The 576,716-nt window shown below is 43.4% G+C and overlaps 1 protein-coding gene and 1 long non-coding RNA gene across 4 annotated transcripts; one reads left to right on the top strand and one right to left on the bottom strand.

Annotated features, from left to right (window-relative positions):
- Positions 1–90,499: 90,499 nt before the first annotated feature.
- Positions 90,500–574,181, top strand: PRKCE (protein kinase C epsilon). Of its 3 annotated transcripts, XM_073553989.1 has the most exons (16): positions 90,500–91,439; positions 267,496–267,559; positions 342,667–342,759; positions 346,926–347,085; positions 351,776–351,810; positions 355,172–355,257; positions 357,108–357,237; positions 371,858–372,000; positions 373,330–373,426; positions 375,394–375,608; positions 383,610–383,783; positions 479,115–479,269; positions 531,027–531,165; positions 539,737–539,925; positions 551,276–551,422; positions 572,447–574,181. In XM_073553989.1, exons 1-16 carry the CDS (start codon positions 91,092–91,094, stop codon positions 572,591–572,593), a joined length of 2,322 nt encoding a protein of 773 aa, XP_073410090.1. In that variant the 5' UTR covers positions 90,500–91,091; the 3' UTR covers positions 572,594–574,181. The 3 variants fall into 3 exon arrangements, with proteins under 3 accessions (XP_073410090.1, XP_073410091.1, XP_073410092.1); XM_073553990.1 differs by lacking the exon at positions 342,667–342,759 and having other exon boundaries at positions 90,501–91,439; XM_073553991.1 differs by lacking the exons at positions 267,496–267,559; positions 342,667–342,759 and having other exon boundaries at positions 91,388–91,439.
- LOC141057893 (uncharacterized) lies at positions 462,509–521,070 on the bottom strand. Its single transcript, XR_012222042.1, has 3 exons — positions 521,008–521,070; positions 477,780–477,888; positions 462,509–462,904 (listed from the first exon to the last, which is right to left on the bottom strand). It is a non-coding gene; the product is annotated as an uncharacterized lncRNA (long non-coding RNA).
- Positions 574,182–576,716: the final 2,535 nt, after the last annotated feature.

Genomic DNA, 576,716 nt, shown 5'->3' with positions numbered 1-576,716 from the left:
TAACAGCCGCAATACGGTCCTGCATTTGTGTGACGTGATCTATCACTGTTTTAAATGGAGTGACCTGACCCTCCCAGGTTTCTTTTGCAACGTCTAACAGTCCGCGAGGACGTCGGGCGCACAATAACTCGAAAGGCGAGAATCCCGTGGAAGACTGGGGTACTTCCCTGATGGCAAAAAGCAAATACGGAAGTAAATAGTCCCAGTTCTTCCCATCCTTGTCTATCACCTTTCTCAGCATCTGCTTCAGAGTTTTATTGAACCGTTCGACCAACCCGTCTGTTTGAGGGTGATACACGGATGTGCGTACCGGTTCGATTTGTAACAATCGGCAGAGCTCCTTCATTATCCTGGACATAAAGGGGGTCCCCTGGTCGGTGAGTATCTGTTTTGGTATACCGACCCGACTAAACACATGCACCAGCTCCTTGGCAATCGTCTTGGTGGCCGTGTTACGCAAAGGGATGGCCTCCGGGTAACGAGTGGCATAATCCAAGATGACCAGGATATGTTGGTGTCCACGTGCAGACCGTGGAAGGGGCCCAACTAAATCCATCCCAATCCTCTCAAACGGGACTTCAATAATAGGTAGGGGTACCAAAGGGCTACAGAACCGGGGCTTAGGTGCAGAAGCTTGGCAGTCAGGACAAGACTCGCAATATACACGAATATCGTGATGCATGCCTGGCCAAACAAAACAGTGTAATATCCTTTCGGTGGTTTTCTGGACTCCCAGGTGACCTCCCATCACATGTCCGTGGGCCAGGTCCAGGACCTGCCGCCGGTAGGGTTTTGGCACGACTAATAGTTGCACCGTATCTTCCCCCTTTTTCTCTATCTGATAGAGTAATTCATTCTCCAGAACCATGTAAGGATATGCCAGCCTAGAGCCAGGTTCTACGGGCACCCCATTTATCACTTTCACATTTGTCCTAGCCTGAGAAAGGGTAGGATCCTTTATTTGCTCGCTTTGGAAGTCATCTTTCTGAACTTCTAAATCCGGCAAACGGGGAGGTGGACGGCTGTCGGCCTCCTCCTCTTCCCCGGTCTCCTCATTATCACCCGCCATGACTGAAAACGGGAACTGCAGGTCATTTCCCGCAGACTCTTCCCCCGAGTCTTCCAGGGAGACCTCTTCCAGGGGTTCGGGACCCACACGCTCCCTGGGAGAAGAATCATGTACACTATTACCCGAGGGCATCAACTGATTCTCCCACAATTGCCGGAAGTGGGGAAAATCCCGGCCCAGGATAACATCATGCAATAACGCCGGGACGAGTCCCACTTTATGTTGCACAGACCCATAGGAAGTTGTAATGCATATGACTGTGGTGAGGTACGAACAGGTGTCTCCATGCACACACGTTACAGAGAATTTGTCTGATGGCCCAGTCGGGGCTGGCACCAGACTGGCCTTCACCAGAGTCACCACACTTCCCGAGTCTAACAATGCCACCACATTTTTGCCATCAACAGTTAAATCACACAAGTGTTTTTCCACATCCTTTTGACCGGCATTCACACTCACTACCCGTGCAACCATAGACATGCGGTTTTTAGAGTCTGTGACGTCGCACTGCATGGGTTCAGTAGTGACCGGACAGTTCGCAGTAATATGTCCCATCTCTTGGCAGCGGAAACACCTAACGGGCCCCTTGCTTAGACCATAGTTCGTTACTCTCGGCCTCGCAGTGCGGGCAGTCCCGTTTTCCTCCCCCACTGTCTTAGGGATTTTTCCATCTCCCCTACTCCCTGGAACAGTCTTACCGGTTCCACGTGGAGACGATGAAGAACGAGGTGGGGTAGCGTCGTCTCGGAGTCCTTCCGCCACGGAGTAACGTTCAACCAGATCCACCAGTTGATCTGCCGTCGTAGGATTTCCATGGCTTACCCACTTCCTCAGGGCTGGCGGTAGAGCTCTCAGGTACTTGTCCAGGACGACTCTCTGGATTATCTCTGGCGCTGTCAACACCTCGGGTTGTAGCCACTTCTTCGTCACGTGGATCAGGTCGAACATCTGGGACCGCGGTGGTTTATCCGGCTGATAAGTCCATTGATGCACTCTCTGTGCCCGGACAGCGGTCGTCACTCCCAGCCGGGCCAAGATCTCGGCTTTCAATTTGTCAAAGTCCTGCGCAGCTTCAGGTTCCAGGTCATAATACGCCTTTTGGGCCTCACCGGAAAGAAACGGGGCAATCAGGCCGGCCCATCGTGCCTTCGGCCATTTTTCTCGCACCGCCGTCCGTTCAAACGTGGTCAGGTATGCCTCGACGTCATCATCAGGCGTCATTTTCTGCCAGTACCGACTCACGTGAATCACTCTCGACTCGGCTTCCAGGTTAAGCTCAGGTAAGCTTGCCAAGCGCTGCGCCACCTGCTGGAGAAGCGAACGATCGGTAGCTGTCATGTCCACCAACTCCTTCAGCTGGGCCATCATCACCCGATTTGCTTCTTGCTGGACGGCGGTGGACTGTACCAGCGCTTTCACCACGTCCTCCATGCTCATGCTTGCAACGTGATGCCCGCGTTCTCCACCACAATGTGATAAAACACTCCAGGATCGCCTTTGCTGGGGTCAAAGGTCACGTGCATTCAGCATGAAACTCAGGCGCAGAGCGGGGATTCGGGTATAACTGACCCTGGGTCAGGTTTATTAACGGTGAAAGCAATGCAAAAGGAAATAAAACATAAAACAAATCCTTGCCTGTCCGGCACTAACTAAACAATGGACAACCTAACTACCAACTGGCGGGCTTCTCCCGTCCAGCCAAACCACAGTTGCAGTGGGCACTGCTTCCACTCACGTGTGTGTCTCTCACACAGACAGGCTCTCTGTGTTCCCAGGCTGAGACACTCACACAACCACCTGGCATCCTTTTATATCCACCTCCCATTATCCATTAGTAAGCAGGTGCAATACTGACCAGACTAGGCCACATAGGAAAGGAATCTGGGCGAGATATACCTGCCCTCATCCACTATTCCCACATGATTCTCACAGTATGTATGTCCCGGATAGGCATCCGCACCGTCGCAGCTACAGCCACAAAATTTGGCACAGTCACACGTCTGGACCCCGAGAGCGTCCTAAGCTATGGTGTGAGGTGAAATTTTAACCCCGCGCGTTCAAATTCACCAAACAATTTTGCCCCTATCTACATACTGGGGAAAAAGTGTGCGCGCGTCAAGCCCCGCCCCTCATTGTGATGTCACAATGCCCCTATTTGCATACTGGGGAAGCAGTGTGTGTGTCAAGCCCCACCCCTCATTATGATGTCACAGTGGTTGCCATGGCGACGCTGATGTCATCAAAGGTTGCAAGCCCTGCCGCCGCTCATTATGATGGCATAATGGTTGACTATGGGATGGAGGATGTGTGATGGGTATATGGGCATTGGACTATGAGATGAAGGATGTGTGATGGGTATATGGGCACTCGACTATGGGATGGAGGATGTGTGACGGGTATATGGGCACGGGCCTATGGGATGGTGGATATGTATGACGGGTATATGGGCACGGGCCTATGGGATGGAGGATATGTATGATGGGTATATGGGCACGGGACTATGGGATGGAGGATGTGTGATGGGTATATGGGCACTGGACTATGGGATGGAGGATATGTGTGACGGGTATATGGGCACGGGACTATGGGATGGAGGATGTGTGATGGGTATATGGACACTGGACTATGGGATGGAGGATATGTATGACAGGTATATGGGCACAGGACTATGGGATGGTGGATATGTATGATGGGTATATGGGCACTCGACTATGGAATGGTGAATATGTATGATGGGTATATGGGCATGGGACTATGGGATGGAGGATGTGTGATGGGTATATGGACACTGGACTATGGGATGGAGGATATGTATGACAGGTATATGGGCACAGGACTATGGGATGGTGGATATGTATGACGGGTATATGGGCACTCGACTATGGAATGGTGAATATGTATGATGGGTATATGGGCATGGGACTATGGGATGGAGGATGTGTGATGGGTATATGGGCATGGGACTATGGGATAGAGGATGTGTGATGGGTATATGGGCACTTGACTATGGGATGGAGGATATGTATGATGGGTATATGGGCACTGGCCTATGGGATGGAGGATGTGTGATGGGTATATGGGCACTGGCCTATGGGATGGAGGATGTGTGATAGGTATATGGGCACTCGACTATGGGATGGAGGATATGTATGATGGGTATATGGGCATGGGACTATGGGATGGAGGATGTGTGATGGGTATATGGGCATGGGACTATGGGATAGAGGATGTATGATGGGTATATGGGCACGAGACTATGGGATGGAGGATATGTATATGGTCACGGGACTATGGGATGGAGGATATGTATGATGGGTATATGGGCACGGGACTATGGGATGGCGGATATGTATATGGGCACGGGACTATGGGATGGAGGATGTGTGATGGGTATATGGGCACTGGACTATGGGATAGAGCAGGGGTCCCCAACCGCCGGTCCGCGGCCCAGCACCGGGCCGCTGCAGTGCCCTTGCCGGTCCGTGGACACAAGGGGAGCCAGGGGCGGTCAGTGGCGTAGCGGGGGCTGGGGCGGCGTGTGTAGCGGCGGCAGGGAGCGATCCAAGCAGCTCCGCTGCCTGCAAGAGGGAATAGCAGGAGCGGAGCTGCAAGGACCCGTCCAGCTTCCTGCCCGCCGCCCGCGCTTCCTGTCTCTGACACAGAGAGGAGCGCGGCCGCTGCTGTGTCAGAGCGAGGAAGCGCGGGCGGCGGGCAGGTGAGAGGAGAGAGGTGGTGTCTGTGTGTGTGTGTGTGTGTGTATATATAATGTGTGTGTATATATAATGTGTGTGTGTGTGTGTGTATGTGTGTGTGTGTGTGTGTGTATGTGTGTGTGTGTGTGTGTGTGTGTATGTGTGTGTGTGTGTGTGTGTGTATGTGTGTGTGTGTGTGTGTGTGTGTATGTGTGTGTGTGTGTGCGTGTGTGTGTGTGTGTGTGTATGTGTGTGTGTGTGTTGGTCTGTGTTTGTGTAGCCTGGCCCTGGAGGAGATGGGGACATGAGGAGAAGGCCATGAGGGAAGTGATGGAGAGACAGCAGTGATGGGGTGAAGGCAATGAAGGCAATTTATTTTAAATACTTTTAGATTTCATTAAAGTTACACACGCAGAGATACCAATTATGTTTATTTTTTAGATTATAATTATATTGTTTTATTATTATTATTTTTTTAAGGTTTTTTTGTTTGTTTGTTTTTTTACATTTTTCCCAAGCCTGCGATGACTGGTATAATACATTACAATATTCCTAGAGCCACTCATTTATTTTTTTTGCAGGACAAGTTCTAGTTTTGAATGACACCGTTAATTTCACTTTGTAATGGACCAAAAAAACTGGGAAAAAGGTGCAATTCTATTATTGTTTTTTTAGATTTTGTTTTTACGGCTTTCAGAGTGCAGTAAAATTGTCCTAGTAATATGATTCTTCAGGTCAGCACGATTATGGCGATACCAAACTTGAATTGTCTTTTTTTAATTATTTTCGTTGCACCCCCCCCAAAACAAAAAAAAAATTGGTTTCTGAGTAGCGCAATTTTTTTTTTTTTTATTAGTTCTACATCCATGTGCTTGTTTTATGCGATTTCTAGTTTGTGATGGTACCATAGGACGCTTTGATCAAATATTTTAGGGATTTTGTTGGACCCAAAAAAGGGAATTGTGGTGGTTCAATTGTTTTTTTTCTTTGTTTGTTTGTTTTTTTACGCCTTTTGCCTTATGGGTTAAATTAATTTAGATCTTAATAAATAGTGCAAATATTCTTATTTTTAAATTGGAAAAATTGAGGAAATTAAAATAATGTTCTATTTTATTTAAATTTCTCATTTTTTATTTTGCTTTTTTTTTTTCAGTCCCGCTGGAGACTTGAATCTGCCATCTATATATTATGCTATATGCCGCAAGGCTTCAGTATTGTGGTATAGGGTGAAATGAACAATCTCCTATCACTAGACTACACAGGAGTACATAGATGGCAGGGTCGAGGTTTTCCAGAAGATGCCCCGGCTGTCTTGGCAACCCATCAGCCCCCCAAAATCATGTCATGGGGAGCTAGAGGTGATGGGCACTTGAATGGACCCTTCACTAAGTGGCATTTAAGTGGTTAAACAGCATTGGAGCCAGCTGTTTTGACTTCTATCACAAGCAGATGTTGACTGTGTAAGGCTAGGTTTACATTTGCGGTTGAGTCCGCAGCGTATCGTCTGTAATTGAAAACGCATACTAACGCATCATTTTTTATCCGCATCAGCTTACGCATGATGTAAAAAAACCCGCTGCGTTTGCGTTTTTTATGCTCAAGCGTTCCATAGGGAAAAAAATTTCCAGGAGAATTCCTTGACACAAGCCACACCCTATGGGGCGTGTAAATAGACCCTTGTACAGATGAAATCCTCAGATTTTGCTCCTGTATCCTGCATCAAGATGGATCTTCGCATGGAGAGTTTCTAGATCTGGATGTCAACTTGTTTCTTGTCTTTGCTTTTGCTTGTGAGCAAGAGCGGAAAAGACAAAGACGGAAAAGACAAAGACAGAGAAGACGGCGTCGGCGGTTTTGGCAACACCCCATTGTTGAAGTCCGGGAGAGCCGTGAAGCCTACCACTCCTTATACAGTGAGCGCCATGAAAACCCGGATAAATATTTTGAGTACACGAGGATGTCTCAAGAGAACTTCCGGGATTTGCTGGGTCTTGTACAAGGAGCCATCAGCAGGCAGGACACACAGCTACGTAGAGCGATTCCTGCTGAGGAAAGTCTGCTGGTGACACTAAGGAACATAATCTTTGAAAATAAACACCTGTCATAATTATTATTGTTCTGCAATGTACTTAATTTTTTTCCCTTTTTTGTTCTGCAAAACCCCTGAATTGTTCTGAATATTTTTTGTCTTTCTCTGTTCTGCAGATTCCTGGCTACCGGAGAGAGCCTATCATCGCTCCATTTCCAGTTCCGGATTGGCGTTTCCACCCTTTCTGGGATTGATGCAGACACCTGCCGGGCTTTGTGGGACGTTCTGCATGAGGAATTTATCCCCCTACCCACCATGGAAATCTGGCAGTACACTGCAGAAAAATTCTTGGAACTTTGTAATTTCCCCAACTGTTTGGGAGCAGTGGATGGAAAACATATTCGGATTACCAAACCGGCTGGAACTGGATTTGAGTACTTTTATTATAAAAAATATTTATTCGGTCGTCCATGACAGCACCACCTGAAAGGATCCGCCCTTCAGGAACAGGAAACCTGCAGATACCAAAGGGCGGCACCTCTCCCACGCATCAGTTGGTTTCCTGTTCCTAGAGGACGGGACTTCCTTCAGATCGTCCGTCATGGAGTCGTCGAGGGATTCCCAGGCCGGCTGACCGACCCACGTAGCGGGGGTTCTCCTACCTCGGTCAAGCTCGGGGTCCCTGGAAGCGCCATGGTGGGGCCGGGTAGGTCGCCACGGCAGTGGTTGGAGCAGGTGGAGCAGAGGGTCCGGTGGACAGCCGCCTCCCAGAGTGCGGGCACCAGAAGGTATGTATGCCCTGGGCCCCTCCTGGTGCGCTCCCCCAGGGTCCGGTCTCCCTTTCCGCCCGGGCGCAGGGCGGCGCATGTGAGGGCTGCGGGCATGTCTGAGCCGGGGGCGCCGTGCCAGCTCCTTTCCGCACGCTCCCGCGGTCTCAGACGAGTGGCGGAAGGGGCGGGGCCGGGACCGCCAAAACCGGAAGTCGGCTGTCCAGGGTGGCGGGAGGGGGGGGCCGGAGCATGGGCGGGGAGGTAGCGGGGGGTCCCGGGTGGGAGGTGCCGCGGCCGAACCCTGCTGACCCGGACTCCGGGAGGCCTTATAAGGCAGGAGGTGACTCTGCTGGGGTGCTTCTGAAGGCCCAGCAATGGATACGACAGAAGCCCCCATAGAGCAGCAGGACGAGGTGCAGGAGCGCCCACAGAAACAGGCCACGGTGAAGCCTCATGCGAGTGGCCAGCAGAAGAAACAGAGACGAGCGAGCGGACAGAGCTGCAGTTCCTCCAGACTAAAGGACCCTCCTGCCTCCCTTCATGATCCGGTACCTGCCTCATCTGCATGGGTAAGAGATCTCCGTGAATGTACCCTGATGCAGGGTTCCCTTATGTTTTTTCGCAGGGGAGGAAAGCTACGGGAAAACAGAAGCACAGGGAATGTGCCCTCTGTAGTTGCCCCTTACCAGATGGCCACCCTAAAGAGTTGTGTCAGCGATGCGTGCGACAAACGGTAGGGGTTGAAAGGGGATGTTGGCCCAGGGGTAGATTGACAGGCCCTTACACTCTCCCCCATCCATACAGGTAGCAGAAGAAACGCCGGACTTCATCACAAGCCTGAGGGAGATAATCAGGACAGAGATGAAGGCCCTATCTAAAGGGGATTCTTCTAGGAGGAGAGAAATTAGTTTCTCGGGTTCAGAGTCCTCGGCCACCCCTAGGAACGATGACTCCTCAGATTCCCCGGCCTCCACTTCGTCTTCTTCGGAGGAAGACTCTAGCCGATTCTGCTTCCCCTTAGACCAAATGGATAGGCTAGTTAAAGCTATAAGGTCCACCATGGGGGTAGCAGACGCAAAGCCAGAACTTTCGGCACAGGACATGATGTTCGGGGGCCTAGATCCCAGAAAGCGCAGGGCCTTTCCATTAAATGACAAAGTCCAGAGCCTGATAGATAGGGAATGGAAAAGACCTGAAAAAAGGGGCTCCTTGCCACCTGCCTTCAAGCGGAGGTACCCTTTGATGACCCAGTAGTAAGCAGATGGGATAAGGCCCCTAAGGTGAACGCGGCAGTAGCCAAAGCCTCCAAAAAATCCTCCATACCTTTCGACGACATGGCCTCCTTAAAAGACCCGCTGGATAAAAAGGCGGATTCTTTTCTAAAGGGAACATGGGAGATGTCAGCAGGCGCTCTAAGACCAGCGATAGCTGCCACATGTACGGCCAGATCCATGATGGTCTGGCTGGATCAACTGGATTCCCAGCTAAAGGACGGAGCCTCAAGAGCATCCATTCGAAAAACTCTACCGATCATCCAAAATGCTGCTGCTTTTTTGGCTGATGCTTCGGCAGACTCTGCGAGGATGGCGGCTAGGACCGCGGGTTTATCCAACGCAGCTCGAAGGGCTCTCTGGTTAAAATGCTGGCCAGGAGATATCCAGGCCAGGTCACGACTCTGCTTCATTCCGTGTGAGGGGGAATATCTGTTTGGCCCCGTCCTGGATGAACTTTTAGAGAAAGCCGGGGATGATAAAAAGAAGTTCCCCAGTCTGCCGAACCCTTCTTATAGACGTCCCTTTACCAGGAAAGGATATTTCCGTAGAAGGCCGTCCAGGGATCAGGGCAGATGGGATGACAAAAGAAGGAAAGGTACAGGATTCATGTTCGGAGGAGGGGGGCGCCAGGAAGGTCCAGCACGTGACAAAAGCCACCCCAATGACTAGTTGCTCCGGTTGGGGGGAGACTAGCTGCCTTCTACCCAGCCTGGTCCATGATTTCTAGTAGTAACTGGATACTGGGGGTGATAGCTGCGGGTCTACGACTAGAATTCGCCCGGGTTCCCCAAGATCGATTTAAGGTAACCCCTCTCAGGTCTTCCACTTCAGAACAAGCTGCCCTGGAGGCCGAAGTGCATGATCTTTGCCACAAGAAGGTCCTAATTATGGTTCCAGAGGGAGAAAGGGGGAAAGGTTTCTACTCCCCTCTGTTCCTGGTCCGCAAGCCAGACAGCTCCTTTAGGACTATAATAAATCTTAAGTCCCTCAACGAATTCGTGGTCTCACGCCCGTTCAAAATGGAGACAATTAATTAAACAATAAAATTGCTGTTTCAAAATTGCTTTATGGTGGTGTTAGATTTAAAAGATGCCTACTACCATATACCCATTCATGCAGTTCATCAGCGTTTCCTCAGAGTGGCGGTTCAGTTAGATGGGTCAGTTCAACATTTCCAATATGCGGCCCTCCCCTTTGGGGTGGTAGTCACTCCCCGGGTGTTTACTAAAGTGGTAGCGGAAGTTATGGCCCATCTACGTGAATCAGACATTCTAGTAGTCCCCTACTTAGATGACTTCCTGATTGTAGGGAAAACGGCGAAACATTGTTTGGAACAGCTACAAAGGGCAATGTCTGCAATAGAGCGGTTAGGATGGCTGCTTAACATCAAAAAATCTCGGTTACAGCCGATGAGAGTCCAACAATTCTTGGGCCTGATCCTGGATTCTGAGAAACAGGAATGCCGTCTGCCTCCAGAGAAGCTTGTTCGCCTACATTATCAGGTCCTGAACGCTTCCAATAACCCTACCATGTCCCTCAGGAAAGCCATGTCCCTTCTGGGTTCTCTTCATCCTGTATCCCGGCGGTCCAGTGGGCCCAGTTTCATGCAAGAACACTACAGGGCGAGGTTTTAGTGCATCAAAGAATCCTTGGGGGTTACTTAGAGGGCCAGCTAACCTTGTCCCGAAACACAAGGGAGTCCCTAGAGTGGTGGCTAGACATGGATAATTTATCCAGAGGGGTTCCCTGGGAGTATGACATATCCCGCATAGTCACCACGGATGCTAGCCCTTCCGGTTGGGGGGATCATATGGGTGAGATTCTGGTCAAGGGCCTATGGGAGCATCATCAGATAGAAATGTCGTCTAACCTGAAAGAATTGACAGCAGTAGAGCAGGCAGCTAAGAAGCTACTTGTGTATCTACAGGGCCATCATGTGCGAGTGTTCTCCGACAATCAGGTCACCGTGACTTATATCAACCACCAAGGTGGGACTCGTTCCAAACCCCTGATGAATGTGGCAGAACAGTTGTTCCGGCTAGCAGAGCAACATTTTCTATCTTTAACAGCTCTACATATAAGGGAAAGAAAACGTCACGGCAGACTTCTTAAGCCGCAATCTGCTAAAGCAAGGAGAATGGTCTTTAAAAAACTCCATCTTCGACCTGATTGTACAAAAGTGGGGACAACCAGAGGTAGATCTCTTCGCCACCATGGAAAACAGAAAATTAAGACAATTCTGCTCCCTAAATCCCAGAGAGAACCCCCTGGCGGTAGATGCCTTTCTGATAAAGTGGGACTTCAGGCTAGCCTACGCCTTCCCTCCCCTATCGCTACTACCCCTGGTGATGAGGAAAATCAGGAGAGACAGAGCAAGGGTTATAGTTATCGCTCCATTTTAGCCCAGGAGGGCATGGTTCTCATGCCTCATGACCATGTCGGTGTCCGATCCTTGGGTTCTTCCGGACATCCCGGATCTCCTATCCCAGGGCCCAGTCTTCCATCCTCAGGTGGCTGGATTACATCTGATGGCGTGGAGTTTGAACGGACACTGCTAAAAGATAAAGGCTTCTCCCCAGACCTGATTAGCACCCTACTTAAAAGTAGGAAAATCATTACTACCAAAATTTGTCAGAATTTGGAAGAAATTCCTTCAGAACTCTGGGATAATCGCTGGGGGTTTAGCGCCTATAAATCCAATCTTAGAGTTTCTACAGAAAGGCCTGGACATGGGGCTTTCCACTAGTACCCTTAAAGTACAAGTATCAGCCTTGGGGGCCCTCTTTAGCTGCAACATCGCTGGTAATTACTGGGTCAGTAGATTCATTAAGGCAGCAGGTAGATCCAGGCCAATAGTGAAGGATAGATTCATGCCGTGGGACTTGAACCTAGTCCTCATGGCTATGACAGAAGCTCCATTTGAACCCATCTCATCAGCTTCCATAAAAAACCTGTCCCTCAAAGTAGCCTTCCTGGTAGCTCTAACCTCAGCTCGTAGAGTAAGCGACATCCAGGCATTATCTAGGTGTCCTCCTTATATACAGTTCAAGGACAATAGGGTAATACTCAGACCTGATCCAGCGTACTTACCTAAGGTAGTTTCTAGCTTTCACAGGAAATAGTCCTTCCATCCTTCCTCCCTAATCCAACTAACGAGAAGGAGGAGAAACTACATACCCTAGATGTTAAGAGATGTCTCATAGAATATCTAGCAGTTACCGATCCCTGGAAGAAAGATAATGCCCTGTTTGTCTCCCATCAAGGCCCTAGGAAAGGGCTTAGAGTGTCAAAAAATACACTAGCCAGGTGGATTAGAGAGGCGATTTCAATAGCATACACCTCAAAAGGCAGACCGGCACCTGAGAAGCTGAGGTCGCATTCCACCAGAACCATGGCGACCTCGTGGGCCGAGAGATCAGAAGTCTCCATTGACCAGATATGTAAGGCGGCAACTTGGTCCTCTCTGAGCACCTTTTATAATCATTATAGGCTAGACTTGGGTGCTTCCACAGACCTCTCTTTTGGTATAAGGGTGCTGCAGGCTGTAGTCCCTCCCTAAAGTAGTTATTGCTCTCTGTAATTCTCTCAGGTGGTGCTGTCATGGACGACCGAATAAAGTCTTAGTTACTCACCGGTTAACGGTATTTTTTGGAGTCCATGACAGCACCCGTATATTCCCTCCCTTTAGTTTAATTTGGGTGTGCACGTCTTCCTCTTGTATATACCCACTGGTGATAAATAATTAAGTAGTGATAGTATTGTACATAAATCATGCCATTAACCTTGGAGGTCCTCTTGTGCTCTGTAATCCAACTGATGCGTGGGAGAGGTGCCGCCCTTTTGTATCTGTAGGTATCCTGTTCCTGAAGGGCGGATCTCCTCTCTCAGGTGGTGCTGTCATGGACTCCGAAAAATACCGTTAACCGGTGAGTAACTAAGACTTTTTCCATAGTGCTCATGGCCATTGCAGCTGCGAACTGTAGGTTTGTCGCCGTGGACATTGGATCTTTTAGCCGTGGTAATGACTCCCAGACATTTAAAAACTCGGACGTGGGCCAATGGTTGTATTGGAATAATTTTAGTTTCCTCCTGCTACGACCTCTTCCCAACACTGAAGGCCCGCCAATGCCATTTGTTGTGGTTGGGGATGAGGCCATTCAGATGTGTGGAAACCTCCTTAAACCATATTCCAGTCCTGACTTGAACCACACAAAAACGATTTTTAATTACCAACTGACCAGGGCACGAAGAACTGTTGAGTGTGCCTTTCGTATGCTTGTCTCAAAATGGCGCATTTTAGGGACAACAATTAATCTCAAAATTGAGACAATCGAGGTGGTCAAGGCGTGTATGGTTCTCCAAAACTACATAATTGCTAAGGAGCGACCAAACGTCGAACTTCATGAACCTGTTTGTAACCTGTTGCCAGATTACATCATCACCCTCTGCTGTCAACAGTTGAAGTTGCCCAAATGAGGGATACATTTGCGGCCTACTTTGTTTCTGATATTGGATGAGTGGCATGGCAAGATGAAATGGTTTAGTAAAATGTTCTTGCAATGTTATGTACTTTTAATGTTTGCTGACAATAAAACACCTCTAGTGAAACACCTGTCCATTCCCTGTCTCATGCAGATTGGCTTATGTCACCCATGCTTTTACACTACACCTGTTCTCTCTGTCAGTGCTATGGTAGGTGACGTCTGATTAGCTCCATCGTCTCTTCAGTCTGCATTAATCTATAGTCCAATAGATTAATGCAGACTGAAGATATGATGGAGCTAATCCACCTCACATCTTTACTCACCTACCCATATGTCAGAACTAGTGCACTCGGGATGCAGAAAACCCAGCATCCTGAGTGCACTAGTGCTGACACCTGGGCAGGTGAGCATTGCTGAATCCTGACCCTTTGTGCTGTATTTATTTTTATTCTTTTTGGAGGATTTTCAGTCGTCTTTGTGTTTTTGCCACCTCATAGCTCCATGACAGACACAAGAAGCAATGCTGCAGTGTAAAGCAAAGAAAGAAAAGCAGGAGCAGATTGTGTGTCATGGAGCTATGAGGTGGAAAAACCACAGTGTGTGTAGACTGCGATGTGTGTGTTGACAGCGCACAGTGTGTGCGGCCGGCGATGAAATACACAAAGAACAATCAGTGATAGGGGAAAAACCACACAATTTTTATGAACTAATGAGGGGGAAATGTCATGGACCTGGGGGGTGTGGAGATGGGAGGATTGGCTCGGTGTGGACGATGAAGGAGTTCCAGGGGAAGGGCCAACAAAATGTGTGGGGTCAAGGAAGGATGTAGACACATTAGGATTGGAAGCATGGGACGGGAGAGACACATTGGGCAACACAGACACATTGACAGGTGAGGGTGGAGGTAGTACAACAGTTCATGTTTCCCGTCTCTTCTTTTTGTGTTTGCCTTGACTCGACTGGTGGCTTATTCGTCTCCCTGGGAGTGGTGGGATCCGGAACCTGCTTGATGGTGGATGTGGACGGCCATGCTGAATCCATTACCGGCATGGTGGTGGCGGTGGACGGCTGTGCTGAATCCGTTACCGTGGCGGTGGATGGCCGTGCAGGAGCAGGACTCGGCATGGTGGTGGAGAGGCTTTCAGCAGCACCCGGAATGGTGTTGGCGCTGTAGTGGTGTACGGCAGGACTGGGCATGGTGGTGGGCGTTCAGTGGTATGCAGCAGAACTCGTTATTGAGGTAGAGCGTGTTAGTGGTGGCACAGTTGGAAATGCCACGTGTGGCTGCTGGAAGTACAGAGTCTGCTGCATAGCCTGAACGTAAGCAGCATTGCAGGCCTGCATCACATTGAGCTGGAGTTCAGGCGTAAGGTGTTCCGACATGCCCCGCTCTATCGCAGTAAAAAAATGGTGTGCCAGTCTCTGGAGGTCGGCTTCCAGATGGTCAAGGCGTTGGTTACTAGCCTGGAAAAGTGTGTTAATATGGGTCAAACCATTTTCCAGTCTATCTCCCACCGCCTTCAGGCCATTCTGGAAGGCCAAGCTCAAGTGAATAAACATGAGTGTCCTGTCCGAGGCCTTCTGCCACTGGCAGGAAGACCCAAAAAACACAGTGGCAGTGGCCTGGGACAAGGGAACACTGGATGGATCAGCTGCCTGTTCTCCAGCCTGTAACGCCGGCCCACTTGCTGCATCGCTGGTGGATGGCTGGGACTGGTCCGAGGCTGTTCGATGAGGGACCGCTCCAGAGGACGATCCAGGTTCAAGGGTGCTGATCCAGGTTCTGTGAAAAGAAAAGAAAAACATTACTACCAAAAAAATAACAAATGTACAAGCGCCATCTCCTGTGGAATAGAAAAATTCAGATTAGGGAATATAACACAATGGAATACAACTTATACTGCAAGACTGCCTTAACTTCTCTAACAAAGCAGGTGAATTGCTTGAAAGAAGAAATGGGAGGCATAAAAACATCTATGCAGAAAGTTACAGCCTGATTAACTGAGGTGGAGGACAGAGTTGGTGTAACAGAAGATCACTTAACCTCAGTGCAAAAGATACAACAACAGCACACTCAGAGGATCACGGTAGTAGCCAATAAAAATGATGACCTGGAAAACCGGTCACGTAGGAACAATTTGCGCATTGTGGGCATCCCTGAGAGAGCTGAGGGTGCTGACCCCACAGCCTTTATTGAAACCTGGCTGCTGGACAAGTTTGGTGCTGATAACTTGTCCAGAGTGTTTGCGGTGGAGAGTGCCCATCGCGTACCCATGAGACCCCCAGTGCCGGGAGATGGACCTCGCACGATGCTAGCCAGAATCCTGAATTGCAGAGACAGGGACACTATCTTACGAAAGGCTGGAAAGTTGACAGATCTTAACCTGGAGGGCAAACTAATTGAAATATACCCGGATTACTCAGCCGAGGTGCAAAAGTTGCGACTGCGGTATGGCGAAGTGAAGAAACAGCTCCGCTCTTTGCATTTGAAATACTCTACAATTTATCCTGCTAAATTAAGAGTGGAAGCTTTTGGAAAGGTCATTTTTTTCCCGTCACCGGTTGAGGCTGCTTCGTGGTTGTAGCGCAACCGGAGCAAATTGAGAGAAGATAATGGCAATATGACCACATGACCCTGCTAGACTGATCACTGGACAGGGTTGTGGCGCTGCTTTACTCTGCGAAATAGGAGCGCAGAGGAGGGGGAGAACTCCCCACTGGGATCTACGTATTATGGTTAATTGTTTGACTAATGGTTCGGGACTATGCATACTGTTGACAATATGGCGGAGAGGCTGCCAATGATGGAGGAGGACACGACGCTGTCACGCGGCGGCTGCCGCGGACCTCCTCTCTTACCTCCCTCCGGCCCCGGCTCACCCGCTCTCTGGGGGTCACCTCTCTGCCTCACCGGCCGCTGCGGGTCTCGGCGCGGCCTCTCCCGGTCCCCCGTCCACGGCCCACGCCTGCCTCTGTCCGGCCCCCTGGTGCGCGCTCCCGCTCCTCCTCCTCGGCGGGTGCGTCTCCTCACTATGGCCGGGCGCGCGCTCTCCCCCGCCTGAGGACGCGCGTCTCCTCCTCCAGCTGGAGGTCATGACCCGGCAGGCCTTCGCTCTCCCTATATCAGGCCGCCTCCTTCTGGAGGCGATGCCTGACTATCATTAGTATTTGCTAGTGACTCTGGCCGCTCTCCTAGCTCTCCCCTGCCTTTTCCGTGCATTTACCTTGCTCCTCTTGTGTTTCCTCTCCTAGGTTCTGTGGCTTCAGTCCTCGCCCGTTTCCCTCCTGTGTCTTCAAGCCTTGCCATTCCTCCTGTCTCGCCAAGACTTGCCGTCTCTCCTGTGTCTCCGAGCCGTGTCGTCTGTCCAGTGCCTGCCCTTCGGATCCACCTCTCTGACCGCCCTGACCTTCCCGGGTACCGGCTACCGTGGTGATAGTCCCCCGTGGGCCTGCCCCATACACTCCCTGTATAGGGGGTGGTCCACCTGGTCAGCTCGCCCTTGGGGGGTTCGTTGCCACGGTCTAGTGGGTCCACCCCAGGAGTACCTTACAGACGCATGTTGAAGTGCGGAATACTGAGAAGTTGCTCAGGTTCTTTGAGCTCCCACTCTCACGTTGGGGAGAGAGTGACAACTGCAAAAGGGGAAGGGTGGGGGGAGGGGAAGCGGAGAGGGATGGGGGGAGGTGGGTGGGGCGGATTTGTAGGGAGATGGGGGTTTTCATGCTGTTTGACCGGGTATGATTGGGACCACAATGTAATGATGTTACTTGATGATGATGGATTGTTCTTTCTAATGCACAATGAGTAACCGTACTGTTCGGATGTTAAGTTGGAATGTGCATGGTATATCTGATAAGGTTAAGAGGGCGGCTGTTCTGAATCATATCAAATCCTGTGAACCTATGATCGCGTGCTTGCAGGAGACACATCTCACTAGAGACACTATGCAATGGTTGTCAAGAGCCTGGATGCTAAAGACATATCATTCTACTTATTCCTCGTACTCCAGGGGGGTGTCAGTCCTAATACACAAAAACACACATTATGAAGAGCTGGAAGTGCATGTAGACAGTGAAGGGCAGTATGTATGGATTGCTTGCAGATTGTTCGGACACAAAATGATTTTAGTGGCTTTATATATCCCTCCACCTTACTCTAAAAAGAAACTACAAGCAGTACTGGAACTGACGGGCAGATGGGGGGAGACTCCGTTGTTGATTATGGGAGATGTTAACAACACTATGAATGATTATTGGGATAAAGTAAGACCGGAAGGTACGGAAGCTGGACAGGACAGGATGACTGCCTTTGGCAAGTATGTAGGGGAACTTGGGCTGGTAGATCTGTGGAAAGTACGAAATGAGGGTAAGAGGACTTTTTCATGTCATTCGGCAACACATGGAACACTGTCGAGGATAGACCTGGCTTTGGGGGATACCGCTATGGACGGGATGGTGGGGGAGGTGGAATACCTACAGAGGACTCTCTCGGATCATGGTCCTATGGTGGTCACGCTTCTGGTGAGATCTGCTCAGGGTCAGAGGGGAGGTTGGCGTCTTCACCCGACGTGGCTTAAAGTGGTGGACATGGGTGGCATAACCAAAGAGCTAGAGCACTTCTTCCAAATGAACGAAGGGAGTACTGAGGCCACAACGGTATGGGATGCCATGAAGGCGTTTACGAGGGGACTTTTTATAAGTGAGATTGCGAGGTGTAAGACCAAAACTAAATTGTCAGATCAACAAATAAAGGATGACCTGACAAGAGCGGAGGCAGACATGATTTTGGCGCCAACGAGTGAAGCTCACAATAGACTAAAATTGGCTCAGGAGGCAGTTGATAAACTGCACATGATGCAAGCTGAGAGGAAAAGGGCATTTCAGCAAGCCCAATTCTTTGAAGAAGGAGAGAGAGTGGGTCACTTGTTGGCGGTGATATCTGCTGCACAAAGGGAGTCTTCCAGGGTGTATAAACTGAGAAATCAAACAGGGGCGACTCTGACAGACACAAAGGACATACTGGAGGTCTTCAAGGCATATTACATGGCACTGTACACTTCGAGAGCACGGGACACAGAGGGGGATGTGGAGAAATTTTTGGAAGGCATTTCACTACCTAAATTGTCTGAGGAAGATAGGTTGAGGTTGGAAGAACCTGTGAGTGTGGAGGAGGTGGAATGTGCAATACTGTCTATGCCCAATAACAAATCACCGGGAGCTGATAGTCTACCTGGGGAGGTGTACAGGGAGTTAGTGGAACTGCTGGCTCCGAAATTGAAATCTGTGTTTGATGAGGCTTTAGTGACGGGGGCACTGCCGAGATCAATGGAGGAACCGGTGATAGTAGTTCTGCCGAAGGAGGGAAAAGATCCCATGGATGCGAAGTTGTACAGGCCCATTTAGTTGTTGACAACGGATGTCAAAATACTCGCTAAGATCCTGGCCACCCGACTCACCGGGGTTGCGCATACCATTATACACGAGGACCAGTCGGGCTTTATGCCTAAGGCTGGTTTCACATTAGCGCATTTTCAGCGCGCGCACGGACGGGGGTAGCTCCGCCCCCGAGCCGGCTCTCTGCCCGGCGTGCCCGCCCCTTGCTTGTAGCGCCGCCTACTAGCGGACAGCGGCGCCTGCGATCGGCGCACCCTATCTTTAGCATAGGGTGCGCAGATCGTGCGCAGGCCGTGCGCTAGTTGCGCTTTGACCTGTGCTGCGCACTTTTGACGGTGCGCCGTGCGCGCCAAAATCAAACTTTTCAGATTTTGGCGCGCACGGCGCACCGTCAAAAGTGCGCAGCGCAGGTCAAAGCGCAACTAGCGCACGGCCTGCGCACGATCTGCGCACCCTATGCTAAAGATAGGGTGCGCCGATCGCAGGCGCCGCTGTCCGCTAGTAGGCGGCGCTACAAGCAAGGGGCGGGCACGCCGGGCAGAGAGCCGGCTCGGGGGCGGAGCTACCCCCGGCCGTGCGCGCGCTGAAAATGCGCTAATGTGAAACCAGCCTAACCGCTCCACGGCTGTTAACTTAAGAAGATTATTTCTTAATATGCAACTGCCTGCTGATAATGGTGGCAGGAGAATAGTGATGTCATTGGACACTAGGAAAGCATTTGATAGCGTGGAATGGCAATACTTATGGAAAATCATGGAACTGATGGGATTCGGCCCCGCGTTCATGGCCTGGGTGAAGTTATTGTACTCATCCCCAAAGGCGGTAGTTAAGGTGAATGGAGAACAGTCCGGGATGTTTGACTTGCATAGGGGCACAAGGCAGGGGTGTCCGCTGTCCCCGCTATTGTTCGCGGTGGCAGTGGAGCCCCTGGCGGCCAAGATCAGAGCTGAGAGGGGAGTGGTCGGATTTAAATTTGGGAAGCTGGAAGAAAAAATATCATTGTATGCCGACGACATCCTGTTGTTTTTGGACAGTGCAGGAGAGACACTGGGGTGCGCGATGGATGTAATTAAACAATTTGGGAGCATTTCGGGACTGGAGATAAATTGGCACAAGTCTTATGTCATGGCTGTGGATAGAGCAATAGAAGCGGAGGAGATAGATGAGGGGGGGAAACAACTCCAGCTAGTTTCACAGTTTAAATACCTAGGGATATGGGTAGCTCTTCCACTGTCCCGATTCACGGGTCTGAATTTGGTTCCTCTGCTAGAGAAATTTAAAGGGAAAATAGGTGCATGGTGCAAATTGGCTTTAACGGTAACGGGTAGAACTAACCTGATTAAGATGGTCCTTATGCCACAACTAATGTATGTTTTGCACAATTCGCCGATATGGCTACCAAAAAAACGGTTTCGGGGCATTGATTCTATCTTCAGATCCTTGATATGGGGCAAGAAGCAGGCACAGATTAAATTTGGAACTCTGCAAAAAGGAAAGGAAGAGGGAGGACTGGCCGCACCAAATCCATGGGTCTATTTCTTGGCAGTACAGGGCCAGCATGTCAGGGGATGGAGAGAGCTCGATTGTGGAGGAGCAGCTCACCGGGCGCTGGTACATGTGACGGGGAGACGCCCACTTATCCAGGGTCTAGAGGATGGTACCTTTAAGAAACTGGGAGCACCATATCCTACCATAGGCATGATTCAGAAGGTATGGGACACCATTAAAAGGATCAGAGGGGTGGATGAGCTGACTAGGTACTCACCGGTGTGGGACAATGAGCATCTGCCGGAACTTAATAAACTGCGTCAAATGGGCAATTGGAAGGCGAAAGGAGTGAGATATGTGTGCCAGCTGCAGAGTGGAACGGACCTGAAGACCTTTGAGACATTGAGAGAGGAATTTGATTTGCCTTCGGTATGGGGGTTTCAATACTATATGCTTCGACATGCTTGGAGGGCACAGTGTAGATTGGGAGCCATGACGGTTCAGGGCGACATTGTACTAGACTTTGTGTGTATGAAGGGAGGGACGAGGGGAGTTATATCGAGCATATATCATGATCTACTACACTCTTATCTGGGGGACAATCACCTCACTGCAAAGAGTAAATGGGAGAGGGAGGCGGGTACCCTCACAACAGAACAATGAGAGGCTATTCTTGAATATGTCCCGAAGATCTCTCTAAGCGAGCAGGCACGGCTCTCCCAATTATATGTAATACATAGAACATACAAAACACCGCTGGTCCTATTCAAGGCGGGCTTGAGGGGAGACTCTAGCTGCCCTAGATGTGGCACAGACCAGGCCGGACTGTTACACATGCTATGGTCGTGTCCGCGGCTGGTGGCATACTGGCTGGTCGTTATCAAAAAAATTGAGAGAGCTTATGCATGTACGCTTGACAGGAATCCAGTGCTGTGTGTTTTGGGGGAGGTGGATGGGATACCTGTCTCAGAACATTACAAAGTGGCAATAGCGAGGTTGCTGTATGTGGCACGCAAACTAATAGCACGAAAATGGAAGGATTCGGAACCCCCCACTAGGAGGGAATTTATTGCTCAGACACGTAGGTAATGCATTTAGAGGAAAGCATTTACAGGCGTAGGCATGGTGAAAGAACTTTCGAAAAAATATGGTCCGCCTGGATGGCGGTGATATGATTGCTAAGACTCTCAAGTATACCCGGCATAAGGAGTATTGGGGGAGGGGGGGATGGCTTTGATTGTATTACTACAAGATATGTGAATTGTTACATGTATATTGATATCCACTGACTATTGTTTAAAATCTTTTGAAACCTAAATAAAAATAACTGGTTTAAAAAAAAAGAAAGGCACATGTTGGCGGAGTGTTGGAAGGGAGCATTCCATCTTGCTTAGAGGCTGACTGAGCCCCTGACCCGGAGGACACGGCACGGAGGCAGGCACCTGTTTGTACAACAGACTGTGAGTAAAGCTTTGGAACTACAAGCCCTTGTGTCCTCTACTCATTCCGGCACCAACACCCCCAACACTGCTACATTGCTGCACCATTCACGTCTCCCAACTATCATCTCCTTTACACTGCCCTGGGACTACAGCTCCACCTGTGGGAAGCTTCAACATCTTTGCTGCACCACACCACCAGTCCCAGAGGATCTGCATGCAGCGTCGGCTTAACATCTCAATTGCCGAACACCACAGGTGGCGTCACGAACTATTCATTTAATCCCCTACATTCCACCATTCAATCTCCCCTATTAATTGGGTGCCCAGGGCCACGGACCGGGTCACTGCTGCCGTGACACAACCCACTGATACCGGCCCGATACCGAGTACCCCACAGCTCTGGGAGGACGTCCCAGAAACGCAGCAGAATTCACAACGTGTGCACATAGCCTAACTGTAGTAAAAAAATCAAAGTTATTGTTAGGGACAAATGTTAGTCCCAATCTTAGGACATCACATTGATCTTTTGACAAATTATGTGCAGACAGATTATTTACCTCCAAATTATTTTTGCTTTTTTTCTCCAAAGACTGAGGAGGAGTCATTTTTCTCATATTTCCAACTTTTCCCTTGGGTGGATTCCCTGATTTAGTAAATGTAAATCTCTCACTCCATTTTGTACCACCACTTGCTCCCAGCATGGAGTCATCATCTAGCAAGGAGGTGGAGGAAAAAGAATTAGATCTGTCCTTAAACATTTGTCCCTTTTGATTTTTTGTTGGGATCTTGCGCCACCTATACACATGATTGGTTTTATAATCATTTAGATCCCTCTGGTATTTTTTAGTTTTTGTCTGGACGATCTCCTTCTCCCATTTCTGAAAGTCAGTATCCAAATAGGAATACTTCCTATGTCACTTTCCACGTCCTTAATGGCCGTCATGTTGGATTTAATAAGCAGCTGCATGAATCCCCTAGAACATGCATTGGCTGTTTCCTCCCATTGACTTTTAAAGTCATCATTGTCCGAAGTAAATGAAGGAAACACCTGCACTCTTAACCCCCTAGGGATCAGCCCCTTGGCTATATAGCGCTCCAAGAAAGACTTATTCCACCACCATCGTGTGCGTTTATTTAAAAGACCCTTTAGCTTAGCAATAAGTTCATCTGTATTGCCAGAATCAGAATTAGAAACCACGGTTGATGTTGATGTCAAATGGATATTATTCCTGAAGAAATCTCCTGCTCCTTCTTTAATGTCTTATTGGATGAAATATTTTTCTGTCTTATACATACATGAATTGTTTGGAGCTTCTTTGAGAATCTCTCTTGGACAAAACCTGCATTATGTATTTTATGATCCTGTAGTGATGTTTTAATATTGTATTGGTTAATATATGTGCATCTTCTTTTGTGCTCCTTTTTTGCTGCCCAGAAGAAAGATAAGACTATCAGCATTACTGGGTCTTCACGGACGCTGCGGGATGTGTGTGCCCACGGCCGTCCTTCAGTGGGAGTCGCCGATGACGTCACTAAGGGGTGGTTGTGGTGGGCGGAATAACTTATTCCCTGTCCACTGCCCCTTGACGCCGTACGTGACGCCTCGCTGTGGATGTCCCGCCTCCACACACTCGTGAGACGCAGGGTCTGACCCATCAGTCAAGATGACTTCACTACAGGATGTGACGTCGCGTCGGAGTAGCCCCGCCCCCTGTATCGGCGCAACACGTGAGAGACAGTGTACAGCGCTTTCTGGCGTGGTGTATGACACATTATATAGCGCCGTTGGCGCAGGACATGATGCGCGGGTTGGCGCGGTACGTGACGTCTTTTTGTGGGAGTTTCTAGACATGTTACTTGGATGTGACACAGCTGTATGCTGCTTTTTCTATTGGTGGTTGTTTTTGTTCTGTGGGGATTTAAAGATGGCGCGTTTAACACAATGTGCACTGCCCCCCGAGGAAGCCACAGCGAAACGCGCGTCGGGGCACTTGCGCTTGGGTATTGCACTTATTATGGGTAAGCACCGCTTAGGATTTATTGGGAAACAGGGTGTTGTGAGCTCATCTGTTCATTCACCTTTTGTGTCCGAGGATCTCCCTCTTCTGGTGAAGGAAGGTAGTGAGGCTGATTTGGATGAAAGAAACCAACCCCCTGATCAGGTGGATTGTGATTGGATATCAGGAACTTCAGACTGGATATAAGGCAGCCGAGGCCCTTCTGAGTGGCTGGTGATTTCTCTGCTGGATTCTTGGAGACCAGTCTGATTCCTGCTTCCCAAAGATAAATTTTTGCTCTGCTATTGAACTTAGTAGTTTTGGTTTTGTTTACCTTGTTTTTTGAGTTCAGCCATCCCTGGCTGGGGGTGTGCTGGATTCTTATTCCTTGACCAGTGTTCTCTTTTGCTCTGCTTTCAGAATATTCTGAGTGCTGATATAGGGTTTGAAGTCTAGTGACTTCAGGGTCCTTTTTGCTTATCAGTTGTGTTGGTAATATTTTTAGCAGGGTTTTCTCGGATTGCAGACAGCAGCTTTTCTGTCCTGTCCTTTTTAGTTAGCTTGGGCCCCATCGTTTGCTCAACCTATCTTTCTATCTGTGTTTGTGTTTTCATCTTGTTTCACCGTCATTATATGTTGGGGGCTGCCTATTGCTTTGGGGTCTGCTCTGGGGCAGTCAGTTTTCCCCTTTTCTCTCTTTAGGCTTATTTAGCTCTCCGGCTGTGACGAGGTGTCTTGGATCACCGTAGGAACACTCCACGGCTACTGTTAGTTGTGTGATAGGATTAGGGGTCTGCAATCCGCTAGTTTCCAACCTCTCTGATTTTCTGGGCTGAGCTTGTGTTTTTTTTTTTCCTCCTCGGTGACTCAAGCATAACACAGGGTCTTTTATACCCTGGCTATGTTGTTTCTTAAAGGGCACATTTTGCGCGTTACTATATATGCTACATAGCACCCTTTTGATGGCCTACATTTCAGCTTTTATATTCTAATGCTACCTCCCTATTCCTGAGCTGTGCTCCAATGGATCTATACCTTGTATCACTTTATTGTCTATTTATGATATGATTTACTATGCACTTTTTTGCTGCAAAAATTTTATAACTTGTGAATTATTGTTGGTGATTTTGTACTGTGAAATAAAGACATTGATTATTTATTTCAGTTTTCTATGATATATGATTTTTATTACGAATTTTCTGGACTCAAAATGACTCTCTGGTAGTCCTTATTTACATGATTCAAAAATTGCAACATGTTACGTTAACCGCGTCACACCGCACAACCCGAAACTACGCATGCATAAGCAAACGTTGGCGAACGCATGCAAACACATGTCCGTGCATACACCATGTTAAAGATAGGGATGCCTGACGCATGTGGATGTATGCATCAGAAACGCTGCGGACACAACCGCAAATGTGAAACCGACCTAACGCAGCTGGCACCTGCTATGTATGGTGGTTCCTGAACCTGCTCCGTACATGTGCACCTGACATCCTGCATGCATCTACAATGAATATTTGGAAGGGGTACCTTCACTTCTCCCAAAAGCCATAAAAAAATACTGAATTTTGTAAAAGAAAAAAAAATTCCCATTTAGATCTTTTTTCTCTTTACGACATTTACCATTTGGGTTAATTAATTTTAAATTTTCATAGTTTGGACTTTTATCGATACAAGAATGCCAAATATGATTTTTTAAATTATTTAATTTATTTAATTTTAAATGCGGAAAAGGGGTGGGTGACTTATATTTTTATAGATTTTATTTTTTTTTTTTTAAACATATCGCTACTTTTTTTTATTTTAATATTTTCATAGTTCTGACTTTTATAGACGTAACAACAGGGGTGGATTAAGGGTAGCCAGGGCCCCAGGCTGTTCATACTCTGTGGGCCCCCTGGTCATGTGACGGGGTCAGGAAGTCACTAGTTTTCATGACGCATACGGTGCGTTAAGGGGCGGGAAGGGGTTAAATACTGAGGTAAACAAACCTCTGCAAATACGCAACGTGTGCACGAGGCCTCACAAATACTGAGGTAAAAAACACCAAATGCTCAGCGTGTCCATGAGGCCTTACAAATACTGAGTGAAAAACTCACCAAATACTCAGCGTGTGCACGAGGCCTTATAAATACTGAGGTAAAAACTCACCAAATACTCAGCGTGTGCACGAGGCCTTATAAATACTGAGGTAAAAACTCACCAAATACTCAGCGTGTGCACAAGGCCTTATAAATACTGGAAGGTTTCCATTTAATATCTAGTCCTGACTCACCTGTACCTAACATCGAAAACAGCTAATAGTCTGCAATCACCTGCTGACCTGGACCCATGACCTGTCAGACAAGTTACTTCACATGAGTCACACAGAGGCTTCTGCTTCATGAACTTCCCCAGATAGAAGAAGCAGCCTCCGATATGCAGCCTGTGGCCAGATACACAGGAAGAGACGCTCCTCGTCACAGGCTGTGCCCAACATGTCAGCAGAGGTATTAACGCAACAGACAAGTCGCCGTCTCCTCACACACTGGACACGACGCTGCATCTGGCGACGAACAAGTGTACATTGCGCAATGTTAGTCATGTCGCAGATGTTCAGCATGTGGAGGACCAAGGGGGGACAAAAAAGACCCCAGGATTGGAACAGGAGCATGGGAAAATGGACGGCGGTCGGAGGGACAGGGTTTATATAGGGGTCGGAGTAAGTAAATATATATATATATGTATGCGGGCAGCGCACACATGCACAATCCACAGGTTGTATAACTTTCAACTGGTCAAAACATTTCCCTCAGTAGGCCAAGAAAGAAATGTGGCAGGAATAAAGTACACCTCATAGTAACTTATGTGTGAGGGAGTGGTGACAAGACCCGCCATCTCGTGCCCACCTTACTAGAGGTGACCACATATAACAAAGTTGACGGAAACAGATGACTTCCACTATGATGATTGGTTACCAGCTGCCCAACCACACCCATTTCACAACTAGTCACACCCATGTCCACGCCACAACCACACCCATTTAGCACTGCTGATCACACTGACTGGTACTGAGGGCACAGTGGCTGGTACTGTGGGCACACTGACTGGTACTGAGGAAAAGAAAAAAAGAACAGAGAGAGGAAAAAGAAAAAAGAGAGAGAAAGGAAGGAGAGAGAAAGAAAGAACAGAGAGAAAGAAAGAAAGAGAGAAACAGAGAGAGGAAGAAAGAACAGAGAGAAAGAAAGAGGGGACAGAAAAAAGAACAGAGAGAGAAAAAAAGAAAGAGGGGAAAGAAAGAACAGAGAGGGAGCGAGAAAGAAAGAACAGAGAGAAAGAAAGAGGGGAAAGAAAAAAAGAAAGAGGAAAGAAAGAAAGAACAGAGAGGGAGAGAGAAAGAAAGAGGTGAAAGAAAGAACAAAGAGAAAAAAGAAAGAAAGGGGAAATAAAGAACAGAGAGGGAGAGAGAAAGAAAGAGGGGAAAGAAAGAACAGAAAGTGAAAGAAAGAAAGAACAGAGAAAGAAAGAAAGACAAGGAAAGAGGGGAAAGAAAGAAACATTCTATAAAGATACTATACCAGTCCGGCTCACATTGTAGTGCCCACCTGAGCCTCCTGGTGCAGGACATATCATGATCCACTCACATGGCTGACATCCCCGAGTCCAAGGCGATCCCGCTGTCCGCGCTGTCGGAAGAGGACATTGGACATGGTGATGATCTGAAGCATTCCCTGAAGTGCCTTCATGGTTCCGTCACAATCTCCTCCGGTCAGCTTCCAGCATGTCACTTCCGATGGAATGTCACATGCGAGTTTTCAAGTGCTCCTCGGGGCTCCAACGTATACTCCTGTGTTCGCGGTAAAAGTAAGCTCCCGGTCGGGGCAGTGGGGCAGGCTCTCAAAATCTGGGATGGTTGGGAGGTATGAATGCTCCACATCATACACCTTGTACACACATGGCTCTGCACACCTCATACACACACGGTTCCACTTTGTATGCCTCGTACACACGGCTTCGCTCCGTACACCTCGCACACACACGGCTCCATTCAGTACACACATGGCTCCACTCTGTAAACCTCGTACACATGCGGCTCTGCTCCGTACACCTTATACACACGCAACCACGCTCTGTACACCTTGTACACACATGGCTCTGCTCCGTAAACCTTGTACACATGCAGCTTTGCTCCATACACCTCATACACACACGCAGCTTCGCTCCGTACACCTCGTACACACATGCGGCTTCGTTCCGTACACCTCATACACACATGAGGCTTCGTTCCGTACACCTCATACACACACACGGCTCCACTCTGCACACCTCGTACACACACGCGGCTCCGCTCCGTACACCTCGCACGCGTGCGGCTCTTTTCCGTACACCTCGCATGCGCGCGGCTCCGCTCTGTAAACACACGGCTCAGCTCTGTACACACAGGGCTCCGTTCCGTACATCTCGTACACACACGCGGCTTCGCTCCGTACACCTCGTACACACACGCGGCTTCGCTCCGTACACCTCGTACACACACGCGGCTCTGCTCCATACACCTTGTACGCGCGGCTCCACTCTGTACACCTCGCACACGCACAGCTCCGCTCCGTAAACAAACAGCTCAGCTCTGTACGCACAGGGCTCCGTTCCGTACACCTCGTACACACGTGGCTCCGCTTCCATACACCTCGCACGTGCGCAGCTCTGCTCCGTCGCACACGCTCAGCTCCGCTCCGTACACTTCGCACATTCGCGGCTCTGCTCTGTACACCTCGCACACGTGCAGCTTTGCTCCGTACACCTCGCACATTCGCAGCTCTGCTCCGTACACCTTGCACAAACGCGGCTCAGCTCCGTACACCTCGCTCACATGCGACTCTGCTCATGTACACCTCGCACACACACGCAGCTACATTCACCCTGTAAACCCCTCCTGACCCCACACATAATTCACTCATCCAGCACCATGACAACCAGCACAGCAGTGCCACATACAATACATTGAGGTCTGTGTGCACAGGCCCTGTGATGAGGTCACAGGAGGGGAGGAGTCAGGTGTCACATGATCAGGGGCCTCCACTGAAAGTCCCCTGATCATGTAACCCCTGACTCCTCCCCTCCTGTGATCTCATCACAGGTGCTGTGCGCACAGAGCAGGGATTTATTAGTGAGGGGCTGGCGCTGCGGTGGCCGGTGGGTCTAGGAGGGGGAGGAAGGGGTCGGTACATGGGGGGGCGTGGCGCTATGGTGGCAGATTTTAATGAGGCAATTTTCCTTGGGCTGGTGGGCCCTCCCACACCACTGGGCCCTGGGCTACCACCCAGATTGACCTCAATATAATCTGCCACTGCGTAACAATATTAAATATGTCTTTTTTATTATTATACTTTTTTATTTTTGAATAGGGAAGCGGGGGTTCTTTTATATTTTTTATATTTGTTTTGATTTTTTTTTTTTAAAACATCATTTCATTTTCATTAATTTTATATTTTCATAGTTTGAACTTATATGGGCACGACAATAAGAAATATATCCTTCAAACATGCCTCAATCACACCCATCCTCAAAAAGCCCTCCCTTGACCAATCCTCTGTGTCTAACTATCGCCCAATATCTCTTCTCCCTTACGCCTCAAAACTACTGGAACAGCATGTATATCTTGAACTGTCCTACCACCTCTCCTCCTGTTCCCTCTTTGACCGGTTACAATCTGGCTTCCGACCGCATCACTCAACTGAAACTGCCCTAACTAAAGTCACTAACGACTCACTAACCGTCAAGAGCAAGCGACATTACTCTGTCCTCCTTCTCCTGGACCTGTCCTCTGCTTTCAACACGGTAGACCATTCCCTCCCGCTACAGACTCTCTCATCTCTTGGCATCACAGACCTGGCCCTATCCTGGATCTCATCATACCTAACAGACCGAACATTTAGTGTCTCCCTCTCACACACCACCTCTTCACCTCGCCCCCTGTCTGTCGGTGTTCCCCAAGGCTCTGTCCTAGGACCCCTACTATTCTCCATCTATACCTTCGGCTTGGGACAGCTCATAGAATCCCACAGTTTGCAATATCACCTCTATGCCGATGACACGCAGATCTACCTATCTGGACCCGACCTCGCCTCCTTACTGAATGAAATCCCACAATGTCTGTCTGCTATCTCAGGCTTCTTCTCTGATCGCTTTCTCAAACTAAACATGGACAAAACAGAATTCATCATCTTTCCCCCATCTCACTCAACCCCTCCACCAGACCTATCCATCAATGTCAACGGCTGCTCTCTTTCCCCAGTCCCGTACGCTCGGTGCCTTGGGGTGATCCTCGACTCTGCGCTCTCTTTCAAACCACATATCCAAGCCCGCGCCTCCTCCTGCCGCCTCAAACTCAAAAATATTTCCCGGATCCGCTCATTCCTCAACCACGAAACCACAAAAACACTAGTGCATGCTCTTATCATCTCCCGCCTCGACTACTGCAACCTCCTACTCTCTGGCCTCGCCTCTAGCACTCTGGCTCCGCTCCAGTCCATCCTACACTCTGCTGCCCGACTAATCCACCTGTCTCCCCGCTATTCCTCAGCCTCACCCCCATGCCAGGCCATTCACTGGCTTCCTGTTGCCCAGAGGCTCCAATTCAAAACCCTAACCATGACATACAAAGCCATCCACAACCTGTCTCCTCCATACATCTGTGACATGGACTCTAGGTACCTACCCGCACGCAACCTTCGATCATCTCAAGATCTCCTTCTCTACTCCCCCCTTATCTCTTCTTCCCACAACCGCATACAAGACTTCTCCCGTGCTTCCCCCATACTCTGGAACTCCCTGCCGCAACACATCAGACTCTAACCATCAACGGAAACCTTCAAGAAGAACCTGAAGACCCACCTGTTCCGACAAGCCTACAGCCTGCAATAATCCTCGGTCTACTGAACCACAGCACGACCTGCTCTACCCTCTCCTACTGTATCCTCACCCACCCCTGTAGACTGAGCCCCCGCAGGCAGGGTCCCCTCTCCTTATGTACTTGTGTGTCCCTTGTCTTACACATGTTTACTATACTTGTCTATATTTCCCCTTTTCACATGTAAAGCGCCATGGAATAAATGGCGCTATATAAATGCATAATAATAATAATAATAATATGTTTGTTTATTTACTTTACTTTTTTATTTTTGAATAGAGAAAGGGGTTTATAGATTTATATATTTTTTTCATTTGTATTTGTACATTTGTATATTTTTTATTTATATATTTATTTTTTTAAAACATTTATCATTTATTTTTATTTTTTAGTTCACCTTATGGGACTTGGACCTGTGCTTATTTGATCAGATATTGCAGCACAAAGAGAAGTACAGTACATGCATTACAATATTTCAGTATATAGTGAATTTTCTGATCGCCTGTAAAACCCACTTCAGACAGTGATTGGCTGTCATGACACCCTATCAGCCCCCCGCAATTGTGTAGCAGCAGGTAGGGCCACTGGTGCCGGTACACAAGCACAGTGGGCACCAAACCATTGTAATGCTTCTGCCAGTGATTGACAGTGACATGTAAACAGCTGGACAGCAGCAATCAGAGCTAGCTCCGGTCGCTGCTGTTTTTGACAAGTGCTGGCTGTAGTACACAACTGGCACCTCCCCTGTATGGAGTGGGTCAGCGCTCACGTATATCAGCATCAAGGATTTTCCAGGATGGATGTTCCTTCTTACATTTATTCCTTCTCTACCAAACATACAGGAGAAAGCACAACAAATCAGATGCCATCACAGGGCAAATACTCCATCCACAGTCTCATACTGCCTCAGCTATTTAAAAAGTCCCTTAGATGTGAATGACAACTGGAGACAGGGTGGGCAGGGGACCCCTCTTCTGGAGATAGATGCAGGTTCTGTGGAAATGCCATAAATTTCTAAGATGGGAATTAATTTCCTTGGATATACTAAATTAAATAAGTTGGCCATGATGTTGGCTACGAATAGTAAATTCACTAAAATTGGAAGGCCTCGTGGTATGGAAAGTGGGGAACATTAAAAGACCAATGAGACATGGAGAAGATAAATCCATCCATATTCAAGATGAGGGGAACTGATGAAGTGGGGCCACTAAATAAAGGGTGCCTCCAAAAAGGAGCTCCTGAGTAGAGAATTTGTTCGTTTTTTTGTGCCCGAATCTGATTTTGACATATTCGAGCCATATTCGAACACTATTTGTGCTGAATGTATGTTTAATGATCGGTTCCGAACATATTCGGTAATTTCTACTCCCATAGACTCTAATGACGTTCGGCCTCGTTCAGCGAATATTGCAAAAACAATATTCAATGCCGATCGTATTCAGAACCGAATTCGAACAAATTAGCTTATCTCTAGTCTTGAGGAGAATGGAGCCAAACACGATGCATGGCACTGGAAGTTCCCAAAGGGCAAGTCCCGGCACTGCAGGTAACGTAGCCCAATATACTGTGAATATCTCTAACGAGCTCACCAGGGAGGCTAGAGAAGCAGCTAGAGCCAAATAATGTCCTCCCGGTCTGTAGTTATGGTGTCTCCGAGATGTGGGGGTTGGCGGTGTATTTTTACTCTTTCTTCTATTAAAGGGAATCTGTCACCCATTTTTAGTGATATCATGTAAAGATGTAAAGATTTCACCCAATTGTGCGTCCTATAAGGATTCTATTAGGACTTTTACCCCGCACCTTTGATGCATAAATATCTTTTTTTATCTTGATGGAGATGTATGGAAATCGCCGTGGTCCGGTCCAGTATTTTTCGGCGGTCTATGCCCCGGAATTCTTCACATGCAGGACACATTTCCGGGGCATAGACCGCACTGAAAAATACCGGCGCATGCGCAGTACCGATTATATGCTTCGCCCACAGTTGGGCAAAGCATACTGCGCAAGCGCCGGAGACCTTTTCAATGTGCAAGCGCAGAAAACAACGGCATCTGTGATATTCACAGATGAAGATTACGTTCCGCAAGCCGAGGGGGGGGGGAGAAGGCGAATAAGCCCCGCCCATCGGACCGGACAGCGGCGATTTCCATACATCTCCACTAAGATAAAAAAGGTATTTATGCATCAAAGGTGCGGGGGAATCAAAAGTCCTAATAGAATCCTTATGGGACACACAATTGGGTAATATCTTTACATGATCTCACTAAAAATGGGTGACAGATTCCCTTTAAGAGAGCAGGCGGCTTCCGAGCAGAAGCCGCCCGAAGAATGAACTTGATAATTCTATTAAATGCTCCAGGGTTTCCAAGTTAGAAGAAGTGATGAGAGAGTGAATATATGCCCAGCATGTTGGTTTTTTTTTTCCATAGACATTTATATGTTCATTCTTCTGAACGTTTTTTTGTTAGATTTTCAGGCAGGAACCGCCTGAAAAAGACGTCGTATGTATGTAGCCACCGAGTAGAGACTCAAGAGTTTTTGAAAAATGATGAGATTCGTACAAACTAGAACTCAAGCGCCATCTATAGGAACTAGCAATCCTAAAAGTCAATATCGACCCTTTAACGAGCCTGGTCACATGACTTAGGATAAAAGCCAAAATCTCAGTTTGCAGACACTGTTTCGGGGTACTGCCCCTCATCAGTGCAAAGTGTGAGATCTTGTTTAGCTGGGTGAGAGCCATCTGACCGGAATCCAAAGAGTGGAGAAACGTTACCCCTGAGATTCGTAAGTGCACAGAGAGTGTCTTCAGATGAATTCTGCCCGTAACCCACCTGAAAAATCGCTTCAAAAGGTCCCATAAAATGAACATAACGCACAGCAATGTCAAAATAACTGTGTACATGTTCCGTCTTATGATAGAACATGTGCTCAGCAATGTCGTTTTATCAGGCGCTTTTGCCGTGCTTTTTTTACAGTCAGATTCCGAGTGCAAATTATCTTTCTTTGGGGTACGTCAGGTGCACACTTTATTTTTCTTTGTTAACTTTGGCTATGTGAACGCAAAAACTTTTTCAGGCAGATTCCGCAGCGGATTCAGTCTAGGTAACTTATCAGAAAACACTCTAAAGAATACACTTGCATTTCTATGTAAGAACGACTCTGAACGTCTTTTAACTGCTACACGTTTCTAAAAACGTCAAGGGGGTAAAGAAGTGACGCCCATTCTTTTGACTTTTTCCACTCGGAAGGCACTTTGCACATTAGAATACAAGTCAATGTGAAAACTAAATAGAAGCACGGACTCCTTTTGGTGTATTCGTCCATTTTTTTTTTCTGAAATCGCTAATGTTTTCTCGTTGTTCAATGGAGTGAAAAAAATGACTGGAAAATGACAGCAAAAAACTACATGGCATAAACCTTTTTGAAGCTGAAGAAAATTATACAGATTATTTTGAGAATAATTATAATTATTTTACAGTGAATGCAGCTGATGTCTTTATATCAGAATTATGGGCTGTAGACATGTAGGACTTATAATCAAAATGATTTATTGTGGTTTTCCAATGTGTCCGTAAAAAATATTGTCTGTCCGTGATTTTTCAAAATACCGTGTGAAAAAAAGAAATAAAAAGTCAAGTTGGCATCTCTGCCTTCCAGAAAACCTCTGGCAGCCAAAACCATCTGAGAAACACTCAGGAAACAGCCAAAAAATGACAGAGAAAAGCTTCAGGAAAAAGGGGCCAAAGTTTCCTGAAACGTCTTCTGCTTGAAAAACTCACCACTGTGTTCAAGAGACATCATGTGTACATGCACTTTTGCTGACTTTTTGGAGCAAAAACTCCAACTTTTTAGCGAGGAATTCGAGAGTTTCAGCTATGTTTCCAAAACTCCTAAAAAAAAAATCAGTGTGAACATACCTTAAGAGAGTTACTGAATTAGTTTTCCATTTCCTGAAGTGGTTTTGAAGGATTTTGGAAGAGTTTTTTTTTTATCTGAAGAATTTTATTGCAGCCTTTGGATTGGACAGTGCTTAGATTGGAGCGTTTTGATTTTTTTTTTCCAGATTCTCTTCACAGAAATGGAAACACACTCAAAAGACTGAACAACATCAAAGTGACTTTCCAATAGACATGAAGCGGAAGAGCCTTTCAAGTGTTTTTTGAGTGATCACTCCATGGTATATCCTAGTGATTTACCATAATAATATTACACCCTATTCAGGACATCTGTTTTAATACATAACTAGAACTTCGGAGGCCTGTGGCATCTGTCACCCATACACTTACATCTTAACCCCTTCCATCCCATGCGATGTTTCCGTTTCTTTCACTTCTTCCAAGAGCCGTAACTTTTTTTTTATGTTCCTTGTAAGTGACAAGTTATAATTTCAAACATATTTCCCAGAGAAGCATTGCAAGGCTTAAAAGTCTCCTCACCTTGGTATGTAAGGCTTGACATGTCACTCCTTGGATAGTTTCAAATGTCACCGTTATATGTTACCATATAATTTACTGAAAAAGGAGAAAATTATTCCAAGTGTGAGGAAATAGCAGCAAAAAAACACAAAAAAAATGCAATTCCGGCTTTTTTTTTTTAGTTTTGTTTTCATTGTTTGGTAAAAATGACCTGGAAACATGATTCTTCAGATAAGTATGATTGAGCTGTAAAAAAAAAATTCAGAACTTTGTAAAAAAAAAATTGTTTCTGTTACTACTTTCCGAGACCCATAACTTTTTTTATTTTTCCGTCAATGGAGCTAATTTTTTGCCGCTTTTATTTTTATTATTACCATTTTGGGGCACGTGTATTGCGTATTTGGGTGGAAGTTTGGTTACTAAAAAATGACAGCTTTGACGTTTTGATCTTTTTATTTTCTTCATATAACATACACTTTAAATTGTACTTTAATAAACTGGACTTTCATGGAAACAATAATGCTAAATGTGCTTAATTTTTAAATTTGGAAAAGAGTGATTTAAACTATATATATATATATATGTATATATATATATATATATATGTAATTTTCAGTTTATATTTTAGTAACCCTAGGGGAGTAGAACTTGTGATCACTTGTGCTATATACTTGAATAATAAATAATAAAGTATTGGAGTATATAGTAAGAAAACTGATTTCTTCCGACAGGCGAGTCTTTGCCCTTTGAACAATACACAGCGCCATTCTGCACATATCTGTCAGAATGAAAATTACTATAGAAAAGAGTAGAAGAAATCTCTAATCTGCGACTATTACCCCAATCACTCGGTGAAATGGAGCTTTAATTTCTAGAACATAGAAACCTGTATTATCGAGAACTTTCCTCATTGTACTGTAGGACTGAATCATGTATTAAACTGACTGCTGCTATTTTTCCCAGATATCGATAAGATTTTCTTCTGCATGCTATTCTTTTAACGTTAGCGTCGTCTACTATTCTTTTTTTCTGTTATTTTGAATTTACCTTTGCAATACATATAGTTTTTTTTTACTGAATAAATGCTCCCAAAATGAAGAAATGGAGCAACGTTGCATAGCCTTTATTAAAAAGGTCCTATCATTTTATTGTCTGCAGCTTCTATGCAGAACAGTACAGTATGTCTGATTCCGTGGTTATTTACCCCATGGAGCCTAATCCTGTGTGCATGTTGCCATCCATTGCTTACTTTTCATAAATGTACCAAATGTATGTTGGTAACAATTAGGACGTAAGTATAACAGACTGGAGACTCCTCAAATTGCTAAGTGTTGAGGCTCGATCATAGAACCATCAAATGTTTTGTTGCAAATGCTTAACAGATCCTCAAAAAACGTGTTGAGAAAAAAAAGCCGCCAAAGATGTGAGAAGAACAAACGTGAAGCAACCAGGAAGCCATTATCCTCCAGTGCTGTAATTCCAGGGCTGTAACATCCCTGGAGCCCAAAAATACAAAGTTTCCAGTGCGAGGTAAGGAGGGATAAAACATGACCACCACTGAGCAAGACATAGAAGGGGAAACATCAGGAATGGGCCAAGAAATGGCTGAAAACAGATTGTTCAAAGGTTTTATGAGATAAGTGGTTCTCAGCCTGGACGATCGCATCTTGGCACCGTCCAAGTTGAAAACTATTGATCCCTAGACATGGATTACGGCATGGGACAGAACGACTAATATATATGAAGGTACTATGAAATCTGATTGCATGGGATAAACGAATCTGAGACTAAAGTTGAGACAAACAAACTGAATTAACAAAGCAAAAGTAAACATAAACTAACAGAGGAATTACTTAAATTACAGTGTGGTGAAACTTACAAAATTCATCCTCACCCACAATTACTTTGTATTTGACAACAGGATATACCTACAGGAAACTGGCACAGCTATGGGAAGTAAAATGGCTCCACAATATGCAAATCTTTTCATGGCCAAGCTTGAAAGTGACTTCTCGTCCTCATGTCCCATCAGACCTCTGGCCTTCTACCGCTACATTGATGATATTTTAATCATCTGGATGGAGTCTGAGCAACAGCTAAAAATGTTGCATGAACAGTTTAATCAATTTCATCCCACCATCAACCTAACACTCAAATACTCCAGCACTAAAATTAACTTTTTGGACACCATCATTAAGCTACAGAACAATGAAAGAGACATACCTGTATCAGAAGTCAATCGACCGTCCAACATACCTTAAATGGGACAGTTTCCATCCAAAACACATAGAACACTCTATTGTCTACAGCCACGAGAAAATGGGAAAAAAATTCCACGTGCCTTGAAATTGAAAAAAATGTACAATTTCACAATTGATTTTTTAAAAAATTTATCATATTCACTATATGATAAAACTGACCCGGTAATATGATTCTCCAGGTTAGTTTTTCTTTAAGTGTTGAAAAAAAAAATTGTATTTGTAAAAAAAAAAAAAATTTGATTGTGTCACCATTTTCTGAGACCCATAATGTTTTCAATTTTTGGGATGTGGGGTTATATCAGGGATTGTTTTTTGCACCCTCAGATAAAGTTATTACTGATACCATTTTGGGGTCGAAACAATGTTTTCATCACCTCTTATTTCATTTTATTGCAATGTTGTAAAGATCATAAAAATAATTCTGGCACTTTTATTTTTCCTTCTTGTTACGCCATTTACTGATCAGATTAATTTGTTTTATATTTAAGTACATTGAACTTTTATGAACACAGCAATATCAAATAAATGTATTTTTTATTGGTTTATTTTAATGGGGAAAAAGAGGGGTGACTTGAATTTTTTATTTTTTTTATTATTTTCATATGTTTTTTTATTCACTGTATTTAATAGTCCCCTTAGGGAACTTGAAGCTGCAAACATCTGGTCGCTTGTACTATATAGAGCAGTGCATCGTATGTATAGAGAAAATCATTATATTCGATGAACTTCAGCTAAACGCTGGCTTTCACAGGCGTATCATAGTGACAGGCACAGGGGTCTTCAGCAGATCTGCTGTCATGGCAACCCATCGGCGCCACATACGAACCTGCATCAAAGTCAGGGGCACGACATATGACGTAACTGTATGTCATATGTTGTGAATGGGTTAATAACTGCTGCTGTACAGAAACGGATGGTACAGGATGGCAACTGGATGAATCACAGACAATTTCTAATATGCTCGTGTCAACTGGGCCTGGTGGGAAGAGCTTGGTCAAATATGGAGGCAGTCACCAGCTTTGTAAGAAGGTGGCGAGGACCCTCACGTGCCTCCTCTCTCCTGAATGCTGTTCGTACGTTCACATGCGGCACCTCACTGTTTACTATTGTTCATATACCATGATGTATTGTAATGCGAATTTACTGTTTATAGGTTTAGGGCTAGAATAGGACATAGTGTAGTATAGAATAGAGGGGGCACATTAGTGATAGAGAACAGCATAGAATAGAGTGGGAGATAGGCAGCACAGGGTTAAGTGAATGGGAGGGGCAGCACAGAGCAGGGAAGTATAGTCAGGATACTTCCTGATTAGAGCACAAGCCCGGGCAGCCTGCCCAATGGCAGGTCGTGTGAGCAGTAGTGAAGTAGAGTGTTGCAGACTGTGGGGATAAAGCTGTTGCTGCATTAAGGGGCCCCGGGTGGAGAACAGTGCTGATGCGCACCAGCTGGATAGGATCATTCTCAGGCAGGATCCAGGGTCTAAGACCAGGGCAAGAGCAGCTCTGATAGTGTTCCTGGCATCTCTCCCCACTGGAGCCAGACGAGGTGCTGATAAAGAGCTGGTGACAGGAAAGACACAGATGGGACATGGATTGTCCAAGGATACGGATAGAACATAGACTATTCAAGGAAACAGATGGGACACAGATTGTCCAAGGATACAGATGGGACAAGGACTGTCCAGGGATATATAGTTGAGCTTGCCGGGAAAGACAAGATGATGGAGAAGATAGAGCCTGTCAGGATGGCAGGGACAGATATGAAGATGACTCTGTGCTTGCCGTGTGCTGCCTATGTGATGAAAGTACTGCTGACCAGTAAAGTTGTGTTGTTTGAATAGACTTGTGACTGAAATGTTTTGTGAAGCTGGAGTGACAGAGACTGAGGGGACTCAGCAACTGAAGGGAGTACTCTGCTGCACACATCACACACACACACACACAACAGAAGGGACTGTGTATTTCCTCTGTGAGGCATCAGGGTGTGGGAACCTTACAGCTCCTTGCCACGACTACCACCCTGGCCGCCGCCATTCATCTTCAATAGTGTACTACAAAAACAAAAACTGACCAGCACTTCCTAACAGAATGAAGCAAGTGTGAACAGGTGCAAACTTCTATGATATTCTTATAATATACAAACCAAACAATACAGCAGACTCTATAAGCACCAAGATGTAGGCAGATATTGAATATACAAATTATAAATGGCATCACAGCTATATAGAAAATATGATTAAATAAAAATAAATCTTTACGTTAATCCGAAGATGTCAATCAACAGTTTTTTATTTACACACAATGTCCCTTTAAGAAGACCTCCCAATTCATTTTATTCACACACATAAATAATTAACAGGACTAATGTGCAGTTCACAGACTTTATTTTAAAGCCAGGTCTTTGATTATGGTTCATTATTTTTTCATTTCTTGAAAGCATTCCCGCATAGACATGAATAAGACATTTCTTCCCCAGTCTGAGTATGTCCCCACGACAGAAGAAGAAATCCGGATTGAAGTTGCTTCTAGGAAGACGTCTGAGATGAAAACCCTATATTGGATCATGAGACGTCATTCAGTAGCTGCACTTCTTAGGGCCCTGTTCACACAGGCGTGTTAAGGCTTTGTACCACCTGGATGCAACTACGGGACGACTCCATCAGACATCTATGGATGCGTTATCTTTGTATAACTTGAATAATATGCCAGAAAAATTGTAACATGTTCCATCAGAAGCCATATTAGCAGCGATTCCCTTTGTTTCCCACAGTCTCTATGCAGCTTGCAAAAGGTTGTTTTCCATCATGTAGTGGAAGAGAAGTTACTCTTTTATAACAGATCTCATGGTGGTTTGTCTATTTAAGAGTATGGAAAGTTGGAAACAATGACGATTGGTGTAAAGTAGACCTCCACTATGGAGAGGTGGGAGGTACATAGGGCGCACACCAGTGACAGTTCACCATATTTACTGATAGAGACGCAATGACCTTCGGGCTATGTACACATGGCATCTTTTAGACACCGAAACTGCTGCTGAGTTTTCCCAGATGCAGCCCCTCCAGGAAATCACCAGCAGACATTTTCCAGAAGTGGCTTCACTGGCGGATTTGTCATTCTCACTGTGGCTCTGTAAGGATAAAGATAAGTGAGGAGACGCACACAGTCGAAAAAGTTATCCACTTCTTGGATAACTTCTCATACCCCACGATTGTCCCCCATAAAATAATAACGCTTATACTTGCCTCCCATGCTAGCGCCGTTCCCACGGTGTCGGCTTTCGCTCTCCCCGGTGCTCCCATGCTGTTGTGACACGTGACGCCGGCACCCAATCAGCACTGGCATCATTGTCCCCATCTCCTGTCGAATTGAGAATAAGGAGAAAGTTAGAGATCTGCTGCAGCATGAACTTCTTCATGTTCGATTTGTCTTAAGGTAGGGACATTGATGTCAGCATTGATTGGACGCTGGCATCACATGTTACAACAACCGCATGGAAACCCTGGGAGAGAGAGTCCTGACACCACGGGAACAGCGCTGGTACGGGAGGTGAGCATAGGCTTTAATATTTTATAGGGGCCAAACATTTCGATCAAGAAGGGGTTGTCCTAGTAGTGGACAAGCGCTTTAATACCTAACAGGGTGGCTGCAAGCGAACACCGCCATCTGCTGTTCAAAGATGATAGAGAAATTGAAAGCAGAAAGAATTTCACTAGTAGGAACACAAGAGTGGAGTGCATGTTCCCTCAGGGAAGAGATTGCAGGAGACACTCGGTTAGGTAATAGCTGTGGTGCAGTTAGAAGTCATAAAAGGCCCAGGAGAGCAGTGAATGGGAGGAGTTGGCACCCAAACCTGTAGCAGGACGGTCGTGCGTTAGAGCAAGCTGGCTTATAGCTGCCATAAAGAGAGTTGAGTTGAGAGACCAGATCCGAGTAAAGACCCGAGAGAGACCAGAGACGTGAGCAGAACCAGAGCAGAGACAGAGAAGACAAGGTGCCAGTGGAGGGACGTTCATGTGACCCATCGCTTCCAGTGTAGACATACGGTACAAAGTGGGGACTGGGACTATGACTCAGAGAACGAAGTCAGCCAGTGTGACAAGTGTACCCAGTAACTCACCAATCTTGGACTTGTGGCCTACCGGGCAGCACCATCTACTCCTGTTAAGGCCAGTGTGAAGTTTTGTGTTGCCTAGAGAGTGACGACAGTGACGGGCCAAGTATTGACGGTGACGTCCTTTAGGTTGGGCTATCAGGACTAAGACCTCACTGACGATAACAGTTATTTTATAGAATCATAGTGTGTTTATAACACTGTGTCACTATCCTGTTCATCTGAAATACTGTATTGTTGTTATAACATAATTTGCTTTGTTTTTCCCATTTGCGCTATCCCCTGATATTGTGCTGTCCTGTGATTGTGTTAATAGAATAAATAGTTGTTGGGTGAAATGCACATAGCCAAATCCTCAAAAGCACTGCACAAAATGACATAATGTACAGCGAAGGCAAAATGAGGAGCTGGCTGTGCTTGCCCATACAGTTTAGGGTAGTGGTAGCTCCGGGTGACCCTCTGAGCGCAGGACCCCTTCTGCCCCCTGGTGGCTATGCTACGCCATTGATCATATCGCAACTTAGTTGATGGAGATTTGTCTTTTTTACACCATACTGTCTCAGATCACCTACAGGTATACAAATACTAATGTTAAAACTGACTTATCGAGTAATGAGATATGTGGATTTTTTTTTACTAAAGTTAAGAATTTCGCATGATTTTAGATTGCTGCTGTTTCGTTGTCAGTTGCTGCCCTCTAGTGTTCAATGTCATACTGCAAGTCATCTATGAGCTAACAGCTATACTGGAAATACAAAAAATGCGTCTTAAAGGGGTAGTCTACTTTATCTTTATTTTAGTAAACATGTTGGAGGTCATAGTTTTGATGCACTTCATAATATATGAGTATTGGAGGGTCAGTGCCGATCTTTCCCTTTGTGAAGCATTGTTGCAGCTTGTTAGTGCAGTCTTCCTCTTGTTCTCTAAATGGCTGATCAAGGAGGAGCATGTGCCCAAACCTGTCCATCACCCTCCTCCAATCAAAAAACACTGCCCATAGAAAAGCTGTTTTTCAATTGGAGGAGGCTGATAGACAGGTCCCATGTTCATTCATCCACTGCTGTTTTAACTGCAACTGCAATTGGGTAAAACCTGTAATACTCACACTGTTTAAGTAGTTATAGGCTGTGTTCTATTGTGATGATGTCACAAAACTAGTTATCTATATTTCTAGACTGTGCTGTATAAAGATATCACAGTAATATAGGTGTATTCTAAGACTTATGAGGATGTCACAACAGAGTTTGTGTGCATTATTAGGTCACAGTCTATTATATTGTGTCCAGTTTTGGGCACCACATTTTAAAAAAGACATCAACAAACTGGAGCAAGTTCAGAAAAGAGCGACCAGAATGGTGACCGGTCTGCAAACCCTGTCTTATGAGGAAAGGTTGCAGGATTTGGGAATGTTTAGTTTGCAAAAGAGAAGACTGAGAGGAGACTTAATAGCTGTCTACAAATATCTAAAGGGCTGTCACATTGTAGAAGGATCAACTTTATTCTCATTTGCACAAGGAAAGACTAGAAGCAATGGGATGAAACTGAATGGGAGGAGACACAGATTAGATATTAGAAAAAACTTTTTGACAGTTAGAGTGATCAATGAGTGGAACAAGCTGCCACGAGAAGTGGTGAGTTCTCCTTCAATGGAAGTCTTCAAACAGAGGCTGGACAGACATCTGACTGGGATGATTTAGCGAATCCTGCTTTGAGCAGGGGGTTGGACCAGATGGCCCAGGAGGTCCCTTCCAACTCTACGATTCTATGATTCTATGATTCTATGATTCTATACTGATGCCATAACAGTGTATACTGTAATAATGTGTGTATTTATGGGCTGTGCTCTGTTATGATCATGTTAAAGAGAACCAATCGCCAGGTCAAAAGTGGCCAATTTATGCTCGTAATTTATTCCTGCTGCTCCCCATTGTTTGCTTGTATTTGGGGTTTTGTTTGTTTTAAACCCATCATATGGTTCTAGAGATATTGGCATTTTTATTTAATGCTAGTTTTTTTAAATCTCCACCAAGGGAGCATGACTGCCAGGAATCTGGTGGCGTGACTTTATGCTGCTCTGCATTAGTACCACATGAGCTACAAGCCCTTAGTAAAGGCAATAAAAATTAGATGATGATTATTATTATTATTTATTTATATAGCACCATTGATTCCATGGTGCTGTACATGAGAAGGGGTTACATACATCTGCCATATACATCAAAAGAGCAACATTTGCAGTTTTCACATTACTGATCTGTCAGCATCAGGCAAAAAGCACAGCTTGGCTCTACACTGAGCAGTTATTACAAAGTGCGAAGGAAGAACAAGGTGATTCTACACCTACAGTTTAGCTTAAGGATAACTCAGAGATGGGCTAGTCAGAAGCACACAGGAGAGGGAGGAAGGGGTCTGCAGCACTGAGGAGAAGCAAGGTGCTGCTTAGAAATGTAGTTTTAGCAGAAAAGATTAGGACTGCCCATTCAGCTATGTGACGCTGTGTGCACTGAGAGGCAGATAGAGCTGAAAAGAGACACAAAGGTACAAGAAAGGAACTGTATTTTGATTTCTGTATATTAACAATAAGTATGTATTTCTTTGAAAAATATAATGCAATTGTGGGAAAAAAAAATTTAATTTATAGGCTGTGCTCTATTGTAATATTATCATGATGAGTGACTGCATTCATAATAATGGGAGTTAGTAGTTATTGTGTGTATTTATAGGTTGTGATATATCACAATAATGGTACAATTGGGAATATTAATTTTATTACATTTTCTTCATTTTATTGTCCATGTGTGTATATACTGTATGTGTGTGCTTGTGTGTATGTATATATATATATATATATATATATATGGGTGTGCATCTGTGTGTATTGTATGTATATGTCTATATGTGTTCTTCTGTGTGTGTATATATACACTCACTGGCCACTTTATTAGGTACACCATGCTAGTAACGGGTTGGACCCCCTTTTGCCTTCAGAACTGCCTCAATTCTTCGTGGCAGAGATTCAACAAGGTGCTGGAAGCATTCCTCAGAGATTTTGGACCATATTGACATGATGGCATCACACAGTTGGCGCAGATTTGTCGGCTGCACATCCCTGATGCGAATCTCCCGTTCCACCACATCCCAAAGATGCTCTATTGGATTGAGATCTGGTGACTGAGGAGGCCATTTGAGTACAGTAAACTCATTGTCATGTTCAAGAAACCAATCTGAGATGATTCGAGCTTTATGACATGGCGCATTATCCTGCTGAAAGTAGCCATCAGATGTTGGGTACATTGTGGTCATAAAGGGATGGACATGGTCAGCAACAATACTCAGGTAGGCTGTGGCGTTGCAACGATGCTCAATTGGTACCAAGGGGCCCAAAGAGTGCCCAGAAAAAATTCCCCACACCATGACACCACCACCAGCCTGAACCGTTGATACAAGGCAGGATGGATCCATGCTTTCATGTTGTTTACGCCAAATTCTGACCCTACCATCCGAATGTCGCAGCAGAAATCGAGACTCATCAGACCAGGCAACGTTTTTCCAATCTTCTACTGTCCAATTTCGATGAGCTTGTGCAAATTGTAGCCTCAGTTTCCTGTTCTTAGCTGAGAGGAGTGGTACCCAGTGTGGTCTTCTGCTGCTGTAGCCCATCTGCCTCAAAGTTCGACGCACTGTGCGTTCAGAGATGCTCTTCTGCCTACCTTGGTTGTAACGGGTGGCAATTTGAGTCACTGTTGCCTTTCTATCAGCTCGAACCAGTCTGCCCATTCTCCTCTGACCTCTGGCATCAACATGGCATTTCCGGCCACAGAACTGCCGCTCACTGGATTTTTTTTCTTTTTCGGACCATTCTCTGTAAACCCTAGAGATGGTTGTGCGTGAAAATCCCAGTAGATCAGCAGTTTCTGAAATTCTCAGACCAGCCCTTCTGGCACCAACAATCATGCCACGTTCAAAGGCACTCAAATCACCTTTCTTCCCCATACTGATGCTCGGTTTGAACTGCAGGAGATTGTCTTGACCATGTCTACATGCCTAAATGCACTGAGTTGCCGCCATGTGATTGGCTGATTAGAAATTAAGTCTTAACACACAGTTGGACAGGTGTACCTAATAAAGTGGCCAGTGAGTGTATATGTGTGTGTGTACGTATATATGTGTGCAACTGTGTGAGTATGTATATAATTGTGCATCTGTGTGTATGTATATTTGTATGCACCTGTGTGTGTATATGTATACATGTGTGTTTGTGTCAGTATGTATATATGTGTGCGTTCGTGTGTGTGTGTGTGTGTGTGTGTGTATGTATATGTATATACAGCTCTGGCAAAAATTAAGAGGCCACTGCAAAATTTTCAGTTTGTCTGATTTTTCTCTTTATAGTTATATTTTGGAGTAAAATGTAAATTGTTCTTTTATTTTATAAACTACTGACCACATGTCTTTGAATTTCCAAGCACTAAGTTTTGTATTTATTTTCAGAAAATGAGAAATGGTCAAAATAACAAAAGAAAATGCAGTGCTTGCAGACCTCAAATAAGCTAAGAAAACAAGTTCATAATCATTTAGAAACAACAATACTAATGTTTTAACTCAGGAAGAGTTCAGAAATCAATATTTTGTGGAATAACCATGATTTTTAATCACAGCTTTCATGCGTCTTGGCATGCTTTCCACCAGTCTTTCACACTGCTTTTGGGTGACCTTATGCCTCTCCTGGTACAAAAATTTAAGCATTTCTTTTTTGTTTGATGGATTGTGACTATCCATCTTCCTCTTGATTACATTCCAGAGGTTTTCAATGGGGTTAAGGTCTGGAGATTGGGCTGGCCACAATAGGGATTTGATGTGGTCGTCCTTCATCCACACATTAATTGACCTAGCTGTGTGGCATGGCGCAATGTCCTGCTGGAAAAAACAGTCCTCAGAGTTTGGGAACATTGCCTGAGCAGAAGGAATCAAGTGTTATTCCAGGATAACCTTGTATGCGGCTTGATTCATACGTCCTTCCCAAAGATTAACATGCCCAATTCCAGCCTTGCTGAAGCATCCCCAGATCTTCACCGATCCTCCACCAAATTTCACAGTGCGTGCAAGTCACTGTGGCTTGTACGCCTCTCCAGGTCTCAGTCTAACCATTAGACGACCAGGTGTTGGGCAAAGCTGAAAATTAGACACATCAGAGAATATTACCTTACTCCAGTCCTTTATGATCCAATCCTTATGGTCTTTGGCAAACTTCAGCCTGGCTCTCCTTTGCTTCTCATTGATGGAAGGCTTTTTTCTAGCTTTACATGACTTGAGCCCTGCCTCTAGGATCCTGATACGAACTGTTCTTGCCGTGCACTTCACCCCAGCTGCCACTTGCCATTCCTTTTGTAGGTCACTTGATGTCATCCTGCGGATGCTGAATGACATTCGAATAAGATGACAGTCATCCCGGTCAGTGGAGAGTCGTTTTCGTCCTTTATCGGTCTCTAGCTTTGTTGTCCCCAATGTCTGCTGCTTGACCTTGTTGTAATGAACTGCCGTCTTCAAAATTTTAAGGATGGAGACAACATGACGCTCACTGTATCCCTGTTAGTAAAGTCAGAAATGAGCCCTTCTTTTCCTCAATCAAGACTTTTTTTTCAACTCCTTTGGCATGGTTAAAAGTTATTTTTTCATTCCTATTACTTTTGGGATATTACTAGCACTTGTTTTGCCATCCAGCTTGTCCTATTGCAAGAGGATTGTGAACACCACAGCAGGGTTTTTTTATACTTTCCTTCGTTAAATGAGATTTGGTTCAGGTGATCACCTAATCAGAAGCACATTACATAGAATGAGGTGTACTCTGGTTGGAATTCAACTGTCACTGGAATGGAATGGCTGTCAGACATGTAGAGAGGCTGATTTTTATAAAACTGTGCAGTGGTCTCTGTGCTGTATATGTGTGCGTCTGTGTGCACTACAGGCTCTCCATTTACAGGTTGCACTCTATACTGATGATAGTGGTATTTGTGTGTATAAAACATGTGCGTAATTATAGTGTTCGCTCCTATGATGATGTCACAATGGGGTTTGGACATCTGCCCTGTATTATGGAGATTACACAAGTAGAGATCGGCTAAACTTTAAATATTTTGCAGCTTTTTGGCAAGTCCAGGTGTCTGCTTCTAATCAAGAGAAAATGCAACCAGGTTGGACGTAAATTAGACCAAGCCGCCATCTGGATCTACAGCGGAGGGAATCACCACACTAATGAGAAGAGGCGCATATAGGAGGAGGTTTACATGAATCTGGTCTGTCGGCCATGGACTATCATCGTGACCCTTGGACCATGATACTGCAAATCTTTTTGCTCAACTCTAAAAATATCCCAGCCATCCTCCCCTTAATCACCTCTTTTTTATTATTCTTTGTTGTCTCACATTACCATTAAAGAGGAAATGAGCTCAGCCATGTCCTCACTGTCTTGTGTGCTGCTGTTGTAACACTGACTGCAGCAGAAACCTCCCTGTCTGCAATTGGACAAAAGAATGTTAAGCCCCTCCCAGAGGGCGTGGCTTTAGTTAAAGATTGAACTGATCAGTAATTGATTAATCCTTGTGTTCTCTGCTGGACTCCTACAAGACTGACTTCTGCAGGATCATGGGGAAAAGACTACAGTAGAACAAAAAGTGAGGATGTGGCGCCCCCAGGAGTATGGTCACCACAATGGCATTACCTTCCTTCTAGGAAGTGTGATGTCATGCCTGGAAGCAATGAAGGGTCTCTCTGACAGGTAATCTCTACATACAACACAGTTCCCACTCCAGGCCAGCAGAGGGAGCTCTGAACCAATGCTAAGCGGAAGAGTTTCTCTCTGGGGGCCAGGAGGGAAAATTAGTCAGTTCTGTGAGGAGGGCGAAGTGTGTGTACGTGGAGAGAGGAGCTGGGAGATTGAGCAGAGAGTTGAGGCTCATTCCCAGCTGGAGCGCATGATTTGGAGCCTGGTCTCCAAGGTTGTATGGATACTGACAGTCCTGCAACAGAAACCAGAGGAATAGGAAGCTGTAAATGCTCTATTCCCATCTAAGACTCGGAGGCACAACAGCGACATGTGAGCCAAAGGAGATAGAAGGCTACAGCTGTCTGCCATACGAGGTAGAACCAAAAGGGAAGAAGAAGGAGGAACATCAGTGTAACACAGTACTGCATGTACCTCAAGTAAGCGCTAGAGAGGAGACTACACAACCCATCTGATAGAGAGATTCCTAAGTTGCTTCCAGGCTAATCATCTCCTGTGCCATCTGTAATCTGGACCCTGGACTGCACTTACAAAGTAAAGGTAAAGAAACTACACTCTGCTGTGTCCTTGCCTTCTTCCTGCAACTTCTTCAGCACGGCTACATCTCTGTGCCAGACACTGCACCCTCTTCCTCAACACCTATCCTCTTCATCTACTCTGCCCTGGGACTACAGCCCTGTCGGTGGAGGGCTATAACATCACTGCTGCACCCCACCATCTGTCCCAGAGGATCTGTCTGCAGCGTCGGCTTAAAACCTCCTTTGCCGAACACCACAGGTGGCGTCACGAATCACTCATAAACTTTATTTCATCACTCAATCCTCTTTTACATGGGCACCCAGGGCCACGGACCGGGTCACCGCTGCTGTGACATTCCCCTCTGAAGGCCCGGTACCGAGTACCCCACAGCCCTGGGAGGGCGACCCAGAGGACAGCATTATATTATGTTTAATTTCATTATTTATTCCTAGAGTTTGTGTTCTTTTAAGACACCACCTGCTTTTTCCTACCTGACTAAATATCAGTTTTTTGTAAACCTCCTGATTGTGATGACTTTGCTATCCTTTAGGCTGCACAATAGGGTTTCTTCTGCTGTGATGAGATTACTTTATTGTGCATTTATAGGTTGCGCTCTATTGTCATTGTATGTAAGTAATGTTTTTGTTATGGTTTTAAGCCATGCTGTCTTGTTGGGAGGATGACACCGAAGTGTTTGTGTGTAGCCTGCGCTCCTCTATGATGATATCAGGGCACTTATGTGTCATGTTAGGCTGAACTCTATTGTAATGCTGTCACCGAGTGATGCTGACACCTGCCGCCCACATTAATTATGCCTTGGCTATTCCAGTAATTAGCAATATGAAGGTATGCGCAATGTGCATGATGTATTTTTTCAGGAGGATTCCACCTGGAACCCTCCTGAAAAAGCACTAAAAAAGCCTAAAGGTAAGTTCACACTAGGCGGTTTTTCTGTGGTTTTTTTTCTGTGTTTTTTTTTTCCGCCGCAAAACCTGATCTCTTGGCAGGAAAGAAAGTGCACAAAAAAGCATGTTGTTGTATTTTTTTATGCATTTTTTGTGCCTTTTTAGTGACGTTTTTTGGCTTGTTAGATTTGTCTCTTATGCATGCTGATAAAGTTTAAGGTTGCAAAAAAAGTCCTATTTTACAGAATCAGGTTTTGGCACAAAAAACGCAGCAAAACTTGATACCTGCGTTTTTGGTCCTTTTTTTCACCACTCATTCAAGTCAATGGGCAAAAAATGCTGAAAAAAAAACACTGAAAAAAGTGACATGCTCTATATCCAAAAAATCATGTAAAGCACAAAATACTGATGAAGAAAAAAAACAAAACAATGTGTGTGCATGAGATTTCTGAAATCTTATAGGCTTTGCTGGAACTGTAAAAAGCAGCTGAAAATTAGCATTAAAAAAATGCAGCAAAAACGCCCACTGTGAACGTAGCCTAAAAAGTATGTATGTATGCAGAGCAATGTCAAAATGACTCGCTGTGCACATGTTCTGTCTCTTGTTTTGTTTTTTATTATTATGCTTTGCTTATATAGTGCTATCGTATTCGACAGCGCTTTACATGCTCTTGTAACTTCCTCTAACCACTTCAGGGTTCGAAAGCCGTGAAAGCCGTGAAAGAACTAAAACAAGTGACCGATTTATTCTTCTGACTGGAAAGTCGCTATTATGTAATTTATTGAGTAAAAAAAAAGGCACTGGTCTGACGCTGCAGCAAAAGACATACAACTAAATGTTAGCAAAAACATTTGTGTGAAAACACGGCCAACGTCTGCTGCTTAAAAAATAATGTGGGTAAAAGATGTCATGTGCACATGCTCTAAATCGAAGAAGCCGCGATGGAGCCTGTACTTTGAGAAGTTTGTATGTTGTATGTTCTCCCTGTGTTTGCGTGGGTTTGCGTGAGTAAAATATGACCCCTTGAATGCAGACGACCTGGTGGGCTTTGTGGAAAGGTACCAGGTGGTCGAGAAGCCCCTAAGGAAGCCGGGGGTGGTGCATCTCCAGCAGAAGCCCGTATCCCAAAAGAGTAGTAGAGCCACCATGGGGGGGGGGGGGGAGTCCGAGGTCCCAAGGATTCGCTGAGGTGTCTGCTGGAGATGCCAGGGTCCTGGACACATAGCGGCCCGGTGTCCTATGTCTTCCGACCAGAAAGACCACAAGCAGCTTGGATTGTCTGCCTCTCCACTCTTTCTCCAGACTCTGGGAACTTGATTTCCAAGGTCTAGTGTGATGGTTTGGGGAGCCATGTCATCTGCTGGTGTAGGTCCACTGTGTTTTATCAAGACCAAAGTCAGTGCAGCTGTCTAGCAGGAAATTTTAGAGCAATAAGCTGCCAACATCTTATTGGAGATGGAAATTTCATTCTCCAGCAAGACTTGGCACCTGTCCACATTAAGAAAGTACCAATTCCTGGATGAAAACAACAGGATGAAGTAGCAAACGAAACGTGCGTTGGGGCGACGGGGAGCACTTTGACCGACTACTCATTTTGTAAGTATTGTACTTTATACTTATGATTTGATTTTGTGATTGTATGAATGTTTTTTGAACCATAGATTAGTTAGTGCCATCCTGATTACTGCATAGCTAGCCACTGTTTACACTCATTTTTCAGTTTTTACTTGCTAGGCTTTAAAGCTTAAAGTAATCTGGCCTTTAATGATTTGGCATTTCATTGGGTCTTTGTGTTATTTTGTTCATGTACATGTCAGTCATCTTGCTCCTCTTGGTGTGCTTAGAGGTCTCTGTTTTTGGATTTTTAAAAGAAAAAAATTTTTTTCAATAAAATATTGATTTTATTTGGATATATACTCTTTGTTTGGTTCTCTGGTGCTTATATGTAATGGTATGAGTTATTCCTGATTTGTTTAAATTTGGGCATTTGTATAACACCGGCCTATTCTCATGTCTTGGGCGGGGAGGCATCTAGGTGTAGATAAAACCCAAGAGTGAGTCCTTCAGAGGTTCAACTGGCCTGGGTGTCATTGTGACATTGTTAAATTCTGCCGATCCTGCCCTACCGGTCAGCTAACTGCTCTCATGTCTATGAAGCTCAAGTGTTTTCTGTATTTCCAAATGGAGAGCTCTTCCAGTCTGTAGATCTGTTCAACTTGTTATCCAGCGATGGATAGTGGAAGGGGATTCAAATTTCCACAAGGTGGGAATCAGAATTCTAGCTGAGGCAAGAAGGTGTCTGAGGAGAGTTAGCTTATCTTTTGGGATTTGGGCTGGGAAAAGATAAGAGGCAAATTTTTGGAGATGCAGTCAAATGTGCTTTAAGGATATGAATAGTAGCATTATGTGTTTGTGACGGACAAAGGAAAAGGTCTTTCATTTGTAGAAGAGGAGATGGAAAAGAGGAGCAATGTCTCCTGATGTGAGGTAATGACCACATTTTATAAGTGGTTGTGGTGAAAGGGTTTTTAATATGTTTAGGATTCACACTGTTGACAAGAGGAAAAATAAGCTGACAATAGAAAAAAATAGTTTGGGATTTCCCTATCTGGACCCAAGTTTTGTGTTCAGGACACCTAATCCAGTCAGACATTCTCCGTACATGGATAGCGTGTAGAAAAAGTCTTGGATTGGGAAGGTCAATACCCCCTTTCCTGCGCGGGAGTGTGAGGAGGTGATACGCGATTCTAGGCTTCTTACCTCTCCAAAGGAATCATGAAAACAGTTTATGTATTTCAACAAAAAATGTTTTAGGGAGATGGAAGGGGAGAGCTTGCAAGAGATGTGTTAATTTAGGCCAAGCAACACATTTCAACAGATTTTTTCTACCCAACCATGAGACGTAGGGTATAGACCAGGAGGATAATAATTTATCAATATTAGAAAGCAAGGGGGGGGGGGGTTAAGTTTGTACAGTTCTCCTAAGTTAGGAGGAATATTGACACCTAAAAATGAGAGTGTCGGTGAGGACCAATTAAAAGGGGATTTTGCCACTGAGTTTGTTTTGACATTGTTGGGTAGGTTAATGTTGAGAACCTGCACTTTTTTCCTATTAAACTTAAAATTGAACAAGGCCGCAAAATTCCTCCAATACCTCCAAAATCGCCGGAAAGGTCGTTGAGGGGTTTGACATGAGTACCAGGAGATCATCTGCATGTGCTGCAACTTTGCATTCTCTCCCTCCACATCTTATGCCCTTTAATCTCTCATCTAGTCTTAGTTTCTGCAAAAGGGGTTTCCATTGTAAGAATGAAAAGAAGAGGAGAGAGGGGTCAGCCTTGTCTGGTGCCATTTGTAATATTAAAGGAGGGAGACAGATAATCATTCTCCAGAACACTTGCAGTTGGGCTACTGTGCATGGACCGCAGAGACAAATCCATTTGGGATATGAAACACTCCAACGTTTCCCTCATGTACAGCCAGTCCACTCAAAGGCCTTCTCTCCATTAGTTCCCAGCAATTCCAGAGGCGTGGAAGACCTCATTGGATTCATTGGATACCTCTGTATATGACGTCTTTCCCTTCTCTTCCCAGTACAAATCCAACTTGATCAATATTGATGATGGAGGTCAATACTTTCCTTAGTCTGCTAGCAAGAATTTTTGCAAACAATTTTAGGTCTGTATTGAGAAGCGAAATTGGTCTATAACTACTACACGGTGTGTGATTTTTATCCTCTTTTGGAATTATCAAGATTCTAGGAGACAATGTCTGTGTGTGCCAAGGAGTTCCATGTGGAGCATCATTGAAAAGTTTAGTCATATAGGGGAGAAGTGCAGATCCACACACTTCATAGTAATATGTGGAAAATCCATCAGGGCAAGTGTATTTGTTTTTTGGGGAGCATGAGATCGCATCTAGAACCTCCTTCTCAGAGATAGCAGAACTCAGGGAGGCAGCTTGATTATCAGAGATGGTGGGCAAGGGGATATTTTTTTAAAAAGACCCTTAGTTTATCTCTTTTGTCTACAGGGGGTCCAGAAGCTAGGCGTCAAGATTATAAAGATTCAAGAAGAATTTTTTAAATTCCAATGCAAACTCTTCTGTTTTAAATATCGTGCATCCAGCATCATTTTTAAGGCGAAAAATAAAGGATTTTGCTTTTCTTTACTTAACCTGAGCCATCATAAATCTAGTCGGCCTATCCCCATGTGCGCAGTGCTTTTATTTAGAGAAGAGATAAGCTTTTCTGATTGCAAATTGAGGAGGTTACCTAGTTTCGTTCTTAGTTCGGTCAGGAGAGATAAATAGGAAAGCGAGAGTGACTTTTTGTGAATTTTTTCAATATTTTGAATTTTATCTAGTAAGTCCTTTTGTTCCTTATTCTTTTCCTTTTTGAAGTGCGCAGCAAGTGCCATGAATTCGCCTCTTATAAATGATTTGTGTGCCTCCCATAAGGATTGTAGAGGAACCTCATTGTTATCATTGTATTTTGAAAAAACAACTTCAGTTTATGAATTATCTGTTTACTATTTTCTGGGGTTTTAAGAAGGATATCGTTCAGCCTCCATCTGTATTCCTTTTTCGGAATAGAAGTGAAAGTAAATTTAACTTCAATTGGGGATTGTTCAGAGAAAATATGGGAATTTATACTTAGATTGGAGCAAAGTCAAGCATAATGAGCATGTATTAGAATATAATCAATTCTCTGGTATGATATATGAGGGGCAAGTTGGCCAGGGAGATTCTTATGGACCAAGGAACACCGTTAAAGTCTAAGGTAATGAGAGAGTTATGTTAGGCCCTCCAGATTACCCAACTCAGGACATCTGTGCACCATCTACAGATGGACGAAAGGTTCAACCAGACCTTGAAGTCTATGCTGAAGAATGTTATGGAGAAGGATGGCCGGGACTGGGATTGCCTGTTACTGCTACTGTTCTCCATTCGAGAAGTCCCACAGGCCTCTATGGGGTTCCCATCTTTTGAGCTGTTATACAGACAGCACCCTTAGGGACTTCTGGACATTGCAAAGGAGACCACCAAATTGTTATTGAACATGTGGCTCAAAGGCAGGACAGGATCGCAAGCATGATGCCGATTGTGGGGGAAAGCCCAAGAGGCCCAGGCGAGGGTCTACAATCAGTCAGCAAGAATGAGACAGTTTAGCCCTGGAGACTGGTGTTGCTCCCCGTGGTGGAATGTAAATTCCTGGCCAAGTGGCAAGGGCCATACGAGGTGGTCGAAAAGTTGAGTGACGTCAACTACAAGGTTCACCAACCAGGGAGAAGGCTGTACCACATTAATATATTGAAACTGTGGTGAGACAGGGATCCGGTGGAAGCAATATGCCTAGGGGCCAATCCTGAAGCCAGGGTCGAGGATGTCACAGTGGCAGAGACACTATCGCTGGCCCTGAAACAACAGCACCATGAGTTGCTTCAGAGAAACTGGGACCTGTTAACGGAGTTACCAGGATGTACGCAGGTTGAGGAACACAAAATCCTGACTGAACCGTATGTGAGGGTGAACCAAAAGCCATATCGGATTCCCGAAGCTTGCCGCAAGGTGATCTCCAAGGAGGTGAGGAGAATGTTGAGCCTGGACGTCACCAAGAAGTCAAAGAGCGGCTGGTTCAGCTCTATTGTCCTTGTGCCGAAGCCAGATGGACAATGTCGCTTCTGTAATGACTACAGGAAGCTAAATGAGATGTCCACGTTCGATGCCTATCCGATGTCCCGGGTTGATGAACTCATTGAGAGGCTAGGGTCAGCTAGATATATTACCACCCTGGACCTAACGAAAGGGTACTGGCAAATTCCCCTGTCCCCAAGTGTCAAGGAGAAGATGGCCTTCTCTACACCTGACAGATACTTCTAGTATACCTGGATGCCGTTCGGACTACAAGGCGCCCCAGCTACTTTCCAGAGGGCCATGAACCTTATCTTAGCCTCTCATAAAAAAAAATACCGCCACTTATCTGGACGACATTGTGATCTTTAGCCCGGACTGGGGAAGTCACCTGCAGAAGGTCCAGTTGGTACTTGATGCACTGAGGAATGCAGAGTTTACCATAAACCCAAAGCAGTGCACCCTTGGGAAAGAATAAGCAAAATACTTGGGCTATATCATCAGGAGGGGTAAGATAAAGCCACAAATAGACAAGGTGAAGGCAATCCAAAAGTGGCCACATCTGGTCTCCAAAAAGCAGGTCAGGACGTTGTTTCTGGGAATTGTGGGATAATATTGGTGATTTTATCTCAAATTTCACCATGATAGCTGTCCCCTGGTGAATTTTCTCGAGGGTACAAATACGTCAATGGCCAAATGGTCCCCTGAAGCAGATATTGCATTCCAGGAGTTGAAACTCGCCCTGTGCAGACAGCTGGTCTTGGTTGCATTGGATTTCACAAAGGAGTTCGTGCTCCAGACGGACACCTCCGACGTCGGGGTGGGAGCTGTGTTGTCCCAAGAGATAGATGAGGATGAACATCCAGTCCTATACCTGAGTAGGAAATTCTCCTCCTGTGAGAAGAACTATGCCGTTATAGAAAAAGAGTGCTTGGCCATCAAGTGGGCAATTGACACCCTGAGATACTACCTGTTAGGCAGGAAGTTCAGGCTAGTGTCAGATCATGTGCCCCTGAGATGGATGAGGGAAAGGAAAGGTAGGAATGTACAGTTGACTAGGTGGTTTTTAGCACTCTAGGACTTTAATTTTCATGTCAAGCACAGGCCAGGGTAGCTGCATGGGAACGCAAATGCCCTGTCCAGACTCACCTGTTTTGCGATTGAAGGTGCCAAAACCCCCAGGTTTGGGTAGAGAGGGGGATACGTGACAAAGTCACTGGTAAAGTGCTGAAGGGGAGATATGTTTCGCTGCGCTTAATGGTGTCAGTGATGCAAAACCCAGATATTTTCCTCCAGCGTATTAAGTGCTACGTGGGGTTAACGGCTAATTTTCTTAATGGGTTGGGTTTTTTGTGGATAACTAAAGAGCAGGTGGGAGTTTGTCAACCTTATCTCAACCCCAGGGAGTGGTTTGGGGCTTAAATAGCTGGCCTCAAGAGGCAGTCATGGTTCAGTAGGACTGGAGAGAGGAACTCCAGTGGTTTTCGTCCTGAGGAGGAAAGAATGAACCTGTACTATCCCTGTGTTGCTCCAGAGCAGGCAGTTCCCCTCAGATGTATGGACTATGTTACAGCATTTTGTTTGTTTTCCTATTTTGCCTGAAGGGCTATGTTTATTTTCCCCTTCATGTTGGTTTATGCTGTCTATATAATAAACCAACAGAAGATTTAAAGAGACAGTTTTCCTGTTTTCTACTTCCGTGTACCGCTGAGTGAGTCGATCTACCACTATATATATATCAGTTTGGCCATCATCTATAGTATAACCGGAGATGTGTCCTTCTGTCTGAAGCCTCCGGCGCCTGCACAGTCAGACTTTGCCGCACTACAGTGTCATTATCTCTAGGTCGTCGGCTGTAATAGCTTCTTCACTGACGGTGATAAGAGAGAGACTCTTCCTTTTTTGTGAAGTATTCAAATACACAGTCAACAGTGCGCACACGCCAGGCACAGTCGTGGCATGCTCTGAGTGAGTTCCAAAATTAACTTTATTCTCCTCGCCATCATTCGGTTTCAGTCATGGAGCTGCGCCAGTTCAGTCACCGCTCAAAATATACCAAGCGGCCGCTGTAACTGCTGCAATGGCCCTGACTGCCACTGGCTCTATATTGAAGTCGGCTGTCAGACTTGACCAGCGCCGCCCTTACCCCCATGACTAAAACTGAATGCTGGCGGGGAGAATATGCATTTGGCTGCGAGCAGGTTCCGGGCAGCATAATAATGCTATTAACCTGCAGATTAATCGCGTTATTTCTGGTGGCAGGTTCCCTTTAACATAGCATAAAAATGTACCAATAAAAATGCTTGTTTCCTGGGTGTAGAATTAGTTCAATAGCTAGTACTCTATATAACTGTTAGGCGATCCCCGCCTGTGGTACGTCTGTCGAACAGCCGCGAAACCTACAGCCACAGGGACTCGAACATATTATTCAAGCACGCGAAGAGCCTCAGTTAGCTCATGAGCATCCTCGGATAACGCCTTATCAGAGCACATTCGCTCATCACTAGCTTTTACCCATGGGGCATTTCTCACAGGGTAATTATGAAGAGAAACAATCCTATCAGCCCACTTGATAAAGATCCCAAAAAATTAACAATAACGGCACACTAAATAAAAAAGTCAAGATCTCTGGAACCATATGGCAAATAAAAAATAAAATGGAAAAGTCAAGGGGGTGAGCGGGAATAAAATAATCTGAAAAGCTGGTCACTTATGACCTGGTGACAGATCCTATTTAAGCAGATCCAAATGATTAATTCTAGAGGGAGAGACACCTGAAGAAAAAGGAAATATACTGTATATCGCCTGCTTTTAGTATCCAGGGCTTGTTTAAGCTAAAAAAAATCACATCGAAAACTGAAGAAAAATTGCATATGAGAACTTGCCCTACAGGTATGCAAATGACCTTCTCATCTATACTTTACTCTATATAGAAGAAAAATTTCTGAAAGCCTCAAAAAATATGTTTCTTGCTTTCAAACATCCATTTTATATAGACCAAGGCTGAAACGCGTCAGCAGATTTAAATCGGAGCTCTAATCATCTGTTTTATTTATGCATTTGGCTTTAACAGGGCACATGAGGATGAAGGTAATTGCGGGTTTGGTGAACCATTTGTTAGTTTTCTATCTACAAGTCTTTTTTTTATTACTTAGATAATATTGTGACATCATCATAATAGAAAGCAACCTATATACTATATACACACAAGCACTATTATACAGCAGCAACAATAGAATACAACAGATACAATCAAATATTTACACACTGTTGTGTTATCAGGATAAAACTGATGTTTGTTCTGTAGTGATGATGATTATGGTGACATACTCCTCGAAATCATCATCAGTACAAAATTAGAGCACCAGAGCCATGAATAGTACATTAATATGGCATTAAAAAGCATCATCAGTAAATAAATACATCACCAGAACTACTATCAGTAGTTGAATGTCACCAGAACCACCATTAGTGCATAAATACATCACCAGAATCACCATCAGTACATGAATGCATCACTAGATCCACCATCAGTACATGAATACATCACCAGAACCACATTCAGTACATGAATACATCACCAGAACCACATTCAGTACATGAATACATCACCAGAACCACATTCAGTACATGAATACATCACCAGAATCACCATCAGTACATGAATGCATCACTAGATCCACCATCAGTACATGAGTACATCACCAGAACCACATTCAGTACATGAATACATCAACAGACTCACCATTAGTACTTGACTATGTCACCAGAACCACTATCAGTCCATGAATACATGACAAGAACCAAGAGTACTTGAAAACAAGAACCAAGCTTAGTACAACAATTGATTGCAATATCAAGTCAGCCAAATAAACAATTGTATTGCATGAACCTACAACCATACAATTCCCAGTATGTCCTTAACAATGGTAACAATGAGTTGTTATTAACAGCCAACATCAGACTGTGGACCATACGGGAACCTCAGTAATGATGAGAATTAGTCATTATCACAAATAATACTACAGGATATTTTTAATTAACCTCTATAAAGTGCACTTTGTGGAGGGGGCAAGGTCTAAGCTTTTTCACCTTTGGTTAGATGTGCTCTCTTCCAGATAATTACTTGCAGTTGCACATTGCTGCCACTAGGTAGCACAGTTTCACTACAGTAAAACCTTTAGCACTCTCAGGGCAATTAAAGGTCATGGGCTAAGAGAAAAAAAAAAATTAACAACAATGCAAGTATTCCCGTAATCATCTGTTCCAAACATCGGGTACCTGCACTACACGGAGCCGCAGATCTGGATTACTTTACTATATAACACATATTCCCTTCTACTTTTACAATTTTTTTTTTCTCACTCCCACATAAGTTATACAGCTGTGCTCTATAACAAAGAATAAGTGGCAGCCTTTCAGAATGAAACATTTTATTATATTCTGAAACATTGGCACAGTTCTAATAATTGACCGCCTTTATTTTTTGTTGTTCCATTTGTTTTTATTCAGAAACTTTAACATGAGAAAAAAATATATATATATCCAATTTTTTCTTTTCCAGCGATAAAGTTTTCTATTTACAGATAACGATGGAGAAGGGACAGAGTGAAAAGAAAAAAAAAAAATATAAAGTGCAATAATGAAAATAACTCAAACATAATCGTGATGAGTATAGAAAGCGAATCGAATAGCGGCCCATATATAGGATACAGCAATACGGTCACAACAGACTGCCGATGTGTGAACTCCTTAAGGACCAGGCCTATTTTGCACTTAGTGAGTAATGATTTTAGTTTTTTTTAATCATCACTTTCCAATAGCCATGATTTTTTTTTTTTTTGCTACAGTGGATCTATAAGGGCTCTTTCTTTCTTTTTTTTTGTGCAGAATGAGTTATATGTGTCAGATGTAAGTTATTAGATGGAACCTGTGATTTTATCTCCAAACTGACACCATTATCTAAAGATCCACTGCTCAATCATGCCCACTACCTCTCCATTCATTCTAGTAGGAGCGCCCAAAATCAGCCGAGTGCAGCGACAGGCAATATCCAGCGCTCCTATTAAGAATAAATGGAGCAGTAGTGTGCATGATCAACCTCTGCTCCTTTGCCTCCTAACAAACAGGCATTCCCCACATGTATTCAGGCTGTCTAGCAGCCACAAATCATGCAGCTACGGCGACACAAACTAAATTTCCGAGCACATCCAAATACTCGGAGACCATACTCGCTCATCACTGGTGGTAGGTATTTAGTCCATGTTGTCTATTACAGTCATCTAAAATGGCTATAAATGTTCAATGACACCAGGCTAAGGACAAGTGATCTATCTGTGAAGATTCTGTGTGTACAGAGTCCAGGGCCGGACTGGCCATCTGGCAATTCTGGCAAATGCCAGAAGGGCCTTTCTGGTTGTCTGTTACATTCTTAACAGAATCTGTGTTCTCAAGACACCCATACTGTTAAAAGTTGTGACCGAGTACAAAGTCGCTGACTCCATTACTTATCCCAATGGCCAAGGGAATCATTAGAAATATTGGTTTTGTAGTAAATCTTCCTTTCCTTCATCCAGGGTAATAATAATATGTTCCATCTCATGCTTGGGGATGGAGACAGCATGGGCCTGTGTGACTTCAAATGCCAGGGCTGAATTTCAGTCCCAGTCCATACCTGACAAAGTCCCTACAGCCCCAATATATAAAACCATGAAAACTGTGTGTTGTAATAGATGGAGCATCCATATGTCCAATGTTCTCTCTGGGTGCTCTGGAGATGACAGAGTTAAAAAAAACTCCCAACTCTGCATACAGGTATATCTGGTATAGAATAATTTTGATGAACATCATAGGTGGCAATAAAATGTAAAAAATCTATAAAATTAATCAACCCCCATGGTGTGGATATAATGTGGACAACTGCAAAGAGAACTAATATACATGAATGAAAACCGGCAGTCATAAAATCCATAACAATCATCAACTTTATTAAACATATATATTAAAAGAAATTACACAGACAAAAGGACATATAGGGCTAAAAGATTATTATACCCAACCTTGGACAATTTTCTGGTGCTGGTATGTCACTGGATGTAAACTATATCCCCTCATAACAAAAGTATAGCGTCCACACAAGAACGTTCTAATCACCATGTAATAGAAATCCGCTCAGATAGCAAAGAAAGTCCGCTCAAATAGCAAAAAAAATACGTATCAGTGTATACACAATACCTTATATATGGTGGACCACTCTCCAGGGCACTACCCGCCCACCCCGACGCGCGTTTCAGCAGCAGTACCTTCCTCAAGGGGCGTACAGGTATATCTGTCATCGGGCTCATGGACCTCATTATTGGGGAATGTGCGCACAATGTCTTTTTCAGGCGGGTGAATCCGCTTGGTTTTCGAAGAGTATGACGCTTCAGGGCATGTTGACATTTTTGGTCCTGAAGCAAATTTGTTGGTTCCTGAGCGCTTGTTTGGTTTGATGTTTTTGACCGCCGGAGGGATTTCGTTTTGTTTTTTTTACCATTTTCCACTCATTTACAGGTCTTTTTTTTTTCTACATACAACAATAAAGAAGAGGTTTCTGGAGCAAAAATGCTGGGAAAATGCTCAAAAAGACCCCTGGGCATTTTACAGGTGTCTTTGTGTTTTCTCATTGCCTTATATTGGAAAGTATAGAGCGTCTTCAGTGCAGAAGACGCCTGAATAACGGACCGGTCACTTCTGTTATCTGCTTGGTGCCTTTGGAAACCTGAAGTGGTTAAAAGACGCACAAGAGACTGAAAATATGCACAAGTTGTTTTTTACGTAGAACTACAAACGTTTATTCTCTTGAGCATTTTCTGTTGAGATTTGGAGCAGAATCTGGTTGAAAAAGATGCGGTGTGCACATGGCCTTAGACTATTTTCACTCTTTCTTTTCCAGATCACTCATCTTTTTATCTCATATAACCTCATTTACGAGATATTCTACACTAGAAGTGTGTGGAAGATCTCTGTAACACCTCCCGGGCACATTAAAATTAAGACAGAGGGACGGTGTGTCCTCGTAGACCTCTATGGGTGTAAAATTACACCTCCGTACAACACAACAATGCTTTGTAATCCTTACAGGACGGAGTATTTTGTAAGTACAAATTACAAGAATGGAATAAAATTCAACCCAAATCACTTTATAATATAAACTGTGTCTTTGATTACATATAAAAAGCTGATTAAACCTGATAAGGCTGGTGTATTTGCTTTGAAAATCCATGTACAATCCTTTTTGAAAATTTTAGCTGGACTCCTGAAATACTCATGTTAATGTCAGGATTATACAGATATCTTGTCGTAGATGTTTAACCTATTGGTGTAAATGGGCTTAATTGTTTTTCAGCGCATGGGTCCATATATGTGTAGTGGGCTGATGAGGTGAGACTGCTACACATGGGGGAGGGGGTGATGGCAACTGTATTATACAGCCAGCATCTGTCTATAACAACAGCTACAGTACTGCCACCACTCAATGCTGTTTACGGGGAACCTGTCATGCTTCCAAGTAATATTAATCTCCAGGTATGGGGTTAATCTACAGGTAATTAGTGTTGCAATACTGTCCCACTGCCCTACTGACAGTGTGGTGACTGGGAGAAGATAAACTTTATTCCTGTCATGATCCAGGCTGGATCTGACAGTTTAAATGCACAATTGAACTTTTTTTCCTTTGGCTGTGTGCCAAAGTGTGGTGTGATTGCCCCCGGTGGCCATTAGAATTATTACACGTGGTGTCATTCATTCTAAGTTGCCCCGGTGGTGGTGTGCGGTATTGCACTTTAGTTTCTTTGGTTAAGTGCACGTAATTATAAATCAGGTGTAATGCTCTATAAAAGAGTGTCAGGTGTGTTTGATCACTGTTGGTGATAGTTAATCTTTCACAAGTAAGCTTGGGTGAAAGATGGAGCTGAACGTGAGTCCTGGGCAGCCCAGCCAGAGGGGACGAGTGGCAGCTATGGAGTCTGCATGGAGTGCTGGCATGGATTGGTGGAGTCCAACGATGTGGTCTGCAAGAAGGGCTGGCATGGCGTGGTGGAGTCACAGTTTATGGTGTCAGCAGGAAGTGCTTGCATGGCTTGGTGGAGTGGCGACTATGGTGAGAGTTGCACTCAGCATGCTGGACTTGGTTGCTGAAAGCTGGATTCAAGCATGCTGGACTTGTTGGCAGAAAAGTTGGACTCAAGCATGCTGGACTTTTTGGCAGAAGCTGGACTCATCTTTGGGACTCTGTTTACTGGGCAGCTGCAACTGGTGGTGGACTCTGCTCCAAGGCTGCACTATGGGGATGGATCCGGTTATGGTGATGGATCCGGTTGAAGGAGAAGATGCACGCAGGTGGTGGGCTCTGTTGCGGGGAGCATAAGCAACAGAGCAAAGCTAAGTGGTGTCCTCCTGTATTGTCATTTTTCCTTATGTGTGTTTAGTGCAGTGGTGGGATTAGTTTCCGCACCGACCAATTCCCTAGTGAGGGTTTAGGTGCAGGGCGAGTCAGGGCTTTAAGGTTCCTGTGCGTCGCCTGGTGCGGAACCGGCATAGGGAACGTTAGGAGTGCAGGGACACTGACTCAGGGGAGTGCAGGAGGTCTCCACTTCTCCGTTTCCCTATCGCAGGGCCACCATTGTTACTGTTACCCAGGTTTTCCATTTATTATTTAAATTCGCCTTACTGGAGGCGGGGTTTCCAGACTTTTGTATATATACGTGTAATATCTAAATTCGCCAGTTGGAGGCGGTGTATCCAGTTGCACGTCTTATTATTTAAATTTGCCCAACTGGAGGCGGTGTATCCAGGGTCACGTGTGTCATATGGGTTCGCCTTGCGGTACTCGCTGCGTCCAGACACACATGACCATGACAATTCCTCCTGGTAGCCGCCATGGGAGGAATTACAATCATTGCTCATTATACTGTGAGTGGCAGCTGTAAGCACGCCCCGACACTTTGATTGACATTTCGCTCTACAGAGATGTGATGCAAAGCGAACTGACAGTCAAGGTGCCAGGGCGTTCTTACAGATGCAGCTCACGGTTTAGTTAGCAATGTGTTATGCGGGGCTTAGGTCGAAGGAGGCTGACAAAACCCGGGCCCCTGCGGAGTCCCTCAAACTAGGGAAAACCCTGTCTGACCCTCAACCCAGGGTTTTTGCTAAAGGTGCAAATGCCTGAGCCTCCAGCCTCTCCTTATCTCCTGCTCAGCCCTAAGCTGAACCCTCCACCCTCCACCCAGTGAGTTGTCAAACCACCAAAACCCACACAGTAATGACAGACAGGGAGAACTCAAACCACACCGCGCCGCAACCACACAGGACAATACTATAATGTGAACAGGGCAAAACAAAGCACAAATATAGGAAGACGAAAAGGTAACAACGGATCATACGACACCAGCTATGAATTTCTCTCTCCAACACCTCCACTCCAGACCGGAACCACTTGGCACAAAACACAAGCTATAATCGGTGACGCCCACAGGCCAGCACGACTATTTAAAGACCGTGGGCGTGACCAAACATCCCACCTGATTTCCAGCTAGATTAACCCCAGATAACCTGAGTAAAATCAAGCCGGCGCCACTGAGGCTATAGTGGACGGAGATGGAACTACCGCTGCCTGCCGGACGCTGTGGTGTGAACAGCGTCCGACATGACAGTACCCCGTCTTCTACGAGGGACCCCAGGGCCCTCAAGACTCATAGGACCCGGCTTGTCCGGATGACGGCGGTGAAAGGAACTGACCAGCCGCTCCGCATGTATGTCTGAGGCTGGAACCCAAGACCTCTCCTCTGGACCATACCCCCGCCAGTGCACCAAATACTGAAGAGTACGGCGCAGTACTCGAGAGTCCACCACTTTGGAGACTTCAAACTCTAAATTGCCATCCACCATGACTGGAGGTGGCATCGGCGTCGTGTCCACAGAGCCTACCACCTTTTTCAATAAAGACCTGTGAAACACGTTGTGTATCTTGTATACCGCAGGAAGCTCCAACCGAAAAGCAACCGGGTTTATGATGGCAGCAATCTTAAAAGGGCCAATAAACCTTGGACCCAATTTCAATGATGGAATTTTGAGTTTTATGTTTTTAGTAGCTAACCACACCCAATCACCCACGCGTCTAGAGTCAGCCACACGTTTGTATCTTGCACTCATGCTCAGCAATCGCTGTTTCACCCTCCTCCAGACCGATGATAGTTGAACTCCTAACCGGTCCTCCTCTGGGACGCCCCCAGAGCCCCCCTGATGCAAGGTACAAAATTGAGGATGGTGCCCATAAACACAAAAGAACGGAGACTCTCCCGATGATTCTTGGCGGTGATTATTTAATGCGAACTCGGCCAAGGGAAGGAACGTCGACCACTCCTCTTGGTTGTCAGACACAAAACATCGCAAATACTGCTCCAGATTTTGGTTCATGCGCTCAGTTTGACCATTTGACTGCGGATGAAACGCCGACGAATGAGACAACTTGATCCCCAATCGTGAGCAAAAAGCTTTCCAAAACTTCGCCACAAACTGGGTACCCCTATCAGACACTATGTCCGACGGAACTCCGTGCAGTCTGACCACCTCCTGCACAAAGACCTGAGCCAACGTCTTCGCGTTGGGCAAGGAAGGCAACGACACAAAATGCGCCATCTTCGAAAATCGATCAACCACCACCAGGATGACCGTGTTCCCCGCCGAGGCAGGCAAGTCTGTGATAAAGTCCATGGAGATTTCTGTCCATGGCCTACTAGGTATCCCCAGAGGCTGTAGAGTGCCAGCAGGACGGGTTCTGGGCGACTTGGCCCTGGCGCACGTGGTGCAAGCTGTCACGTAGGAAACCACATCCTGCCGGATTTTTGGCCACCAGAAGCGGCGCGATACCAGTTCCAAGGTGCCCCTAACCCCTGGATGACCGGCCAGGACCGAGTCGTGGTGTTCCCCCAACACTTTAAGACGAAGATGAAGGGGTACGAACGACTTATTAGCGGGAAGTCCTGGTGGTACCTCCTCCTGGGCCTCGGCAATCTCCGCCTCTACCTCAGTCGTGAGAGCCGAAACCACTACACCTTCCTGGAGGATGGGTACCGGCTCTTCCCGAGGTTCTCCCCCCGGAAAACACCTGGACAAGGCATCCGCCTTGGTGTTTTTCGCCCCAGGACGGTAAGTCACCAGAAAGTTAAAACGTGTAAAAAACAATGCCCAGCGAGCCTGCCTGGGAGACAGACGCTTGGCCGACTCCAGATAGAGCAGGTTTTTATGGTCGGTGATGACTGTGACCTGGTGGGCCGCCCCCTCCAAGAAGTGTCGCCATTCCTCAAAAGCCAATTTGATGGCCAACAACTCCCTGTTGCCGATGTCGTAATTCCGTTCGGCCGGCGACAGCTTCTTGGAGAAGTAGGCGCATGGACGCAAATTACTCAAGGACGAGCCCTGTGACAGTACTGCCCCCACTCCCACCTCAGACGCATCGACCTCCACCGTAAAAGGTTTAGATACGTCCGGTTGCACCAGAATGGGGGCTGAAGCAAAACGGTTCTTCAGAAGCTCAAATGCACGCACCGCATCCTCAGACCAGATAGCGAGATTGGTACCTTTTTTCGTCATGTCCGTGAGCGGTTTGGCTATAGTAGAGAAATTCTTAATAAACTTCCTATAATAGTTGGCAAACCCAAGGAACCGCTGGAGCGCCTTTAGATTACCAGGCCGTTCCCATCGCAGCACCGCTTGCACCTTCACGGCATCCATTTTAAACCCTGCGGCGGACACAATATATCCCAAAAAAGGCAACTCTTGAACAAAAAACACGCATTTTTCAAGCTTAGCATAGAGCTTATTCTCACGGAGCATCTGTAACACCTGCCTGACATGCTCTAAATGAGTGTCCTGGTCGCTCGAATAAATAAGGATATCATCCAGGTACACAATCACAAATTTCCCCAGCACATGAGCGAATACATCATTTATGAAATGTTGGAACACAGCAGGCGCGGTTGTCAACCCAAATGGCATAACTAGGCTTTCAAAATGACCCTCAGGGGTATTAAATGCCGTCTTCCACTCATCCCCCTGACGGACCCTTATGAGGTTATATGCCCCCCTGAGGTCAAGTTTGGAAAACCACTTCGCACCAGCCACCTGGTTGAACAAATCAGGGATCAGAGGCATCGGGTAGGGATCACGGACCGTAATCTGGTTTAACTCCCGGAAATCCAGACACGGGCGTAACCCCCCATCTTTCTTCTTAATAAAGAAAAACCCCGCTGCTACAGGTGAGGATGAAGGCCGGATGTGCCCTTTACTTAAACTCTCCGCAATGTAGTCCTTAAGAGCTTGTCTCTCCGGACCAGAAATACTAAACATCCTCGCCTTAGGCAATTTAGCCCCAGGTTTTAACCTAATTTGACAGTCATAGGCTCGATGTGGAGGTAGTTCTGAGCAACCCCTCTCAGAGAATACGTCCGCAAAATCCAGCAATGCCTCCGGAAGGCTGGACTTCACGGCGGACACACATGTGGCCAAGCAATTTTCCTGGCAGAAACTGCTCCACTGGACTATGTCCTGGGTTCTCCAGTCAATCACCGGGTTGTGCTTAGACAACCATGGGAAACCCAGGACTATTTGTGCTGGGAGATTATTGAGTACCTTACATGTAACCCACTCAGAATGTAGGACCCCAATGTGGAGTTTAACCTCAGCTACAAACTCAGTAATCTCCCCCTGTGGGAGGGGAGCGGCATTAATGGTAACCACGCGAATAGGATGAGGGAGTTTTTCGATCTTGAAACCTGCCATGCGTGCAAACTCCTCATCCATGAGATTGGTGGCTGAACCGCTATCCACAAACACTGATATTGGTAGCTCTCTGCCCGCAATAATAACCCTGGCAGGGAGCATACATTGAGATACCATCATGGAGGATATGCATACGCTCAGTTGGGCCTCCTCCATACCCTCTGAGCTTACCAGTTTTCCGCCGGTGCGACTTTCTTTGGTAGCACAGGACAAGCATTTACATAATGATCTCTTTTACCACAGTAAAAACATGCTCCATGCTTCCTGAACCCAGGAACGCGACGCTGCACATGTGATACCCCAGCGATTTGCATAGGTTCCGTGGGCTCATCTGCAGCAACCACACTGGCACCCCTGCTTTCCCCCAGAGGCAGCGTCTCCTGCGCCCCTTGACGCAAACGGCGATCAATATGGATAACCAAACTCATGGCAGATTCTAACGATGCAGGAGTCTCATACATCAGGAGGGCCTGTTTAACTCTTTCTGAGACCCCATGAATAAACTGACTCCGCAGCGCTGGGTCGTTCCACTGTGTGTCTACTGCCCAACGGCGAAATTCTGAACAATAGTCTTCCGCCATACGTTCCCCCTGACGGAGGGCGCGGATCTTAGATTCTGCTAAAGCCAATCTGTCGGGGTCATCATAAATGAGTCCGAGTGCTGAAAAAACATTCTCAACCGAATGAAATGTAGCAGAGTCGGCTGGTAAGGAAAACGCCCATGCTTGGGGGTCCCCACTCAGTAATGATAACACCAGACCCACCCGCTGAGCCTCATTACCTGAGGAGACCGGGGGCATGCGAAAGTATAACTTGCAGGCCTCCCGAAAGATGACAAATTTGCTGCGTTCCCCAGAAAATCGTTCAGGCAGCGGAATCTTAGGCTCTGCACCTGCACCAGCAGAAGCCGCTTGTACATTAGCTACAACCAGGCCCTGCTGCTGAACTGCCCCCTTCAACTCGGTGACCTGTACGGACAGCGCCGCCAACTGGCGGTTTATGGAAGTCATGGAATCCATGGAAAAATGTTGGGCCGATTATAATGTTATGCGGGGCTTAGGTCGAAGGAGGCTGACAAAACCCGGGCCCCTGCGGAGTCCCTCAAACTAGGGAAAACCCTGTCTGACCCTCAACCCAGGGTTTTTGCTAAAGGTGCAAATGCCTGAGCCTCCAGCCTCTCCTTATCTCCTGCTCAGCCCTAAGCTGAACCCTCCACCCTCCACCCAGTGAGTTGTCAAACCACCAAAACCCACACAGTAATGACAGACAGGGAGAACTCAAACCACACCGCGCCGCAACCACACAGGACAATACTATAATGTGAACAGGGCAAAACAAAGCACAAATATAGGAAGACGAAAAGGTAACAACGGATCATACGACACCAGCTATGAATTTCTCTCTCCAACACCTCCACTCCAGACCGGAACCACTTGGCACAAAACACAAGCTATAATCGGCGACGCCCACAGGCCAGCACGACTATTTAAAGACCGTGGGCGTGACCAAACATCCCACCTGATTTCCAGCTAGATTAACCCCAGATAACCTGAGTAAAATCAAGCCGGCGCCACTGAGACTATAGTGGACGGAGATGGAACTACCGCTGCCTGCCGGACGCTGTGGTGTGAACAGCGTCCGACATGACACAATGACTGTAATCGCTCCCTGTAGCAGGAGTGAATTGTTTTCTCCCGAGAGCCGCCTGATTTCAGTTATTGGGGTCTATGACTGAAAGCCGGCGGCTCCCGGGAGGAAACAAGTTTATTTTCTCCTGGTAGCCAAGCTTTTAGTAAGGCAGCCGAACTACATTGTAAGGCCGGGATCACACTACCGTGTGTGATGCGAGAAACTCACACGAGTCTCTCGCATCAACACCCGTGGCTACCGCGACACTCAGGACCGGAGCTGCGGCTGCATGTACTTCTATGCAGCCGCAGCTCCGGTCCTGAGTTCCGGCGGCAGTGCCGGGTGTTGATGCGAAAGACTCGTGCAAGTTTCTTGCATCACACACAGTAGTGTGATCCCAGCTTTAAGATACTAATCTGCAGATTAACTCTGTATCCTTAGGTTAATAGCATTTGGGAACATAACAGGTTCCCTTTAAACATTTAGATGCCGCTGTCAATCACTGACAGCAGCATTTAAAATGGAGAGTGTGCAAACCAGCTACCATCGCTCCCCCCCACCCCCGACACCCTCAATGTGAAGCACTTTTGAAAAAATTTTGGAACAGTTTTTTTTCCTGTGTTCTTTGCAGCCTTTTGATTGACAGGGCCTAGTTTGGAGAGGTTCCCATCAAGATCCACTTCAAAGAAGTCACATGAATTTTTATTACCATTAGGAATTTTTAACATTTCTTCAGAAAAAAAAGTTTAAAAATCTCCAAATCAAAGTTTATTTCATATAGAAAGAGTTATCCGAGTATTTTTTCATTCTCCAAAAAGCTCCTCAGTTAAACCCAGTGTGAACATAGCCTTATACAGAATTTATTTTTCTTTTATAGTCTATCAGTTAAATTCCATATTTTAATAAAATCTTTAACAAAAGCGTCATTTTCTCCAGCGAGTAAGTAACTGTAGATTGCCAGTATTGTATATGTAAGAAGACATGCCTCACGTTAGTGCAGGCTTCAGTTCACATGGCAGAACAATAACAGTGTAATGAATCTGGTCTTCAGTGTTCTTGTCAGCAAGAATTTGGTACTTGAGGCTCAGAAAAATGAGCCGTCCTTCCACTCACAGACAGCCTGAGGCAAGAAGCCCAGCAGACGGAATGTCACAGCCACGCTCCTCACAGCCGGTTCTGTGGCTTCACTGAGCAAAGAGAGTAACAAAGTCCCCAAATAAGTCACCTGCCGGATAGAGAGTAACCTGCAATCAGTCCCAGAACGATAAGGAGCTGCATGAGCGATACTATTGGTTTTAACCCATCTTTTCCAGAAAAGTTTTCGCTCCCAAAAGACATAACCTGTTTTTATTTTTCTACCGACACAACCATATGAGGGTTTTTTTTTGTTTTTTAGTACGAGTATCAGTTTTGCATTACACCGTTCAATTTACTGTATAATATACTGGAAAAAAAGGGGAGGGAAAAAAATCAAAATCTAATGAAACATGTAACAAAATTAAATGGCAATTCCGTCATTGTTTTTTGGGGTTTTGTTTTAACAATGTTTAGGCTATGTGCACATGTGCGGGCAGGGCCGGCGTCAGCACCCCGCGTACCCAGGCAAGTGCCGGGGCCCTGGCGAGACGGGGGCCCACTCGGCACCTGAACAAGTTTTTTTTTTTTTTAAGTCCGGGATCGGTCCCCCGCTCTCCGCCCTCCGCAAAACATTATACTGACTGCTATCTTTTTTCCTGTGAGAGCACGCTGTCCACATGTTACCGCTCATTAACGTCATGAATATGGACGCAACTCCTCTCCCATAGGCATGGCATCCATATTCATGACCTTATTGAGCGGTACCATGTGACCACGCGCTCTCACAGGAAAAAGTTACTGGCGCCTGGACTCAGGTGAGCAGCATTGAAAATGAGTGGCGGCGGGCCGGGGGGAGAATGAGCGGGGGCCCCAGGGGAAAATGTGCGGGGGGCCCGGGGGAGAATGAGCGGGGGGCCCAGGGGAGATGAGAGTGAGCTGGGGGGGAAATGAGCCCAGCGGGGAGGTGAGAGTGAGCTGGGGGGGAAAAATGAGCCCAGTGGGGGAGATGAGAGTAAGGGGGGAATGAGCCCAGGGGGAGATGAGAATGAGCCCAATGGGGGAGATGAGCCCATTATTCTCTATGGGGCATTATATGGGGCCTATTATCCAGTACAGAGCATTATATGGGTCCCATTATCCTGTATGGAGCAGTATATGGGGCCCATTATCCTGTTTAGAGCATTATATGGGGCCCATTATCCTGTATGGAGCTTTTTATGGGGCCCATTATCCAGCACGGAGCATTATATGGGGCCCATTATTCTGTATGGAGCATTATATGGGGCCCATTATCCAGTATGGAGCATTATATGGGGCCCATTATCCTGTTTGATGCATTATATGATGTCCATTATTCTGTATGGAGTATTATATGGGGCATATTCTGTATGGAGCATTATATGGGGCCCATTCTGTATCAGGTATTATGTGTTGTCCATTATTCTGTATGGAGCATTATATGGGGCCCATTATTCTGTATGGATCATTATATGGGGGCTCATTATTCTGTATGGATTATATTGGGCCCATTATTCTGTATGGAGCATTATATTGGGCCTGTTATTCTGTATGGAGCATTATATGGGGCCCATTATTCTGTTTAAAGCATTACATGGTGTCCATTATTCTGTATGGAGCAATATATGGGGCCCATTATCCAGTACGGAGCATTATATGGGGCCCATTATCCTGTTTGGAGCATTACATGGTATCCATTATTCTGTATGGAGCATTATATGGGGCCCATTATCCTGTTTGGAGCATTACATGGTGTCCATTATTCTGCATGGAGCAATATATGGGGTCCATTATCCAGTACGGAGCATTATATGGGGGTCCATTATCCTGTATGGAGCATTATATAAGGCCCATCATCCAGTATGGAGCATTATATGGGGCCCATTATCCAGTATGGAGCATTATATGGGGCCCATTATCCAGTATGAAGCATTATATGGTGTCCATTATGTTGTATTGAGCATTATATGAGGCACATTATCCAGTATGAAACATTATATGGGGCCCATTATCCAGTATGGAGCATTATATGGTGTCCATTATGCTGTATGGAGCACTATATGGGGCGCATTATCCAGTATGGAGCATTATATGGGGCCCATTATCCAGTATGGAGCATTATATTGGGCCCATTATCCTGTTTGGAGCATTATATGGTGTCCATTATTCTGTATGGAGCATTATATGGGGCCCATTATCCAGTATGGAGCATTATATGGGGCCCATTATCCAGTATGGAGCATTATATGGGGCCCATTATCCAGTATGGAGCATTATGTGGGACCCACTATCCTGCTTGGAGCATTATATTGGGCCCATTATCCTGTTTGGAGCATTACATTGTGTCCATTATTCTGTATGGAGCATTATATGGGGCCCATTATTCTGTTTGATGCATTATATAATGTCAATTATTCTGTATCAAGTATTATATGGGGCCTATTCTGTATGGAGTATTATATGGGGCCCATTCTGTATGAAGTATTATGTGCTGTCCATTATTCTGTATGCAGCATTATATGGGGCCCATTATTCTGTATGGAGCATTATATGGGGCTCATTATACTGTATGAAGCAATATATGGGGCTCATTATTCTGTATGGAGCATTATATGAGGCTCATTATTCTGTATGGATCATTATATTGGGCCCATTATTCTGTATGGAGCATTATATTGGGCCTGTTATTCTGTATGGAGCATTATATGAGGCCCATTTTCTGTATGGAGTTCTGTATGGAGCATTGTATGGGGCCCATTATTCTGTATAGACCATTATATGACGCCCATTATTATGTAAGGAGCATTATATGAGGACCCTTTTTCTGTATGAAGCAATATATGGGGCTCATTATATTGTATGGAGCATTATATGAGGCCCATTATTCTGTATGAAGCAATATTTGGGGCTCATTATTCTGTATGGAGCAATATTTGTAGGGTGGTGTTGAGCCATGAAGAGCTTTGTGGGTGAGGGTAATAAGTTTGTACTGGATTCTGGAGTGGATGGGTAGCCAGTGTAATGACTGGCACAAGGTAGAGGCATCGGTGTAACAATTGGCGAGGAATATGATCCTGGCAGCAGCATTCAAGACAGATTGGAGGGGGGGAGAGTTTGGTAAGAGAGAGTCCGATTAGAAGGGAGTTACAATAGTCGAGACGAGAATGAATAAGAGAAACAGTCAGAGTTTTTGCGGAGTCAAAAGTAAGAAAAGGTCGAATTCTAGAAATGTTTTTGAGGTGCAGATAACAAGAGCGAGCCAGTGATAGACAATAGATATCACTCATGTAATGTAAGAAGTAAGTGATATCTTTGGCATTGTACTATACCTATATTTCTTTGCCGTATCTGTGCATCATGAATTGTGGTACGTGTTAAAGGGGCCCACTGAGACACTTTCGCCCGGGGCCCACAAAAACCTGGAGCCGGCCCTGCGTGCAGGAATTCCATTCCGCGGGAAATATGCGAGCAATCCGCATTTTAAATTCCCGCCTATTTCCCGCAGAAAAACTAGCGTTTTGCAAGGGTAATTAGCTTGCAAAATACTAGCGTTTTCCAAGCGATCTGTAGCATCGCTTGGAAAACTGATTGACAGGTTGGTCACACTCGTCAAACATAGTGTGTGACGAGTGTGACCAACTTTTTCCTATTGAGGCTGCATATGCCACATCAGTAGTAAAAAGATATAAAGTTTAAAATAAATAAAAAAATAAAAAATCGTGTTTTTCTCACGTTCCGGCGTCTCACTCAGCCTTCCCGATCATCGTGATGCTCCTGGCAAGTCCCGTTCCCAGGGATGCCTTGCGACAATGACCTTTGGGTCTCATTGTCGCAAGGCATTCCTGGGAACGGGACTTGCGGGGAGCATCGCTGAGGCCTGGTGACGCTGCGAGGGACGCCGGAAGGTGAGAAGATCACGATTTTTCTATTTTTTACATGGATATGGTACCCAGAGCCTGGAGGAGAATCTCCTCTCCTCCAGACCCTGGGTACCATCCGCAAATGTTCTACTTACTTTTTGCATGGTGGGCATAGCCTCATGCAGAAAGTAAGCGGAACAATGCATTCCTATGGGTGCGGCTATTCCAGCGATTCCGCACAAAGAATGAGCATGCTGCGTATTTTTCCGCGATGCAATTCCGCCGTGAAAAAATACGCAGCATTAGCATAGCATGTCCAGAATGCCATAGGATTGCATGGGATGCTTTTTTTGCGTTTTTGCTGCAAAATCGCGCGTTTAAAAACGCCGCGAAAACGCAAAAAAAAGCTACGTGTGAACACAGCCTTACTGTTCACTAAAAATGACCCGACCCCATTATTCTACTGGAAAGTACAATTGCAGCGATACTAAAACTTGTCAAGTTTGTTTTTTTTATATACATATTTTTGCGATTTAGAAAAAAGCACCACTTTGTAAAAATAAATAATTGCCTTTGTGTCACAATTTTCCGAGACCCCGATCTTTTTCATTTTTCCATCGATGGAGCTGTATCGAGCCTTTTTTCCCATATAACTTTCTTCTGGCTTTTTTTTTTGGATAGGGTGTGTTGACCTAAAAAATTGCGATTTTGTAATTCTATTTCTTCTATCCGCAGTGTATACCGTATGTGTTATTTTATATTTTCACAGAACAGACGTTCAAGGCCACCACGATAGAAAATATGTTTTGTGTGTTTTTTTGCTCCATTTATTTTTTTCAATTGAGAAAAGAGGGGAAAGGGTTAAACTTTTTATATTTGTTTAACTTTTTTCATTCATGTCATCATTTTTTTTCTTAGTCCTTCTACGAGTCTTGAACATACGATTGTTTGAGCACTTGTACTATAAAATGCAATAATTTACTGTTGCTGTAAATAGTAGAAATGATCATCTCCAATGAAGCCCAAACTGTTACTGCTCCTATGGTGCCATGTTACAGCTGTAATAAGTGCATAGAGTGTGCATGTGTAGGGGGTATGATATTATGATATGTCCTTGCTTTCTTACTTGTCCCGGTACCGTATGCTCTGTTTGACATATTGTTTTATTGCTGATTTGTGATACTGTAAAATGTCCCATGTTGTATGTATTTACTGATGCTGCTATGTACATATTTACTATCGTGTTTAGTGAGTAGGGACAGTGTAGTACCCCTTTATAGCCACAAGATGGGGTACATTATATTTCTAGGTATAGCATTGTACATAGTATGGTAGGAAATTAGCATAGAAGTTTCATAGAGTAAATAGTTAATGTAGGAGGGGTCAGCTGCAGCTAAGAGAGGGAGAACTTCCTCATAGGAGTCAGACGCCAAAACTGTCTGCACGGGCTTCAGTGCCCAGGATTATAGCATGGACTTAAGCAGGGGTCCCCAACCGCCGGTCCGCGGCCCAGCACCGGGCCGCTGCAGTGCCCTTGCCGGTCCGCGGACACAAGGTGAGCCAGGGGCGGTCAGTGGCATAGCGGGGGCTGGGGCGGCGCGCAGCAGCTCTTAGCGGCGGGCAGGGAGCGATCAAGCAGCTCCGCTGCCTGCAAGAGGGAATAGCAGGAGCGGAGCTGCAAGGACCCGTCCAGCTTCCTGCCCGCCGCCCGCGCTTCCTGTCTCTGACTGACACAGAGAGGAGCGCGGCTGCTGTGTCAGTGCGAGGAAGCGCGGGCGGCGGGCAGGTGAGAGGAGAGAGGTGGTGTGTGTATATGTATGTCTGTCTGTGTGTGTGTGTATAATGTGTGTACATGTATGTCTGTGTGTGTGTTGGTCTGTGTTTGTGTAGCCTGGCCCTGGAGGAGATGGGGACATGAGGAGAAGGCCATGAGGGGAGTGATGGGGAGAAGGGAGTGATGGGGTGAAGGCAATGATGGGGAGAAGGGAGTGATGGGGTGAAGGCAATGATGGAGAGACGGCAGTGATGGGGTGAAGGCAGTGATGGGGAGAAGGGAGTGATGGGGTGAAAGCAATGATGGGGAGAAGGGAGTGATGGGGTGAAGGCAATGATGGAGAGACGGCAGTGATGGGGTGAAGGCAATGATGGGGAGACAGCAGTGATGGGGTGAATGCAATGATGGGGAGATGGCAGTGATGGGGTGAAGGCAATGATGGAGAGACAGCAGTGATGGGGTGAAGGCAATGATGGGGAGACAGCAGTGATGGGGTGAAGGCAATGATGGGGAGACAGCAGTGATGGGGTGAAGGCAATGATGGAGAGATGGCAGTGATGGGGTGAAGGCAATGATGGAGAGATGGCAGTGATGGGGTGAAGGCAATGATGGGGAGAGGGGAATGATGGGGTGAAGGCAATGATGGGAAGACAGCAGTGATGGGGAGAAGGCAATGATGGGGAGAAGGGAGTGATGGGGTGAAGGCAATGATGGGGAGACAGCAGTGATGGGGAGAAGGCAATGATGGGGAGAAGGGAGTGATGGGGTGAAGGCAATGATGGGGAGAAGGGGGTGATGGAGCACTTATTCAAAACCTATGGTGAGTTGAGTCACATTATAAATGTTATTTAATTATAAGTATGCACTGCTACACTACAACCGTGTCCATAGCCCCGCCCCCTTATGACCAAAGCCCCGCCCCTGCCACACCTCCATCCCCGCCCTGCCGGGCCATGGAAGAATGGTCTTGCTTGAAACCGGTCCCCGGTGCAAAAAAGGTTGGGGACCACTGGACTTAAGTGTCCAGAATCGTAGCAGTGACCATTGAACGTTATTAGTGAGGAGCCCAGCCATCTGCAGTAACAGGCCAGGAAAGCAGCAAGAGAGAACTACAGTGGGCTACAGGAGTGTGGTGCAGAAGGAAAGGCCAGGAGAGTACAGGGGTGAAGGAGACTCCATGATGTGAAAACTTATTGCATGGGCTGATGCCCTCAGATCAGGGGTGAAACGGTTGAGGGAATCCCCAACCGCAGTGGGTGAAAGCAGAGAGGATGCTGCGTTACCGTTAGAGGGGGTAGGTCCCCGTAATGTACTGAAGGGCATTAGTGATGAGCCAATATGCTCAGATGAGGTGTTATCTGAGCATGCTCGGGTGCTAACCGAGTGTCTACGACGTGCTCAAATATGTTCTAGTCCCCACGGCTGCATGTATCCTAGCTGTTAGACATCCGCAACACATGCAGGGATTGCCTAATAAACAGGTAATCCCTGCATGTGTTGTGACTGTCGAAAAGCCACGATGCATGCAGCCGCGTGGACTCGAACATATTTCTCGAGCACGCCGAAGATACTCTGTTAGCACCAGAGCGTGCTCAGATGTTCATGCATCACTAGAGGTGGGTGTCATATAGAGCTCAAATAACACATTTAAGCATACCATATAATGTGCAAATGATATTGCCATAAGGGGCCTAAAGTGCAATCAACAGACTTGAAAATGTAGTTAAACCAAAGAAATGAGCCGGAGTTAGTATACGTGCAATCTAAGAGCTTGTTCACACTGTGGTCATTTCATAGACAAAACCCAAGAAAAAAAAAGAGCATATACCCTATAGTAAGTAAGTATATAATAATAGTACATGTAAGCAACATGTACAATACATGTATATATATTTTATTTTTCTTGGATTTTGTCTGTGAAATGGCTGCGGCTCATTTCTTTGGTTTTCCTGTAGTTTCTTGTACTTTGTACAAGCAGGCCCACTTTTGAGCTTCACATTTCATCTCTACAGCTTTCCATAGCCAGGTGTCTGAAAAGTCAGGCCCAGTCCTGTTCAGCCCTTATTCACATTGAGGTCGGCTGACACAAGGTACGGTTTTAACACTAGAGACAGGATAGGAACATCCTGATGAGTACACCTTGTCGCGGTGGGATGGATTTTGCACTGTTTTGATCCAAATAGTGTTTTCTAAGTACATAATGTTATTTACAAGTACTATTATTATTTACTTACTATAGGGTATATGACCTTTTTTTTCTTGGGTTTTGTCTAGAAAATGAAGTTGTATTCGGAACGGGGGTGCTCACGTCATCAGAGTCAGTTATGCCTCCTTTATTAGTGATGGGCTCAGTGGGCAGCGATTTTTGACCTGTACGTTAAATTTTGGATGTGATCCCTGCTGTTGTATCAGCGACAAACACATTGAAAAGCAGAATAAAGCAGAGCTCATTTGTCTTGTGCATAGACTTGCAATACTAATACGCCTGCCGGGGTTTTTCTTTCATACTTAAATGCATTTACGTGCAACTCAATATGAAAGGACTTGTCTCCGCGCTTTGTGTGGTTGACATCAGCTGGAAAACTCAATTTTTGTGAAGGATCAAAGTGCACTTCTCACCTATACACAGTGGAGTCTGCTACGCCACGAGCTGCACAAATATTTATGAACACGGTACTAATGTTAGAGCTTCGAAATCTCCTGTGTAAACAGGCAAAAATAACCACACGATATGAAATTTTTTACATTAAATCAGAATATTACCATTATGTTACTTTGATTTCAGATATGAATACATTTCATCCACCTTGGTAGAAGTAAACTAAAAGATTCCCATATACATTAGATAGAAAAGGTGCCAATAAATGATATTCCCCCAAAAAAATCCAACATGTCCTACTGGTGCTTTGACCGATATTTAACATTCATCGTTTGGTCTACAGTCTAATTAAATACTCGTTATTTTCATCTCTCGTTATGGATGAAGTCTGCCAATTTGGAGACTTTTGGTTGCCCTTTTGTATGTGTTGTTAGGCCAATAGCCCTGCAAATAAAAAGAGTATGAAAGACATATGAAATTGTAATATTATGACCTTTGGAAGTGTAAAGAGATGAGTATAATGTTTTTGCTGTTTACTGTCGGTGTGTGTCCCTGCCGGGCGACAACCTCCGTGGAAGCTGTAATGACTCTCACGCACCTTTTTCAGTAGCCGATCTAAAAGGCCCAATACAGATTAGTGTAAAGTTGGCCAAACCTGAGACTAGCTGACCATCTAGTCAGTGGAGTAACTTGAAGCTCTTGGGACCCAAAGTAAAATGTCCAATGAGGCCCTCAACTATCATGGTTCTTTTGTTCTTGTATGGGCCGAAGGAACCATTTGGAGAATGCTGTGGATAAATCGGAAACACCGTGGCGCTCCCCTAGGTAATATTGTTTGGGATGTGGAGGGTTAATTAAACGAATACCTTATGAGCTACGAAAACAATCATGGCTTTGTAGGATTACTGCCGCTCCTTGAAGAACACCAATTGGGTCAAAGGTGAATGGAAAAATGGAGTGCTCTGGGCTATCCATGGAGAACAGAATAAATTTGCTACATTTATTACATGTACAGTAGGTTAATACCAAAAAGAGGTTAAAGCACAAAAAGGGAAGATGAGACCAAACACATTTTTGACCCAGTACTTGGATCTTCTTCAGGTTCTTCAAAAGGGGCCAAAGACTCCAGACCCCAACACCTACTATAGTAACGTCCCTGCAATAAACGTGTATGGGTTTTCCCAACTCTTCCCTGATAGATTATGTCTTCTTTTAGATAAGTTGCCATGAAAAATGTCTGGAAGTGGCATATGCCACTCTTTCCACAGCAGCCGATTCTGCATTTTTAGGGGGGGGGGGGGATCAGGAGAGACGACTGTTAGCCGATGGTGCATTTCTGCTATCTGATTTATATGGCCAGCTTAACCAAACTAAATGGCCAGACCAACTAATAAAGGGCCAGAATCTTTTGTCTGTTATTCTGAAGTTTTAAATAGGACACTTGTCATAATAATGTAAAAAAAATGTACCTAGTGTAAATGCCCTATTGAGTCCGGCGTCATTTTTCTCTTACACCTGCTCCTCTCCATTCCAGAGATATTGGCCCTTCTTCCCTGTATATAAACCTAGGTTTTTATCCTTCTGGGTGTGGTCATTAAGAAGACTCCCATGGAGAAGAGTTGAGGACTATGTCCGCTCGGCTAAAAATACAATATTTACATACACAGAAGAGGAGGCCATATCTCAGGAAAGGAGATGTTTAGGAACAAGAAAAAATCAGCGCCGGGTTCAGGAGACCAGCCATTGGTTAGGGCGCACTTCTCTGCACTTGCCCGTGATGTGATCACATGGTGCTGATGGGTTACCATGGCATCTAGTTAAAAAACATTTTTAAACAAACCAATAGTTTAGATCACCTTCCTTTTTTTAATTCAAACATAACGATATAAAAAAAAGTCCGATATATAAAAACATAAACCCATACCATAAAAATGTCAAAGAAAAAAAAATTAAAACAACAAAATTGACATGTTTGGTTCAGCACCATTACTCCTTGAAAATGCAATAAAAAGCAATCAAAGTATCGCCAGTATCCCAAAATACGATAAATAGATATAGAATACGTATCAGTCGATGGAAAGAATAAAAAGTTATGGGTCTCAGAAAAAGGCAACACACACCAAATTTTTTTTTTTTTAAGTTCTGAATTTCTAAAGCAGTAACATAAGAAAAAATAAATTTTATTTCACCGTAATAATACTGATCTGCCTATTAGGGAATCCTTGCATGTGTTGCGGACTTCAAACAGCCGCGAGACATGCAGCGGCGGGGACCTGAACATATTTTTTGAGTGCACCAAAGACACTCGGTTATCACCAGAGCATGCTCATATAACGCCTTATCATAGCATGTTCGCTCATCACTAGTAGTTTCTTCTGACCACAGTGGGACTTGTGGTTACATGTACTGATGCCGTGGTCACACAGACAGGAAGACACTTGGTTATTCAGTAAAGCAAAGCCCTATTGTCTTAGAAAATTATTAGTGAGTGTACAATTGTAGTTTTCAATCCTAAAATATCTTGAAACTTTAAAGGGAACCTGTCAGCAGGATTGTGCACAGTAACCTACACATAGTGTCAGGTCGGCGCTGTTATACTGATTAAAATGATACCTTGGTTGATGAAATCCGTCTTGTGGTTATTGTTTAATCTTTATTTGCACTTTTCAGTTGGGTGGGGCTTGTGGGCGGGGCTTTATGTGGTGCTCTGTGTCATGGAGTGACTGACCAGTGTGGCACGACCCAACAGTTGGTCAGTCACCAAACGGCACAACAACGCAACGCCCTTGGAATAGGGGAGAGGAAGGCCCTGACAATAGGGAATCAGGGACGGTCACCTCCTGAGCTCCACCCTGAGCCTGTCCCTGTTCTCACCTAACACCCTATGCAGGTCCTTCCCCCTGCCGACGTCAGGATACCTCTTCCCTATTTGTCACCTAGATTTGCCCTGGCTAGTGCACTGGCCGGCAAGGAACGCTAGCCTCGCAAAGGTTGGTCTCCAAAGAGGAACTGTATCACCAACAGTCAACTGATGCATCAGGAGTGGTCACCAGCAGCATCAGCTGACCCAGCAGCACTGCAGTAACACCAGCTCGCCAGTGGGGAAAAGCAGCATTTATTCCCCGCTGGCCTGAAAGGAAAAAAGTTTTAATGTGAGTGGAACCAGACCTGTCACAAATCCAAAAATGGATCGTAACACTCTGATTACATATTCATCTGTATGGTTTATGACAGGTCGCCCATCCCTCAGTGACCTGCCATCTATTTTACATACTGCATAGAATATTGTGTGACATTCATCAGGCAGGCGCCGGTGCTGCAGTATGATACAATGGCTAATATGCCTATATGCATTTATTATTTAGGCATATAGTATTGTGAGGAGAAAAAAATAATTTATTTTCATCAAAATGGCGCCGGCAGCCGTGCCTGCACAGTAGCATCTATTTTGTTCCGATAGTTGCTACTGGGCAGGTGCCGTCGCCATTTTGTTAGAGGAAAAAAAAATTTGGCTCCATCCGTTTTGATTGAGCCAATTTTTTTTCCAATAGCAAAATGGAGGCCACCCTTGAACAATAGCATCTATCACATCATGATGGATGCTACTGCACAGGCACCGCCAGTGCCATCTTGATGGAGCCAATTTTTTGTTTTCGTCTATCAAAATGGCGCCGGCGCCTGCGTGATTAATGTTAATATTTTTTTCCCACGCAATACTCTATGCAGTATGTAAAATAGGGGGCAGGTCAGTGAGGGATCAGCGTGAAAAATGAGGATGAATTAACTCATGGAGATCAACATCCAACACTGCGGAGACACCATCACATGTTTCTCAACACAGTGATGCAAGAGCAATGCCCCCATCCCTCATGTGAAATATGCAAAAACATGCAAAACACAAGCCGCGGAGACACCATCACGTTTCTCAACGCAAGCAATGACTAGCCAGGTCTTTCCCCGGGAAGGAACAACCACGGGAAGGGCAGTCTCCAATGAAGGAAACCACCTATGCCAAACATAGTATCCATCCACAGACAGCTGTTTCGGGGTATTGCCCCTCATCAGTGTAGAGTAGGAAACTGGCCAGTAGGAGCAATGCCTAGTAAAAGACTGTGAGAAATGAGGGATCAGCGACCTGTCATAAGCCCATACAGATGAATATGTAAGCAGAGCACCACATAAAGCCTCGCCCACTGCCCCGCCCATAGGCCGCCCCCGGAGCGTGAGAATCTCATTAACTGAAAACTACAAATAAAGATCAAACAAGAACCACAAGACGGATTTCATCAACCAAGGTATCATTTTAATCAGTATAATGGCGCCGACCTGACACTGTCTGTAGGTTACTGCGCACAATCCTGCTGACAGGTGCCCTTTCATAAAGTCCCAAGAAACCCCTTTAATAGCAATGTGTGTGAGATTTTGATAACAAACGCCTACGGCCCTGTCTGTGGCCACATTACTGCGTAAAGGAATCAAACACTGATGACTTACACTAAGGACCATATTTTATATTGGCCACACAGCGTATTTGTGCACCTGTGCATTAATTTAACACTAAAAGTGTGCGGCCCTATTTTTTTGTTTTTTGCATTTTTGTAGATCATATTTCTGGTCTGAGTGTAATACGGCAAAACATCGGATCACCCTTGGACCAATTTTATTCTACAGGGCCGTGCACATGACACATTTTTTCTTCGGACCGATTCTGTCCTAGGATAAAATCGCAGCATCTCCGAATTTGATCTGATATTTGGATCGCATTCGGCCATGCAAGTCAATGAGCGCGCGGAAAACATCGGGCCGCACTCGGATGACATCTGACTTTCAATTGGTCAAAAATACTAAATTTTTATACAAAGAAAATAGAAACCAGGTATCAAGGTCCTCCAAGCCCTTCAACAAGCTGCTCTCATTGGAGGAAGCCGGCTTCATTCCATTACTCGCTGGTATTGAAATCAATGAGCATAAAATAATTTCCATGGATGATCTGAATGTATGTGATTCCCCCAAAGTAAAGAGCCCCATAGATTTTATAGGTCGTCTCTCCCAGCTGTACGCATGGCTGCTTACTCTGAGCACATAGTATAATTCCTGTGCACACGGAAGAATGTGGACAGATCCTGAAAACTCAGATCATATCTTTGTGTTTGTTCCAAATCCAGATTGATGATATCTTTGTGTTTTGTACCAAGTTTCAGCAGATCTGGAAGTTTCCACAATAAACTCATTCGCTCTGCGGCGCATTACAGCTCGAGCTCAATAACACCTAGCACAAGCCAAAAAAATATTATTAAAGGGGTCAAAAATTATTAGAAAGTTATATTGGTGGAGTTCCGGGAGCAGCGATTGCAAAATGAGGAATCCAAACTCGATACCAGCCGTAAAGAAGGGGAGACTTTATCTAAAACCGACACCATAGGAAACAAGGATTCCAGCAAAAAATACCGCCATATATTACTTGTCATGTACAACCCACATAACACGACCATAATAAATCCGTACTCCCTTGTAGAGCACATAGTAGTGGCATATAGGTGCCGCAAAATACTACACTTATATTCTCAGATAATACTGACAATGCAAAATTATAAAGGTTGCATTTTGGAGACTCATTGTTTGGATTTGTAGGGGTCCACTTGTGCAGTGAGACCCCAGAATCAGCAGGCTGTCTCATATCCTGTGGATAAGTCTTAACTTTACATGTTAGGAATAATAATTTAAAGTAGATCTTTCATCAGATTTCACAATACACAAAACTGCATACATTATCAAACAGATCTCTTAGTCCTGACAGGTCTGGTGTGTTACTGTGAAATTCCATGTTAGAACTGCTGTATAATTCTTTTCTGAAAGTTTCACTCTGTTTCCACTTACCTAGCCTGATTGACAGCTCCTCAGTGCCCCGCCTTCCTGCTACTGTTGAGATCTCACACTGCTCAGTACAAGCTGCAGATGTCAGTCAGGCTTGGTGGGTGGAGACTGAATATATTTGGACTCATTGTTAGACTCACCAGGTGAGCTGGATCCTTTCAGCCTTAGATCCAGGAGGGCACATGAACACTGGGCATTGATAGAGTAATTAACAGGATGATATGTGGGAAATGAGGGCTTGGCAAACGCAGGAATCTCAGGAGCAGCAGGACAGATGAAGTTTATCCAGCAGGGATGAATACAAGCACACAAAAAGCACAGATGGTACAGGACACCAAACATAGGACTAGAGTCTCAATCCCAAGACACAAATGTCTGTCTAAATAGGCCTTAATTAGGTCTAAGGAGATGATGTTATTGATCCACTGTGGGCAACCTGCAACTCTTGACGTGGAGCACAGCAGAGGGCAACAGACCCAGGAGAAGGAAGTGGAGCTCAGGATTCCCAGGACAGGTGTGTAACACTCATAAGCTGGACTCATAAAATGCTCATATTAATGTCATTAATTTTCAAAGTAAGTACACCAGCTCCGTCAGAACTCGTATATAATAATGTATAGAGTTTGTATTGTGAAACCTCGTGACCAATGCTCTATAAGAGAATAATGTGAACTGCATTATGAATCCTATTCGCCTTTGATATGGGACCCCCATCTCTATGCAGACCCCCATTTGAGATTGCTAGAAAAATCCTGCTAGCTATAATGTGTGAGCTCTGCCTATAACACTATATATGTACTAACCACATCACTGTTCAGGAGACAAGTGTTATGTCAGGGTGAAGAATCCGATTGCTGTTTTCCCTACAATCAGTCTGGCAACGCTCCAAGGATAACAAACATTCACGCTACAATGTCTCTGTATAGCAAACGTAACGGAGAGGAGTGTGGACATAACATAAGCCACGAGCATACACTTACATGTGGTGTGTAGGTTTATGTGTATTATGTGCCCCTGTGCAGTAGACACTAAATATTATACTGCAAAACAACAGGCCATTATAGGTAATGTCTTCTATAAAGGTGTGATAAGCATCGCCCAAAGTTGTTGTCTTTTTTACCATACGCCTACCGTTAAATGACCAAACCAACACCACTAACCTACTGATTATTAATCTGAAGTCATCCATACATCCTTCATTACTTCCTAAAATTATAAACACCCTACACCAAACGGGATAATAATTAGACCCTAAAATAATACAGATTGAAGGGGTTGTCTGACCTTGGGGTACACGCCTGCAAGCACTCTATGTGACCGCAGACTTGTGAATGCTCACAGCCTACAGTGTGCACGCTGTCAAGATTGTGTGGTGCTAGAACCTGGCGGGCGCGAGACCACAAGTATGCAGTTTGCATGCGTGCTGTTACATGCTGACTAGACGTGCCCGGCAATCTCAATAGAAGTGAATTGAGCGAGGCCGGACACGTCTAGTTGGAATGTGGTCGGGAGTATGCATGACCGTCCATTCCCGGCAACGGCGAATCCTGAGGATTCACAAGACTGCAGTCACACTGACCAGGGCTGTGGAGTCAGAGTCGTGGAGTCGGAGTCGGTGCTCATTTTCGTGGAGTCGGAGTTGGAGTCGGTATAAAATGGACCGACTCCGACTCCTAAAATATATAATAAATTGGGTACAGTAATTCAATGCAGGATGTGCTGAATATTTTTTAATAGGAGTTTGGGAAAGTTATGAAATATCCTATAAATGGCTGTTCTATTCCTGATCTAAGGCTACATTCACACACAGCGTTTTTCCTGTGTTTTTTGAGGATACGTTTTTCAGCTGCAAAAGCTGATCATCTTTTTAAAAAACCGCATCACCTGAAAGGTTTTTGAGCTCATAGATAATGTTTTCAATAGCAAAAGCAGATTAGAAATCTGCTCTATCTATCCATTTATCCATATCTGTCTATCCATATCGTATCTGTACCAAAAAGAATGAAAACCGGGTAGTACACCAATATATATTCTGTTCTATCTAAATATCTTGATTATTGGATCATAAAAATGATTAAATGTCTGATGTTCACATTGTACTACAATAAATTTTTCACTTAAATATAAGCAATATGTGTGGGAGTCGGAGTCGGAGTCGTGGAGTCGGAGTTGGAGTCGGTGTAAGGGAAATTGAGGAGTCGGAGTCGGAGTCGCAGGTTTGGCTTACCGACTCCACAGCCCTGAAACTGACTACAGATTTGTACCTCAAGGTCGGACAACCCCTTTTCCCTCAGACTGCACCTATAGGATGGACCCAGACAAGACCTTGAGTAGTGTAAATACAGACCCCAGAGCTCCTAAATACATTCAAACTCGCACCAGACCCCCAAATAAATAAATAGACATAATAAATAAATAAATAAATAAATACAAATCTAGACCGGACCCCCTGAATAAATACAGATTTCAGAATAAATACAGACTAAACCCCAATATAGACACCACACCAAAACTCTACTGCTGTATAGGCTCCATGTGCGGGATTCTGTGCCCTGCATGAGCCCTTATTATTAAAGGGGTTGTCCAAGACTGAACAATTTATGACCTAACTATTGGATACGTCATCATCATGAGGCCGGTGGGGGTCAAACACCTGGTATCCCCCACCGATCAACTGAAATCTGTGCATAAAAGCAATGTAAAAGGCGTAATAGGAGCTAAGCTGTAGTACTTGGCACCAGCCTGTAAGCAATGTATGGGCTGTCATATTCCGGCCCGAACACTCTTTATATTCAGATTTCATCTGTTGGGAAAACCGGCTATGGGATCTACACCGATCTCATATTGATGACCTAACCCATGAATAGGTCACCACTTGTTAAGACCTCACCAACCCCTTTAAGACTGTCAATTCTGACAAAGGGCAACATCAATTTGGAATCTGTATGTCTTCCTTGTTTTTGGCTGGGTGTTCTCCTCCAACACTGACATGTTAATTTAGATCGTGAGCCCCAATTGCAAAACAGTGAGCTTTGGCAATCTCTGTACAGCGCTGTGTTATATGTTCCTGCTATTTAAATATAACAACATTTTGCAAGAGAAGACCGCTGCTCAGATTTGCAGAATTTGTAGACTTTTATTCCATGTTCTTCAGAATACAAATGTAACGCGTTTCGGCTTGAACACAAGCCTTTCCTAAAGAGTGTCTCTGTTTGAAAAACACTTGTGTTCAATCCGAAACGCGTTACATTTGTATTCCGAAGAATATGGAATAAAAGTCTGGACACATAGTCAATAGTGATGAGTGAACATGCTTAGATAAAGTGTTATCCGCCATGCTTGGGTGCTCACCGAGTGACTTCGGCGCGCTCGAATAACATGTACGAGTCCCCGCGGCTGCATGTCTCCCGGCTGTTCGACAGCCGCAACACATATAGGTATTACCTGTTTGTTAGGCAATCCCCCTGCATGTGTTGCGGCTGTCGAACAGCTGCGAGACATGCAGGCACAGGTAATCCAGCATATTTTTCGAGCGCGCCGAAGTCACTAGGTTAGCACGCAAGCATGCCCAGATAACACCTTATCTGAGCACGTTCGCTCATCGCTAATAAGCAAAAATATATATTTTCAAGAAATGAAATTTATTGACATTTTATTCAATTGGAATGTTAAGTAACGTCTTCAATATGATTGCCATCAATTGCGATGCAGAGGTTGATGCGCTTTGCAAAATTCTATTATAACTAATGAAATTAAATTAATTAAAATGATAGTTAAAGATGTTTGCTATATGTCCTGACTTTAGGGACACCCGTACATTGCCAGAAAAAGAAGACTGTAAAAATAAAAGCACAGCAAAATCTAAACACTGTAATAATATAAATATTAATGTAGCACCAATAATCATTTTGTTATTTCTAGTTATATCATTACTGGTAACAAATAAACAATGTAATTAAATACAGCCATTACTATTATCATTTATAGCACATTATTAATATTATATGCTCTTATTGAAATATTAGAAACTGTATAATTCACGGCAATGCGATACTGTAATAATAGCAATGCAACGTTAAAAATCATTTTAAGTCTAATAATACTATTTCTAGTAATAAATTAAATTAATATAGTTATTACTAACATTGTTATTTACATCACAGTATTCATCTTATTTTCTATTATTTACATATTAGATATAATAAACAATAATGAAATACTGTAAGGCTTCATTCAGACATCTGAGAAAAACATACTGATTATTTTGGTCAGACTTTACTCCGAGTGGGGTCCGGGTGTCATCAGTTTTTCTCGTTCGTGGAGACAAAAAAAAAGAGTTTCTCCACCTTCTTCTATGTGGCAGTCTGTCTGTGAAAATCGGACTGCACTCAGATGCCATCCGAGTGTTATCCGATAGGACCATAGACTTGCATTGCTGATTCTGATCCTACACTCAGATCAAAGTCGAACATTTCCCTGCAGACGATTTTTCATGCGCTCGTCTTCGGGCGCTCTTAAAATCATACAGCACATGTCCGATTCATATGTTGTGAACGAGCCCTGATCATAATGCAACCCTAAGGTCGGGTTCACACGAGAGTGTAAAAAAAATTGTCCAGAAGTTGTTTATTTTTTCTGATGTTTTTTTTTATATATATATCGACAGTTATTTAACATTTGCAAGCAGTGGCGGACTGGAGTGCTAAGGGTCCACCAGTAACATTGACTTGGGGGGCTCACTTTTCACCTGCATACAAATATTACACTACCCTCGTTCACAAATTTACCTATCTCTCTATATAATAATAAACTGGGTAGTTTGGTTAATGAATGATGAGATGCTGCTTTGTTCTGCACAAATTGAATCAATTGAATTATGCCAAGTACTGCCCATATGGTGGGATTGGGGTCCCAGATCTGCACAGGGGCCCACCGGGGGATTGCTCTGTCACCCTATGGGCCAGTCCGAGCCTGCTTACAAGACCAGATACATTTTCCTTTGTTAAAGGATTACATTAAAATCAGATGCTAGACGGCGGCTTCATAAGGAATGCGCTTTTTTTTTTTTTTTTTGCGCGCCCATAAACATGAACTGGCGAGTCTCATCCGACACAAGGTATTCAAGGAGTGATACCTTTTCTCTGCTAACCAGAGAAATTATATTTGCAAGCTTTCAAGGCTCAGGTGGCCCCTTCAATCCGACACATGGAAGACACTAGCGCAGGCTGTGATTTTTTTAAAAATATAATTGCTCATTTGCCCCTCCCCGTTGACTAACATCCGCCCGAAAATACGCTGGTGTGAACCTACCCTAATACTCATTTTATTATCTCCAGTAAGAATATGCCGGTGCTATAGAAATAAAAACGATTATTATTATTATTGTTTGTAAATAAGTGATGGTTCTTATTTACACCAGGGAATAAATATTCCATGTGATGATAAACAATGTGACCCCATAGTATCAGGATTGGCACAGGGGGTTACTGTGTTTCTTCTCCTCTTGACCTGATACCTGTGGAGCAACAGAGTATCCTTGTCAGCAGTGTCCTGGAGGCTGGGGGTCCTCCTCTGAGACCCCCCCAATGGATGCAGGTCATAGCTGGTATCTGCATTGCCTGGCTGTGTCAGCAGCAGCCTCCTGTGTGTCTCACACACTTCCAGGCACACACACACACACACACACACACACACACTGTGACGTCTTTTGTGCATTTCCTGCATTACAAGGAGAGGGGAGGAGGAGAAGGTTGGGGGGGTGTTACTAGTCATCAGCAGCACCACCACCAGCACCAGCCTCCAGCCTCAGCAGCTCCTGCCAGCCCAGCCCAGGCTCATGTCTATTCCATGGGAGCAGCTGGAGCCGTCCCTGGGGAGGAGGTGAGCGCGACCCCCGTCCTGCCGCGGATGTGAGCTGCTGCTCGCCTGTGTTGTGCGCGGACTCAGTGGAGGACTGCGGCTGCTCCGTTCGCTCTGCGGGAAGCTTCAGGAGGCTCCTGGCTGCAGCCTCACATCTGCATGGAGGGTCCCAGACGGTAGGTAGAGAGAGGACAGCACAGCACCCTTCACCAGGCCGGAGCAGGGATTACATGAGGATCTCCAGAGCCTCAGCCTGCAAGAAGAGGACGCCTTCCCTCCCCACTCCCCTCCTTCCTTGTTTTCCGTTAGAAATCCCTGGATTGAGTGGGAGTGAGCAACAGATCACATTGGATCTCCATTGATTGAGGTGGATCGGCTCTCTGATTAACCCTGTAACCCCCCCTTCCCCTCTCGCTAAGCCATGGTGGTCTTCAATGGCTTGCTGAAGATTAGGATCTGCGAAGCTGTGAACCTGAAGCCCACAGCTTGGTCCCTGAGACATGCGGTGGGACCCAGACCCCAGACCTTCCTGCTGGACCCTTACATCGCAGTCAATGTGGATGACTCCAGGATAGGGCAGACCTCCACCAAGGCGAAGACCAACAGTCCAGCTTGGCACGATGACTTCTCCACGGATGTCTCCAATGGTAGGAAGATCGAGTTGGCGGTTTTTCACGATGCCCCCATTGGGTACGATGATTTTGTGGCCAATTGCACCATCCAGTTCGAGGATCTGCTGCAGAATGGGAGCCGGCACTTTGAGGATTGGGTAAGATGATGATGATGCCTGATGCTGGAGTAGGAGGCTTTTATTTTCACACACATGTCCACAAAGCTATTGTTTTACTGCTGGAGTGTGGAGGAAATCATCCAGTGTGGAATGACACGGCCACACATCCCGGCTCTTCCTTCTGCACACTCCACATCTCCCACAGATCAGATACATGGTGGAGGGAAATCTCTGAGAAGCAGGGGATATGCCAGGGACCCTCTGCACGGCTGCGCCCCAGACTCACCCTACTATGGTCATTACATTCATTTATATAGGGCCAACATAGTCCTGATCGATCAAGTCTTGTTTCCGAGCCATACGTGTACCACGTTACCTAAACATGGTATAGAATGGGTTTTCCTAAAAAAAAAAAAACCCTCATGCAGACGTTCTCATTACTGCAAAAATGGAGCCACAATATTGACTAAAAAAATCCACCAGCGCCATCCAAAACCACATAATCCCCCTTCTGTCCATAATAATAGCATTTGTAGGTGACGGACAATAATGGAGCGCCTTTACAGGTTGGGTTGGAGAAAGTGAGTAACCTTAGAGTAAAGTAGCAAATGGATCAATAGGAATTATTTTTCAATATTTTGAATATTTTGTTATCCCCCCCCCCCCAAATTCCATACCGTATTATTGATATTCCCAAATATTCTTTCCCCGTCCCTTTGGCTCAGGTCACCCTTGTTTTAGAGATGATCGCATCTTCTGTAGGTTATGTTGGCTCTATATAAATAAGGTGCTATATAATGGAGCCATTTTTTCTGTTCATATAAATTGTAATCCGTCATGTCTGCAGTTTTCTCCACTTTTTTATTCTTATTATTTTTACAGAACTATGGATGATGGAGACATACTGTTACATAAATAAGCAGGTTTCACATTTTGGAGTGTCGAAAAGCCAAGTGACCACCTACTGTATGTAGCTTTAGGGATAAATGTAGACACTCAAAATTCTTTGTTTTCCAGTGATTGTTTTTCTAGGCTCGGATTGTTGTATCTGAAACTTGGTCTAATATTATTATTGTTTTATTTTTCTTCAATAAATGTATTTATTTTGTGTGTAAATCATGGATTGGACATGAGAACATAAGTGGTGGAAGTGGGTGATTACCAGTGATGGGTCAGGAGGTGGCACGGTGGTAACCTGTGCTTGCCAGTGATGGGTCAGGAGGTGGCACGGTGGTAACCTGTGCTTGCCAGTGATGGGTCAGGAGGTGGCACGGTGGTAACCTGTGCTTGCCAGTGATGGGTCAGGAGGTGGCCCGGTGGTAACCTGTGCTTGCCAGTGATGGGTCAGGAGGTGGGCTGGTGGTAACCTGTGCTTGCCAGTGATGGGTCAGGAGGTGGCACGGTGGTAACCTGTGCTTGCCAGTGATGGGTCAGGAGGTGGCACGGTGGTAACCTGTGCTTGCCAGTGATGGGTCAGGAGGTGGCACGGTGGTAACCTGTGCTTGCCAGTGATGGGTCAGGAGGTGGCACGGTGGTAACCTGTGCTTGCCAGTGATGGGTCAGGAGGTGGCACGGTGGTAACCTGTGCTTGCCAGTGATGGGTCAGGAGGTGGCCCGGTGGTAACCTGTGCTTGCCAGTGATGGGTCAGGAGGTGGGCTGGTGGTAACCTGTGCTTGCTTTTGGTTGTGGAAGGAAATCCTTCTGTAAAATAATGACAGATCTCTTGCTCTTCCGTCTGCTCCCTGTAAAGATGTGTTGAGGACACCAGGGACAAGACTCAACCACCGTGACCCTCTGCCCTGTGTGATAAGCATGGTCATTGGTCAGAGGAATGTGAAGGTTTTGACATCTTTGGTTTGGCGTTGTATACAGACCACATGATATCCGACTTATGTTTATGTTATATATTTACGGTTTATGTGTTTCATTCTGTGTTTCATTCAGTCATGTAAACAATAAATGTGTTTAATTACAGTTTAAATTTATAAAAACACCTAATATTAGGTACCAAAATTAGGAGAAAAATAAAGGATGGAATCTCCAGCGCTGGACTTCAGTTAAAAATTCATCATTTATTGGAAATTCTTAAAATCGGACAGAAAAAAGAATGAATAAGGACATACAGGCAGATGGGGTCTCTGGTGGTCTCCAACAAAAATTAGGAGAAGGGTTTAAAAGCACAAGTTTCTACCCTCAAACAAACAAAAAAAAAAAGATGATCATCAATGTATCTTCCATTCAAACGCCCATGTTGTTGACACCTTGATTTCCAGGTTGTCTGAGCCGTCAGTCTGCCTGATTATGCAGTGATACATTCCCAAGTAATGTTTCTCCGTATAACCAGTCAGGCCTGCCATTCAGGACCCTAGAAAAGCTGGCTGACAACTCTGGTCCATAGTGAATGGAAGGAAAGAAAGGCACATCACAAGCCCCCGCCAAGATGCTTCATTAGGATTTATTCAGAATATGTCATGTCTATAGATTAGTATAGGAATGGAAAAGTAGCGTTCTGGGTTGATACCCTTCATCAGACGTGTTTGTTGTAGTAAATGCTCTGAAAATATGAACGGTCAGGAGCAAAAAGGGAAACCAGGACCGAGTATTGTGTAAAGTGAGTGTTGTGTAAATGGGCATCCTATCCATACTTGGTGGGCTTGTGCAATAGATGGACACTTCACATTATGTCTGATTTTAGCTGTGGGGTCGCTTTCCTAGATTTGCCTTGTCCGTGAAAATTAGACCGCACTCAGATACCAATTTTTTCATGGACCCATTGACTTGCATTGCCGGTTTTGATTCGACCCTCAAATCAAAATCGGACATGTGTCCGCCGACCACTCAGTCTGCGAAAAATAATGGATGTGAATGACCCCGTAGACTATAGGCCCCGTCACACTAAGCGATCTCGCTAGCGAGATCACTGATTTTGTGACACATCAACGATCTCGCCAGCGAGATCGCTGTGTGTGATGGGGATCAGCGACCGGCCCCCCTGCCGGTTTTCGCTGATCGTGCTCGAGCGGCCTGGGCCGTTTTTTGATCGCTGGTCTCCCGCTGGCGAGCGCGCATCGCTGCGTGTGACAGCGAGAGACCAGCGATCAGCGACGCTGGTTGCTAGTGTAAACGTCGGGTATCCAGGAGTCGCGCGGCTCCTAGATACCCGCTGTTTACCTTGGAAACCAGTGTCCAGCGTCGCTGGTCCTGATCGCTGGGGCTGTCTAACGGTGTCCCAGCGATCGCATCATGTCGGATCGTTGGTGGGATCGCTGGGACATCGTTTAGTGTGATCACAGGTACCACAGATAGCACTCATGTGAACGAGCCCTCAGTGTGTTTTATAGGAAAGTATGAAAGGCCTTGGGTATGTTCACACAGTCTTTTAATGTGTATTTTTCTGGCCGAAAAATCCAAGGTAAAAAATACTATCTTTTTTATAAAAAAAAAAAATAAGATTTATTTTTTATGGCAATATTTTTCAATATGGTTTTTGTGCATGCGATGTTTTTTTTTGTTTCTTAGATTAATTCATTAGTGAAATTTAGAGTATTTTTTCAAGAATTGAGTTGTTGCTTTTTTTTATACTTGGGGGAAAAAAAACATCACCATGTCCTGTAAATGAAATCAATAGCAAGCTTGTTCAAAGAGTATTTGAAGAGTTTTTTTTTGTGTGGATTTTGGAGCAGAACATGCTCCAGAATCCTATTGGCCAGTAACCGGACGAACAATAGCAAGAAGAATAGATGGAATCCGTCAGCAGTATTTTGTCATGTAATCTAACAGCAGCATGGTGTAGAGGCAGAGACCTTGATTCCAACGATGTATCACTTAGTTTACTAAGTGATAGAAAGACAGTTTTCTCTGCTGCAGATCTAGCAGAGCTCGGAATGCTGAGCTGTGTATGACCCCACCCACACCACTGATTGGCTGCTTTCTGTGTACACTGTATAATGACAGAAAGCTGCTAATCAATGATGGGGGCATGGTTGGACCAGCAGGCATCAGACACCTAGTCCTGTAGTGATAATCTCCTGTTGATAATACACTGATTTTATTGAAACAGCAAAACACAGCCCAGTAAGTGACACATTGCTAGACTCATGGTCTCTGCCTCTATATCATGGTGCTCGCAGATTATCTAGCAAAAATCCTGCTGATAGATTCATTTAAGAAACAATTCAAACAGACAAAGCCGTATTACATGGGCCGATAATTGGTCAAATGAGCATTAATAGGCAATGATTGGCCCACGTACATAGGGTAGCGGACAACTCTTTAAAAAGCAATATAAAAGATCATCATTATCGTCAGCAGCAAATCTGCTAATGTAGACCATATTGTATTACTAAGTGTTCATACCCCTTTAGTTTTCATCAGACTGTGCGAAAGGGTGTAAAAACTATGTTGTTATCAGGATCCTGACAGCGCCGGCGTACAGCCTCCGCTGAGCAGGGACTCACCCGCACTGTAGGGACCCCTGGGGACAGGAACAGCCAGAAAGTACAGATGCACAGGACCTGAACGCTGAAGGTTAGCAAGCCGGCACAGGACCTACGGTCATGTGACTGCAAGGGGGCGGGGCTTAGCGTCCAGCTTTCAGAGAAGATAGAAAACTAAGAGTTGGGCAAAACGGAGTTCATACACAGTACGGGCAAACGAGATACAGGAGGGATAAACAGACGGGAGGTCAGACAAAGCCAAAGGTCATACACAAGAGGGCGGTGCGGTACCAAAGGAACGAGCAGAGAGTAGTCGAGTCACAAGCAGAGAGTTATACACGAGAGAGCGGTGCGGTAAAAGAGGGTCAGGCAGAACTCGTAACAGGGACAGAACCGGATCACAACCAAACAAGCAACAAGTTATCAGGCACAAGGCACACGTACACAAGAGGTCAACTAACTCAGCCGAGGGCAGGAGTATAACTGACACCGGACCTAGGTCCAGTGAGCACTAAATAGCCTCCTGCTGCCAGAGAGAGGCAGCACAATTAACCCCTGTCTGACCAGGACGGGTCAAAGCGAAACCCCGTCCTGGATCATGACAGTTGTACCATCGATCGACGCTCGTAATGTGCAGACCCGCCTCTAGTCGCCAATCAATGTCTATTTTTATTTGCTACCTGGGTCCGGGATCTCGTTCAGCTTTGCCGTACTGTGTGCACACGCTAAATCTGACATTGTTTTAGACTTTTTTTTATTTGGTTTGTTCTTTTTCTGACTTCTTGCCAGGGCCAAAAGAGACCACCATTGTCAGAGAAGTGAGCGACCAGTGATAGTGCTGTCAACACAACAAATGATAATATGGAGAATTCTTGTTTTTTACCCCAACTTATCCTTACGCTCTTTTATGAGGTATTAAAAAGGGACCTTATTGTCCATTGTGACCAATCGGAGCTCCAGTCTCAAAACACCATTTATTATTTTACGCTATTAAATATACAGCATGTTCAACGTGAAGTCCCAGAGGGCGTCAGATCTGCTGCCATCGGACACAGTTTTTTGCTAGATTCGTCTCTAATGCTGACCGTGAATAAAACCTTTCATTTCATTTGTTATTGCCATAGCTCATGTCATTTTTATGCTCGGAATTGGAGACTTGTTTTTCGGGGTCCTGATATTTGGACGATTCAGTTAAAATAATTCTATTCCCTCTGTATGGTCAGAAAAAGTTCTTCAGTTACGTCTTGCAGTCCAGGGACCGATAGCGATGTGAGGACACTCCATGTTCGACATTGAAAAATTGGATTTTGGTGTTATAGGGTCTGCCCTCTGAAGACAATTTTATGACATATGGACACAATAGAAGGTGGTCCGCCTCTTAGGAGCCCAATATATAAGCCAGGTAATAGAGTCACTCTGATTCAAGCCGTCCTTGTATAACATGAATGGCCTTTTATATGAATTGCTGCCATGTAATACTACATTTTTCATGAAATGGCTCTTAAAAAATTCTGTTCACTGGGTTGCCTGGAGCAGGACCAGTATGGTCAGTTGATCACCCCAAGGGCCAGAGGGTTGTCTCGAAATGCTTGCGATGGAGATACCTCTTTAGTCCTGGATCAGCTTAAAAGGCTTGTCTATCCTTACGATGAAGTTCTCGGCAATGACCACTACATAGTGAATGAAGTTGTGCTGTTCCGGCTATGTTCACTGTCTACATATTTCCTCCAACACTTGGGTGTCAGACCACCATGACCTAATATTGATGACCTATCCCAAAGTTCCCCATACATTTTAGAATAAAGTCAACTTTATCGGTGGGATTGGCCTGATGTCAGGGGCGAGAAGGATCCAGCACTTTGGATTTCCAAGTTGCCTCCAGAGAAATCTCCCATGGAGAGCCCAAGAGTGATCGGTGAATCTAAGGAGGAGTTGGGAGAGATTGCTGTCGGTGAAACGTTCGTGTGGCTGAGAGCTACGTCATGTGTATGGTCAGGGAAGATGAAGGATAGATAGATCATCATCATCATGAGCCTTTTAAAAAAAATCTTCCCTAAAAGAATATGTCTGGCCATTATTAGCTGTATCTATTGCTGGAAAACTGGAGTGAGAACCAATTCGACCATTGAACTTGATGGACCTAGGTCTTTTTTGAACCTATATACGGTAACTATGTAACTCCCATTACTGTAGGATTATCACCCAGTTTTCCATGGCTCTTGAATAGCAAATTGGTCTAGTTATGAGATAATAAATCCCCCACTCCGAAGTGTCACATAATTTAGCAGACTGGTTGTCACTCGTTGCTCCTACATGGGACAACTCACAGATCTGGATTTCCAATAATTGTGATTAATCTTACAACGAAAACGAATGTGCAGGTTATATCTGCGACGGGAGGATATCTGATCTACGACTGAATATCTCCAGAGCCATTTATCCCTAAGGATGGAAACATCGCGGATCCTCATTTACCCCTAGAATGGACAGCTGGTTGGGTCTACTGGCATATTAGATTGTCAGCAGATCCCACCCGAAAACCCGGACTTGTGCCAACAGAAGTCTAATGTGCACTGGCAGTTTAACTTCTGTTTGCAGATGGCACTATGTCAGTATCCACCGAAAGTCTTTAGGCACAAATACATAACTGCAGTTTCAGTTTTTAGATAAATCCTACTTTTTTCCACGGATTTTTTGCTTGTTGAGTTGTAGAGGAGCAAATTTGCTTTTTTTTCTTAAATGCTCTAACCCAACAAATTATATGTCAAAATTACTTTTTTAGGTAAATCAACTCCTTGGTGTCTGGAAGTTCCCATATAACTTAGATTCTTCCATTATATTCAAAATTCTGTAAAAACAAAAAAATGATTATGATGATGAACCTTGACTGAAATGCGGAACTGAAAATTGGACTTCAGATTAATATTGCAGCCCCGTTGTTGCGTCTCGCACTTGTGGTTTGGTCAGTGTAATCTAATCTTTTGAGCCGCAATACAAGACATGGTTATAGCTTCCTGTGACCTAAACCACTGTTTGTGGCTTTGAGCGCTCAGTGTCAGCTGGGAGCTGTAAAGCTTTATTTTACACCTCAATTGGTGTTGACATTGGGAAAGTTTCCATCTTGGAACAAGTGAACTACAATTTGTTAAAAAGTGTTGTCAGACGCCCCTTTGTTATGTGCACTATCAGGGCATCGACAGACATTTAACTATTCCTTTTGGCTGGAAATTGTTGGGATATTTTTGTATGAATGCAAATACATTTTTATTTTTGGCCACTCAAAAATAAAAAAAATGTAATTTCACCAGGTATAAAGTATGTTGAGCAAATGTGGATCCCTATAGCCTTGTGTAACATGGCTCTTCTCTAGATCCCCTTTGGATGACTACAGGCACCTATTGAGGTGAATGGTCTTCTCTACAACTAGATCGTCCCCATGATCGTTGGCTCTGATACAGACTTGAGAATTATGGCAGCAGCAGGAGACAAGTATTATGTTTTGTAGGTGGCAGTGACTGTCTATTAATGCTGTTATGTTAAAAATGAGGATGTGCTAAAAGTGGGGTGTGAACAGAAGTTTTATACGATCAGATTGCACAGATAATGACTACAGCAGGAGAGGAGTGTGCTGATCTTGTGGGAGGCAGCGACCTGTTTTTTCTTGTTGTTATGTGTACTTGGGCAGTGTCATGGAGTGGGCGGAGATAGAACCCCAACTAACCAATTAGATCATGGGAATAATAACAGCAGCAGAAGAAGAGGATGTTGAACTTGTGTAGGGAAGTGACTTAAGGCCATCATATAGACTAGATAACTATCAGCCAAATGACCATTTGTTCATCAGCTCTCTCTCCCAACTTACCCATACAAAAGACCACTCTGCTTGGCCAAGCGCTCTTGTGTTCTCTACGAGAGACCCCTGGAAGACACCTTCGGCAGAGGTTTATACCCAGGAGAACAAAATGATCAACCATTGAAATTCAAGAGGCCAAATCCTTCTCTCCCTCAACATTGTTGTTGGATTTGGGAGACCCCATAGACTGTTGTTCAATCCCACCGATATCAGCGGGTTCAGTCAAGTTTAGTCTATGGGGGCTTTGATATTTCCTTGTGATCATGTACCTTTTATAAGTAGAAGTCTTCCAGATTTTTTTTTTTTTCATAAAGGAAGATATTTTGCTTACTTTAGCTTATGTTTTTTTTGTAAGCGAGTGATGCAGACGGATGCCATGGTGACACTGCATGGGCTGCAACCTCTGCAATTACATCTCTAATTTTCCTTTCATCAATAACAATGCCCAATTACATTTATTTCACCCTAGGACTATAGATCTGCATAGTGTTTTTATAGTTTTAGGATGCGGACTAATTTAACTCTTCCGCTACCAATTATATTACTGTTGCTGTTTCCATTTTCACAATGGACTTTATTGTATCAGAGACTATTGTATAATTTATACTTAAATATATTTATATGTAAATATTCAGGTACTGAGTTGCCCTGGTAATATTTAGTGAAAACTTACGAGTGTTTCATTTCCCTGCAGCTCTACCACAGGGAAATTAAACTTCCCATTTACATCAATGTGCTGTCTTTATAATGCACGCGAGATGTGCTAGATAGCTGCTCTGAATTCTGGCTGCAATATAAGTAGTCACCCCCTCCTCTCCCTTTATGTGATCCAAATTGTGTAATGCAGTATCTTACTATGGAAATTCATTTCAGTCGTAGGCTCACAGTATCAGGCAGTGGAGATGAATATACTCATTGTCCCATTTCAGCCTATTGTTAAATTGCAAATTGAAATGTTTTGACAATATGCAGTTTATACCGAGGGAATACTATTACGGTATATCAATTTGTTTGAGGCTCTAAGGCTGGGACTGCAACACGATTTTGGCCTCCATACAGGTCGTGCAAGCAAAAATGGGACCGTGTCACTACATCGTAGAATAATGCAAGTGAGTGGGGTGGCATTGTGACCCGTAAGGTACCACGACAAGCAAATTGCAAAAAGTTTGAACCAGTTGGATTTTTTGTGACTTGCATGTTGTGGTCGCTGTACCTCTCGGGTTGCATTCACCTGCATCATGTAGCACCGGCGTAGAGAGATTTTTGTCCACACAACTTTTGTTACTTCCTCAATTGCCTTCTAGGCACAGCTTTAATATGTATTGACACTCCAGTTATTTCAGATACCCTATTAAGGAATTTGAATCTAATGATGGGGGTCCCACAATCAGGACACTTATCTATTAGCTAGGACCCAACACATCTTTATATTTCATGGACATCCCATATGCAAGCTGTCTGAAGAAGGTCTTTTCGACTGAAAAGTCATTGTTTTTTTGATTGCTTTGCTAATAAATCTGATATTATTTTCCTGGAACTTGAGTTCCGGATTCTTTCTTCACTGAGTGGTATCTTATCCTGGCACGGTATTATTATACAGAGTGACGTACATCCTATCTATATTAAGTAAAATACCGTAGGTTACCTGCATTTTTTCGAATACACAGCGTCAAAAAGTCACCAAAAGCTCATCATGGGATCGTAGCCCAAATGCTCGATGATCAGCTTATTGTAAGGGAGTTTTTCTGAAAACTGGTGTCTGAAACTGAACACAGCTTTGATTATTGATAGGCTCACCTTAGTGAGATGGATTCAATAAGCCTCAGGTCCAGGTGGGCACATGGACCCTGGATGTTGGTGTAGCAGGCAGGAAGGCACGTGAGGAGTGAGGACTTAGAGCACTGGAGGCCACAGGAGGACAGATGCAGAGAGAACGCGGGAAAGTCTGAAGCAACAAAAACAGCAGGTATTCAGGGTCACAAGGCTCACAAGCAGTGCTGTGGAGTCGGAGTGGTAGAGTTGGAGTCGGAGTTTGTGTCCATTTTGGTGGCGTTGGGAGTTCAAATGGGAGGTTTGGCTTACCGACTCCACAGCCCTGGTCACAAGGCCGATGCAGACCAGGAACTGATAGAGGAGCACCGCAAACAGGACTATGAGTCTTACATAAATTGCTTAAGATAGTTTGTAGATACAGCTCACCCCATCCAATACATGTATGTTGTTCAGTCTGGTTTCCTGGGCAGTCCGCTCCACTGGACACGGATAAAGCTTGTGAGGAATCAAGCAGCTTTATTCAAAGTTGTGAAAAGCGAATTAAAAGCAATAATACTTTATTATGACTTCATTAAAAGAGCATGAGCATAAAAAATGTACTGACGCAGTTCAAGTCTAGCTGACTCTTAATCGTAGATTTGACTCGAAACGTATCAGTATCTTTTTTTATGCCAATGTTATTTTAATTAAGTTTACGAGAAAAAAAATTAAAACGCCAGTATTATTATTTTTTGGTCGCCGCAACATTGCAATTAAATGCAATAACAGGTGCTCAAAACATCGTATCTCCCTACCCCAAAATGGCATCTATAAAAACATCAGCTCGGTACGAAAAAAAATAAGCCCTTACCCAACCCGAAAAATGGAGACGTTACAGGTCTTGGAAAATGGTGCCTTTTTTTTATAAACATTGTATTATTTTTTCACCACTTAAATAAAAAAAGAACCTAGACATGTTTGGTATCTCCAAACTCGTAATGACTTGGAGAATCATAATCGAAGGTCAGTTTTAGCATTTAGTGAAAATGATAAAAAAAAAAAAAACCTAGCTGTGGAATTGCACTTTTTTTTTTTGCAATTTCACTGCGCTTGGAATTTTTTCCCCATTTTCCAGTACACTAAATGGTAAAACCAATGGTGCCATTCAAAATTACAACCCGTCCCATAAGAAACAAACCTTCACATGGCCATATTGTTTTAAAAATAAAAAAGTTATGGCTCTGGGAAGAAGGGGAGCAGAAAACAATAGTGCAAAAAAAGTGGAAAATCCCAAAGTGGTGAAGGGGTTAATGCATACAATTTACTAATATACACATGTTAAAAATAGTGTCCTAAGCTTTAAGATATACAGCGGGGGAAATAAGTATTTGATCTTTTGCTGATTTTGTAAGTTTGCCTACTGACAAAGACATGATCGGTCTATAATTTTAAGGGTAGGTTAATTTTAACATTGAGAGATAGAATATCAAAAATAAAATCCAGAAAATCACATTGTATAAATTATATAAATTTATTTGCACTTTGTATTGAGAAATAAGGATTTGATTCCTCTGGCAAACAAGACTTAATACTTGGTGGTAAAACCCTTGTTGGCAAGCACAGCAGTCAGACTTTTTTTTGTAGTTGATGATGAGGTTTGCGCACATGTCAGAAGGAATTTTGGTCCACTCTTCTTTGAAGATCATCTCTAAATCATTTCGATTTTGAGGCTGTCGCTTGGCAACTTCGAGCTTCAACTCCCTCCATAAGTTTTCTATGGGATTAAGGTTCGGAGACTGGCTAGGCCACTCCATGACCTTAATGTGCTTCCTTTTGAGCCACTCCTTTGTTGCCTTGGATGGTTTGGGTCATTGTCTTGCTGGAAGACCCAACCACAATCCATTTTTAATGTCCTGGCAGAGGGAAAGAAGTTGTCACTCAGGATTTTACGGTACTTGGCTCCATCCATTCTCCCATTGATGCAGTGAAGTAGTCCTGTGCCCTTAGCAGAGAAACAATGCCAAAACATAATGTTTCCACCTCCATGCTTGACAGTGGGGACGGTGTTCTTTGGGTCATAGGCAGCATTTCTCTTCCTTCAAACAGTTGAATTAATGGAAAAGACCTCAATTTTTGTCTCCTCTGACCACAGCATCTTCTCCCAATCACTCACAGAATCATCCAGGCGTTCATTGGCAAACTTCAGATGGGCCTGCACATGTGCCTTCTTGAGCAGGGGGACCTTGCGGGCACTGCAGGATTTTAAACCTTTATGGCGTAATGTATTCCCAATGGTTTTTTCGTGACTGTGGACCCAGATGCCTTGGAATCATTACAAGTTCCCCCTGTGTAGTTTTAGGTTGATCTCTCACCTTCCTCATGATCAAGGATACCCCACGAGGTGAGATTTTGAATGGTACCCCAGATCGATGTTGATTAAGGCTATGTGCCCACTTTGCGTGTTAAAACGCACACCAAAAACCGGACTCCTTCCCAGAAATTGCGCGTTTTTTCCGCGCGATTTCATCGCGATTTTGCCGCGATTTTCGTGTGCGATATCCAAGCACTTTCCAAGCGATTTGAAGCATCGCTTGGAAAGTGATTGACAGGTTGGTCACACTCGTCAAACATAGTGTTTGACAAGTGTGACCAGGTTTTTACTATTGAGGCTGCCTATGCGGCATCAATAGTAAAAGATAGAATGTTAAAATGCTAAAAAAATAAAAAAATCGGGGTATATTTACCTTCCGGCGTCCCGCGCTGCCATCCCGGGCCTCAGCGTTCCCAGTAATGCCTTGCGAGACCTGTGATGACGTTGGTCTTGCGTTACTATAGCGATCTCGCGAGACCGCTAGAGTCACGCGAGACTACGTCTCACAGGACCGTGCCGCAAGGCATTACTTGGAACGCTTAGGCCGGGAATGCAGCGCGGGACGCCGGAAGGTAAATATACCCCGATTTTTTATTTTTTATTCTATTTTTTACAGGGGTATGGTGCCCAGGGCCTGGAGGACAGTCTCCTCTCCTCCACACCGTGGGTACCAACCGCACATGAGACGCTTAACTTCCCGCATGGTGGGCATAGCCACATGCGGGAAGTAAGCGATTCTCATGCATTCCTATGGGTGCGGAATCGCGGCAATTCTTTGCGATTCCGCACAAAAGAATGAGCATGCTGCGATTTTTTCCGCGATGCGATTGCGCCGCGGAAAAAAGCGCAGCATTAGCACAGCATGTGCGGAATACCATAGGGATGCATGGGGGGCGTTCTGTACAAGATTTTTAAACGTTTTCGCTGCGGTTTTGCGCCGAAAATAGCGGCAAAAACACTTAAAAATTGCTACGTGGGCACACAGCCTTCAATTTTCTTACTATTGCACCAACAGTTGTCTCCTTCTCACCCAGCGTCTTACTTATGGTTTTGTAGCCCATTCCAGCTTTGTGCAGCTCTATGACCTTGTCCCTGACATACTCTTTGGTCTTGCCCATAATGTAGAGGTTAGAGTCTGACTGATTAACCTCTTCACGACCGCCCACAGTAGATAAACGTTGGCGCTTGCTGGGCTTTGTGCAGCGCCGACGTTTATCTACTGTCAGCGGTTTTGTGCCCCCCGGGACCCCCACATACCTTACAACGCGGGGATCCCGGTGCGCAATGCATGCTGGGACCCCCGACGTCATCGAGACCTGATTGGTTCAGGTCCCGATGACGTCAGCGTCACAGCAGCCAATGGGAGCGATCGCTGGGAAAGCTGCTTGTTTCCCGGCGATCTCCCTCATTGTAACGCGGCTTCTCCCTCTGATCTAACACTGACAGCTGATCAGAGGTGAAGCAGCGTTATTGTGTGACTAGATCGCTGCCTGGCACAGCTGATCGCTGCCTGGCACAGCTGTGCCAGGCAGCGATCTTGTCACACAGTAACGCTGCTTCACCTCTGATCATCTGTCATTGTGAGATCAGAGGAGAAGTCGCGTTATTATGTGCCAGGCAGCGATCTTGTCACATAGTAACGCTGCTTCTCCTCTGATCTCACACTGACAGATGATCAGAGGTGAAGTGGCGTTACTATGAGTCAGATCGCAGGGCAGCGATCTTGTGACAAAAATTAAAAAAAAAGTAAAAAAAAAAAAATGCAGGGGCTAGGGCTAGGGTTAGGGTTAGGGTTAGGGCTAGGGTTAGGGTTAGGGCTAGGGCTAGGGTTAGGGTTAGGGCTAGGGCTAGGGCTGGGATTAAGGTTATGGGTGTGTTGGTGTTAGGTTTGTGGTTAGGGTTATGGTTAGGGCTGAGATTAGGGTTAGGGGTGTGTTGGGGTTAGGGTTGGAATTAGAATTGGGGGTTTCCACTGTTTAGGTACATCAGGGGCTCTGTAAATGCAATATGACGCCCGCAGACCATTCCATCAAAGTCTGCATTTCAGAACGTCACTACTTCCCTTCCGAGCCCCACTGTGTGCCCAAACAGTAGTTTTCTCCCACATATGGGGTACCAGCGTACTCAGGACTCAGGACAAATTGGACAACAACTCTTAGGGTCCAATTTCTTCCGTTACCCTTGTGAAAATAAAAATTGGGGGCTAAAAGATCATTTTTGTGGAAAAAAAATGATTTTTTTATTTTCACGCCTCTACATTATAAACTTTACTGAAACACTTGGGGGTTCAAAGTGCTCACCACACATCTATATAAGTTCCTTGGGGGGTCTAGTTTCCAAAATGGGGTCACTTGTGGGGGGTTTCCACTGTTTAGGTACATCAGGGGCTCTGCAAACGCAACATGACACCCACAGACCATTCCATCAAAGTCTGCATTTCAGAACGTCACTACTTCCCTTCCGAGCCCCACCGTGTGCCCAAACAGTAGTTTTCTCCAACATATGGCGTACCAGCGTACTCAGGACAAATTGGACAACAACTCTTAGGGTCCAATTTCTCCTGTTACCCTTGTGAAAATAAAAATTGGGGGCTAAAAGATCATTTTTGTGGAAAAAAAAATGATTTTTTTATTTTCACGCCTCTACATTATAAACTTTACTGAAACACTTGGGGGTTCAAAGTGCTCACCACACATCTATATAAGTTCCTTGGGGTGTCTAGTTTCCAAAATGGGGTCACTTGTGGGGGGTTGCCACTGTTTAGGTACATCAGGGGCTCTGCAAACGCGACATGACACCCGCAGACCATTCCATCAAAGTCTGCATTTCAGAACGTCACTACTTCCCTTCCGAGCCCCACCGTGTGCCCAAACAGTAGTTTTCTCCAACATATGGCGTACCAGCGTACTCAGGACAAATTGGACAACAACTCTTAGGGTCCAATTTCTCCTGTTACCCTTGTGAAAATAAAAATTGGGGACTAAAAGATCATTTTTGTGGAAAAAAAATGATTTTTTTTATTTTCACGGCTCTACATTATAAACTTTAGTGAAACACTTGGGGGTTCAAAGTGCTCACCACACATCTTGATAAGTCCCTTGGGGGGGTCTAATTTCCAAAATGGGGTCACTTGTGGGGGGTTTCCACTGTTTAGGTACATCAGGGGCTCTCCAAATGCGACATGGCATCCGATCTCAATTCCAGCCAATTCTGCATTGAAAAAGTCAAACGGCACTCCTTCCGTTCTGAGCTCTGCCGTGTGCTCAAACAGTGGTTTAGCCCCACATACGGGGTATTGGCGTATTCGGGAGAAATTGCACAAAAAAGTTAGTGGTTCATTTTCTCTTTCTACACTTGTGAAAATAAAAAAAAATGGTTTTGAAGTAAAATGTTTGTGAAAAAAAGTTAAATGTTTATTTTTTTCTTCCATATTCCATTCATTCATGTGAAGCACCTTAAGGGTTAATAAACTTCTTGAATGTGGTTTTGAGTACATTGAGAGATGCAGTTTTTAGAATGGTGTCAATTTTGGGTATTTTCTGTCATATTGACCCCCCAAACTCACTTCAAATGTGAGGTGGTCCCTAAAAAAAATGGTGTTGCAAATTTTGTTGTAAAAATGAGAAATCGCTGGTCAACTTTTAACCCTTATAACTTCCTAAAAAAAAAAAATTATGTTTCCAAAATTGTGCAGATGTAAAGTAGACATGTGGGAAATGTTATTTTTTAACTATTTTGTGCGATATCACTCTCTGATTTAAGGGCATAAAAATTAAAAGTTTGAAAATTGCAAAATTTTCTAAATTTTTGCCAAATTTTGATTTTTTTAACAAATTAGTGCAGATCATATCTAAAAATTTTTACCACCATCATGAAGTACAATATGTCATGAGAAAACAATGTCAGAATCAGTAGGATCCGTTGAAGCGTTCTAGAGTTATGACCTCATAAAGTGACACTGGTCAGAATTGAAAAAATTGGCCCGGTCACAAAGGCAAAAACAGGCTCGGGTGCGAAGGGGTTAATTGAGTCTGCGGACAGGAGGAGCCTTTTATAAAGGTGACTATGTAAGACAGCTGTCTTTAATGCAGGTAACGAGTTGATTAGGAGCGTCTAACTGGTCTGTAGGAGCCAGAACTCTTATTGGTTGGTAGGGGATCAAATACTTATTTCTCACTGCAAAATGCAAATAAATGTATATAATTTATACAATGTGATTTGCTCAATTTTATTTTTGATATTCTATCTCTCAATGTTAAAATTAACCTACCCTTAAAATTATAGACTGTTCATGTCTTTGTCAGTGGGCAAACTTACAAAATCAGCAAGGGATCAAATACTTATTTCTCCCACTGTAAGTGCCAGTCTCAGGTCTTGGCAGCGCCACTTCCATCTTGTGCTTTAGGCAGAAGATTGTTTACTGTGTGGGCATCTCACCACTGGTGGGTGTGGAAGGGGCTCTTTTTCACAGTCCCCTTCTCTTTTTATGCTGTGACAGAGGACCGGGTCGACCTAGCAATGGAAATTAGCAGAAATGGTCAGGTGCAGAACCAAAACCACAAAATAACACCTAAATATTCCAGATTGATTTGTTTAAAATGATGAACATCTTGTTACAAATGTAAATCAATGGGATGCAAAATTCTAATATATACATTCATGCTCTTTGGCTTTTATGCTAATTTATTTGTTTTGCTATACAGAATGTTTGCTGCGTGGAAATATAATGTCACTCGCATTTGTTTGCTGTGTTCGACGCCCACAGGTCATAGATTTTCATTCCCAGGGTTTGGGAATTGCATATGACTAATTATGAAGCAAAGTACAAGCTGGGCCGCCTGCTGCAGGACATTTGTGGCCGCGCTTGGAATAAAATCCAGAATAAGTGCACAAGTGTGACTGTGTGGATGTGCGCAGGAGCGGTTTTACTCCTTTTTACTTTGCATTTCTAGAAATGATCATGATCGGTAAATGGACCTATGGGAATTGTAGCTGATACTCAAGTCTTTTGGATCCGTCTAATGTAATGTAGCTAAGTGTGGCCATAGACATTAGATATTTCTCGGCACGTTCAGCCATTTGTTTGGGATTCTGCTCACTATATGAAGTCTCTGGGGGGGCTACAGGTATTGTTTGTCAAAGTGCACCCAAATCAACAACCCATGCAGTCAATATCTTATGTCTGCTTGAACCATTTGGCTTTCCTCGCTCAAACATAAAGACCGGTCACTTTCCATAAATAGGGTATATAAATTTTTTCACAATGGGGTAAATGCCGCTGTTCTCCTGAATCCGACGCTGTTTTTCTTTTGTTCCTGCACCTCTCCATTCCTGAGATATGGCCTCCTCTTTCCTATATATAAATCTTTTCTGTCTAGCTAACTGGGTGTGGTCTTCAACAATTCTCTGCGGGAGTTTTCTTTAGGATCACACCCAGTTTGTTAAAAAAAAGAAAGGACAAGAGAGGTAAGAGAGGGCCATATCTTAGTAATGGAAATGCGCAGGAACAAAACAAAAACAGCGCCGGATTCAGGAGAACAACGGCATTTACGCCAGGTAAAATTTTCAAGTGGCACGTGATGGGCCCTCTTTTTAAAGAGGTTGTCTCATCTTAGTTATTTATATACGAAACAAACAGGGCGCATCCACTGTGTGAAACCTTTAAAACACAATTGTAATAGTGAGGCAAGGAGAGACTCACCTGATAAGGTTGTGAGATTTCGGTCACAACACCTATAAACGCATGAAACAGCTGCTGCAGTCTGCACGAGGTCCAAGGCCTTGTAAGTGGAGATGGCTTTAAAGTGCAATAATACACTACGCTGCTGTAGGTATAGTTCAAGAAGCTTTAATGGTGCCTACGCATTTCCTGAGCTATCCCAGCTCACTTCATCAGGGCATCTGCCCTGATGAAGTGAGCTGGGACAGCTCAGGAAATGTGTAGGCACCATTAGGCTGAGTTCACACGTAGCGTTTTTTTCGCGTTTCCGCAGCGGTTTTAACCTCGCGATTTAGCCGCGAAAAATAAGCATCCCATGCATTCCTATGGGATTCTGCAATGCTGTGCTAATGCTGCGGTTTTTACCGCGGCGGAATCGCTTTGCGGTAAAAAACACAGCATGCTCATTAATTTAGCGGAAACACGGCGATCCCGCACCCATAGGAATGCATTGTTCTGCTTACTTTCTGCATGTGGCTGTGCCCACCATGCGAAAAGTAAGCAGAACATTTGCGGATGGTACCCACAGCCCGGAGGAGAGGAGACTGTCCTCCGGACTTTGGGTACCATATCCCTGTAAAAAATAGAATTTAAAATAAAAAATATTGTTATTCTCACCTTCCGACGTCCCGCGCAGCCTTCCCGCCTCTCCACGCTCCCGGTCCCAGTAATCCTTTGTGAGTGATGACGTCCGTTCTCGCGGGATCACGAAGTCTCGCGCGCCGTCATCGCGAATGACCGCGAGACATTGCGATCCCGCGAGAACGGACATCATCGCGGTAATTCGCGCAAAGGATTACTGGGACCGGGAGCGTTGAGAGAGGCGGGAAGGCTGCGCGGGACGTCGGAAGGTGAGAATAACAATATATATTTTTTTCTTATTATTTTTTACATCCTATCTTTTACTATTGATGCCGCATAGGCGGCCTCAATAGTAAAAAGTTGGTCACACTCGTCAAACACTATGTTTGACGAGTGTGACCAACCTGTCAATCAGTTCTCCAAGCGATGCTAGTTTTTCTGCGGGAAAATCGTGGGAATTTAAAATACGATTTTCCCGCGGAATGGAATTTCGGAATTCTCGTGGTAATTTCTGCGAGAGTTCCGTTACGTGTGAACTTAGCCTTAAAGCTTCTTGAAATATACCTACAGCAGCGCAGTGTATTATTGCACTTTAAAGCCATCTCCACTTACAAGTCCTTGGTTATTTATGGCATATTTATGGGATTATGCCACAATTTTCTGATAGATCTGGTTCCCACTGTTGAGACTTGCATCCATCTCTAGATTAATTAATTACTGTGAACGGTTAAACAAATTGAAGATGAAATGATCTCTAAAGGGGCTAAAGTTAAAAATGATACATTTCCTTTGTATTTTAGGCAAAAAATATATATAGTGTCATTTTTTACACATTAGAAGTTACAAAAGGAAAATGTGCCAATGCAAAAGTTTGGACAGCCTGCATGATTAGTACCAAGTAGCACTCCCTTTTGCAAGTATCACAGCTTGTAAACTCTTTTTTGTAGCCAGACAAGAGTGTTACAATTCTTAAAGGGATTTTCATCAATTTTTCCTTGGCAAATTCTTCCAGTTCTGTGAGATTCCTGGGTCGCCTTGCATCCTCTGCTATTTTGAGGTCTAGACACAGATTTTCAATGATGTTCAGATCAGAGGACTATGAGGGCCATTGTAAAACCTTCAGCTTGCGCATTTTGAGGTCGTCTATTATGGATTTTGACATGTGTTTAGGATCATTATCCATTTGTAGAAGCCATACTCTTTTCAACTTCAGCTTTTTTACAGATGGTGCTATGTTTGCATCAAGAATTTGTTGACATTTCATTGAATCCATTCTTCCCCCTACCCGTGAAATGTACCCCATGCCATTGGCTACAACACAACCCCAAAGCATGATTGATCCACCACCATGCTTTGTGGCTAAAGAGTTCTATTTTAATCTCATCAGTCCACAGGACTTGTTTCCAAAATACATCAGGCTTGTTTAGATGTTCTTGCATTCTTCTGATGCTGAATTGTATTGTGAGGACGCAGGAGAGGTTTTCTTCTGATGACGAGGAAGCTTGGAAATTTGCATCACCTGACTTTTCCTAACGATGATAGTGAACAATGTATAACCCTAACAGGCTTATTAAGGTCTGAAACCTTGATCAAAGTTTTCTGAACACACACATCTCCAATGGTGTCCAATCTTTTCTATCAGCCCATTTTCCTTTTTGTAATTTTTATAAATGTAAAAAATGACTATATATTTGTTTGCCTAAAATACAATGTAAACATGTCATCTTTAACTTTAGCCCTTTTAAAGATCACTTCAGCTTGCTTAACTGTTCACAATAACAGTAATTTTGACCAGGGGACACTGCCCAAACTTTTACATGCCTCTGTACCTCTATACCAATGCTATGATTCTTATGGGTTTTTGTGTGGCTTTTTTTGACTTTATACATTATTGAACATACAGATTTGTATGGGTGAATGTGAAAACCACGAATTGAAAATACCAATGCCACAATAATAGCAATATAAATAGCAGGTAAACTCCTAAAGCAATAATTGAAAACACCAAAGAAAAAAAGGAGTACTAAACCTCAGTTCAATAAAAATATAGTATTTTTATTAAATCAATCATTAAAAATCTCTATATAAATTTTTTTTTTAAATCATGTAAACAAATTTTAGAAGGACATAGACAGACACACAACTGAGGCTACAGCATAATATGTATGTGGACTTGGTAGAAGGACCTCTCCATTTTTATTTACAAACCATCACTTATATTTATTAATTTAATTTTCTATGATATATATATATATCTATGACTAAAACACCAGGTGTACTCTCAAATATATCATATCTTGCACCATTAGTGTAACAACCAGAGTATACATCATAAAAAACTGTCCATAAATTAAAGCCAGGAAATAAATAAATAAAAAAGTAAAAAAGTAAAAGGGGTCATACCACAATGAGTCCGCTGTGCCGTCAGAAATAACCGCAGCCCCAACGCGCGTTTCGCGTGGGCTTCCTCCGGGGCCATTTTCAAGACCATTCGTATCCCCCATAAAATCTGAAACTACTAGAACAGCTATGACAAAAGACACTGTGAGTGGCCGACAGATTGTATGAACGCTTTTGGTAGTGCTCTGATCGGACTGTCTCCCATTTTATCACCCTTGTGCATTTTTAATACTATTTCAATATTATTTTGTGTTGTCGTAAAGATGATTTTGGTACCTTGTTTATTTCTTTTTGTCCTGAATTGGTAGGACGGTCCCAGATTATGTAGGGCCCCATCCCATCGATGAATTATGCCAAACCCAATTTTTGTCCAAGTATTGAGATGGTTTATGGTAATGGGACAATCTGCCCACTGTGATGGCCAATGACTTTTTTTTTTGGGGGGGGGCAAAAAACTCTCCACCCCCTTGATCATGATTTTATGTAAAATATCTACAGTTCTGAGATCCAGAATAAACATTTACATAAATATTTGTGAATGATACGGCAGGATTTTAATAAAGATATCATGTGAGGTGCTTTTGTGTTGGTGCAGTGGATCCTTATCAGAATAGTTTTATAGTGAAACTAAGGTTACACCACGTTACCTTTGCCTAAAACCACAGCCGGGTTTCATGTACTCAGGTTTTTCTGGTAGGAACAATATACTTATTGATCGATACTTCCCATCTGAGCCTCGGCGCACGTGGCTGTAGGGACAGGTAGGAGACTGTTCTGCTGCCAACTTCCTCCTTCACATTGTTACCTGTCGTTACCTGATGATTAGTTCTGTCCCATCACTGGCACTACTGCTACCAGCCGTAATTTACCCTACTTTTTGGTGTAAATTTTGGTGAATTGGCAGGCTGCCCCGAGCCATGTGTCGTAATGTCGAACATAATACAATTAAGCTCAAAAGTGCTTTGAAAACACAGCCAAGCCGCGAGGTCGTGCATCGGTATATGGAGATGCCGGGAGAGATGCTTGGCCATTGGTTCTCGCATATTTATGAGAGTCTGGTGGCCTTAATTCCATTATCCTGTGTCCTCGTGGGCCTGCTCTTAAGAGGTCTGTTTCTATCACCGGGCACTCATGTATTCAGTCTGTGGATGAGACTGGTGATGGAGGAAACGTTGAGACCAGAAGCTCTGTACAGCACAGGCTTGTCCAGCCACAGGGACTAGGGTGGCCCGGGACCTGTAGCGCCGTCTACTCTGGAAACATTGGTGCATGTACTGTACAGATGGAGGAATTAGCTCCCTGTTTTGGTCAGTGGGACAGCACCACACCCTGTTCTGCTCCTGCTTTGCCTGCTTGATTCTGGTTCTGACCTCAGCCCATTTACTGATGATGATTCTTCTGACTGATTTTGTTCTCTTGGTTCTGACCCAGCGAACTGACCATTCCTGTTATCCCACTCCACCGGCCAGTAGCTACTCCGAGGACTCAACCCAGGACTTCTGTGCAATCAGCATCCCTGTACAAAGTGTGAAAGAGTGAAGGTGGGGGCTGCCCTGGGATCATCTGATAGTTGAAGTAGCTAGCACAGAGCCTATCCGTGGAAGCCCTATTTAGAGCCCCCAATTGACCACAGAAAGGGCCAGTGTTACATATTCAAGCAGTATAGACAGAGAGATAATAGATATGAGAGAGAGAGATAGATAGACAGGTAGATAGAAGATAGATAATAGTTAGAGGTAAAAGATAGATAATATGGGATGGATGGATAGATAATAGATAGATAAATGATAGATAATAGATAGATAAATGATAGATAATAGATAGATAAATGATAGATAATAGATATGATAGATACATAGATAATAGATAGATCAATAATAGATAGATAATAGATGATAGATAGATAATAGATAAATAGATGATAGATAATAGATAGTAAAGAAGGATATGTATATTTCTATTCCGGTAAGGTAAAGCAGAGTTGTTGCACGGTGAGTGGCACATCCACACCTGTAGCAGTGTTTCGGGGGTCCTCCTTCTTTCTCGGTCACACTCCGTTCGGACGTCCCATTCATCGTGCAGCGTCTCGGCTTCATCTTACTGGAATGGGTTTCCATCATCGGCTACACTGGATAACTATGGACTTTCTTCTCTGCAGTGAATATGGTGACTGGCTTTGCTTATAAAAGCTTTATGTCCAGGAAATGTATTTTTCTGATAAAGGAAATCTTGCACACTGCGATTTGTTCCGCACCGTGTCACTGGTGTGAGGATTTGGATCACGGATAGATTCGTGAGGTTCTGAAGGACATTCTGGATAAGGCCTGTCCCTCGCCTTTGGCAGCGCTCACCTAAAAGCTCGTACATTGTTTTATCTGGGATCATTCTATAATCTCAGTGAACCATACAGATGCTCAACCGGCTGATTTTTTTTTTTTACGTGTTGATTTTTCCATTCTAATTTCTATGGAGCTTTTGATATCTGTCTGTAGATTGGACTGGAGAATATTGGGTAAGTTCCACCCTGGACTCATTATGAGATGTTTTCATAGTCTCTATGGTCGGACCGGTGTATTTCTGTTGCACAGTGGTTTATCCTTCCTCGTGACATTGATTATGTTTTTAAATCCCTGCGCTAATTCTAAGTAGTCAAATAAAAGCGTTATCGTTCTCTGTATGTACACTGGCGGGAGAGTAATCCGGACTCATCAGCTTTATTGCTGATAAAGTTTTATGGTACTTTACTTCTCTACCATCCATTACCTTTTATTATCATATGATCAGTGGGTTCAATAAATAGTAATAATTTCTGATGGAAAGGGACATTCAGGAAGAGCTGAGGTATTTTCTTGTCTCAGTGTAGTTTATGTGCGGTCATTAACCACTGATACAGTAACACAGCTCAGCACTTTGAAGAAAAAGTCCTATCGGAAAAGGATCTATTCAATCATTTTTTTATTTTCTATGTTTTTTTTCACTAACTAAAATCCTTAAAGGGAATATGTCAGCTGTTTCTTGCTATGGAATCTGAGAGCTGCATGATGTAGGGGCGTAGACCCTGATTCCAGTGATGTGTCACTTACTGGACTGCTTGGTGCAGTTTTGATAAAATCCCTGTTTTTCCTGCTGTTGATATAGCAGTGCTATAACCGCTGAGCTGTGTATAACCCCGCCCATACCACTGATTGGCAGCTTGCTGACAGTGTACACAGTAAGCTGCCAATCAGTGGTGGGGGCGGGGTTACACACATTAGCTGGACTGCCTGGCACAGCACACCTACTCCTGCAATGATATTCTCCTGCTGATAAAACTCTGATTGTGCTGAAAGTACACCAAGCTGCGAAGCAAGAGACACATTCTTGCAGCTCTGTTATTAAATAGTATAAAACGTATATATATAAAAGAAAGGGTCCACAATTCACAACAGGTAATGTCACAGCTCACCTCCGCCCCCTCCCTGGACAATTACCTCTGCACAGGTCTGACCATGCCCACAATTCTTTTCATTATAAGGCAATGGACTTCTTCAGACTACACATTCCTATGGACAGTGTGCTACTTTAAAGCACGTGTGTGTAAAAACCATTAACGGAAGCTCAGATAAGACATCATCCCCCATAGTAATATAAAAGAATAGATTGAAAATAGAAAATGGAATATAGAGTCTTGTAGAAATCCTGCAGAGAACACCGGGAGTTAATCTTGTGCTGACACATTTCTGGTTTGGAAGTTGTTAAAGTTGATCTCCACCAGGTTGGGGGAGGAGGGGGAGCATAGCAATCTTTATCTTACTGCAGTCAAATGAAAGGGGAGAGGCTCCTGCTGCAGCCAATTGGCTTATGCAGAACACTGAAAGGGAGGATGGATGAGATTGATTGGTCAGGGACAAACAGAGAAGATTTCTGTATTTATTTCTTGGGTTAAAAGAATTAATTGTGGAATATTATTTTTTCCTTTTTATAGTTCACTCTTCCTTTTAGGATTTTAAAAAGTTGCCCCAAACCCTGATGCCTTGGATTTTCCTTACAATTACCGGTATTATTTTGTTCCTAGGGGGTTGAACAGATGCTCAGTAGATGGCGTTTATGTCCCTTTAACAATCCGTGTCATATTTGGTGATTGCAGTGTGATTGGAGGCCGTGTATAAATCTGCGCTGTGCATCTGCTAGTCCCAGTGTGTCGGATTGTGACACCAGCAGCAGCAGATCTCCAGATCGCCGTCCTCTGCTCCACACACTGTATTATTATTCTGTGTAATCCCGGCCTCAGATTTGTGGTTCCTACAATCCTCCTTCCATATAATATTCGCCCTCCCCCCTCAGGGTGTTCAATTTTAGATTTGAAAGACAAAGTGTTCTGTGCAGTCACAATGGCTGAGCCGGAGCCGGTGCTGCCTGCTGCCATCAGTCACTCCGCGATGTGACTCCTGTATGATCAGATGGCGGCTACAGAGCGCCAGATGGAGTCCGCCACATACACTCCGGGGTATGAAAGCAACATGCCGGCATACAAGCCGGGCGTCAGGTGTCCACGGAGCTTCCCACTCCGGGGATTTGTGTCTTGTTACGGTTTATCAGTATGTGAATGTGCATCCATAGAGCAAAGAGCAGACAGGTGACGCTCTATGAGACGCATCTTATACACCGGGATACTGTCAGTCATTAATCAACTACAGGGTGAAAAATATATACAAATATCTATCATCTATCTATTATCTATCTATAGCCCCCAGCTGTCTGCTTTAGCAAAGCTTGTTGTCAAAAATGGGGGGGGACCGTTCTATTCTTGATAACCAGCCTTGCTGAAGCTGATAGACAAAGGTTGCCCAGGTACGGACCGGGGCTGAAATTCAGTTCTGGCATTTGAAATCACACAGGTTCATGTTGTCCCCATCCCCATGAACCAGATGGAGATATATTACTAATATTACCCTGGATGGAGGAAGCAAGATTTACTACAAGACCACTATTTCTAATGATACCATTGACCTACTGGGGTAGGTGACGGAGTCGGCGACTTTGTGCTCCATCAGAACTCTTAACAGTATGGGTGTCTTGAGAACATCGATTCTGTTAACAACGTAGCAGACAAGGCAGCCCATGACCAGACCAGCCCTTCTGGCATCTGCCAGAATTGCCAAATGGCCAGTCCGGCCCTGGTTGCAGCCCCCAGCAATGAAAACAAAATAAGGCAGATTAGCCTCAGTCAGCTCACCGACAGCCACAGGAGCCCGGAACTCCATCTTGACAGGACATGGAATATTCAGAAAAGTGAAAAGGAAAGATCTGCTCAAGATCAAAATGCGTCGGTCGCTAGACCTCCTTTTTGCTATGTTTGCATCCACATGATATAAGGATTTCTTTGGCTATCAGCTGACACCAGTGACTGGAGGTAAAGTTTATACCTTCGATCACAGCTGAGCGCTCACGCTGTCTTTTGACAGTGTGTGACCCGCGGCTGTCTGACTGGTGGGGATGATTTCACCGCCGATCAGAAGTGATGTTTGCCGCACTGTCATGCACATGACAGCACGTCAAATACCTGGTGTTCGGACAGCCAAATACAAACAGTAGCACGAACTTTCTGGAAAAGTTTGTGTTCGGTGTCCGAGCCCAGACAGTAGGTATTCGGTACAGACGCCGAACTTTACTGTTAGGGTTCGCCTATCTCTAGTCACGTTTAGCCCACATGACTGCCGCAGGTACGAGGCACGTAAGGACCAAACTTATCCTACGCGTTTCGGAAATCAGCGATTTCCTTCATTATTTTTTTGTTAAAGATTAAAAGAGCCACATATGGCTCACGAGCCATAGGTTCCCGACCCCTGATCTATTATCTATCTATCTATCTATCTGTCTATCTATTATCTATCTATGATATAAGATCTATTATCTATCTATCTAATATCTATCATCTATCTATTATCTATTGATCTGTCTATTATCTATCCATCTATTAATGCATCTATCTATGTATGGTTGTTAGATAGATGGACCTAAGAACCATAGATAGATATATAGATAGATAGATAAAAGGTAAAAAATCAGGCAACACTCCAGTTCAAGGAAAAAGTGGTGCAATGTTTCGACCTCACAGCACGGTCTTTGTTGTGCTTGACAAAGACCGTGCTGTGAGGTCGAACCTTTGCACCACTTGGCGCTGGATTAAAGCCCACAATTTTTCCTTGAACTGGAGTGCTGCCTGATTTTTTTTCCATTTATATTTTTGCGTTGGACAACCGCATTACTCAGGAAGTATTGCACCCAAAATCTGCTCAAGTTTATGCTGCTGTATGCTTTTTCTATTTAGATAGATAAGATGGATTAATAAATGGATAGATAATAGATGGATAGATAGGTCCATCTATCTATTGTCTATTTATCTATTACCGTATCTATCTATTATGTATAATCTTTCTATTATCAATCTATCGATTGTCTATCTATCTATCATCTATCTGTCTCATATTTATCTATTTATCTATTTATCTTCTGTCTGCCTATTTATCTATCTTTCTTTCTATCTATATATTATCTATCTATTATCTATATTTATTATCTATTATCTATCTATCTATGGTTGTTAGACCCATCTTCTTAGAAGTGCACACAATGGGAAAGATAATCAAAAACTGTCTAATAGCAAAATTGTCTTGTTGCCAGTAAGGGTAATATTAATGATACATCCCCAATAAAACACTTGAATGTTAAGATTTTGTGGTTTTGTTGAGCTTGTACAGATTTATTTCGCCGGCCCTGGAATGACATGTTCAGCAGTGGAGTCAGGATTTCCTATCTATTACTGAGGATATTACTTTTTCTTCTATCCATTCTCCCACATTGATACCGATAACTTTCTGAGTTTCAGTCTTTACTATGACAGTAAATGGAGAAGGTTTTGGAAAGCCCAAAGTATCTGATCCTACCCCGAGGAGGGGTGGCCACGTACCCGCCACTGTCAGGAGTCATCCTCTCTATTCTCTGTACGTGTTTAGCGCTGCAGACAGCCGCCCTGCAGGGAGGGATAGGAAAGTCTCCTCTCTACTGAAGAACAAGAGCGTCCATTCATGGTGCCAGCCTTTCTGCATGAACATTTGCTTTCCAAATAGTTAGACCTATAATTTGATTAGGATTGTTATGCAACCATGAAATAATAGCGCTCCACACTTCACAGGCGCTTTGTACGGCCGCTCGCCGGATCTGGACGTTGTGCAGATAAATCTTCTATAATTACTTGTGATTGATTATTTTTATTTTGCTTTTGTTATGGGTTTATAAAGCCCAAAATACTCGGTTGTGCTTATGAAGATCGTTTCACAGGTACATGTGGATTTGACGTCACTGCCTTCATCAGATCATTACCTTATGACGCTGTTTACATTACACGGTGGCATTTAACCTTTTTTGTTTTTGCCTTTCCACATTTCAGCTGCTATAACTTTTATTTTTCAGTGGCATAACATTATAAGACTGGTATTACGAGAAATTGTACATGCTGGCCCTGTTTCTGAGGACAAATCAGTCAATATCTAATTTTTTAGCAGTGTTGATATCGGGAAAAAATAAGTTTTGTATTTTATTACTATTTCTTATTTTATTTCTATCTTGATTTTTATACTATTTATGTTTTTCACTAAACTTGTCTGCTTGTAGATATTTAATTGGTGTAGTTCTATTTTTTTTTACATATTGACCACGCAAGAAAATCTTTTCTATGCAAATTAATTATGTCTTGTACTTTTTTTTTTATGGGTGGGGGCAGTGGTGAAGGATCAGCTTTGATCATGCTGCAGTCATTCTGATGGCCCATTTAGATGACCAATAATGGGCAAACAAGTGCTCCTGTCATGACAAAGTTGTTGGGTGACCCAGGACTAGGGGCTCCTTCCCTGTCCCTAACACTGGGGGGCAAACAAGGCAACACAAGGGATAAAAGAAAACTCAAGGCATACAAAATATTCACTCACACATAACAGAAGAATTTACCGGGGCGTGGAGGTAGGGGAATAAACCAAAATAGAGAGCGATATGGAATTACCATGCATACAAACCAAGCAACAGTCACTGATAACGCCTCCAACTCTCCTTCTCATATGAACTCTTCACCCACCTTTAGCCATGCAGCAAATGCTAGCTCTGACAAGGATTTGTATCAGAGCCCAGAATATAAAGGGGAAAGGAGCGGCTAACCGAGCTCAGCTGTGAGTACAGGGAATTCCAACATGATAGATTAACCCCTGTTCTGCCATAATAAACACATTTAAAATGAAGGAGAAGTGCTTCTTCTCAGCGGCGGAGTAGGAGCAATCAGATGCTGCGGTCTTCTGGCTCCACACTGTCGCAGTAACCTCGTGACACTTCCTAGGAATTTTCGCTTACAACTATTGGCAATCGCCCTATGAATTAGCAAAACGCTTGTTTGTGAGACAGGATGGTTTTTAAAGAGGCTTGAAAATCATTGTTACTGGCTGCACATTGTCATGTGCAAAGAGCTGATGTGCTACTGATACCATGATATTCTATACTCCCAGAATTATCGTATTAATGATTGTCGTGCGCATCAAATTTTGATCAGCCAGTCTAAATGACCGACGGTTTAATTGATCAGCGGTCGGCACGTCGGCACGTTTAAAGGAGACGTTAACTTGGTGATCAAAGGATTTTGGAAATGCAGTTGGAGTTTTCTCTGATCCTGGCCTGGAGAGCAGGAGTTTACAGCAGTTTCCTTATCAGAGGAAGGATTATAGTGACAGTTAACACCTCTGTACAAATGAGATTGGAGTATTCTCTGATCCTGGCCTGGAAAGCAGTAGATAGGCTGTCGACACCCATGCATCTATTTTAGGACAGCACAGGAGACCCATGCAGACTGTAGTCCATACGCAGTGCTGTGGAGTCGGTAAGCCAAACCTCCGACTCCTGACTCCTCAATTTCCATGACACCGAGTCTGACTCGAACTCCACCAAAATGGGCACCGACTCCACGACTCCGACTCCACAGCCCTGCGAGGGCTGTGAAGTCGGTAAGCCAAACCTCCAACTCCTCAATTTCCATGACACTGACTCCATCTCCACCAAAATGGGCTCCGACTCCACAACTCCAACTCCACAGCCCTGGTCCACAGCATTGTAAAACGTAAAAAAAAAGCAAACCCTGCAATGACTGTGTATTCATAAAAATCAGCGCCATAGCCCTAATTGCGCTTCCGTGAGACTAGCCTATCCCTTTCATGTAGCAGCAGTGCAATCGACAGTGAATGAGAATACATTGCATCCTTCTGCCGTGAACCTCGCTTTATAACACAGTGAAGTGGCTTTAGTTACCATCATTTGATGCTGCCTCTGATGATCACATTTTCTGCCAAATCCTTCTTCATCAAGGATTTAGAAACTCTAATCCAATTTAGTGTGTATGTGGCGCGAATTCTCTTTCTAAGGCAGGGTTTACACACAGCAATTTTGCTTCCAATCGAGTATTTAAAGGATATTGTATTGCCAAAAAGCATTTGCTGAGTAATGAAGTTATGTTGTGCCGTACGAACAGAACGTGTTAGCAGAAAACTTACTATTGTTTCATTCAAGTTTTTTAGTTTACATGTATTTTTTTCTCATATCACAATCTTTATTAACAAAAAAAAAATGATGATAATTTGTAATTACCCCCCTGGCCACTGGGGGCTTTTTTCCGACTCTTACTTCCTGTCCTTTCAGGAAGAGTTTACAGCAGTTTCCTTATCATCAGAGGCAGGATTACAGTGACAGTAAATACCTCTTTTCACACGCTCATTAAATACTTCATTAAAAAAGATAGAGTCAGAGTCTGTTCATTGTGGCTAATGTACATGTAGATTTCCTAAAATAACAAGAAATTAAACTGTAAAAAAAAAAAAAAAACCTGGAGGTCAGTGTGAAAATTGCAAGATTTCAATTTTTTTTTTAAAGTTTGTGATATGGAAAAAGAACATTGCTGAAAAACAAACAAAAAACTATTAAAAGGAACCTGCCGTGTCAAAATGCACTATTAACCTGCAGTTATGGGGTTAATCTGCAGGTTAATAGTGATGTACTGAAAGCATGGCTATCGGGAAGAAATGAACTTTATTCCTTTTGCAGCCTTCGGCTTTCAGTCATCACTCAGTACATAGTGAGAACAGTTATAACGCCACTAACTAATAAGGGGGGATACATAATATTAAATGGGTTCATCCCTACATGTAAAATTATTTTCCACCAATCCACAAAATAGGTAATAACTTGGAAAATCGTGGGAATATGATCCCCAGCACATGGCTGTTATGTGGCCCATCAGAATGGCTAGCACTCTATTCATTCTTTATGGGACTATCTGTGGCAGTCCCATAAAGAGTGAATGGACTGGTGGCACACATGCGCTTCATTCTGATTTAGCATTTTATTTATTTTTTATGCTTTGCTTATATAGCGTCATCATATTCCGCAGCGCTTTACAAACATTATCATCATTGACCCCAATGGGACTCACATTCTAGACTTCCTATCAGTATGTCTTTGGAATGTGGGAGGAAAACGAAGAACCCGGAGGAAACCCACGCAAACACAGGGAGAACATACAAACTCCTTACAGATGTTGTCCTTGGTGGGATCTGAACCCCGGACCCCAGCGCTGCAAGGCTGCAGTGCTAACCACTGAGCCACCATGCTGCCCTATTAAAATTCCATTCTTTGGAGCAATGCATAAATTTATATCACAAATTTCATAGGAGAGGTGTTCCGCCATTCCAAATCACGCTCTATTAGACATACAGAAACCAGCCCCTGAAGGAGCTTGATGCGAAACGTGCATCAGGTGTGTTTTTTGATCGGTAAAGTGTACTCCATGCCATTCTGCATTATTATCATTATATAAACTTTAATGCGATTTCACACTTTCCTTGTTTGCCCATGTGTACATTAAAGGGCTTTTTTGGCTTGTAGCTTTTGAGTACCTGTCCTCAATACGATGAATGCACACATGATAACCCTGTACTGATTTCTATTTTATATGTCTGACATTTGTATGGCTCTTTCTATCTGGAGCCTGAGCGCGCACGTATGGCCGGCCGTTCCTCTGCTGTAGGTGGGAACTTTGCTAATATACAGAGGGAAATCGATCATGGAAACGTCTTGGATCTGAGTCGGAACCGTTTTCTTTAGGCAGCAATGCTACAATTTAATTCGGAAACTCTCGAGCTTTTCTTCAAGATAAACCAACCAAAACGATCAACTGTGAATAATCCAGGAGGAATCGGCCAGATTGTAACTGCGGGTGAAGTACACTGAGATTAGCCGGCTACTATGTATAACATTGCGTATGACTGCGCTAGTACATGATCTAACCATAATTATCTGACGGGCTTCTCCTAAGCCATCCTCATTGCTTAATCAAGCATCTTGTCTTCTCATTCAGCTGGCCTTTTATTCTGCTGATGCCATTAGAATGCATGTTCATTCATTCCTATGATAAGACTTTCTTTTGCTGGAAGGAAACAAGAAAAACTTTTCGTGCTTCTATGTTTCTTCACACTTTACATTGATACTTCAGTTACTTTTTTGATTGCTCCAAAACGTATAAAATATTAAAAACGCAATTTCCCCAATTGTGATTTTATAATATCCCATGAATTGTGTATGCAGCTCACATGCAGACCTGTGTGTGTCCATAGTTACAGACTACAAGTAAACATTCTGTAGTCATGTGACCATTACTTCTTGCATACAAGGAATTGGAAGGGAATATTTTACAACAAGATGCAAGATTAAAGGGAATACCTCATCAGAAACTAACCTATTGTTTTAAGGGAATCTGTCAGAAGGTTTTTGCTATTTACTTAATCTGAGAGGAGCACAATGTAGGTAGGAGCAGAGACCCTGATTCCAGCGACGCGTCACTTACTGGGCTGCTTAATGTAGTTTATTTAAAATCATCATTTTATCAAGAGGTGATTATCACTAGAGGAGTAGTAAACCTGTTGCCAGGTAGTCGAAACGCCCCCCACTACTGATTGCAGCTTTCTGCCTATGCACAGTGTACACAGAAAGCTGCCAATCAGTGGTGTGGGTGAGGTTATTCAAGTCCCATTCAGGAAGACGTACAGTATATACACGGCAATCATCACGGATTGCTTCATTCATAATGGACTTTCATAATGGATTTTCACTACTGATGAGTGAACGTGCTCGGAAATGGTGTTATCTGAGCATGCTCGGGTGCTAACCGAGGGTCTTTGGTGCGCTCGAAAAATATGTTGGCGTCCGCGCAGCTGCATGTGTCTCCTGACTGTTCAGCAGCCGCAATACATGCAGGAATTGCCTGTCTGTTAGACATTCTGATTCTTTCTCCACTTATGAGCCACTTCTTTCCCCTCCCTAATTCCACCTCCTGAGCTTAACAGCCACTTGGATAAACCCTTTGATAGACCACTAAAAATCAATATTGGTCAGAAAAAGAGAGGCTGCCAACAATAAACAGTCAGATTACAGCTTGTTATTGACGTATATAGCGAAAAAGGGAAGTGAAGAGTAAGAGAGAGAGGCAAAGACACACACAGTCCTGTGTTGATGCTTTTTTAGTAGGTTAACTTACACCCAGAGCAGGATTCACAGCTATACTGCTCACAGTGCTCAGTACTGCTGTATAATGTTCTTCATGCTGCTACTTTTGAACATGTATTATATAAGAACTGGAAAGCAGTAAACGATCATTTCTGTGTGTGCTGTGCATGAGAAAAAAAATCACTTCTTAGTAGTTAGTCTCCACCTACTAGTTCAGAGAAAACTGAAAAGTTCAAATAGAGCGCACTAAGTGGAAAAATGCCTTGAGCAAGTCATATAATGGCCAGAATTAGTATTATTGTTCACATACACATCAGATTTTTCTGAAAAGTCACCTGAAACTACAGATATGTTTTGTTATAAAACAATGAATGTTAACGTGTGATCCGGCAGCTTTAATTTATTTTTGGAATATGATGTGAACTCAGACCCAACGTGGCGTATCCTATGGCCAGATGACATAAATGGTTGGTACTGTTGTGTAAAGATGACGCTTAGATTCCGTGTGAGGCACTTCTGTAATGTTGATAAACGGAGCTGTCAGACAAGAATACAGAGCCTCAGTAAAACAAATCACTTAATTTGCAGCATTCATTAATGAGGATGATTCATAAAGGAGTGAGTTATTTTAGACAAGATTTGCGTAATTGTCTAAATAAATGAACACGTGATGGGGCGATCTCATGTGAGCTAGAACAACACCTGTGCGAAAAAACGTCACAGACGTTCAGTCATATGGGATTTCTTATTCAACAGTTTCTCTTTGTCTGATCTTCAGTATCTATTTATCTATCGATCAGTCAGTCATATATTAACTTTATATTTATTATTTATTTATTAGAATTGAACAAAAAAAAAAGTTTGCTACCCTGATCTGGCGTCCAGTCTTACGTAACAGCCAGACCGGGCAGTCTTCACTTCTGGCACCTCTGATATATAAAAATAGACAATATGTCATAGATTGATACTGTAGACAGATTCACTCTTGAACCCTATGTGCAGTGTTGCTGATTACACAGGAGTCTTGGTTTGAGTCCTTGGAGTAGCCACTGGCCGGTGGAGCTGTATGGCAGATATCTTCAGTTCGCTGGCTTGAAAGAGGCTAGACAAGGGAGAAAATCATGAGTTAGTAGACTCATCAATAAATGGGCTAAGGTCAGAACCAGAAGCACTCATTCGTCCATCCATCAGTTATCTCTCCCGGCATCTCCATATTCCGGTACACGATCTCTTAGCATGGCTGTATTTTCAAAGGCCAGAGCGGAGAAGGCTTGGCAACGAAACAGTGAAAATTTGAGATAATTCGTAAGCAGAGGCATAGTTAGAGGTTCTTGGCCATAGTCCTTGGTGTGACTGGTTGGTGGATGGACAATATTGGAGAGGTTGAGGCTTGAACAGTTGTGGCCCTGGAGAGGTTTTAGCATTTAAGGTACCGTATAATATCCTGACTATGGCTCTCAAGGCTTTGTGGCATTGTGCGGTCTACCACCATTGCAAGTCCAATTACTACCCCACAGCCGGAGATGTGTAACATGCTGTTAGTATTAATGAGTAGTATTGGTGCCATCACTGTGTAAGTTTGTGTGCCACTCATCGTTGTGTGCTAATTTAGTCTTTGTCTTATTGTTTAGGCTGGTTTCACATCTCCGACTTTCTCAGTCCATGTCTTGACCTGAAGTCAACAGTCTTATAGTGCATAGTGCAGGGCCGTGGAGTCGGTAAGCCAAACCTTCAACTCCGACTCCTTGATTTCCATGACACAGACTCCGACTCCACCAAAATAGGCTCTTACTCCGACTCCACGACTCTGACTACTCAGCCCTGCCAGGGCTGTAGAGTCGGTAAGCCAAACCTCCGACTCCTCGATTTTCATGACTCCGACTCCACCAAAATGGGCTCTTACTCCGACTCCACGACTCCTCGATTTCCATGACACAGACTCCGACTCCACCAAAATAGGCTCTTACTCCGACTCCAGGACTCCGACTCCTCATCCCTGCCAGGGCTGTGGAATCGGCAAGCCAAACCTCAGACTCCTCAATTTCCATGACACCAACTCCACCAAAATGGGCTCTGACTTCGACATCTCGACTCCGACTCCACAGGCACAGTTGAGTTTGCGTTAGGGGTCTCGAGGATCATCCAGACAACGTGATCCGTTCTAAGACCGTGAAAGTCAGATGTGTGAAATCGGCCTTAGTTTCAGACATATGTGACAACCTGTAAATTAAAATAGAATAATTTGCCAAGTTTTTTTTATATTTCCTTCATGTCATGTCTTAAGTGTTGTAAATTTTCATCAGCATTTCCCTGCTTTACTGTCCCTGATGACTTTTCTGTACCACATTGCAGGATTTTATCATAGGTAGATGTTGACTCGTGCATTCAAAGACCTTTAGATTTGTTGACACAAGATAAAATATTGGTGGCCAATACCTACGATTACACTTTTCCGATTACACTTTTCCGTTAGAGCTCGTTAATTGAAGTCTGTGTAAGTCTGCGCAGTAGTATAGTCCCTGGACGATGGCCTTGTATGTAAACCTGTGATCTTCAGGTGAACAAACACTTATTCTTTTATTGTAATTTCATTATATACTGTACATAACAACTTTTTGAAAAGTTACATTGGGTAATTCCAAAGGGTGGAATTTTTTTCCATTCCCATGCCCTCTTTTGATAGCCTAGACCGCTTCCATTTTTCGCACTCTGAAAGTGCATCTTGGTATGGGTGCGGCTAAGTCTGGAGCAAGGAAATCTTCATGGAGGTTCTTTTTGACTTCTGCAGCAAAATTCCTGGAGTCTGGGAGGTCTTTCCTTTTTCTGAGAGCCTCCTGGATGTTCACAATACGTTTTAAACAGTACATAAGTATAATGTACGGACCCATATATCATAAATGCAAAATGTGCAGCTGTTGTGGGCAAAGGTGTAACGTGAAGCTCATTGGCACTAAGGCTACTTTCACACATCAGGTTTTCGGCGTCAGGCGCGATCCGGCGTCGTGCCGGAATGCCGGATCCGGCAAATGTTTTGTAAAACCTGAAGTGCCGGATCCGGTTTTCTGCCGGATCCGTCTTGTTCTTGACAGACAAAACCGGATCCGTCTCATCCGGTTCATCCGTTTTTCTATCCGTTTTTCTATCCGTTTTTCGACGGATTACGCCGGATCCGGTTTTTAAAATTGACCCTTGTGGCCTTCCGAACGGGATTGGCTGCTGGAAAACTAGATATAGCATGTTCCTACAGCCCTTCTTTGACAGGTTGTAGAGAAGAAAGTGCAGGTTGGAGAGAAGAGCAAGTTACTGGCGAAGATGGATGTTGTCATTGGAAATATTACCACTAGAAGTTCTGTGACGGTTTCAGGGACAATTTTCCACTATACTTTATGTCACCTCAAGGCAGAGTACACTGGGATGACAGAGTATGAGAGATTTTTGCCCTAAACTTGTGTACCTTCTGGACCAACAGTATATACCTTTGCCAACCAAAGTTGGCTATCTTGTCATGGTCTTACTATTTTTACCTTTAGGCCACAGGTGTGTACCTGGTTGTGTTTTATGCAAAGTATTTCACCTTTTAACAAAAGTTGTGTACATTGGTAGGAAATCACCAACAATAAACACAACTTTTTAGGTGAAATACTTTGCTTCAAACACAACCAGGAACACAACTGTGGCAAAAAGCTAAAATTTACCCACAGTTATATACCTGGTTTTGAATACCTTTTTACCTTTGAAATACCCTGTATTTAACCTTTTTTTAAAACATAGTTCGCCGCAGAAAGAAATGACAGACAACCAGTGTGAAACGATAATTAACTTTTATTTAAATTTTTTTTTTTTTTTTGTAAAATGTTTTTAAAGTGCAAAAAACTTTTTTAATAAAGGTTTTAAACCCAATGGGCATTTTTATTACAAAAAACACACATTACAATTCTGTGTACTGTGGGGTGGAACAGTGGCGTAGCAACTGTTTGTGGCGCCCGGGGCGGTCGAAAAATTTGCCGCCCCTTTGGTCGTTGATAATCCGGAAGCATCCGAAGAGCCCACACTACACTCAAAGATCTAATTTTTAGTCTGCTACTAACTCTTCTGTTATTATTTCTAAATTTCTAGACTTATATATGGGTATATAGCATATATAGGTGTTCCCAGGGGTGTATACTTGTATATAGCTTCGATAGGTGGCTTCCAGAGGTGTATACAGGTGTACATAGCTTCTATAAAAGGCTCACTGGTGCCGTACATGACTGGCGTAAATGACTGCCCTCCATGACTTGCATACAAATGACTCGCGTACATGACTGGGTTACATAACTGGCTTACAAGACTGACATAAATGATTGGCATACATGACTTGCGTAAATGACTGGCTTACCTTACCTGACTGGCTTACATGACTGGCATACTTGACTGGCGTACATGACTGGCGAATATGACAGGCGTGCCGCGTACGTGACCGGTGGAGTCCAGAGCAGTTGAAAAGTTGTGGCATTTTTTTAGGACGCTGATATCTGCTCTCGAGGCGTTTGTATCCAGCGCTGACTACATTACAGCTGGAGTAGAAGACGCCAATCTCCAGGACTCAAGGCCTTAGTGTCAGCATTGGAGCAACCAGAAAAAGGAAAATGAGTAACTGATCCGACCACACAAAGCAGAACATTTGGGGTTGATGGACCCCGGTGTATAATACAGCCGGTGTGGCAGGTGTCACAGTCTGAGTGTCTCCCCTCAGGGCCCCCACAGCAGGTGTCACAGTCTGAGTGTCTCCCCTCAGGGCCCCCACAGCAGGTGTCACAGTCTGTGTGTCTCCCCTCAGGGCCCTCACAGCAGGTGTCACAGTCTGTCTCCCCTCAGGGCCCTCACAGCAGGTGTCACAGTCTGAGTGTCTCCCCTCAGGGCCCTCACAGCAGGTGTCACAGTCTGAGTGTCTCCCCTCAGGGCCCCCACAGCAGGTGTCACAGTCTGAGTGTCTCCCCTCAGGGCCCTCACAGCAGGTGTCACAGTCTGAGTGTCTCCCCTCAGGGCCCTCACAGCAGGTGTCACAGTCTGAGTGTCTCCCCTCAGGGCCCTCACAGCAGGTGTCACAGTCTGAGTGTCTCCCCTCAGGGCCCTCACAGCAGGTGTCACAGTCTGAGTGTCTCCCCTCAGGGCCCTCACAGCAGGTGTCACAGTCTGAGTGTCTCCCCTCAGGGCCCCCACAGCAGGTGTCACAGTCTGAGTGTCTCCCCTCAGGGCCCTCACAGCAGGTGTCACTGTCTGAGTGTCTCCCCTCAGGGCCCCCACAGCAGGTGTCACAGTCTGAGTGTCTCCCCTTAGGGCCCTCACAGCAGGTGTCACAGTCTGAGTGTCTCCCCTCAGGGCCCTCACAGCAGGTGTCACAGTCTGAGTGTCTCCCCTCAGGGCCCTCACAGCAGGTGTCACAGTCTGAGTGTCTCCCCTCAGGGCCCCCACAGCAGGTGTCACAGTCTGAGTGTCTCCCCTCAGGGCCCTCACAGCAGGTGTCACAGTCTGAGTGTCTCCCCTCAGGGCCCTCACAGCAGGTGTCACAGTCTGAGTGTCTCCCCTCAGGGCCCCCACAGCAGGTGTCACAGTCTGAGTGTCTCCCCTCAGGGCCCTCACAGCAGGTGTCACAGTCTGAGTGTCTCCCCTCAGGGCCCTCGCAGCAGGTGTTACAGACAGTCTGAGTGTCTCCCCTCAGGGCCCCCACAGCAGGTGTTACAGAGAGTCTGAGTGTCTCCCCTCAGGGCCGTCACAGACAGTCTGAGTGTCTCCCCTCAGGGCCCTCACAGTAGGTGTCACAGACAGTCTGAGTGTCTCCCCTCAGGGCCCTCACAGTAGGTGTCACAGACAGTCTGAGTGTCTCCCCTCAGGGCCCCCACAGCAGGTGTCACAGTCTGAGTGTCTCCCCTTAGGGCCCTCACAGCAGGTGTCACAGTCTGAGTGTCTCCCCTCAGGGCCCTCACAGCAGGTGTCACAGTCTGAGTGTCTCCCCTCAGGGCCCTCACAGCAGGTGTCACAGTCTGAGTGTCTCCCCTCAGGGCCCCCACAGCAGGTGTCACAGTCTGAGTGTCTCCCCTCAGGGCCCTCACAGCAGGTGTCACAGTCTGAGTGTCTCCCCTCAGGGCCCTCACAGCAGGTGTCACAGTCTGAGTGTCTCCCCTCAGGGCCCCCACAGCAGGTGTCACAGTCTGAGTGTCTCCCCTCAGGGCCCTCACAGCAGGTGTCACAGTCTGAGTGTCTCCCCTCAGGGCCCTCGCAGCAGGTGTTACAGACAGTCTGAGTGTCTCCCCTCAGGGCCCCCACAGCAGGTGTTACAGAGAGTCTGAGTGTCTCCCCTCAGGGCCCTCACAGTAGGTGTCACAGACAGTCTGAGTGTCTCCCCTCAGGGCCCTCACAGTAGGTGTCACAGACAGTCTGAGTGTCTCCCCTCAGGGCCCTCACAGTAGGTGTCACAGACAGTCTGAGTGTCTCCCCTCAGGGCCCCCACAGCAGGTGTCACAGTCTGAGTGTCTCCCCTCAGGGCCCCCACAGCAGGTGTCACAGTCTGAGTGTCTCCCCTCAGGGCCCTCACAGCAGGTGTCACAGTCTGAGTGTCTCCCCTCAGGGCCCCCACAGCAGGTGTCACAGTCTGAGTGTCTCCCCTCAGGGCCCTCACAGCAGGTGTCACAGTCTGAGTGTCTCCCCTCAGGGCCCTCACAGCAGGTGTCACAGTCTGAGTGTCTCCCCTCAGGGCCCTCACAGATATCCCGGGCAGGCTGGGCAGCGCTTCCCGCCGTCCCCCTCACTCACCGGCTCCTGTGTCCCGGGATCTGCTCCTGCGTCACCTCAGCTCAGCAGCCACGTGTTCTTCGGGCAGCTCCGACCCGCGGCCAACACCTCCTCCGACGTCCAGGCTCCAGGAGCGGATGGGCGTCCACCTGAGTGCGCCCAGCACCGGCTCAGGAGTGGACAGCAGCCGGGGCTCCGAGTCCGAGTTCAGCAGAGCAAGGTAGAAAGCGCCTGAGGCTGAGCTGCGCCTGCACTGTGCCTCCGCGGAGTCCGCGCTTCTTCCACGGCAGAGGAGAGAAGAGGAACTGCTGCTGCCACGCGGCGCCGCCCCCACATACTTGCCGCCTAGGGCGGACCGCCCCCCCCGCCCCCCCCCACGCTACGCCACTGGGATGGAAATACTGCTGGAGGGGCTGCGGGACACTTCGACACTGGGTGTGTGGAGAGAGGACTGGGATCGTGGTGGGGAAGGAACAGTTAGAGGTGAAGGTGTGGAAAAAACTACAGAATGGGTGGACATGTGGGAAGCAGAAGAGGTGGTGGGTGGTGGAGTGGAGGGTTGGGCAGGGACTGTAGGAGCAGATGATGTTGATGGAAAGTTGTATGGGGAAGGAGCTTGGTACGGGGAAGGAGTTTGGTACGGGGAAGGAGTTTGGTACGGGGCAGGTTGCTGGAAGTGGGGAGATGACTGGTACTGGGGAGGTTGCTGGTACTGGGGAGGTTGCTGGTACTGGGCAGGTTGCTGGTATGTAGTAGGAGGGGGAGGATGAAAAGTGGCTGGAGGGGGTGCAGATGTAATAGGAGGGGGAGGATGGAAAGTGGCTGGAGGGGGTGCAGGTGGAGGAACTACAGTGGTGGGAGGTGGAGGTTGGGAGGTAACCTGCTGTAGAGCACCGTGGCACGAATGCATTACATGCATCTGCTGGGTAGGAGAGAGCGTTTCCATGCGCTCCACAACAGACCTGAAAAAGGTGTGGTTTGGCGAAGATCTTGCTTCTGAATGCATGGTTTGCAGAAGTGTCTTCACCTCCAGAATGCTGGAGTTGATCTGCTGAAAGCCTGCGGAGATTTGCTCTGACAAGACTTTGAGACAGTTCTGGAAAGATGCATTCAGATGCAATAACTCTTGCGCATAACTCTTTTCCTGACCCCTCTGCCGCTGCCGCCCAGTACCCGCAGGTGTACTAGAGGCGGCAGGGGCAGAAGGGTGGGGTGAAGGGAAAGCGATCTCCTCACCAGCAGCTTCATGTAATGTAGGCGGCCACGATGCTCCTGTGCTGGTGGATGGGACAGATGGGTCGAATGTGTGGGAAGGCAGGGAAGGTGCAGATGTACCGGGGCGGTCGAAGTGTCCCCCGGTGCCGGTCTCCTCAGGGATCGCCTCAGAAGGGTCCAATCGTGCAGGCTCCCGAGTGCTGCTCACCGTGCTGTGGAATAAAGAGAAAAAAAAACAATTAAAATACTGACATGGTATGGCCCTGGCTGAAAAAAAAAAAGTTACATCTAACATTTTTTTCACATGTGGTGTGTAATATTTACCTTCTGGTGAGCATTGTTTCCCGGAGGAACGACAGGGCTTGTGCGTACTTGTACTTGCTCCTGCGTCCTCCAGATCCACTCGGGGCCCGCATCTCTTTATTGAACTCCTTCTTGAAACGATCCCTCACAGACCGCCACCGATTCACAATTCTGTTCCCTGAAACGAGAAAGGAGTGGTTAGTATACAACATCAGTGTTTCCCAAACTCCAGTCCTCATGGTCCCCAGGGGTCATGTTTTCAGGATTTCAATAGTAAATAGAAATCCTGAACACATGATCCGTGGGGACCACGAGGACTGGAGTTCGGGAAACACTGGTTTACATCAAGCAACCGGTACTGTATATACTTACGCTCTTTAATCTGGGCCCGAGCTTCGAGGTCCTCCCAGCGGCCCACAAGGAGAGAACAGATTTCCTCCCAGAGTCGTCGGGTAACAATCAGGTCAGCGTGGCGGCGGTCAGCCATATTCCAGAGCGGCTCCCTTTCTCTGACGAGATCGATGAGGCGGTCCACATCAATCCCTCCATCCTCACCGTCAGAGTCGGGAGCACGCTGTGAAGGCTGTTAAAGAAAAAGACAAAAATAACATAATTAGCCTCCACAAAAGAAATGAAATAAAAAGTGCAAAAAAACAAAGCAAAAATATTTATACTTACACGCTGGTGACCGCCGCGTTGCTGTCGCCGACGACCCTGGGAGGCACTGCGAGGACCTCTTGGCCGAGCACCAGATTGGGAAGACTAGAGAAGAAAACAAAAAATGTTATGTGTTTGGATGTAGGCATTTGTTTGCTGTGTGTGGTCTGCAGAACATTGTTTTCTATGTGTTGTGTGATGTTGTGTTTCTGCGTTTGATGCAAAAAACTTACGAATTGTGAGCCCACTCCAAGCGTCTGTCCACCCCTTCCTTCTTCTTCTGGGAGCTCCTCTTCATCTTGTGATTCCTGTTTTGAAATAAAAGGCAATGAATAGACATATATTACAGAGATGATGGATTTTGGAAATAAAAACTTACCGTCAAACGCTGACGATGCGAGGGAGGGCTCCCAGAAGAAGATGTGCTGTCCTGTTGATGGCCAGACTCCATGGCTGTGGGTATTGCTGCTGCCAGTGATGCCATTTCTGCTGCTGCTGCTGCTGCATCTCTTTGGCGGCTGTTGAATAAAGAGAAACAAAGGGCCAATGAATATCTTGATATTCCATGGCCCTAGTTTGGAGGAATGGGGGATTTGATAATTACCGTCTCTCATCTGCTTCTGGACTCCCCTCCCGTTCAGCATGCTGCTCCATTTGGGGTGGTGCTGATGGTGCTGCTGCTGCAGATGTCTGCTGCCTTCTCCTGCTCCTGGTTCTTGGCTTGGGTGGCATGTTGGGTGTGGCTGAGGGTCCCATTGTCTTGCTTTTATATATCTCCTGTGGGCAGAGCTACTGAGCATGCTCAGACCAAAAAAACCGGATCCGGCCACCGGATCCGGCGCATTGCGACGCTCATAGGCTTTCATTGTGTGAAAAAGCCGGACGCGCCGGATCCGGCGGGTACGGCTTTTTCGCCGGAGACAAAAAACGTTACAGTAGACGTTTTTTCCAGACGCCGGATCGCGACACATTGCGACACATTGCCGGATCCGGCGAAAACCGGATGAAACGCATGGCCATCCGGCGCGATCCGGCGCAAATGCAAGTCAATGGGGGGGAAACCGGATCCGGCATTGCATTTCGCCGGATCCGGTTTCTGTCAAAAGCGCCGGATCGCGCCTGACGGCGAAAACCTGATGTGTGAAAGAGGCCTAATGCAAAATCTCCAGGACTACTTGTCTTCTCATACAGGTCAAAGAGACCCTTTGGACCTCCTAGGTTCCAGGACCTCTTATCCAAAATAGTTATGCCCTTGGCTATTGGTCTCTTACGGCTCATGCACACTACCGATATTTCATGTATGAGTGCTATCCGCTGTTTTTACACATACCACTCATACCCATATTCTATTGGGCTGTGCAAATGTCCGATTTTTTTCCTCAGACTGAGTGTTGGATCAAAATCTGAAATGCAAGTCTATGAATCCTTGAATAAATCGGATTGCACTCGGATAACATCTGAGTGTGGTCTGATTTTCATGGACTGACGTAATGGAGAAGGTGGAGAACCTTTATTTCCTTCTCCAAGTCCGAGAAAAGCTGATGCCACTCTGATGAATGTCTGATCAGAATAATTTGAGTGTTTTTCTCGGATGTGGACCTAGCCTTGACTGGTTCCAGTTGGTCCATTGTCTCTCGAGAAACTGTACTTTGATTAAACAAAAGCATGAAGAAATTCCCATTCAAAGGTTGTGCCGAGGAAAAGAAACCCAAGACCCTTCTACTCTAGGTGGCAAAATATAGCACGATAATGGGGGGACCTGTTTGGATCTTTGCTGTGTGAGACCCCTTCTGTATATGTCACAGATATAAAATATTGCATACAGTTCAAAATATAACGTACTTCATGACCTTCAATGATGTTCGTTGCCCTCCATGTGACCGGGTGGGCCTCAGCGCCAAATACCCGCACAGAGTTCAGGTGAGAGTCTTGAAAAAACGAATATATATATTTTTTTAATTTTTGCCCCATTCTGAACCATAAAAGATTCTTTCAAAATAATGGCCCCCGTTTTCTCAGACTTGATTGTCTGAATCGGATCCCTTAAATATTGGATTTGTTGGAATCCAAAATTTGGGTAAAATGTATAGCAAATTTGATTGGTTACGAGTCCATTACCTTAGTTATGAAAATGGGTTTTCTTCCCCGGAGAGCCCCTTTTAGCAGATACCACATTTGTTGGGATTTGGTGCAGAATATTACATATTGAACTCCCATTCACACAGCGAGGTAGTGATGTCTACCTTATATCTCCGTGGAGGTTTTTCTCAATGTTCCAACTTCCCCATGGTTTCTCCTATCTATAACATCCTAACAAGATTCTGTCCATTCCACGGTGATATCCGGATGTTATTTCCTGTCTCCTCCTATGGGACACATCAGTCGGTAGTCACCAGATGTGGCGGCCTTTTCGATTTCCGAACCCACTGCAATGATGCCAGGAACGTAACCTGTAAATGTTTCCGGAAACATAGTCTCCTGCAGCTGACGAAGAAACCATTCATAGCTAATTGCTCTGGAAAACAATTGTAGGGGAATAATTGTCAAATCCTGCAGATTTTCATCTCCTGGAATGACAGCAATGAAGATATAATACAGAACATAAACTGGGACATTTTAAAACCATTTCCTTATATAAAGAATAACATTTATCATAGGGTGGCACCTTGGCTCAGTGGTTAGCATTGCAGCGCTGGGGTCCTGGGTTCAAATCCCACCAAGGACAACATCTGCAAGGAGTTTGTATGTTCTCCCTGTGTTTGCGTGGGTTTTCTCCCAGTTCTCCGGTTTCCTCCCACATTCCAAAGGGAATCTAGATTGTGAGCCCAAACGGGGACAGTGATGATAATGTCTGTAAAGTGCTGTGGAATTAATGGCCCTATATAAGTGAGTAAAATAAATAAAAAAATGATGTGATAGAAATATCGCTTTAAAGTGTGACCTGGGGAGGGGGAGTAAAGAACATGTTTTTTTTTCGTTTTTTTTTTCTTTTAGCTGCGGGACAAAGGTTTTCTGAAACAGGAAAATGCTTTTAATGCATCGTAAGATATAAATCCCGATTCATCATTTGTGGGGTGATTTTTTTTTAGTTTTTCTTTCTGTTTTTACTTGTTTTTATTTATGGTGTGATATTTTTAGATTTGGTCTTGTAAGTTTTATTTTCACTGCTGATTTTATAAATATTTATGAATATTATCCGAATGATAACAAAGATTAAAAAACAATTCTGGATGAAAATTGGAGGATTTTTTTATGCGCTTGTGTGAATTAAGCATTACAATTGTTTAGCATTTACCGGGAAAAAAAAGGTATAAAAGCTATGAGGAATTTCCCCATAGTGTTTGTGGGGTGTACATTCTCAAGAATGAAGCAGAGTTTCATTTGCTGATCTTAAAAGAGTAATCACCGTTTTAATGAAAATAAGCAACTTTGTGACATATTTTATCAGAGAAATCTGCGTTTTTTTATCCTCTTGGATTGATCTTCAGTCAAAACGGATTTTTCCTTTACTGAGATAGGAGTTAACGGTTGGTGCTTTTCAAATTCTATGGGGAAGGGGAGGAGCTAGAGGCCGACACAGACATTCTACTATTCTGCTGCAAGTTCCCCTGACAGTTACAGGTCTCCATAGAACTTTATGAGCACCAACTGTCATCCCAGTGAAGGGAAAATATGTTCGCTGAAGACACATTTTACCTCTGAATTGAGAATTTTGAGAATAAAAGATTAGTCCAGGAGGAGAAAGCAGCAGATATATCACAAAATGTCCTATTTTCACGTTCACTATTGATTTATGAAAAAAAATGAATAAATTGATGTTTACGCTACAAGATTTTAGCAGGAAAGTGTGAATATAAACATACACAAGTATATTGTCTGTGTGCACAAATTACACCGCAATGATTCATTAAGATGAGATTAATAACTTCACCTCTCTCACTAACAAACAAGTTATTCCGGATTTAACAGATAGAAAAATTAGTGGCGTGTGTACAGAGAAAAAATATTTGTTTTGCCGCCTTTAGAATCACAGGACGGCACAATTTACATTCTTTAAAGGGAAGTAGCCCTTTTTATGAACATTACAACAAAACTAGGGATGTTCTCTGAGCCAATCACACATCTACAGCCAATTATTTGGGAGGTTTTACCCCCTTATCAGTGTTGACCAGGTTGCCGGGTGACTGAATATGAAGCCGTTAATGTGGGTCTATGGGGCAGGGCCGGCTCCAGGTTTTCATGTGTCCCAGGTGAAAGAGTGTCAGTGGGCCCCTTTAACACATACCACAATTCATGATGTACAGATACAGCAGATAAATATAGGTATAGTACAATGTCAAAGATTTCACTTCTTACATTACATGAGTGATACCAATAGCTCAGAAACCAGAGAGTATAGTCCTCCATAAAGTATTATGAGCACCACATAGTCCTCTATACAGAATAATGAGTCCAATATAGTGCTCCATACAGAATAATGAGCCCCATATATTGTTCCATACAGTATTATGGGCACCATGTAATGCTCCATACAGTATTATGGGCACCACATAGTGCTCCATACGGAATAATGAGCCCCATATATTGTTCCATACAGAATGAGCCCCATATATTGTTCCATACAGAATGAGTCTCACATTGTTCCATACAGAATAATGAGCCCCATATAATGCTCCATACAGAATGTGAGCCCCATATATTGTTCCATACAGCATGAGCCCCAAATAATACTCCATAAAGAATAATAAGCCCCACATATTGCTTCATACAGAATAATGAGCCCCATATAATGCTCCATACAGAATATGAGCCCCTTATATTGTTCCATACAGAATGAGCCCCATATAATGCTTCATACAGAATGTGAGCCCCATATATTGTTCAATACATAATGAGACCCATATATTGTTCCATACAGAATAATGAGCCCCATATATTGTTCCATACAAAATAATGACGCATATATAATGTTCCATACAATATTATGGCCCCATTTAGTGCTCCATACAGTATATAATGGCCCATATATTGCTCCATACAGTATAATGGGCCCCATATAATGCTCCATACGGTATATGATGGGCCTCATACATTGCTCCAAACAGAATGGGCCCGATTTAATGCTCTATATATATAATTGACCCATAAGATACTCCATATATAATGGGCCCCGTATACTGCTCCATATGTAATGGGCCCCATAAGATGCTCCATATATAATTGGCGCCATAAGATGCTCCATTTATTATTGGCCTCATATACTGCTCCATATATAATTGGCCCTATATACTGCTCCATAAGTAATTGGCCCCATATACTGCTCCATATATAATTAGCTCTATATACTGCTCCATTTGTTATTGTCCCCATATACTGCTCCATTTACACTGCTCAAAAAAATAAAGGGAACACTAAGATACCACATCGTAGATATCACTGAATGAAATATCGCAGCTGCAAATCTTTATTCATTACATAGTGGCATGCATTGAGAACAAGAAAACATAAAAATGATCAATGTAAATCAAAATTAATATCCCATGGAGGTCTGAATCTGGAAGGATACTCAAAATCAAAGTAGAAAATCAAATTACAGGCTGATCCAACTTCAGTGGAAATGCCTCAAGACAAGGAAAAGATGCTCAGTATTGTGTGTGGTCTTCACGTGCCTGTATGACCTCTCTACTGTACAACGCCTGTGCAAGCTCCTGATGAGTCGTTGGATGTTGTCATGAGGGATCTCCTCCCACACCTGAGCTAAAGCAACCGCCAACTCCTGGACAGTCTGTGGTGCAACGTAACGTTGGTGGATGGAGCGAGACATGATGTTCCAGATGTGCCCAATCGGATTCAGGTCTGGGGAATGGGCGCTCCAGTCCATAGCTTCAATGCCTTCATTTTGCCGGAACTTCTAACACACTTCAGACACATGAGGTCTGGCATTGTCCTGCATTAGGAGGAACCCAGGGCCAACTGTACCAGCATATGGTCTCACAAGGGGTCTAAGGATCTCATCTTGGTACCTAATGGCAGTCAGGCTATCTCTGGCGAGCACAAGGAGGATTGTGCGGCCCTCCAAAGAAATGCCACCCCACATCATTACTGACCCACTGCCAAACCAGTCATGCTGAAGGATGTTGCAGGCAGCAGATCGCTCTCTACGTTGTCTACTGACTCTGTCTCGTCTGTCACATGTGCTCAGTGTGAACCTGCTTTCATCTGTGAAGAGCACAGGGCGCCAGTGGCAAATTTGCCAATCCGGGTGTTCTGTGGCAAATGCCAAGCGTCCTGTACGGTGTTGGGCTGTGACCACAACCCCCAACTGTGGACGTCGGGCACTCAGACCATCCTCATGGAGTCGGTTTCTAACCGTTTGTGCAGACACATGCACATTTGTGGCCTGCTGGAGGTCATTTTGCTGGGCTCTGGCAGTGCTCCTCCTGTTCCTCCTTGCACAAAGGCTGAGGTAGTGGTCCTGCTGCTGGATTGTTGCCCTACTACGGCCCCCTCCACGTTTCCTGGTGTACTGGCCTGTCTCCTGGTAGCGCCTCCAGCCTCTGTACACTATGCTGACAGACACAGCAAACCTTCTCGCCACAGCTCGCATTGATGTGCCAACAACATCAGCCAGAAAGCATTGGTACTGAGATGTGGTCTGTCGTCCCCACCTGCAAAAACACTCCTTTATTGAGTGTGTCTTGATGATTGTCAATAATTTCCATCTGTTGTCTATTCCATTTGCACAAAAGCATGTGAAATAGATTGTCAATCAGTGTTGCTTCTCAAGTGGACAGTTTGATTTCACAGAAGTTTGATTTACTTGGAGGTATATTCTGTTGTTTAAGTGTTCCCTTTATTTTTTTGAGCAGTGTATAATTGACCCTATATATTACTCCAAACATTAAAAAAAATAAAAATGAATTACTCACCTCTCCTCGCTGGCCACTGCTCTCCTCCAGACTCCTCTGACTCTTTGCACTGTGGCTGCTCAGGCAGAGGGCGCACACTAATCACATCATCGCGCCCTCTGACCTGAATGTCATAGTCAGAGGACGGAAGACGCCGCAGTGCAGCAACAGGGAGAGGTGAGTATCGCAAGTACTTGGGGCCTGGAGCAAGCGGTGGGGGGACCACTCGCGGGCACTAGCACAGGCACTGGGTCTCCATAGCGTGCCGGTGTCCCTGACGGCGACTGAGCTCCCCTGCCTGCTTAGGGCCCAGGCACTTGCTTGGGTGCTGACGCCGGCCCTGCAATGGGGTCACTGTTTCTGTTAGTGGAAAAATATCACTTTCTAGATATGAAATTCAGTCACATTAGTAATGAAAACTATTTTCAGTATTTTTTTCTTCGCAAATATTGAAAAATGGATTTTTTCTATATCTGTGTCTTGAGCAGTGAACATGCAGCGGCTGACATTGGTCACTTTGTGTTAGTATCAGTAATGTTCCCTAGGGATCAGAACCTGGAAAAACACAAAATACATTCAGAAAATTCTGAACTAATTCTGTCTAACTTCAGGGAAACTGAGCACTTTGCTGTAAAATGCGTCAAGACGTGACCTGAAATGCCACCGAGCTATGGATTGTGTTTGTCACTGGATATGAGACTCAGAGGTATTCTCATCTCCAAGATCCTAGCCCAATATGTAGCAGTAGTAGATGTAAGAATACTAATAATTAGAGTTGAGCGACTTTGGTCGGATCGGGTTTCGTGAAACCCGAATGAAACAAAATAAGTTTCAGATGAAACTCGTCCGACTAGAGCAAAACAAAGTCGGAGTTTCGTCCGAAACCCGACCCCAATGCAAGTCAATGGGAAATAAAAGTCGGACGAAACTCCGACTTTTTTTGCTCTAGTCGGACGAGTTTCATCTGAAACTTATTTTGTTTCATTCGGGTTTCACGAAACCCGATCCGACCAAAGTCGCTCAACTCTACTAATAATATTAGCAAATACCTCCAATTAGAAATGTAGTATAGTTTTTCTGATTCTCTGTTTTTCCTCATCTGCAGGCATTGCAGGACCTTAGGTATCCATGGTTACGACAAGTGATATAGTGATAGCTTGTTGCTAGTGGTCGTAACCATGGATACCTAAGGTCCTGCAATGCCTGCACATGGGGTAAGCGAAACCGCAAATCAGAAAAACTAAACTACATCTCTAATTGGAGGTATTTGCTAATATTATTATTATTACAGCTACTACATATTGGGATAGGATCTTGGAGATGAGAATAACCCTTTAAGGCAAGAGTTATTTTTTAGAGACTAAATTCCTAAATTTCCTTATTTCTCTTGTTTGTTTTTTTGCTTATTTCAGGTTCTGCTGCAATAATCATGAAATAATTAATAAATGGAGATAAAACAATGGATCGTCTTTGGGAGCCTCATAATGCCATAGCCTACGTTAGAAATAGTATATGGTAATCCACATCCATTCTATGGTCACGTATTCAACATAGACCGTAATTATCAATCCAAAAAGTTGAAGGAGTTTTTGTTTTTAAAAAAATCCATTTTCCCTGCTGAAATTTATTTTTTCTAAACATTAACCTAGAAATAGATGGTGGTGGTGAACAGAACGGTATCTTGCCTATAATGTTTATGAATTCCTGTAGAAATACAGCATGTGCTCATTTTCTTTAAATCCCTTTTTTTCGAGTGTCATACTACTAAGATAGCAAAAATTTAGTAAGTGGGCAGGAACTCATGTTCTTGCTCTCCTATAGGAGACTGAGCAGTGTAGGAGGACGCCTGCTGCAGACAGTTGTCTTACAGCCACAGACAAGACTGAGGAAGGGCACGGTGGCTCAGTGGTTAGCACTGTTATTTTGTAGCGCTGGGGTCCTGGGATTGAATCCTACTAAGGACAAGATCTGTGAGCAGTTTGTATGTTCTCCCCATGTTTGCGTGGGTTTCCTCCGGGTTTTTAACAAGTAAGATGGGGGTTGCTGACTTATTGCTGTTCCATTTACGGTTACGATGCGCTTCTGCACAGTGGTGATGACACTGGTTTCACAAATGCTTGAATGCTGGTACATAGTCAAGTCTCAACAAAATGCCGGAATTATCCCAGTTGCATGTATGTGTAAGCAGCTAGAATATCATTAGCCAATATGTCTCGCTGCTCCAGGAGCGGGTGTGGTATAGAAATTCCTTGGACCATGATTGTTAATAAAGTCTTTTCTTCAGGTTCTTCTAAAATGGTGTAAAAAAATAAACTAGTGTAAACATTAGTGCTGGGGCTATAATGATGCAAGGGTCTAATAATCTGGCTGAGCAATTTGTATAAGGGCAGGTGCAGTCGGCCGTAGATTCTTTCATCTGGGAGAACTGGGCCGATTCTGCTAATCACAGTCTGATCAGAGTTTGATCAGTGTGATCATAGCGTGAGCCGATTCTCTCGGATAAGGAGAAGATGGAGAAAAAAATGTTTCCATCTTCTCCATTGTGTAAGGCTGCGGAAATCAGACTGCACTCGGATGTCAGCCAAGTGCAGTCCGATGTTTCCCACGTACTCATTTGCTTGCATGCGAACAGTTTTTTACACTGGAAAATTGTCACATGAGTGTATAAAATAAAGATTATACTCCCAAACAACCCCTATACAGAAGTCCTATCCCCAAGGTTGAAGATGACCAGTTTTGCTCTCATTTAATTCCCGCTCCTTCCCTGAGTGTGCCATTTTTTGTTTTTTATAAATCCGCCATATAGTTCCAGAGATATGGCCCTTTTTATTCAGTACTATTTTTTTCATGCCTTTTGCAAAGGGGTGTGGCATACACAGTAATTATGCAGAGCAGCCTACAGATATGCCCCCATAGAATCCTGTCAGCCACGCCCCTTTATTAAAGACCATAAGTCTTAGGACTACATTAAAAGGCACATATTTCTGGAACCGTAGGGCGGATTTTGAAAAAGAAAAAAGTGCATTACTCAGAGGAGCAGTGGGAATAAAATAAGAGCAAAAACTGGACACTTTTGACTTGGTGATAAGTCCCCTTTAAATAGTGTTATGAGGTGTATATTGGTGAAGAGAGTTGTATTGGCCATGTTAAATAGCACTTTTAGGTCTGTACCTACTGGAAAGGCCACCAAGAGCAGCAGAGGCTCCTGGGCATCAGTGGTAGATTTGCAACAGGCTCATGCTATTGTGATTTTCCATTTACAGTACTGGTGCCTTCCTATGCGGCAGAATGACTACAACATCTGCACTTTATAGTCATGCCTCTGGCGAAGGAAAAAAAATACAGGTTTCCAGGCTAAATCTCATATAGTATTACTCAGCCTCTCTTCTTTTCTTCTAATTGATGTTTTAGGTTTTCCTATTAGTACAATTTACTACAATTAGTGCCAAGTGCTGTTTTTATGTTTTCGGCACTTTCCAAGCACAATATTTATTGAGACCTCCTTAGGGACGGCCGGCAGAACAGAAAATCTGTCTTATTGTACATCGCCTTATCTTGCGAGTAGTTTTAGAGATCCTAGTGTAGGAGCAAAGGAAGGACCATGGAGGTGTCATTGTCCAATGCCGGCAAAAATTGTATTTGTAAATAGAAAATGATAAAGATTCCAATCACATATAAGTTGTTACATCACAATCGTTTTTTATATTTAAAGAACTAAATAAAAGTAAATAATAAAATAAAAAATGGATATAGATTAAGAATTATTTTTTAATTTCTCCAGGCTGTCAGACAGAGCTGGATCCCACGTTACGTGGGCCCTTGGGCAGTGGCGTAACGTGCACACGTTCCAATGGCGCCCCCAATTATTGCAAGACATGACGAGTGTGGCATGGATTGGAGCCCTCCGATCTATATTAACCCCCTCGGTCCTGTCTGTTTATGGTACTTGAGAAACCTTTTTAAGTCCGTGGGAATTTTTTTTTTTTACATTTATGCACACTCATGGTAACCCTGTGCCAAGTCCCAGATAGGGTGCGTGCACGTACATGCCCGGCAGGAGCACATCTGTATCTGCAGGTTGTAGCGACTCGTTAGAAAAGACAACAGTGACGCGGACTGAATGATCAGAGTGAGACAGGCAGGTTTACAAGCGAGCAGTCCCGGAGTGCTGCAGGCTGAGTCTTGTCTCAGCCATTCTTGTATTTAATCAATCTTATTAAGGGATATAGAGAAAATGACTTCAATTCCGAAAAATAAATTTTCTCATATTATCAACTGAATATATATATATATAAATTTTTAACTAATAAAAATGCTGCCTACACTCCCCCAGTGTAATTCCTGATGACCCTTGAAGAGTTATCGAGTGAAAACAAGTCATCCCCTAGTAACAGGACAGGAGATCACTTACTGATCAGTGGGAGTCCGATCACTGGGACCTGTACCGATAGGCAGAAAGGTGAATTTTTTTGCCCAAAAGGGATCGTTTATCACAAGTTGGAACGACAAATCGGATACCTGACCACTGCTCCTTTTATTCTCTATGGAGCTGAAGAATAAGCTCTGATAACTTGTTTTACCCCTGACAACCCCTTTAAGTGATGGCATATACCAGAGATATGATATTAAATGCTAAGTTAGCTCGTAATGTCTGTTTTAATATATATTCACTGTAAAGTAATTCTGTCTTACCATTTCTTTAAAGTCCGCTTTGTGCTATTCTTCCTGGAAGTTTAAAGGGAATTTGTCGGCTGTTTTTTGCTTTGGAATCTGACAGCAGCATGATGTAGGGGCAGAGACCATGATTCCAGCGATGTGTCACTTACTGGGCTGTGTGCTGTTGTTTCAACACTATCAGCTGGAAATTATCTCAAGACAACTTGGTTTCTCGTGCCTCTTGGTCCAACCACACCCCCACCAATGCTTAGCAGCTTAATATTAATATTCTGTGTACATAGAAAGCAGCCAGAGAGGTGGGTGGGGTTATACACAGCTCAGCATTCCGAGCTCTGCTAGATCTGCAGCAGAAAAACACTGTGATTATATCATAACTGCTGCACCCAGTAAACTAAGTGACGCATCGCTGGAATCAGGGTCTCTGCCCCTAAATTATGGTGTTTTCAGATGAGGTAGAAAAAACCTGTTGAAAGATTCCCTTTAAGAATTATTGTTAACCGGATGCTAACAATCCTTTTTTGTCCAATTAGTGCACATAGTTGAATTAGGTACAAGGGAGGGCACAGTTATGAATTTACTCATGCATTTACAAGAGGAATAACAGAGGGACTGTACAGTGTAGAGGTTAGAAAAAAAGCTCCAGATCTGGAATTTCTTGTTTCATATTTATTAAAACAGGCATGTCAGTAGAGCCTGGTTCCTCTTGAATACTGTAGACTGTAACCAGCCTAAAAAAAGGCAAAAGAGATGACTGGTAAGACATAGAAAAAAGTGTGGAACGTATTGAACCCCGCAAAAAAACAACAACAAACAAATAAGGTGCATTGTGGGTAAAGATAAGGAACATCTTTCCCATAAGAGCAAGTAAATATGTGCGGGCTCCGCGGCTCGTGTTATAGCGCACACATTCTGGAACGCTGTCTTGAGTCTTTGAAGAGCATGTGATAGAGGAAAACAGAAAGGGCTTAGAAACACGAGGCGCAAATAGCTGCTTTTGAAATACATGCCAAAAAAATACTGCAGAAAATAAGGGGAAAAAAATAGAAAAAACCCAACAAGCTGCCTTTGTTTTATCCAGGCTGATCCCTCTGTCTATCAATGGCTCGCATGTATCGGCTTTTATTTTTATTGTTTCCGCAAAGTTTCAAACAAGCCGATTTTGTATCTTTATATTTTATTGTGCTCTCTCGTTACTGGATTCTCTACTAAACGTGACGAGAGACGTGAATAATCTGGAAGGAGACTGACTCAGATATGCTGCGAGATAATAATGATAGAAAACTTCTTCTAGGTCTCACCCGGAGATCTTCCAGAGCTGAACTGTTGGAGTCACATGTGCTCTTGTGAGTGAGAGAGGGGGGGGAAAAAAGACTTTGATCCAGGACTCCAAAGTCAGACGTTTGTAGTAGCAGAGGGAAATAATTAAAAGTTGGCCCTCCCTGCAGAGTTTTTCTGTTAACTGATGGAATTGAATATTTTCTGTCTTTTATCAAATATCCTGCTCGCCCGTTTGTTATGGAAAGCGTCCCATAGACACCAAAGGCTTCTCACCTATGGGTTGTCTATTTACCCCTGTAATTACATTAGTAGTATATTTAAACAAGCAATTTAAACCAACAGTAGAGGGCGCTCCTCTGGGAAATGTGCAGTGCACCTCTTGCTCACTATTTTTAATCCCATCCTTTGAACTTGGCTCCTTTTCGAAATTTTTAAGTACTTGGACAGAGTGGTGTGGCTATAGGGGGGTTCAAAGTTAGTAGTCACACCCAAGTTTTATTTCCTGCCCTTTTGCCACATAAAAACACCTCAGTATTAAAAATGCTACATAGTAGGGGATGGGCGAAGACCCTATTTCAGGCTTTATATTGAGGTCTAATAGCTTTGAGCTATGCCCTAAGATCTATAACCACCCATGAGGTTGGGGCCAACTCAAGCAAGCCCTCTTACAAGGCAGTATTACCGATTTTACTCCCGCTTCTCCCCTGAATATTCTGGGGTTTTTTTTGTTTTTTTTTAATCCACCATACAGTCTCTAAGATTTTGTCCTGATTATTTAGGCCTACTTTTATGGTCTTTAAAAGGGGTGTGGCTCACAGGATCCTCTAGGGCGTGTCTTTAATCTGATTTACATAATTACTCTAAGCCACTCCCACTTAGTAAAGACCAGGAAAATTAGCACTAAATAAAATGGCCCATATCTTTAGAACCGTATGGCGGATTTTAGAAAAAAAAAACCAAAAAACAATATTCAGGAGAGTAGGGGGAATGAAGTGAGGGCAATATTTGTTCATTTTTGACCTGGTGATAGATCCTCTTTAATGCAGTCTACTCTCCAGATAACATTTACGTTGTGTTGTTTTACATAGTTCTAGCTGAGCTCATAAGTAGTAAGCGCCTGCAAATATTTGTCTAGTGCTGGACCGTCAATCTGTAGTAAGGATCGTTGTAGTGTTTTGTCAGGTAACAGTGTGTACTCTTGTAAAGAACAGGAAGAGACCTAGGTCCTTCTTCTAGTATAATGTTCATACAGCATAGTGGTCAACATTAGGGCCACGGGGCTCATATATCATAATCATGTTTTATGTGCAGGTCCTACAGAGCAAGTTAAATTTTTTTGTAGCTGCTCTCCACTTCCGTAAACAGAGGTCTAAAATCAGGGACTGTGCAAAACAGATGCCGCGGAGACACCATCACATGTTTCTCAACGCAAGCAATGACCAGCCAGGTCTTTCCCCGGGAAGGAACAACCACGGGAAGGGCAGTCTCCAATGAAGGAAACCACCTATGCCAAAACATAGTATCCATCCACAGACAGCTGTTTTGGGGTATTGCCCCTCATCAGTGTGGAGTAGGAAACTGGCTGGTAGGAGCAATGCCTAGTAAAAGACTGTGTAAATGAAGATGAATGAACTCATGGAGATCAACATCCAACACTGCGGAGACACCATCACGTGTTTCTCAACGCAGTGATTCTAGAGCACTGCCCCCATCCCTTATGGGAAATATGCAAAACATGCAAAACAGAAGCCGCAGAGACACCATCACATGTTTCTCAACGCAAGCAATGACTAGCCAGGTCTTTCCCCGGGAAAGAACAACCACGGGAAGGGCAGTCTCCAATGAAGGAAACCACCTATGCCAAAACATGGTATCCATCCACAGACAGCTGTTTCGGGGTATTGCCCCTCATCAGTGTGGAGTAGGAAACTGGCTGGTAGGAGCAATGCCTAGTAAAAGACTGTGTAAATGAGGATGAATGAACTCATGGAGATCAACATCCAACACTGCGGAGACACCATAACGTGTTTCTCAACGCAGTGATTCTAGAGCACTACCCCCATCCCTTATGGGAAATTTGCAAAACATGCAAAACAGAAGCCGCAGAGACACCGTCACATGTTTCTCAACGCAAGCAATGACCAGCCAGGTCTTTCCCCGGGAAGGAACAACCACGGGAAGGGCAGTCTCCAATGAAGGAAACCACCTATGCCAAAACATAGTATCCATCCACAGACAGCTGTTTTGGGGTATTGCCCCTCATCAGTGTGGAGTAGGAAACTGGCTGGTAGGAGCAATGCCTAGTAAAAGACTGTGTAAATGAAGATGAATGAACTCATGGAGATCAACATCCAACACTGCGGAGACACCATCACGTGTTTCTCAACGCAGTGATTCTAGAGCACTGCCCCCATCCCTTATGGGAAATATGCAAAACATGCAAAACAGAAGCCGCGGAGACACCATCACATGTTTCTCAACGCAAGCAATGACCAGCCAGGTCTTTCCCCGGGAAAGAACAACCACGGGAAGGGCAGTCTCCAATGAAGGAAACCACCTATGCCAAAACATGGTATCCATCCACAGACAGCTGTTTCGGGGTATTGCCCCTCATCAGTGTGGACTAGGAAACTGGCTGGTAGGAGCAATGCCTAGTAAAAGACTGTGTAAATGAGGATGAATGAACTCATGGAGATCAACATCCAACACTGCGGAGACACCATCACGTGTTTCTCAACAATACTATGTTTTGGCATAGGTGGTGTTAGCACCGCTCCCCGTTTCGCCGCCCCCGCTGCCATACTCACCGCTCCTGCTTCTGCCCCGACTCTCTCCTCTGACGCGTCCTGCACGCGCGCCTCCGCTCCCCTCGCTTTCCGGCGGCCGGCGTCCCGACGCTCTCCTCCACTTCCCTCGGCCGCGCGCACTGTGCCTCTGCGCATGCGCCGGAGGGATAAGCCGCACGCCTCTGCCGGCAGCCACCTGTCTGGCGTGACCTGACCCGGACCGGCCTCCCGACCTATCAGAGGCCACCACCAGGTATTTCAGGCCGCCCTCCCTTAGTGGAGGCGCCTGACTATTGAGTTGCCTCTCAGTTGTCTAGGCCGCGCTTCCTCCTGCTAGTCCCTGTGTCTTCCGCCTGTGTCCCCAGTGTTCCTCTGACTCTCCGGTCCGTGCCTCCTGCTAACCCCTGTGTCTCCTTCCCTTTTCAGTTCGCCTCTTCCTGGACCCCCGCCATCCTCCGTCCTTCTCCTTCTTCCTCAGCCTCTGGACCCTGGTCATCCTGGTTCCTCTCCGGACCTTCCTCTGTTCCTCATCATCTGTTCACCCTCCTGAGCCGACCCCTGGTCCTGGCTGCCGTGGCGCTAGAACTTCCCGAGTCTGTTCCCTAACGGTCCCTGTATAGGGGTCGGTCCACTTGGTGCGCTCGCTCGGGGAGGGCTCGGCGCCACGGCCCAGTGGGTCCACTCTCGTCACCTGCGTCCACAGCGCAACAGTATAGTCAGGCCATGGACCCCGCCGGGACCGCTGCTCAAAAGGAGTTGGTTTTCCTTAGGGAGAACCAGACCCGTATTATGTCTTTTATGAAGACCATGGATTCCCGCTTGTCGGCCTTGCAGGCCGCTGACCCGGTAACGCCTCCCAACTGGCCAGCCTCCAGCAGGAGCTGGTTCAACAACGGGACACCCAATCCCATATTCTTTCGTACATGGCTTCGGTCGACGATCGGCTGCTTTCCCTTCAATCGGCCGCCGGACGCGATTCGTCCCGCAGTTCTGATCCCGGACCCTCTCCGCCTCCCAGGCTTGATAGACCGCCTCGGTATGGCGGCGACCCCAAGTTGTGCAGAGGCTTCTTGAATCAGTGCAGGTTGCACTTCGAACTCCTGCCCCAACAGTACCCCACCGTTTGGGCCAAGGTTGCTTTCATTGTCTCCCATTTGGAGGGAGAGGCACTCTCCTGGGTAAATCCCCTGTGGGAGCGGGACGATCCCGTGGTCTCCAGTCTCCAGACCTTCACTGACACTTTCCGTAGGGTCTTTGACGAGCCCGGACGGTTGGCTTCCGCCACGGAGTCTCTTTTTTGCCTCACCCAGGGCACTCTTACGGTCGGACAATACGCCATCCGGTTCCGTACCTTGGCCTCTGAGGTGGGGTGGAATAACGAGGCTTTGGTTGGGGCCTTCTGGCGTGGTCTCTCTGGCAAAATTAAAGATGAGCTGGCAGGGCGAGACACCCCAACCTCCTTGGAGGATTTAATTTCGTTGGCCACACGCATCGACCTTCGGTTCCAGGAACGCGCTAGGGAGACTGCTAGGGATAGGAGACCGCTTAGACCATCTGCTTCTTTTCACAGGCCGTCCAGCCCACGTCCGCCTGGGGCATCCTCCAGTCCGGCGCCTGAGCCAATGCAGGTGGATCGGGTCAAGTTGGCAGAACAGCGCCGTAAGGAGAGACTGATGGAGGGTCTGTGCCTGTATTGCGGCAGCGCGTCTCACTTCCTACGCTCCTGTCCTGAGAGACCGGGAAACTCCTCCACCTAGGGCAGGTAAGAGAGGCCGATCTAGGTGTGTCTCACTCCTCTCACCCCCTTACCCTTTCAGTTCAGTTGGTTTTGGGTCAGAGACGTGGTTCGGAGGTGGCCTATGTGGACTCGGGCGCGGCAGGGAACTTCATTAGGTTGAAGGAGGTGAAGAAGTATCAGATTCCCGTGATCTCCCTGAAGACTTCACGTGTCATCGCCTCAGTAGATGGTAGACCCCTACGAGAATCTGTGTTCCTGGTAATAGAGGAGGTGTGTCTGCAAATTGGGGCCTTGCACCAGGAGCGGATCGCTTTCTACGTCCTTCCCAACCTTTCCCATGCTGTGCTGCTAGGTCTTCCGTGGCTTAGGACACATGAACCTGTCTTGGATTGGCGTTCCGGTGAGGTCCTCCGCTGGGGGCATCCCTGCCAAGAGAAGTGTCTGGGGTCTGTCCGCCCGGCCAACCCCCCACCAGTCTCCTCGGGTCCCGAGGCTCTACCAGCCGCATACTGGGCATTCTCTGACGTATTTGATAAGAAGGAGGCAGAAGTTCTTCCCCCGCATCGCCCGTATGACTGCCCTATTGATCTGCGACCCGGGACCACTCCGCCCCGAGGGCGAATTTATCCCTTGTCCCCTGCAGAGACTACGGCCATGTCCGAGTATATTCGTGAGAATTTAGCTCGAGGGTTCATACGGAAATCTTCCTCCCCGGCCGGAGCCGGGTTTTTCTTTGTAAAGAAGAAAGACGGTTCTCTCCGTCCTTGTATTGATTTCCGGGGCCTGAACGACATTACTGTGAAGAACAAGTATCCGTTGCCTCTCATTCCTGAACTCTTTGACCGGTTGCGGGGAGCCCGCATCTTCTCGAAGTTGGATCTACGCGGGGCTTACAACCTCATCCGCATTCGCCCTGGTGACGAATGGAAGACCGCCTTTAACACCCGGGACGGGCATTACGAATACCTGGTTATGCCCTTCGGTCTCTGCAACGCTCCCGCGGTCTTTCAGGAGTTTGTCAATGATATCTTCCGAGACTTGTTATACTCCTGCGTGGTGGTGTATCTGGACGACATCCTTATTTTTTCCCCGGATCTGGCGTCCCATAGGAGGAGTGTTCGTCTGGTCTTACAACGTCTGCGGGAGAATCGCCTCTACGCGAAGCTTGAGAAGTGTCTCTTTGAGCAGTCTTCCTTGCCTTTCTTGGGCTACATCGTTTCAGATTCTGGGCTGGAGATGGATCCTGAGAAACTGTCGGCTATTCTTCGATGGCCTCGCCCTGTGGGGGTCAAGGCGATTCAAAGGTTCCTCGGCTTCGCCAACTATTACCGTCAATTTGTGCCACATTTTTCGTCCATCATCAAACCCATCTCCAGTCTCACTCGCAAGAGCGTCAACTCCTCATCCTGGCCTCCGGAGGCTGAAGAGGCCTTTTCCTGCCTGAAGCAAGCCTTCGCGACTGCACCTGTTCTACACCGACCCGAGGCTAATAAGCCATTCATCCTGGAGGTAGACGCCTCTTCCACCGGAGCAGGTGCAGTGCTCTCACAGAGGTCCCCGTCCGGTCGACTGATTACCTGCGGGTTCTTTTCAAAGGCCTTCTCGCCGGCTGAGTGTAATTACGCCATCGGGGATCGCGAGCTGTTGGCCATAAAGTTGGCGCTGGAGGAGTGGCGTTACCTTCTTGAAGGGTCGGTCCATCCGTTTACCATCTTTACCGACCACAAGAACCTTGCATATCTCCAGTCAGCCCAGAGACTTAACCCTCGGCAGGCCAGATGGTCCCTCTTCTTTGGTCGGTTCGATTTTGAATTGCGTTTCCGTCCCGGGCCAAAGAACATCAAGGCGGACGCATTGTCCCGGTCTCTGCAGTCCCCTGATCTGATGGAGGAACCAACTCACATTATCGATCCCGCTAAGATCATCACTGTGGCCCCGGTGAGACTGATTACTCCTCCCCCCGGCAAGACCTACGTCCCTGACTCTGAAAGAAAAAAGGTACTGCATTGGGGACATTCCTCTAAAATTTCCGGACATGTCGGAGTCAAGAAGACATTTGAGCTCATCGCTCGTTTTTACTGGTGGCCCTCACTCCGCCAGGATGTGACAGACTTCACGGCCTCCTGTCCCTCTTGCGCCAAGGTCAAGATTCCTAGGCGACCACCCGCCGGCCTTCTGCTTCCTCTCCCGATTCCTTCGGTTCCATGGCAACATATAGGTTTGGATTTCATCACGGATCTGCCTAAATCTTCCGGATCTACGACTATCCTGGTAGCGGTCGACCGCTTCTCCAAGATGGCCCATTTTGTTCCTCTACCTGCGCTGCCCTCCGCTCCAGAGTTGGCGAAGATTTTTATCCAGCACATCTTCCGCCTCCACGGCTTTCCACAGCATATTGTTTCCGATCGAGGTGTACAGTTCACCTCTCGGTTTTGGAGGGCCTTGTGTAAACTTCTAGAGATAAGACTGGACTTTTCATCCGCGTACCATCCCCAGTCCAATGGTCAGGTTGAACGCGTTAATCAGGTACTCGCGTCCTACTTACGGCAGTTCTCTAACGCTCATCAGGATAACTGGGTCCATCTACTTCCCTGGGCAGAATTCTCCTACAATAACCATCCCAGCGAGTCATCAGCCAAGTCTCCATTTTTCGTGGTCTTTGGCATGCACCCTGGTGTCCCTCTACCTTTGTCCGCTTCCTCCGGTGTGCCTGCAGCCGATTCCCTGACCCAAGAGTTCTCTAGGATCTGGTCCGAAACTAAGGAGGCCCTCCGGAGGTCTGGGGAGCGCATGAAGAGGCACGCTGACAAAAGACGCTTGGATGCTCCAACCTACCTCCCAGGTCAACAAGTTTGGTTGTCGGCCAAGTACATTAGGCTAAAGCTCCCTTCCTACAAGCTGGGACCGCGCTACATTGGGCCTTTCAAGATTCTCAAACGTCTTAACAACGTATCTTACAAACTGGAGTTGCCTGCGTCGCTTCGGGTTCCCAACTCCTTCCACGTCTCTCTCCTTAAACCGGTTGTCCTGAATCGGTTTCACCCGGCCCCGAACCTTTCTCCTCTTCCTGTCACGTCTGATGACGTCTTCGAGGTAAAAGACATTCTGGCCTCGAAAAAAGTTAGAGGTAAAACCTTTTTTTTGGTCGACTGGAAAGTTTTTGGTCCCGAGGAGAGATCTTGGGAGCCGCAGGAGAATATCAATGCCCCACGCATTCTTAAGAGGTTTTTAGCCAGACGCAGTGGAGGGGAGTGTAAGAGAGGGGGTACTTTTAGCACCGCTCCCCGTTTCGCCGCCCATACTGCCATACTCACCGCTCCTGCTTCTGCCCCGACTCTCTCCTCTGACGCGTCCTGCACGCGCGCCTCTGCTCCCCTCGCTTTCCGGCGGCCGGCGTCCCGACGCTCTCCTCCACTTCCCTCGGCCGCGCGCACTGTGCCTCTGCGCATGCGCCGGAGGGATAAGCCGCACGCCTCTGCCGGCAGCCACCTGTCTGGCGTGACCTGACCCGGACCGGCCTCCCGACCTATCAGAGGCCACCACCAGGTATTTCAGGCCGCCCTCCCTTAGTGGAGGCGCCTGACTATTGAGTTGCCTCTCGGTTGTCTAGGCCGCGCTTCCTCCTGCTAGTCCCTGTGTCTTCCGCCTGTGTCCCCAGTGTTCCTCTGACTCTCCGGTCCGTGCCTCCTGCTAACCCCTGTGTCTCCTTCCCTTTTCAGTTCGCCTCTTCCTGGACCCCCGCCATCCTCCGTCCTTCTCCTTCTTCCTCAGCCTCTGGACCCTGGTCATCCTGGTTCCTCTCCGGACCTTCCTCTGTTCCTCATCATCTGTTCACCCTCCTGAGCCGACCCCTGGTCCTGGCTGCCGTGGCGCTAGAACTTCCCGAGTCTGTTCCCTAACGGTCCCTGTATAGGGGTCGGTCCACTTGGTGCGCTCGCTCGGGGAGGGCTCGGCGCCACGGCCCAGTGGGTCCACTCTCGTCACCTGCGTCCACAGCGCAACAGGTGGTTTCCTTCATTGGAGACTGTCCTTCCCGTGGTTGTTCCTTCCCGGGGAAAGACCTGGCTGGTCATTGCTTGCGTTGAGAAACACGTGATGGTGTCTCCGCGGCTTCTGTTTTGCATGTTTTGCATATTTCCCATAAGGGATGGGGGCAGTGCTCTAGAATCACTGCGTTGAGAAACACGTGATGGTGTCTCTGCAGTGTTGGATGTTGATCTCCATGAGTTCATTCATCCTCATTTACATAAAATCAGGGACTGTGATGTGTGTATGTATGTATAAATACTGTACACTGCTCAAAAAAATAAAGGGAACACTAAAATACCACATCCTAGATATCTCTGAATGAAATATTCCAGTTGCAAATTTTTATTCATTGCATAGTGGTATTTGTTCAGAACAATAAAACATAACAATTATCAATGTAAATCAAAATGAATATCCCATGGAGGTCTGGATTTGGAATGATACTGAAAATCAAAGTGGAAAATCAAATTACAGGTGGATCCAACTTCAGTGGAAATGCCTCATGACAAGGAAAAGATGCTCAGTAGTGTGTGTGGCCTCCATGTGCCTGTATGACCTCCCTACTACACAACACCTGAGCATGCTCCTGATGAGGCGGCGGATGATCTCCTGAGGGATCTCCTCCCAGACCTGGACTAAAGCATCCGCCAACTCCTGGACAGTCTGTGGAGCAACGTGACGTTGGTGGATGGAGCGAGACTTGATGTCCCAGATGTGCACAATCGGATTCAGGTCTGGGGAACGGGCGGGCCAGTCCACAGCTTCAATGCCTTCATCTTGCAGGAACTTCATCTTGCCACATGAGGTCTGGCATTGTCCTGTATTAGGAGGAACCCAGGGCCAACCGCACCAGCATATGGTCTCACAAGGGGCCTGAGGATCTCATCTCGGTACCTAATGGCAGTCAGGCTACCTCTGGTGAGCACATGGAGTGCTGTTTGGCCCTCCAAAGAAATGCCACCCCACATCATTACTGACCCACTGCCAAACCGTTCATGCTGAAGGATGTTGCAGGCAGCTGATCGCTTTCCACGGCGTCTCCAGCCTCTGTCACGTCTGTCACATGTGCTCAGTGTGAACCTGCTTTCATCTGCGAAGAGCACAGGGCGCCAGTGGTGAATTTGCCAATCCTGGTGTTCTGTGGTAAATGCCAAGCGTCCTGCTCGGTGTTGGGCTGTGAGCACAACACCCATCTGTGGACATCGGGCACTCAGACCATCCTCATGGAGTCGGTTTCTAACCGTTTGTGCAGACACACATTTCTGGCCTGCTGGAGGTTATTTTGCAGGGCTCTGGCAGTGCTCCTCCTGTTCTTCCTTGCACAAAGGTGGAGGTAACGGTCCTGCTGCTGGGTTGTTGCCCTCCAACGGCCCCCTCCATGTCTCCTGGTGTACTGGCCTGTTTCCTGGTAGCGCCTCCAGCCTCTGGACACTACGCTGACACAGAAAACCTTCTTGCCACAGCTCGCATTGATGTGCCATCCTGGATGAGCTGCACTACCTGAGCCACTTGTGTGGGTTGTAGAGCCCGTCTCATGCTACCACAAGTGTGAAAGCACAACCAACATTCAAAAGTGACCAAAACATCAGTCAGAAAGCATTGGTCCTGAGATGTGGTCTGTGGTCCCCACCTGCAGAACCGCTCCTTTATTGAGGGTGCCTTGATAATTGCCAATAATTTCCATCTGTTGTCTATTCCATTTGCACAACAGCATGTGAAATTGATTGTCAATCAGTATTGCTTCCTAAGTGGACAGTTTGATTTCACAGAAGTTTGATTTACTTGGAGTTATACTATGTTGTTTAAGTGTTCCTTTTATTTTTTTGAGCAGTGTATATTATGTCCTCAGTATATATAGTCAGCACACATATACGGTATGTCCTCAATATATGGTCAAAAGATAAAAGTTCTTTACAGGGAAGTACCGTAAGTGCAAGGCGAGCAGTAGCTTATCTACACACAAACCCCACATCCAGCCTGTATTACTGGGATCAATCACCAAAACTGCATATCAGGGTCTGATAACTGAATGAAGGAATGAAAATTGCCATTTGGAATTTAGTGCAGTTTTATTTATTAATGGTAACTAGTGACATACGTAATAAGCACATTTTATATAATCTGTAGCCTTTAATTTGAGGCTCATAGGCTTCAGTGCAAAATCCATAAAGCCCTCAAATAAGCCTCTCTTTTATGTGGAAGAAAGTCAGTTGAGTCCTCCTCATAGTCAGACCAGTAAGAAAGATTGGCTGATTCTGTGCATCCTATATATACCGCATGTACGGGGGGGGCAGTATCCATATTTGACCAATGGCACCATTAAAAGAAGTGCAAGATGCTGGTGGGGGGTAATGAGGGACGGTGGATCTCCCATCAGTATATACAGTATATGGTGAGCACACATATATGTCCTCAGTATATGGTCAGCACACATATATGTCCTCAGTATATGGTCAGCACACATATATGTCCTCAATATATGGTCAGCACACATATATGTCCTCAGTATATGGTCAGCACACATATATGTCCTCAGTATATGGTCAGCGCACATATATGTCCTCAGTATATGGTCAGCACACATATATGTCCTCAGTATATGGTCAGCACACATATATGTCCTCAGTATATGGTAGGCACACATATATGTCCTCAGTATATGGTCAGCACACATATATGTCCTCAGTATATGGTCCGCACACATATATGTCCTCAGTATATGGTCAGCGCACAAATACAGCTCTGGCAAAAATTAAGAGACCACGTCCAAATGTTCAGTTTGTCTGATTTTTCTCTTTTTAGCTATATGTTTGAGTTAAATGCAAATTGTTCTTTTAGTCTACAAACTTCTGACAACATGTCCCTGAAATACCAGGCAATAAATTTTGTATTTTTTTGCTGAAAAAGAAAAATGGTCAAAATTTAAAAAAAAAAAAAAAAAAATGCCCAATGCTTTCAGACCTCAAATAATGCAAAGAAAACAAGTTCATAATCATTTAGAAACAACAATACTAATGTTTTAACTCAGGAAGAGTTCAGAAATCAATATTTTGTGGAATAACCATGATTTGTAATCACAGCTTTCATGCGTCTTGGCTGCTTTCCACCAGTCTTTCACACTGCTTTTGGGTGACCTTATGCCACTCCTGGTACAAACATTTAAGCAGTTCTTCTTTGTTTGATGGCCTGTGACTATCCATCATCCTCTTGATTACTTTCCAGAGGTTTTCAGTGGGGTTCAGGTCTGGAGAATGGGCTGCCATGACAGGGTTTTGATGTGGTGGTCTCTTAATTTTTGCCAGTATGTCCTCATGTCTACAATCTGAATTCCTTATTACCCTGTGTTTTTGGACTGTGGAAAGAAACCAGAATATTGGGGAAAAATCTCAGCACAATGGCTTTCAGATGTAAAAAAATGTGATGTGTCAGACTTGTAGCCCTGGGCACAGCATTGCACGTAGTATGTAATCCTGTTAGTCCTCATGTGTTCTTGTATGTCAGGGCTGTCAGGTCTCCGGCCCGTGGGCCTTCTTTGGCTTCTAATGACTTTTCTGTAGCTCCGGGTCTTCTGATTACTTATTTTATCTTTTATTATATGGGTGGCACAGTGGCTCAGTGGTTAGCGTTGCAGCACTGGGTTCCTGGGTTCGAATCCCACCAAGGACAACATCTGCAAGGAGTTTGTATGTTCTCCCCGTGTTTGCGTGGGTTTCCTCCGGGCACTCCGGTTTCCTCCCACATTCTAAAGACATACTGATAGGGAATTTAGATTGTGAGCCCCATCAGGGACAGTGATGGTAATGTGTGCAAACTGTAAAGCGCTGCGGAATATGTTAGCGCTATATAAAAATAAAGATTATTATTATTATTATTATTATATGAATAGTTCTTGATCATCTTTTCATCTGAGACAGCTCCATAGATCTTCTCTATACATCTTCATATGAAAATATACGTATTTATTGGGAAATTCCACGTACAAGTATCTTCTGATTGACAGAGATACCGTTGGCGAGGATCCAACCTACGCAGTGTGAAAGTGAGACTAGGGGTGAAGATAGTGAGCCGCTATGACACTACTTTTTCCGTTATAAGAAATATTGTCCTTTTCTAAGACACTTAGCTTGTGCCTCCCTCTGTTACTCCTCCTGGAAATGCATACATTATTATCTGGGTGTTACTTTTCCTCTTGTCAAAGGGGCGTGTCCCTGTAGACTTTACAAGGTCCAATCACTGTTGACAATTTCAACCATTGTACGGGCACAGCCAATCGAGAAGGGAAAGGGCAGCTCCCAGTTGTCAGGTCAGTTCTACATTTCCAGGAGGAATATCAGCGGGAAAGCACAACACAGAGGCGTACATATATGAAAAATAGGCATCATTTGTGCTAAATGTTGTCCCGCAGATAAATTTGACCCTTATAAAGCCAACACGACTTTTTTCTCAATGTTAGAGAAGAGCAGGAGCGCAATATGTCAAATGTCACATATTAAAGAGTTATTCCTGTGGTCATAAATGGATATTGTCGGACAGTGCTCATAAAAACAAACCCTTATTAAAATTTTCAGCCGTTCTTGAAATATTAACACTTTTGTTTTGAACTCGTTGCCTTGGAGACCGACCATTGCTGCTGGACAGCAGAACATGAGCAGTGCTTACAATCAGCTTTCTATTGAGCTTGTAAGCGCTGTTTTGAAGCTGAGCAGAATCCCTGGAGCAGGCTGTCATCTTCTTCCACCAGCCAGCTTTAGGGCACCTGCTAGACAGCAGCGATGGTCGGTCTCCTAGACAACGAATCAGTAAACAAAAGAAAAGTATTAATGTCTCAAAAACAGCTGCAAATTTTAATATGCAGTAAATGAAAAAAATCTTTGTTTTTACAAACTGTATCCGACAGTATCCACCTATGAAGATGGGATAAATATTTTAATGTAGAATTTTGCACAAATTGCGCCTTTTTATGCATGTTTTAAAAACTTTTGCAATATGGATGGATGTATTTCTTCCACGACTTTTTTTTTAAATACATTTATGATTTGTTTAGAACGGGCGACTTTTATATGGAAATTAAATTATAGATTGGTCAAACTTCACGGCAGAGGGACAACCCTGATCCCTTTTCTAGTAATTTTTAAATTTAGCTGAAGGTTCCAAAAATTGTGGTAATAAATTGGGTAAAATATTGATTTTCTTTATCCGCAAGGAAATGTTGGAAATTGCACAAAATTCTTGGGAGTATTATGAAAATCTCCAAGCAGGAGTTTTATTTATTTTTTTTCCCAAGGCAATTGCACAATTTTGGACGGGTTGTGAAGTTCCGAAAAATGTATATGCCTAACCGCATGCGCTCGTCAATATGAAGCTGCTTTTAAAAAAAAAAATGCCTGGTAATTAAGGTCCGAAATACAACAAGCCTGAAGTTGTTAAACCTCGGCCTGCTGGTTTGGGTTTTTTTCTTTTTTTTTTTTGCTCGGTCTCTAAGCCTTGCGAGGGTCCTGAATGTATTAGAAGCCGAAATAAAAGTCCTCATCTTTATTTATTTCATCTGAAACATTTGCTGTCACCATTGAGAGAGCAAAAAAAAAAAAAAAGAGAACTGTCTGTTGAGGTTTTGAGATGTGTCAGGGGGGCGCGCACTGGTGGAGCAGTTTGCCGGTCAGGTGCAGCCAGCTGTGTACATATAACTGACATGAGCCACAAAAAGACAAAAAAAATCCCCTAAAATAAGTGTTTATGCATTCGTGCTGCTTACCAAAGAGCATAGGCGCCTAAAAAAGCCGTGAGCCACGCCGTCCACCTCTGTGAAATCCAAGTATAAAACTGTTCCATCTCTAGCTGGATAGAGACGATACAGGAGGTGTACCCCAAAAATAATCAGGGGTACTCCTAGGAGTCAGCACTTCTTCCACTCTCATTATTATGGACCCCATACACATCAGGTCACCGTCAGCCGACAGCCATCTCTCTCGGCTCCACCGTACAAAAGTTTTCAGCTTGGCCGAACTTTCAGTTGTTTTCAAGTGGAAAGCAGAAAAAGCTCGATGAGAAAAGGCATTAAAGGGGTTTTCTGTTTTCAGAAAACCTCTGTTTACATCTTTTTTTTTTAAATAAAAGCAAACAGCACTTTACTCACCCTCCTCAGGTCCAACATTGAGTCTCCCACTTTGCTCCCGGTGTCTATTATTAATTGCAGCGCTGCAGCCAATCAGTGACCTCAGCGGCTCTGAGCAGCTTGTGCTATCAGCTTGGGCAGAACCATTGGACTCACTGATTGTCTGTAGCCCTGTTGACGTGATGTCAGCGCTGCAGATAATAATAGACATCAGGTGCAGCAGCAGAGACTCAGTGCTGGACCCAGGAAGGGTGAGAAAAGCATTTTATTTTTTTTTACAAACAGCAACTTTGTCTGTGTGGGAAGAGTCAGGAGGTCCCCATCAGGCTCGGGCTGTCTCATAGGGGAACAGGGGAATCCCCCGGTGGGCCCCTGTGCAGATCTGGTCCACCAATCCCATTTTATGAGCAGTACTTGGTATAATTCACTTTATTCACTCTGTACAGAAAAAGCAACATCTCATCATTCATTAACCAAACTACCCAGTTTATTATTATATAGAAACTAGCCGTTTCCCGGGCATAGTAAATAACTGCGGGTCCCGCTCTCTCCCTTAACAGTCCCGCTCTCCACGCGCCATCACGCTCTCTCCTTTCGCAGTGCCGCTCTCCACCCGTCGTCCTGCTCTCCATGCGCCGTCCCGCTCTATCCCTCCACAGCCCCGCTCTCCATCCGTGTCTCCCTCTCCTTCCACAGCCCTTCTCTCTCCCTTATAGACCCACACTCTCCCTCCACAACCCCTCTCTCCATGCCCCATCCCGCTCTCCATCCGTGTCCCGCTCTCTCTCTCGCAGCTTCGCTCTCCACTCGCGTCCCGCACTTTCCCTCTGCAACCCCCTCTCCATCCGCCAGTGGGCGGGGCTATGTGGAGTGGGCGTGGCTTGATACATACAAACACATACATACACACACTCAGCTTTATAGATAAAGGCAAATTTGAACGAGGGTAGTGTAATATATGTATGCAGTTGAAAAGTGGGCCCACCAGGGTCAATGTTACTGGTGGGCCCATTGGCACCCCATTCCGACACTGGTCCCCATATACCATAGACTATCTACCGGTATCGACAAGCTTGTCTGACTTTAGTCTAATGTGTACGGGTGCCTTTAATTGTGGTGCTTTTTTTTGTTGCTAAAAGTGAAGTTTTGTGCTGTTTTACCCTTTATACTCATTAGGTTCCTCCGATTAAGGAGCTGGAGATGTTTTGTTATGTTTGATATTGTAGCCAGGCTTGATTCAGCCATGGGCAAGAATATAGCAGAAAAAGATGTATTGTTTAAATCAGGTTTTTATTAAATATTAAAAGTGTTATTTAAATGTTGATTTAGTAATTAATAGTCTATGTTAAAAGAGAAAATTGTGAAATATTTACACTGGCCACAAAGCCTAATTTTAACCTAAAATATAATCAGCCGCATGAACATAAGCTGCAGCTGACTGACACCGTTAGAGGAAAACATTTCTAGGCATTTTAAGTCTGGACAAAAGTCAGTTTGAAGGGAGGAGGAGGAGGAGGTGAGCTGTGACATCATTTATGAATGGAGGATCTTGTGTTATTTACTGTATATAGAGGTGTTTAATCCATCATATGGTTCTAGAGATATCGGCCTTTACATTTAGTGCTAATTTTTATGGGTTTTTAGTATGGGGGCGTGGCTCTCAGGATTATCTAGGGGCGTGTCTTTAAGTTGTTATGCATAATTAAACTGTGTGCACTGCCCCTTTGGTAAAGATCATGAGAATTAGCACAGAATAAAAAGACCCATATCTCTGTAACAGAAAGGCGGATTTTAAAGAAACAAAAAAATTAATATTCAGGGATTCAGTGGGAATAAGATAAGAGCAAAAACTGGTCACTTTTGATCTGTTGACGGGTCCCCTTTAAGTGGCGGGTCTGTGATTTGTACATCTCCCACCAGAGCACATACAGGGCGCTTTTCTAACACGCAGGTAGGTTTGACAGCTCACTTTTAATAAGATTGGCAAAACATCTCACAAGTCACTTTCCCCTTGATTTGCCTGTTTTTTTTTATTCAAGGGTCATTACAGATTTCCTTATTTCCAAAACGGCAAAGACAATTAACGTCATGTTTTGTTCTTGTTTAATCGCATTCAAGACTTGTAAAATGCTGATCTGTCTTGATGTATGGAGAACTTTTTTTCCAGATTAGGATTAAGGATGCACAGAGAACTTCCTGTTGATATAACTTGTAAGAAGAGGAAATACGCGGAGCGAAGGATGGGGGTTCTTCGTGGAGGGAGATCAACGAAGGAGTAAAGCAGCTGTGCGCTAGCCGGGAGCACCGCGGGTGCAAAGGGTAGCATGAATAATTCCCTAAAATAATAATATTATTAATAGTTTTTTTTAGCATGTTCCACAACATGTTTTTTTTTCACAGACTCATTGACTTGGATGGCCGCATGTGATCCGAATATCAGGTGTAAATCGTACATGATGATGTTTTATCCAACTTTGTCAGAGGAAAGAATCGGGCATGGGAATAACATAGGTCCGAGTCCGATCTGATCCAAAAAAATGGTTGGCTGCACCTGCCCTTTTGTCTGCCCGATCTCGACCTGTTAACGAGCACTGATCGACGATATATAAGTTGGTCGTCTTTCGTTTTCTGGTCTGTTGATGGGTGCCGTTGACTACTGATCGGAACAGAAGGATCGCCACACAGATACAATTGTTCTGTCCCCATACAGCATCATTTTATCGACATGTCCTGTTTACGCCAGGTGATGTAACGCCGATAATAATGATCTTTATATCTGCCTTGTTTACAAGGGCCTGACAATCAGGTGCGAGTGTTATTACTAATGAGACCGTGCATAAGTCTCGGATCTAGATGCTCTATTTCAGTGGCACCATTCAAGTTTATTCACGCGTTGGATTTTTTTTTACTGCTCGTTTTTGCCGTGGGGAAAAAAAAATGAAGTGTTTTACAGTATCTGCAAAGTGAATAAGATTTCATAAATTTCATGCACATGCTGTTTATTTTCTTCTTGGCAAATTTGAACCTTCAAAGAATTTTAGCAAATCTGCAACTTGTCAATTCTTTCGACTTTTTTGGGTTGGAGACACTAGTTGGCTACAGTTACTAGTCTCTATAGTACAATATCAATAAGTTCTTGCTTTATTTTTTTAAATTTGCTTATTTCTAGCACTTTTTTTTTCTTTGACATTGTTGGAAAAAACAAATCTCGTAAAAGTGACTTTGATTGAAGCGGTTGTCATTTGTGGAGGTTCTAAACTTTGTTGGTTAAATGCTCGGTTCAGTAATTTTAATTTGTCTCCCAAGGCGTCTTACTGTCATGTCGGACGCTGTTCACACCACAGCATCCGGCAGGCAGAGGTAGTTCCACCTCCAGCCACTATAGCCTCAGTGGCGCCGGCCTGATCTTCAGGCTCTCGGGGGTTAATCCTGCTGGAGACCAGGTTGGATGGTTAGTCACGCCCACGGTCTTTAAATAGTCATGCTGGCCTATGGGCGTCGCCGATTATAGCTTGTGTTTCATACCAAGTGGTTCCGGTCTGGAGTGGAGGTGTTCAAGAGAGAGAGATTCATATCTGGTGTCGTATGATCCGTCGTTATCCTTTCTCCTTCCCATATTTGTGTTTAGTTGTGCCCTGTTCACATTACTGTTTATTCCTGTGTGTGTGCGGCGCAGTGCAGTTTAAGTTCTCCCTGTCTGTCATTATTTGTGTGGGAGCTTTGGTGGTGTGACTCCTCACTGGGTGGAGGGTGGAGGGTTAAGTGCAGGGCTGAGCAGGAGATAAGGAAAGGTCGGAGGCTCAGGCATTTGCACCTTCAGCAAAAACCCTGGGTTGAGGGTCAGACAGGGTTTCCCCTAGTAAAGGGACACCACAGGGGCCCCGGGTATTTCAGCCTTAGTTGAACTAAGCCCCCGTGACATTATAATCGGCCCACATTTTTTCAGGAGTCCATGGATCCATTAGATTCCATAACCCGGCGGCGCTGTCCATACAGGTCTCCGAGTTGAATGGGGCAGTTCAGCAGCAGGGCCTGGTAGTAGCAAAGGTGCAAACGGCATCTGCAGGTATCGGTGCAGAGTCGAAGTTTCCGCTGCCAGAACGATTTTCAGGCGATCGCAGCAAATTTGTCGTATTTCGGGAGGCCTGCAAATTATACTTCCGCATGCGGCCAATATCCTCAGGTAATGAGGCCCAGCGAGTAGGGCTGGTGTTGTCATTACTGAGTGGTGACCCCCAAGCATGGGCATTTTCCTTACCACCTGACTCTGCTACATTTCATTCGGTCGATAATGTTTTTTCTGCCCTCGGGCTCATTTACGATGACCCTGACCGACTGGCTCTAGCGGAATCTAAAATCCGCGCCCTCCGCCAGGGGGAGCGCTTGGCAGAAGACTATTGTTCGGAATTTCGCCGCTGGGCTGTAGACACACAGTGGAATGACCCAGCACTGCGGAGCCAGTTTATTCATGGGGTATCAGGGAGGGTGAAACAAGCCCTCCTGATGTATGAGACTCAGGCATCATTGGAGTCTGCCATGAGTTTGGTGATACGTATTGATCGCCGTTTTCGTCAGGGGGCACAGGAGACGCTACCTCTGGGGGAAAACAGAGGTGCAGGTGTGGTTGAAGTAGATGAGTCCCCTGAACCTATGCAGATTGCGGGCGTGGCACAGGTTCAGCCTCGCGCTCCGGGAGTCCGGAAGTCCGGAGCATGTTTCTACTGTGGTAAAGGAGGTCATTATGTTAACGTTTGCCCGGTACTACCTAAGAGGGTCACACCGGCGGAAAACTGTTAAGCTCAGAGGGTATGGAGGAGACCCAACTGAGCGTATGCATATCCTCCATGATGGTATCTCAATGTATGCTCCCTGCCAAGGTTATTGTCGCCGGCAGAGAGCTACCTATATCAGTGTTTGTGGATAGCGGTTCCGCCACCAATCTCATAGATGAGGAGTTTGCACACACCGCCGGGTTTAAGATTGAAAAACTTCCTCACCCCATACAGGTGGTGACCATTAATGCTGTTCCCCTCCCTCAAGGGGAGATTACTGAGTTTGTGGCAGAGGTGAAACTCCACATTGGGGTCCTACATTCTGAGTCGGTTACATGTAGGGTCCTCCGTAATCTCCCAGCTCAAATGGTCCTGGGTTTTCCATGGCTGTCCAGGCACAACCCGGTAATTGATTGGAAAACTCAGGACATAGTACAATGGAGTGGTTTCTGCCAAGACAATTGCTTGGCCACATGTGTGTCCGCCGTGACGCCCAGCCTGCCGGAGGCTTTGCAGGATTTCGCGGATGTTTTCTCTGAGAAGGGTTGCTCAGAACTGCCTCCACATAGAGCCTATGACTGTGCTATTAGGTTAAAACCCGGGGCCAAATTACCTAAGGCCAGGATGTTTAATATTTCTGGTCCTGAGAGACAAGCTCTGAAAGACTACATCGCGGAGAGTCTGAGCAAAGGTCACATCCGGCCTTCGTCCTCGCCTGTAGCCGCGGGGTTTTTCTTCATTAAGAAGAAAGATGGGGGGTTACGCCCGTGTCTGGATTTCCGAGAGTTAAACCAGATTACTATCCGTGATCCCTACCCAATGCCGTTGATCCCGGATTTGTTCAACCAGGTAGCGGGGGCAAAATGGTTTTCCAAGCTGGACCTCAGGGGGGCGTATAACCTCATAAGGGTCCGTCAGGGGGATGAGTGGAAGACGGCGTTTAACACTCCTGAGGGTCATTTTGAGAGTCTGGTTATGCCGTTTGGGTTGACCACCGCGCCTGCCGTTTTCCAACATTTTATTAATGATGTCTTTGCTCATGTCCTGGGGAGATTTGTGATTGTATACCTGGATGATATCCTCATTTATTCTAGCGATCGGGACACTCATTTGCAGCATGTTAGGCAGGTGTTACAGTTGCTCCGGGAGAACCAGCTCTATGCTAAGCTGGAAAAATGTTTATTTTTTGTCCAGGAGTTGCCCTTTTTGGGATATATTGTGTCCGCAGCTGGTTTTAAAATGGACACCGCTAAGGTGCAAGCGGTGTTGCAATGGGAGAGGCCGGAGAGTCTGAAAGCACTCCAGCGGTTCCTTGGGTTTGCGAATTATTATAGGAAATTTATAAAACACTTTTCGACTGTCGCCAAACCGCTCACGGACATGACAAAAAAGGGTGCCGATCTGGCGAACTGGCCTGAGGTGGCTATACGTGCATTTGAGCGTCTGAAGAATAGTTTTGCTTCAGCCCCCATTCTGGTGCAACCAGACGTGTCTAAACCTTTTGTGGTAGAGGTTGATGCGTCGGAGGTGGGAGTGGGGGCAGTACTGTCTCAAGGCTCGTCCTTGAGCGAGATGCATCCATGCGCCTACTTCTCCAAGAAGTTGTCGCCGGCCGAACGGAATTATGATATCGGCAACAGGGAGTTGTTGGCCATCAAACTGGCTTTTGAGGAATGGCGACACTTCTTGGAGGGGGCGGCTCACCAGGTCACAGTTATCACCGACCATAAGAATCTGCTCTACCTGGAGTCGGCCAAGCGTCTGTCTCCTAGGCAGGCTCGCTGGGCATTGTTTTTTACTCGTTTCAATTTTCTTGTGACGTACCGTCCCGGGGCTAAAAACACCAAGGCGGATGCTTTGTCTAGGTGTTTTCCGGGGGGAGAACCTCGGGAAGAGCCGGTACCCATCCTCCAGAAAGGGGTAGTGGTCTCGGCTCTCACGACTGAGGTAGAGGCGGAGATTGCCGAGGCCCAAGAGGAGGTACCACCAGGACTTCCCGCCAACAAATCATTTGTACCCCTGCATCTTCGGCCTAAGGTGTTGAAGGAACACCACGATTCGGTACTGGCTGGTCACCCAGGGGTGAAGGGCACCTTAGAGCTGGTATCGCGTCGTTTCTGGTGGCCCAAAATCCGGCAGGACGTGGTCTCGTACGTGGCAGCTTGCATCACGTGCGCTAGGGCTAAGTCACCCCGAACCCGTCCTGCTGGCAAGCTACAGCCTCTGGGGGTACCCAATAGGCCATGGACAGAAATCTCCATGGATTTTATCACTGACTTGCCAGCCTCGGCAGGGAACACGGTCATCCTGGTGGTGGTTGACCGTTTTTCAAAGATGGCGCATTTTGTGGCGTTGTCCTCTTTGCCCAATGCTAAGACGTTGGCTCAGGTATTTGTGAAGGAGGTGGTCAGACTCCACGGAGTACCGTCTGACATAGTATCTGATAGGGGTACGCAATTTGTGGCGAGGTTTTGGAAAGCTTTTTGCTCAAGGTTGGGGATCAAGTTGTCACATTCATCGGCGTTTCATCCACAGTCTAATGGACAAACTGAGCGCATGAACCAAAATCTAGAACAGTATTTACGATGCTTTGTGTCCGACAACCAGGAGGAGTGGTCTACTTTCCTTCCTCTGGCCGAATTCGCATTAAATAATCACCGCCAAGAGTCATCAGGAGAGTCTCCATTCTTTTGTGTGTACGGTCAACATCCTCAGTTTTGTACCTTACGTCAGGGTGACTCCGGGGGTGTCCCGGAGGAGGATCAGCTAGGAGCCCAATTGTCATCAGTCTGGAGGCGGGTGAAACAGCGTTTGTTGAGCATGAGTGCCAGGTACAAACGGGTGGCTGACAGTAGACGCGTGCCAAGTCCGGACCTGTGTGTGGGTGAATGGGTGTGGTTAGCTACGAAGAACATAAAACTCAAAATCCCTTCTTTAAAACTGGGTCCAAGGTTTATTGGGCCTTTTAGGATTTCTGCCATCATTAACCCAGTAGCTTATCGGTTGGAACTTCCCGCGGTGTACAAGATACACAACGTGTTTCACAGGGCTTTATTGAAAAAGGTGGTAGGCTTGGTGGACACGACGCCGATGCCACCTCCAGTCATGGTGGATGGCGAGTTAGAGTTCGAGGTCGCCAAGGTAGTGGACTCTCGAGTAGTACGCCGTACTCTTCAGTATTTGGTGCACTGGCGGGGGTATGGTCCAGAGGAGAGGTCTTGGGTTCCAGCCTCAGACATACATGCGGATCGGCTGGTCAGTTCTTTTCACCGTCGTCATCCGGACAAGCCGGGTCCTATGAGTCTTGAGGGCCCTGGGGTCCCTCGTAGAAGACGGGGTACTGTCATGTCGGACGCTGTTCACACCACAGCATCCGGCAGGCAGAGGTAGTTCCACCTCCAGCCACTATAGCCTCAGTGGCGCCGGCCTGATCTTCAGGCTCTCGGGGGTTAATCCTGCTGGAGACCAGGTTGGATGGTTAGTCACGCCCACGGTCTTTAAATAGTCATGCTGGCCTATGGGCGTCGCCGATTATAGCTTGTGTTTCATACCAAGTGGTTCCGGTCTGGAGTGGAGGTGTTCAAGAGAGAGAGATTCATATCTGGTGTCGTATGATCCGTCGTTATCCTTTCTCCTTCCCATATTTGTGTTTAGTTGTGCCCTGTTCACATTACTGTTTATTCCTGTGTGTGTGCGGCGCAGTGCAGTTTAAGTTCTCCCTGTCTGTCATTATTTGTGTGGGAGCTTTGGTGGTGACTTCTCACTGGGTGGAGGGTGGAGGGTTAAGTGCAGGGCTGAGCAGGAGATAAGGAAAGGTCGGAGGCTCAGGCATTTGCACCTTCAGCAAAAACCCTGGGTTGAGGGTCAGACAGGGTTTCCCCTAGTAAAGGGACACCACAGGGGCCCCGGGTATTTCAGCCTTAGTTGAACTAAGCCCCCGTGACACTTACTTTGTTTTCCAGGTGGATTATGTAGGATATATGAACTGTAGAATACCAGTGATGCCCCCGCCACAATGTCCTTTTAACTTGTAGTAACTTGTACCCCATGATTTCCTTTGAAGAGCGGATTCTGATTACACCGTTTTCTGTGTACATCGTAGTGATCAGCTCAGGAAAAAAAAAGAGAAAAACCACCGAAGATCTGTATTAGAAAGTTGTCACTCATGGACTCACCCTGATGGTGGAATCTACTTGTGACTTTCCGGCTCTGTTGGACTGTCGGTGGCTCACGTGGGGGAAATGGTCGCGTCCACTCCACCCACACTGGGTCTGGAAGCTCACAATACGGTATCAGTTGGCTATACAACACCGTCTCTAGCACTGTCGCTCCTCTATCCGGAGACATTCGCCACAACCACATAGACTCTACGTTCTTCTCCTCCCATCTGACCATCCGGCAACGTATTTGCAGTTTCTTGCCCTGCTCGACCATTTCTTGCTGGACCCCCTCTATCAGACACTCTCTTGACGTTGCACCATCCATCACAGACCAAGGGGCCCTTGTGCAAGAATAGTATATGGGCCCTTCACTGTTCAATAATAGGTCATCATAATGCAAAATTGCACCCACTTTGGAGGTGGAAATGGGCTTCCTTACCTCTTGGGCCGTTGTGTGGTTGCACCAATTATATGTCCTCCCCTGCCATCCTTATGCTTCTTACTGGACAGTGTCCATAGGAATTAGCACACACCATCCAACACTTTGTGAAAATATCTATGGGCCTCAAATCTTCATTTCCAGGAATGTTAAAGTCACTGTCCTTTTTTTTGTCTTGTGGTATTAGTTGACTCTTTTTTTGCACCAAATTCTTCAAAAATGGTTATGAACTTGTTGCTAAGATGAAGATGCCCTTTTTTCCTGACTTTAACTGTTTTTTCCTCTCTTTAGTGCAAAAATGTTGCACATATTTCAAAATTGCTCCAAAATACTGGCATACTCAAAAATTTATCGGGGGGTGGAGGTGGGCCAAGACTGGAGTAGCGCCAAATTTTGAGACTTTTTTTAAAAGTTGCAATTGGATTAATCATGCGAAAACATTTGGAATTGCTAATCTGTGCCCACAAAGCAGAAAACAAACAGGCGAGCACATATAAAATAGACCTGAAAAAGGTGCAAATAGAATAATGAGTTGGGTGCAAACTAATAAAAAAAAGTGCAAATGCACAAAACTAGGCAAAAACAGGCACAAAAGCGATGATGAATTGGGGCCTATAGCTTGTATTCTTTCATTGAAAAGTTATCAGTACATTCACATAGGAGCGTGCTTGGTCCACAGTGGCCTAAGCGGTTCGAGCCTATTGCTCCATCCTCATTGTCGCGCATGCACATAATGCCCAGTGCACTTTTTCCCACACCCATTGTGGTGCGACATTTATGCAGTTTGCATACTGACGGTCGTGTGCCGACTTGTCACATCCATCTTCTAGAATGAAAAGAGAAGTTCTGGAGTCTGGCCGGCATATAACCGTAAGTATGCAAATTGCCCATTTGTAAGGTAGATGTAGGGGAATCGTGACAGTGTGCACATTACACGGTGTTAAAATTTGGCAGTCTGTAGTCACATAAAGTGACTGCAGACTTTGCTTTTCTTAGACTGGACAGATGGGTTTTCCGGGACTTGAACATTGATGGCCTGTTCTTAGGATAGGTCATCAATGTCTGATATCCGGTACCCACGATCAGCTGTTCCCGATGGCGGCGGCCAGATCTCCTCAGTTTCAGAGTTGCACAGCTCCCTCGTCGGAATATTGGACGCGATAGGGTACTGTGTGAGCATCACCTATTGCGTTAAATAAGCGGAGGATGTGCATTACCGGGCGCGGCCACTTTTTGGATGAAGGATCTGTGCAGCTCCACTACTGAGCCCTTTCAGCTGACACAGAGAACAGCTGGTTGGCTGGGGTACCGGCTGTCGCACCCCCACCAATCAGACATTGATGGTCTAGGCCATCAATGTTAAAGTCCTGGACAACCTCATGGAAGTACAGTTATACCTAAATGCAGCAAGGGGTTGACCAATTAACGTTCACAGAAATTTGTCCTCCTTATACGATGGACTACTTGCTAGAGATGGGGTGCACCTTACGAAGACTGGAAAGCATGTATTTGGAAGTCGCCTTGCTACACTTGTAAGGAGAGCTTTAAACTAGAACAACATGGGAAGGGAAGCAAAAAACCAGAAAAAGCCATACACCTGACAAATGCTATTGAGAACTCTGCTATTAGAAGTGGAAAGGAAGAACAAAGACGAAAGAATCTAATTAATAAAAATATTGGAGAAAGAGAAACCAATCACAAACTAAAATGTTTCTATACTAATGCACAAAGCATGGGCAACAAACAAGGAGAATTGGAACTACTAACACAGGAAAAGAAATATGATGTCATTGGAATCACTGAAACTTGGTGGGACAATACACATGATTGGAATACAAGACTAGAAGGATACAACTTATTTGCAAGAAACAGACTTGATAAACGAGGAGGGGGTGTCGCATTGTATGTTAGAAACGCGTATATCTGCACAGAGATTGAAGCTTCAGAGACTGGGAGTTCTGTGGAAACTGTTTGGGTAAGAATACAAGGACAGAACAATGGAAAGGACACCATTGTAGGCATTTACTACAGGCCGCCTGTGCAAGCCGAAGATATAGATGAACTCTTTATGCATCAGATGGCCAAGTTCTCCAAAAAATATGACATGGTTGTCATGGGAGATTTCAACTATCCAGACATTTGTTGGGAATCTCTCTCAGGCAAAACTAACAGGTCAAGGAAATTCTTATCCTCTGTTGCTGACAACTTTATCTTCCAAAAGGTAAGGGAGAAAACAAGGGGAACTGCTACCTTGGATCTAATCCTTATAAACAGGGAGGAAATGGTTGAGGAGGTAAAAGTGGCTGGGACCCTAGGAGGTAGCGACCATGCTATTTTAGAATTTTGGATAACTAGAGGTGGAAGACCTGTGAAGACTCAGACGTCAAGGTTAGATTTCAGAAAGGCAGATTTTAAGGGATTCAGAAAGAGAATTGGAGGGATCCAATGGCTGGATATCCTTAAAGACAAAAATGTCCAGGAAGGATGGGAAATCTTGAAAAATGAAATTCTCAATGCACAGTTGTTAACAATTCCGAAAAGAGGGAAGAATAGGAAGCATTTAAGGAAACCAGGATGGATGAACACAGAACTTAAGCACATGCTAAAAAGGAAGAAAAAAATGTTTATAAAATGGATAGAGGGAGGCATATCTAAAGAAGAATATAATGCTGTCTGCAGAACCTGCAGGGCACAAATCAGATTATCTAAAGCTGAAAATGAACTGAGGCTTGCAAGAGATGTCAAAAGCAATAATAAAGGATTTTGGGGATATGTCAAAAGTAAAAGAAAAGTCAAAGATGCTATAGTATTTTTACAGGATGAAAATGATGAAATGGTAAGACAGGATGTTGAGAAGGCTGAACTTTTAAATTCCTATTTTGCATCTGTTTTCTCTCAGAAAGGAAATGCAACATCAACTGTTATTCACTGTCCTATTAAGGGAATAGAAGAATCCAGGATATCTATAAACAGAAAGATAGTGAGGAAACACTTAGCTAACCTAAATGAATTCAAGTCTCCAGGTCCAGATGAATTACACCCCAGAGTACTGAAGGAGATAGCAGAAGAAATTTTTGAACCCCTCTCCATAATCTTTGAAAATTCTTGGAGAACAGGAGAAGTGCCAGAAGACTGGAGAAGAGCAAATGTTGTTCCTATCTTCAAAAAGGGGAAGAAGGTGGACCCAGGCAACTATAGGCCGGTGAGTCTGACTTCTATACCAGGAAAGATCTTTGAACAAATTATTAAACAACATGTATGTCAATACCTGGATAAGAATGAAGTGATTAAACAGAGTCAGCATGGGTTTGTAACTGATAAGTCATGTCAGACTAACTTAATTTCCTTCTATGACGGTATCACTGATTGGGTGGATCAAGGAAATGCTGTAGATATAGTATATCTTGACTTCAGCAAAGCATTTGACAAAGTCTCTCATACAATCCTTATTGAAAAAATGACTAAGTATGGAATGGACAAGGCAACTGTTAGGTGGATTCATAACTGGCTTAGTGATCGGACCCAAAGAGTGGTCGTAAATGGCTGCACATCCAGTTGGAAGAATGTCTCAAGTGGGGTACCACAGGGCTCTGTCCTGGGCCCTGTATTGTTCAACATCTTTATCAACGATTTAGATGAAGGAATTGAGGGTAAACTGATTAAATTTGCTGATGACACAAAGCTAGGAGGGATAGCTAATACTAGAGAGGAGAGAGAGAGGATTCAAAAAGATTTAAATAAACTGGAGAAGTGGGCAGCAACTAACAGAATGGTTTTTAACAGGGAGAAATGCAAAGTACTACATCTGGGCAATAAAAATGAAAAAAGCATATATAGAATGGGAGGAATAGGGCTAAGTGACAGCACATGTGAAAAAGACTTGGGTATACTAATAGATCACAGACTGAATATGAGTCAACAGTGTGATGCAGCAGCAAAAAAGGCAAATGCAATTCTAGGATGTATTAACAGAAGCATACAGTCTAGATCACGTGAAGTCATTATTTCCCTCTACTCCTCTTTGGTCAGACCTCATCTGGAATATTGTGTCCAGTTTTGGGCACCACATTTTAAAAAAGACATCAACAAACTGGAGCAAGTTCAGAAAAGAGCGACCAGAATGGTGACCGGTCTGCAAACCCTGTCTTATGAGGAAAGGTTGCAGGATTTGGGAATGTTTAGTTTGCAAAAGAGAAGACTGAGAGGAGACTTAATAGCTGTCTACAAATATCTAATGGGCTGTCACATTGTAGAAGGATCAACTTTATTCTCATTTGCACAAGGAAAGACTAGAAGCAATGGGATGAAACTGAATGGGAAGAGACACAGATTAGATATTAGAAAAAACTTTTTGACAGTTAGAGTGATCAATGAGTGGAACAGGCTGCCACGAGAAGTGGTGAGTTCTCCTTCAATGGAAGTCTTCAAACAGAGGCTGGACAGACATCTGACTGGGATGATTTAGCGAATCCTGCTTTGAGCAGGGGGTTGGACCAGATGGCCCAGGAGGTCCCTTCCAACTCTATGATTCTATGATTCTAAGAAATGACAAATGTGAGTTTTCACATTAACTTTCTACCTTGTGATCATTTTATTTTTAGTTGTATAAGTAGCTCTGCGGATCATACCCCGTCCATGACCTGTTTGAACAATAGGACTTTCAGGGAATGCATGTGTATCTTTTTCCAAACCACTTCACCGAAACATTGTACTGTACGTACACAAGTAGGACACGCGGAACAATCGGATATTCATATTGTGCTCCGTCATGCGCAGACATCGCTGTCCATTTGCCAAGTTCCGCTAATTAAAACCAAAGATAATGTCCTCTGCAGCAACACATGGCAGAGAAGAGGACGAATGCAGAACGGCTAAAAATAGAGCCGAGATCTATACTGCGTTATTTCCATCGTATTGAATTGCTGGAAAATTCAATCTCGCGTCCATCTTCCAGTCCGTGTCATCTGTAATTAAGTTCTTCCAAATCGGAGCCCAGGATGAAATCTTACAGAGTCCGAAGCAAAGGGCACAGAGATATAGTGGTCTGCTTTGCAGCCTTGGATTGTCCATTTAAAAGGTTATTTCCCTTCTTCATAAATGGATATTGTCAGATAGTGCGTGTAAAAACAAGCGCTTTTGCAATCTACTGCTTATTAAAATTTGCAGCTGTTCTTGAGATGTTAACCTTTTTATTTTGTTTACAGCTTGTTGTTTTGGAGACCGACCACTGCGCTGCCCTGAAACTGGCGGGATTAAGAAATGACAGTGCGCTCCAGCGATCCTGGTCAGCTTCAGAACAGCCCTTACAATCGCAATAGGAAAGAGCTTGTAAGCACTGCTCATGGTCAGCTGTTGGTGGTCGGTGTCCGAAGCAACAAGTGTTAATATATCAAGAACGGCTGGAAGTTTTAATGAGCAGAAAATTGCTTGGAATTTTTCTTGCAGAGGAAAAGTATAATAGAAACCCGTCACCACTTCTGTATTTTTCTCCCACTCGTGGGTTTTTGGCTTACAAATACTGATATAAAAATACTGAACGTGTGAACGCGACCTTTAAATAATCTATGTTAAGATATATTCTTGTTGCAATTCTATATAATTCACTAATGTATTTCTTTTAAGAATGCGCCACCGATGTCCCCTTTTCACCCTTGGGGCAGTTCTACTTCTCGTCCTGTGCTCAACAGGTAGGAGAGAGATTCCTGTGTCCTTGTTATTAATGATATGTGTGAAGGGCTCGCTGACTTCTCATTTCAGTAGCTAGGCTCTTTAAAGGGTTTTCCAAAAATTGGAAGCTATCTGTATGATAGGGGATAACTTGCTGATCGCTAGGCGTTTCACCACTGAGACACCCAGCGATCTCGAGACCGATTGAATGGCGTGAAGGTGCACATGCTGTCATGTGCAGGGAAAGGTACGAGCTCAGCGCTGGAGCCCGCATCAAATGCCAGGAGACGACCTTGGACGTACCTATATGTATAGGTAAAGGATTTTTCCAGAAGTGGAGCTCCAAAAGTTTGAGTTTCCAAAGTCAAAACCATTGATCGTGTCTGTGATGTTGGTCTATGTAATCCAAATTGCCCTTTTGGAGGATACAAACTGTGAGGCTCTACTGGTGAGGTGGACCCACGAATCCCTGGGTCCAGGTGTGTACACGGACCCTGGGTGTTGGTGTAGCTGGCAGGAAGGCACTAATGATAATGCATTGGTTTTGTATACATGAAACGTGGGCCCTCAGAATCCAATCTTCTTTTGGGGCCAGTGTTCTTCATTCTGACACTGGATGCAGCAACGAGTGTCTCTTGGTCTACAGGAGCCAACATTTTCTTGCATTATCAGGACATCCCATTGATTTCAGTGACTGTAGTGTAATGCCTCATTTCCCTTTCAGTGGCGCTGACAGCGCCACTTGGTATTAGGTTCTGAAAATGATCAGAGCTGATCCCATCTAACAAAAAACGATTGTCCAAAAAACCCTTTCAGATAAATGTTGCAGGGGTTGATAGAACGAGAGGTGGAGTTACCAGCAGAAGTGGCAAAAGTGGTCGGACGGAAGAATCTCGACATGTAAAATGTTATGAATGAGTCACCGAAGGAGGAAAAAACAAAAATACAAGCTAAGTCCAGAAAACCGGAGAGGTTGGTAGCTATCGGATTGCAGACCCCTGATCCTATTCACACAACTAACAGTAGCCGTGGGGGGTTCCTACGGTGCCCTAGACCCCTCGTTCACAGCCGGAGAACTAAATAAGCCTAAAGAAAGAAAGGGGAAATCTAAACTGTCCCAGAGCAGACCCCAAAGCAATAGACAGCCCCCAACATGTATTGTCAGTGAAAAGCAGATGAAAACACAAACACAGACAGAAAGACAGGTTGAGCAAACGATGGGGCCCAACTAACTAAATAGGAAAGGACAGAAAAGATGCTGGCTGCAATCCGCAAAAATTCTGCCAAAATAATGTCCAACACGTCTGATAGAAAAAAGGACCTGAAGTCACTAGACTTCAAAATCACTATATCAGCACTCAGGTATATTCTGAAGACTGAGCAAAAGATCAACTTGACCAGAGACAAAAATGGAGCTCAGCCTGTACCAATAAGGGCAGGCAGAACACAAACACTAAGTAAACAGACACAATCTCATGGAAAAATAAGAGAGCAAAAACTTAGCTTTCAGAAGACAGGTACTGAACTGGTTTGCAAGAGCTCAGAGCAGAAAGGATCACCAGCAACCCTGCAGGGCATCAGCTGCCTTATATCCACTCAGTGATTCCGGGTGTCCAATCACGCTCCGCCTGTTCAGATGACAGGTTTTTCCCATCCCAATCAATTTCACTACCTCTCTTCACCAGCAGAGGGAGTTCATCAGACATCAACGGCGAAGGGGAAAATGAACTCACAACAGTAAAATAAGTAAGATAGGCTTAATGAACTTTTAAATTAAAACCAGGACTTTGGATTTAGAAGAAAAAAATAATGTGAAAACTGAAGGGAATTATGTTGACATGTTGCCCTGTACATTCGAATCCTTGAGGTCCCAGTAAGATGCCATCTGCCCAGAGCTTGTATCTTCTCCTTGTTCATGTAGATTTCCTCCAGGCACCGCAGGTGTTCAATATGCTAGGATTACTCCGTGTGACTCCATGCTCTTTCTGTATGGTACTGCGGAATAGATTTATATTATACCCTTAGTACAGTGGCATAGCGTGAGCGGGGAACAGGGTTGGGTGCCAACTTAAATTTTTATTTTTTTTCTTGACAGCTTTCCAAAAAATCCAGCCAATACTTTATATGGACACATTAGAAAACCACAAAAAATCATTCTGATTATAAGTCCTACATGTCTACAGCCCATAATTCTGATATGACGAGATCAGCTGCATTCACTGTAAACTTCAAAATGATGATAATTACTGTCAAAATAATTTATATAAATTTCTTCAGCCTCAACAAAAATCATGGACACCTCAGGGTTTTTTTATGGCCATGTACGAAAAAGTACTTTATTTTTTGTGGACTGTGCAGGAATTTTTGAATCGTTGACAACCCTGGCACAGGTGTGGGTGCCAAAATCTATGGAGCACAAAATGTTGCTCTCTCCCCCATGCCATCTCCACTGTTAAAAGAGCAATGTCAGCAAGTGCCGATTCTTCTTGAAGTGGTGCAGTAAGTGGCGCCCAGTGCTACCTGTGCTGAGCTCAGCAATCGGGATGAGATTGTCATCAGCTGCTGCGCTCTGCATGGGTAAAGACCAATATGACAAAATTCAGTGCAATGAAATGAGCTTTGTCATTTCAGTCGCTGCCTATGTCGTTCACATGAATGTATTTTTTTTAATTAAGAGCTGCTTTGAGATTTTCTACACTTTTCCTAACCCTATGTCGGCTTAAGTCTAGGGTTAGGGTTAGGGCTAGGGATTAGTTTAGGCTTAGGGCTATGATTAGGGTTAAGGCTAGGGATTGGTCTAGGTTTAGGGCTAGGGTCAAGGATTGGTTTAGGCTTAGGGCTAGGGTTAGGGTTAGAGCTAGGGATAGCTTTAGGCTTAGGGCTATAGTTAGGGTTAGGGATTGGTCTAGGGTTAGAGCTATGGTTACATTTAAGGCTAGGAATTGGTCTAGGTTTATGGCTATGGTTAAGGTTAAGGCTAGGGTTTGGTCTAGGGTTAGGGCTATGGTTAAGGTTAGGGCTAGGGATTGGTTTAGGCTTAGGGCTATAGTTAGGGTTAGGGATTGGTCTAGGGTTAGAGCTATGGTTAGGTTTAAGGCTAGGGATTGGTCTAGGTTTATGGCTATCGTTAAGGTTAAGGCTAGGGATTGGTCTAGGGTTAGGGCTATGGTTAAGGTTAGGGCTAGGGATTGGTTTAGGCCTATGCTTAGGGCTAGGGATTGGTCTAGGGTTAGGGCTATGCTTAGGGTTAGAGCTAGGCATTGGTTTAGGCTTAGGGCTAGGATTACTACTAGGGATTGGGTTAGCGTAATACAAGTTTTACATTTAAAAAATGTGATAAAAAGTAAAAAAAAATGATAATAACATTTGACTTTTTATTTTTAAAGTTGTATGTCTGATTTCAGCACAAAGGAAAAAACTAGGAGGCAAAAGATCAAACTATAATTATATTACATGTGTTTGACGGATAAGAGGTTGACTACCGTACTAGTGTCACAAACTTGATGCACTCGAGAAATATCCATCATTTTATTTTTATAATCAAGTGTTTTATTGATTTTTTTTTTTTTTTTTTTTTTAAATACAGGGTGGTACAGAAATTAGAAAAATAACCCCAGATCCCCCCACTCCATTACCCAGCCCCACAGCACTACAGATGTGCTATAACTTTTACAATACATTTTTATATTGTTTATCTTGGTCGAAATAGATAATTCATCATTCATCACAGTGCGATAAAATCTTTCAAGTTAAAGGGATAAATTCAATTAAATAAATATAGCTGCTTTCTTCCAGAAACAGCGCCACCTTTGTCCATGGGTTCTAAATGGTACTGCAATTCCATTGAAGTGAACCTGGAAAAAACTGCATTACCACAAAATGTTTCTCTACTTCTAGACAAACCATCAGAGAATATAAATCAGCCGGATACATATTTAAAGGGAATCTGTCACCAGTTTTTTGGCCTATCAACTAAAAATATCATCTAATAGAGTGTGAGGTGTACATTCCCCAACTACTTGTGAAACCCCCTGACTCCCAATGAATCCCCCATAAAAACCTTTTATATTGCTGCCGCGCTGTATGTAAATATCCTCGGTCCGGTCCGATGGCCGTTGGTTCTGGTCCCTCTTTCCACCCCAAATCGGCGTGCTGTACGCATTCTGTTTTGTGAATAACGTTGTTCCGTACAGGTCCCGTGCGTGCGCATTGAATTTGCCTCCAGCGCATGCGCAGTATGCTTTGCCCAACTGCGGGCAAAGCCGAAAAGCATTAGAGCGCATGCTCTGGTGAATTATGTCCCGGAACACAGCGAAATACTTCCGGGACATAGTTCACCAGCGCATGCGCACTAATGCTTTTTGGCTTTGCCCGCAGTTAGGCAAAGCATACTGCGCACGCGCGGGACCTGTTCGGAACAACATTATTCACAGAACGGATTGCGTACAGCACGCCGATTTGGGGTGGAGAGAGGGACCTTAACCAACGCCCATCGGACCAGACTGAGGATATTTACATACAGCGCGGCATCAATATAAAATGTTGTTATGGTGGATTCATGGGGAGTCAGGGGGTTTCACAAGTAGTTGGGGAATGTATACCTCACACTCTATTAGATGATGTTTTTAGTTGATAGGCCAAAAACTGGTGACAGATTCCCTTTAAAATAGTGATGAGCCTTTTTTCAGACTAAATGTCCCAACCTGTAATTTAATATTAACCATTAGCTACTCTGCAAAAAAAATATACAATAACAAAAAAATAGTTTTTAAGGTAAACAATATATATTATTAGATATGCATGGGTAAAGGAGTATTTAATAAACCAAAAAACATGAAAGATGAAAAAATACCAGAAGATTGTAATATCGGTACAATATATGTAAATGTATAAAATGGCAAATAATAAAACCTACATTGTATATATACAAACCTGCATGTACCCATTCATTTATATGTAGCAAAAATGCTCGTACCCATAATGTGATGCACTATGCAAGGATAGCACAGAAACATGTGAACATTGCATGCCTGTACTCACAGAGCTAGTGGCCATCAAAACCCAGCTGCCGGCCCAAGCACTGTGGTCCACAGGAATCTGCCCGGGGGCCGGGGAAATGGTCATCGCTGGCCTGAGGTTCCCCACCCCTGGTCTAAGTGATGGACTCCAGATTCATTGATCTTGGTGGCTGTTATGGTCTAGGCGAATATGGGAATGTCATTATTACACTTAGATTATCGTAATCACCAGTGGGTATTTAAAGGGATTTTCTACTTCAACAATTATATTGACTATCTACACGCGGGAAAGGGCATCAATATCAGATTGAGGGGCATTCAATACCTGGCCACCCCCACATATCAGCTGCACCCCACTGTCCTTTGTGACTACGGGTGAAGAACAGAGAAGCTTAGACAGGCAAAGTCCCATACTCATAATATAGTGTACGGATACTGCTGAGCAGCAGTTAAAAGGGAATTTCTAAAGGTGCACAAACTTGTCACTGAAACAGCAGCGTATTTGGGAGAGAACAGCATAGTGTTTGTGAGAGAAGGAAGCAAAATGAGGTAATGAAGAATATTATAAAATTAAGTTACAATTCCCGGAGGTAAGTAAATAAAAGCAAAGTTTAGATTTTCTTTTTAATGCCCCTTGCACTGGATTTCTTTTTCATTTGAACTCAGTATGTTCTCCTCCAATTGCTGCTCCTTTACTGCTTCTGAAACAGTCATCCTTTTTTTTTTGTGAACCTCCGTTTCAAGGTTATACCCCCCATGAATGATGCAAATATTCTCTTTGGCAAAACAGACAATTACTGTCGACCTTCTCTGTGGGTGCGACCGTGTTTTGATTGGCCAGTGTCAGAGGGAAAAAAGGAAAATTATATTATAATGTATAAGCCCAGTTGGAAGGAGGGAAAATTTGAATCTTTATTTCCGAGGGACATAAGTTTGGTATGGAGGGGCACAGGAAAAAAAAGGAAAATGTGTTCCAAAATCAACGTAACAGCAGCATTTGGAGGAGTTTTTCCATTTTAATAATAATAATTAAAAAAAAAAAGTTAGTGAAAAGCTTACTCTGGACATAGGAGTCCAGTGCTTAGTCCTAATTAATGACTTACAACTATCTATATATGTGGCTTATATAGAAAGAGCAGTAAATCACTGGAAGGACCGCCTACTGGACTCCTAAGCTCAGATTGAGCAGAGTTTTACATCTATAGAATACAAGTGATAATTTCCCAAACACATTCATATATTGATCTTCTCTACCCTATAATATGCTGCCTGCAGTTTGGATTACAATTCCAGCATGACGGTTCCCTGACTTATAAAAGTATTCACCGCATAGTAGAGGCCCGGCTACGCTATTCCAGCTAAGCAACTTAGGACAAGAGGTAAACAATGAGAATGGGAAGAACAGCACCACCCTTATACTCAGGCTGTGTCTGGTATTGCAGCTTATTCCGTTGAAAAAATAAAGAAAGCAGACCCTTATTTCAAATCCCTGATTATCTCCTTTAAAACACAATTCTATCTCCTGTTAAAAAAAGTTTCTGCACCACAAATTCATTTTTACCCTTGGCACTCCTGGGTCACCAGAATCGCTCCGGCTCAGAGCACATTTCACTTGTCATTTTTTTCCTTCAAATGTCAGTGATGGGAGACAGAATTTTAATAGAACAAACTAGTGTAGGAGGATGTACAGTCTGTACCGGTGCATGGATATTGATTGCTGGAAAATATTACTTGGATGGGTACGTTCTTTAACCTTTTACCTCCTGTGGGTCCGCGACTCTTCTGCTTTCTGTAGAGACTTGATGATGCCTGTTAATATTGGAGGGCGCTGTACTTGGGTGCATCAACCCTGCCCCAGGATGAATGGAGCAGGAACATGCATGCTCAACGGCCGCTCCCCTCAGATTGTCCTTTGGGTTTTGCACAAGACCCATATGGTGGATCCTAGAAGTAATGTCCACGGCAATTGTTTTATTCTCCTATCTGTCCAGTTGGATCGGTGCTGAATATTTTGGGTGGGACATTCCTTAAAGACAACATTTTTGGAACCTAGGAACCATATTTTGAAGAGTAATGATGATCAACTTTCAAGAACAATGAAAACTTTTTTTGTCTTTACATTTGTTAAATGTAGATTAACTCTTAATAAACTTGTGCCCTTATCCCGTACATGAAATAGCACATGCAGGTTCATAAAACAGCCTGCGTCTGCGGATAGAAGGTAATGTAATTTCCCCCAGCCTGTCCTACTGTATTACATTACAAGGATTATTCTAATAATTAGTGCATATTAAGGTTTTATTTGCAGTTGCATAACATACAAGATTAACTTTACCACGTGGGAACTCACACATTACATTTTTTATGCTTTTTACGGAAACCACATGAATAGTTTCAATTTGACGTCTTCAGCATCACCTTCAACTCCTTGCAGCGGCCTCACTACCTTTATCGTACAGAGAAGTAACCCACCTTCCTCCCACATCATGTTGAAGCCGTCCTGGTAGAGCCGAGTACATGTCCACCTTCCTCCCACATCATGTTGAGGCCGTCCTGGTAGAGCCGAGTACATGTCCACCTTCCTCCCACATCATGTTGAGGCCGTCCTGGTAGAGCCGAGTACATGTCCACCTTCCTCCCACATCATGTTGAGGCCGTCCTGGTAGAGCCGAGTACATGTCCACCTTCCTCCCACATCATGTTGAAACCGTCCTGGTAGAGCCGGGTACATGTCCACCTTCCTCCCACATCATGTTGAAACTGTCCTGGTAGAGCCGAGTACATGTCCACCTTCCTCCGACATCATGTTGAAACTGTCCTGGTAGAGCCGAGTACATGTCCACCTTCCTCCCACATCATGTTGAGGCCGTCCTGGTAGAGCCGAATACATGTCCACATTCCTCCCCCATCATGTTGAAACCGTCCTGGTAGAGCCGGGTACATGTCCACCTTCCTCCCACATCATGTTGAAACTGTCCTGGTAGAGCCGAGTACATGTCCACCTTCCTCCAACATCATGTTGAGGCCGTCCTGGTAGAGCCGAATACATGTCCACATTCCTCCCACATCATGTTGAAACCGTCCTGGTAGAGCCGGGTACATGTCCACCTTCCTCCCACAACATGTTGAAACCGTCCTGGTAGAGCCGGGTACATGTCCAACTTCCTCCCACATCATGTTGAAACTGTCCTGGTAGAGCCGAGTACATGTCCACCTTCCTCCGACATCATGTTGAAACTGTCCTGGTAGAGCCGAGTACATGTCCACCTTCCTCCGACATCATGTTGAGGCCGTCTTGGTAGAGCCGAGTATATATCCACCTTCCTCCCACATTATGTTGAAGCCGTCCTGGTAGACCCGAGTACATGTCCACCTTCCTCCCACATTATGTTGAAGCCGTCCTGGTAGAGCCGAGTACATGTCCACCTTCCTCCCACATCATGTTGAGGCCGTCCTGGTAGAGCCAAGTACATGTGTTCTTCTCCAGTTAGGTTCCCTTTAAAGTCTGAACTGCCATGGCTATTCAAATGGCTGACCGGTGGGGTTGTGAGAAATATAGTATTACTGGTGAGGTGGATTTTCTATGATGTAGGTCAAGATAAGTTGCACGGACAGAGGCGTTGGTGATGTGTAATGGGTCTTGACAGACAATATGTGAATCGGTAAGAATCACGACGGTAGTATATGTAGCATGATAAACAATTGAAACAGGAAGCAGCAGTTGAAGATGAGCCAGATGTTTAGAGACACACGGGAACAGTAACTGTGTAGCAAACTTTGTGCCTTGCAGCAGGGATGCAGTTAATCACAGGAATACAGAGGTGTATATACAGTTTGGAGTCTACAGACAGGAGGAGGAGGTAGTAATTCGCTGGAATGGAACACGAGTAAATACTAATGCAGTCTAGTAGCTACCTATAGGGTAATGGTTAATAGTAGATCTGCTTGTAAATTAGGACTTGTAGCAAAGGAATGGTTAACCACAGAATAGCAGCAAAGTCAAACTAGGAGTAGCTTGAAAAGATGTGTGACTTCAGTTGTAGAAGCTAGGTGTGAACAACACTTAGAACAGTTGCAAAAAGTTGGTAACTTGCTTGCTGAGTGGCAGATGTGAACAACACCTAGTAAGCTGGACTGAGCCTGGAAATAATGCTTGAAGTAGCATTGAAGTCAGGAGTAGCAGAGGATAAGATAAACAACTGGTTGGAGCTGAGACAAGTAAAGCAGAAGCAATCTGTCTGAGCTGGCCTTATTAGACCTAGGGTGATGATGTCAGAGGAGTTCACTGGGTTTCCTGCGAAACCTGGTATAGACTACTTTAAATTTAGACAGACAAATGAGAAGGGAGTAAGGCCCGATGCTATAGCCAGGACAGATTAGCAAAAAGTAGGTCATCAGTTTTAAAGCGCAAGATAACTCCGTTGAAAAGCTTGAAGGGATGGACTTACCTTCTATATACTACAGGTGAAAGAGGACTACAACCTCATAAGGTGGCCATAAAATTAGTTTGGTCCGCAGCTATTAATCCATTAGTACATGTGGTTTGAGTAAGGGGAGACTACGTTTCCCAGGAGGAGGGAATAAGGTTCCTAGGGGATCAAAAGATTAGCATAGTAAAATTAAACATGTCCGATTCTTCAGTTCCCCGACACCCAAACACATTAGCTAGTTGATAGGTCCTGTCTAAATTCACAGGTTTTGACAACCTTCATATAATGTGTATGGACACCTTGAGTCAGATGTATTAAGATAAAGTTCATGGTCTTCAGAATAATCCAAGGCATTGTGTGTTTCCAAGGTTTAGGTGTATATACTTATGGTGGTTGGTCAGGGGTCCATGATAATTATGTCCCCCGGACCCAGACCACTCTTAGGTGGTTGACAGTTGTGTTTTGAAAGAAAAAAAAACTCCACTAAGACGGAGTGTTCCCACGACAAAAAAAGCAGCAAAACGAATACCAACACTGAGAAGAACAACTTTTGGAAAAATTGCAGAAACTTTTTGTAGTGCTGGACAATCCCTGTAAACCCAAAGACAGTGGTGACTTTTTTGGCAACGTCTGTCCTTTGGATTAGACCAGCATCAATCACGTTCTATATGGATGCGCTACTATGAACCTTTGTGTCATCTAAACACTGATGTGCGTCTGATTCACAAGTAAGTCAAAGGAAAAAGTTTCTGCAATGTGACTTTTCAATTAATATCTATGGTGAGAAAATAAAATCCTTGACTCACATCTCCTGACATTTGTATCATGAATCTGCCGGCAAGATCCAGCCTAAATTAGATATCATTGGTGATAACATAGGGAAATGAGATTGTTAGGTTCAGGAGGCAAATGATACATTGTGACTATTAGTTTCTTTCTAGACCTCTTATAATTTCCATGATATGAATAAGAAAAATGTTAAAAAAAAATCTAATTAGTTTTTTTTTTTTTTAAAGTAACAGTTTTTATAGAAATAAATTACACTCACTGGCCACTTTATTAGGTACACCTGTCCAACTGTGTGTTAAGACTTAATTTCTAATCAGCCAATCACATGGCGGCAACTCAGTGCATTTAGGCATGTAGACATGGTCAAGACAATCTCCTGCAGTTCAAACCGAGCATCAGTATGGGGAAGAAAGGTGATTTGAGTGCCTTTGAACGTGGCATGATTGTTGGTGCCAGAAGGGCTGGTCTGAGTATTTCAGAAACTGCTGATCTACTGGGATTTTCACGCACAACCATCTCTAGGGTTTACAGAGAATGGTCCGAAAAAGAAAAAAAATCCAGTGAGCGGCAGTTCTGTGGCCGGAAATGCCTTGTTGATGCCAGAGGTCAGAGGAGAATGGGCAGACTGGTTCGAGCTGATAGAAAGGCAACAGTGACTCAAATTGCCACCCGTTACAACCAAGGTAGGCAGAAGAGCATCTCTGAACGCACAGTGCGTCGAACTTTGAGGCAGATGGGCTACAGCAGCAGAAGACCACACTGGGTACCACTCCTCTCAGCTAAGAACAGGAAACTGAGGCTACAATTTGCACAAGCTCATCGAAATTGGACAGTAGAAGATTGGAAAAACGTTGCCTGGTCTGATGAGTCTCGATTTCTGCTGCGACATTCGGATGGTAGGGGGTAAACAACATGAAAGCATGGATCCATCCTGCCTTGTATCAACGGTTCAGGCTGGTGGTGGTGGTGTCATGGTGTGGGGAATTTTTTCTTGACACTCTTTGGGCCCCTTGGTACCAATTGAGCATCGTTGCAACGCCACAGCCTACCTGAGTATTGTTGCTGACCATGTCCATCCCTTTATGACCACAATGTACCCAACATCTGATGGCTACTTTCAGCAGGATAATGCGCCATGTCATAAAGCTCGAATCATCTCAGATTGGTTTCTTGAACATGACAATGAGTTCACTGTACTCAAATGGCCTCCTCAGTCACCAGATCTCAATCCAATAGAGCATCTTTGGGATGTGGTGGAACGGGAGATTCGCATCAGGGATGTGCAGCCGACAAATCTGCGCCAACTGTGTGATGCCATCATGTCAATATGGTCCAAAATCTCTGAGGAATGCTTCCAGCACCTTGTTGAATCTCTGCCACGAAGAATTGAGGCAGTTCTGAAGGCAAAAGGGGGTCCAACCCCTTACTAGCATGGTGTACCTAATAAAGTGGCCAGTGAGTGTATAAAGGTAGTCAGGAGATTATCTTGCCGGTAGATCACTAGTCTGTAGCTATTCTTGTTTCTGCTTTGTTTCATTCTGGTCTTTTGCATTGTTGAGAGTGTGAGACTTAAGGGCCCGTTACACTAAGCGATATCGCTATAACGTCACTAGTTTTGTAACACTGCAGCGATATTGCTAGCGATAGCGCTATGTGTGATACTTACCTCTGACCGCTCCCCCGCTGGTTATCGCTGATCGCGCGAGAACGTCCTGGACCGTTTCTCGTCGGCCACTTCCTGCTGTGGAGACGAGTGACGCGTGGACGCTGGCGGGAGGACGTCAGGATCGCCTCGTCTGACAGGTAAGTAGCGACCCCCGTCCCCAGCGATGTCGCTGGTGAGATCTGCCTGTGTGGCAGCTCACTAGCGACCACTTAGCGATGTACCAGCGATCCTGACCGCGTCATATCATGGTCGGGATCGCTGGTGCATCGCTAAGTGTGACAGTACCCTTAGCTAATGGGGGCGATTAACATTTTTTCTTTTCCTACTACAGACAGGGCGGTGGGGAGAGGCTCCTGCTGCAGCCAGACATAGAAAAATTGAAAAATAGGGGAAACGATTTAAAAAAATAAATAAATTAGCAAAAAACAATATTTTTATACTGCTCAAAAAATAAAGGGAACACTTAAACAACATAATGTACTAAATGTACTAGGACGTGTTCCCTTTATTTTTTTTGAGTAGAATATGTATATATATAATTTTTTTTTGCCTAAAATGCAGAGTAAATTTATCATCTTCAATTTTAGAGATCATTTGAGATAATTTCATCTTCAATTTGCTTAACTGTTCACAGCAACAGTAATCTTGACCAAGGGTGCCCCAAAGTTTTACATGCCATTTTATACATATAGTCACAAAGGAGGAAGAAAAAGACCGGGTTTTTCAATGTATCCGCGCTGACCACACAAGGACAGAAATATTCTTCATAGCTTTATTGTGCTGACGCGTTTCGTGGCAGATCTGCCACTTCCTCAGGGCCAAAGAATTACAGTATCTGATTACAGCAGTGGTTTTATACAAAACCTTCATGACATCACAATTACATGCAAAAAGACATCACTTCCTGTGGAAACGCCCCCTCCAATGTCAAAATGTCATACACCAGTCACAATAACTTTATATCAAGATCTAACCTCTGATAAAACACATTAAACAACTAAAAAATCAATCTTTTATTTGAAAAAGTGTATGAAACCTATATTCACTACATATTAATCTAATATATAAAGCTCAATGTGTGTGTATGTGTGTATGTCCGGGATTGGCATCCGCACCGTCGCAGCTACAGCCACAAAATTTTGCACAGTCACACGTCTGGACCCCAAGAGCGTCATAGGCTATGTTGTGAGGTGAAATTTTAGCCCCGCGCGTTCCAATTTACCAAACAATTTGGCCTACTATTCTTATCATTTCTATGGTGTTATCGTCCTTCTGTAATGCTGGAAATAACACAATTTATTACCGTGCCAACACAGATCACCCTCTGACACAGACTGCAGGGGGAGCCCAGTATCACACAGGATAGGATTAGATACACAGCTCAGCAGTCAGTATCACACAGGAAAAGAATAGATACACAGCTCAGCAGTCAGTATCACACAGGATAGGATTAGATACACAGCTCAGCACACAGTATCACACAGAATAGTATTAGATACACGGCTCAGCAGACAGTATCACACAGAATAGGATTAGATACACAGCTCAGCAGTCAGTATCACACAGGATAGGAATAGATACACGGCTCAGCAGACAGTGTCACACAGGATGGGATTAGATACACAGCTCAGTACACAGTATCACACAGAATAGTATTAGATACACGGCTCAGCAGACAGTATCACACAGAATAGGATTAGATACACGGCTCTGCAGTCAGTATCACACAGGATAGAATTAGATACACGGCTCAGCAGTCAGTATCACACAGGATAGGATTAGATACATGGCTCAGCAGTCAGTATCACACAGGATAGGATTAGATACACGGCTGAGCAGTCAGTAACACACATGATAGGAATAGATACACGGCTCAGCAGACAGTATCACAGGATAGGATTAAATACACAGCTCAGCACACAGTATCACACAGAATAGTATTAGATACACGGCTCAGCAGACAGTATCACACAGAATAGGATTAGATACACGGCTGAGCAGTCAGTAACACACATGATAGGAATAGATACACGGCTCAGCAGTCAGTATCACACAGGATAGGATTAGATACACAGCTCAGCACACAGTATCACACAGAATAGTATTAGATACATGGCTCAGCAGACAGTATCACACAGAATAGGATTAGATACACGGCTCTGCAGTCAGTATCACACAGGATAGGATTAGATACATGGCTCAGCAGTCAGTATCACACAGGATAGGATTAGATACACAGATGAGCAGTCAGTAACACACATGATAGGATTAGGTACACGGCTCAGCAGTCAGTTTCACACAGGATAGGGTTAGATACACGGCTCAGCAGGATAAGATTAGATACACTGCTCAGCAGTCAGTATCACACAGGATAGAATTAGATACACGGCTGAGCAGTTAGTAACACACGATAGGATTAGATACACAGCTCAGCAGAAAGTATCACACAGGAGAGGATTCGGTACACAGCTCAGCAGACATTATCACACAGGATAGGGTTAGATACACAGCTCAGAAACAGACTGTGCCACAGGAGAGGACATTTTTATTCCAAGAATTCCACTCATTCCATCTGATTTGTTTTTTGATTTTAAACGCCTCCAGTTTCCAGTTCAACTGCTATTTGCAATGTCCATTAACAATGCTCAGGGACAGTCCTTGAAAGTAGTAGGGATCAATTTGCAATCTCCATGCTTTTCTCATGGTCAACTATACGTGGTCTGTTCAAGAGTTGGAACTGACAAAAATCTGTTCATCTTTGCACAAAAAGGAAAAACCAAAAATCTTGAATGAGTTTAAAATAAAATAATACTATCAATACTTGGGTAATCGTTTAGTTAATTTGTGTTGCAAATCTGTAGTGTTGAATATATGATGTGAAATGTTTTTATGTGCAATATAATCATTATAATTTGTTATAACTAACCACAGTTGGTTACTATGCCCAAGCAACGCCGTGCTCTTCAGCTAGTATTTTATAAAGATTGAATGACTGGACTCGAACCCACAGGTTTTAGGCAAGCCGGAATATAAAATTATAAAATATAACCTTTTAATATATATTTATTATAGGTTTCAGACATTTTTTAAATGAAAGATTGATTGTTTAGATGTTCAATGTGTTTTATCAGAGGTTAGATCTTGATATAAAGTTATCGTGACTGGCGTATGAAATTTTGACATTGGAGGGGGCGTGTTCACAGGAAGTGATGTTTTGTCTGTTTGTGATGTCATGAAGGTCTTATATAAAACCACAACCATTCCCAACAAGTGGAGAGATAGTATGATGGTAATGGGAAGCCTTAAGTGTTCTGGCTTGTCTAAAATCTGTGGGTTTGATTCTAGTCAACTCTATTTTTATAAAATTTTAATATGCAGTGTATATAGGTTTCATACACTTTTTCAAATTAAAGATTGATTTTTTTTTAGATGTTTAATGTGTTTTATCAGAGGTTAGATCTTGATATAAAGTTATTGTGACTGGTGTATGACATTTTGACATTGGAGGGGGTGTTTCCACAGGAAGTGATGTCTTTTTTGCATATAATTGTGATGTCATGAAGGTTTTGTATAAAACCACTGCTGTAATCAGATACTGTAATTCTTTGGCCCTGAGGAAGTGTGAGATCTGCCACGAAACGCGTCAGCACAATAAAGCTATGAAGAATATTTCTGTCCTTGTGTGGTCAGCGCGGATACATTGAAAAACCCGGTCTTTTTCTTCCTTTGTGACATTGGTATCTACGGGAGTCTGCAGCGACCACGGGTTCCTTTCACATTCTGCAAGGGGTTGTGACTCTTCACAACCTGTAAAGGTGAGTGCACTAACCGTGCATTGTCACCCAAAATATCACTTTTATCGCCCTATGTGCGCTCTCTTTCCTTAATTTCATTTTATACATATATATCTTTACAGTATTGTGCAAAAACTTTATCTTTAATTGTAACATGAGAAAAACTAGGATGATGAAAGTAAAGGAAGACAATTTGTATATAGAAGAACATGAAAAGATCAGGGCTTACCACGTTAGTAATCCTGTGGCCTGCTGATATTGAAGGAAAGATATAGAAGCGCTCTTTAAAGCTGCAGCTTGCAGACCATCAACTGGATTAATGAGAAAAAGGTAGCAAAACCTGCCTGTCCCCAATTCATTGTTTAAAACATCCACATTTTATTCCACCTTGATTAAAAAACAGGGACTTTTGCAGCGACTGATGACTCATACAAGGAAAATCGACCTCCTGTTTCTATATAGAGCTTAGAAGGAATCAGCTAGTCAGTTTTTAATCACGTGATGTCATAGACCGACTGGAAAAGAGATTAATTAGCTGGGTAGAAGGGAAAAATGAGCAATTGTTAAGTACACAGTGCTGTATAATATGATGATTACAATATATTAGGAGGATAACAACTTTGATGGGTGGAGGGCTTCTTTAATAGGGCTAATGGATGTAATAGGTGTATCTTATGTCCAGCTTTAAGACGACCTGAAACTGGCCATAAATTTGTCATTTCTTTTACCTAGTATTAATGTTGCTGTTTTCCTGAATCTGCTGATTGTTTGATTTTTGTTTCTGTGCCTCTCAGCTCCTGAGATATTTCCCTCTATTTCCTATATGTAAGTCTAGTCTTTTTAGCCAAGTGGGTGTGATCTTTAACTCGTCTCTAAGGGAGTGTTCTTGAAGACCACACCCTGTTGGCTAATATACTAGATTAATATAAAGGGAAAAGGGTGCCACAGCTCCATAACCGAGAGGTGCAGGAACAAAAGAAAAAACTATGCCAGATTCAGAACAGCAGCTTTTACACCAGGTACAAAAAAATACATAATTATGGCATGTGACAGGTCCTCTTTAAATCACTTTTATTCGTAGGTTACTTTCATATTCAGTAGCAGGATTGTATATGTATCAGGACAAAACAGAGATTCCTATTCTTTCCACTTATACCTAGGCAGGAGGGTTTATCAATAGGCAGGAAGTCCTTTTTGCTATTTAAACAGAGTGCAGCATAATGTAGAGACAGAGACCCTGATTCCAACGATGTGTCACTTATTGAGCTGCTTACTGTAGTTTTTATAAAATCATTGTTATTAGTAGGAGATTATCACTGCAGAACTAGTAAACCTGCTGTCAGGTAGTCCAATCACACCCCCACCACTGATTGGCTGCTTTATGCCTAGGCTCAGTGTATACAAAAAAAAGCAACCAATCAGTGGTGTGGGCGGGGTCATACAGAGCTCAGCATTCAGAGAACTGCAATATCTGCAGAAGATAAAACAGTTTTTAATAAAAACTATCGCAACCACTAGAGTAAGTGATACATCAGTGGGATCAGGGTCTCTATCCCTACCAATGTGTTTTTGATCAGACCCACTAATACAGATCAATTGCTAGCTATAAAGGGTTAAAACTATCCGCACAGTTTGGTTTCTGTAATTCAAGAAACTGGAAACAGCGAAACTGACCGGGACAGACTATTTCAGGATACGCTTGTTAGAAAATCCTCTGGAAATAGTAGGAAAAAAGTTCATCCAAAAATAAATGACTTATTTTTAGTTTTCCGCACTGGAAATACCTAGAACATTTACAGTCAGAAGTAAGCGACGTCTTGTCCACTACCCCCCATCTATCAATGATTACAGAAAGTGCGAAAGTTACATAAGCATTACAGAAAAGACCGGGTTGTCTCCTGTTCTATTTTCCCAGTATGTAAGAGCTGGAAGGTGGAGGATGGGGCCACAGCTGCTGGGAGATGAAGCCGCTCAGATGAGTAGTCATCACCGGTTAGGGCCAAGATATCTTCAGTTTTTGATGGCCTCTCCACAGACTTGTGTCCATGATTCCTGTAAGGACTGAGCTCTTGACTCTAGTTATACAGTATAGGAACGTGGTTTGTAATTCAGAGGTGACTTATGTGTCTATATGGTTACAGATTTCAAATAAAACCTGTGTAGTCTCATTTCATTCAGTCTGTGTCTCGTAGTCATTAATTAACAAAAAAATGATATTTTTTTTAGGAAATCTGTCAGGATTTCACCCCCCCAAAGTATTTATGTGCATGTATGTAGCTCTTTCAGAAACAAGTCTATCAATACCTTTACATGGCCAGTCCGTTCCTCTGTTAGGCTGGGATGACACATGTGAGAAACACGACCGAGTCTCGCATTTTAATACCCGGCACTGCCGCCGGCACTCGGATCGGAGCATGCAGCCACATATCAATACATGGAGCCGCATGCTCTGTTCTCCAGTGCCGGCATTAACATGCAAAATTCGGCCGTGTTTCTCGCATGTGTGATCCCGGCCTTACTGTGAAATCAGCGTTTGATTTGATATGTGAAAGGCTATGGTAGATCTGAAACCTCTGTCACTCCAGCTCTTCTCCCCGCCAAGCTCTGCCTCCTCCTACTATTTGACTGACGGCCCATTTGACAGAAGCCACACAGCATAGAGGTTGGTATCGTCTGGACACACGAAAAATAGCAGAACAGCCCCACTCAGCCAATCACGGGCCACAGCGTGACCTGACAACAAGTGATTTCCTACCTGTGTCAAGATGGGACAAGAATATGGTGACCAACGGGAATTGGGTTAGCACCTGAACGAGAACAGCGGGGGATCCCTGGGATGAGTATGACTTTGTTTTCTTTCTCTGAATATATTTATACTGAGTTTTATTGGAGCTGTAGATCTAACGTCTCTGTCACTCCAGCTCTATTTACCACCCAGTGCCAACTACTCCTCCTCCTGCTTGACTGATGGCTCTTTTGCCTGAAGTCACATGGCATAGAGGCTGTCAATCAAACCTGAAGAGATGGTGCTGCGCAGAAAATAGAGCTGGAGTGACAGTGGCTTCTCAGTAACAGAGAAACGGACTGCCCGTGTTTTTTTCAGGCAGTACTGCGCCAATAAAACAAAAAAAGCTCAGTGTGCACATACTCATAGAATGAAAGCAAAGTCATATTCACCGCAGTGGTACTCCACCGTTCTCATTCAGATGCTTTCCTGATTCCCGCTTGTCCCATCCTGAGAAAGGTTGGAAGTCACCTGTTGACAGATCATGGCTCTGGCTCGTGATTGGCTGTATGGGTATTTTCTGCCATTTTTGTCGTGTCCATATGATATAAGAAGGCAAAGGCCACCGCAGACCAATTAAACGGTGGAATAAATTCTGTGGGAGATCAAACCATTCCAAGCCCTTAAAAAAAGAAAATCCGCATTGGAAGTGCCCATTAATATTTCTCATCATATCCAATTAAAAGGTTGACAATCCACATTTGGATTGGGCGCAGGGATCATGTGTGATAACAACCACACGGGAGCCCCGGGACCGTGAGTGCCGATGCTGCTGGAACGGCATCGGCATGGGAGGTGAGTATAAGGATTTTTAATGGGGGCAAACATGAGGAATGAGAAGGGGTTGTCCTAGTAGTGAACAACCCTTTTAATTGTAGAAAATAGATGGAGGTGAGCATGACTATAGGATTAGACTACACCGGATTTCTTTGTCGTCCGTTATGACGGGGAAACATGATTCGGCATTGGAGCTGTGAACATAAAACTGTGCAATATTTTTAAACCAGCAAAGTTTCTTCCTCTTTGTATTTTGCATTTGTTGGAGCTAAATAAAAATGTATGCAAAGGACAATATACCTCTAACTCTTACAGGCATTTATATATCACCCCTTTATTCTGCAGCACTATATACAGAATGTATGTATTTACGGTATACTAATCCCGGTACCCAGAGGGGCTCACAATCTAATTTCCTTCAAACACAAGCTAAAGACAGTTTTATATAAAGCCGATTAAATCAGTCCGATTCTGAAAATGATTGCTGAAGCTGCAGCACCTGGAAGAACCGTACAGTCGTGGCCAAAAGTTTTGAGACTGACACAAATTTTGTTTTGACATTTTGCTGCTTCAGTGTTTTTAGATCTTTTAGCATGATGCAGTATTTCTATCCTTACTGAAGAACAATTTTCAAAAAGTTTTTACTCTTTTTTTGACAAATATAACAAGTTTATGGAAAGATTAAATATTTACAGAGTAGAATCTTATTTCTCTAGACTTCTACAAATCACCCTACCCTATCAGCTACCCTACTTTTTGAGGATTGACCACAGGTTCTCAATGGTATTGAGATCTGGGGAGTTTCCTGCCCATAGACCCTAAATTTTAATGTTTTGTTCACCGAGCCGCTTGGTTATCAATTTTACCTTGTGACACGGACTCCATCATGGAAAAAACCATCATCACCATATTGCTTAGATCCCATTCTTTATTCATGGTCGTGTTCTTAGGTAAAATTGTGAGGGAGCCTCCTTCATGGATGAAAAGCCATGAATGATCTGAGGATCAACAATCATCTACATATATAATCGCCAGTTAGGATTTCCGGACGCTGTCCCCGAATCCCATAAGGCACCACGGCAGAGTCACTTGTGCAGGGGCAGTTCGTGGCGGCACTCCCGATTCACTCTCCCTTATCATTTCTCCTTTTATTATCATCACTCCTTTAATCCTCATTCCTTTTAGCGTCTCTTCCTTGGATATCTATTCTTCTAGGATCACTTTAGCATCTCTCCCTATGTGCGCCAGCAGCCGACTGTAGTTTCAGTCCGAGTTTGATCCGTCAAAACATTGCATCGCACTCAGACCTATGATATCCAGTGAGGCAGTGCACATGTCCAATACTTTTCTCGCACCGAGTTGGTCCAAGGCAAAAAAAAAAAAAAAATCGCACTGTGCACGATTTGCCTCCAATAATCAGATATCACTCGCCCATTCGAGTCTAATGTTCCATGGAAAACATGGGACCGCACCCGGACGACATCTGAGGGTGGTCCGATTCTCACAGACAAACTGAATGGAGAAGATGGAGAAACTTAGTATCGCTTTTCTTCTGGACATTTTATATGGAACAGTCACTGAACTCTTGTTCTTCATCATTAGCTCAGAGATCAGCTGATGAACAATAAACCCGCCATTATCGGCTGATCGCATCATTTTTTCATCATTTTTTTTTCCCTCCTCTGTTGCTGGCCAATCAAAACACAGTCACGCCCACAAAGAAGCTTTATGGTATACGCCCAGTTGAAGCAAGGGAAAATTTTAACCTTTATTTCCGGCGGGGGGCAAAACTTTGGAACGAAGGAGCAGAGAAGAAAAAGAAAAACTGTTCTGGAATCGGTGGAGCGGCAGCAATTAGAGGAGAGACTTGGTTTAAATAAAAAAATCCTGTGAAATGTCCACTTTAAAGGGCCTGTCACACTAAGCGATATCACTAGCAATATCGCTATGTCTGATACCTCCGACCGCTCCCCGCTGGTTATCGCTGATCACGCGAGAACGTCCTGGGCCATTTCTCTTCGTCAGCTTCCTGCTGGGCTTCCTGTGGAGAGACGAGCGTGGACGCGGGCGGGAGGACGTCAGGATCGCCTCATCTGACAGGTAAGTAGCGACCCCTGCTATGTCGCTGGTGAGATCTGCCTGTGTGGCAGCTCACTAGCGACCACTTAGCGATGAACCAGCGATCCTGACCGCGTCATATCACTGGTCGGGATCGCTGGTGCATCGCTAAGGCCTGTTTCACACATCAGTTTTCTTGGTCAGTCAAAATCCGCTAAAATGGTGGATAACGGATCCATTCCTGTACTGTCCACAACGTTTGGCACCGGACCGTTATTTTAATGGATCCGTTAAAGGAACCGCTCGAGAGAGAAAAAAAATTTTCAGCCGCCAGAACAGAGTTTAGGGTTAAATTTGCGGCCGAGTGAAGTCTTTCGGGCATGCGCAGTGAGAAATGCGGATCTGACCACCCGAAAAAACGTTGCATGGTCCGTTCAGGCATGTCGGCGGACGTCAAAATTTTGGCGGATCCGCAAAAAAAACGGATCCAACGGATGGCCATCCGTCAAGATCCGCCGGTAATGCAACTCAATGGGAAAAAAAATGGATCCGCCAAGAAAAATGGCGGATCCGTTTTTTTTTGCAAAACGGCAGATTTTGACTGATGGATACAAACGGATGTGTGAAAGAGGCCTTAGTGTGACAGTACCTTAAGAGATATTACACTCTTTCCTGCATGTGTACAAGCAGTCTATCGCTCTAAAACACTTGTAAATGAAGCAATTACAATTAACGCATTATCCCCTAATGTAATTACCTGATATAATATGTAAAGTGGCGCTGCACCAGAAGCCGCTCGGTGCCGGACTTTTAATGACTGTTTATTACATAAATGTTACTGATGTCTTTAGAACTAAACGCTTTTGCTGGTTTAAGTGGTTTAAGACGTAGTAATCAACAACAAAAAAATGATGTAACTCCCTTGTGCCTTGGCCCTTACCCAGAAAAAGAATCACCGCGAATATTACTAAGTATCCAGATCCGGCTCGGAGTCAGGCGCTACTTCACACTACAATGATGGAAAATTGTCCACACCCCTTTTAAATGGATTAACGCCGGTCATTTATGTTCTGCCGTGATGCCAGATTACGGGAAGCGCCTTGGAAATATCTTTATGTAAAACACTTTAATCCTTTTGTTACACTCCTATTATATAATGTTTTGTTGTTTTGTTGTTTTTTTTCTTTCCTGGACAGTTGCACGTGAAAAAATGTCAGGCCTGTCATTACTGACTAATGTTGGAATTTTTAGACATGACCTAATGGGATCGAGATTAAGGGAGCGAAATCAGCAAGGACTCACCTGACTAATGCTGAGATCGTGGACTTTGTGCTGTTTAGTCGCACTGGTACTCAGGACTGACAATGGAAGTTTAGAAAGTAGCTTAGAAGGTTTTTATGTCCTAGAATGTTCCTAAACTCTTTAATATTTTTAATAATTAAACTTGATAATGATACTTTTTTTTAAAGGGGTTGTTGTCCGAGCTTGGGGTTCACGTGTGCAGTCCTTCTATGTCAGGGTTCCCCAACTCCAGTCCTCAAGGCCCACCAACAGGTCATGTTTTCAGGATTTCCCTTGTATTGTACAGGTGATGCAATCATCACCTGGGCAATACTAAGAAAATCCTGAAAAAATGACCTGTTGGTGGGCCTTGAGGACTGGAGTTGGGGAACCCTGCTCTATTGCTCTATGTGATTGCAGACTTGTGACTCCTCGCAGCGTGTACAGTGCGCGCTGTTAGGATTCTCCAGTCCCAGCTCTTGGAGCTTTCGGCCACGTGACTGCAAGTTTGCGATTTTCATTTATGAGAACATGTGCTAACTAGACGTGAATTGAGTGAGGCCAGACACATCTAGTCGGACTGTGGCCAGAAGTATGCTTGCGTTCACATGACCATCTGTTTCCAGCTCTGACATTGGAAAATCCTGACTGTGAGCACTGCGCGCACTGTGAGGATTTACAAGTCTGCAGTCACATATAGTGCAAACTTGTACTCCAAGGCTGGACAACCTATTTAATTTTTTTTTTTATTTTGTTTACTGTGCAAAATTATGGGGTGGCCTTTTTGCCTAAGCTTCTGTTAAAGGGAATGTGTCACCATAAATAGACCTATTGTTCAGGGTTTTTTTTATGTCAAATTATTTGTTTAAAAAAATAAGACTTTTTTTGTCTCTTTCAAATTTTTGATTTAAAAAAAAAAATAAAACATCTTGCATTTTTTTTCTTGCCACTAAGCCTAATGCTAAGCTCATGCTTCCTGTATTTGTACAGATGGTTTTTCAGCAGCTACCTGGATATAGGCAGCAGACTGGTACTGACTTCTACTGCAGAACTTTTAAGACTTAATTTAATCTGTGTGAAGGGGAAGAGGTGAGCTGTGAATTCTGGATGGATTGTTATCTACATGCTATGGAGACATTATCCGTCATTGTAATCCTGCCTGTGATGATGAGACTGCTGAAAGTCTTGTGTGCAGAACACTAAATTTAAGTCTAGGCATAATGGTCAGTGTTAAAATATTAAGTTTTCTGATTTTTGTAAGTATAGTTAGCGATATTGAAAAATAAGAAAAAAATCAAACATTTCACATAAAAGCCTGATTTAAGCAAAGGTTATTTTTAATGATGGACCATAGCCAGGAATAGGGAAGAAGAGTGCTGTGAAGTCACCTATAGTAAATTGTGGATCCTGAGTTTTATATTGTAGGTGTTATCACTCATTATACAGGAGGAGGAGGAGGTGAGCTGTGACATCTTTTGTAAATGGTAGATCCTGTGTTTTATATTGTATATCGAAATGTTATCAGTCATTGTACAGGAGGAGGAGGTGAGCTGTGACATCTTTTGTAAATGGTGGATCCTGTGTTTTATATTGTATATAGAAGTGTTATCAGTCATTGTACAGGAGGAGGAGGTGAGCTGTGACGTCATCTATTGTGAATCTTGTGTTTTATAACGTATTTAGATGTGTTGTCAGTCATTGCACAGGAGGGGGAGAAAGTGAGCTGTGATACAGCCTATTGTGAATGGTGGGCTCTTTGTTATCTACTGTATATAGAGGTATTATCAGTCATTGCACAGGAGGATGTGAATGGTGATATCACCTATTGTAAATGGTTGTTCCGGTATTTTTACTGTATATAGAGGTGTTATCATTCATTGTTATCAGTCATTGTACAGGAGGAGGACAAGGTGAGCTGTGACATCACTTATTGTGATTGGCGGATATTGTGTTATCTACTGTATATAGAGGTGTTGTCAGGTATTGTACAGGAGGAGGAGGTGAGCTGTGACATCACCTATTGTGATTTTTTGTTTTGTTTTTCAAGAGCTCAACTCCTGCTAGATGTGTCTGGTGGCAGCTTTTTCCTGTCCCCTGTTGAAAACATATGAATTTATAGCCAAGGCGATCCTTCATGTGTGTATGGGGATGCAAGAAATGCTGTCGGACAAATAAGTGTTTGGCTAACACCTATCACATGTTTGTGGCCAGTTCTAACTGCTAGAGTGAAAATTATAACATTTATGTATTTTTTTAATATATATATATATATATAGAGAGAGAGAGAGAGAGAGAGATATTTAATAAATAATATACGGAAAAATATATATATGAAAAAGTAATAGTTACATTTAAGATACAAACTTTATTCAAGCAATAATGGCAAAAAAAGGGCAGAATAAATATCTGAACCTTTCCCTTGTTTAATAATGCGTCAGTGCCGCAGGAAAAGTGAATCCTTGATTAAGGTCACAATTATCCATTATGGATTTGGTCGGTCAGAGCTTTGCCCCCATTCTCTATTGGCATTATAGACATAGACTTGTAAGAAAGATATCTGTTTTTAATCACGTGATGTCATAGACCTAATGGAAAAGAGAAGCATTAATGGGCTAGAAAGGCAAAATGAGCAATTGTAATTACACAGTGCTATAGAATATGGTGACTGCAATATATTAGGAAGATAAAGCTTGTGATGAGAAGAGGAGTGCTTCTTTAACCATGCATTAAAAAAGTAAGGAATGCCTATAATACATGAATATGCGAACGTAGTATAGTTGAGCACCTATTTTTTCAGCCCTGCAGCCATTATCCTGCTCTGTAGAGAGATAGCAGAGTGCTGACCATGGGAGTCGTGCAGCTCTGAACTATATTGGTGGATGAAAGCAGAGGTGTTTTCTGTACAGATACAAATAGAGGAATGTATGGCATGTAGCATGTGAGATAGTCCACGGGTTTTCTTCTTCATGGCAACATTCCTGAAGTACCAAAACCTCTAGTCTTTCTAAAATCACATGCAGGGGTAAAGGGTGGTCTCTATGTTTGTCCAATCACAGTGATTACAATGTAAGGTCAGACAAAATTCGTCTTGGAATATCTGATGAATCCGGAAGGATGGTGTGTGTGTATGTATATATATATATATATATATATATATATATATATATATATATATTATTGTGGATAAGTTTCGAGCACATGAAAAAAAAAGATGCACAATAAGAATGCTTTTACCATGGGCTGCATGCAAAAATTACACGTCTATCAAGGGCACAGACTGATGGCACTGATGGTAGCATCTTCTCTTTCCATATAGAGCTGTACATCCATGAATTCATGATGCTATCAATGAAATGTAGTGCCCTTGACACCAGCAGCACTCATGCAGCCCCATATAAAGGCCCCACCATGGCACCCACAACACCATGTTCCAAACATTTTTCTAAATTAATTTTTTTTAACTGCATGTTGCCTACAGTGAAGCATGGTGGTGTCAGTGTGCTTATGTGGGCATCTTGAGTGCTGCTGATGTCAGAGGGCTGTACATTTCATTGATAGTATCAAGAATTCACAGATTACACTGCTCAATAATGAAAGAGAAGATGCTGCCATTACTCCATGCCCTTGGTAGACATGCACTTTTTCAATATGACAGTGATCCAACACACACATCTAATGCATTTCTGAAAAAGAACAGGTTGAAAGTGATTCAGTGGCCAAGTGTCTCCTGATCTGACCCAAACCGAACACCTATGGGGAGTGCTGAATAGACAAGTTGTCATCACTCTCCATCCAGCAACCTGGCACTAAAATAGGTCATTTTTGAAGAATGAAAAAAGATAGAAGTTACAACATGTCGCCAACTTGTTCATTCCACTCCTAGAAGACTTGGTGCTGTCCTTAAAAATCATGGGGGTCATACACAAAAAAAACCTAATTTGAGTAGAAGCTGAAGATTTTGTATTGAAAGTTTTATTAATCTTACTTACATGCTATGGGTTAAAAATGTTCTATGAAACTCAGTTTTGTCAAGTGTTTGGAAATTGTTCTTGTACTCAGTAAGATATGGATTAAAATCTTACTTTTCAAAAGGGGGTGTACTCATTTATGCTGAGCATAAAATCAGCATCTTGTTTTGTGAAACTAGCACTTTGAAATTAATATTGTAAAGCATTTTGTCCTAAAATGCAAAATAAAGTCCTTGGCCTGGATAGTTTTGCGGTGTACAGGTCAGTGGTTCGTGATTGGCTGCAGCGGTCACGTGGATGTATGTTTAGTTGATGCTGCTAGGAAGTACGGTAAATAGGGAGCAGCTGGGTCCACCAAGGGGGTTTGTGCTGGAGCTGTAGGGGATTGAACAGTGGAGGAATTTGTGTTGTTGTTTTTTTTGTTATATGGAAAGGAAAACCCCTTTAATTAACTTTGATGTATAAAAACTGTCTAAAAAAAAATAAATTTCTGGTTAGGATGATTTATCCTTTATTATCCATTATTATTTATTTCAATTACTTCTATTATTTTTAAGTCACAGAGGTTTCGTATAGTATATTGTTATTAGTTTATGTTCCTCTTGTTTCTCTCTTGCGCTGGTTGCTATTGTACGGGCTTCTTTCTGAAGATTAGACATATTATATAAGTGTTAAAACGAGCCGCCAGGCCACAGGCCCGACACGTGTTTACTGTGATTCTAGGTCAGAGGTGCCTGTCACTTACAGCGTTTTTCATCAAATGACGCTTTGTTTGGGAGACGAGAGGTTAAAGTGATTGATGGGATTACACTAGATGACCCTATTTTCTGTGTTTTGTAAGCCTTTCATAACATATTGTGTAAGGGTTTAAATATTACTTGATCATTCTATTTTTTTCACTACATAAATGACATTTTTGAAATCTCATGAGAACGCCGGTGATGGAAGCTTCCTAGAGACATCTAGCTTCTCAATATCTTGTAATCATCTCCTAAGAGAAGGCTTTCGTTGGCCCCTGGTATAATTGGGCATGTGCTGGGGTCCACGGCGCCTATTGGGGCGCACTCTGCTAAGGTTTAATTTTGCATCATCCGCAAGAAATATAGTGATTGCAGCTTCAAGTCCATTAACGGTGTTTTTCACTACTTGGACAACTCCTCAGCCTCAGTTTTCCCCAAATAAAATAATAACGCTTATACTCATCTCCGGTGCTGGCGCTGTTCTAGCGGTGTCAACACTGACTCGGGGCTTGCGTGACACATGATCTTTATGGCCAATCAGCAGTAATTTTACTCTCCCCTCCTTTGGACAAATCAGACACCCAGTGAGGGGACAATTAATTCACTGATTAGCCTCAGGGATTACTTGACATAATAATGTTAAGCAAGCCCTGGGATATGTAGTGCCAACACTACTGGGACAGTGCCCGCACCAGAAGTGAGTATAGATTTTTTTACTGGGGGGAACTGAGATTGAGAAGGAGTTGTCCAAGTAGCGAACAGCCCCTTTAAAGGACTTGAACCTGCAACTGCTAGATTTCTTGTGAAATACACTGCAATACTCTAATGTTGCCGCTTATTCATTTCAGGTGCCATAATGTGATACCAGATTTTACTTGTGGTTTCAGAATCTGTGTTTGTTGCAAGTGAAACTGGAAAATGTCAAGGTGTTAAAATATTATAGGTTCTTGAGGTGTGATATGTGAACATCACGTGGGAGGGTGTCAGTCCCTTTCAGCGACAAAAAGTCACAAATATTTTTGGAAAGATTATGGAAACCCGAAGATTAAGTTATTCAATGCAACCGAAAAAAAAGCTATTTTCATGCCCATCTGAGGCCAATCGCTTGGTGCAACTCAAGACTGAAATAAAAATTGCATGTGATTCTTTTCTGAGTGGTTGGTTATATCTTGGTGATTGTGGAAAAATCTGGTCCCAAACTCATATGTTGACCTACAAGATAAAGTTCATCATATTTTTCATATAGAGAAGAATTTATTAAGGATTAAGGAGTTTTTTTGTTTTAAACCAGACACATGGTAAATAGAGAAAAAAATTCCTTCTTGGTTTTCTAAATACTTTTACGTAACTCTGGTCCTTAGTCCAACTTATAGATGGCAGTGTCAAGGATGTCGTAAGAATTAATTTGTGGTATTAGTGGGAGTTTATGTCGTGGTAGAAACAGGAAGTTGTTGGGTTACGTGAATTTCGTCTTTATTTTCAGTAGGATCGCTTAAGTCTTTCTCCAGTAACAGTAAAACATTTCATCTAGAAGGTGGTGAGGACCATCTTTGAGATTACTGTAGACTCATTGGAGGTCGCCTCTATACTGGATAGAAGGTGGTTATCCTACACTAAAAGGTGTTGGGTGGAACTTTAGTAATCTGAATAAGAATGATAGACAGGTCCAACATCAATCTTGATGGATTTGGTTGATGTGATTTCCATCATCTAAGTAAAAAAAAAGGTGTAAAAACCTCCATGGTGCTCGACTGTAAGGGGTTATCCTAAGGGACATCCCGATAGTCGGTGAAGGCCCTGGAACCTAGGGGGCGCAAATAGTTAATTTAGCATTGTGAGGCCCTGTTGGAGATTCTCCATTGGGGCCCACATACTTCTAGTTTTGCCACTGGTTTCTCCACCATATGCATTTATTGGCTAGGTGAGAAATGGGGGACCATGATAATTTGACCTTGATTATTCTGGACCCAAGGTATTAGGACTTCACTCTTTATACTGGATAGAAGGTCTTTGGAAATTGGTCATTATTATGTTTGACCTAGGGTGTAGAACGTACGAGATTGAATAGGACCTCCATCATCTTGAACAGTTGGGCCAATGATGATGATCTTTTGTCTTTGACTTTAGGGTTGTGACTAGAGTTGAGCGACTTTGGTTGGATCGGGTTTCATGAAAGAAAATTTGTTTCAGATAAACTGGTCCGACTAGGGAAAAAAAAAGTTGAGAGTTTCGTCCGAAACCCGACCCCAATGCAAGTCAATGGGAAATAAAAGACGGCATTGAGCGGATGACATTCATCCGCTCAATGCCGACTTTTATTCCCCATTGACTTGCATTGGGGTCAGGTTTTGGACGAAACTCCGACTTTTTTTGCCCTAGTCGGACCAGTTTCATCTGAAACAAATTTTGTTTCATGAAACCCGATCCGACCAAAGTCGCTCAACTCTAGTTGTGACTTGTGAGGCTCTCATTTATTGTTATATTAGATCTCCTTTATAAACAACAGATCGGGCAATAAATATCCTTTTTTTGCTGGAGAAAAGGTAAGTGGAGGACCTTCACCTCCCCGCACAGATGTTCATAATTTACAAAAACATTGGCCCAATTTGTGGTAGTTTAGATCAGCCTTTTCCCTGGACATTGGGATATGATATATACTTTTTTATTATGTTATTTTAGATTTACTATTATCCTATAGGAGAAGAATTTACTGTAGCTGTTGTCAAATTCAGACACCAGCTGGATGCATTATTTAACTGTGGATCTCCGGCTAGTCATGTCACATTATGACAGCAGTGGTGTGAAGTTATTTTTGAGCGATGACAGAATGAACACTTTCTTCATCACGGCAGAAATGAGAACATATTGGACATTTATATCAGGACTAGAGGCTGTAATCGTGTCCGATAGGTTTTCCTTAGGCTTGAACAATTTGTCTTCTGCAATACGCTGTGAATAATGCAGAGGTCGGGTTCATTTCGTGTGATTGCTGAATGGTTTCTGACTTTTATTATTTTTTGTCTTTTGTTATTATAATATGTCAATTAATTTTAGCCATTTATTTTAACAATTTATGCAGTTCAACAGAGTATACTGGCACAATACGAAAAATTGTACATCTATTATCTGTGATGTTTTTTAGGGGGGGGCCTTCCATTCTTGTCCCACCAGCGTTCCAATTCTTTGCCCTTTTTAGAGGTTTTGTTGTGGGCATGAGCTGTCTCATGTGCAGAGATGACTGAGCAGAGAGGGTGGAGGAGAGAGAAGATGGCTGAGGAAACCGTCAAAATCATTAAAATTGGGGTCCCGTGATCATCTGTAAGTGAAGCGGTAGTGAGCCATTATGACCACCGCTCCATGGTAGCAGTGGTGTGCATGGGTGCTCAAGCATGCTCCCTATTTTTACGTGGCACCCCAAGATCATTCAGTTTCCCTACATTCCTTAATTTATCATCTCACTACCGGTACTTTTTTTGGCAGATTATCCTCCTTTATTGAGATTTAAATATAGTGCACAATGGAAAAAAAAGGGTAAAAGTGAAAAATAACAAAACCCTTTATCAACCAACCTGTATATTGGGAGGGTAATGATGTTATAGGTGTTTCTATGAAAGTGTATAACATCTTGGGAGCAGCTGATGACCTCGCATTGGGTTCAGAGTGTTACTAAGGTTATCCCCGTATTAGTAGGATTGTAAAGCCGTGTCATCAGCGCTCCTGTCTCTATCATTTATGCTACACTTCTTTATCCCACCATGAATACATTGCACATGGTTATCTATAAACTAGCCTGAGAATATTTACTCTTGGTTTAGTAAAACATAATATTTGTATGCGCTGCCCATATCTTAGGAAAACTGTCACGTCGTGATCATTTGGCCAGCAGCTACAATCACAGGGGTAACTTAAAGCTCCTGGGTTTGCAAAATCTGTAACAGAGCTTCAAAAATATAACATGTCATTTCCAGGATTGGTTTCCTCAAATGACCTTTTTAGGTTTGGAAAAAAATTTTTTTTTTTTTGCAGGGACGGAATATAAACGTTATCTTCATGAATCTGAGTGGGGGGGGGGTCTTAGTTGGGTTGAGGTGAGCTCTCTTCCTGGCTGTATGAAGGCTGTGGCTGAGCTGCTTTAAGGTTCCTTAATGGATTTCTCACCTGTGTTCTTGATTGGCAACCAGAACCAGTCGTTTTTGCAGAACTTCCTGTCCACTGGAGCCCTCCACCTGTCTCCGGAGCCCTCTACCTGTCCATAGTAGCCCTCTCCATTAGTGCAATTTTCCGATAATTTTGCTTATTTTTAGGACTTTAAATTATTGTCCCCTCAGCTTTCCACTCTTCATGTCTTTTAAATCCATTCTGCTGACTGATTTGTCAAGAAAGGGAAAGGACCTCAATTTTGCAAGATTATCAGCATGCTTTTTCTTGTAGGCAGCGATTCTGTAATATATATTTAAATATGGAGTAATTGCTAATTGCAGGTCATTAACTTATCAATATAGGTTCCTCCTGTAATGAGGAAATAAGGGTGGTTTTGATGTCAGTACATGAACACTGAATGGGTTGTTCTCACATCAGAGCAGTTATGTAAGGAGATGGAAGGTATAACAGGATGTCTGCTATTCAGCGCCGCCATCTATTGGCCAAAGATCATAGGACTGCGACGTGGTGCTGGGCGGTAGACATGGGCGAAGTACTCGCTACAGGAAAATGGGCGTCCTGGCTGGGTGTGTGGACTTCAGCTGTAGCGGCGCTCTGCCCTTGCAGACCACATGATTCCGGTGATTCTGACTGACCAGGCCAGATGTTGTAAAGTTCAATGAAGGAGACCACCATTGAAAAATACACTGTCTTTTGCTGAACCATAACGTTGCCATTAGTATGTACAGTGGATAGCGCATGCAAATCTTCATGTACGTTTCTCTTAGCGCAAAGAACATCATCATACATTTTCTCTCTTCCCTTCCTAAACTCACATGGTTCTGTCTCAGTTAGTCCATCTGGCTTCACCACAACCCACCACAATGCTACGGGAGCTTTCCCTGTCTCCAATAACGGCACTACAGTACAGTAAGTGAGAGTCCTATTCCTCAACCCACGGTTCCATGGCCTTTTCCCCTTAGGGGAGCTACTTATGCCACTATGGCTTGTACTTAGCTTTTCTACCTGCTGACACCTTGGAACTCTCACATGCGGTGCTCTCTTCATCTCACGTTCCCTGCTCTGATTAATGCTGCTACCTCTTTGGCTTGTGAACTCGGGACCCTTCCTCTAGACGTCCTGCCCAGGATCCCATCTCCGGAGAATCACTCACTCCTTCTGTCACTTTTCCTCACCTCTACATTGGATCACGCTATTTGTTTCCTCTTTCTCCTCTCTCTTCATGGACACCCACTTCATACGACTGTGGTGGTGGTCACAGCCTAGGTCTTATTCTGCTGCATGCTAGTCCCAACCATTACCCCTAACTGTCCCTAGTAACTACCGGTGGATGGGAAGAACACAATACAGTAGCACACATCACTAAACACACTACACATAAAAATACATTGCAACAGTCTTCAAGGGGGAACGTGGGCAGAACTTCCATCTTCTACAAGACAAGAAAAAGTGGAAAGGATTGCATCAGCAGGCACTGCGTAACACACCGGGTCAGGTGACAGCTGTGCACAGCTAATAATTATACTGTTAGCACCGCACATGGCAAGGCGGAATTCCCTGGAGTGGACCCTCTGGACCGTGGCACCAAGGGGCCCCGGACGAGCAACCAGGTGTGACCGACCCCTATGCAGGGACCGTTTGGCGCAAGACCAGAGACTCGAATGCCACGGCAGCCGGAACCAAGAGGGGCGGCTCGGAATGGATCACAGAGCTGTAGATGGGAAGAAGGACTGCGTAAGGACGGCTGGAACAGACACCGGTAACCTAAAATAGAACAGGACAGCAGGTTGAGGCCCGTGCAGGCAGGGCTTGAGACTGACGGCAGGTACGGACTCGGGTAGGCAGAGCTGGTATGGACACAGGACTTGAGCAGGCACGGACACAGGACTGGAGCAGGTACGGACACAGGACTTGGAGCAGGTACGGACACAGGACTTGGAGCAGGTACGGACACCGGACTTGGAGCAGGCACGGACACAGGACTTGGAGCAGGTACGGACACCGGACTTGGAGCAGGACTGGAAGCAAACACAGAGATTAGGCAGGGAGCCTGATTCCAGGCGAGAACACAGGGCCTGAGGTACTGCAAGAAACAACCACGGTCAGGCACCTCCACTAGGGGAGGGCGGCCTGATATGGCTGCCGCTGTGCCCTCATTGGTCCAGCGGTGCAATCGGGGCAGGGCACCGCCGGAGACCAGCTCAGCTGTGGAGAGCCGGCCGCGGCCTACAGCGCATGCGCGAGACCCGCGGTGACGTCACCAGCCGCGGGCCGGAGGAAGAGAGACGCCGACGCCGGGGCTGGAGGGAGCGAGGCTGCTGGAGAGAGCGCGGCTGCCGGGCGAGGTAAGTATAGCTGCGCGCACGGGGGCGCTGGGCTGGGAGCGTGACAGGGGGGTCGGGGGCCGTGATGGTAGAACCGGGGGCCGTGACATATACAAGGCCCAGGAGGGCAGTGAAGGGGAGGTGTTGGCACCTGAACCTGTAAGGGTATGTGCACACGCTGCGGATTGGGGTGCGGATTTGGCCTCGCGGATTTTGTAAAATCCACAGGTAAATCTGCAGGTCAAAAGACCTGCGGTTTTACCTGCGGATTACCCTGCGGTTTTGCCCTGCGGTTTTTCATCTCCACAATGGAGGAGATGGCAAACCGCAGCGGAATCCGCAGAAAGAATTGACATGTAGGGCAGGCGATCAATGCAAGTAGAAGATAAAAAAAAGTTATACGATTTTTGCATTTAAAATGTGTTTATTAAAAAAAAAATGGAAAGGTTTAGGTAGGAAGATTTCTGGAAGACCTGGGTTATCTTTGAAGATCAAAGAGCCCAGGATGGAACATAACTCTACAGTGAGAGATCGATAAGGAGATGTTCTGCACATGCTGGGTCTCAAACTACTGTCATCGTGTGTCTGTGAATCATTAATAAGATATGCAAGCCATACATCTGGGCTTTATTGCAAATCACTGTGCTGCTAGGTAGATAAATGTTTTGTAGGTTGTCAAATTTAAGTTCTGGAGAAGGGAAGATCAGAAGTCTTTTTTTCTGGTAATCTCAGGGTCAAAACGAGTCATGTTGGGTGGACACCAGTCCAGATATCTGCCATATATGGAACATTGTAAAAACTTCCTTCAAGGCCTCCAGGGGACAGCCGGTATGATTGGGACCTGAGCACCATATGTACAGTATTTAATCAAATCTAGGGTATACACGGGTATATGATTGAATAAAAGGTTTGGTAAAAATCCTAATGATATGGTATCCGGAGGTGTTTCTCCATAAAGATGCCTATACATTGAACAAACATGTTAAAATTCAACATGCCTAATCCTTCAGTCAGGAGTCGCAAATTATATTATGACTCATTTCAACCATTTCCACCAAGATCATCAACACCTTAAAGAGGTTTTCCAGCCGTGCCGCTGGTCCGGACTGTCAATCAATCATGAGTGCTGCTGAAATAAAATATTAAGACAACCCCTATTAACAACGTCATCATACTAAATGATGAACTGTGTTTATAAAAAAGAAATATCTATAAAATTGCTGTTTTTTGTTCATTCAACCTTACAAAAAAGTTATCAAAAAGCCATATATATATACCCAAATGGTGCCAAGGAAAGGTAGCTGAGGGCATCCATCCGCATGGGTGTCCCAATCCAGCAGAAAAAGGAGCGCAACAGGTACAACAAATTTTTAACAAACTTTGTCCCTTTGCAGCACCTTTACCAATGAGGTACAACAGCAGCCAGAGTCAAGTCCAGCAATCAAATTGCGCATCATGGACTGTTGGTGATGTTCTGGACTGTGTCTACCTATACCGGGGTCATTAACCAAGAACGGTCAGATGTTGTTCCAAGGATTGCTGCCCCTTGAAGAACGAATCCTGACAATCCGAAGATTGATTGTTATGTATTGCCATATATTTGTGTTTTTCAGATGGGGGGCCAATAACTCTTCCACTCCTTTACAAGGTAATAAACCTGTTGTTTTCACCGGAGAACCCCTTTGAGGGGTCAACATTTCAGTTAACTTGGCCTTGGAGATGGCAGAAGACACATAGATGTCATCAGTCGGCCAAAGAAAGTGACAAATATTTGGAAACTATATGCTATGGAGGAAAGTGAGTAAAGTATGAATGATTGTAAGAGAACGATTTCTAAATCCCTATTAGTGCGCTGTATAAGACATACTGATAGGAATTGTAGATTGTGAGCCCCGATGGGGACAGTGATGATGATGTCTCTGCGGAATGTGATAAGCGTGTAAAATAAATAACAATAAATATGTTAACTGAGATTTCAGTAGAATGGTGCTGCATCGCTCCGCGGGCTCCTCTGACTTCATCTGTTACATGACCTTTGAAGCTCTGCGGGATTTAGTTTGCTTTTCCTTGAATGTTATATCACCTTTCATCCATTGTGTCTGCAGGTTAGTCCCTTATTAAAGATGAATGTAGACCCGTCATGAACTCTTCTATTCAATGAAAGTGAGATACTGACTGCCCGGATTGTGTCATTAGGTCACTTTGCTTTCTAGTCTCAGTTGCTTATATTGGGGAGTACCTGGCGACTTTGACCACTTTGTAGCCCGGCGCAGGTGAATGGGGGGGTCATATCGCAGACTGCAGGTTACCACAACCATGTCATGCAAGTTGCAAAAAGAGGTGAACACATTAGACACTCACCTCTATGTGTATGAAGGGGTCACTGCTGACCAAACAGTTATTCGTCCGTCAGCTGTCTGGTGTGTATGACAATCTTTAAAGGGGTTGGTCCACTACTTTTATCTAGTGTGTATGGCCAGCTTTAACGAGGACAGGGCTGTGTGTGACACAGGGAGTTTCATTAGATGGGCTTTAAAGAATATCCCATGGCCTATCAGATTGATGACAGCAGAAGAAGAGTGTGTTGACCTTGTGTAAGAAAGTGACCTCTCTGGTAATACAGGTGAATAAGGAATTTTATATTCAATCCGTACGGAATAAAGCATGGCAGATGAAAAAACAAACAAATCATGTTAATTCTTGCCACTAATTCCATGAGAGCCATTTAATTACAGTATATCGGGGTTAATCTGTATGAAGGGCTCAGCAATCTAACAAAACTACTACTCCCAGCATGCACTCACACAGACCATAGACTAGGCAAATGTGACTATAGAAAATCTGTTGCCCCGTATATCATAGCTTTGAGTATTTTGCACATTTTTTTGTTTGCACCCAATTCATTATTCAATTTGTGCCTTTTTTTAAACTATTTTATATCTTCTCGTTTTTGTTTGTTTTTTTTACCACTTTATATGAGGACTTTAGCATTTACAGATGTTTTCGTCTATGTGTAATAATAATAATAATAATAAATTTTATTTTTATAGCGCCGACATATTCCGCAGCACTTTACATTTCAGAGGGGATTTGTACAGACAATAGACATTACAGCATAACAATAATCACATACAGTAGATTATAACAAATACCAAGAGGAGTGAGGGCCCTGCTCGCAAGCTTACAGTCTATGAGGAAAGAGGGAGACACGAAAGGTGGGTGTTAACAGTTGCTCTGATTGTATGGACCAGCCATAATGTCAAGTGTGTAACTTTTTAAATCGCCAAACTTGCCTCACCTTCCTCTGTTCCCCCCTCTCGGGTATGTTTTTGAGTACAACATTATTTTGATTCAATTTTTGTGCTATTTCACGAAACGTGTAACTTTTTGTGCTAAAATAATTCAAGTAAAAGAAAAGACCTTGTTTTTTTACTTTGCACCAAATTCATGAACCACGTGCGCCATTTTGAAGAATTTGGCACAAAGGAACGGCATCGAGTACTACAAGATGAAAAACGAAATGGACTTAAAAACCCCACAAATGATGAATTGGGGCCTGCGCAAATATCTTTTAAAAAAGTTTCTTTGAGACAGCACCGTAATGGGTGCAAGTTCCAGGGCTTCATCCAAGTCCTCAATAAGTATAGTTAAAAAAAAAATGGCGGTGCTCCAAAACCCATGTACACAAAAAGTGTGAAGATGGAACCTTTATCAAGCCATCACGTAATATAACAGAAGGAGTTTAAATAGCAAAGTAAAACCATGATCATATAATTAGCAATTAAAGAATAACGTCATAAAGTCACCATTGTACATGATTCATCTTGCATAAATCACAATGAACACAATAGTTGCCAATTCCTTCCATACAGGTGTATAAATACATAGAAAAACAATTCTGAGATTCATAAAGTCCATTATCTTGTATGAGTGATTCATTATCACCATGTGTATGTTTGCATTAAAATCAAACAAGCAGAATTTGCGATCGCCGATAGCTGATGCTGCGCACGCTCGGTTGCGCCATCTTGGATGAGGAATTTTTCTTCTCTAGCAAGATGGCGCCACCGGCATATGTGCAGTAGGAGCTATCGGATCACCTCTATGTACACCGAGAGCTGCTACTGCGCTGCGAGCGCCATCTTGGAGGAGGATTTTTATTTTTCTCTAGCAAGATGGCATTGCCTGCGCAATTGCAGCTGTGAGATCACCTCTATATACACTGATAGCTGCTAATGTGGATTTATACACACTACACATACGATCATGCTACAGCGCTGGTACCACGGTTTGTGCCTCCCTGCAGAGGTTTTTTTTTTCAGTATGTAAATATAATATTCATCATGTATACTAGTGGGCTGGTCACAGAGGTATCAGTGACCTGTCAGAAGCCATACTGATGAATACCTAAGCAGAGCACCACATAAAGCCCCGCCTACAGCCCCCCACAGGCCGCCCCAGAGCACGAGCATATCATTAACTCAAAACTAAAAATAAAGATTAAACAACAACCACAAGACAAGTTTCATTAAGGTATCAGTGTTTTCAGTATAACGGCGCCGACCTGACAGTGTCTGTAGGTTACTGTGCACAATCCTGCTGACAGGTTCCCTTTAAGGATATACAGGGAATATTATAACAATGCAATTATATCTGGGGCTGATCTGACATTACAATTGATCACTGTACTAAGTTTCGTGCTGTATACGTTTGCAGATGGTGGTTCTGTCACTGACTTTGGTTCTGGCACTGCATTCATGTACTGATGGTGGTTCTGATGCTGCATTCATGTACTGATGGTAGTTCTGGTGCTGCTGACAGTGGTTTTGATCTTCTACACGTAGCTATCCATATTGTGCTTCATGGCTATGTTAAGATTTAAAAATCCTTAAAACTTAGAGATTTGAGATTATGAGGACAATTTGGCAAGTTTCTGCAGCAAATACTCAGTTTAAGTTGGTGTGTATTCATACTGATTGTTTTTTTACAGAAACTCTCCATATCCTCCTCAAATACTGAAAACTTGGTTCTGGTGATGTATTAGTGTAGTGATGGTGGTTTTAGTAATGTATACATGCATGTTCCCCTTTAAAAATTTTTGCGGCCCTTGGGATTGGTTCAGCATGGCAATGTGGCCCTTGTACCAAAATATGTTGTGCACCCCTGCATTACACTGATGCCTCCACCCTTTGCCAGCCATTGCACTGTTTGCCCAATCCGCTACAGAGTCCAGTATAAACTTATCACTCTCATGTAACTTCCAAGTACAGCACAAATAACTGTATGTAGAAATAAAATCAGATTTTAATGGGATGATCACCGCCTGGTCTCAATGTGGGTGTACAAGCAAACAATAGTATATACTGTAATTGAGGAATTAACCTGAAAATACAGTACTTAACAAATTGGTATTTCATGTTTTAAACACACAAGTCCCAGGCCGAATACCTTGGTCACATAAAATGAGGCCTTAATGTGTGTGAATTACCCTGTGCTGCCAACGCATGATAAATAATGGTCATTACACCCAAGACAGAGCTACTTATGTGTACACTTCATCAGATCAGGTGAGACCGGTGCCTAGTCTGTCTAAGAACGCTCACTCGAGTAATTGTTTCTTTTTCATCTTTCCCTTGGGGCCATGCCAGAGACCCCATGTCGTGATGTCTTTGAAGCTGCAGTAACATTTCCGCTCTGCGGTGTCCCGTGTTCACTTTGCTGTAATGAATCCCAGAGATTATACTGCCTCATTATTATCATATTGTCACTTCTTGGTAGTATCAAATATTCATGAAACTGTTCTTATTATTGATGATGACTGGACATGGAAGGGTAAATGATGCTGCGCAGGTCACACATTGAACTGGCATAAATGGTGTCTACACCGACAGGTATTAAACGTACCTCTCATTAGGAAATACATACACAACTGAGTTTATACATTTACATACACATTAGCCACAATTATTAAAACTCAGTTTTTCACAACTCCTGACATTTAATCCAAGTACATAATCCCTCTCTTACATCAGATGGATCATGACTATAGTTAAAGAAATATCAGAATGATGCTAGAGATGATGATTCATTAAAACTATTTTCTAATTCGAACTAGGGTTATTGCTAGGACTAGGGTTAGGTCTAGGGTCCGGACTTGGGTTAAGCTTAGGGTTAGGAGTAGGGTTAGGGCTAGGGTTTGTACTTGGGTTAAGGGTAGGGTTAGGGTTAGGAGTAGGTTAGGGCTAGTGTCCGAACTTGGGTTAAGGTTAGGGTTAGGAGTAGGGTTAGGGCTAGGGTCCGTACTTGGGTTAAGGTTAGGGTTAGGAGTAGGGTTAGGGTCCATACTTGGGTTAAGGGTAGGGATAGAGATAGGGCTAGGATCCGGGCTTGAGTTAAGGGTTAGGAGTAGGGTTAGGGCCAGGGTCCATACTTGGGTTAATGGTAAGGTTAGGGTTAGGAGTAGGGTTAGATCTAGGGTCTAGACTTGGGTTAAGGGTAGGGTTAGGGTTAGAAGTAGGGTTAGGGCTAGGGTCCGTACTTATGTTAAGGGTAGGGTTACGGTTAGGCGTAGGCTTAGGGTTAGGGATAGGATTCGGACTTGGGTTAAGGCTACGATTAGGACTAGGGTTGGGGCTAGGGTTAGGACTAGGGTTAAAACCAAGGTTAGGAGTAGGGCTACGGTCAGGACTAGGGTTAGGACTAAGGTTAAGACTAGGGTTAGGAGTAGGGCTAGGGTTAGGACTAGGGTAAGGATTATGACTAAGGTCAGGGCTAGGGTTAGGACTAGGGGTAGGGTTGGGAGTAGGGTTATGACTAGGGCTAAGGTAGTAGAACAGTCGCATTAAAAATGCAATAAAAAGGAAAAAAATATTACAACAGCATATAACTTATTTTTTTCTATTTTAAGTCAGATTTCACAAAAAAACAGCATAAAACTAGACGGTATATGGTCAAACTATGGTTACAACAGTATTTTGTTCAAATATAAAACAGGTGCCAGATTACCAAATGTTCTGGATTATCAGACAGTCATAAACAGTACATAAAATTAACTTCAAGCAGTAGAGAAGCAAATATAAAATGAGACAATGATTTATTAAAGCTATTTTATAATCCTACATAGGATTAGGGTTAGGAAAGTATTTTACTTATTCCACTTAAACGAAAAAACTATGGCTAATGCACGGAGCGTTATTTGATAGTTTGCACAAGCCCTTAGGTCTACTAATTTCCAGATCTCAGACACACACACATATATACTATGGTCAATTTAATTTGAAACCAATTAAACCAATCCTAGAATTTTAAAAGTGCCATATGTGTCAGATTACCAAGCGTTCTGGATTATCAGACATAAAAAGTATTTAAAATGACGGTAACTTAAAGCGATAGAGAAGCAAACATAAAATTAAGTTTAGAGTAACTTAATTTGTTACCTCCGCTCAGTCTTCTGCTTCTTATTTTGGGTAAGTTTGGAATATTTTGCAGTTCTGTGCCAGAAATATTTTTTGCAGTATTGAATGCCACATTAATGGCAGTTTATTTATTTTTTTTCTATAAATGGTAAAAAATTACAGCAGTAAATCAGTCTGAGATTTTTTTTTCTTTTTCTTTTTTTTTTTTTTTTTTTACACTTTTAGACCTTATGAAAGTGCAGTGAAAAATGATCAATGCTGCTATCTAGTGGAGGAATCTTTTGTTTTATTTCTACAACAGATGCCAGTTGCTTCTTTATTCTTAGGGTCTGTATTGGTATCTCATGGAAGATACCCAGTGTCCGCACAGTGTCATGATAGCGGTATTTTTCTGGGAGACCCTTTTAAACATTCATGACCTTGAGTAAGTATTTCTGTAGTCATGTCAAGTTAAGAGGGTTGCTCATTTTAGAAAACCCATTTCTTTGGGTGACCAAGTGCATTCTATTTCACTTTTTCCTTCTCACCTTCCAAGACCCATACTTTTTTATAATTTTGGGTTCATAGAGTTGAGGCTTGAGTTTTCCTGCAGTTTTTATTGGTATCACATTGAGCCCGTATGACTTTCTGATCTATTTTTATTCCATTTTGTGTAAAATGACAAAACAAAACAGCTAGTCTGCCTTTTTTTATACATATATATATTTTTTTTTTAGTTTGGTGTTTACTACATGGGTAAATACTATAAGATTGTATTAGTTTGGATAGTTAGGCCCTCAGCGATACCAAATACTGTATATACTCGTGTATAAGCCGAGATTTTCAGCCCATTTTTTTGGGCTGAAAGTCCCCCTCTCGGCTTATACACGAGTCATATACCAGGGGTTGGTGGGGGAGGGGAGCGGGGGTGTCAGAGATCATACTGACCCCCCCTGGCGAGGTCTCTGCAGCCCCCCTGCTTCTCCCACGGTCTCCCTGCCGTCAGCGGTCACGTGGTACCGCTCATTAAACTCCCGAATATGTGCATATTCATGAGTTTAATGAGCGGTGCCGGAGACCGTGGGAAAACGGGGCTGCAGAAACCGCGCCAGGAGGGGGTAAGTATATCCACTATTCACTTGTCCGGGGTCCATCGCTGCTCATCGATATCTGCTGCGTCCTGTGTCAGTGACGTTTAGGCAGCAGGGGGCGCGGTGACGTGGTTAGTGCGTGCCACGCCCTCTGCTGGCTGAACAGTCACTGACACAGGAAGTGGCAGACAGTGGTGAGCAGCGATGGACCCCGGACAGGTGAACATCTCAGGTGCCGGGTCCTGAGCAGAGAGGTGAGTATGGCATTTTTTTTTGCTGCAGCATATGGGGGCATAATATATGAAGCATCTTATGGGGGCATATTCTATGGGGCACCATATGGGGGCATATTCTATGGAGCAGCATAAGGGGGCATAGTCTATGGAGCAGCATATGTTGGTACATTCTATGGAGCAGCATATGGGGGCATAGTCTATGGAGCAGCATATGGGGGCATATTCTATGGAGCAGCATAGGGGGGCATAATCTATGGGGCAGTATATGGGGGCATAATCTATAGAGCAGCAAATGAGGACATAATCTATGGAGCATCATATGGGGCATAATCTACGGAGCATTTTATGGGGGCATAATCTATGGAGCATCTTATTGGGGCATAATCTATGGAGCATTTTATGGGGGAATAATCTATGGAGCATCTTATTGGGCATAATCTATGGAGCATTATTAACCTTTGTGCAGCATTATATGGGGTGTATTTTGTATGGAGCATCTTATGGGGCACATCATGAACTGTATGGAGCATTATATGGGACTCCTGATTCAATATAGATATTCAAAAACATTTAACCTACTGATGTCTCAATTAATTTTACTTTTATTGGTATCTATTTTTATTTTTGAAATTTACCAGTAGCTGCTGCATTTTCCACCCTAGGCTTATACGATAGTCAATAAGTTTTCCCAGTTTTCTGTGGCAAAATTAGGGGGGGGGCGGCTTATACTTGGGTCGGCTTATACACGAGTATATACAGTAAGTTATTTTTAGATTTTGATAATGTTTTGAGAATACTTGGGTGTTTGGAACTTATCTACCGTATATATTTTTTTAAAATATATAAATATTTTTTTAATTTTATATCAGTCCTTCTAGGAAACTTGAACCTGTGACAATACAGTGCAATATTGTAATACTGCAGTGTAATATAATATCACCTATCTCCTATGGATTTCAGCCACAGGCATACTGTGGGTACGGTCTTGGGCTCCTGCCCCGGCCCCTCTGCCTTCCTCTGGTGTCTGTATGACAGGCCACTGCTTTGTGAGTGACCTGCCCCCTGTTTTAAAGTTTGTGCTGGCATCCTCCTCACCGCAGGCGCTGCTTGTGCAAATTGATCTCCCGGTGGTCTTCAGTAAAATGTCACCGTGACGGCGCATGTGCAGATTGACATCTTGCCTCAGTGATGTCCTTAAGAGATTTACTTGAGCTGAGATCTCAATCTGCGTATGTGTCTCCACCGGCAGCATTTTACTAAATCTGCGCAAGCACTACCAGTGGCGAGGACAGCGAGCGCCAGCGCGAACTTTAAAACCGGATGCGGGTTACTCACAAAGTAGTGACCTGTCATTCAGTCAGTAGAGGCAGGCGGAGGGGCCCGGCTAGGAGACGAAGACGCCACGGACAGTCCCACCCCTGTGTATCAAAAGCTCATTACACTTAAAATTCAAATGTTGATTAAAGAACTATCACCATGTGGAATCCTTACCTAAAGGTATCAATTTAATCTGTAGAACAGCACCATTATGGCCATGTCTTTAACATACAAAATTGTGCTGACAGGTTTTCTTTAGACTGCTGCGATTGGACTAGCTCTGAATGCAGCTGGCACCCGTGCTGCATACATGCAGTGCACACAGGGTTACAGGGTACAGTTAGCCCTATTACTTGCCCGGGGACATGGAGCGCTGTCACCAGCCCTGCACTCTACCATTCTGATATCCTAGAGGGGTCCTCTCTTCAATATCATCATCACTTAGTCTGGAGTGGAGGTGGATAACCCAAGATTCACCATAGACAACATCTGATGGCTAAGTGTAGAAGAGAGAAACAAGCTGAAAGTGCTGCTGAAACACCGGATCCAGAAAAGCTGGGGCCGAACCTCCTGTTGCAGGGGGGAAGGAATTTGAGGATGGAGGAGATCCATGACCTGCAGAGAGGGGGTGTGGTGAGTCAGGGGATTATATTATTATAAGGAGGTTTGCGCTGGAAAAGAAGGGCTTCCCGCCAGAGGGCTGAGTGAGAGAGGACCTGCGTTGCACCGAGAGCAGCGATAGGGTTGGGTGCAGTAAGGACCTGGGGAGCGTCGCCGAGTGTGCAGGTCAGAGCATGCCGAGTGTGAGTTTTTTGGGAAAGGCTCCCGGCAGCAGAGCACAGATCCAGGACGGGCGCAGAAAAGACTCACAAATACCAGCAGGCGTGCAGGGAGATGCGCGTCGGGCAGAGTGTTGCAGTTGGGATGTCCAGGTGACGGAGGCTGCTCAGAGGCACATATGCCGATTGGAATATTGAGAAGAACTTCACTCTTCAGCTCCCCAGTTAGATGGACTAGTGGCTCAGCGGCAAAACCGGTGACCGCCCGCTGCCGCCACAAGTGAGACCGTGTGTTGGGCGAGGACGCCTGAAGACGCTGCATCGGCCTCCGCCGGTATCTCATCACTTTTTACCCTGCATCCCCTTATCTCCCTGCTAGGAGTTTATTACTGTCAATTAAGTAAGTAATATTTAACCCCTGCTATGCGCCTCGGTGTCACTTCATCTAATAATAATATATAATAAATTTTATTTTTATAGCGCCGACATATTCCGCAGCACTTTACTTTTCAGAGGGGATTTGTACAGACGATAGACATTACAGCATAACAATAATCACATACAGTAGATTATAACAAATACCAAGAGGAGTGAGGGCCCTGCTCGCAAGCTTACAGTCTATGAGGAAAGAGGGAGACACGAAAGGTGGGTGGTAACAGTTGCCCTGATTGTATGGACCAGCCATAATGTTAAGTGTGTAACAGTACAGACACAGAGGGCTAATGGATGCATAAAGCATGTGGGAACATGATGCTGGGAACCTGGTTATGGTAAAACTTTTGGCTGTGCCACACAGGGATAGATTAGGTTAATGTGTTGAGGCGGTAGGCCAGTCTGAATAAATGTGTTTTCAGGGCACGCTTAAAATTGTGGGGATTGGGGACTAATCGTATTGACCTGGGAAGTGCATTCCAAAGAATTGGCGCAGCACCTGTGTTACCTGTGTTACATAAGCACTCTACTGCCTTCCTATCACAATATTATGGCAATATTAGATTTCACCAGACTAAATCTAATTTTAACGTTACTTCTTTCAAGTTTTATAAGGAGGAGGGGGGTATGAGGGAGATGCAGCTGCAGTTTCCCTCTGTTTCACTGAGCGAGAAAGAGCAGCAACAAGGAGGTAGACATCACCAGCAGGAGTCCATCCATTCAACAAACTTGCCAGATTTCTGACAAAAATAATCTGATATTTCTTTTTATTTCTCGTTCTTTAAATCCCATAAAACGCTTTTAAAACAATAGACATTTTCCCCTCCCCCCAGTATAATCCTTTTGTTTTGAACATATAAACATTCTGAAAACCCACACACAGAATTGGTGCATTACCGCAGCAGATAAAATCATAACTTAGAAGGGTTGATGGGCCGGGACACAGACCTATTAGGTTCAGGCCCATTTCCATCCTCACTTACGTAACCCAAATGTTTTCTCTGCGGTCTCTGGGGATTTTAAGTGATTGCTTTAAAATCGTATTGCCTGGCTGCCAAGGAATGTTTTGTGAAAAGTAAATAGCGCAATAATATCATTGCTGAGAAACATCAAACAAATCCCATAGGAACAATGGTTTATCTTTAGTAGCGCCAGAGCTAAGCCTGTTTATATCAGGTATCATAGGTTTAATGCCATGTTCAGACTTTAGTATTAAAGGGCACACGCCTAAGAGAAAAGAAGAAAAACACTCATGACATCAGGGATGGCTTATCCTTAGGATATGGTGCCTGGTACACCAACAGTCCCATTCACTGTAGCGATCGGCAGGGGTCCCTGATATCGGTCTTATCAAACATTGACCACATCTTCTGCAAAAAGGGGAATCTCTGACTTCCAGAAGAGTTAATAAAACCTTCTGGTCAACACTTTTAGAATGTTTGTTTTTTCTTTTTGTGCGTGAAGTTTGGATGCTCCATCCAAACACACTTCATGAGGGCATGTAAGAGGGGCATGGAATGGGCCTTTATGAGGTATAGTCATGAAAAAAATTTCCAAGTCTCAGTCACCACTCAAAAGCCCATCCCAAAAACTAGGCAAGGATGTCAGGATGCTGTGCCTGCTGCTGCCGACCTTACCATTTAATTGAAGCTCTTCCAGTTCACCGTGCTGATAAGAAGGGATCTCGAAGGTTGACGCGCCACCTGTTTATCGTTGAAGGTTACTAAGAAGAGTCACTGTAAATCTCCTCTGTGATAATCACCTACTTCTCAAAAAAAATATTTAGAACAGAAGATGTCCACATAATTCCGCAGGAACATATCCAGGGCCAAATTTTAAATTAAGTACAGGAAGGCCAGTGCCTATGGCGGCAAATTCAGGAGGGGGGATGGAGGCATGAGTTCAATTATTTTTCTACATGTTTCTGACAAACGTCTGATCCAATATATAGGGGGAGAGTTGATTGATGAGCAATTTCAGCTAAAATTGATACAGCTGACAGGCGGAGTAAGCAGTAACAGCCCATGGAGTTTAGATTTGACAAGGTTGAGACAATGCCAGGAAATTTAGATTTGATTGTGGAAGGGGCAACCATTAATTATTTTAATTCTTGACTTCACTATTAGTCTAGTTCCAATTCCCTTTAATTTTATTCTATATTTAAATAGAAGAGCACGGTAGCTCAGTGGTTAGCACTGTACAGTGGCTCAGTGGTTAGCTCTGTTGCTTTGTATGGCTGGATTCCTGGGTTCAAATCCCACCAAGGGCATCTGCAAGGAGTTTGTATGTTCTCCCCGTGTTTATTTGGGTTTCCTCCAGGTTCTCCAGGTTCCTCCCACACTCCACAGACAAACTGATCCCTAGGGAGTCTAGATTGTGAGCCCCTATGGGGACAGTGAGGATAATGTCTGTAACGTGCTGTGGAATTAATGGCGCTATATAAGTGAGTGAAATAAATAAACTGGCTTGCTAAACAATATAATTCTGGTTACATTCAGCCACCACTAGGAGGAGCTAGCTGCAATGCAATTAAAGCTGTATACAGTGAATCCCGATACAGCAAGTGCCCCCTAGTGGTCAGTTCAGGTGGCACATATATATTATCATTGCAAGTAAGGGAAGAGGTTCAGTTCTTGGCCTCCCTCTCACCAGTGACCCCAGTAGCCATGTGCCCTGTCCCATTACATGTATGCCAACACCCAGGAACAGCACCTAGCTGAGAAACTAGAGGACACATAGAGCTCTATATGGACTAGTAGCAGTCTGTATAGAGTTTCTTTTATATTTTTATGTTGGTGAATGAAGAATAAAGTTTCACCGCAGGCTGTAGTAGAAATGTTGCTGTTATTTTGCAGTGAAGGTTGAAAATGGCTTTTTTTCACATCTCTGATGCTCCTCACAGTTTTTAGCACGTGAACTCAGGAGGATGTCTGGGTTTGGCAGGACATTAATGTACTATCTGCCAATGCTCTCTATCTTCTCTGCTGCCTCCATTTCCGTTGGCAGAGAGAAATGTTCTTGCTGTCAAAATCACAAAACATTTATTTGTGTATTACAAAGGAAAAAAAGGTTTCATTTCTTAAAGAAGACCTGTTAGGCTACTTTCACACATCAGTTTTTTGCCGTCAGGCAGGATCCGGCTATTTTTAGAAAAAACGGATCCGGCATAAATTTAGGAGTACTGTAGAAACGGATCCGCTTTTTTGCTGGATCCGTCTAGCAGGTTATATCTGTTCCTGGGGGCTGGCCAATTGGATCTGAGCATGCGCAGACTTAAAAAAACCGGATCCGGTGGCTGGATCCGTCTTTTTCTGGATCCGGCGCATTCCGGCGCCCATAGACTTTCATTGTAGCAAAAAGCTGGAAGCGCCGGATCCGGCGCTTCCGGCTTTTTCGCCGGAGACAAAAAACGTTACAGTAGCCGTTTTTTCCAGACGCCGGAATGAGACAAGTTGCCGGATCCGGCAAAAAACGGATGAAACGCAATGCCATCCGGCACGATCCGGCGCTAATGCAAGTCAATGGGGAAAAACTGGATCCAGCATTGCATTTTGCCGGATCCGGTTTTACAAAAAAAAGCCGGATCGCGCCTGAAGGCAAAAAACTGATGTGTGAAAGAGGCCTTACCAGGTCAAAAGTGGACAATTTTAACCCATATGCTTTTCTCGCTGCTCACCCGAGTATTCCATTTTTTTTTTTTTTTTTAAATCCGACATACGGTTCCAGAGATATGGGCCTTTTTAGATGGTGCTATTTTTTATGGCCTTTTCAAAGGGGGTGTGGCTAATAGGTTTCTCTGGGGCATGTCTTTGCTATGCTATGCCACACCCTCTTTGAAAAGACCAAAAAAAATTAGCACCAAATGAAAAGGCTCATATCTCTGGAACCGTACGGCGGATTTAAGAAAAATGAAAAGTGGAATACTCAGGGATACATATAAGAAAAATATAAGAGCAATAACTGCTCACTTTTGACCTGGTGACAGGTTCCCTTTAAGTCACAAGTCTTGTTTATGTGCAGGTAAGGAAGACATTCCGGCTAGAGCGGGTGCTGGAGGAGTTCTATAGGCACAATTCTATAAGAATAATGGAATTGTATGTGCTGAATGATAGCAATTGTGTACAGTTCTTTGTGCGTCAATCTGCAGTGTTTATCTACAGTGGATGCTTTTTATGTAAACCCTGTTATCAAAACAGCTTGTTTACGTGAAAAGCGTTCTTTTTTTTTATATATATAGCTATATGGCACTTGTTTATCGCCTACATCATTTGGAAGCACAAAGTGACATCCATACTTTACGCATATATTTCCTCATAGTTAATGTAATTTCATTTTTTTTTTTTTTAAATTGAGTTCAAAATTCTGTACTGATTTTTTTTATACATATATTTATTTTTCTGAATACAGTTTTAGCCTTTTTGTTCACCTGTATGTAAATTGTTATCTTTTTTTTACATTAGTTTTTAATGAGTACAGTAACTAACTTTAAGAACAATCAGTCATCTTACAATCTCAAGGTAAATGAGCATAGGTTATTGCTATATCAAAAATTGCAAATGTACCATAGGTCTTATTGTTGCATTAACTAACCATTAAAGGGAAGCCGTCACCTCCAAAATGCATTTTAAATGGTCTATCCAGAGTTGTAGAGGATTTAGCCCCTCTAACAACCTGTAACTGTTACTGGTACAGTAGGCAAATGAGGGGTCTTCGGTACACCCTTGGTGTGGCTAAAGGCCCCATCTCACATAACGAGATAGTTAACGAGATTGCTGAAACGTCACAGGTAGAGTTGAGCGACTTTGGTCGGATCGGGTTTCATGAAACAAAATTTGTTTCAGATGAAACTCGTCCGACTAGGGCAAAAAAAGTTGGAGTTTCGTCCGAAACCCGACCCCAATGCAAGTCAATGGGAAATAAAAGTCGGCATTGAGCGGATGACATTGACTTGCATTGGGGTCGGGTTTCGGAAGAAACTCCGACTTTTTTTGCCCTAGTCGGACCAGTTTCATCTGAAACAAATTTTGTTTCATGAAACCCGATCCGACCAAAGTCGCTCAACTCTAGTCACAGGTTTTGTGACGTAACAGCGATCTTGCCAGCGATCTCACTACGTGTGACACATAGCAGCGACCGGCCCCTCCCGCTGGATATCGCTGATCGTGCTCGAATGTCCTAGGCCACTTTTTGATCGTTGGCGTCCCGCTGGCCAGCATGCATCGCTGTGTTTGACGCTGACGAGCGACCTCGTTGGCGACACAGAACTCAGGGAAGCAGGAGTGAGTCATCAGGATAGCTGCTGTGTGAAAAGGTCCCAGGGACCGCCGAGGTCGTTATACGGATCGCCGTATCGTTGCTGGGTCGTTGAATAGATCTGCCTGTTTGACAGCTTACTAGCGACCATGTAGCGACGTGCCAGGGATCCTTACCAGGTCGTATTGTTGTCGGGATCGCTGGAGCGTCGTTATGTGTAATGGGTCCCTAAGAGTTTGGCACAACGTTATGCCTTCTCATTTGCATATTAGAGGCCTTCCCCCACTTCTGATTGATGGTGCTCACTTCCCACAGCATGTACTGCCTGAATGCTGCTGGTGTGTGCGCATGTGTACTGCATGTGCCTGACTGTGCGCTCACAGTGGCAGGGAGGTTCCTCCCCTTTGTCTTCTTGTTGCCGATGCCGTTCGCTATGCTCGGAAGTGTATCGAGTGGCGTTAAAGAACTCCTCTCTGAAGCCGCTTGCTACAGTTCCTTGTAAGACAAAGAGGAGAAACCGCCCTGCCACTGTGAGCGCGTACTCAGGCACATGCATTGCACATGAGCACACACCAGCAGCATTCAGGCAGTACTTGCTCTGGGCCACTGTGCACGTGAGTGCAGGTAATGTCAGTACATATGTGCACACACACCAGAGGCATCCAAACAGTGCTCGTTCTGGGAAGAGAGCACGGTCAATCTGAAGCAGGGAAAAGGGCCCCAATATGCAAATTAGGAGGCATAAAGGGTCATTAGAATCATGCATGCTGAAATCCATCAGCCCGATCCTTCTGATCCACTGTTGTGGAAAAATCAGGACACATTAGATGCACGACCGATCCTAATGAATTTGTCGGGTTCGAACAAAATTAATCTGATTTGTACGGGTGTCTTTATTTCTGAAAAAGAAAAAAAATCAGTTGCAATCATAGAAAAAAGTGAAAAAATGCTTAATAGTTGCATCGAGCAGGAAAGTAGATGTAGATTTGACTTTAGTAATCTGCCGCTGTAGTAGAGGGAATAGTTTGGTGAATGCACTGATGTACAGTATGTCCCGGACTGGCCTGTGACCTGCATTTCAACAATGCACATCTGGGTGGGCGAGCGAGGAAGTTGTTTGGATATCTCCATCCTGTTATTGATTTATCTATGGAAACAAGATGGCTCGCCTTCCCTTCCTCGTGTCAGCGTTCCTTGGTTAGCATACGGCTTTCTGCTCTCCTTCTAACAGTGCACAGTGCTTTCGTTTAGTTGAACTTGCCTATCCGCTCTTCGAGAGACATTTTCTTTGGTGGAGAATGCCAATTACCTTTTTTTCTGAATTTATTGACGGTCAGACCCCTATCTGGACTCTCGGAGCTATAGACGATTCATCAATAATGCAGTCTCCGTGATGGCACCTGGGATGCATAGTCTTGCGATGCACCTTTTATAAATGCAGCTGTTTGGCCGTCCGGAAGGCATGATGTAAGCATTGTTCTTCTTCAGTTGCTCCCTGGAGAGATGAATTGGAATATAACAAGATTCAAGATGTCATTCCTAATGTACGGCATTCAAGAAGCTAAGAAATGTGGCCAATGGGTCTCTGTCTGACTCTTTCGCCTGCTGAGAGGTGACCGGTTTGGGTTTTCGTTTCTTTTACTATGCGGTGTTGTATTACGGGCTTTTTAAAAAAAAAAAAATCAAGACTACTTGCTGCACTCTCCCAGGAAGCTTGTGGTGTCGTGAATTATCTATGAGAACGGAGGCAAAATGATACAGATAATGTGTGCGCCGATCTCCATCCACTGGGACGCCAAGTCTTGCTTGGTATAAAAATAAGGGTTCAACTGAGTTTTGAGTTTTTCCACTTAAAGTGTTCCTGGAACCTTGTAGACCAGAAGAAGACATTTTGTCGGCTTTTCTGTTAATGAGTAAGAAGCACTAATTAGGATTCCATAATGGCACCCGGACGTGGAACACTTTACAACCCTCTTTGGCTGCACTTTTCCCAGGCGGACACGTCGGTTTAGCTACAATAATTAGATCGGAGACCATTTTTCTTCCATCAGTCCCCTATGGCCACCAGTCTGCTTCCATCTTACTGTGGATACTATAAATACTTATTACTGTATCTAGATTGGTATCCATCATTTTCCTTTATTTTTCCTTGCTCTTGTGGGTGTATTCTGACTTGGATATGGAATCAGTACTGGAAATAATGGCGCTGTAGGGCTAGGTTCACACCACTGGGTAGGGCTAGGTTCACACCACTGTTTTCACCACTGATTAGAGAGTGTGATCCGCTTTTCTCGAAGGAGGAGAGGATATAAAAATAGGTTTCTCCACCTTCTCTATAATGTCGGTCCATGAAAAACAGACCTCACTTTGATGTCATTCGAGTGGGGTCCGATTATTTCCAAGGAGTCGTAGAGTTGAATGGACGAGTGCCTTCCGATTCTTGGATGCAAATCGGTCATGCTGTGATTTTTTATTTTTCCTTGGTCCAAAGTAGAAATTGAACATGTGCGCGGCCTCATAGAATGACATGAGGACGAATACTATCCATCAGAATGACGCCTAACATTCATATTCATCCAAGTTATACATTCATCTGCACCAGCTCTATCTAACTTTATATTTTTCAAATGTGTCATACATCAAATCCTAAAATTAGGCGTGCATGCTTTGGAACTAGCCATAAGCATTAAAATAGGACTACATTAATGAAAAAGAAATAATCAGGCAAGGCTCAAACGAATGACCATGGATGGGCCGTGTCCTCTGGGGTAAGTAACCACGGGATTTCATATAGCATTTTTAACCCTTTGGCACATGTCCACGTAACTGTACGTCAGCGTTGGTATCTACACATGTGGCACCTTAAATGGAAGTTGTTTAACCATTTAGATGCTGCTGGAAATTAATGACAACGGCATCTCAGAAGGCTCCCATCAGCCCCCTCAAAGCAAAATCACAGGGCTCTGACGAGATACCATTGCTGCCATCCTGCTACTCCTGTGTCCAGGCTGGGCTTTATAACAGACCCATCATTTACACTATATTTTTATTTATTTATTTTACTCACTTATATAGCGCCATTAATTCCACAGCGCTTTACAGGCAATATCATCTTAAACTTTAGTCCTTTTAGAGGTCATTTAATCTTCACAAAAGCAGTTATTTAGACAAGGGGTGCCCAATTTTTTTACACGCCACTGTAGATGGTAAAGTGAATCTACAACTCGTCCTGTGAAAAACAAGCTCTCAAAACGAGTTATAGCTCTTGGGAAAGCAAAATTAAAAAAAGAGCAAAAACGATAAATTGTGACAAGACATCTTAAACTGAGTATCTCCTCCAATTGCGCCTCACTGATTCTGGAGCAGTTTTTCTTTTTTTTTTTTTTTTCTGTGCTCCTCCATTCTAAAGTAATTGAACCCAGTAAATAACTGGGTGTATGCCGCTGAAGTTCCCTGTGGGCGTTTACTTTTTCTCCACTGATGCTGGCCAATCAAAACTTGGCCACGCCCATAGAGAAGATATTTGGTAAACACTCAGTTAGTTAAAGGGTATTATTGCCTAGGGCATACCTTTGGAACTAAGGGGCACAGAAGAAAAAGAAAAGCTGTTCCAGAATCTGCAGAGCATCAGCAATTGGAAGATGGAATCAGTTTGCTTAAAAAAAAAAAATCATTGAAAGATCCCCTTTAAGAATAAAAGCTTAACTCTGACCTTGTGACAAGAATGAGACTTTCATTCCTTTTCCTGTACAATTAAATCTTGGTTGGTTATGTGATGTCAGATTTATTGTAATTTGCTGAATAAAGACGTGTAAGGGTTGAATTATTTTACTGACGTGACCCAGGAGTTTAAAAATACAAATCTCCTAGAAACACACAAGTAATGTATTACCGTTGAAAGGATGTTAGCGGAAAAATCCTCGAATGAGGTTGAAAATAATAAAAGTTTTTTTTTCCTTGGCGTATAGAATAAAATACTAACTGCAGCTGCAGCTTGTCACACTATATTAACACATCAGCACAAACGCTCCTACAATAAAAGCAACTGATCGATGATGGTCTGCCGGGACCATCACAGATGCTTTAAGGCTACGGCACATTACATTTTTTTTTTTACACCTTTACTGACTCAGCGCTTGGTTTGAGCCGCAGTCCTGTAATGTCATCAATAGTTATTTTTATGGAAGGATAATGTATTTATAAGATATATAACGGGGAAGGATGTAGAGTCGCTCCACATTAGAGTAGGCTGCGAATGATTCAACTGGTAATGTCAGATATCTATTTTTATATAAGCCGTCAACTCTGATCTGATGACATCACTATCCAAACATTATAAATTTCCATCCAAAAATAAACTATTAAAAGAAAAAAAAAACATGAACTTATTTTGTAATTGTCATACATTAGCTCTCATTCTCCATTTATTGACTTTATTATATTATTGTCTTAGATATTTTGAACTCTTTCCACTTTAACTCTGATGGTATCTTTCCCACAACCTTTTAATGTAAGGTTTGGTGATCTATGTTGAAATAGAAACACAATTTTTTTCAAAGGAATCTGTAATAGACAATGATTGATTGTTTAATCCTGAAGTGGACTTCATTTTGAAATTTCTATAATTTTTTAATAATTTCTTAACTTTAAGGAGGACCTGTCTGCAGGTCAAAAGTGTCCAGTTTTTCCTGTTATTTTATTCCTGCTGCTCCCCTGAGTACTCCCTTTTTCGTTTTTCTTAAACCCACCATAAGGTTCTGTAGATATTGGCTTTTTTATGAAGAGCTAAATTTTAGGGGATTTACTAGGGGGCGTGGCTCCCAGGATTTTCTAGGGGGGTGTCTTTAGGTTGCTCCGCCCTGTGATCCACACCCCCTTAGAAAGACCATAAACCGTTTCACAGAATTAAGAAAAATAAAAACTGGAGTGCTCAGGCGAGCAGCAGGAATAAAGTAAGAGCAAAAACTTGGCACTTTTAACTTGAAAACAGGTCCTCCTTGATGTTAATAAATTATTGAAAACAGGCTTGATAATTACATTATCCTTCTCTTCCTTCATCCAGTTTTGTCCCATATAACAATACTCCCATATCAAAAATCTTCTATGTGAGTTGTACAAGTTTGGCATTTTATCTCCCTCTACCCTTCCTCCAGTGCTAATGTAAGTGAAGGAGATGCTTGACAACTCCATTGTTCTTTCTGCATTGGAAAACAGAACAGCTAAGTTCTGTCTTCATCAGCTCGAGGTAGGAATAAAATATACGACTAAGATTTAACAAAATGCTTTTGGTTTTCTTTCCTCATTGTGGATCTTGTATCATTCACAATTCATTGACACTGGCTATTTGTAGTGCTCGATTACCCACATTTATTACTAAAAGGGTTTTCCGACACTTTTTGAAAATTGTAACGAAGGAATCCTTATAAAATAAATACATGTTAAAAAGTGTTACTTACTCTTTCATATCCCTGTTGCTTAAGTGACACCAATGGTGGTCTTATTGAAGGCAGGAAGTGTAGCCAATGGCACAATGAACATTTCACGGGTAGAGGGAAGAATGGATTCAATGAAATTTCAACAAATTCTTGATGGAAACATAACACCATCTGTAAAAATGCTGAAGTTGAAAAGAGGATGGCTTCTACAAATGGATAATGATTCTAAACACACATGCAAATTCACAATAGACAAGCTCAAAAGGCAGAAGGTGAAGGTTTTACAATGGCCCTCACAGTTCCCTGATCTGAACATCATTGAAAATCTGTGGTTAGACAATAAAACGCAAGATGACCCAGGAATCTCACGGAACTGAAAGAATTTTCCGAGGAAGAATGGATGAAAATCCCTCAAACAAGAATTGAAAGACTTCTGTCTGGCTACAAAAATTGTTTCCAAGCTGTGATACTTTCAAAAAGTGGTGTTACTAGGAACTAACCATGCAGGGTGCCCAAACTTTTGCATCAGCCATTTTCCTTTTTGTCATTTTTAAAATGTAAAAGATGAAAATATATATATATATATATATATATATATATATATATATATATATATATATATATTTTGCCTTAACTACAAAGGAAATGTGTCATCTTTAACTTCAGCACTTTTAGAGATCATTTCACCTTCAACCTGCTTAACCTTTGTAATTTTGACCAGGGGTGCCAAAACTTTTACATGCCACTGTATTTAATTTCCATCAAAATCAGTCTTTACACAGAGTAATGAATTGTGATTGGGAATTTTAAAGTCTCTTTTTTTTTAAAAAGAACTTCCTGGAAAAATATTTCACGGATCAGTTTGATGAAAGGGCCTGGTGGGAATTTGCCCTCAAAATGCAAAGTTCAGTAAGGCTCAAGTATACAAGTTTGTTTTTTTTCCCCTAGGAAACAAGCCTAGAAACTGATACCCGAAATCCGTGATATCCATAAAATGATTTAAATTATTATGTCTACTTAAGAAATTACTAGTGAGAAATTATGACAAGTACAGTAAGAGCCATGTGCATATCTGTCCATCCATCACTTCCTGGCAACGTTGGCTAAATTGGAAGAACTATCGAGGATTAATGACGTTCTGCTCCGCTGCACATTATAAAAGCGAAAGACAGCAAAATGTGCTGGAGTGGTTTATCAAAATCATAATGATCTAGATGTGTTGGTAATCACAACCAAGATTCCAGCACATAAATGGACAGTGCAGAACACACTGCATATTAAATATAACAACAGACGAAAAAGCAGTGAGAGAATTCTAATATCGCATAGTAAAGTGCAAAATAGGTTTTATTAAAGGGTGAGAAAGCAGTACATGGCTAAAAAGTGACATTGGCAGGAAACAAAGGCCGGGTGACAATGGCTGCTCCAAATGAATAATCATGAAAAATACATCATCATTGTGAAGTGCCTCATTATCTAGACATAGATAGTATTCGCCCATAAACGTGAACATGTAATAAAGGGAAAAATCCCTAACAAAATAATGTCAAGCAAGAGCGTACAAACAATAGTCAGGGGAACACTTACAAAATGAAGGAGCAGCAAAAGGGACCACGGCCGTACCCCAACGCGCGTTTCGGCAATTGTGCCTTCCTCAGGGGGCATGTGTTAATGCTGATATGGGCCCATTATATAGGGGAAGTGGAAATGAAAGTACCAATAACGCCCAGGACCACTAAACACACCCACCCATCCCAGCGTGGCAATCACCACTGGCGCTGACAAATCACGGGGGGAAAGTGAAAATGAAAGCACCAATCACGCCCGGGAACACTAGACACACCCACACCTCCCAACAGGCAAACAGCGCTGACGCTGACAAATCACGGGGCCCCGTGTAGTCAAACGTCAGACGGTGGGCGGGAGGGAGGAGGGGAGATGTCACGTGGTCCGTGACGCAATTAGCGCAAGCGCAATGCAGGCGGAGGTAACCGCGGCCATTTTTGAAAGGGGAACACTGTAAGGGCAATAATAAAAGCGGCGCCTGCACAAAAACTAAAAAAATGTGCGAGCAGCCATTCCAGTGCTGGAAATCAATGGGGCAGAGACAGGGTAAATGCATCCGATGTAAATAAACAGAATAATAGAGAAGAAAGAATTGAAAAGTAGACAATGGATATTAGATGCAGACAAACCAAAAAACAATAACATGCACAGAATGGACAATGGATAATTAATATACATATCAGTCATACAATCCATATAGATAAACAGCTAATATATATAAAAATAAAAATAGGGATAAGGAATGTCCAAATATCAATATTAGATCCTAGCTCCACAAGGACCAAATATACATAAAAAAGAGAGATGTACCAACATATATACAGAACATATTGATGGCCCAAATATAGAGCCAGAAAAAAGAAGTAGTCCAATGAGAAAATCAGGTAAACAAAGGTGGGGTGTATAGGAAGGGTCCATGGGCGCCGCATCCCCATATCACAGAGACTGGAATATTCATTCACATGAAGGGCCGAAGAACAGCAAAAACACGGAGTCACTATAATGGAAATAAAAAAACAAATTAAAAACATGCTAAAACCACAGACCAATATCACGTAACTGGATTAAAGGAAAGGAGCAAAAGAGAGGCTCTCATTGAGGCCATGTGGATGAACAGTCTTAAGTTGCCAAATCCACCTGGTTTCAAGTTGGCTGAGTCTTTTTGATAGACCCCCGCCTCGAATATCGATTTTAAGCGCATCGATGCCTTTAACCTTCAATGAGGTAGCATCACAATCATGGTGATCAAAAAAATGACGTGGTGTAGTTCTAAGGGTGGCAGGGTCCTCGTGTGTGCGTGCCGCTTGAATCCCCAGCACATGCTCCCTCACTCTTACCTTAAGCTGACGTGTTGTAAGGCCAATATACAGTGGGGAAAAAAAGTATTTAGTCAGTCAGCAATAGTGCAAGTTCCACCACTTAAAAAGATGAGAGGCGTCTGTAATTTACATCATAGGTAGACCTCAACTATGGGAGACAAACTGAGAAAAAAAAATCCAGAAAATCACATTGTCTGTTTTGTCTCCCTATTTTGTTAGGGATTTTTCCCTTTATTACATGTTCACGTTTATGGGCGAATACTATCTATGTCTAGATAATGAGGCACTTCACAATGATGATGTATTTTTCATGATTATTCATTTGGAGCAGCCATTGTCACCCGGCCTTTGTTTCCTGCCAATGTCACTTTTTAGCCATGTACTGCTTTCTCACCCTTTAATAAAACCTATTTTGCACTTTACTATGCGATATTAGAATTCTCTCACTGCTTTTTCGTCTGTTGTTATATCCGCTGCACATTATGCCTGAACATGCTCTTCATATAGAATGTATCCTCCGAGTATTTTAATTCTTGTTGGTCTCGCTTAAACTACTGTGGATGGGCCGTTACATTGTGTGTTAGATGAAGCCTGAAATAATATTCCCCTTCAAGGAGCTATCTCGTGGCTTCAAGTTTTTTTCTAAGCTACTTGCACATTTTCGACGCCAGAACCGGGCACAGATGTTACATAGGATCTATAAAAAGCTACATACACTGCTTAATGCAGTCACATAACCATATGATCATATTGTCAGTGGTTGTAATTAGAGTTGAGCGACTTTTGGTTTTTTAGGGTCGCGTTTCGTTTGGTGAAACCCGACTTTTCCAAAAGTCGGGTCGAGCAAGATCGTCCGATTATAGGGAAAAGTCGGGGTCGTCCCGAAACACGAAACCCAATGTAAGTCAATGGGGAATAAAAGTCGGCAGTGAGAGGAGGACAGGAAACACACCTACAGTGCCCATTTGAATGCCAAAAGCATCAATTCTTCTTACTTAAGCTTGTCAACCTTAATTAACTTCATAATACAAGTTACGCACTGAAAAATGGGGGTTATTTGGCTAAAGTTGTGGGGGGGAGGGCTGGCTGCGGGTTTTCATGTGCCCTGGGCGAAAGAGCACCCCTTTAACACATAATACCACAACTCATCATGCTCCGATACGGCAGAGAAATAGCGGTATAGTACAATGAAAAATACCTCACTTTTTACATCTCATGACGAGGCCCATCTATTTCTCCATACAGAATCATTGGTCCCATATAATGTTTGAAACAGTATATGATGAGCTACACATAATGCTACAGTATATGTTGGTCCCCATGGATGAAGCTCCACTGTCTTATGGGCCCAAATAATGCTCCAAACATAATGGGCCCCATTTCTAATGCTCTAGTGTATAATGGGCCCTGTAAATGCTGCTCCAGTGTCTGATGTCCACCTTTGGAATGTTCCAGTGTATGGTGGGCCCCATCTATCATTCTCCAGAGTATAGTGCTCCCCAAAAATTGCTGTCCCAACATTGAAAACAATCAAATAAGTCTCGCTAGGGAATCCCTGTACTTGTCTGGATTCCTCGTCGTCCCCATCTTCCATCTCACTGCACAGTATTTCAACTTTGCAAGTGCTGTGATCCTGAGCAAGCAGGGGGGGCCCACTCGTTGGCGACGGCACTGGCACAGGGCCCCTGATAGTACGGTGGTGTGTCTGATGGCGGGTGGGCCGAACCTGCACTTTCATCTGCAGCTTCCTCTTTGTCACCGTGTAAGATGGAACTGTATATGGGAAGGGTAACCTGAGTTTCATCAGGGTCAGATTCAGGTTGTGTAGCGTGCGAGGGGAATGTAGTGGTCTGGGTCAATGTACCAGCAGATTCATCGAGCAGTGGCTGGGCCATCAGTGCACTTGTGTCGCCCCCAGGAGTACGGTCGCCACAGTGGCATTACCTTCTTCCTAGGGAGTGTGATGTCATGCTTGGGAGCAACGAACGATCTCTCTAGCAGTTTAACTGATTGGGCGGCGTTATTCCCACGAGTCATGACCCTCCAAACAGCGTTCATGAAGGCAAAGTGTTTGTTTTACGTGGTCAGTATGGTTGCAAAGCTGAACCTTAAAGGAATGTCCAGAAGGGCACCACCAGGAGTGGAGCCTACGGTTAAATTCGACTCCACCTGGGAAACCTCAACCATGCCAGCTACAGAACAGATGCACACATTGCAAGCTTAACGAACGAGACTCCGTCATGCCCCGCGGTCCGAGTCCAGCTTACTAGAGGGACACGTGAGGCTCTGGCACATGAGATTGGCCAATAACTGGTGTGTCATGCCCTTACATGTCCGTGGCTGCATGTGCGCTACACTGAAAAGGCCAGCGTTTGTCGCTTACAGGAGCAGATAACCCGCTGAACAACGTTAGTGATGGGGATCACTGATTACAATTATTACCCGCGAACAATGATTTCCCAGTAAGTGCAGGTCAACCGCAGTTCCGGAATTAGGCCTAACCGTCATTCCTGAAAGAATGAAAAACTTACGTGTGCAAACCACAGGTGCTGTAGCTTGCTTAACAGCTCGCCAGCCGTTCTCACGCCCAGTATGGATTACACGTGATTGCACAAAGGTGAGAAAGGGTACCGTATCCCCAGATAACATGTATGGATAGCGTACACATTCAAAATATATGTCTATACATCAGGAGGCAGGCTCAGACGGTGTTAGGCCCAGTATAGATTGCACGTGATTGCACAAAGGTTAGAAAGGGTACCGTATCCCCGGATAACATGTATGGATAGCGTACACATTCAAAATATATGTCTATACATCAGGAGGCAGGCTCAGACGGTGTTAGGCCCAGTATGGATTGCACGTGATTGCACAAAGGTTAGAAAGGGTACCGTTTCCCCGGATAACATGTATGGATAGCGTACACATTCAAAATATATGTCTATACATCAGGAGGCAGGCTCAGACGGTGTTAGGCCCAGTATGGATTGCACGTGATTGCACAAAGGTTAGAAAGGGTACCGTATCCCCAGATAACATGTATGGATAGCGTACACATTCAAAATATAAGTCTATACATCAGGAGGCAGGCTCAGACGGTGTTAGGCCCAGTATGGATTGCACGTGATTGCACAAAGGTTAGAAAGGGTACCGTTTCCCCGGATAACATGTATGGATAGCGTACACATTCAAAATATATGTCTATACATCAGGAGGCAGGCTCAGACGGTGTTAGGCCCAGTATGGATTGCACGTGATTGCACAAAGGTTAGAAAGGGTACCGTTTCCCCAGATAACATGTATGGATAGCGTACACATTCAAAATATATGTCTATACATCAGGAGGCAGGCTCAGACGGTGTTAGGCCCAGTATGGATTGCACGTGATTGCACAAAGGTTAGAAAGGGTACCGTTTCCCCGGATAACATGTATGGATAGCGTACACATTCAAAATATATGTCTATACATCAGGAGGCAGGCTCAGACGGTGTTAGGCCCAGTATGGATTGCACGTGATTGCACAAAGGTTAGAAAGGGTACCGTTTCCCCGGATAACATGTATGGATAGCGTACACATTCAAAATATATGTCTATACATCAGGAGGCAGGCTCAGACGGTGTTAGGCCCAGTATGGATTGCACGTGATTGCACAAAGGTCAGAAAGGGTACCGTTTCCCCGGATAACATGTATGGATAGCGTACACATTCAAAATATATGTCTATACATCAGGAGGCAGGCTCAGACGGTGTTAGGCCCAGTATGGATTGCACGTGATTGCACAAAGGTTAGAAAGGGTACCGTATCCCCAGATAACATGTATGGATAGCGTACACATTCAAAATATATGTCTATACATCAGGAGGCAGGCTCAGACGGTGTTAGGCCCAGTATGGATTGCACGTGATTGCACAAAGGTTAGAAAGGGTACCGTTTCCCCGGATAACATGTATGGATAGCGTACACATTCAAAATATATGTCTATACATCAGGAGGCAGGCTCAGACGGTGTTAGGCCCAGTATGGATTGCACGTGATTGCACAAAGGTTAGAAAGGGTACCGTATCCCCAGATAACATGTATGGATAGCGTACACATTCAAAATATATGTCTATACATCAGGAGGCAGGCTCAGACGGTGTCAGGCACAGTATGGATTTGACGGCCCAGACTACACAGCGGAGGAGCAGGGAGAGGTAAAGATTGCAAATGCTGGGGCCCTGCCCAAGCAAGGGGGGCCCACTCGTGGGCGTCGGTACTGGCACTGGGCCCCTCATAGTACGGCGGTGTGTCTGACGGCGGGTGTGCACCACCACCGTCAGAGACACTTGATTGCACTATGAAGGACCCTGTACCAGTGCCCGCGCCCAAGAGTCGGCCTACCCACCTGTCCAGGGCAACGGCACTCGCACGGTGTCGTGCGCTAGGTGGTGACCCCGGCCATGGGGGGGGAGGCAGCACAGTTAGGGAGTTTTAGAAAGTGGCATATGTTGATGTTGGACATTCATCTGATGCAAAAGGTGAAATAGGTCAAGTCCCAGGAAGAGGTGGACCAAAGCAAGCCATTTTTCTGTCACCCTATGTGTCATCAGAGGAAGGTGGGACAAAATCCTTGGAAACCCATGCGTGGTTCATTTTAATGAAGGTTAGATCAATGTGCTCTCTGGAATGCACGGTCTGTGTGTAACAAACTGACTTACATTCACGATCTTTTTCTCTCTAATTCCCTTAACCTTCTGGCTATTACAGAAACCTGGATCCAGCATTCAGACACCACCGCTGCTGCCGCTCTCTCGTTTGGTGGGCTGAAATTTTCACATACCCCCAGACCTGAGAACAGACAGGGTGGAGGTGTTGGTTTGCTCCTTTCATCACAATGTGCTTTCCAGGTCATCCCCCCGGTTCCATCACTTACATTTCCTTCCTTTGAAGTCCACGCCGTCAGACTCTTTAAGCCCTTCTCCTTACGAGTGGCGGTCGTTTATCGCCCTCCAGGCTCCTCCCGCCAGTTTCTAGACCACTTCACCACCTGGCTTACTCACTTTCTGTCCTGTGACATCCCCACCCTCATCATGGGAGACTTTAACATCCCCATCAATGATCCGCTCTCCCAGTCTGCCTCTCATCTTCTTTCTCTAACTTCTTCATTCGGCCTCTCACAGTTTACTAATTCTCCTACACATGAGGACGGGAATACTCTGGACCTGGTTTTCTCCCGTCCCGGCTCGCTGCACAACTTTACTAATTCACCTCTCCCGCTCTCGGACCACAACCTTCTTTCCTTCTCTGTCAAGAATTGTCTCCTCACCCGGGACACCCCCACTTACCACACTTATCGGAATACACGTACCATTAATACCCAACAGCTTAGGGACAATCTCCACACATCTTTAGCCCCCATCTCCACCCTCTCCTGTCCAGACATAGCATTGTCACACTTCAATAATACACTGAAGAATGCCCTAGATGAAGCAGCACCTTCTATACGCAGAAAGACCCGACACAGACAAAAGCAGCCCTGGCACACAACGCAAACACGCTCTCTTCAGCGCTGCTCGAGGTGTGCAGAGCGGCAGTGGAGAAAATCTCTCTTAGCAGAAGACTTCATCCACTATAAGTTCATGCTCAAAACCTATAACTCTGCCCTTCATCTGGCCAAACAATCCTACTTCACCACCCTCATCACCTCACTATCCAACAACCCAAGACGACTTTTTGAAACCTTAAACTCCCTCCTGAAACCTAAAGTACAGGCCCCCATCACCAACCTCAGCGGTGAGGATCTGGCCACTTATTTCCTAGAAAAAATCAACCACATCCATCAGGATATCTCAGCCCTATCTCCTCAGTGCCTGGATCCCCTTCCCTGCCGCACCTCAAGCTCACTAGACATCTTTGAGCCTGTTTCAGAAGAAGTTTCCAAGCTCCTCGCTTCTGCTCGGCCTACAACCTGCAACAGTGACCCTATTCCTTCACAGCTCCTGCAGTCTCTCTCACCAGTGGTCACCACTCACCTGACTAAAATATTTAACCTCTCTCTTTCTTCAGGTATATTTCCCTCCTCATTTAAACATGCCATCATAACCCCTTTACTTAAAAAGCCATCCCTGGACCAGAACTGCACTGCTAACTACAGACCTGTCTCTAACCTTCCCTTCATCTCTAAACTCCTGGAACGCCTGGTCCACTCCCGTCTAATCCGCTATCTCTCGGATAACTCTCTTCTCGACCCCTTACAATCTGGTTTCCGCTCTTTACACTCTACTGAAACTGCCCTCACTAAAGTCTCTAATGATTTAATAACAGCTAAATCGAAAGGTCATTGCTCCCTGCTGATTCTCCTGGATCTCTCTGCCGCATTTGACACTGTGGATCACCAGCTCCTCCTCACTATGCTCCGCTCTATAGGCCTCAAGGACACAGCCCTCTCCTGGTTCTCCTCCTACCTCTCTGACCGCTCCTTCACTGTATCTTTTTCTGGCTCCTCTTCCTCTTCTCGTCCCCTCACTATCTGGGTCCCGCAGGGCTCAGTCCTAGGCCCCCTCCTCTTCTCTTTATACACTGCCCCTATTGGACAAACAATCAGCAGATTTGGGTTCCAGTATCATCTCTATGCTGATGACACCCAATTATACACTTCTTCCCCTGACATCACCCCTACCCTAATTCAAAATACCAAGGATTGTCTGTCTGCTGTCTCTAGCATCATGTCCTCCCTCTATCTGAAACTAAATCTCTCTAAAACTGAACTTCTTGTGTTTCTCCCCTCTACTAACCTCACACTACCTAACATCGAAATAACCCTGGAGGGTTCAACCATAACTCCCAAGCAGCATGCCCGCTGTCTTGGGGTCATATTCGACACTGAACTTTCCTTTACTCCGTACATCCGATCACTCAGTCGCTCTTGTCACCTGCATCTTAAAAACATCTCCAGAATCCGACCTTTTCTCACCTTTGAAACTGCTAAGACTCTTACTGTCGCTCTTATTCATTCTCGTCTGGACTACTGCAACTCTCTTCTGATCGGTCTCCCTCTTACCAAACTTTCTCCTCTCCAATCCATCTTGAATGCGGCAGCCAGGGTCATATTTCTGTCCAGCCGCTTCACCGATGCCTCCATCTTGTGCCAGTCATTACACTGGCTACCTATTCGCTACAGGGTCCAGTATAAACTCATCTCTCTCACCCACAAAGCTCTCCACTGTTCTGCACCGCCTTATATCTCCTCTCTCATCTCTGTCTATCGCCCTACACGTGCCCTCCGTTCTACAAATGACCTAAGACTAACATCCCCCGTAATCCGAACCTCGCACCTCCGTCTCCAAGACTTCTCTCGTGCTGCTCCAGCTCTCTGGAATGCACTTCCCCAGACGATCAGACTGATACCTAGCCCTGACCTATTCAAGCGCGCTTTGAAAACCCATCTCTTCAAAGAAGCCTATCACATCAACTACTCAGCAAGCTAACTTTGCCCTGTTCCCTCCTTCCAAATATTATTCTGAATCTGCGCCCTACTATTCATCTGTCTCCACACCCTTGATGCACATGATAACTGCACTTGATACTTGTCTATTGCGCTTAAACACACGGGCTGATGACCGGATCATGCAGCTTTATATGAAAATCCCTATTATAATTGCCAGACCTGAATTAACAAGCATTTCTCACCTACTGTGTCCCCCCATTTCCTTGTAGATTGTAAGCTTGCGAGCAGGGACCTCACTCCTAATGTCATTGTTTGAATTGTCTTAACTTGTATTGAATTTATTGTCTGTACATGTCCCCGCTTAATTGTAAAGTGCTGCGGAATATGTTGGCGCTATATAAATAAAAATTATTATTATTATTATTATCCACATTTTGGGTTGACAGACGGGTCCTTTTTTCTGTCAGGATTGATCCAGCTGCACTGAAGACTCTTTCCGATAGCACACTTGCAGCTGGGCAAGCGAGCTCCTGTAAGGCATATTGTGCCAATTCAGGCCAGGTGTCCAGTTTAGCGGCCCAATAGTCAAAGGGGAATGACCTGTGTGGGAGAACATCGATATGGGAGGAAAAGTAGTTTGTAACCATAGTTGACAACTGCTGTCTCCTGTCACTTTCCATCGATGCAGTATTACCAGTTGTGTGAGCGGTATTTGAAAAATCAGTCCACAACATTGTCATGAAACCCCTGTCTCCAACGCCACTTCTGCTGTGTGCACCACGAACACCTCTGCCAAGCTGCCCCCGGCCCGTACGGCTCGTGTGAGAACCATCACCGCTGCTGTGTGCTGGGAATGCCTCAAGCAACCGATTTACCAGAGTTGCTTGTTTATTAGCCAATATTAGGTCAAGGTTCTCCTGTGGCATGATGTTTTGTAATTTGCCTTTATAGCGTGGATCCAGGATGCTGGCCAACCAGTAGTCGTCATCGTTCATCATTTTGGCAATGCGTGGGTCCCTTTTTAGGATCTGCAAGGCATAATCTGACATGTGGGCCAATGTTCCCGGTGTCAATGATGCACTGCGAGTGCTGGTTGGAGGAGCACTTTCTGGCAAATCCACATCCCTCCAGTCACGCACAAACCCTGTACCAGACCTTGCCACGCCAACATTTTCACTTGCCCCACGAGATGCATCCTCCTCCCCTAAGTAATCATCCCCATCATCCTCCTCCTCCTCCTCTTCTTCCTCCACCTCGTCCAGGAGAGGTTCCTGAGCAGACAATGGCTGAATGTCATCAAGGATTCCCTCCTCCTCTTCCTCCTCATCAACATTGGCTGCAGACGCCTGCTCCTTAAGGTGCGTCAATGTTTGCATGAGCAGACGCATAAGTGGGATGCTCATGCTTAGGATGGCGTCGTCTGCGCTTACCAGCCGTGTGCATTCCTCAAAACACTGAAGGACTTTACAGAGGTCTTTCAGCTTCGACCACTGCACACCTGTCAACTCCATGTCTGCTCTCAAAGTGCCTGGCCGTGTATCCTCCCACAAATGCATTATGGCCTGCCTCTGCTCGCTCAGCCGCTCCACCATGTGCAGGGTGGAGTTCCACCTTGTTGCAATGTCGATAATGAGGCGGTGGTTGGGAAGGTGGAGCAATCGCTGCAGCTTCTGCATACGAACGGAGTGTACAGGCGACCGGCGGATGTGCGCGCACAGTCTTCGCACCTTCTGGAGCAGGGCTGTTAACTCCGGATAATTTTTGATGAAGCACTGCACCACCAGGTTCAAGGTGTGAGCCAAGCAAGGAAAATGGCTGAGTTTTGAAAGGGCTATGGCTGCCACAAAATTACGGCCGTTATCACTAACTACCTTGCCTGCCTCAAGATGTACACTGCCCAGCCATGACTCAGTTTGTCGCTTCAAGTACTCGGCCAGCACCTCGGCGGTGTGTCTGTTGCCCAAACACATCATCTGCAACACAGCCTGCTGACGCTTTCCACTAGCTGCTCGATAGGGGGACACATCGTGTGCAACAGTGGCAGCTGCAGATGGAGTGCTCGTACGACTGCGCTCTGTGGACGAGCTTTCGCTTCTGGAGGAGGGTCGAACGCCTACAGCCAACTGTTTCCTATACCGTGGGCTAGGCAGCACTGTCCCACCACCGCTGTCCCCTGTGGACCCTGCATTCACAACATTAACCCAGTGCGCAGTGATGGACACGTAACGGCCCTGGCCATGCCGACTGGACCATGCATCAGTTGTGAGGTGCACCTTTCCGCTCACTGACTGCTTGAGTGCATGGATAATGCGGTCTTTCACATGATGGTGGAGGGCTGGGATGGCTTTGCGAGAGAAGAAGTGGCGACTGGGTAGGTCATAGCGTGGTACTGCATAGGCCATGAGTTCGCGGAAAGCTGTGCTTTCCACCAACTGAAAGGGCATCATCTCAAACGAGATTAGTTTGGCAATGTGGGCGTTCAAACCCAGTGTACGCGGATGAGAGACTGAGTACTTTCTTGACCTACTCATAGTGTCTGGGAGGGTGAGCTGGACTTGAGAGCTGCATATGGTGGAAGTAGCGGTGGACAGGGCGGACTGAGAGAGGGTTGATGATGGTGATGGAGTTGGTGTTCTTTCTGATGGCCTAGAATCAGTCTTTCGTTGATATAACAGTGGGATTCCCTGACTGCTGTGGCCTTGCAACGACACCTCAACATTTGCTGCTGTGCTAACCGGTGGGCTTACAGTGGGGGAAACAATGTAGCATTGCTGACTACCTTCGTTGTGATCAGTTGTACATGTGGCACTTGAGGTTTGGTGTTGTGTCCACGCTTGCAAGTGCATGCTGGTTAAATGTCTAAGCATGCAACTGGTATTCAAATTTTTCAGATTTTTCCCTTGGCTAAAGGTCTTTGCGCACTTCTTACAGATAACCTTGGCCTGATCATGAAGATTTTGGTCAAAAAAGTGCCACACTGCACTCTTCCTACTTTGGCAGACATTTTGCGGCCTAGCACGCTGTGATCTTTTGACCCTCTGGACAAGCTGTCCAGCAACTCTTTTGATGTTTGGAACCTGTCTTTGGAGTGCTCCGGGCCTGCCAGATAACAGCTGTTGCGATGTCTGCTGTGGATGCTCCTCATCTGAGCTATTGGAAGCAGCACCCTCTTCCCCCAATGGATGCCAATCTGAGTCAACAACTGGGTCATCCATCACCTCCTCTTCTATGTCATGTGCACCTTCCTCTGTGTCACCGTGTATGGTGGTATAGTGTGCAGGAAGGGGCACCTGAGTCTCATCAGGGTCAGAATCTGGCTCTGTACACTGCGAGGACAATGTAGTGCTCTGAGTGAATGTACCAGCAGAATCATCCATCAGCGGCTGTGCATCAGTGCACTCCATGTCAGATTCATCTTGGCCTGGGTAATTCACCATTTGACTTGATAATCCAGGCATGGTATGTGAAAACAGCTCCATGGAGTAATCAGTAGTATGGCCTGCGTCATCCTTCAATCTTGGTTGGGGTGAAGGACACAAGGAAAGGTGTGGTTCATGAACATGAGCCTCCAATGACGACTCAGTGCTTTTACTTTTTACAACTGAAGAAGAGGAGGCGATAGAGCTGGAGGCTGAGTCAGCAATGTAAGACAAAACTTTTTCCTTATGCTCTGGCTTTAAAAGCGGTTTGCCAACTCCTAGAAAACTAAGCGTTCGAGGCCTTATGTAGCCAGACGATGACGCAGGCTCAACACCTCCTGCATTCGGTCCTATTTTGCTCTTGCCACTACCATCAGATCCACCACCAACACCATCATTACCAGCTGCCAACCCCCGCCCAATTCCACGGCCTCTTCCACCAGCCTTCCTCATTTTTGGTAGAAATGTAGACAAAATCCAACAAACTATATAGTAATGTAAAACAAGGTACAAGGTGTCTATAGGACAGGGGAGATTTTGAATTTCTGCAGACACTTGTGGACACTGGACACTTTTGGATTGTGTGAGGCCCACTGATATCTGAGCGCTATGTCACAGGCTCGATGGCACAGCTGTGACAAAAGTGACGAGAGGATAAGGGAGATTTTGAATTTCTGCACACACTTGTGGACACTGGACACTTTTGGATTGTGTGAGGCCCAATGAATATCTGAGCGCTATGTGACAGGCTCGATGGCACAGCTGTGACCAAAGTGACTAGAGGATAAGGGAGATTTTGAATTTCTGCACACACTTGTGGACACTGGACACTTTTGGATTGTGTGAGGCCCAATGAATATCTGAGCGCTATGTGACAGGCTCGATGGCACAGCTGTGACCAAAGTGACTAGAGGATAAGGGAGATTTTGCATTTCTGCACACACTTGTGGACACTGGACACTTTTGGATTGTGTGAGGCCCAATGAATATCTGAGCGCTATGTGACAGGCTCGATGGCACAGCTGTGACCAAAGTGACTAGAGAATAAGGGAGATTTTGAATTTCTGCACACACTTGTGGACACTATACACTTTTGGATTGTGTGAGGCCCAATGAATATCTGAGCGCTATGTGACAGGCTCGATGGCACAGCTGTGACCAAAGTGACTAGAGGATAAGGGAGATTTTGAATTTCTGCACACACTTGTGGACACTGGACACTTTTGGATTGTGTGAGGCCCAATGAATATCTGAGCGCTATGTGACAGGCTCGATGGCACAGCTGTGACCAAAGTGACTAGAGGATAAGGGAGATTTTGAATTTCTGCACACACTTGTGGACACTGGACACTTTTGGATTGTGTGAGGCCCAATGAATATCTGAGCGCTATGTGACAGGCTCGATGGCACAGCTGTGACCAAAGTGACTAGAGGATAAGGGAGATTTTGAATTTCTGCAGACACTTGTGGACACTGGACACTTTTGGATTGTGTGAGGGCCACTGATATCTGAGCGCTATGTCACAGGCTCGATGGCACAGCTGTGACAAAAGTGACGAGAGGATAAGGGAGATTTTGAATTTCTGCAGACACTTGTGGACACTGGACACCTTTGGATTGTGTGAGGCCCACTGATATCTGAGCGCTATGTCACAGGCTCGATGGCACAGCTGTGACAAAAGTGACTAGAGGATAAGGGAGATTGGATTGCTTTTAAAAAAGCAGTTTGCAGAGCAGTGGGTAAACAGCAATGCCAGCCTGTCAGGAAGCCTTAGAAGGCAGCCCAACAACCAACACCACTGATACACCACAATATAGCCTCCCCTTGCACTGAACACACAGTGACTGGTGTGTTGTGCAGGCCAAATTGCTAGCAGCAGAAGCAGTTTTTTTTTCTTCTCAGCAGGATAAAAAAAAAAAATTGGGATTGCTTTTAAAAAAGCAGTTTGCGGAGCAGTGGGTAAACAGCAATGCAGGAATGTCAGGAGGCCTTAGAAGGCAGCCCAACAACCAACACCACTGATACACCACTATATAGCCTCCCCTTGCACTGCACACACAGTGACTGGTGTGTTGTACAGGCCAAATTGCTAGCAGCAGAAGCAGTTTTTTTTTCTTCTCAGCAGGACAAAAAAAAAAAATTGGGATTGCTTTTAAAAAAGCAGTTTGCGGAGCAGTGGGTAAACAGCAATGCAGGAATGTCAGGAAGCCTTAGAAGGCAGCCCAACAACCAACACCACTGATACACCACTATATAGCCTCCCCTTGCACTGCACACACAGTGACTGGTGTGTTGTGCAGGCCAAATCGCTAGCAGCAGAAGCAGTTTTTTTGTCTTCTTCCCTGCCTAACGCTCTCCCTACAGAATCAGCAGCAACCTCTCCCTATACTGAGATTGGCAGAAGTAAGATGGTGGTCGGCGTGCACGCCCTTTTATACCCCCTGTGACGCCCACCAAAGCAAGCCAATCACTTGCATGCCCTTCTGAAAGATGGTGGTGACCCCTGCCTATGTCATCACGTTGCCCACAGTGTCCGTGGATCCTGATTGGCTGAAAAAGAGCGCAAAACAAACTTTTGAAACGCGACTTTGGCGCGTAAGTCGCCGACCTCGTGGCCGACCTCATCCTAGGGTCGGGTTTCGTTTCATGAAACCCGACTTTGCCAAAAGTCGGCGACTTTTGAAATTTTTCGACCCGTTTCGCTCAACTCTAGTTGTAATAAATTTCAAGGATGTATATATCTTTATCTTAGTCTTTATACAGTCATGGCCTAAAGTGTTGGTGCCCTTGAAATTGTTCCAGAAAACTAAGTATATATTTCAAAATTTTTTTGCAATTACACATGTTTTGTTATGCACATGTTTGTTTCCTTTGTGTGTATTGGAACAGCACAAAAAAAATTGTGAAAAAAGACAAATTAAATATAATTTCTCACAAACCCCCAAAAATGTGCCGGACAAAATTGTGAGCACCGCTCCAAAATTGTAGGTAAACAACTTTGTTTCAAGCATGTGATACCTGTTCAAATTCACCTGTGGCAAGTAATAAGTGTGGGCAATATGAAAATCACACTTGAAGTTAGATAAAAAAGGGACCAGTTGACTCAATCTTTGCACTGTATGTCTGTGTGTGCCACAGTAAACATAGAGAACAGAAAGAGGAAAACTATTTGAGGACTTCAGAACTCAAATTGTTGAAAATTATCATCAATATCGAGGTTACAAGTCCATTTTCATAGACCTTTATGCTTCTTTGTCCTCAACATAATCATGACCTTTACAACCCATAGCATTGTAGCTAATCTACCTAGACATGGACGGCAGAGAAAAATTGATGAAAGGTTGCAACGTTGGATAGTCCGGATGGTGGATAAGCAGCCCCAATCAAGTTTGTTTTATTTTTTATTTTTCCAAAGAAATTCAAGCTCTCCTGCAGACTCAAGGTGCATCATTGTCAGTGCAAACTATCCGTCTATGTTTGAATTTAATTTAAAGCAATAGCAGGAGGAGGAGCTGCTGACACAGAGTAATAAAAAGGCTAGACTGCAGTTTGCCAAAATGTGTGTGAGTAAGCCAAAATCCTTCTGGGAAAGTGTCTTGTGGACAGATGAGACCAATATAGAGATTTCTAGTAAAGCACATCATTCTACTGTTTACCGAAAATCGAATGAGGCCCACAAAGAAAGGAACACTGTACCTACAGTCAAATATGGTGGAGGTTCAAAGATGTTTTGGAGTTGGTTTAATGCCTCTGGCACCGGGTGCCATCACTTTGTTCAAGGCATCATGAAATCTAAATGTTACCAAAGGGTTTTGGGTCACAATGTAGTGCCCCGTGTCAGAAAGCTGTCTTTGCGTCCTAGGTCATGGGTCTTTAAACAGGACAGTGACCCAAAACAATAGATGGAAACAAAGCCCTGGAGGATTCTGAAGTGGCGAGCAATGCGTCTGGATCTAAATGCCATTGAATACATGTGGATAAATCTTGAAATTGCTGTTGGGAGAAGGTGTCTTCAGATATGAGAGACCTGGAGCAGTTTGCAAAAGAAGAGTGGTCCAAAATGTCAGAGGTGTAAGAAGCTTGTTCCAGGTTATAGGAAGCGATTTATTTCAGTTATTTATTCCAAAGGGTGTGCAACCAAATATTAAGTTGAGGGTGTCAATAATTTTTTCTGGCACATTTTTGGGTGTTTGTGTGAAATGATGTCCAATTGGCCTTTTTCTCTCTACTTTCTGTGACAAAAGGTGGTAAAGAGCTCACTGATACCATCGTCATCCTGTAATAGGAGCCACCAGTGTAACACATCAGGTCATGACATTTCTTCTCTCCCAAACATTCTTTCATCCCTTCTGAGTGAAAAGTGAAAACCTCTCCTCAGCATTAGTGTTTGACCTCACAAATGCTCTTCTGGATCAAGGGGCAAAGATTCCCATAGTCACTCCAAAATCATAAAAAAAAGTCTTCCAAGAAAAGCGGAGGCTTTTGTAGTTGCCAAGGAGGAACCATTTTTCTTACTGGCATGATGAAGCGGCGAGGTGGAGTGTGTGCCTCACCACAAACCCTACTCCAGTCAGAGACTGGAGTAAGATTTGTCGCGTGAAGAATCTCACTGCTTCTCATGAATTTGACAAGTAGAGGTTGCCACACCCTGTCTCACTTCAGCTCCTCCCACTTTGTTGGACCTGGTAAAAAAAATTATGTGAAAACTCCAAAAGTCGCAAAATTTTTGTGCAACCTCGCCAGTTTTCAGGAATAAAAGCTGTGATGAAATGGGTCCATAGAACGTAAAGTATTCTGGAGTCATGTTCACGTAACGCAGAAAAGGCAGACCTGGAAATCGGGGAAGACAGTGATCGTTGTGAATGATAACACAACGGGCACTGCACTAACGTTTACACAGGTATACGGAATAAACCAAATAACGGGAGTGCTTCTTTACTGGCATTAGAATGGAATGTCACAAAAAGCTACAATACACGTAATGTGCTCAAGGCCCTATACTTGCATCCATATACTGTCTTTAAAGAGGTTATCCAGGACTATGTAATTTTTTTAACTACAGGCCTAAGAAATAAGTCTGGTAGTTGATAACTACCTGCTTATTGTGCCCGGCGCTGATCTCTGCCGCCACAGAGCGGTCATATTCTGATCCTGACTTAGATTAAGTGGCTTCCGCTGACATTACTGAAACAGAACAGTTCTTCTTCTTCCACTCTGCTCTGTTGATCGGGTGTCACTGCTGATGACATGCTGATTGACAGGTGTTTCCCTGCTGCCTAACTGTGGGGAGTTGGCTGTCAATCAGCATGACGTTGGCAGTCACGCCCTGTCAGCAGAGCAGCCCGGAAGAAGAAGAGCTGTTCTGTTGCCATGAAACAGCAGAATTGCGGACGGCTCTGAGCCGGTGCCGTGTACAACAGTCAGGTAATTTCATCTTTTAGCAACTAATTACCTTTTAGTTTTTAGGCTTATATTTTTTAAAAAAATTCTGCATAAACCCTTTAATAGGACTCATTGACTAGAGAATAAAACAAAATCTTCACTGTATATTTTTAAAACAAGGTGATGAATTTCCATGGGGATTATGAAAGATAGAAAGAAAACTCTTGATCATCGCTTTCCTGATCATTTTTTTTTCTCAATAGGAAAATTATTCTTATTTCCGTGTCAGCTATCATAGTCCAATATGTCGCAACAAGGTAGGGTACTTTTAGTGTTATGTAGAATCGACAGGATGGGACTTGAGCTCCTGATTTCCTAATTTTCATGGTACCTATACAAATGTTCACTGGATTAAGAGACGTATTTGTAGGTAGTATATTTCCTTATGAGCCACATTTACAATATAGTATAATAGGCCTGAAATGGAAACTGCAAAAATATTGACCATAAAAATGGTGACACCACCAAATCAGGAAAATTCACACCATATATTTGCATTTTATGGTTTTTGATAGAGGTCTTCTTTTCACTTGTCACATTCCTTAGTTGTTTTGTCACCAGATAAGTCCATCCATGGCTCATCCAGGATGGCATATCAATGCGAGCTGTGGCAAGAAGGTTTGCTGTGTCAGCGTAGTGTCCAGAGGCTGGAGGCGCTACCAGGAGACGTGGAGGGGGCCGTAGGAAGGCAACAACCCAGCAGCAGGACCGCTACCTCAGCCTTTGTGCAACGAGGAACAGGAGGAGCACTGCCAGAGCCCTGCAAAATGACCTCCAGCAGGCCACAATTGTGCATGTGTCTGCACAAACGGTTAGAAACCGACTCCATGAGGATGGTCTGAGTGCCCGACGTCCACAGATGGGGGTTGTGCTCACAGCCCAACACTGTGTGGCACTCCAAAGAAATGCCACCCCACGCCATTACTGACCCACTGCCAAACCAGTCATTTATATAATTGTCTTGTAATGTTTTCATTTCCTGTTCTGTCCAGATGTCACCGTATCCCAGAATTCCAAGCAGAGGAAGTTAACCGACTGCCATATTGGGACACACACCCAAGTGATGGGTGTCTCAATATGGAAACTGCTGCTGGTACCAACCTATTGCGCGGGTCTACCAGCGGAACACCGTCGCACCACACACACACTATATGCCGTACGCACCACACACACACTCATACACTCTCACACTCACACACTCACATTCACACTCTTAGTCACACTCACATTCACACTCAGACTAACATACTCACTCTCACACTCACTCTCACACAGTCACACTCACATTCTCACTCACACACAGTCACTCTCACACGCTCACTTTCACACTCATACACTCACGTAGCCTCTTGCGCGGTACCACCAGTGGAACACCGTTGCACTGCGCCTGCACGAATTCCGCACAGGCGCAGTGAATCATTCGGCTGATCCCAGTGGCAGATGTGCTACGTGTCTACAGGCAGAGGAAGGCGGTCACATTAAAGGGGTTTTCCCATGAACGAAAGTGTCTGACCATGTACGGAGCATACCACATCTCCTGGGCAGGGGAGGAAGCAAAAGGCAATACTGACATTACAGCAGGGGATCACAGAGGATTCATTTCGTGAGGTAAAATATTTCACTGACTGTTTTTAAACAATATTTACGTCACAAAATGTATCCTCTGCGATCTCCTGCTGTAATGTCAGTATTGTCTTTTGCTTCCTCCCCTGCCCAGGAGATGTGGTATGTTCTGTGCACGTGGGTGAGAGAGACAGAGCACAGGGGGAAGACAGCTCAAACGGGACAGCACATGAGGGGAGAGCACAGCACAGGAAGGAGAGAGACAGCAGAAAGGGGGATAGCACATGGGGTAGACAGGTCAAAGAAGAGAGCACAGACGAGAGAAGTCAGCACATGGGGAAAGAGAAAGTGGATAGGTGGGTGAGCACAAGGGGGGGAGAGATTCTCAACGCTGCAAGGTCTGCCCCCATCCTGACACTACCACATTCCCTCCCATCGAGTATATATATATGTATACTGTATGTGTATATATATATATATATATATATATATACATATACAGTATATATATATTTTTTCTTTTTTAAGAAGTGAGGTTTTCTTGCACATAGAAGTCAACCTCCTACACACACTGCGGCTTGAGCCTGAATAGAAATGTCTCCCATCTTTTTTAGCTTCGCGCTATGCTGCATGCAGCTTATTCATAATTTCACCTTGTCATTATAAGGCTTAAAAGGATCTGCATGAGAGCCTTTATGTCTAATAATAGTGTTCTGGAACCTAAGAGGTTTAGTCCGTTCTTCTGATCAAAAGGGCATTTTGTTTAAAAGTACTGTAGGAAAAGAATGGGCGCTTCACCTCATGAAATGTATGAGAAACTTTTATTTTATTTTGTTAGTTGAGAATGGCATGAAATCTGTGCAGATAATAAATACAGGGCTTTTTTTAAACCAGTTTTTAGGCTACAGTTTCTCTGTTGAGCTGATACTTAACATCTCCCCATTATCCATTGTGAAAAAGAATTTTGCTGTTTTTAAAGGGTGCCTGTCAGCAGGATTGTGCTCAGTAACCTACAGACAGTGTCAGGTCGGCACCATTATACTGATTACAATGATAACCTTGGTTGATGAAATCCTTCTTGTGGTTGTTGTTTAATCTTTATTTTCAGTTTTTAGTTAATGATATGCTCGTGCTCCGGGGCGGCCTGTGGGGGGTCTTCATGTGGTGCCCTGATTAGGTATTCATCAGTGTGGCTTCTGACAGGTCACTGATCCCTCACTGACCTGCCCCCTAGTTTACATAATAAATATTATATATATTTAAAAAAAAAAAAAATTCCCCTCCTGAAGTCAGACACCAGCAGCAACGCCTGTGCTTCACCATCATTGCATCCATATTGCGCATTTAATTATTCTTTTCGATGGTACCCATAAATACCTAAAAAAAGAAAAAAAAAAAAACAGTTTGAAAATGGCACTGTGAGATTGGGGACCTCCGGAGTGAACCCTCAGGACCGCGACGACGAACCTCCCTCGGGCGAGCTGAACCAGGTGGACCACCCCCTATACAGGGAGCGTTAGGGGCAGACCCAAGGGAGACTATCGCCGCGGAAGCTGATACCTGGGAACAGCCGGGTAAGTAAGCAGGCAGGGAAATACAGGCGACCAGATGAGAGATGACGACAGCCACAGGGATGGCTGCTGAGACTGCGGGAATGGTGGTGGACCGGCAGACGAGACTGGCAATGGCGGGAGGCAGGAACCGGTACAGGACAAGACACGGGAGCAGGAGGATGGAAGCAGGAACGGACTGGATCTAGGAGGGACCACAGGAAAGTCACAAACAGGAAGAACAGCGGAGGCTACGGAGAGGTAGACTGCGCAGGAACGAAGAGGAACGCAGGAGCGCGTGGACCCGATACCACAAATGATAGTCAGGCAGTGAGCATAGGGTGAGATTGCCTGATATAGGACACGCTAGAGAACTTCCGGGTCAGAGTGCAGCTGAACCATGAGACCAGGAGATAGGATGCCAGGTCTAGGGGGCGTATCTAGCAGTATGCCTGTGTGAAGGAGCAGGAGCCAGCCGAGGGGGCGGAGCGAGAGGAGCGGATGCGCCGGAGAGGCCCAGACGGCGTGGAGGCATGGGAGGCGGCGGTGGAGCCGCGGCATCGGCAGATGGAGAGACCCGGGCAGAGGTAGCAGAGACAGCGGCGGTCGGGATAGCGGCCTCAGACGCCGCAGAGCGGACCAGAGCCGGGGAGGTGAGCGTACCAGGCATCGGGGAGGAGATGAGCTTGACAGGCGCCAGCCGTGCCTGCGCAGTTGCAGCTATCGGCAATCCAACAGCTGCCACATCTTGGAAGAGGCAATTTTTTTTTCTCTAGCAAGATGGTGCCGAAGGCGCCTGCACAGTAGCAGCTGTCTGATTTTTTTTGTAGCACTGGAGGATCATGGCTTCCTGGTCGCTTCATGTTCTGTTCTTAATCTTTGGCAGTTGTCGTTGGCGTCTTTATTTCTCAGAACGTTTTTTGTGACCCTGTTGACTATTTGCTTCAAAACTTTTGATGGTTCTGTGATCACGTACCGATATCAGTTTCAAGGAGTGCTGAATCTCTATCAATTTTTTACTTTTCAGAAATGTTTTGGTCCATTTGGCCTGAAGAAACCAACCTACCAAATAATTCTGCCCCCCTTGATAAAGGGTGTTGTATCCTTAGGCCGCGCCACCATTATTACACGTTAGGTGTGGATTTTCACCCTCGGATTGCAGGGTGTGAAATGCATTGTAATACGTTCCTATCATCGGCTGCATACAGCACTTTTTCCTCTGGTAAAATAACAAACACCATCACAGATATCAGATAGACCCCATTATAGTCAATGTGGTCCATCTGGTGCTGTGCGCTCATTATGTGACAGGTCCGTTCTCCCCATTAACTCTGTTTCTCTTTTTTCCTAGAAAGGAACTGAGAAAGGGAATTACAAAATGCTGCTGTGAACAGAACCTTAGCTGTTTTCCCAGACACAGCGCCATCCTTGTCCACAGGTCGGGTCTGGTATTGCAGTTCAGTCCCTGTCAAATGGCACTGTTCCTGGGGAAATAGCAAATCTCTTTTGCTAATCTCAGAAAATCACATGAGAAATATGGATAAAAGTTGGATTTTCTTTGTTTGCAGTACGTTTTCTTCGCACATCAAGTATACGTTAGTTTTTTCTATATTATGTTCATGTAGTCATAGTGATAGCAGGGAGGGGGGCTGGGCGGTGCTTTTGGAAGATGATCCAATTCAGAAAGTATTTAAAAGCTTTCAGATTAACACATCCTGGAACTAATACATTGTCTCATTTAGAAAAAAGTGTGGATGTTTTAAAAACGTTTTTAAAAATAATATTCTTTCCTCTATAATGTCTACAAAATTTTGGACTGTTCTAGGACTAAACAAAGAATTGTGGAAACCACAGTAAAAATTGCGACCATAGATCCATTATAATAAAAAAATTACTTCTCTTTATTGAATTATAAATAGGACAGGACAAAAAATGGGGAACTGTGCAAGGAACAAACAAAAAGTGCAATAGTATAAGTGCTCATACAAGCAGAACCCGCCCCAATCAGCCTGAACCATCATATACCAAGATAGATGCATATATTTCCTGTGTTAATGTTCCATATGAGGAGCATTATATATCTTGCATAAAGAGGGAAACACTGCCCATCAACTATCACACAGGATAATTCTGTGCACTATCACAAAAGAAGGTAACTAGAGGGGTTAACAAATAAACAATACTACCCTCGGGCCATATAAACCATGTCTTACATCTATGGAAAGACGGAGGATGGTGCAGCAAACATTGCCCGAATTGCACCGGCAGGCAATTACCCGCCCTAAGAAAATAAGGACCCAAACCGTTACCTTAATGAGGCTCAAGGATGACCGGGCGGACCGCAATGTTTGCTGCACCATCCTCCGTCTTTCCATAGATGTAAGACATGGTTTATATGGCCCGAGGGTAGTATTGTTTATTTGTTAACCCCTCTAGTTACCTTCTTTTGTGATAGTGCACAGAATTATCCTGTGTGATAGTTGATGGGCAGTGTTTCCCTCTTTATGCAAGATATATAATGCTCCTCATATGGAACATTAACACAGGAAATATATGCATCTATCTTGGTATATGATGGTTCAGGCTGATTGGGGCGGGTTCTGCTTGTATGAGCACTTATACTATTGCACTTTTTGTTTGTTCCTTGCACAGTTCCCCATTTTTTGTCCTGTCCTATTTATAATTCAATAAAGAGAAGTAATTTTTTTATTATAATGGATCTATGGTCGCAATTTTTACTGTGGTTTCCACAATTCTTGGTGTATACATCAGCGATTGATTCTATTTTTTCCAAACAGAGTGACACCTATGAGGAATGATATATAATATATTTAGGATGCGGCTCTGTACCGTTGCTAATATAAATAGGACTAAACAAAGTAAATCAACTTTACACAAAAGAAAGAAAAAAAAAAAAAGATTGAATAAATTGTTGCAGTCCATGGTAGGCTCGTGGTATAATCCATACAGGGCTGTTTGCACCGGGAAACCAAATTAGTCACACACTAGGAACAATATCTTGAGGATCTGCATGCGTAGCATTATGAATATATGTAAAGGGGTTGTCTAGGACTTTAACATCGATGGTCTATCCTTTGGATAGGTCATCAATGTCTGATCGGTGGGGTTGTGACACCCGTATCCTCTGCCAATCAGCTGTTCTCAGTGTCAGTGGCGGCAGGAACTGTTCAGATGTGGAGCTGCACAGCACCGTGAACTGCACATCCTCCCCCTATTGATTTGAATAAGAAGTGGGTGTGCAGTACTGGCCGCGGCCACTATGCAGTTGACGGAGCTGTGCAACTCCATAACTAAGTAGTTCTGGCCACCGCCGACATCGGGAACAGCTGATAGTCAAGCTTCCTGATTGTTGCACCCCCACCAATCAGACATTGATGACCTATCTTAAATGTTAAAGTCCTGGACAGCTCCTTTAAAGGTGTTGTCTCATCATGTTAAATGTGTAACATTGCAAGGTACTCATAAAGCCATTGTTCCTTTCATTAAAATCCTCTCTGTTCTCAAGAATACAGAGCTTTTGTAATTCTATTGTGTACTGCTTGACGCCTAGGTTACCAGCCACCTCTGCAGTGTGTCATAGGTTGCCAGTTTCCTAAACAAGGAACGTGCGCTTGCAAGTAGGCATGAGCGGACCCGTGGAAGTTCGGGTTCTGGTTCTCACCCCAAACTTTAGTCCAAAGTTCGGTTCGGGGACCAGAACTGTAATCAAACTTGAACCAGAACCCGAACCGCATTGAAAACAATGGAGACCCGAACTTTGGATCTCTCTCTCTCTTTCTCTGCAACGCACTTCCCCGAAACTCCGAAAATTGCAGCTGACTTACTGTCCGGTACAAACACCGAACATTTAAGTTCAAGTTCGCTCATCTCTACGTTCAAGCTCTTTCATTTTGATCCTGTTTTGGATCCTGCCAGATTCTGCAAACTGGAGGTTCTCTGGTATCGGTTAAAATGAATCCACTAATCCAAGTTAACGTTTACTATCCTTTGTTTATTTGTTGTTTTTTTTTTGCTTTTTAATAGCAGATCAATATCGGTAGGTCATTTACAAAATGCACCAGTTTGTTCTTGTTCCTAAATTCATTTACAACATTCTAATCTTTGCATGACTCATGATCCTGCCTGACCTTATACAATGTGCTCCGTCCTTGGGATAGAATATATCCATTTTATGTTTTATAAATAAAACTTTTTTTTTTTTGGAGCTTCTTTCTTTGCTTTTTAATGTGATGCATTTTGTGCATTATTATTCTTACTTTTTGGGTCCATCAATGGAAATTTCTTTTTAGGTCCACGGATCTTTGCACAGTGGAGGAAAAATTGTGGCAAAATAAAATTTGGATCTGATATAATTATTTTAATAATACATTAAGAATGACTTCTTTACTTGTGTTAATCTGCACTTTAGATTCCTTTTATCTTTGTACTTTTCCCCTTGGGTGCCTTGTAATGGCTGAAACCTGAGACCTTGTACTTTCTAGGGCAGCTGTAGTCTTTGCTACATCATCAAAATGAATGGTGTCTATTATTAACAATAAAAGGGAAGGCATTTTTTCTTTTTAGGATTATGTGTAGTTGTGCCTGACACTACACAAACAGCAACAAATCTAAGCTCGGCTTTCTCTATAGCGAGTGTCTGTTACTAATGAGAATTGGTTACCTTGTTGTCAGCTGATAAAATGTTCGGACATGTGAGAGCTTGAAGGGTTTCCAACATTCACTCTTTGTAGAAAGGTTTTGCATTGCTAAAATAGTCACTGAAGGAGGCACCTAAAAGTTGTAAGGAAATTCCGCACTGCAGCTAAAATATGCATGAAAACGAAGCCGTGCTAAATAATGCAGGAAAACGCTGCCGCGCGAAATTGATCGTTACTCTTTAATTTTATTTTCTACATTAAGGAATTAAATAGATTTTTACGGTGCATGAGATCCATCAAGGTTATGTGTAAAGTTCTGTAGAATATTTAGAATTTATGAGTTCCACATGGGTTCTACATGTAACGACCATATAGTGCTATGTACAAATATTATATAAGTTCTCTGTACATGTGTGTGAGGTGTCGTTGGTGATATGTATGAGCTCTGTATACCTTATGTGCACTTTCATATTAGGTCCATAGAGTATTATGTTTGTTTTTTTAATACTTCTGTGTTTTTATATTCCATCTAATGTTACTGATAGTGTATGAGTTCTCTGTACATACAGTGGTACTCACCCCTGAGGAAGACTCATTGTGTCGATACTCCTGACTGACACAGACTGAATATGAGTCAACAGTGTGATGCAGCAGCAAAAAAGGCAAATGCAATTCTAGGATGTATTAACAGAAGCATACAGTCTAGATCACGTGAAGTCATTATTTCCCTCTACTCCTCTTTGGTCAGACCTCATCTGGAATATTGTGTCCAGTTGTGGGCACCACATTTTAAAAAAGACATCAACAAACTGGAGCAAGTTCAGAAAAGAGCGACCAGAATGGTGACCGGTCTGCAAACCCTGTCTTATGAGGAAAGGTTGCAGGATTTGGGAATGTTTAGTTTGCAAAAGAGAAGACTGAGAGGAGACTTAATAGCTGTCTACAAATATCTAAAGGGCTGTCACATTGTAGAAGGATCAACTTTATTCTCATTTGCACGAGGAAAGACTAGAAGCAATGGGATGAAACTGAATGGGAGGAGGCACAGATTAGATATTAGAAAAAACTTTTTGACAGTTAGAGTGATCAATGAGTGGAACAGGCTGCCACGAGAAGTGGTGAGTTCTCCTTCAATGGAAGTCTTCAAACAGAGGCTGGACAGACATCTGACTGGGATGATTTAGCGAATCCTGCTTTGAGCAGGGGGTTGGACCAGATGGCCCAGGAGGTCCCTTCCAACTCTACGATTCTATGATTCTATGATTCCTCTCTGAACTCCCTCTTTTTCAATATAGTAATAATATAAATTTCCATGCAATGATAAGTATCTGTTTATGCTTTGTTCAATGATTACCATATATATATATGTATTTGTGTCTATAAGGTTTCTATCTGGACATCTATTGTATATATTGTATCTCATTGTATTGTGCACTTCTTTATTTATGATCTTGCATAGAAACTATATGATATGCTATGGTACGTGTTATGGCATAGGCTTTGTCATTACGCTGTTTCTGTGTCTTGCCTCTGCATTTAAACGTAACCTGTCACCACTTTTCTGTCCTGCCATCTATAAATATCATTTTATTCAGTGTCAGCTCTGCATTCCCTAAATACTTATGTAACCCCCTGACTCCCCATGCGTCACCCATAAAAGTCTTTTATATTTCTCCCGCGATGTATGCTAATAGGGTCCGTCCGGTCCGATGGACGTGTCTTTGGTTTACTCACTCCACCCCTCTCCTCGGCTGCTGCAGGCAGTCCTTGACATGGATGACGTAGTTCACTGTGAGATATCGCACCTGCACAGTCAAATGGTTTCTCGCGCGTGCACTTCTGCCTTTTGGCTTTGCCCGCAGTTGGGGAAAGGCATACTGTGCACGCGCGAGAAACCAATTGACTGTGCAGGAGTGATATCTCACAGGGAACTGCATCATCCATGTCAAGGACTGTCTGCAGCAGCCGAGGAAAGGGGTGGAGTGAGTGAACCGAAGCCACACCCAGGGCCATCGGACTGGACGGACCCTATTAGCATACATCGCGGGAGAAATATAAAAGGTTTTTATGGGTGATACTTGGGTTGTCAGGGGGTTACATAAGTATTTAGGGAATGCATAGTTGACACTGAATAAAATGATAATTTTAGCTGGTAGGACAGAAAAGTAGTGACAGGTTCCCTTTAATTATTTGTACACACTATTAATTTGCCATTTGTACATATTTTGGTCACAGAAAGGATCCGTTTCAGCCATATATGGTTGTTATGAGTTGTATACTTTCACAGCCATTGGGCTGTTGTAAATGTTTTTAATATTTGGTCTTTTTGTGCATGTTGAATTTAATAAAGTCACTTGTCTTTTATCATGGTGATCCCTGCATATGAATACTCCTTATTCTTGTTTGCTTACATTTCCAACTCAGTATGCTTTAGGTAGATCCCATTAAACATTTTTGGTGGTGCCCACTACCCTTATTCTTTACTCCATATGGTGATCCCAGCAAGTACTGTCGAAATGCACGATCTTATGTTTATGGGGGCCTCATGGCTCTCCCCCGAAGTTGTTGGTTTTTGGTCTCTTAAATTTAAATGTCCAAACTTTTTGTTCTGCCTATAGATAATTTGCTGACAGAGGAATCTGGCAGTGGCTTAGAGAACATAAAAGTGCTCGGCCAATTCAAGCCTTCCTGACTGTGGAGGAGTCTAGGGAAATAGGGGTTGGTTGAAGGATCATTCTGACTTACGTTCCTTTTACTTATAAAATGTATCTGGTGTTCCACACGGGTGTGTAATTTACTTGTACTTACGTACAAGTTACATGTGGTATTATATATTTGTAAAGTATGAATTCACTAAACTTACGTATGAGTCCCATATTGTATTCTGTGCAGTGCAATATGAATTCCATGGAGTCCCATATGAGTGATCTATATCTTCAAATTTTTTTTAGCTTTAGGAACCAGTAATTAGGTAAAAAAAATTGGTACTCCAGCGTGTGCACTTGTTTGCATGGATGTAATTTTTTAATACATCTAAAGGTGGTGGACTGTGTTTTCGCATTCCTGCCTGTGAAGACACCAATTGCGTCGTGTATTACGTCATGCGCCTTTGTACATATTGCGTCATGTTAATTTTATTGCATTGTGGTGTCTACCTATGTAATGGATAGCGTGTGATATATATTGTTAGTATAATATTCATAGTACGTAGTTTAAGAAAGTTCTGCCCAGCAACAGAGATCAGGGTCAGAAGTAGTTAAGCATTAGAACAAGCCCACAGGAGGAGAGCTTAGTGATAAGGACAGGACTGTGCTTCCTGGATAGAGTGAGACAGTTTGGAGAGTTAAAAGAGTGCAGTCCTGCCAAGGGGTGATCCACAGCTAGAAGAGACTGGAGCGAGGAATAGTGAGATACTAAAGAAAGTCACTGAGAAGACTGAGAGACCTTCCATTAGGTGCTAGCAGATAAAACTCTGAGTCACGAGAATCCCAAATGCTGAAAGTAACAGACCTAAAGAGGACTGAGAGCATGGGACTAGTGGGGGTCACAGCAGTAGATCCAGGGCATCCAGAGTGATAGGATGCGGAACCGCTGAGCGAGTGAAGAGAAACTCACTGAACAGGACTGTGGCCCTGAAGCTGGATTGTGGCAACGTAGAGATGAAACAGATAATCTGTAGAGCCCTGGACAGAGGAAGGATATAGTGGGAATGAAAAGGCTTCTTGCTGTGAAGGAAACGTGCTTAAGACTGTGTACCTGATATCACTTGTACATAACCCTTATCAAGTTCAGTACAGTCCCCATATTTGAACAGAAGTCTCCATTATTAATGTGTGTAATTTATGGTCCTAGCCAGCCAACACGATCAGCTAAAGGCAGTCTGCATGGGTGTAAGGCCCACACAACACTAGTGCCAACACCCAGCCATGACCCACTCTTACATGTAGACCGCCGGGGCGTGACAGAAAACAAGTTCCTTGTCCGCAGCTATCGCCTCGCATCGCGTTACATATCTACTGACTTCTACATTGGTAAATACATCAGTGAGGTTCATCTTTTTCTGGTTTTGTGTCCTGTCCAGGAGATCATGGCGGGAGGGCCGATATTATTGGAGAGTGATTGGACATTAAAGGCTCATTCTTTGTTTTGTTATTGTGGTGATATTACTATTTTTATGTGGAGCTTGTTTAGAAGGGTCAACTAGATGTTGTACCCTTCCTGTAGTTGATGAATTTTCTGTCCTTTCTGTGTGTTTTGTAGACCAATCTTCAGCACGTGTTATGTGGGCATAGTTGGTCTGAATAATGAGTAGTTCTCCTAATATTATCTGGTCTATCTAATTTCACTTATCTTCAAGTTAATCGATTACGTATTGGTTATGGACTTCCTTTTGCCAAAATTACTAAATAATTTGTGCTGTTAAAAATAAAATTAAAAAAGTTTCCTCTTTAGCTGGCTTCTTATTGTTAACACAGTCTACATTGTTATTAATGAGTTTTGTGTTTGGGAAGATCAGCTGAAGATATGGTTGTTGTCACGGTCCCTCCCGCTGTCTGTCCCGTTGCGCGCACCTCCTGGCGCGCTCCTGCTTCTCGGCACGACCCCGTGCCTGGCCTCCGGGTATCTCGGCGTCGGGCGCCTGAGCACTGTGTGGATCCTGGCACTCAGGCCCCTGGGAGCAGTGACGCGGTGGCGCCGCCCCTGACATGGCGGCATCCACCGACTACTTATGATCGGCGTCAGGCCAGGTAAGACGCCTGACTATCGATTGCAGTGACGCTGTCTTCTTGTCAGCACTCGCTGTGTCCCAGGCCTTTCCTCGTTCCTCTGCCTCTAGTTGCGCTACCTCTGGTAGCTCTCTCCCTGCACCTCCAGCCTTTCCTTGTCCGCCTTAAGCTCCAGTGTCTTCCCTGTCCTGCCTCTCCTGTCTACCTGCCTAGTGTTCATACTTCCCCTGTTCGCCTGTCTTCTGCCTTGTCTCCCATTCAGAGTGTTACCTGTGCCTTACTCTCTGTTGCAGTCTCCAGCCTGTGCCACCCTCTGTGCCCCGCTTCTGTATGCTGCCCATTCTCCGTGGTCCCTAGGTCCTTCTGTGCCTAGCAGCTCTGATTCTTCAGTGTCTCCTTTCCAGCCTTTAGCCCCAGTCGTCCCTTCGGTTCCGGCTGTTGCGGTTCTGTCCTCCGTGGGTCTGCCCCTAACACTCCCTGTATAGGGGGTGGCCTCACCTGTGTCGCTCGCCCTCGGGGGCTCTGGAGCTGTGACCCAGAGGGTCCACTTCCGGGTTGTTCCTACATCTCCACTCTGTAACAGCAACCGTAACAGTTGTCTTCTGATGTGTGTTGGTTCGGAGCGCTGTTTTGGCTGCCTCAGTTGTATCTTCAACAGATTGTCCTATGAGCCTCCGCACAACAATTCTTTCTCAATCTGTTCCAAGACCGAAAATAAAGAGCACAAGGAGAAGACTGCTGGGCAAATAATGCTGGACACAAAAACATTTAGCTTTCAAATCACCAGTCATTTCCAGACATGAATATATAAACTCGCTCCCATACTGGAGAAATTGAGCTGTCTATCTAGTATCTAGTGTAACCTAATGGAAGTCGCTACCTTATAAGTCAATGTCTGACGCTAAAACTAGTCTTGTAGCATGACTAAGGACATATGTTACACCAGTTTCCACTAGGAGAGACACCCATCTACAGACAGCTGATATGGACTTGATGGACAATTTCTTTCCTCTTGGACGAGCGCTCCATTGGAAATGATTTTCCCTAGGAGACATTGGTTGACTTATAAGATTCTCTCCCTCTTGTGATTACCCCTAAAGCAAGCGAGCACAATCTGAGGCCCCATACGGTACGCCATTTTTCTCTGTGCGGCCATGAACTTGAACTTTATTGCAACCGATGACGATAGTTCAATCTGACAATGTGGCCCTCTGGCCAAAAAAGCCCAGTCCAAAAGCCAAATTGTCCATGCTGTGCTCGAGTTCCATTCTAGAATTGATCGGTTTCTGATTTTCTTGTCATGAAAAGCTACATACTGTATTTTTATACCTCCATTTCCACCACTTAATCAGTAAGCCAAGGCCAAAAATAGCAATAATTATTAGAATAAAAAAAAGAAAGACTACAGCAGTCACATGATTTTTCAACGCCTTTTTCTGGCTATTCTGAGCTCCCTTTTTCACCCAACATATTTAATTGGAATTCTCACTTTGGTCTTGTGATCAAGCACGTTAATGGCAGGTATGAATGTTGTATTAATCTGCTGACTAACAAAAAACATATTTGTTCAATGAGTTTTATAGTCTAGGTTTTAAAGTCAAGGTTATGTCTGCGAAACCAGGACCTAAGTTGGATTCTAAAATGTGACTGAAATGCGGTTGAATGAAAGGAGCCTTTGGTCCCGCATAAACATTGAAGTAAATTCATCTGACCTTGCCCGATATGGCCAGGTTTGGCTGAAAGTCTAATGTGTATGGGGTTCAGGTCTTCCAACTGTCCCACATCGGACAATGTAAAGGAGATAATAGTCGGGTTTGAATTTTCACATCCACCAGCAGATAAGCTGCAGTTAGAGCTGTCTGGCAGCTGCTTTCTCTGTTCATCCCTTTGGAAACATGAGTGCTCATATTTTTGAGGGGGTCAGGAGAAAGAGCTGATGACCGAATGAGCATTCATCCGCCACCGTCAGCAATCTTGTGTTTGGCCATTGTTACAGGAGAAATCTTAACGCCTTGTTCATGCTGTGACTATCCTGTAATTATCACCCTCTAGTTGAAGGTTAGTTACCCAAGTATACTTTCTTGGATGACTGGTGGTCACTCTTGTAATGATGGGCAACATTACACTTATACATTCTAGAACAAGGTCACAGATTAGTGCTCAGGTCCTTATCACTTTCTAGTACTTTAAAAATACTTTTTTTTTCTTAAATTAATAAATTTCCAAGGGGTTTCAAATGCTTATACAGCTCTGGCAAAATTTAAGAGACCACCACATCAAAACCCTTTCATGGGCAGCCCATTCTCCAGACCTGAACCCCATTGAAAACCTCTGGAATGTAATGAAGAGGATGATGGATAGCCACAAGCCTTCAAACAAAGAACTGCTTAAATCTTTGTGCCAGAAGCAGTGTGAAAGTTTGGTGGCAAGCATGCCAAGATGCATGAAAGCTGTTTTTGAAAATCATGGTTATTCCACAAAATATTGATTTTTGAACTCTTCCTGAGTTAAAACATTAGTATTGTTGTTTCTAAATGATTATGAATTTGTTTTCTTAGCATTATTTGAGGTCTGAAAGCACTGTTTTTTTTAAATTTTGACTCTCCTTTTCAGAAAATACACACAAAATTTATTGCTTGGAAATTCAGAGACATGTTTTCAGAAGTTTATAGACTAAAAGAACAATTTACATTTTACTCAAAAATCTATATATATAATCGTCTTATCGTGTCTGTCTGTAACCGGAATCCCTCGTTACTGATTGGTCGCGGCCCCCAGGCCTCGACCAATCAGCGACAGGCGCAGTCCTCAATTAGAAGGACGCACGCCACCACTACCGTCGGGAGATCAGCGGCACTAGCCGCTGATCTCCTGACGGTTGGCGCGGGTCATCTCCAGGCACACGGGCGTCAGCGGCGACGCAGCCGGGAGATGACCGGCGCTATCCGGTACCCTGGGTCCAGAGGAGAGGAGACTCCTCCGGACCCTGGGTACTATAAACGTGTAAGAAATAGAATTAAAATAAAAAAGAGTGATATACTCACCTTCCAACGGCCTCCGGACTTTTTCTCTCCTCTCCACGCTCCCGGCATCTTCCGTTCCCAGTAAGGCTTTGCACCAAAGACCGCTGATGACGTCGCGCTCTCGCGAGAGTAACGTCAGCAGCGATCTTTGGCGCAAAACATTACTGGGAACGAAAGATGCCGGGAGCGTGGAGAGGAGGGAAAGAGTCTGGGGGCCGTCGGATGGTAAGTATATCACTTTTTTTATTTTAATCTCCCGCTGGCCATATTCTAGAGTACCCGATGCTTTAGAATCGGGCCAGCAGCTAGTATACCTATAAAGAAAAAAACAGACAACCTGAACATTTGGACGTGGTCTCTTAATTTTTGCCAGAGCTGTATATAAACAGGTGGTGCTATAGAGTTCAAGTTCTCTCCCTCTTTAAAGAGGCAATTTGCAGATATCAAACCAAATATTCTTTTTCTCATTTGCAGATTGATTTGGAACCAGAAGGAAAAGTTTACGTGGTGATAGATCTCTCTGGCTCTTCAGGGGAAGGTAAGTGCTTTCTCCGTAAATTCCTTATCAAGGTGACACTTGTAGCGCTGAGTCCTTTAAACAAAGTGCTCGGGAATGTATTTTGTGTTACTTTTGTATATCTGAACTATACATAGCTGTGTTGTGGACAAAGTAGACTACAATCTGATTCATACAAACTCAGTCTAGAGATGTCGGAGTTTTGCTTTCGTGGCATCACCAAAGAGAAATAACTGAATAAAAGGGTAAAATTGTTTCTTGACAGAGGAGGAGAACCTGTGGTCTTGCAATTTGGATTTTAGAAGAACATACTCATTAAGTTAGTTATCTGATGAGCTTGCAGAGGGCATATACAAGGTGGGTCTGCAATGTGAATGGTTGTTTTCCTACGGTTGTTCACCTCTTTAGGCTGTGTGCCCACGATCAGTAATACTAGCATTCTGGATGCTTACTTTTGCTGGGTCCAAATCAATGTACAGTACAAGCACAGTGGATGGCATTAATAGAAATATTATGCCCACTGTGTTTTTTTTAAGCTGCATAATATCACATGGGTGCAGGTATCTGAGCCGCAGGATGTCAATTTCTCTTGCGTGAACGCTCAGTCTTCTACGCAGAATTTCCTGATAGACTTGCTTTACAAGTGGAAAACCTGCAGTTAAAAAAATGCATATGCGTTGTAAGTGCATTTACATAGGTGTTTTTAGCCTGTTTAACCTAATACATAAATGAATAATTAAAAAGTCCCCCTTATTTTTGATAACCAGTCAAGGTAAAGCATAAAGCTGGGGGCTTATAGTATCAGGCTGTCATGGTCTCTGTTTATAGGACCCTCCCCAGCTTAAAGATACAAGCCCGCAGCCACGCCATAATTGGCGCATCACATTAGGTGCACCAATTCTGGTGCTTTGCACGGCTCTTCCCTATTGCCCTGGTACGGTGGCAATCGGGGTAATGGTTTATGGGGTTAATGTTAGCTGTGTATTGGCAGCTGCCATCAAGCCTTGAGGTTTGTAACGGAGAGGTGTCTATCAGGCATCTCCATTACTAGACCAGTAGTAAAAAAGAAAATACACAAAAAACTCCACTTTATTTGAATAAAAACTCCCCCACATGATCCCTCTTTCACCACTTTATTTAAAAAAAATGAAACAAATCCCTTGCAGGTCCTCCGTAATCCACTGAATCCAATGTAGTCCAGAGAAGGATACCTGAAAAAAACATAAAAAGACAGAAATAAAAATAGGAGACAGTCCCTTGTTCGCCAATTTATTACCCAAAATGTTCCCTCGTACCCTGAACCTGTCTCCAGCGACTTTGAATAGCAGCAAATTTACTGCTATTCACAGGCGTCGAGTACTCACGACAACGCTCATAATCGTCGCTGTCTCCCCCTACAATCAGCGAGCCCTAATGGTTCTGATGAGTATTGTCATCTCTACCCAGCGCATGTGAATAGCAGTCACGTCACTGCTATTCACAGTTGCCTGATCGAGATTCGGGGAACATGGACTACGTCAGAGCTTCGTGGGGACATTTTGAGTAATAAATTGATGAACGAGGGACTGTCTCTTGTTTCTATTTCTGTAATTTTACAGTTTTCGGGTATCCATTTCTGGACTACTACGGATTCGGTGGATTACTTCAGACCTGTTTTTTTTTTCCTCCCCAATGAATTGGGGAATGTGGGATGGTGTGGGGGAGTCTTTATTGAAATAAAGTTTTTTTTCTGTGTGTTTTTATTTTTTATTACCAGGTTAGTAGTGGAGGTGTCTGATAGTCTCCCAGGACTTGATGGCAGCTGTGACTACACTGCTGGCATCAACCCCATAAACCAAAGTGCCAGAATTGGCGCATCTAGTGGTATGTGCCAAATCTGGGTTGGCTCTTCCTAGCCTGATAATATTAGTCCGAAGCTGTATGCTTTATCTTGGCTGGTTATCAAAAATAGGGGGTAGCCTATGTTTTTTTTTCATTTATTTATTTATATATTTATTAGGTTAATATTAAGTTGAGTGCTCTGGACCTCAGACTAGGCTGAAGCTTCACCTTCCAACAAGACAATGACCCTAAGCACACAGCTAAAATAACAAAGGAGTGGCTTCAGAACAACTCTGTGACCATTCTTGACTGGCCCAGCCAGAGCCCTGACCTAAACCCAATTGAGCATCTCTGGAGAGACCTGAAAATGGCTGTCCACCAACGTTCACCATCCAACCTGATGGAACTGGAGAGGATCTGCAAGGAAGAATGGCAGATGATCCCCAAATCCAGGTGTGAAAAACTTGTTGCATCATTCCCAAGAAGACTCATGGCTGTACTAGCTCAAAGGGTGCTTCTACTCCATACTGAGCAAAGGGTCTGAATACTTATGGCCATGTGATATTTCAGTTTTTCTTTTTTAATAAATTAGCAAAAATTTCTACATTTCTGTTTTTTTGCAGTCAAGATGGGGTGCAGAGTCTACATTAATGAGAAAAAAATAACTTTAGAATTTACCAAAAGGCTGCAATGAAGCAAAGATCCAAAATGGCCAACTTCAAAATGGCCACCATGGTCACCACCCATCTTGAAAAGTTTCCCCCCCTCCCATATACTAATGTGCCACAAACAGAAAGTTGATGTCACCAACCATTCCCATTTTATTTAGGTGTATCCATATAAATGGCCCACCTTGTATATTTTTGGACATCTAGTCTAACATACCAAAGAGAGACATAAACGCAATTGTCAAAAACACATTACGAAAACGTAAGGAAAAGCACAACTGAGCTGAGGTGTGGGATTCATGCAGAAATTCAGCTGCATGAAAGCCTGAGCAAACAGTGATCGTGAGAACGTACTCTAAGGGTAAGTTCACACTAGGCTTTTTTCAGTGTATTTTTTTGCAGCAAAACATGATCTCTTGGCAGGAAAGAAGCTGCAGAAAAAATAAGCAGGTTTTGACTGTTTTTTTTTTCGTGTATGTTTTTTGCTGCGTTTTTTGTCTCTTGTGCATGATAAAGTTTAATGTTGAAAAAAAGACCTATAGAATCAGGTTTTGGCACAAAAAAGCAGAAAAACCTGATACCTGCGTTTTTGGTGCGTTTTTTCACCACCCATTCATTTCAATTGGTGAAAAAGGCTGAAAAAACGATGAAAGAAGTGACATGCTCTATATCCAAAAAAATCATGCAAAGCACAAAATACCAATGACAAAAATTGCAAGCTGTGTGCATGAGATTTCTGAAATCTTGCTGGTACCATACAACGCAGATGAAAATTTGCATTAAAAAAAACACATGAAAAAAAAAACCCGCTGATAAAACGCCTAGGGTGAACTTAGCCTTGGGGTATATATACAGGAGCTGACTTAATGAAGCAGCTCCATCTTACTCTTGGTGCCTTTCTGGTATTTATTTTACTTATGTGTATATGTGCATTAAAATTAGCAAAAAGGTTTGCATTTTCCCAAGTCATTGGCTTTATTGCACCTGATAACTGTGCAGTCTGCAAACCTAAAACATGTACTTCCTCCATACCTATATATTTTTATTGTTCCAGTTCATTTTAAATTAAAAAAAAATATGATGCAGCTTTGCAAATAGTCTTCTGGAATGCAGAACTATGTGTCTCCATGGTAACAGACTACAGCAGTGCCCGTGTAGTCTTGTAGTATGATCCTGCAGTCATGCTCCTGCTCTCCTGTCTCCTTCTTTCTGTGACGGTATTTAGTCAGTAAACTGAAATAAAGTAGAAGGCAGATGAAAGAGACTATGTCTGCAAGATCAGACTACGGAAGGTTTGCTTGTAGTCTGTAGCCATGGAGACACCAAGTTCAGCATGATGCAAGATCAGACTACGGAAGGTTTGCTTGTAGTCTGTAGCCGTGGAGACACCAAGTTCAGCATGATGCAAGATCAGACTACGGAAGGTTTGCTTGTAGTCTGTAGCCATGGAGACACCAAGTTCTGCATGATGCTTCAACTGTTGTTTTATATTATACAGAGCAATAAAAATGGATATAAATGTATAACTGACCTTAAGGCTGCATAAAAGAATAAGTATGGACTGGGACAGTAAAAAAAAAAGAAAAAACATAAATACTGGGGCCGCTGGGATTTCGTCATTGTTCCTCAGTTGCTATTTATTTTGGAGGTATTTGTTTTGGCGATTCCTTACAGTTCCCGGTTTGGATGTGAGTGGTGTACCACATAATTAGAAAAGCAATTGTTATGCAACGTGGTTGATTCACAGCCGCCATCTGCTGTGGGGAATGTTTGTGCCAGCGCCTTGGCTTGGCTAAACGGGTGCGCTTTGCACTTCTCGCCCGGCTTTTGGTGTGATTTTTACACTCCAGTTTAATACAGTGCAAAGTTGTTAACAAATAGTTAATGATAATCTTCACTTCGCATGAATGACTCTTGTTTTCCTAACTTTGACAGCTAGTGTTTATGGACATTTGCTTCGGTTGCCCATTTTAGCAGCTTTATGTCACTGATGCTAAATAATTCCCGGCTGTTTCTGAGTATCGGTAACGGTGCTAAGCCTCTCCGTGGTTTTTCTAGACACTGTCTTTAGGAAAAGCACAACCCAAAACCCTTGGCCAAATTCCAGATTTGGTTCTTCAAAGGTATTAATGGGATATTTTTTGTAACTGGAAGATGGCAGATGACTATTACGTTGCTTTTTGGGCAATTTTTACCCATGATGCACAAAAATAATTCTAAATAATATATATTGTTTATGAATTGGTGTTTTGGCTAATGGATGGTTGGAAGAAGATTATGGCATTTATTCTACCCGAGGGTGGAGTGCAGATATTTGTGATCAGGTCAGGTTGTGGACTAACCAGGGACTTATCTTCTGAGATTCACTCAAATTTGTCAGGCAGATTCAAGTTAAGGGGTATTTTCATCTCAATGATCCTATCCTAATATACAGTAGGTGTAATCATAATAATAATAATATTAGCAAATACCTCCAATTAGAAATGTAGTATAGATCTTCTGATTTGCTGTCTCTCTTACCCCATGTACAGGGCATTGCAATAGCTTGTGACCACTAACAGCTAACTAACTAAGGCCGGTTTCACATTTGCGCTTTATAGCGCAGCGACGGCCTGTGCACGGCCGCCGCTAAGCCCCGCCCCCTGCCGGCTCCCTGCCCGCCCCTTCCGGTCATCGCCGCCTTCTAGCGCACATGGGTGCTTGCGATCTGCGCACCCTATCTTTAGCATAGGGTGCGCTGGCCGTGCGCTAGTAGGATTTTAGTGTGCGCTGCGCACTTTTGAAGGTGCGCCGTGCGCGCCAAAATGCAACATGCTGCGTTCGGCGCACACCGGCGCACCTTCAAAAGTGCACAGCGCACACTAAAATCCTACTAGCGCACGATCTGCGCACGCAATGCTAAAGATGGGGTGCGCAGATCGCAAGCGCGCATGTGCGCTAGAAGGCGGCGATGACCGGAAGGGGCGAGCAGGGAGCCGGCAGGGGGCGGGGCTTAGCGGCGGCCGTGCGCAGGCCGTCGCTACGCTATAAATTGCAAATGTGAAACCGGCCTTATATGTAGTAGGTGTAATAATAATAATAATAATAATAATAATAATAGTATTAGCAAATACCTTCAATTAGAAATGTCGTATAGATCTTCTGATTTGCTGTCTCTTACCCCATGTACAGGGCATTGCAATAGGCTAGGTAACCATGGTTGTGACTACTAACAGCTGTCACTATACGACTGGTGCTTCTTCTGTTTAAAGACATGTAGATGAATTTAATATCATTAGGGTTAGATTAGAAAAATACCATAAAAAGAAAGTCTTCATATTCTGGATCCACGCCAAGCGTTCTCCAGTCTCGAGGTATTACTTTTATTTCATGTGGCCTTAGAAAATACAAAGTCTATTAATTATGCCCTGTCTAAGCTCACTGTGATCTGCCAAGATCCCCCAGCTTGCTGCCATAGTAAAAATACACAACTTGTCTAAAAGCATTTCTGCCATAGATCAGCCACCTGCAACCATTCTGCCCAGAGCCGAGGTGCTATAAGGACAAAACGTGTAGGAAAGTTTCCATCCATGTACATTAACATTGATGATTAGAAAAGTCTGCAGAAGTTTCATGTAAACATGGTTAAGTTTCTAGCATTCTCTGTTTTATCATAAAAGTGAATATTTTACCTTGAATACAAAGTAATTTTAATCTAAAAAATGTGAAATTTTGTGCTAATTAATTTCCAAACATATCTTAAAAAGTACCTGTCGCTTGCCATGAATCCGAATTTTTTTTTACCCTGTCTAAATCCCACTGTTCTCCCGAATTCGACGTTGTTTTTCTCTTCTTCTTACTCCTTTCCATTCGTGAGATATGACCCTTTCTTCCCTGTATATAAATTAGTCTTTATAGCCAAGTAGGCGTGGTCCTCAAAAAGACTCCCATAGAAAAAAAATTAAGGCGCACACCCACTTGGTTAAAAAGACTGGATTTTACATACAGGGAACAGGAGGCCGTATCTCAGGAACAGAGAGGAGCAGCAGGAACAAAAGAAAGACCACATCAGATTGAAGAAAACAGAGATGTTCACACCAGGCTATCAAGATGACATCTCTATAAGACGCAGGTCTGTTGTAAAGTTTTCTTCTGTTTTTGGTAGGGATCTCCAAAACCTCATCAAAGACGTAGATGTAATTTCGTAATTAGAAATTTTCCTGTAACCTTTCCCATTTTCCAGGCCACATCCTCTCTATGCCCTGCTCACAGACCATTTACAGTGTCCTGAGGTTATGTATATACAGGCGTTTTTGAGGCATTTTTGTAGCAGAAACGGAGCAGAAACTGAGTGGAAACCTTCCAAATCTCAAAACTCATTCGGATGTCACTTTTTTAAGTACCATGTCTTGTGTTTGTGGTTTTGACGGAAGGAACACATACCCAGTGTCGGACTAGGGTGCCAAGGGCCCACCAGTAACCAACTCCAGGGTCCCACTTTTCAACTACATGCTAATGTGGCTTCATCCTTAATCACAAATTTAAATAACAAGGAGCTGGATAGATTGGTCAGTGAATGTCACCCATGTCTGTACATAGTGATTCAAGTATACTGTGCCGATTACTGCTCATATAAGAAGGTGGTGGCCTACTCTTACACAGGGGCCCGCCGGAAGATTCTCCTTTTCTTCTGTGGGTCAGTCCAACCCTGCACGTACCTATTAATAATCCATGTGGCTGGACCATGTGAAAAATTACACGGATGATACTCTTACCACTATGTCTGAGTCTGAATAATGCCTAAATTTGTGTTTTGATCTCCTGGGAGCTCTTGCTTTCCATAGTCTGACTGCTCTACCTGTAAAAAACCCTTTCCTATTTATTTAAATCACCTTTCTTCCACCCGTAATGAGTGCCCTCTGGTCCTTAGTACGGTCTTTGGAAGGAATAAGTCATGTGCCAGTCCTTGTACCGACCACACATATATTTATATATGTAAATGTGATCTCCTCTGAGGCGTCTTTTTTTCTAACCTAAACAAGCCCAACCTGTTATCATATGAGAGGCCTTCCATCCCTTGTAATAATCTAGATGCCCACCTTTGAACTGACTCTAATTTCTGAATGTCTTTTTTTTAAACCAGTTCCCATATTCTAGCTGTGGCCTCACAAGCGATTTATAAAGGGTTAACAGTACGTTGGGATCGCGGTATTTTATCTCTCGTTTTATACATCCTAAAATCTTGTTTGCTTTTGCGGCTGCTGCTTGACATTGAGTACTGCTGCTCAGCTTACTTGTAACCAGAATACCCAAGTCCTCCTGTTCTGTAGTCCGGAGTATACTTCAATTTAATGTATATGCAGCAATAGGATTACTCCGTCCTGTCGTACCTACATTAAATCTCATTTTTCAAGTGTTTGCCCACTCAGTCTTATCCAGATCGTTTTGCAATGTCAAGGTCAGATTTTAATATATTACATATGGTAGTTTGTTGTCGTCAGCAAAGACTGACACTTTACTCTGAATCCCATCCACAAGGTCATTAATAATGAGGTTAAAAATATTTGGTCCTAGCACAGATCCCTGCAGTCCCCTCTGCTGATCCCTGCGGTCCCTACTACTGACTATATCCCATGTAGAGAACATACCATTTATAACGAGTCTTTATTTCTTGTCATTTAGCCAATTCCTTACCCATCTGCCTATGGTTTTTGATTCTGTAGCTTCAGTATAAGGTTGTAATGTGGTACAGTAACAAATACCTTTGCGAAGTCCAGATAATCACATCATCCGCATCTCTTATAATGCCCTCAAAAACTTTGCACACTACTGTTGTCAGGCTTATCGGATGGTAGTTACATGGATCCACCTGTCAGGGCTGCTGCAATGCAGATAGGTGCAGGCTCCACTAGATGGCAGTAGAGTGGACAGAGAGCTGCACCCAAACAGAGCAGGCATCCAATGCAGCAGCCTGGCTACCACAAGTGGCAGCAGATTAGTCAGACAGGCCGAGTCAAGCAACACACTGTAGCGCTGTACAAAGCGGAATAGACAAACTCAGGGTCAGAGGCAAGCCGAGAAGGACAGTAGCGGTCAGGAGCGGATAAGCCAAAACACAAAAGACAGAAGCAGGTAAGGATACTAGCCAAATCAGAACGGGGAGGTCAATACACTAAAGGGGAACACTGAGTCAAAATGGGAATGGGGAAAAACCGAGACACGGGTTCAGGCAGAAAACGCAGGAGGACAAATCAGAGCTGTCAGAGTCAGCTACAGCAGCCCTAGGCAAACTGTAACCGACATAGCCTGCTGGAAGCAGCGGCGATAAATAGCAAACCTGAACCCAAACTGAGGCTGAGAAAGGTTATCCCCATCATGACCAGACCAGAAAAAAAAAAGAGAAAACAGGACTCCAACCCCTTTCTGGATCATGACACCACCTTCTTAGTTTAAATATCAGTACCACATCAGCCATCCACCAATCCTGTGGCACGACCCCTGTCATAAGAGAGTCTAAGAATATAAGATATAGCCATCTGTCAACTACTGGGATCAATTCCCTCAGTAGCCGTGGATGAATGACATATGGGTCGGGGGATTTGTCAGTGTTTAATTTTCTCAGACGCAGGCTTACTTCTGATCCCTGAAACAGTCAGTTAATTGGTGAACATGAATGGAAAGTGCCTGCTTAATATCTCAGCCTTTTCTTTGTCCTCTATAAGTATCTTGTTATTATCATTTTTTTAAGGGGCCGATTCCATCCATTTTTTTTTTCTTTTTGACATTGATGTATTTATTAACTTTTTGAGGACTTATTTTAATGTCACTGGCGATTTGCTTCTCTGTAGATAACTTTGCTAGCTTGATTTCTTTTTTACCTTCTTATTGAGATCTTTATTCTCCTGAAATTCTATTTCTGCATTCTCCGCATTCAAGATTTTGAATGCCCTTTGTTTTTGTCTAAATTTTGTACTGTCTTATTTAGTAATGATGGTTTCTTTTTATTCCCGGACATTTTATTAACAGATAATATAAGTTTTCTACAGGATTCTAGTAGTACATCCTTAAAGATGCTCCATTTATGTTCAGTATCCCCAAATTACAATGAGATGGTCCCGGTCTACATGATTAAAAGGAACTTTTTTAGCATGTAAACTGTCCCCAGTGCACTCAAATCAGCTTTGAAAAATCCCGATGTTGTGGCTAAAAAAATCCCTGTAATTCTGGCATTTTGATTTTACCATTTACCGATTTGTGTATTTGTGATTTTTTTTTCCATTGTTTTAATTTGAATGGGGCAAAAAGGGGGTGATTTGAACTGTTATATTTTTTTTAATATTTTGAAAAACTTTTTGTTTTTACTTTTTATATGCTTTAATCGTTTACTTAGGAGACTTCAAGCTTCGACCTTCTAATCAGTCCTGCTATTTGTAGCAAAAATGCTCATCTGCTTTGAGTACCGGCCACGGGGCGGCGCTCATAGCAGTTCAGCAACGACAACCACAGGAGTTTCCTGCAGACTTATTACATGCTTATTGTTTGGGGTGCTCTTTCCTACTTTGCCTGGGAAAACTTGCTAGCTGCGCCGGTTTCTAAAATACGTTGCGTGCACATATTTTTATAAAAGTCCAGGAAGTCTAAAACAGTGTTAAGAAAGCTGTGTAAAGGGCATGTCACACTAAGAGATATTGCTAGCAATATCGCTATAACTAGTGACGTTATAGCGATATTGCTAGCGATATCGCTGTGTCTGATACTTACCAGCGACCCGCTCCCCCGCTGTCCATCGCTGATCGCGCGAGAACGTTCAGGACTTTTTCTCGTCGTCAGCTTCCTGTGGCGCTTCCTGCTGTGAAGACGAGCGACGCGTGGAGCCGGGCGGGAGGACGCAGGATCGCCTGGTGTGACAGGTAAGTAGCGATCCCCGTCCCCAGCGATGTCGCTAGTGAGATCTGCCTGTGTGGCAGCTCACTAGCGACTACTTAGCGATGTACCAGCGATCCTGACCGCGTCATATCGCTGGTCGGGATCGCTGGTACATCTCTAAGTGTGACAGTACCTTTACTGTAGCAGAGTGTATCTTTTGAGAATTCACTGGTACACAGGAGAACTAACACTGAGCAAGTTATCTTGAGTAAACAGCATTTACCTCTTATGGGTAAACATGAGATAAGAATTCAGAAGCACACAGCCATGCTGCTGGCATAATACATTCAAAAGTGAAAGTAAAACTAAACAATAACGAGAGCTTCCCTCCCCACAATATAGCAAACATTTAACTTCACACTATCGCCATCTGCTGTCAGGCTAGTGTAAAGTCCTCCTTTACATAAACAATAAGTCAATTTCAGTTGCATATGCCAACACCCTTTCTCAACAGTAAGGACTTATTCAGTCAAACCCAACTTTTTTATTAGTCTCTGGTGTTTATCAGCATTCAACGCCTTCGTGAAGATGTCTGCTGTCATTTCTTCAGTAGGATAATCCTTCAAGAAATTATACTTCACATTTCCCAAGTCTTTGATTTCAAAATGTCGCTTCAGGATTTTTAGAATGTTTTCTTTATCCCTTTCTTGTTCAGAACAAATCAAAATGTCGTCTACATATATGAGTACGTACATCCATCTATTCATCAGCCTTTTTGTGTACAAGCATGGATCAGCTTTGCTTCTTTGAAAATTTTCATTTGTAAGCACTTCCGTGATTTTGTCATTCCACGCATTAGCTGCTTGCTTTAAACCATATATGCTTTTCTGTAATTTGCAAACTTTGTTTGGGTTTCTTTAATCTTTGAATCCTTGAGGTTGTTCCATGTAAATGTCTTCTGTTAAATCTCCATTCAAAAATGCTATGTTTACATCCAGATGTATTAGTTCCATCTGTTTCATTGATGCAACTGTAAGTAACGTACTTATTGTAGTATGTTTGATAACTGGAGCAAATGTCTCATCATAGTCTTCTCCATATTTTTGAGAATACCCTTTAGCTACAAGTCTTGCTCGGTATCTTTCAGGTGTGTCATCTGTTTGGTATTTTACTTTAAAAATCCACTTACATCCTATGGCTTTTCTTCCTTCTGGTAAATCTGTCAGTGTCCATGTATGTATTTGAGTCATGCATGGATTTCATTTTTGTTTCTGTTGCTTCTATCCATTTATTAGCTTCTTCTTTAGGGAGTTTAGATATGTCTTCCCAAGAAGTAGGTTCATAAATTTTACTTGTGCTTGTCTTGCATGAGAGACGTTTTGGTGGTTTACATTTGTTCTCTCTCATTGAACGTCTTGGTTCTGTGTCTGTTTGTAGTTGTATTTCTTCATTTTCAGTATTCTGTTCTTCATCAATTTCAACTACTTTCTCATCAGATACTTCTTCAGCTATGTCAATGCTGTTTTTCTCATTTTTTGTGTCAATTGAAATCATAGTGTCTTCATTTAGCTCCTCAATGAATGTCACACTGTTACTCACTGTGACTCTGTCTGTTTTGGGATCTAGGATTCTGTATCCCTTGCAATTTTCACTATATCCAACAAATATTCCCTCTATGGATCTGTTTTGAAGTTTGGAATGTTTTTCTGTTGGAATGAATACAAAAACTTTACATCCAAAAACTTTTAAATGATTGACACTTGGTTTCATACCTTGCCACAGTTCATATGGAGTTTTCTTCAGTTTTCTGGAAAAAAGTCTGTTCTGTAGATATGTAGCTGTCATTGCTGCCTCACCCCAATATTTCTCTGGTAGTTTGGAATCTGTCAGCATACATCTCATAATTTCTGTCAGAGTTCTGTTTTTCCTTTCTGCTACTCCATTTTGTTCAGGTGTGTACGGAACAGTTTTCTGGTGTTCTATACCATTTTGCCTTAAGTAGTTTTCTATTTTGTGACCTGTAAATTCACCTCCATTATCACTTCTGATGACAATTGGCTTCCTTTGAAATTTGTTACCCAACCTTGTTACATAGTCTACAAGTTTATCACAAACTACACTTTTGAGCAATCTGTTATCTTTAGATCTTTTGTCAGTTCTTTTCTTTGTAGTTCCCTTATACTGTCAGGGTGTCTTTGTCCTAGACGTCTATGCCACATGTGAATACAGTTCTTGTGATCATGTGTACATACCTTCATCTGTTCCTTTGGTGTATCAAGATGATAAAATTGTTCATCTGCCTTGACATTGGTTATCACCTTGTTTCCTGCTAGAATTGCACACTCATTGTCTTTGAATTTTACAGTGAGTCCATTGGTTGTTAAACACTTCACAGATAACAATCCGCCTTCCAATTTTGGAACATACAACACATTCTGTACAAGTATCTTTGAATCTTGTCCAGACTTGTTTGACAGTTTAGCATACCTTGTCATATACCTGCTGCAGTTATTTTGCTTCCATCTGCAAGATAAATGGCTTCGTTCTTATATAAATCAAGTTCAGTGAAGAAATTCTTGTGTTATGATTGAGTCACCGAGGAGGAAAAAACAAAACACAAGCTCAGCCCAGAAAATCGGAGAGGTTGGAATTTAGCGGATTGCCGACCCCTAATCCTATCACACAACTAGCAGTAGGCGTGTAGCCGTGGAGTTTTCCTACGGTGATCCTAGACACCTCGTCACAGCCGGAGATCTACACAAGCCTAAAGAGAGAAAAAGGAAAAACTGACTGCCCCAGAGCAGACCCAAAAGCAATAGGCAGCCCCCAACATATAATGACGGTGAAGCAAGATGAAAACACTAACACAGATAGAAAGATAGGTTGAGCAAACGATGGGGCCCAAGCTAACTAAAAATGACAGGATAGAAAAGCTGCTGTCTGCAATCCGATAAAACCCTGCTAAAAAATATTACCAACACAACTGATAAGCAAAAAAGGACCCTGAAGTCACTAGACTTCAAACCCTATAATATCAGCACTCAGAATATTCTGGAAGCAGAGCAAAAGAGAACACTGATCAAGGAAAAAGAATCCAGCACACCCCCGGCCGGGGATGGCTGAACTCCAAAAAACAAGGTAAACAAAACCAAAACTAATAAGTTCAATAGCAGAGCAAAAACTTATCTTTGGGAAGCAGGAATCAGACTGGTCTCCAAGAATCCAGCAGAGAAATCACCAGCGACTCAGAAGGGCGTCGGCTACCTTATATCCAGTCAGAAGTTCCCGTTACCCAGTCACCATCCACCTGATCAGGTGTTTGGTAATCAGCCTCACTACCTTCCTTCACCAGAAGAGGGAGATCCTCGGACACAAAAGATGAATGAACAGATGAGCTCACAACACTTTGCTCCTGAATCAATAAACCAACCAAGTGATGATTTCTTGTCTGTTACTTTAAATGTGCCATTCCAATTATTCTCACGTGAATCAGAAATTGTATTTTTCACTTTCTGTGTATGCTCTTTATGTTGTAATTTTTGTTGTTCTGCTTTCCATATGGTACAGTCTTTCTTTAAATGACCTTTTTTCTTACATCTGAAACATTCTCTTGTCTCTTTATTATAGGGTTTTTTAAATTTTGTAGCTTTAAGAGCGTTTCCACTGTCCTTTTCAGTAGAAGAATCATTTGTCTGTTTTTTTCTTCTCTGATATTCATCTATTAGTCTGGTTTTCACAAAATCTAATGTGATGTAATTTTCTGGTCTTGTCTCTAGGGCATTTATCAAGGCTGTATACGAATCTTGTAAACTGCACAATAATATTGCTGCTACATGACTTTCTTTAATGTCTTCACCAATAGACCTTAGCTGTGATATTACTTCCATCATTGAGAATATGTGCTTCTGCATATCGTCATTTGCACTCAATCTCATACTGTAAAGCTTTCTTAATAGAAATAACTTGTGGTTTAAACTGGGTCTTTCATGTAATTTTCTTAATGTGTCCCACATTCCTTTCGCTGTTTCTTCATTTCTTATGTGTATTAATTGAGCATCATCCACTAAAAAGCTAATGGTGGCTCTAGCTTTTCTATTCTTTCTATCCCATGTCTGATTATCTTCATCAGGTCTATCTGTAGTGATTACTTCCCATAAATCATCTTTAGATAACAACATCTCTACTTTGAATTTCCATAACTGATAATTTTCACTGTTCAGCTTAGCTACTGTGAGTTTCAGCTCAGTGCTGCACATCATTTTTATATAATCTTACTTGTTTTATGAACATATTCTTCTTTCTTCTTGAGAATTCCTGTATATCCTGTGTCTGTGATTCTCTGTAATTATCTCCAGTGTGCGGCCATCCAATTCCTGAAACATAAATTCCTTTGTCCCTCTGTATGTGGATTTTTTTTTTCAGTCTCCGTTCACTGGGTTTTATCTCCTTCTGTTAACAGCTTATCTGCTTCTCCGGTGTCTGGATTTATTGCTTGGAGTTATCTTCTGGGTGTCTCTGTCCTGGGTGTCTAGGCCCATAACCTGTAGCAGAGTGTATCTTTTGGTACATGGGAGAACGTCACTGAGCAAGTTATCTTGAGTAAACAGCATTTACCTCTTATGGGTAAACATGAGATAAGAATTCAGAAGCACACAGCCATGCTGCTGGCATAATACATTCAAAAGTAAAAGTAAAACTAAAGAATAACGAGAGCTTCCCTCCCCACAATATAGCAAACATTTAACTTCTTCACACTATCGCCATCTGCTGTCAGGCTAGTGTAAAGTCCTCCTTTACATAAACAATAAGTCCATTTCTGTTGCATATGCCAACAGTAACATCCATTGTAGGATTTGTAATTCAGGCCATGTTGGTTGGGTTTCCCAGAAACAAAACCACTTTTTTTTTTTTTTGCAATTGTATGTTTTTATACATCTTTTTAAAAAAGTGTCTTAAAATTGCTTGAACAATATTTTGCACCTTCTTGGCTCATTTGGCTCCATCCCAGTTACCTAATGGAACATTTGGCAGCTACCGTGATTTCAGAGTAGGTAGAGATCGATGATGCTTGTCGGACTGAGTTTTGATCATATGTAAGTGCCGTGTATCTTTTATAGTTTATTACAGAAGATTAACGATCCCATCTGGCTTCATAGTACTTCAGCGGAAACTGCTGAAATAAATGTCACTGAGTGTATAATCGAGCCCTGGATTACCAACTATCAGGGTAGATTCTCTATTGGGGCATGTATAAAAAATTGAATTCCTGAATGCTAAAAATTTTAGTTATTTTTTTTTAGGATTTCTTGTAAAAACTAATTTAGTCAGTATGCTTCTCGGGTCCACCATTAATTCACAGATTTCCTTATCCTAAATTATTTTTAACAGTGTTTATATGCATAAGAAGTGTAGTTTGCACGTTGCTTTAAATGCAATATGTCAGTAGGTTTTTCTGTGTAATCTGAGAGCAGAAAGATGTAGGGGCTTAGACCCTTATATCAGTGATGTGTCACTTACTCGGCTGTGTGCTGCTATTTTAATGCAATTAGCGTTTTATCAACAGGATATTATCACTACACGACTAGCTGTCTAGGTCTGCAGCAGAGAAAACTGTGATTGAATCAAAATGACAATATGCAAACCAGCAAGTGACATCACTGGAATCAGGGTCTTAGACACTTGTCCCGGGTCTGGGCCCTGCTCCCTACACCCCGATTTGCTAAACTTTGTTGTGCTCCATATCAGGCTTTGTAAGTAGCCCAGTGTGCTCCTGTTTGATGATCTATCCATACCTGCCTAAGGCACACCAAGACACACGTTGTACAATTATTGTAAGACTTTCTAGTTGCACCGGAGTCCTGTATGTTACCAGTTCCTGGTCTTCCAGGATATCTGCTACATGTCCACCTGCGGCTCCAAGGACGTCTCTTGTCCGCTTCTGGCTTCCAGGACCTCTTCTACCTTTTCCTGGTCTTCAAGGAACTCTGCTATCTGTTCCCCATCTTCCAGGACCTCTGTTACCTGCCTGCGGTCTGCTGGAGTCTCCGATCTGCCTGTGGCTTCCAGTGCCTCTGCTACCTGTTTGCAGTTTCCCGTACCCCTGCTGCCTGTCTGTGGTCTCCTGGATGTCTCCGAACTGCCTGCATCTTCCAATGCATCTACTACCTGTTTCCTGCATGTTTGATCTGCCTGCAGCACCGACGTCTGTGTGCCAACTGGACCTTGGACTTCGAGGATCCACCTCACAGCTAGTGAGCCTGACACAAGGTCTCATTCCCAACATCATGCTGCTCTCAGATTAGATAGCAAAAACCTACTGACAGATTCCTTTTAATAGGTTAAGGGGCCTAAAATTGTATTTAGTTAGTTTAGTATTTCCCCCTATAGATTCCTGAGATGTAAATACAAATATAATTTCTGAACCTAGCCTAAATCAAGACACTAAATCACAGACAAATATGTAGATTTCAGAAAAAAAGGTATTCCAACTTTTTAATAATAGTTAAAGGGTTATTACCTCTCAGTTCAGTCCCTCCCAAAAAAAAAAAAAATCACAGGATACAGGATAACTTGCTGATCTCTGCTGAGACTCCAGTTACTGTGACACCTTGCCCAAGGCTCTGGAACTATGAGAATGGTGTTGCCGCTGGACCTTTGTCTTCTATCTCCTATCTTCCTTGATTTCCTCCTGCTTTGCCGTTCTTCACTAGGCCTCTCACAATCACTTGGGGCGCAATGCACATCGTTGGTCTTAATTTCTTAGTTGCGCCTCGTGATGGCATGGGTTTTTTGAAGAATGGAGGTGTCAGAGACACTAAAAAAGAGAGGAGCTGTTTGGAGGACCAGTGGTGTTGGAAGCAGGGCTGCCACTAGGAATTTCGGGGCCCCGTACTGGCAAAATTTTTGTGGCCCCCTTGAGACACCACCCAGGCTCCATCCCAGCCCCGCCCTCCACCCCTCGAACTGTCCACAGCCCTACTGCTCTCTCTTCTCACCAATCACACATTAACAGTTCCCATCTCCAGATCACACACATAGCCAGCAGCTCTTGTTATGGCCAAAAGATTTTTTAAATCTGCCACCACAAGGTAGACTCTTTTTTCTGGGCCCTACTCTACTCTAACCTATTAAACATTTGCTAAAATATCCAATACAATTTAGGTATATTTTTTATTTATTTTTCAATTTTTAAAATGACCAATAATATCACATCCAAAGGGACAAATACCACCACACCATGCCCAGACACCATATTACCACCACATGGTGACCAATAATACCACATATAAGGAACAAATACAGCCATACCATGTCCAGACCACATATTACCACCAGTGACAGAATAATAGCACATACAAGGGACAAATACACCGCACCATGACCAGACCACATATTACCAGCACATGGTGACTGGATACTACAATATTGATAGTTAATAAAAAAACATATTACTATCACCATAAGTGCCATTATACACAGGAGATCTGTACTTAGTATGTAGTGTCTGTGTACAGGTAATACAGTGATCACCAGTGACATTATACACAGGAACTCTGTATATAGTGTGTACAGGTAATACAGTGATCACCAGTGACAGTATACACAGGAGCACTGTATATAGTGTCAGTGTACAGGTAATACAGTGATCACCAGTGACATTATGCACAGGACCTCTGTATATAGTGCCAGTGTACAGGTAATACAGTGATCACTGGTGACATTTTACAAAGGCACTCTGTATATAGTGTATAGTGTCATTGCACAGGTAACACACTGACTCACCAGTGACGTCTCTAGGTAAAGTCCTTCATCTTTGCTTTTCATCTTTCATCCAGCACAGATCGCCATCACGTCTTCCAGCCAGGGCTCGTCTCTGCAGGAAATAACACAGTTATCTAGAGCTCCACTTGCAGAACACATTACTTAATTTTTTTCCCAACTTCTACACTACACCAGATGAAGAAAAAAAAGGTGACATAGTGTCACTCTGCACAGTAGTAGAGCCTCCCCCCATTTAAAACAGTATCCTCAAAAAAATTAAATAAATACATCACTGCAGTAATAATTTCCCTTAATTAGCCCCTATGGTAATAATTTCCTCCATCCTGGCTCCAGTCATATTTTCTCTCATCCTGCCCTCAAGAGTATCCATTCTGCCCCCCCCCCACATTATCTCCAGATCCTGCCCCATCTGTCTACATCGTATCCATGCTGCCCCATGATCCTGCACCATGTGTCTCCCATCCTGCCCCATGTGTATCACATTCTTCCCCCTCCTGTGTCTCACTGACACATTCTGCCCCCTCCTGTGTCTCACTGTCACATTCTGCCCCCATGTCTCACATTCTGCCCCCTCCTGTGTCTCAATGTCACATTCTTCCCCCTCCTGTGTCTTAATGTCACATTCTGCCCCATGTCTTGAATTCTGCCCCCATGTCTTGCATTCTTCCCTCATGTCCTGCAATCTGCCCTCATGTCTCACATTCTGCCCCCATGTCTCACATTCTGCCCCCTCCTGAGTCTCACTGTCACATTCAGCCCCCTCCTGTGTCTCACTGTCACATTCTGCCCCCATGTCTCACATTTTGCCCCCTCCTGTGTCTCACTGTCACATTCTGCCCCCATGTCTCACATTCTGCCCCCTCCTGTGACTCACTGTCACATTCTGCCCCCTCCTGTGTCTCACTGTCACATTCTGCCCCATGTCTCACATTCTGCCCCCTCCTGTGTCTCAATGTCACATTCTGCACCCTCCGGTCTTACTGTCACATTCTGCCCCCATGTCTGCATTCTGGCCCCATGTCTTGCATTATGCCCCCATGTCTTGCATTCTGCCCCCACGTCCTGCATTCTGCCCTCACATCCTGCATTCTGCCCTCACATCCTGCATTCTGCCCTCATGTCTCACATTCTGCCCGCATGTCTCGCATTCTGCCCCCTCCTGTGTCTCACTGTCACATTCAGCCCCCTCCTGTGTCTCACTGTCATATTCTGCCCCCATGTCTTGCATTCTGCCCCCATGTCTCACATTCTGCCCCCTCCTGTGTTTCACTGTCACATTCTGCCCTCATGTCTCACATTCTGCCCCCTCCTGTGTCTCAATGTCACATTCTGCCCCCTCCTGTGTCTTACTGTCACATTCTGCCCCATGTCTTGCATTCTGCCCTCACATCCTGTAATCTGCCCTCATGTCTCACATTCTGCCCCATGTCCATTCTGCCCCCATGTCTCACATTCTGCCCCCTCCTGTTGTCTCACTGTCACATTCTGCCCCCTCCTGTGTCTCACTGTCACATTCTGCCCCCATGTCTCACATTCTGCCCAGATGTCTCACATTCTGCCCCCTCCTGTGTCTCACTGTCACATTCTGCCCCATGTCTCACATTCTACCCCCTCCTGTGACTCACTGTCACATTCTGCCCCCTCCTGTGTCTCACTGTCACATTCAGCCCCCTCCTGTATCTCACTGTCATATTCTGCCCCCATGTCTTGCATTCTGCCCCCATGTCTCACATTCTGCCCCCTTCTGTGTCTCACTGTCACATTCTGCCTCCATGTCTTGCATTCTGCCTCCATGTCTTGCATTCTGCCCCCATGTCTGCATTCTGCCCCCATGTCTGCATTCTGCCCCCATGTATTTCATTCTGCCCCCATGTCTTGCATTCTGCCTCAATGTATTGCATTCTGCCTCCATGTATTGCATTCTGCCCCCATGTCTTGTGTTCTGCCCCCACGTCCATTCTGCCCCGTGTCTCACATTCTGCCCCATGTCCATTCTGCCCCCATGTCTTGCATTCTGCCCCATCATATCTGCATTCTGCACCCATGTCTGCATTCTGCCATGTCTTGTATTCTGCCCCCATGTCTTGCATTCTGCCCCCATGTCTTGCATTCTGCTCCCATTTCTTGTATTCTGTCCCCATTTCTTGCATTCTGCCCCCATCATGTCTGCATTCTGCCCCCATCATGTCTGCATTCTGCCCCCATGTCTCGCATTCTGCCCCATGTCTCGTATTCTGCCCCATGTTTGCATTCTGCCCCCATGTCTCGCATTCTGCCCTTATGTCTGCATTCTGCCCCCATGTCTCGCATTCTGCCCCCATGTCTGCATTCTGCCTCCATGTCTTGCATTCTGCTCCCCATGTCTTGCATTCTACCCCGTCTTGCATTTTGCCCCCGTGTCTACATATTTGGCCCTGTGTGTCTCCAATCCTGCGCCCTGTATCCATATTTGCCCCGTGTCTCCAATCCTGCGCCCTGTCTCCATATTTCCCCCTGAGTGTCTCCAATCCTGCCCCCTGTCTCCATATTTGCCCGTGTGTCTCCAATCCTGCCCCCTGTCTCCATATTTGCCCCTGTGTGTCTCCAATCCTGTGCCCTGTCTCCGTATTTGCCCCTGTGTGTCTCCAATCCTGCCCCCGTCTCCATATTTGCCCCTGTGTGTCTCCAATACTGCGTCCTGTCTCCATATTTGCCCGTGTGTCTCAAATCCTACCCCCTGTCTCCATATTTGCCCCTGTGTGTCTCCAATCCTGCCCCCTGTCTCCATATTTGCCCCTGTGTGTCTCCAATCCTGCCCCGTCTCCATATTTGCCCCTGTTTGTCCCCAATCCTGCGCCCTGTCTCCGTATTTGCCCCTGTGTGTCTCCAATCCTGCCCCGTCTCCATATTTGCCCCTGTGTGTCTCCAATCCTGCGTCCTGTCTCCATATTTTCTCCTGTGTGTCTCCAATCCTGCCCCCTGTCTCCATATTTGCCCCTGTGTGTCTCCAATCCTGCCCCCTGTCTCCATATTTGCCCCTGTGTGTCTCCAATCCTGCCCCGTCTCCATATTTGCCCCTGTTTGTCCCCAATCCTGCGCCCTGTCTCTGTATTTGCCCCTGTGTGTCTCCAATCCTGCCCCGTCTCCATATTTGCCCCTGTGTGTCTCCAATCCTGCGTCCTGTCTCCATATTTTCTCCTGTGTGTCTCCAATCCTGCCCCCTGTCTCCATATTTGCCCCTATGTGTCTCCAATCCTGCCCCCTGTCTCCATATTTGCCCCTGTGTGTCTCCAATCCTGCCCCCTGTCTCCATATTTTCCCCTGTGTGTCTCCAATCCTGCCCCCTGTCTCCATATTTGCCCCTGTGTGTCTCCAATCCTGCCCCCTGTCTCCATATTTGCCCCTGTGTGTCTCCAATCCTGCGCCCTGTCTCCGTATTTGCCCCTGTGTGTCTCCAATCCTGCCCCGTCTCCATATTTGCCCCTGTGTGTCTCCAATCCTGCCCCCGTCTCCATATTTGCCCGTGTGTCTCCAATCCTGCGTCCTGTCTCCATATTTGCCCCTGTGTGTCTCCAATCCTGCCCCCTGTCTCCATATTTGCCCCTGTGTGTCTCAAATCCTGCCCCCTGTCTCCATATTTGCCCCTGTGTGTCTCCAATCCTGCGTCCTGTCTCCATATTTGCCCCTGTGTGTCTCCAATCCTGCCCCCTGTCTCCATATTTGCCCCTGTGTGTCTCCAATCCTGCCCCCTGTCTACATATTTGCCCCTGTGTCTCCAATCCTGCGCCCTGTCTCTGTATTTGCCCGTGTGTCTCCAATCCTGCCCCGTCTCCATATTTGCCCGTGTGTCTCCAATCCTGCGTCCTGTCTCCATATTTGCCCCTGTGTGTCTCCAATCCTGCCCCCTGTCTCCATATTTGCCCCTGTGTGTCTCCAATCCTGCCCCGTCTCCATATTTGCCCCTGTGTGTCTCCAATCCTGCCCCCTGTCTCCATATTTGCACCTGTGTGTCTCCAATCCTGCCCGCTGTCTCCATATTTGCCCCTGTATGTCTCCAATCCTGCCCCGTCTCCATATTTGCCCCTGTGTGTCTCCAATCCTGCGTCCTGTCTCCATATTTGCCCCTGTGTGTCTCAAATCCTGCCCCCGTCTCCATATTTGCCCCTGTGTGTCTCCAATCCTGCCCCCTGTCTCCATATTTGCCCCTGTGTGTCTCCAATCCTGCCCCCTGTCTCCATATTTGCCCCTGTGTGTCTCCAATCCTGCCCCCTGTCTCCATATTTGCCCCTGTGTGTCTCCAATCCTGCCCCTTGTCTCCATATTTGCCCCTGTGTGTCTCCAATCCTGCCCCCTGTCTCCATATTTGCCCCTGTGTGTCTCCAATCCTGCCCCGTCTCCATATTTGCCCCTGTTTGTCCCCAATCCTGCGCCCTGTCTCCGTATTTGCCCCTGTGTGTCTCCAATCCTGCCCCGTCTCCATATTTGCCCCTGTGTGTCTCCAATCCTGCGTCCTGTCTCCATATTTTCCCCTGTGTGTCTCCAATCCTGCCCCCTGTCTCCATATTTGCCCCTATGTGTCTCCAATCCTGCCCCCTGTCTCCATATTTGCCCCTGTGTATCTCCAATCCTGCCCCCTGTCTCCATATTTGCCCCTGTGTGTCTCCAATCCTGCCCCCTGTCTCCATATTTGCCCCTGTGTGTCTCCAATCCTGCCCCCTGTCTCCATATTTGCCCCTGTGTGTCTCCAATCCTGCGCCCTGTCTCCGTATTTGCCCCTGTGTGTCTCCAATCCTGCCCCCGTCTCCATATTTGCCCCTGTGTGTCTCCAATCCTGCCCCCGTCTCCATATTTGCCCGTGTGTCTCCAATCCTGCGTCCTGTCTCCATATTTGCCCCTGTGTGTCTCCAATTCTGCCCCCTGTCTCCATATTTGCCCCTGTGTGTCTCAAATCCTGCCCCCTGTCTCCATATTTGCCCCTGTGTGTCTCCAATCCTGCGTCCTGTCTCCATATTTGCCCCTGTGTGTCTCCAATCCTGCCCCCTGTCTCCATATTTGCCCCTGTGTGTCTCCAATCCTGCCCCCTGTCTACATATTTTCCCCTGTGTCTCCAATCCTGCACCCTGTCTCCGTATTTGCCCGTGTGTCTCCAATCCTGCCCCGTCTCCATATTTGCCCCTGTGTGTCTCCAATCCTGCGTCCTGTCTCTATATTTGCCCCTGTGTGTCTCCAATCCTGCCCCCTGTCTCCATATTTGCCCCTGTGTGTCTCCAATCCTGCCCCGTCTCCATATTTGCCCGTGTGTCTCCAATCCTGCCCCCTGTCTCCATATTTGCCCCTGTGTGTCTCCAATCCTGCCCGCTGTCTCCATATTTGCCCCTGTATGTCTCCAATCCTGCCCCCATCTCCATATTTGCCCCTGTGTGTCTCCAATCCTGCTTCCTGTCTCCATATTTGCCCCTGTGTGTCTCAAATCCTGCCCCCGTCTCCATATTTGCCCCTGTGTGTCTCCAATCCTGCCCCCTGTCTCCATATTTGCCCCTGTGTGTCTCCAATCCTGCCCCCTGTCTCCATATTTGCCCCTGTGTGTCTCCAATCCTGCCCCCTGTCTCCATATTTGCCCCTGTGTGTCTCCAATCCTGCCCCCTGTCTCCATATTTGCCCCTGTGTGTCTCCAATCCTGCCCCCTGTCTCCATATTTGCCCCTGTGTGTCTCCAATCCTGCCCTGTTATGATTGAGTCACCGCAGGAGGCAAAAACAGAAATGCTAGCTAAGTCCAGAAAACCAGAGAGGTTGGCAGCTATCGGATTGCAGACCCCTGATCCTATCCACAACAACTAACAGTAGCCGTGGGGGGTTCCTACGATGCCCTAGACCCCTCGATCACAGCCGGAGAATTAAATAGCTCTAAAGAAAGAAAGGGGAAATCTAAACTGCCCCAGAGCAGACCCCAAAGCAATAGGCAGCCCCCAACATATAATGACGGTGAAGCAAGATGAAAACACTAACACAGACAGAAAGATAGACTGAGCAAAGACGGGGCCCAAGCTAACTAGATAGGAAAGGACAAGAAGGCTGCTGTCTGCAATCTGTGAAAAACCCTATGAAAATAAGAGCCAACAAACTGACAGTGAAAAAGGCCCTGAAGACGCTAGGCTTCAAAAAAGCTATGTCAGTACTCAGGAATATTCTGAAGACAGAGCAACCGGCAAAAGGAGATTCAGCTCACCCCAGCAGGGAATGGCAGAATCCAGAAAAGCAAGGAAAACAAAAGCAAAACACAAATGCTAACAGGCAAAGCAGAAAACTTAGCTTTAGAGGAGCAGGAATCAGACTGGTGTCCTAGAAGTCCACAGAGAAATCACCCGCAGGGCAGAAGGGCGTCGGCAGCCTTATATCCAGTCCGTGACTCCACTCAGCCAGTCATCCTCATTAGGCTCAGGTGCCTGATAATCAGGCTCATTACCTTTCTTTACCAGAATAGGGAGTTCACCAGACCTCAGTGACGAAGGGGAAAATGAACTCACAACACTGCCCCCTGTCTCCATATTTGCCCCTGTGTGTCTCCAATCCTGCCCACTGTCTCCATATTTCCCACTGTGTGTCTCCAATTCTGCACCCTGTCTCCATATTTGCCCCTGTGTGTCTCCAATCCTGTGCTCTGTCTCCATATTTGCCCCTGTGTATCCCCAATCCTGCCACCAGTCTCCATACTTGCCCCTGTGTGTCTCCAATCCTACCCCCGTGTCTCCATTCTGCCAGGGATACATAATGCCCCTTTGAAAAATAAAAACTTTCTTCTTACCTGACCTCGCTCCTGTGCTGAAGATGGAGCTGCTGCTGTGTGAGCTGAAAGGACCTGTGGTGACGTCATCGTCATGTGATCAGGGGGTGGAGCTGATCAATGCTCAAGGCCTGTGATAATGATGACGTCACCACAGGTCCTTCAGCACTTCTCTATCTTTCGGATGTCGGGCGCTGTGGCGGCTCTGCTGATGTGTGCGCTGCAGGCCCGGCCGCAGCGCACACTTGGAGCCCGACCGCAGCGCACACTTGGGGCCCGCCCGGCGCCCCTATGACGCACAGCACTTGGGGCCCAATGACTGGCAGCACTGGAGCGGGGCCCCTGATCTGCGGGCCCCCTTCTGTACTGCTGTTCACCGGGCCCCATACAGCAGTAAGGGCTGTCATGCCCTGATGGCGGCCCTGGGTGGAAGAGATAAGGAGAGGACTGAGGAGCGGATTCTATTTTTAACAAATTTATTATATGCTTATCAAATTTCCCAACTGAATTTGAGTTAGTCTTCCTAATTCAAATTTCGGGAGATTTGCTCATCTCTACAAGACACATATGTAGTTTCCAGTAAAGACGTGTCCAAACCTTCTATCTAATAGACCTCATTACAGGGGTTGTCCACTGCTAGGACAACCCCTTCTTGATCTAAATCTTTGACTCCAATAAAATATAAAAGCTTATACTCCTCTACCGTACTGTCGCCGTTTCAGCGGTGTTGGCGCCTGGATCCAGTTGAAATCAGTTTTTTTTTAACATATTGCTGCTGGATCCATTCTAACTGATGATTACTGGATGTGTGAACGCAGCCTTGCGTGTCAGTATTAGAAGCTCCACTGTGCTGAGACAAGCCGTTGTGTAGCTTACGGCTCCCCCATACCATGATTAAGGGTCACCCACGTGGCAGTGTCCATGTTAATCTAGATCTATAAATGCTTTGTATACTGTCTAATGTGAATAATCAAAGTATAGGTGATTACAAAGGGGATGCGACATGCACTTTCAGCTGCCGTAATTAGAATTTCACAAACTGATCCACATACAACTGGCAGCCGCAGACTCGCTTTGATGTTGTAACATTGTGCCTGCGACTGTGTAAATTTTTATTAATCACTTTCAAGTGCTCGAAGCTTTTGTAGAGGAAGCACAGAATTACGTTGTGTTTCAAAAGTGCCCTAATGATTTTCCCTTTCATAGCACTGAATTTTAATGATATTCATAGCAAAGAAATAATGGAGGATTGAACTGTTCATTTTCTATCCAGCAGTGTTTTTCAGATTTTTTTTTTTGCAAGTGGCAAAAATTGACCATTGTTTAATATGGTAAGTAACTTTCCACCAATGAAAGTCATTGCACGTCAGCCAGTAACAGAAATGGTACACTTTCTGTAGAAAGAAGATTGTAGGGTTGTTATTTAGGTTTCTAACAATTAATAGTTAATTACAAAATGAACAGGCCATCTTTTATCTCAAAAAAGAACAAAATAAGTTACTTTTATTGATCTATTCAAAAAAATAAAATAGGCAGAACTCCAGTGCAAGATGCAAAAAGTGACCCATAGCTCCAGAATAGTGAGCCTGTTCCTTTCCCCTTTCCTTTCCCTTTTCTGTTCCCTTTCCCTTTTCCATTTCTGTCCCCTTTCCCTTTTCCATTTCTTTTCCTTTTCCCTTTCCCTTTTCTATTTCTTTCCCTTTCCCTTTTCTGTTCACTTTTCCTTTTTCCTTTCCCTTTTCCCTTTTCCATTTCTTTTCCTTTTCCCTTTCTTTTCCTTTTCCCTTTCCCTTTTCTGTTCACTTTTCCTTTTTCCTTTCCCTTTTCCCTTTTCTGTTCCCTTTCTATTTCATCTCTTTCCCATTTCCTTTCCCTTATCTGTTCCCTTTTCTGTTCTCTTTTCCCTTTCCCATTTCCCTTTCCTTTTTCCTTTTCCCTTTTCTTTTCCCTTTTCCTTTGTGAATCTTCATAAATACGCTATGATTTGGCGCTCTTACATAGAGTCTTCAAGAAATGTTCTCACTGAAAGTATCTACAGCATATGCATAATTATAAAAATTAAATCTATATTTCTATCTAGACTATATAAAAAAGTATTGTGATACTTGTCATAATCATTGAATTCAAGTTATTTATTCAGTTCCACCGCCCCCAGTGTATAACATACAGCCCCTCGCCCCCAGTGTATAACTTCTCGCCATGTCGTATGCCTTTACTAACATGTAACAGAATGTCTGGTAGTAAAGATTCTCACTGATATTCAGCGGTCTTCGGTGTAACCAGTCAGGTCATGACATCTCGTCCCTCTTTAATATTCCCCTATCACCTGTGTGTGATATTATTCAGAAATGGAAGGAAGCACTATTGTTCAGCCATGTAGTGGAGACCCCATAATGTTAAAGAGCGGAGGGCCAAGTGCTGAGGAGCAGAGGGCAGAAAAGTCACAAATGCTCTGCTGCCTCCATTACTGCAGAGTCCCTATCTCTTCTGGTATTAACATCAGGACAAAAACTGTGCCCCTGCTGGGAGCTTCATGGCATGTGTATCTATGGCTAAGCACCAGCACACAAGCCTTACATTGCCAAGCACAATGCTGATGTCGGATGGAGTGGTGTAAAGCCACCACCACTGGACTCTGGAACAGTGGAATCATATTCTGTGCAATGACGGATCACACTACTCTTATCTGACGTCTGATGGATGAGTATGGCTTGGGTGAATTCCAGTAGAACATTACCTACATTATTCCAACTGGAAGGTTTGGTGGAGGAGGGATGACGCTATGGGGATGTTTTTCAGTTTTAGTGAAGGTAAATCTGAATGCTTCAGCACACAAAATATTGTGGACAATTGTGGTAACTTTGTGGGAACAGTTTGGGCCCTTTTCTGCTCCCATGACTGTGCCCAGTGCACAAAGCAAAATCCATAAAGACATGTTGTGGGCATGGGGATTTGGTGAGGAAGAATTTGACCGGCCGCTCAGAGACGTGACCTCAACACCATTGGGATGAACTAGAATGGAGATTGTGAATCCTCCCAATATCAGTGTCTGACCTCACAAATGCTCTTATTGATTGCTGGGCAAACATTTCCATCCTGGAACTTCAAGGGGAATACTTTTTTAATCATCATACACATATCGTAGCCCAGAGACTGTTTGGTGACACACAAAGTCCCTGTGATTTGATGCTAGAGGCAGTCTGTGAGCAGCCATTAGGGCCTCTGTACGGCACCTTAATTCCATGCTATTTGATAGTGTGGCATCCGGAAAAATATACCCCCATTTTTTATTTTTTTCCCCATATATATCCGTATTGACCACTGGAGAATAGAAGCCCCCCACCTCTTCGGATATCGGTATACTGGTATGGATTCATTTACGAATATTTGATCTGGATATGCATCCGAGTATTTACCCAGTAAAAAGGATAGACAAGAATGAAGAAATTGATGAAATAATATTATTATGTTATTTTATTTATTAGTGTCCATTTTCCTTGAAAGTTAATCTATAAAGCTAGTTTAGGTACCTTACAGTGATGAGTTGTATTGATCGTGCCGCCCTTGCCAGATCCAAGTTGTTGTGTCAGAGGTATCCCACAGCTTTCAGTCCAGGAGGGGCCTTCCAGCCAGCTGGTATGACACATAGTTACATCTGTGACGCCTGCAGGGCCTACAAGATATCTCTGTATATGACTCACGAGAAGACACTGAGCGAGAAACCCTATGGCTCCCGAATAGAACTGCATGAGTTTATTACAGGCTCCTTTCACATCGTCATTGTATGCCTGCTTAGCAATAGTGCAACCACCATGAGACACCATAAGACAGACTGACCCATTCTCTAAGATATCAAGCCTATTGTTAATTTGCTTTTTCCCCACTAGTTATTAAATATGCTTGCAGCCAACAGCAGCAATAACTGAGCGCATGAAATGCTGAGAATTTGTAAGCACTGCCCCCCCCGTGACTGCAAAATTTGGCATGTATTCCACCAAACCTCAGTATAAGTGCATCGAAAGCAAAATTTCCAAAGTACCAGATATATTGTAAAACATAACTTCTCAGTTGTAGGATTTCACAGCTCCGTCAACGGAATAGTGGCCCCGGCCCGGTACTGCACATCCGCCCCTATTGATTTGAATAGGGGGCGGATGTGCGGTACACAGCTGCGGCAACTGTATAGATGACATAACTGTACTGTGCAGCTGAGAACAGCCGATTGGCCCCGGGAACAATAGATTTGGATAGATGCCAAGTGTTGGACCCCCACCGATTAGGCATTGACGACCTATCCTGAAGATCAATGTTAAAATCCCAGAAACCCTCTTTAATGCAGTAGTGTGATAGAGTGTGACTGGCAGATCTTTAATTTGTATGGAGGCGATTCATCGCCTGTGAGGGGCAGTCACCATCGGGATCTAACGCTGTCATCGAAGTGAAGTGTAAGATAATATGACATCGGCACTACCAGACATCAGATATGCGTCATTGAGGATACTGCTGTTGTCACATTACTTGGCTGGTCTGTTCTAGTTAAGGCCACGATAAATGCTACTAAGTGGGGCCGACTCGAGCTTTGTTATAGAAATTCATGTGGGGTCACACAAATAAGACATCTTAGTAAATCAACGTCTACCTTTTATTAAAGGAGTTGTCCGGTGAAAGCAAATTGTCACCTGTCTCCAGGATAGGTGATAGCTTACTAATTGATGGAGGGCTGACCTTTAGGACCCGCACCGATGGGTAAAACGGGTAATTTTTATTTGTTTTTTTGGCTGCCCAATCGCCTCGTCATTCATTTTTTTTATGAGGTTGTCAGGGGAAAAAACTGGTCGCAGCCCCATGAACGGAGTGGAGTTCGAGCATGTGCACCGCTTCTTCATTCTACCAGGGATCAATATGCCCCGGCTGCTGATCGGTGCAGGTCACAGCAGTCGGATCACCACCGACCATAGGTGATCACTTATTTTTTTTGCAGTGCAACCCCTTTAACGTCCCATATATGCCATTTCAGCGTTGCCCCTGTCTCACAATAATAATATATGGTAATTTAGATCTTTATCTTATCATGATCCCCCAAATCATTGCAAATTCATCTCTGCTACATCTGTTTGCTTTATTTCCGTAAACTGTCAGATTAGCTTTTATGATCGCACGCTCCAGTGTCTTTGTTTTTTTTTTTACAGAACGTCAGCATCTTGTACTGCACGTTTACTCAGTTCTGAATATTATTTGGCTTTCGGATTCTTATTATTTTGGAAAAGTACAAAAAAAAAAAAAAGAAAAGGGAATTTCCTGAAGTTCGCTGTCAGCGCCAGAGGAACTTCTCTTACGGCAAGGAAGTCAATTATTAATGCTCTGCTTCGCTAGGAATTGTGCTGAAACAGATTATCTGTTCTGCAGTACGCTGGAGCTAGTGGCGGCCCTGTCTGAGCACATCAGCGCCCCCTACTGGACAGTCTGTATTCAGTACAGAATTTAATGATGTTCTGTAATTGAAGCTCTGTGTGTGCTAGGTATCATTTTTTTGATAATAGAAAAAATTGGACTCCGGCTCAACAGGACTGGATTTTTCTTGTCTCTTTATTTTCCAAAAGAAAATATAGTGCATACAAAAGAAAATGTTCATGGTCGACATGACCTAGTCGACGCGTTTCAACTGCACTGAGCAGCCTTAGGCTACTTTCACACATCAGTTTTTTGCCATCAGGCAGGATCCAGCTATTTTTAGAAAAAACGGATCCGGCGTAAATTTTGGAGAACTGTAGAAACGGATCCGTTTTTCTGCCGGATCCGTCTAGCAGGTTATATCTATTTCCTGGGGGCTGGCCAATTGGATCTGAGCATGCGCAGACTTAAAAAAACGGACCCGGTGGCTGGATCCGTCTTTTTCTGGATCCGGCGCATTCCGGTGCCCATAGACTTTCATTGTGGCAAAAAGCCGGAAGCGTCGGATCCGGCGCTTCCGGCTTTTTCGCCGGAGACAAAAAACGTTACAGTAGCCGTTTTTTCTAGACGTCAGAATGAGACAAGTAGCCGGATCCGGCAAAAAACGGACGAACCCGCAATGCCATCTGGCGTGATCCGGCGCTAATGCAAGTCAATGGGGAAAAACCGGATCCGGCATTGCATTTCGCCGGATCCGGTTTTACAAAAAAAAGCCGGATCTCGCCTGACGGCGCAAAACGGATGTGTGAAAGAGGCCTTACTCATGACTAGTGGTAATTTTTTGATAAATGCTTATGGAAAGCCTACATATTTTTTTGCAAATTTTTTTTATTATGAGTAGACAAACAATAGAGAAATGAAATGTAACATTGATGTAATGTAAAAGTGGTGTAACATTTTTAGTATTGATGACTGAATCCGTTTCCTACTAATCTAATTAGTTTTGAATTTGTGGAAAATTTGGGGGATTCGATTTGTACTAGAAAAGTGGCCTTTTTGGAGACTTCTTCCGAGGGCTGAGAAGGGGTTGAAAAATAATAAAATACTATGCTCACGTGATAGAGTCACCTCTCAACTATCCTGCCGCTTCATAATCCCCACCCAGTCCTCCTCTTGCTTAGGATCTTCTGGCGCTGAATAAGCCTCAAGACTGACCCATTTTCTAAGATATTAAGCCTATTGTTAATTTGCTTTTTCCCCACTAGTTATTAAATATGCTTGCAGCCAACATCAGCACTGCAGTCAATAACTGAGCGCAGCAGTTGTGGGTGGCTTGTGCTGTCAGTTCACTTACAGTTGCTGAGCTTATTGATTGGCTGCAGCGCTGTAGTTGTCATGTTAGTGCTGCAGACAATGACAGATATGTATCTGTTATTGCTGTGTAGCCCAGCAAGGACTCAAGTCTAAGTGTTGCAAGATAAAGATTCGATATTAGAAAAAATTTTTTGACAGTGAGGATGATCAAGTGGAACAGGCTGCCACGAGAGGTGGTGAGTTCTCCTTCAATGGAAGTCTTCAAACAGAGGTTGGACAGCCATCTGTCTGAGATGTTTTACTGAGTCCTGCTTTGAGCAGGGGGTAGGACACGATGACCCTGGCGGTCCCTTCCATCGCTAACAGTCTATGACTCTATTATTCTAATTAGCGCTAGCTCCGATTGCAGGAGATGCCGTTGTCGGAAATGCAAATAAAATCTAAACATTTAAAAAAAAAATAACATAATTGGTATTTCCACTTGCATAACTGTCCGAACTACTAAAATATCATATATTTCTCAAATAGTGAAAGCCTGAGATAAAATCAATGAAATATAAATAGCAGAATCGCTGTTTTTGGTTACATCTCTGCCAAAAAATTTAATAAAAAGAGATGAGAAAGTCATAAAGACCCAAAAATAGTGCTGATAAAAACTGTTCCTTATTTCGCAAAAAAAAAGCCCTGATACAAATCTATGGTCTGAAAAATAAAAAAAAGTTTTAGGCTCTTTGAAAGGAGGAAAAATAGGAAAGTAAAGATAAAGAGGGTCCCACTAGGACTTTGTCAGCCATGGACCCAAATAAACTTGAAGCAGCCACTGTCTGCAGGCAACCAGATATCTATGAAGCTTTGGAGCAAAGTTGTCAACTTGACATTTTACTTATTTTGGACAGTTTTATAAAAAAAAATTGCGGGACAGATAATATTTTTTACGGACACATTTGAAAACCTGATTAAATCGTTATGATTAGAAGTCCTACATGTCAACAGTCCCGTCCATAATTCTGATATGAAGGCATCAAACTTTTACAAATTCTAAAATGATGATAACAGTAAAAATAATCTGTGTAGATTTTTTTCAGCTTAAAAGAACAATCATGGACGCCTTAAGTTTTTGTTTTTTTACAGACATGGTAAAGAAATAACCAAATTTTAATGGCAACCTGTCACCAGTTCTTTTTTTTGCGTATAAACTTTGCCCATCACCTTTAAGATCATAAGATTGATGATCCTACAACACCTTTATATTTTCAGACATTCCCCTGCATACTGCAAAAAACTATTTTTATACTTGTCCCCCCCTGCATGTAATTTGTGTGGTCCGGTTCGAGGGGTGTTTCCAGAATGTGATTAGCGCCTCCCGTTCCCTTCAACCGCTGCCCTGGTCCCTACAAACGCCGCCTCTTCTAACTGCATGTAAATGGTTGATGTCTCTCCATCATCCACACAGTGCCTGAAGTCTTGCGCCTGTGTGTTAGAGTGTTAGAGTGTTAGCGACTCCTGGAGTGGACCCTCTGGGTCGCGGCACCAACCCTCCCAGGGCGAGCTAGCCTAGTGAGGACCACCTCCTATACAGGGAGTGTCAGGAGCAAGCCCCAGGGGATACGATACCACGACTGCTGGCACCAGGCGGCCGGCTCACAGGAGATACGAGACTGTGTGACTGGAGGTGCAGGATACTAGGGAACACAGGAGAGTACACGGGAGTGCGCTGAATACAGGATAGTGCTAGACGGGTACACGTGGGCACATAAGGCGTGTAGCAAGTAACCCATCCGGAGGTAGGCAAAGCAGGACGCGTGCACGACAGGGTACAGAATGAGGCAACAGTCGTGCCAGGTGGTGTAACAGAACACAGGAATAGAGTGAATGCCAGGAGGCACGGCTGAGCAAGAAACAAGGGACTGGATACGAGAGGATGTGCCAGGAGGCACAACTGAGCATGAAGCAACAAGGGTTCAGAGCAAGTCCTAGGAGCACCACAGAATAGCAGACAGAGCAGAGGATCTGAGAACAGCGCACAGCCAGGCTGGGACACAGCTGACCCAGCCAGGAAGCACAACAATAATCAGGCACCTCCCCTAGGGGGAGGTCGTCTGATATAGCACATGACTGCTACTGGTTCCGGGTCAGGACCTAGCCAGAAAGCACATGACCACTAGTGGTTCCGGGTCAGGTCCTCCAATACCATAGAGAGGACCGAGCCCTATACAGCACTGACAGGAGCGCGCAAGCGCAAACGTGACATGGAGGAGGAGACCCTGGGACGAGAGCTGCGCGTGCGCACCCGACGGGGACCCCCGAGGGACCGCCGTACCGGAGGGAGTGACGTCGGGGCCGAAGCCCCGCCTCCTGGTGAGCGCGGCATAACAGTACCCCCTCCTTTAAGCCCCCTCTCTCTAGAACTGGAAAATAGCACCTTGACACTAGGAGCGGGATCCAGACACTTCCTAACTGCATGAGGACCACTCAGATCCAGAGTCTCAATACGAGAAAATTCGGTCTCCTGCCTTACTCTGGAGAACTCCACGGACAGAGAGTCGGAGGCAGGTATTCCCGAGACAGGTCGAACCGGCAGAGGCACACTGATATGCTCGGAGGCCGAAGCGGTGGTGCAGTCATTGGAAGTCAATTCATCCTTAAGAGGCGAGCTGTTGGAGGTTGGTTGCTTGGGAAGTCTCTTCTTGGCACACGATGGACAAGCAGCCACGAAGTCTTTGACGTCCTGAGCAATAGACGTCCACCAGTAATCGTGGGATAAACGGGAGAGTGTCCTTTTGGCACCAACATGGCCGGCAGCCGGAGAAGAATGTCCCCAGGATAACACACCTTTACGGTTACCTTTAGACACAAAGGTCTCCCCTGGGCGCTGGGGCGTCAACTTGACGGAAGCTACGGTAATTACCTTGAGCCGGTCACTTGACGGAGGTGGAGACTGACTCTCAGCCTCCTTCTCGACAATGTCACAAGTCACAGACGGGTTGCTTGACGGATGTGGAGACTGACTCTCAGCCTCCTTCTCGACAGTGTCACAAGTCACAGACGGGTTGCTTGACGGATGTGGAGACTGACTCTCAGCCTCCCTCTCGACAATGTCACAAGTCACAGACGGGTTGCTTGACGGATGAGGAGACTGACTCTCAGCCTCCTTCTCGACAATGTCACAAGTCACAGACGGGGTGGCGGACGGCGGACCTGTAACCGTCGAAGACGAACAAGCAGGGTTCTTCAGATGAACGAACAGCAGGCAACTCTTTTGACAGGACGGTCCCCAACGGAGTATGTCACCGGATTGCCAGTCCAGGGTCGGCCCATGAACACGTAACCAAGGAAGGCCAAGAAGAAGGGTATGAGGCGAAGTCGGCAATACGTGGAAGGAGATCCGCTCCCGATGACATGTGCCAATCTGCAACTCAACTTCCTCAGTGACCTGGTTAACGGTGTCCTGCAAGGGCTTACCGTCGACCGGAACTACTGACCTAGGAGACTCCAGGGATCTGACAGGAATACGAAACTTCTTAACTGCCTCGAGACTAATAAAGTTACCCACTGCCCCAGAGTCCACAATAGCTTTCACAGTAAAAGTCTTGAAACCAAAATTCAGGGAAACAGGCACAGTCAGGGGTAGAGAGGAATCACATACGCTTGAGGAGACCTCACTTAACAGTCCCAGGCGGAGAGACTTCCCCAGTCTCTTGGGACATGAGCGTAGAAAGTGGGAGACATCCCCACAATAGAAACAGAGCCCTTGTGCCTGCCTTTTCCCACGACACCGTTGAGCTATCTGGAGGCGATCCACCTGCATAGGCTCAGGTACCGGATCTGCCGAAGATAACTCGGGTAACGGCTGAGAAAAACTGCGAGTGGACGAAGAAAGGCGAGAGGACCCTCTCTCTCTGGCTGACTCGCGGGTGCGCTCCTGGAAGCGCAAATCAATGCGTGTCGCGAGAGAGATAAGATCCTCCAAATTGGTAGGGGTATCTCGGCCCGCCAGTTCGTCTTTGATCCGACCGGACAGACCACGCCAAAAGGCCCCTACGAGGGCATCATTATTCCAACCTAGCTCAGAGGACAAAGTGCGAAAACATATCGCGTATTGTCCAACCGAAAGAGAACCTTGACGAAGATTAAAGAGGGACTCGATGGTGGAAGCAAGGCGTCCCGGCTCGTCGAACACCTTACGGAAAGTGTCCAAAAAGATGGAAAGCTGAGCGACGAGCGGGTCATCACGCTCCCAAAGGGGATTCACGCACGCAAGCGCCTTACCCTCTAAGTGAGAAACAATAAATGCTATTTTAGCACGATCGGTGGGGTAATGCTGCGGCAAAAACTCAAAATGCAAACGACACTGGTTCAAGAATCCGCGACACAACACAGGGTCACCATTATACCGGGGTGGCTTGCATAGGCGCGGAAGCGAGTGTGGAAGCATGGCCTGGGCAGATTGTATGGAAAGGAGCCGATTATCTACCGACGCTATATAGTTGAGAATCTGAGCCTGGGAGTTGCGTTGCAGCGCAAGTTCCTGCTGGAGACTAGCCAACTGGGCAGCGTTCCCAGGCTCCGAGGACTGAGAGGCAGATAAACTGGACTCCATGGACTTGAGAAATGCCATAATCCTAATCTGGTTTTCCCGGAGGAACGTCAGCTCCTTTTGGACGGAAGCCGCAGTACCAGCGGGGTCCATGGCCTGATTATACTGTTAGAATGTTAGAGTGTTAGCGACTCCTGGAGTGGACCCTCTGGGTCGCGGCACCAACCCTCCCAGGGCGAGCTAGCCTAGTGAGGACCACCCCCTATACAGGGAGTGTCAGGAGCAAGCCCCAGGGGATACGATACCACGACTGCTGGCACCAGGCGGCCAGCTCACAGGAGATACGAGACTGTGTGACTGGAGGGTGCAGGATACTAGGGAACACAGGAGAGTACACGGGAGTGCGCTGAATACAGGATAGTGCTAGACGGGTACACGTGGGCACATAAGGCGTGTAGCAAGTAACCCATCCGGAGGTAGGCAAAGCAGGACGCACGACAGGGTACAGAATGAGGCAACAGTCGTGCCAGGTGGTGTAACAGAACACAGGAATAGAGTGAATGCCAGGAGGCACGGCTGAGCAAGAAACAAGGGACTGGATACGAGAGGATGTGCCAGGAGGCACAACTGAGCATGAAGCAACAAGGGTTCAAAGCAAGTCCTAGGAGCACCACAGAATAGCAGACAGAGCAGAAGACCTGAGAACAGCGCACAGCCAGGCTGGGACACAGCTGACCCAGCCAGAAAGCACAACAATAATCAGGCACCTCCCCTAGGGGGAGGTCGTCTGATATAGCACATGACTACTACTGGTTCCGGGTCAGGACCTAGCCAGAAAGCACATGACCACTAGTGGTTCCGGGTCAGGTCCTCCAATACCACAGAGAGGACCGAGCCCTATACAGCACTGATAGGAGCGCGCAAGCGCAAACGTGACATGGAGGAGGAGACCCGGGGACGAGAGCTGCGCGTGCGCACCCGACGGGGACCCCCGAGGGACCGCCGTACTGGAGGGAGTGACGTCGGGGCCGAAGCCCCGCCTCCTGGTGAGCGCGGCATAACACTGTGCAGTGGAATCGGAGAGTTGCGCCTCATTGTGCCCTAACAGCCAGTGATTCCACTGCACAGGCGCGAGACTTCGGGAACTATGTGGATGACGGAGAGACAGGACCAGGACAGCACTGATCTCATTCCCTTTGGATCCAATGCAAGAACACTGTGTAATGTCTGCTCATAGACATTTTATGCTCTGAATTCTAGGATGCAGTAAGATGACTGGAACTTTAGATAACATCTAAACTACTTGGTACGTATCATATCGCTGGTAAAAAAAATTGTACCGGAGACATCAGAAATGTGCCCAGTGCTGCAAGACAACAGTGCTAACCACTGAGCCACCTCGCTGTGTGGTCTGCGTACCCAGAAGTATTTCCACGTAGTTTTCTAAAAACACCTAGGACCCTGCATCCATAAATCATTCTGATCCTTATCTGTTGACTGTACAGTAGATAATCAATACGGCGGTCATTTATCGCCCTAAAGGTTCCTTATTGACCTTACTAACTAATCACTTATTTTCTAGAAAGCACCAGAAAAATGAAATATTTGGCCACTATGTTCAACAAGGACCTCTTGGGGGCTGGCTACAATCAATCTATTATTTAACCCCTTCATGACCCAGCCTATTTTGACCTTAATGACCTGGCCATTTTTTGCAATTCTGACCAGTGTCCCTTTATGAGGTAATAACTCTGGAACGCTTCAACGCATCCTAGCGATTCTGAGATTGTTTTTTCGTGACATATTGGGCTTCATGTTAGTGGTAAATTTAGGTCGATAATTTTTGCGTTTATTTGTGAAAAAATCAGAAATTTGGCGAAAATTTAGAAAATTTCGCAATTTTCAAATTTTGAATTTTTATTCTGTTAAACTAGAGAGTTATGTGACACAAAATAGTTACTAAATAACATTTCCCACATGTCTACTTTACATCAGCACAATTTTGGAAGCAAAATATTTTTTTGTTAGGAAGTTATAAGGGTTAAAAGTTGACCAGCGATTTCTCATTTTTACAACAAAATTTACAAAACCATTTTTTTTATGGACCACCTCACATTTGAAGTCACTTTGAGGGGTCTATATGGCAGAAAATACCCAAAAGTGACACCATTCTAAAAACTGCACCCCTCAAGCTACTCAAAACTACATTCAAGAAGATTATTAACCCTTCAGGTGTTTCACAACAGCTAAGGCAATGTGGAAGGAAAAAATGGACATTTTAATTTTTCCAACACAAATTTCCTTTCAGCATCAATTTTTTCATTTTCACATGGGAAACAGGATAAAATGGATCCTAAAATTTGTTGGGCAATTTCCCCTGAGTACACCGATACCTCATATGTGGTCATAAACCACTGTTTGGGCGTACGGCAGGGCTCAGATGGGAAGGAGCACCATTTGACTTTTTGAATGGAAAATATGCTGGAATATTTAGCGGTTGCCATGTCGCGTTTGGAGAGCCCCTGTGTGCCTAAACACTGGAGCTCCCCCACAAGTGACCCCATTTTGGAAACTAGACCCCTTAAGGAACTTATCTAGATGTGTAGTGAGCACTTTGAACCCCCAAGTGCCTCACAAAAGTTTATAACATAGAGCAGTGAAAATAAAAAATCATTTTTTTTTCCTCAAAAATGATTTTTTAGCACGCTATTTTTTATTTTCACAAGGGTAACAGGAGAAATTGGACCACAAAAGTTGTTGTCCAGATTGTCCTGAGTACGCTGGTACCCCATATGTGGGGGGGGGCACTGTTTGGGTGCACGGCAGGGCGCAGAAGGGAATGAGCGCCATTTGACTTTTTGAAATGAAAATTGGCTCCAATCGTTAGCGGACACCATGTCGTGTTTGGAGATCCCCTGTGTGCCTAAACTTTGGAGCTCCCCCACAAATGACCCCATTTTGGAAACTAGACCCCCTAAGGAACTTATCTAGATGCATAGTGAGCACTTTGAACCCCCAGGTGATTCACAGAAGTTTATAATGCAGAGCAGTGAAAATAAAAAATCTTTTTTTTTCCTAAAAAAAAATTTTTTAGTCTGCAATTTTTTATTTTCACAAGGGTACCAGGATAAATTGGACCCCAAAAGTTGTTTTCCAGTTTGTCCTGAGTACGCTGGTACCCCATATGTGGGGGGAGACCACTGTTTGGGCACACGTCGGGGCTCGGAAGGGAAGTAGTGACATTTTGAAATGCTGACTTTGATGGAATAGTCTGCGGGCATCATGTTACATTTGCTGAGCCCCTGTGTGCCTAAACAGTAGAAACCCCCCACAAGGGACCCCATTTTGGAAACAAGACCCCCCAAGGAACTTATCTAGATGTGTGGTGAGCACCTTGAACCCCAAGTGCTTCACAGAAGATTGTAACGCAGAGCCGTGAAAATAAAAAATCATTTTTTTCCCTCAAAAAAAATGATTTTTAGCCCGCAAATTTTTTTTCACAAGGGTAACAGGAGAAATTGGACCCCAAAAGTTGTTGTCTAGTTTGTCCTGAGTACGCTGATACCCCATATGTGGGGGATGACCACTGTATGGGCACACGTCAGGGCTCGGAAGGGAAGTAGTGACGTTTTGGTATGCAGACTTTGATGGAATGGTCTGTGGGCATCATGTTACATTTGCAGAGCCCTTGATGTTCCTAAACTGTGGAAACCCCCCACAAGTGACCCCATTTTGGAAACTAGACCCCATAAGGAACTTGCCTAGATGTGTGGTGAGCACCTTGAACCCCGAAGTGCTTCACAGAAGATTGTAACGCAGAGCCATGAAAATAAAAAATCTTTTTTTTCCTCAAAAAATGAAATTTTAGCTCGCAATTTTTTATTTTCACAAGGGTCACAGGAGAAATTGGACCCCAAAAGTTGTTGTCCAGTTTGTCCTGAGTACGCTGGTACCCCATATGTGGGGGGAAACCACTGTTTGGGCACACGTTGGGTCTCAGCAGGGAAGTAGTGACATTTTGAAATGCTGACTTTGATGGAATGGTCTGCGGGCGTCATGTTACATTTGCTGAGCCCCTGTGTGCCTAAACAGTAGAAACCTCCCACAAGTGACCCCATTTTGGAAACTAGACCCCCCAGGGAACTTATCTAGATGTATGGTGAGCACCTTGAACCCCCAAGTGCTTCACAGAAGTTTATAACGCAGAGCCGTGAAAATAAAAAATCATTTTTTTCCCTAAAAAAAAATGATTTTTAGCCCGCAATTTTTTTTTTCACAAGGGTAACAGGATAAATTGGACCCCAAATGTTGTTGTCCAGTTTGTCCTGAGTACGCTGATACCCCATATGTGTGGGGGAACCATTGTTTGGGCACACGTCAGGGCTCGGAATGGAAGTAGTGACGTTTTGAAATGCAGACTTTGATGGAATAGTCTGCAGTCGTCATTACGTTTGCAGAGCCCCCGATGTGCCTAAACAGTGGAAACCCCCCACAAGTGACCCCATTTTGAAAACTAGACCTTCCAAGGAACTTATGTAGATGTATGGTGAGCACTTTCAACCCCCAAGTGCTTCACAGAAGTTTATAATGCAGAGACATGAAAATGAAAAAAACATTTTTTTTCCACAAAAATAATTTTCTAGCCCCCAATTTTTTATTTTCCCAAGGGTAACAGGAGAAATTAGACCCCAAAAGTTGTTGTGCAATTTTTCCTGAGTACGCTGATACCCCATATGTGGGGGTAAACCACTGTTTGGGCACACGTCGGGGCTTGGAAGGGAGTGAGCACCATTTGACTTTTTGAACATAAAATTGGCTGGAATCAAAGGTTGCACCATGTCGCGTTTGGAGACCCCCTGATGTGGCTAAACAGTGGAAACCCCTCAATTCTAACTCCAACCCTAACCCCAACACACCCCTAACCACAACCCTAACCCCAACACATCCCTAACCCTAATCCCAACCCTAACCCTAACCCCAACACACTCCTAAACCCAACACTAACCATAACCCTAATTCTAACCCTAACCCTCTTTTCAACCCTATCCCTCTTTTCAACCCTAACCCTCTTTCCAACCCTAACCCTCTTTCCAACCCTAACCCTAATTCCAACCCTAACCCTCTTTCCAACCCTAACCCTCTTTTCAACCCTAACCCTCTTTCCAACCCTAACCCTCTTTCCAACCCTAACCCTAACCCTCTTTCCAACCCTAACCCTCTTTCCAACCCTAACCCTCTTTCCAACCCTAACCCTCTTTCCAACCCTAACCCTAACCCTCTTTCTAACCCTAACCCTAACCCTCTTTCCAACCCTAACCCTGATGGAAAAATAAAAATAAAAATATTTTCTTTATTTTATTAGTTCTTCCTACCTATGGGGGTGATAATCGGGGGGTTCATTTACTTTTTATTTCATTTTGATCACTCTGAGAGTGATCAAAATGAAATAATGGAATCTGCAGCCGGCAGATTCGGGCGGGCGCACTGCGCATGCGCCCGCCATTTTCTAAGATGGCGGCGCCCATGAACCGGACCCGCCGGACACAGGGAGCAACGGGGGGACTTGGAAGGTGCCGGGGGCGGTGAGAGTGGGTGAGGGGGGGATCGGAAGCTGGCGGGGAACGAAGGGAATGGGAGGGGGGGCAGATGATGACAGCAGCGGCAGATCGCCGCTGTCATTCAGTGGCAGGGGGGGCGATCGCCGGTGAGGGGGGGTCAAATCGGTGTCTCCAGCCATGTCCGATGCTACTGCAGCATCGGCCATGGCTGGATTGTAATATTTCATAAATTTTCATTGATGAAATATTACTATTGCTCTGATTGGCTGTTTCACTTTTAACAGCCAATCAGAGCGATCGTAGCCACGTGGGGGCGAAGCCACGCCCCCTGTGGTGAATTACAAAGCCCCCTGTATCTGCGGGTCAGGTGACCTTTCATTGACCCCGGTCACCCGACCCGCAGGGGGGCTTTGAATTCATGACACAGGGTATGCGTCATAGGTCGGATTGGCACCGACTTTCATGATGCATACGCTGTGTCACAGGTCGGGAAGGGGTTAAAGGAAACCTGTCAGGTTCCTTAAAGGTGTTGTCTTCTGTCAGAAAACTTTTGGACATAAGCTTCAGAGCTTTTTGAAACAACAGAGTATTACTTATCCTACCTGTCATGATTCTTCCTCTCAGTGTAGTGAGTAGCAGCTCAGCCGTCCACTCTGGGGCAGGAGCCTGCTGAATGGTCAGCATCATGATAGACAGCTCAGCCTTCCAATCTGGGGCAGGGGCGTGCAAGAGCTGTCGGTATAGTGAGTGACAGTCCAGTCACCCAATCAAGACCGGGGTGTTCTGGGTTTCCTTCAGGTGTCTCCTGTTCAAAATTATTCTCAGGCTGTTTAGCTGGCTGTCTGCCTTTTATCTCTGCCAGTTGTAGCTCTGCTCAGTTTGGTACATGTTTGTTCTGTGCTTTGAGTTCTAGCAGTTTGATCTTTGATAACCGACCTTGGATTTACCGTTGACGATCCATTTGCCTAGCCCCTTTGTCTTGATCAGCTACCTTCTTGGAATTCTGATCCTGGACTCTGACCTGACTATGCCTTTTACTCACCCCTCTGTTTATGATGTACCATTCTGGCTTTTGACTTTGGACTCCTTGACTTCCCCACCTCACGGTGTGTCCCTGAGTAGAGACTAGTATCACACTCCTCAGGTACAGCACCGCCTCTCCCCAGTTTTTGTTGTTTGGCTGCAGCGCTGACATCATGTTGACAGTGCTGTAGCTAATCCCTGAGCTCAGCATCTTTGCATACAAACAAAAGAGACCAGGGCAGCGATGAAGTAACAGTGTGGGTTTTTTATTACTTTGGAGTATTTTTTTGTTTTGTTTCTCTATTATTCCTCCTAGAAATTTATGACTAAATACCATAGCTGTGTAATACCCCTCTTCCTGTCAAAGGGGCGTGTCCCTGTACAATCTGACAATGCACAATGTAAGAGTGTTCAGGGACACACACCCTAACTGGTAACACCCAATTGTCAATTTATAAATACATTTTTTAGGAGAAATAACTGAGGAATGGTCAAAGTTATCAGAATTATTATGGGGATCACAATTACAGTGCATTGCGAAAGTATTCAGCCCCCTGGAATTTTTCAACCTTTTCCCACATATCATGCTTCAAACAGAAAGCTACCAAATGTAAATTTTTGGTACATTTTTGGTGAAGAATCAACAAGTGGGACACAATTGTGAAGTTGAACAAAATTTATTGGTTATTTTAAATTTTGTGGAAATTCAAAAACTGAAAAGTGGGGCGTGCAATATTATTCGGCCCCTTTAACTTAATATTTTTTTGCGCCACCTTTTGCTGCGATTACAGCTGCAAGTCGCTTGGGGTATATCTCTATCAGTTTTGTACATTGAGAGACTGAAATTCTTGTTCATTCTTCCTTGGCAAACAGTTCGAGCTCAGTGAGGTTTGATGGAGATCGTTTGTGAACAGCAGTTTTCAGCTCTTTCTCTCGATTGTATTCAGGTCTGGACTGTGACTTGGCCATTCTAACACCTGGATACGTTTATTTGTGAACCATTCCATTGTAGATTTTGCTTTATGTTTGGGATCATTCTCTTGTTGGAAGACAAATCTCCATCCAGGTCTCAGGTCTTTTGCAGACTCCAACAGGTTTTCTTCAAGAATGGTCCTGTATTTGGCTCCATCCATCTTCCCATCAATTTTAACCATCTTCCCTGTCCCTGCTGAAGAAAAGCAGGCCTAAACCATGATGCTGCCACCACCATTTATGACAGTGGGGATGGTGTGTTCAGGGTGTTGAGCTGTGTTGCCTTTACGCCAAACATATCGTTTGGCATTGTTGCCAAAAAGTTTGATTTTTATTTCATCTGACCAGAGCACCTTCTTCCCCATGTTTGGTGTGTCTCCCAGGTGGCTTGTTGCAAACTTTAAATGACACTTTTTATGGATATCTGAGAAATGGCTTTCTTCTTGCCACTCTTCCATAAAGGCCAGATGTGTGCAGTGTACGACTGATTGTTGTCCTATGGACAGACTGTCGTACCTCAGCTGTAGATCTTTGCAGTTCATCCAGAGTGATCATGGGCCTCTTGGCTGCATCTCTGATCAGTCTTCTCCTTCTTTGAGATGAAAGTTTAGCGGGACGGCCGGGTCTTGGTAGATTTGCAGTGGAATGATACTCCTTCCATTTCAATATGATCGCTTGCACAGTGCTCCTTGGGATGTTTAAAGTTTTGGAAATCATTTTGTATCTAAATCCGGCTTTAAACTTCTCCACAACAGTATCACGGACCTGCCTGTTGTGTTCCTTGTTCTTCATGATGTGCTTCAAACAGAACCCTGAGACTATCACTGAGCAGGTGCATTTATACAGAGACTTGATTACACACAGGTGGATTATATTTATCATCATTAGTCATTTAGGACAACATTGGATCATTCAGAGATCCACAATGAACTTCTGGAGTGAGTTTGCTGCACTGAAAGTAAAGGGGCCGAATAATATTGCACGCCCCACTTTTCAGTTTTTGCATTTCCACAAAAATTTTAAATAACCAATAAATTTCGTTCAACTTCACAATTGTGTCCCACTTGTTGTTGATTCTTCACAGAAAATTTACATTTGGTATCTTTATGTTTGAAACATGATATGTGGGAAAAGGTTGAAAAGTTCCAGGGAGCCGAATACTTTTGCAATGCACTGTATTTTTTTAAACTAGACAGGTCAGGAAACTGGACTGGATCTTTTTAAGTTACAAGTTTTACAAAAGTTTTTTTTTGGCCTGGTTTTCATTTGACTGGAACTAGAAAGTAGAATATTCTGTCTAAAAATATTCTGATAACTAGCTCTCAGCCACCTTTCTGTAAACCTCTGGCACATACAGTTACATTGTTAGGCCGTGTATATGTACAGTAGATGCTTCCCACGCATCACTGGTGCCTAAGGTTCTGTTCACACATTGCAGATCACACTTCTCATAAATTTCCATTCATTTGAATGGGCATTTATAGCAGCAATCACATAGATTTATGTTAACCCATTCCTAAATGTTGACATCTGACCATTCATCTGCATGAGACTTGCAGGAGACCATGGACATGCTGCAAAAGTAATGCCTCTCGATAGTATGGAAAATAATTTCCAATCTCAGTAATTTTTGCAGCCAAGACTAATTTTCAGACTTTTCTGGTGGTCTGCTGTAGTGGGGGGGGTTTATGGAACTTTATTTTGCAATCACTGGTGGTCTAGGGTAGTGGGAATAAAGACATTTGCTTTCCTGTTAATATTTAGTTGTGAGGTGCTTAAAGCTTGGTTTTCTGGTGGTGTTTTTTTTTTAAGGATTATTGATTCCCTGTTGGTCTTGAGTAATGAAGGGGTTAACACATGGTTCCCTGGTGGTCATGGATAAGAAACAATTATTGTTTGCTTCCCTGCTGGTCTTGGGTTATGGAGGGGTTACCACATGCTTTCCTGGTGGTTTGGTTATTAGCTGGATCGCTATGATTAAGTTATCTTCCGAGGCATTTTAAAGTACCTAAAATATTAATATTGTTTTGATTCACATAGAAATGCTAGTCGCATATAAAATCATAAATCATTTTTGGAAAACAAGGCAATTTGATAAAATATTAAGGAGAAACATTTTCTGAAACTATTCTGAACAAAAAAGCTGGATTCATGTATGAAGTATTTCTGTGAACTAAGGTTACATGAGTTCATGAAAAAATACACAATTGTAAAAACAATGGGGGAAGTTGAATTGGTAGGGTATTGTTTACTTAACAAATTGGTAGGTAATTGAGTTGGTTGGGCATTGTTTACCTTCACACATTGATAGGTCATTGAGTTGGTAGGGCAGGGCACTGTTTACTTAACACATTGGTAAGTCATTGAGTTGGTAGGACATTATTTACTTTCCCATATTGTTAGGCTATTGAGTTGGTAGGACATTGTTTACTTTCACTAATTTGTAGAACATTGATTGGTAGGGCATTGTTCACTTCCTCATGTTGGTAAGGCATTGTTTACTTTCACACATTTGTAGGGCATTTAAGTTGGTAGGGCATTGCTTGCTTCCACACATTGCTAGGGCATTGTTTACTTTCACACATTAGTACTAACAGCCAGGCTCATGTGATGCTACAAATACATTATGATAAAATTTAAACTTGCTAAAATTAAAAAAAAAAAAATGGGTTCACATCATCCTGTACCTTAATTTTCCACTAAAAACGCTGCAAAAACTTATATTGAAGTTTTTGCTGCTTTTTTCAACTACTCATTTCTTTCTATGGGTGAAAAAAAACCGCTGCACATGCGCTGAAAGAAGTGGCATGCTGCAGTTTTAAAAAATCCAGTCGTTTTTAATTTTAGTCAGGAAACAAAAAATCGTGTGCATCAGATTTCTGAAATCTCGTAGCTTTTGCTGGTACTGTAAAAAGCAGCTATTAATTTGCTTTAAAAACAGCAGCAAAAGTGCAATGTGTGAACATAGCTTTACACTGTACCATAAGTCCAGTCTAATGTGGACCTCCTAGTAAGATTTTTGTAGGGAAAAATCCACTTACATTTAAACCTTCTGTAGCTCATTCATCCAGTGATGCTGATCTGGAGGTCTACATCAGTCTGTGCTTACTTGTTGTGCATTGGCGACGTCCTGTTCATGCAAGTGACCGCTCCAGCTAATCATTTGCTTCTGCAGTCTTGTGCGGAACATGCACGGCTTAGGCCAGTGCAGATCAGTGGTTTTTTAAAAAAAAAAAATTTATTACAAATTTTGCTGTTAGGCCGGCTTAACATTTGCGGATGGGCGAGCTGCGGACGTCTTGCGACTTTCTCCGTGAAGCTCCGCCCACTGCCGCACCTCCTCCGGTCAGCTTCGCCTACGTCCGCATACTTCTGCCTGTGTACCCTATCGTTAACATTGGGTACGCAGGTCGTGCGAATGTATGCGGATGCCTCTTAATGTGTCGTTTTGACGATGCGGCGACCCGCATCAAACGCATCATGTTGGAATTTTCTTGCGGTCGCCACATCGTTAAAACGACGCATGCGGAGGCATCCGCATCCATCCGCACGACCTGCGTACCCAGTGTTAACGATAGGATACGCAGGCCGCATGCAGAAGTATGCTGACCAGAGGAGGTGCAGCAGTGGGCAGAGCTTCACGGAGGAAGTCTGCAGACATACGCAGCTCCTCCAGACGCAAAAATGTGAACCTAGCCTTAGGGGACTTTATAGAATTTTCAGACCAGACAATAACTTCATATGTGTACGTGTGGCTTGATAGTAGACACACTAACTAGGTCTATTGATGTATGAAGATTAATACACTTTTTTGGTTTGTAGTTGATAATCCCTTTAGTATCTATAGGCCTGATCTGCTGATTTTCATGAGTTATCCTTGTCGGACCCTTTAATTAATGGGAAGCAGTGAGCAGAAATTTTGCCTTCCCTTACCTCCTCCATTCACGACTGTCCATATTTCCTGCTGTCATTGTGCCTCCACCTGATGCCACAGTGCCAGCCAGAGGTCTACAAGTTGTGCAGGGCCCCGTCCATATTCTGAATGACTTCTCATGCATGATGTTGTTTATTCTCTATCCAGATATTTTTAGTGTCACCCTGTGCCACTCGGCTTTTTTGCATAATCCTTATACTCCAATTGTTCTCTAACAGATGCCTCAGGAGGAAATTAGACTTCCTTCCCTGTTGTGTCAGAGTCTTGTATCAAAAAAGAAAAAGAAAGCAAATTCATGTTTTTGTTGTTGTTTTTATTTTTTAAACCTTTTCTTATTCTTTTTATTATTATGCAGCCCCTTATTTCTTTCTTTACACTTACGGTATAGCTTTACATACGGTAACAGTTTCCTGCCATTTTTCTTACCACTTGGACTGTGAGGTCTATAAAGCCATAATAATAATAATCTTTATTTTTATATAGCGCTAACATATTCCGCAGCGCTTTACAGTTTGCACACATTATCATCACTGTCCCCATTGGGGCTCACAATATAAATTCCCTATCAGTATGTCTTTGGAATGTGGGAGGAAACCGGAGAACCCGGAGGAAACCCACGCAAACACAGGGAGAACATACAAACTCCTTGCAGATGTTGTCCTTGGTGGGATTCGAACCCAGGACTCCCAGCACTGCAATGCTAACCACTGAGCCACCGAGCTGCCCACGTAAACTTCAAGTCCACGTTCCGACGTTCGTGATTTTTCTGTTATGATAAATCACGGACTGTTGTTCATCAGTGTTTTAGATGAGATTTTCATCAGTGTTTGGTCAATGTGTCAGTTTTAACCATCAGCGATTTGGCTTCTTCTATTTATTCCATTGAAAATTCCCCGGATTGAACACTGATGCCATCCATGTGCTTTCTGTGATTTTCACGGACCATGTACTTTTATGGGTAATTTTGATGAAAAATGGACATCTCCCTAATTTTTTTGCTGATCACGTGGACCACAAAAAATACAGATATGTGAACAGCCCCATAGACTATAAGTGAGCATGTGTTCTATCCGTGAAAACCACATAGAGACCACCTATGTGACCCACAGATGTCTGAATGAGGCTCAAGGGTTATAATTCGAGTTAATTAACCAATTATTGACTTCCTCAAAAAACATCAGTGAGAGTGGCCTAGATAAACCGTGGAGGGAAAGTTCCCCCTTATACATCTGCCACTGTTTTATTTCCTGCAAATAGATCCAAAACAACATTCTTTTTTATTTCAGAACATGAGTATAGTGAGTGGAGCTTCACTTTGGCAATGCAGAGTCCCAAGCTTCAAAATTTTATAATAGCAGTTCAGTGATTTATTTTTATTTATCCTGTCATTAGTCCCCCAATATATATCACAACTAGCATTACAGTTTCTTATTTAATTTAGTAATGTTATTTATTTAGTTGTTGTTTTCTATATTTCTGGTATACGGTACTTCTTTTTAGTTGTCATTTGATCTTATTTTGTCCCCAGGGAATTACATGAATTTATTTTCTTTGAATGAGGTCACCATCTATGTCACCAGAACTTCATGTATGATACATGCTTCACAAGAGGAAAACTGAAGCTCCTATCACAGTTACTGATGATGGTTGCACAGCTCTTGTTACACAGTTATAATGTAGGCGAAGACGATTCAGCCTCCTGACTGTACACTTAGATCATGTTAGTATAATTAGGAGAATCTTAAAAGGAGAATAAGCACTGTGTTATGAGAGAAGAGATGATGCTGTCTCTATCTGGCCATGTGATGCTGTACACATGTATGTATCATGGAATTAATATCACAGAACAGAAGAAAAAATGAAGGCTGAAATCTGGGAATGAAGTTGGAGGCTAAAAAAAAAAATGAAACTGGGTCTGGTATTTTTTTCTGAAATTTTTGATGAGACAAAAAATGCATGGGAAAACTGAACCATAATCTGTGTTGTTTGAATAAGGCCTAATCTAAGTGAATTCCTTGTGAATAAAAAAAAATGAGCGAAATGTTGATTTATTGCAATACTTTCAAAGAAAACAGAATAGAATATCTGTCCCCCTCCATCAGATGTTCTTTTTAATGAGTACAGATACATTCTGAGAAACGTTTCACTTGCCAGGATAAACAAGTGTTCTGGATTAGATATTCACTTACCTTCAAGTCTAAACTTGCACTTAACCCTATTTAATGCACCTTCTTCTTGCTTTATATTATGCATTTATAGACATAAAAGTATAATAAGTTAGTGGCCAAATGTGTTATTTTTCTTTCTAAGTTTGATAACTTTCCAAACTTTAAAGCATTAAAAAGGACATGGCTGCTGTCCAAGATTGCTTTGGGTGACAACAAATCTTCCTGGTTTGATGTATTATTCTGTTGTTATTGAAACTCTTCCTAGCGGTTATCTGTTTCCTGTAAATGATATAAAGTTATTGCTAACCAATTATCTCTGCCCTCCTTCATTTGGGCTGAAGTTTATGTGCTGCCTGTGACATGCATGGAGCTGCACAGTTTAGTCTGCAGCCTCTCCTGTGCCTTTTCACCTCTAGGCACCGTTCAGGCTATGTGCACACGTGGCGTTTTTGATGTGTTTTCGCTGCATTTTTTCCGCTCGGAAATGGGCCAAAAACGCTATGGAATCCTTATACAAGCTAATTAATTGATAATCCTGAAGTGTTGTGCACATGATTAGTAATTTTCCGTGCGTATTTGCGGTGGTTTTTTTTCTGCAGCATGCCAATTCTTTGTGCGTTTCTGCAGCGTTTTTTACCCATTGACTTTAATTGAGTCAGTCAAATCCGCAGCAAAAACACAGGTATAAAAATGTTTGTGGATTTTCTGAGTTTTTGTTTTGCGTTTTACCGGTTTCCTATTGTCTTTCCCACGCTGTCACACAGATGACAGCGTAGGAAACACCAGCGCATTGGTTCTTATTGGCAGTAACGCTACCGCTGGTAAGACAGTCGGTCAGTGTGCTGTGGGATCATGCTGGCAGATGTCAGGGTGACTTCGCCGCCGTGACTGTGACCGGCAGCGGTGACCTGCTGTAAAAAGCTTACCGCAGGTCATCAGGCGTGGGCTGATGAGACGTCTGCTGTCACTCATCACAGTGATAGCAGGTGCCGATGATGGAAGATGTAGTATTATCTGCCGACGCCTTTGCTCACAGTATAAAAAAAAACTAAATTAATTACATACACATTCAAATAATAAAAAAAAAATTACACTCCCCTAACACCAAATGCACTCGTCTCCTAGAAATAATTTAAAATAATAAACCACCATATAGTCACCTGTGTGGCGTCATCCACGTAATCACGAGTGTCACATGGCAATCTCACGTGTAGGAGATGTAACTGCTCTACCCAGCCGCTGGCGATACACTGACAGGAGGTAATCGTTCCCGCAGTGTATCACTGTGCTGCCGTGAGAAAGGTCACCAGAGTTCATCAGCTGATTAGCTGATTAGCTCTGGTGCGCTCACTTATAGCACCGCTGCGTGAGAACTTTCCCATGCAGCAGTGGTGCCGTAAGGAGATCACCGTTGCTGCTCAGCTGATGAACTCTAGTGAACGCTCAGTGACACACTGCGAGAGCAAATACCTCCTGTCAGTGTATTGCTGGTTGTCTTTGAAAGCAGTCACATCATTGACTGCTCTCAAAATGATCAGGATCGTCGTGGGACATTATGGATTATCTTCTCTGTGGACAGGTTAGGCTGGTTTCACATTAGCGCTTTTTAAGCGCACGCACGGCCGGGGGTAGCTCCGCCCCCGAGCCGGCTCTCTGCCCGGCGTGCCCGCCCCTTGCTTGTAGCTCCTCCTCCTAGCGCACAGCGGCCCCTGCGATCGGCGCACCCTATCTTTAGCATAGGGTGCGCAGATCGTGCGCAGGCTGTGCGCTAGTTGCGCTTTGACCTGCGCTGCGCACTTTTGACGGTGCGCCGTGCGCGCCAAAATCAAACTTTTCGGATTTTGGCGCGCACGGCGCACCGTCAAAAGTGCGCAGCGCAGGTCAAAGCGCAACTAGCGCACAGCGGCCCCTGCGATCGGCGCTACAAGCAAGGGGCTGGCACGCCGGGCAGAGAGCCGGCTCGGGGGCGGAGCTACCCCCGGCCGTGCGTGCGCTTAAAAAGCGCTAATGTGAAACCAGCCTTAGGAATATTGTGGTTGATTTTATTTTTATTGCAGAAGATGATGGCTTTGGTGGATTAGGTGTTCGGAGAGTATGGTTTAATTAAGATTCATTAAAGAAGTCTTTGTCATTATTTCAAATAAAGGACTTTATTCTGGCCGTCTGTGTTTTTTATACAATGTCACTATGGGGTTACTAATGGATTGGTGTCTCATAGACGCCTCTTCACTACTAACCTGTGGGCTTGAAGTCACCTGACAATACAAAGGTGATATCAACCACACAAATATGAACCCCACTTGCCACCGCTACAGGGCAAGTGGGAAGAGCGAGGCTAAACACCAGATTTGGCGCATCTTATAGATGCGCCTTTACTGGGGCGGCTGAGAGTTGATGTTTTTACTCTGGGACGGGTCAGTATCCATGGCACCTCCCTAAGCTATTAATATCAGCCCTCAATTATTTTGTGCAATATAAGTAATATTTTTTGTAATTTACAATATTGTAAATGTATTATAATTACAGAAATTATTCTTTCCAGTTGTTGTCCTATATTACTAGGAATCAGAAATAAATGTCTCCAATCAAACATTGATTTAAAAAAAAGCATTTAAATTGCTGCAATGTGATACTGAAGGTCCATACAGATGGACAGCTTCACTGTACATTTTACCTATTGAGTGTTAATTGCTGGTTTCTTGCATATCCTTTGTTGCTTTTGCAGTTATCTATTTAATACTGTATTCTGACTGCAGATCGTCTGTATTGATTTTTTGAGTAATGTGCGAACAGCCAGTGATCTCTTATCAACTCATGCGCCTCTTATAATTCATGTGATATAGACATGAGATGTTAAATGTATCATATTCTGCAGATTGGAAGCAGAAACCTTGACGCCGCAGCCCATTTTCATTTTTTTGCGTTTCTGCTTTTTGCTCTCCTTCTTCCCAGAGCCATAACTTTTTTTATTTTTCCATCAATATGGCCATGTGAGGGCTTGTTTTTTACTGGACGAATTATACTTTTGAACTACACCATTTTTTTTTTTTACCACATTCACCAAATGCTAAAAACTGACCTGCCGTTATGATTCTCAAGGTCATTACAAGTTCGTAGATACCAAACATGTCTAGGTTCTTTTTTATTTAAGTGGTGAAAAAAAAAATCCAAAATCCAAAGTTAAAAAAAGAAAAAGAAAAAAAATACGTCATTTTTCGATATCCGTAGCGTCTCAATTTTTCGTGATTTGGGGCCGGGTGAGGGCTTGTTTTTTGCGTGCCAACTGCCATTTTTAATTATACCATTTTGCTGCAGATGCGATCTTTTGATCGCCCATTATTGCATTTTAGTGAGATGTTGCGGCGACCAAAACAACGTAATTTTGACTTTTTTTTTGCTACGCCGTTTACCAATCGGATTAATTCTTTTTATATCTTGATAGATTGGGCAACTCTGAACTCGGCGATACCAAATATGTGTATTTGTTAAATTTTTTTTAATTGGTTTATTTTAATGGGGCGAATAGGGGGGTGACTTGAATTTTTTTTTTTTTTTTATATTTTTTTAAATTTTTTTTTACTTTTCACTTGCTTCAATAGTCTCCATGGGAGACTAGAAGCTGCTATTTTCTGATCGCCTGTGTGTAGCAGAGCTGCTCGCTTGCTATGAGCGCGATAATTAGAACCAATAGTGTGCTAGATAAACTATACCAGCAGAGAAACAGTGCCAGACTTCCAGAATGGTCAAATTATATAGGGCTTCCAGTATACATAACCCCGATGAAACAAATTATGGAAATTTCCATGATACCAGCTCAGCTAAGCTGTTAGCGGCAACATACCTGTCAGCACAGTGTTACAAGCAGCAGCATTCGAAAGGCATTGAATCTATAGATAGCAGCACTACGGAGAGCATATTAGAAAAATTAATATACCTGACATATGTATCAGCTGTTTTGTTTTTTTTTCCATCTGCGTTTGTTGGATATCTTCTTCCTAAAATATTGAATGCTGCTACAGACGAATGCATGTTATTACCTTCAATTAGGGTCCTACTCTATGTCCTAGTTATAAGCAAATTTAATTACATTTATAAAGACCATGATGTTAAAAAGGGGGAAATCTGTTTTATCCATTTCACTGCAGGAGGATTCCCTTTTTCTTACACAGGTTTTACACTTTTCACTAAACCTGAATTACTAATAACAAAAATCATACCCATAAACAAATCCCCTTATACGTATACATTAAAAAAATAATACCGACCATAATAAATTTATGTGGAATTTTGCAACAAAGATTTTCCAACCCGCTAAAGAAACTGACCTAAGTATAGCCTAAAAATAAAAGTTCAGGATGTGCATAATTTAGGCATTATTTCACTTTCATCTATGTTTACATATACAGATCATCAGATAATCATCACTGCCGAGCAGGGCCGCCATCAGGGAATTACTGCTCTTACTGGCATATGGGGCACAGTGAGCAGAGGGCCCACACAGCAATAGTTAAAACCCACTAGCCAATCGGAGACGGGCAGCTGTCTTTTCCGATTGGTAAAGGGGTGATAACATGAAGAAAAGTTCATGTATAATGTTTTCTTCCTCTCCCACCACCAGTTAAGTAGAAGAAAACAGATACTTTAAATGTAATAATTATAGTTCAGTAGTCTTCTACTATTGATAAGGGGAGGTGATAGCATGAAGAAAAGTTCCTGTATAACATATATTATCTTCTGGCTTCTCCACTACACATTAGGTAGAAAAAAAATACTATAAATGTAACAATTAGAGACCACATGTCTTCTCTGAGAGGTAAGGTGAGTGGGTGATATTATGAAGAAAAGTTCCTGTTTGATGTATGTTATCTTCTTGATTTCCCATTATTGATTAATTAGAAGAAAATGAATACTCTAAATGTAACAATTAGGAATCACAAGTCTTCTATGATTGGTAAGAGAGGTGACAACATGAAGCAAAGTTCTTTTATAATATATAATGTCATCTCCTTGCTTTCCCACAACTGATTTAGTAGAAGAGAACAAATACTCTAACTGTAACAAGCGATCACAAGTCTTGTCCAATTGGTAAGAGTTGATAACATGAAGAAAGGTTCCTGTATAATGTATGTTCTCATTGTTTTCTTCTACTAAATCGGTAGTGAGAGAAGACGTAGTCTAAATGAAACAATTATAAACCTCAAGTCTTTTCTGATTGGTAAGGTCAGTGATAACATTATACATGAACCTTTCTTCATGTTATCTCCTTACTTTTCCACTACTGAATTAGTAGAAGAAAACAGATACTGTAAATGTAACCATTAGAGATCACATTTTCCCCGATTGGTAAGGGGTGGTGGTGGGGGGGGTGATAACATAAAGAAAAGTTCCTATATAATATAGGTTGTCTTCTTTCTCTCCCACTATCTAGTTAGTTGAAGAAAACATAACTAGTAGAGATCACAAGTCTTCTCTGATTGATAAGGGGGTGATAACATGGTATATCAAACAGGAACTTTTCATCATGTAATCACCCCCTTGTCAGTCAGCGAACACTTGTGATCTCTAATGCTTATGTTTTCTTCTACTAAAGCCCCCGTTACACACAGCGAGATCGCTAGCAGTATTGCTGAAACGTCACTGGTTTTGTGACGCAGCAGCGATATCGCTATGTCTGATACTTACCTGCGACCGGCTCCCCCGCTGGTTATCGCTGATCGCGTGAGAACATCCTGGACCATTTCTCATCGGGCGCTTCCTGCTGGGCTTCTTGTGGCGCCGACGAGCGACGCGTGGATGCGGGCGGGAGGATGTCAGGATCGCCGCGTCTGACAGGTAATTAGCGACCCCCGACCGCTGCGATGACGCTGGTGAGATCTGCCTGTGTGGCAGCTCACTAGCGACCACTTAGCGATGCACCAGCGATCCATATCGTTGTCGGGATTGCTGGTGCATCGCTTAGTGTAACGGTACCCTAAATCGGTAGTGGCAGAGCAAGAAGATAAAATTGTATAACATACAGGAACTTTTCATCATGTTATCTCCTTGCTTTGTCTCTATAGATACTATAGTCCATCTTTTGTCTGTGGACTGCTAATGTTCTGCCATGCTCGAGTTCACTTATTATTAGCTAACTACTATTTTGGCAAACAATTAAGTTTAAAAATGTATTACATGCCTTTTGATAGATCAAGCGGTTGCCCCCTATTTGTCGTGGATATGTCAATGCACAATTACCGTATATCTTTCTGTAATCTGAGTCACCTTGTCACTTGCTGCAGACTGTGAAATGCTTTCAATTGGTGAAATTTCAGGGCTGAGAAATTCTCTTTTATGTCTTCAGAAATGGAGAGCATTAACTATTCAAGATCTGAACCCTAATTATGAACTACTACCAGGAACATCCGGCGTCGGTTTTAATTTCCCATTATCAAAATTGTAATGTTGCATTTGGATAAATCTTGATACTTGCACGGAATTGTTTTAAAGGTCATAATGAACCTTCTTCTTAATGAGTCCATTAGATGCGGCAATCAATAGCAAGCATCTGACTATTATGTTTATTGATGAGCTGATTGCCTGGAGACAGTCTTCAGAGAGAATGCAAATCCATTTTGATACTGGAAAATTGGCTTTTGATGGCTACAGCAGACTGAATTTCAGTCAACTAAGATATATCCTGCAATATTGTGAAAGTCATTAGGGACTTCCGTGGCTTAGACAGTGCTTACAAGAATCTTGCTCACATTAAGGATCGTCTGCAAATCTTGGCAAAGATCACACAGTGACTGTTGTTCGCTGAGGTCATTTTTAGACTCTTGTCAAGTTTTAGCAGCTGAGGTCATATCGTTTCTGTTTTATGTAAGCAATCTATAACCGTTATATGGAAAGACAGGCAAAGTCTTCAATGAATGCCAAAACCTTGAAAGCGGTGGTCAGCAGGGAAAGTGGTCATCTTCTCTTTTCACAGCCTGTCTCCATAGGTTCGAATATACAGCATAGCCCTTGGGTGGTCCTCCCTATGGCTCGTCGTCTTTCATCTGCACTGCATATTTCCAGTGACATTTTCGTCACAGTTTGATTTTTTTTTTGTACCAAGTTTCCATATTTCTGGCCCATCAGTATCATTTTTTGGTGCTTAGACCAATAGTAACTGATGTATAAACGGCCTTAGTTGGCATCAATTTTTTTTTTTTTAATACCAATTCACCAGTCATAACAAAATCGATGAGCCTGATCAAAAAACGCAATACGTAGCATATTCTGATCCGACGGTTCAACCCAACAATTGATGAACTGGACAGCCCCGCAATTTAGTATAATAAAAGTTATTCTTCTACTCTTACAGGTCGGGTTAGGGGCAGATATACGGCATTATAGAATGCTGTATATCAGCTCTGAAAGGTGATGGCCATAACTTTTATCGACCAAAACTGATGACAGGTTCCCTTTAAGCCACCGCCAGAGTATACTGGCAGTGACTCTTATAAAAAGCACACGAGCACTAGGCAGAGTCTGCGCTCTTGTGTATGGAGGAGTTAGGAGAGATAGCTGTTGGCTGAACGACTGGCCGGCCCATTGATAGTTATCTTTTGCGTATGGGATCCCTAGTAGTACACTTACACTGTGTGAATATTTTGAATGAGCGTTCCTCGTTCACGATAATTGTGCAGTCTGAACAGGCTGCCGATTAGCCGATGAGCAAGCAAAATGCTTGTCTATTGGGTGAAATGATTTCTGCAGCACTTAGTCCTGTGCTGCTGAGAACAGTGTTAGCCTATGAGCACTGAATGATCTATTATTTATTATAGATCCATCAGTGTATATCTGAAGTGGGGTTGGCCTTTGTAAACAGGCTCTGAAAAGACCGCCAAACTGCAAACATGTTGTTGGTCGGCGATTGTTTAAGGCTGCACATTGTGCAGTGTAAAATAGACCTGTAGTCTCTGCCACTTTCATTAATTATTTAGTCCTCCATAGAAATAGTTCTTTGTTTAACCTTGAAGCAGCCATTTCTCAGTGCTCAGCATTGTGCTGGAGAGACGGCACTGATATAAATTGATTACGGTATAGTGTGCTCAGCTCCTATCAGTCCAATGACAAAGGGTTGTTTAAGGTCAGAGGAGTAACAGAGACCGAGCCAGAGAATACCGAGCCAACGAGATCTCCGAGAAGAATGGAATTTACAGACACTGTCCCTCTGGAGGATTATAGCCGTCACACTTTAAGATCCTGTGTGTAGGTAATTGATGCTGCGTTTCTCGACATTTTATACTAGGGAAAAAGTTAGGAACTTCTTAAGGTTCCTTTATTTTATTTTTTTTGCATGATACAATTTTCGTATACCTATTGTTGTACATAGGGAAAGTTGATTTGTATCAGATTTTAAAAAAAATGAAGCCCCAACAAAATCCTAACCACTGTGACATAAGGTCCTAGTGACCACTTGCTTATTTGACGAAATTGAAGATCGTTTTTCATGTACAGTTTGCCACCACCCGTTAAGTGTGGGAGCCCCTCAGGGTACAGTGTTGTCGCCCTTCCTCTTCACATTGTATACAGCTGATATTCAGTATAAATCAGATCTCTGTCACCTCCAAAAATTCTCAGATGACTCAGTGATTGTAGGGGGCATTGTGGGGGACCGGGGGGAGGAGGAATATAGAAGGGTGGTTTCTGACTTTGTGGATTGGTGCCAGACTAACTGTCTAGAACTAAATGTAAAGAAAACCAAGAAGATGGTGGTGAGTTATAGAAGGAAAAAGGATGACTACTAACCGATCACTATTGCTGGCCAGGAGGTGTAGATGGTTGAGAGCTACAAATATTTGGGGGTTCACCTTGACAGCAAACTTGATTGGAGGTGTCATATAGAGAAGGTTCACATGAAAGGAATGAGTAGACTGTACTTTCTATAGAAGCTCAGGTCGTTCAATGTGTGCAGTAAAATGCTGGAAATGTTCCACAAGTCCGTTGTAGCAAGTGCCATCTTTTTTGCTCTCATTTGCTGGGGCAGTAGTGTGCGAGTAGCTGACGCTACTAAGCACAACAAAGTTATCAAGAAGGCAAGCGCAGCTGTTGGCCTCCATCCTGACTGTTTTGAGGAGGTAGTGGAAGACAGGATTCAAAAGAAGTGCAGGGCTATAATGAACAATAATACACACCCACTATACGGGCTGTCCTGGAATCAGAAGAGCACATTCAGCAGCCGTCTAATCCTACTAAGGTGCAAGAAGGAGAAATTCAGAAAATCGTTTGTGCCTACTGCTATGGGGATGTATAACAATTCACTAAGGGTGAAAGATGGCTATGACCTAGGGCTGGCACACTAATGGAAATGATAGAGATTTGTGTACCTTGTATTGTTACGTATTGTAGTTAGCCATGTGCAAGATCTGTGTCTAGTAATTACTCTATGTAATGCTGTTTGTAATGTAGTAATGCTGTTCATAGTGTTTTGTTTGTAATGCTAGTGTAACGCTGCTGTGATACCATAATTTCCCTTGGGATCAATAAAGTGTATTGTATCGTATCGTTAAAGTGGTCATGAAACCGACCTGGATGGGACTCCACTGTCCAGAGACCTCATAGTAGTCACAAGAAGGGTTCTCGCTGTGGTTACATCTCTTCAGCAATCTCTGGACATCACTTGGGCGGCCGTGTTAGGTCAGGTTCTAGACTTCACATCCAGCATGGACTCTCCTACATACAGATGCATCAGTTCTATAGCACAGGCACTTCTACAGATGTGCGAACACGTCTTGGGTCTCCCTTTTAGGGAGTGTGCACACAGAGTTTTCTAAGCTTGAGCAAACTCAACAAATTTTTCAAGAAGAAGAAAAACAACAACCGGAAAACGTCATTAACAAAGATGGCCCAAAAATGATGGAGAAATGCTCAGAGATATCATAATCAGAAGCTCCAATGTCCCTTCATCCCTTCTATGAATCTTATTTGGAAGTTATTGTTTATGCTTACCACACGTTGGCACATGCGCTTTTTATTGGAGATGGTCCACATTGACCTCAACTGAACACCGTAATCACTAAATACAGCCCTGTTAGTAAACAGACAAATCAAAAGATTGTCCTTAAAGGGGTATTCCCATCTCCAAGATCTTATCCCAATATGTAGTAGGTGTAATAATAATAATGTTAGCAAATACCTCCAATTAGAAATGTACTATAGTTTTTCTGATTCGTTAGGTCTCTTTCTTCATTTGCAAGCACTGCAGGACCTTAGGTATCCATGATTACGACCACTGATATAGTGACAGTTAGCTAGTTATTATTGGTTGTAAACATGGATACCTAAGGTCCTGCAATATCGGCACATGAAGAAAGAGACATAGCGAATCAGAATAACTATACTACATTTCTAATTGGAGGTACAGTATTTGCTAATATTTTTATTATTACACCTGCTACATATTGGGATAGGATCTTGGAGATAGGAATACCCCTTTCAGGACAATCTTTTGATTTGTGTTTTTACTAACATGGCTGTATTTAGTGATTACGGTATTCATTTGAGGTCATTTTGGACCAGCAAATATTTTTTCTACCAGGGTAGAATTTATTTCCTTAGGGTTATTAAAGTCCTAGTTCTACATTTAGCCTCAATGTTGGGTATGCTAATTTGTGTTCTGCATTTTGTATCTGTATTTAGCAGCATATGAGATATCATGCATCAATGTAAATTAATAATAAATATCAGGCCTCATTCTGATGTCCATTTTTCACATTCATGTTCTATCCGTGGTTTTCATGGATAGAACACGTGCCCATTATATACAATGGGCCTGTTCACATGATCTTGTTTTTTGCAGGTTTTTTTGTGGTTCACGTGTCCCCCCAAAAAAACCTGTGATATGTTTCTGTTTGATCGGAGTCACGGATCAAAGTTACCCATACCAGTCTACGGAGCCATGAAAATCACAAGAACGTACATGGATGACATGAGTGAGCAATCCATGTGCTGATCGGGATTAACATTGTGATGGATAGGAGAATATTTGTAATGTATATATTTATGGGATTCTTCATAAATGAATCACTGATGGTTAAAACTGACACTGACCAAACACTTTAGAAACTTGGATCCCAAACACTGATGATACTCTGACCATTTTTTTTAAGTGAAAAATCATGAACGTCTAAATGAAGCCTTAGGATGAGTCCTTTTTGGTTGAAAACTCAATACTGAGTTTTACTTTTCTCTTGCCCATTGCAAAATATTCTTTTTTTTTGGAGTCTTATTTCAGTCATTCAGCATAATAATGTCGCCATCATACTGTGCTACCATCACATTTGAGTATTTCCTGACATATACCGCATAGCCGAAAGTGTGGGCACCCTTGAAATTGATCCATAAATTGAAGTATTTCTCCCAGAAAATAATTGCAATTGCACATGTTTAATACCTTTTGTGTGTATTGGAACAACACAAAAAAAGAGGAAAAAAAGGCAAATTGGGCATAATTTCAAACAAAACCCCCAAAATGGGCCAGACAAAATTGTTGGAACCTTTCCAAAATTGTGGGTAAACAACTTTCTTTCAAGCATGTGATGCTCGTTCAAACTCACCTGTGGCGAATAACAGGTGTGGGTAATATGAAAATCACACCTGATACCAGATAAAAAGGGGAGAAGTTGCCTCAATCTTTGCATTGTGTCTGTGTGCCTCACTAAACATGGAGAACAGAAAGAGAAGAGAACTGTCTGAGGATTTGAGATCCAAAATTATTGAGAAATGTCAACAATCTAAAGGTTACAACTTACAAGTCCATCTCCAGAGATCTTGATGTTCCTTTGTCCACGATGAGCAGCATAATCAAGAAGTTTGCAACCCATAACGCTGTAGCTAATATCCCTGGACGTGGACGGTATTGTAACTAACTTTAACCCTGTATTAATATCCCTTATATGCCCCCTTTAAAAAAAAATAATGTCCCCTGAGTGCCCCTTTAAAGCAATTAATGCCCCTTTTAAAATGTATCAATGTCAACTTATTATCCCCTTAAAAAATAATATTACCCCCCTAGTTCCACCTCTAAAAGTAATGATGCCATCTTTGTGCCATCCTCCAGAAAAATTTAAGCACACCCTTTTTGGCATCCAATAGGTCAGTGGAGCCTTATGGACACATTCAGTATATTCACAAGGTGGTGGCACTGCATGGGTTACCAGCACCCAGGGAAAACAAGGCAGGTATTGCTCCCCTTAACTTAGTAGTAATGCCCTTTTAGTGCCCCCTTAAAACAAACAAATGCCACCTGAATGCTTCTTTTAGAAAGTAATAATGTCACCTGAGTTCACCCTTGATAATGTCCCAAGAGTATCCCCTCCAATAGTAATAATGCCACCTTTTTGAAACCCCCTACATAATAAAATACTGTTTATAGCCACCTAATATGAGCAAACAAATTCTCTTCTACCCTTCACACAGGGACGCTGCTATCTTGAAGGACTACAGCATCCTGCAGTCTAGTTGGTAGGGAGTGGTGGGGCAGCCTGTGGCTCTCTGCTCTACCGCGGGATCTGACTGTACCCATGTCATGTTGACACCGGTACCGTTCTAAGTGGCGCTTGCTCACATCTCTTCTTTATTAGAGATGTCACTGGGGTTTTTTTTTTGAAATTTTGAACCCCTCGGAATTTTGCGCCCCAGGCATCCACCCCTCTGGTGTTCCCCATGCTGCACCACTAACACCAGGAGGTTTCCCGAACATATGCCATATGTACAGCCTTATATCTGTGCTAAATAAATAGCTCCTCTGTGCTCCATGTGTAGGCGTTGTCGCACGCGTGATGCCGCTATGTCAGGAGGGTTGTATCCCGTATAGATTGGTGATGTTCGCCACACGTTATAATGGAGAAGGCTGGAATCCTTCTATTTGTTCCTACATGGCATTATGTGCTATTCTCACCATCTGTGAGGTTGACTCAATTTGCTCTTTCACTAAAGCAGAGTCATTACCAGTCAGTAACTTCATTTTCTCAGAAATCTTATTGGAGGTGTAATTTTACATACTGTGATCGGTCGCCATGGGAACAGTATAATGACCTTTTAGTTGTATAGGAACGAAAAAAAAAAAATCACATACTGTTTGTATTCAGGGTGGAAATAACAGAGTGTTAGATCTATAAATGGCAGAAGGGAAATGGTTCAATTGAGTAAAACAGAGTTTAGATTGATTAGAGTTCTCGAGGGTTCTGGCAACATAACAATCACAGTAAGATGCACATAGACTTACATGCATTCATACCCACACAGACACATGTACCTATATTCATATTAGAAAAATATTCACAATTGAGAGTCCTCAGTGGTTGATACCTTTTAATGGCTAACTGAATAGGTGGTAACACATTGCAAGCTTTCCAGACTACTCAGGTCTCTTCATCAGGCATTGACTAATACAAAATCTGAAGAGTCACATATTTATGCACAACACAGCACAGAAAAAATGCAATAGATGAGACAAGTGACGTGAAGCAGAACTATCAGTATGGGAGAGGGAGAAACATAAATATTGGACCAGTACATAGATAAGGATGTTTTATAGTCCACTGATTGGGGTCTCCTAATGTGTTGTGATGCCCCCACCAGGTCTTGAAAGCAAATTCCTTAATTGATGTAAAAAGACATAAATCCATGCGACACATTCATTCCAGCACTGAGAGTGTCAAAGGTCGTCATAAATTTATACTCCCAAACACGTCTCTCTCTCTCTGAGATGTGAAGTTACCTTTCAATACTCATTCATACCTTTCAATATTCATATTATATATTCATATTATATATACACATATACATACATACTGTACAGTCATAAATACACAGACACATGTACCGATATTCATACTATATATACATACTGTACAGTCATAAATACACAGACATATGTACCGATATTCATACTATATATACATACTGTACAGTCATAAATACACAGACATATGTACCGATATTCATACTATATATACATACTGTACAGTCATAAATACACAGACATATGTACCGATATTCATACTATATATACATACTGTACAGTCATAAATTCATAAATACACACACATATGCATGCATATTTATATTCATACCCACACAGGTACATGTACTTATATTCATACTATATATACACACATACATACATACTGTACAGTCATAAATACACAGACACCTGTACTGATATTCATACTATATACACACATATACACACAGTGGGGAAAATAAGAATTTGATACACTGCTGATTTTGAAAGTTTTCTACCTACAAAGAATGGAGAGGTCTGTAATTTTTATTGCAGGTACACTTCAATTGTGAGTTAACCTGTTACCAAGAGTTAAACTTTCTTTTAGCGCCCCCGGAGGAGAAATGAGGCATTACGCAGTGCATATTGAAATCTGTGTTATGGCTTTTTCCAGGTCCTCCAGAGAGTGAGAAACACTCTTTATAACCCCTCTAGCTAACTAATGGGGATCCTGCATGTGGGGTACTGTATAGTAAATGCCTTTATTTCTTCCTTCTGTGCACACACTTGTGCAGGATGCAATTTGGAGATAATACCATTGATGATGTAAGAGTCTAACTACATTTTACTACCTTTTCATAGAAATCCCGTTTAATATGTTAATGTTCTGGCTGTACTTGACGCAGAAAAATAATTTTGCCAAATAACGAATGAACTCGTGACATGTCGGCCAATTTTACGTGGTGTTATATCATTTCAGGTTGTTTTTTCTCTCTTTGTGGGTCTCTCCGTAGGGTTGGTGTGGAATATATTAATAACCATTCCAAACAACCACTCATGGCATTAAGATCCATTTAAATGAGGAGTTTAGTTACATAAATATAGTTCCTGCCAGGAACATTTACTTTTTGTATATTGTTACAAAATCCATTTATAGGCAAATTTCTCTATTGGACTGATACAAGTTCAAACCCTTGTTCATGATGTTGGCACGGCCCCCAGATTGGAGAACGCTATGCCAGATGCAGTTTGGCTAATCCAGGGGGAGCAATATGAACCACGCACCATTTGTTTCCAACATGCAAATGAAATAATGATTTAAGTTCCCAGACTCGTATCGTCACTGCAACAGCACTAAATGTAATGTTCTCACTGTAATGGCTGCAAGTAGGGCTCGGGATAGATGAAGACTTCTGAGAGTTACGATCCACGCTGTGCAAAGTGATGTCTGTCCTAAGGGGGCTCTGGTGTTAATTGTCTTTGCAGAGGGAATGTTTTTGGAAATTGCAATTTTATTTTTACTACTTCAAATAGGGATTTCCAGGAATGTATTCTGATGGTGTCACGACTCTATTGTCGGGTGTCCTAGGACAAGAGGCTCATTCCCTGTCCCTAACTCTAGGGGCGCCCTAGTTCGCCCTGTTTCCCGGATTACTTCTGATGGTGAAGACGCCGGGGCCATGTATCTTGCCTTAGCTCCTGAATCCACTCTCAGTCTGTACTCTTCCCCCACCCAGGGAAGAGAGGAGTAATAGTGTACCGTAATAAACCAACCAGACTAACAAGGTAATACAGACAGGGATAAAGGAAAATACCAATCATACAAATATACTCACACAAACTACAGAGGTATACACCGGGGAAGGGAGGATGGGGTAAAACCAAAGTAGGAGAAGGAGCAGAATTATCACACACCCACAATTTAGCAACAGTCTCAGATAAAAGCATAGGCTTTTACTAGTGGTTCAGTCCCTCGATCCTTGTTCACATTCACGTCACTTGGCAAGTGGAAAGGTTTCAAATACAGGACTGTCCCACAGGGGTTGCCTTGACGTGGCGGGGTGGCTTGTGCATTCTTTTGATCAAAATTATGCTTACTAAATACCCTTATCATTATTATTACCTTTATGCATTATTTGCAGTTTATTTTTTATTTTTTTATTTTAGGATATTTGTGTTTTTTGTTTTTGTTTTCTTAAATTATTACTGTAAAATAAGTTGTGGTGACTGTCAAATACAATGCAGCCACATCACCGCATCGTGTAGTAGTGCAGACTATTCCTGCAGTCTTTTATACACTTTCCAATCGGACAGAAATTCTGTTGTTTGATAAGTTTCCTGTATAATACATTACACTCCAGTGGCCGCTCAACCAATAAGTGCAGATGGTGCACTCGGTCCAGCTTAAAACCACCGATACATCTTGGTATCAAGATGTGCCATGTGCGAAACGTTGCTGCTGCTCTGTTGTTCCTGACAAATTCACCTCTGCTACATCTTTAAATGGAATTATTTTGAGTAAATCACCATTCCTTTATATTCCTGTTTGATTAAAGACATTGAAATAAAAGCAACTCCAATTAGCGTCTGTTCCCCAGAATAACTCAGTTGCTAATCGGCTGCACCTCCCGCCTCGCCGCTTCATAGCCGCGAACAGTGTGACACAAAGTGCTCCACATCACACCACAGTGACGCAATGTGAAAAGCTCCTGAGAATAAATCTTGCAAGAATATTTACGGCTGAGTAAATGCTGGCAGTGGCGGAAGAATGCGAGCTCCTTATCAGTCCTCAGACTTTATATCAAATATTTGTGGAGTTCTTTTGCAGTCTGGCTTTGTCTCCTCAATTTGGGTCTTATATTGGCAGGGCTGATGTTTCCATAGGGGGAGAATCGAGACATGAGAATGGGGTTTCTATAAGTAATTACGGTACCTATAAAAAAAAAAAAAAAAAAACTCTGAGTTTACCTTTAAATGTTAGAGATGGTCACAAACAAGAGACAAGTGTTCCATCCTCTGACTATACTGTATGTAGAGGGGTTCCCAAATTCACGTTTTTCGCCCGGTTTAGACCATTTGATTTTGATACAAGTAATCCAGGTCCCCTTTTGGGACCATATTTTTGAGACCCATACTAGATGACCTGGTAATACAAGAGGGGGGCACCGTTGCCCCTGATAAAGCCTGGCTGAAAAGAGCTGGTGATGCGAAACACTCTCCCGAGCTCTGCTTATAATGGTTGCCAGGAACATTGGATTTTGTCCCATCAAGAATCTAATATCTATGGAGAATTTCAGCCTTCTATCCTCTGATGTCCGGGAAAGCACAGCATCCCAAGCCAAATCTAAGGAGTCTGATGATATCCTGTAAGAGCTTAAAATGGCTGCTGGCATCCAACTTTTTGCATTGTTTTCTATTAAAGGGTTATTCCCATCATTACACTTTATCACTTATTAGTAAAATAGGTGAAAACTTTCTAATGGGTGGGGGTCTGGCCGCAGGGACCCACACTGATCCTGAGAATGGAGCTCCCATCTGAATGTAGTGTTGGCCAGGCATGCCTGGCAATCCATGCATGTGTCTAACAGCTGCGTGTGCGAAAAATGCTACCGCGGGGACTAGAACACACTGTCACAGGTGTGTCAGATGCTACAGACAGTCTCTGTATCTGGCTGCAAAGGGTCTCTGCATTTGGCAATGCAGATTCCTTCTTAATCCTTCTGACTTTTGGACCCAGTGGTAACCTCCCTCTGGCTCTAATTGACACCTGGACCTGGGTGTTTATAGACTCTTGGCCTGCTTCAGGGAGTCGCTGGTGATATTCACATTTTCCCTTGTGAAGGCTTGGAGCTATAGCAGTCGGCTAACTTCCTCTCTGGTGCTGTTGGAGGATGTTTGGTGTTACTTCTCTGAGTCTGCTCAAGATAAGCTGCTGCCCCCTTGTTTGTCTCCCTTCTTTTTAGTGTACAGTGGGGACTGACCAGTGCTCATCCCCCCTTCCCAAGTCAGGGCCTAGCTCTAGGGCTTAGGTTCCTGCTCAGCGATTGGTGTGGAACCAATATAGGGACGGTGGGGAAGTCAGGGTGTTATTAGATCTGCCTAGGGGTATCCACTTCTCCTTTCCCTAGCATATGGGCTTCCTTCCCTTCGTGTTGCACTTAGTCTTCCCACACTGTGCTTGACACATACTACTCGAGCACTCCCAGGATACTCGGATAACACCCGAGCATGCTCGGATAACACGATACCCGTGCCTGCTTGCTCATCACTACAGCTGATCCATGTGGTGTTCAGCTGGATTTGTACTGATGTAATGTCAGCTCTCCAAGACTGTAAGGTCAGTGATATTAATGATGCAGAGCAGCCCAAAGACACGCCCCAGAGGATCCTGTAAGTCACGGCCACTTGTAAGGACTGCTTAAATTAATAAAATAAAATAAAAAGGCCAATATGTCTTAAATCATGAGGCGGATTTAAAGAAAACAGAAAGCGGAATGTTTAGAGGCGCAGCAACAATAAAATAAGAACAGAAATATCTATCCTCTTTAAAATGATAGAATTATTATTTATTATTGTTAGATCTTTGTATCAGAAAATTTGACCATTATAAAGAATTCTGAACCCATTTATTGAATAAATTTAAAGATTTTTCCCAGTCTGTTGGGTAAGTCACAAATAATCCATAAATATCGTGCCAGTCCATATACCAGGGGAAATGCTTTATAAAAAATTCTTAAGCTATATAATTACTGATCATCTTATTTTCTACTTCTTCTACTTTTTGGCAAGCAATGAATGGTTAATTTTATTTCAGAAGACCATTGTGCAGATCTTACACATTACCATAATTAAAATTCTTCCTTATAATTAATGGGGCTTCCAGTTCTTAAAGCCGATTTCACAATACAAACTGCATACAATATTAAATACATCTCTAAGACCTGATGATGTACTTTTAAATGCATTTAAGAATGACTGTATAATCCATTATCAAAGTTTTCTTGCCTGGTAATAAAAGGAGCAAGACTAATGCTAGAAAAATGCCTATTTGAGGAGTATATCGCCTTTTTGATGTGAATTTTCAAAGCAAATATATCAGTGTCATCAGTTCTGAGAGATCTATTAAATAATAATCCAGTTTGTGTTGTGAAATCATTCAACTTTTTATGACCTGCATGTCCATATACAGTGGGGAAAAAAAGTATTTAGTCAGTCAGCAATAGTGCAAGTTCCACCACTTAAAAAGATGAGAGGCGTCTGTAATTTACATCATAGGTAGACCTCAACTATGGGAGACAAACTGAGAAAAAAAAATCCAGAAAATCACATTGTCTGTTTTTTTTTTCATTTTATTTGCATATTATGGTGGAAAATAAGTATTTGGTCAGAAACAAGCAATCAAGATTTCTGGCTCTCACAGACCTGTAACTTCTTCTTTAAGAGTCTCCTCTTTCCTCCACTCATTACCTGTAGTAATGGCACCTGTTTAAACTTGTTATCAGTATAAAAAGACACCTGTGCACACCCTCAAACAGTCTGACTCCAAACTCCACTATGGTGAAGACCAAAGAGCTGTCAAAGGACACCAGAAACAAAATTGTAGCCCTGCACCAGGCTGGGAAGACTGAATCTGCAATAGCCAACCAGCTTGGAGTGAAGAAATCAACTGTGGGAGCAATAATTAGAAAATGGAAGACATGCAAGACCACTAATAATCTCCCTCGATCTGGTGCTCCACGCAAAATCCCACCCCGTGGGGTCAGAATGATCACAAGAACGGTGAGCAAAAATCCCAGAACCACGCGGGGGGACCTAGTGAATGAACTGCAGAGAGCTGGGACCAATGTAACAAGGCCTACCATAAGTAACACACTACGCCACCATGGACTCAGATCCTGCAGTGCCAGACGTGTCCCACTGCTTAAGCCTGTACATGTCCGGGCCCATCTGAAGTTTGCTAGAGAGCATTTGGATGATCCAGAGGAGTTTTGGGAGAATGTCCTATGGTCTGATGAAACCAAACTGGAACTGTTTGGTAGAAACACAACTTGTCGTGTTTGGAGGAAAAAGAATACTGAGTTGCATCCATCAAACACCATACCTACTGTAAAGCATGGTGGTGGAAACATCATGCTTTGGGGCTGTTTCTCTGCAAAGGGGCCAGGACGACTGATCCGGGTACATGAAAGATTGAATGGGGCCATGTATCGTGAGATTTTGAGTGCAAACCTCCTTCCATCAGCAAGGGCATTGAAGATGAAATGTGGCTGGGTCTTTCAACATGACAATGATCCAAAGCACACCGCCAGGGCAACGAAGGAGTGGCTTCGTAAGAAGCATTTCAAGGTCCTGGAGTGGCCTAGCCAGTCTCCAGATCTCAACCCTATAGAAAACCTTTGGAGGGAGTTGAAAGTCCGTGTTGCCAAGCGAAAAGCCAAAAACATCACTGCTCTAGAGGAGATCTGCATGGAGGAATGGGCCAACATACCAACAACAGTGTGTGGCAACCTTGTGAAGACTTACAGAAAACGTTTGACCTCTGTCATTGCCAACAAAGGATATATCACAAAGTATTGAGATGAAATTTTGTTTCTGACCAAATACTTATTTTCCACCATAATATGCAAATAAAATGAAAAAAAAACAGACAATGTGATTTTCTGGATTTTTTTTTCTCAGTTTGTCTCCCATAGTTGAGGTCTACCTATGATGTAAATTACAGACGCCTCTCATCTTTTTAAGTGGTGGAACTTGCACTATTGCTGACTGACTAAATACTTTTTTTCCCCACTGTATATGGCTGAGGAGGATTGATCCTACTGACAGATTCCCTTTAACCTAGTGTGGAGCTTGTGATACAAATATGGCTACTAGTATGTACTATATTGTAAATGGATAAAAATAAGTCAAAGCATATATATACAGTGGGTACGGAAAGTATTCAGACCCCTCTAAATTTTTCACTCTTTGTTTCATTGCAGCCATTTGGTAAATTCAAAAAAGGTCACTTTTTTCTCATTAATATACACTCTGCACCCCATCTTGACGGGAAAAAACAGAAATGTAGAAATTTTTGCAAATTTATTAAAAAAAGAAAAACTGAAATATCACATGATCATAAGTATTCCAACCCTTTGCTCAGTATGGAGTAGAAGCACCTTTTGAGCTAGTACAGCCATGAGTCTTCTTGAGAATGATGCATAAAGTTTTTCACACCAGGATTTGGGGATCCTCTGTCATTCTTCCTTGCAGATCCTCTCCAGTTCCGTCAGGTTGGATGGTGAACGTTGGTGGACAGCCATTTTCAGGGCTCTCCAGAGATGCTCAATAGGGTTTAGGTCAGGGCTCTGGCTGGGCCAGTCAAGAATGGTCACAGAGTTATTCTGAAGCCACTCCTTTGTTATTTTAGCTGTGTGCTTAGGGTCATTGTCTTGCTGGAAGGTGAACCTTCGGCCAAGTCTGAGTTCCAGAGCACTCTGGAAGAGGTTTCCATACAAAATATCTCTGTACTTGGCCGCATTCATGTTTCCTTCAATTGCAACCAGTCATCCTGTCCCTGCAGCTGAAAAACACCCCCATAGCATGATGCTGCCACCACCATGTTTCACTGTTGGGATTGTATTGGGCAGGTGATTAGCAGTGCCTGGTTGGTTTTCTCCGCACATACTGCTTAGAATTGTCACCAAAAAGTTCTTTCTTCATCTCATCAGACCAGAGAATCTTATTTCTCATAGTCTGGGAGTCCTTCATGTGTTTTTTAGGAAACTATGCAGGCTTTCATACAGTTAGGTCCATATATATTTGGACAGAGACAACATTTTTCTAATTTTGGTTCTAGACATTACCACAATGAATTTTAAACAAAACAATTCAGATGCAGTTGAAGTTCAGACTTTCAGCTTTCATTTGAGGGTATCCACATTAAAATTGGATGAAGGGTTTAGGAGTTTCAGCTCCTTAACATGTGCCACCCTGTTTTTAAAGATAAAATAAACCACAAAAGCGCGCCCATAGGGCTTTATCAGATATAATAAGTAAAAATTGAATTGTTCAGGGTACTCACCCTCAGAGGTTGTGTAACGCCACAACTACTAAATACGCTCAATCCCATATAATGAACCTGCAGCAGGAGGGTGTAGACAGACAGCGTCTGCTTCCATTACTCAAAGAGGAGATCCCAAAAGGGGGGGGGGGAAAACCTGGTTCCCGCGCTGCTTTACTTCAACCCTCAAATGGAGAAACTCCAGTCGATTCTAGGAGTAGGTTCCAATAAAGGGACCAAAAGTAATTGGACAATTGACTCCAAGGCTATTTCATGGACAGGTGTGGGCAATCCCTTCGTTATGTCATTCTCAATTAAGCAGATAAAAGGCCTGGAGATGATTTGAGGTGTGGTGCTTGCATTTGGAAGGTTTTGCTGTGAAGGAAACATGCGGTCAAAGGAGCTCTCCATGCAGGTGAAACAAGCCATCCTTAAGCTGCAAAAAAAACAGAAAAAACCCATCCGAAAAATTGCTACAACATTAGGAGTGATAACACCAGCAGGTCAAACTCACATACATGGTATATCACATTTACATCTACCATATACAGTGGGGAAAAAAAGTATTTAGTCAGTCAGCAATAGTGCAAGTTCCACCACTTAAAAAGATGAGAGGCGTCTGTAATTTACATCATAGGTAGACCTCAACTATGGGAGACAAACTGAGAAAAAAAAATCCAGAAAATCACATTGTCTGGTTTTTTTTTCATTTTATTTGCATATTATGGTGGAAAATAAGTACATCACAATGCAGAAATGCAACGTTTCTGTGCGGTAAAATCCGCTGCGGATCCGCTGCAAATCGGCATCGTGTGCACACAGCCTAATAAGAGAAACATGGATGCACAATCAACTGGGGTATACACCATAATCAGTCCCCTTTGCTACATCCATAAAGATCCCACTCTGCTGACTGCTCATGGCCTCCCAAGATCCACAGACATAGTCACAAGTACCAAATCACATGAAGAGTTAATTACCGAGCTATGTAGCAGCAGCAGCAGGAGACGGGTCACAGCCAGGATGAGCGTGTCAGCCCCGATGCGCGTTTCGGTCCTCCTTCAGGGGGCATGATTCCACTGATGACCGCCTGCTTCTTTTATACCGCCCGGTCATAGCGCGTCTGACCGCACAACCGGAAGTAGCGGTCCGGCCCGGAAGTGACGCGTGCCGTTTGTCAAGATTAGCTGAAACTCCTAAACCCTTCATCCAATTTTCTTGTGGATACCCTCAAATGAAAGCTGAAAGTCTGAACTTCAACTGCATCTGAATTGTTTTGTTTAAAATTCATTGTGGTAATGTCTAGAACCAAAATTAGAAAAATGTTGTCTCTGTCCAAATATATATGGACCTAACTGTGTGTCTTGCACTGAGGAGAGGCTTCTGTCGGGTCACTCTGCTATAAAGGCCTGACTGTTGGAGGGCTGCAGTGATAATTGAATTTGTGGAACTTTCTTCCATCTCCCTACTGCATCTGTGGAGCTCAGCCACAGTGATCTTCGGGTTCTTCTTTACCTCTCTCACCAAGGCTCTTCTCCCACGATTTCTTAGTTTGGCTGGACGGCCAGGTCTAGGAAGACTTCTGGTGGACCCAAACTTTTTCCATCTAAGGATTATGGAGGCCACTGTGCTCTTAGGAACCTTGAGTACTGCAGAAATTCTTTTGTAACCTTGGCCAGATCTGTGCCTTGCCACAATTCTGTCTCTGAGCTCCTTGGCCAGTTCCTTTGACCTCATGATTCTCATTTGGTCTGACATGTACTTATATAGACAGGTGTGCGCCTTTACAAATCAAGTCCTATCAGTTTAATTAAACCCAGCTGGACTCCAATGAAGGAGTAGAACCATCTCAAGGAGGATCACAAGGAAATGGACAGCATGTGACTTAAATATGAGTTTCTGAGGAAAGGGTCTGAATATTTATGACCATGTGATATTTCAGTTTTTCTTTTTTAATAAATTTGCAAAACTTTCTACATTTCTGTTTTTTTTTCAAAAAATGTATAATTTATGGAAGGAAATCATCCAGTCTCCCAAATTTATTATCCGGAGTGGAGTGTGGCTACAAACAGTATATTTCATGGGGGGGGGGGGGATCCAGCATTTCCATGTATTACATAATCGCTGATTTCAATGAGAGCTGTGTAATGTCCCATTTTGCCTGTGGTGGCGCTGCAGGTGCCAAGTTCCATCATTTCTTGTTTTTTACAAATTATCAATTTTTATGTACCCCTATTTTTTGGACTATAAGACGCACCCTAAATTTTGGAGAGGAAAATATGAAAAAAAAAGATGGGGGTCCGTTTCATAGTCCAAATTTAAGGCATCTTACCTGTGAAACCAGGTCACAGGAGGCATGATCCCTTCCTCGGGAAGCCGGCGGCGGCAGAAATGGAGCGACACTGTGGAGCCTGGGTGGGAGAAGCGGGTGCCCCAGTGGTGCGATGCTGTTTGCCTGGTGTTGGTGGTGAGGCAAAGCTAAGTGCATTGGTTTCCTGGCGGCTGTGGGCTTCAAGGAAATGGCTGCCTCCGGTGGCGCATGAGCAGATTGAGATTTCGTCCGGGCGGCCATTTTCCTGAAGCCATGAGCTACCGGGGAATCAATGCACGCAGCTCTGCTCACTACCGACACCGAGCCCGCAGCTTCTGCCACCGGCGGCCTCCTGAGGAAGGGACCCTGCCTCCTGTGATCCAGCGCCACCACCGCCGTAACCCCCCCGGTAAGCTACATTCGGACTATAAGACGCCCCACCCATTCTCATAGTGCGTCTCATAGTCGGAAAAATGCAGTAAATTATATTTTATAAGGTGTCAAAAGTTCCTATGTGAATAGAAATACCGCAAAGGTTTCTTAGGCTGTTATCACATGTTGCATTCCGAAACAAAACGCGGTAAAAGCTCAGCGATTTTAATGCATATTCTGAAAATCTAGGCAAAAACTGCATCAGGAATACATCATGTGAACAAGGACATAGGGTTAACCAGATGAAAAAAATCTGATTATGTCTGACCAGAATGGATGAAAGACTCCCAAAAGGTTACCATTGTGACATGGAATATCAAAGTACCGTAACTACACCAGCTCAATCAGGTCCAAGGAATCTGTTTAATAATGTATGCAGTTTGTATTGTACAATCTGATGGCAGATCCTCTTTAAGGACCCTTAGATCCAACCGCTAAATATTACAGCAACTGCAGCTCATAGTAATGCTACAAATCATCTTTTGTATTATTTTTTTATTTCCCTAAAGTAATAATCTGCTAATCTCTTTATTGCTAACCGAGATATATTATTTAAATTAGCATCCATGTCTTCTGAAAAGTACAGAGAGCGCTAATAATAACGATTGCAGGAAGGGATGTTGCGTTATTGGGAAGAGTGATGAACATAAGGAAAAACAATTTAATATTTATTTATTAAAGACTCACTCACATCAAATAATTTATCCTATTATTTAATATATTGGAATCATCATATTATACAGCACTGTGTACTTACAATTGCTCATTTTACGTTTCTACCCAGCTAATTCTTCTCTTTTTTTTCTGCTCTATGTAGAAACAGGAAGTCTCTTGTCCCTGCAGAAATCATTCCTCTCTTCAACTCCTGACCCAGGTGCTACGCCCCTCCCCCCTGCCATTGACTTTTGCAGTAAGTTCCAGGCAAAATTGACCTCCTGTTTCTACATAGAGTTTATAAGAATTCAGCTAGTCAGTTATTAATCATGTGATGTCATAGACCTAATGGAAAAGAGAAGAATTATCAGGGTAGAAAGGAAAAATGAGCAATTGTAAGTGCACAGTGCTGTATAACATGATGATTGCAATATATTAAGAGGATGCAAATTTTGATGGGAGGAGGAGGAGGAGGGCTTCTTTAAGTAACTTTTTTTAGTAGCTGCGGATATGTGCATCCATTTTTTTCAGTGTGTTGTGATACATTATTAATAGTGAATGATTTTTTTATGTACTTTGGATTTTTTTCTCATGCTTGGGCTCCCTCTATTGGCAACTTTTTAATATAACATTAAATTGATAGAAGCTAAAGATGCCCTTAGTGTTCCGTTGGATAATGGCAATATCTCAGACATTAGCTGCCTTGTACCTGATTTCTAACAATTTTTAACACATTTTTAGAATTTTTGGAATGGTTCCATATTTGTAAAAGACTGGAAGTATCAATATTGCCTGTCTGGTCTGATTTAGGAAATTTGGAAATATCACCGAGGATGTTCAAGTGCTCATGCATGCAGCAAATGAAGGCCTGCACAAGTGCTGTATTGCTGTTCTTCGGGGTTCTTATGGGTCTGTTTTGCAGTTTTTTTTGGAGTTATTCCCAAAATCACAAGTTATTCCCTTTCCATAGGATAAAGGGTAATATGTTGATCGCTGGTTGTTTGACCACTGGTAACCCCAGTGATCCCGAGAATTGGGCTCTGCAGCCCTGCCTGTAATGGAGCGGAGGGGCGCATGCTGGATCCATTGTCTATAGGACTGTCGTGGAAAGTTCATCCCCGCGCTCAGTTATTTCCAGCAGTTTTCTGCAGCTTATTCCCTATGGATAGGGATAATTTGTAATTTTGGGAATAGCCCCATAATGTGCTAGCATGTATTGAATATAGTTAAAGGAACACAGTGGCACATGTCCATCGCAAGCTATACCTTATGTATTTTCCGCACATAAACTTAAGGGTTAATTTTACACCCGTCTAAGTACAATATGGTACGGTATTTTTAAGAGGCATAAGCATCTTAATACATATATTGGATTTTTTGTCTGTGCGCCATAAAGTCAAAACTAAAGCAGTGATGAGCTGTTATAGATCTGTGCTATCATTTATTCCAATTACTGGGGCCGTAAGACACTTTGCGCCCTTCCGTAAGACACTTTGCTCCCTTCCGTAAGACCGCTTCTACTTTTAGAAAAAATCTTTAAAAATGCAATTTTTTTTTTTTTTGCACAAAACAGGCGAGCAGCAAAATTGAAATTATTGGTCGAAAAGAAATAAAACTGGCTTAATAAATCCTTAATAAATTCTCTTAGTCTACTTATATATTGATAGAGACTAGTGCACCAAGACTCGTTGCTCATCATAGAGAGACGAGGAAAGAAAAAAGAGAAAATCCTTCCTGGCTCCATGTATGGCATTTTGTATAAATCCCTAGATAAATAACCGGTCTCCGGTAATCTAGGAACTGTAACTTGAAAAATTATTACACCCAAGAAAGTCATCCAAGCAGGTTTGCAATTTTCTAATGAATTCTTCCTGCACAAAGTTGTAAATTATCACTGCCCTTACAGAAAAGAATCCTTTTCTTTATTTGTGGCGACACCTTCTTTCCACTAAATGTAAATGGCCCTTTGTTATGATTACAGCTCTGGGCATAAACAAGACATTTTTCAGTACTTTATCCATCTTGCTCAAAACAAAAATGTGGCCAGCTCACTAAGGGACCAGATCAAAGCTGCCTATTGAAAAGAGGAGGGCAGAGTAGAATAAAAAGCAAAGAAAAAGAGGCACAGACATGCCACTACTTTTTAGTGAGTGTGTTATCTCTATCCAGAGTTGGATTTACAGCTACACGGCTCAGTACTATTGTTTAATATCCTCCATGATGCTACTTTTTCCAACGCATCCGAAATAAAGACAGAAGATCAGGAATCCCTTATGCCTGTGTGTGCTATATGTGGGAAACATCACAGCTAATCCCTACTCACTAGCTCAGAGATGTCAGATAATTAAAAATGAAGTCTTCAGAGGGTAAAACTAGTGAAAAATGCAGGAGACAAGTCATACAATGGCCAGAAATAGTGCTATTTCTCATGTACACACACAAGACAGCCTATTCTGAGACTACAGGAGAGTATTAAAGGGAATCTTTAAGTTTTTGCTACCCCGTCTGAGAACGTGATTTGGGGGACCCTAACTAGTTTTGATAAAAATCTCTGTTCTCTGAATACGGAGCTGCGTGTAACAGATTTCTGTGTACACTGTACATAGGCAGAAAGCTACCAATCAGCGATGGTGGCGGGATTATACAGAGCAATTGAATATAGAGGACTATATGGCAGCAGGTTTACTAGTCCTATAGTGATAAAAACTACAGCAGCTCAGTAAGTGACACATCGCTGGAATCAGGGTATTGGCCGCTATATTATTTTGCTCTCAGATTAGGTGGAGTTTCTGGTGACAGATTCCCTTTAAGGTGAAAATTGTCTGCACCCTTAAAGTCTATGTCGTCTCTTTATGGCAAGACCTGACTATTTGTCCTCATGTCATGTAATCGCTTCTCTGTGACCCTTTTTATATGAGGAGGGCCATCCATGTACGTTTCACTTTAGACTGATGTCTTCATTAAGTTTTTGGACCTGTGATTTCTTTTTAGTAAGTAACGATATCCGTTCTCTCGGGCCGGTAATGATGTGATGAACTTGCTCCTTTCTCAGACTTCCTCGTGTCAGGGTTTTATGACTTGATATTACGAGCGCGGTCACTGATGTTCTCAGTTGACTTTTAATGTCAGCAAAGTTCTTCAACGGCAGGATTTATTGTCAGGCAGGAAAGAGAAGGAATAACACAATTGCCGGCTTTACACTGTGCCGGAATTGGCCGATCCACACGGAAAGCTCTTCTCATTTGGATTGTAGATATTTCTTCTTAGAAATATTCTATGTAGATGACAGATGGAAGCCATGGCCGGACGTGCGGGCGTCATATAAACGAGAGGCTGACCTTGGGATCTGCTTCATGCACATCGGCTTTTCTGTCCTACTGATTATTGTTATAAATGATCAATATACCCAGAGACATAGAAGAGTAAGCGACATCATGTCCCCCGGAGCCGCCTGCCCTTGTACAGTAAGGACACAGCCAGATTACACTGCCGGCGTCTCTTACAGGGGAGCTCTGCAGCCGTGCTAATCAGCCGTGTAGTGTCAGATGGAGAGATGAAAATAGAGAGAGATTTATAGAAAGAATATTATACGCGGTAAAATAAGTAGATACATAAAGATATATGAAAGATGATAGATAGATCATAGATGGATAGATTTCAGTGGGTAGATAGTTTACATAGATTGTATTAGATAAATAACTTAATAGAGAGATGTATTAATGAGTAGAAATAAGTGACAGATGCGAGATACAGTAGATAGATAGATAGATAGATAGACAGACAGACAGACAGATAGATAGAGAGATAGATAGACAGACATATGATAGATAGATAATAGATACATAGATAGATAGATAGATGATATATATATATATATATATATAGATAGATAGATAATAGATACATAGACAGATAATAGATACATAGATAGATAGACAGTTGATAGATAGGTTATAGATACATAGATAGATAATAGACAGATGATAGATAGATAGATAGATAGATAGATAGATAGATGATATATATATATATAGATAGATAATAGATAGATAATAGATACATAGATAGACAGATGATAGATAGATGATATATATATAGATAGATAATAGATAGATAGATAGATATACAGATGATAGATAGATAATAGATAGATAGATGATAGATAGATAGACAGATGATAGCTAGATAGATGATATATATAGATAGATGATATATATAGATAGATGATAGATAGATAGATAGATAGATAATAGATAGATGATAGATAATAGATGGATAAATAGGTAATTGATAGATGATAGATAGATAGATGATGTTTTTGACCTTCACAGTATAGATACTTGGTACGAGTGTTAGAATGTCACTGTGTTATTACTCTTTATAACATTTGGGCTAAACATAAAATATTTTGTTTCTTTTCAGCTCCCAAAGAAAATGAAGAGCGAGTATTCAGAGAGCGAGTGGGGCCCAGAAAGCGGCAGGGAGCCGTACGGCGCAGGGTTCATCAAGTAAACGGGCACAAGTTTATGGCGACCTACCTTAGACAACCTACGTATTGTTCACACTGCAGAGATTTTATATGGTAAGACGGTGGTTTCCGGGGTTATCCGTGTGTGACCATCGTATGCTCTGTGACACATTAGGATTGATGTTTGCAGGTTGTACATCTGATCTCACCATTTTCACTATTTTGATAAATGCAGATAGTGGCAGAGATGGAGAGTTAAGGCCTCCCTGATGTGATCAGTGCCCTGCATTTACAATCAGTTGTCACCACAGACATATGTTGTTCAGTAGGTATAATAATAATAATAATAATATTAGCAGATATCTACAATAAGAAAGGTGGTATAGTTCTTCTGATTCGCGATGTCTCTTTCCTTGTGTGTACTGATATAGTGACAGTTAGTTAGCTGGTTGCTAGTGGTTGTAACCATGGATACCTAAGGTCCTGCACATGAGGAAAGAGACAGCAAATCAGAAGAACTATACTACATTTCTAATTGAAGGCATTTGCTAATATTGTTATTATTATTATTATTATTACACCTACTACATATTGGGATACAATCTTGGAGATGGGAATACCCCTTTAACTGCTTTGCGATGATAAGCTTGTGGATAGTTTTGGTTTTTTGGTTTTAACAGGTCAGGCTTGTGTTTCCCCAGCTTGTTCCCCTCTGATTCCCTGACAAACTGGAGTCATTCTGATAGTACCAATTGTAGAGGTAGGAGCTGTCCCACTTATCCTAACCGAGCCGGACATGGTGCTGCCGTGACTGGTGGGACGTATTGTAATTATATTTTGTAAGTTGTATATTTATATTTTACAAACATATAAAGGGGTTTTCCAACTGAGAGGCAGCGCTGGAGCGAGGGAATGTGAGTATGGATTAATAAAAGAATTATCCAGGACAACCCCTTTTAACCCCCAGTTATTTATTTTTACCTAAACACATGTATATTGGGTGAAAAATAATTTTTGCAGTTGTGTTCCTTGTACTGTACCTGTTCCCGGTAATGTACCTGTTCATAGTACTGTACATGTTCCTGGTACTGTACATGTTCCTGGTACTGTACCTGTTCCTAGTACTGTACATGTTCCTAGTACTGTACCTGTTCCTAGTACTGTACCTGTTCCTGGTACTGTACCTGTTCCTAGTACTGTACATGTTCCTAGTACTGTACCTGTTCCTGGTACTGTACATGTTCCTGGTACTGTACATGTTCCTAGTACTGTACATGTTCCTAGTACTGTACCTGTTCCTAGTACTGTACATGTTCCTAGTACTGTACATGTTCCTAGCACTGTACCTAGTACTGTACATGTTCCTAGTACTGTACATGTTCCTAGTACTGTACCTGTTCCTGGTACTGTACCTGTTCCTAGTACTGTACCTGTTCCTGGTACTGTACCTGTTCCTAGTACTGTACCTGTTCCTGGTACTGTACATGTTCCTAGTACTGTACCTGTTCCTAGTACTGTACATGTTCCTAGTACTGTACCTGTTCCTGGTACTGTACCTGTTCCTAGTACTGTACATGTTCCTAGTACTGTACCTGTTCCTGGTACTGTACCTGTTCCTGGTACTGTACCTGTTCCTAGTACTGTACATGTTCCTGGTACTGTACATATTCCTAGTACTGTACCTGTTCCTGGTACTGTGCCCGTGAAAAGAATGATTAATTCATAATCAAATGAAGGGGCCTGACCTTCCATATTGGAGCCCTTCCCCCGCTTCTGATTGATAGTACTTGTTTCCCAGTCTAAGCACTGTCTGAGCGCCACCAGCGTGTTTGCAGCTATGCACGCACACAGCGGCCGCGCGTTCTCCTCCCTGTCTCCATTCTTCTAATATAAATGCAGCAAGTGACATCAAACGAACATAGACAGGGAGGAGAACGTGCAGCCGCTGTGTGTGTGCATGGCTGCAAACACGCTGAGGATCGGTGTCCTCCTGAAGATAGAAGATTAGACAAAACCTTTAACTGCTCTAGAAATCTTATGCTTACATGCTATAGCACTACAGAATGCAACTTTATTTCTTGTACTCTGTAATGAAGAGTTACAAACTCACAACCAGCTCACTGACTGATTCTCAGTTAACTCATGCTGTAGCCAGCAGTAGACAAAATTTGGTTAATATGTCAATGAAATCTGTTTTCGGCGTAAAAGCGGTAACAGGGAATTGCGTTCTATTCTTATTGCCGCCAGGAATCATATGCTGTATTTTCTATTCTCAGCAGCCTTTTTTTGTCCTTTAGTGACCCATTGTTATTTATTCAGTCTGCTGCTCTTTGGGGCACTATGCACTTTATGTTCAAAAATGTAACAGCTCAGCATCAATATTAGTGTGGTTTGTATATAGAATCTAGTTTTTGTAAAACAAAATATATACTGTGTGTGTGTGTGTGTGTATATATATATATATATATATATAAGGAAAAAAAGGGAAAAAAAAAAAGGAAAAAAAAATAGGCAGCACTCAAATTAAATGTGAAAACAGTGGTTACTTTACTGATCCTCAGGTGGCAACGTTGCCACCTGAGTATCAGTAAAGTATCCACTGTTTTCACATTTAATTTGAGTGCTGCCTATTTTTTTTTCCTTTTGTTAATTTGGCTGTTTGGACACTGCTGAATAGGTTTTGCACCTACTATATTATTTTGGTAGTGCTGCCCTTTTATCTTGATTTATATATACATATATATATATATAGTTTCACCTTATATCAGTTTACACGTGACCAACGTTTCATCAGTGACCTTCTACATACCCAGTCTCTGTTGTGTGCCTCTCCCTTTTGGAGATTCTTTCCCCACCCTGTTTTTTTATGGTTTTATGTTTGTATTATTTCAATAAAGATTATATTTTTTACCAATTAGCTGGAATCACTTCTGTGTCCTCTGGCGGCATTACCATTACCATCAGTGACAGTGTCTTCTCTAAACTGTATTTGAAATGTCTAGTATCCTTTTTTTTGGACATACGTGATTTACAGATATAAAAAGATAGTTTTCACTGGGGGCGTGTACTTCTCCCTGTATGATGTTGACCAATCATAAGTAGGCAGTAACACTCAGGGGGAAAGAAGACCACACCTAGATAATAGTGCAGTGCAGGACAGGACAGATCATTATTATATGTGAGCCATATAATGACAGACAGCCTGATCTCACTGCAGAGCAATTGCAAACTGCTGTGAACACAACAGACAAGAGTTATTACTGACTGACACCATTGGGCTTTCATCTCTTTGCAATCTGTGTTAGGCCAAGACATAAGTGTGATTCCTGTCATCTTTGGGAGATCATCTCCAGACAGACAATGTGCAGGAGGGGCAGTACAGCAGAACTGACAGTGGTATGAGAGGAGAACCACTGATAGAAGGGCTTGTAAAATGACACAGCTAAGCTCAGCCGCACGGCCCTTCCCCCAACATGGACTGCAAGGAGATGAAAACTCAAAAGTGTCAGTAATGGCACCAAGGTGTGCTTACAGCAACTTGTAATTACTGCAGTGAAATCAGGCTGTCTGTCATACATCTCAAACACTGGTCAATCTGCTCTAGGCTATGGTGGGGGCGTGTGTTATGAATGGGTCACCGAGGAGGAAAAAACGTAAACATGCTAAGCCCAGAAAAACCAGAGAGGTTGGTAACTATGCAGATTGCAGATCCCTGATCCTAACCACACAACTAGCAGCAGCCGTGGAGCGTCACGGCCGGAGGACTAAATAAGCCTAAAGCAAGAAAAGGGGAAAACTAACTGCCCCAGAGCAGACCCCAAAGGAATAGACAGCCCCCACACATGTATTGACGGTGAAACAAGATGAAAACACAAACACAGGCAGGAAAATAGGCTGAGCAAACGATGGGGCCCAAACTAACTAGAAAGTAGAGGAAAGGAAAGACACTGTCTGCAATCTGCCCAAAACCCTACAAAATAATGTCCAACACTTCTGATAATAAAATTAACCCTGAAGTCACTAGACTTCTCCCACTATTATCAGCACTCTGAAATGTTCTGAGACAGAGCAAAAAGAGGCCAATCTAATAAGGGACAAAAAGCAAATTGGCAAATAAAGATAAATAAGAGTGGAAATTCAGCACAGGCCCAGCCGGGGCTGGCTGACCACACAAAAAACTGAATAGAACAACAAAATCAAGTGTGAACATTAGCAGAGAAACTTAGCTTGAGCTGACTGGAACAGAGCTGAGAACCAAGACCTGACAAGCAGAAGGAATCACCAGCACCAGAGTAGGGCGTCGGCTGTCTTAAATCCAATCTGAGATTCCTGAGGTCCAATCGTCATCCTCATTATCAGGTGGCAGATCTCTACTGATTAAATCAGCCTCATTACCTCCTGTTACCACCAGAGGGAGCCTGTAAGGAGAACTCACAACTGGTAGACCAGAAAATGAACTCACAACAGGCGTGTTCTTCTTTCCCTTGAGTGTTGCCGCCTCCTTGTAATTGGTCAATATCATACAGGGATAAGACGTACACGCCACCAGTGAAAACTCTCTGATAACGCCCACTTAGACTTAACGAAAATTAACTCATTAGCTATCAAATACTTTGCTAATATCTCCAACAAAGGGGATAAAAAAAGCATTTAATTCTGCTGTGCACCAACTATTACATCCTGTATCCAGTTTAACACGAAACATTTGGTGAAAGGTCCTCTTTAACCATTAAAGGTCTTTTATGAGAAATATGTCACTGGTGTGATCATCTGACATGCTAATCTATATTTTTCCTATTTGCAGGGGTGTAATAGGGAAACAGGGTTACCAATGTCAAGGTAAGAATATCTATCTATCTATCTATCTATCTATCTATCTATCTATCTATCTATCTATCTATCTCATAGCTATTTATTATCTATCTATCATCATCATCTGATATATTTCTATCTCTCTGATCTGTATTATATGAAAGATTACGGAGTTTCTTTCTGGGAAATCTCATCTCAGATCTGTAAACTTGTTCTAGTTTGAGATGAGAACAGGGTGGAAAATGTTTGCGTCTGCCAGTTTTTCGTTCTCATGCTCCTTATTGGGTATCTTATCTCCTCCCGTCCTGCCCTGTCTGTGGCCTTCACTTTTCATGCATGTGTTTTATCTGTGCAGTATGAAGAGCTGCCATGCTGAGCTTACAATTAAAGCCTCTGGCAGAAGGTATGCTCACCATTGCTGCACATGATGTCTGTGATTTCTGGTCTAGGACGAATCGATATAACTTCACTGAATCCTTCTAAGTATATTCCCATTATCCTGAATGAATGTCCGATGTGATACTATTGCACTGACATCTCTCATATTTGATCTGTTCTCCCCGGCTTCGCCTACATTGTATAATACAGACAGACATGTTTTTTTATTTCCTGTAGGTGGCACTAGAGAGACATATTTCTTTCTCCTTGAGGAGAGCTGTTTTACATACTTTTCCCAGGGAGCATTGCCAGTACGACGCCATACAATAGTAGAGACTCCTCAAACCAATCAGAATGTTCCTTTCATTGCGTAAAATAATAGGAATATTTTATTTATTATATGCTCTGCGACTGAACTGTCTCATGGAAATAATCTCGCAAGTACAACCTAGGAGAGTACCATGTTAACCCTTGTGAGACCCTTTCACAAGCCTTGCATCATGACCAGGGTTAAATCTACAGACCGCCTGTTTTGGGGCATTTGCCCCTCTTCAGTGTAGATCAGTGTCTGAGTGAGTCGCACTTGAGGCAGGGTGCTCGCATAGATTTTTGCTTGTAAGACTTCTTACACAACTGATATTTTTTAAAGAGGATCTGTCACTTGCTAAAAAAAATTGAGTTAAGTACTTTGTATAAATCTCCCTGATCCAGACTCTCTTTTTCTGTTTGTGCTGTGTCTCTCTATTGCAGAGATATTCACATTTGTTTCTTTTGGAGCGCAATATGTGAAATCTCTTCTTTGCGGTCCAACTGGGCATTTCTTCACAATCTTCTTTTGGGGTGTGTGCCTCACTCCTCCCTCCCATATGCTGCCAATCACAGCTCAGCATCTGATTTAGCAGTCTATCAGTTATTGAGGGTGCCAAGCTTTGATTGGCAGCATTTGAGAGGGAGGGACGAAAGTGTACACCCCCAGATAGGGTACATCCGGATGAACCGCAATGTAGAGATTTCACATAGAATTCTATCTTTTTTTATTAGTGATGAGCGAATGTGCTCGGATAAAGTGTTATCTGAGCATGCTCGAGTGCTGACCAAGTGACTTCGGCGTGCTCGGATAATATGTACGAGTCCAAGTGGCTGCATGTCTCGCGGCTGTTCGACAGCCGCAACACAAGCAGGGTTTGCCTAACATATAAATAATATTTTTCAACTAGAGATATTTTAAAGGGAGCAAAAAAAAAGAAAAAAGAATATGTAATGCATGTTGAACCTGTCCTTCAGTGTTCAGGTATGAAGATGATGTATTTTTAACATTAGAAAGGCTATGTGGGGTTTCCCTCCATCCACTGCAACAATCATGTAAAAATAAACAAATACATAAATAAAATAAAATGTAAGCGCTGCCCAAAGGAACGAAGAAAGGAGTTGTCTAATTGGTCATGTCTATAGGCAGCTCACTCAGCCATTACTGAAAATTGGAAAAACTCTCTACTCCCTCTCTGTGAGTGAGATATGCAGACTGATACCAGTCAACTATAAGATTAAGACATTTTTTTCTATTTGTTCTCATAAATAACTTAAATAAAAAAAAATAATTTTTTTGTGGTCTGATTATGTAGACGGAAACTCAATTTCTAACTGTTAAAATTGGTGTAAACTTGATCTCCCAATACCAATTTACATTGGGTGACGGGTACAAGAAATAGCCTTCCCTAATAAAACCATAAACCATTAGTATTCTACCATCTAACCCTTTCCTGCTCCATAATGTATATATCCATCATGTATTGGCTGCTGGTGTATGGAGTGGGCTCAAGACCTGATCCTACTCCACACAGGGCAGATGGTGGCTGTGCTACACAGCCAGCCCCAGCCTCTAACAGGAGGATCTTTCTCTGATCGCATTTAAGTGGCTTAATCCTGGTGTGGTATCCGTTCAGGTGTCTATTGCCTCCACATCCCAATGTTGTGATCAAGGGGTGCTGAATGCGCCCATCGCTGTCCTCTCAGTACTCCCGTGAAGCTCAGCCACAGGAAATGGGATTTTTACTATGTACTGGATTCTGGAACTATAGTATTACATTATGCAGCACTGTGAGGCGATCAAATGATTACATATTCAAGTCCCCTGGAGAAACTAAAAAAAAAAACAAAGTAAAAATAAATGTTCACGATATAAAAAAAATGATATTGCATAAAAATATGTAAATATATAAATAAATAAGAGGTTGAATTGCTCCCTTTTTCCAATACAAAAACAAAGAAAAAAGTTGCACATTTGGTGTTACCGTAACTGTTAAATGTTGGATCAAAACATAAAATTATTTAAATGCCAAAAAGAAAAAAAGAAGCAAAAAAAACACTAGATTTGCCATTTTTCGCTCATCGCACCTCTCCTCCAAAAATGCAATGCAAAGCTAACAAAATGTGACATATCCCATAAAAACTACGGGTGGGAATGAAAACAACAAGGTCTCACACCGCTTCATCAAGAGAAAAATTAGTTATAGGTCTCACAAATTGGAGGCACAAAATTTGGGTTTTATAGTGTTCAGATAGAATAAAAGCGCAGAAGCAAAAATTGGCTGCATCCTTAATGTGTTAAATGGGCTTTCCTACATAATAGAGCTGTAATCGGAGTTAGGGCTCATACTCACATGCGAGAAACTCGGACAAGTCTCGCATGAACGCTCCGATCCGAGTGCCGGCGGCACTGCCGGGTATTGACATGCGAGACTTGTCCGAGTTTCTCGTATGTGAGTATGAGCCCTTATTCTTCTTACCACACAGTGCAAACCATAACGAAACCCAACAGAACCCATTCTAAGACATTGCGTTTCCTTGAACATCGTCTTTTGATGGACCGGGTAACGTGATGTTCCATAAACAGAAGCAGCAGTGCAATTGTGAGCCGAACCCATATGTTTTGCGTTGAAAGTATAGAATTGGTTTTTGTGACTATATTCTTGACTCCTGTGATTATAACCTTTTTATTCCCTGTTTACAGTTTGCACTTGCGTCGTTCACAAGAGATGCCACGAGCTTATAATAACGAAGTGTGCCGGTCTAAAGAAACAGGAAACTCCAGACGAGGTAAATATTTACGTTTGGAATGTTACCACTTTGTCGGAGAAGATCTGTGGAATGGCGTCTCCTATATCTTTTGGTTGATCATTGTTCTGTATTTTCTTTTGTGTGCGTGAAAAAAAAAAAAAAAAATGAAAAATTAAATTTTACATTGACTATAACAGTAAAGTGCATAAAAGAGGCCAAGATACCATGATTAATCACCCAGGATGGAAAGTCTTGGGATTTCCCTATCCACCCCCACTTTCACAAAACTTAAAGTCTTTTCACACTACAAGATTATTGTTCCTAGGAGCCCTGTTTTCACAATCTTTCTGCAGTCTTGACAGGCTGACGATCACCAGATGAATGAGCAAAAAGCTTGTTTGTCGGGTGAAATGATCTTTTGCACTGCACATTGTCTTGTGTAAACAGGATCTTTGCGTCAAGAATAATGGCAGCCTATTCCCACTGAATTATCGGTTACAGTGCGCATCTGAAGCATCTTCGGCCGGTCACAACATGTTATTAAACGACCGCTGATCTGCGGTCTTATATTGCTGCCTGTAGTTCTATGTAAATGGACCCTTGGGCCCACTCCCCACCTTAAAAGCTAATTAATCTGTTTAAGTTGTAGCCCCTGTCCTGTATAGTGGTGGTCCAGTTTGTTCCTGGGGACGCACTCAGACAGAGATCGGAACACAATTCTCAGACTGGCCAGCGTCTCTATCGACTCGAGCGTGACAGCTGTATATATTTCTATGAAGCTGTCACTCTCAGGTTGGGAGAGCCGCCGGCCAGTATGAGCATTGTATTATGATCTCTGTTCAATTTATATGACCTCCTGACTGTACCCTGAGACAAAGATACTTAGCGCATAAATTGACCAATTCATGTGTACCCAGCAGCCATGGCAAGGCGATCTTCCTTGTTGGGAACCTATCCTACTGTGGGCTGATAGCCTGCATTTATATAGGTAGATAGGATCCTGCTGTTGGGCAAAGAAGAATTGTCCAATTTATGCTCTAAGTATCTTCGTTTTTCTCCTATTTTCTAGAGCAGTAATGCAATTCCAATTTCATATATTTCATGTTTGCATGGTATAGTATTCCAGAGTGCTACTTTAGTTGTTAGTTATTCATGGTGCTTATAACCATAGACTAAAATCACTTTTGTGACTGTTCAAGTTTTTTATTTTGGGAAGCAGAATATTTATTGTGAAAGGGGCCTACATGATTAAATACTTTCCATGATTCTTTTAAGGAAAATTCCTTTCTTCACATATTTTGATTATAAAAAATTCCAAATAAAATCTGTAAAAGCACATTGAAAATCCAAAAATGAATCATAGATGATAACCATTCACAGACAGTTGGCACCATCCTTGTCTTATCAAGTAGCTGCATAGATTGTTCCTTTGTGTCTCAGATCGGTGCTTCCAAGGATGTGTTTTCATGATTTAAAGGGAGTTTTTTTTGCTATGTAATCTGACAGCAGTATGGTGTAGGGACAGAGATCCTTATATCAGCAATGTATCACTTAATTTACTGGGTGCAGGAGTTGTGTTAGAATCACAGTTTTCTCTGCTTCAGATCTTGCAGAGCTCAAATGCTGAGCCCTGTGTATAACCCCTCCCACACCACTGATTGTTGCTAATCAGAGAAGGGGGTGTGGTTGAACCAGGAGGCGTGAGACACCTACTCCTCTAGTGATAATCTCCTGCTGATAAAACACTGATTTTAGTAAAACAGCAAGTGACACATAACCGGACTCAGGGTCTCTACCCCTACATCTTTATGCTCTTAGATTACATAGCAAAATCGGCTGATGGATTCAATTTAATATTGGTAAAAAAAAATTGTTTTTTTTTTTCACAGGTTGGCTCGCAACGTTTTAGTGTCAATATGCCTCATAAGTTTAGTATCCACAACTACAAAGTACCCACATTCTGTGATCACTGTGGTTCATTACTATGGGGTCTTATGAGGCAAGGTTTACAATGCAAAGGTGAGACATTTTTTTCTATTACTGTACAAGGGTTGTAAATGTCGTAGCTGCTTTTGTTCTGACCAAGCGTCAGCTGTCCATATCACCAGTGAGTCCGAATTGTGAGGTTTCTCGCCCTTCAGTTCACAAGCGCTTGGAGACAAAGTGACACACACACTGGTCGTGGCTAAATCACTTTATCTGACGTAATGAAATATAAGACATGTTTTTATACCATTTACAACAATATGTGACTCTGGAGCTCATTTGGCCCCCACCATCACCTCAGGGTCGTACCTTGTTTACAATATACCCAGAACACGCTGTTGAGAACAAATATGATAACAAGTATAGTTTCCTTGAAGACAGAGACTACTAGTCTACATAAGAATAATTCTAGCAATAATAAGGCAAAAGGCAATTGAAGTCTTAAAGGCATTTAAAGGGATATAAAAGCAAACCATTAACTCTTCTATATCAATTTCCCCCTTTTGTAAATGGTATAACCTTTGCCACAGGGTCAGGTGATGTCCACAAAGGAGCTACTCTCTCATGGGTCTAGTACCCATAAGGGGGCTTCCTACCTGCTTTGCCCATCCACCCTCAGTGTGGACACTCACCTTCCCCATCAGCAATGGCTACCTGGGGTCTATGATACACTACAGAAGGTTCAGCCTTAGATTTTTTTCCACACATACATTATTCAGTAGCTTAAGTAATACATATATTAGCGCTTTTACGGCTACATAAAACAATAAGCAAAACAACAAAATTTGCATACAAGTCTGCAAAATGCCAAAAATCCATCCTGCTGGGCCATTAAACCAATTTGCTGGATTTAGGAAAGAGAATGTGTTACCTCACCAGGAGTATCTGTTTGCACTGTGTTGCTTTAACCATTGGTCTCTACGTTCACCTGTTTTGTCTATACCGGCCCTGATCTGGAGATTGCAAGCAGGGTCTATAAAATTACAACAGGTGGGACCCATTATCTGACACATTCCTCCTTCTTTTGCTGTCAGGTAATCTAGTACTCTAGTATGTTGGTTAGTAACTATGATTAATTGTCTCTGTATTGTATTAGTCTCATTTAGAACTTCAAGAATCTGGAAAATCTGATCGTCCAGGTAGTCGGTACCTTCCACTAATTTATCCCACAGTTGTGTTATGAAGGGGTATATTAGCATACTACTGAATATTTTGTTATCCCCATCTCTACTAGATGCGGCCTACCATTTGGCTGGGGCGTATTGTCTGCAGCCCTTCTATACAAAGTGTGAATTGGGACTGCTGCTGTGTCTATTTTACTATGAGGAACTATGAAAGTGGCTGGTGTCAGTTTAGCAAGAGTGCAGACCCCTCTTATGTCTGGGCTCACCCACCTGTAGGCGCGATGTCCGCAAACCAAGAATACTCCTTCAGGGAGAACACAAACGTGACCAGGGGTCTGTATACATTGGTATAAACTCAAAAGTCCTGACCTACTGCAGGCTTATGGGCACACCAAGTATTATTCATTGGTTTTCCCCTTATACCAGATGTACATTTACCCCTTTCTTTCCTTATTATTTTACCTGTAGATGCTCTACAGCCTTCAACACCATCCTGGTACATCGTCTTATTAACCTGTGTTTGATCATGAGTGTAATTATTGTCCTCACCACAGGTGTCTGCTCCAGTGTGTTGAAGACTGAACCACCGTCCATCATTGGGAATAGGGTCTGAGTGAGGGATTTCAGTCCTCCTCCTGGCGACCATATTTCCGACATCTGAATCATATTCCCGCCACCACATTTGTACCTTTAGGCCACGTTATATTAAACTGAAACCAGGGATTAGCGGCCCATTCGACTATAGCCAATGAGGCAGATATATCACGGGGCACACCTAGGTTGAGTCCAAGTCTCATTGTGTATGCAGTGTGGGGTTAATACCTCCCATGTCTCCAGAGGTAAGGCTAAGAACGGCATAGTCCTCACGGATACAGGGCTGTGTGTACAGATCCAACAGTCTTTCGGTTTCTGTCCTACATGTCCTTTATAAGAAGAGCATGATGCCGAATAAGTTTGTTGTCCCAATCAGCATTTAAGAGTTTGTCCTGTTTCTCTCTAGAGTGCAGTAACCCTGTCACTGCCAGCAAGGTGATGAGGAGAACAGTCATTCTGCTGTTGACAGGACCTTCTTGCAGTGAAAGGCGTGGATCCAGGTGGACTTTCCCTCAAGTTTTACTGAAGTGGATGTGGTCAGCTGGACTTGGAAGGGGCCGTCAAATCGTGGGTCCAGGCTCCTTCTCACGTGTCTGCGTATAACCACCCAATCACCTGGATTCAGCTGATGCACATCTGCACTGGCATTAGGATCTGGAATGTATGAGAACACATGTTTATGCACCACATTAAGTCTTTCCTGCAAGGCCTGGACGTAGGCTGTCATAGCACCGTGTTGCATTTGTAGCACCTGTAGGAAGTACAGACCAGTCTTTGGTGCACTACCAACAGGACTTCAGAAGGAGACAAGCCTGTGTTTCTATTTGGAGTGTGTCTGACTGAAAAGAGTGCAAGAGGCAAGCACTCTACCCAGCTCTTTCCTGTGTCTGCCATGGCCTTTTGAATTTTCAGTTTGTGTCCCATTTAGTCTTTCCACTTTCCCACTACTTTGTGGCCTATATGTTGTATGAAATGCTTGCTGTACACCCGGGGCCTGCATGACTTCCCTCATTATTTCTCCCGTGAAGTCTGCACCCCTATCTGTTTCTGTGGTTTCTGGGACACCATACCTGCAGATCAGTTCTTTCATCAGTTTGTCTGTAGTCATTTTAGCATTTGCACGTTCTACCGGATAGGCTTCCGGCCAACCAGAGAAGAGATCTACACATACTAGGATATTTGCATACACTCCTACCTTGGTAGCTGTATGTCGTCAATCTGCCGTCTCTGAAACGGGTAGAGAGGCCTAGGTGTCGCTTTCTTAGGGACTTTTACTGTTTTACCTGGGTTGTGCTGTGCACAGATGAGGCATGATTGTACAAGTTTCCCGGCTGCGTAACTGAAACCAGGAGCGATCCAGAAGGCATCTACCATGGCACACATGACTTTTTGAGGTGTGATTGGGGCCATGTGCTGCTTGCGCCATGATTGGGAACAGGGACTTTGGTGGGCACATTTTATCCTTATTCTCCCATACTCCATTTGAGTTCAGCTCAGCTCCCAGTCTCCCCCGGTGTACCTTCTCTGTTTGGGCAGCCTTTTACTGGAGGGATTTCAGGACATCTAGACCCAATGTGGCTGGAATACGCTGACTCCCCGCCACCGTCCACTGCTCTCTCTAGGCCGCCTTGTGCTATTTTAGCAGCCTCGTTCGCCCTTTGCCCTCTACCTCCACGGAGTCACCTTTGTGTGTGCTTTTACCTTGACAATGCCAACCTGGACTGGTAACATCAATGCCTCCATCAATTGTTTCACCAGCTCTGCATTTTTAATGGGCTTCGAATCTGTGAAAATATTAGCGACTTTACCTGCAGCGGCTCTACACGCCTCAGTGAGTGCCTTCAACTCTGCCTCCTGCGCCGACATGTGAGGAGAGAGTGGTTCCGCTCGGATTACCCCATGTGAGGATACTACTGCATATCCAGTGTAGAATCGTCCATCCTGGTGGTATCTGGGGCCATCTACAAAAAAGAAACTCAAAGTCTGCATTAGGAACAGGTTTTTCATGAATGTGTGCAAACCCAACTGTCTCCTGACTCATCAGTCCTATGCAGACATGTTCATGCGTCATGTCAAAGTATCCTTCCTCACTTGCTAATACGGTCACCAATTCCCCCTTTTCTGAATCCACAGGCAGGAGGGTGGCTGGATTCAGAACGTTACATCTTTTGAGGGGTGACATACTCAGGAATTAGTAGAGCACACTCAAGTCGGAGCTGTCTGGCCATAGACAGATGTTTTGGTTGAACTTGTAGGAGTATGGCATGGATGTCATGTGGGGAATAGATTATCAAAAGAAACATCAGTGTGATCTCACATGCCTTTCCTAGTAGTAGTGCAGCTGCTCCTACCGCACAGACACAATCAATTTTGTGTGAGGTCCCGGGTCTAATGACAAGCAGTCATAAAGTGGTTGGAATATTTGTGAAGCGGACCTTATCCAAGGCCTACTGTAGGTCACTAAACCTAGGAAAGTGCATAGATGCTGATGTGACCTGGGTAGAGGGAGATCTTGAATTGCCTGTTTCCTGTCAGGTGTCTGGTACCTTCGGGAATATAATGTCACCTTTTGTTTGTAATACTGTAATTTGTCACGTGAGACCTTGCAACCCTTAGGGTCATCCACGTACTGTAATAGTACAATCAGCAGATGAGGTGATTGCCACTACTCAAGGATCCCTGCCATTGCTGCTGAATAGATGGCAGGGGATTTCTTTCCCCCTTTGTGAGAGGACTGTCCAACAATATTGTTCACTTCTATGAGTAAAGGAGAAAGACACTGACAGTCAGGGTGCAGGGGTACAGAGAAGAATGCACCTGCTAAATCAATGACTGTGAAACATTATTGTGTGTGTGTGTTAGGGACGATTGAGGTCACACTCACTGTATCATCATTAATAGCCCTTAAGTCATGAACCTTTCTGTAAGTGTCAGCAAACCCTTGAGTCCTTTTTTTCCTAATGGGATACAAAGAGGTGTTGCAGGGGGAAGATCTTTGCAGTCCGGGGGGGGGGGGTTCTTTGCACCAGAACCCCTGCCTTAACATAACCGACCCACATCATTTTTCCCCTTGCCCAAACAGTGTCTGGCACCTGTCCCATTTCCTCATCCTCAGGCATTTTGGTGTAAGGTGTTAGTTTCACCGCTTTTGTCATATACACAATTGCCGCAATCTTACACAAATGTTTATCTGAGAGGGGACTTGTGACTGTAATACCCTCAGGAGAGTACTGTATGATGGCCGGGATCGCACTCAGCACATCTGCTCCCAGTAAATTCATAGGGGTATTGTCACTAACAATAAGTTTTGTAAGTACCACAATTCCAGCACCTCACTGTTTCTAGGTCCTTTGGTCCCCTATTACGTCTGCACTTTTTTCCTTGTGCTCCAGCATACATGACAGGTTGTCTTATCTTCCTTGTTTGCTCAATTTCTTTAGCTACCTTAAGGAGGTCTTTCGGATCTACATGTCTCCATTCAGGTCTGGCTGTCTGTACTGCGTCTCTTAAGTCTTTGTTCATACCGTCAATGAGTGCATTCACCAGTATTCTAACATCAAGTGGGTTTATGCAAATGTACCCCATGTCTGCACATTTCAGCTGTAACCGTCCAAAGTACATCTCTACACTCTCTCCTCTTTGCTGTGTCACATTAGTCAGGAGTACAGACTGCTCTGATTGTTCCACTGTAGCCCATTGTCTTAGTGACTCACAGTATGTCTCCCCAGATCGTGCAGATTTATCATCCATGCCCCAAGCCTGATTCTTTGTCACATCTGTATGTGTCTTAATTATATGATCTAGTGCGTCACCTGCCTTTAAACTCACCAACCTCTCTAGGTCTGCCCAGGTACACTTATATGTCTGCTGTACTTCCTTTATGTGTCTGTAAAACGGGAATGGTTGGTCTTCAGGGTCAGGCAGCTGCTTCAGCAAAGCTAGCTGGTCAGAGGGGCTCCAGGGATAATACACCTGCATCTTTCTTATTCTAGTCACACTTCTAGGTCCTGATGGGGTTGGTCGTCTGATGTCTACTGTCAGCTTACTCCTCAAGGGCCAATGTCCCCACTACCCACTATCCACACTATTATGTCAGCTTCTTATGATCTTGTCTGGATAGGATTTAGTGCAATTCGCTTAGGTCAGTAGCACAGGTCACACAAGTAGCTATTCAGTCTGGGTTTGTCTGAGTCTGACCACAGTGTTTACAAGTCCATCTCTTTTGTCTGGGTCTCTCGTTACACTTTGTCAATCAAACATTCATAATACACCTTCCATACTGCTGCACATTCTCAAGCATCATTTATTCACTTGCTATTTTCTTCCCTTGTCTGTGCCTTTTTGTACATCCAAACATTCACACTCTGGTATTTTTGCCTTTTTCAATATTTGTCCCACTTGTTTTACTGCTTCCTTCCTTCTCTGTCTTTTGTAATTGGCCTAGCTGTCTTGGATCCCATTGGGGGCACCGACTATACACAGAAAAAGTTGCCATGGCTTCAACCTTTTTCTGCCGACAGCTCACCTTTCTTCTGAAATGCCCTCCCAGTGTGCCTGGACCTCTGTCTTACAGGCCACACTTAGCAAGTCAGAGAGAGCCTGCCAAGGTGTAGCGGGAAGGCTCCTTGCCTCTCACCCGGTAGACCTACAGGATGTAACGGGAAGGCTCTCTGCCTCTCACCCGTTAGATCAGCTGGCTAGAATAGGATCAGGCCTGCATCCTTCCAGCCCAGCTCCATGGATTGTTGTGGGAAGGCTATTTCAACCTTAGACAGCTCACCTTTCTTCTGAAATGCCCTTCTGTGTGTCTGGACCTCTGTCTTACAGCCCACACTTAGCAAGTCAGAGTGAGCCTGCCAAGGTATATCCAGAGGGCTCCTCGCCCTCGCCTCTCACCCACAACAAAAAAACCCGCTGACTAAAGTAAGAAGGCCCAGGTGTGATAGGCCTCTGACCTACTTTATCAGCTGTACAGTCGGCTACCTCCTCTGTTGATACACAATTTGCTATACAAATCAATCACACAACTAGAAGCAGGTTCAAACACATTAATGACCAAGCAATCACTTACAATGACCAAACAATCACTTACAATTCCCTTCTAAATTAGGCACCATATCTTACTTTTAACTTCCAATCTTCAATTAAGTACTGTTGCTTTAAAATGCACAAATCTTTCAGCGCGTACATTACGGATAGAATTACAGAGAATTTTGAGCACAGCTCACACTCAGCAGAGATAAGAGCGAAGGGAGAAGAAAAACTGCGCAGCGCCATCCTTCCCCCCTCCCATCAGAATGCAGCGTCGTCCTTCACAGAATTCTGTAGTTCTTTAGACTTATCAAAATCAATTTCTACAAAGAAACTCAAAATCAGGGGATTTCACTGTAAGGGCAGATAACTGTATAATGAGATTAACCATGCCTTGCCCTTTTTCTGGCCAAATGCATTCAGGAAACTTTACAATGTAATGCCACATATAACACGAACTATATCATTACTCAATTCATTCAGTCTCAGATGTAGATTTGAAATATCTATAACGCATCTGTCCGGGATTCCACCACAACTAGAAAGGTCACAAATCTCTTGACACAAAAATGATGTGTGATGATTCATTCATACGTGCTCATTCACTGATTTTTTTTTTTTTTTTATACTCAATTACTCATCTCTCATCTTATTCAGAGGTTCTCATAGACATATATACAAGGATTCACACAGCCTGACTATCTTGCACTTTGGATTTGATTGACACTTTAACCTACAGCAGTGTCCACTGACACTCCGAGAACACCAAAGCCAACTTCTTAAACAACAAGAAACATTGAAAACCAGAGCAACCAAAAACCACAGCCTTATACAAAACTGCACAGAGTCTATCCCAGACTTTGTGCTACACAGTACACCAGTGCACAACCAGTTAGTATATTAGTATATTGCCAGAACAGTTTAACAGATAATACAGATGACAATTATCTTATTACTCTATTATTCAACTCTCATACAGACATACTCACCACTCACTGGTGATGTGGGTTCTTTTTGAACCGTGTTGTACAGTCTTACCCAGAGATATGTAGACATCCTTAGAAAGGTTGCAGATGCAGAATCAATGTAAGAATAAATGTTCTCACCTGCTGCAGCCTGGATTCTGCATTTTCAACCTCCCAGGAAGCTCCCACATACGGATTCCGAATAGACTGGTTTCCACGGTCCCCGTCAGGCGCCAAAACTGTCGTAGCTGCTTTTGTTCTGACCAAGCGTCATCTGTCCATATCACCAGTGAGTCCGAATTGTGAGGTTTCTCGCCCTTCAGTTCACAAGCGCTTGGAGACAAAGTGACACACACACTGGTCGTGGCTAAATCACTTTATCTAACGTAATGAAATATAAGACATGTTTTTATACCATTTACAACAATATGTGACTCTGGAGCTCATTTGGCCCCCACCATCACCTCAGGGTCGTACGTACCTTGTTTACAATATACCCAGAACACGCTGTTGAGAACAAATATGATAACAAGTATAGTTTCCTTGAAGACAGAGACTACTAGTCTACATAAGAATAATTCTAGCAATAATAAGGCAAAAGGCAATTGAAGTCTTAAAGGCATTTAAAGGGATATAAAAGCAAACCATTAACTCTTCTATATCATAAATTAGAAGAAAGAGACCATCATTTTTTTCAGGATACTTTAAAGCAGATGTGACGACCTATGATCCTCTCTTAGAATCAATAAAAAAAGTGACTTCTCCTCACTAGGAATTGCAGTTATGGCGCCCCCCGGAGTTCTTGATTGCCTCCCAGAACTCTCACCAAATGTGTTAATCAGCTTATATAGAGGATTCTTAAAATGATTTAACTGCCAGACCAGATCTAAAGATCGCCCAGATGCCAGTGTTGAACCGTACAATAGTAGATAACACTCTGTCCCATAACCAATTTTATTAATTAAAGCAGATTACAGACCAGTCCTCCCCGGTGTAGACTCCTAAATTGCTCAGACCTCTTACCACACTGGTTAATGAATTAGACCTTAGATCAGACTCTAAAATAATTCACTCCCTAGGCCGGGCTCCTAATTTAATCAGAGCCCTAAAATTAATTCCGATCCAGACCAGACTCCTAAATTAATTCATAATGTTACCCAGACCCCTAAGTTAATCGGATCCTGGATCACACTCCTAAAACAGACTTCACACCAGTATCCTACATCTGACCCTGTATTACACCCCCAAATAATTCAGACCCAAGAACATGACTAACTTTATAATATATCTTACTAGAGAAATCTTTCCTCCTGGATATGGATGAAAGGACCCATGGAATTTCCGATTCTGGTGCCTGACCCAAACTTTATTCCAAAGTTCAGTTCGGATACAAGAACTGTACCTGAACTTGAACCAAAACTCGAACCCCATTGAAAACAATTTGGACCCAGACTTTTGAACCAGAAAATTCTCTCTTCTCTCCTCAATTGACTTCCTCAGAAACTCCGAACATCACAACAGACTTCTGGGCAAAGTCAGTGTATGCAGAACTTTTAAGTTTGGGTCTGCTCATCCCTACTCCTGGAATGAGCTTTCATTCTCAATATTCTAAATTCACAAATAAAATATGTCTTCAGTGAATACAGCTTTTCCTCATTACTAAAATAGGCGATGACAGATGGGGCTCATTAAGTTCTATGGAGAACTGTAAATGTTGTTTCAGCAGAACTTGCAGCAGAAAGAATATCTGTCTCTGCCTCTAGCTTCTCCCTCTTTCCTCCTCTCTCCATAGAATCATAAAAGCACCAACTGCCATCTCCTGTCTCAGTAATGGGGAAAGTCTTTCTTCACTGAATACATATTTTACCCATTGATTTAAGAGTAAGTGATCAATCCAGGAGGAAAAAGAAGCAGATTTCTCTGACAATATACATTGCAAAGTTGCTTATTATCATTTGTTTTATTGATTTATGAAATTAAAATTAAAGCAACGGTTACTCTTTCAGTTCTCTGCAGACCCACGTCTGTGTCATACAATACTCCCGGCACTTGCAAAGGAAGTAAATCCAGTAATCAAAATATATTAAAGAAATGCTATTTATCTTAGTTGTTGCTATAGAGTCACAGACAGGGTTTTCAATAACTTCCAGCAAATCACCGTGAAAAGAAATTTCAATATGTCTAATAAAAATATGGATGATCACATTCGAGAGAGTCCAAAAAATCCCTGCTGTTTGTTATTCTCCTCCAGAGAGGACAATTTGTAGTGCCCAAGCGGAGCAATGTATCAGGTTGCTTCCACAAGTGGCAAATTTCTTGTCAAAATTTCCGTGACTGCAAATGAGATGAATTGATATAAATCAGATTGTTTGGGCTGGATTCAGACACAAATCTGCGACCTGTCAGTGGAGAATGAATGGGTGCAATGAATTTCCACAAGAGGGCGACGTAGTCGTAGAGTTGATGCTGTTGGATTTCAGGAGACTTCACTTTGCTCGTAGTTTCTCTTCTCTGATCACAAACTTTAGATTTAGGATGGCTCAGAATGAAGGTTTCGCCAGACGTCAGGGGAAAAAGGAGGTGACAGTTTGTATTCTTAACGGTCAAATCTTTCGTGTTTATTCTTCCTTCTTTTTTTTTTATAACCATGAATCTAATTCCTATTATGACACTGTTCTGTACACTTGTTGCCCCACTGAAGATTTTATTACCATCATTGCATATCAAGATGGGCTAATAAAAAACTGTGTAAAGACCATGGATAAAACTGCAAAAGCATTCAGGTATGTCACTGATACATTTCCAGGGTTGAGTGAAGCAAACATAAAGGAAGGAGTCTTTATTGGACCAAAGATTCGTAAGGTTCTTCAAGATGAGGAGTTTCTCTGTTTGTTGCAGGGCAAGGAGAAGACTGCATGGGTAGCATTAGCATTAGTGGTAGCTATTTTTTTAGGAAAAGTCAAGAGCAGATTACTATGAAGAGTTGGTGAAAATTTCCTCCTAACATATAAGGATCGTGTCCTTAAAGATGCATTTCTTGCATTCGCATCTAGACTTTTTTCCACCAAACTGTAGAGCAATGAGCACAGAGATTTCACCAAGATATTGTGAAACAGATATCAAGGAAAATGGAATCTATCGATGCTTACAAATTGCTGCTGGACAATTGTAAGAGATGATCTGATACAGGAGTACAAGAGACAAGCAAAAAAAGAAACAGTTGTCACTGAATGAGGATCAAATTCGGTAGTGCAATTTCTGTAAATGGTTATGATTCGCAGTATTGTTTAGACATGTTTTCGTTATTTGAATTGCTGCTAGGTTTCCTCTAAATAAATATCAGAAAATTGCCGTAACAAAATATTCTGCATCTCTATAATTGCAAAAATAATAATGTTTCAAAGTACTGAAACTTTTAGGCTATGTTTGCAAGTTGCGGATTTGCTTGTGGAAATTTCTACGCGGATTCTGCCTCTCTTATAGATGCGCCAATTCTAGCACTTAGCCTCGCTATTCCCACTTGCCCTGTAGCGGTGGCATTTGTGGGGTTGATGTCACCTTTGTATTGTCCGGTGACATCAAGCCCAAGGATTAGTAATGGAGAGGCACTTATCCATTACTAATCCTATAGTTATATGGTAAATAAACACACAGCCAGAAATAAAGTCCTTTAATTGAAATAATCACATAGACTTCTTTATTAAATCTTAATTAACCATACTTACTGAACTTCTAATCCCCGACGTCCTCAACTCCTGTAGCAAAAATAAAATAATAAACCAACATATAATTCTCCCTGTCCGACGTAGACCATTTACCGAGTGTCCCACGATGATCTTACTTGTAGAACAGTCACATCGGGAGATGTGACTGCTCTACCCAGCCTCCGGTGATATATGGACAGGATGTGATCCATCCCGTAGTGTGTCACTGCACCGCCCTGAGAGTTCATCGGAGTTCATCAGCTCCAGTGCTCTCACTTACGACACTACCGCTGTGAGAATTTTCCCACGCAGCGGTGCCGTAAGTTAAAGCAGTGGAGCAGATCAGCTGATACACTGTGGGAGTCAAACCCCATTTAAAACATTGGAAACTTGAACTTTGGATCTAGAAAATTTTCTCTCCCTCTCTTTCGCTCTGCAAACTTTTAAGTTCGGGTTCACTCAACTCTAGACTAGAATAAGATTAGTTGCTACAAATATCTCAAGGGCTGTCACATTGTAGAAGGATCATCTTTATTCTCATTTGCACAAGGAAAGACTAGAAGCAATGGGATGAAACTGAATGGGAGGAGATACAGATTGATATTAGAAAAAACTTTTTGACAGTGAGGGTGATCAATGAGTGGAACAGGCTGCCACGAGAAGTGCTGAGTTCTCCTTCAATAGAAGTCTTCAAACAGAGGCTGGACAGACATCTGTCTGGGATAATTTAGCGAATCCTGCTTTGAGCAGGGGGTTGGACCAGATGGCCCAGGAGGTCCCTTCCAACTCCACCATTCTATGATTCTATGAGTAATAATTTATAAGGAACCTGTCACCAAAAAAAATGCTATTAACCTGCAGATATGGGGTTAATCTGCAGGTTAATAGCGTTATTATGCTGCCAGGCGCCCGCACTTATCAAACACTGCTGGGGGAAAATTAACTTTACTCTCCCTAGCAGTGTTCCCATTTCAGTCATGCAAGTGGCGCCGGCGCTTTAACCACGACCCCAGCCCTTACTTGCACTGGCAATTCATTGGGGCTTTTTGTCAGTCAGGACTTGGGGGGTGGGGGGGAAGGCGCAGTTACAGCCAGAGCGCTGTATACTCAGAGCAGTGACTGAACTTGCATTGGCACCGCCCGTGTGCCAAAAAATGGAACTCTGCAGGGGGAATAAAGTTCATTTTCTCCCCGCAGTGTTAGGCTAAGTGCAGGCATCGGGCAGAATAAAAGCGCTATTAACCACATATCTGCAGGTTAACAGAGTTTTTAGTTTTTTTTCTGGTGACAGGTTCTATTTAAAGTGCCTATAAAATATTAACAAAAAAACCCCACTTAAACTTGTAGTTTTTTTTGCTTTATCTCCTACATGGACACCAATAAACTTTCAAATTCGAAGTAATAAAAAATCTTTTGTTTTCTACAGAGCAATTCTTGTTATAGGAAGTTATTATTATTATTATTATTTATTGTTCTAGCGCCATTTATTCCATGGTGCTTTACATGTGAGGAGCGGTATACATAAAAACAAGTACAATAATCTTAAACAATACAAGTCATAACTGGTACAGGAGGAGAGAGGACCCTGCCCGCGAGGGCTCACAATCTTCAAGGGATGGGTGATAATACAGTAGGCGAGGGTAGAGCTGGTCGTTCAGCGGTTTGGTCGATCGGTGGTTACTGCAGGTTGTAGGCTTGTCGGAAGAGGTGGGTCTTCAGGCTCTTTTTGAAGGTTTCGATGGTAGGTGAGAGTCTGATATGTTGTGGTAGAGAGTTCCAGAGTAGGGGTGATGCGCGAGAGAAATCTTGTATGCGATTGTGGGAAGAGGAGATAAGACGGGAGTAGAGAAGGAGATCTTGTGAGGATCGGAGGTTGCGTGCAGGAAAGTACCGGGAGACGAGGTCACAGATGTATGGAGGAGACAAGTTGTGGATGGCTTTGTATGTCATGGTTAGGGTTTTGTAATGGAGTCTCTGGGCAATTGGGAGCCAGTGAAGGGATTGACAGAGGGGAGAAGCTGGGGAATAGCGGGGGGACAGGTGGATTAGTCGGGCAGCAGAGTTTAGAATAGATTGGAGGGGTGCGAGAGTGTTTGAGGGGAGGCCACAGAGCATGAGGTTGCAGTAGTCAAGGCGAGAGATGATGAGGGCATGGACTAGGGTTTTTGCAGATTCTTGGGTGAGGAATGAACGGATGCGTGAAATATTTTTGAGTTACTACAAATCCACACAATAGGTGATAAATAATAACTAGATGAGAGGAGGTCTGACCACTGAGACCCCCACTGATCACTAGATAGGTGATAACTTGTTAGAACTGGAATATCCCTTTAACTGGCACTGGGGAAATTCTCACTTTATTTTTCTTTCTTTCTTCTTTGTCTCTTTGATTATTTATATCTTTGTTTCTTTCTTTCTGTCTTTATTCTGCTCTTTGTCGCTTTCTTTCTTTTTCTGTCTTTCATTCTTTCTTTTTCTGTCTTTCTTTCATTCTTTCTCTCTCTTTCTTTCTTTCTTTTTCTCTCTCTTTCTCTCTCTCTCTTTCTTTCGCTTTCTTTCTTTCTTTCTTTTTCTCTCTTTCTTTCTTTCTTTCTTTCTTTCTTTCTTTCTTTCTTTCTTTCTTTCTTTCTTTCTCTCTCTCTCTCTCTTTCTTTCTTTTTCTCTTTCTTTCTCTCTTTCTTATAGTACAAATATATTAGAGAAATGTTACAACTGTCTGTCCCCATTGAGGCTTACAGTCTAGTTCCCTATCAGTATGTCTTTGGAATGTGGAAGTAAACCCGAGAACCCAGAGAAAACCCACACAAACACGGGGAGAACATACAAACTCCTTGCAGATGTTGTACTTGGTGGTATTTGGATCCAGGACCCCAGCACTGCAAAATAACAGTTGTAACCAAACAAAACCATAAAGCGTCATTCCCATCGTTAGATGTTATAATCATCTTCTGATTGGTCTGATCCATGGGGAGTCCGACAGATCAGACTCCTAGCGGCATACATATAGAAAATGAACTGGAGCATTGGAGTGGAGGTGCACATTCATGGCCACCGTTCCATTTAGAAAGGACATTTCAGAGCCGCGTTCTTGGGATCGGTTGGAGTCCCGGCAGTTGAACCTCCACATAGTATTGTATACAGAAGTCCTTGTGTTGAGTTTTGACTTGCGTTTGCGTTTCCTTGTGTTGAGGTTTCTGGATTTTCTAATCTTTGTTCTTTTTCATTATTTTCCCAGTTTGTAAAATGAACGTACATAGACGCTGTGAATCTAATGTAGCACCAAACTGTGGAGTGGATTCTCGAGGTATAGCTAAAGTACTGGCCGACCTGGGAGTGACACCGGATAAAATCACAGCTGCTGGCCAGAGGAGGAAAAAGGTAAAAATTCTTCTATGTAATGTCTGATCCATCTTTTATTGACCATGATGAAGCAGCAGAGAATGATTCCTAATGTGAGGAGGAGGGAAACTGATCCGGAATAGAGTGGAGGTCAAACATGTTCATCTCCTCTCTTCATATCCCAGTGATCAGTAAATTACCTCTAGCCTATAGGTAGGGGACAGCTTACTATCGTGAGAATACAACTTTAATTTATTTTCTAACAAGGAATGGTAAAAGAAATAATAAAATACATAAGTAATTCTCACCTGATATCTACCTACCACACATCACTCCAGCACCAACCCTTCACCACCCCAGCACCACTCCAGCTCCACCCCAGCACCACTCCAGAACCACCCCTTCACCACCCCAGCACCACTCCAGCTCCACCCCAGCACCACTCCAGAACCACCCCTTCACCACTCCAGCTCCACCCCAGCACCACTCCAGAACCACTCCAGCTCCACCCCAGCACCAGTCCAGAACCACCCCAGCACCACTCCAGGACCACTCCAGTACCACCCCACCATTCCATCACCACCCCAGCTCCGCTGCTTCTGGAAGTCCATGCCTGTTTCCATTCACTTTGCTGCAGCGATCACATGACTGCTGCAGCCACTTCTCTTTTCTTCAGCAGTGCACCGATCCCTTCCTTGGCTTCATGCTTTGCAGTGTGTAACAGTTCGAGCCTGTGCCATGGTTGCCCTTCTGGCTCAACCAAAGTGCTTTCCCAGGTTGCAACCCGAAGCAGCTTTGTCTTTGCAGCATGGAAGAAGTGCAGTGACTGAGGCTAGTCAGATCCAGCCGTTTGCTCCTTACCTAGGCAGCTGGCCGCTCTGAGATTGGGTAACCTAAGCCACAAGCACTAAACTATAGTATTAAAAATGTGTCAGTTTTTGAGAACAGAGAGGATTTTTGCTAAGAGGCAAATTGAAAAGTTGCTTGATTATATAAGCACTTTGCAATTTTAAGCATTTAAGAACTTGATAGACTTGGGGTACAAGTCTACAGTAACTCTATGTGACTGCATACTTGCATTTCTCATATTGCGCGCACCGCTTGCTGTCAAGATTTTCTGGCACCGGCCGCATGGCCACAAGTATTCAATTTGCATACACTTGGTCATGTGCCGACTAGATGCTTAATGTAAGTCTATAGCATGAGGCCAGACACGTCTAGTCTGAATGTGGTTGGACATATGCAAATTGCATACTTGTAGTCACATGAACACTCGCTCCCGGCGAGAATCTTGGTAATTGTATTGTATTTACATATCACAAGAAATTGATATGTTTTGTCCTTTCTGATAATGTATGTTTCTTTTAGTTAAATGCAGGCGCTGAAACTCAACCTCCTGTCCCTGGGGCACCAACAGTAGAAGATGACAGGTCAAAATCTGCACCAACATCTCCATGTGATCAGGGTTCGAGACCTCTATTACTTTTCATAGGTTTCAGAAAGATAAGAATTGAAATTCCAGTGTTGTCTACAGCACTCACGTTAAAGGGAACCTGTCAGCAGGATTGTGCACAGTAACCTACTGTCAGTGTCAGGTTGGCGCCATTATACTGATTTGGCCGGGATCACACATACGAGAAACTCGGATGAGTCTCGCATCTTAATACCCGGCACTGCCGCCAGCACTCAGGAGCAAAGCGTGCAGCTGCATGTATTTCTATGCAGCCGCACGCTCTGCTCCCGAGTGCCGGCGGCAGTGCCGGGTATTAAGATGCGAGACTCGTCCGAGTTTCTCGTATGTGTGATCCCGGCCTTACACTGACAACTGGGGATGAAATCCGTCTTGTGGATGTTGTTTAATATTGATTTTCAGTTTTGAGTTAATGATATGCTCGTGCCCGGGGCGGCCTCTGGGGGGCTTCATGTGATGCTCTGATTAGCTGTTCCTACTGATGGCTTCTGACAGGTCGTGGATCCCTCAGTGATCTGCTCCGTAATTTACATAACGCATATTATACAGTATATACATATTGAAAAAAAAAACCCTTCTGCATACAGGCGTGGCCATTGCCCCTGCGCTGCACTGTGATCACATATGTACTGGGTATATAATTAATATGTCTGAGGTTATCCTTATATTCCTTATACAAAAAATAGGATCATTTTCTGATAATACCTTTCCTTTGAGTACAGTTGCCAAAATTTTCACCACTTATTTTCCACACTTTATTCTGATGTAGAGACGTGAAATCTGCAGCTTTTTTGCTCCATTACCGGCTCCGTAGACAACCCTATGGGAACATTTCCTGCCTTAGGTCTTGTGATTTCTATATTTGATGAATATATTGCCTAGCTCATTAAAGTGGTACACCTGGCATGGGGTTCAAGTCTGCTTGTGACTGCTGTGTGACTTGTGAATCTTCACAGCGCGCATTCTGTGTGCTGTCAGGATTCTTCGGGGAGAGGGCGAGTGGGTTTATAACAGCAAGTATGAGAATTGCATACGTTTGGTCACGAGCCAACTAGACTTACAAGGCTTCGCTCAATGTATGTGAATTGAGCGAGGCCAGACACGTCTAGTAGGAATATGGCCACAAAAATGCAAATCGCAAACTTGTGGTCACATGACTTCCCTCTCCCGGGGCTGGAGAATCCTGACAGCACGCACGGTGCACGCTGTGAGGAATCACAGTAGAGTAACTGCAGACTTAAGCCCCAAGCCTGGACAACTTCTTTAATGGAAATATACTAACTTCATTTTCCTAATAGCCTGTGTCTGCCATACCTTAGACGGAATATAGGCTACTGCAAGCGCTGGTCTTAATTCTGCTGATAATTACCCCCTAGTCAGCTTAAGAATTCCTACAAAATGACACAGAAAAGCCCATTATCTGGCAAATTAAGATAATTCTTGTTTCCACCCCTCGTGTGACGGTCCCACGTAAATCAGTGCTGATGGCGAGTAATGTTCTTACTCATAAAGGAGGGCGATTCCAAAATAAAAATCCAAAATAGAAATATGTTGGGAAATTGCTTTTTTTTTTAAATGTTTCTTTACCTGTGAAAACACTATGCAAGATAACATTTGTGATGTTCCTCTGTTACTCCACTTGGCAATGAATGAAAATTTTGACAACTGGGCATTACCAGTCCCCGTGTCAACAGCTCAGGTCCCTGTATAGTCAGCACTGATCGAATGTTGTTAGTATGGGACAATAGATTCCCCAGCTGTCCAATTTATTTGTACATTTCCAGGAGACATAACAGAGGAACGGCAGAAAGCAGTGTTAAGAAAAAACGTTCCAGAATCGTTATTTCATTGGTAATACAGACACATCAGGAAAACCGGCCAGTCCCCCCTTAATACACATTCACTAGTTGGATAATTTTTAGACTTTTTTTTAAAAAAGTTTTTCTCTTATTTTCATTTAGAAATTAAGGAACTTGAAAATAACATCAGGAAAGCACTTTCGTTCGACAACCGGGGAGAAGAGCACAAAGCGGCAGCAATGGCATCAACGGACAGCCAGCTGACGATAACCGGGGAAAACGGAGAGAACGGGGAACTGAAAATTCACCAGGCAAAGAGGATAGGTCTGGAGGACTTCAACTTCATCAAAGTATTAGGAAAAGGCAGTTTTGGAAAAGTAAGAGTGATTTGAAGTGATCAAACTAATCACGGGAAGAGATTTATTAAATGTGGCTGATTTTATTCTAAGAACAGTCCCACCCCTGCCAACAGGTTCTGTGCGGAATTGCAGCTCTACTTCACTCACGTCAGTAGTGTTGACCAGCAGTACCGGACACAACCTGCGGACAGGGATGGCACTGCAAACGTGACTTTCTAGTCTTGTACAACCGCTTGAATAGTGCTACATACGCTTTTTGTCACCCTTTGAATTAGAAAGTTTTTAAAGTTTTTGAACTACTCCCGTTTCTAAAGTCTTTGATATGGGGAGCAGGGGTCCCAGGTGAGTGGGATTTACAGGGAACATCTGAACACAAGGACTTGGCACATCCCATAGATGTGAATGTAGAATGTATCACACTTTTGCATCCAACTCTCCATTTCATTCTCAGCGTTGATGTGGGGGTCTCCGGATTTGTTACCAGGCAAGTAGGGCACCCTTGTTCTCCACAGAGGTGCAGGACCCGTAGGTGAGACCCCCTGCTATCACACTTTTTAAGATATCCTTTGACTATGACATAAATATCCATGTTAAGTATATACTCTCCTCCCCATTGAAATTGCAACATCTTAAAGCCATTTTTCAACATGACACGCCAGGATACATGCTACTGGTGCTCCTGTGAGTGCCTGCATGGCCTAAACCTGCCACAATGGCCTGCAGTATCTCTGGACTTGTCTCCCATGGAGTATATCCGTGACATCATTGGTCGGCAATTGCAAAGGAAGCTGCCAGCAGCGGATCTTGATGATTTTGAAAATTTTGTTTCAGTTTTTTTCATCATCTGCAGATCATTTCTATATCCATCCTGTGATTTCCATACTCCCAAGGCTTTTTTTCTGGGTGTTACAATGTCAATATTGAAGAGTACATGTCAGACACAAAATCTGCTGATGCGGTCAATACAGTCAGCAATTGGACATGGCTTCCTGTTGTGAGTTCATTTTCCCCTTCACCATTGAGGTCTGATGAACTCCCTCTTCTGGTGAAGTAAGGTAGTGAGGCTGATTACAAAGCACCTGAGCAGAATGATGATGACTGGGTGACTGGAATTGCTGACTGGATATAAGGCAGCCGACGCCCTTCTGCCTTGCGGGTGATTTCTCTGAGGGATTCTTGGAGACCAGTCTGATTCCTGCTCCTCAAAAGCTAAGTTTTTCTGCTCTGCTTTTTACATTTGTGTTTTGGTTTTGTTTTGCCTTGTTTTTCTGATTTCTGCCTTTCCCTGCTGGGTGAGCTGAATTCCTTTTTGCTCTGTCTTCAGAAAATACCTGAGTACTGATAGCCTAAGCCTAGCGTCTTCAGGGCTTTTTTCCCTTCTGCCTGCCCAGGTGTTGACACTGTGGTGGAGAGAATGCACCAGATCTGGGACCAAGTGGTGGATAAGTTATCTCTCTCCCAGGAAAAGGCCCAGCGGTTTTCCAACCGACATAGGACCATTGGTCCCCAGTTTAAGGTTGGTGATATGGTTTGGTTATCATCAAAAAATATCGCTATGAAGGTGGTTTCTCCCAAGTTTAAGCCTAGATTTATTGGACCTTACAAGATTTTGGAGATTATTAATCCGGTCTCTTTTCGTTTGGCTCTTCCTGTCACATTTAAAATTCATAATGTGTTTCATAAGTCCTTGTTGAAGAGGTTTGTTGAACCAGTTGTTCCTGGGGTGGCACCTCCGGACCCTGTATTAGTTGAAGGTAACATGGAATATGAGGTAGAGAAGATACTGGATTCCCGTCTGGCTAGACGGAGACTCCAGTATTTGGTTAAGTGGAAGGGTTATGGTCAGGAGGATAATTCCTGGTTCTCTGCCTCTGATATTCATGCCAAAAGATTGGTGCGTGCCTTTCATCGGGCTCACCCTGATCGCCCTGGTGGCGTGGATGAGGGTTCGGTGACCCCTCCTCAAAGGGGAGGTACTGTTGTGAGTTCATTTTCCCCTTCACCATTGAGGTCTGATGAACTCCCTCTTCTGGTGAAGGAAGGTAGTGAGGCTGATTACAAAGCACCTGAGCAGAATGATGATGACTGGGTGACTGGAATTGCTGACTGGATATAAGGCAGCCGACGCCCTTCTGCCTTGCGGGTGATTTCTCTGAGGGATTCTTGGAGACCAGTCTGATTCCTGCTCCTCAAAAGCTAAGTTTTTCTGCTCTGCTTTTTGCATTTGTGTTTTGGTTTTGTTTTGCCTTATTTTTCTGATTTCTGCCTTTCCCTGCTGGGTGAGCTGAATTCCTTTTTGCTCTATCTTCAGAAAATACCTGAGTACTGATATAGTCTTTTTGAAGCCTAGCGTCTTCAGGGCTTTTTTCCCTATCAGTCTGTTGGCTTTTGTTTTTGAGAGGGTTTTGGCGGATTGCAGACAGTAGCTTTTCTATCCTGTCCTATATAGTTAGCTTGGGCCCCATCATTTGCTCAGCCTATCTTTCTATCTGTGTGAGTGTTTTTTCATCTTGCTTCTCCATCATTATATGTTGGGGGCTGCCTATTGCTTTGGGGTCTGCTCTGGGGCAGTTTAGATTTCCCTTTCTGTCTTTAGGCTATGTAGTTCTCTGGCTGTGATCGAGGGGTCTAGGGCACCGTAGGAACCCCCCACGGCTACTGCTAGTTGTTGTTGTTAGGTTCAGGGGTCTGCAATCCGATAGCTGCCAACTTCTCTGGTTTTCTGGACTTAGCTAGTATTTCTGTTTTTGCCTCCTACGGTGACTCATTCATAACAGAATCACCCGCCATACCGCAGATCCTAGGGTACTCAATAGCAAGAAAGAATTGTAAAAAAAAAAAAAAAAGTGTGTATATTTTTTCCTCTATATCTCTGAGGCCGTAGGGGGAATTTTTTTTTTCTCTCTCAATGGAGATAAAGCAATTGTCTGATCGTGTGGAGCAGCTCGCTGCGGAAGTGCGGGGAATTTCCACCTACCTTGCTCATTCACATGCTGCTGAACCAAAGATCACTACTCCTGATGTGTTTTTTGGGGATCGGTCTAAATTTTTGAATTTCAAAAATAATTGTAAATTATTTTTTGCCTTGAAGCCTAACTCGTCAGGGAGCTCCGCGCAGCAGGTTAAAATTGTCATCTCTTTGCTGCGTGGCTATCCCCAGGATTGGGCATTTTCTTTGAAACCAGATGATTCTATTCTGACTAATGTGAACGCATTTTTTCAAGCCTTGGGGTTGTTGTATGACGAGCCTAATGCTATTGATCAGGCTGAAAAGACCCTGTTGACATTGAGCCAGGGTCGAGATTCTGCAGAATTGTACTGTCAAAAATTCCGAAAGTGGGCGGTCCTTACTACCTGGAATGATAATGCCTTGGCAGCTCTCTTTCGGAAGGGTTTGTCAGAAGCCGGAAAAGATACTATGGTGGGATTTGCTGTTCCCTCTGGTCTTGACGATTCTGTGTCATTAGCCATTCAGGTTGATCGGCGTTTACGTGAACGCAGGACTGCACGAGAGGTTTTGCCACCTGTTGAACAAGTGTCTGAACCTTTGCAATGTGATAGAGTTTTGTCCAGGGAGCAACGTCAGGAGTTCAGAAGGCGTAATAAGCTGTGTTTTTTTTGTGGAGATGCCTCGCATATTATTTCTGTCTGTCCTAAACGAGAGAAACGTTTTGCACACACGTTTTCTGTGGGTGGTGTTCAACCTAAGTTTCTTCTGGCAATTACTCTGATCTGTTCCCTGTCCACATTTTCCGCCAAGGCTTTTGTGGATTCGGGAGCAGCCCTGAACCTAATGGACTTGGATTTTGCTAAACGTTGTGGATTTCCGATGACACCTCTGCGGACGCCTATCCCTTTGAGGGGGATTGATGCTACTCCTTTGGCGAAAAATAAACCTCAGTTTTGGACCCAGGTGGTTATGCAGGTCGCCCCAGACCATCAAGAAAATTGCAGATTTTTGGTGTTGCATAATTTGCATGATACCATTGTTCTGGGGTTTCCCTGGTTGCAAATTCATAATCCAGTTTTGGATTGGAAATCTGTGTCTGTGGTGAGTTGGGGTTGTCGGTGTACCCTTAGTGAGGCTCCGTTTTTTTCCACCTCTCCTCAGTCGCATGATGTTCCTGACTATTTGGCAGACTTTTATGATGTATTTAGTGAGAACGAGTCTGCGTCTTTTCCTCCTCATAGGAGTTATGACTGTGCAATTGAACTGAGCCCGGGGTGTAAATTTCCCAAGGGTCGGCTCTTCAATTTATCTGTACCCGAGCACGAGGCTATGCGATCCTATATTAAGGAGGCGTTGGAGAAGGGTCATATTAGACCATCCTCTTCACCCTTAGGTGCCGGGTTTTTTTTCGTGGCCAAAAAGGATGGTTCATTAAGGCCTTGTATTGATTATCGTGTCCTCAACAAAATTACTATTAAATATCAGTATCCGTTACCCCTGATTTCGGATCTATTCTCCAGAGTTAAAGGTGCTTGCTGGTTTACCAAGCTTGACCTCAGGGGGGCGTATAATCTTATCCGCATTAAGCATGGGGATGAATGGAAGACGGCGTTTAATACTCCGGAGGGACATTTTGAGTACCTGGTGATGCCTTTTGGGCTCACTAATGCCCCTTCTGTCTTCCAGTGCTTCATGAACGACATTATCCGAGACTTTGTGGATACATTTTTGATTATCTATCTGGATGATATTTTGATCTTCTCCAAGGATTGGGATTCTCATGTGGAACATGTTCGGACTGTGTTCCGTATCTTGAGGGAGAATTCCCTGTATGTCAAAGGATCGAAATACCTTTTTGGGGTACAGAGGATTTCATTTTTGGGATTTATTTTGTCTCCGTCAACTATTGAAATGGACCCGGCCAAGGTACAGGCCATTTATGATTGGGTTCAGCCCACTTCTTTGAAGGCCCTCCAGAAGTTTTTGGGTTTTGCTAATTTTTATCGGAAATTTATAGCAAAATTTTCTAGTATTGCCAAGCCATTGACTAATCTGACTAAGAAGGGTGCTGATGTGTTGACTTGGTCTCCGGAGGCTGTTTCTTCCTTTCAGGAGCTGAAGCGAAGATTCACTTCTGCCCCGGTTTTGCGGCAACCTGATGTCTCACTCCCGTTCCAGGTAGAGGTGGACACTTCTGAGATTGGTGCAGGAGCTGTTTTGTCCCAAAAGGATCCTGTAACATCTAAAATGAATCCCTGTGCTTTCTTTTCCCGAAAGTTCTCTCCATCTGAACGTAACTATGATGTGGGGAATCGGGAACTGTTAGCCATGAAATGGGCATTTGAGGAGTGGAGACATTGGTTGGAGGGAGCTAAACACCAAGTCGTGGTCCTCACTGACCACAAGAATTTGATTTACCTGGAGTCGGCCAAACGCTTGAACCCTAGACAGGCTAGGTGGGCCTTGTTTTTTACACGTTTTGATTTTGTGGTCTCTTTTCTTCCTGGCACTAAGAATGTCAAGGCAGACTCCCTCTCTAGGAGCTTCTTTGCTGATTCTCCTGTGGTGACCAAGCCTGCTACCATCTTAGGCAAAGGGGTAGTTCTTTCTGTCATCTCGCCCGATTTGAGACGTGCTCTGGAAGAGTTCCAGGAGGACAAACCTGAGCGTTGTCCCAGTGGAAAGTTGTATGTTCCTGACCAGTGGAAGAAGAGAGTGATGTCTGAAGTTCATTGCTCTGCATTGGCTGGTCATCCAGGTATTTTTGGTACTAGAGATCTGGTGAGTCGGTCTTTTTGGTGGCCCGCCTTGTCTCGTGATGTCAGGAATTTTGTGCAGTCCTGTGGGACTTGCTCCCGGTCTAAACCTTGTTCTCGCTCTAGTGGGTTGTTGATGCCTTTGCCGGTCCCCATGAGGCCATGGACCCATATTTCAATGGATTTCATCTCTGATATGCCTGTCTCTCAGAGAATGACTGTTATTTGGGTGATTTGTGATAGGTTCTCTAAGATGGTTCATCTTGTACCACTCCCTAAGTTGCCATCTTCCTCTGAGTTGGTGCCCGTGTTTTTGCAACAGGTGGTTCGCTTGCACGGGATTCCTGAGAACATTGTATCTGACAGAGGAGTTCAGTTTGTGTCTAGATTTTGGAGGACTTTCTGTTCCAAGCTGGGAATTCAGTTGTTCTTCTCCTCTACTTTTCACCCTCAGACCAATGGGCAGACGGAGAGAACAAACCAGACCTTGGAGTCGTATTTGAGATGTTTTATTTCCGCTGATCAGGATGATTGGGTTTCATTTTTGCCCTTGGCCGAATTTGCTTTAAATAATAGAGCTAGTTCTGGCACTTTGATGTCACCTTTTTTTTGTAACTTTGGGTTTCATCCTTGATTTTCTTCAGGGCAGGTGGAGCCTTCTGCCTGCCCAGGTGTTGACACTGTGGTGGAGAGAATGCACCAGATCTGGGACCAAGTGGTGGATAAGTTATCTCTCTCCCAGGAAAAGGACCAGCGGTTTTCCAACCGACATAGGACCATTGGTCCCCAGTTTAAGGTTGGTGATATGGTTTGGTTATCATCAAAAAATATCGCTATGAAGGTGGTTTCTCCCAAGTTTAAGCCTAGATTTATTGGACCTTACAAGATTTTGGAGATTATTAATCCGGTCTCTTTTCGTTTGGCTCTTCCTGTCACATTTAAAATTCATAATGTGTTTCATAAGTCGATGTTGAAGAGGTTTGTTGAACCAGTTGTTCCTGGGGTGGCACCTCCGGACCCTGTATTAGTTGAAGGTAACATGGAATATGAGGTAGAGAAGATACTGGATTCCCGTCTGGCTAGACGGAGACTCCAGTATTTGGTTAAGTGGAAGGGTTATGGTCAGGACGATAATTCCTGGGTCTCTGCCTCTGATATTCATGCCAAAAGATTGGTGCGTGCCTTTCATCGTGCTCACCCTGATCGCCCTGGTGGCGTGGATGAGGGTTCGGTGACCCCTCCTCAAAGGGGAGGTACTGTTGTGAGTTCATTTTCCCCTTCACCATTGAGGTCTGATGAACTCCCTCTTCTGGTGAAGGAAGGTAGTGAGGCGGATTACAAAGCACCTGAGCAGAATGATGATGACTGAGTGACTGGAATTGCTGACTGGATATAAGGCAGCCGACGCCCTTCTGCCTTGCGGGTGATTTCTCTGAGGGATTCTTGGAGACCAGTCTGATTCCTGCTCCTCAAAAGCTAAGTTTTTCTGCTCTGCTTTTTGCATTTGTGTTTTGGTTTTGTTTTGCCTTGTTTTTCTGATTTCTGCCTTTCCCTGCTGGGTGAGCTGTATTCCTTTTTGCTCTATCTTCAGAAAATACCTGAGTACTGATATAGTCTTTTTGAAGCCTAGCGTCTTCAGGGCTTTTTTCCCTATCAGTCTGTTGGCTTTTGTTTTTGAGAGGGTTTTGACGGATTGCAGACAGCAGCTTTTCTATCCTGTCCTATATAGTTAGCTTGGGCCCCATCATTTGCTCAGCCTATCTTTCTATCTGTGTGAGTGTTTTTTCATCTTGGTTCACCGTCATTATATGTTGGGGGCTGCCTATTGCTTTGGGGTCTGCTCTGGGGCAGTTTAGATTTCCCTTTCTGTCTTTAGGCTATGTAGTTCTCCGGCTGTGATCGAGGGGTCTAGGGCACCGTAGGAACCCCCCACGGCTACTGCTAGTTGTTGTTGTTAGGTTCAGGGGTCTGCAATCCGATAGCTGCCAACTTCTCTAGTTTTCTGGACTTAGCTAGTATTTCTGTTTTTGCCTCCTACGGTGACTCTTTCATAACAGCTTCCTTGATGTCATTGTACAAGCAATGGAGCCACCATATACACTTTCTACCGGTGTTCGCCATGGTTGGCTGGTTGCATCCACCTTTATTGACACTACAGACCACTATGGGATTATATTATTATATTCCCTGATGGATTAATAACAGAAGACGATAATCCTAATTTATCCCTGATTTTTACTCCTTTTCTATCTCGGATTTAGACATTGCAATGTGTTCCTCCAAGGTGACAAGGCTTGTGCCTCCTGTTTCCAGGTCATGCTAGCTGAGCTGAAAGGTAAAGATGAAGTATATGCTGTGAAAGTTCTGAAGAAGGACGTCATATTACAAGATGATGATGTCGATTGCACTATGACAGAGAAGAGGATTTTGGCTCTGGCAAGAAAACATCCGTATCTGACACAACTGTACTGCTGCTTTCAGACTAAGGTAATGTGACCAGTGATGGCACCGTATACTATATGAGACGATTGTGCAGTGCCATCTATTAACCGAATTGATGGATCCTTTGCAGTCCTATGTATACCTGAGCTACCATCATAAGTGGAACATATGCAACCTCATAAACCAAAATTTGGGCCACAACATAGTCTGCAGGACTGCAGACTTTCAGAGATTTAGCATCCTATTGGGTGTTCATATTGCTCCTTAAACACTAAATTTGTTTTTATTGTTATTATTTCATGATCCTCCAGTTATTGCAAAGTTATGAATTTTTATAACATACGTTATTACCTTATTTAGCCTCTTTCTCCCCCATACAATATGCTGCAGTGCTGTTTCCATGCCCAGTTCATGCTGCTTTAAAAGCTCCCTTCAACTGCTGCTTTGCAAAGATTTGTGCCCTATATTCAATTAGTCTGTGTACAGGACTTTATCTGAGCCTAACCCAGTATTAATACAAGGAAAGTGACCTTCATAGATGGTTTCAATGTAGTGTATGAATATTGCAGAGCAGCAGTTGAAAGCAGCTCGTAAAGGAGCATGAAACAGCACAGCAACCTAGTGTTTTGGAGAGAAGGAAGCAAAATAAGTAGAAACCCTAAAAGTGAATATCAACTCTTTACAATTTTAAGTTGGTGAGACACTTATTTATTATTATAATTAACCTGTGATTTGCACCTACAATTAAGCTCTAATACATGAGTATAGCATTTTTAAAAATGTTAACACTCTTTTTAGACACTTATGTTTTTTTAAATTTACCTTTTCAATTTGTGGCTTTGCTAAGAATATAGTTGTATCATGTCATTGCTTCCATTGGTGTTTCACTTTGATTGTTTAGTTACATTGCATAACTACTGTAACTTTGCTAATGTGAGGTATCTATATAGCCACCTGTTCACATGGGCCAATAAAACATCTACTTTTTTTATATGGAATCTTGTATTGAGAGCTGCCCACTTTTATTTTTTTCTCATGTCTATCTATTATCTATCTATCTATGTGATCCTTGAGACTGCTTTTCTTTCTGAAGTGTGAGAAATGCCATCATCTCAGGATTACGTAAACAGGATCTCAGAAAGCTTCAGAATCTGGCTACAAAGCGTTTTTGTTTGCTGCTTTGTGTTTCTGCCGTTCTACTATTTTTTACTCTCCATACAGGAAACAATAGGAATCTGGCTCAGAGGTAAGACCGGAGCGGACACTTGTACTCAGACGCGGCTCTAGAATCTTGTAATTTCGGAGTAATAATATCTGCGGTTTCACTGACTCAAAAATAACTTCTCTATATCCGCATTTATAAATCTGACGATTCTTATTCACCGGCTGTATTTCTATACTCGGTTACTTTGTAGCCTCTGTATCTGGGTATCGGCTTCTTCTTCAATCTGTCACATCCTCGGGAAGGAGGAGGCTGCTGGGTGACGGAAAAAAAGCCGCTTCATGAAAGATAATATGTCTGCCTAGTGATAGAACAGAAGTTGTTTTTTTTGTTTTTTTAAAGTGTTGTCCAGAATTTTAAGAGGAGTAAACAGGAGTAAATGCAGTGAAATAGCTAAAGAAAACCCGAAAACTTCCATTACTCGCCTGGTGAATCCACCCTGGTTTCCGATGTGAAGCCTCACGCTCTGCTGCAGCGGTGACGTGCCATATAGGCGCCTGCAATATCTGTGCAGATTTCCAGTTCTTTTACCCATGTTACCCGCTAGAATGGCGCCATAGAGAGAACTTCACACAGACTAATGTTATTGAATTGGGCTCTTCAGATGAGAGTTTTTCCACACAGTCTTAGTGACTTTGTCAAAAAAAATTGTAGCCTGCACTTGTTTCTTCAGTTTCTTAGATGACATTAACCTTTTCAAGTATATGGGTGTCCCAAAATAAACGAAACTGTACCCCGATCCCTTACAGATCATCCGTATTACAGCCATTTTTATTGGTGTATTGCAGCAACTAACACAAAAACATGTAATTTCTTTTATTAACTGTCGACGTATGAAAGCTCGGACTGGCCCACAGGAGGACAGGAGAATTCTCCGGTGGGCCCATATGCAAGAGTAAGACACTTATCCCCAACGTGAGTAAGAGTTGGCTAATACAGTACATTAATTCACTATGTACAGACAAAAGCAGGATCACAACATTCATTTTATTTTTTCTATAGAATGTATTTATATATTGTAAGGTAGCGCTTGTTATTCAGGTAGGGGATACTCGCTAGGCAACCGATAAATCACGTCCGGCACAGGTTTCTTAACATAACTCAGTCCATTCGGTTTATTATGCAGCATAAACCAAAGCAACAGCAACAGAAAGTTCATATAAACAGCATAGCGTCCATGACAGAGCTTCACTCTGTTTATCCTGTGGTCACAGAGGCGGTGAAGTGTCCAGCACACAGGCTCTGTAGCCTCACAGTTATATCCCCTGTCAGGGTTACCTCATGGCTGCTTCTCCGTGCAGACTTTCATTCCCTCTCCCTGGGAACTCTCAGGCACTTGCAGCCGTTAAACACAGCGTCCACACGTGCTGTTAGGAAGACAGGCACATCTCCCTGCACGAGACCTTACATACGGACCAATCGGGTCAAAGCATTCACTCATGTGACCTACCCTGGTCACCTTATATGGTCCGTAGCCACGCCCACTGGATCACATGGCTATGACCTCATCGCAGGTCCTTCACACACATCCACTTTACTATGGCGTTCTAGACACCGCCGCTAGGTGGGTTTGTAGGTAGCTCTCCTTGACACAGTGTAACGAAAGCTCAGCAGTACCTCTGCTGATCAACACACATATTCAAGCTTCCATCCCAAGGCCACCTGCCTTGGGATACATAACGATCATTCAGCATCCTGCCACTCATTCTCTCTCCTGGGACACCCACACAGCGCCCCCTAGCGGACACAGTGGCCACTACACCACAATATGTGTGTGTGTGTGTATATATATATATATATATATATATATATATTTACATACTGCTCAAAAAAAATAAAGGGAACACTATTCCGGTTGCAACAGGCTGTTTGTGTTCCCTTTATTTCTTCGAGCAGTATGTACGCTATATACAGTGTGTGTATATATATATATATATATATATATATATATATATATATATATATATATATATATATAGTTGAGCGGCTTTGGTCGGATCGGGTTTCATGAAACAAAATTTGAGTCAGATGAAACTGGTCCGACTAGGGCAAAAAAAAGTCGGCATTTCGTCCGAAACCCGACCCCAATGCAAGTCAATGGGAAATAAAAGTCGGCATTGAGCGGATGACATTCATCCACTCAATGCCGACTTTTATTCCCCATTGACTTGCATTGGGGTCGGGTTTTGGACGAAATGCCGACTTTTTTTTGCCCTAGTCGGACCAGTTTCATCTGACTCAAATTTTGTTTCATGAAACCCGATCCGACCAAAGTCGCTCAACTGAAGAGCCCGGCGTTGTCTGGGCATAGTAACCAACTGTGGTAAGTTATAACAAATTATAATGAGTATATTGCATATAAAAACCATGCATCTAATCCTATCCTGTGTGATACTGACTGCTGAGCCATGTATCTAATCCTATTCTGTGTGATACTGTCTGCTGAGCCGTGTATCTAATCCTCACCTGTGTGATACTGACTGCTGAGCTGTGTATCTAATCCTATCCAGTGTGATACTAACTGCTGAGCCGTGTATCTAATCCTATCATGTGTGATACTGGGCTCCCCCTGCAGTCTGTGTCAGAGGGTGGTCTGTGTTGGCACGGTAATAAATTGTGTTATTTCCAGCTTTACAGGAGGACGATAACACCATAGAAATGATAAGAATAATAGGCCTCAGTTACCACAACTGTCTACAAGGAAAACTGTTGCTGATAGCGACCAATCACAGCTCATTTTTCATCTTTTAAACAGCTCTGGGACAGCGTGGCGAGTTTTGAGTGGCGACTTTTGTGTTTAGACTTTTATGTGGCGAGGTTGGTGTATGTGTGGTGAAATGTGTGCTGAGGGTGGTATATGTGTTGAAGCACGTGGTAGTGTGTGAGTTCATATCCCCGTGTGTGGTGAGTATCCCATGTCAGGGCCCCACCTTAGCAACTGTACGGTATATACTCTTTGGCGCCATCGCTCTCATTCTTTAAGTCCCCCTTGTTCACATCGGGCAGCTGTCAATTTACCTCCAACACTTTTCCTTTCACTTTTTCCCCATTATGTAGATGGGGCAAAATTGTTTAGTGAATTGGAATGCGCGGGGTTAAAATTTCGCCTCACAACATAACCTATGACGCTCTCGGGGGTCCAGGCGTGTGACTGTGCCACATTTTGTGGCTGTAGCTGCGACGGAGCAGATGCCAATCCCGGACATACACACACACACACACATACATACATTGAGCTTTATATATTAGATATATAAAGTAGCTGAGCTGTGATTGGTTGCTATGAGCAACAGTTTTCCTTGCAACCAATCACTAAGCATTTCTCATTTCACCAGAGCTGGTTAAAAGTAGCTGAGCTGTGATTGGTTGCTATGAGCAAGTTTTCCCACTTGACAACACCTCAGCAGACACTGACATGGTGGGAGAAATCTAGCAACCACGGGAACATAAGCTCCCAGCCATTGTCTGCCCCCCTGAAAGGAGCAAAGAGCACATGACAGAAATGAATCCCCCCCTCCCTCCCCCCTCCCGTGCCTATATACCCATCACACATCCTCCATACCAAACCGTCAAAGTGTGAAAAATAGGATCCGTTGCAGATTGGAAAAACCTGATGCACCGGATCCGTCGCAGCAGCCAGTGTATGACATTTAAAGGAACAGAACTCTGGAAAAGGAGGGAGAGAGAGAGACACCAGGGTCTCTTAAAGGGATCATTGGTATGGAAGTTAGGGCAAATCCACTCTGAGCTATGGTATTGACCCCAGGCCTTTCTTAAAGGGATCCCCGGTATGGAAGTCAGGGCAATTGCCTTCAAATGCTCTGGTACTGACCCCAGGCTCTCTTAAAGGGATCTCCTGTATGGAAGATAGGGCAAATCCCTCAGCGCTCTGGTTCTGACCCCAGACTGTTGGGACGACGTGGGATATTAGGGGTAGTAGTCCAGTGGCTTTGACGGGATGATGTGGGATATTAGGAGTAGTAGTCCGGTAGCTCTGGCCGACGGGATGATGTGGGATATTAGGGGTAGTAGTCCGGCGGCTGTGACGGGATGATGTGGGATATTAGGAGTAGTAGTCCAGTGGCTCTGGCTGACGGGATGATGTGGGATATTAGGGGTAGTAGTCCGGTGGCTTTGACGGGATGATGTGGGATATTAGGGATAGTAGTCCGGTGGCTCAGACAGGATGATGTGGAATATTAGGGATAGTAGTCCGGTAGTGCTGGCTGGCTGACGGGATGATGTTGGATATTATAGTGAATGTGGCTATCCGGAGTGGGTGGGGCTATACACTCAGCTTTGTATATATATATATATATATATATACAGTGGGGCAAAAAAGTATTTAGTCAGTCAGCAATAGTGCAAGTTCCACCACTTAAAAAGATGAGAGGCGTCTGTAATTTACATCATAGGTAGACCTCAACTATGGGAGACAAACTGATAAAAAAAAATCCAGAAAATCACATTGTCTGTTTTTTTTTCATTTTATTTGCATATTATGGTGGAAAATAAGTATTTGGTCAGAAACAAGCAATCAAGATTTCTGGCTCTCACAGACCTGTAACTTCTTCTTTAAGAGTCTCCTCTTTCCTCCACTCATTACCTGTAGTAATGGCACCTGTTTAAACTTGTTATCAGTATAAAAAGACACTTGTGCACACCCTCAAACAGTCTGACTCCAAACTCCACTATGGTGAAGACCAAAGAGCTGTCAAAGGACACCAGAAACAAAATTGTAGCCCTGCACCAGGCTGGGAAGACTGAATCTGCAATAGCCAACCAGCTTGGAGTGAAGAAATCAACTGTGGGAGCAATAATTAGAAAATGGAAGACATACAAGACCACTGATAATCTCCCTCGATCTGGTGCTCCTCGCAAAATCCCACCCCGTGGGGTCAGAATGATCACAAGAACGGTGAGCAAAAATCCCAGAACCACGTGGGGGGACCTAGTGAATGAACTGCAGAGAGCTGGGACCAATGTAACAAGGCCTACCATAAGTAACACACTACGCCACCATGGACTCAGATCCTGCAGTGCCAGACGTGTCCCACTGCTTAAGCCTGTACATGTCCGGGCCCATCTGAAGTTTGCTAGAGAGCATTTGGATGATCCAGAGGAGTTTTGGGAGAATGTCCTATGGTCTGATGAAACCAAACTGGAACTGTTTGGTAGAAACACAACTTGTCGTGTTTGGAGGAAAAAGAATACTGAGTTGCATCCATCAAACACCATACCTTCTGTAAAGCATGGTGGTGGAAACATCATGCTTTGGGGCTGTTTCTCTGCAAAGGGGCCAGGACGACTGATCCGGGTACATGAAAGAATGAATGGGGCCATGTATCGTGAGATTTTGAGTGCAAACCTCCTTCCATCAGCAAGGGCATTGATGATGAAACGTGGCTGGGTCTTTCAACATGACAATGATCCAAAGCACACCGCCAGGGCAACGAAGGAGTGGCTTCGTAAGAAGCATTTCAAGGTCCTGGAGTGGCCTAGCCAGTCTCCAGATCTCAACCCTATAGAAAACCTTTGGAGGGAGTTGAAAGTCCGTGTTGCCAAGCGAAAAGCCAAAAACATCACTGCTCTAGAGGAGATCTGCATGGAGGAATGGGCCAACATACCAACAACAGTGTGTGGCAACCTTGTGAAGACTTACAGAAAACGTTTGACCTCTGTCATTGCAACAAAGGATATATCACAAAGTATTGAGATGAAATTTTGTTTCTGACCAAATACTTATTTTCCACCATAATATGCAAATAAAATGAAAAAAAAACAGACAATGTGATTTTCTGGATTTTTTTTTATCAGTTTGTCTCCCATAGTTGAGGTCTACCTATGATGTAAATTACAGATGCCTCTCATCTTTTTAAGTGGTGGAACTTGCACTATTGCTGACTGACTAAATACTTTTTTGCCCCACTGTATATAGATAGATAGATAGATAGATATAATCATTATAATTTGTTATAACTAACCGTAGTTAGTCACTATGCCTGGGCAGCTCCGGGCTCTTCAGCTAGTATATATATATATATATATATATATATATATATATATATATATATATACAATATAATATTTGCATGAATCTGAACAGTGGGCCCTAAGTCAATGTTACTGGTAGACCGTTGCCACCCCAGTTCGACACTGCATGGATGGCACACAGAAAGAATACGGTAGACAATATGAATGGAAATCATCCATTTTATTTCTGAATAGAAAGAAAATGATTTTTAATCTCATCTTTGCCCTGCCTAAAAGAAAAGGCTTCTGTTACTTTAATTTCTGATACATTTATTTGATTTCCCTAATTTGCTGTTGTATCCTAGAATGTCACAAGGTGGCAGCAGAGTTCTAGGCAGTCTTTCTTCTGCTCTGGCGTAGAAATATGCAGAAAGGATCAAATAGATGTTGTTTTGCTTCTCAGTCAGTGACATTTGGGCCACCATGCAAGAAAAAAAAAAAAATGACGAACTTTTTTAACTTTTTTATGCATTCCTCTTTTGACATGAGATTACGTTACATTTACTGATCTGTTCACGGGGTAGGAGATATCGAACCTACATGATTCTAACCAAAGACTTGACTACTGAAATTAGCTGAGATTTTCTATAATGCCATACAAACCTCTCTGAATTCCAGGATGATACGTTTTCCCAACAGTAATACAATGTTGCAAACCGCTGCACACTGGAAAGGTTGGATTACATTGTAACACACAAGACATGTTTGGTCTGGGGTTAAATCTCCAGATTTTACAAGAGTGTTGTCATTTAGTGACCTGATGCAGAGCTCTTAAAGCAGATCTGTCTCCAGATTTCACAATACAGTCGGCATCCATTATTAGATAGATCTGTTAGACCTGTTGAGGCTGATGTGCTTACTTTAAAAATCCATGTCCGAATGCTTGCATAATCATTTTTTTAAAGTTTTCTCCCCACTCATACTAAAATTATTATTTTATGAATTTAGCTGTAGCAGAACTCACAAAATACTCAGTTTAATATCAGATTAGGCTGGAGACACACTAGCGATTTTAAAATCTGTCTGATTTTGATGCGGGAGAGTCGGACGAGTGTAATGCGAGTGTCATGCTTTTTTTATGCCAGTACAATCTGGTTTTTCACACCTAGCATCCGATTTACATCCGAATGCAGTGTGATTGCTATCCGAATGAATACGATTTCAACATGAGCTTTTGCATAAAGAAATTCTGTGTCATTTACACATCATTTCCAAAGGAAATATTCTTCAAAACATATATATACATATATATCTATATAATAGATAGAATAAAATTTGGCAATTCAGCCACTGCATAGTTTAAAGTCACTGCAGGAGCCAACAGGATAGAAGAGATGGATTACATACAGTAAATACAAATAGAATAGATAGATATATAGATGCCAGTGACAAATACAATTAGTACAGTGTGCAGCTTACTATACATGTATTTAATTAATAAAAGATTATTTTTGAAAAAAAATGGCGTGGGCTCCCGCGCAATTTTCGTAACCAGCAGAGGGAAAGCCGATGGCCGGGGGCAAATGTTTATAGCCTGGGAAGGGGATAAATATCCATGGAGCCTCCCAGGCTATTAGTATCAGTTCACAACTGTATACTTACTCTTCTCTGGCTATTAAAACTGGGGTTCCCCCCCAAAAAAAAATGACGTTGGGTCCCCCTATAATTAATAACCAGCAAAGGCAATGCAGTCTTATTTATCCCCCCAGGATAAAAACATCAGCTCTCATTCGTCCCAAAAGAGGTGCATCTCTAAGATGCGCCAATTCTGGCACTTGGCCTCGCTCTTCCCACTTGCCCTGTAGCGGTGTTAAGTCAGTGGGCTGATAGTTGGGGGGGGTTGATGTCAACTTTGTATTGTCATTTGACATCAAGCCCCCATCATCAATAAGACATCAATAAGACGCCCCATTACCAACCCCATAGTCACATTGTATGAAAACACAGACGCCCAGAAAAAAAAAAGTCCTTTAATTTGAAGAATGACACAGACTCCTTTGATATTCTTAATTAAACCTTACTCATGGCTTCGCCTACTCCCCTGATGCCCTCGTCATCTGCAAAAGAGGTAAAAAAAACATACAGCAGTATTCCTCACCTTTCCACAGAGATGCTTTTAATCCATTTGTCCTATGACGTGTCCAGCTCTGCTACATCAACACGGCAGGCTGCATGGTGTGACCATGCAGCCTGTCATCGAGGGAAGAAACTGAGCACCGTGTGCTCAGTCTCTGTGTGAACTGATATTCCCTGTCTGAGGGCGTCGCAAATGTGAGAAAGTTCTCCTGCTCACAGTGCTGTCTGATAGGTCCTGCAAGTTCATGGTAAATGAACTCACTTTACCTATGTTTGACAGATCCTCTTAACCACTTCCTGACATGGGCGTCTGCCTGTATCAGCGGCAAGCAGAGCTGGCTCCGATCGCTGCTCTTTAGCCATTCAAATGCCGCTATTATGAGTAATCACTGACAGCGATATTTAAAAGTTTGCAGGGTGCCAATAAATTGTCATGACCTGCTGAAGTCCCATGCCTGCCATGTTTTCCTCCTGTGCAGCCCACCCTGTGGCTTCTCAGGGACATACTTTTATCAATGCACTGCCATAGAATAATATTGCAGTATATAGAACAGACGATCCCAGGTTCAAGTTCACTAAAAAGACTAAAAAATATAGTATAAAAAATATTTTTATATTTTATTTTTGTTATAGTATTTTAATATATTTTATGTTTATATATTAAAAATTATTACAGTTTTTAAAAAAATGTATAAAAATTACATTCACCCCACTTTCCCAACCCCCACCAATAAAAAGAAATGAAAAAGTAAACATTGTGTCCATTAAAATCCACGCTATCAAAATGTAAAAAATAATTAATGTGTGTGTTAAATGCTACATGCTACAAAGATAAAAATAATTGAAATGCCAGAATTATTATTTTTTTTTTTTTGTTTGCGGCACTTCTCTAAAGAAAATGCAACAATCAAAATTAATCAATAAAGCTTCAGCTTGCCATGCAAAAAAAAGCCCTCACCCGTGTCCATCTCTGTTTCCATACAGTCAGTGTTTTATCAGCAGGAGGTTATCAATTAAGTAACTTTTCAGAGTCTTTATTAAAAGTATCCTATTGTTGACATTTCCATGGTAACAGACTACAAACAAACTTTCTGTAGTCTGATCCTTTAGTTTTATTCCCTTACATTGTCCCTACTTCTTTCTAACCCACCAATAGAATGGTTCCAAGAATTCTGGAACCGATGGAAGGGTGTTTAACTGCAGGGTCAGAACACAGATTGTTTGTTTTTACCCTGTTGCCATGGAGATATATCGTTTTGTAAAGGAGCTGTAGACACAAAACCGTTTTAATGAAGACTATTGCAAAGTTGCTTTATTTTGTAATAGTTGTAAAGGCGTATGTACCTATCCACCCCGCAGTGCCATTATCCGGGGTTCCCAAAGCGGCGCCATGAACTAAGCGAACAGTGAATTACCGCTGATGTAAATGTTTAAATATATTACATATTTCCAGCTCGAGACAAATAATTAAACCTATAAATGCGCGGTCAATGAAGCAGCAATATCCAGCAAAATCTTATTTCATGGCCATCACTCATATGCCTGCCAATGTTTTTCTTCCTTTGCGTTTTAGGAACATCTATTCCAGGAATGGAAATTAATGAATCTAAATATAGTGCGCCCTCTCTAGAGGGATATAGAAAGAATTATAAACCACGCGATTTCAACAGAAACATGTTTAGTATCTCGGGAGCCTAATGCTTGACGAGTCCTGAGCCCTACTCTGTAGCCTAACACAGATAATAAAGAATATACTTATATAATAAATAATATACACACAGAGATGAGCTAATATACATATATAATAAATATTACCCCATGGAAAAACTTTGCACACCAGAACTAAATAAATAAAACATGTTTTTATTTGATAATAACAATTAAAATCATGATAATAAATATAGAAAAATGATGAACAATACCAAAGAAAAGTGAAGCACCGCAGATCAGAAGCACATTGTATCAGAAAAATATAGATCACACCACTACAGATAAATGAACCTTGTGACCAATAGCTATTAATCCCTGATTAAACAGAGTCATTAAAGCCGCACAAGGAAATAATAATACAATGCCGTGGTGGAAATAACAAAAATACCTATAATTGCCTCAGGTCTGAAGGCGCCACAGCCTCTACGCGCGTTTCGGCTGCGTGTGCCTTCTTCGGGGGCATATATAGTAAATAATATATAATAAATAATATACACAGATATGAGCTAATATACATATATAATAACTAATATACACAGATATGAGATAATATACATATATAACAAATAATATACATTATTTATATTATTATACATTACACAGATATGAAATGATTATACATATATAATAAGTAATATATAATCGTGTATATGTGATACAATGGACACAGAATACACTTCTGCTTATATACCGGTGGTTACATAAGTTATAATACTTCAACTTAAAATTCTCAACACTGTAAAAGTTTTAAACTTAATATGTTCCATTCTGACTATAAACATGATATAGAGCGGGAGGAGCTGAGCAAATTGATGTATAGTTTTGTGGAAAAAGATCCAGTATTAGTCCTCGTTCGCATGTTCAGTATTTAGTAAGTGTTTTACCTTAGTATTTGTAAGCCAAATCCAGGAGTGGGTGATAAATCCAGAAGGGGTGACGTGTTTCTATTATTTCCCTCTGATTATTCCTCTCCTGGTTTTGGTGTACAAATACTGATGGAAAATACTGAGCAAATACTGAACGTGGCCTAAGGCTGGGGTCATACAAGCGATGATTCTCTCATGCGAGAGACTTGGGCCGATTATGATAATGACACGCTTATCAGGGTCAGCTTAGTGTGATACGATTCTTTTGCATGTGAGAATCATCTCCCAGGTGCGGAGAAGATGGGATGGCCATGGAACAAGGAGGTGGAATAAGATTCTGCAGGTGAACAACTGGCTATATCGATGGTGCCGTCAGCAAGGATTTGGATTTCTGGATCACGGAGTGAATTACTTATACGATGGACTACTTGCTAGAGATGGGGTGCACCTCACGAAGACTGGAAAACAAGTATTTGGAAGTCGCCTTTCTACACTCATCAGGAGAGCTTTAAACTAGAACAACGTGGGAAGGGAAGCAAAAGGCCAGAAAACGCCATACACCTGACAAATGCTATTTGAAGTGGGAGGAAAGAACAAAGACAAAAGAATCTAAATAATAAAAATATTGGAGAAAGAGAAACCAATCACAAACTAAAATGTTTCTATACTAATGCACAAAGCATGGGCAACAAACAAGGAAAATTGGAACTACTAACACAGGAAAAGAAATATGATGTCATTGGAATCACTGAAATGTTGTGAGTTCATTTTCCCCTTCGTCACTGAGGTCTGTTGAACTCCCTATTCTGGTGAAGGAAGGTAATGAGCTTGATTATCAGGCACCTGAACCTGATGAGGATGACTGGCTGAGTGGAGTCACGGACTGGATATAAGGCTGCCGACGCCCTTCTGCCCTGCGGGTAATTTCTCTGTAGACTTCTAGGACACCAGTCTGATTCCTGCTCCTCTAAGCTAAGTTTTTCTGCTTTGCCTGTTTGCATTAGTGTTTTGTTTTTGTTGTCCTTGCTTTTCTGGATTCTGCCATTCCCTGCTGGGGTGAACTGAATCTCCTTTTGCCTGTAGCTCTGTCTTCAGAATATTCCTGAGTACTGACATAGCTTTTTTGAAGGCTAGCGTCTTCAGGGCCTTTTTCACTGTCAGTCTGTTGGCTCTTATTTTCATAGGGTTTTTCACGGATTGCAGACAGCAGCCTTCCTGTCCTTTCCTATCTAGGTAGTTTGGGCCCCGTCTTTGCTCAGTCTATCTTTCTGTCTGTGTTAGTGTTTTCATCTTGCTTCACCGTCATTATATGTTGGGGGCTGCCTTTTGCTTTGGGGTCTGCTCTAGGGCAGTTTAGTTTTCCCCTTTCTTTCTTTAGGCCTAGCTATTTCTCCGGCTGTGATCGAGGGGTCTAGGGCATCGTAGGAACCCCCCACGGCTACTGTTAGTTGTGTTGATAGGTTCAGGGGTCTGCAATCCGATAGCTGCCAACTTCTCTGGTTTTCTGGACTTAGCTAGCATTTCTGTTTTTGCCTCCTACGGTGACTCAATCATAACAGAATCACCCGCCATACTGCAGATTCCAGGGTACTCAATAGCAGGAAAGAATTGTGTTTAAAAAAAAAAAAAAAGTGTGTGTATATTCTTTCCTCTATATCTCTGAGGCCGTAGGGGGAATTTTTTTTTCTCTCAATGGAGATAAAGCAATTGTCTGATCGTGTGGAGCAGCTCGCTGCGGAAGTGCGGGGAATTTCCGCCTACCTTGCTTGTTTGCATGCTGTTGAACCAAAGATCCCTACACCTGATGTATTTTTTGGGGATCGATCTAAATTTTTGAGTTTCAAAAATAATTGTAAATTATTTTTTGCCTTGAAACCTAACTCGTCAGGGAGCTCCGCGCAGCAGGTTAAAATTGTCATCTCTTTGCTGCGTGGCGATCCCCAGGATTGGGTGTTTTCTTTGAAACCAGATGATCCTATTCTGACTAAAGTGGATGCATTCTTTCAAGCTTTGGGGTTGTTGTATGACGAACCTAATGCTATTGATCAGGCTGAAAAGACCCTGTTGGCATTGACCCAGGGTCGAGATTCTGCAGAGTTGTACTGTCAAAAGTTCCGAAAGTGGGCGGTCCTTACTACCTGGAATGATAATGCCTTGGCTGCTCTCTTTCGGAAGGGTTTTTCAGAAGCCGTAAAAGATACTATAGTGGGATTTCCTGTTCCCTCTGGTCTGGACGATTCTATGTCATTAGCCATTCAGGTTGATCGGCGTTTACGTGAATGCAGGATTGCACGAGAGGTGTTGCCACCAGTTGAACAGACGTCTGAACCTATGCAATGTGATAGAGTTTTGTCTAGGGCGCAACGTCAGGAGTTCAGAAGGCGTAATAAGCTGTGTTTTTTCTGTGGAGATGCCTCGCATATTTCTGTCCTAAACGAGAGAAACGCTTTGCACACACGTTTTCTGTTGGTGGTGTTCAACCTAAGTTTCTTCTGGCAATTACTCTGATCTGCTCCCTGTCCACATTTTCCGCCAAGGCTTTTGTGGATTCGGGAGCAGCGCTAAACCTAATGGACTTGGATTTTGCTAAACGTTGTGGATTTCCGATGACACCTCTGCAGATGCCTATCCCTTTGAGGGGGATTGATGCTACTCCTTTGGCTAAAAATAAACCTCAGTTTTGGACCCAGGTGGTCATGCGGGTCGCCCCAGACCACCAAGAAAATTGCAGATTTTTGGTGTTGCATGGTCTGCATGATGCCGTTGTTCTGGGGTTTCCCTGGTTGCAAATTCATAATCCAGTTTTGGATTGGAAATCTGTGTCTGTGGTGAGTTGGGGTTGTCGGTGTACCTTTAGTGAGGCTCCGGTTTTTTCCACCTCTCCTCAGTCGCATGATGTTCCTGACTATTTGGCGGACTTTTATGATGTATTTAGTGAGAATGAGTCTGCGTCCTTGCCTCCTCATAGGAGTTATGACTGTGCAATTGAACTAAGCCCGGGGTGTAAATTTCCCATGCGTCGGCTCTTCAATTTATCTGTACCCGAGCATGAGGCTATGCGGTCCTATATTAAGGAGGCGTTGGAGAAGGGTCATATTAGACCATCCTCCTCACCCTTAGGTGCCGTTTTTTTTTTTGTGGCCAAAAAGGATGGTTCTTTAAGGCCTTGTATTGATTATCGTGCCCTCAATAAAATTACTATTAACTATCAGTATCCGTTACCCCTGATTTCGGATCTATTCTCTAGAGTTAGAGGTGCTTGCTGGTTTACCAAGCTTGACCTCAGGGGGGCGTATAATCTTATCCGCATTAAGCAGGGGGATGAATGGAAGACGGCGTTTAATACTCCGGAGGGACATTTTGAGTACCTGGTGATGCCTTTTGGGCTCACTAATGCCCCTTCTGTCTTCCAGTGCTTCATGAACGATATTTTCCGAGACTTTGTCGATAAATTTTTGATTATCTATCTGGATGATATTTTGATCTTCTCCAAGGATTGGGATTCTCATGTGGAACATATTCGGACTGTGTTCCGGATCTTGAGGGAGAATTCCCTGTATGTCAAAGGATCAAAATGCCTTTTTGGAGTACAGAGGATTTCATTTTTGGGATTTATTTTGTCTCCGTCAACTATTGAAATGGACCCGGCCAAGGTACAGGCCATTTATGATTGGGTCCAGCCCACTTCTTTGAAGGCCCTCCAGAAGTTTTTGGGTTTTGCTAATTTTTATCGGAAATTTATAGCAAAATTTTCTAGTATTGCCAAGCCATTGACTGATCTGACTAAGAAGGGTGCTGATGTGTTGAATTGGTCTCCGGAGGCTGTTGCTTCCTTTCAGGAGCTGAAGCGAAGATTTACCTCCGCCCCGGTTTTGCGGCAACCTGATGTCTCACTCCCGTTCCAGGTAGAGGTGGATGCTTCTGAGATTGGTGCAGGAGCTGTTTTGTCCCAAAAGGATCCTGTAACAGCTTAAATGAATCCCTGTGCTTTCTTTTCCCGAAAGTTCTCTCCATCTGAACGTAACTATGATGTGGGGAATCGGGAACCGTTGGCCATGAAATGGGCATTTGAGGAGTGGAGACATTGGTTGGAGGGAGCTAAACATCAAGTTGTGGTCCTCACTGACCACAAGAATTTGATTTACCTAGAGTCGGCTAAACGCTTGAACCCTAGACAGGCTAGGTGGGCCTTGTTTTTTACACGTTTTGATTTTGTGGTCTCTTTTCTTCCTGGAACTAAGAATGTCAAGGCAGACGCCCTCTCTAGGAGTTTCTTTGCTGATTCTCCTGTGGTGACCAAGCCTGCTACCATCTTAGGCGAAGGGGTAGTTCTTTCTGCCATCTCGCTCGATTTGAGACTTGCTCTGCAAGAGTTCCTGGAGGACAAACCTGAGCGTTGTCCCAGTGGAAAGTTGTATGTTCCTGACCAGTGGAAGAAGAGAGTGATGTCTGAAGTTCATTGCTCTGCATTGGCTGGTCATCCAGGTATTTTTGGTACTAGAGACCTGGTGAGTCGCTCTTTTTGGTGGCCCACCTTGTCTCATGATGTCAGGAATTTTGTGCAGTGCTGTGGGACTTGCTCCCGGGCTAAATCTTGTTCTCGCTCTAGTGGGTTGTTGATGCCTTTGCCTGTCCCCAGGAGGCCATGGACCCATATTTCAATGGATTTCATCTGTGATATGCCAGTCTCTCAAAGAATGACTGTTATTTGGGTGATTTGTGATAGGTTCTCTAAGATGGTTCATCTTGTACCACTCCCTAAGTTGCCATCTTCCTCTGAGTTGGTGCCCCTGTTTTTGCAACAGGTGGTTCGCTTACACGGGATTCCTGAGAACATTGTATCTGACAGAGGAGTTCAGTTTGTGTCTAGATTTTGGAGGACTTTCTGTTCCAAGCTGGGAATTCAGTTGTCCTTCTCCTCTGCTTTTCACCCTTAGACCAATGGGCAGACAGAGAGAACAAACCAGACCTTGGAGTCGTATTTGAGATGTTTTATTTCCGCTGATCAGGATGATTGGGTTTCATTTTTGCCCTTGGCCGAATTTGCTTTAAATAATAGAGCTAGTTCTGCCACTTTGATGTCACCTTTTTTTTGTAACTTTGGGTTTCATCCTCGATTTTCTTCAGGGCAGGTGGAGCCCTCTGCCTGCCCAGGTGTTGACACTGTGGTGGAGAGAATGCACCAGATCTGGGACCAAGTGGTGGATAAGTTATCTCTCTCCCAGGAAAAGGCCCAGCGGTTTTCCAATCGACATAGGACCATTGGTCCCCAGTTTAAGATTGGTGATATGGTGTGGTTATCATCAAAAAATATTGCTATGAAGGTGGCTTCTCCTGAGTTTAAGCCTAGATTTATTGGACCTTACAAGATTTTGGAGATTATTAATCCGGTCTCTTTCCGTTTGGCTCTTCCTGTCACATTTAAAATCCATAATGTGTTCCATAAGTCCTTGTTGAAGAGGTTTGTTGAACCAGTTGTTCCTGGGGTGGCACCTCCGGACCCTGTATTGGTTGAAGGTAACATGGAATATGAGGTAGAGAAAATACTTGATTCCCGTCTGGCTAGACAGACACTCCAGTATTTGGTTAAGTGGAAGGGTTATGGTCAGGAGGATAATTCCTGGGTCTCTGCCTCTGATATTCATGCCAAAAGATTGGTGCGTGCCTTTCATCGGGCTCACCCTGATCGCCCTGGTGGCGTGGTTGAGGGTTCGGTGACCCCTCCTCAAGGGGGAGGTACTGTTGTGAGTTCATTTTCCCCTTCGTCACTGAGGTCTGGTGAACTCCCTATTCTGGTGAAGGAAGGTAATGAGCTTGATTATCAGGCACCTGAACCTGATGAGGATGACTGGCTGAGTGGAGTCACGGACTGGATATAAGGCTGCCGACGCCCTTCTGGCCTGCGGGTAATTTCTCTGTAGACTTCTAGGACACCAGTCTGATTCCTGCTCCTCTAAGCTAAGTTTTTCTGCTTTGCCTGTTTGCATTAGTGTTTTGTTTTTGTTGTCCTTGCTTTTCTGGATTCTGCCATTCCCTGCTGGGGTGAACTGAATCTCCTTTTGCCTGTAGCTCTGTCTTCAGAATATTCCTGAGTACTGACATAGCTTTTTTGAAGGCTAGCGTCTTCAGGGCCTTTTTCACTGTCAGTCTGTTGGCTCTTATTTTCATAGGGTTTTTCACGGATTGCAGACAGCAGCCTTCCTGTCCTTTCCTATCTAGGTAGTTTGGGCCCCGTCTTTGCTCAGTCTATCTTTCTGTCTGTGTTAGTGTTTTCATCTTGCTTCACCGTCATTATATGTTGGGGTCTGCTCTGGGGCAGTTTAGTTTTCCCCTTTCTTTCTTTAGGCCTAGCTATTTCTCCGGCTGTGATCGAGGGGTCTAGGGCATCATAGGAACCCCCCACGGCTACTGCTAGTTGTGTTGATAGGTTCAGGGGTCTGCAATCCGATAGCTGCCAACTTCTCTGGTTTTCTGGACTTAGCTAGCATTTCTGTTTTTGCCTCCTACGGTGACTCAATCATAACACTGAAACTTGGTGGGACGATACACATTATTGGAATACAAGACTAGAAGGATACAACTTATTTGCAAGAAACAGACTTGATAAACGAGGAGGAGGTGTCGCATTGTAAGTTAGAAACGCGTATATCTGCACAGAGATTGAAGCTTCAGAGACCGGGAGTTCTGTGGAAACTGTTTGGGTGAGAATACAAGGACAGAACAATGGAAAGGACACCATTGTAGGCATTTACTACAGGCCGCCTGTGCAAGCTGAAGATATGGAAGAACTCTTTATGCATCAAATGGCCAAGTTATCCAAAAAATATGACATCGTTGTCATGGGAGATTTCAACTATCCAGACATTTGTTGGGAATCTCTCTCAGACAAAACTAACAGGTCAAGGAAATTCTTATCCTCTCTTGCTGACAACTTTATCTTCCAAAAGGTAGGGGAGAAAACAAGGAGATCTGCTACCTTGGATCTAATCCTTATAAACAGGGAGGAAATGGTTGAGGAGGTAAAAGTGGCTGGGACCCTAGGAGGTAGTGACCATGCTATTTTAGAATTTTGGATAACTAGAGGAGGAAGACCTGTGAAGACTCAAACGTCAAGGTTAGATTTCAGAAAGGCAGATTTTAAGGGATTCAGAAAGAGAATTGGAGGGATCCAATGGCTGGATATCCTTAAGGACAAAAATGTCCAGGAAGGATGGGAAATCTTGAAAAATGAAATTCTCAAAGCACAATCGCTAACAATTCCGAAAAGAGGGAAGAATAGGAAGCGTTTAAGGAAACCAGGATGGATGAACACAGAACTTAAACGCATGCTAAAAAGGAAGAAAGAAATGTTTATCAATTGGAAAGAGGGAGGCATATCTAAAGAAGAATATAATGCTGTCTGCAGAACCTGCAGGGCACAAGTCAGATTATCTAAAGCTGATAATGAAATAAGGCTTGCAAGAGATGTCAAAAGCAATGGATTTTGGGGATATGACAAAAGTAAAAGCCAAAGATGCTATAAGATTAAGGATGAAAATTATGAAATGGTAAGACAGGATGTTGAGAAGGCCGAACTTTTAAATTCCTATTTGCATCTGTTTTCTCTCAGAAAGGAAATGTAACATCAACTGATCTTCACTGTCCTATTAAGGGAATAGAAGAATCCAGGATATCTATAAACAAAAAGATAGTGAGGAAACACTTAGCTAACCTAAATGAATTCAAGTCTCCAGGTCCACATGAATTACACCCCAGAGTACTGAAGGAGGTAGCAGAAGAAATTTTTGAACCACTCTCCATAATCTTTGAAAAGTCTTGGAGAACAGGATAAGTCCCAGAAGACTGGAGAAGAGCAAATGTTGCTCCTATCTTCAAAAAGAGGAAGAAGGTGGACCCAGGGAACTATAGGCCAGTGAGTCTGACTTCTATACCAGGAAAGATCTTTGAACAAATTATTAAACATCATGTATGTAAGTACCTGGATAAGAATGAAGTGATTAACCATAGCCAGCATGGGTTTGTAACTAATAAGTCATGTCAGACTAACTTAATTTCCTTCTATGACAGAATCACTGACTGGGTGGATCAGGGAAATGCTGTAGATATAGTATATCCTAACTTCAGCAACTTCAGCAAAGCATTTGACAAAGTATCTCATACAATCCTTATTGAAAAAATGACTAAGTATGGAATGGACAAGGCAACTGTTAGGTGGATTCATAACTGGCTTAGTGATCGGACCCAAAGAGTGGTCGTAAATGGCTGCACAACCAGTTGGAAGAATGTCTCAAGTGGGGTACCACAGGGCTCTGTCCTGGGCCCTGTATTGTTCAACATCTTTATCAACGATTTAGATGAAGGAATTGAGGGTAAACTGATTAAATTTGATGACAATACAAACAGTTGAAGACATTTTACTGACAGATATTGTACCGTACCCCAGTAGGGTATTGTAATACAACGGCGCAAAACATGTTTTCATCATTTTGAAAAGTTGCATATGATGAAATAGGATGAAACATCTGGAAAAGGAAAAACCACGTACTCATCGTTAGAAAGCAGACGAAACCAAGTAAAGTTAATATAAAAAAGAGCGCAAATTCAAATAATAAGGTGCAAATAAGAATTCACTATTAGGACCATTTTATCTTCAGAAAAAAGTGCAGAAGCAATGATGAATCATTTTCATTACTAGTAAGGGCTTTATCCTAAGTCATATTACAAGACTCGTTAAAGAGTTGATTGTGACTTGTAGGATCGCTACTACCAACAGGTGGCGCTACAGAGTTCAAGTCTTCTTCCTTTCTGAAGGGGCAATTTGCATAGTAAGGGCTTGTTCATACATTGTGTTTTTTTTCTGTGTGTTTTTGCCAGGAATACACGCAGCGTTTTACTTTACAAGCCATGCGAACGAGATTTCTGAAATCTCACGCAAACATCACTTATTTTTTTACTTGCAGATTTGAAGCAGTTTCCAAGCTCAAGGATGTCAATTCCTTCAGCGTTTTGCAGCATTTTTCACCTATTCAAAAGAATGGAAGAAAAACAAACAAAAAAAATTGTAAAAAATTTGCTTATTTTACACAGCGTTTTTCCTGCCAAGAGACACATTTTTAAAGGTGCAGAAATTTCTCCCCCGACATAGTAAATAGGCATCGGGGATCTCAGACCGCCTGGAAAAAAATTACACAATTTATCTCACACTCGCCCATTCGACTCTATGGGTCCGTGAACAAAATTGGATCGCACTTCGATAACATGTGAGTGGGGTCCGATTGTCACAAACTGATAGATTAGAGAAGACGGAGACTATTTTTTTGTCTCCACCTCCCATTCTGATCAGTGTCTGATTAGCATCATTGGACCGATCTTCGAGGATGGAGAGAAAACGGTTTTCTACACCTGCCCCCCACGTAGTATTAGCTCAATTGCACTTTTACACTTAGTCCAGCTCTATATGTGCCCTTCTTTAACTTTCCTGTTAGCTCACAAGATGTCAAATTGTGAAAAAAAAGTATGATTTTGCTATTCCATGATTGAATGGGCCTCCCTGGAATTGTGAGGTGACCTGTCAGGGGTTTTGCATTGAATTTATTGGTGTTGGAGTTCCTAATAGGGACCTTTCATTGGATTTTTTTAGTTAAACTGAGTCCCTTTTCCAATTAGTGTTACTCCAATGATTCTGGAACATTTTTTTTATTTTCTTCTCCATTCCTAATATATGATCCCTGGTAATAATTTTCCCTTCAAACAACCGGGCGTATATCCAGGCATTAGGGGCGTGCAAACTAGGCATTTGCCCAGGGCCCCACTTTGTCTAAAACTGGTCCTGCATATATCACAGAGCTCCTCTGTCGGCGTTGGCTTTTTCTCCTCTGACGCAGTCCAATCAAAATAAGTCCGCACCTACAGAGAAGTTCTGAGATGTACACCGAGTTGACTGAAGACACATTTGCACCATTATTACTAGTGGTGGGGTGGGAGAGAAGAAGAGCAGCGCCACTTGGATTGGAGACTGTGTTTGAATTAAAAAATCCAGAAATCGAGTGAAGCAAAAGTCATCTTTAACCAAATATGAGCATAGCTCAGTGTGGACGCATCTATTTTGTAAGAAATTGGAGATGTGTGTGCATGTGAAGGTATTTACTACTCTATTGAGGTCAACGGGATTAGCATTCTCATTTCACCTCTCATTACATAAATGATTTATTTGCTTTGTATTCTTGTACTTTGTCAAGAGTAGATGATGTAATCTAAGTTATTTCCAAATCCTATGTTACATCTACCTTCCATGTCCACAAACTACATACAGGGACCTGATCAGATCACTCGCTATAACCAAAAAAGGTTTCTACCTCCTCTAATTGATTGATTAATATAGAAAACTGGCTATTGCCAAGTAACTAAAACAATTTGCCTAAAAAATGGGAATCTGTCAGCAGGTTTTTGTATCCCCCATCTGAGAACAGCATGATATAGGGGAAGAGACCCTGATTCCAGTGATGTCACTTACTGGGCTGTTTGCTGAGGTTTTGATAAAATCAATGTTTTATCTGCCTTAAGGGCCCGTTACACATTGCGATATCGCTAGCAATGTCGCTGTAACGTCACCGATTTTGTGACGTAGCAGCGATATTGCTAGCGATATCGCTATATGTGATACATACCTCCGACCGGCTCCCCCGCTGCTCATCGCTGGTTGCGCGAGAACGTCCTGGACCATTTCTCATCGGCCACTTCCTGCTGGGCTTCCTGTGGCGACGCGTGGACGCGGGCGGGAGGACGTCAGGATCGCCTCGTCTGACAGGTAAGTAGCGACCCCCGACCACTGCTATGTCGCTGGTGAGATCTGCCTGTGTGGCAGCTCACTAGCGACCAATTAGCGATGCACCAGCGATCCATATCGTTGTCTGGATCGCTGGTGCCTCGCTAAGTGTAACGGTACCCTTAGATTTACAAGTTCTCTGAAGGCTGAGCTCTGTATAACCCCACCCACACCACTAATTGGCAGCTTTGTGTGTACACTTTGCATAGGCAGAAAGCTGCCAATCAGGGTGGGGGACGGGGTTATACAGAAGTCATGAATATGGTGGACTAAATGGCAGCAGTGTTACTAGTCCTCTAGTGATAATCACCTGCTGATAACACACTGATTTTATCAAAACTACAGCAAGCAGCCCAGTAAGTGACAAATCGCTGGATTCAGGTGGGAAATATCTGGTGATAGATTCCTTTTAAAAATGTATCTGTCACACGTGGTGCTGTGGGTTTAAAAAGCCAGAGTAGTTCACAATCTTATATATCACTCACCTGCCACCCAAATAGGAGGATATTTTAGCTTTGTAATTTTGGAAATTAATAAAAGTTTCTTAGGAAGACAATGTTTCTCTAATGCCATGTCCAGGAAAAAGAGATCCCTTAGAAGAGCTGTAACCGATGAAGATGAAACAGAAGAGGTTTATAGATGAGGAGCGGATGTTTATAAGATGCAATAACCACATTATTTATTCACAGCCCAGAAATAAACAATCAGTTTCAGCTTTCGCTTCTGTAAAACAATAGATAAGAGATGTGGGAAGAGAACATTATCTGGTGTTCCCAACTATGGAAGAAAGATGCATTATCCGGGCGTCATTGCTATTGGTTGCTTTGTATGAACTGGTGTCTTCATGATTGTCTGTGGCTGAAACTTATACAGTTGAAACCAGACGTTTCCATACACTATAGAAAAAGACACATCTGCAGGTTTTTCTCAATATCTGAAATGACATCAGAATAAACTTTTCCTGTTTTAGGTCAATCAGGATTACCATAATTATTAATATTTGCCAAATGCCAGAATAATGAGAGAGAATGTTTTAAGGCATTTTTATTACTGCAAAGTCAAAAGTTTACATACATTTCATTAGTATTTGGTACCATTGCCCTTAAACTGAATGACTTGGGTCTGACGCTTGGGATTTCCTTCCACAAGCTTCCCACAATAGTTGGTCGGAATTTGGGAACATTCCTCTTGACAACACTGGTTTAACTGATCCAGGTTTGTAGGTCACCTTGCTCACACCAGCCTTTTCAGCTTTGCCCATAAGTTTTCAATAGGATCGAGATGACTTTATTATCCTTAAGCCACTTTGTTCCCATTTTGTCAGTATGCTTCGGGTCATTGTACATTTCGAAGACCCATTTCTGCCCAAGCTTTAACTTCCTCCTGGCTGAGCTCTTGAGATGTTCCTTCAGTATTGCCACATAATCTTCTTTTCTCATAATGGCATCTATTTTGTGAAGTGCACCAGTCCCTCCTGCAGCAATACAATCCCACAACATGATGTTGTCACCACTGTGTTTCACAGTTGGGATGGTGTTTTTAGGTTTCCGAGCTTTTCCCTTTTTCCTCCAAAAGTAACGATGGTCGTTATGCTCAAAAACTTCAATTTTAGTTTCATCAGACCACAGGACAGGTGGAAGCAAGTAGCAGAAGGGCTGGAGAGGTGAGCGGTGTGGTGAGTATAAGGACTTTCTAATTTTTTTTTACATATTACGTTTATTATGCTCCGAGATCTAGAGAGACCCCAGAGCTTAATGAGGGACATTAAATTCATGGAGAACAACTTCTCCACAAAATGAATTTCCTGAGAAAATTGGTTCGAACAGGCAAATTTGAATTTTGACTAAGCCTCTCATCTCTAGTGGTCAGGTCTGAGTATGTAGATCAGGGGGTGGTTTAAAGAGTAAATAAACTATTTTTTTAATTTCATTATCCTCCAAAGGACTGCAAAGTCGTGATTTTTTGTGACATACTTCACTACTTTATTTTGCTTCCTGTCTCCAAAACACTGTTACTTCAGTACCTCGTTCATGTGCCTTTAGAAATGCCTTTCAGCTGCTGCTCAGCAATCATCTGTCCACTGTATTCTAGCAGTATATGTATGGAATTTTCCCTGTCAGAGTTTCAGTGGTGGAGAGTCCATTTACATAGTATTTGAATATTGTATACTGATACTGCCGAGCAGCAGTTGAAAGAAGCTTCTAAAGGAGTATGAACTAGATATTGAAGCAGCACTGCAGCATAGTGTTTGGAAGAGAAGGAGACAAAATAATGTTATGAACTGAATAAAAAAAATCATAACTTAGCAATTCCTGAAAGACTAAAAAGTTTCCTATGACGTGAGGACATATTGCTTGGTTAAACTACCACATTATAATTGGGATCCGAATTAATACTGGGCATAAAGCGTCTGTCTGGGAACAACACTGAGCACAGAAAAACTAGACAGGATCATAGTGTTACATCTTTGTTCTCAGAGTCAATGAGAACCCTAAGGCTATGTGCATACATGCGGAATTCCCATGGATTTTATGAGTTTTGTGAAAACGCTGCAAAAATGCATAAAATAAGCAACCCATTGAATTCAATGGCATTCTGCACATGCTGTGCTAATGCTGCGTATTTTTCCGTGGTGGAATCGTATCGCGGAAAAATACGCAGCATGCTCATTCTTTTTGCGGAATCGCGGGAATTCCGCACACATAGGATTGCATTGATCCGCCTACTTTCCGTATGTGGCTGTGCACACCATGCGCAAAGTAAGCGGAAAATGGCGGATGGTACCCAGGGTCTGGAGGAGAGGAGACTGTCTTCCAGGCTCTGGGTACCATATCCCTGTAAAAAATAGAATTAAAATAAAAAATCGTGATCTTCTCACCTTCCGGCGTCCCCCGCAGTGTTCCCAGGCCTCAGCGATGCTCCCGGCAAGTCCCGTTCCCAGTGATGCCTTGCGACAGTGACCTGTTATGACGTAGCGGTCTCGCGTGCTGCTACGTCATTTGGGGTCATTGTCGCAAGGCATCGCTGGGAACGGGACTTGCCGGGAGCATCTCTGAGGCCTGGAACACTGCGGGGGACGCCGGAAGGTGAGATAACACAATTTTTTATTTTTTTTATTATTTTTAACATGATATCTTTTTAATACGGATGCTGCATAGGCGGCCTCAATAGTAAAAAGTTGGTCACACTTGTCAAACACTATGTTTGACAAGTGTGACCAACCTGTCAGTTTTCCAAGCGATGCTACTTATGCTTGCAAAACGATAGTTTTTTGCAGGAATTACGCATGCGGATTTCTCGCGTATTTCCCGCGGCAGGGAGTTGCGGAATTGCCGCGGAAATTCCTGCTGCAATTCTGCACGTGTGCACATAGCCTAAAGGTATCCTATGCCATCGTGTTAAATTGGAGGGTGAATTTCCCTAAAAAATCATGTTACATTGGGCCACTTTATCCTTTCCTCCTCTCTCTAATTCCTTTACTATGTGATATAAAATATATTATGTTCTTTGGAGACAAATCTTTTTAATAAGTGGCTGCTGTCACCCTTCTTGATCGCCTCTGATCTGTGCAGGAAGCTGACTGCAAGTGTTCAGTTTCCCTGCAGCACCACCACAGGAGGAATAAGGAATTACACCTATTGCACTGCAATGAGTGGACTTTCTGGGTAATGTATGGATGTCCTGGGATCTCCAGGGTGAGAGAAGCTCTTTGTATGTTGGCTTTTGTCTGCTGTCCAGTAGAGAATAATCCTGAATGAGAATCCCCCATTTTAGCTCCGTTGAATATGGGGTTTTCTCCAGCAGGCAATCCTTTTAAAATAAAACTTTCTGGGAAATTGTACTGTACTTAAGCATTAAATATGAGCCGGCCTTATTCTATCACCATATAGCCAGCCTATTTAAACACATTTTAATGGAACGTATCCCAGTGGTTGATTTTAATGACAGTGCAGATTTTCGTTCCCATCTTTCACAATGTAAACATATTAAAATGTTTAGTTTAGTCCCCCCCCACCGAATATAAACAGTGATTTTTGTGAATTATTTTATTGGCCTTATAACACAGGAAAACCTATTTAATCTTCTTGGGAACCGTTCCCTTGTCTTTTATTAAGAAAACATGATATAATTAATTCAGGCATGGCCATGTTTGTTTGTGCAGTATAGTTACAGGACAATAACAATTCCGCATAGCAGGGCAATGCATCATGGGTAATGGCGCGGGGACGGACGGTTCTTGCACTGGCAAATTCCACTGTGTCGGAAATCTTTCCCAACATGATCAGTCATCCATAACGTCATGCTGCATCCGAGTTTCCCATTAATCAGTGCACGTAATAATTGGACCTTTGCATTCTAGCTTGGAGAATATATGAAATCTGGGTCCCATTTTATAAAAGAAATCTATGCTGCTTTTTTTTTTCCGAACACTGGATTCTCTGTCCAGTAAAGTGACCTGGTTTTGGTTAATATTGTGCTCTATTACTCAATCTACACATGGTCACTGTTAGTGGTTATTATTGAAGCCTGGGTAGTTCTCTGAGGTCCCATTGTTTACGAGGCTCTTTCTTCTGCTCATTAAAAAGGGATGTGTTGCCCAAAATAAACATTTTTTTTTTTTTTTTAGAAAATTGTTTTTAGAAATTTCATTTTGAGCGTTTCCTTTTGTGTCTGAGGTTCTGACCAGAAGAGAGCTGATCGAAGCATTTCCTGTCTTGTGCAACCTCGCGATACGCTATCGTGATACTTATGCGCCAGTTTTCTCCAACCCGTTGATGGAACACATCTCCTTTCGTGCCTTGACACGCAATACCAATTCCAAAAGAATTGGGACACTTATGTAAAATGTAAAGAAAACAAGAAAGCAATCATAGAATCTAGAATCATAGAATGTTAGAGTTGGAAAGGACCTCAAGGGTCATCGTGTCCAACGCCCGGCTCAATGATTTGGAAATCTCTTATATCCTTATTTTATTCACAACAGAACGTAGATCACGGATGAGAAGTTGAACGTTGGCCATTTTTCCATTTCATTAAAAAAAAATAATAAGGCCACGTCTACCATTGTGTAACATTTCCTCTTCTTCATCTGTAAACTTCCGGGAGGCGAGCAGACAATTGTTGGGAGTTTTGGGGGAGGAATACTGTCCCATTCTTGTCTGATGTAGTATTCTCACTCCTACACAGTCCAGAGTCTTCTTAGCCTCATTTTACATTTTATAATGTATCAAATTTTTTCTGTTGGTGAAAGGTCTGGACTACAAATGGTCAGTTCATCACCCGAACTCTACTTCTGCAAAGCCGTGCTGTTGTGATGGATGCAGTGTGTGGTTTAGGTTTTGTCTTTCTGGAATATCCAAGGGCTTCTCTGAAATAGGCATTGTCTGGATGGAGCATATGTTCTAAAATCTGTGAGGAGTTTGTATGTTCTCGCTGTGTTTGCGTGAGTTTCCTCCAGGTTCTCCGGTTTCCTCCCACACTCCATGCGCTGATAGGGAATTTAGATTGTGAGCCTCAATGGAGTCAGAGAAGATAATGTCTGTAAAGCGCTGTGGAATATCGAATATGATGTCACTATATGAGCAACGCATAATAATAATAACCTCTACTTGAGGCCGGGGGGCACACTAGCTATGGTTCTCTCATGCGTGAGAATTGGGTCGATTATGCTAATGACACTCAATTCGAACTCTGTCAGAGTGTTATTTGAGTGTCATCCGAGTGTGGCCCGATTCTTCCGCATGAGAAAATTGTATCACAGGTGCGGAGAAGATGGAAAACTCAATTTCATCCTTCTATACCTATGTCTGATTCCTCGCAAATCGAACTGCACTCGGATGACATCTGAGTGCAGTCTGATGTTTTAGACGCACCCATACAGTTGATAGGCACTGATGCAGACCCAAAGCTTCAGAGATGAAGGGATGGTCTGTCTCCTTTTTAGTCTGCGGTACTCGGCGTATGTGGAATCCATAAAGAATTTCAGATTTTCTTTTATCGGACCACAGAACAGTTTCCATTTTGCCTCAGTCCATTTTAAATGAGCATTGGCCCAGAGAATACGGCAGCTTATCTGCTCATATACTGTACGTCTTCTTCTTTGCATGATGGAGCTTTCACTTGCGTTTTGGATGGTTCGTCAAACTTTGTTTACAGACAATAATTTCTGGAAGTGTTCCTGCGCCCAAGCAGTGATTTGCATTCCTGAATCATGCCTATTTTTCATGCAGTGCCACCATGCAGATAATTAGCATCTAATAATCACCATTGGTCTTGCCCTTGTGCACATGGATTACGCCACAATCTCTGGATCAATTGTAGAATGCGGGATATTCAAAGTCTTTGCAATTTTATGTTGAGGAACATTTTTTTAAAATTGTTCCAGAGTCTTTAGAAGATGTTTTTCACACGTTGTAGGTGACCTTCTGAACATCTTTGCTTCTGAGAGACTTTGCCTCGCTAATATTCTCTTTTTATACACTGATGTGACTTTCTTGTTAAAATTGACCCCCCAATCATTTTTCCTTAGTACTACTTACTTTTCCTTTTTTTTTCTTAACCCTGTCCAAACTTCTTTTTGAGATGTGTTGCTGCCATTTGTTTCTAAATTACGGTAGTTCATCTTTTCAAATGAAATGGAAAAATGTCCAGCGTTCACCTTCTGATCTGTATCCAATGTTCTGCTGTGAATATAATAATGCTATAAGAGATTTCCAAATCATTGCATTCTTGTTTTCCTTACATTTTACATAGTGCCCCAACTTTTTTGGAAATGGGGTTGTAAATAAGATACGGTGAAATGTGTGATCTGACAATCCGCCTTTGGCTTCCAGAACTACATAATTCCGGAGAAATCTTCAGCTTTACTTAGAAATAGCCGTTACTGTAAATGTTAGACCGTCCATTCAATGGCCAGTGACTGCCCCTTTGCTGATCAGATTATTTAGATTGGAGTTGTTGATACATAGTGTCATGCCGCGCTCACCAGGAGGCGGGGCTTCGGCCCCGACGTCACTCCCTCCGGTACGGCGGTCCCTCCGGGGCCTCCGTCGGGTGCGCACGCGCAGCTCTCGTCCTAGGGGCTCCTCCATGTCACGTTTGCGCTTGCGCGCTCCTGTCAGTGCTGTCTCTGGGTCAGTCTCCTCTATGGTAACGGAGGAACTGACCTAGAAGCTGTAGTGGTCATGTGCTTTCTGGCTAGGATCTGACATGGAACCTGTCTTGGTCATGTGCTATATCAGGCCATCCTCCCCTATGGGAGGTGCCTGATTATTGTTGTGCTTCCTGGCTGGGTCTGCTTTGTCCCAGTCAGGCCGTGCACTGTTCTCAGGTCCTCTGCTCTGTCTGGTATTCTATTGTGCTCCTAGCACTTGCTCTGAACTTTTACGTTGCTTCATGCTCTGTAGTGCCTCTTGGCTCACTCTAGTATCCTGTCTCTGTCCCTTGCTCTGTCGTGCCTCCTGGTACTCTCTGTCCCTGTGCTCTGTAACACCTCCTGGCACGACTGCTACTCCATTCAGTACTCTGTCGTGCTCCTGGCACGCGTCCTGCTTTGGTTACCTCCGGACATATTACTCGCTATACGCCATACGTGCTCACGGCTACCTGTCTCGCATCTGTAGTTTGCGCACTTCTGTGTACACTCCTTGTGTTCCTGGTACCCAGTTCCCATACACCCATCTGTGCCTCCTGTGAGCCGCCCCTCTTGGTACCGGCTGTTGCGGTTCTGACCTCTGCGGTCCTGCCCCTAACGATCCCTGTATAGGGGTCAGTCATCACCTGGCGTGCTCGGCCCAGGGGCTCTAGATCCGCGACCCAGAGGGTCCACTCTTAGACGTTGTCTGCTCCTGAAACGTCACACATAGTATACATAATACATTGATAAATAACGTGTCTGAGGCTCCGGGTGTCATTTTTGCCTATGGATCACGGTGTGTCTAACTTGCATATTTAAAGGGGATGTCTATTATGGTAAAGTTCATCATAATGGGCCCAAGTCAATGGAAGGAAACCCATGCTCAACTCCACAATCCGTGTTGTGTTTCCTCCCAGTTCCCAGGATCAGTAACTGCCAAGGGTCACATGATTGGCTGCAGTGGTCATGTGATACCTCCTCCCTCTCTATCCTCCATCCTCTCATGGAACTGGAGCCATTAGTGTTACCTTGTATAGTAATGGAGAATCCCTTTAAGGTAATACTCCCTCCCTGCTGATTTATCTAAATGCACATTGCTTTTCTGCAAGTCTTGTGGGCTTGTTCTCCCTGGTGTGATATCAGAGCTCTGCTGTGTCTCCTCAGCCAATCAAAAGTCTCATACTTCTGCCCCTCCCCTCAGCCTTTCATACTGCGCCAGCACTTTGCTTGAGAGACTGCAGCTGCATTTCCCCTTCCTAAACTAGACTGGGGTTTTTTTGGAGCATAGAATGAACAAAGACTTCTGGAAGTCAAGGAAGATGAGGTTATCCCTCAATAAGTTATACGGCTGTTACAGTTGAATAATTTCTGCAATATTATTCTACTTTGTCACCTTTTATTAGATCCTGTAAAGTAAAAATCCCCCCACTTTTTACGCGCTCGGACAGCACCCGAACATGCTCTGATAACACCTTTGCCCATCACTAATACATCCAAAAAATGTCATAAATCGGTCTCCTGTTTGTTTTCATAGAGTGACGTAACCGAGGTGAACTTCGGTGCAAACTCTCCCAGGAGGTCTCAAATTTGGACTTCATAATTAATACAACCAAATAACATCCCCGGTGCGTAATACGCTGTGTACACATAGCCTGCCCTTGTAAATAAGCTACTGAAATAATATTTATATATGAGCATCACATCATTGTCAGCAGCTCCACTCATAGCTGAATGCTACTGACGGGTTCTTGTTTCGGACGTCGCCTGAAGACTTATGGTTCCAAGCTATTTGTGTATCCTCTAAATGAATACCTCGTATCACTCAGTGAGGGGATTGGAGCCGCACATTGCTGTCCTCAGCTTGATTATTTGCGTGGGATTTATTGTAACTGCAAATACACAAATATTTGATTGTGGAAACTCAAGATGCTCCACAAACATTCATTACGAGCTTCAGGGATGTTGTTGTTGTGTTGGTAAACGGCCATTACCGGTAATTACCTACGGAGTAGCTATGCCGCTAACCAAGGTGGACGCCATTATATCTTATTAGAGCAGCCAGCAGCCTCCTCATCGTCTTTTTCCTGCTGTATTATCCAAAGTCTAAGTTGACCAAAGGTTCAAACCATAGAACATCTCAAACATGTTTTGTAGTCACAGAGATGCAAAACATGGCTGATCTGAACCTTCTGCCGCCTGGTTATTCCAGCCCCTTAATTAGAAGTGATAGAAAAGGGAGTTGGCTTTGTTAGTAAACTGAGGCAAATAGCCAGCGCCCCTCAAACACATCCCTGCAGGGGCGGACACAGACTGGAGATGACCCCTGTGCGGGAGCAATATATGGCGCCTTTGCAGTCCAAGCGCTCATCATAATGTTCAATTCCACCTCTTTTGGTGGTGGATGTGGCTCATTTGTCCTCTTGGGCCCTTGGGCGGCTGCACCAACGGTATTGTCTGCCCCTGCTTACCTGATCACATACTGACACAAGAAGAGGAAGGAAACTCTTTCCTGTGCACTAGGACCTAAAAAGTAAAAATAAAGTTGCCAAGACCCAGGACCATCAGTTAAATTAAGCCATTGTTGTATCTTTCATCTATAAAGTATATTTCTAGGACAAGGATGGTTGTTGATCCTTGATGCCAAGAGTAAAAATTCACACTTTACAATTCTGTAGTATAAAGTAGATATTTATGTTTGTTACTTAGTCCACCTAAATATGGTAATACCTTTTTAGTGGGATACATAAGGCTTTTTAACTTTTCCAAATTGTATATAAAAGATATATCATGATTATGTGGGTCATATGCAAGGACATTAATGGGCAGAAAGGGGAAAATACTCTCTAAAAAAAATTCATATTTTTTTTAGATGGTTTAATCCAGGGGCAGACATGCATGTTCCACTGATTCATCTGTACATTGGCCCTTAGAGGATGGTGTGCAGAAGGCTTATAAGAACAGCAGGTGCTAGCACTGCCGCTCTCTGTTCAGAGTGTAATATGTTGTATGTGACACTATTTTTCTCACCTCCTTGTGAATATTCCCCTGCAGAACCCTGGGTGAAGAGGCCCCACTCGGCCTTTGTCTTTACTCAGTAGATGCCTATATATAATGAATTCTCACATTTTTCTTGGAATTTGTCTCTGTGGTTATCCATAGAATAAAAGTCAGAAGCATTGCCAGTAATATGCAGGCTGCACTGTTGTGTAGAGGAGAATTTTCTGTGCCTAAATTTTTCATTCAATAGTATTCTTCTTTACAGGCATATTGTACTAATATTTTCAAATACATTAATAGTACATTATAGGTGGAAAAAAGCAGAAAAATAAAAGTTAGATTTTTTTTTTATAAAGTCATTGGAAATTTATATTGCAAAAACAATGACAAAAATCTCATTTTTCTAATGAACTTTTTAAAATAAGCCTCCTAAACCAGTAAATAACATGAACTTATTTGGTATGTATGTAATCATAACAACCTGCTCAATACTGTCAACATATTATTTGTAGTGATCTGTAAATGGTGTAAATTAAAATGGTGAAATATTTAACCCATAAAAATTTCTTTTGGCTCTGTTTAGTATTGCGGCTTATCTCCTATTCAAGTACAGTAAATTGGAATAAGGGACAAACTATAAAGTTATGGGCAACTCCATTTAAGAATAATGCAGTGTGAATCCTTATGATTTTGTGGCCCATATATAGGATATTGCTGGACATATCAGATATTGCTGTCACTTACGGTACGTTCTCCAGCCATCTGCTATATCATGCACCCATGGTAAATAGATTAGGAAGTCACTTTATGCTTGAGAAAGTGCAACCAGTATGACTTTTAGAGTACCAGCAGTGATCTGTAATGTTGGCTCTGTTTTCATTCTTTAGATCCCTTTTTTCAAAACTAAGCTTTTTGGATAATTTAGAATTGATGGCTCTTATGTGTAAATGCTTTCCAGTGAATGTCATGGACCCATGGCCATGGGTATAAAGTCCCTATACCTTAAATGGCAGATATATAGTAGAAAGAAATCAAGATGTCATCCCTTGTGTGGTGTTGGATGATGCACAACCTTTTCATAAAAAAAAAGATTAGCAGCCCTTACCGAATAAGATAAAATCGATTTTCTTTATTCAGAGCCTTTAACACATGGCAGTAGGGACAGAGGTAGCAACTGCAGCTATACAGTCAACAGCCATTTTGTGTGTAAGTACACTTCCACCGATCTGAGCAGCATTTTTAATAAGTGCCTGGCCAAGTCACTCTCGTTGTCATTCTGGGTGTGAGTCTTTTATGCTTAAAGGATATGGACACCTTTTGGTAATTTATTTTAAAGACAAGTCCAGCAATACCTTAACATGGCCAGTCCCTTCATGCGTTATTGAGAAATCTTCGTTTGAATTGATATGCAAATGAATATGGAAAATCTGATGTCTTTGTCACGCCAGCTCTATTCCCCGCCCAGCGCCGTCTCCACCTGCCTGCTTGATTGACAGCCTTTATGCTATTTGAATTTAGTCAAAGGAGTCATCAGTCAAGCAGGAGGAGGCAGCGCTGGGTGTGGAGTAGAGCTGGAGTGACAGAGGCTTCAGACCTACCATAGCTCTTTAGCCTCATTTTTATATCAATTAAAACCCTGATTTCTCAGTAATAGAGGAACAGACAGGCCACGTAAAGGTATTGCTGGACTTGTCTTTAAAAGAGCTAAATGAAGATAAAAATAGTTTGGGGGTGAAATCCTGTTTATAGATTCTCTTTAAAGTGAACCTGTCACTTAAAAAATGTTGTTATCCTGCAGATGTCGAGTTAAACTCCCTGAACTTGCCGAGCACCAGCACTTAGACTCCCGCTGCCAGAAAGAAATTAACGTTTGGGTTTCAGTCAGTGGGGTGATATTGGCACGGTTTCAGTCTCCGCTCAGGATAGGTCATCAATGTCTGATTGGCCGGGGTACGAGACCAGGCACCTCCGTCGATCAACTGTTATCGGTGTCGGCGGCCACTGGCTGGAAATACTCACTTACGGAGCCGGTCGTTTTCTGATAATGGCCACCGCGGGATACTGCACATCCGCCTCCTATTGATTTGTATTTAGGCGGACGTGCAGTGCACTGCCATGGCCCTTATCGGAAGACGGCCAGCTCCACAAGTGGGTACTTGCGGCCGCCAACAACGATAGCAGCTGATCAGCGGGGGTGCCGAGTCTCGGAACCCGGCCGATCAGACATTGATGACCTGTCCTAAGGATTGGCTATCAATGTAAAATTAGTGGACAACCTCTTTAACAGTTTTCCATCCTCTGGAGGTAAGCGAGGTCTTGTTTTCTAGAAATACAGATTTTGCAAACCGTGAGACACAGAACCAAGTAGTGTATTGGAAGGGTTCAGAACTTTTCATTGTACATTTAATAAGCTTTCTTTGCAGAAAGAAATACCCCTGTAATAACAGCTTGGAAGCCCTTGGCTGTGTGGTTTAATATTAGTAACAGGAGTATATACATACCGCCGTGTTTTCTAAAAGGTATTTGTCTAAAGATTAGAGGAACACATTCCATACTCATTCTAAAAGGAGTCAGATCTGTTTCCAAAAGCGAAGAAAACAGATCGGATTGCGCTTTATCCTTCATGTAGATCGAATGGTCACATGGTGTTTACCAGTATTACCTAATATTTGTAAAGATCACGGATTTCGGGAAGGATTACAGCAAACGCTGGACAGAACCCAAATTCTATGTGTATAGATGTGTAAACTTATAGTATACAGGTTGTTTTCCAACGTCTTCCATCTGCCCGTAATTCTTTCCGATATACATAGGACTATGACCATGCAACTATACTTCGAAATAGGAAAAAATATTATTGCGATTGATCACATTTGACATCATCATCATCATGGACAATAATTGTCTCAACTTTTTAAATGGGTAAAATTGCAAATTGTTTGTAAAAGTGAGCAACTTTTCAATTCTCTGTATATTAAAATTTCTCTCCTTTCTCAAGAATGGCAGCAGGGTGGCTCAGTGGTTACCATTGTAGTTATGTAGTCTTGGGGTCCTGGGTTCAAATCCCACCAAGGACAATATCTGCAAGGAGTTTGTATGTTCTGTTCGTGTTTACGTCGGTTTCCTCCGGGTTATAGAGTTTCTTCTCAAACTCCAAATACATTCTGATAGAGAATCTAGATTGTGAGCCCCAATGGGGACAGTGGTGATGATGATGTCTGTAAAGCGCTTTGGAATTAATGGCCTATATAAGTGAGTAAAATAAATAAATTCTGCTGCAGTAATCAGAGGTGGCTGGTCTCCTAAGCAAGGAGCACAGCTCTTACAGGCTCTTAGAGCTTGTAAGCGCTGCTGCCAAACTTGATTGATCCAGCCATTTTCATTAACCCTACGAAGGCTGTCTTATATAGCAGTGTCGTAGAGCTTGCCGGCAGGGCCAGCAGCTCAAGCAGTGCCGCCGATCTTCACCACCCACAGGCAGGAAGCCGTGTACTCCTCAAAACACATTGAGACAACCACTTTGTGTCCAGACTTTCACATCGAGTGGTGGGGTGGAAACAGACAGAGGACATATACATTATAACATGTTTGACCTTTGAGACCCCCAAAAAATCACCAGAATTGGGGACTTCAACCTGTTTGAATGGAGCAATGGTCGAAAATTCACACTGCCTCTCCAGTAATTCTATATGTATGGTCCTGCTGGAGGTGGCTGAGCGCCATTATTCACACCAGAGTACCTTTTGAAACGGTTCCTGAGGGATGGACCCCATCTTTAACATTAATATATCGTAATAGTGTAAGACATCCCCTTAGTAAAAGTGCCCTTAGTGAAGCCTTCTGAAAGCACAATTGTGAATGTTTCTGCTGAAGCAAAGAAAGATCCCTATTCATCAAGACCGATGATCTTTATGGATCAGGAGCGTCTGATGAGTGGCGTATGCCTCTGTGTCCACCTTGCCACAAATCTTATTCTAGTCCCTGCTGGAGTAAGGTTTGTTGCAAAGCAAACGCCATCATTCGTGATGAATTTGGACAAGCGGTAGATGCCGCGCCTCTGTCACTTCCCAACTATGTCCACTTTGTCAGAGCTGGCGTGATATTGCCAAAAGTTGCAAAAATTGTAGCTCAGCTCCAAGTTGCACCAAAACTTTACGACTTCTTAAAGCTTTGATGTATCGGGCCCAAATTTTTTTTTTTTACTTTTACTCTTTAGGTTGTGACATGGGACAGACCAAAATTAATAACGTAGTTGATATAAATAGTTTCACCGTATTTTTTTTTTCTATGAAGTCTCCATAGAGAGATTAATGAAGAATCGTCCTTCCTATATGCCTATTTATGTGCCAGCGCTGGCAGAATTATCCGGCAGAAATCTCTGTAGACGTCTCTGAGAGTTTCATTTATCACTTTTTTCTTGTACAGATGTATTTTGGTTTTCAGCAGTTATTAATACGTTGCTTTTTTTTTTAGGGAAAGAAAAACAGTCTTAGGTTATTCTTTACAAGGTTTTGTCTGGAAAACATTTTTTAGATAGCTTTGCACATAGGTCAGCTCTTGGCATCTTGCTGGCATCAAGAATATTTGGGTAATTAATTTATATTGCCAGCTGCACGATGTGGGAAATTATTTGGGTAGAGAACATGGTTTTGAAATAATGCGGATTGTTTTTGCCTGAGAATGGGAATATACAGTCTGTGTGTGACAAGAAACGTGCGAGGCAGACAATTAGAGGACGACTTCAGATCTGGACGGGTGTACGAGTGCCCTTGATGGAAATGTGTAGACATGTTTGAAGTAGTTCTGGTTACCTCCATCTATTTTTCTTCCATGATTTCTATTGACATCGATTGTGCACTCATTGGGTTAAATTGTTTCAATCACACACTCTTTGCCAATGTCAAGACCCCCTCTCAGTCAATCGTCAAGGCCTCAATTCTTTTTCTTTTTTTTAATACTGGACATCCACTTCAGAAAGAGCACTAGGTCTTTGGATTAAATATGTTCTCGTTAGAACTGGAATGTAGGGTGTGAAAAAGGAGCGATTCCCTGAGCTTCTGCCACCCAAGGGTTTAAAGTGCCGTACATCCTAGATGGTCCCAATAGACGATTGCGGTATCTAAAACAATGGCAAATGTTTTTTTATATGTAGCAAAAAGCTTGTAGCTTTTACTAACAGAATAATCGATAGCTACCTAAGGTTTGGAAAGACCATATATACACAATTACATATACAGTGGGGAAAATAAGTACCGTATTTGATATTCTGATGATTTTGCGAGTTTTCCCACCTATAAAGAATGGAGAAGTCTGTAATTCTTATCATAGGTACACTTCACCTGTGAGAGACAGGATCTAAAAGTAAAAGCCAGAAAATCACATTGTATGATTTTTACCTAATTAATTTGTATAATATTGCATGAAGTAAGTATTTGATACAATAGAAAAACAGAACTTAATATTTGGTACAGAAACCTTTGTTTTCAATTACAGAGGTCAGACGTTTCCTGTAGTTCTTGACCAAGTTTGCACACTGCAGCAGGGATTTTGGCCCACTCCTTCATACAGATTTTCTCCAGATCTTTCAGGTTTCAGGGCTGTCGCTGGGCAACATTGTGCTTCAGCTCCCTCCAAAGATTTTTCTATCGGGTTTAGGTCTGGAGACTGGCTAGGCCACTCCAGGACCTTGAAATGTTTCTTATGGAGCCGCTCCTTAGATGCCCTGGCTGTGTGTTTGAAGTCATTTGTCATGCTGGAAGATCCTGTCACGTCCCTTTTTCAATGCTCTTACTGAAGGCAGGAGGTTGGCCAAAATCTCAAGATACATGCCCAACCATCCTCCCTTCAAAATTGTGCAGTGATCCTGTCCCCTTTGCAGAAATGCACCCCCCAAAGTATGATGTTTTCCCCACCATGCTGCATGATTGGGCTGATGTTCTTAGGGTTGTACTCATCCTTCTTCTTCCTCCAAATACGGCGAGTAGAGTTGATGCCAAAAAGTTCTATTTTGGTCTCATCTGACCACATGACCTTCTCCCATGCCTCTCCTGGATCATCCAAATGGTCATTGTCGAACTTCAAACGGGATCTTGTGTGCCCTGCAGGTTTTTAATCCATGACGACGTAGTGTGTTACTAAAGGTAATGTTTCAAACTGTGATCCAGGCTCTCTTCAGGTCATTGACTAGGTCCTTCCATGTAGTTCTAGGTTGATTCCTGACCTTTCTCAGAATCATCCTTACCCCACGAGGAAAGATCTTGTATGGAGCTCCAGACCAATGAAGATTAACTGTTATCTTGTGTTTCTTCAGTTTCCTAATAATTGTGTCACCAGTTGTTGCCGGTTCACCAAGTTGCTTGCTGATTGTCCTGTATCCCATCCCAGCCTTGTAAAGGTTTACAGTTTATGTCCCTGGTGTCCTTAGACAGCTCTTTGGTCTTGGCCATGGTGGAGTGGTTAGAGTGTGATTGAGTGCATGAAAAAGCCTCTTTAATACAGGTAATGAGTTCAAACAGGTGCAATTAATACAGGTAATTAGTGTAGAGTAGGAGGCTTCTTAAAGAGAAACTAACAGGTTTGTGAGAGCCAGAATTCTAGTTGGTTGGTAGGTGATCAAATACTTATTTCATGCAATAATATGCTATTTAATTTTGTAAAAATCATACAATGTGATTTTCTGTTTTTTTTTTAGATTCTGTCACAGTTAAAGTGTACCTGCGATAAAAAATTACAGCCCTCTCCATTTTTTGTAGGTGGAAAAACTTGCAAAATCGGCAATGTATCAAATGCTTATTATCCCGACTGTACAAGTAAGGGTACATTCACATTTCTGTTAGTCATACTCTTTATGTGTCCCTTTCTAAGAAAAACTGAATATCCAAAAGGGATCCATTTCATAACCAATGCAAGCGGAAGCATAGTGGCCCCATTGATTATTATGAGGTCCATCTTGTGTCTATTTCTTGAATGAAAATAGAAAAGTTGTGCATACTGCACTTCTTTTTCCCTTCTAAGGCTAGGTGCCCATGACCGATTTTCTCTCATCCGAGAAAATCGGTGCGATTATGCTAAACACACTCTGATCAGACTATGATCAAAGGCTGATATGATTTTCTCGGATGTTGGGGGGGGGGAAGTTTCCCCATTTTCTAAAAACTTTTTTGACTGGAGTGGCAGTGCACTTGCTTAACCTCCATTCTATATACTGTGAATTCAGATTACACATTCGCACTACCGCTCGTACACATGTGCACTACCACTTTATTAGTACAAGAGACTTTGAGCCCCTGTTCTCAATATCATGGAAAGGCCAAAGAGTTGAAAATTTCATACATTTATCACTCATCCTGGGAATGGGTAATAAATGCTGTTTTAGGGACAATCCCTTTAATATAAACCAAGAACCACTCGATTCCTAACATTGCGCAAATATTTAAGTATTTAGTTTTTATACCATAGATATCAAATTATTTTCGGACACTTTTTTATGTAACACAAATTTTCCCAGCTAATGAAAAGACTTGTTGATTGATGGAGAATGTTTTTCACTCTGTTGTGGCCATACACAGTAATGTCTTGTACGTAATGTTCTGATATGTGCCACACGACGGTCATAATGTACGGTTCTTCGAAAAACAGATGTTGTTTGGTGCCTCCTGAGTCGGACGTATCATGACATCAAATCTGTTCTCTCAACCTGTGACAATAACAAGCTGAAGGCGACCAGACACAATCCTGGTGACCGTCTTCTTAGGAACCTTGAAAGCTTCTGTTTTCCTAATTAAGGTATGACTTTATTAAACAGTTGACATTGTTTGGTTCAATGTGAAAAGTTTACTCCAAAAAAAAAATAATGCTCCCAGAATCAATGGCAAGTTACAAGTTTCAAGCTGTTTCCCAGACAAAGCTAGAACATTGTGTCTTGGCAAGGACTAGGTGGGGAATTAGTGATCTCCCAATAAAGAAATCTCAACTATGAAAACTACATTCCCCGATCTTATCTCTTAGGTTAAAATGATTTGTTCTGGCAAACAATCAGTTTTAGCAAAGTCAGTTGCTTTATTCTATTGGTCTACAATACAGGCTAAAACCTCTTCAAGATGTCCACCCATATTGGCATTTAAAAAATGGTGTTCCGGAGGGGCGGTCCTCTCAATGAAGATGGGCAATGTGCATAACATGATAGTAAATTTGTCACAGAAAATTTGGTCTAGATAAAAGTATGTTTTACTGTGTTTAAAAAGTGAAACCTCAACTTTATATCGGTTTTAGCTTTTTAACACCTGACAAATAGTTGGATAGACTTTGTCGAATGTTGGTGTTTTTGAATCTAATGCTAATTTGAAGTGTAAGCACTTGAAGCAAAGTCACAAAACACCAATTCTTAGAGGAAATACATTGAATTTAATTGTAGAGTATACTCGGTTACTTTTTTTTCCATAAATTCCTAGGGTTAATAACCTAAAGATCTCCATATACTTTTTTTCTGACAGTTTCTTCTTGTTTTATGCCTTTCTGCTTTACCTCCGGTGCGAAGCCATCATTTCTATGCTATCACTTCCTCCTCAGAATTCTCTGACTTCAGACTACATTACCCATAATCCCTTGTGCTGAGCTGCAAGCCAGCAGTGAGCACTGATCCGTCACTCCAACTAACCCCTCTCACTCATCCCCCAGTGTTACACACAGCATCAACATGATCTTCTGTATTGGACACTTTGTTACAGGGAATAGAAGTAATTCACAAATCACAACGCCATGCCTGACAATACAGATGACCCCTTATTCCCCTTCACTTGCTGATGTAACGCAAGGTAAAGAGCAGTGTGAGTACATATACAACTCTGGCAAAAAAATTAAGAGGCCGCTGCAAAATTTTCCATTTGTCTGATTTTTCTCTTTATAGGTATATTTTTGAGCAAAATGTAAATTGCTCTTTTATTCTATAAACTACTGACATGTCTCCGAATTTCCAAGCACTAAATTTTGTATTTATTTTCAGAAAATGAGAAATGGTCAAAATAACAAAAGAAAATGCAGTGCTTGCAGACCTTAAATAATGCTAAGAAAACAAGTTCATAATCATTTAGAAACAAAACTATTAATGTTTTAACTCAGGAAGAGTTCAGAAATCAATATTTTGCGGAATAACCATGATTTTTAATCACAGCTTTCATGCGTCTTGACATGCTTTCCACCAGTCTTTCACACTGCTTTTGAGTGACCTTATGCCACTCCTGGTACAAAAATTTTAGCAGTTCTTCTTTCTTTGATGGCCTGTGACTATCCATCTTCCTCTTGATTACATTCCAGAAGTTTTCAATGGGGTTCAGGTCTGGAGATTGGGCTGGCCATGACAGGGATTTGATGTGGTCGTCCTTCATCCACTCATTGATTGACCAAGCTGTGTGGCATGACGCATTGTCCTGCTGGAAAAACCAGTCCTCAGAGTTGGGGAACATTGCCTGAGCAGAAGGAATCATCTGTTTTTCCTGGATAACCTTGTATGCGGCTTGATTCATACGTCCTTCGCAGACATTAATTTTCTCAATTCCAGCCTTGCTGAAGCATCTCCAGATCATCATCGATCCTCCACCAAATTTCACAGTGGGTTCAAGACACAGTGGCTTGTACGCCTCTCCAGGTCTCCAGCATACCATTAGATGACCAGGTGTTGGGAAAAGCTAAAAATTGGACTCATCAGAAAAGATTACCTTACTCCAATTCTCTATGGTCCAATCCTTATGGACTTTGGCAAATGTCACCCTGGCCCTCCTTTGCTTCTCATTGATGAAAGGCTTTTTTGTACCTTTACATGACTTGAACCCTGTCTTTAGGAGCCTGTTATGGATTGTTCTTGCCGTGCACTTCACCACAGCTGCCATTTGCCATTCCTTTTGTAGGTCACTTGATGTCATAATGCGGTTGCTGAGTGACATTCAAATAAGATGACTGTCATCCCCGTCAGTGGAGAGTTGTTTTCGCCCTCTGCCGGTCTGTAGCTTTGTTGTCCCCAATGTCTGCTGCTTGACCTTGTTGTAATGGACTACCGTCATAAAAATTTTAAGGATAGAGGCAACCTGACGCTCACTGTATCCCTCTGCTAGTAAAGCCAGAATTGAGCCCTTCTTTTCCTCACTCAAGACTTTTCTTTTCAACTCCTTTGGCATGGGTTAAAGTTATTTTTTCATTCCTATTACTTTTGGGATATTACTAGCACTTGTTTTGCCGTCCAGCTTGTCCTATTGCAAGATTATTGCAGGGTTTTTTTATACTTTCCTTCGTTAAATAAGATTTGGTTCAGGTGATCACCTAATCAGAAGCACATTAAGTAGAATGAGGTGTACTCTGGTCAGAATTCAACTGACACTGGAATGGAATGGCTGTCAGACATGTAGAGAAGCTGATTTTTATAAACTGTGCAGTAGTCTCTTAATTTTTGCCAGAGCTGTATATATATATATATATATATATATATATACATACACCCTTCTGCTGCATACACAGGAGCATTGTGAGCACTGCTGAATGGTGCCCCGCCCAACCATCCTTTCCTAGAGTCCAGATTTCAGGGAGATTTTGACGTGACGTGACGTCACAGGATGTCAAGGCATTCTCAGCCAGAGATCATGTCATCAGGGGAGCATCTTAGGTTTCAGAAGAATTTGGGAAGCAAGGTATTTAGTAGGGTGCCTATCTATGGTAGTTAGTTCACATGAAAGTGAGTGGCCAACCCTTTTAAATTTATAGAAAACTTAATAAACAAAGCCATAAGCTCAGTTTCAGCCCTTAATCACCATTGAATAGTGCTTTAACCCCTTAATGACAGCCAATACGTCTTTTTACTGACCTGAGACATAAGAGAATATCATCCCCATACAGATGACAATCCAGCAGCTGTCAACTTTACACTATAGCTGACAACTTGCTGTATCACAAATGATCAATGTTGTCACTGTCCATATCTGTTTAACCCCTTAGTTGCTGCTGTCAAAAGTGAATACGTCAAATAAATGGTTAATAGATTGTGGGGGCTTCCGCTTTAATCTAATTGACACACTAAAATCATGATTGTGTGGTCCTGATGTTTGCCATAGCCGTTCATGGCCAAATAGCGGCCTTAGAGTCTCCCGGCTCTTTCGGCCAGTTCAGAAGTTAATGACATTTAGGTGGTAAACAAGCACTTTATTATTCCTTCTATACCAATTTGAATTAATTCCTGAAAATCACCTGAAGGGTTAATAAACTATCAGACAGAAGTTTTCTATATGTCAGGGGGTGCTATTTTTAAAATGTTATCACGTTTGGGGTTTTCCAATATAGAGCACCCCTAAAAGTCACTTCAAACTTGGATAGGTCCCTCAAAGAAATAAATTTTGTAAATTTCCTTGAAAGAATGAAAAATGACTGCTACATTTTTAAACCTCCTAAAAGGCTAACAAAATAAACTAGGGTTTTAAAAATGGTGCTGATGTAAAGCAGACATGTGGGAAATGTTATTTATTAATGTTTTTCTGTGGTATGAAGTCTCTGGATTAAAGGGATAATCATTCAAAGTTTGAAAATTGCATTTTTTTTTACATTTTTGTCAAGTTTCTGATATTTTATATAACTAAACACAAAATATATCAATCTAGATTTACCATTATCATAAATTATAATGTGCCATGGAAAAACAAACTCAACATCAATGGGATTTGTTGAAGCGTTCCAGAGTTATCACCGCATAACGTGACGCTGGTCAGAATTTAAAAAATTGGCCTCGTCACTAAGGAGTTAAACAATTAAGTGACTTTAAAATAGGGGTGGGAAACCAGGGTGCAAAGTAGGTCATATGTATTTCAATTGAGGTCAATGGCCTGTTTTTTTTTCTGTGGCAAAAAGCCCTTATGACCCAACAACAAATACTGATAGGTCAGACACATAACCCAATGACCAATTATTTGTTCTCCTTATGCAGGCAGATATTTGTCTACAGATGGCCAGAAGAAAAGCAGAGATATTTCTTGCCCAAACTACTGTGATGATACACAAGGACTATGGATTATCTCATGCGGATCTTTCTTTAATGTCAGGATGTCATTGGAGGGTTTGTAGGACACAGTTGTCCAGTGGTGTCCTCAAAAACTGTGTTTGTGTTTTTTCTCTTCTAGTAAATCAAAAAGAACCGGGCCACGATACAATAATCGATTTTTTGATCCCTGTGATTAAAAAAAATGAAAGGAATGCACACTTTGCTTACATTTTAGATTGTGGTTTGTACCGAAGAGCACCTCTGCTAAACTAGACCCACATGAAGCATGTCCGCCTCCACAGATAAGGAATTTCCGCATAGGAATCCATACACCCATCCATAAACACACTACATGACAACTTAAAAGAATTGTCCCACAAATACAACTTATTAACTTTCCACATGATCCCAAATCGGAGTCCCAGAGTTGGACAAACAAAGGTAAAGGTCTTGTGTCCTCCCATTTGAATGGAGTGGTGGTCATCGTTGCTTGCTACATTGACGAGGACGATGGCTGAGCCCTGTACTAACCTATGCATTCCGGAACGGAACCTAAGCGCTGAAGTTGCAATTGCTTGACAACCCCTTTATATATATTTTATTTCTTTATAAATTTCTTTATTCTTGACCATTTTTATCCGCCTGCACTCTTTAAGGCATTCACGATGTTTACTCTATTAAGTTAATTACAAAAGTGTCCGGAGTATGCGCTTGTATATGTTACTATCATTCTGTTTGCTTGAACTGATAACCTCTAGTGATCTAATGAAATTATGTAGAACGTCAGTAATATAAATACACCGAGGACAAGTGACTAAAGGGAAAATTCTTGCATTTTTTTCTGCTTTGCTTGGATGAATAAAACTTTGTAGACCAACTTCTGAAGTTAGCTTATGAAGTGCACATCTTTTGAGGAGTTGTGGAAAAGCTTCTGGGGATCAAAGAGGTTTCTCATCTTCTGAAATGAGTAATATTGCTAAATGTTTATAAAAAAAAAACAGCAACTTTGCAATTTGCTGCTTATTAAATTTCCTCACTGCTTTCAGTTGTTTCTGTGCAGTCTACCATAGGTCGCCGGTTTTCTAGGTGTTGATAGCGTGCGCTTACAAACTCTTTTCCATTAAGCTTGAAAGCGCTGTTCTAAATTTAACTGGATCATTAGATCCGGACAACTTTTGTGCCTCCTAACTCCTCCGATGAGGCATAGACAAAAGTGCTGCTGCTAGCAGCATATGAGAAAGGGCAGATCAGAACAGCAGGCAACCAAACAAATGCTCCAAATGGCTAATTATAAGGAGCACAATGGCCCCTGAGCTAGCCTGAAGGCAGAGGAGCAGCACACTGCTGAATAGAAAGAACCAGAATAATGCTTTAGTTTTCCCCATGAATTTCCTGTTCTAGCATATGATGACTCCTCTACCCCATGACTTCTATTATGCCGGTGACTCTATGGTCTACTGTACAGCAGCACTGACAGACTCAGCTCTGCTAACTATAGGTGTAGTCATGGCCGAAAGTGTTGGAACCCTTGAAATTATTCCAAGAAATGAAGTATTTCTCCCAGAAATTTATTGCAATTGCACATGTTTTGTTATACACATGTTTATTTATTTTGTATGTATTGGACTAACACAGAAAAAAACTGAAAAAAGGCAAATTGGACATAATATCAAACAAAAACCCCAAAAAGGGCCTGACAAAATTGTTGGCACCTTTCCAAAAGTGCGGGTAAACAACTTTTTTTCAAGCATTTGATGTTCGCTCAAAACTCACATGTGGCAAGTAACAGGTGTGGGCAATATGAAAATCACATCTGAAGTAAGATAATAAGGGGAGAAGTTGAGTCTTAGCATTGTGTGTCTGTATGCCATGTTAAGCATAGAGAACAGAAAGAAAAGAGAACTGTCTGAGGACTTGAGAACCAAAATTGTTGAACAATATCAACAATCTTGAGGTTACAAGTCCATCTCCAGAGATCTTGATGTTCTTTTCTCCATGGTGCACAACATAATCAAAAATGTTACAATCCATGGCACTGTAGCTAATTTAACTGGACGTGAATGGTTGAGAAAAATTGATGAAAGGTTGCCAAGCAGGATAGTCTGGATGGTGGATAAGCAGCCCCAGTCAAGTTCCAAAGAAATTCAAGCTCTTCTGCAGGCTCAGGGTGCATCATTGTCAGCTCAAACTATATATTGACATTTGATTGAAATGAAAAACTATAACAGGAGACCCAGGAGGACCCCACTGCTGACACAGAACCATAAAAAAGCGAGACTGCAGTTTAACAAAGTGTATGGGAGTAAAAATCTTTCTAAAAAAGTGTCTTTTGATCAAATGAGACCAAGATAGAGCTTTTTGGTAAAGCACATCATTCTACTGTTTGCTGAAAACAGTATGAGGCCTACAAAGAAACGAACACAGTACCTACAGTCAAATATAGTGGAGGTTCAAAGATGTTTTGAGGTTGTTTTACTACCTCTGGCACTGGGTGCCTTGACTGTGTGTACGGCATCTTGAAATATGAAGATTGCCAATGGATTTAGGGTCACAATGTAGTGCCCAGTGTCAGAAAGCTGGGTTTGCATCTTAAGTCATGGGTTTTCCTGCAGGACAATGACCCCAAACATACTTCAAGTAGTATCCAGAAACAGATGGAAACAAAGCGCTGGAGAGTTCTGAAGATGACAGAAATGAGTCCAGATCTAAATCCCATTGAACACCTGTGGAGATGGCTTAAAATTGCTGTTGAGAGAAAGAGCCTTCAAATATGAGAGACCTGGAGCAGTTTGCAAAAGGGGATTGGTCTAAAATTTTAGTTGAGTGGTGTAATAAGCTTGTTGATAGTTATAGGAAGCAATTGATTGCGGTTATTTATTCCAAGGAGTATGTAACCAAATATTAAGTTAAGGGTGCCAACAATTTTTTGGAGTTTTGTGTGAAATTATGCCCAATTTGCCTTTTTTATTTTTGTTTTATTCCAATACACACAAAAGAAATAAACATTTAATTGCATATGTAATTGCAATAATTTTCTGGGAGAACGACTTAACTTTCTGGAACAATTTCAAGGGTGTCAATACTTTCGCCAATGACTGTATGTACAGTATCTATACATATATAGTATGAATATATACTGTATATACTTTTCAACAACTAGGAAAAGTCTTGGGGTAATGAAAGTCACATGATTATAGACATGATCATGTTGGAAACAACATTTTTAAAACCTCTCTATTTATCCAGTCTGGAGTATGAGCACCACATGCAGAAATCCCAGCACTTACAGCCTCGGTTGCTATCAGTGAGGCTATTAATGGTTGTCCGCGGAATGTTCTGCCACTCTGATTGCATTTGAGCAAATCATCAAGATTCGCTGCTGGCAGCAACTTTTGCAATTCCCAACCAATGATGTCCCGGATGTGTCTTTGTCTCTCTTCATTGATCGGCAATTGCACAGGGAGCTGCCAGCATTGGATCTTGCTGATCTGCCCAAGTGCAATCAGAACACTCCTCAGACTGCCGGCATCAACATGGCAATTATGCTCGATACCGAATAAATCGAGATGTTTCAATTTTTTTCATCATTTGCATGTCATTAAAATGTCTATAAAGCCTGTTTCCATAACTCCACGACTATTCCTTCTTGTTGTTGCAGTTTCAGTACTGAGGATTGTATATTTACCTTCAAACTAGAAATGCAAACCCTGAAGCCTGAACCTGATATTTGTTTCAAAGTGAAGAGGATGTGTTCATTTATAAATATCAGTGAACATTCGGAAAAGAAATGACAAGTAGCTTGGGATATGCACTTCATATGACCCAATGTTCACTGATGTTGTGTCTCTTATCTGTCCTCGGATCTCTGCCATAACCTTATCATTCGCTTTGTAGACCCTTAAAAAAATGTAAAAAATGTTACATAACTCCGAGAACTTGTTTAGACTGCTTGTAGACATGTTTGTTTGGCAAGGCTGAGATCTAACACAGTTCAGCGGTGGCACCAGAGGAATCAGGACATGTATTTATCGCTTTTATTAGCTGGAAATCTTTCTGTCCTTCAGTTCTGATACAGACTTGTAATTAGTGAAGTTCCAAAAACTGCATCAGGAAAATACGAATGTTGGAACAAAACACCTGAATGTTGGAAAGGGCATTACCGCCTTTGTAACTAAGGTTTTATTGCACCAGTGTATTTAATTAGCAACTTTACATTTAGTCTCAATTGAAAGTATCAATATTGTGTCTACAGCACCTGTGCAGATCTATGTATCTCCATAGTAACAGTCAACAAACAAACTACGTAGTCAGATATTATAGTCATAATCCCTTTCATCAGTCCATTACTTCTTGGTAATATATTTGTTAGGTTAGCCAGATGTAAGGGACAAACAGCATGTCATGTTACTGCAGGATCTGACTACATGGGATTTATTTGTAGTCTGTTACCATGGAGATACATTGGAGATATGCTATCAAAACTGTTTGTGAAGTTGTAGAAGAGTTTTGTGGGAATAGGAAGCAGCCCTGGGCATTAAAGGGGTTGTCCAGGAATTTTTTTTGCTATGATCACAAGAACTAACGGATTGGTAGTTGCTAACTACCTTCTTGTTCTGCCCAGTGCAAATCTCTGCTAATCACAGACTGCTCCTGCCGGATTCTGTTGACATAACGTCAACAGAGCAGCAGCTTGCTCCTCTTACGTGCTGCCCTGTTGATGTCATGCTGATTGACAGCCGGCTCCCCGCTGCCTATTGCCGGAAGCTGGCTACAATCAGCATAACGTCAGCAGTCATGCCCTGTCGACAGAGAAGCCTGAAAGAAGAAGCTGCCCTGTTGACTAGAGCAGCAGAATCGCCGTCAGGAGCGGACATCTGAAGGGAGTGAGAGCACAGCAGCCCTAGACTGGATCCAGTAAGCAAAAAAAAACGATCTTTTATAAATGAAAGAAAATCTGATGGCTAAACAAGGGATTCATTTTCTATAGACTTCAATGTATAAAAAAAGGGATCCAGCAGAATTCAGTGATTTAAAAACGGACTAAAAAGTTGGGTCTGCACTGTTTTTGCCAACAGATTGCTGCTGGATCCGTTCTAACCGATCACTACTGGACATACGAACATAGCCTTATAGTGCACAGTAACCATGTAATATAATAAACTCAGCCATTAAACAATTTGTAACATTTCACAATTAAAATTTACATAAAAGTGAGTAACTGTAAATAATTCACATTTCTTATCTTGCTCTGATTTTCAATTTCATGACTTGTTCTTGCATTCATGTCTACAGCTAAATGCACAGTTCTCCTGGTTTTTGTTTGGAAATTGCGGAGCAGATTTTGTGGTGGTTAATAGGGAAGGGGGCTGATTTAACAGCAACACAAGTATAAGAAAGATGTTACGTGTCTAACAATGAGAGTGGAGTCTTATTATTAACTGTTTCCAATGGCAATCAGTTAGAATATTTAAAGTGTAACTTTGTCTATTCAGCAACAGAATGTCTGTGTCTGCCTCCTTCCCTCTCCATAGAACTTAATGAGCACCAATGACATAGCTCCTCCCTCATCCCCTCTCCATAGAACTTAATGAGCACCAACTGTCACCTCCAATCTGTTATGGGAAAGTCTGTATTCACTGAAGACAGCTATCGCAAATTAATTGAGAATGAATGATCAGTCCAGGAGGAAAAAGAAGCAGATTTCTCTGATAAAGTATATTACAAAATTTCTTATTTGCACGTGTCCTATTGGCCTATGAAAAAAATAAATAAATAAAATGATGGTTACGATTTAAATCATCTATGGAAATGATTAGGGAAAATACTATGGCACAAATCCACTTTGATGCAAAAGTATTGATACAAAATACTTGCAAAGTTAATATACAGTGGGGAAAAAAAGTATTTAGTCAGTCAGCAATAGTGCAAGTTCCACCACTTAAAAAGATGAGAGGCGTCTGTAATTTACATCATAGGTAGACCTCAACTATGGGAGACAAACTGAGAAAAAAAAATCCAGAAAATCACATTGTCTGTTTTTTTTTCATTTTATTTGCATATTATGGTGGAAAATAAGTATTTGGTCAGAAACAAGCAATCAAGATTTCTGGCTCTCACAGACCTGTAACTTCTTCTTTAAGAGTCTCCTCTTTCCTCCACTCATTACCTGTAGTAATGGCACCTGTTTAAACTTGTTATCAGTATAAAAAGACACCTGTGCACACCCTCAAACAGTCTGACTCTAAACTCCACTATGGTGAAGACCAAAGAGCTGTCAAAGGACACCAGAAACAAAATTGTAGCCCTGCACCAGGCTGGGAAGACTGAATCTGCAATAGCCAACCAGCTTGGAGTGAAGAAATCAACTGTGGGAGCAATAATTAGAAAATGGAAGACATACAAGACCACTGATAATCTCCCTCGATCTGGTGCTCCACGCAAAATCCCACCCCGTGGGGTCAGAATGATCACAAGAACGGTGAGCAAAAATCCCAGAACCACGCGGGGGGACCTAGAGAATGAACTGCAGAGAGCTGGGACCAATGTAACAAGGCCTACCATAAGTAACACACTACGCCACCATGGACTCAGATCCTGCAGTGCCAGACGTGTCCCACTGCTTAAGCCTGTACATGTCCGGGCCCGTCTGAAGTTTGCTAGAGAGCATTTGGATGATCCAGAGGAGTTTTGGGAGAATGTCCTATGGTCTGATGAAACCAAACTGGAACTGTTTGGTAGAAACACAACTTGTCGTGTTTGGAGGAAAAAGAATACTGAGTTGCATCCATCAAACACCATACCTACTGTAAAGCATGGTTGTGGAAACATCATGCTTTGGGGCTGTTTCTATGCAAAGGGGCCAGGACGACTGATCCGGGTACATGAAAGAATGAATGGGGCCATGTATCGTGAGATTTTGAGTGCAAACCTCCTTCCATCAGCAAGGGCATTGAAGATGAAACGTGGCTGGGTCTTTCAACATGACAATGATCCAAAGCACACCGCCAGGGCAACGAAGGAATGGCTTCGTAAGAAGCATTTCAAGGTCCTGGAGTGGCCTAGCCAGTCTCCAGATCTCAACCCTATAGAAAACCTTTGGAGGGAGTTGAAAGTCTGTGTTGCCAAGCGAAAAGCCAAAAACATCACTGCTCTAGAGGAGATCTGCATGGAGGAATGGGCCAACATACCAACAACAGTGTGTGGCAACCTTGTGAAGACTTACAGAAAACGTTTGACCTCTGTCATTGCCAACAAAGGATATATCACAAAGTATTGAGATGAAATTTTGTTTCTGACCAAATACTTATTTTCCACCATAATATGCAAATAAAATGAAAAAAAAACAGACAATGTGATTTTCTGGATTTTTTTTTCTCAGTTTGTCTCCCATAGTTGAGGTCTACCTATGATGTAAATTACAGACGCCTCTCATCTTTTTAAGTGGTGGAACTTGCACTATTGCTGACTGACTAAATACTTTTTTTCCCCACTGTAGTAATATGCCAATGCTTACCAGTGGAATTTTCCTTTATATTAATGCGCTTAGGCAACACACCTGTATATTCAATGCCCTCCATTGTAAAGACCCATGACCTCGGCTGGCATCAGTCGCCATGTCCTTACTTACAGAATGAAGCCGTGCAGGATTATTCCAGATTGCCCATGTTACATGCGAATCTTCCTTCCACAGTAAACCTGTTAAATTTTAAACAGGTTTAAGAACTCTGCTTATTCTATCATAATTGTTTTTATTTCATGATTGTGCTGTATTGGAATATTAAAGGCAACCTGTTAGCTCCTCTATGTTACTTTAAAGGGTTTGTACCACGAAAGACATTTATCACACGTTCAGGGAATAGATGCTAATTGTCTGATCATGGTATGACTGCAGTGACTTGTGCTCCAAGTGCTGTACTGTGTGGAGTGGCAGGTTAAATGCAGGAAAAGAAGTCAATCCATAGATGTCCAGACATTAAGTTATGTGTATTAATTAGAAATGACACTCAGAAAAACTATTGAACATGCTTACTGAAATGTATTTAATACTTCGTACAAAATACCGTACTTTATTGGTGATGGCAACTTCAAGATGCATCCTGTATAGAGAAACTAGTCGCATGCATTGCTCAGGTGTAATTTTGTCCTATTCTTCCACACAAACACTCTTCAAATCCTGAAGGTTCCGTGGACTCCTTATATGAACTCTGAGCTTTAGTTCCTTCTATTCATTTTCTATTGGATTCATCTCCCGTGATTGGCTGGGCCATTCTAGCAGAATTATTTTCTTTCTCTGAAACCAATTGAGAGTTTCCTTGGTTGTGTATTTGGTATCATTGTCCTGCTAAAATGTCCACCCTTGTTTCATTATTTTGGTTTATGGCAGCAGATCTTAATCAAGAATGCCTCTTACATTTGTCCATTCTTCCTTCATTCAATCGTATTCACACTATATTGTTCCCACTTTCAAACTTTGCTGTTGGTATGGTGTTTTTGGGGTGGTATGCAGTTCCTTTTATGCCTCCAAACATGGTGAGTATTATGGAATCCAAAGAGTTCAATTTTGGTTTCATCTGACCAAACTACAGTATATCCTCCCAGTATTTCACAGGCTTGTCTAAATGTGGTTGAGCAAACTGTAAGCGTGCTCGAACATGCTTTTTTCTCAACAATGGAAACTTGCATGGTGATTGTACATATAGGCCATGAAGATTCAGTGCATTACTTTGGTTTTCTTTGAAGCAATAGTACCTGCTGATTTGAGGTCTTTCTGTAGCTCTCCAAAGGTGGTCCTTGGCTCTTGGACAACTCTTCTGATAATTCTTTTCACTCCTCTGTCTGAAATCTCGCAGGTAGCACCTGTTCGTGGCTGGTTTATGGTGAAATTAATGTCTTCCACTTCTAGATTATGGCCCTTACAGTGCTCTCTAGAGGCTTCAATAGTTTAAAAATTATATTGTAACCAATGCCATCAATATATTTTGTAACAATAAGGTTGTGAAGGTCTTGAGACAGCTCACTGGTTTTTACCCATCATGAAATGTTTTTTCGGTGGCAACTTGGTATTGAGACACCATTTTATAGGCCATCAGTTGAACCAGCTGACATTAGTTTTCACTAAGTGGCAGGATTGCTTTCTAATTACTGATAGATTTCAGCTGCTATCAGGACATTCAACTGTGTTATGAACTGATCTGAGTTGGAGTAGTGGTATTGCAATCACTTTTTGCAGAATCGGCAGACCACTTAGTGAGGACTTAGCCAGAGGTCGGTACACAGAAACAGCAGTATATTTTGGAGGATAAGCAGGCTGCCTAGTCAGTAGTTAGCCAGAGGTCGTTACACAGGAACAGCACTATAGATTGGAGGAAGCGGCAGGTGAAAAGAGAGCTTGACTAGAGGCTGGGAGCTCAATAATCTTACAAGGAAGGAAGTGCAATGACAGGTTTACGTTGGCTGTTCAATCAGGAGATCACAGGGTGGAGACAATCAGGAACAACATGGTACTAGTATCTCGATTAGCAAGGAACTGTGCAGTGAGCTGAACAGCTCAAAGGAAAGAGCTGCCACCTGGTGCATAAGGGCTGCTGTGTTCGAATCCTGACAGTCGGCTTTTTGCACTTTTTTTGCTTCATGTGTTCTGTACTTTTTCCCTGTGTCATTTCTCATCATTAAACATAACTTAGTTTATGGACATGTATGGTTTGATTTCTTTGCCTGTGTGGATTGGATCATTTGTGGTTACCGACATCTGGTGAGAATTTCGCGTCAATAGCACCTTTTAGAAATATATTTACTTAGAAAATTGGTGACGCGCTCAATGCTTACTTCACCCGCTGCATATACATCCCAGAAAACATGCTCCAGAACTGTTATTTCACTGGAAATATAAGTATTTGCTAAAGCAGGGGAAATGACAGATCCTCTTTGTATAATTATGCAGTTTAAACAATAAGTAATTTTCGATTGATTCCACTTAAAAATCAGGAAAAGTAAGTCTTAGGGCACATTCAGACGTCCAGTTTTCGCATACAAGTGCTGTCCATGAAAAACACGTATAGAATGCTTATGCGAAAATTGGACGTCTAAATGTGCCTTAAGATTTACTTTTCCTGACTTTTAAGTGGAATCGTCAGACAATTACTTATTATTTAAATCAGATATTTATGTTGTATGTATTTAAAAAAATAATTTCACAATCTGTTTTAAAAAAAAAGAAAAAAACAATAGAAATGTTGCCGTTTTCATACTGTCCACGGGAGCCATTTTAGACTCACACTTCCTTTTCTTTACAGAAGACGTTTCAGAAATCTTATTATCATCACAGGCAGGTTGACAATTACATTTCTCTTTATGCAGCTGATAACACAGGATTCGTGATTCACCATAGTTGATTTCTCCGCTCCCCCTGCTCCCACTCTCTTTACAATGTCCTTTTACATGTGCATTAGATTCTTCAATACAAGACATAGGGTCTAAGTAAGCCTATTGCTGCTAATGTGCATGTGCATTTCTTAAAATAACAAGAAGTGTGAGTCTATAAAAGCGCCGGTATTTAGATAATGAATATCTATTTTATTATAGATAATGAAATAAAAGAAAACTTTACAAAACTCAAAAAATATATATTTACCATGATAACCTGATCTTTACGACCTCATTTTCACCTCATCCATATTTTGAAGTCTCTTCTTATTTTGTCTTGCAAATATCAATGTGACTGAGGTCTCAATTTTATGGATTATAAGACTGTAACTAGTATAAAAAATATAATCAGTCAACCCTAAAAAAAGACACATTTTATACAATATCTGTTTTGCCGATGAGTTAGAAGATTGGATGGAGCCCATGAGCTGGGATCACCACCAATTTTTAGAATTTAGTGGCCGTGGCTCTCTTTTATGAGAACCCATTGAGTTTAGGGAAGTTGTAAAGCATTTTCTGGCTCAGAGATGAATGAAATGAAATCTGAAAGTGAAGGTCACATTGGGTACAACCGTTGAATTTAACCTGCGCTAAGATATTTCCTGTAAATAGACGGTTATATCACACACTACGCAGTCTCATATTTATACATATCTCGGGCTGTTATCCAAAATTTCGAAATTATGGACAAAGAAGGCTATCATTAATTGAACGACCTTCTCGGAAGTCCAGAAGGACTCAGAAGTCCATTATTTCATGAGAATGACACTTGTCCGTTATAAACATTATTTGTCGAGCTCTAGGCTTTGATAATTCCTTGTGGGAAGATTTGCTTATAAATTTCTCTTATAAAATTGAAGGATGTAAACAATTAGAGTTAATTTTAAACATTGTGATTCATGTTAGTGTTTTTTTCAGATAACCTTGAATGTTGTGTAATTAAACTATAATTATACTATAGTTTACTAAGTAATTAAAGCTGGATTCTAGGAATTCATTCATCTGAGATTCCTGAAAGTGTATCAGCAATTTTACCCATGAAAATATTCTACGCCTAAATATTTGGATAATTGCACGTATGTTGTTCACAATATAATTTAGTATAAAACATTATAAGACATTAGTGAATGGTGGAAAGCAGAGTCACACTGAATGGGGTTACGCTGCAGTACTCGAAAAAAGCATAGCTATATAGACATTGATTTATTTACCCGTGCAGCTGAAAAAAGGTCTCTTAAGCTTATTGCCTAAAGTATATATTGTTGTCTCTTTGTCTTTCCCTCACTTCAAAAAATGTATAGCTTTTGCCATTGTCCAGTGGATTCACTTCCCTCTGTATTATTCTTATAAGCAGTTTTTGACAAGCAGGAGAGCAGGAGCAAAGAGACAAAGACCTACTCCCACTTCCTGAAGGCAGAGACACACCTCTTCTTCCTGAAGAGAGATAGATCCACTTCCTGAAGACAGACAAAGACACACCTGTACTTCTTGAAGATAGAAATAGACCCACTCCCACTTTCTGAAGACAAAGACCCACGTCTACTTCTTGAAGACAGAGATAGACCCACTTCCTGAAGACAAAGACACACCTTTACTTCCTGAAGACAGATAGACCCACTCCAACCTTCTGAAGACAAAGACACACCTCTTCTTCCTGAAGAGAGATAGACCCTCTCCCACGTTCTGAAGATAAACAAGACTCATCTCTACTTATTGAAGACAGAGAGAGACCCACTCCTACTTCCTGAAGACAGACAAAGACACACCTCTACTTCTTGAAGACAGAGATAGACCCACTCCCACTTTCTGAAGGCAAAGACCAACGTCTACTTCTTGAAGACAGAGATAGACCCACTGCCTGAAGACAAAGACACACCTTTACTTCCTGAAGACATATAGACCCACTCCAGCGTTCTGAAGACAAAGACACACCTCTTCTTCCTGAAGAGAGATAGACCCTCTCCCACGTTCTGAAGACAAACAAGACTCATCTCTACTTCTTGAAGACAGAGATAGACTCACTCCCACTTCCTGTAGACAAAGACACACCTCTACTTTTTGAAGATAGAGATAGACCCACTCCCACTTTCTGAAGACAAAGACCCATGTCTACTTCTTGAAGACAGAGATAGACCCACTTCCTGAAGACAAAGACACACCTTTACTTCCTGAAGACAGACCCACTCCAACTTTCTGAAGACAGACAAAGAGACACCTCTACTTCTTGAAGACAGAGAGAGACCCACTCCCACTTCCTGAAGACAGACAAAGAGACACCTGTATTTCTTGAAGACAGAGATAGACCCACTCCCACTTTCTGAAGGCAAAGACCCACCTCTACTTCTTGAAGACAGAGAGAGACCCACTTCCTGAAGACAGACATAGACACACCTTTACTTCCTGAAGACAGATAGACCCACTCCAACTTTCTGAAGACAAAGACACATCTCTACTTCCTCAAGACAGAGATAGACCCAGTCCCTCTTCCTGAATACAGACAAACACACCTCTACTTCCTGAAAACAGATATAGACCCACCCCACTTCCTGTAATACTTATCTGCTTTTATAGACAGATTACACTTGACAACAGGCAGTAGACAGGAAATTGGGCACAAGATAGATACTTTGTAGCTGACATCTTAGAGGGGCTTAGATTTTGAGGGGCTAAGACAACAACATTTTTAAATATAGGAATTTATGGATTATCCATAAAATTAAATCAAGTTGTGTAAAAGTACTTTACTCAATTAAATCATTGTGAGTTAGAAGGCGAGGTGGTGGGTGTTTTGAGTTTGGGTAAGTCCTTAGTGTGTTAATGGACAGCTGTATAAGGATTGACCATTGGCACTCACAGGAGCAAATTCATGGAAATCACATGTAGACTCCATGGTATTGTCACATGGGATGTAAATTAATAAATGCTGTAAAAACACTTCTGTTTCTTGGCAGGGTATTCAGAACTTGAGTGAACTTAGTGTGCTGTCACTTGCATTTAGAATGCTTGTATAATATGAAATAAATATGCCGTGGGTTTTTTCCACACAGTTTTCATATGAATCCATGTGGAAAAAATATTAGTATTAAATTGGAGATACTTGGATGTTCAGCATGGACCTATAGCACACTAAAGGCACATTTTTGCAGATTTGTACAACACAGTACGTGGTTGCGACCTCTGCGACCAAGGTTGTTACATCCCTGATCTTGATTTGTTCATAAACATTAGGTATAGGGAAGAAGCTAGCAATGCACTGATTAAACATCTCTGATGTTTTCTCTGTACCAAGCTGCCATGTTTAGGCGCATACACCCTCCATATGGAGGCTTGTATTAATGTTAATGGAAACTTTAATTAGATTCTCTTGAGAGAGCTGTCATTACGAAAAGTACATAGAGTTATAAGCCATATAATTATGGCTTTCAGGTTCTATCATTACTGCTTATTTGCAAAGCCAGGATTTCATGACAGTGAATATTAAAACATTCAGTGACATGTGCTGCAAATGTAATTGATTGTCTGCTAATTAAATAAAGTAAGAATTTGATAATTTGGTAACTAGTGAAAATAGCAGTCAGGATACAATTTGTGCAAAGTGTGTTGAGCTCCTGAGTTCCCAGGGTTGTTGTCATTTGGTCTTATAAACTGGTTATAAAATGTATAATCAAGATATTGACATTTAAAGGGAATCTGTCACCTACTTTTGGCGGGCTATTTAAATGAGGTCTGTCCGGTCCGATGGGCGGTGTTTCCGATCTTTGCCGCCTCCCCATCCTTGGCCGCCGTCCGCAGTTTTTTCATGAATAGGAGTAGGTGTCCGCCATCTTTCGTGCGTGTGCTAAGCATTCTTGGCTCGCGCACGCGCAGTATTCTTTGCCCAACTACGGGCAAAGCCGAAAAGCCTGACTGCACATGCGCCGGTTAACTAAGCCCCAGTGTATTTTGCTGTGTTCCGGGGCCTAGTTAACCGGCGCATGCACAGTCAGGCTTTTCGGCTTTGCCCGCAGTTGGGCAAAGCATACTGCACGTGCGCGAGCCAAGAATGCTTAGCGTACGTGCGAAAGATGGCGGACACCTACTCCTATTCATGAAAAAACTGCGGACTGCGGCCAAGGATGGGGAGGCGGCAAAGATCGGAAATACCACCCATCAGACCGGACAGACCTCATTTAAATAGCCCGCCAAAAGTAGGTGCAGATTCCCTTTAAATGCTGATTGCTGTTTTGTTCATTTTTCTTTAATTTATGGCCATTTTAATTAGCATATGACAACAAATTAAATCCAGAAAATACTCTAAACAGTTTTCTTCAGGAGGTCTCATTACAGTACGCCATGTATTTGCAATATCTGGGCTATGTGGTGGCCCCATGGCCAGTCCACCATGACAACATTTGATATGTAGGCACTATAATGAGGCTTATGCCTTTACTCCCCTTGCTGATCTCAAGGGAGCTTAGCGTTAGAGCAAACTAAACCCTTACATATTAATGGTTATGAGCCACTAAAAAATCATTAAAGCAATAGGACAATTGGGTTAGGTCAAAGCGGACCCGTTACCCCTGATGACACATTATTTTAGTATATACCGTACTTATATTCTCAATTAAATAAACAAACTGGAATATATTTTCTTATAACTCTGCATTACTTTTTATTCCTTCTAGAAGTTCATGAATAGATTAACAACTGAATGTCACAATTCCCCTGATCAAATGGGTGTGTCCGAACATAGTCTAAGGGTCCTCATACTACACAATAAGGTGCATATATATACTGGCCATGTTCTTCAAGAAGTCTTATCACAGTACTGTATGTGTGTTTTTAGCTTTTGGGCTGGGTGGTGACCCCATTGCCTGTCCACCTTGACAACACTTAATGCATAGCTATCATTATGAGGATTGCTGGACTAATGGGAACTTACAAATAGAAGCAAAATTAGAGCAGACCCCTAGGCATTAATGGACGTACGCCCCTTAGCAGTCTTTAATGCCACAGGAACTTGGATTAGGTCAAAGACGACCTGTTTCCACTCCTTGTATACGACATTTATTCCTCCTTGAAAATTAGGAATAAATTAACAACTGGTGGTTACCATTCCTTTTATTAAAATTGTTATTTTACTTAGTAATTTAGTAACTACTTAGCACAAGGTAACCAGTTGCCACCAAAAAATATCTGAATCTTAGAATCATCATTTGTTGGTATACTATAAAAAATAGAAGTAGTTAAAAGAAAACACATAGCATATGAACTGCCTAAAGCTGGCCATACACATTAGATGTCTGTTAGCCAAACAATGGTTTGACCGATCATTTGGCCAACAGCCATCTCAGCCAACTCTCCTGCACAAAGAAGCACTCATCTGGTCGAGCGCTCCAGTGTTCTGTATGAGAAACCTGTCGACTGACACTTCCAAAATCAGACATGTCCGATGACTTCTCTACCAATGTCCCTTTTGCTTGGTTCCCCCATACACGTTAGACCATCGAGCTAACCCATCAATATCGGCAGGTTTAGCTGACATTAGTCTAATGCATATAGCCAGCTTAATAGAACTCTTCAGCTGTGAGTTTATTCATAAAAAATAACAAAAAAGCAGAGGAACAGCAAAATGCAGAGTTCAAACAAAAGAGGCTCCAGAAATTATATTATGAGGAATTAAAGTATTTACTGAAAACTGCTTTTTAAGACGTTGCATTGATGGCTGTGCTAAACATATGAATGCCCAGCTCCTACTTATTTCTATCCTCTTTGGTTTTTCTACACTTTAAAGGACCTAATTTTGGTGGGACTGCCGATCTGTGTGGGAGCCTACTGACTTTACCCATATATATGATGTCGGTGAAAAGAACGATTGAGCACATTGAATTTTAATAACAAAACCAAAAAATAAACCAGAGCACATGTCGGTATACTGTAAGTGAATGTATAGGTGTGTATTCACACTTTGGCCGTTTAACAGACAGAACCTAAGAGAAAAATAAAATGAGCAAACACCCTGTAATAAATAAATGAATAGTACATGTAAATAACATAGGGTACTTAATTAACAATATTTTACTCAAAAAAGCCATCCTACCACGGACATGGTGTACCCAATTGGGACAGTACCTAACTGTTGTAGTTCATGTACTGTACCATTACCATTCATTTACTTATTACAGGGTATTTGCTCATTTTGTTGTCGTATGTTGAATTTAAATTCTTCATCTTTTGTTTTTCCAGGGAGAAAAGCGTCTTACTCTCATTTTTCTCTGCAGAATACTGTACATACATGCTAGGTTTTACTTAGGGGAGACAGCTGTTGGCCGAACCCTTGTTATCGAATGTGTATGGGCTCCTTAAAAGTTAATTCCATTTCAGACCTTCATGTCTGAGATGGGAATACCTTGTCCAGCTCCATTCACAGGAGTTGGACCTACAGAATCATTCTAGAGTAGCTGCGTTGTTCTATCACTCCCTAAAAAATAAAAAAAATAAAAATGAGTTACAGAAATCCTGTATCACAGACACTTAAGCTGTTTCCGTAACTCCGGAGTGGGTGCTACATTGGTTACATTCTCTCTTATCAGATATTTAGAATATATATATATATATATATATCGTAATTTTTATCTACTGATGGAATATCTCTTTAAAAGAGTTATAAAAAAATGGACTGATAGTTTTCAAGACACAGCTTTAATCTTTTCCATGGGTGGTGTCTAGCATTATGGCTCATTCTATTCCCTTCAAAAGGCATGAGCTGAGAAGTCATACAAGCACCCATGAAAACTACTGTTACTGCTTCTGGAGGAAACAAAAACTGTAAATGTTTTCTCTAATTAGAGATATTCCTTTCAGGAATGCTGTAACCTATTAAAGAGCTATGCAACCCTACTGGCCAGGAGTCCTTGGGCCATTCCCTAATGCCCAAAATGATCAATTCTCCTCTGCCTACAGCAATTTTTTCCTGGTCGACAAGTCTAACTTTCTTGGAACATCAAAGCAAATAGTCGCCCTAATAGATTGTATCTGGGAAGTTTCCATGGTATTCACAGCGGAGGTCATCTGGGTTTAACATATTCATTGTGTTTGTTAATGATGAAACCAATTGACCTGATTAGCAATACCACAAAGAAACGTAGAAAATTAAAAGGAATTATATAACAGAAATCATATAGGGTTCCTAATACCAACGTTTAAAAGTGGATGCTCATGGAGGAATGGTAGACCATTCGAGAGAAACTGCATACCGAATCACAAGGAAAAAACCCGAATTTAATGGTCAATAGTACAAATATTTAAAAATAAAATTTTTTTAAAAAAAATAAAAGAAATTTTAGAAACAATAATAATAGTTAAAATACCTTTATTATATAATAGTGGTACATATATATAAAAAAGCAATGTGTGCTCAAATTGATTAAAATATATACCTATATAGGTTTAATAGACAACATACACAACGGTCCACATATGTGAGATAATGTAATTACACCTTTTTTTTTTAAATAGTTGTCCAGTAGAAGAGTGGCAAAAAATATATAAAGAGCCAAACCAATTATGTAGGCTCAAACAAAGTGTCAGTATATTCAAAGCAAACTGCAAAAGTGCAATATAAGCCAACAATAGTGAAATGTTCATCCAAATGGTGCAAATTAAAGTGCTGAGTGCAAAAAAACTAGGAATAGAAGTGCACAAGGACAAATGAGGGTGTATACCTTTAAGGACCGCCGGTAAGCAAGCAACACAGCCCCGACACGCGTTTAGGAATGAATCCTTCGAAGGATTCATTCCGAAACGCGCGTCGGGGCTGTGTTGCTCGCTTACCGGCGGTCCTTAATGGTATACACCCTCATTTGTCCTTGTGCACTTCTATTCCTAGTTTTTTTGCACTCAGCACTTTAATTTGCACCATTTGGATGAACATTTCACTATTGTTGGCTTATATTGCACTTTTGCAGTTTGCTTTGAATATACTGACACTTTGTTTGAGCCTACATAATTGGTTTGGCTCTTTATATATTTTTTGCCACTCTTCTACTGGACAACTATTTAAAAAAAAAAGGTGTAATTACATTATCTCACATATGTGGACCGTTGTGTATGTTGTCTATTAAACCTATATAGGTATATATTTTAATCAATTTGAGCACACATTGCTTTTTTATATATATGTACCACTATTATATAATAAAGGTATTTTAAATATTATTATTGTTTCTAAAATTTCTTTTATTTTTTAAAAAAAAAATTTATTTTTAAATATTTGTACTATTGACCATTAAATTCAGGTTTTTTTCCTTGTGATTCGGTATTGTGTTTGTTAAGCCTACGCCCATGGTTCTGTTTGTCTCGCCATTAAAACCAGATGAAAAAGGAAAATTGTAATAATAATCTTTATTTTTATATAGCGCTAACATATTCCGCAGCGCTTTACAGTTTTGCACACATTATCATCACTGTCCCCGATGGGGCTCACAATCTAAATTCCCTATCAGTATGTCTTTGGAATGTGGGAGGAAACCGGAGTACCCGGAGGAAATCCACGCAAACACGGGGAGAACATACAAACTCCTTGCAGATGTTGTCCTTGGTGGGATTTGAATCCAGGACTCCAGCGCTGCAAGGCTACAGTGATGACCACTGAGCCACCATGCCACCCAACACACTGATTATGATTGAGCCCATGTTCTGAATGCTTATAATATTTGTAACTACAGAATGCCGTGCCGCCAACACGATGATCAAGGCGATCAGAAAATCATCTCTTTTCTGTGATTCATTTATCTAATCTTTGGTTGAGTTACTTTTAATCTCAGGATCTTAAGCGGCTTGAACAGGCAAAGGCTCTCACGGGCCAATTAGCCGAATTAGCTACAAAGTTTAATAACTTAATCTCGGTGGCCTGACAACAAATCAAAGACTCTTCTTAAAGCTTTTCTTAACTAACCTTTCATTCCAATTAATATTTTATTTTCAGCATTTTAGATATTTGGACAGTATGTGGTTTGTGTTTTATTCTGGGTTTTCTTCTACATCCTGTATGGTCTGGTTAATTTTTCATTGATACAGGGTAGACCTTGAAAGCCAGACTGCTGTAGGATGACGCGTTTTGGGTCTCCTTCCTTAAACTCTCAGTAAAACTGTATTTTTTGTCCATAGCAATCAATCAGATCTCAGATTTAGTGTATGAAATGAATGAGGCCCATCGTTTTTCTTCGTTTTTCTTCTCTGCCACCCATGTGGTATTCTTTCTGGATGGCGTCCAACATGCCATATTGTAATAATGGAGTCCTATGTACACACAGGATCATTCACAGATACACACGACTGTTCTACAGGTCAATTTCCAAACCTTTCCATCCCAGTAAAAAGCAGTATACCAGTGAATGTGGTTTGGTGTAGAAATGGAATAACACCAGGGCCATGTCCGAAAATTTTTTTTGAAAAAGCGTGTTTGGACAGTCGTTTCAGATGACCGGGAGAGGATTATGAGAAGCCGAGACACCAGCATGTACACCTTGCCGACCATGTTAACATGCACTAAAACCACTTCCCCTGAAGTCATACCAATTATTAGCGGTGCAAGAGTTAAAGGAGGGGGATAAATAGAAGTTTTGGGTATTTTACTTGGCTTCTAGGTTGCCATTTGGATCCATTGCAATGTATCATGTCCAATGAAGCATGATTCCATATAAGCAGGAGTGTTAATTCACAGATCACACTTAGCGACTCACCAGCGATCCCAACAACGATATGACCTTGTCAGGATCGTTGGTGTGTGGCTACATGATCGCTGGTGAGCTGCCAAACAGGCAGCTACACCAGCGATCAGCACCAGCGACACGTGGGTAACAAGCGACGGACATCGCTTAGTTACCCGCTGTGTAGGTTAGAAACCAGCACGCTGGTGCAGGGAGTTGGTAACCAAGGTAAACATCGGGATTCTAAGCAGTGTGCGGCGCTTAGAAACCTGATGTTTACCTTGGTTACTAGCGTCCTGATCGCTGGTCTCCCGCCTGTCACACGCAGCGATACGTGCTGACCAGCGGGAGACCAACGATCAAGAAAAAGTACAGGCCATTCCAGCACGATCAGCGATACCCGGCAGGGGGGGCCGGTCGCTGAAAAGTGTCACACAGTGATCACGCTGGTGAGATTGCTGTTGCGTCATAAAACTTGTGACTCTGCAGCGATCTCACTAGCGAGATCGCTGTGTGTGACGGGGGCTTTAGGCATGAGCACACAGGAAACTCATATAGTCTACACCTAAAAAAATGATAAAACAATTTTTGTTTGCATGGCCATGGGTTCGTAGATTGTGAGTTCAATATTTTTATATTAAAATGTGAACAGCAATTATATGTACGGTAAAAATGGTTGTCCACCCTTGATATCGATAACCTATCATCAATATCAGATAGGTGGGTAGTCCGACATTTAGCATCCCCACCGATTAGTTTTTTTTTGCTCCCAATTTGCTAAAATACAGCCCCTACTTGCAAGGAGCCTCCACCATGCTTCACTGCTGCCTGCAGAGTCTCATTATTGTATTGTTCTCCAGTTTTTCAACAAACCGCCTTTTGGTACAACCAAATATACCACATTTCGGATCGGTCAGCATGTTTCAGCTGTCAAGTTCCCTTTAAGCCACCTACACAGCTGTTTATGTTTCAGTTAATGACGGTGTTTTTCAACCTACATACAAAAAATGGTGATCATTATCCTCTGTTTAGTATAAATGGTTGCTCATACACCTTTCCATAATCCTACAACATCCATGACTTTGTGCCAGTGTATGTAGAGGAGCTTTGAAGGCAAAGGTCGGTTTCACCAAATATTGATTTGATTTAGATTTTTATTTTATTAATTGATTTTGCTTTTTATTAATTGAAAAAAAAAAAAGAAATTACTTAACACTTCTATTTTTTTTAAAGCGTTCTTACTTTGCAGCGTTTTTCCACAACTGCATAAAACTTTTGCATAGTCCTGGATATTTGCATTTCCTTGACTTGATCAATGACTCTTTAGTTCTTGATGATCTTCCAAGTCCTCGTTTACAGCTCCGTCTATCCTCAGAATACTTTCTCAAATACATTTGCATTCTTCGGGCGGTTATTTGGATAAAAAGCTTAGTTCCCATTCTTAATTATAGCCGAGCACAATAAAGTGGATTAATAACAGGGACTTGAATTTTCATGCTGTTTTCATTTGACTTCCTGGACTCCAACAGTAGAAATAATTCCTCATTGTTTTCTTCTCGTCCTCTGGACTTGTGTTTTCATTGGCTTTATTTTTGAAAGTCCACCTGAAGTGTAATGGAATTTATTTTATCTTTTAAGATTGTATTAGGCTCCTGTATTTTTATTTTTTTTTAATATTGAGATTTCAAGTGGGCTTTGGGATGTAGTCGCCACCATTTGGTATTTTCTTGTAAAATGTTAGTCAAGAGTCCAACATCACTAGAAAAATGCCTGAAAATATGAATCCTGGGTTCAAATCTCACCAAGGACAACATCTGCAAGGAGTTTGTATGTTCTCCCCGTGTTTGCGTGGGTTTCCTACGGGTACTCCGGTTTCCTCCCACATTCCAAAAGACATACTGATAGGGAATTTATATTGTGAGCCCCATCGGGGACAGTGATGATAATGTGTGCAAAACTGTAAAGCGCTGCGGAATATGTTAGCGCTATATAGAAATAAAGATTATTATTATTAATAATCTATCATCTGGATATGCTGAGTTATGTAAGGGTAGCATATAAGAGGAATAGGCCTGGTTTGGTATTAGCCCGCATGGCACAAAAAAAATATTGGGCCTTGTATCAAAGCTGTCTTTGCTGTCCATAGCAACCAATCAGAGCTCAGCTTTCACTTTCTAAACAGCTCTGCTAGGATGAAAGCTGCACTGTGATTGGTTGCTATGGGCAACAAAGACAGTTTTTCTTTTAGACACTTGTGAAATAACACAGTAGGCCGATGTCTTCATGACAGGAGTGCTCCTCCTATATTCTCTCCCTGACTCCCCGCGACTCTCCTAAAATTGAGCCATGTCTGGCTGCTATGTATGCAGGAGTCAAAGAGACGAATGGAGTCGGTCCCTCATTATTTCAGTAAATAATATACTGCTTTTACATATGGCAGCACAGTCAGGTGTCCAATCTTCATATAGTCGCTTATGGCCCCATTTAGATGAGCCGTATAATTGGTGACCGAGTGTCCATAGGAACACTTGATCCACAGCCAGCAATCACCCAAAGAATGAGCAAAGTGCTTGGTCGTCGGGTAGGAATATTTTTGTGCGTGCATAAAAATTATCATTATCGGCAGCACATCGCCCCTTGGAACAGAGGATGTGCTGCCGATAACACGATGTATAAGGAAAGAACAACCGTACTAGTGATCATTCTGTTCTCATCACTGGCCAATAAAAGCAGGCAGGTACTGAGCACCAATTGACTTGTACAGGAGGATACAGGGGTAGACGATCTTATGATCTAGAGTATTTTGTTGTTTTTTTTTATTTTCTGCATAAGACTATGTGCATCTAGAGTTTTTGGAACCAAAGCTGAGCGGAAACTCTCCAAATCTCAAAAGCTGCTCAGTTTCTGCTCCGAAAACACCCATGTAGTAGAATTTTGTTACTATTTTTTTATCGCTTTCTTGAAGCATTTTTTCTTTCCACGTTTTGTTAACGTCTCTACGTGTTTTTTAAGCGTTTTTTTGTTTGTGGGCGATTTTCTCCCATTTTTGAATTCCGCTTAAAAGCCAATAAAATGTTTTCTCTTTACTAGGTAGGCAGAAACACTCGTCAAAGATGTCCACCTGTCTTTGTAGCATTTTTGTAGGCATCCCATTGACTTTTATTGTATAGACCAGCTTCATAGCGGAAAACGTGTGAAGAATTGACAAGTTCCTTTTTTTTAAATAAAACGTTTGGCGTTTTTAAAAACCTTAAGCTTATTAAAAACACTCAAAGGCCCAAACGTATAAACAGTAAGTAGTTTTTGCAATATAAATGAATTGAAATAGTCTTTCAAAACTTTTCTTTAGCAGTTTTTCAGGCGTTTCTTTTGCATACACGCTCCAGCCTCCTCTGTGTGCACATACCATGCTACCAGGACTCATAGAGTAGACCTGAAAGCCCTGCTTAGTCGGGATATGAGTGTCTTCCACAACCCTTTCTGTTGCCGCAGAGGGATGGCGGTCAGTTACAGATGCTCTTTGGGTGATAACTTCTATGCTTGAGCACTCACAATTCCATAAATGCTCGTCTCAATGATCCTGATACATTATTTTTACTTTTAACCTTTTTTGCACCTTTTTAGGGCATAAACTAGCATGATCTGTTAAAATGTCCTATTAATATATAAATTTTGCTCAAAAATTTCTGGCATACCAAAAATTACTTACGGTATATTTGAGCAACAATTTAGCGATTTTTTTTAAAAGACAAAAATAAGTCGACCGCAAATCTCTAGGTTACAAAAAATGCTCTTACAATGATGAGCAGAATAAAAACAAACAAGTACAAAATAGGCTGCGGAATGCATGCAACTTAAAGACGAGTTTGGCAAAGAAACAAAAAACAAGCTTAAAACTGGAAAAATTAGGCAAAAAATAGGTGCAAGTGCAATATTAGGCCTATGTGTTAAATAATCTCTACTTTTGAACAACTTGATCTAGTTTGATAATGTAATACAAAGACAATCTGCAATTCACTTTATTTAAATTATGTTACCTCACCACCCAAAAAATAACTCCAAAGTGCCATCCATTAGGCTGCATGTCCACGATCAGTAATACTTGCATTTTGGATGCGTATTTTCGCTGCGTAGGAAACGCTGTGTTGTACAGTATAGACACAGTGGATGGGATTAATAGAGATCTCCTGCCAACTGTGCTTGTTTTTTACGCTACGTAAAAAACAAGCACAAACCTCAGCACGCCAATTTCTCTTGCGGGAACGCTCAGTCTTCTGTACAGAATTTCTCCATAGACTTGCATTAGATGCGGAAAATCCTCAGTTAAAAAAGCACATGCATTGTAAGTACGTTTTTCAGGTGTTTTTAGCCTGGTTTAACCTAATAAATCAAAAATTAAAAGACTTGGGGTCCCCCTATTATTGATAACCAGCCAAGGTTAAGCAGACAGCTGCTTGCTTATATTATCAGGCTGGGAACGGAACATCCTTGAAAAAAGTTACAAAGCATGAGAATCAGGAAGTTCTTGAGCATATTAGACTGGCAGTTTTAACTTGATGTGAAGGATCTGGGCCTCAACATCATGCTTTTCTACAGATTTTGTGTGACAATACAGGCATGCTTTAAGGCTTAAGAGTTGGGAGGGATTAATGATTAGTGACATGACGAAATGAAAAAAAAATAAAACACTGACAAGTGTTTAAACATATTTAGCACGAAAAAACTTGGACCATTTTGTGACTGTAGATTCCCTTTAAGCCTCTCCATGTACATGACTGTCCTGTTGTCTCCCACTGATTCTATTACGTATTAACCTCTACTGGACAACATCCAAATACTGTCACTTTGTCCACGTCAGGATTTGATTGGATACAGTGTCACGCACGCACCCTGTGCAATTTGTTTTAGCTCATTGACTTTTGGTTCACCGAAACAGTTTGTATCAAGCGACGTTTCTGGATTTTGCGTAACTTGGAACATTATGTTCAGATATGCTATGAATAATAATACATTTTGGCAAGAAGCTACGGTGACTGCTGCTATATTATCCTGTGTGTTTTCCATCCTTTTCCCCACACTGAGATTGAAGCCGTCACTCTGTTACTGGATGACCTTTGTTTAGAAGTACGTGGGAACATTACTGGGACACTTTGCATACTAGAAACAGTTTGTCTTCCCTCTGCTGCATAATCGCTTAACATCAGTGGAGACTCAACTAGTAAATGTGAGCTTCATATCGAGATGGGTAGAACATTTTTGCAGGAAGAAGAAATATATATTGTATTAAATAAAAATTTGCGCTATATTAATTTTTTTAAAAAGTTAGTATTTTTTTTAGTAATTCTATCCTTATTATCATTTTCTTATATCAGGAAACCTTTAATTGTCGCTTTGACACACATAATGAGGCTTATATAGAAATCTAAGGTGCAGAAAAATAATGGAAAATGGTGTTGCCCATTAATTTTGATTAGATAATTGTTTTTCTGTGTAAACAAAACTATTTGTGGGCATGGGGGCACCCTATTACATTGAATTGTCCACAGGGCCGGCCCGAACGTATAGGCGAACTAGGCGGCCGCCTAGGGCGCCGACCCAAAGGGGGCACCAGAGAAAAAATAGAAAAAATTATAAAAAATCTTTCCAAAAGGCAAAAAGTTTTAGGGATGGAAAGAAAAGTGTACATATTTAAGGGCAAATATGACGCAAGAGAGGTTGGTTGGGTTGGCAACAATTTCGATAGAATCTGAAGTTGCTAAACAAATTAATCTCGGTGACTTAGTGTCATCCTTTTCAAAAAAAAAGGCAAGGAAACAAAAATTTTAATTACCTATGGTCATTTTTGTTTTGTGTTATTGATTACTTTGTATATACACTCACTGGCCACTTTATTAGGTACACCATGCTAGTAACGGGTTGGACCCCCTTTTGCCTTCAGAACTGCCTCAATTCTTCGTGGCAGAGATTCAACAAGGTGCTGGAAGCATTCCTCAGAGATTTTGGACCATATTGACATGATGGCATCACACAGTTGGCGCAGATTTGTCGGCTGCACATCCCTGATGCGAATCTCCCATTCCACCACATCCCAAAGATGCTCTATTGGATTGAGATCTGGTGACTGAGGAGGCCATTTGAGTACAGTGAACTCATTGTCATGTTCAAGAAACCAATCTGAGATGATTCTAGCTTTATGACATGGCGCATTATCCTGCTGAACGTAGCCATCAGATGCCTGTTCTTAGCTGAGAGGAGTGGTACCCAGTGTGGTCTTCTGCTGCTGTAGCCCATCTGCCTCAAAGTTCGACGCACTGTGCGTTCAGAGATGCTCTTCTGCCTACCTTGGTTGTAACGGGTGGCAATTTGAGTCACTGTTGCCTTTCTATCAGCTCGAACCAGTATGCCCATTCTCCTCTGACCTCTGGCATCAACATGGCATTTCCGGCCACAGAACTGCCGCTCACTGGATTTTTTTCTTTTTTGGACCATTCTCTGTAAACCCTAGAGATGGTTGTGCGTGAAAATCCCAGTAGATCAGCAGTTTCTGAAATTCTCAGACCAGCCCTTCTGGCACCAACAATCATGCCACGTTCAAAGGCACTCAAATCACCTTTCTTCCCCATACTGATGCTCGGTTTGAACTGCAGGAGATTGTCTTGACCATGTCTACATGCCTAAATGCACTGAGTTGCCGCCATGTGATTGGCTGATTAGAAATTAAGTCTTAACACACAGTTGGACAGGTGTACCTAATAAAGTGGCCAGTGAGTGTATTTGTCCTATACAACTTCTCAGAAGATTAAAGAGTTAGGAGAGAGTTAATTAATCATTGTTGTGGTTTATTTTGCTCCTAAATTTATATCCCAAGTTTTCATCTATTGCCAAGAATAGTAGGGGCGCAACAAAATAGTTTCGCCTAGGGCGCCGTAATCTCTCGGGCCGGCCCTGATTGTCCGCTAAACAAATCCTTGAAAGGACCATAAGAAAGAACGCACAATGGTGATGTGCTTCCTGATGATAGGAATATTGTCAATGGGATTGAGAAGGGATCAAAGAAGAAAACATATACCGTAGTTTATATGGCTTTCTATAACCATATGGACTAGGTTGCGCATGCCGTTTTTAATGTATGTCCACAGCTGCGTTTCCGTGGGCAGATAACGAGCGCTGATCGACAATGTAACATAGCTATCTCCTCTCATGAATATTATGCCTTTTCATGATGATGAATGATCTTTAGAGCTCGTGCAGATAAGCGTATTTTCGGTCCAAGCATAATCCAATAACACATTGCACTCGGATCAAGTTAGTCTTTGGGGCCATGCAAATGTCCAATTTATTTCTCAGACCGAGTCTCTCCGTGGAAAACCTTGCCACATGCACGATTTGTATCCGATATTCAGGTTGCACTTGGCCATGCAAGTCAATGAGTCTGTGAAAAAAAATGGACTGCACTCGGATGACAGTCAGATTTTCACGGACTGGCAGAATGGAAGAGATGCAGAATGTTTTTTTTTCCTTCTTTTCCTCATCAAAGAAAATCAGATCTGATTAGAGTTTGATCAAAGTGTGATTAACATAATTGACCCGATTCTCTTGAGTGGGAGAAAATACGGTGGTGTGACCCTAGCTTACATATGATCATTTTTCTCCAGTTTGTTACCACATCGCTTTGGACAAAAATTACTCTCTGGCTTCTTTAGGTTTTGTGCACCAAGCATCTTTTTCAATATTCTGTCTAAAATAGCCAAAAAGAATGCACATATGCATAGCAATGGAAAAACGACTTGCTGTGCACAAGTTCAGTCTTTATCAGCTTCTTTTAACTGCTTCCAAATCTGCAAAGCGGTTAACAGAAGAGACCGGTCCATTCTTCTGGCGGCTTACACTTGGAATCCACTTTTTATTAATATATACAATTAAAATAAAAATAACACCAGCAGCAAAATCGCAAAAGGCATAGGAAAACTCATCTTGTGCACATATTCTTACTTTTATGATTAGCCAATAAACAAGTTCTTTGCTGAGGAGTTGGCTGTTTGCTGCCATGTTCCCGTGGGCCGCGATTGTTTTTAGGATCTTATATATCCCATAGCTGGAAATCCCACTAATCTGTTGCAGCCTCCAGAGAACTCGATCAATAATTAGTGCTCCTAAAGGCACAGTACGTATTTTCCATTGAAATTAATAAGCCATTGGCTTAATACATACTGTACATGCATTGGATAGATGGGGGCGATTCACCGGCCACACAACAATCCCTTAAAGAATTCCATACCAGACAAGAATGGCAAGTTTATGGCTTTTCATGTTTTTCTATGTATTTTCATTCTTTTGTATCTTGATGGTTTATACTTTTGTATATTTGAAATAGAATTTGATAATGGTGCTGGAAGCAAGATAAGGTGCAGTAATAAGCATGTAGCCTGCCAAATGGTGCACAGCACAGACAATAAATGGGTACGGCCGTGTGTGCGGACAAAAGAACTTTCGGTCAGGAAATGTCCATTCATATTGGCAGGTTGGGTGGGACATTCAGTTTAGTATTTTGTATCTCTAAACAAACGACTAAGCATCCTGTTAAAACATAATTGACTAATAAAATTTAATGATAGTGGGAGAAAATGTATTTCATGGTAGGAAGCAGATTTTCCTAAACAAATCTTTATTGCTCTGTTTGTAAATGCGTTTCTTGCCCATATAGAATTACCAAATCTGCTTGAAGCCTGAATTTATCGAGATGCACCCAACACCTTCAATTGATTTGTAGACTACGTCTGGTCATACACATTGAATGGCAGACTGCCATCTTGGCTGACTCTCACGTATACAGGAGCGCTCTTTCTGCCGATCACTCTTGTGTTTTCTATGAGAAAGCTACCAAGGATTATTTTGGGGAGAACAATGCTATCAGCTGTCTGAAATTGGGCAGAACAATGCGATCGACATCTCTCCTGACAGTAGTTGGTCGGCACCACCATGGACATTAGACTGATGGCTGAACCTGTCGATAACAGCGGATTTGGCCGACATTAGTCTCATGTATTTGGGAGTCTTAAGCCTTTTCCTCAGCTCTGGGTATAGCCACCAGAGAAATCTTGGTGGGAAGAATACTCTAAAAATGTCTGCATTTCTAGGAAGTAGTGGATAATAACATTTGTCATAGTGGAGTAAAATCTCCATGATCGATATCTACTTCCTTCTGTGCCTGTTCCTATACAACTCCCCAAACATATTAACCTCTAATGACCAGGCCTTATTTTTACTTTCCTTCACTAGAAGATTTGAAATGGCATTCCTTTTGATCAGTTATGTAATGCTTTGGAGAATCTGGTACTTCAGGGTATTATATCATCTGTGGTACATTCCTTTGTGAGTGCCCAACAGGTAGGGCTAGGGACATTTGTTAGGTACTCGTTTGACTTGGTGACCCTTTGGCACACTGTGTTTATGTCATGAAAGCCCACTCACCATGAAACACCTTAGATGTTGTAGCCATTATAGGACACAGCAGCTTAGGGGCTGAACTTACAAATGACCGGATGTTTTGAAACCTTAATTCACCGACTTCAACAAATTTATACCCAAAAGTTCAATTTACGGCAAATAAATTTGCACAAATTTAAATACTGGAAAACTTATAATCGCACAGTAAATATTTTTGGGAAAAGGAGAGAGAAAATCCGGCTGACCCTAAGGTCTAACACACTACACAAGAGAGAGAACCCTGCTAATCATAAGATCTTACACTCTAGAGGAGAGAGAGGACCCTGCTTACACTCTACAGGAGAGAGAGGACCCCGCTGACCATAAAGGTACCGTCACATTTAGCGATGCACCAGCGATCCCGACCACGATACGACCTGGTCAGGATCGCTGGTGCATCGCTAAATGGTCGCTAGTGAGCTGCCAAACAGGCAGATCTCACCAGCGATGCAGCAGCGGTCGGCGGTCGTTACTTACCTGTCAGACGCGGCGATGAAGATGTCCTCCCGCCTGCGTCCACGCGTCGCTCGTTGGCGTCAGCAGGAAGTGGCCGACGAGAAACGGCCCAGGACGTTCTCGCGCAATCAGCGATAGACAGCGGGGGAGCTGGTCGGAGGTAAGTACCACACTTAGCGATATCGCTAGCAATATCGCTGCTGCGTCACAAAATCGGTGACGCTTAAGCGATATCGCTAGCGATCTCGCTTAGTGTGATGGTGCCTTAAGAGCTTACACTCTACAGGAGAGAGAGGACCCAGCTGACCATAAAAGCTTACACTCTATAGGAGAGAAAGGACCCCGCTGACCATAAGAGCTTACACTCTACAGAAGAGAGAGGACCCCGCTGACCATAAGGGCTTACACTCTATAGGTGAGAGAGGACCCTTCTGACCATAAGAGCTTACACTCTACAGGAGAGAGAGGACTCAGCTGACTAGGGGAGCTTACACTCTACAGGAGAGAAAGAGAGAACCCCGCTGACTATGAGAGTCTACACTCTACAGTAGAGAGAGAGGACCCTGCTGACCATAAGAGCTTTCACTCTACAGGAGAGAGAGAGGTTACCCCGTTGACCATAAGAGCTTACACTCTACAGGGGGAGAGAGAGATGACTCCGCTGACCATAAGAGCTTTCACCCTACAGGAGAGAGAGGACCCTGTTGACCATAAGAGGTTACACTCTACAGAAGAGAGTGAGGATCCCACTGATTATAAGAGCTTACACGCTACAGGAAAGAGAGAGAGGACCCCACTGACCATAAGAGCTTTCACTCTACAGGAAAGAGAGATAGGACCCCACTGACCATAAGAGCTTACACTCTACAGGAGAGAGAGAAACTTACCCAGTGACTCTGGAGATGGTAAATGACTCTGCTGTACAAACTGTGCTCCTCTGCGATCCCCTGATCTGTGGTGGCCGAGGCACTGACCATCACTGTACAAGGGATTGTCATAGCTGCAGGGCATTATGGGGAGGCTGTGCGGCAACACAAAGTCCAATTATCTCGCTTTTTGATGCTTCAGCCATGTGCTAACATTGCAGTGTAAGTTTTTTTCTGTGAACCGCGAATTGAATCTCAAAATGTTCGCGTTCATGTGAAACCGTGAATTTCAGGAAATGCAACTCGAACTAAATTCTTCACAGAAGAATCCGCTCATCTCTAGTTGCTCTGTTAGGATCAAAAGTATCTGATTCTAGCAGTTGTGGAAGGAGGAGCTCTGGGCTATAACCGCTGATATTGTGGATTCAATAGCGGTACCCCCAAGATCAATGTGACGGATACTCCAGTAGAAGCAATATATTGGGACTCTCTATGAAAGACCTCAATATATGAAATTGAAGGTAAACACAGTACGTGTCCATATTTCTTGCAGCACCATATTATGGATTCAACAACATGGACCTGTGACATATGTGTGGGCATTAGTCTTTAGAGGACATGAAGCACATGTTTTTATTTTTACTGTATCTGACACTAGGCAAGAAACAATTTACATTGAAATGTGTTCATAGGCTATATGAAGAATTTCCCCTTCAATTAATCAAATGCCATAAGGATTGTCTTTATTCTAAGCTGTCAGAGAAATGGGAAACTGGTACTCGAAGGTGGCTGATAAGGCTTATCTGCTTTTTATATATGTGCTGAAGTTGGGAGTAATGTAGCCGGAATCGGTGGGTACAACTACCAGGGGCTGCAGGTGATATCATGAGATGCCACAAAAACTCTGTTTGTGATAAGGAATTAAGAGTGTGAAATATCCAGTATATATTTATATATATCATGCCTACGTGTGACTGATTTCCTACCAGGAGACGTTCCTCTTTCAACAATGAAATGTATGTATTTCCTAGAATTGCCTTGCTTTCTGGTGATTGATGGAGAGACCTCAGGCTCATATGGAAGTAAGAGACCTGAAGTCTGGTTTTCTGGCGACTACTATTGGCCTTGATTAAAAAAAAAAAAGCGTTTTGACTACAATGCAATATAAGAGTGTTAAAGGACATGCTTGGTTAATGTCTCTTTCTCATAAAATTTGGGAGATCAGCGGGAATGTTTTCCTTCGCTCTTGTCCCAAGATTATCATTTTTTATTTAATAACTGAAAAAGAGAATTAAGGCCCCTATACACATTAGACACATTAGACAAATGTAGGAGTCGGAAGAGACCAGGGCTGGACATGCCAGTGGTCAACCTATGCAGCCGCACAGGATCACAAGAGGAAAAGGGGTGCTACCACCTCCAAAGTAGGTGAAATTGTGCATTATGATGAGCTATTTGACATCGAAGGGCCCATATACTGTTCTTGCTCAGGGGCCCTTTTCTGCCTGTGTCCACCAAATGAGTCTGACAGTGACTTTCTCATAGAGAAGACAGGAGTACTCGGTAGAGCGAGCATGACTGTGTATGGAGGAGTTGGGAGAGATAGGTGACGCCAAACGATCGTCACTCTAAACCATTGTTCTGCCCCTTAAAAAAATACAATTTGCAACTAATGGCCCATTTAGTTTTATCCTGCTTGTTGGCTGTGTACAAGCCGATTGTCTTTCATTTACCAGCCAAGCTCCCAGGACATATTTCCCTGCTGGGATTTGTAGTTTTACAACAGCTGGACTGCTGCTCCGAGCAGTGACATATTTGTGCAATGGTCCACTTGTGTATTTGGTGTACTCGGATCCTGATCATGTTGTGATCACATGTGACTCGTGAGCTTGTTTATCTGGTACTCTAAACGATTTTAGTGCAGCGATTCCAGATAAGTGTCACAGGGTTTTATCAGCATCTTTCTGAAGAAAGCAAAGCAAAGCAAAAAAAACAACCCATCAAAGACGTTCTTTCAGTCCATCTATTTATCGGCAACGTCTTCTTCCACTTATAACAAACACAAACTTGGAGTACGGTTCATGTTCATCTAAGCAGAGCGAGCTGACCGGACGCGGTGTACTACACAACTAATGAGATCACTCATCAATCTGTGCAGAGGTTGTGACTGCCACATCCTCCCATTATCCCAGCCATTATTGGCCAAGCAAAGGGACTGCCCCAAAGAATTTATAAACATGGAGGACCGTGAACAATAGACAACCTACATAAGAAACAAGTCCTCCAAAAGACTTATTCATATGAGAACAAATTTTATTGAACAATGTCATTACAATTAAAACAAGGGATGATGACACACAGAAGAACCAATGCAAAACATTGTGCGGGAGGAAGAGTTTTTTTTTGCCCTGTATATAATAATAAACAACAAAGACCCAAGTTCCCTGGAAAATGGTAAATGCAATATTTGAAAGGTAGACCAGGTGGGATTAGAAGTTTCTATAAATAACTATGGGCACAAAAAAACAAATCCAAAGGACAAATGGGAGGGTTAAGTATTTATACAGGCTTACAAAAGAGAAAATACACAGATTAATATTAAATCAATATAATGAAAAGCCTCAGGAAAATTCCTCCAACTGGATTTTTTGCACACCATGGACAAACCATAAATAATCCAAATGACACAGATGGAAAATATATAAAAGCTTAAATAGTGAACGTAAGGCTAAAGAGTGCTGATATTTACCCAATGTCCAGGACCGCCTCAATGTACCCCGTTGACGCGCGTTTCAAATTCTTCCTCAGAAGGCGGTCCTGGACATTGGGTAAATATCAGCACTCTTTAGCCTTCTGTTCACTATTTAAGCTTTTATATATTTTCCATCTGTGTCATTTGGATTAATTATTTATGGTTTGGCCATGGTGTGCAAAAAATCCAGTTTGAGGAATTTTCTTGAGGCTTTTCATTATATTGATTTAAGGCTACATGGATGTTAAGGTTAAAGGGTCTCTATGTGAGTAGAAAAAAATCTGTAAACCGTGCCACTCGTGTCTCTAGATTGTCTTCTCAGCCATATTCGCTTGAATGAGCAAAACCATGGATACGTCCATTGGGCTTATATCGGTCTATATAGTGATCCCTTTACTTTGTTGACTCCATAGACTATCCTTTCGGTATGTCCTTTTCTTGGAGGAGTGCACTGCTTTGAAGAATGCTCCTTAGTTTTAGTGATCCCTTCACCTTGTTGACTCCATAGACTATCATTTGAGGACATCCTTTTCTCAGAGGACAGCAGCACTTGGCTGAGTGCGCCTTAATGTTAGCAATCAGAGGGGATCTGACCACTTGTCAAAATTACGTATATTTCTGTGTGACATCAAAAAAAAAGTGCAGTTATAGTTTTGGTGAATTTATAGGAATAAATGGTGATCCTTTGTATTCCAAAGCCATCAAATGCTCATGATAGGTAAATGAATTTTCTCATCTCTTCTGATAACGTTTTTGACGTCATGTACTAATAACTTTACTCTTTGCTGTGTGCGCATGCTTAAGATATTGCTGGTCTGCACTCCCAGCAAGTCATAGAAGAATAATCCACCACACTCGCAAGAATATGATGAAAGTTGCAATTCTTTTATTGTGAAATAAACACAAAAATTGTGGTATAATGTAAAGCATCAGGACTTGAAGCGACAATATAACGTTTCCACCCATCCCGGATCTTTATCGTAGAGTCGCTGCTCCCAGCTTGTGCGGTGATAAGGATGTGGCAAATGCTATGGAGGAGTCGAAACATTATATTGTCCCTTCATGTCCTTATGTTTCACATTACACCACGATACTTGTGTTAATTTCACAACAAAAGAATTGAAGCTTTCATCATATTTTTGAGGGCTGCATGCACATGCTTGTCAGACAAGACCTGTGCACAGGGCAAAGCCATGATTGAAGCCAGTATGGTGGCACATGGAGTCTATGAAAATTTGCGGTTCTAAACTGTGCGCATGAAGTGTGCCGCCATATTGCACCTTCATACATGTCAACATTGGATTCTTTATAAATGTAGCAGAATAGAACTGTGTACACCCATGAAATTAGCGCCATACAGAGTTATACTGTAGCATGTCCCCGTTGACTTTACGTGTGCCATGTTCTACCTCTGTACAAGTTTGGACTTGTATGGAGCCGTGATTCATCCATGTACATTTAGCCATACATTTCAGGAACTAATATGAGAGTTTATAATTGGTGCAAGGACCATGGATTAATTGTCATCATACAAATAATGAGGGAATAAAACAATATAAAAGTAGAAGAGCGTTCAATGGTAAGTGCTTAACCATTTATGGAGAAGATATTGGGTTCAGCCAAAGGACTCCGTTGTTGAACCGGTAAAACAAACCACCAGGGACAAAAGGTGAAGTCTCTAAAAATGTGCCCGGGGTGTAGTGTTCCTGTTGATTGATACAGTAGAAGACCCAACTATTCTGGCTTCTGTTCAGAAACCATGAAAATCCGTTTGAAACCACCAATGTTTAGTTAGACACGGGATGAAGCGATGAATTTGCTTATGGTTATAGTAATAGGTACTTATAGTAACAATAAAACGCTTCATACCTAATAATGAGGAGCCGCCATTCAACCAGTGATAATGTGGACGGCGGTGGATGCCATTAGGTTACTTATAATACCACCGTGGACAGATTTGTAATACCCTTTGCTTTGGGATTTGCTTTACCCCTTGATGTCCGCCCATGCCAATTAATGCACACTTTATGGAATGTTAAAAAATAGTAGGGGAAGGGAAGTGACAATTTCTTTGCGCATATTTCTATCTCAGATGATTGCTTGTCCCATTTAGGCTAAGCCTACATGGTGACATGTGTCCCCTAACACTGAAATTGCGATGTAATAATTTACTATATTGTTGTATTTCGACATCCTGCGACTGCAACACAGAGTTGTAAATGTTTCCAAATGTTTTGGATTCTCTGTCTCTGCTCGCAAGTCGCAGTCAACACACTTGCCATAAAATTCATTGCAAGTCGCACATGACATGCAATCTGTAAGCGACTTCTCTGCAACTTGGCTGTTATATTTACAGCAAAATCACAGCACTAAAATAGTCGCGCAACAGCAAGTCGCTGTCAAGTTGCCCAAATATGTTGGTAGTGCGACTCTTCAGAGAATTTCTGTTGCTGTGTGGCCCGTATTGGCTTTATGCCCTCTATACTATTGATTGTTATCCCAGGACTATATGTTGAGGACAGGCATGACCAGTTCACACTGTGACAGTGTAGGGTTCAGCAGGTTCGCAGGAAGCAGTGACGAGGCACGAGACTGAGTGTGGTTTGTGGAAACAACTTTTATAAACTGTAGCCGCTGGGGCTATATTGAGCAAGCAAAAGGGGTTAACAATAACCAGTCCACGCAGGGACTCAACAAACCTAACAACACTTTCTTATTATGGATGCGACTAACTCGGTTTGCCCGGGGTGCTATAGGCCACGTATGACCAAACTGGGGGTCCTTATCTACTATAATAAACTTATCCTTCCAGGGTTCTGTCAGGTTCACAGGCGTGGCCGCGCAGAGGTCGCTGATGCGGCTGCCTTGACACCTCGATACTCCAGGATGAAGCTGGGCACAACAGGCCCTGAAGAAACGATGCCGGTGGGGCGCAACAGGCCCTGAAGAAATGATGATGGTGGGGCGCAACAGGCCCTGAAGAAACGATGCCGGTGGGGCGCAACAGGCCCTGAATAAACAATGTCGGTGGGGAGCAACAGGCCCTGAAGAAACGATGCCGGTGGGGCTCAACAGGCCCTGAAGAAACGGTGACGATGGGGCGCAACAGGCCCTGAAGAAACGGTGACGGTGGGGCGCAACAGGCCCTGAAGAAACGGTGATGATGGGGCGCAACAGGCCCTGAAGAAACAATGCCGGTGGGCGCGGTGATGACGCAGTCTCTAAATGTAACCGTTCAACAGTCTCTGCACAGAGTCCCTCAGCAAACCGGACGGGGGCCTCTACTGCCGCCTGTAGCGAGGTGGCGCTTCCTGGGGCCGGTGATGACAGGGCCGCAGCTGTGGGAGAAGGCGGGGGGCAGTGTCCTGACCGCTGTAAAGGAAGTCTCTAGTCGCAGCGGTCAGTGGAGGTCGTGGACCTGTTACAGCAGGACGGGAAACAGCGGGGTGATGTAGTTCTTCCATGACTTTTCCCAAAAAAATACTCCCTGATCAGAATGTATTCGTTGAGGACAGCCGTATACTTGTATAAAGTTTCTACAAATTGCGGAGGCAGCTGACTCTGCGGTCTGATCCCGAGTGGGGGTGACCACAGCGAACTTGGTGAAATGATCCACCATGATGAGGCAGTGTTCGTATCCCTGGAATGCGAGACCAATGGTCAGGTAATCCACCGTCAGGAGCTCAAGGGGTGCTGAAGTCACAGTTGTCTGTGTTGCGGCTCGCTGAGCGGGCGGTTTGGCCAATTCAAAAGTGGCACGTCCGGCAAACTTCGTCCACAACAGACGGAAAGCGTGGGTGATAAGCTTTCTGTTGCAACCATTGCAAAGTCTTTTTAACTCCAAAGTGGGCCCCTTTTTCTTGAGCCTCTCGAGACAGTTCGTGTAGTTGAGCTCCGGGCGTAACCACCTGCCAAACCGTCATTGAGGTTGTTTGCGATGTTATTTTACAGTACAATAATCCCTTTCAGATAACCAACCTCTCCCATTATCGCAGCATAAGCAACAGGTCTGGAGTCAAATTTTGCCCTTGAGAGTCAGTGGGTAATTGCCCAGCGGCGACCCATGTCCTGTGAAGGCCAACCTCTTCGTCTTCTTGTTGCTGTTGTATCCACTTATCCCGGGATTGTTCCAATATGCCCCTTGGGGTCTCAGAGGAAGATATTTTTTTATTGTCAGTTGTAAGCATGGCAGCAGTGAGAGCGAACGGTATTTCCTCTCCTTCTAATTCTTCGTCTCGATTCCGTCCTGGAGTTGTATGTCGAATCCTGGAGAGGGCGTCTGCATGGACATTCTCGGCCCCTCTTTTGTAGATAATCTTATAATTGTACTTCGCCATCCGGGCCACCCATCGCTGTTCCAGAGCCCCCAATTTGGCGTTTTCCAAATGAGCCAGCGGGTTGTTGTCAGTTCGCACTACCACCTCTGAGCCCGCTAGGTACTCTGCGAATCTCTCCGTCATAGCCCACACCACTGCGAGGAGCTCGAGCTTAAAAGAGCTGTAATTGTCAGGGTTATGCTCGGAGTCATGGAATGAGCGACTTCCATATGCGATCACCCTCTCCAGGCCATCCTGGACCTGTGACAACACAGCCCCCAGCCCGTGAAGACTCCCGTCAGGGTGCAAGATGAACGGTTGAGAGAAATCCGCGTAAGCCAACACTGGGGCATCCGAGAGCCCAGCCTCGGAAGGCCTCTTCCTGAGGGTGTTGCCACTGATTTTTTCGCCCATTGGCCCCAGCGGGAGCCCCCTTCAGCAGGTCGTGCAGGGCTCGAGCTCGACATGCAAAATTCTTTACGAAGCGACGGTAATATCCGGCTAACCCCAGAAAAGCCCGCACATCTTTCACCGTCTCGGGGGTAGGCCATTCCTGGATAGCAGCCACCTTCTCCCGGGATGGCCTCACACTCTCTGCCGAAACGACATGACCCAGATACTCAATCTGAGAGTGAAATAGGTGGCATTTCTGAGGCTTCACCTTCAACCCGTACTTTTGCAACCGGCTGAGTACCTGTCCCAACCGCTTCAGGTGGTCCTCAAAGGTGGCGGCATCAAAGGTGGCGGCATAGACAATGATGTCGTCCAGATAGATCAACGTAGCCTCAAATTGAGATCTCCCAGACACCGCTCCATCAATCGCTGAAAGGTCCCGGGGGCGTTGGCCAGCCCGAACGGCATCCGATTAAACTCAAGCAATCCCATGGGCAATATGAACGCCGTCTTGGCCAGTACCCACTGGCCAAGTCCAGGGTTGAAAAATATGTTGCTTTTCCCAAGGCTGACAGGGATTCTTCTATGCGGGGTAGTGGGTATGAGTCTTTAATAGTGCAAGCATTCAGTATACGATAATCCACACAGAATCGTAGTGTACCATCCTTCTTCCGGACCAACACGATTGGGGATGCCCAGGGGCTTTGACTTTCCCGTATCACCCCTTTTTGCAGCATTTGGGCCAGCAATGTTTTCACCTCTTGATAGAGTTGTGGTGGAATCTGTCGATATCGTTCCCGGATAGGGGCCGCTCCTGCTGTGGGGATTTCATGAGTGATGGCGGTGGTATACCCAAAATCGTCCTCATGACTAGCAAATACTTCATGGTACTGTCCCAGCAATGTTTTTATCTGTGAGAGTTGGGCTGCAGTTAATCCAGAAAGCTCAGCCCGCATCTGCTCCAAAATATTTCGGCCCTTCTCTTGTGCCGAGACTTCGTGGGCCTGTAAGGTTCGTATTGTTACTTCCCAAGGATCCTCGGGGTGTACTCGCAATTGAACCGCAGGAGCTGGCAGCACTTCCTCTAAAGGCCTTACTAGTTTGGCCAGCACAGTCCGTGCTTTCAGAACGGTGTCTTGGTCTTCAAGGGTAACGCAGCGCACCAGGACAGCTCCTTTTTGCACGGTAGCCAGGGAACGGGCTACCAGTATGCCAGGAGGTAAGCGCTCCGAGTGACACGGCTCCACCTGCACCTCCACGCCTTCCAAGGGTATCGGGGCTCGAATGGGCAGGGCCACCACAGTCTGTCCAGGAGGTAACACAAGCAGGGGAGTCGCTGGCGTGATGACCTTACCCAGAGCCTCGCCTTCCTGGCGGTCCTGATGTACCCGTGCTCCCTGCACCAGCTGCTGGAATACCTGTCCCTGGGCTGTGTGAGAACCCCACTGCTTCAGAATCCTCTGTGTAGGGTCATTGAGCAGTAGGTTGCCGAACTCTCGTAGAACATTCATGCCTAGGGTGACGGGGTGTTGCTTATCAGCTTCTTCTTGAGTCAGTACCACCCCTCTGCGACCAAGGGATTTACCGCACAGCGTCACTTGCACCCACACCACCCCGGCAACTGGGACCGGCAGTTGGTTGGCAGCTACTAGTCTGATCACGGGCCCCCAATGAGGCCTTGCTGCTTCCGGGAAGTTCTGTTGAAAATACGTTGCGGGCATAGTGGTTACTTGTGACCCCGTGTCCACCACTTCTGCCCAAACCACCGGGCGTTTTGCTACCAAATCTTTGGGACTTCCACCACCCCTAGTTGTGGTTTTCGGCTCCGAGCGGCATCCCCCCAGCCCGGAGCCCTTTAGTTTAATGGCAGCCAGGGTGGGTATCTCCCACGCCGTGGACACTCTCGGGCAAAGTGGCCTGGTTCTCCACACTCAAAACACCGGGCCTGTGTGGGTTGACCACCCCGTGGGGAGCGTGATCCCCAGAAGCTGGGGTTAAAGCTAGGTCGTCCAGTCCCAGTCTCGGTTCTTCTCTTTACTTCGGCCAACTCGCCTTTAATACTTTAAAGCTCTTGCTTCATCTCTTCCACCCACTGAGGCTCCTTGACTACATTCGCAGAAGCCTCCACACCTCGGACTTTCCCCACGGGGACCGCCATCCCCTGCTCCTGCTCTCGAGCACGTGCCTGACTCCCCACTTCTGAAAAATCTATTCGGGGATTGATTCTGATCTGTTCCTGCAGTGCCTGTTTGACTAATGGATCCCGCAAACCAGTCACCAGTAGGTCACGTAGGGTAATGTCAACAGGTCCTGCCCCTACCCCGTCCTTTCTTTCTATAGCCGTATGCAATTCCTGGAGGACATTCATATACTCTGTGATCGTCTCCCCCTCTACCTGCATCCGACTAAACAAACGGGTTCTTAACTCTTCCACATTAGTAGGGTCCCCATGGGTCTGTTCCACTATCTGTAACACTTTTTCAAAAGTGTTGCGGTGCCCCGGAGGTTTCAACATCACTGACCTCCGCGCCTCCCCGTCCAGTGCCATGAGTGCCACCTCGGCCTCCAGATCAGGGGTCATTGGATGCATCCGGAAGAGCCCCCGCATCCGCTCTGTCCAGCTCCATAAAATAGTATTGGAGCCGGAAAATCTAGGCAGGTTGTTCAGCATGGCCCCAATGATATGCTGGTACGGGGACCCTCATCATTTTTAGAGTTTACAGCTCTACCCTGATCTGGGGCACCACTGTCTGTGCTCGGAGACTGCATCCTGCCGACTACGCCAAGTGTAGGGTTCAGCAGGTTCGCAGGATGCAGTGACGACGCACGAGACTGAGTGTGGTTTGTGGAAACAACTTTTATAAACTGTAGCCGCTGGGGCTATATTGAGCAAACAAAAGGGGTTAACAATAACCAGTCCATGCAGGGACTCAACAAACCTAACAACACTTTCTTATTATGGATGCGACTAACCCGCTTTTCCCGGGGTGCTATAGGCCACGTATGACCAAACTAGGGGTCCTTATCTACTATAATAAACTTATCCTTCCAGGGGTCTGTCAGGTTCACAGACGTGGCCGCGTAGAGGTCGCTGATGCGGCTGCCTTGACACCTCAATACTCCAGGATGAAGCTGGGCGCAACAGGCCCTGAAGAAACGATGCCGGTGGGGCGCAACAGGCCCTGAAGAAACAATGCGGTGGGGCGCAACAGGCCCTGAAGAAACGATGCCGGTGGGGTGCAACAGGCCCTGAAGAAACGGTGACGATGGGGCGCAACAGGCCTTGAAGAAACGGTGACGGTGGGGCGCAACAGGCCCTGAAGAAACGGTGACGATGGGGCGCAACAGGCCCTGAAGAAACAATGCCGATGGGCGCGGTGATGATGCAGTCTCTAAATGTAACCGTTCACCAGTCTCTGCCCAGAGTCCCTCAGCAAACCGGACGGGGGCCTCTACTGCCGCCTGTAGTGAGGTGGCGCCCCCTGGGGCCGGTGATGACAGGGCCGCAGCTGTAGGAGAAGGCGGGGGGCAGTGTCCTGACCGCTGTATTGGAATAGTCTCTAGTCGCAGTGGTCAGTGGATGTCGTGGACCTGTCACAGCAGGACGGGAAACAGCGGGGGCGGCTGTATGTGACCGTATGAGGGGAGCGGCCGCCGGTGCAAGGCTCTCACGTGTCACTATTCGGTAAGTCTGCAGCTTTCATTTCACAGGGCCCTGTCGGTCTCTCCACAACACACCGTCAGCTCCCTCGGTCCTCTCTGTCTCACACGGCTTCCTGCCAATGCCACTTCAGCGCACCCCCTGCTCCTTTTACCCTTGCCCCGCCCCCTGTTTCCCTGACAACTTCAGTCAAGTCTCTCCCTATACTGTTCTCCCAGTATCGTTCCCTCAGGACCCCTGATGGCGGTCCCCTGGGTACCTGCCCGGTCACTGCATGGGAGTCCTCCTCCCCACAACAGCTTCGCATATGACTAGCTTTAAAGGGGTTGTCCAGGCTTGGTCCTCAAGTCTGCAGTCACTTTATATGACTACAGACTGGTGAATCCTCACAGCGAGCACAGTATGCACTGTCAGGAATTCTCTGGTGCCAGTCCCAGGAGTGGATGGCCATGTGACCGCAAGTATGTTATTTGCATATTTCCAACCACATTCTGACTAGACGTGTCTGAACTCACTCATATTGAGCGAGCTCATGCATGTCTAGTCAACATATGACTGCATGTATTGCATATTTGTGTTCATGCGCCTATCTGCTCTGTTGCCAACACAGTAACCGCAGGACGAGCCCCCAGAAGGGGGTGGGAGGAAGGCGGGCATGACGCAGGCAGGGAGGAAGTGATGGGGGAAGAAAAATAGGGTAAAAGGAAGGGGGAAGGGACAAGGACAGAGGAGGAGTCAGGGACAACAAAAGGACACAGGGAGGCAGGACTTCTTTCTCTTTGACCAGGACCCCAGACAGCAAGAAAAAAAAAAAACAATTACATACGGAATATTTGGCAGTCACCTCCTAAGCCCAGGGGAAGGGCAATCCGTCAGCCATGGTTTCCTGGAGGTTTCCCCCACAGGGGGGTTTTTCCTCTCCTGCCTGGCGGCGGATGGCTCTTCGTGAGCCGGAGGTGCTGTTCTCACTTTTAATGATGATTTGGAGTGTTGGTGGGCCCTCGAAGCTGATGAATAAAATGAGAAAATAGGGGATTCTGGCATTGCGAGGATCCTCCTTATTGGATGGTTATCTGTTGGTGGTCTGGTGAGAAGTGGGTGATGCCTGACGAGGAAGTCGTGGTCACATTACGGGGGCACCCGGCTATGGTAGTCGGGTGCATAACAAAGATAAGTGGGTACCTGATGACGGTATTCGGGTAGAGGTTAACGGTGGAGGCAACCTCTTCCCTCGATTCATGGTGCTTCCGAGCAGGAAAAGACACGGCTGGAAGTAAGGCTGGGAGGGAAGAGGCAATGCCAATGGCAGCTCAATCACCAGACCAGGATAGTGATAGCTTCGAGGGGGACCCACCAAGTGTCTTAATTATTAATAAAAGTTGGCTGCCGTGGCCATCATTATCCATACTTGAACGTGTTGTGTATTCTTTGTTAGAAATAGTAAGGGGGAACGCTGGGGGGGGTTTGTGAGTGGCGTGACGGTCACGGGAACTCGACCTTTCCAGAGTCATGGAAAATCCTGACATCACTAACTGTACGCACTGTGAAGATTAACAAGTCTGCGGTCTGATGGAGTAACGGCAGACTTGAGCCCTAAGCCTGGAAAGCCTCTTTAACCATTTAATGCTAAAACTACTTGGCAACAATTGTTTTCTGTGAGTTGAGGGTAAATTATGGAATTAACGTGGTGGTCATGAGATGTCAGTGTTTCCCTGTTTGTACAGTTACACTAAATTTTTAAGAGAAAATCTAGAGAAAACCACAAGAAAATCGACACTACAAATGTGCACCAAATCTTGAGATGTCCGTGAGGATTTTTTTTTTTCCAGATATTCCTGTGGACAAATATGTGCTGATGTAATGCTGTGTTTCCCCACTGGTCCTTGTTTATGTCACAAAAACTTACACCAATTACAGTCATGGCCAAAAGTATTGACACCCCTGCAATTCTGTCAGATAATATTCAGTTTCTTCCTGAAAATGATTGCAAACACAAATTCTTTGGTATTATTATCTTCATTTAATTTGTCTTAAATGAAAAAACACAAAAGAGAATGAAGCAAAAAGCAAAACATTGATCATTTCACACAAAACTTCAAAAATGGGTCGGACAAAAGTATTGGCACCCTCAGCCTAATACTTGGTTGCACAACCTTTAGCCAAAATAACTGCGACCAACTGCTTCCGGTAACCATCAATAAGTTTCTTACAATGCTCTGCTGGAATTTTAGACCATTCTTCTTTGGCAAACTACTCCAGGTCCCTGATATTTGAAGGGTGCCTTCTCCAAACTGCCATTTTTAGATCTCTCCACAGGTGTTCTATGGGATTCAGGTCTGGACTCATTGCTGGCCACCTTAGAAGTCTCCAGTGCTTTCTCTCAAACCATTTTCTAGTGCTTTTTGAAGTGTGTTTTGGGTTATTGTCCTGCTGGAAGACCCATGACCTCCAAGGTAGACCCAGCTTTCTCACCCTGGGCCCTACATTATGCTGCAAAATATGTTGGTAGTCTTCTGACTTCATAATGCCATACACACGGTCAAGCAGTCCAGTGCCAGAGGCAGCAAAGCAACCCCAAAACATCAGGGAACCTCCGCCATGTTTGACTGTAGGGACCGTGTACTTTTCTTTGAATGCCTCTTTTTTCTCCTGTAAACTCTATGTTGATGCTTTTGCCCTAAAAGCTCTACTTTTGTCTCATCTGACCAGAGAACATTCTTCCAAAATGTTTTAGGCTTTTTCAGGTAAGTTTTGGCAAACTCCAGCCTGGCTTTTTTATGTCTCGGGGTAAGAAGTGGAGTCTTCCTGGGTCTCCTACCATACAGTCCCTTTTCATTCAGATGCCGACGGATAGTACGGGTTGACACTGTTGTACCCTCGGACTGCAGGGCAGCTTGAACTTGTTTGGATGTTAGTGGAGGTTCTTTATCCAACATCCGCACAATCTTGCATTGAAATCTCTTGTCAATTTTTCTTTTCCAGCCACATCTAGAGAGGTTAGCCACAGTGCCATGGGCTTTAAACTTCTTGATGACACTGCGCACGGTAGACACAGGAACATTCAGGTCTTTGGAGATGGACTTGTAGCCTTGATATTGCTCATGCTTCCTCACAATTTGGTTTCTCAAGTCCTCAGACAGTTCTTTGGTCTTCTTTCTTTTCTCCATGCTCAATGTGGTACACACAAGGACACAGGACAGAGGTTGAGTCAACTTTAATCCATGTCAACTGGCTGCAAGTGTGATTTAGTTATTGCCAACATCTGTTAGGTGCCACAGGTAAGTTACAGGTGCTGTTAATTACACAAATTAGAGAAGCATCACATGATTTTTCGAACAGTGCCAATACTTTTGTCCACCCTCTTTGTTATGTTTGGTGTGGAATTATATTCAATTTAGCTTTAGGACAATTCTTTTTGTGTTTTTTCATTTAAGACAAATTAAATGAAGATAATAATACCAAAGAATTTGTGTTTGCAATCATTTTCAGGAAGAAACTGAGTATTATCTGACAGAATTGCAGGGGTGTCAATACTTTTGGCCATGACTGTATATGCCAGTCACACATGAACATAGTTAATAGTAATTAGCTGCAACAGTTATGTGCATTTGGTCATTTTTGTAAAAGTTACAATTTATCACAAAGTTATTTAAAAGGTGATAACTAGGAATGAGCAGTCCCGTGGAAGTTCGGGTTCTGGTACCTGACCCAAACTTTATTCCAAAGTACGATTCGGGTACCATAACTGTACACAAACTTGAACCAGAACCCGAGCCCCATTGAAAACAGTGGAGGCCCAAACTTTTGAGCTGGAAAATTCTCTCTCTCTTTCCCTGGAACTCCGAACTTTGCAACAAACTTCCAGGAGACGTCCGTGTTCGGCGTTTCACATAGGACACTGGTACTAACCCCTAACTTTTAAGTTTGGGTTCGCTCATCTTTAGTGATAACCAATAAGGGTGCTGTTCAACTTAAAAAATGAACAATAAAGCTGCAGCTATCTCAGTAAATAAAAGTAATAAAATGAGCCAATGTTGACCATTGCTCTAACTTTTGACTTAGTAATATAGGACCAATTTTAAGTTTTGGCTTTTCATATATTTATTGCTTTGCTGATCAGTGATGATCAATTAAGTGCTTAATTAAAATAAATCTTCTACTCCATAACTGGGCTGCAATTGTCGGGATTTTTTTAGACAGCTTTTCTATGAATGTTTGTTTTGAACCAGTCCTCGCACCAAGAACTACGTCTGACAGTGTCAACCTATCTGCAGCAGAGGCAGGAATGAAGGTTCCAGCAGAGGTTTATTCTCAGGCTGAATACTTCTATTATGCGCAACAAAACAGCAGCAGGTGAAAAGCTGATCCTTAGCCAGGGATGTACAAAGGATGAACGTTAGACACTAATGGCTGATTAAACACTAGCCAAGAAGAATGGAAGGGTTATCTAGACTACAGAGAGACAGGACAAAAGGCAAACCTGATTGTATAGCATTATAACATCATAATACAATCATAGTACAGATCGTTGGACATGACAGCACTTTATTAACCCAAATTCACGTATTTAGCCTGAAAAATCATTACAAAAAGCCAGCCACTATGTGTTGCCATTCTGTCACCCTTGCAAGCCACTGCTTGTTGTCAGGTGTAATCTGTCTCTGGTTGCAGAGTCGCTGAGATGGATTAAAGGAAGTGGATTATGGTCTTTGCTTTTATGCTCAGTGTGAACATAGCCTTAATTGTCTTGCAATATTTAGATTGGCCACTGGGGATTTTTTTAAACCTCTACTTACTGTCCTTTCAGGAAGAGTTTTCAGCAAACTCCTTATCATCAGAGGCAGGATTACAATGGCAGCTGATGACGAATTAACATGTAAGATCTCACAGTTGAGTCTGTTCCCTCTCCCTTTCATTGACTTTTTGTAGGCGCTTATTAGATGCCTTAAGATATCTTAAAAGATGGGGAATCTGTTTATTGCGACTAATGTCCGTCTGTTGTTTCCTCAAGCAACGGAAAGTTACAATCTTAAAAAATGAGAGTTGCAAGATTTATCTTCTTCATTTTCAGTACAGATTGTGATATGGGGAAAAAATAAACATTTGCCAAAGGTTAAAATACAACAACATCGAAACCGGATTTTAACAGGTCTTTTATGATTATGGTATATAGCAAGCAAGCTTTTTAAGAATAGCAGGAGCAATGAAGATTTGGAAATGCGTGGAAGGATATTCTGGAACCTATAGTGCTGGCAGTTTGCTGATGGAAAAAAAACACCCAATAAAAAAATTGGCAATTTACAGTGTATGAGAACCAGGACAGTTTCTGGACATATGAGACTGGTATGTGTATTGAATGCAGTTTTCTTTTCAAATAATTTTATTGGTTTTTAGTAATTAAACAGGGTAAGGGAAGGAAGGGAGGAAAGGGAATGTGAAGTAAAGAACCTTGTACAGGTACGGAAAAAATTTAAAACTAGAGACCCACAAATAGGCAATAAATAGCATATAGCAGATAACAACATAAAAGGAATTGAATGCAATTTTAACTTTGTAATTTGGTTGTTTTACAAAGTTGCTCCAGGGAAGGGCTGGGCATTTAATGTTTTAATTGGGGAGTTGTCACTTATGCAATTCCCTAATTAAGGTCACTGAAGGTGAATCGTCAGTGTAAATATTTTTAGCCTTTATGGGAGGATTTACAAAACTAAAACACAAGACACATTATTTGAGCGACTATGACAAAAGCATGTGGTGTCGTATCTTGCCAAGATTGTGCAAATCTAGCCAAGGAGCTAAGTGTTGTTATCGTTGAGCTGTTACCGCTTTTCGGTGTTGGCATCACTTGGTATTTTATGTAATTGCACAAGCCTGCTAAAGCATGGGAACAGTTGTCAGCTTTGAACTTTTTCTATGTGTTTACTCACGAAGTACACTTCAGTCTTGGGAGAATAAATACACTGTACATGTGCGAGTTACAGACCCACTGCACAGTTCCCATCATACAATGTATGGTTTTCATATCCTGCCATAGAGAACTATCAGCCGTCTTGTACGATTTAGGGGATTTCATAGGTGACAGATCTGCTTTGTTTTAATATTAATTTATACTAAACCTTTAGCTTGGTCTTGCTGCCCTCTTCCCACAACTGCTTTATAACGTGACCTCACGCAAGCCATTGGACATGGGCAAGAGCACTTGATGTTAGGAAGAGTGAGAAAAAGAAAGTCCCAGCACCTATAGTGCTGGCAGAACAACAATAAAGTGGAACTGACCACTTAAAAAAAAAGTTAGTGGCAAGTTACAGGGCATGATTGTCGGGACCGTTCCGATACAAAGTAGTCAGGTAAGTGCAGCAAAGGTTTTACCTTGTCGTGGGGGAGGATGGCAGCAAGACCTGTAGACTTTTCCCGCGAAAGGACCGGTACGCTATAAGTTGCTTGGCTACTGATTTTATAGAATCGTTCTGCAGGATTTCTAAGACAGGGCGTAACAAAATAAAGTCGGAGTTCTGTCCATAAAGCCCAAGTCAATGTTCTAGTGCTCAGGACGAAAATAGTGCAGGTAATGGCAGTCAGCGCCACGATGCAGACGAGCTGAACGTGCCATGGACTCAATAATTATGTTTGCCTTAGACTGATAGAAAAGTGATCTTAATATCTTGTATTGATGTCATGGTGATTTATGACATGAAATACATTATAGGATACATCGACCTTTGCACGTCAATCAATGCCTTTCTCTGACCTGTCGTCCACTTCCTCACTTTTCTGATCCAGTATTTGCAGCTCCTTGGATTCTTGTTACCCAGCAGTTATCCTGTTGCAGGTTCCAAACCTGACGAATATACTTTGAGAAGTGGTGACCTAGATAAGTTCTATGCCAAAAAAATGGTCCGAAGACATAACGAGAACACGCAATGTATTAGCTGTTCTCCAGTTGTTGTTTATTATGTTAATTCTCCCGACTTTTGGGAAAGGTCTTATGTGGTGACTCTAAACGCAAGACCTACTGGTGACCCTGGAATGATATGCCTTCAAGGAGTTTTCTGAGATCCAGGGGCTATACTGTCTCAATGGATGTGATGTCATTAGCTTGGGGAACCAGAAATCTGTCACTTACGGTTGGAAGTAATCTTGAGGCAGAGAAGCTATCGAACCCTTGTTTTATGCCTGGACCTGGTGGCCGTTGCGCCTTCTGTACCTCTTGTAGTTATGCGCCCCGTTGCACCCTGGAAATTTAGAGAAACAGTTTTCAAAGATAGTATTAGAACATTCTTAGCTAATACAGATTAGTTGTAGAATCTTTTTATGTTATTAAGTGCTTTTTTTGCGGTAAAATAACAGCACAAGCATTACATAGACAGACCATTGTTTTTAACGGCCTTGTGTACAGTATAATGGTAATTTCGCCTGCCATAGCTCTATAGGGAAGTGGATTACAGACTGTTAGGTTCTCTTGCAGATTACTTCTGATCATGTCCCATGCTTTGAAATCTCTCTACAAGAGTTGAGAAAAAGTATTCACAGGTGCCTGGTCCTTGTTGCTGCTTCGTGGCATCTGGTCCTGCAATCTTCCTTGGTCATCACTCAAATGAAGGCCACCGGGACATCATAACACTTTACGTGCTGGAACTTCCTAATGAGCAGGAGTCACACAATGTCTTACCCTTGTGGGGACAGCATGGTGGCTCAGTGGTTAGTACTGCAGCCTTGCAGCGCTGGGGTCCTGGGTTCAGATCCCACCAAGGACAACATCTGCAAGGGGTTTGAATGTTCTCCCTGTGTTTTACGTGGGATTCTTCCGAGTTTTCCGGTTTCCTCCCATACTCCAAACACATACTGATAGGAAATTTAAATTGTGTATGTAAAGAGCTGCGGAACATGATGGCACTATGTAAGCAAAGCATAATAATAAATAAATAATAAACGCTAGCGGCGCATTAAAGTGCACCTGCATACGTATGCATTGGCAGCGGCAGAGGCTTAGCTCTGAGAAAGGAATCGGCAGTACGAAATCGAACATGCCAGATACTTACCAGATGATTGTCATGGCCCCCCATACACATTAGACGTCGATATCCATGGGTTCGGCCGCGGTTAGTCTATTGTGTATAAGGTTGAATAATGTGAAGTGGAGAAACCGTAATCATCTCATATCATCGGTGTCAATGACTTATAAAGCCATTAGGAGTACATGTCCTGATTCCTGAGGACGGATTTTGATATTTACTGGCTTTTCTGATGTGCCCACCTTTCTGTTTGGTTAGTTTTCCAAGGTTGACATGGGGACAATTGAATCTGTTTTAAGGGAAAGTGCTTCCGATATTTCTGAGAAACTATATTGTGTATTAATGTTTTAGGCATAAACCTTATATTCGCAAACAAAATTAAAGTTTCTGCATGAACTAGAAGAGTCAAAAAGTTGTTAATAATGGCATTTTTTATTTTCTTACAGGATCGTCTCTTTTTCGTTATGGAGTATGTAAATGGTGGAGACTTGATGTTCCAAATCCAGCGTTCACGAAAATTTGATGAGCCACGATCACGATTTTATGCTGCGGAAGTAACTTCAGCTCTCATGTTCCTTCATCAGCATGGGGTCATATACAGGTATAACACTATTTTAGTTTATTCTTTTATGATATGGAGGTGAGAGCAAGTGATAAGGAAAGAATATAAATATTGATTATTGGCAGACTGGAGAGCAAAGGTGGAAAAATATAGAGGAACGACATGAGATACGCTATAGGGAGCAGCATTGTGGAGGAGTTTACCTATGACAAGTTACCGAGGAGTTTGTGCCTAATATGTAGTTTAGGAGAAACTTGCCACTGGATTCAGTTTAGGAGCAAATTGTTACTGAATTATGATATATCATAAGAAAAAGAGGAATTCCCCATTCATCACATAGTTGCAGACAGAGCATTATTCGAGTGGTGCTAAATCAGCTCTGCTTCAATTAGGAGATGTTAAGTACTTCTTAAATGTTGCATTGCAATGCATTAAAAAGTTTTCTCAAAAGTCATCAGATGGCAGAAAGTTTGAGTTAACCTTACAGCTTAAAGTGCATCTTTATTGGTTGTCACTCTTGTTTTAAATATATAATATCAATGTGAAATAAACTCTCTCTCTCTCTCTCTCTCTATATATATATATATATGTTCCCTTCTTTAAATCACTGTATTACTGAGTTATCGTTAATACCCTTCCTATGAATGACCTAATGCAATCCACCTGTGTCTATCTGACATGTGTAATCTCACTAGTGGACTAAAGGCCCTGTGAGAATCATGTGGGAATAGTGGATGAGGGCAGGTATATCTCGCCCAGATTCCTTTCCTATGTGGCCTAGTCTGGTCAGTATCGCACCTGCTTGCTAATGAATAATGCGAGGTGGATATACAAGGATGCCAGGTGGTTGTGTGAGTGTCTCAGCCTGGGAACACAGAGAGCCTGTCTGTGTGAGAGACACACGTGAGTGAAAGCAGTGCCCACTGCAACTGTGGTTTGGCTGGACGGGAGAAGCCCGCCAGTTGGTAGTTAGGTTGTCCATTGTTTAGTTAGTGCCGGACAGGCAAGGATTTGTTTTATGTTTTATTTCCTTTTTGCATTGCTTTCACCTTTAATAAACCTGACCCAGTGTCAGTTATACCCGACTCCCAGCTCTGCGCCTGAGTTTCCCGTTGAACGCACGTGACCTTTGACCCCAGCAAAGGCGGTCCCGGAGTGTTTTATCACAGCCCCTATAAGGCCCCCATACTCAATAGACTGATGGTCGAGTCTGCTGATGTGTATGGGGGTGCCAGCCGACTGATGGTTGTGAAAGATGTCGATCAGGCATTTTCGATTTTGGACTGCCTATCGCATTGTTTTACCTGAAATAAGCCGCCGGCTGACGTATCATTTGGCAGCTATCTCATAGAAAACGCAGAAGCGTTCGGCCAAGCGTGAGCTTCTGTGTATGGGAGAGTCAACTGAGATGGCTGTCGACCAAACGATCAGCAGAAGCATAATTCGGACGACAGCCATTTAATGTGTATGGCCATCCATGCAAACTGAATTATATTAGTTGGATTAATATTGGTGGGATCGGCCAAAAGTCTGATGGGTATTGGGGCCTCCTTACTCTGCCCTGATGTGGGAGAGAGGGATCTGGTTATAGAAAAATCAACATTTTTTTTGTTCGGCATGGAGATAAGCCGTTGATTGAAGTGTCTAACAGCGGCTTTCTCATTGAGAACACCATAGCACTTTGCCAAGCCCAGTATTCCTGTGTATCCGGAAGTCAAGACAGATAACTGTTGGCTAAATGCTCGTTGACTGACAGCTATCGAATTTGTATGGCACCTATATATGACAGATTCTCAACTTATTTAATAGTAAATGACAAATTTTAAGTTTTCATTGAAAATTCATTTCATATCAGTTAGATGTTTTTTTAACAACCTTCATCTCGATCTCAAGCCATAGCAACTTCATGGATGAACACATTGTAGGAAGATCGATGTTGTGTAAATCTAGATAGGTCTACCAGGGTCTTCTCCACCATTATCTTGATAGTATCAAGCCATTGGGTTGCTGGTCTTCTATTTTGCCTTGTTCCTTCTATATTCTTCTGACCATGATATCCATCTCCAGTGATTGCTCTCTGGTCTACAAAACCTTTTTTCAGGTTTGCTATCAGGGCATTCTGAAATTCTTTAGAAAGAAACCCCTAATTTTGAACCTTCATCAATTAGAGAAACAGGTTCAAGGAGAATCTTTCCCTCAGAAGGGCTTGACAGTCTAGTCCATCTAGTTTCAGAACAGGTTTTCTAAGATTGGAAAAATGGAATTTTTACTAAACTGCTAACAAATGAACCTCACGTAGGGGGGGGGTGATGATCACAATAAAGTGTCTGAAATTAGTTATACAATCAAGATGCAAAGAACAGGACACTACAGTTTCATGGAACAATTCCCATGCTTTGTAAGTGGATGAAGTCCGGAGGTCCACCAACGCTCATCTGCCATTTACTTTAAATAAACAGAGCTAATTATACTGCAAGGATTGAATGTGAATGATGATAATGATACACAATACACAGAAAGATTAAAAACAATTACTCCCTTTTTCTACACAAATTGCCTCTCCAGAGAGAAAGAGGTTTTGAACTCTATAACGCCATTTCCCAGAGGAGCATTGCACGGCGAATAAGCCTCCTTACCTTGACAAGCCAGAGCTGGTATGTCACTCTCCGCAAGGAGAAACCTTATCCCTTAGATCCCTTTTTATACATTATTTAGAGGATATGCCATAAATCTTTGCTAGATGCAGGAGAAACCTTACCCCTTAGACCTCAGTCCAGAGCCTCTCACCTAGCCAAATCAGTTCTCATACTTTGCACTGACGAGAGCCAATAGCTCGAAACACCGTGTCTGCAAATTGATATTCTGATTTGGCTTTTATCCGAAGTCATATTACAAGATTCGTTAAAGGGTTGATTGTGACTTGTAGGATCGCTACTACCAACAGGTGGCGCTATAGAGTTCAAGTTCTCTTTTTCTCTGAAGAGGCAATTTGCATATTATTTTCCCAGAGGAGCATTGTCCGGTGAATAAGCCTCCTTACCTTGACAAGCCAGAGCTGGCATGTCACTCTCCACAAGGAGAAACCTTACCCCTTAGACCTCAGTCCAGAGCCTCTCACCTAGCCAAATCAGTTCTCATACTTTGCACTGACGAGAGCCAATAGCTCGAAACACCGTGTCTGCAAATTGAGATTCTGATTTGGCTTTTATCTGAAGTCATATTACAAGACTCGTTAAAGGGTTGATTGTGACTTGTAGGATCGTTACTACCAACAGGTGGCGCTATAGAGTTCAAGTCCTCTTTTTCTCTGAAGAGGCAATTTGCATGCTAGATGCAGGTCATATTGTGTGCTGCGGTGAATGGAGAGATGGCTGCACTAGTGTGCTCGTTAATTTTCTGCAAATTAATGGAGTGGCGCCCACTTCTCCACTGACCGAGTTGTACGATTGGGGCCCCAATTCCGAGATAGATGTGGGTTCCACATATCTGAAACATACAGTATATGCATATCCAGTGTATATGCTATAACTGTCCAAAATGGGTACAAAGACTGTAAAAAAGGGGAAAGACAAAACAGATCTGAAAAATGCAGGTTGAAAAAACAGTTTTGCCACATTTTAGTCCACAAGCTATGTAACACTACTTTCCCTGTGGCAGTACTGCTAATGACTTGGGGTCCACGACTGATTCATCTGATCACTGGGATTGTGATCAACTAGCCAATAGAATAATAAAATAAATTGTTTAATTACACAAAGCTTATAATTAAGTATCTCTATAGAAGTGAAAAGAACGGAACATGTCCCATAACAGCTGTAGAACATTTTCATTGTCTTTTTTTGCGGAGTACAAGAATGTTGCACCGTCAGAACTAGAGTTGAGCGACTTTGGTCGGATCGGGTTTCATGAAACAAAATTTGTTTCAGATGAAACTGGTCCGACTAGGGCAAAAAAAGTCGGAGTTTCGTCCGAAGCCCGACCCCAATGCAAGTCAATGGGGAATAAAAGTCGGCATTGACTGGATGAATGTCATCCACTCAATGCCGACTTTTATTTCCCATTGACTTGCATTGGGGTCGGGTTCCGGACGAAACTCCGACTTTTTTTGCCCTAGTCGGACCAGTTTCATCTGAAACAAATTTTGTTTCATGAAACCCGATCCGACCAAAGTCGCTCAACTCTAGTCAGAACCTCACTAAGTCGCTTTGGTAGCCCAGATTGCAGGGCACTTCACAGAATAGGTCTTCTCCCTTGGAGTGTCTTGACCTACAGTATAGATTTGTGTCGCTTCCTTCTATTGCATCAGCCATGTTATACATAAAGGTTTTCACACCTGAGCTTTTACTGTAAATCATAAGGTGTTATCAAGGAAACAGCAGCGAGAGTTTAGGCAGCAGAATATATGCTTGTTCCAATTTGCTTGCTCAAGCACTAGAGGCTGTTTATCTTCTCCAAGTGTTGAGGTTTCGAGAGCGCCTGCAGCCATCACCAGCTGTGTGTGCCAATGCTGTAATCCAAATACAGGTTTATGAAATGCCAGGCACAGAGTGGCCCACAAGTGACCCTGCCGAGATCAAGGCGATCTCTTCAGCTCTTTCTAACTCATTGCCACTTCCTGAGTTTGTTTCACTCGTCTCCAGAGTAAATGGGCAGCAGATGGGAGGCTTTCAAGTCCGTGCCCTTTCCTCCCATCACTCTTGAGTCATGTACAGGAAGAGCCTCTGTTGGAGACAGACGGGCATGTCTCTTCTTACCATTATTGGATGGTTTGTCCATATAAGATATAATACAATGCTTCCTAAACAGAGGAAGTTGGGAGGTCCATCATGGCTCCTCTGCCATTTACTTTACATAAACAGAGCTAATTACACTGCCAGGTTCAAATGTGAATTACTTAACATTGATGCTACAAAATATTAAACATTAAAAACAGTCTCTCGATTTTTCGGTCTTTATTCAGAGGGGAAACATTGTTAAGGATCTACATTTACAAAGCTATTGGACAAACAAGATGGCAGTCCAGTTACAAAGGATCCAGGACGTGATTGGTGACCATAGTTGTCTTGGAGTCCTTCTAACGACCCATTTACACTGGTGGATGATTGGAGAATGAAGGTTTATTCAGGCCATGTAAACAGGTCGTAAAACACTCGACAAATGAGAAAGATCCTTGAGTGCTATCATTTTTAAACCGACTTAAAAAATCATCGTTCTCGGCAGCATATGGTCCTGTGAAAAATGTTTCTAGTTTTGGCATCTGGCCTTTATAAGTATATGTTTTTTTTTAAAAAGATGTTCACTACTATCAGTGCCCACCAACATGTTTACAGAAACTCCTACATGGAAACAATGCTTCTATGAATATGAGTGAATGAATTTAATTTGCACATTGGAGTGCTGCTTCACTGTTATGTTGTACATTTTTTAGGGTTTGGACCTAGAACAGTATTTTTACTCCCTACTGCTCCATTGTACATGAACAGCACGCTGGCATTGCAGCACTGGGGTCCTGGGATCAAATCCCACCAAGGACAATATTTGCAAGAAATTTGTATGTCCTCCCCCTCTTTGCGTGGGTTTCCACCGGATTCTCCGGTTAGCTCTGAAACGCTAAAGACATACTAATAGGGAAATTAGATTGTGAGCACCAAAGGTCCAGTGATGATAATGTCTGTAAAGTGCTGTGGAATTAATGGCACTGCATGAGTGAGTAAAATAAAAAAATAATTACAGTATTAATTTAGACACAAAAATATTGTGTTGTGATTTGAATACTAAGAAGTGTCTCCTAAACCGGCCATACACATTACAGTTCGGCTGGAATCCTATGATACTTTAAAGGGATTCACTTTATCTTATCTTTATTTTAATACATGTACTGGGGACATGATTTTGTGGCACTAACCTATAAGTATTACAGATTCTCCTGATTCGTCATAGACTACACAGCTCTCCTGTTCTGAAACTAGCTACTGATATAGGAGCGTATGACCAGACCTGTCCATCAGCCTCCTCCAATTGGAAAAAAAAAACAGCTTTCCATGGTACACTTTGAAGGAGACTGATGGACAGGTCTAGTCATAATCTTTTACATCAGCACCCAGAATAGGAGAGTTATGCCGTCTGTGAACAAAGAGGAGAACCTGTAATACTTATGTGCTATAAAATCATGTCACCAACATATTTGGAAAAATAAAGATAAAGTAGACAGTATGAAGCAATTAATAACTGACACTTTGCTCTCATAATCACAAACAGCTCTGCAGTGAGATCAAAACTAACACAGTACAGCAGAAGTGAAAATTGTCTCATTACAAACCCAACAAGCACATTTCCAGTTGTCCTTCCACAGTGCTGTCAGCTCTGTTGAACTGCCCTTCCCCCCACATTGGCTGCATGTAATATGGAAGATGAAGCAGGGTGAGAGGACGACTGCAGATGCAAATGTTTTTGTAATGAGACAAAGTTCACCTCTGCTGTACTGTGTTAGCTCTGATCTCACTGCAGTGCTGTGTGTCAGCATGAGAGAAGACTGTCAGTCATTACATGTATCACACTGGTAACGCCCCCCTTTCATATAAAAAAAAAATCTCTGGATGTAGATTCTCTTGGAGATCTATGTTCGAACCATAGATCTTAACAGCTCATTTTCCAAAAAAATGTATTTAACTGAAACAAGACATTGGGTAACAGATATCACAGTATTTTATTCATTTGCATGCCCAGTTGGCCTAATTGGTTTATGAGAGTTGATACTAGTGACAGATTCCCTTTAAATCCCAGTGTAAGATTAGGTATGGGTGCGCTGTTTTCTACTAGAAAATACCACTTTCCCTACTTCCTGTAGCTCAGTTCACCCTGATCTAGTTTAACATTCCAATAGGTAGTCCCAACACCTATTGATAGTCTCCTTAGGTTGCTAGGTTATATCTCCTTACTTCTATCTTTTCCATTACCCTACTGGTTCTTGCTAGAAGATTTTGTCAGGCTTGCCATCCTATTTTAAGGGGGAACCATCCTGCAGCGCCCTGCCTGTTGGTTGAGGCCACCGATCCATCAGACGTGATGAATCATAAGTTAACGAGGGGTGGGGCCGGTGCAACCTGAGAGCCTCCAACGGAAAAGGCCACAACTCTTCAAAGGTTTAAGGGTGACGACCAGGAATTCCTTAGTCTCCACATTCTAGTCTTGCCTGCAACTAACAGTTTACAGTTAGAAACCTCACTTTACGGTACATGACTGTTGCGCTTCACTTTCCGGCAAATGTAAAGTTAAATGATAAAAGTCTGCATGCCTTCAGCCACAACTTAGGGGACTCACTGCTTACAGATTTATACCATGCCTAGTGAATTAAAAAATACATTTTTTTTTTATCAATTTTTTAGGCCATTTTCACATTTATAATATATAAAAAGTTAGAAAGTGTTTGATCTTCTTCTCCCTAATAATATATGATCTTGTTTCAAGGTGGAGTATTTATAGATTCCCCTATTGTGCAATGCCCTGTACTCTCCATTTCTTGCCTTCAGATCCTAAATAATGATCAGCGAGTGCGCTCAGATAAGGTGTTATCCGAGCACGCTCTTGTCCTAATCGAGTATTTTTGGCATGCTTGACTCGCCGCGGTTGCCTGTCTCAGGACTGTTCTACAGCTGCAATGCATGTAGGGATTACCTAACAAAAAGGCAATCCCTGCATGCATCGCGGCTGTCAAACAACGGCGGCGTATCGAGTATTTTTTTTCAAGCACGCCGAAATTCTCAATTAGGAGGCAAGCATGCTCAGATATCGCCTTATCCAACCACACTCGCTCATCACGAATCCTAAACTTTAGGCATAGCTTGAGTGGCTTCTAAAGAGTATATGTGGCTACCATGCTTCCTTCCTTGGATAAAATGCTAAGTTCTACGCTGAAACGATGTCAGGGACTTCTCCCGTAACTCCATAGGTGAGCCTTTGCTGTTTTGAATTTTTTGGCTTGATATTAATTCCAACTGTATTTTTCCTTCTTAATAAGGGTAATTGATCGTCATTTGGTTCTTTATCGCTACATCCCACTGGTCAGCATCAATGTCCCTTTATTTCGTGCCATCTACTAGCTAATGAATAGAGTGTGATTAGCTGGAGCGCTCCTATCCATCTTTCCTGGAAAGAAATGTGGGACCATACGTTAAAGCTTTAAAACGTGACTGTGATAGAATTGTTATAAAGCCTGCCAAACACTAATATTTTTGTTCGAGCTGCTTGGTTTGGCCGTTCCTCCGTCTGTGGCTTATCTGCCTTCACTTTATCTAACATCTTATTCTAAAATACAGACATGTTCCATTTTATACGTGCAAAAGTAAAATTGAACTTTGATTAAAGTATTTTCAGTAAATTCGGCTACTTAGCCCATTTTTATTTTCCTTTCCTTTCATGATTTTGGAGACCTTTGAAAACATTCACACTATGAGAAAAGTTAAGTACACCCTCTTTGAATTCTATGGCTTTATATATCAGGACATAAGTAAAACATCTCGGTCTTATAAGGTCTCAAATTTAGGGAAATGCAACCTTAGATGGGCAGTAACACATGACAAATTACACTGTTATTTTATTTTTCACAAACACTTACCAAAGTGCACAAACAGTGTGAAAAATAAAGTACACCCCATTAGAGGAACATCAGGGGTCTGGTAAGGGAATATATCTCTTTTTTTATTATTGTAAGACAACCATAAGACCATTTCTAAACTAATAAAATGCAGTGGGCAGCTCCTAGGTAGAACATGCCCAAAATGAAGAATCTGGATACAGTCATCACCAAAGCAGCCACGAAACAAAATAGACATTACATGCACATGTGAAAAACCTTAAAGGGAATCTGTCACCCTTTTTTAGCCATATCAGCTGCCAGCATTGACATTAGGGGCTTATCTACAGCATTCTTAGATTATACTCACCGGAGGGGGCGGTCCAGTCCGATGGGTGTCGCGGTCCGGTCTGGCTCCTCCCATCTTCATACGATGCCGTCCTCTTCCCTTCCTGTAGTAGCTCCGGCGCAGGCGCACTGCTCTGCCCTGCTGAGGGCAGAGCAGAGTCCTGCAGTGCGCAGGCGCCGAGAGAGGTCTGGCGCACCTGCTCCGGAGCCACTACAGGAAGGGAAGAAGAGGACGGCAACATATGAAGATGGGAGGAGCCGGACCGCGACACCCATCGGACCGGACCTCCCCCTCCGGTGTGTATAATCTAACGTGTTTTTCTTATCTTTCAGGTTACATCGGGGGCTTATCTACAGCATTACAGAATGCTGTAGATAAGCCCCTGATGTCAATGCCGGCAGCTGATAGGGCAAAAAAAGGGTGACAGATTCCCTTTAAGAGTATAATATGTGCATTATTGGAAGGTTTACTCAGTTTGATGCGTTAAAGTCTAAATGGCAGGGTTGGCAATTGTTCTTAAATGCATAGAAAATGCTTAAAATTAAAACTGGGTGTAAAAAATAAATTCATCCGGTTTAATTTTCAATAATGGAGTTTTTGCATGTTATTGTGTTTTTTTCGTTCTGGTAATGTGCATTGGGGTGCAGCTTAGGAGATCCAATCGCACCCACTAAGGAGTTTTAGAAAGAACATTGTACAAATATCAACATCTTAAAGCAACTCTTCAGTGCAGGAATAAAAACAGCAATTTAATATGCCAAGATGTAATAAATAAAATTAACTAACAATTATGTAAAATAGAATGTAATTAGAAATAAATGAAAAATATATATATATAATTTCAGTACTGCATTCTGGAGGATCAGAATGTTCAAATAACATGATTGCTTTGATTGAATTCACTACATATTTCACACTTATGGCGCAGGGGAAAATCAGAAAGTGACACAGCGCTAAACCAGAACTTTGTCCATCGTTTTTAGGATCGGTGAGAGACCCAGCATTCAGGAACCTACCAAGTCTACAGTGGTGGATTATCCTAGGGACAATAATCCTCTTTCCCACTAGATAGAGGGTTATTGTAGTAGGTGCAGGAGTATGGATCAGGTGTAAGGAGATGGTGGTATTGCCAACGTCCCCCTTGAAGAACACCCATATTGTTGTATTGTAAAATGTGAACTGTGATATGCGTCAGTAGTGTTGGTGTAGTGTTCTGCTTGACAGTTGGAAGAGTTAAGGGAGTTAATGATTGGGACTAGCCCAGAATGGGAGGGGCTATGGTGAAGGGACAGTGACCGTTTCCTGTCAGGACATCAGAGAGTTGGCAGTGCCGCATGACATGGGTGTTCCGAATTGAGGGGAGACTGAGATGGTGGTTAGTATGAACCAGAGTAGAGAGAAAAGGAAAACCGACAGAAAGACAGTAATCAATTGTAGATGGGTCCTGGTAGAGGACACATAGCAGTTGGGCCCCGATTTTATAACAGAGAGTTGACGAGACAGAGAACTTGAGATGAAGAGAGTGCCCCGGGTGGGAGTTCGAAGGCGTCAGTAGCAGAGAAGTTAAGTACCGGCCATACTGGCAACATAGTTCCCTTGAGGGGAAAGCAGACGCAGAAATGCACGTTGAGAATAGGACTCTTGCTAGCTGGACTGTAGTACTGAACTGGGTTGTCATCAAGGAAAGTGAAGCAGTGTAGAGATAGAGAATAAACGAGTAATGAGAAATGAGTTTACGGTGAGTGTGAAAAATGCTCAGTATTGTGACGTAAACCTTCATAAAGATGTGTACCTGCCATCTACTCTATTCTCACAAAGTTATCCTTAGGTAAAAATTCTACTGGTGTTTTTCCTCATTGAAGTCCTAAACATCTGGTCCTGGCCAAACATTAAAAAAAAAAATCCTCCAATCTTCTGCTCATATTTCCATGGATGTGGCTGACGTCTAGGGGAGTATGATTAGAAGATGCTAGGCAGGACGATTTCAGCAGAAGAGTTGTCTCACTTGACCAATGATGGTATATGGAACTCTGCAGGATAAAATTACATTCTTCAAATAACACACATCACCTTGTTGGAATGAGCCTCTCACCCAGCCAAATCAGATCTTATACTTTGTGCTGATGAGGGGCAACACCCTGAAACACATTGTCTGTAAATTGAGATTCTGAGTTGGCTTTTATGTCATATGGCAAGGCTCATTAAAAGGTCGATAATGACTTGTAGGATTGCTACTTCCAGTAGGTGGTAATAGAATTCAAGTCCTTTTCCTGTCTGAAGAGACAATTTGCATATTTAATTTCCCAGAGGACATTGCATGACGTATAAGTCTCCTAAATCTGACATGCCAGGCGTTGCGTGTCACTCTCCACAAGGAAAAATGATACCCCCTTAGATCACTATTGGTATAAGGAAATGTGCCCCCATTACCTTACAACTATAATAGTGATTGTGGACAGTCAGCAGACCTGACAGATTCCCTTTTGAAGGGTTATTCCCAAAAAATCCAGTTATTCCCTATCAGAAAATAGGAGACAACTGAGAATGGGGCATTGGAACCCTGAGAACGAAGCTCTACAGCTACATCTTGAATGGAATGGAGGTGCGCTTGCCTCCTCAGTATTCATTGTCTATGGGACTGCCAAGCACAGTGCTCAGCTAATTAAACCGTGCCATAGACAATGAATGAAGTAGAGGCTGCATATATGCATGCACACCTCCCCTCCATTTATGACTGGGCTGCAGGACTCTGTTCTAGGGATCACTGGGGATACCAGCAATCAACAAGTAATCCTATCGATGACTTGATTTTTTTGGGAATAACCCTTTAATAAATATTTAGTTATCTTCTAAGCTCCCTCTAGTGGCAGCTGCAGGCAGGAAGAATTTTATCACTTGAGTTTAAAGAGTAACCATATTTGTAAGAAATCAAATGGTTCACACGAAAATAAACAACTGTGTAATATGTGTTATAATAGAAATTTGCTTCTGTATCCTCCTCTTCTAATCTTTCACCCTCAATTCACTGGTAATATCTGTATTCAGTGAGCACAGATTTTCCCATTACTGAGATAGGAGATGACAATTGGTGCTCACAAGATTCTATGGAGTGGGGATGAGGAGCTATAGGCAGACACGTACATTCTGCTGCAAGTTCTCCTGAAATGACAGTTACAGTTCTCCATAGAACTTTATGAGCACCAACTGTCATATCCTATCTTAGTAATTGGGAAATCTGTATTCACTGTAGACAAATTTTACCCTTGAGTTGAGAATTTTGAGAACGAATTATCAGTTGAGAAGGAGAAAGAAGTAGGTTTCTTTGATAAAATATACAAAGTTTCTTATGTTTGTGTGTACTATTGACTTTTGTTAAAAATTAAAACTACAGTTACTTTTTAAGCTCTGTATCAGGAACCTATATAAAGACATGGCTGAAAGTGTTGGCACCCTTGAAATTGTTCCAGAAAATGAAGTATTTCTCCCAGAAAATGATTGCAATTACACATATTTTGTTGTACACATGTTTATTTCCTTTGTGTGTATTGGAACAACACAAAATAAACGGAGGAAAAAAGGCAAATTGGACATAATTTCACACAAAACCCTGAAAATGGACCAGACATAAGTGTTGGCAACTTTCTAAAATTGGGGGTAAACAAATTTGTTACAAGCAAGTGATGCTCATTCAAACTTATCTATGGCGAGTAACAGGTGTGGCCAATATGAAAATCACACCTGAAACCAGATAAAAAGGGGAGAAGTTGCGAAAAATAACCAAGACGTTTACAACCCATGGCACTGTAGCTAATCTCCCTGGACGTGGACGTTAGGGAAAAATTGATGAAAGACAGCAACCCAGGGTAGCACTCTCAGCCTCCTATATATTGTACAGACCGCACTCTCAGCCTCCTATATATCGTACAGACCGCACTCTCAGCCTCCTATATATTGTACAGATCACACTCTCAGCCTCCTACAGTGGGGCAAAAAAGTATTTAGTCAGTCAGCAATAGTGCAAGTTCCACCACTTAAAAAGATGAGAGGCGTCTGTAATTTACATCATAGGTAGACCTCAACTATGGGAGACAAACTGAGAAAAAAAAATCCAGAAAATCACATTGTCTGTTTTTTTTTCATTTTATTTGCATATTATGGTGGAAAATAAGTATTTGGTCAGAAACAAGCAATCAAGATTTCTGGCTCTCACAGACCTGTAACTTCTTCTTTAAGAGTCTCCTCTTTCCTCCACTCATTACCTGTAGTAATGGCACCTGTTTAAACTTGTTATCAGTATAAAAAGACACCTGTGCACACCCTCAAACAGTCTGACTCCAAACTCCACTATGGTGAAGACCAAAGAGCTGTCAAAGGACACCAGAAACAAAATTGTAGCCCTGCACCAGGCTGGGAAGACTGAATCTGCAATAGCCAACCAGCTTGGAGTGAAGAAATCAACTGTGGGAGCAATAATTAGAAAATGGAAGACATACAAGACCACTGATAATCTCCCTCGATCTGGTGCTCCACGCAAAATCCCACCCCGTGGGGTCAGAATGATCACAAGAACGGTGAGCAAAAATCCCAGAACCACGCGGGGGGACCTAGTGAATGAACTGCAGAGAGCTGGGGCCAATGTAACAAGGCCTACCATAAGTAACACACGACGCCACCATGGACTCAGATCCTGCAGTGCCAGACGTGTCCCACTGCTTAAGCCTGTACATGTCCGGGCCCGTCTGAAGTTTGCTAGAGAGCATTTGGATGATCCAGAGGAGTTTTGGGAGAATGTCCTATGGTCTGATGAAACCAAACTGGAACTGTTTGGTAGAAACACAACTTGCCGTGTTTGGAGGAAAAAGAATACTGAGTTGCATCCATCAAACACCATACCTACTGTAAAGCATGGTGGTGGAAACATCATGCTTTGGGGCTGTTTCTCTGCAAAGGGGCCAGGACGACTGATCCGGGTACATGAAAGAATGAATGGGGCCATGTATCGTGAGATTTTGAGTGCAAACCTCCTTCCATCAGCAAGGGCATTGATGATGAAACGTGGCTGGGTCTTTCAACATGACAATGATCCAAAGCACACAGCCAGGGCAACAAAGGAGTGGCTTCGTAAGAAGCATTTCAAGGTCGTGGAGTGGCCTAGCCAGTCTCCAGATCTCAACCCTATAGAAAACCTTTGGAGGGAGTTGAAAGTCCGTGTTCCCAAGCGAAAAGCCAAAAACATCACTGCTCTAGAGGAGATCTGCATGGAGGAATGGGCCAACATACCAACAACAGTGTGTGGCAACCTTGTGAAGACTTACAGAAAACGTTTGACCTCTGTCATTGCCAACAAAGGATATATCACAAAGTATTGAGATGAAATTTTGTTTCTGACCAAATACTTATTTTCCACCATAATATGCAAATAAAATGAAAAAAAAACAGACAATGTGATTTTCTGGATTTTTTTTTCTCAGTTTGTCTCCCATAGTTGAGGTCTACCTATGATGTAAATTACAGACGCCTCTCATCTTTTTAAGTGGTGGAACTTGCACTATTGCTGACTGACTAAATACTTTTTTGCCCCACTGTATATATCATACAGACCGCACTCTCAGTCTCCTATATATTGTACAGACCGCACTCTCAGCCTCCTATATATTGTACAGACCGCACTCTCAGCCTCCTATATATCGCACAGACCGCACTCTCAGCCTCCTATATATTGTACAGACCGCACTCTCAGCCTCCTATATATTGTACAGACCGCACTCTCAGCCTCCTATATATTGTACAGACCGCACTCTCAGCCACCTATATATTGCACAGACCGCACTCTCAGCCTCCTATATATTGTACAGACCGCACTCTCAGTCTCCTATATATTGTACAGACCGCACTCTCAGCCTCCTATATATTGTACAGACCGCACTCTCAGCCTCCTATATATCGCACAGACCGCACTCTCAGCCTCCTATATATCGTACAGACTGCACTCTCAGCCTCCTATATATCGTACAGACCGCACTCTCAGCCTCCTATATATCGTACAGACCGCACTCTCAGCCTCCTATATATTGTACAGATCACACTCTCAGCCTCCTATATATCGTACAGACCGCACTCTCAGCCTCCTATATATCGTACAGACTGCACTCTCAGCCTCCTATATATCGTACAGACCACCACACTCTCAGCCTCCTATATATCGTACAGATCACACTCTCAGCCTCCTATATATCGTACAGACCACGCTCTCAGCCTCCTATATATCGTACAGACCACCACACTCTCAGCCTCCTATATATCGTACAGATCACACTCTCAGCCTCCTATATATCGTACAGACTGTACTCTCATCCTCCTATATATCATACAGACTGCACTCTCAGCCTCCTATATATCGTACAGACCTCACTCTCAGCCTCCTATATATCGTATAGACCGCACTCTCATCCTATATATCGTACAGACCGCACTCTCAACCTCCCATATATTGTACAGATCACACTCTCAGCCTCCTATATATCGTACAGACCGCACTCTCAGCCTCCTATATATCGTATAGACCGCACTCTCATCCTATATATCGTACAGACCGCACTCTCAGCCTCCCATATATTGTACAGATCACACTCTCAGCCTCCTATATATCGTACAGACTGCACTCTCATCCTCCTATATATCGTACAGACCGCACTCTCAGCCTCCTATATATCGTACAGACCTCACTCTCAGCCTCCTATATATCGTACAGACCGCACTCTCCGCCTCCTATATATCGTACAGACCGCACTCTCAGCCTCCTATATATCGTATAGACCGCACTCTCATCCTATATATCGTACAGACCGCACTCTCAGCCTCCCATATATTGTACAGATAACACTCTCAGCCTCCTATATATTGTACAGACCGCACTCTCATCCTATATATCGTACAGACTGCACTCTCAGCCTCCTATATATCATACAGACCTCACTCTCAGCCTCCTATATATCGTACAGACTGCAGTCTCAGCCTCCTATATATCGTACAGACCGCACTCTCAGCCTCCTATATATCGTACAGACCGCACTCTCAGCCTATATATCATACAGACCGCACTCTCAGCCTCCTATATATCGTACAGACCGCACTCTCAGCCTCCTATATATCGTACAGACCACACTCTCAGCCTCCTATATATCATACAGACCGCACTCTCAGCCTCCTATATATCGTACAGACCGCACTCTCAGCCTCCTATCTATCGTACAGACCACACTCTCAGCCTCCTATATATCATACAGACCGCACTCTCAGCCTCCTATATATCGTACAGACCGCACTCTCAGCCTCCTATATATCGTACAGACCACACTCTCAGCCTCCTATATATCATACAGACCGCACTCTCAGTCTCCTATATATCGTACAGACCGCACTCTCAGCCTCCTATATATCATACAGACCTCACTCTCAGCCTCCTATATATCGTACAGACCGCAGTCTCAGCCTCCTATATATCGTACAGACCGCACTCTCAGCCTCCTATATATCGTACAGACCGCACTCTCAGCCTCCTATATATCGTACAGACCACACTCTCAGCCTCCTATATATCATACAGACCGCACTCTCAGCCTCCTATATATCGTACAGACCGCACTCTCAGCCTCCTATATATCGTACAGACCGCACTCTCAGCCTCCTATATATCGTACAGACCACACTCTCAGCCTCCTATATATCGTACAGACCGCACTCTCAGCCTCCTATATATCTTACAGACTGCACTCTCAGCCTCCTATATATCGTACAGACCGCACTCTCAGCCTCCTATATATCGTACAGACCGCACTCTCAGCCTCCTATATATCGTACAGATCGCACTCTCAGCCTCCTATATATCATACAGACCGCACTCTCAGCCTCCTACATATCGTACAGACCGCACTCTCATCCTCCTATATATCGTACAGATCACACTCTCAGCCTCCTATATATCGTACAGACCGCACTCTCAGCCTCCTATATATCGTACAGACCGCACTCTCATCCTCCTATATATCATACAGACCGCACTCTCAGCCTCCTATATATCGTACAGTTCGCACTCTCATCCTCCTATATATCATACAGACCGCACTCTCAGCCTCCTATATATCGTACAGACCGCACTCTCATCCTCCTATATATCGTACAGACCGCACTCTCATCCTCCTATATATCGTACAGATCACACTCTCAGCCTCCTATATATCGTACAGACCGCACTCTTAGCCTCCTATATATTGTACAGACCGTGCTCTCAGCCTCCTATATATCGTACAGATCACACTCTCAGCCTCCTATATATCGTACAGACCGCACTCTCAGCCTCCTATATATCGTACAGATCGCACTCTCAGCCTCCTATATATCGTACAGACCGCACTCTCAGCCTCCTATATATCGTACAGACCGCACTCTCATCCTCCTATATATCATACAGACCGCACTCTCAGCCTCCTATATATCGTACAGACCGCACTCTCAGCCTCCTATATATCGTACAGACCACACTCTCAGCCTCCTATATATCATACAGACCGCACTCTCAGCCTCCTATATATCGTACAGACCGCACTCTCAGCCTCCTATATATCGTACAGACCTCACTCTCAGCCTCCTATATATCGTACAGACCGCACTCTCAGCCGCCTATATATCGTACAGACCGCACTCTCAGCCTCCTATATATCGTACAGACCGCACTCTCAGCCTCCTATATATCGTACAGACCGCACTCTCAGCCTCCTATATATCGTACAGACCGCACTCTCAGCCTCCTATATATTGTACAGACCGCACTCTCAGCCTCCTATATATCGTACAGACCGCACTCTCAGCCTCCTATATATCATACAGACCGCACTCTCAGCCTCCTATATATCGTACAGACCGCACTCTCAGCCTCCTACATATCGTACAGACCGCACTCTCAGCCTCCTATATATCGTACAGACCGCACTCTCAGCCTCCTATATATCGTACAGACCGCGCTCTCAGCCTCCTATATATCGTACAGACCGCACTCTCAGCCTCCTATATATCGTACAGACCGCGCTCTCAGCCTCCTATATATTGTACAGACCTCACTCTCAGCCTCCATATATCGTACAGACCGCACTCTCAACCTCCTATATATCGTACAGACCGCACTCTCAACCTCCTATATATCGTACAGACCGCACTCTCAGCCTCCTATATATCATACAGACCGCACTCTCATCCTCCTATATATTGTACAGACCGCACTCTCATCCTCCTATATATCGTACAGACCACACTCTCAGCCTCCTATATATCGTACAGACTGCACTTTCAGCCTCCTATATATCGCACAGACCGCGCTCTCATCCTCCTATATATCGTACAGACTGCACTCTCAGCCGCCTATATATCGTACAGACCTCACTCTCATCCTCATATATCATACAGACCGCACTCTCAGCCTCCTATATATCATACAGACCGCGCTCTCATCCTCCTATATATTGTACAGATCACACTCTCAGCCTCCTGTATACCGTACCGATCGCACTCTCATCCTCCTATATATTGTACAGACCGCACTCTCATCCTCCTATATATCGTACAGACCACACTCTCAGCCTCCTATATATCGTACAGACCGCACTCTTAGCCTCCTATATATTGTACAGATCGCACTCTCAGCCTCCTATATATCGTACAGACCGCACTCTCAGCCTCCATATATCGTACAGACCGCACTCTCAACCTCCTATATATTGTACAGACCGCACTCTCATCCTCCTATATATCGTACAGACCGCACTCTCAGCCTCCTATATATCGTACAGACCGCACTCTTAGCCTCCTATATATTGTACAGATCGCACTCTCAGCCTCCTATATATCGTACAGACCGCACTCTCAGCCTCCATATATCGTACAGACCGCACTCTCAACCTCCTATATATTGTACAGACCGCACTCTCAGCCTCCTATATATCGCACAGACCTCGCTCTCATCCTCCTATATATCGTACAGACTGCACTCTCAGCCTCCTATATATCGCACAGACCTCGCTCTCGTCCTCCTATATATCGTACAGACTGCACTCTCAGCCTCCTATATATCGTACAGACCGCACTCTCAGCCTCCTATATATCGTACAGACTGCACTCTCAGCCTCCTATATATCGCACAGACCTCGCTCTCATCCTCCTATATATCGTACAGACTGCACTCTCAGCCTCCTATATATCGCACAGACCGCACTCTCAGCCTCCTATATATCGTACAGACCGCACTCTCAGCCTCCTATATATCGCACAGACCGCATTCTCAGCCTCCTATATATCGTACAGACCGCACACTCATCCTCCTATATATCGTACAGACCGCACTCTCAGCCTCCTATATATCGTACAGACCGAAGTCTCAGCCTCCTATATATCGTACAGACCGCACTCTCATCCTCCTATATATCGTACAGACCTCACTCTCATCCTCCTATATATCGTACAGACCGCACTCTCATCCTCCTATATATCGCACAGACCTCGCTCTCGTCCTCCTATATATCGTACAGACTGCACTCTCAGCCTCCTATATATCGTACAGACCGCACTCTCAGCCTCCTATATATCGCACAGACCGCATTCTCAGCCTCCTATATATCGTACAGACCGCACTCTCATCCTCCTATATATCGTACAGACCGCACTCTCAGCCTCCTATATATCGTACAGACCGAAGTCTCAGCCTCCTATATATCGTACAGACCGCACTCTCATCCTCCTATATATCGTACAGACTGCACTCTCAGCCTCCTATATATTGTACAGATCGCACTCTCAGCCTCCTATATATCGTACAGACCGCACTCTCAGCCTCCTATATATCGTACAGACCGCACTCTCAGCCTCCTATATATCGTACAGACCGCACTCTCAGCCTCCTATATATCGTACAGACCGCACTCTCAGCCTCCATATATCGTACAGACCGCACTCTCAACCTCCTATATATTGTACAGACCGCACTCTCATCCTCCTATATATTGTACAGATCACACTCTCAGCCTCCTATATATCGTACAGACTGCACTCTCAGCCTCCTATATATCGCACAGACCTCGCTCTCATCCTCCTATATATCGTACAGACTGCACTCTCAGCCTCCTATATATCGCACAGACCGCACTCTCAGCCTCCTATATATCGTACAGACCGCACTCTCAGCCTCCTATATATCGCACAGACCGCATTCTCAGCCTCCTATATATCGCACAGACCGCACTCTCAGCCTCCTATATATCGTACAGACCGCACTCTCATCCTCCTATATATCGTACAGACCGCACTCTCAGCCTCCTATATATCGTACAGACCGAAGTCTCAGCCTCCTATATATCGTACAGACCGCACTCTCATCCTCCTATATATCGTACAGACCTCACTCTCAGCCTCCTATATATCGTACAGACTGCACTCTCAGCCTCCTATATATCGTACAGACCGCACCCTCAGCCTCCTATATATCGTACAGACCACCACACTCTCAGCCTCCTATATATTGTACAGATCGCACTCTCAGCCTCCTATATATCGTACAGACCGCACTCTCAGCCTCCTATATATCGTACAGATCGCACTCTCAGCCTCCTATATATCGTACAGACCGCACTCTCAGCCTCCTATATATCGTACAGACCGCACTCTCAGCCTCCTATATATCGTACAGACCGCACTCTCAGCCTCCTATATATCGTACAGACCGCACTCTCAGCCTACTATATATCGTACAGACCGCACTCTCAGCCTCCTATATGTCGTACAGACCACACTCTCAGCCTCCTATATATCGTACAGACCGCACTCTCAACCTATATATCGTACAGACCGCACTCTCAGCCTCCTATATATCGTACAGACCACACTCTCAGCCTCCTATATATCGTACAGACCGCACTCTCAACCTCCTATATATCGTACAGACCGCACTCTCATCCTCCTATATATCCTACAGACCGCACTCTCAGCCTCCTATATATCATACAGACCGCACTCTCAGCCTCCTATATATCATACAGACCGCACTCTCAGCCTCCTATATATCGTACAGACCGCACTCTCAGCCTCCTATATATTGTACAGACCGCACTCTCAACCTCCTATATATCGTACAGACCGCACTCTCATCCTCCTATATATCATACAGACCGCACTCTCAGCCTCCTATATATCATACAGACCGCACTCAGCCTCCTATATATCATACAGACCGCACTCTCAGCCTCCTATATATCGTACAGACCGCACTCTCAGCCTCCTATATATTGTACAGACCTCACTCTCAGCCTCCTATATATCGTACAGACCGCACTCTCAGCCTCCTATATATGGTACAGATCGCACTCTCAGCCTCCTATATATCGTACAGACCGCACTCTCAGCCTCCTATATATCATACAGACCACACTCTCAGCCTCTTATATATAGTACAGATCACAGTCTCAGCCTCCTATATATCGTACAGACCGCACTCTCAGCCTCCTATATATTGTACAGATCGCACTCTCAGCCTCCTATATATCGTACAGACCGCACTCTCAACCTCCTATATATCGTACAGACCGCACTCTCAACCTCCTATATATCTTACAGATCGCACTCTCAGCCTCCTATATATTGTACAGATCGCACTCTCAGCCTCCTATATATTGTACAGATCACACTCTCAGCCTCCTATATATTGTACAGATCGCACTCTCAGCCTCCTATATATCGTACAGACCGCACTCTCAACCTCCTATATATCTTACAGATCGCACTCTCAGCCTCCTATATATTGTACAGACCGCACTCGCAACCTCCTATATATCGTACAGACCGCACTCTCATCCTCCTATATATTGTACAGATCGCACTCTCAGCCTCCTATATATTGTACAGATCGCACTCTCAGCCTCCTATATATCGTACAGACCGCACTCTCATCCTCCTATATATCGTACAGACCGCACTCTCAGCCTCCTATATATCGTACAGACCGAAGTCTCAGCCTCCTATATATCGTACAGACCGCACTCTCATCCTCCTATATATCGTACAGACCTCACTCTCAGCCTCCTATATATCGTACAGACTGCACTCTCAGCCTCCTATATATCGTACAAACCGCACCCTCAGCCTCCTATATATCGTACAGACCACCACACTCTCAGCCTCCTATATATTGTACAGATCGCACTCTCAGCCTCCTATATATCGTACAGACCGCACTCTCAGCCTCCTATATATCGTACAGATCGCACTCTCAGCCTCCTATATATCGTACAGACCGCACTCTCAGCCTCCTATATATCGTACAGACCGCACTCTCAGCCTCCTATATATCGTACAGACCGCACTCTCAGCCTACTATATATCGTACAGACCGCACTCTCAGCCTCCTATATATCGTACAGACCACACTCTCAGCCTCCTATATATCGTACAGACCGCACTCTCAACCTATATATCGTACAGACCGCACTCTCAGCCTCCTATATATCGTACAGACCACACTCTCAGCCTCCTATATATCGTACAGACCGCACTCTCAACCTCCTATATATCGTACAGACCGCACTCTCATCCTCCTATATATCCTACAGACCGCACTCTCAGCCTCCTATATATCATACAGACCGCACTCTCAGCCTCCTATATATCATACAGACCGCACTCTCAGCCTCCTATATATCGTACAGACCGCACTCTCAGCCTCCTATATATTGTACAGACCGCACTCTCAACCTCCTATATATCGTACAGACCGCACTCTCATCCTCCTATATATCATACAGACCGCACTCTCAGCCTCCTATATATCATACAGACCGCACTCTCATCCTCCTATATATCATACAGACCGCACTCTCAGCCTCCTATATATCATACAGACCGCACTCTCAGCCTCCTATATATCGTACAGACCGCACTCTCAGCCTCCTATATATTGTACAGACCTCACTCTCAGCCTCCTATATATCGTACAGACCGCACTCTCAGCCTCCTATATATGGTACAGATCGCACTCTCAGCCTCCTATATATCGTACAGACCGCACTCTCAGCCTCCTATATATCATACAGACCACACTCTCAGCCTCTTATATATAGTACAGATCACAGTCTCAGCCTCCTATATATCGTACAGACCGCACTCTCAGCCTCCTATATATTGTACAGATCGCACTCTCAGCCTCCTATATATCGTACAGACCGCACTCTCAACCTCCTATATATCGTACAGACCGCACTCTCAACCTCCTATATATCTTACAGATCGCACTCTCAGCCTCCTATATATCGTACAGACCGCACTCTCATCCTCCTATATATTGTACAGATCACACTCTCAGCCTCCTATATATTGTACAGATCGCACTCTCAGCCTCCTATATATCGTACAGACCGCACTCTCAACCTCCTATATATCTTACAGATCGCACTCTCAGCCTCCTATATATTGTACAGACCGCACTCGCAACCTCCTATATATCGTACAGACCGCACTCTCATCCTCCTATATATTGTACAGATCGCACTCTCAGCTTCCTATATATTGTACAGATCGCACTCTCAGCCTCCTATATATCGTACAGACCGCACTCTCATCCTCCTATATATCGTACAGATCACACTCTCAGCCTCCTATATATCGTACAGACCGCACTCTCATCCTCCTATATATCGTACAGATCACACTCTCAGCCTCCTATATATCGTACAGACCGCACTCTTAGCCTCCTATATATTGTACAGACCGTGCTCTCAGCCTCCTATATATCGTACAGATCACACTCTCAGCCTCCTATATATCGTACAGACCGCACTCTCAGCCTCCTATATATCGTACAGATCGCACTCTCAGCCTCCTATATATCGTACAGACCGCACTCTCAACCTCCTATATATCGTACAGACCGCACTCTCAACCTCCTATATATCGTACAGACCGCACTCTCAACCTCCTATATATTGTACAGATCACACTCTCAGCCTCCTATATATTGTACAGATCACACTCTCATCCTCCTATATATCGTACAGACCGCACTCTCAGCCTCCTATATATCGTACAGACCGCGCTCTCATCCTCCTATATATCGTACAAACCGCACTCAGCCTCCCATATATTGTACAGATCGCACTCTCAGCCTCCTATATATCGTACAGACCGAAGTCTCAGCCTCCTATATATCGTACAGACCGCACTCTCATCCTCCTATATATCGTACAGACTGCACGCTCAGCCTCCTATATATCGTACAGACCGCGCTCTCAGCCTCCTATATATCGTACAGACCGCACTCTCAGCCTCCTATATATCATACCGACCGCACTCTCAGCCTCCTATATATCATACAGACCGCACTCTCAGCCTCCTATATATCGTACAGACCGCACTCTCAGCCTCCTATATATTGTACAGATCACACTCTCAGCCTCCGATATATCGTACAGACCGCGCTCTCAGCCTCCCATATATTGTACAGATCGCACTCTCAGCCTCCTATATATCGTACAGACCGCACTCTCAGCCTCCTATATATTGTACAGATCGCACTCTCAGCCTCCTATATATCGTACAGACCGCGCTCTCAGCCTCCTATATATCGTACAGACCGCGCTCTCAGCCTCCTATATATCGTACAGACCGCACTCTCAGCCTCCTATATATCGTACAGACCGCACTCTCAGCCTCCTATATATCTTACAGACTGCACTCTCAGCCTCCTATATATCGTACAGACCGCACTCTCAGCCTCCTATATATCGTACAGACCGCACTCTCAACCTCCTATATATCGTACAGTTCGCACTCTCATCCTCCTATATATCATACAGACCGCACTCTCAGCCTCCTATATATCGTACAGATCGCACTCTCAGCCTCCTATATATCGTACAGACCGCACTCTTAGCCTCCTATATATTGTACAGACCGTGCTCTCAGCCTCCTATATATCGTACAGATCACACTCTCAGCCTCCTATATATCGTACAGACCGCACTCTCAGCCTCCTATATATCGTACAGATCGCACTCTCAGCCTCCTATATATCGTACAGACCGCACTCTCAGCCTCCTATATATCGTACAGACCGCACTCTCATCCTCCTATATATCATACAGACCGCACTCTCAGCCTCCTATATATCGTACAGACCGCACTCTCAGCCTCCTATATATCGTACAGACCACACTCTCAGCCTCCTATATATCATACAGACCGCACTCTCAGCCTCCTATATATCGTACAGACCGCACTCTCAGCCTCCTATATATCGTACAGACCTCACTCTCAGCCTCCTATATATCGTACAGACCGCACTCTCAGCCGCCTATATATCGTACACACCGCACTCTCAGCCTCCTATATATCGTACAGACCGCACTCTCAGCCTCCTATATATCGTACAGACCTCACTCTCAGCCTCCTATATATTGTACAGACCGCACTCTCAGCCTCCTATATATCGTACAGACCACACTCTCAGCCTCCTATATATCATACAGACCGCACTCTCAGCCTCCTATATATCGTACAGACCGCACTCTCAGCCTCCTATATATCGTACAGACCTCACTCTCAGCCTCCTATATATCGTACAGACCGCACTCTCAGCCGCCTATATATCGTACAGACCGCACTCTCAGCCTCCTATATATGGTACAGACCGCACTCTCAGCCTCCTATATATCGTACAGACCGCACTCTCAGCCTCCTATATATTGTACAGACCGCACTCTCAGCCTCCTATATATCGTACAGACCGCACTCTCAGCCTCCTATATATCATACAGACCGCACTCTCAGCCTCCTATATATCGTACAGACCGCACTCTCAGCCTCCTACATATCGTACAGACCGCACTCTCAGCCTCCTATATATCGTACAGACCGCACTCTCAGCCTCCTATATATCGTACAGACCGCGCTCTCAGCCTCCTATATATCGTACAGACCGCACTCTCAGCCTCCTATATATCGTACAGACCGCGCTCTCAGCCTCCTATATATTGTACAGACCTCACTCTCAGCCTCCATATATCGTACAGACCGCACTCTCAACCTCCTATATATCGTACAGACCGCACTCTCAACCTCCTATATATCGTACAGACCGCACTCTCAGCCTCCTATATATCATACAAACCGCACTCTCATCCTCCTATATATTGTACAGACCGCACTCTCATCCTCCTATATATCGTACAGACCGCACTCTCAGCCTCCTATATATCGTACAGACTGCACTTTCAGCCTCCTATATATCGCACAGACCGCGCTCTCATCCTCCTATATATCGTACAGACTGCGCTCTCAGCCGCCTATATATCGTACAGACCTCACTCTCATCCTCATATATCATACAGACCGCACTCTCAGCCTCCTATATATCATACAGACCGCGCTCTCATCCTCCTATATATTGTACAGATCACACTCTCAGCCTCCTGTATACCGTACCGATCGCACTCTCATCCTCCTACATATCGTACAGACCACACTCTCAGCCTCCTATATATCGTACAGACCGCACTCTTAGCCTCCTATATATTGTACAGATCGCACTCTCAGCCTCCTATATATCGTACAGACCGCACTCTCATCCTCCTATATATCGTACAGACCGCACTCTCAGCCTCCTATATATCGCACAGACCTCGCTCTCATCCTCCTATATATCGTACAGACTGCACTCTCAGCCTCCTATATATCGCACAGACCTCGCTCTCGTCCTCCTATATATCGTACAGACTGCACTCTCAGCCTCCTATATATCGTACAGACCGCACTCTCAGCCTCCTATATATCGTACAGACTGCACTCTCAGCCTCCTATATATCGCACAGACCTCGCTCTCATCCTCCTATATATCGTACAGACTGCACTCTCAGCCTCCTATATATCGCACAGACCGCACTCTCAGCCTCCTATATATCGTACAGACCGCACTCTCAGCCTCCTATATATCGCACAGACCGCATTCTCAGCCTCCTATATATCGTACAGACCGCACACTCATCCTCCTATATATCGTACAGACCGCACTCTCAGCCTCCTATATATCGTACAGACCGAAGTCTCAGCCTCCTATATATCGTACAGACCGCACTCTCATCCTCCTATATATCGTACAGACCTCACTCTCATCCTCCTATATATCGTACAGACCGCACTCTCATCCTCCTATATATCGCACAGACCTCGCTCTCGTCCTCCTATATATCGTACAGACTGCACTCTCAGCCTCCTATATATCGTACAGACCGCACTCTCAGCCTCCTATATATCGCACAGACCGCATTCTCAGCCTCCTATATATCGTACAGACCGCACTCTCATCCTCCTATATATCGTACAGACCGCACTCTCAGCCTCCTATATATCGTACAGACCGAAGTCTCAGCCTCCTATATATCGTACAGACCGCACTCTCATCCTCCTATATATCGTACAGACTGCACTCTCAGCCTCCTATATATTGTACAGATCGCACTCTCAGCCTCCTATATATCGTACAGACCGCACTCTCAGCCTCCAATATATCGTACAGACCGCACTCTCAGCCTCCTATATATCGTACAGACCGCACTCTCAGCCTCCTATATATCGTACAGACCGCACTCTCAGCCTCCTATATATCGTACAGACCGCACTCTCAGCCTCCTATATATCGTACAGACCGCACTCTCAGCCTCCATATATCGTACAGACCGCACTCTCAACCTCCTATATATTGTACAGACCGCACTCTCATCCTCCTATATATTGTACAGATCACACTCTCAGCCTCCTATATATCGTACAGACTGCACTCTCAGCCTCCTATATATCGCACAGACCTCGCTCTCATCCTCCTATATATCGTACAGACTGCACTCTCAGCCTCCTATATATCGCACAGACCGCACTCTCAGCCTCCTATATATCGTACAGACCGCACTCTCAGCCTCCTATATATCGCACAGACCGCATTCTCAGCCTCCTATATATCGCACAGACCGCACTCTCAGCCTCCTATATATCGTACAGACCGCACTCTCATCCTCCTATATATCGTACAGACCGCACTCTCAGCCTCCTATATATCGTACAGACCGAAGTCTCAGCCTCCTATATATCGTACAGACCGCACTCTCATCCTCCTATATATCGTACAGACCTCACTCTCAGCCTCCTATATATCGTACAGACTGCACTCTCAGCCTCCTATATATCGTACAGACCGCACCCTCAGCCTCCTATATATCGTACAGACCACCACACTCTCAGCCTCCTATATATTGTACAGATCGCACTCTCAGCCTCCTATATATCGTACAGACCGCACTCTCAGCCTCCTATATATCGTACAGATCGCACTCTCAGCCTCCTATATATCGTACAGACCGCACTCTCAGCCTCCTATATATCGTACAGACCGCACTCTCAGCCTCCTATATATCGTACAGACCGCACTCTCAGCCTCCTATATATCGTACAGACCGCACTCTCAGCCTACTATATATCGTACAGACCGCACTCTCAGCCTCCTATATATCGTACAGACCGCACTCTCAACCTATATATCGTACAGACCGCACTCTCAGCCTCCTATATATCGTACAGACCACACTCTCAGCCTCCTATATATCGTACAGACCGCACTCTCAACCTCCTATATATCGTACAGACCGCACTCTCATCCTCCTATATATCCTACAGACCGCACTCTCAGCCTCCTATATATCATACAGACCGCACTCTCAGCCTCCTATATATCATACAGACCGCACTCTCAGCCTCCTATATATCGTACAGACCGCACTCTCAGCCTCCTATATATTGTACAGACCGCACTCTCAACCTCCTATATATCGTACAGACCGCACTCTCATCCTCCTATATATCATACAGACCGCACTCTCAGCCTCCTATATATCATGCACACCGCACTCTCAGCCTCCTATATATCATACAGACCGCACTCTCAGCCTCCTATATATCGTACAGACCGCACTCTCAGCCTCCTATATATTGTACAGACCTCACTCTCAGCCTCCTATATATCGTACAGACCGCACTCTCAGCCTCCTATATATGGTACAGATCGCACTCTCAGCCTCCTATATATCGTACAGACCGCACTCTCAGCCTCCTATATATCATACAGACCACACTCTCAGCCTCTTATATATAGTACAGATCACAGTCTCAGCCTCCTATATATCGTACAGACCGCACTCTCAGCCTCCTATATATTGTACAGATCGCACTCTCAGCCTCCTATATATCGTACAGACCGCACTCTCAACCTCCTATATATCGTACAGACCGCACTCTCAACCTCCTATATATCTTACAGATCGCACTCTCAGCCTCCTATATATTGTACAGATCGCACTCTCAGCCTCCTATATATTGTACAGATCACACTCTCAGCCTCCTATATATTGTACAGATCGCACTCTCAGCCTCCTATATATCGTACAGACCGCACTCTCAACCTCCTATATATCTTACAGATCGCACTCTCAGCCTCCTATATATTGTACAGACCGCACTCGCAACCTCCTATATATCGTACAGACCGCACTCTCATCCTCCTATATATTGTACAGATCGCACTCTCAGCCTCCTATATATTGTACAGATCGCACTCTCAGCCTCCTATATATCGTACAGACCGCACTCTCATCCTCCTATATATCGTACAGACCGCACTCTCAGCCTCCTATATATCGTACAGACCGAAGTCTCAGCCTCCTATATATCGTACAGACCGCACTCTCATCCTCCTATATATCGTACAGACCTCACTCTCAGCCTCCTATATCGTACAGACTGCACCCTCAGCCTCCTATATATCGTACAGACCACCACACTCTCAGCCTCCTATATATTGTACAGATCGCACTCTCAGCCTCCTATATATCGTACAGACCGCACCCTCAGCCTCCTATATATCGTACAGACCACCACACTCTCAGCCTCCTATATATTGTACAGATCGCACTCTCAGCCTCCTATATATCGTACAGACCGCACTCTCAGCCTCCTATATATCGTACAGATCGCACTTTCAGCCTCCTATATATCGTACAGACCGCACTCTCAGCCTCCTATATATCGTACAGACCGCACTCTCAGCCTCCTATATATCGTACAGACCGCACTCTCAGCCTACTATATATCGTACAGACCGCACTCTCAGCCTCCTATATATCGTACAGACCACACTCTCAGCCTCCTATATATCGTACAGACCGCACTCTCAACCTATATATCGTACAGACCGCACTCTCAGCCTCCTATATATCGTACAGACCACACTCTCAGCCTCCTATATATCGTACAGACCGCACTCTCAACCTCCTATATATCGTACAGACCGCACTCTCATCCTCCTATATATCCTACAGACCGCACTCTCAGCCTCCTATATATCATACAGACCGCACTCTCAGCCTCCTATATATCATACAGACCGCACTCTCAGCCTCCTATATATCGTACAGACCGCACTCTCAGCCTCCTATATATTGTACAGACCGCACTCTCAACCTCCTATATATCGTACAGACCGCACTCTCATCCTCCTATATATCATACAGACCGCACTCTCAGCCTCCTATATATCATACAGACCGCACTCTCAGCCTCCTATATATCATACAGACCGCACTCTCAGCCTCCTATATATCGTACAGACCGCACTCTCAGCCTCCTATATATTGTACAGACCTCACTCTCAGCCTCCTATATATCGTACAGACCGCACTCTCAGCCTCCTATATATGGTACAGATCGCACTCTCAGCCTCCTATATATCGTACAGACCGCACTCTCAGCCTCCTATATATCATACAGACCACACTCTCAGCCTCTTATATATAGTACAGATCACAGTCTCAGCCTCCTATATATCGTACAGACCGCACTCTCAGCCTCCTATATATTGTACAGATCGCACTCTCAGCCTCCTATATATCGTACAGACCGCACTCTCAACCTCCTATATATCGTACAGACCGCACTCTCAACCTCCTATATATCTTACAGATCGCACTCTCAGCCTCCTATATATTGTACAGATCGCACTCTCAGCCTCCTATATATCGTACAGACCGCACTCTCATCCTCCTATATATTGTACAGATCACACTCTCAGCCTCCTATATATTGTACAGATCGCACTCTCAGCCTCCTATATATCGTACTGACCGCACTCTCAACCTCCTATATATCTTACAGATCGCACTCTCAGCCTCCTATATATTGTACAGATCGCACTCTCAGCCTCCTATATATCGTACAGACCGCACTCTCATCCTCCTATATATTGTACAGATCACACTCTCAACCTCCTATATATCTTACAGATCGCACTCTCAGCCTCCTATATATTGTACAGACCGCACTCGCAACCTCCTATATATCGTACAGACCGCACTCTCATCCTCCTATATATTGTACAGATCGCACTCTCAGCTTCCTATATATTGTACAGATCGCACTCTCAGCCTCCTATATATCGTACAGACCGCACTCTCATCCTCCTATATATCGTACACACCGCACTCTCAGTCTCCTATATATCGTACAGACCGCTCTCTCAGCCTCCTATATATTGTACAGATCGCACTCTCAGCCTCCTATATATCGTACAGACCGCACTCTCATCCTCCTATATATTGTACAGATCACACTCTCAGCCTCCTATATATCGTACAGACCGCACTCTCAGCCTCCTATATATCATACAGACCGCACTCTCAGCCTCCTATATATCGTACAGACCTCACTCTCAGCCTCCTATATATCGTACAGATCGCACTCTCAGCCTCCTATATATCGTACAGACCGCACTCTCAACCTCCTATATATCGTACAGACCGCACTCTCAACCTCCTATATATTGTACAGATCACACTCTCAGCCTCCTATATATTGTACAGATCACATTCTCAGCCTCCTATGTATCGTACAGACCGCACTCTCAGCCTCCTATATATCGTACAGACCGCACTCTCAACCTCCTATATATCGTACAGACCGCACTCTCAACCTCCTATATATCGTACAGACCGCACTCTCAACCTCCTATATATTGTACAGATCACACTCTCAGCCTCCTATATATTGTACAGATCACACTCTCATCCTCCTATATATCGTACAGACCGCACTCTCAGCCTCCTATATATCGTACAGACCGCGCTCTCATCCTCCTATATATCGTACAAACCGCACTCAGCCTCCCATATATTGTACAGATCGCACTCTCAGCCTCCTATATATCGTACAGACCGCACTCTCAACCTCCTATATATCGTACAGACCGCACTCTCAGCCTCCTATATATCATACAGACCGCACTCTCAGCCTCCTATATATTGTACAGACTGCACTCTCAGCCTCCTATATATCGTACAGACCGCACTCTCAGCCTCCTATATATTGTACAGACCGCGCTCTCAGCCTCCTATATATCATACAGACTGCACTCTCAGCCTCCTATATATCGTACAGACCGCACTCTCAGCCTCCTATATATCATACAGACCGCACTCTCAGCCTCCTATATATCATACAGACCGCACTCTCAGCCTCCTATATATTGTACAGACCGCGCTCTCAGCCTCCTATATATCATACAGACTGCACTCTCAGCCTCCTATATATCGTACAGACCGCACTCTCAGCCTCCTATATATCATACAGACCGCACGCTCAGCCTCCTATATATCGTACAGTCCGCGCTCTCAGCCTCCTATATATCGTACAGACCGCACTCTCAGCCTCCTATATATCATACCGACCGCACTCTCAGCCTCCTATATATCATACAGACCGCACTCTCAGCCTCCTATATATCGTACAGACCGCACTCTCAGCCTCCTATATATTGTACAGATCACACTCTCAGCCTCCTATATATCGTACAGACCGCGCTCTCAGCCTCCCATATATTGTACAGATCGCACTCTCAGCCTCCTATATATCGTACAGACCGCACTCTCAGCCTCCTATATATTGTACAGATCACACTCTCAGCCTCCTATATATCGTACAGACCGCGCTCTCAGTCTCCTATATATCGTACAGACCGCACTCTCAGCCTCCTATATATCGTACAGATCACACTCTCAGCCTCCTATATATCGTACAGACCGCACTCTCAGCCTCCTATATATTGTACAGATCACACTCTCAGCCTCCTATATATCATACAGACCGCACTCTCAGCCTCCTATATATTGTACAGATCACACTCTCAGCCTCCTATATATCGTACAGACCGCGCTCTCAGCCTCCTATATATCGTACAGACCGCACTCTCAGCCTCCTATATATCGTACAGACCGCACTCTCAGCCTCCTATATATCGTACAGACCACCACACTCTCAGCCTCCTATATATCGTACAGATCACACTCTCAGCCTCCTATATATCGTACAGACCACGCTCTCAGCCTCCTATGTATCGTACAGACCACCACACTCTCAGCCTCCTATATATTGTACAGATCACACTCTCAGCCTCCTATATATCGTACAGACCGCACTCTCAGCCTCCTATATATTGTACAGATCACACTCTCAGCCTCCTATATATCGTACAGACCGCACTCTCAGCCTCCTATATATCGTACCGACCACCACACTCTCAGCCTCCTATATATCGTACAGATCACACTCTCAGCCTCCTATGTATCGTACAGACCACCACACTCTCAGCCTCCTATATATCGTACAGATCACACTCTCAGCCTCCTATATATCGTACAGACCGCACTCTCAGCCTCCTATATATCGTACAGACCGCACTCTCAGCCTCCTATATATCGTATAGACCGCACTCTCATCCTATATATCGTACAGACCGCACTCTCAGCCTCCTATATATCGTACAGACTGCACTCTCATCCTCCTATATATCGTACAGACCGCACTCTCAGCCTCCTATATATCGTACAGACTGCGCTCTCAGCCTCCTATATATTGTACAGACCGCACTCTCAGCCTCCTATATATCGTACAGACTGCACTCTCATCCTCCTATATATCGTACAGACCGCACTCTCAGCCTCCTATATATCGTACAGACTGCGCTCTCAGCCTCCTATATATTGTACAGACCTCACTCTCAGCCTCCTATATATCGTACAGACCACACTCTCAGCCTCCTATATATCGTACAGACCGCACTCTCAGCCTCCTATATATCGTACAGACTGCACTCTCAGCCTCCTATATATCGTACAGACTGCGCTCTCAGCCTCCTATATATTGTACAGACCGCACTCTCAGCCTCCTATATATCGTACAGACCGCACTCTCAGCCTCCTATATATCGTACAGACCGCACTCTCAGCCTCCTATATATCGTACAGACCGCACTCTCATCCTCCTATATATCGTACAGACCGCACTCTCAGCCTCCTATATATCGTACAGACTGCGCTCTCAGCCTCCTATATATTGTACAGACCTCACTCTCAGCCTCCTATATATCGTACAGACCACACTCTCAGCCTCCTATATATCGTACAGACCGCACTCTCAGCCTCCTATATATCGTACAGACCGCACTCTCATCCTCCTATATATTGTACAGATCACACTCTCAGCCTCCTATATATCGTACAGACCGCACTCTCAGCCTCCTATATATCGTACAGACTGCACTCTCAGCCTCCTATATATTGTACAGATCACACTCTCATCCTATATATCGTACAGACCGCACTCTCAGCCTCCCATATATTGTACAGACCGCACTCTCAGCCTCCTATATATCGTACAGACTGCACTCTCATCCTCCTATATATCGTACCGACCACCACACTCTCAGCCTCCTATATATCGTACAGACCACGCTCTCAGCCTCCTATGTATCGTACAGACCACCACACTCTCAGCCTCCTATATATCGTACAGATCACACTCTCAGCCTCCTATATATCGTACAGACCGCACTCTCAGCCTCCTATATATCGTACCGACCACCACACTCTCAGCCTCCTATATATCGTACAGACCACGCTCTCAGCCTCCTATGTATCGTACAGACCACCACACTCTCAGCCTCCTATATATCGTACAGATCACACTCTCAGCCTCCTATATATCGTACAGACCGCACTCTCAGCCTCCTATATATCGTACAGACCGCACTCTCAGCCTCCTATATATCGTATAGACCGCACTCTCATCCTATATATCGTACAGACCGCACTCTCAGCCTCCTATATATCGTACAGACTGCACTCTCATCCTCCTATATATCGTACAGACCGCACTCTCAGCCTCCTATATATCGTACAGACTGCGCTCTCAGCCTCCTATATATTGTACAGACCTCACTCTCAGCCTCCTATATATTGTACAGACCACACTCTCAGCCTCCTATATATCGTACAGACTGCACTCTCATCCTCCTATATATCGTACAGACCGCACTCTCAGCCTCCTATATATCGTACAGACCGCGCTCTCAGCCTCCTATATATTGTACAGACCTCACTCTCAGCCTCCTATATATCGTACAGACCACACTCTCAGCCTCCTATATATCGTACAGACCGCACTCTCAGCCTCCTATATATCGTACAGACCGCACTCTCATCCTCCTATATATTGTACAGATCACACTCTCAGCCTCCTATATATCGTACAGACCGCACTCTCAGCCTCCTATATATCGTACAGACTGCACTCTCAGCCTCCTATATATTGTACAGATCACACTCTCATCCTATATATCGTACAGACCGCACTCTCAGCCTCCCATATATTGTACAGACCGCACTCTCAGCCTCCTATATATCGTACAGACTGCACTCTCATCCTCCTATATATCGTACAGACCGCACTCTCAGCCTCCTATATATCGTACAGACCGCGCTCTCAGTCTCCTATATATTGTACAGACCTCACTCTCAGCCTCCTATATATCGTACAGACCACACTCTCAGCCTCCTATATATCGTACAGACCGCACTCTCAGCCTCCTATATATCGTACAGACCGCACTCTCAGCCTCCTATATATTGTACAGATCACACTCTCAGCCTCCTATATATCGTACAGACCTCACTCTCAGCCTCCTATATACCGTACAGACCTCACTCTCAGCCTCCTATATATCGTACAGACCGCACTCTCAGCCTCCTATATATCGTACAGACCACCACACTCTCAGCCTCCTATATATTGTACAGACCGCACTCTCAGCCTCCTATATACCGTACAGACCTCACTCTCAGCCTCCTATATATCGTACAGACCACACTCTCAGCCTCCTATATATCGTACAGACCGCACTCTCAGCCTCCTATATATCGTACAGACCGCACTCTCATCCTCCTATATATTGTACAGATCACACTCTCAGCCTCCTATATATCGTACAGACTGCACTCTCAGCCTCCTATATATCGTACAGACTGCACTCTCAGCCTCCTATATATTGTACAGATCACACTCTCATCCTATATATCGTACAGACCGCACTCTCAGCCTCCCATATATTGTACATATCATACTCTCAGCCTCCTATATATCGTACAGACTGCACTCTCATCCTCCTATATATCGTACAGACCGCACTCTCAGCCTCCTATATATCGTACAGACTGCACTCTCAGCCTCCTATATATCGTACAGACCGCACTCTCATCCTCCTATATATCGTACAGACCACACTCTCAGCCTCCTATATATCGTACAGATCGCGCTCTCAGCCTCCTATATATTGTACAGACCTCACTCTCAGCCTCCTATATATCGTACAGACCACACTCTCAGCCTCCTATATATCGTACAGACCGCACTCTCAGCCTCCTATATATCGTACAGACCGCACTCTCATCCTCCTATATATTGTACAGATCACACTCTCAGCCTCCTATATATCGTACAGACCGCACTCTCAGCCTCCTATATATCGTACAGACCGCGCTCTCAGCCTCCTATATATTGTACAGACCTCACTCTCAGCCTCCTATATATCGTACAGACCGCACTCTCAGCCTCCTATATATCGTACAGACCGCACTCTCAGCCTCCTATATATCGTACAGACCGCACTCTCAGCCTCCTATATATCGTACAGACCGCGCTCTCAGCCTCCTATATATTGTACAGATCACACTCTCAGCCTCCTATATATCGTACAGACCGCACTCTCAGCCTCCTATATATCGTACAGACCACCACTCTCAGCCTCCTATATATTGTACAGACCGCACTCTCAGCCTCCTATAACAGATACTTTCTATAATAGGTTGAGAGTGTGGTATGTACAGTATATAGGATGCCGATATTGCGGTATGTATGGCATATTGGCCTCATATATGACATACAGGCTGTCGGCCTCCTATAAGACATACAAAGTGTCAGCCTCCTATGAGACATCCAGACTGTCGCCCTCTTAGATACTGTACAAACCGCACTCTCTGCCTATGTACGGCATATAGGTGGATGATAGTGTGGTCTGTATGGTCGGTATACAGGCCTCATATGACATATTAGGCCATATAAGAGTGTGGTGTGTGCATCTTATGTAGGAGGCAAAAATGGGGCCCCAAATGCTAACATATTGCACATCACACAGAAGTATTTCGATTGCATTTACATGCGCTGAGTTCAGAACGCTAAATGAGTGCGATCGACAATATTGAAGTCGTTCAACACTTGTTTCCCGGCCTCTTTCCACCGTCTGAGAAAGAATGATGGGGACAGAACAATCACTAATGGATCAGTCTGTCCCCATACAGTATCATGTTATCAGCAGCACATCTATAGTTTACACCCCATAGTCCTCCATATAATATAATGTGCCCCATAGTTCTCCATATATTAAAATACACTCCTCAGTCCTCCATATAGTATAATACACTCCCCATAGTCCTCCATATAGTATAATACACTCCTCATAGCCCTCCATATATTAAAATACACTCAGTCCTCCATATAATATAATACACTCCTCCATATATTAAAATACACTGCTCAGTCCTCCATATAGTATAATACACTCCTCATAGTGCTCCATATAGTATAATACACCACCAGTCATCCATGTAGTACAATTCACTTCCCATAGTATAATGCATCCCATAGTTCTTCATATAGTATAATGTATTTCCCATAGTCCTTGATACAGTATAATGCATCCCACATATAGTATAATGCAGCCACTCCATAGAGCATAATGCAGCCACCCCACAGAGTATAATGCAGCCCCGCCATACAATATAACGTAACCTCCATAGAATATAATGCACCCCCCCTTATAGTATAATGCAGTCACCCTTTAGAGCATAATGTAGCCACCCCACAGAATATAATGTAACCCCCATAGACTATAATGCAGCCCCCCTCATATAGTATAATGCAGCCCCTCCATAGAATATATGGCAGCCCTTTATATAGAATAATGTAGCCCCTCTATAGAATACAATGTAGCCCTCGTCATATAGTATAATACAGCCCCAATAGAATATAATGTAGTCCCCTCATAAAGTATAATAAAACCCCCATACAATATAATCTCGCCCCCCATAAAATATAATGCAGCCCCCCATAGAATACAATGTAGCCTCCTCATATAGTATAATGTAGCCCCTTCATATAGTATGATGCAATCACCTCCCATAGAATATAATAAAGATAATACAGCCCCCCCATAGAATATAATGTAGCCACGAATAGAATATAATACAGCCCACCTCCCCATAGAATATAATGTAGCCCCCCATATTACATAACACAGCCTCCCCCATAGAATATAATGTATAATGTACCCCCCTATGGTATATAACACTGCCACATAGTATATAGCACAGCCATAAAGTATATAACACAGCCCCACATGGTATATAACACAGCCCCACATGGTATATAGCACAGCCCCACATGGTATATGGCACAGCACCATGGTATATAGCACAGCCCCACATGGTATACAGCACAGTACCACAGGGTATACAGCACAGCCCCCCATTGGTATACAGCACAGCCCCACATGGTATACAGCACAGGCCCATGGTATACGGTACAGCCCCACATGGTATACAGCACAGCGCCATGGTAAACAGCACAGCACCGTGGTATACAGCACAGCCCCACATGCAGTGGCGTAACTACAAAGTTATGGGCCCCGGTGCAAACCTTCAAATAAGGCCACTCCATGCCAAAATACACGCACATCTCCGCTTCGTACACCTTGTACATGCGTAGTTCCGCTCTATACACCTCGCACATGTGCGGCTTCGCTCCATACACGCACAGCTCCGCTCCGTACACACGTGGCTCCGCTCCGTACATATCGTACACACGCGGCCCTGCTCCATACACCTCGTACACACGCGGCTCCGCTCTGTACACACGTGGCTCCTCTCTGTCCGCCTTGTAAACACGCGGCTCCTCTCCATACACACGCGGCTCCGCTCCGTACACCTCATACACATGCGGCTCCGCTCCGTACACCTCGTACACACATGGCTCCGCTCCGTACACCTCGTACACACACGGCTCCGTTCCGTACACCTCGTACACACACGGATCCTCTCCGTACACCTCGTACACACACGGCTCCTCTCCGTAAACGTTGTACACACACGGCTCCTCTCCGTACCACTGTGGGGCCCCAAGAGGTATATGGCGCATGGTCACTACTGACCTCTACTGAGCTCACTACTGACCTCTGCCACACTGTATACTGATAGTATGGCGCTTCATTGCCAGCCTGAGATCGCCTGCACCCACAATGTCGATCTATCCCCGCACCGATGCCTGGCGGCTCCTCTGCTGTGTGTACAGGAGTGAGCAGTAGCTGAGGCTTTCTGGAGACTCTCCCCGGCCCGTTCTTGAGAGGAGCAGCTGTTCGGGCGGTGGTGAGAGCGGCGGAGGCGCTGGAGGAGCAGCACACGGCCCGCGCATAACACGTGTGTAGATGGGAGAAGCCGTGGGCCCGGAGTGTGGCACAGGGCGCCCTGCAGCCGGGACTCCTGTGCTGCCGCCGAAGAGTGGGGTATGCGCGGCGCCACGCTATGGTATGTGCACACGCGTCCTGGCTGCAAATCATGGGACGCGCTCTTAAAGGGCCACCTCTTTTAAAGGGGCAGCATTTTTAAAGGACCCCAGCAACCCTCGGGGCCCACCGGGCATTTACCCGGTACCCTGCCAGGCCAGACCGAGTCTGGCGCCTTCACATATCAGAGACCTGGAGCAGTCTGCAAAAGAAGAGAGGTCCAAAATTCCAGTTGAGAGGTATAAGAAGCTTGTTTATGGTTATAGGAAGCGATTGGTTGCAGCTATTTATTCCAAAGGGTGTGCAACCAAATGTTAATTGAGGGTGCCAACAATTTTGTCCTGCCCTTTTCTGGGGTTTTGTGAGAAATGATGCCCAATTTGCCTTTTTTTCTCAGTTTGTTTTTCTGTTATTCCAATACACAAAGGAAATAAACATGTGTATAACAAAACATGTGAAACTGCAATAATTTTCTAGGGGAAATACTCAATTTTCTGCTTCAATTTTAAGGGTGCCAACACTTTTGGCCATGACTGTATAATCATGATAAGAAAATATTTTGTTCAGAATTTTAGAGATTCAGATGACACTTTTTGTTTCCCACTTTTTATATCTGGTTTTTGAATTTAGGGAAGCTATAACTGTCTTTTATAGAAATATTAATTATAAAATCATGACACTTATATCTCCCTGATAAAGCCTGCACCATGCGCGGTCCTGAACTGTATCTGATCACTTCCTATGTAACTTGTTTGTAAGCATTTTATTCTCATTAATATTTGATTAGCGATATGCTTGTGCCAGTTTCCATTCTTAGAACCCTTGCTCCGTTTGTTTTCCTTCAGCTTGGATCTGTGTTATGTGCACGGTCCTCGTCTAGTGAAGGTCATGAATAAACCTATTGATAGCTCAGGTATTTTTTATGACAGGACTGCACACCTGTGTGAACAGATCATAGTAAGTCAGCGCATCATCTGTGTTATAAAGGAAATGTTTATGGAATTCTTGTTTGCTTTTCCCACTCTTGACCCGGGTGTTCTTCTCGTTGAGGTCATGTCGAAGGAATTTGTTGGCTCATTCCATGCAACAGCCTCAGTCCTCCTATATGATCTGTGCAGCCTTAATATAGAACTCAAACAGCACCTACACAGTACCCATGCGTCCTGGAAAGTTTGAATCTAGTCCACAAAACAGTACCCGTATGTGACCCACACGACTTGATTATAGTACACACAGGCGGTGGCATATCATGAGTGTGGCCATAAGGTAGGTTTCCATGGGCTCCAAATTTTGTGGGGTAAAATATCTTGCCTCACGCCCACAACGTTGGGACTTGGAGTAGATGAGTAGAGCAACCACTGGCTGCTTTGCCATAGCAGTTGTTACTTCATGTTCCTATGCATAGAACACCGGTAAAAATGAGTTTGGCATCAGCTGCTGCACTCTACATAGACAGCCACAGAGCTAACAAGGCTTTCAGTATAATAAAGTGAGCTTTATCATCTTGGTCACTGCCCATCCAGAGCACACCAGCTGATGACAACCTTATCTCAACTGCTGCGCTCAGCGTAAGCAATGACTAAAGGCCCCGTCACACTAAGCGACTTACCAGCGATCCCGACACCGATATCAAGGTGTCAAGATCGCTAGTAAGTCGCTATGTGATCGCTGGTGAGCTGTCACACAGACAGCTTCACCAGCGATCAGCACAGAGATGCCGAGCGCCCGGCATCGCTGGCCATCCCTGTAAAAAATAGAATCAAAATAAAAAATATAGTTATTCTCACCTTCCGAGGTCCCGTTCAGCCATCCTGCCTCTCTCCACGCTCCGGTCCCAGTGATCCTTTGCGAGAATGACCGCGAGATGTCGCGGTCTCGAGGGATAACAAAGTCTCGCGGTCATTCGTGCAAAGGATCACTGGGACCGGAGCGTGGAGAGAGGCAGGATGGCTGAACGGGACCTCGGAAGGTGAGAATAACTATATTTTTTATTTTTTTTTATTATTTTTTACACCTGATCGCTGGTCTCCCGCCTGTCACACACAGCGATGCGTGCTGGCCAGCGGGAGATCAGCGACCAAAGAAATGTCCAGAGGTTTCTTCCAGCGATCAGCGATACCGGCAAGGGGGGCCGCTCGCTGATCGCTGTCACACACAGCGATCTCGCTGGTGAGATCGCTGTTACGTCACAAAAGTTGTGACTCAGCAGCGATCTCGCTACCGAGATCGCTTAGTGTGACGGGGCCTTAAGGTTAGGACTAGGGTCAGGGCTAGGGTAAAGGCTAAGGTTAGGACTAGGGTCAGGGCTAGGGTAAAGGCTAAGGTTAGGACTAGGGTCAGGGCTAGGGTAAAGGCTAAGGTTAGAACTAGGGTTAGGGCTAGTGCTATGGTTCTGGCTAGGGTTAGGGTTAGGATTTAGGGATACAATTAAGTTTAAATTGAACAATAATGTCTGTAAAGCACTGTGTAATTAATAGCGCTATATAAATTACTACTTAAATAAATAAATAAAAACCTGTTAAAAGGTTTGGCCAATAAGAGATACGGCCACCTCCTTTCAGGGCTGAAATACAGCATTCCATAATGTTGTATATCTGCCCCCAACCCGACTTCTCAGAAGAAAAATAACTTTTATTATACTCACCTGCTTGGCGGTCCAGTATGAGGGTTTCGCTCGTCTTTGTCTGGCGCCTCCAATCTTCAGAGAGACGGCTGTAACCGCACCCACGGTGCTGACTGACAGCCGGTTCCAATCCAGAGCAAGTGTCAGTCAAGGCTGAGGAAGCGATTACAGACGCCGTTCTGTATACTCAGAGCGATGGTGACTACACCACAACGCAACCAGGGAGAATAAAGTTCATTTTCTCCACAAAGCATTCGGCTAATTGAGGGCTCTGGGCAGGTTAATAATGCTGTTAACCTGCAGAGTAAACCCATCTCTGCAAGCTAATACCATTTTTTCTTGTGACAGGTTCCCTTTAACATTCTGCATCATGATTTATTTGCTGTGCGTTAGTTTAAAAAATGCTACATCTGTATGTCCCACACAGCTTGTATGTACAGTAATACACATACAGCACGTCTACAGTGCCCATATATGTCCCACACAGCTTGTATATAATACACACACAGCCTGTATACAGTGCCCACTATATACAGTCCCATATATGTGAAAGCTGAAATAGTCTAACTGTGTTGCATGTTTTGTGTCCGCTTTATTCTGCGTCCTCTTTCATCTGAACTCCGGAGGTATTGTCCTCCTTTTTCCTGAGTTTGCACTCTACCTGTGATATGTATTAGGGAGCTGGCTATTTGCATTTTGCTTTGGTCAGAAAGTCAAGAAATTAGAGTAATCTCCATAAATGGAATATATTTGTATGGTTTGCTTATGTAACGTACTGATAGCAGCCAGCACCACAATACAGTCACATCCAACGAAGCAACAAAAAGAATTATGTCACTATCCTTTAGAAAAGTCATCCAAATTCAACGTCACTTGAAAGGGAAAAGCCATCTCCTTGTTTGCTAAAACACATCCTGCTCCAAAGACATAATTTATGGTTCTTGAGTTGGCACAATGATGCTTCCTGTCCTAATCTAAGCATTCTGTTTAAAGTCTTTGTCGTGATTAGGAATGAGCTAAATTCATGTAGTTGCATAACCGGATTTCTGCATTTGGGAATATTTGCCGCCTCCTTTCATAGAATCATAGAATGTTAGAGTTGGAAGGGACCACCAGGGTCATCGTGTCTAATCCCCTCAATGCAGGATTCACTGAACCATCTCAGACAGAAGTCTAACCGGCCTCCATTTGAAGACATCCATTGAAAGAGAACTCACCACCTCTCATGGCAGCCTGTTCCACTCATTGATCACCCTCACTGTCATAACGTGACCACATTTTATTTAGCCCTAAAAAAATCTTACAGATAATGTTCAAGAAATATACATGAAACACAGGCAAAAAATATTTGCTAGTTCACGGTACTTATTCACCTACTGACCTGTGACTTCCTACCTGAACAGAGGCTTGAACACGGTCATGCAGCAATTCCATGATCGGCTAGCCGTGCTCCCATCCACACATTGTGCCATATTCCCTTCGTGATTGTAATCAAGGGGTGTCTCTAAGAGCGGACCCCTACCAATAATATTGTCATGGAATGCATGAGTCTATTATTACATGGGAATACACCTTTAACAGGAAACTCCCAAGTAAAAAAAATCCAAGTACAATTACTCATTAGGAGCTTCCTCCACCATTCAAAGCCTTATACAAGACCACATGCTTCGTCCTACGGCAGTGAATCGGTGTATGGCTATTGAAAATGTCCTGAAATGGGAAAAGTTTTCTACTTGGGTTCCATTCCAAATAAGTGTGTCCCAACATTGTTGACTGAGGTTCCCTGAGGGACCAGGGAAAATGATTCTGAGGTCCACCCTCACTCTTTACAGGACAGGTACATGTCCACTTTAATTGGATCTTTGTTTTTTTTTTATCATTCTACACACCAAACATATTCATAAGAAATAGACTCTAGGGACAAGTGGTTGGCTTCAAAGTCACCTGCAAATGAGGATGTCATAGGCAGGTCCTTGGGACATATTATTGTGGTTGTGCCAGAATCCTCTGGTATTCTGGTTGGCCAGACCCAATATTTTCCTAAACAATTGTTCAATGTTTGCAGAATGTCATTAATAAATTAAGAAAAAACAAGGTCCAAACAAGATATTCTCCAGACCACTAAAATAAATAATTCTGTAGATATTTGAGAAGAGAGAAGAAGATATAACAACTCATCTCGTCCTTACTCCCGAAATCTTGGTGATCCACTTATTAGCTGCCAATTTGAAGGAGTGTAGATTAATTTATATAGTGGGTCCATAGAACCCTTAAAACCCTTCACTCACTTCTCCAAACTTCCCGTTACTCATATGTTCGAAGAATTTAAGGGATGAGATGAATTTCCAGTCAAATTGGATCGCTTATGGGGAACTTAGACTTGGTTTGGTTTGTTTTAATTTAATTTATCTTAATATTTTTTTATCTTTATTTTCGTTCTTTGTATTTTGATTATGGTAGAACTGTTTCAAGGAAGAGCGCTTGACATCAGAAATTAAACCCTACTTCCTCATTTCTAGGGGCTTCATGGCCTTTCTACACACCTTGGCATGGTGGCACTTCTCACTGGACACGTACAATATATAGACTGGCATCTTATATACCGGATGTATTGCTTTAAAAAATAATTTTGCAGTGATGCAAAGCTTCATCTGATATGTAGAAGCATAATATTTAACTTAGATGACCCTGAGTACACACAAAACGCCTGAGGGAGAATGACATCACCAACTGCTTGTTGACATTTTTGAAGCATTCAACCATCAAGGCTTGATCTGACTTGAAGCCTCCTAATGCCATTGGTTCCTTCTATCATCTCGTATTTTTTATCTAATAAATGATTTCACTTAGACGGATTAAGAACACACACAGAAGACCCTTTACATTCATAGTTCACTGCCGATTGTTCCAAAGGCAATTTTTTTTTTTTCTTTTGTTTTCTTTGAGTATTTTGCTGTTGAAACTGTAAACGTGCAAGATAAAGTATCACGTGGGATCAAGTGTGATAAGACTTTCAAATGACTAGCATAGACTCTTAGAAAAAGATTGCATGACCTCCATGGTGGAGAACATGTTCTCAAATGCATGTACCAGACTTTACTTCCTTATATGTGTTTTATGGTAAGGTGTTGATAACTTCCTACTTATTGTAATTGCCAACTCTAGAACCCCCAATTTTTGAGAAAAGTTTGAGTGCCTGGATCTTAAGGCCCTCACTCACATCTGACCCTCAGATATCAGGAGGCTCGGCTAAAAGTCTACGGGGACCTACTAACTCTCTTCCAATAGATAATATTGGAGGAGATAAGGATCAGACACGGACTACCGATAATTTTGTTTTCAGCCTAGTAAGCTGAAGAGTCTGGCAGCTGCTCTCTTATTTATCTAATTATCTATTGTCACTGGGGGCCCTTAGGTATCCCCTGTCGATACATAAAGGGGTTGTCTCATGAAGATGACCCCTTTCTATATAACCTATTACAGAGGAGAGTCCCTATTGTGATCCTGACTATGAACCAAGGCTGAGAGCCTCTCTAGGAGTTATTACTCTCAATGGCTACATTAAATTATGACTGTGGGTAATACATTTATGGCAGGAGCTTACACTTGATAGAGAGGCTAATAATTGTGACGTTAGTGGCATTTAAATACAACATCTTCTACAGTAAAAAAGTAAATTTAAGCAATCATTTATCCGTCATGCTACTGTACGAGGGAGCTTTTTATGCCTCTAACACAGCAGACCGGCACTTCCTGATCTAGCCCACCGGTTCAACCAATTTGCTGCCTGAACAGCCTTCTTATCTACATGACTTGAGCTTAAAGGGGTTGTCCACTACTCGAACAACCCTTTCCAGCACCGTTCCAGTGGTGTCGGCACTATAGGACCCTTTACACATAGCGATATCGCTAGCGTGCCAATGATATTGTGACGCAGCAGCGATATCACTAGTGATATCGCTACATGTGATACTCACCTCCGACCAGCTCCCCCGCTGGTTATCGGTGATCGCGCAAGATCGGCCTGGTCCATTTCTCGTCGTCGGCTTCCTCCTGGCGCCGTCGAGCGAGCCATGGACGCGGGCGGAAGACGCACCCTCACCGCGTCTGACATGTAAGTGACGACCGCTGCTGCATCGCTAGTGAGATCTGCCTGTTTGGCAGCTCACTAGCGACCATTTAGCGATGCACCAGCGATCCTGACCGGGTCGTATCGTGGTCGGGATCGCTGGTGCATTGCTAAATGTAACGGGGCCTTAACTCTTCTGGAGGAAGTGAGAAAACAGCAGCTCTGACTTCCTCCAGCTGTTAGTGATTCGTCAAAAGATGAGGAGAGTGAAGTCACCACTGATTGGCCACAGAGATCGCATGACATAACAATGTCACGCAATCACCGGGAGAACTAGTGCTGACACCAGAGGTGAATTTGTTAATATTTTGCAAGTGGGAAAACTAGTGATTCAGAGGGGGTTGTTTAAGTTCCATAAATGCAGTATGCAAGAACATGCTAGATTTGGTAATTTGCATTTGGTAAACCATGTTGTTTTGTAACAAAACTTAGACTTTAATGGAGTGTAAAATGTCATTGAAATGTATGTCTAATTGTAACAGAGACCTATAATTATAAGCTAATCCATAATAACTGTAAACACTAAAAGCTATTGACACCGTTATCATGGAAAAAAATTATTGTTAAATATGTGAGTAGTTATTTTTAGGTATTAACCTTTCACTAGGTTTCAGTCTGGTATTTTCATTTCTTCATTCATTTTCAACCCCCTGATCTGTAATTTCCAGGTTATTCCAAGTTTCAGATTTTTTTCTTGTTGGAGTGTCTCTCACAGTAAATAGCTGGGTGGGAGGTCTGTATGTACCGAAGCTGCTTTCATGAATCAGCACAGCTTCTATATTTACTCCTAATGTTCTTTTTATCCAGTGTACATCTTATTTTTTGTCACTTTGGAGATACGTTCTTCATCTTCACTGCAGATCTGCAATCTCAGACACTGGGAGCAGGCAGGATAAAGCAGAGCTATCACAACCAGGATCAGGAGCTCTGACAAATTTGTAACAATTTTGCTGATTACTCAGCTAGGTTAAGAATTTATAGAAGCAAAATAGTAGAAACATTTTAATGGAGTCTATTTAAAAAGTGGCTTAGTGTTTTTTTTTACTTTTGGGAAACCCCTGTATCCAGGATGCAGTTTGCTATAAAACAAACTGCACTTTACTTACCCTCCCAGGATCCAGGGCTGAGTTTCCGCCACTGCTCCCGGTGTCTGCAGCGCTGACATGACGCCATCACCACTGCCGCTAATAACTTTGCTTACAGCAACGGGTGATTTCAACTTTGGCAAAATAGCTCAGTTTTTTGGCTGCATTGCTGTTGAATTAATATTAATGCTGTAGACAATATTGGACCCAGGGAGGGGGAGAAATTCTTGGTTTATTTTTCTTTAAACAAGCTGCATCGGATATAAGTTAGATTTTGCAAGTTTGCTTTTTCAGATGTGGCATGTCCCTTTTAGAAAAGTTCAAAGATTAGGTAATGATGAAAAATAAAAATAAAAAATTGTCATTACTAAGGCTATGTGCACACGTATGCAGAAAATTTCTGCATGAAAATCGGACTCCTTCCCAGAAAACCCGTGGTTTTTTTCTGCGCGTTTTTGCCGTGATTTTTTTGCGCGTTTTTGCCTCAATTTTTTCCGGAGCGTCCCCAGACGCATAGAAAATAGCCAGAAATGCGGAATTTACCGCAAAATTAATGAGCATGCTGCGTTTTTTACCGCAAAGCATTTTTTCGCGGTAAAAAAACGCATCAATATGCACAAAAAGTGCAAAATGCATTCAAATGAATGGGAAGCTTCTTTTAGGCGTTTTTTGAGCGGATTTTTTGGTAAAAAAGCACTGTGAACACAACCTTACTCTGAACCTCCTACTCTTTTATCTCTCTGGTGGTTCTTGTTGGTCCTCCAGTGATAACAACCCATCTATCAACTTCAGAGCTAGCAGGGGATTGAAGGGGAAAGTATTGTTTATTTCTTTGTTTTATGATATTCCTGTCTTCCCTGTGTCTGCCGCTTGAATTTTCTACTTTGAAATGATCTTTGGTATGGGTTAATCATAGATGGGTCATGAGCCACAAAGTATATTGTCATTTAAAGAGGACCTGTCATTTTCCATAAACATGTAATTAACTTAGCAGGTGTAAATGCCGCTGTTCTCCTGAATCTGGCAATGTTTTTATTTTGTTCCTGTGCCTCTGCATTCCTGAGATATGGCCCCTTTTTCCATGTATGTAAATTATTCAGGGGGGCGTGGTCCTCATGAAGACTCCCCTAGAGAAGAGGTGAGGACTGCAACCCCTTGGGTAAGAAAAGTAGATTTACATACAGGGAAGAGGGAGTTATATCTCAGGAATGGAGAGGCGCAGGAAAAAAAGGAAAAAAACGCTAAATTCAGGAGAACAGCGGTGTTTACAACAGGTAAAAAAAAATACATATTGATGGCAAGGTAAAGGCCCCCTTTAATTAATGTTAGTCCAGTATTTCAGAAAATATACCCATGACTCTGTGTATTAAAGTGGTATTCTCAGCTTTTTAGCTCTTTTTAATTGGTGGTTGTTCGTTCCTAAAGGCCAAACGATTATGAATTGATGTCATATCCTAGCAATATGCCAGTACTTTGTAAGATGGTAATGTCTATTTGTTCTTGACGTCTAATTTAAGCCATTATGGCAGTAGATTAGCGATCAGGAACGGATACAGAAGAGGGCCGCTGGGAAAGAACAATATATGGGTTGGTGATGTCTATTATCTCATCATAATGCATATTTCCACCTGCTGTAGAAGTGCCACTGGCCCCTTTACCTCTCGGGCCCCAGTGCGACTGCGCAGGTTGCACCAATGGTATGTCCCACCTCTGATTACTATGTAATATGTAGTACCAGGAGTGCTTCCTTCAAGAATAAATGGCTTGTTTTTGGTGGGGTCCATTAAAGCTGCCCTCCATGCTCCATATAACATTAGTTTTATATATAGGAAAAAAGCTGACTGCACTAAAATGAAATTTTAAAATAAAATGTGATTGCCAGTAATCGGTGCAGAGTTAGTGGTAGAGGACTTGGCTACATAGAAATGAAAGCTGCTCCAGTTAAAGGTTGTAATTGAAAATTCATATGGATACATCTATATATTAAAAGGCAAAGGAAGTTCTAACACGCGGAGGTCGGTGTGCTTCATGGTACTGATATAGTCCGTGTGAGTAGGAATTTAGCAAACTAAAACGGCAATGCACTGAATGTCCAGTAGGAGGCACTGTGATGGTTAATGCTATAGTCTCCTTATAATAAACTAGTTTTTGTATTCTGGAGTCACCAAAACATTGCATTTGCTAGAAAAATATCACTATGTAGTAGCTGAAAGTGTGAGGTTGAGGAAATGCCATACATGGCTGCTGTAGGGTAATAACAGTAGGGTATTTTTTTGGAAAGCCAAACCAGTAAAGGGAGCAATTCCAATAAAGACCTTCCCTAGAGTTGCACTTTCAGGGCTGTGTGCATGCAGAGATTTTGAGATTTTTTTTTAAGGCTTTGAAAGATTAATGGAAACTGCTTTAGTTAATGCTCCTTCATTAGAAGGGGTGGGGGTTGATGATTTTCTTTTTTTATTATTAATATTATTATTACTGTTATTATTGTTATGAAGCATGTTGGAAAAGTTTTTTCTGGAAGTGTTTTATAGCGTTTTAATTGGACAGTGCCTAGTTTGGGGCAGGTCCCATCAGGAGCTAATTCAAAGAAGTGACTTGCACTTTCTATTCTCCTACCAGGCTTTTTTTTTTCAAAACCTAAAGGAAAAGAAAAAAAAATACTTAAAACACTTAATATATGATGAGCAAAGTGAATTTACAATAGAAATAGAGCTTTTCAAGTATTTTTAAGCATTTTTTTCAGGCCTTTTTTGGGATCTTCTCAAAATTTTAAAATAAAACACTTGTGTGCACATAGCCAAAAGATCATTGCCTCTTACAATGTTTTTCAAAAGTCTATTCAACTTCTTCACAGTTATACCTGTTTTTGGGAAGTTTGGGTGACAAATGACAAAGAGCAGTATTAGGCCACGCTCACACGTTCAGTATTTGATCAGTATTTGTCATACAAACCCTACATCCCTGTATAACTAGGAGATGTGACCTTAGAAATGCTGGGTGACAACCCCTTGGGGTGCAGAAATGGTTGATGTACAGTTTTTTTGTAGTCAACATTCCCAGAAATCGTTATGTGAAGCTCAATTTTGCTGTATTTTTTTAAATCTGGATACAGGATATGAGAAATGTCTGATACGGAGGCATTTGGGTCTGGAGTTTGTGTAATTAGGCACATCGACAAGTTTCGTAGTGGGAAATGAACTATGGCGGCAGGTGTCCCTTTCACTGGCTCCTCGGCACTGGCTGATACTGTAGGACTGTGCTCTGCTAAAGACCCGGCTTTGAGACGATCACACAAAAAAGCCAATGTGTTCTGTCTCATCATTTCTGCATTTACTCGGGCACAAAAGGTCAAATCATTAACCAGCTTCCGATTTGCCAAGAAATAGGACCCTGAAGTCCTCAGACATAGCTAATGTTAAAGCCTCCGGTCATGTGTACGGAAGACGACATGGGGTTACGGCATTTACTGTGTCACATAAAAGTTTTTATTTCATGACATGTAACTCACCCCTGATGATGGGGCTGCAAGACACAGGCTCGGACCGGCCCACCGGAGAACAGGTCAATCTCCCGGTGGGCCCCTGCGCAGGAGTAAGTCACTTATCCCCCAACATCAGCAGTAGTTTCCCAATACATTTGATTCACTATGTACAGACAAATGCATCAGTCACCTAAGAAACTACCTAGCTTATTATTATATAGAAACAGGTAAAATTATGAAAGAGGGAAATGTAATATCTGCATATAGCAGGGGAATGTTACAAAACAAAATTCTAAAAAACACAACAACCCATGATCCAGAATTGTTATTTTATAGGAAATACAATCAGCCAATTGAGGTCAGACAATGGTTCCTTCCTTAATTACACTAAACTATGTATTATACACTTAAAAAACTAAAAGCCTACTAGATGTATGTGTGAGTATTTCATAGCTGAATGTAAAACATTATTAATATTCCTTTTCCAGGGATCTTAAACTGGACAATATACTTCTGGATGCAGAAGGACACTGTAAACTGGCGGACTTTGGGATGTGCAAAGAGGGAATTCTGAATGGCGTAACTACAACGACCTTCTGCGGTACGCCAGACTACATCGCTCCCGAGGTAGGTAGTGATCACATGAAAACGAGAGAATTAACAAAGGCTATTCATAAAGGCGTGCATCCTCGTTTTTCTTCTGGAATTTTAAATATAGCCTAGTGGTTCCATCAGTATTACACAGGTATTCCTCCCCGGAGCATTGCTTGAAACTGTAACACGTCCCGTGGCTCCTTGATGTATTTGCAAGTTGTTGGACGGCTCAGTGCTCACTAGTGCATCATCTTGGTGATTGTCTTAGCACATTAAATCTAGAGTCGATGTCGTATACATACTACCGCGCACTTTTCCTTAGGGTTCCAATCACCTGTCAGAGGCCAAAACTGTGTCCTTTTGACCATCATCCAGCAGCCAGCTTATAGACATTGGTGTATCTTTTCTTTATGGTATAGAATAATGTAGTGGAATATGCTGCTCTATGCAAAGGTGTAAAATAATGAAAAAAACATATGCTTTATTTCTAATGGGAATCCTATAAGCCTCCTATCTCACTGTATGCCTGTGTAGCAGCCTTCTGTCGTAAGTATACATTGAGTGCTTCTCCTGATGTATACCTCCTACAATATATGTAGAAAAGTATTGGGATACACATCTTAATCATTCAATTCAGGCTTTTCCTTCAACCCCCGATGTATATCATCTCATCCCCCAGTAAATAACATCCAGCCACTCGCACCCCCCCCCCGGTGCATAACTTTCAACCCTTCACCCCCCAGTGTATAACATCTGGCCCCTCAAGACTAGTGTATAACATCCTGCCCCTGGCCCCAAGTGAATAACATCTGGCCCCCTGTTATGATTGAGTCACCGTAGGAGGCAAAAATAGAAATGCTAGCTAAGTCCAGAAAACCAAAGAAGTTGGCAGCTATCAGATTGCAGACCCCTGAACCTATCAACACAACTAGCAGTAGCCGTGGGGGGCTCCTACGATGCCCTAGGCCCCTCGATCACAGCCGGAGGACTACATAGCCTAAAGACAGAAAGGGAAATCTATACTGCCCCAGAGCAGACTCCAAAGCAAAAGGCAGCCCCCCACATATAATGACGATGAAGCAAGAAGAAAGAACAAAACACAGACAGAAAGATAGACTGAGCAAAGATGGGGCCCACGCTAGCTTAGATAGGAAAGGACAGGAAGGCTGCTGTCTGCAATCCGTGAAAAACCCTATGAAAATAAGAGCCAACAAACTGACAGTAAAAAAGGCCCTGAAGACGCTAGGCTTCAAAAAAGCTATGTCAGTACTCAGGAAAATTCTGAAGACAGAGCAACAGGCAAAAGGAGATTCAGCTCACCCCAGCAGGGAATGGCAGAATCCAGAAAAGCAAGAAAAACAAAACACTAATGCAAAAAGGCAAAGCAGAAATCTTAGCTTTAGATGAGCAGGAATCAGACTGGTTTCCTAGAAGTCCACAGAGAAATCACCCGCAGGCCAGAAGGGCGTCGGCAGCCTTATATCCAGTCATTAACTCCACTCAGCCAGTCATCATCATCAGCCCCAGGTGTTTGACAATCAGGCTCACTACCTTTCTTCACCAGAAGAGGGAATTCCTCGGGCCTCAGTAGTGAAGGGGAAAATGAACTCACAACAGTACCTCCCCCTTGAGGAGGGGTCACCGAACCCTCAACCACGCCACCAGGGCGATCAGGGTGAGCCCGATGAAAGGCACGCACCAATCTTTTGGCATGAATATCAGAGGCAGAGACCCAGGAATTATCCTCCTGACCATAACCCTTCCACTTAACCAAATACTGGAGTCTCCGTCTAGCCAGACGGGAATCCAGTACTTTCTCTACCTCATATTCCATGTTACCTTCAACCAATACAGGGTCTGGAGGTGCAACCCCCGGAACAACAGGTTCAACAAACCTCTTCAACAAAGATTTATGGAACACATTATGGATTTTAAATGTGACAGGAAGAGCCAAACGAAAAGAGACCGGATTAATAATCTCCAAAATCTTGTAAGGTCCAGTAAATCTAGGCTTAAACTTAGGAGAAGCCACCTTCATAGCAATAATTTTTGATGATAACCACAACATATCACCAACCTTAAATTGGGGACCAATGGTCCTATGTCGGTTGGAAAACCGCTGGGCCTTTTCCTGGGAGAGAGATAACTTATCCACCACTTGGTCCCAGATCTGGTGCATTCTCTCCACCACAGTGTCAACCCCTGGGCAGGCAGAGGGCTCCACCTGCCCTGAAGAAAATCGAGGATGAAACCCAAAGTTACAAAAAAAAGGAGACATCAAAGTGGCAGAACTAGCTCTATTATTTAAAGCAAATTCGGCCAAGGGCAAAAATGAATCCCAATCATCCTGACCAGCAGAAATAAAACATCTCAAATATGACTCCAAGGTCTGGTTTGTTCTCTCTGTCTGCCCATTGGTCTGAGGGTGAAAAGCAGAGGAGAAGGACAACTGAATTCCCAGCTTGGAACAGAAAGTTCTCCAAAATCTAGACACAAACTGGACTCCTCTGTCAGATACAATGTTCTCAGGAATCCCGTGCAAGCGAACCACCTGTTGTAAAAACAGGGGCACCAATTCAGAGGAAGACGGCAACTTAGGGAGTGGTACAAGATGAACCATCTTAGAGAACCTATCACAAATCACCCAAATAACAGTCATCCTTTGAGAGACAGGCATATCAGAGATGAAATCCATTGAAATATGGGTCCATGGCCTCTTGGGGACAGGCAAAGGCATCAACAACCCACTAGAGCGAGAACACGATGTAGACCGGGAGCACGTCCCACAGGACTGCACAAAATTCCTGACATCACGAGACAAGGAGGGCCACCAAAAAGACCGACTCACCAGATCTCTAGTACCAAAAATACCTGGATGACCAGCCAAAGCAGAGCAATGAACTTCAGACATCACTCTATTCTTCCACTGGTCAGGAACATACAATTTTCCACTGGGACAACGCTCAGGTTTGTCCTCCTGGAACTCTTCCAGGGCACGTCTCAAATCGGACGAGATGGCAGAAAGAACTACCCCTTCGCCTAAGATGGTAGCAGGCTTGGTCACCACAGGAGAATCAGCAAAGAAGCTCCTAGAGAGGGCGTCAGCCTTGACATTCTTAGTTCCAGGAAGAAAAGAAACCACAAAATTAAAACATGTAAAAAACAAGGCCCACCTAGCCTGTCTAGGGTTCAAGCGCTTAGCCGACTCTAGGTAAATCAAATTCTTGTGGTCAGTGAGGACCACGACTTGATGTTTAGCTCCCTCCAACCAATGTCTCCACTCCTCAAATGCCCATTTCATGGCTAACAGTTCCCGATTCCCCACATCATAGTTACGTTCAGATGGCGAGAACTTTCAGGAAAAGAAAGCACAGGGATTCATTTTAGATGTTACAGGATCCTTTTGGGACAAAACAGCTCCTGCACCAATCTCAGAAGCATCCACCTCTACCTGGAACGGAAGTGAGACATCAGGTTGCCGCAAAACCGGGGCGGAGGTGAATCTTCGCTTCAGCTCCTGAAAGGAAGAAACAGCCTCCGGAGACCAATTTAACACATCAGCACCCTTCTTAGTCAAATCAGTCAATGGCTTGGCAATACTAGAAAATGTTGCTATAAATTTCCGATAAAAATTAGCAAAACCCAAAAACTTCTGGAGGGCCTTCAAAGAAGTGGGCTGAACCCAATCGTAAATGGCCTGTACCTTGGCCGGGTCCATTTCAATAGTTGACGGGGACAAAATAATTCCCAAAAAAGAAATCCTCTGTACTCCAAAAAGGCATTTAGATCCTTTGACATACAGGGAATTCTCCCTCAAGATCCGGAACACAGTCCGAATATGTTCCACATGAGAATCCCAATCCTTGGAGAAGATCAAAATATCATCCAGATAGATAATCAAAAATTTATCGACAAAATCTCGGAAAATATCGTTCATGAAGCACTGGAAGACAGAAGGGGCATTAGTGAGCCCAAAAGGCATCACCAGGTACTCAAAATGTCCCTCCGGAGTATTAAACGCCGTCTTCCATTCATCCCCATGCTTAATGCGAATAAGATTATACGCCTCCCTGAGGTCAAGCTTGGTAAACCAGCAAGCACCTTTAACTCTGGAGAATAGATCAGAAATCAGGGGTAACGGATACTGATATTTAACAGTAATTTTGTTGAGAGCACGATAATCAATACAAGGTCTTAATGATCCATCCTTTTTGGCTACAAAAAAAAAACCGGCACCTAAGGGTGACAAGGATGGTCTAATATGACCCTTCTCCAACGCCTCCTTAATATAGGATCGCATAGCCTCGTGCTCGGGTACAGATAAATTGAAGAGCCGACCCTTGGGAAATTTACACCCCGGGCTCAGTTCAATAGCACAGTCATAACTCCTATGAGGAGGCAGAGACGCAGACTCATTCTCACTAAATACATCATAAAAGTCCGCCAAATAATCAGGAACATCATGCGACTGAGGAGAGATGGAAAACATCGGAGCCTCACTAAAGGCACACCGACAACCCCAACTCACCGCAGACACAGATTTCCAATCCAAAGCTGGATTATGAATTTGTAACCAGGGAAACCCCAGAACAATAGTATCATGCAGATTATGTAACACCAAAAACCTGCAATTTTCTTGATGGTCTGGGGCGACCCGCATTACCACCTGGGTCCAAAACTGAGGTTTATTTTTAGCCAAAGGAGTAGCATCAATCCCCCTCAAAGGGATAGGCATCTGCAGAGGTGTCATCGGAAATCCACAACGTTTAGCAAAATCCAAGTCCATTAGGTTTAGAGCTGCTCCCGAATCCACAAAAGCCTTGGCGGAAAATGTGGACAGGGAGCAGATCAGAGTAATAGCCAGAAGAAACTTAGGTTGAACACCACCAACAGAAAACGTGTGTGCAAAGCGTTTCTCGCGTTTAGGACAGACAGAAATAATATGCGAGGCATCTCCACAGAAAGAACACAACTTATTACGCCTTCTGAACTCCTGACGCTGCTCTCTGGAAAAAACTCTATCACATTGCATAGGTTCAGACATCTGTTCAACAGGTGGCAACACCTCTCGTGCAGCTCTGCGTTCGCGTAAACGCCGATCAACCTGAATGGCTAAAGACATAGAATCGTCAAGACCAGAGGGAACAGGAAATCCCACCATAGTATCTTTTACGGCTTCTGACAACCCCTTCCGAAAGAGAGCAGCCAAGGCATTATCATTCCAGGTAGTAAGTACTGCCCACTTTCGGAATTTTTGACAGTACAATTCTGCAGAATCACAACCCTGGCTCAATGCCAGCAGGGTCTTTTCAGCCTGATCAATGGCATTAGGTTCGTCATACAACAACCCCAAGGCCTGAAAAAATGCGTTCACATTAGTCCGAATAGGATCATCTGGTTTCAAAGAAAACGCCCAATCCTGGGGATTGCCACGCAGCAAAGAGATGACAATTTTAACCTGCTGCGCGGAGCTCCCTGACGAGTTAGGCTTCAAGGCAAAAAATAATTTACAATTATTTTTGAAATTCAAAAATTTAGACCAATCCCCAAAAAATACATCAGGTGTAGGAATCTTTGGTTCAGCAGCATGTGAATGAGCAAGGTAGGCGGAAATTCCCCGCACTTCCGCAGCGAGCTGCTCCACACGATCAGACAATTGCTTTATCTCCATTGAGAGAAAAAAAATTCCCCCTACGGCCTCAGAGATATAGAGGAAAAAATATACACACTTTTTTTTTTTTATACAATTCTTTCCTGCTATTGAGTACCCTAGAATCTGCGGTATGGCGGGTGATTCTGTTATGATTGAGTCACCGTAGGAGGCAAAAATAGAAATTCTAGCTAAGTCCAGAAAACCAGAGAAGTTGGCAGCTGTCGGATTGCAGACCCCTGAACCTATCAACACAACTAGCAGTAGCCGGGGGGGGCTCCTACGATGCCCTAGGCCCCTCGATCACAGCCGGAGGACTACATAGCCTAAAGACAGAAAGGGAAATCTAAACTGCCCCAGAGCAGACCCCAAAGCAAAAGGCAGCCCCCCACATATAATGACGGTGAAGCAAGAAGAAAGAACAAAACACAGGCAGAAAGATAGACTGAGCAAAGATGGGGCCCACGCTAGCTTAGATAGGAAAGGACAGGAAGGCTGCTGTCTGCAATCCGTGAAAAACCCTATGAAAATAAGAGCCAACAAACTGACAGTAAAAAAGGCCCTGAAGACGCTAGGCTTCAAAAAAGCTATGTCAGTACTCAGGAAAATTCTGAAGACAGAGCAACAGGCATAAGGAGATTCAGCTCACCCCAGCAGGGAATGGCAGAATCCAGAAAAGCAAGAAAAACAAAACACTAATGCAAAAAGGCAAAGCAGAAATCTTAGCTTTAGATGAGCAGGAATCAGACTGGTTTCCTAGAAGTCCACAGAGAAATCACCCGCAGGCCAGAAGGGCGTTGGCAGCCTTATATCCAGTCATTAACTCCACTCAGCCAGTCATCATCATCAGCCCCAGGTGTTTGACAATCAGGCTCACTACCTTTCTTCACCAGAAGAGGGAGTTCCTCAGGCCTCAGTAGTGAAGGGGAAAATGAACTCACAACAGCCCCCGGTGTATAACTTCTGACCCCTCACCCCCAGTGTATAACATCCTGCCCCGTGTCCCCAGTGAATAACATCCAGCCAATCGCCCCTAGTGTATAACATCCAGCCCTTCACCACAGTGTTTAAAATCTGCCCCTTCTCCCCAAGGGTATAACATCCTGCTCCTTGTCCCCAGTGAATAACATCCAGCCACTCGCCCCTCCCCCCAGTGCATAACATTCTGTCTTTCAGGCCTGGTGTATAACATCTGGTCCTTCACACCCTGTACATAACATCCTGCCCCTCGCCCCAAGTGTATAACATCTGGCCCCTCACACCCAGTACATAACATCCTGCCCCTCACCCTAAGTGTATAACATCTGGTCCTTCACACCCTGTACTTAACATCCTGCCCCTTACCCCAAGTGTATAACATCTGGCCCCTCACACCCAGTACATAACATCCTGCCCCTCACACCCAGTACATAACATCCTGCCCCTCGTCCCAAGTGTATAGCATCCTGCTCCTTGTCCCGAGTGAATAACATCCAGTCACTCGCCCCTCTGTGCATAATATTCGGCATTTCATCCCCAGTGTATAACATCCGGCCACTCGCCCCCTGGTGTAAAACATTTGGCCCCTCACCCCGGTGTATAACATCCAGCCCCTCACACCTAATGAATAACATTCGGCCCCTTGCCCCTGGTGTATAAAATCCACCCTTCTCCCCTGGTGAATTAAATGATAGCTGAAGAGCAGAGGGCATAAAAGTCACCAACGGCCGGTTGACTCTATAACTGTAGAGTCAACACATCCTCTGATATTAACATAAGCGCAAAAACTGTGCTCCACTATGAGCTTCATGGCATGGGTATCAATGGTCGGGCAGCTGCATGCATGGTTGGCCTTGACCTGTTAATTCCCAGTGAAGGTAAAACTTAATGTTTCAGCACAAGACAATTTGGACAATGGTATCTTTCAACTTTCTGGGAACAATTTGGGGAAGGCCTTTTTCTGTTCTGCATGATTTTGCGCAGTGCACAAAACAGGGTCTATAAATACATGGTTGTGGGAAATAGTATAGAAGAGCATGACCGCCGTACAGAGCCCTGATCTCAACTTTATTGAGCAGCTTTGAGATGAACTAGAATGGAGATTGTGGGCTTGTCCTCTCCTCTAACATCAATGTCTGACCTCACAAATGCTCTTCTGGATGAACGGACAAAAATTCCCTCAGACACCTCCAAAATCTTGTCGAAAACCTTCCCAGAAGAATAAAAGCTGTTTTAGCTGCAAAGTAGCCTACTCTGTGTTATTAATGAATGTGGAATGGGAGGTCATAAAAGCTCTTGTAGGTGTAATGTGTAGGTGTCCCAATACGTGTGTTCATATAGTGCATGCAGGCACCTACGTATGTGATATGAGCATTAGTCCATTACTGTGACCTAATATATTGGAGGGAACCATCAGGTTGGATAATTGTATTAACTTGCAGACATAGGGTTAATATTCAGGTTAATAGTGTTGGGAAGGTACCCAGCCACCATACTGAAAGTGTGGCACCCGTAAGAAAATGAACTTTGTTTCTCCCGGTTCCCAGTTAGCCAGGCGTACCGGCACGGCTACAGTCACTAATCACAACACTGTTGGAGTCCACTGATCAAAACTACTAAGGGAGAATCAGAAGGCTTATGTTTATCTTTGAGGTGTAGAAAATATTTGGGTCTGTCAAAAATTCTGCTCAAGTTTGTTGATAAACTGAACCCTTCCACCCCTTCTCATGAGCAATCATTGGATACTCATCAATTCACAACATATTAAAAAATTTTTGTAAAAGTTTTGTTATGGTTAGAAAATGTCCAGCATTTTGATTGAAGGTCTGGATCCATTATCTATGTTGGTATGAGCAGACCACATGAGGTCTTCTGCATCAAACATTTTTGCATTGCCTTTACCACCACTTCTGAACTTACGTAGAGATGTTTAAGTATCTCATCTGAAAGTTATCATGTTAATATGCTTGTTCTAGATATTACAGGAATTAGAATATGGGCCCTCGGTGGACTGGTGGGCACTGGGCGTCTTGATGTATGAGATGATGGCGGGTCAACCACCTTTCGAGGCTGACAATGAAGATGACCTCTTCGAATCCATCCTGCACGATGATGTCCTGTACCCTGTGTGGCTCAGTAAGGAAGCTGTCAGCATATTGAAAGCTGTAAGTCTCAAATTACCATTTATTTTTTTTTCGTATTATTACTTTTTTTTCCCAAAAAACTGAAATTGACTAATGGAGAACAGTCACCCTCTGGGAGTTCACATGCAGTTCATAGTGGCACTGGTTGGATAATGGAGCCTGGGATAAATTACACTCCTTGTGGGAAAAGAACATAATGTTTGTGTTCTCTGACGTTGTATGAAGTATAAACCAGAGAGCTGAAGACTTGTACTAAACAAGGAAAGTCTGCAGAGCAGATATGCGTTACTGTATCTGATGCTTTACAGTTCGTGGTGAGCCGGTCCTGTGCCCGATGACAGGACTGAAATACAGAGAATGGGTTAAAATAAATAAATTTTATTCATTGTACAGAGTATAATTTTACAATATGTTATAGTCCCTAGAAATGTGCAATGTGCAAAAAATGTTCTCCAACCTATCATACCAACTTCTTGTAGACATCTGTGAAGAAGCAGAAGACATAACTAGAAACTCCTGGGCAGAAAACAAAATCTGTAACAAGCCACTGCCTACCTGGTGTCTTTTTATATGGTCTGATGTAAATATTCACGTACATGGACCAAGTTTAGGAGCCGATCTCACTCAATACTTCGGGTAGCGGCTGTGCTATACCACCTGCACCAGCCTCTAATAGCAGCAACCGGAGCTATCTCAGATCACTGCCTTTGAACCATTTAGATTCTGCTGTCAATCTCTGAAGGCATCATTTAAACGGTTGCACACCCGATTGGACACTCAACGTTCTCCTGTGACATAATCTCAGGGTGTCAATGTGTCACCCTGTCCATTTGGGGGTCATCAGAAGACCCTTGTTGCTGCCATCTTTGTACAAACATGAAGCAGAGCCACAGCCTGGTCTTCATTGGAGATCGTTATTTTGACTTTGTACTGGAGTATTGCAGGATCTACTGCAGCAATCAGACAATTACAAGTTCAGATTCCTTGGGGAAAGTTAGGGGTTAAAAATTAAATCAATGTCATAAAAATATTTTTAAGAAATACTAAAAAAAACAATAAAAAAACATACACCCCTCAATTTCATCAGCTCCCCTGCACAAAAAAATTACACCCACATAGCTCCACAGATGCAAAATTCAAAATGACTACACAAACCAACATTTTTATTTTACAAAGTCCAGAATTTTTTTAACTACTAAAATGTAAAAAAAAAATAAATTATAAGCTTGGGATTACAGTAATGGAACGGATCTTAAGAATCAAATTGTCAGGTTATTTTTACCGCCTACGGAACGACATAAAAACATCTCTAAAAAAGCAATGGAGGAATTGCATGTTTTTTGTCTTCATTTCACGGCACGTTTTACTATTTTTTTTGTACATATTTCAGTATATTGTATAGTTAAGTGAATGATGCCAATCAATATTACAGTACAACTCGTCCCACAAGTAATAAGTCCTCATACGGCTCTGGAGATGGAAAATGAACAAGTTATTGATCTTGGAAAAATGGGAAACAAATGAGAATGCAAAAAAAATAAAAAATGGCTGAGTCCTTAACTGGATAAACCCTAGTATCTGACTTTGAGGCCCATATAGCTGATTTGGCTCAGACATTTACTCTGACCAAATCCATTTAGTGGTGTCCAAATAATCACGGCACTAGTAAATTGTCCTGGTGCAAGAAGGGCTCAAAGACACCAGTTTTAATAGTGGAACTAACTAGATGGGTTCATTGGGGCCTTGGACTTTCTTAGTAAATCATCAGCAAGATTTAATAAGCAAATTGTGGATCACATGGTGTACAAAATGTATTGTTTTAGACACATTCACAACTAAGAAAGTTACTTTACAAAAATGGCATTGATGCAAGAAATATACTAATTTTTGGGAGCAAAATTCTAAGAAAATACCTTCTTCAGGTCTCGAAATGGAGATGGTTGGCTGATAGGTGTTTGTCTAACTCTCCATTTTGCCACTGCGAAGAAGCAGTAATCTGAAATTGCTGCATTATTGATCGTCATATCTAGCGGTGAGATCACACGGGTGGCTAAAATTTGCTAGTGGGTTACAGTTAAGGCTCATGCACACAACCGAATTTGTCATACGTGTACACTCGTACCTGTGATATTCTATGGGGATGTGTATATGACCGAGTGGTCCGCGGAAAAAAAATGACCGATTGTGAGTCGAGGGGTAGGATCAAAAGTCTCTCTAGATCCGTAAAAATAATAACATAACAGCACTCGAATGGCGTTCTCTGATCAGAGTGATTGGTCCGTTTTTCTCGTATGTAGAGAAAGAATGTCAGGGCTGAGTACAGTTTTCATCAGGATCATGGGGACATTGACCTTTACACCAGACTGCGGTTTTCATTTCATTTTCCACTACTTCATCATTTACTTCTGATGTTTTTCTGAAAATTGGTTTATTTGGTCAAAATCTGCATCTATTTATTTCATGCCACATCAAATAATAGGAACGAATGAGAATAAGAAAATACATAAATTTGTCCAGCGTTTTTATTTGGCTTAATCAAGGACAGAAATGACTTATTTAGTAAAAACTTTTCTGTTCCTGGAAATATTTATTTCCTGGCCATAAATCAGAATCCTCACTGGAGTCATTTCCAGCTAATGGATGAATATTATGCCTGTTCCTTGTTATCTTATGAGTCTTTAAGATCTATCTCTCTGTCGTCCCCGTACTCAGGAATGCTCAGCTAAGTGCTCCTGTGTTCTCTATGAGAGAGCTGCTGCCAGACCAGTGTGGCAGCTGCTCTTGTCCAGGAAATGAATTTGCTGCTGAAATTCAACATCATCTTTTGGAGAGGAGTTGGAAGGCTCCCATACACATTAGACTATTGGTCAACTTTAGTCTAATGTGTCTGTTGATGCGGGCCATTGCATAACAAGATGATAATGACCATTTAACCTGTACTGTTAATACATTTTTAGTAGAGGTAAGATTTTCAATAGTAATGTTTAAAAAGAAAGAAAGAGTAAGAAAAAGAAAACAGAGAAAAAAAGAACAAGAAAAAAAAAGAGAGAGAAAAAATACAGAAAGAGAAAGAAAGTAAAAAAAGACGGAAAAAGAGAGAAAGAAAGAAAAAGACAAAAGTAAAAAAGATAAAAAGAAATAAAAAATAGAAAAGTTAACATAGAAAGAGAAAGAAACAGAAAAAATAAAAAGAGAAGAAAAGTAAGAACAAGAGAGAGTTAAAAAAGAAAAGCCTGCTTACAGTATAGTATATTATCAGGAAGAAAGAGAAAGGAAGGAAGGAAAAAAGAGAATGAAAGAAAGTAATAATGCATTAATGAAATAAAGAAAAGCATGCTTTTATCATAAATTATTTTTGCAATCATCCTTAAAAGTTTTAAGTATTTTAATTTTCATACCAGCCCATAGAACATACACAGTAGAACGACGTTTCCTGCTTTATTCAGTTTACTTCCAGTTTTGCTGTGTAGACTGAGGCAGAGTTAGCAGAGTCATTGTCAGGTAGAAGATTATGTGACAGCTCGATTCTACAGCAATAAACTCTATATGTATATTCTCTGCCATTAACTAGTTTAGAAGTCCATGACTTACTGTGGATTGTATTAGTCAATGATCACTCTTCTGTCCATTAACTTAAAACCTTTGCAGCAGATAGAAAGCACATAAAACCTGGGACACGCTCAGTATAGAGGTTGCGGTAGGGTGCTGTGTCCCTTTAATTTGGCAGCTTCCAGGATAGCATTTAAATATAAAGACTAAGGGTACGTGCACACGCTGCGGATTGCAGTGCGGATTTGGCCACGCGGATTTTGTAAAATCCGCAGGTAAATCTGCAGGTCAAAAGACCTGCGGTTTTACCTGCGGATTTCTCTGCGGTTCTGCCCTGCGTTTTTTCATCTCCTCAATGGAGGAGATGGCAAACCGCAGCAGAATCCGCAGAAAGAATTGACATGTCAATTCTTTCTGCGGTTTCAAAACCGCGTGGAAAAATCTGCACCGTCTGCACTGCGGTTTTTAATTCCTATAGGGAATAATGGTACTGTACACCGCAGCAAAAACTGCTGCGGAACCGCAGCAGAATCCGCATCGTGTGCACACACCCTGATAATGAATAATAAATAGGTAAACAAATTACCAAGAATGAAATAAACACCAGGAGAGTAACTAGAGGAGCCACGGCGCCATAGCAAACTTTTGAATGGCTGTCATCAGGAGAGTGCCGCCATCTGATTGCACCTGCGCATGCAGAGTGCTGCAGGAAGACCTGCAGGTGATGAGGGGGGATGGTTCCCATGGGTACCTGGCTTTTCTAGTTTCACCTCTGCTATGTATTATTATTTATGTAATTATTTACACATTAATTATGTATTAGAATTTATTTTTCAACATTACCCTGCCCTCTTGTGATCACGAGCCCCATTGCAGCCGCTATGAATATTACAGTGATAATTCTGTCCCTGATACACACAGTGCAGTATATTTATCAATACTGTTTAATGACTCTACTAATTCCCCCAGAGTGGCAGCAGATATGTGTAAGTATGTCTCTCTCGACAATCTTTAGGAGGATGAACAGGGAATCAGGACTCCTGTTCTCATAATCAGTCGGGTTCTCAGGCCCTAACTATATAGACTTTGTATTCTGTAGATATTAATTTGACAAACCCTTAAAGGGATTTTCTGAGTGCGACATATTAATGATCTAGCCACAAAATAGGTAATCACTATGAGATCGGTGGATGTCCAACACATGTGTATTACCCAACATCAGCTGCTGAACATCGAATGGGGTTGTGCTTTCCTGAATAGAAAGAGCTGGAGGGCACCACTGCACAGGATCACCCGTACATGCTGGTAAATGATAGCCAAAAACAACAAAACAGAAGCATGTACAAAACAGGGATCACCAGACCAATAATGCAAAAATATAGAAATTCTTTATTGTGACACCAAAAACACATTGAGCAATTTTGAAACCATTAAAAGTGCAAGACAAGCTGTAGAGAACATAAAAAAAAAACAAATAGGGTTAAAAGGAGTCCTGCCCAAAGTCCCCACTCAGACAATCTGTAAGAGTTAAAGGTCAATATCCTAACATAATAGCTGAGGACACCCCTCACACACTCCTGAAATAATGCAAAGATCCATGCTGCAAATCCTGCAGGACACAAGAAAAAGATAATGCACAGACACACAATTAAATGCAAGAAATATGTTAATAAATAAAGCAAACGCTATAGAAAGAACATAAAGGGTACTGTGTGATACCTGTGCCTGAACCAGTGTAGAGCCTGCAGAGATCTAATGTAGGCAAATAACGCCAAAGCAGCAAGAGCAGAGTGGTGAGGAGGGCAGAGAACCAAAAGAATGCCTGACGCGTTTCGCCAGGGAACCTGGCTTCATCAGGGGCAAGTGCTTTCCTGCTCCCTTCCAAGTGTTTACATCCAGGCGATCGTCAGATCAAATATCAGCTGATCAGTTAGGGTGCCAGGTGTTGGACCCACATCGATGCTATGGCCAGGACATCTGTGACACTGAGTCACTTCTTATGGACAAGCCGTGAGTCAGGATAGCCAAGGAGTCCAAGGTCATAAATAGAGGAAAGAGACAAAGGCGTAGTCGGGTAACAGTCCAAGGTCAAAAAACAGAAAAAAAAGCAGATCAGAGCAAAGGGGTTAAACAGGCGAATGGTTAGAACGGAGGTACAAGGTCAGGCAACGAAAGATCAAGAAGTAGAACACAAGGAACAGAAGGACAAACCAAACAGAGCTGAATGTACGTCTGTCAGAGGTCTGGGACTAACAAGCCAGCTAAGTAGCATGGCAATCACCTGGGACAATGAAAACCTGGAGACAGCCAGCACCTCCCAATCTGAGATTGGACAGCCGAGCTGTCAGTCAAAGCACCGACAGCTCAGCATGCCCCTGCACCAGACTGGACACTGAGCTGTCAATCAAAGTACTGACAGCTTCAGCATACCCCTGTACCAGATTGGACTGCTGGCCATCTCAGACACACTGAGCGGTGGAATTGTGACATCACCAATATGTTGTGCCCTGACAACCTTTTTAGATCCTTGTGCAAAGGCATAATTATTTAAAAAAATGTTTACTTAGTTACCAAAAGATTTTATCAAGTGCCAGATATTCACACAGCTTCATGAAAAGTAAAATGTTTTCCCCATCTTAAAAGTGGTTGCTTATCAATAAATCATATAAAACACAACTTCTCCACATCTACGATCTTTAGGGCAGAATTCACATCATCCTGAATCTTCCTGCTTCATCACATGTCCCGTGTCAGTGGATTCATCCAATGATGTTTCTATCAGTTCTGCTGAGACAGATAATCAGCTGAACTAATAGTAACATCATTGGTTGAATCCACCTATTCTGAAAGTGTGAGGAAGCAGGAGAATTTGGGATGCCATGGATTTTCTAAAGATTGTTGATGCGAAAAAGTTGTGTTTTTACTGTGAAGCCTCTTGGATTACTTGCCTTGTCCCGATCTCACTCATGTCCTTGTAGTAGATAGAGTGCCCAGGAAAATAATTAGGCTTTATCCGTATCATTATTTATCAGTAAATACATCAGTTTTTTTTATCATTATTTCTATACCAAAATCAGAAGTGTCTCCAAAATACAGAACAGGTGTCAATCTTTCAACTATAGTTTTTCTCTGTATTTTCCCCTTCTGGTTTTGGCATAGAAACGCTGATAAAAAAAAATCACTGATGTCTGAATGAGCCCTTATAGTTATATATAACTCTAAATCAATGCTGCAGCCTCTCAGGATGAGAACTTCACTGATTATACTGTTATGGCATGTCCTAGCAATATGATCACACTATATGATGGTATACCCCTTTAAAGGGAAACAAGTTTTTGCTACCCCATCTGAGTGCAGCATGATGTAGGGGCAGAGACCCTGATTCCAGCGATATATTGCTTACTGTGCTGTTTGCTGCAGTTTTGATTAAAATCCCTTTTGTCTGCTGCAGATCTATCAGTTCTCTGAATGTTGAGCTCTGTATAACCCCGCCCACACCACTGATTGGCTGCTTCCTGTGTACACTCTGCATAGGTACAAACCAGCCAATCGGTAGTGGGGGGCGTGGCTGGACTACCTAGCAGCAGGTTACTAGTCCTCTAGTGATCTCCTGCTTATAAACTAGTGATTTTATAAGAACTACAGGAAGCAACCCAGTAAGTGACACATAGCTGGAATCAGGGTCTCTTTTCCTATACTATTCTGCTCTCAGATTAGGTAGCAAAATCCTAATGACAGATTCCCTTTAAGGAAAATGAAAGATTTTCCATACAAGTAAATATGACCTCTGATGAAAGAAGGGTGTGGACAGAATAACACAGCAATGATGCAGAGAGCATGTAAACAGGAGGATTATTTCTGGATTTAAAGTCATTGAATATTTAGAACTCCTGGGGTTTGGATATATGCCAAGATACAATGTAATCTTCAGGTTTGTAGCTTGTGAAATTTCTGGTCTCTGGGAAATCTAAAGTCATTTTTATCCAAAGAGCTTCATTCTCTTTAATTAAGACTGGAAAGTTCTCGTTATATCTGAGCATCGGAACATATTGTATAATAGCTGTATAATCGTGTTACTGTGTCATTAGGGGTATACCCGGTCTTACAAGAGGTGCAATTCAAAATGTCGGAAAGGTCTTGAAGAGGTTGTCCACTGCTTTATCATTGATGACCTATTCTTAGGATAGGTCATCAATGTCTGATCGGTTGGGGTCCGACACCTTGCAGCTAGCTGTTATCGGTGTCGGTGGCTGCCGCCCGGAAATACTTGTGGAGCTGACCGTCTTCTGATCCAATTGATTTGACTAGGAGGCGGATATCAGAAGACTGCCAGCTCCGCAAGTGAGTATTTCTGACCCGCAGCCACCAGCAACGATAACGTCTGATCCTAAGGATAGGTCACCAATTTCTGATCGGTTGGGGTCCGACACCCGGCACCCAGCTGTTATCGGTGTTGGAGTCTGCCATCCGGAAATACTTGTGGAGCTGACCGTCTTCTGATCAAATTGATTTGACTAGGAGGCGGATATCAGAAGACTGCCAGCTCCGCAAGTGAGTATTTCTGACCCGCAGCCACCAGCAACGATAACGTCTGATCCTAAGGATAGGTCACCAATTTCTGATCGGTTGGGGTCCGACACCCGGCACCCAGCTGTTATCAGTGTTGGAGTCTGCCATCCGGATATACTTGCGGATCTGGCCGTCTTATGATCCAATTGATTTGACTAGGAGGCGGATATCAGAAGACTGCCAGCTCCGCAAGTGAGTATTTCTGACCTGCAGCCACCAGCAACGATAACGTCTGATCCTAAGGATAGGTCACCAATTTCTGATCGGTTGGGGTCTGACACCCGGCACCCAGCTGTTATCGGTGTTGGAGGCTGCCATCCGGAAATACTTGCGGATCTGGCCGTCTTATGATCCAATTGATTTGACTAGGAGGCGGATATCAGAAGACTGCCAGCTCCGCAAGTGAGTATTTCTGACCCGCAGCCACCGGCAACGATAACGTCTGATCCTAAGGATAGGTCACCAATGTCTGATCGGTTGGGGTCCGACACCGGGCACCCATCTGTTATTGGTGTTGGCGACTGCCATCCGGAAATACTTGCGGATCTGGCCGTCTTAGGATCCAATTGATTTGACTAGGAGGCGGATATCAGAAGACTGCAAGCTCCACAAGTGAGTATTTCTGACCCGCAGCCACCGGCAACGATAACATCTGATCCTAAGGATAGGTCACCAATGTCTGATCGGTTGGGGTCCGACACCCGGCACCCAGCTGTTATCGGTGTCGGTGGCTGCCATCCGGAAATACTTGCGGATCTGGCCGTCTTATGATCCAATTGATTTGACTAGGGGGCGGATATCAGAAGACTGCAAGCTCTGCAAGTGAGTATTTCTGACCCGCAGCCACCGGCACCGATAACGTCTGATCCTAAGGATAGGTCACCAATGCTAAAGTAGTGGATAACCTCTTTAAGTACTAATCAGATGGAAGCATTTGGTCAAATTATCTCTGATATAAATAAAAGAAAAAAATAATTCAGTTCATACAACTAAACGTCTGCGAAGCCCAGAAATTCATTGTCTCCCTATTATTAATAGCCGTGGAGCTGGTCACTCTGTGATCCAAGTCACATAGGCCAGTTATGTTGTTGTGCAGCACAGGAAAGGCAGCGGAAGCTCAAAGGCGTCTGTGCAGTTTACTGGAGAATGCTAACAAGGGATTAGACTTGGAACACTTGATTTCCTTACATTGTGCGAGCAGACACTGGTCGGATTGACTTTAGCCAGAAACAAGTCATTTAAGGTGGATTTTTTTTTTCTTTTGCAATGCAAAATTGCAATTGTCGCAAGAATTTTCTTACTCTTCTTCGTTGGTCCTATCGTGACGAAGGAAAATAGAAGGCAAAAGACTTCCAGGGTCTATTGATGAATCGTAGATTGATAAGAAAATTCATTAATGGTCATCATTTTAGCTTTAAGGGCTTTTGATGTCCATGGAGAAATGAAAAAGGAGGAAATAAAAGGCATTTTTTATTATTTTGCATAAAACAGTTATCAATACGCTCATTCATCTGATTAGCATCCCGTGCATAAGGAGCATTAAGAGCTATATTCACATCTCCATCCATCCCCTGCTGGATCAGTTCTTCTGATTTTCTTTCTCGGAGATCTTAGCTGTACTTGGCTACAGGTTAATATGACTGCAAGAAATGGTAGTCTTGCTTTACTGGAAGTGTCATCGCCTTTTGGGATGTAGACATTTCCTGCTAAGCAATGTTCAGGTCAAGGAAGTGATGCTCAGCAGAATCACGGCGTGACGTTAGCACATTGCCACTTCCAAATTGAGTGTTGTACAGTGCAGGTTTCAGTTATTATTGTTTTTTATTGTTTTATCATTTCTTGTCCATTTTTTGTTTGATTTCTTTTTTTTAGAGAATCTGTCAGCAGTTTTTTTTTACTATGTAATCCGAGAGCAGTCTGCTGTAGGGACAGAAACCCTTATTTCAGAAATGTGTCACTTATTGGGCTGTTTGCTGCAGTTTTGATACAATGACTGTTTTCTCTGCTGCAAATCTAGTAGTTCTTTGAATGGTGGGCTCCACTGATTGGCAGCTTTCTGTGTACACTGTGCATAGGCAGAAAGCTGCCAATAAATGGTGGAGGTGGAGTTACACAAAGCAGGAGGGCTACATGGCATGAGACACCTAGTCCTCTACTGATAACCTTCTAATAACAGAACACTAATTTTATTGAAACTACAACAATCAGCTCAGTAAGTGACACATCGCTGGAATCAAGATCTTTGCTCCTACATCATGCTGCTCTCAGATTACATAGCAAAAAGCTGCTTTAAAAACAGTGTTTGACATATTGCATGCTGGTGTCCCATGAAAACCTATACCAGAGAACGAGTATTGTGTGTGCAAGCGGAACTACGGAAAAATAACACCACTATGGAAAAGTGCATAATTCTAACATACAGTGCATAAATAATACCGCAGTACCATGTCTACTTAATACTGTCACAGAGTCCATCTGCCGCACCTTCGGAGGGAAGCAAAGCATTACATGTTGATTGTCGATATAATGGTCATCCACAGAAATTTTCTTGTAGCCAGAATCTCAATTTGCAGATACGATGTTTTGGGGTGTTGCTTCTCATCAGTGCTAAGTATGAGATCTGATTTGTCTGTGTGAGAGGCTTAAGGCTGGAGTCTAAGGGGTAAGTTTTCTCCTTGTGGAGAGTGACAAGCCAGTCCTGGCATGACAGAGTTAAAATCCCAGTCTTAAACCTCTCACCCAGCCAAATTAGATCTCATACTTTGCACTCATGAGGAGCAACACTACGAAACACCGCGTCTGCATATATATAGATTCTGGTTTGGCTTTTAGTCGTGTGGCAAGGCTCGTTAAAGGTTCGATATTGACTTTTAATATCTCTGCTTCCAATAGGTGGCAGTAGAGTTCAAGTCCTCTTCCTCTTTGAAGAGGCAATTTACATATTTGATTTCCCAGAGAAGCATGCATGGCTTATAAGTCTCCTCACTCTGACATGCCAGGCCTGGCTTGTCACTCTCCACAATGAGAAATTTGACCCCTGTAACTTTACAGACATGTTCAATGTGTCATTTTGTAAATTTCACACTAGAAGTATATCACAAGTGTAATAGAAACGTAGCCTAATCTTACCAAACCGGCATAAAAAACACTGCAGCAGAATTTCTACATCTATTTCCGATTTGTGCACTGATACTGCAGAGTTTATGAAAACCAGTATACGGCAAGTAACGGTTAAGATGTTTTCGTTCCGTAGTTTATGACGAAGAATCCCAACAAGAGGCTCGGATGTGTGCCGTCCCAGGGGCTAGAAGAAGCCATTAAACAGCATCCGTTTTTCAAAGAAATTGACTGGGTACTTCTAGAGCAGAGGAAAATCAAACCGCCATTTAAACCACGAATTGTAAGTAGACGCAAAACGGTCTGTAACGGGCACTATGGACCAAAGGGCGAGAGGAAAAATGTGATTACTGGACCTGTATGGAGATGTGTGTGTATATTATATATGGAGTGGGAGTTTACATCCTGGGCCGCCATGTGGATAATTTCTATTTCTTTGCCAGAAATGGCCGATTATGGTTCCATTTCCAAATTTCTTCCCACTATTGGCCCGCACCATGTAAAAATAGTAAACTTGAGTACTGCTCCCCCTCCCCGGGTCCAACTCCTGCTCTCTGCTGCAGCTCCCGTGATTTTGCTGCAGCGATGACATTATGAATATACTGCACAACCGCTGCAGCCAGTCACTGAGCTCAGCGGTCTGTGCCGTCTACATCAGAAGAGCCCTCGGCTCGGCGATTTTTTGCAGTGATAACATGCACGGTAGTTATTGCTTTAACATTTTGAGGTACATACGACCTTTCGATCGCTTTGTATTGCCTCTATTGGGGAAGAGCAGTGACCGAAAGAATAGCGTTATTGGCTTTTCGTTTTTTTATAATTTGTGTTGTTTACTATGTAGGTAAAATACTGTAATTTTATATATTACTGTACATTGGACTTTTACAGACATGTTGCTAACAAATGTGCTTATTTTTTTAATTTCTTCATTTTTGGATGAGGAAAAGTGGAGAATTTAAACTTTCATGTATTTTTAAAACTTTTTTTTTTACTTTTCACTTTTTTTTTTAAGTCCCCCTAGCTGACTTGAAGCTGCGATGGCTTGATCAATACACTGCGATACCAAAGTATTGCAGTAGGTAGTACAGTATATGGTACAAATCATACTCTGAATTTGCTGGGCTTCACAAGAGCACCAAGATGGCAATGACGGAGGCCTTTGGGGAACCCGGGAGGGTTGGTGGTGTGAAAGCATTCACCACCACAAATGTGGCAGTTAAAACCCTGCACGTAATTGGTTAAACAAAGCCAGCTCTGGTCACTTCAGGTGTTGGCTGTATAGCACAGTCGGCACCTGTTCTGTGAAGAGCGGCCTCAGCTCCTGAGCCTGCTCCATCCAACCGCACCCTCCCCATATCTTATATTTTTATTTCCTGGGGAGGGAAGATGTTAAGATATTTTTAGACAGACATAAAGGTTGTCCACGGCTTTCGTACTACCATAGACCAACATGTCAAAATATCAAAAAAACACAAAAAAAAAAATGTTTGCGGTGTCCTCCTTTGACTTGCTCAGGATCGGGGATCTTCTCCATGGCAATGTCTTGTTTTGTTTCTGTAAGTAACAAGTTCCAACTGTGCAAGTGGCCGTTAATTTGCTATTATTCCTGTTGTGATGATATAGTCAGAAGTGCTCCGCAGATGATGAAATATTCCCATTATTGTACCCTTAATCCTCTCGATATTCTACACTCTTCTCCACTGTTGTTCATAAATGAGAACAGCCCAGAGCATGCCAGTTTCGGGTAGGCACTGCCAGGGATTGTTCTGGCATAATGCCTTGGATATGATTAATGTTGCTTTTAATTGCGTTTTGCATTTGACAGGTTGAAAAATCATTGGACTCAGTCATAAAGTGAGATATAAACTCTTCTTGGAATGTTTACTCTAAAATCTGTAGGTAGGCTCTTTATAAGTCAACTTCAATGATAGTCCTTAAGTTTAGACCTCCCCTCTTTTTCCCCAAATCCTGCTATATCAATAGTAAATGGAATATGAATATTCCAGCAAAATGGTTCACTGGAAGAGGTAATCCCACCAACAATTTTTGCTACCAAAATTGTGTGAATAAGCCATGGTGCCCCCAGAGATAGCCGAATGCTGCTCTCGGTTGTCTCCAGCCATCGAATTGAGAATGAATGAAGTTGAAGGGAGCATACTTGACCTACGCTCCATTCAAAAAGGGCTTTTCAGAACTCCATTCTCAGGATCGGTGGGGATTTGACAGGTCGTAACTACGGCAGTCAAAAAATTATCCCCTGCACCATGAATAGGGGATAATTTGCAATGTTGATTAAACCTGTTTAATAGGTAAGTAAAGCGTTTTTTTTGCCAAACTTTAAAACTTCTTTAAAGAAACGTATTCTGTATAAGGGCGTAGTAAAACGGCCATATAAATTGGGCCGAGATTGGAGTGCCGTGCACGGACTGGCTGGCGGCTCTGCCGATTGGAATGAGACAGCTGCATATACATACATGAAGCTGTCATGCTCAGGTTGGGAGAGCCGCTGGCCAGTCCGAGCATTATGGTCCGATCTCGGTCCGATTTATACGGCCGTCTGACTGCGCCCTTATAATGATAATAATATATCGAGTCTCGGAAAATAAGTTATTCAGATGGAACATTTTTACGAGGGCCTTATGCACATGGCAAGCCTGTTTACACATGTTTGCATTGCTGGAATTTTACACCTGAATTATCTGTTGTCTTTTTATGTGCCGTGCCCATTTGGCCAGGTTTGAAATGCTTGGCACAAACAGTTTACTTTTTGCAAACATCTATTTAAAGTTTTGACTCTACATTTGCATTGAAGATTATGTAACTATCTGCGACTTAAACATTGTGGAGGCAAGCATTGTGTGAGTTCTAAGGAACCAGAAACCTCCACCAAGGTCCAAGCTTTCTGGTATCATCTATGGTGTTGGTGAAGCTGTAGATGGAGCTGATTAAAGAGGTTGTCTACAAATATAAAAAAGGGAAAGGATGTCATTTTTTTTTCTTTTTTTTTATTGCAGACAGCCTTTTTGGAACCAAATAAGGTGTTTATTTTTTTGGGGAGAAGCAATACCCCTTTCTTCAAAAATCAGTGCCAGATCTGGATTTCGTGGAGTATTAAAACTCTGCGTCATTAAAGTGATTGATGCTAAGCAGTAATTCCACACAACCTCTGCTGCTGTTTTGTATTTTTTTTTCTATCCATGTAAAACCATTTTAAATGGTCACTGTACTTTCAGGCAACTTTATTTCACTATTTAAAAGTTATGCTTTCTTTCCTCTGAAACATCACTCCATGATGCCCGCCACTAAGTAGCTTTCATCTGTCCAACTTCGTGTCCACTGCCTATTGTCAAGTGTAATCCATCTCTACAGGAGAGGTACCAAGAAGGATTGTAGGAAGGGAGAGCATGGCTTTACCTCTGCTCCTCCTTTCCTCTGGCTTTCACTTTGGACAGTGGGTGGAGCAATACAATGAGAAATGAGATAAAGGAACTTCCAGCATCTAAAAAGATCAGGAGGAAAAAAACATTCAAAGGCTGAAGTCACAGGAGAGAATCTGGCAGATTATGCTAATATCACTCTGCTCAGACTCTGATCAGAGTTTCAGCTGAGTGTCATTTTACTGTGATCCTATCATCTCGCATGAGAGAATTGTATCACAGGTGCGGAGAAGGCTGAGAACTTAATTTCTTTATTCTCTGTGTCCGTGTAAATCGGATTGCGCTCGAATGACATCCGAGTCCAGTGTTTTACTCGCACGCATAGACTTGAACGGGTGCGGGTGATCCAATTTGCGGAGCCAATCGCAGCATACCGAATTAGCATGTGAAAAAAATGCAGATCTTCCCTGCCCCACAGTATAATATTGGGCCAAGTGCTATCCCATAAAACATCACATAGCACTCGGCCGTGTTATGCGCTCGTGTAAGCGAGCCCAAAAAAGAGTGGATTACAAATTATAGAACATGTTCATTTAACTTAGCAATTAATAACTTAATATACGGTAAAATTTACTTTGAAACTGCCTTCTTGCTATGCAAATTAATGATTGACTAGTCTGGGGGGAGGGCTGTTGATTTCCCCGGAGAAATGCTCTCTCGAGTCATGTAAATACAGTCCTTTGGGTGTGAGCAACTTGGTTTTGTGGAAGCGACATCACCGCCTAGTTTTTGCAAATAATGTGCACATACTGTACGTGATATTTTCCCTCCGAGAATGAGTAATGAAGCTGGTGTATTGTCCCCGGCGTCATCAGTGCACTACGCCTGCCCAGTAACAGCAGACTAGGACAGCCGCGGAGGAGGTCCACCAGAGGCATAATGATCACAGTCACAAAGTGTGCAGATGCAACCGGGCCCTTGCTGTCAAGTTTCCCACAAACAACGGTGCCCTTTTCAACTGACTGTGCACCCTCAGACGCACATTCAGCTGAAATGTATTGCAGTGAAGAGATTGATGGCAGCAAGTCTACTGTGGGTGGCGCAGGCGCAGCAACAGCTCCCTGTGCTGGCTATGAACTAGGAAGAGGAGGCTGCACGTGGCAAGAGCAGTGAGCAGTAAGATGTGTTTTGGGTTTTTGTTTTTTTTAAATGTGGTGGAGAAAAGTGTCAGGATGGGGACGTTATTAAGCAAAGGGGCCAGTATGTGAGACATTAAACAAAGGGGCCAGGATGTCAGACAAGACAGGGGATATTATTACAGGATGGGGGACATTATGTCAGGAATTGTCCAGGATGGGGGATATTATTACAAAATAGGGTCCAGGATTAGGTATATTATTACAGGACCAATGACATTATTACAGGATAGGGGCCAGGATGGAGGATATTATTACAGGATGGGGGACATTATGTCAGGAATGTTCCAAGATGGGGGATATTATTACAAAATGGGGTCCAGGACTAGGTATATTATTACAGGATGGAGGTCAGAACCAATGACATTATTACAGGATAGAGGCCAGGATGGAGGACATCACTACAGGATGGGGACCTGGAAAGTGGACATTATCACTGGATGGGGATATTATTACAGGATGAGGAACATCATTTCTCATTGGGGGGCCAGGTCGAGGTACATTATTACAGGCTGTTAGTTATGAAAGGGGAAATTATTACAGGATGGTGGCCAAAACAGGTGATATTATTTTAGGACTGGGCCAGGAAGGAGGAAATTAACACAGAATGACAGGATGGTGGACATTATTACAGGATAGAGGCTAAGATGGAGAACATAATTACAAGTTGTGGACCTAGATGGGGACATTATTTATTCTAAGATGGGGAACATTATTGCAGAATGGGGGCCAGGATGGGGACAATATTACAGGATGGCGGTCAGTACAGAGGACATTATTACAGAGGTACGTCCATCTCATCAAAATGCTGGTGGGCGTCCTGGTCCAAATTTTCCCCAGGGCCCATATTTACCAGCCAAAAATGTAAGGACAGTCTTACAGCCCCCATATGCCACCAATGAAACATACAAACCATGAATGATATCTTCTGTATATTTACATATATTTATGTTTTCAGACTGGAAATAAGCTCCCTTTAAAAAAAATAATAAACTCCTGTGTTTTCCACTCCACTGTGTTCTCCTCACTTATTCATGGGTTAGCTAGGCTCTGTAGATATTTATTTGTGGTCAGGGTTTCACTGACCAGATCTGAGCCAAAGATCCGCGGTGATGTCACTATGTACTGAAATATCAAATTCCAAATTCTTGCAAAGTTTATTCAAACCAGTTAATGGTTGCAGCTTCCTCTGATCATCGTCAACAATCATAACCCAATTAGAAGTGAAAAAGTTGTTATGTGAAGAATTAATATGGAAATTAACCCTTTCATTTCTATGTATAAGGAGCGGTAATTGAATTAACACTTCGAGGCAGAGAATGTCTATCACATTTCAGCTACTTCTAGACCCAACAGTACATATAGCCGGCAAGCAATGTGATCACAAATCTAAGAAATCTGGGTCAGCATCAATGTTTGTGCCAATTAAAGTGTATTCTGTTGCAACAGCCTCCACACCTCTGTATATTGGCACTCGGTCTGCTTACCCACATACAAAACATGACTCTTCATGTATCCTCAGAGGGTAAATGCTGAGAATTATTATAAACAGCCGTCCATGACATGTGAGGAGATTACATAAACTTCTTTATGTAGTTATTAGATGTTTGCGATTCAACTTTTCTGCACCAAGTTGGTTGAATGTAAAGGTCAGGTCACTGTCTTCTACAAGATCAACACATTCCTCACCCGCTGTTATCATCAGTCTGATGATTTCATTGGCTATTAAGTTATTTAACAACACTCAAATTACTGACCTGTTTAGGTGCAACCCTATGTCAGCTGATATAATAACATGATCAAACAGGTACCAGCTCTTGCGTCCTCTGTTGCTACTATTATTCCCATGATACGGTTGGCTTCTTTGTACTGACAAGTCACTGTCCTCCAGAAAATCTATAAATTCTTCTCCTGCTGTAATTATTAGCAAATCAAGAGATGAATCAGAATTTCCCCAGATGTACATAGAAAGGCATGCAGGGAGCTGGAAATATTAGTCCTCCCGCTTCTCCCAAAAATGCTTTATTTGGTACGAGAATTCACAAGAGACATTTTAGTGTATGATTCCTGGTACTCATTAACATAATAATAATCTGTGTTATTATCTGTAATGCGGTCAAACAAGAGCACTGCCACTTTATGTAAAATTTACGGGACTGACCTAAGTACTATCTTTTGTTAGCAGAGGCCATCAATATTTAATTGTCAAGGTCCAACTCTTAAGCCCCCGTCACACATAGCGATCTCGCTAGCGAGATCGCTGCTGAGTCACAAGTTTTGTGACGCAACATCGATGTCACCAGTGAGATCGCTGTCTGTGACACTGACCAGCGACCGGCCCCCCTGCCGGGTATCGCTGATCATCCTGAAATGGCCAGGACATTTTTTTGATCGCTGGTCTCCCGCTGGCCAGCACGCATCGCTGCGTGTGACAGGCGGGAGACCAGCGATCAGCGCGCTGGTAACTAGGGTAAACACAGGGTTTCTAAGCGGCGCGCAGCACTTAGAAACCCGATGTGTACCTTAGTTATAAGTGTGCTGATGCAGGGAGCTGGTAACCAAGGTACACATCGGGTTTCTAAGTGACGCGCACTGCTTAGATACCCGATGTGTACCTTAGTTACCAGCTCGGCGTGGCTGGTGCTGATCGCTGGAGAAGCTGCCTGTTTGACAGCTCACCAGTGATCATGTAGCGGCACACCAGCGATCCTGACAAGTTGATATCGTTGTCGGGATCGCTGGTGAGTCGCTATGTGTGACGGGGCCCTTAGAAACCAACTAGAAAGCTTAGGCCGGTTTCACATTTGCGGTTGAGTCCGCAGCGTTTGATGCGCATACATCTGCATGCATCCTACGTACCTATCTTTAATATGGGGTACGCAGGGACATGTGTTTGTATGCATTCGGGTGCGTTTGCGTACGGTTGCATCGTTTTGCGGTATGTGGTTGGGCACGGCGAACACATCATGTTGCATTTTTTGTGGCGTCAAATATCCACAGTCATCCACATGCGGATGACTGCGGATGACATGTGTAAAAAAACACATTACTGGCTATGGTAACGCAAGCGTACGCAACGACATGCGTACACGTTGCGATTACGTATCCAAGAATTTACATAAGACACGCCCATTGGGCGTGGCTTGTGTAAATTCAAAATTTGCCGGGAAATAGCATTTGCCTATCGTCCGCAAACGCATGCATGCGTTTTTGCATGCGTTTGCGGACGAAACGCTGCAGACTCAACTGCAAATGTGAACCTAGACTTACAAAGATAGTAAGAACTACATGTGTCCAAGAAAACCTCTATCCTTTGCTTTGGCAAGTCCTGAATGTGCTTCTGGACTTCTGGTCTTGATGTCGTGAGCCAGTGAAAACGTTTGGGGGAGCAGTGTTTTTTTCAGAGGTTTTTGCAATTCCTGAGTGATTTACTAAAATGACCTGGATGTCTCATCTTCTTCAGGAAAGCCACCTTCAAATCTCCATAATGTTAGCAGGTAGGCTTTGAAACTATCAGCGCCTACAACTGTGGAGAATTTCTATTTGCGCCAAATATATTTGTAAACCTTTCAAAATTTGGCACCAGAAAGATCAAATTTTTGGCACACATGACCTTGTTTCGGCAGGCCAACTATGTCTTGTTCTTGACTGTGCTTCTGGACTTTGAGTCTTGATGTTACAGCAGGTGAAAAATGTGGGGAGCAGAGGCTTTTGCCATTCCTGGGTGATTTACCAAATCAATCGGATGTCACCTCTTCTTCAGGAAAGCCACCTTCAAATCTCCACAAAGTTAGGTAGTCTTCGAAGGCTTTCAACAAAGCAAGAAAGAAAGAGTCTATATGTTGACCCAATTTGGGTCTACACGAAAAGCTATTGTTGTATGTGCCCCCCCACCCAAAAAAAAATTAAAAATTGCCATTCCACATTTTCTTATGGCACAACTGAACATATTAGTCTGTTTTTAAAAACTGTCCCATGAGTCTGAAGTCAGATACATTCCCAAATAACAATGCTCTTTCTCCCAAGAAGACAGAAATAAGTCTTTAATGTCTCTTGTGGCACATCACGCAGCTCTGGATTTCTGGTGTTTAATGCAAATATAAAGGACCGTCAAGCTTTAAATTCCTCTCCCAATTAAGAAAAACTCCGCACTTTGATGTGGTTTTTCGAATTTAAACCAACTTTGTGCTTGTATGCCTATATTATTTCTCTAAAACTTATGGAAATCATAATCTTCTAATTACAGAATAAAATAAAAATAGGCTGTTGTCTGATCACATATCCAGCATGCTAGTTCTCAAAAATAAGTCATGAGCCAAAACATACCGGCTTTCAATCAACCAATTAGAGTCCATTTTTCCTTTCATTCCTGTGAACTTTAGAAAATAAAGATCAACTCCGATTGGCTACGAAAGGCAGTTTTGGTATGTCTCATGCCCTGTGATGAAGAGGTTAAATAGGTTTTCCACTACCTGGACAACCCCTTTTTAAATAAAATAGAATAATGACATCGAATACTCACCTGTGGTAATCGGTTCAATGATGTTGGCGCTGGCTCTCCCTCGAGGTTTCTATACCATGTGAGCCCTGCAGCCAATCAACAGCTACTATTAGGTTGCTGCCCTCTCACTTCTTCCAAAGGGAGTACAAAGATGGCAGCAACAGAAGCCTTTAGAAGGCCCCTGACTACATGGCACTCATCCGCATCCTGCACCAAAACATTGATGTCAAGTGATCGTGTCACTTAAATTCCCCCAATAGAGCTGTATAGCGACATTTTAAGTGGTTAAATAGTAGCGAACGGAGCTAGCTCCAATCGCTGGTGTTAGGCCTGTTTCACACATCAGTTTGTGTCCATCAGTCAAAATCCGCCGTTTTGCAAAAAAAAAACAGATCCGCGATTTTTCTTGGCGGATCCGTTTTTTTTCCCATTGAGTTGCATTACCGGAGGATCTTGACGGATGGCCATCCGTTGGATCCGTTTTTTTGCGGATCCGACAAAATTTTGACGTCCGCCGACATGCCCGAACGAACCATGCAACGTTTTTTCAGGCGGCAGGATCCGCACTTCTCACTGCGCATGCCCGAAAGACTTCACTCAGCCGGAAATTTAACCCTAAACTGTGTTCTGGCGCAGTTGAAAAATCTCTCTCTCTCTCTCTCTCTCTCTCTCTCTCCTTCCCCAGGCAGCGGTTCCTTTAAAATTCTTCCTTTGACGGATCCGTTTAAGTAACGGTCCAGTGACAAACGGTCCGGTGACAAACGTTGTGGTCGGTATAGAAACGGATCCGCTATCCGCCATTTTAGCAGATTTTGACTGACCAAAAAAACTGATGTGTGAAACAGGCCTTAGAGGCAGGTGCCAGCTGTGTAACACAGCCGAGGAAGTTCAAGCCAGGCTTTGGTATGACGTCAGGCCCTTTCTAGAGGCGTTAGTGGCACTTAAGAGCATTTTTGAAACTAAATCATAATTAGTAAAATCACCAATCTGGGGCTGCCCATTCATTTATTAAATAAAAAAAGACAGTCAAAGATTGGTGATATGTACTCTGTACTTTAGATTGAAACAGTCCTGATTCCCTCGCTCTGTAACTTGCTGTCTACTCTTTTTCATTGGCCTTTCTTCATCAAGATTTGTCTAGCACTTGAGATGCAGGAAGCTCTTTTCTCAGAACGCATTGTTCCTGCTATGGCTCAATGCTCTCCTCGTCCATAAATAAAAATCCCACCATGTAGGCAATTTGACAGACAGGAGAGCAGGAGCAGAGAGAAAAAATGCACAACCTCACTTCCTGTACAGAAAAAGACCTTCCCATACTTCCTGTAATATATGTCAGTTTCCAGTTTCTCTGCTGATCAGGCGGTTGACACTTGACAACAGGCAGTGGCAATCAAGTTTACACAGTAGTGGTCAGCAATTTGGAGTGATTTTTTTTTTTGTTCGGTGATAAAACAACATACGGTAATTGTTAGCAAACTGATTTGCAGATTATTTATTTTATCACATTATCAGATGAGACCAAATTGTCTGAAAGTTCAGGGACCAAGAAAGTTATATAAAGTATATGCATTTTTTGTATCAAGTTAATTAAAACATTTTGTCTTAAAACATTTCATTTTTTATTTAATCTATATTTTATTTATTTGCTTGGAGGTTTTTTTTTAAGGAAATTGGTAGGCATTGGTTATTTAATATGGACATTTCAATTGTGGCTGTCATGGCTGATCAGACCTCAGATTATTTAGCCTTTTAAAAAAAAACTAAATCGACAAGTAAAACGATTCATTCTGTAAGTCTTGTGGCTGGAAGAGGATAATAAAAATCATTTTGATTATAAATCTGGTATTGTTAAAATCTTCTCCTTGCACCATAGGGAATTAGGGGAGTTTCCATCTAATTCAGGAAATATTTTTTTTTTAGAACTGAAACATTCAGGTAGCATTATATTATGTGTAATAGTTCTCGTTTTGAATAGTTCATCTCATCCCCAAGAATAAAATATACCGGTGCTTCAAACAAAATTAGAATATCATCAAAAAGTTAATTTATTTCCGTTCTTCAATACAAAAAGTGGATCTCATATATAGAGTCATTACATACAGAGTGTTCTATTTCACGTGTGTATTTCTGTTAATGTTGATGATTATGGCTTACAGCCAATGAAAACCCAAAAGTCATTATCTCAGTAAATTAGAATACTTTATAACACCAGCTTGAAAAAATGCAAAAATCCAAAATGTTGGCCTACTGAAATATATGTTCAGTAAATGCACTCAATACTTGGTCGGGACTCCTTTTGCATCAATTACTGCATCAATGCGGCGTGGCATGGAGGCGATCAGCCTGTGGCACAGCTGAGGTGTTATGGAAGCCCAGGTTGCTTTGATAGCAGCCTTCAGCTCATCTGCATTGTGCGGTCCGGTGTCTCTCATAAATCCTCTTAGAAGACAGTTCAGAAGAAGAGAGATAATGACTACAGGCTAGCTCACTGACACATTTCAATGTTAACTCATATTACAGCCACCTATGTACTGTACTATTATACATAGAGGCTGTGCAAACTAAATTGTTCCAATAATTTGAATGAAACCCTAATTCAAAAAGTATGTTCATATCCTTTAACACATACTGGAATGTATTATTGCTAATTGTATATCTGCTATTTGGTGTAATAAATGACTCGATATGTGTCAATCTCAAATTACGCAGGTTCTGGTGCTGTTGTAGGGCTTTGGTATGTACAGTGGTGGCCAAAAGTATTGACACCCCTGCAATTCTGTCAGATAATACTGTTTCTTCCTGAAAATGATTGCAAACACAAATTCTTTGGTATTATTATCTTCATTTAATTAATTTGTCTTAAATGAAAAAACACAAAAAGAATTGTCCTAAAGCCAAATTGGATATAATTCCACACCAAACATAACAAAGAGGGAGGAAAAAAGTATTGTCACTGTTCGAAAAATCATGTGATGATTCTCTAATTTGTGTAATTTACAGCACCTGTAACTTACCTGTGGCACCTAACAGGTGTTGGCAATAACTAAATCACACTTGCAGCCAGTTGACATGGATTAAAGTTGACTCAACCTCTGTCCTTTGTCCTTGTGTGTACCACATTGAGCATGGAGAAAAGAAAGAAGACCAAAGAACTGTCTGAGGACTTGAGAAACCAAATTGTGAGGAAGCATGAGCAATCTCAAGGCTACAAGTCCATCTCCAAAGACCTGAATGTTCCTGTGTCTACCATGCGCAGTGTCATCAAGAAGTTTAAAGCCCATGGCACTGTGGCTAACCTCCCTAGATGTGGACGGAAAAGAAAAATTGACAAGAGATTTCAATGCAAGATTGTGCGGATGTTGGATAAAGAACCTCGACTAACATCCAAACAAGTTCAAGCTGCCCTGGAGTCCGAGGGTACAACGGTGTCAACCCGTACTATCCGTCGGTGTCTGAATGTAAATAGACTGTATGGTAGGAGACCCAGGAAGACCCCACTTCTTACCCCGAGGCATAAAAAAGCCAGGCTGGAGTTTGCCAAAACTTACCTGAAAAAGCCTAAAATGTTTTGGAAGAATGTTCTCTGGTCAGATGAGACAAAAGTAGAGCTTTTTGGGCAAAGGCATCAACATAGAGTTTACAGGAGAAAAAAAGAGGCATTCAAAGAAAAGAACACGGTCAAACATGGTGGAGGTTCCCTGATGTTTTGGGGTTGCTTTGCTGCCTCTGGCACTGGACTGCTTGACTGTGTGCATGGCATTATGAAGTCAGAAGACTACCAACAAATTTTGCAGCATAATGTAGGGCCCAGCGTGAGAAAGCTGGGTCTCCCTCAGAGGTCATGGGTCTTCCAGCAGGACAATGATCCAAAACACACTTCAAAAAGCACTAGAAAATGGTTTGAGAGAAAGCACTGGAGAATTCTAAGGTGGCCAGCAATGAGTCCAGACCTGAATCCCATAGAACACCTGTGGAGAGATCTAAAAATGGCAGTTTGGAGAAGGCACCCTTCAAATATCAGGGACCTGGAGCAGTTTGCCAAAGAAGAATGGTCTAAAATTCCAGCAGAGCATTGTAAGAAACTCATTGGTGGTTACCGGAAGAGGTTGGTCGCAGTTATTTTGGCTAAAGGTTGTGCAACCAAGTATTAGGCTGTGGGTGCCAATACTTTTGTCTGGCCCATTTTTGGAGTTTTGTGTGAAATGATCAATGTTTTGCTTTTTGCTTCATTCTCTTTTGTGTTTTTTCATTTAAGACAACTTAAATGAAGATAATAATACCAAAGAATTTGTGTTTGAAATCATTTTCAGGAAGAAACTGAGTATTATCTGACAGAATTGCATGGGTGTCAATACTTTTGGCCACAACTGTATATGTGTTAATTTGACATGACTCAGGTTCTGGTGCTGTTGTAGGGCTTTGGTATGTATATGTGTTAATTTGACATGACTCAGGTTCTGGTGCTTTTGTAGGGCTTTGATATGTATATGTGTTATTTTCACATGACTCAGGTTCTGGTGCTGTTGTAGGGCTTTGGTATGTATATGTGTTAATTTCACATGACTCAGGTTCTGGTGCTGTTGTAGGGCTTTGGTATGTATATGTGTTAATTTCACATGACTCAGGTTCTGGTGCTGTTTGTAGGGCTTTGGTATGTATATGTGTCAATTTCACATGACTCAGGTTCTGGTGCTGTTGTAGGGCTTTGGTATGTATATGTGTCAATTTCACATGACTCAGGTTCTGGTGCTGTTGTAGAGCTTTGGTATGTATGTGTTAATTTCACATGACTCAGGTTCTGGTGCTGTTGTAGGGCTTTGGTATGTATATGTGTCAATTTCACATGACTCAGGTTCTGGTGCTGTTGTAGGGCTTTGGTATGTATATGTTCAATTTCACATGACTCAGGTTTTGGTGCTGTTGTAGGGCTTTGGTATGTATGTGTGTCAATTTCACATGACTCAGGTTTTGGTGCTGTTGTAGGGCTTTGGTATGTATATGTGTCAATTTCACATGACTCAGGTTCTGGTGCTGTTGTAGGGCTTTGGTATGTATATGTGTCAATTTCACATGACTCAGGTTCTGGCGCTGTTGTAGGGCTTTGGTATGTATATGTGTCAATTTCACATGACTCAGGTTCTGGTGCTGTTGTAGAGCTTTGGTATGTATGTGTTAATTTCACATGACTCAGGTTCTGGTGCTGTTGTAGGGCTTTGGTATGTATATGTGTCAATTTCACATGACTCAGGTTCTGGTGCTGTTGTAGGGCTTTGGTATGTATATGTTCAATTTCACATGACTCAGGTTTTGGTGCTGTTGTAGGGCTTTGGTATGTATGTGTGTCAATTTCACATGACTCAGGTTTTGGTGCTGTTGTAGGGCTTTGGTATGTATATGTGTCAATTTCACATGACTCAGGTTCTGGTGCTGTTGTAGGGCTTTGGTATGTATATGTGTCAATTTCACATGACTCAGGTTCTGGCGCTGTTGTAGGGCTTTGGTATGTATGTGTGTCAATTTCACATGACTCAGGTTTTGGTGCTGTTGTAGGGCTTTGGTATGTATATGTGTCAATTTCACATGACTCAGGTTCTGGTGCTGTTGTAGGGCTTTGGTATGTATATGTGTCAATTTCACATGACTCAGGTTCTGGCGCTGTTGTAGGGCTTTGGTATGTATATGTGTCAATTTCACATGACTCAGGTTCTGGTGCTGTTGTAGAGCTTTGGTATGTATGTGTTAATTTCACATGACTCAGGTTCTGGTGCTGTTGTAGGGCTTTGGTATGTATATGTGTCAATTTCACATGACTCAGGTTCTGGTGCTGTTGTAGGGCTTTGGTATGTATATGTTCAATTTCACATGACTCAGGTTTTGGTGCTGTTGTAGGGCTTTGGTATGTATGTGTGTCAATTTCACATGACTCAGGTTTTGGTGCTGTTGTAGGGCTTTGGTATGTATATGTGTCAATTTCACATGACTCAGGTTCTGGTGCTGTTGTAGGGCTTTGGTATGTATATGTGTCAATTTCACATGACTCAGGTTCTGGCGCTGTTGTAGGGCTTTGGTATGTATATGTGTCAATTTCACATGACTCAGGTTCTGGTGCTGTTGTAGAGCTTTGGTATGTATGTGTTAATTTCACATGACTCAGGTTCTGGTGCTGTTGTAGGGCTTTGGTATGTATATGTGTCAATTTCACATGACTCAGGTTCTGGTGCTGTTGTAGGGCTTTGGTATGTATATGTTCAGTTTCACATGACTCAGGTTTTGGTGCTGTTGTAGGGCTTTGGTATGTATATGTGTCAATTTCACATGACTCAGGTTTTGGTGCTGTTGTGGGGCTTTGGTTTGTATATGTGTTGATTTCACTTCGATTTAATTTTTTTTTTAAACCAAAAGTAGGGACTGCTCACAATATTAAAAAAAATTAAAGAGATTTTCAATTTTCAGTAAATTTATTGTTGTCAGGTACAGTTCAGTGTAAAAAAAATAAATAAAAAAATGTTGCTTTACCTCCGCTTCCCTGGCTCAGCATTGCCCAATCTCTATTTTTTTTGGCTGCAGAGATGATGTCACAGGACAGCACTGCAGCCAATCACTGAGATCAGCATCTCGACTACAACGACAGAGCTACTGAGTTCAGTGTTTAGCTGCAGCATTGGTGACTTGACGTCAGCTCTGTAGACAAACAGAGAACAAAGAACAGTCAATGACGTATAGCACAGGTTGTTTTTTTTTTTTACTCTGAACTTTCTTGGGGATGCTACTATAATTTGATTAAAAGGAACCTGTCACCCCCCCTGGGAGTTTTTAAGTAAAAAAGCCACCTTCAGCAGCACTAAGGCTGCATTCTGTGAAGGTGGCTCTTCCGTTTCTGACCCCCAGTAATGCCAAAATATTAACTTTTATAAATAGGTCCTCATACCTGTATTGAGTCCCATAGGTATATAGTCTCCCCCTGAAGCTGCCACCTCCCCGCCGTCAATCATGTCTCTGAAGCGTCTGGGCACCGCCCTCCCATAGCCGTCCATCATGCCCCTGCTCTTCCATCTGTGCCCCGCCTCCCATAGTCATCCATCATGCCCCTGCTCTGCCGTCTGTGCCCCGCCTCCCATAGTCGTCCATCATGCCCCTGCTCTGCTACTGTTCCCCGCCTCCTTCTGTCTCCTATTCCGGCGCCTGCTCTGTGAAAACAGTTCTCGGGCATGTGCAGTGCGCTCTGCCCGTGAGCTGACATCAGGCGATCACACCTGCGTGTTGTGGAGGCCCCAGATTCCCAGCCCCGCAGTGTGAATACATCATAACACACACACTGCGGGCAGGATCTGGGGCCTCCACAACACGCAGGCGTGATTGCCTGATGTCAGTTCATGGGCAGCGCACAATGCGCATGCCCGATAACTGTTTTCACAGAGCAGACGCCAGCATAGGAGACAGAAGAAGGCGGGGCACAGACGGCAGAGCAGGGGCATGATGAACGGCTATGGGCGGCGGGGCACAGATGGCAGCACACAGGGGCATGATGGACGGCTATGGGAGGCGGAGCACAGATGGCAGAGCAGGGGCATGATGGATGGCTATGGAAGGCGGGGCACAGACGGCAGCACAGGGGCATGATGGACGGCTATGGGAGGCGGGGCACAGATGGCAGAGCAGGGGCATGATGGACGGCTATGGGAGGCGGAGCACAGACGGCAGCACAGGGGCATGATGGACGGCTATGGGAGGCGGGGCACAGATGGCAGAGCAGGGGCATGATGGATGGCTATGGAAGGCGGGGCACAGATGGCAGAGCAGGGGCATGATGAATGGCTATGGGAGGGCGATGCCCAGATGCTACAGAGACATGATTGACGGCGGGGAGGTGGCTGCTTCAGGGCGAGACTCCATACCAATGGGACGCATTACAGGTATGAGGACCTATTTATAAAAGTTAATATTTCGGCGTTACTAGGGATCACAAACAGAAGAGCCACCTTCACATAATGCAGCCTTAGTGCTGCTGAAGGTGGCTCTTTTAGTTAAAAACGCCCAGGGGGGGTGACAGGTTCCATTTAAACTGGAAAACCCCTTTAAACTTTTGCTTATAGGAAAGGCTTTCTATGATTAAAAAAATTCAAAAGAACAGGAATCTACCGTTATAAATGAGCACTTTCACCAGGTGACGACTTTTCTTCTAGATACAAATGGATTTTGTTGAAATGTGAATGTGTTTGTCTGCAGTTCTGTATTGTATCATCTGTCGGTGATTAATATTGCTTTAGTGAATGCAGCGTATTTACAGCTGGTCCTATATTAAATCCAGTTGTCACTAACATGAAATTTTCAGTGTTCAATTTCCACGATTAATTATTCCTCATCAGCAGCCTGATATTGTTCTGTGTACTGTATTTGTTAAGCCGGAGTGCAGTAAAATGCCAGGGGTTGTCCAGGACTTTCACATTGATGGCCTATCCTTATAGGTGGGGGGTAATGTCTGATCGGTGGGGGTGCGACATCCACCTCCTCCATCGATCAACTGTTCCTGTGTTGGTGGCAGCTGGAACTCCGTTACGGAGCTGCACAGCACAGCTCCATCAACTGTATAGTGACCGCGGCCGGTACTGCACATCCACCGCCTGATTAATTCAATATGTGGCCGATGTGCAGAACCTGGTCACAGCCACTATTCTGTCGGTGGAGCTGTGCTCTGCTATTGTGACGATATATCCTTAGGGATCTATATACTGTGTGTATCCAGTCCATTATGACAGGACATATACAAAACAGATCGTCGGTGGATTGCTTTGTTTAAAGAGGTTTTTTTTTTTATTTAAAGGGGTATTCCCATTTCCAAGATCCTATCCCAATATGTAGCAGGGGTAGTAATAATATTAGCATATGCTTCCAAATAGTAATGTAGTATAGTTCTTATGATTTGCTATGTCTCTTTCCTCATGTGCAGGCATTGCAGGACCTTAGATATGTATGGTTACGACCACTAGCAACTAGCTAACTGTCACTATATCAGTGGTCATAACCATGGATACTTAAAGTCCTTCAATGCCTGCACATGAGGAAATAGACATAGCTAATCAGAAGAACTAAACTGCAATTCTAATTAGAGGTATTTGCTAATAATATCATTACACCTACTACATATTGGGATATGATCTTGGAGATGGGAATTCCCCTTTAAATGCATGTATTTGTGGCTAAAAATAATTTTTGCAAATTGGTTTCATTAAAAATTTAAGCAGTGTTGCCTGTACTGTCTCTTCGTTTCCTGTGCTGAATATCCGCAGCGTCAAAAATACTACGTTATATAAGTCAAAGAGTGTTTAATAAAACTTGCTGTGTGGGATATTGGTTGATTTAAGTAAAATTCTAGAATAAAGACACCAAAGAATTTCAAAGTGTTGTATACTAATCTGGCCACAGGGGGCACTGTGAAGCTTCTCACTGACTATTGTGGTGCTTCTTGGGTCATACCCATTACTGGATACATTCCATAGGCACCAAACACAAGTCCGACTGCCTGCAAAAAAAAAAAAGTAGACTCAGGATCTGGTAGATTCCTCCATTTTCTTGACATGGTCACAGTGATCCTGGACATAATGTTGTCACAAATCCCAGCGTCACCATTTTGGTGGAAGCACTCAGCTAGGTGTCGCCTATCCCTGATGTAAAGTAAATGAGGAGAAACAATTTATTTCTCATAGCTCCATTGTGGAAGCTAATGCGAGTTATTTTCCATAAACATGTTGTTTTTGTGTCTTTATAAATTAACTGTGGAAGGGAAAGATACCCGAGGGAAAAATGCGGAAGTATAGCATGTGTAGATGAAAATGCAGGAAAATATTCAAGGCCGATCTGCTGTAACATTCTAGAACACTCTGCACACTCGCTGCTAACACAGCTAGGTGACCGATTTACAGTGTGTCATCGTATATAAGTGTACAATTTGACATCTTGCGTTATCATTTTTCTTATGTAATTATGTGAAACATTAAATTTGCACATTTTCTTTTAATTCAAGCACTGAGTCTGGGGTGGAGAAATCCGTCTTGTGGTTCTTGTGTAATCAGTGTTAGAAGTTTTCCGTTAATGATATGCCCGTACTTCGGGACAGGACTGTAGGCAGAGTCTTATCTTCCTTCTCTAAGCCAGAGAAACTAAGGAAAGACCTGCCCACATGCCGCCCTGAAGCACAAACAGTCTGTCTCTATGATGAGGAACATGCTTGTGCTTTGGTGCGGTCTGTGGGCAGGTCTCTTCTTGGTTTCTCTGGCTTAGAGCAGGAAGATAAGTCTCTGCCTACAGTCCTGCCCCGGAGTACGGGCCATATCATTAAGTGAAAATTTCTAACACTGATTACACAAGAACCACAAGATGGATTTATTCACTCCAAGTATCATTTTAATCAGTATAACAGAGGCCAGGCATAGTTTTGTTTATTAACCTCATATGAGTTTGAAAGTTGCATTTTCTCTTGTTCATAAAAAAAGTTTGCCTTTTTTTATTTGATGCAGTGTACGTTTATGCCTTATTTTTATTTGTTTCTTGTTCATTTGTTTTTTCTTTTTCTTCTTTATTTTTTCCTTCCTTCCTTTCCTTTAATTCTTCATCCCTTCCTTTTCTTCCATCCTCTACTCCCTTCTTTGTTCCTCTCTTTTCATCCTTTGCTTGCTTCTTTCTATTTTTCCTTCCTTCTTTCCATCTTTTCCTTCATTTATTTTGTTTCATTCCTTGCCTTCTCTCTCTTTTCTTAAACCCTATATTACTTTCTTAACATCCTTTATTTTTTCTTCCTTTCCTTTGTTTCTCATTTCCTTCCTTTTCATCCTCTCCATCCTTCTGGACCTTTCCTTCCTTTCTCCTGTTTCCTAACTTGCTTTCATTCCTTCCCTCTCTCTCGTTCCTTTCCATCTTTCTTCCCTCCATCCTTTCTTTTTTTTTCCTCCATTATATCATGGAGGATTTTTTTTTTTACTTTGCAGTCCGTTTTCTCTCTGATATATTGACCCCAGTTACATCCAGTTATATAGCACCTGTTAATCAAATGATTCATGGGACTGGAACTGTCCATATTGCTTACTAAAATGTGTACACAGAACTCATTGACTGGGAGGCAGAAATGATGATAAACCATCTCTGCCTTCTCTGTGGGAGTTTGTCAGTATATTACCTTTCCATGTAGATTTCCTTGCAGCTCAAGTCTTCAAAGACATTCGGCATCTTTAGAGGCTAATTTCATAGCATATTATTATAGGTTTGGATCTCCAAAACCCCAAGCTCATTTATAAGACAACTTGTCATGTGTCTGGAAAAAAAAAGAGTTTATTAAATTGACAAAATCCCAGTGTCCCCATGGATTCCGTTTGTCATCTTGTCACTCCATTTGAGAAGATATGCCCTTTTTTCTTTATTTTTTTTGGTACAAGGTACGCTTGTCATGGTAAAATAAGGAATTTCACGAGAGTTTTCTCTTGGGGAGTGTAGTCCTTCCCCTCTATGACGCTGCCCAATCACCGCTTGGCAGTGATCATACTGTTCAACCAGATTCCAGATGCTGCAGAGCAGTGATTGGCCAGCATCATAGAGGAGAAGCACTACACGCTTGTCATGGTAAAACAGGGCATTTCACGAGAGTTTTCTCTTGGGGAGTGTAGTCCTTCCCCTCTATGACGCTGCCCAATCACCGCTTGGCAGTGATCATACTGTTCAACCAGATTCCAGATGCTGCAGAGCAGTGATTGGCCAGCATCATAGAGGAGAAGCATTACACGCTTGTCATGGTAAAACAGGGCATTTCACGAGAGTTTTCTATTGGGGAGTGTAGTCCTTCCCCTCTATGACGCTGCCCAATCACCGCTCAGCAGTAATCATACTGTTCAACCAGATTCCAGATGCTGCATAGCAGTGATTGGCCAGCATCATAGAGGAGAAGCACTACACGCTTGTCATGGTAAAGCAGGGCATTTCACGAGAGTTTTCTCTTGGGGAGTGTAGTCCTTCCCCTCTATGACGCTGCCCAATCACCGCTCGGCAGTGATCATACTATTCAACCAGATTCCAGAGGCTGCAGAGCAGTGATTGGCCAGCATCATAGTGGAGAAGCACTACACGCCTCCAGCAGAGATAACTCTTGGAAAGCCCTGTTGGACCAAAACCCTGTTGGACCCCATATATAGTTGGCGCCTATTGCTACTTTTAACACCAACCGATTTTTTTTCTGCTTATTTTTCCAGAAAACCAAACGTGATGTTAACAACTTTGACCAGGATTTTACACGAGAAGAACCTGTTCTGACACTGGTGGATGATGCCATAGTGAAACAAATCAATCAGGGCGAATTTGAAGGATTCTCCTATTTCGGAGAGGAACCTTTGGCCTGAAGTGGAATTATGCCCTGATGCAGTAGTCCTATGGAGACGTAACATGTGACTGAGATTCAGTGGATCCTTACAAACTTGTTTTATTATGAGCCTGCTACTTGTGGAAAGATTCTATTTATTGTTGCTATTGATTTATTGTTTGTTTTTTTTTAAACCGAAGGCACTCCTATTTTCTGTTATTTGGAGCGATGCAACATTGCAGTTTGTATTCTTAGCTGTAACATTCTGCCTGAGGGCGACCACAAATTACTAGACAATCTTAGGAAAAAAAAAAAACATTTTTTTAATTTATTTTTTTATTATTATTATTATTTTTTTTTATTTACAAGTGTATATTAGGAAAGCAATGCAGGTTGAGTTTTAAGTATTTTAATTTATTTTAACCCTTTCCTGCTTAAACACTGTTCCCTTCAACCACTGAGACAGATGGACATGACTTTGTCATTCGAAAAAAAAACAAAAAAAACATTTTGGAATGAGGTCTGCAAAACTTGTAAATATATCGGGGAAGCGCCATAATGCACCACAAAAGTCTTCTTATACAGCCCCTCCCCTCATCTTCCCTTGTGACCATTTCATGCAAACACATAAAGGGGTTGTATGAGATTTAAATAAAAAAAAACAACTTTTTTTTTAAAACCAATAGCGCCACCTTTGTCTATAGGCTGCTTGTGGTATTGCAGTTTAGAACCATGATAAATAAATTGTTGCAATACCACACATAGCCTGCAGTGAAAAGTGGTGCTGTTTTTACACGAAAGCAGTCATATTATTATAGATACGTCTTTTTTTTTTTTTTAGTTTTTCTTGCTCTGAATGTTGGGTCCTCCAATCAGTCTTTCAGCTTTTTAAAAAGGGTGAAGGATGGGGGACAACAACCTCTCGGAATGCGAATAGGAAAGTGGCGGCTGTACTTTTAAGAAGACGTGTAAATGTCAGTGCCCTGAGTTTCGGATGTGGCACTTGTGTGGTAGTCAATATCTTTTTAAGGGCTAAATTATTTTAGCAGTCATCTAAAGTTCATTCCTGATGTGTCCTGAATGACTGACACTCCACCGATCCCATAGATTTATGCTATACTATAGTACCTAGAATCATTGCATTGATAAAATGGAATGCAACAACCTGAATCCCAGGACCAAAGCTTAAAGGGAACCCTTCACTGTCAAAGTCCGTCCATTCATGTACTAAAGCAGGAAGACCTAAACAGATTGATGTATAGTTTTGTGGGAAAAGATGTAATATAACCTGATATTTTTTCATTTTATTTATTCTGGATGTAGGAGTCCAGTGGACAGTCCTAATCAGTGACCGCCCACTTGACCCCTGAGCTGTGAAAGAGCCGTGATTTCAATCAATAAAGTCCATTTTCTACTGAATATTTTTCCACCATATCTATATATCAGTCTGCTCGGCTTTTCCTGCTCTATAACATGCTGCCTACAGAGTCGACTGCATGTTCAATGTGATAGGTTGATTTTGAAGGAATTTATTACAAGGGTAGATCCATCCATTTTGGGATTTGTCTCTTCCATTAATGCACATCTGCTGATACTTTTCTTCCTCCAAGTTCTATACAAAAGTCCCCTTAATGCTTAGAAAAAAAATGAGTCAGTATCCCTATGACAACACTCCCTGTCTTATACTACTGTCTATTCAATGCTTCATAGGGGGGGAAGTGGATACAAATCTGAATTCGCATGAATGTCTGCGTCCTTACTGAAACTATTTATGACTATTAGATATGGTCATTATTTGAGGATGGATTTGGATTCAGATAAGGTTCCTCCGACAACCCTGCTTAGTAGTGGAAAAGGGGGAAAAGTGTTGTCACAAAAAAAAGCTATAACTTCTTTTAAATAAACTTAAAGAGGTATTTCCTTCTCAAAGATCCTATCCCAATATGTAATAGGTGTAAAATTAATAATATTATCAAACACCTCCAATTAGAAATGCAGTATAGTTCTTCTGGTAAGCTATGTCTCTTACTACGTGTGCAGGGCACTGCAGCAGCTTAGGTATCCACGGTTATGACCACTCATGTAGTGACAGCTTTTATTGGTAGTAACCATGGATACCTAAGCTACTGCAATGCCCTGCACATAAGGTAAGCAACATAGCTTATCAGAAGAACTATACTACACTTCTAATTGGAGGTATTTGATATTATTATTACACCTACTACATATTAGGATAGGATCTTGGAGATGGGAATACCTATTTAAGCCTCTCTGCCTTGTGCCATGGAGTGGTTTATAAGGGTGAATGTCGTTCCAATTATGGCAGAGTTATTTTAGAGAAGAAAGATCCACTTCCCAGAGTATGAAACCAGTGACATCCATGGGTGTCATACAGCGCTGTCCTGCGGGATTACAGCATTATCGGTTCTTTAGGACTTGTAGGGTTTCCCTTTTCCTTATAAAATGAAGTCATCTTGCCCTTATAATGTTTTTGTATGAACCGACTCCCGGACACCGTAATCATTCCATGTCTGACCCCATGTAGACGTTCATGAATTTAGAGCCCTATTGTCCTGTTTTTCTTTTTTTTTTTTCTTTGATTTGTCTGCCGTCACAATGTGATGTGCAGAATGAAAGTCCGACGTATCACACTTTGAGGGGATAAGTGTGCAAATGATCAAACGACGACAATAACTGACATTCACCAGAAACTGTACATTGAGTTTGTGTTTTTATTTTGAAAAAAAAAAAAAATGGATAAAAAAGAAGAAAGAAAATAACGACAACTGAGGCAAAAGCCGTACCGCCATAGTTACCTTGTCGTAGATGTGCTTGACAGTGTTACTTATGTTTTCATTTGCAGAGTACCCTGTGTGTTTGTGTATACCTGTATTGCAATTTCTGATGTATTTTACTGGACTGATTATTATTATTTTTTTTTTTTTGTAAGCGGCGACCAGGATTCATTTTAAAGTGACAGACGAATGAATCCGCTGCTGCTGCTTCTTGGAAAAAAAAATCAAAAATACTTGTGAGTGACAAAGTGGCACTAAGGAAGCTTTTATTTGCCTTTTGTACAGGTGAGATTTTTTTGTAAATAGTGTTTGCGGCAAAAAAAAAAAAAAAAGCCTGTGGAGTCTTATTCATTATGAAAGGTATCAAACTGCTGCATGTACCGGAAGAAAAAAAAATTATAAAATGCTAGTCCATAAAGAATTTATTATAATAAGGTCAATGTGCAATACTCTGTATGTGTATTGGTTCAAGTTTCTGTGAGAGATTATTATTTTTTTTATAATTAATATTATTATTATTATTATTATTGTTTTTTGTTTTAAAAGATGTAAACAGATATTACGCTCTACTAGATCTATTGTATAGTATTTCAGAACTTTGTAACTATAAAGATAGGAAGGAATATTGGCTTGAAGCAACAGTGCATCAGTTTTGTTTCTTTGTTTTTACGACTTTTTTTTTATTATTATTATTTCCATCCAAACTCCCTTTTGAGCTATTTATACAACCTATTAGGCTTTTACTCCACTTTTTTATGTTTCCATTTTCCTATTGCTCCATGATGAACTGTTGGGTTTAATGTTAGTTGCAGCTTTACCTGGTGATGGCCTGAAAATGGAAAGAATATGTAGTGGAATTCAGTATCTTCCATATTCCGTATCTACAAAAAGAAGAGACCTCCAAGAGGAATGGGCAAATATTCTGCGCACCACTTATTCCCCCCCCCCCTCGGAAACCTCCCGAAGATAAGTCCTGACACCACCAACATTTTTGAAAATTTCTCCTATAGCCACCCAGAAAATCAAGGAACCAGGGCACCAGATTTCCTCTTTATAGTAACTTTATTAGTACAGAAAAATCGCAATCACAGTGTTTCGGCAGCACGTGACCTTTATCAAGCCATAAAAAAAAGAGGGAAATATGCATACTTCACTCTTTTTTATGGCTTGATAAAGGTCCAGAAGTGCTGAAACATTGTTTTGGTAGCTTTCTTAGTGCAGAAAAGTCAGAAGAGGTGTCATACCTCTTTTTCTAAAAGGCCCTATGCAGCTGAAACGTTATGGTAATTTTATTAGTACAGAAAAATCACAATGTTTAAGCTGTGCAGGGCCTTTATCAAGCCATAAAAAGAGGGAAATATGCATGCA

This window comes from Dendrobates tinctorius, unplaced genomic scaffold (assembly GCF_039654945.1).
Source record: "Dendrobates tinctorius isolate UK_male_01 unplaced genomic scaffold, ASM3965494v1 ptg000205l, whole genome shotgun sequence".
NCBI lineage: Eukaryota > Metazoa > Chordata > Amphibia > Anura > Dendrobatidae > Dendrobates > Dendrobates tinctorius.
This window is presented reverse-complemented; position numbering and strand designations above follow the sequence as displayed.

Bases quoted from the DNA above. Each gene is read 5' to 3' on its own strand.
- PRKCE (XM_073553989.1), top strand. From the start codon at position 91,092: ATGGTGGTCTTCAATGGCTTGCTGAAGATTAGGATCTGCGAAGCTGTG. The intron at 355,258-357,107 runs GTAAATATTTAC...TTTTTTTCACAG, and splicing joins AACAGGAAACTCCAGACGAG to GTTGGCTCGCAACGTTTTAG. The intron at 373,427-375,393 runs GTTCGAGACCTC...ATTTTCATTTAG, and splicing joins AACATCTCCATGTGATCAGG to AAATTAAGGAACTTGAAAAT.